Source organism: Phasianus colchicus, chromosome 2 (genome assembly GCF_987193195.1).
Source record: "Phasianus colchicus chromosome 2, bPhaCol1.hap1.1, whole genome shotgun sequence".
Taxonomy (NCBI): domain Eukaryota; kingdom Metazoa; phylum Chordata; class Aves; order Galliformes; family Phasianidae; genus Phasianus; species Phasianus colchicus.
Genome location: NC_143437.1, coordinates 450,954 through 1,027,669, shown reverse-complemented (window position 1 = coordinate 1,027,669; position 576,716 = coordinate 450,954). Strand labels below are relative to the sequence as shown.

Sequence of the window (576,716 nt, the reverse complement as noted above, 5' to 3'; positions counted from 1 at the left end):
GTCTGGTTTTAGTTTTCACTACTCCAGTTACTTTACTATTAGTTATTTTGTATTTTATTTATTTTCTCCTATTTTTGTAAGTAAGCATGTAACATGCCACTGACAACTTGTATCCTAAGCTTCGAGCCAAGGCAATTTAAGCATCGTGGTTTTAGAGTCGATGTACAGTGTGAATCCATACGGTCTTAATTATAGCAATATCAGCAGCCACGCTACGAGGGAAGTAGCAGAGCTTTTCATTACTAAAGAGGCACAGTAGTTAAGGTCTGTCAGTGTTCCTGTTACAATCCCCATCTTGAAGAGGTTATAACTTGGGCTGTGTAAATTTGATTGAGCTGAAACTTGGGACTCAAACTGCCAGTCCATATAGGGAATTACCTTATGAATAATTGGCTAACCCATTGCTTGATTCAGAGGCCTTTATAAAATGATTTTAATGGGTTCTAATGTTTTTTTCTTTTACTGACATCTAGGGTATGAATGTGGTACTTCTAGCTCTTTTGAAGCTCCATATTGAACAGCACATGTATAGGTACATGCATTAAAACTATACAGCAACACAAGACTTCATGGGGCACACGTGTCACTCTTACACATCATGTGTACACATATACAGAGAGAGACCGTGTAGAAGTAGTGTGGCAATCTATCTCAGAATATGTGAGATAAATGGAATATAAATGCCTCAGACAGAAGGGAGCTAAAGCACATCCATTGTGTCTGCTGTGTCCCTCAGTCCCATGGTGACCTGCTGTCAGACCTGCTCACACCATGGTGCTGGGGAAGGTTGGTGTTCCCTGATCCAGCCAGCCAAAGCAGTTCTGGTGCACTACAGAACAGTGAGCAGGTCACTTCCATTAGCTGTAGATGCAGTGAGGATAGCAAGGGACAGGAAAAAATATGTAATGGCATTGGTCACTTGGTTTTCCTTGTTAACAGTTTTTTGGGACTTAACATTTTTGGGGACATTTTCTTTCCCCAGAGCGTGTGAAGCGAGTCCCATGAGCACCTTAGCATCAGAACAGTCATCATGACTGCACTTTGAAAGACATCAGCCACTTGACTTCGAGCTCTGGGTTGAAGTATGGCTTTGTGTACAAAGAATTTTACTTAAAATTGCTCTCAGTGATACTTGTTGCTAGTTCCAAACTTCTGTGGCTCAGAGACACTTTTCATCACTTCAAATCACTCTATGCCAGAGCATGCACACCTGGGGAAGGGTGCAAACTTGGAATGTTCTTTGACCCCAGCAGAAAATACTGGCAAGCCCAAGGCCAGCAAGATGAGCCACAGACCATGAACAGGTTGCTCTAGTGGAGCGAGTCCCCAAAACATTTCTCTGCCAACATTGTAAATGATTGCAAAGCATGAAAACTATCCTTTGAGACACCAAGTCATCCGTTTACCTAAGCAGGTCACTCTTTGAGCTTATGTTATTGACCCAAGTGTCTTTCTAATTGGTTTTCTGACTTTAGCTGCTAGGTCTGGGGAGATCCCTAGCTAGCCCAAGGCCAGGAATTATGGCCAGCTCTAGCCACAGGCAGGCAGGCATAACCTGTTGGCACAGCAGACACATTGAGTTCAGGGAGCATGAGCATGCTGCATGGGTAAAAAAGGCTGAGCCAAGCTCCCAGCAAACTCCTGGTAAAGCTCAAGGCAGGAGGAAGCTGAGTCTGGCACTTTGCAGCTGTGCCGTGGGGCTTGACCTGCAACTTTAAGAATGAACAGCAGTCACCAGTGCCTGGCATCAAGGCATGCCAGCAATAAATTTGTTTCCTGGTTCCAGTTCACTGCAGCTGGAGTTGTTTCCCTGCTATATGACAGGCAGTGGTGCCAGCAACCACTGTACGTATGTATGTATGTATCACTCCCACAGGTTAGCAGGAGTGCACCCCAAGGTTTAAAAGCAATGGCACACAGTCACTTCAAAGTGTCTGCCAACTGGCAAGAAAGTGCAGGCAAGATGGGAAGGGTTGATCTGCTCCGGCCAAATGAAATACGTGGGGCAGTACCAATCTTTTCTAACAGCAGTTGTTTAACATCATCCTTCTCTCAGGATCATCACGATAAGCTTTTCATGCTTCCCTGAAAGAACAGACCCAATGGGTGATAAGAGCTTGGGCTAACAGGAAATTTAGAAAGCTCCACTCTAGATGCGTTGGGAAGGAGTGGAATTGCAGACGTTTTGTCTTGGAATGTAAATCCAACTACACTTCCATCAAATTAAATAAGAATTCCAGGATAACAAAACTAATCCATAAAACTGGGTCACCTAATACAAGTGTCAGTGATTAAAAAAAAAAAAAAAAAAAAAATTCCATTAAGGAATTTTTGCTACACAAGATGTGGAAAGATTCAGTCCATTTGCACACTCCCCAGCACATCTGGCTTGAGTGACAGGAGGGATGGAGAGTACAGTGGAAAGCATTTTTTTTCTCTAATGCTGCTCAGTGCATCCCATGCCTGAGGAATCTGCTTGGACTTGGGTACCGAAAAACCCATAAACGTATCTGACACATCAGCTGTACTCCAAGTCTGCAGTAAATATGTGGCCAGGTATTCTGTTAGACAGGTGTCCAATCGTCTTTTGGAAATAAACTCTGTTAGGTAGGTTTTTTGAACTTCAGCTTTTAGTTACTAACAACGCGTTTAACTGAAATTTCACATCATTGTTCTCGATACTGATTTTGTATTACTGTTTTAGATTACATTTAGTTTTACCCTTTAGGTACAGCAAAGAAGAAATACACGTGCTATCTAGAACATGGGACCATCTGTGTGAGGCTCCATCTAGATGGAAAACAAAGAATTGTTGAGATAGCAGAGATCTTCTGCATTTAAAAACAAAAGCAGCTTTGCTGTGGGGTTTTTTCTTTGCCATATTTATCCTGTGCAGCTCTGTGCACAAAATTTCATCTTAATTGAAATATTTTAATGCAACTCTCTGTAGTCAAAGTAATATAGTATTATATAGCCCAAAGCTGCAGAAAGGTGCTGTGCTGAGGCATACCGAGAGTGATGGTGAATAAAGCATGATACAAGCACACTTCTTTGAGCAGTTTGGATAGTTTTGCCACCATTTGTTATTGTCAGCACATATAATTTTTACAGTACGGTATGAATTTTGACTGCAGTGAAAAGAATGCCTTCCACTGCCAGTATGAATAAGATTTCACTCAATTAGAATAACATGCAAGTGTATCATATAGTATTAACACAGAAAGCTGAGGTACATTAAGTCTGAATGCTGGGAGTTATTGTGCTAATGCTATTGTTTGGTGAGCAACTATTTCCCGGCAGTGGGAAAAAAAAAAAAAAAAGGGAAATTAAATACATAAATCAAAAATATGCTCAATGTTTGATATTGCCATACTGAAATTAATGTATTCATAATTTAAACTTTACCTTGCTCTATTGTATTAAGTTTCTGCATACCCATAGAGAAACAAATGTAAACACGGAGAGAGAGACCCATAGACTGTGTGCTGAAAAAGTCTCATTGCAGTGCTTGTTGCTGTGGGTAAATGCAAGGGAAATACAGGCTGTGTCGCGTTGCCAGGCATACAGGCTGTTTCCTACCTGTGTCAGTGAGAAGTTTGGTCTGAACGTTGCAGTAGTGATGCAGTCTGCTGCGATCACGCACCCCTCGACACCCCAACAGTGTCGTGCACTGCAATCACATTCACATTTACACCCCGGGCAACGTGGGGCACCGTGATCCCACACGGCGATGTGTTCGGGGGATGAGGAGCTGCGCAGCTCCTGGCACTGCACTTCTGCTGCACAGAGCTGAAGGTGTGCGATGCATAGGATGGGCACACAGCTGCGACCGTTCCTGCGAGAAAGGTCAAAAGTGTCTGGGAGCCGAGGTGTGCCTCCAACAGCCGTTGTACTTAGAGCCAATAAACACGAAACTCTTCTCTATTGAGACCCAATTAGCTTTTCTATTCAAAGCCGTACTGCACTTTTGCACGTTGCTTACGAGTGGGACTAAAAAACACATGTACCATGACACTATACTTTTAAAGTGTTTATTGAATGCCTTTCCCGTTCTCCCAGGATTGTCTCCTCCTTAGATGTGAGTTTTCGGTGAATATGACCAGACTAATTGTTTTCCCCTGCCATGATCACTGCGTTTCTCAAGCAGTTCGCACCTACTCACGGACCTCACATCTTCAGCCTTGGATCTTAAAGAAACTGATAACTCCGCTTCCAGAAAACTGTGCGGTAAACAGATTTCCTGCCCCGGGCTTTATAAGGATCGCTCTTGTCTCAGAGCCACCGTGTACGTACCATTCTTTTTTCCCGGATTTTTTTTTTTTTTTTTTTTTTTTTTTTTGGTGGGGTTTATATATATTTTTTTTTCTGTTACCTTTTCTGCCAGTGAAGTAATCAGGGAGAACGGCGGGAAGCTCCATAAATATGCAAATTGTAGCCAGATAACTGGTTTCGCTGGTTCCGCCTTGGGACTCCCGCCGGGCGGCTCTGCGGGGAGATCCGTCGCCCCCGGCCCCGCGCCCCGCCCCCCGCGCTCCGAGCGCTCCTTCCCCTCTCCTTCTCCTCTCCTTCCCCCCTCCTTCCCTTCTCCTCTTCTTCCCCTCTCCTTCCCCTCTACCTTCCTTTCTCCTTCCCTTCCCGTCTCCTTCCCCTCTCCCCGCCGCTGCCGCCGCTCTCCGGTGCGTGCCTGCGTCTTTCAGCTCCTTGGCAGCGTCCCGAAAGAGCTCCGCGTCTCGTCGCTGCTGGGTGTCACGGGGCAAAGCACGGGAGGCTGAGCCGCGCTCGGGCCCTTTCCTTACTAACTCGGCATCGGAAGGATTAAAAGCGGCAACTGGCTTCCAAATTAAAAAATATGTTGAAGTGGAAGTTTAATTCGTCGTTAAACACTCACTCCTTAGTGGATTCTGATTTGACTCTGCTGTTAAACCAACATCGGTGTTGCACTGACGCTTTAATTAATAAAAATGGTTAGAGTCCTCTCTGTCTTCTCATTGCTTACCAGCCTCCACACAAACTGTTTTAAGTCCTTGTCTAAATAGGAGAGTGAGAAGGAAAGCATCAGCCGCCAAAGTTACTTTGAAGCCAGAGAAGCGAGGCGGCTGATACTGCGGGCATTGGATGGGCTCCATCCCTCCGCGATCGTCGCAGCTCCCAGCCGCGGAACCTGCCCGGCAGCCCGTGCTGGGACGGCGCTGCTCACGGAGCGCAGAGGGCTGGAGGGGTGAGGAGCTGCCACTGCCCCGAGATTTCCTCCTGCCTGTGGAGCCGGGCCTCGCTGGGAAGGAGATGGAGGCGGCTGGATGGACAAAGGCTGTGGGCAGATCCACCTCCGTGTGAGATGGAGCAGGCAGCAATGGCCTCGTCTGTGGAGGAGGAATCTGGACTGCAGACTGAGACAGAAATGGGGGTTACAGTTAAAGTTCAGAGTTTGCCATTACTAAAAATTTCAAGTAACTTCCCTGAACTAGATTTAAGACTTTTTTTTTTTTTTTTTTTTTTTTTCCCCATGTTATCTCCAGATTTGATTGCAGGAAAAGGCTGGCTGCTTGAATAGCAAAACCAGTGCAGCATCCAGCAGTTGGAATCAAGGCCCTTCTTTACCAGAGCCCCTGCCACTTACGTACTGTCACCCACCTTCCAGACACTCGGCACAACCATTCAATCTATTGAATTGAGAGACTGTTTGATCTTATCTGCATCTGTGAGCTGACTGTCAACCTGCTTACACTGCATATTAAATCATCCATAGTAGCTGTATCAAGCTGGGATGATCTGTTAATTCTAAATTTACTAACCCTTCGAGTGCAGTCATTGTGTTTAATCTAGTGTAGCCAGCATTTATTTTACAAGCCTAAATCCTTCTTATATGTCTGTGCTGTAGGTTTAAAAATCCTTAATGTGTAGGAGATGGTAATTGGGAAGAGTTCACTTTGATCTTTGGAAGCCAGTTGACAGCATCACTGCTCCAAACACATATGTGTGTGCTCTCACCACGCTCACGTGCCCGGCGTGCTGGGTATGTGCACACATATGCATGTAATGACATTTCCTTGCAGAAAGAGTTTTGCATGAGACAAGGAAAGAGAGAGGCCTCAGACAATGCCTTCATTCCATGTCTCAGTGCAGACTTACAATCGAGAGGCAAATTCCTGGTGCTGCAGTGCAGTGAGAGCATGTGGCTGCAGGCAGAGCCCCGCCAGGAGGGCCAACAAACGTCTCCTCGAGGCAGCGCCCAGCCTGATGCATGCCTGCAGCCACTGCCAGCACCAGACTTCCCCACGCACTGAGGACCACAGCCCCTGCCAGGCTTGAGAAAAGTCAAGCGCTGCTGTCAGCACCCCTACGAGTGTGCCCCCTCCTAGACGCAGATACATAAGCAAAAAATTGTGTGCGTACATCTAAATATGTTAATCTGTTCACTGTACACACCCATCTCTCCCTGTCCCACACTCCTGTTATCTATTGTACTTGCACGCTGCTGATGGCATCAACGTATTCACAGCTTTTATTTCAGTCACAAACTGGTAGGCATGCTTCCTTTTTTGGTAATCACATGCCTGGTATCTCTCTAATGTAGCCTAATAACAATTTTAGCATTCAGATAAAACGATTTCATTCTGTGATTGCCTTTTCTATTAGATTTGATTCTGAGAAGCCCCAGTGGGTGCCTCCGAGGCAGAGATCTATCTGTGAGGCTGCAACCGATTCAATAGCAGCCTGAGCTAACCTTGACCTTTCCCTAGACCCTGCTCCATCTGGTGCCAGCCTGGTCCCCCCCTTCTCCTCCTCCTTGCTTCACAGGCAGCATTGATCAAGACTAAATCGAGCGGCTCTCTCCCTCGGAGGGCTGGGCAGTCACAGGAAGGACAGCACATTTCAATATATGAAGACGACCGAGCCTCTTATGCAATCATAAATCTACATAGAGGCTTCTGATTTGATATTTCCTTCACCTCCAAAGATTCTCCCCTCCCTCCCCTGGCAGGGATTTATAAACTATAAGACAACGGCTTTCCACAACACCTGGAAATTATAAAGCTGGCTGTTGGGAACGCATCCTGGCGATTTGATCTGATTTACTTGGCTTCTTATTTATTTCCTTGCAGCTCGTTCCATCTTTTTCCTGCGTCCTCGGTTCTGTATTTCTGTCTCTTCTTTCTGTTATTTTCCCCCGTTCGGAGGCGGCCTTTATTCACCTCCTCGGGGATGCCGGGGTGCCGCTGTGGGAGGCTGGAGGGGCTGTGGGTAGCCTGGATCGGGAGGACCGTCTCCCTCCGAACCCCGGCACCGACTGCCGGCTCTCTCCGGCTCGTTTCGCTATCTGCAAATGAGAAGAGGCTCCTGCGATCAATCGGCACGCAGCACTTCGTGCTTCGTTTTCTTCCCCTCTTGGCCGCTCTGCCGCTGCACCTGTATCCCATCGCCGTCTCGCCCCCAGAGCCCGAGCGGAATTGCGCCGTGCCCCACGGCCCCGCACCGCCCCGCGGCCCCGCACCGCCCCGCACCGCCCGCCGAGGCGTTCCGACGCGCTCCCTCCCCCGTTCCCTCCCCGGCAGCAGCCGCGCTTGTGTTCGCCCCGCGGACAACCGCCGCGTCCCGTGCTCTCATCTCTTCTCATCTCCGTGTGGGTTCCTTAATTGCCAGGACGTTCGTTTACAACCCGCGATTTGCTTTTGCTTCCCAAGAATTGTAGCATGACCGCGTTTTCTCGTCTCACAACAGTCTTGAGATTATATAACAGATGATGCAAAATTATAATGACGATCTAATCTATGCGTGCTGTAATTATTGTATAGAGTTTCTTGCACACACACAGCTCCTGCAGTATCTGCAGAACCAAGAACCAGCTGTAGACACAGAGTAGAAAAGGTAGAGATTGATATTTGCAGTATGAATGTATAAGAGAGGGACATTACTTAGTGGGAAAATGTATCTGGAAATGCATTTCTCTTTCTTCTGAGTAATTTGTTTTGCTTTATCTTCACGGGTTGTAAAAAATAATAGGAAGAAACTGTGAATTACGCTGAAAAAGTACATATACTCAATTTGTCAGTTTACTATTACATTTCCTATCTGCAGTGTTACAAAGATTTAGAACATTTCCAAAACTATCGGATCTAATCTGCATTTTATGCAGCCTACGGTTTGTTTGCAAGACGTGCCACCACATGCCAGCTAAAAATGAGTGTCAATTAATAATAAAAAAACTCCCTTCCTTCCTTATTTCTGCACTCTCGTACTTTAACGGATAAAACTACTGATGGTGAGAATTTTCCATTACTAACAGTTTTTGTTCTAAAGCACCAAAGCTTCCCCAAATAGAGGTGCTGAATATTTCCTTGCTTTTCCCAGTGGCAATTTATGCACACCACTGCTCATTAAAAATATAAAGAATATTCAGCACTTTAAGGAGTGTTTTTTCTTCTACCCGGATCAGCCAGTAGAACCAATCACAAATCCAGTGACTGCACTGTGTTGTTTGTGGTGTTCCAAATTTGAAATCATTTGAAACCAGAAGCAGGGTTTTTTGTTTTGTTTTGTATTTTTGTTTTGTTTTGGTTTGTTTTACTGTTTTCTACATGAGAAATAACTGAAAAACATTCACCCTTGTGACACAACAGATTTTCTAAGCTCTTTTCTTTCCAAGCTACCTGAGCAGCCGTGTCATCTCTGCAGAAATGCCCGGGTGTGGGTTGCTGTTTAAAAGCATATTGTACTTATCAATAAAATGTGAAATGGCTTAAAAAACAATTTGAGCTATGAATTGCCATCTGCTCTTGGGGAGGGAGAGGAGAGGGGGGGGAGGAAGTGGGGGGTGTGAAACAGAAAGTAACTGCATTTATTTTCTCACTTTTTTTTTTTTTTAATAGTAACATAAACAATACTCCAGAATGCTAAAAAGCTCTGGCTGTATGAAAGGCATCAGCACAGCTCATCATGCCTTAGGTCAGGACTTTGTCCACATTGTTAATCACCACTTCTTTTAACTATCTGCAGAAGTGCCACTGTACTTTTTTCCCCATTAAGCAGGGTGTCCTTTCCAATTTCAGACATTAAAAACCTGGTCCATCTTCCCACGTGACACTGAAATGTGGACAGCAAAGCGGCCTGCAGCCCCTCTTCTTTCTGCATGGGAGGAGAGTGGGACCACTTCCTCCGGTACTGGGGTTTGCCAGCACCAAAGCCTCAGTGCTGGTGATGCAGTGCCCCTGTGAGAGCTGTGCACATCACTGTGAGGCCAGCTCCAGGTGTTGGGAGGCCTCTGCCCAGCCCAGGGGAAGGCATGGTCCTGGCAGCCCTTCCTGCCCACACCTCTGAGCACATGGCAGGGCTCACCGCAACGAGAGAAGAAAATAACAGCTTGCTTCTTCCTACTTAGCTAGAGTCATTTCTTTGCTGTCATTCAGCTGGGAGCCCTGACTTTTGTAACCTGTTTATTCCAGTTCTCGCTCAGCTAACCAACCCAGGCACTGCTCCTACCTGCCAGGGAGAGGAGGGGAGCCCTCTGGGAGCACACAGAGCACTTCAAACCAGGCAGTCAGGGTGGAGCAAGTGGAGGACATGAACAGAAGGTCTCGGCTGTAACTGGGTTTCACAGGAGCACGAGGGAGGGAGCTGGGAGCTGTTACAGGCCCGCCCCACTCGAGGAGCACGGGTTTCACACGGCCATTGTGCAAAGCATAAATTGCCCTCCTCTGCCCAGCGTCTGACACTTCCTACTCTCTGCAAGACTGATCTGTTAAAAGCACTATTTCAAAAAGGAGAACAAGGAGCAGATTTTGTGCTCCTTTGGAACATGGCTGGAGTGTAAATAAGATGTAAGGGAAGAAGGAAAGGCAAACGTGGTGGCATTAGATAGGCCTGCACCCCTCTCGTTTTGATTTCCATGTGCTCCCGTTAGGGCCGGGACAAGCAAGCTGCTTGGAGAGTTATATGCAGAGCACACAAGCTCCTTGTGATAGCTGCAGCACAGCATGTGCTGGGCACTTTGCACCTCACATCCACGGCCACTGTAGCATTAGGATTCAAATCCCCCATCCTCCATCACTAACACAAATGAAATGCTGGAGCGGAAGATCGAAGACAGTGGCCTGACAGAGTGTGTCATGTCTCACATAAGAAGAAATGCAACGAGTGCATGATCAAAAATAGCTGCCTAGTTTTGTGGCAGAAGTTTCAAAGGTGAAATGCGTGTTCTGGGAAGGGCCTGAGCCCTTAAACCAGCTCCACATGAAGCCAAGCCGTACATCAGGACAAATTGCTGTGCTGAGAAAAATATACAGGTCTGTGAGACTGCCAGGTTTTCTTTCTTTCTTTCTTTCTTTCTTTCTTTCTTTCTTTCTTTCTTTCTTTCTTTCTTTCTTCCTTCCTTCCTTCCTTCCTTCCTTCCTTCCTTCCTTCCTTCCTTCCTTCCTTCCTTCCTTCCTTCCTTCCTTTCTTCCTTTTTTTTCCTTTCCTGTTACATTGTGCAGAAGTAAGCAAAGCACCCAAGCCAAAAAGCTGCTGCAGCAGGGCATTGCCATGCAGGGCACTGCCATGCTGCTGTCCTTTGCAGGGTTCGTCCATTCTAAAACTTAGAGAGGCTTATTCTTGGGTATTAAAACACCTCCAGGCATACTTAGACTGTGGAAAGTAGCTTAATTTGCTAGTACAAATGGGAAATCACGTATTTTTAATCCAGTTATCTATTTTTAAACAGGTAAAGATGGGAACAAAGTGAGCTTTATTGGTTTTAGAGGCTCGCACGTGTGTTCTTGTGTCACAGGAATGACAGAACCTCTTCCAGGCCACGGATCTGCAGCATGAGAACAGAGACTTCGGAGATTTTGCAAAGAAATAATTTAGATACCTCACTGCTTTCCTAAAGCCCAGTGGTTTTGTCTCAAATACACAACAGCTTTGTCTGACAGCACGTATCAGAGCCAGGTGCAGTCCGACATGCATGGTCCTGCAGCCCAAGATGCCTGCCAGATACAGGCAGGGCTTCTTTCCTCCAGCAGCAGAGCGTTTCAGCACTGCTGGCTACTGGCAGAGGCCAAGGACCAGGCCCTGCTTTGCCCACCTGACAGGTAGCATGTTCACACAGTGGGTGGGCACAGCTCTTGTTGGTTGCTGTGACCGATGGCTTTTTCAGTCCGTCCTGACCTCACTTCTTCAGGAAAGGGAAGAGCCAGTGAGGATGGAAAGCTTGGATGAAAGTGCCTCTGTTTTACAAAGCAGTCTGCAATACAGATGTGTCTGATAAGCATGGTATGGCACTCAAAGAGAGACGCAAACAAAGTGGAGGGACTGTCATTAGGGAATCACACGCAACAGGCATTTTCTTCTGCGTGAATGGCCACACTATTTACACAAGGACGGATATTGCCAGCTCCTCGCTGCTTCCCCATCTCCTCATGCACATATCACTGAAGAGAGAGTTAGAACTGATTCTAAAAGGTTTATTACAGCCACAGATGCTGGAGTGAGAAACGTATGTAATGCTTGCTTTGTGCAGCAACTGCTCAAAAACATTGCCACCACCTGTGGGAAATCAGAAGCTTGAGGAGGCTGCCAAGAGACTGATCCTAAGCAGCCCCTGGAAAAGGTCCGAGGAGGCGTCAGCTACCACATCTCCAAAGCCAGTACTCCAATAGGTGGCCCCAATGATGTTCTCTTTGAGGAGGCACAGGTTCTGGGGTATCCTCTGCCTCCTGAGATCAGGTAGAGGGAGACAGAGGAGGAAAATGTACCGTGCCACTGCAAGCACCATGGCTGTTCTGCAGATAGCACAAGGACTTTGCTCCACAGGACTGTCCATCTGGCACCATTCCTGAGCAATAAAAGCTCACCCACAAAGCATTTTACAGTAAACAGCCTGTGTAATGAATACCTTAATACTCCTGTAGCTAGACAACAATATTACAAATGGTAATTACTCTAAACGTACTCACTCCATGAAAAGAACCCAAGTTCACATACCTTCTCCTTCAGCCAGAAAGATCCAGGGCCCCACAAAGGAAGGGTGACTCCTCATGTTACTTGTAGAGATTCCCTGGACTACTCCAAGCACACTGCCCAGGTTTTCCAAAAGCCAAGGTATCCAAATGTCCTGTGGTGAGCACAAAGGCAGCAAGCTGGCTGCCAGCAGGCTCTTTCTTTTCAGAAAGAAAAGGGATGCTCATGCATGGGTGTGTGCATGCATGGGTGTGTGGGGTCATGCATCAAATGTTCTATACCTAGGGTTCTGCACCTGCCACTTTCCTAAACCTTTCTCTAATCTTTGCATAGATTCTTTCCTTGTCTTCACCTAGTTTAAAACAAAGCAAAACAGGGTTACTGAAACAGCCTTGAGAATCAGATGCTATCTGTGATTCCTCAGCACACATCACACACAAGAGCAATAGCTGAGTTTGTAGGATACTTGGAAAAAGAAGCCTGTATTCTGTGAGATTAGAATTTAGTGACCAGAGTGATGCTTAAACTAAGGGACACAGACAGAAATGTGAAAACATGATTTAAAACTGCCTCCCAACCTGCACTCTTCTCCCCATAGTGTCCTCTGCTCGGGCAAACATACAGCAGGCAGGCTGGAGACAACAGAGGGCGAGGCGTTCTGTGGTTTTATTCTAACCTTGGAATTCTGGATTCGGTTTTTTTTGTTTGTTTGTTTTGTTTTTTGCTGAAAATCAGATTCCTCTTTTTGAAAGAGACATTTTCAAAAATGACCGTTTATCACATGATTGTAAAATAATTATTGAAACCTGGTGTATGTGAGCATTGTACCTAAAGAAGGCTTACGTTACCTCGGAGAGAAAGAGCACTGTGAGGGGCTTCTCCTGCTTGGTTTCTAGCTCAGCACATTCAATCATTCCACAACATTTTATATAATTTATCAATTAATAATAATACCTGTCACCTAAAATGAAAGCAGTATCAATTCATAACCTCGTTCTAGTCCCAATCACCAGTACTCTTTTTCAAATGCAATGTATCTTCCACTAAATTTACAAGCCTTTTTCATGAAAGCAAGTGCTGTTTACTTTATGTGGCTGTATCAGTGAGCTAAATATTTATTGCGAGCTCAAAGCATTCACTGGCCTCATTTCCACCAGTTGTTGCATTCAGATTAATAAACCAGTTTCCTAGTTAAAGTGAAAAGAGAATTCAGAAACGTTAACATGAAGTGAAAAAAGAAGCAAGAAAATGACTAACAGACACCAGAATGCTTCATATTTATTTTATCCTGTCAATTATTTTTAAAGAATACCCTGTTTATGGGGAAAAAAATGTTAAAAGACTCGGGCCATTAAATAAAGATGTCCACAAACACCAGTTCCTTCATTTTTCCTCATTTTGGAGAAAGTGGATACTGCACAGGTGTTTTTTTCCCCCTTTTACTTAACTCTATTATACTTTTACCAGTGCTGGAAAAAAGCCGTGTTTCAAGGGCCATAGAATAAACCTGCATCATGAGTTTATGGCTCCACACGGTGTGTTTATGAAGCCAAGCACTCATCAGCACTTGCAGCATTAGGAAATCACGAATATCCAGCTATCTTAGCAGCCATGTGTAAGGTTGTATAGGTAAGAGTTACTCCCAGGCAGGGATGGCTCCAAGTAAACACTTTAGGAGGCTCAGACCTGGAGATAATTTCAATTTGTTTGTAACCAGTCATGAACACACAATCACCTACTGAAAGTGCCTGGCTTAGAGTGCAGACAGATGGAGAGCACAGAGGTTAGTACAGCCAAGCCTCAGACTGACCTTTGTAAAGAGAATTAAATCACTCTGACCTTGTTGCGAAGCCTAAATTATATCCATAGACCTCAAATAATACATCGCTGCCCTCTTTTTATCTGCCTTCTTACCTCGAGGGTATCTTGTTTGCTAACTACTAATGTTAAATTGCAGCATTTATGCTCGCATTTGTGACCTTAGTGGACATCTTGTCACATTTTTCATGAACGCTTAGAAAAACAGAGAGAATGTATAAAACCAAAGTCTCCTTTCACTTAGGCGTAAAATAAATGTGAATAGGAAAAGAAATCTGTTTCAATCAGAGGGCACTGAACACAGCAGTCAGTGTATAATTCTAAGCTTCAGTATCATCTATAACCTATCATCTGGACAGACCAGAAAACAGAGCAGTGCATCTAACAGGATTTCCAGTATCTGAGAGGCACATTTTCTTCTCAGGTAGTTTTAATATTTCAGGATTTATTTTACTTGGAGTAATACTAAGAGTAGCATAACCCACGTGGCACCTGCCAGTGTTGGGAAGGCAGGCATGAACAGCACCAGCAGCAACATGCAGGAGGCCAGGCTCTCATGCCTGTAGCAGCAGAGGAGCCCGGTGGAGGTGCAGCAGAACTGCAGCCCTTCCCACGGCTGCAGGCCTGGCTCTGCCTTCTGTGGTTTACTGCTTCACCACAGCCTGACCAGGAGGTGCTTGGAAAAAAAAAAAAAAGTCTAATTTCAGGATGCATCTTATTAGGTATCTTCTTTCTAAGGTGTGCTGGAGTTCCTTCCTTTTTTTTAAAAAAAAAAAAAAAAGAAATTTTTTTTCCTTTGCAATTATTTTGATATTTTGGCTCTGCCACTGTCTTTCTTTGTAATCATGAGCAAGTCTTACCAAGGCCCTCAATGGGGCTGTGAGCCTGCTGGACAGCAGGCCTGCAGGGCTGGCAGTGTGCAGCAGAGGGGAATGCTGCCTCAGGCAGGTTGAGCTGCCCAGCAGCTCTTCCATCCCATGGGATCACACCTGCCCCTATAAGATGCTCCATGCCATGTTTGGCACAGTCCCCTTGCTGACCTTTCTTGACTCGTTAAGCCAACAGAAAGACAGCCATTTCTTGCTGAGACAGTGTTCAGAGTGTTCAGCGAGCTGGAGTGAGTAATTGAATGGAGGGGTGAGCACCAGAAGTGGCAAGCAACAAGAGCCCACAGCTGCAGGGTGAAGAAGAGAGCAAACCAGTGCAGCACTGATGTGGATCAGCTACAGAACCACAGTATTAGATTAAACTGCTGATGGGGGTTAACTTTGGCATGGGAGCAGCTGAAATGCTTGAACATAATGCTTTCTCCCAGCTTTGCTCTGCAGTACGAGAAAAAAAACTCACCAGAACTCTGCTACGAATGTCACTTAGGGCCTGTCCTCCAATGTGGACTGCAATGGTAAAAATCCTTCACATACTTTGTTCCTACAGTAGCATTTGCATGATAAACTAAAGAATAAGAACAAAGAAACAAACAAACAAACAAAAAATAACTACACTTAAAATATTGCCTCTTCCCTGATAGATAAAACTGTTAATTTTCAAGGTAGATTCAGCACAGTGAACACCATCCCAAAGTGCCCACTATTAACTCTCCAGTAGGTTCATCCTTTAGCCCTGAAATGAGTTCAGCATCCCACATATCACTGCTGATACTGGCAGTAATCCTACTAGTGTCACTTGCACCAAGGACACCTGTCCTCAGAAACCAACAGCTGCGTGGTCAGAAGCACCAGCCTCGGACACAGGAAGTTGCAACTGTGTGATGGAAACTGTATGGTGTTATTCTACAGAGGCTTCATTAGATCACAAGCCTGCAGATTCTATTGAGAACTACATAGAGTTAACCGACTTGAAAAGGCAGAAGTGTGAACAGCCCATGGGGGTGTGCTTTTCACATTTTTTGCCTGCGAATGTACTAGAAATTCCCCTAAAGGGAAGTTCCACTCTTCCAAATGCACACTGCAGATTGAGAACACCAAGGAATATATTTCCAGTGGATTCCTCTCAATATTTTAAAGAACTTCCAAATAAATAGATTCCTGTATTTCTAGGGACTACAAAAGCAGCCAGTCAGGGTCTGTCAAATCCCCCATGCTCCAGCTTGCTGCTGCTGTTGCTGCCACAGAGCATGTGCTTGGGGGTGGCTGCTGCATCCTGGATTGGAAAAGCAGTCCCCTTCTGACAGCAGCAGTCTTTCTCCACTTTCCAACCAGACAGTAGCAGGGTCACCAAGCCTGGTCCCAAGATCTCAGGGCTGAGGCAGCAAAATTCAGCCTTGCCAAGTGCCTCTGAAAAGTCTTGCACCAGCTCTGACCCCACTACTCTTAGTTGTTCCTCTTCTGTTGTGTAGTTCTCATGTGGTTCTCTGTAAGGTGTGTGGAGTGAGGAACAGAGCCCCAAGGAGTGAGATATCTGTACATATCTGTGCAAGTCCAGCCGTGGAAGAGATGGTCACAGGAAGGAAAAGATATAGAAGTAAAACAGGCTAGGAGAAAAGGTCCGTGTCTTGAAAATCATGTAATATTCCAGGGCTGTGAGCTCCAAAAAATCAAGTCTGATCTAAACAGTCATGCAGGAAATAATGAGTACGAACCACTGGTTACTTCCTTTGGCTATACAAAGCAAAAAACCAAAGCAGCAACGACACTGTTTTATTCTGTGATCTGATGCCTGCGTTACCTTATTTCCCAGAGACTGTTCCTCTGCATACCACAACATGCCTGTCAAGATGTGGATTTACAGGTTACGCTGTAGCTGAACCTGCTAGTTTTCAGCTCCTTTTACTTGTTGGTACATGCCTAACAGTGTTGCAGTCCAGATTAGGAAACATTTGTTTATGCCCCAAAATCCCCAGCATATTTTTCCAGCTCTGCTCCCAGTGCTGGGTTTCATCCCACCCCAGCTCTCTGTTACTCAGCTCCCACACTGTTTCCTGGTGTAAAATTGATTAGAAGCAGCATGAAATGTCATTGGTCTGACCCTCGGGAGGCTGGGCCCAAAAATAACAGGCAGGAAAAGTGGCCTTTTGATTAAACTTTCAATTGCCAAAAAACTGTACATCTCCTCTCACCGTGCATGTGCACACACATTGAAAGCCAAGAGAATTCTACAAGAGATGCAGACACCACACTGACTTTAGCACAGACCTGTTCTTAACAGCATTAGCGCTGCTGAAGACAGCAAAACTCTTGCCATCAGCTTCAGGCACAGCAGAAGGGTCCTTTGTTCCCCTTCCGATTTCACATCTCTTTCTTCCTGGCATCTCTCAGCCGTTAGCAGAGAGAGAATGCAAAAGTCCAGTGCAGCAGGCCCAGGCCGGCTGCTTGGGACTGAAGAGCTCATGGTGGGGGCAGCATCTTGGGAAAGCAGCACAGATTTTCAGGTGTTCTGTAGAGCCCATACTAACATGTTTTCTGGGTAGTGTTAGGTACGTGTTGTTTGTACTTTTCCAAGAGGGGAACATCAATATCAACAATAACCAAGAAGCTCTTCTCGTAGGGTCCTGAGAAATCCAGGTGCTGCTTCAAGGAAACAAATAAAGCACGTGGAGTTTTGGTGGGAAAAAAAAGGTGACAAAGGAAGAAGCATGCCCTCATGCACGCCTATGCTGATACGAACATCTGATACTATGCGCATATTTTACATATTCATATATTTATATGTCAGACTGCTCCCATTTCAGAGCCTCATTACCTAAGTTGCTGCAGAATAGCCAGATGAAAAGGAATAAGGGAAGAAGAGAATAACAGATCTTGGAACCCCAACATTTCCAGGTCTCAGCAGATTTGTTTGTATATATTTTTACTCTCATTTAGAACTACCAGGTTACAGTGAGCCCCTGGTATACATCTCATCTCTGCTTGAGGTCAGTAGCAAAGCAGCTTGGCTAGTTGTCAAAGCACATGTGTTTGTAATACTTTCAGGTTCAACATTTAGAGCTCATCTCCAATCCAGGTGAGATCAGTGGAACATAGAGGCAGGCCATGAGCATACAACAAACCTGCTTCCTGGGGGTGTCTGAGGCCAAAACCTGCCTCTGCAGGGCTGCACCTGGGCCACAACAGCATCCTGTGGTCGCTTTGTCACATGAGTAAAGCCAGTCTTCTTAGGTCTAGAGATGAGCTATAAGAGACTGTTAAAAAAAATAATGACTGCTATTATTCTGAAAATAGGGCTTGAAATGAGCCAGAGTGAGCTGCGTGATATGTGGTGATACAAATTCATCTTGCCTTCTCTTACTCACACTTCTCTTTCTCTCCTTTTCAGAGGATATAGGAACTTTCTTGTCTCAACCTCAATAAGAGGTCCTTAAAAAGGACAGCTCTACTGCTACATTATCACTTTTTTTTTTTTTTTTTTTTAACATTTCTCACCTCCCCTCCACTATATTCAGCCTCTGAGTTTGCAGTGTGCATAATAAATTGAAAAAAAAGTTTCTGAAATATTTCTCAAACAATTCTCGAGGATTATCAAATCCATTATCGAAATGATCTTTGAGAAGTGACAGAAAGAAAGAAGAGAATTCACAAGGGCCTGGTAAGGCATATCTATCTCGAGCAGGGAGCCAGTGTTTGGTCAATGGTGTACCTGCCATGGAACCTGGACACTCACAGCAACTTGAGGTAATATTTTGGTCAGCAAGCGGAGACCCCAAACACACAGCGGTTTAAGATGGGGATTGTGAGAAACAAACATGCACAGAAACCCGAATCACGTGCTAAGGCTGTTGTTTAACATTCTAGGTATGTAAGATAGAGGATAGAAAGAATAAGAATTATCATAAAATCCCTGCTAAATCATGCCCTGCTTTCTCAAGGCAACCTCGAGCTTTAGTAGTTCAGGCAGATTCTCTAGCTGACAATTAATATTAATGGGTAGATTTCACAATGTGGCATTATCACACTGTGAGATGGGTGGGCATACCATCTGGGTTTTGGCAGGTATTAGATGTAATCAAAGGGATTACTTGGCTCAGGGAGAAATGGAAAACCTTGTGCTTGTTTAGTCTTTCTTCTTTTGTTTGGATGCAGCTCTAGGTGTACTTAACTATTTTCCCCTTGTCCTTTGTTTCTCGTGATGAGCGTTTCTGAGTTTACATGGGAAACGAGAGGCGGATACCAAAGCAATTGTATTAGTTGGAGACTGAACCGATTTGCCTTATAGCCTTTCTTTTTCTCATGCAGTGTTGTTTTGGGATCGATTGTCAGCTCGTTTAGGGGCCTCGCTTTCGCATCTTAGAAGGTTAAGCGGCGTATTTAAACGATGAGGGATTTAAAGAGAAAACACATTTAGATAATCAACCAATCAGACCTTTTTCAAGACAAGCTGAAGAAATTAGGTGTGTGAACAGATATGCGGGCTGAAAAACAGACTTTGTACTTTTCTTTCCGCAAAGCAAATACGAAGTGCCAACTTTCCGGGGCGGGTGGGAAATTCCTCTCCCTCCCTCTCCCTTCTCCCAGCCCAGCCCAGCCAGCCCCAAGCGCCAGCGCTACTGACGAGGGGAGGTTTCGTTTTAAACTTTAGGAAAGCTATCGATTTGGCAGCCTTTCTTCCCGCCTGTCTGTTCCCCAGCTGACTGTAGCTAAGTAATCCTCATCAATCTGTGGTAATGCAGGACCGTGTTTATTGCTGTAGTAGTTAAGTTGTTGTTAATTTTACACTAAATGGTTGTTATGATGATGAATGAGTAGCTCAGGCTGCCACCCAGGGGACTTCAGCCCATGCAGCCAACAAGAGCGAGATCGCAAGGGGAAGAAGGGAAGAGGAGCAGGGAAGAGCCAGGGAAACTTTTTTTTAGGACCTCTAAAAAAGGCGGGGGGTGTTGGGAAGAAAAGGAGAAAAAAAAAAAAAGAAAAAAGAAAAATAAAGGGAAGGAGATGATCAACTGCTTTGTGCCTGAAGCAGAACGCAGTGGGGTTGCAGGAGCGGTCCGAGCGTTACCGCGGCTGTTTTACACATCAGCTGGAATGAAAGGGGGGATGAAAGCAACCCACGTCGCATCGCGGCCCGGTGAGCAGCGGCCTGGATCCCGCCCGAGGGCAGCACGCTGCCGTGCCTCCCGCAGAACCCCGTCCCACCAGGGCTGTCCTGCGGACGGACGCGGCCGCGCTCCCATCCCGCGGCCCGGCCCCGCCGCTGCCTGCCTTTGTCCCGCCGCGCCGTCCGCTGGCGGGCGGCGCCCCCGTGCGGCCGCGGCGAGGCATTGCGGGCCGGGAGGCGACGGCAGGGGAGCGGAGCGGCTGTCGCTGTCGCGGAACTCCCTCGGAGGTGGGGCGCAGTGAGAGCAGCGCGGAGCGGTGGGGCGAGCGCTCCTAAGCCGGCCTGGCTGCAGGCCCTGAAGATTTATTTCTTTGCGTCCCGTAGGTCTGATTACAGACCAAAACGTAGTTTGCCAGCCCTTATCCTTCAGATGGGTCAAGTGGCTTGCATTTCCATTATGTTCACTGCGCAGAATGATCAAGAAGGAAGTGTGCAAATTTATTCTGGGAGACCCTGAAGGGAAAATAATAAGAGAACTCAGGAGCTGCAAACATGCCCTGGGAGCATTCAAGGGCTGGGTCCCAGAGAAAGTACAGGCCAAAGTCAGTACCGAGTGTCACAAGTTGGGCGTGCTTCTTCCAACTCCAAGTGATCACTCGCATCAGGTCACCATGCAGGTACAGAAATGTACAGCCACATTTCTGTGGATTGGATGCAGCACCCACAGAAGCCCCTCACTTATGAGGGCTGTCCCACAGTGTTTTGCAGCCGCTGGGGTTCCTGTGGGTAGTTTCTCAACTCCAGTGCTGGGACACCCAGAAAGCCATCAGCCCTGTGCCCAGACAATCTCTGTAGCCGGGATTCTTTCATGCAAGGCAATACAAAGCAGTCATGCGTGGCTCTGAAAGCTGGTCAGCCCACCTCTAGTCCTTTGCACAATCCAGATAGTATTTGTGCTGAGGAGGTGAAATCCACCTGCCACAGATTTGAGACATCTGTTACAGGTGAAAAGCACCACCACAAGAGCCAGTAAAGCACTCCATTACTTTGCTTCCCACCTTCAACACCTGGTCTTGGCCCTGCTCTTATGTGTTGCACAACTACAACATTTGGAGTTTGGCAAAGCTTGTCTGTAGTCACAAACTTTGAAACTCCACAGGCATGGTCCGTGAAGACAGCCTGTTTCTAGCACAGTTTATCAATTCCAAGTACTCCCTCTCTAATACTTGCTGCTTAAAAATTTGAAATTTGAAGGGTATATTGAAGAAGACCAATTTTATATTAAACAAACAAACAACAACGCAATTCCATAACTCTGCCTTACAGACAGATTATCTTGCATTCTCTTAAAACTTTGATAAAGCAATCCAAGATACCATTCCCTATAAGAGCAGCAACAAACAAACAAACGAACAAGCAAATAAAAAGTAATTGTGCTTATGTGGCTTTAGATGTTTAATTCTTCTTGGACCCCTCCTGTTGCATTCAGGCAATACTTGGCAGCTGGCAATAGCTCTCCACAAGGCCCTGCCATGAAGTCACCTGCTTGGCTCCACCTGCCAGCTCTGTCTTGGAACAGCAGAGGATGGTGCAGGCACCCTTTGATCTCTTGCTGCCAGATGGGAATAGGGCCTCCCCACATGTGTGCTGAGCAAAAAGGCAATTTCTGCCACAAATTGCTTGTGATCCACTGTGTTCCTAAGGCAGCGGACAATATTTACTTTCTGTTACCATTAGCTGGAATATAGGCAAGTACACCAACTTTCCTTAAAATTAATAGATGAATTCCAGTTCTTCTGTATTTACATTGCTGTACCTGTTCTGAGCATGCTGTTATTAACTTTCAGTCTAAGAGGACCATAGCTCCTATACCACAGACGGCCACATGGTGCCCTAAACTGTGAGAGGACGTGTACACACAGTCCTGCAATGATCATCTCTGCATATATTTAATTGTACAGCACTAGTGTTATTGCAAGAAACAGTATGATATGATTTTCTCAAATCTGCCACAGCCGTTCTGGACGGCTTTGAGCAATTCACTCAGCCTATTGCATTTTGATCATTATTATTTTAAGATTGCTATGAACTATTCATGAAGTCAAAGGATGCAATTCACAGTTGCCCTTGCACAAGACAAAGCTCCCTTTTGGATTATCCTCTCTGCGTACGTATCTGTGCTCCTGTGCAAGAGACTCTGGCAAAAGGCACAGACACGTCAGTGAAGTGCTGGGAGAAGCAGATGCTGGGTGGTCCTATGCTTAAATTATTTGCTGGCTGCTTCTCTAGGGACCATGGCAACTGTGGCACAGATAAGAGAATCCCCAAGGACTACACTCAGCTGGGTCACAGCCAGGAGAAGAAAAAGGAAGAAGTCCTGGTATTGGCATAGGGATGAGATGCCCTGCCTCTTCTCTTGGGGCCAGGACCATCTCTGGCCCCAGCAACTTGTGCTCTAAATTAAGGGCTGCTATCCATCTGAAGAAAGGAAGAAAAGGAACCAGCAGCAATACAAAGAGACTAAGCATTTATTTTTGGCTCACTTGTTCTTAATGGAGATAACAATACCTCAATCTTTGACAGCAAAGCAGGGAGACTCAGTTCATGGAAGTTTGCCAAGTAAATTGAGATCTTTGTACAAAAGGCACTTTCGACATGCACAACTTCTGGCTTATTAAAGCAAAACAAAAACCATTCACCTTAAGGAGCATTCAGGAATTAGGAGGCACAGCTCCCCACGGCTCAGTGCCTTATATGATTATTTAAGCTTGTACACATCCAAGCAGCAATGTTCAACTAGTTTAAATACCTAATGCATGAGGCGTGGAACAGTGAGGACACAGGACTGCTGTCTCTTTCACATAATTTGCCAGTCATTCACCAGGGCTCTGCCCTGTTCTTTTTTGAGCAGCATCTAAGCCACCAAACATGGCGTTGTATTATAACCTTATCATTCTTACAGCTGTTATAAATACATGCATAAGAGAGGGAGGCTTGTGGCTAAGTAGCCTATTTAGAAAAGCCCCAGAACACTTTTTCTGTAATTTTCTTCTCACTTACCCTTTCTTCTTCTGAAATGGCAAGTAACCAGAGCAAGAGCAGTGTATGAATTGATTTGGAGATGATCAACATATTGGTGTTCAGCTCTGACCAGCTGCCATGTCATTGACTGCCTCAGGATTGATTTGCACACCATTTCTTCTCAGCACATCTGCCAAGTCAAATGGAGAGAGAGCAATGAAGTGAAAAGAAAATTATGTATTTGTTGTAGACACTTTCACCTCTCTTCACATCCTCCCTTGGGAGAAGTTGAGGGACCTGGACTGACTTCAGTGCTACTTTTAGAAAGTGCTAGGAGAGGAGTTAGTAGAAAAGGAACAGCAGGGATCCACCTCCCTTCTCCTCCCTCAAATCCTCAGACAACAACCACCTACAAAAGTTAAAGAAATTAAGTTTCTGTCTATAGCAGAGACAGATGTTCAGCAGGCCAGAGTTTTGGCTAATATATAATGATCATTTTTGCTGCTGTTTAGTAGCCACACATTTCAGTTTGCTTACAGCTTATCTAAAGAACTACTAGAGTACTCCATCAAGTAAGCATTTTACAGGCATCTGCTACCAGTGACAGTAACAATAACAGAAATAACAGAAGAAAGCATGCTCACGACAAGTTGCTGGGGAGACCATGTTATATTCATTGAGGGGCTTCCAGGCAGGGCAGATAAGTCAGAGACTAATCAATAGTCAGGACACTGGCCATGCCAGAAGCTAGAGATAACTCAGCTCATCTGGAATGCATGCACTGCTAACATATTTCTATTACCTGTATATTTTCCCTTTGGAATCAGGAGGTGCTGATAAGCGACAGTTGTGTCACTTATTTGTAACTGTGAACTCCATGTCACTGGTGCTCTCCTGGAGACAGAAGGACTCTTTCGGGTGAAAGATTTGTTGCAGATTGAAAACTTTGCAAGATTGTTCTTATCAACGTCTCTATCAAGAAAAGTGAGAACTTCCCTCTATTGTCTCTCTACTGTCACATGTCAAATTCTCCATTTAGAGCTACCTAGGGTTGTAACACTTCTCTAATTTTTGCTGCTTTTGCAAGCACAACGGTTTTCTGATTGATTCCTCTCATTCATTTCTAACACTCCACACTGAATCTGGCAACATTTTTCAAAGATCAATTCAGACCTCAGCTCCCATTGTCAACAACAGCCAGTGACTCTCAACAAGACCTGGCTTCTTATAACGCGTCTGAAAATGTGCGTTAGGGTCCTGAGTCAACTGAAGAGCTCTGTGTGTAGCACGTAACTGAATAACAAGACTTGGATGCTAGAATACAAAGCAATCTTCAAAATCAAATAAACACTTTCATAAAGAACCATTTTGGCTTATTAACCAAGGTGTTTTGAACAACCTCATACTCAGAAAATTCATAGTCTGCAGTCTGCTAGAAGTAATCTAGACAGTATCATTCCATCTGCTATATTTTAATCTCTTCTATCTTTGGCATCTTCTATTGGTCACTCAGAGACAAAACATTTGGATGAGAATTTGGGTTGATATTGTAGAGACATATCTATGTTCTTGTCATTTGGGAAATTTAGTTTTCACTGCATCCACGGTACAGATGTCATTTTTCCTTCCTAAAGAGTTTGGAAGAAACCTTCAGAGTAACTAAATGTTAATTTTGCAGATATCATCATGACTATAGTTACTACATAATACAGTCATACTGTTACACACCACAGTTCTGTTTTCTTCTGATTTCACTTTTATAAATTAGAGACACTTGCTTTCTAATTTTCAGGCACACCCAAGGCTTTCCAGAGAAGTTTGGGTCTGAAAGGGCACCTGTATATAAGTGCTAAGAAACCTTCATTCTGTTATCCTGTTTTCAGAAAAACTCAGCTTCCATCTAAGTAGTATTATACAAAAGAGCAGTCTGATAAAACAAACTGAATCACAGAATCATAGAATCACTAAGGTTGAAAAAGACCTCCAAGATAATCCAGTCCAACCTTTCACCTATCCTCCAGTATTTCCCTCTAGATCATGCCTCTCAGTACAACATCTAATTGTTTCCTGAACACCTCCAGGGTCAGCGATTCCACCACCTCCCTTGGCAGCCTGTTCCAGCACTTGACTTCTCTCTCAGAGACCTTTCCTGGTGCAACTTGAGGCCATTCCCTCTATTCCTATCACTAGTTACATAGGAGAAGAGGCCAACCCCTGCCTCACCTGACCTCCCTTGAGGCACTTGTAGGGAGGGATATGATCACCTCTGAGCTTCCTCTTCTCCAGACTGAAAAATGCCAGCTCCCTCAGCCACTCCTCATAAGGCCTGTGCTCCAGACCCCTTACCAGCTTCATTGCCCTTCTCGGAACACGCTTCAGGGCCTCGATATCTTTTTACAGTGAGGGGCCCAATACTGAACACAGTACTCAAGGTGTGGCCTCACCAGGGCTGAGTACAGAGGGATGATCACTTTCCTGCTCCTGCTGGCAGCGCTATTTCTGGTACAAGCCTTCTTGGCCACCTGGGCACACTGCTGGCTCATGTTCATTCAAGCATCGACCAGTACACCCAGGTCCATTGACTGGCATCTCAGGGGATCTTTTGAGTGTAATGTGACCTGGTGATGAACAGAAATTTTTAAAGTTGCATTGATAACAATCAGAGTTTTGAAGAAACCTAGCCCATTTATGACAGCAGCTGGCAGACCCAGAAGACATTACTTTGTTCACTTGCAGGATGATTTATGCAACTCTGAGTTCAACAGACAAGACAGGTACTCACTGCCCTGGTGAGTAACAGTCAGTGCTCAAAGATGCTAGAATACATCAGTTGTCATGGGACTCATATTGCTTTCTTTTCACAGGCAAGATAGAGGACTTGGTCTCTTCATCTGACCTCACTTCAGATGTATGTATATACAAACATTTACTTATATACAAATATATAGAATACATATCCTAGAAGCTATGTTAAGGCACATCCAAGACAAAGAGGTGATTAGAGACAGCCAGCATGGCTTCACCAAGGGCAGACTGTGCCTGACCAATGTGGTGGCCTTCTATGATGGAGTGATGGTTTTGGTGGATGGCGGAACGGCGACAGATGTCATTTACCTGGACTTCTGCAAGGCCTTTGACATGGCCCCTCACCACATCTTTCTCTCCAAATTGGAGAGGTGTGGATTTGAAGGATGAACTGTTCGATGGATTAGGAATTGGCTGGCTGGTCGCAGCCAAAGGGCTGTGATCAATGGCTCTGTGTCAGGGTGGAGGCTGGTCACAAATGGTGTCCCACAGGGGTCGGTCTTGGGACCGGTGCTCTTCAACATCTTCATCAATGACAGATGACCCTCAGCAAATTTGCAGATGACACCAAGTTAAGTGGTGCAGTCGATACATTGGAAGGAAGGAAAGCCATCCAGAAGGACCTGGACAGGCTGGAGAAAGGAGCCCATGAAAACAATGAGGTCCAATAAAGCCAAGTGCAGGGTGCTGCACTTGGGTCGGGGCAATCCCAGGTATTTATACAGAGTGGGGGAAGATCTCCTTGAGAGCAGCCCTGCGGAGAAGGACCTGGAGATCCTGGTGGACGAGAAGCTGGACATGAGCCAGCAGTGTGCGCTTGCAGCCCGGAAGGCCAACTGTGTTCTGGGCTGCATTAAAAAAGGGGTGGCCAGCAGGGAGAGGGAGGTGATTGTCCCCCTCTGCTCGGCTCTTGTGAGGCCCCATCTGCAGCACTGCATCCAGGCCTGGGGCCCCCAGCACAGGAAGGAGCTCTTGGAACGAGTCCAGAGGAGGACCACTAAGATGACCAGAGGGTTGGAGCATCTCTCCTGTGGAGAAAGGTTGAGGGAACTGTTTAGCTTGGAGAAGAGAAGGCTTTGGGGAGACCCCATTGTGGCCTTCCAGTACTTGAAGGGAGCGTATAAACAGGAGGTGGAATGTCTGTTTATGAGGGTGGACAGTGATAGGACAAAGGGGAATGGTTTTAAACTAAGAGAGGGGAAGTTTAGGTTGGATATGAGGAGGAAGTTTTTCACTCAGAGGGTGGTGAGGCACTGGAACAGGTTGTCCAAGGAAGCTGTGGATGCCCCATCCCTGCAGGCATTCAAGGCCAGGCTGGATGTGGCTCTGGGCAGCCTGGTCTGCTGTTTGGCGACTTGCACATAGCAGGGGGTTGGAACTAGATGATCACTATGATCTTTTTCAATCCAGGCCATTCTATGATTCTCTCTCTATATATAGTAGCTCTGAGCTACTGTCTGGATTCCTTTTAGAAACAATGGAGAAAAAAACACCTTTTGGAATGCAACTCAACCAACATATTTCAGGTGCCTGATGGAAAAGAACATGAATCAGGCCACAGAAGTCATTTTTATTTCTACTGACTACATAGACAGTTTAAATATTAAGTTGAAGTAGTGGTATCTATAAGACAGGTGCCCACAGTCAGCTGAATGACTCCCACTCTTTGATTCCCTTCTAAGGTAAATAGTTTTCAGAGAACAGAACACTCATCACCTACCATGTAGCATGTCACTATAACCCTTCTTCTGGCCCACTCTTTCCCTTTTGCCTCTTCTTGATCCTTTCCACCCCACACAGATAACAAAGGTAATGTTTCCTGCCTTTTGCTCCAAGCCTCTGCGCTTCAGATTCCTCTAATATTCTCCAGTTTCATCATAATGACAAGTGCTTTGTTCTTAGTTTCTAGCTTCTCCTAACCACTTATTCATTCTCATCTCTTGTCACATAGCCTCAGCACTCTCTGTTCTCCTACACGAGCCATCACCATCTCCACACATGTCCAGAAGGGTCCTCTCTCGCCTCCAACCCCTCCACAAACCAACACATAAGATGCTGTTCTTTTATAGCACAGAACCTGTTGCTTTTGTGGCACACACAAGAGACTGATCAGCTAATAATGAAGATATTAATGACTAGTTTGGTACAATCAGACCATGTTACATAAAATTTGGAAAATGCAAGTTAAAAAAAAAATTCATTAGTGATAAGAGAATCAATTTTTCTGAGGTAAGAAACGGATCTGTGCTGACCATCTCCCTTCTAAAAAAATTAAGCTTTAAGAAAAATACATCTGGACACACATACACATACATGAGAAAAAAAAAAGAAAAAAAAAAAAACGAAAACTGATATGACCCCCCAGTGCTATAAGTACTTTCAAAAAACTCAGCTAAAGAATCTATTTTTAAAAGAGTAAGGTGTAACAAAAATGTACATCTTCAGAGCATTTTTCTCCACTGCTTGTATGGCATTTATGCTTACTGGATTCAGTTTCAGATACAAGTAGTAGAAGTGAATAAATCCTTAAAATGGAGTTTCTCAAAACTAGATTGCAAAGTCATGATTGCAGCTTTCCTCAACTCCAGATTGCCCAGAATTCCAAGGATGGTCTACTACCCCCAGGTTTTTTTGAAATGCACATGAAAAGTTCACAGAGATTAGTTAATCTGCAGACCAAGGAGATTTCAGAAGAGGCTGAAAACCAAGAAGCATTTTTGAAGATGGGTTATGACAGAGAACACATGAAGGCAGCTAGCCCAGAAGGCTGAGAAAAGCATAGTCACTTCTCTCTGCCCCAGGATGCTGCTGCATACATCAACTGGAATATAGCTCCTTTTATGCTGGTGGTTGCTATACACTGGTATTTAGAGTTCACAGCACAGCATTTTGTTCCATCTTTCGCCATAACTTCAGCAGAGTCACATATCTAGAAAATTAAAATTCCTTTTTGAACCCAGGTACAGAAATACAACCTGAGTCCTTCTGTAAAGACAGCAAATGTAAGGATGCACAATCATGACACGCTTAAAAACATGCTTTTTCTCTACTAATATATTGTGGAATGGAGAACACTGAGCATTGACGTAAATGTGCTCTGCAAAAACTTCCTCTATGGCCCAAATTAGACTTAGAAATTCAGTGTGTTTTATGTGCTCTACAGAAGAGTTATTTATAGAGTTGAGGTTCCAAGAAATATATTCTGTACCATAAGCTTTTATTTCCTCCCAAGAAAAGAGGTAGTCTTTCCAAAGTGCAAGAGAAGTAACTTTCTGACATTTCTTTCTGACATACTGAGCTTTAGTTGTGGAATAGAAAATCATTAATATTACAAACAAGCAATTGCATCAAATATAGTTGCTTTGGACTCAGTTCAAAATGGAGTTCAGAGTGAAATACAACAATTTTTTGAATGCAAGACTGTCTGGTTTGTGATAGGTTGTGAAACTTTTTTGAGTTAAGTATACATCCACCAGTTTCATCAGATTGGTTAAGCAAATTTACCCTTGGTGAAGCCATACTGTCTGTCTCAGACTATCTCTGCATCTCGCATGTGCCTTAACACATCATCCAGGGGGATCTGCCCAAGGCAGAGAGGTGAGGCTTACCAGCTTGCATCTCCTCAGGTCCTCCTTTCTCCCTTTCTTCTAAATGGAAGTGATGTTTCTCTTTTTCCAATCACTGAGGACTGTATCTGACAATCACAACTTTTCAGATCTGATGGAGAACAACTGGGCAACCACATCAGCCAGTTCCTTTAAGATCCTGGAATGCATACTACTGGGCCCTGTGGACATTACACATTCAGTCTCATAAGGCAGTCTCAGACTTGCTCCTTTCTTGCACTGAGAGAGGTTTTACTACCCCAGCTCTCGTGTAAATGTTTAGAGATTCAAGGTTCAGAAATATGAGAGGCACGAGAGGCCGGGCCACCAGTGAAGATTGAGACAAGGAACTTGTTTCATGCTTTATCCTTCTCCATGTTGTAGCTATTTTTCTCTTCTCATTTACCCAAGGGGGTATGCTCTCTTTGTCCTATCTCTTCAGGTGCTCATTCTCTAATTCATGTCAGAAAAATCAGCTAAGCAAGTTCAAGCCAACTGTTTGTACTGATAGAGATAAGCTGGCTGTGCAAAGGGTGAGAGCTGAAGCCCCCCAGTTCTTCCCTCTGTCACTGCAGGATCAGCAGCTGTGGCAAATGCTTCCTTGGCCAACAGGGGGGGAGCCAGACACAGACACCTCTGTCACTGTGATACAAGAAGGCATGACTCTCTTTTAGCTCCTAAGAAAGAACAGAAAGAGCAACATGGAAGCAGGACACTTTTGCGACAATTTTTATACTTCCATGAAGGTTTGTACCTGTTTAATTATTCGGAGAAAACAAAAATACACTACTAAGTTCTAGTTTAAATGGTCCTTCACATACTTAGAACAACACCAGCTTAAATAAACATTTTAGAGATGAGTTAGCTAACAAAACAAAAACTTACTTGGCAAGCCTGCCTATTTTATGCTGTAGTCAATTAGGAGTCACAATTTCCTTAAATCTTCAATTTCACTCAAACTTCTGTGGGATATGTAAGTGGGATTCTATGTATTCAGTATTACCTGCATAGAGACCAGAAGGGTATCAGTGTACTGTTCTACTTAAAGTTCTGCATTATTCTAATAATGAATTATTCTGTTTATGAAATCTGTCATGAGTTACATGCTGCTGCTTCTACTTCTTAAATTGACTACTGTAATTCTGATAAGGATTCAATTGAAATCAGGCCATTGCTTAAGGTTGTCCAGATGTTTCACATACCATGTTAAGTCATAGCTTATGTGAGCTCAAGTTATCATATGATACATACCGATCCTATTAATACACATCCCTGCATCACAGTATCTAGTACCTACAGTCCAATCTTCACATCTGCAAATGCAAGCAACAATAGCCAGAGACAAACATTACTCAAGCAGGTCATCCTTATCTATTTTTATAAATACCCTTTATGAAAAATCAGGTTTTGGAAAGTTGGGCTACAGAAATCAATATTCAGATTTATCAGAATGTTACTGACATAAAAAATGCCTTTCTCCAACATTTCTCCAGTATAAGCAAAAGCTTTAAGCCAAAGATTCAGGAAGATATTTCAGAAGCCTGATATAGGGAAGCAGCTGTATAGCAACTGACAAAAATATTCAATTAATCAAAGATCTCATACTTCTTTTTTTTTCCCATCACCTTCCACTGTCTAAGTGGCTGAAAAGGCTTGAGCATTTTGGAATAGGCAAGGATGCATATTCCAGAATGTTCTGGGTAATCACTGACTGAAAGGGAGCAAATGCTTAGATCACAAGGAATCAACCACAGATTTATCTGTTGCTGAATGCAGTAGGTCTGAAATCAAATTGAAGGCAGCAGTCAGTAGACCCAGCTATATGGAGGTAGGAGAAGAAACTTGGGATAATAAAAAAAAATGACAAACCTAATCTCTAATCTAATCTGGAAGAGACACCAGCAGAAGTCAAAGTCACATCTGACTAAATCTGAAGCTCTTCCATCAATAACATCAAAAGAGTAGTAACATGACCGTTACTGAAAAGTGCAGGAGAATAATAAGACTGAGACATTGTAAATTGAAGTCCACACACCACTGGTGTGCTAAATTCAAAGCTAGTATCTCCATTCTTCCTATTTGGTGTATTTTTTGAGCCTGAACAGTACATCCAAATCCTGCAGTGTCTGAACTTCTTTTTGTGTTTGACTGTAAGAGAAATCTTCAGTTCATGCCCAGAGTTTTAACCAAGGCAGTGAAACATACCCAAGTTAGAATCTCAAATAATGGTCAAGAAATGAAAACACTCTCACCTACCGTTGGATGTCAGTACCAAAGCAGAACAATGGCAGATAAAAAGTCAGCATCAGCTGTTCTGCTGAAAGCATTACCACAGATAAAATGGGAAAATGGTGAATAGCAAAGAGTAGGATTTGGAGTTGCTGAAAAAAAATATATATATTTTCTTTAAAAATGAAGAAAAAGAAACAGAAGAAAGAGAGGGAAACATATATATATTAGCCCTAAAACAGGGCACAAGTCCCTACAGAACAACAATGTAAATGAGACTGTGAATGTACAGTCTCAATGGGGTTATCACTAAACAGTGAGATCATTAAGACAATTAGAGTCTCCATGAACACCTTTCACTGACATCCACTGCAGTGCCACTACGGACTGAAGGAAGGGCAGTTTTACACTTGCACATTAGCCTACAGGTCAAAACAAAAGGTACAGCTATGCATTCTGCACTGACTTAATTTTAATGTGCCAATTTAGACAGATCTCTGTGTTACCAAATCCATGAAAATTTGAGGAACAAAGTAAAACAGGTGCCATTTTAGGCAAAAAAAAAAAAAAAAAAAAAAAAATCACAAAAACCCAAACCAAAACAAACAAAAAAACCCAACAAATATCTGTGTTTTGATGTTTCAACTATCTGAGATTTGTCACCTGGTGAAATTTAATCCTTTTCTATTAATGAAACTTTTAACAGCAATGAGTTACTGTCCGTCACACAAATTCCATCATGCTCCACCTCTGAGAGGTCTGTACATGTTCAGACTGAAGAAGAAATGTTTCATATCTGCATAGCTTAATAGAAAAACTCAGGAAACTCTGGAACAACTTGAATCACTTAAGGAAATAGGCTGATACTGACATTTGAAAGTTGCCTTTCTTTGAAAGTTTAATTGTATTTCTTGGAAAACACATCAAGACTGATAGAACTCACTTTAATGTAGCTTCTTTCTATTTTTGTTGTTGAAGTTAAAACCTAAGAAGTGTTGGCAAAAATAGAAGGCTAATCTCAGCAGTCAGAAAACTCAGAGAGGTGGGAGAAAAACACAGGAAGGGTTGAAACTCAGGGGTGGAAGGCAGTATTTGAAAAGCACACAGGAAAAGCAGAAGTTTAAAACTGTTTACAGCTTAACAGGAGAGAGACATCAAACAAGTAGTTCAAAAGGTAGAGAGTGACTGAAAATTTCTCTAGTGCCCCAGTAGCAGCTGAAACTGCAGGTAACAATTCAACAACTAAATCACGATTTACAGCTGCAGGTCTTCAAATACGTACCAAGGCATTGTTTCTCTGGGGAGTGTTCTACCTTAGGTTGGCACTGATGGATACTCCAGTGCTCACCATGCCTTCTCTTCACACAAACCTTGCTCAGCCCTAGAGAAGCTGCCATGTAAGGCCTCTGGCTGCCAGTTGATCAGCAACCTCAACGGTTGGACTGGATGATCTTGGATATGTTTTCCAACCTTGGCAATATTATGGTTCTGTGATTCCCTTGTGCTTATGGTCAGGAATTTGGAGGAAAACAGTGAAATGCAAGCTTTTTGGACATTATTCTCCATGGACAGGTATCCATCAACAAGTCCACCTGCCTTCATGCACAAGTGCATGAAGTGTGTGCAGTAATTACCATTTTCATCCACATCGTTCTTGTATATTCTTACCAAGGCAACTCAGCACATTGCTCTAACGTGTCCACATGCCTCCATCCTTCTGTTAACTGTTTCTTTTTCCTTGCTATGCATCGTCTTTTCTGTTCACCTTCTGCCTATCTCTTCTGTTATGGACAATTTCCACTCAAGTGCACACGGTGGCACCAGCAGAGATAAACTGTATCTGGATGGATACCTATTGTATCATAGTTTTATGGCTGGAGAGTTCTATAAACAGAATATGTCATAACTATTGCAGAGCTGGACTCTATACGAGGTGAAGTTGAAACTACTGCCAGATTACATCCCTCATCAAGGGTAACTTCTCTCTAACAGTCCAGTATCTTTTTACAGATGAATTTGATCTCTGAAAGGTGGTAACCAGCAACAGAGCATGAATCTAAACATTGTTTGGATTTTACGCCTTCCTTTATAAGCAGAGAGCACAACTGCTGCACTTTGGAAAAACTTGCCTAATTTTACTTCCCATTTCCAAACAGGCATGGTATACCTGTCACTTAAAGAATGTTAATTAAGATGGATTAATTGTGATTTCAGAGTACTTCTTGTCTAAGCTTGATAAATTTATCACATACAGCCGTAATAACACATAGCGAGTTGTATCTGCACTTTCTGCAAATCTCCACAGTTAGTTTTCTATTTGTGAAAGGAAATGAAAAAAGAAATATTGTGCCCCTTCTAATACAGAGGCAGATGTAATGAATGGCTTTGGCAAACACTTGTCAAAACATGTTAACTCACATCTACATATCTTTTCCTTCCCTAAAAATTGTTCTGGGGCTCATGGTAATTCACTTCCCTTTTGTGTCATACTGATACAGCATAGTGAATCCAGTGTATCTACATAAAAGAAACAATTTAATTCCAGTTGCAATTCAGTTATCTTCATTTTTTACACTGCTGGCTTGGGAGATCCCCATTGCAGATTAAAATCCGCAAAGCGTTCTTCTTTGTGTTCTCACTGGAGAATGATATTCATACTCACACCAGAAATATGGTGGTCAGGCACTTGAACAGAAGTCTTCCCAGTTCTAGAACAGGCTGGCAGTGAGTACTGTTCACCCTTCTTACAAGGGAGCAATCATTGTATCCTGCAGATCTTCTTGTCATCCTTCCTTTGGGTGGACACTGAAGCACCTACACACTTCATATGCAAACCTTGGAATGGACTTCAGTATCTTTAAGCTTCACGTGTACTGTCAGGAAATATCCATAAAACTCTTGCAAAACTGAGCAAATCTGCTTACTTCCATGCTGTACAGAGAGTGACAATGTGCAGCAGCTTTCAATTGCTCTATTAATGTGAATATCTCCAGGGCAAACCCAAAGAGACAGCCTTCTATTATCTTCAAAACATGGGAAGTTATTTACCAAATTCTATATGAGTTTAATCTTTTAACTGGTCAACTTCAAGTTTTAAAAGGTTAAGAAATAGCAAGATGAAGATTGCCAGCGATTGCTCGAGTTTGACCCTTGGGGCATATGAAACAAATCTCTAATTACATAACCATATTCTACTATCATCCCACCTTCAGATTCCTTTTTTCTCCATGCACTGTGGAAATGAAGTATGACTTCACACTGAGAAATCTTTTAAGCTTTAGCTTCTTGTCCTTTCACATAATTAAGGCCCTGAAAACAGGATAATATCTTGAATTTGCCAAAGAATGATTGTAAAGTTAAACAGCTGGCAATAGCAGGACAATAAAATTGAAGTATGTTTATAGATTTTTATTATTATTATTGATATTATTTTTTCAAAATGGTCATTGCATGTGTTTTACATGTGTGCATGAAGGAATCAAGTGGGAACAATGATAAGGAGAATTAACAGATAATCATTTGATTAAAGCTTGTGACTGACAAGAAACCTGAATTAAAGTTCTCCAGGCAGTCTGGACTTTGACTTTTTCTACCTTCTGAAGCCTTAAAACTTCTTTTTTTATTATTAAGAATAAAAAATAAAAGAAATATAATTGCTTCCAACTTTTGGGCACATGTGATATTAATGTTATACAGTGCAGCAAGGTTAATTGATTTGTGAAATATACAATGGAATAAGAGTCAAAGACTGAGCAAAAGTACACAACAAGAAAAGATGGCACATTGCTGGTAGGTCACGAGTGAAACTATAAATCATTCCTCAACATTAGGCAAAAGAATATAGCAATATTGCATCCACAAAAGCAAAATTGAAGCAACAAAGTACCCTACAAATTAAACTGCAAGGAGGAAGAACACATGGTTAAAATAAACAGCAGCACAGAAGCCACTGTTCTGCCTCAGGAAAACTGAGAACACTTGGAAGAAAAAAAAATGTCCTCAGAGTGATCCTCTAAAGCCCTGTGACTCTGCAGTGTTCAGCACTGAGATACCCAAGGGCAATTGCCTGTTGCAGGGCTCCACTCCAGGGTATGAGCTGTTCCATGAGGTCCGAGAGGCATGGAGCTAAACAGAGAAGGCTCTAGAACCAGGCTCTTAAGGCATGAAACATGTAGGGATTGGCAGCATGTCAGTGTCTTATCTGCCTCTGACCTCAAGGATGGTCCCCTGCACTCAATAGCATCAAGCAAGAGTTTCATTCCACCACCAGGAACTTCCAAACACTTTCTTGGAAACCAAGAAAGGGAAAGTTCCTGCAGTAATCCTCTACCCACCTGTTAAAGTCCTCACTTCAGAAATTCATGTTCTTGTTCTGCCTAGTTTGAGTGAGTACACATGAACTTCAGTCCTTTGCATCTCAGATTAACACCTCAGTCACCAGAGGATTTAGTGTTTTGGGCATGTCTCTCTGCTTCCCCTCTTAAGCCCTATTTTCACATTACATAAATGATCTAAATTCCGAATTAGAGGAGAGCATGGTGATGCCAGTGAAGTGGCCTGTGCTGATTAAAATTTAAGTCCCTGAAGGCTGTAGAGAGCAGGTCAGCCATTTTTTTTTTAAGCATATCTGGAGACATCACTATCATGTCCATATACTGGGGAAAAAAAAAAGAAAAAAGAAAAAAAAAAAAAGAAAAACAAACAAAAACAAACAAACAAAAAACAACAACAAAAAAGAACTGTGACACATCTCTGATATTGCCAAGATCTTTTCATAACACCTGGATGTCTTCCAGGTGTGCTACACCTGAAAACAAATGAAACAATCTAGGCAATACAGTACCTCTCTTACCAAATACCCTTCACATAGAGAGAAAAATGAGAGCAAAAATCAGTGCCTACAGGCTGGATAAGCAGCACACAGGCTACTGAAAAACTAAGTACACTACATCTTTGCACACACAGATTTTACAAAGCTACTGAAAAGCTTTTATAAGAAATACTACCCGACTTGGCAGAAGAAAACTGAGAAAGATCAATACAGGTCATTGCAGAACAGGTTTCCTCACCACATGATGAACATCAGCAGATGGATGCAGGTGGCTAGCAATGATGTGCAGGATCTGATCTACCACAGAGGAACATTAATGTCATCAGCAAAAACAACCAACAGGACTTCCAGACTTTAGGATCACATTTGATGATACTCTGGAATGTAGGCACAGGAAATACATAGCTATAGCAGAAGCAGTGGCAGAGCACTGCTGTAGCTTCAGTTGATGGCAAGAAAGCACCGAAATGAAGTTAAGGTGAAGCTGGAAACAGATGCAGAACTACACACAGGACAGCCTCATTCTCACTACAGGAGGTACAAGCTGAGTCTGAGGAGCAACTCAGAAGAGCTGCTAAAAATCCAGCTAGGCTCAGATGTTATTAGTGTTTAACATTTCTGCTGAGCTCCAAGATGCAAACAAACTACTGATAAGAACAGTTGACAGAGTTGTGATACAGACATGGTAAATTCAGCACAGCCTTCCTAAGAAGCTGGGAACACAGCCACTGAACAGGTAACTCTTGCAGCACAGCGTGAGTGACTACTTATAGTACAGGAGTGGAAGAAAGATCCAGAAATCATCAAACTGCACTGTTAGAACTCTGCCTCCTGTGCTCAGCCAGGGCTTGCATGCACAGTCATGGCTGGTCAGTTACAATTCTACTCCAGTTCAATGTGCAAGTGCTCATTTTCCATCACCATTAAATAAATGAGTAAGTAGAAATAGGTGATCTTCGCACTAGGAGATTCAGTCCGGAATATTTCATTACACAGTACAAAAATTGCTACGTTATAGCTTTAAAATACAGGTGATTAAAAAAAAAAAAGAATAGCAGGATCATGCTGATCATGACAGCAGCAGCACTGTGGCATGAAGATGCAGTGCCTAAGCAAGATGTAGAAAATAATTGAAAAGTAGAAAATGAAAGTGAGATGGTATTAGGCTCAGGTAATGTATGCTGCTCTCAGGGCTGGGATGGAAAGAATATGAGAACATACCCTACAGGTCGGAATGTTTTTCCAAGTGTTTGTAACCATCTTCTGTCAGGATGGCTACTCAAAGAGACAGTAACTCAGTAGGTGCTTTGCAGGGACAGAGGGCAAATACTGGGCAAACTGAGCAGGCACAAAGTTATATATAAGAGCATTCGAGTTATGAAGTAGAGGTCATTTAAACAAGGAATGCTTCTTGCTACTGTTAATTCTAGAGGCCTAAGTCTGGAAAATCACATGCCATACACTGGACAATTATGTTAAATAATATCAACCTCATGACGAGTAAAGATGAGACACATATGGAAGTACAAGCAAAGTAACAAAAAAAATCTGTGAAAATAGAACTCTTAAGAGACCATGAACTAAAAGAAAAGTAGAACTATTTCCCTATCTTATTTAAATTATGTAACTGTTGCAGACAACTACTCTGACTTCTGCTAACTGGTTATGATGACTTGTACTACTACAATAATCATCATAATCAAAGTGGTGAAATGTCCCAAACTGTGTTGATTCAGAAAGTAAATTTGCAGTTATTGATAAAAGAAGATTCAGCTATACCAGAGCGTCACCATACCCCTTGCTCATCAGAAGGTAAAAGTGAATTGGTAAGCTCAGCAGTTATAAATAGCAATGATAGACAAGTCATTCCAGGCTACATTCATGCTACGTATTGGGCTACAGCTTGATACATCCTCACTAGGTAAAGCTGGGGGGAAACATCCCTTGGGAAGGAAGCGAGAGCAACCTGGAGTCCCAGTGCTCTCAAAATGCCAAAGAGCAAAAGATGAGAGGGAGGAACACAAAAACTTGGAATAGCCAAAACCCACCTATGCTGAAAAGATATGACCAGAACTAGAACCAGACATGACTTTGTAGTAAATGATTTCCTTGGGCAAATCATGCACTCTTAACAGTACCTTGAACATGAATTCTCATTCACATTACATAGCCATGCTGGATCTCTCTCACTAACATGTAAAATATATTTACACGCTCCAACTTAATTAGCGGAACAGTAAAAATGCAGCCCAGGAGCAGATAGGCTCATGAATGTCTGGACACTTTCAAACACCCCAGAGAAAAAAAGTCAAGACAGTAGCAAAACAGGGAAATACCTAATTTACCAATCAAATAAGCAGATGCTTTAGAGTTGAGCTCACTTTATATGTTTGTGCATATATGTTCAGATATTCACTAATACAGACACTTCTATATGATACTACAACCCTTATAAAAATATTTTAAGAAAGTTCTGTAAGTATGTTTTCTTTTTTTTTCTTTTTTTTTTTCTTTTTTTTTAAATCACAAATACAATAGAAAAGAAGTTAATTATACCTTGCCCAGTAGGCAGGCATTCTACTGAAACTATATGTATCTATGGTCAGGTCTAGGAGCCTTGGCATATACAAGTGGCTCTTATTAAAGTGTAATGTTCTATCCAGTCCTGCTGGTGGAGGCTGGGACTCAAGTAGAAAGAGAGGAACGGATCAGTTGAATGAATAGCTGCAGGAATGATGTGATGCTCAGGGTTTTGGATTCTGTGAATTCAGACACAACTTTGAGACACCAGGTAAGCTGACATCAGGTGGGACACAACTGACTGGGAGGGGCAAAAATGTTCTGGGCAGAAAGCTGGCTGACCTGATTAACAGAACTTTAAACTAGATTTGATGGGAGAAAGGGATGTACTTTTGAGTGAGAGGAGTCAAAGAAAAATTTGTCTCATATTCATGGGCATGAAGGTAACACAGCTGATAGCCCAGTAACACAGCTGAACTGCCTCTGCACCAGTGCACACAGGATGGGAAGTAAGCAGGAGGACTGAAACCGTGGTGCAACTGGAAAACTGCTATTGTATGGTATCATGGAAACGTAGTGTGATGACTCACGAAACTGGAGTACCATGATTGAGGTCTATAAGCTTTTTAGAAGGGATAAAGGTAGGAGGGGTGTGGGTGTTGCCCTGTGGAAGGACTGCAGAGAGCTGTCTCTGAGAAACAGTCACAGACAGGTTGAGAGATTGTAGGTTAAAATTAGGGACTCTCATCCTGATGGGGGTTTAAACCGCTCAGATGTCTGCTGTGAAAGCAACACAACAGGCCATAAGGAATCCCAAAGACTCCTGCAGTGCATTGAGGATAACTTCCTGGTCAAGGTGTGGACAAACAAAACAGAGAAGTGTTCTGGACCTGGTGCTCACCAACAAAGAGGAACACATTAAAGAGGTTAAGACTAGAGGAACTGTGAGTGGTAATGACCACAGTTGAGTTTGTGATTGTGAGGAGGATGGGCCCTGGCAAAAAGCAAAGTTAGCACCCTGAACTCTAGGAGAGTAAACTTTCAGATATTTGAGGAATTACTGTATGAGATCCCTTGGGAAATTGTTCTTGGAAATGAAAGGAACTGAAAATTGCTAGCAGCTCTTCAAGGACACCTGTCTGAGAGCACAAGAGTTCTCAGTCCCTCAGCATAAGAAATCAGAGGAGGCAGATTACTAACAGTGCAGAACAAGAGCCTACTGGTTAAACTGAAGCATAAAAAGAACATGTACAGGCAGTGGAAGCAGGGATGAGTGGCCTGAGGAGAATACATGGATACCATTCAGATGTGCAGAGATGGGATCAGGAAAGCCAAGACACAGATGAAACTGTGTTTGCAAGGGATCTGAAAAATAACAAGAAGGGATTCTACAGGTATGTTGGTTAGAAAAGACAGGCCAAAGAGAGTGTACTCTGAAAAATGAGAAGGGATAAATAACAACGAAGGAATAGAGAAGGCTGAGGTACTCAACAAGATTTCTGCCACAGTCATCAGAAAGTGGCAGAAAGGCTTCCCACATCTTTCATGTATCTAAACCTCTAAATAGGTTATGGGGAGCAAAATCCCTCCCACTTTTAGAAAAGAGCATGTTTAAAACCACCTAATGAGGCTGACTGTGTCCAAGTCTATGGGGTCAGATGACATGCAGCCAAGTTCCTGAAGGAACTGGCTCATGTGGTTGCCAAAGCACTTTCTATCACACTTGAATTGTCTTGGCTGTCAGGTGAAGTTCCTGGTGACTGTAAAAGGTCAGCATCACTCCTATTTTTAAGAAAGCGAGAAAGGAAGATATAGGGAACTACAGGCTGTTGAGCCTCATGTATGTGCCTGGGAAGATCTTCGAGCACATCATCCTGGGGGAGATATTAAGGCTCAGTGACATGCAAAGGTGATCCAAGACAGCCAGCAGGGCTTCAGCAAGGGCAGATCATGCCTCACCAATCTGGTGTTCTTCCTTCTGTGATGGAGCAATGGCATTGGTGGACCAAGGAAAGGCAACCAGTGTAATCTACCTTAACTTCTGCAAAGTCCTGGATATGGTCCCACATCATATTTTTATTTCTAAATTGAAATCTATGGATTTGAAAGCTGGACTGTTCCACGGATAAGGAATTGGTTGCAGCCAGAGGATTGTAGCTAAAGGCTCTATACTCAGGTGGAGGCTGGTGATAAGTGGTGTTCCCAAGGAGTCCATCCTGTGGTCTTCAACATCTTTATCATTGGCATAGACAGTTGTCTTGAGTGCACCTCAAGCTTAACATCATCAGCAAATTTGCTAAGCGGTGTAGTTGATAGAACAGAATGAAGGGATGCCATCAACAGGGACATGAACAAGCTCAAAAAGCGGACCCACCAGAACATAATGACCTTCAACAAGGTCAAGTGCAAGGTGTTGCACCTGGGCTAGGGAAATCCCAGATATATGTACAGATCAGGAGAAGAAGTCCTTGAGAGCAGCCCTTTTGAGAAGGACATGGGGCTTGTGGTTGAATGAAATGCTTCACTTGAGCCAGTAGAGTGTGCTTGAAACCCAGAAGGCCAACTTCATCCTGTCTGTAACAAAAGGATAGCCCACAGGGTGAGGGAGGTGGTTGTCTCCTACTCTGTCCTCATGAGGCCTCATCTGTAGTACTGCATCCAGGTTGGGGATCCCCAGCACAAGAAAAACATGGAATTGCTCAATAGGAGGGCCATGAAAATGATCAGAGAGCTGGAGCAGTTCTCCTAAGAATACATGCTGAGGGAGCTGGGCTTGTTCAGTTTGGAGAAAAGAAGGTTCTGGGGTGACCTTAACACATCCTTTCTGTACCTAAAGAGAACTTATAAACAGGAGGGAAAACAACTTCTTACACAGTCTAATAGCTATAGGGCAAGGGGGAACTATTTTAAACTAAATGAGAGGAGGATTAGTTTTAATATTAGGAGGTAAATTTTTACTCAGAGGTTGGTGAGGCACAAGCACAGGCTGCCCTAAGAAGGTGTGGATGCCCCATCCCTGAAAGTGCTCAAGGCCAGGTTGGATGGGGCCCCAGGCAGCCTGACCCAGTGGAAGGCAACCATATGATGGCAAGGGCTTGGAACTAGGTGGTCTTTCATGTCCCTTCCAATCCAAGCCATTCTGTGATTCTCTGAAAGATAGACTGAAGAAAGCTTTGAATACTGAATTCAAGCACAGGTAGCAGACTAACTGGGAGCATGGAGCTCAGCAGTGGCTAATTTGTCCTGCTGGAAAGTAATCATCATGTAATTAATGGATATAATACTCCTTCGTCTACTCCAACCTTTCAAAATCAATCTGCCATACAAGTTGTCAAGTAAAAAATGCATGTTTCAAATATTTATCTTCCTGCAAAATAACAAAGAAGTGTTTTAATCTAATTGCAGGTTTTGGAGGGGGAGGGGGGAAATTTGTGTAGCAGATCATTCTTATGCAATAAGTCACAAGAAACTTGTTTCATATGCTGAGATGAGAGGGAACTCTACCCTGCACTATACCCTATTCAGTCTCAGGACTTGACTTCATGGCAAACATTCTCAGAGACTCTCCTGAGATTACTACTTCCTCTTCTCTGGTAAAACAAAGATGCTTCTCTCTTTTGTTGTATCCTTCCTTTGGAACTTATTAAGTAAAAACCACCACAATATTTTTTCTTCTGCACATGGTAAAATTAAGCCTTCAAATACATTGTAGCAGCAGTGTCTCAAAAGGAAACAAAGAGCACTGTTTCTACCAACATTGCTTTTGTAGTGGATTAGATGTGTGGAAATGGCATATCTGTCATGGAGGTTCATTAGCTCTAACGAGGTTCTCTTCTACTAGCTTCTCTTCTAAGTCACAGCTTACATTGGAGTGATTTAGCTCAATTATGTCTTAATGAAACAACTCGATTAACCAGGCTCACCATCTTAAAATTAGTGACATTTGTCTCAAATGGGAACCAGATAACTTGAGTCTGCTGCACAGCAAGATGCCAAAATCTGAAGTGAAAGTACAGCTATGTTGTCACAGCTTACTCCCTGCCTATCAACTGAGGAACTAACACTGATTATCACAGAATCACAGAATGGCCAGGGTTGGAAGGGACCTCAAGGATCATGAATCTCCAATCCCCCTGCCACATGCAGGACCACCAACCTCCACATTTAATACTAGACCAGTTAATACCAGACCAGGCTGCCCAGGGCCCCATCCAATCTGGCCTTGAACACCTCCAGGGACCAGGCATCCACAGCCTCTCTGGGCAGCTGTTCCAGCACCTCACCACTCTCTTTATAAAGAATCCCTCTGACATCCAACCTAAATTTCCCCTCCCTCAACTTAAAACCATTTCCCCTTGTCCTGCTGTTATCTACCCTTCCAAAGAGTTGATTCCCCTCCTGTTTGTAGGCTCCCTTTAGGTACTGAAAGGCTGCAATGAGGTCACCCCGCAGCCTTCTCTTCTCCAGGGTGAACAAGCCCAGCTCCCTCAGCCTGTCTTCATAGAGGAGGTGCTCCAGTTCCCTGATCATCTTTGTGGCCCTCCTCTGGACCCTCTCCAACAGCTCTCTGTCTTTTTTGTACTGGGGGTTCCAGACTTGGACGCAGTACTGCAGATGGGGCCTCACAAGAGCAGAGTAGAAGGGAACAATCACCTCCCTGTCCCTGCCGGCCCCCCCTCTTTTGATGGAGCCCAGGGTACCATTTGCCTTCCGAGCTGCAAGGGCACACTGCTGGCTCATGTTAAGTTTTTCATCTACCAAGACCCCCAGGTCCTTCTCCACAGGGCTGCTCTCAAGGACTGCTCCTTACAGTCTGTATGGATGCCTGGGATTCCTCTGGCCCAAGTGCAAAACTCTGCACTGTGCTGAATCTCATCAGGTTCACCCAGGCCCACCTTTACAGCCTCTTGAGGTCCCTCTGAATGGCATCCCTTCAACCATGTCAACCGCACCACTCAGCTTGGTGTCATCAGCAAACTTGCTGAGGGTGCACTCAACTCCATCATCGATGTCATTGATAAAGATGTTAAAGAGCACCGGTCCCAAGACAGACCCCTGGGGGACGCCGCTCATTACCGGCCTCCACCTGGACATAGAGCCATTGATGACCACCCTCTGTCTGCGGCCTTTCAACCAGTTTCTTATCCATCGAGTGGTCCACCCATCAAATCCACATCCCTCTGATTTGGAGATAAGGATGTGGTGGGGGACCATGTCAAAGGCCTTGCTCAAGTCCAGGTAAATGACATCGGTCGCCTTTCCCTTGTCCACCGATGCCGTCACTCCATCATAAAAGGCCACCAGATTGGTCAAGCATGACCTTCCTCTGGTGAAGCCGTGCTGGCTGTCACGGATCACACACCCTTTCCTCATGTGATCAAGCATGTCATCCAGGATGATCTGTTCCATGATTTTCCCAGGCACAGAGGTGAGACTCACCGGCCTGTAGTTCCCGGGGTCCTCCTTGCTCCCTTTCTTGTAAATGGGAGTGACGTGACCCTTCCTCCAGTCATCCAGGACCACACCAGACAGCCACGACTTTTCAAATATGATGGAGAGCAGCTCGGCAACCACCTCAGCCAGCTCCTTCAGAACCCTGGGGATGCACGCCATCCGGCCCCATAGACTTGTACACTCATTTCTGATGGTTACATTCATTATTCAAAGTTAGGTCCATTCTCTCTCCAAGACACTGGACCATAAAACACGGTCCCAGCAAGGGTGCTCACCTGCATTCTGGACCCTTTTTGAACAGACTTGCTCTCAACAGAAATGCATTCCTGCCTGTTTTGGTGTGCACAGTTAAGCAGTTGGATGTTGCTGGTGCTGCAAATAGATTTTCATGGTAACCCCTAGCTGAGTTGAATGAGGCAAACCTCTGTTAGCTCGACAAAGCCTTTCTCAGCGCATCCCTACTGAACATGCACCACCGGTTCCCATTTTTGAAGATGACTTCACTACCACATAAAGAAATGTAAGAACAACTTTAAAACATTCTGAAGAAAATCAGTTATCAGCATCCAAAAATCAACTACGTGCTAGAAAACAGGACAACAGGTATTAAAACAGCACTTAATGGTCTGCCAGTTCAACAAGACACCAATCATTTTATTGTTCTCTATTCATTAATTGCTTAACATGGTGGAGTAATGGCTAGCCACGTTTTGGTACCAAAGGGTAAATATTTTGTTTGCTGGTAGAACTAACAATAGATGAACCTATTCTTTAGCCTTCTTCTGGTTATCTATGGATGAGGGCTCACCTCCTTTCTCTTCCCCCATTCACTTAGCCCCATAAATGCACTCCCATCATTTTGTTGCATATCTCACCTAGCAATCCAACAAATTGCTGTTTCAGTGAATAGTAACTGGGGGAAACAGGGTGAAAAAAATTTAAAAAATATAAAAACATACCAGCAAATTAATAATGACTGTTTTAGTATTTACACAAACCATATGTGTATGGAGAATTTGGGTGGGGAAATAAAAGACATGCACCTCACTGCAAGTGTCAACATGAGAGAAAGGCAAAAGGATGCTGCAACGAGAGACTATAAAGCACACTAATGCTTCATTTTCCTGGAGAGTGGAAGGCAAAGAAGAAAAGAACATTTAAAATTCATTCAAAATTCTTCCAAGCCAACATACATACCACGCTGCACCATTCCCAAGGTGGATTTTTCTTCATTTGTTGTTTGGTACATACATATTTCAGACTGAATTTCAACAAATTGGAGATTGCAAAGAGAACACTCGAACTTTCACTACAACAATGAAAAACTTCTTACTGGATTTGTCTGGTCAGATGGATGCCACAGAGAGCAGAGGAAAATCCTTCATTGGCAGTTATTATCATAATTCTGGGGCTATTCATTGTTGAAAAGTATAAGTTACACAAATGCACACAGGTTTCTGCATAAAATTACTCATTTTGGAACTCACATACCTCAATATTACAAGCACAATTATAAATATTCTTGCCAGTGTATCAACAGGTGATACAAGATCTTTGTGCACAAATGGAGAAGAGCAATAGTCAAAGTGTTTACATAAATTGAATGATACTGCTGTTTTTCCCACTCTTCACTCCAAATAAATCTAGGGCTCTCTCATTACATCATGAAACTTACAGGCATTAATCATGAAAATAAATGTTCCTTGCCCTTAGGTGCAACACAGTTCATACACAAGAGAAATGACCAATACAACTCTCTCTGATCAAATTACTGAGGATGAAATGAATTTTAAAGCAATGTCCCAGGTGGACTGTGCATTTAGCTGCTTAAGAAGAGACTTCATAAGTACTCCCATTTATTACTTTCTTTTCAAAGCTAGTTATTGCAAATAATTAAGGTGCATCTCTCTTCACTTATTTTAAGGCCTTTGGAGCTGAACAGTCTATGGATAACAGCCAGCTGCCCTATTGTACCTCTCCCTTTAGTTAAGGAAAAAAAAATTTTTGAAATCAAGTAGTAAATCCAGATAAATTAGATGCTATCTGCCATCAATACTTTAATGATTTTTACAGGAAACCACAGAACACAAAAGACTATTTCGACTGTTGACTTCCCCTTCCCAGATTGGTAGAACCAGTCCTACAGATGTGTACTTTCTAATGGTCTATATATAATCTCATTAAAATTAAAACAACAATACAACTCTGAAAGGCAGGTGTTTAATTATCTGTAGACTCACAGTTTAATAGGATTTCATTCAGCTTGGGCTTCTCGCAGGTATGAAATTAAGTATGATGAAGCATTTTCCAAATGAGGAAAGGTTGAGAGACCAGAGACTGTTCAGGCTGAAGAAGAGAGGCTGGTAGGAGTTCTCATAACTGTTTATAAATATAAATAACTGTGGGAGGCAAGTCAATGGGGACAGACTTTTTGGTGGCTTGCAGCAATAGAGCAGTGGCAACAAGCAGAAACTGGAACACAGGGTGCTCCATACTAAAACAAGAAATAATTTATTTACTGTGCAAGTGATGGAGCACTATAACATGCATAGAGAGGTTGTGGAGGCTCCTTCTTTGAACATACTCCAGACTTGTCTAGACACTTTTCTGTGCAACCTACTGAGGGAACCTTCTTTAGCAGGAGGGTTGGACTTGGTGATCTCCAGTGGTCCCTTCCAACCCCTACAGTTTTGTGATTCTCTGATGTACATTCGCAGAATTAAGGCTGACTGACAGATGGACACTAAGACTCCACTGGGGTTGCATGCAGCCAGAGCTGCTCACATGCATGATGCACTCTATGGAAGCAGCACCTACGGTGATACAAATCTTTTGTGCCATCCAGCTAGCTCCATGCTTGCTTCCTTAAGTCTAATTTTGCCAACTCAAGGCATTCCAAAAGTAAATAAAGCACACTTTCCATTCTGGAGAAGTCATGTGATTAATTTAAAAAGCATGCCATGTCAGTCAAGAAAAGGGTGTGTTTTTTTCTAATTGAACCTTACCTTTTGAACTTCACCGAGAAATCTGTCAATGGAGTCAGTTTGTATGTTCAAGCTTTCCTTCTCTCTACCAGCAGGGACAAAAGGTTAGAAACAAAAACTTCAGATTTTCTAAACTCCTGATTACAAGTATTTTCTCCAAGCATAGGGCAAAAAATAGAACATAAAAGGTCAAAATTAAGATCATGACCAAAACAACTACTGTTCTTCAATTCAGACACCAGCTCAGTGTCCTTTTCAGCCCTTCTCAACTAGAACCATTCTGGTCTAGTTTTCTCTCACTGCATTGTAAACTGCTGTCCATTTTCTTGCATCCAGAATCAGCATTCATTAAATTGCACAGTGAGAGCTCAGCTGCTAGTACAACTTTATACAGATTTAGTTTCTTGAACAGACATACGTATGAGAAACTCACCTGCCAGTGCAAGGGAGACAGGGTAGAACTCCAACACCACCACCTGAAAATGGCTTGAATGCAGTTACATTTAACTATAGCCCAATGAAACCAAAGACACCGAAGTATTCAAATATTCAGGAGAGTAATTATTTGCCTTGTAGAATGTTCCCACTTTCTAAAATACATAGATGTAAGCTCTTCTTTCAGATGTGCCAGTGTAAATCAACAGCAGAGCAATTTGCTCAAATTTACCTTGGTTTGACTGAGAATAGCTTTTGGCACATCCGACAAAATCAAGTAGAACAGTATTTTACAAACACAACAGAAGTTCCTAGTGCAAGGATTGCTATGTGAACATCTCAGTAATTACAAGAAAACCATTAAGAAGTGGAAATTGTGTGGTAACATGACTAATACTCAGTATTTTTTTACTGATTTGTGTCCACCTAGCATCACATCCCATAAGCTAAGAAGCATCAGGTAAGCTCAAAATTTTGACAGAAGATTTTTAGAAGACTGTGAGCCCGATCCACAGCCCCAGATAACCCTTCAGGGTTTTGGCTGTTTGACTATAGGCAGCCATAACTGTACGTTTGGTAGATGGTTTTTGTTTTGTTTTGTTTTGTTTTGTTTTTGCAAAGAAGTGACACAACATGATATGAAGAATTCCTCAAAATAACAGAAGGATCACTCAGGATATTTATCCAAGGTTCCAAATGCTATCAGACATTCTAACTAATAACAACCCTACCAAGAAGTGTTAGATTTACAAGACTCTTTACAAGAGTCAGGATAATTCAGGCAAATTCCAGTTTGAGTAATTAGACTGTACTGCTTTCAAACTATCACTGTCATCATAACTGTGTTTATTCCTTGTCTGAAGTGTAGCAGAGCCTCACTGCACTATTAATCAGCTACATGCCTGGGTGCTGGGTGACATGATCCATCTACCTCATTCTTAAAGTGTTTCAGAACGTTACAGAAATGAAGAACTTATTACTAAAAAAAGAATAGCACAGAGAAGGATGTTCATCTGTTTGGTCTTCTCACTAATGTTTCCTGCCAAATAAAATCTTAAAATATTTAATAGTAAAACAAACGAGCAAACAACAACAAAAAAAGTAATAGGGGAAGGGCACAGAAGTGACAACACTAAAATGTTCTAAATAACAAAAAAGAGGAAGTAGAAAAATTGTGCCAAAAGGAGTGCATGAAATGAAACTGTGAATTTTCTTAGACAAACTATAAGAGCAAGCAGTATGAAGAACTATAAAATAATTAATTCTAAAGCTAATTCATATGCCTCTACAGTAGTAAAATATAATGTGTCTGTTCCTGAGGGTTTTCCATTTTTGCTAGCATTTTAACTAAGGACAAAATATTTAAAGGCAAATTAAAAATATTATCTATATTATCTATTGCTAAATTACATAGTATATAAATGTAAATGTGATCACACCACACATAAATTCTTATAACAATAAACTATTCTGTTTTCTTCCCCCTGACATTTACAAAATTCATTTGGAGGAGTAGGATATACCTTACAGAGATTAGTGATAAATCATGTATTTTTAATGAATATCAATAGGAGAAACCCCAGGACATAGCCCAACATCTAATTTGATTAAACTGTGCTTAAGGCAACACCACCTCTCTGTCTGGGGAATAGCACTATAATGACTTTGTGAGTATTATTGCAGGCTATTTTAATGATTTAATGAACTGCCTCTATATTTAGTTCAATAGCCTTAAAATGATTAGTGTTTAAGAAAAATTAGCTCACTTTGATCTGATTCTATTTGATAGTAAGTTTAAATAACCGAACCCTTCAAAACACAGTGGAAAAAAATTCCTAGAATCACAGCCAGCTAACTGCTAGAAAACATTACGACAGTCATTAATAACAGTTCATTTATGTTTAGCTACAGCATATGGAATGACATATCCATCCCCCTAAGATAGAATGGAGCACATACATTCAATTGTATCGAATCATTTTCCTGTGCATTTTTAGTGTGAATTACGTACCAAGAAAAAAACCTCACGTGTGCCAACACAATGCAAAAATTTAAATTTAAAAAAAAAAATTAAAAATCCATCAACTTAAGAATTTTAAATGTTCGCTCCAAAGTATGGACCTGCTTCTCAGTGAGATGCATGAAGAACTTAGAATTACCAAGGGAAAACAGGAAACATGGGCTGGCGCTCTGTCAGTCTCCTGGACTGAGCAGCAAAGGTGAGGTTTCTAACTTGGAACTAATCGGGAAAGAGAGGGAGCATAACCTGAGATTTAGATTTGCAAATGGAAATACCTAGGCTTGCAACTTGTCACTGCTGACGTAACTATGTGCATGACTGATGCATCCTAGTTATCAAGGGTGAGGACTAAGACTGGATTTTGTTGACATTTTTAGCACACTTCAGAAGAGGACACATCACTTGAATGTACCAGTCTGCAAAAAAAAAAAACAAAAACACCCAACAACTTGTGAAAATGGCAAGCAAGCAAGTGAAATATATTTGATTTCAATTATATTACTTCTATTCTATGGCCACTACACATAGTGTGACCTAGAGTTGGGAGATGGTCTTGCAAGTCCTTGCATCTGAGTCACACCAAACCCCCACTATCAGTACAAGCGGGGGGACAAAAGGATGGAGCACAGTTTTATCAAAAGGGATGAGGGAGTACTGGTGGACGGCAAACAGGGCATGAGCCAGCAATGTGCACTTGCGGCCCAGAAAGCAACCCATATCCTGGTCTGCAGGTCAAGGGAAGTGATCCCACCTCTTTGCTCTAGCTAATGAGACCACACCAGGAGTACTGTGTTCAGATATGAAGTCCTCAGCAAAGGAGAGATGTGGACCCATTGGAGTGTGTTCAGAAGAGGGCCACAAAAATGATCCAAGTAATGGAACACCTCCCTTACAAGGACAGGCTGAGAGCTGGGGCTGTTCAGCCTGGAGAAGAGAAGGCTTCAGTGAGACCAAAGAGTGACCTTTCAGTATCTAAAGAGAGGCTTTAAGAAGGAAGGGGGAGACTCTTTAGCAGAGTCTGTTGTGATAGGACAAGGGGAAATGGTTTCAATCTAAAAGAGAGGAGATTTAGATTGGATATAAAGAATAAGCTTTTTACAATAAGGGTAGTGAGGAACTGGAACAGGCAGTCCAGAGATGTAGTGGATACCCTGTCCTTGAAGACAATCAAGGTCAGGCACTGAGCAACCTGATCTAGAAGTATATGTCCCTGTTCATTGCAGAAGATGATCTTTAAGGGTCTCTTACAGCTCAAACAATTATATGATTCTATGAACTTGATATTCTGGAGCCTTCAAACCCGTGCTTGATGACATTTATTAGTATTGGCATGCTACTTGAAAATACTCAAGCTGTGAATGCAATGCAATCATGGTGCAAAGAGGAAAATCCCCAAATAAACCACAATGCTAAAATATCTCTTCTGCGAGGTTGCTTATAAAGAGTTCAACTCTAGATTTCCAATTGCAATGCAGCTGATTTTTTGGGAGAAGATGAAGAACTACCCACTATGCAGGGTTTTCTTTGCATGTAAACTCTAAGTACACACATTATCATCCACATCCAAGGAAGCTTGGGTGTATTGCATCAGCACTCTCTCTTACTATGACCAGCTCAAAGCAAGACCACAAAACAAGTGTACAAAACTATACTGTGCTATGAAAGTTCAAAAGTAGCCAGCCACTCCCTAACCCATCGAGGAACCACAAACAAAGATGTGGAATTCTTGTGGTGAAACAGCACTAGCAGGCAGATTCTTAGCTCTTTGCAATAACCTCTCAGAGGAAATCACAAGTACGATCTGAAATAAGAAATTAACAGATGATACTCTCTCATGTTCCACTTTTACACTTTCCTTCTCAGTGTTTCCAGCATTATTAACTATGGACTATTTGCTCAGTTCTTTGTCCTAAGCAATTCGTCTACAGTTTAAACTGAAAACAAAACTGAGAGGCTGCAAGTATCCTTTTCTCTCCAGAGAGACCAACCACACGTAATTGATGGCAGTCAACCCATCCGTGTAGCTGGCAAATTGCAACAGTAAATCTGTGAGTAGATACCTCAAGAAACGTTTCTCCAAGCTTCCTTGGGAAGGGCACAATAGGCAAGTTGTAAGTACAGGAATTAAACTTCCAAAACAAGTTTATAACTTAGTTCAGGAGTTTTGTAGCACCACAGAAGTTATGTGACGTGGAACAGAAGACCTCACACAGCTGGTATTCTGAAGAAGGCAGTGCAGACTCAAAACACCAGTATGCAAATACTCAGGCATGCAGCAATACAAGGAGAGGCTTTGGCTCCACTTCTGATAATTATCTAGGTGCAGAAGATTGCAACCCTGTTTTTGGAAGTCAGTGTGTTTGCATCATCTGAGGCAACCACCAAATTCATCCAAAATCTGGAGACAAGGCAAGTTTTGCCAGTAAGGTTCAGTTATTGCTTCTGTTGAAACTAGTCATGGTAATATCAAACCAGTACCTAGGAACTAACCAATGTATTTTTCTGTATGGAGACACAGCTGTCCTGTAATGCCAAAGGTGCTTTTCTCTTTTCCTTCAGCTGCCACCACTCTGCTCCTCTGCAATCCCTCAAGCTCATTTGAATTTTGTTCCAACTTGAAATATAAAAAAATAACTTTCTACAAAAGTGACACGATGGGGAAAATGTTTTTGGCAATCAGAGAGTTCAATTTCAATACTGTTCATTTCTTTAATACATAAAATATTTATTATTCCATACTTAAACTCTTACCTTGGTAGATTAGAATGATCACTTTCATTCTGCTTGGAATTTCAATGTGAAACATGCCAAACAGTTTAATAAAGAATATATAGTCCAAATGGCACTCATATTACTAAAACACTGAAAAAATGGGTTCATTTTCTCATCCCCTTATCAAAAGCTGTAGTCAGATAGCCACAGTCCCATGAAACATTCTGATTTCCACAAAACACATTTTCTAACAGAAAACTGTTTCATAAAAAAAAATTAAAAAAAAATCAGCCAGCTCTAATGTGCCTGAAGTCTATGCAATTAAAAAAGTTTCTAAATATAGCTTTAATCATGGCCGACCCCAATCTTCTCAGAAGTCCTTGCTCTCTAGGCCATCCCAAAGGGATGAGAACATCCAGTAATAAGCCAAAAGTCTCATGACAGTGTGTTGACCCCATTTGATATTTATCTCTAGCCATTTCTGAGTGCTTCCCATGAGCTTAATTAAGCTCATTCATTTCCACAAATTGTGGCATCCTAGAAAATATCAGACTTCCCTTTGATAGATGAGATTCAAATGTATGAAATCTTATGGGAGGCTAGGTGTCTCTCAGGCTATTTGACAGAGTAGTTCATGAAACAACTTATCCAGTCCCTCCTTTCAATAGCATGGAAATGAAATACACATAGGATTTTAAGGTGTCCAATACAGACTACAGCAAAAAGCCATCTGCTATGAAATTTGAGGGGAAAAAATGCTGAGGAAGCTGTGTCCTTTATCAATGGGAGCAGTGATGCAAAACTGAAAAATTATTCATGCCCTACAAGGGAATATTTCAAAAGAAAAACTCTTGCTTCAGGAAGGGAAGATAGGAGAGGTAAACACACAGAAAAAGTGTGTTTCTACACTAGCATTTGGGAAAGACAAATATCATCTTTGACTTTCCTACATTTTATTTTGTATTGGTGCTGTACCCAGTTGCCTCTAACAAAGATGAATCATGAGACAAAGCCCATCTGAGGGAACACTGTAATAGTCTTCTGCTATGTGAAGGGCTGCTGTAAAGGCTAGTCAACCTAGAGAAGACAAAAAATAACAGCCTTAGACTCCTACATATCAGGAAGAATCCAAGTATGTGAATAGTTGAACATAGGAAGACATTTTAATTACTTCAAACTGTTTATTTTTGTGTATTTGCATATATTTAAGCACTTCATTTATTTCGGAATCGTGATTCATAATTTCTCCAACATTAAATTGCTTCATTTTTCCCTTAGCATATTTTCACTATATCTGTACCAAGGAGTTCAGGCATTTCATACGAAGGAAAAGCATTTGGCTTGCAGACTAGTTCTATCATTGCTAATTTTTCTAGAGCTTATTTAAATCTTTTTCTACTGTTTTTATTGTTTCATTCACTCAACTCTTCAAATCAAAGCTTTTTTCCCCTCTGTATTTTATCATGAAATATCTTACTGCTATAGCACCAATACTGATCTCTGCTTTCTCTGTATGCGGAAGCAGACGATCCTCAGTGCCTATGCTGGCTGGTCACAGTGAAGTCTATTTAACCAAATTGTTTACCTGAAATAGGCAGGTACCACACAGGTATCAAAGCTGACAGACTGTCCTGCATCATCCTTGCTGATACATTTTGACTACTGCAAGGTTTTGCTTTGTGCTCAGCAAGAAACAAAGCCATCTAGAATGTAATAAAAAAAAACATTCTTTAGTAAAACCAAACAAATAAAAGCATACAAGGTGTCTCACAGAAATCCATCAGTAGAAAGCAAACTGCAGGGAAAAACTGAGAAATCTAATCATTTTTACAAAAGTCAGAACAATTAGTTTTCCTTTGGCTACCAGCATGACATCACAGACTGTTTCCTAAAGGTGGCTTCTCTATCTTGTAAAAAGTGAGAAAGGGATAAAGAATGCCCTTGAAAGAGAGTCAGTATTTCTGTCCAGCTCCATTTGAGAATATGGAAGGAAGAACACCAAAGCAGGCTTCCTGAAGAGCATACCTCTCAGATCTATGAAAATATCCTATAGCACAGAGAAGCTGCAGTTCACTAAGTGAAAAGTCTCACCTAGCACTGCTTGCCTGCAATTCTGAGACAAGCCCTAAATTCTAAGAGTATAATTCAAAAAAAAGCATCTTGCACACCATGCTAGTTAGTACAGTGCCACATACAAAGCTTTTTATCTCTTGTGTTTGCTGCCAGTGAATACTCTTTTATCCTACAGGGGTTTTAGTCTTCCGTAGTTAAAGCAGCTTCTTTTCTTTATAGTTTCCCTTTCTTAGAGGTAGCTTGCCTGGAAAAGAATGAATGTAAATCTTCCTGTCTTGGAGCCTGTACATTTCTACACCTTTATTATTATTAGATTCATACACATTCAAAGTGGCAAGATAAGGCACTTCACGAGGATGAAGTTTTTTGAGGACAAAACTGTCTAAAACACCAAGATAGAGTCAGTAGGTATTGAGCAGCTTCAGAGAAAAGCAGCTGTAGAGATTTACATGCATAGACACTGCTGTCCTAAAACCTAGGAGTATTGTTTTAAAGAATAATTCTGTTTGGGTTAGGTGTTTTTTTGAGGGTTGGTTTGTTGTTCATTTGCTTGTTTCCTCTCCAGTTTGTCGTGTATTTCAGGACATGGCTTGGACGTAACAGATGAAGCTAATGCTGAAGTGAGGCAGTGAGAACTGGAAAAAGAGGCAAATCTCCATGTCTTGGCCCCATACCTACAAAAATAAAAGACTTGCTGACACCTTAGGTCAGCAGAGCTTCCATTAATAAATCTTTCCAACTAGTAGGGATTTCTTAATTCCCCATTTACTATCAAATTACTTAAATTAATGCAGATCAGGGATTTGAGACACAGATTTTTTCAGAACCACAAAAATATGATACTATAAGACTAAAGAACCTAACCTGGGCTGTGTAAGTGAAGCTATATATTTCTTATAGGCTGCTTTTAGATATAAGGCATGTACACACAGAAGTGGTCTGCATGGGAACTTTTGAGTCATGGCCTGACCTGATTGATCACCTGTGGAAAGGACAGGGTCAGCCCTGGGAGCACAGGTGAAGACAATTCAGATGTGTGACCAGAAGGGGTGGAGCCTGGCTGTACCTCTCTTAGACCCCCATTTAAGGGCTGACTGCCACATGGGGAATAATCTCTGGTTGGAGATCTCTTCCTTGTGGAGTCTTCCCTGTGAGTCTAGATCTTCAGAGATAGGTGAGCACTTCTACTTTTCTTTTGAAATGCCATCCTATCCTCACTAGTCCCTTTGGTGGTGACCTGGTGTAGTGAACCTGCTTTGGCAGGGGGGTTGGACTTGATGATCTCTGGAGGTCCCTTCCAACCCCTGTGATTCTACTGTTATACTCCTGTATCACCCTTTCTCTACATTAAACTTTCTGATTGTAACAGTGGTCAAAACTGAAGGAAGATTAGAGCCAGCCTTATTCTGTCAGTGTTGACTTATTCTGTTTGAGTCTGACAGTTCAGAAAGCTAAAACTTAGTGAAACATGGATTGTAAAACCATAAAACTCCTCAACTACTTCTTGTTGGTTGGCTAGGCAAGCCTGTTAATTAACAATGTATAATGATCTGGAATTGTAAACTTTATCACTCAGAGGTCATGAGAAAATGGGCACAGGTACAGTTTGTTAACCTTCACTAGATTGTTCTTCACAGTTATCATCCAGAAAGTGTAAAAGAAATGTTATCTTTGAGCTTGGTTTGTCATAACGTAGGTGAGATTCCATATGAAGCCAACTTAGTATGTGACTGTTGCATGTTCTTCAAAACAAAGTCAAATCAGTAAAACATCTTTTTTGATAGTTGAAATGTTGAGAATAACATGATACCCCTCCTTTCAGAGACTAACACATTATCATTCTGCTCTAGTTTACTTTTACTTGACACCCACTACTCTACAACTCTAAAAACACCTCCTAGCATCATTTATTATGTAATACAATACTTGCATTAATGCCTGAATCCAGAGTCAAGCACTCCAAACTGACTTGTGTTTTTTCCAAGTGCCAACAATTGTTTAGAGTTTTCCTCTCACTGGTAAGGTATGTTGATGTTTGACTAGTAAATTTTGGCTTATGTTAACTATCCACGCAGTATCAGATGAGTAGTTCTTGTCAGAGACTTTGAAGAACAGATCAGCCTCAATTTTCCTACACAACATTCATTTCATTTCAATTTCATTGATTTCTAGTGACACATAAAATACAGTTAAACCAGAGTGTAAAGAATGTGAAGAATCTTTGGGAAAGGCATACTAAAGCTTGTGAATCTGCAGTGATGTATGATGCGATAAATGAAGCATTCTTGGTTAACTTCAGGAACAAGCTCAATACTTCAGCAAGGTTCACCTCTAGGTACTGTGTTCCTCGGTAACAAAATAATTTGGAGCCTCTCATCCGAGGTTCAAATTACATGCTTTGTGTATCAAGTACGTACTATCATAGAATGGCTTGGGCTGGAAGGAACCTCAAATATCATCAAGTTTCAACACTCTTGTAGTGGAAATGCAAGTCATGACTTGAAACAGTGATTGAGCACCTGGTGAGAAGGGGAGCTCAGGTGAATGAGTTCAGACCTCATTTAAGAATTGGCTGTGGAGGAGAGGACACTTAAGATGTGTTATCTTAAAATGGTAGTACTTTGGCTGATCATCAAGACCCCTCATATCTCAAAGGAAACACTCCAGGGGAAACCCTGGAATTCCTGTGTTCCCCATGGCTGAGTGCTGCATGGATTGTTGAAGAATGGGGACCTATAAGGGACAACGGTCCCATTATTAAATCATCTTCCAAGATGGCTGAGTTCTTGAGTAAATTACAAGAAGCTTTCCTAACAACTGAGGAAAAAGTAATAGTAGCATCTGCAGTAGCATGTAGAGTGACTAGTAACTATTAACATGTGTCATTCCTTCCATGAAGAACCGAAAGACAAAAATGAGCTTTTAAAAATCCATATCAGACAACTAGAAAATAAAATTTCACTTCTGATGGGGTAAAATACCTCATCTTTGAATGGCGAATGGCATTTCCCCTCAAAATTTAAGAACTATATCATTGGAAGAGGAAAACGACTTAAATCAACAGGATCTGAGGATCCCAGTAGATTCTAAAAATAAAAGGAAAATCAAGAAGACTAAAATCCAACTAGAGGATCTGGGAACCTCAGATTCTCTAGAAACAAGACCAATAATTACTCAAAACAAGCAAAGTCCAAGACAGACCAGTGGGGTTGTCACTCAAGGAATGGCCCCCCTGACCACACTACACTACATGTGATGGTGCGCTTATACATGGCTGACAAACTCATGGATTTATTACAATTTAAACAAAAACCATGAGAGAGCATTACTAGTTTGGCTCTTAAAATAACATGGGGGGAGGAGATGATAAGAGGACATGGAGGCCAAAAGTGCAATGGACTGGAGGTTTCTAAACTTGCATCCATCACAATACATCCAACCCTCAGACAAGGACTACGTGCAACTGTAATGCATAATGACAAAAATCATGCTCTAATTCAGTGGATAATGGCTACACATACAATCATGTTGCCAAATAAAAGCCATGTCCCAATAAACACTGGTCTATGGACTTTGATGGACAAACTTCAAAATTTTATCAGAACTGGAAATGAGGAGATGATCTATGATGATACTTTTGAGAGTACAGACCTGGTTAAGTTCTTGGCAGGGATGAGGGACGTCATCTTCAGACTTCAACCAATCATCAATTGTCTCATATTTTGTCAACCTACATCACAACAGGCAAATTGTACAAGCATTGTGGTATACTGGATCACTGTAATGAAAAGGACTTACCTTTGGCCTGCTCAGTCATTGGTTCATACCATGAAGGGGTGGAGTGTGGTGGAAATGCGAGGTCATGGCTTTCAACAGTTGTTGAGCACCTGGTAGGAAGGCAAGACCAACCCAGAGAAGCTGGACCAGAAAGGGTGGAGCCAGAATCCACCCTCTCCCAGACCTTATTTAAGAATTGGCTGTGGAGGTGAGGACAACTCTCTGGAGATCCTTGCACACCTGAGACCTCCTGAAGGCAAGAAGTTTCTTTCTCTGCTAGTCACCTTACCTCTGTAAATTCTTTTTTAACCTATTTTATTTTTTAGCTTTTTACTATTGTTTTGACTGGAGGCTTAATTGCAATTCTTTTATCTGTTCGTGTTTCATTTTTACTTATTTGAAAAAATAGTCAGGGTTCCACTTTTCTTCCTGACATTTTCAGCTTTTCCTTATGCTTCTCTTTCTCATTTTGACTTGATCTTTTTTTTTTTTTAATTTTCCAGATCCACTTCTCTACAAGGGCATATCTATACTAGCAACACAAACATAATGAGCATGAGTATTTAATGTCAATATCTAACTCCAAATTAACCTCTCACACTGGCTAAGCAGACATGAGGAGCTCAGAAGCAAGTGCTGCAGGCCAAAGCTTTTCTTCTATGACACTGAATTTTCTCATGGTAATCGCTTTCCATTCCTTTGCAGCTTAATGATTACCTAATTGATTTGCTGACTAAGTATCACCTGGTAGCATCTTAAGTATAAGTGACAGAGGAGAAAGGTCATTGAGGTTTTTATGTCTGCTTTTTTTAAAATCTAAATATGTTAGCTGTTCAAGGGACACATACTTGTAGAAATCTGAACGTTAATTCAATTTGTTATGTTAGTTGTATTCAGAGTCTACCTTATAGCTTATGGAATATCTTTGCTCCAAACCAAAATGGAACTACATTTAAATGAGAAACTGTTGAATAAAACAATGTATTTCTAGAACATGTTAACTAAAACACTCTCTAATCTTAGGGCAGATAACTTTCACGCGAGATAAACTGAAATAGAGAGAGAATGAAATGAGTCTTTAGATGACAATATAATTTCAGATTTTATTTTTTTAAATTTAGTTCATGTTTGCTTTTTTTCCCCATGGCTGATCTATAATATTAGTGGTAAAATATGAGGCTTCTTAAAAATATTGCAACTAGTCTTATGGATCCTAACAAAAATTTTCTTCACTGGAGCATAATTATTACAAACATCAGTGAGCAACAGAATAAAAATTAGGTTATAAACAGGATTTATTAGCATCTATTTGAACCTACTTCTTAACAAGTTTAATCCATAAGTGCTCTGGCAAATTTGGTACCAAGCATCTTTGTTCACATCTCTTAATATTGGGGCTTAAACAAACATCATCTTCTATTTCGATTTGTATTAGCAGTGCAAAAAGTTTGCCCGGAACATCAGTTATTTCTTGGTTCTTTATAGGCACATATAGATTGGTGATACCTAATGATTTGTCCTTCCAAGAGTTGGTCGTCTTCTAATAACCATGCTTTGTTTATGACTATAACTGGGCAACTCCATATACACCTGATCAAGCTACAAAATAGTTTTTAGTAAATCCTTATACCAGGCTGGCAGAACTCTGATATTTTCAAGGATATACTGACAATTATTCTGACAATAATCAGAATTAACTGGCAACAGAGTGCTTTTACATTATTTTAATATATTTATACGGAGTGTACAACTGTGCAGAGGACATTTTCATTAAATAATAGAGGCTTTGGGCAAACCTTTGATCAGGTAGATAAAAACTCTGTCCACAAAAGGAAAGATTAAATTAACCTGCAAATCACTTCTGATATGTAATATTTCATCTCTTATGTTTGCTTTGGCTAGAGACTTTGTCAACTTAAGCTATTTCTGTTCTACCTAATTGACAGGTTTAACTATAATACTTTATGACTTATTTTTCATGTTCCTGAAAAAACAAGAATGACCCCTTTAGACTATTCCATATATTTCCCCTATGAGGCCAGGAGAGGGAGTAGTAGGTTATATTTTCCCCAAGAAAAATCGCTCTGGATGGCAAGAAATGTATAATCAGTTCCCCAAGGGGTAAAGATTTCATTCTGTTTATTACTTTTTTTTTAAAGACGAGCTGTAGACATTTTTCCTCCCCCATCAAGAAGAGCTGCACACTCTGAGAGAAAAGCATCTGCTGTAGGAGAAATTCAGACTAGGTTTGTAAAAAATCAATCTCACACACTGATGGAAAGATATGCATGTGTTTACACAAGTTAATCAGTGCAATCTCTGTCATTATTTACACAGCTGAAGGAACAACAAATCCAGATCACCTGCAATCATGTAACTGTACAGATGCTGGCCAAAACACATGTAGCAGGAATGCTAAGTCCAGCTTGAGGCAGTGATTGAGCACCTGGTGGGAAGCCAGGACCAATCCAGAGGAGCTCAGGTGCATGCAATGTACCAGAGTGACTGGAAGTGGTGGAGCCCGGATGGAGGCCTTCCCAGACCTCATGTAAGGGCTGGCAGTGGAGGCAAGGGTACCTCATCTGGAGATCCCTGCACACCTGAGGCCTTCTGAAGGTAAGCAGATGCGTTGCCTTGTCTCTGTGCCCACAACTGTTGCATTTGAGCAAGTCCTCACTTGCTGCAGCCTAGGACCTTACTGCTCTGTTGTCATTGCTGTGCTTTCTATTGTGTTACACTGTTACAATTTGATATTACGGTCAAATAGACTTTTCCACTCCTTTTACTCTAGTTATAGAAGTTTTAATAAAAATAGCCAAAAACAAACAAGTGTTTTTCTAAATTCTGTTGCTGCTGATGGAGAACAGAATATATGCATGCACTTTTGCTTCAAGTTTCCCTGCAGCAAAATCTGAAAAAGGAATTAAGTTTTCAAGAATTCTGGAAAAATTCAACACGTCATAGAATGGCTTGAGTTGGAAGGGAGCTTAAAGATAATTGAGCTCCAATCCCCTGCCATGTGCAGGGTGGCCACCCACCAAATCAGGCTGCCCAGAGCCCCATGCAACCTTGTCATGGTTTTGGTTTTTGCTTATTTGATTTTCAATATTCCACATCAAAACATCATGTACTGGAATTGAAGTGTTAATGCTCTAACTCTACGTACCTATCCCTATACATTACGGAAGTCACGGGATCTGACCCTTCCGGGGGGACGGTCTCTTACTGCCTGGCAGTGGGTGCTGGAGGTGCTTTCCTAGCCGTTCCAAGCTTTTCAGGTTTGACTCGGTCTCGGGAACTCTCTCTCATATCTTATTTGATTTATTAGTCTCAATTTCAATTAGATTGTATTATATTGTATTATTTTGTATTCCGATATCATAGTTAGTAAAATAAGTTTACCTCCATAGATTGTTGCCGCTGTTTTTTTTCCTTTTCCCCCTTCCTTCCCATTTTGTGGGCCCAGGTGGGGGGTGGGGAGGGCAGGGGCCTACTGCCCCCTGTCACGGGCATAAACTGATCTAGTTAATTCCGTGACAAACCTGGCCTTGAGCACCTCCAGTGATGGGACACCTACAGCTCCTCTGGGCAGCATATTCCAGCACCTTACCACCCCCTGAGAAAAGAATTTCTTTCTAACACCTAATATAAATCTCCTCTCTTCTAGTTTAATGCCATTCCCCCTTGTTCTATCACTATCAGACTGTATTAATAGTTTCTCTTCTGCCTGTAAGCTCCCTTCAAGTACTGGAAAGCCATGATGAGGTGTCTCTCTCCAGAACTTTCTCTTCTCCAAGCCAAACAAGTCCAACTCTCTCAACCTTTCATCATAGAAGAGGTGCTCTAGCCCTCTGATCATCTTCATGACCCTACTTGTCTTTAAAATTCTTTGTTGCAAAGCTGGTCTTTGTGAACTCTCTACTGTCAAGATGCCACTAAGTGACATCATCTTGCAGAAGGTGACTCAGAAGAGGAAGAAAAAACCCCAGACTAAAAACTTCTGTATTTTCCAGCTCTTCCAGATGGTGATTGTCTCAACCCAGAAAACAAAAAGGAAAAGAATTGAAATCACAGAACATAGTGAAGTATTTATCAAAGAGATGAAAAGAGGTATAAACAACACAGTAGGAGGCACTGGTCAGGTACGAGCTACAGTTAACCCTGCCCACATCTCTGCTGCAAAGGCTTGTACCAGAGGGATTAATTTCTCTCCTGACCACAGAGACTGTCTGAGCAACTAACAAGTTCAGAGAGGTCTGCTAGGTGCGAGAGCAGTGCTGGAGAGAGCAATGCCGGGCTCAATCTCTTACATTCCAGCTGAGAATTAATGTGATTGAATGTCAACTTTTAAATCTTAGCCTGCACTAAGTCTGGGTTCTGCTTCACTAGCTCAACCAAGAGGCAAGACCCTGCACATGTGTCATTGTGGAAACTGGAGATGAGTATGCTTGACACCCATGAAGAAGTTACCTTACACAATAACATCTAAGTGTAATTATGTGAAAAGGTATCCTCCTTCTCTGAGAGTCAATGGTGCTAACGGTACTTAATTGCATTGGTATTAATTAACAACATACAGCTACAACAACTCTAAAACATTCTACATGGCCAAAAAGCACAAAAGTTAAGGAAGCAGTATGAAACAAATGAAATCACAAGCTGAAAAGAAAAAAAGAAGTCTAATATGGGAGATTTTTTTTATTGTTTTACTTTTAAACCTTGCCACCTAAGAAAGTTTAAAAAACATGCACACCACCCTACACTGCATTGCAAGTGCCTATAGCCAGTGGAGGAAAAGAGCTGGCAGGAGTGAGAAATCAGACAGGATCATGGTAGGATTACCTGGTGCAATCAAGCCTTGTCACCTTGTCACCACATATATGCTGTATTCAGGATTAGGAAGAGGATCAAGTCATATAATTTGTTGTCTGGGCTGTTTGCCAGTCCAAATTTATGTGACTTTACAGTTAATTTACAATTGCTGGAAATAGAGCATCATAAAATCTTATTCTATACTCCTGAAAAAAGTCTGCACTCATAGTGTGAGGATGAGGGTAAAAAATTCTTTCCGTATGAGTGAAAAAACCCAAAACATATAAGTTTTATATTTATATATATATATATATATATATAAAACTTGATGGATTTCCAGTTTCAGATTTGAATTGGAGAAGTTTCCTCTAACAACAGTTGCTGGGCTAATGTGCTTATCAGCAACACTACAACCTGTGGGAATCCAGCCACTGTATTTTCAAAGATCTGCGTAAGTATTTAGCCACTCACCACCATAAAAACTAAACTGTGCTAGATAAAGAAGTCATTGTGTACCTAACTTCTTGTGTGCCTAACTGTGCAGCTTGTTGAGAAATTTTAGGAGACTACATTTACATTATATTCTCCCCTCTTCCATGAAGGGGGAAAAATCATTCTGAGTAATATTTTCGTGCACTGCATTAAGGGGTCCTTACTAGTGGCAGAGGCCTTGCCAATTTAAAAGTTATGCACTTCAGCGTTGAGGTGCTTGAGATGGCTCCAATTAAACTAAGTAACTTTGATTACATTGCAGATCTTCACCAGATGAGAATCTAGATCATCCTTTATAAATGAAAGTATCTAAAAAATTAGCAACAGGAAAAACTGGAAATCGCATTTTTTAGTAGAATGGCACTGAATATCTGTTTGTGAATATCTTCTTGTTGGGCTTTATTATTCATGATTTATGTTAGTGCAATATGACTTAGCTCACTGATATTTTTTTCTCAACCATGTTTATAAAGAAATGTAGGAAGCAAAATCCAAATACTCATTCATAGAATTGTAGAATTGCTCAGGTTGGAAAAGACCTTAAAGATCATCAAGTCTAACTACGATCTAATTATAGTACCCTAACTCTAACAACCCTCCACTAAATCATTACAACCTGTCATCTACAAGAGGGCTGTTCCAAGCAAGGAAAGATCCTTTTACTTTAAAAAAACAAAGCACCTGGCAGCACATCTTTTATCATTTCATTTTCTCCTTTTTCCTTCTGTTTGACAAAAGATATAGAAGGAGTGATCTGCTAGCAGAATTTGAAGAACCAGTTCAGGCTCAAATTATGCCTGTCCAGTCTGAACTTAGCTCCATATCAAGCCCCATTCAAAATTAAGTAGAGCGCTCACTTTCTCATTGACTTTCACACATTTCACATTTTTTACATTAAAGATAATTTTAAGTAACCTTTAATATTCCTTATATTATCCAGATTTTTAGTTGCCTACATAACAGGAAGTTCATACTGTTCCCACTCCCTTTTAGTGTGAACAAAGTATTATTTCCTTATTTTGCAAGTGCTGTTATTCTTATTTCCTAAAGGAGGGCTATGATCAGGGACATTCACTTGATGAACAATTCATAAAATTAATTTACCCCACATCAGCTTTCTCCCCTCTGCTACCTCTAAGGACTTTCACTCCTACACTCCTCTGACCACCAGCTTCATTATTAATCTTCACTGAGCTGTTATTACGCTGATTTAGAGAATGTTTTATGGGAAGCAAGTTCCAAAGGGCCTCTTTCTTTTATACATGCAATGTGTTTAGCATTCACTATCAGCTCTGGGATTTACCAAAAACTCAAAAAATCTGTTCTCATTCTCCATGAAAGATTATAAAATATAGGTATTTCTACAGTTACAATGGACAAGTTTCTAGAAATACCATTATCAAGAATGAGCTCTGTCTCACTGAAATTAGATTCTCCTTATCATTAGTTTTTAAACTGTTAAGATCATCTAGCCAGCATTAAGGGGATTCCACTAGTGACTACAGAACCAATATTTTCTACAGTCTAAACTCTCTCAGGAAAGTGAAAGCCTATCTTTTGCAAGCCAAGAAATATTCACTAGACTGAAAATCTACTGTACGTTATTTGGAAAACTGCAGTGCTGGTAGAAAAGATTGGAAAAGAAATCTCTATGCTATTCAATCGTTTTCAGGCTCCATACTTCACAATGGCAAGCACTCTTGAAGGCTTCTAATTACAGTACAATATGAAACTAGCGGTATGAAAGCCTATTTATTCTTATTTAAGTAGTTGAACATAATTTGTACTTTTATCTTCCTACATTGTTCACTGATAGATTACAAGTAAAGGAGAAATTGAAGAAGTCCACATGTAGTTAATACCAGTCTGTAGAGTTGCAGTCTAAGGGCAGAGGTATTAATCTACTTGTTAGTCTTGTTTGTGAAAAACAGAGATTTATACAAGTAAAAATAACATCTAGTTGCTGAGCTGTAAGTGTCTATTTTTTCATTTTTGACCCAGCCATGAGAAGAAATCTTCAGTTAGAATTTACATTCCACCTCATCTGTTGCATAACAACAAAATTTTCACAGCATAGCTATGAATCAGATATTTGGCAAGTAGGTTCTTTCCGCAGCCATGACTAAAGTAGGGGTGGAGAACACATACTACACAAATCTAAACTCAGAAAAATAAGAAAAATACTTCCTGTTATTTTCTTGAAGGAACTGTGGACAGCAAAACGAAACCTAAAGCAAAACTCAGCAGTTCATAAATTCTGTTACACTCATGTAGGTATCATATTGAGGCCAGTCCTCACAGTAGCAAGACCACTGTAGCTTTGTTGCTAGAGGCTCTCAGCCTTGAGATTTGGAGCTGAGTTCTGCTCTTGCTATGCTCCTCAGACAGGTGACCTGGAAATCACATGGCATAGCCAGTAGAACCACATGAAAGCGGTCAGATTAGAGAACATGCAGTCACAGCAGAGTTCACTTTGCACAGCATATGTGAAAAGCTCTTATGCCTACTAAACAAAAAAAACAAGCATAAAACAAGTAGTAAGACAAATCCTTTGTTTCAGTAGTACCACACTGAAGTAACAAGGAGAGAATTTAGTCACTTGTACAACCTAGCTCAATTGTTAGAAAGAAGATTAGCAAACTAAAAGTTCATCTTAACAATATCCATTGCTTTCTAGGATCATCACAAGTTTCATTTATACAGACTGTAGAGCTTATTCACTGCTATTATTTATGTTTATCAATCAAGATACTCTATTAACAAACATACTGGTTACCCACCATGCAAAAGGAACCAGTGGTTTAAAAAAAGGGATAAATACATATGTGAAGCACCTGGCAGATCTACAAGCACATAAAGACATTTTCTCTCTTCTCTGCCTGTAAGCGCAGTTTGTTTTTGGAGATGATACAGAAAAGCATATCAAAGCCAAGTGTTCAAGTACAACCTTGAGCGCTTACTTGCTTACAGCCTCACGTTGCAGTGTAACTATGCCAAAGGTGAGCAGATGAGAGAGCAATTAAAAACAGTCTCGCACAAGTTGGTATTATTTCCTATAAATCTGAAATAAATATTCCTGTATAAAATAGCAAAGAACAGGTAGAGACTTATTGAAGAGTAAACTGAGCCGTCTCAAAATGGGTCACCATCTCCAGTTATCAATTAAACAAGAGCTCCTCAGGGAAAACAGAGTGCTTCAAATATGGAAAAGTTATCTAGCAAACTTCTACTAAATCAATTTTGAATAATCTCAAAAATCTTCATAGGAATATTCCCTGTGAACACCTCTTTTTTATAATATTACTGCAAACAGCAATTAAGTGAAATCTTTCAGACTGAAATGGAATTATTAAGAGAAAGACCAAAGAAGCATTATTTAGGCAGAATCAACAAAGGAAAGTACAATAAAGACAAAAGTAACTACTAGACACATTAAGAATTTGTGAATTCCAAAAGTTGTGGGAATATTTGCACTATTGCTATTTTCTTTCATTACAGCATTAAAAAAAAAAAAAAAAAAAGTAACTTGCAGACAGGAACAAAGCATGTTTATACCACCTTTATATTTTAGGGGACACAATGTACAAGCAAATGAAGCCTTCCTTCAGGAGCTCAAAGCATTTCAGCGCTTCTCACACATTTGTAACACCCACCCTAGCACTGTTCCTGAAGCCTTCACAGAATCACAGAATGGCCTTGGTTGGAAGGGATCTCAAGGATCATGAATCTCCAACCCCTCCCCTTCCCCCCCTCTCACACACACAGGCAGGGCCACCAAGCTCCATACCTAATACTAGAACAGGCTGCCCAGGGCCCCATCCAACCTGGCCTTGAACACCTCCAGGGACCAGGCATCCACAGCCTCTCTGGGCAGCTGTTCCAGCACCTCACCACTCTCACAGTAAAGAACTTCCCCCTGACATCCAACCTAAATCTTCCCTCCCTCAACTTAAAACCATTTCCCCTTGTCCTGCTGTTATCTACCCTTTCAAAGAGTTGATTCCCCTCCTCCTTGTAGGCTCCCTTTAGGTACTGAAGGCTGCAATGAGGTCACCCTGCAGCCTTCTTTTCTCCAGGCTGTACAAGCCCATCTCCCTCAGCCTGTCTTCATAGAGGAGGTGCTACAGTCCTCTGATAATCTTCATGGATCTCCTCTGGACCCTCTCCAACAGCTCCCTGTCTTTCTTGTCGGCCCCAGACCTGGACACAGTACTCCAGATGGGGCCTCACAAGAGCAGAGTCAAGAGGGACAATCACCTCCCTGTCCCTGCTGGCCCCCCCTCTTTTGATGGAGCCCAGGATACCATTTGCTTTCCAAGCTGCGAGAGCACACTGCTGGCTCATAAGCCTTCAAAGCTGCCTTATTCTCCAGCAGTTGTCATTAACATTATTACGTCTTTTTTTTTTTTTTTTTGCTGTTCATCTCCAGTTTTGTTTCTATTCTGACTCATTTTACCCATAACTGAGAGAATACATAATAGAGGTGTTTGAAAATTTTAAACCAAATCCAAAGCATTTTCATACTTACATGATGTTGACTGTCCCATATATTTGTCTGCCAGTCATCAAGGCAAAAAGTGACTGGATGCTCACATCCAGATGTACAAACATAAGAAAGTAGTCCTTAAGGATGTTCAAATAAGCTACAATTGTAATAATTTTGTTTCCTAATCTTCCTCTTGCCCTTTCCCAGATTCTTACTCCATTACTGCTCACTCGTTTGCTTCTTCTTCCTTTCTGGTTAGAATTCAGGTGAGAATTCAGTCAAAACCACAAAAGTCTCAAGAAGACTGTTCTAGACTATGTCTATATTTCTCTCTTATTCAAATCAATTTGCCAGCTACCCCCTGTTATGAATATCGGTGACAAGTGTCATTTCTCAGGGATCAGTGCTGGGACTAGTATTGTTTAACATCTTTGTAGGCAATATAGACAGTGAGATAGTGTACCCTCAGCAAGTTTGCAGACAATATCAAGCTGAGCGATGCAGTCAACACACTGAGGGATGATACCCAGAGGGATCTGGACAGGACCCATGGCAAACTCAGGAAGTTCAACAAGGCCAAGTGCAATGTCCCACATCTATACTGAGGCAATCTCAAGCACAGATACATGTTAGGCAGAGAATGTCTTGAGAGCAGCTCTGAGAAGGACTTAGTGGTGCTAATTGATGAGAGATGCAACATGAGCCAACAATGTGTGCTTGCAGCCCAGAAGGCCAACTGCATCCTGGTCTGCGTCAAGAGAAGTGTGATCAGCAAGCAGATCAAGGGAGGTGATCCTGCTCCTCTACTCTGCTCTTGTGAGGCCCCATCTGGAGTATGCCCAGCTATGGAGTCCCCAACACAAGGACATGGAGTTGTTGGAGTGGGTCCAGAGAAGGGCCACAAAGATAATCAGAGGGCTGAAGCACCTCCTCTGTGAAGACAGACTGAGAGAGCTGGGGCTCTTCAGCCTGGAGAAGAGGAGGCTCTGACCAGACCTTATAGCAGCCTTCCAGTACTTGAAGGGGGCCTAAAGGAAAGCTGGGAAGAGACTTTTTATTAGGGCAGGTAGCAACAGGACAAGGGGAAATGGTTTTAAACTTGAAGAGGGTAGATAGAGTAGATTTAGACTACATATTAGGAAGAAATTATTTACCGTGAGGGTATTGAGATACTGGTGCATGTTGCCCAGCGAGGTTGTGAATGTCCCCTCCCTGGAAGCATTCAAGACTAGGCTGGATGGTGCTTTGAGCAACCTAATCTAGAAGGATGTGTCCCTGTGTATAGCAGGGGTGTTGGAACTAGATGATCTTAAAGGTCCCTTCTAACCCAAACCTGTGATTCTGTTATATTTTTTACTTCAGAAGAATATGGCAGTAGATGTTAGTGAAGTTTGGTTACTTTTTGCTCTTGTTTGGAGAGATAAGCACCATGGAAAAACCAGAAAAGCGCTTAAGTTATACCGACTTTTTCAGAGAGAGGCTGAAGGAGCAGGGCTTGTTCAGCCTGGAGAAAAGAAGGCTGTGGGGTGACCTCATTGCAGCCTTCAGTACCTAAAGGGAGCCTACAAGGAGGAGGGGAATCAACTCTTTGAAAGGGTGAGTGACAGCAGGACAAGGGGAAATGGTTTTAAGTTGAGGGAGGGGAGATTCAGGTTGGATGTCAGGGGGAAGTTCTTTACTGTGAGAGTGGTGAGGTGCTGGAACAGCTGCCCAGAGAGGCTGTGGATGCCTGGTCCCTGGAGGTGTTCAAGGCCAGGTTGGATGGGGCCCTGGGCAGCCTGGTCTAGCATTAGGTGGGAAGGTTGGTGGCCCTGCATGTGGCAGGGGGACTGGAGATTGATGATCCTTGAGGACCCTTCCAACCCTGGCAATTCTGTGATTCTGTGAATCCCTGTGGCATACAGTGGTGATCCACTGTGAGTTGCCCCTTCCTAATTGCTCAGGAAACACCACAACAGAAATATAAGATGGTGTCATGGTTTTATGATGTTTGGTTATCGGAATTCTACATCATAACATCATGTAGTGGACTGGGAGTTAAAGAGTTAATGCTCCAGGTCCAGGTACCTGTCCTGGAAGAAAAGAATTACTACACCCCCCAGAGGACTGTTCGTTGTTCTGTTATTATTTCCGCTCAGAGGGAAAAGATAAAAGGACCTTCGTAGGTCACCTGATGGCCCCTGTTTGAGCATCTGGCTCATCTCTTTTGCAGATGCCATCTCATCAGAGCATTAGAGTAAGGCCTTCAGCTTTCAGACACTCTTATTTAATTTGATTTATTAATTTCAATTCTAATTATGTTGTATTATAGTGTGTTATCTTGAATTCTAATATCTTATTTAGTAAATCAGTTTGTTTCTCTTCAGATTGCTGCTACTGTTTTATTTTTAGGATGATCTCTCTACCCCCTTTTTTTTTCCCCCTTCTCCCTTTCAGGGCATGGGTCTGTAGGTTCCCCAGAATGAAAGAAAGTATATAGAGAACTTTGGTTTTCTTGACCTTTCATTTTTCTTCTCCTTGCTTCAGAAGAAGGAATGTGGGAACAAGCACACTGTGGGAAAATAAGATGCTATGAACAAACAGTATTTTCCTTGGTAATGTCTTCCATGAGACAACAGGTCTCCACAGGAGCACAATTCCACCCAGAAGTTATACACATTTTTAAGTACTGTCTATCCAATTGACTGTCGAGGAAGTAATTAAGAGGATCAATACTATTTACTTGTGTTTCATATTAAAGCAGAAATGACATTATTGAATAGTTTATTTCCCTTTAAACAGTAGACTAGATGAAAAATGCTTAAAACAGGTACAGCTATACAACCTCCCTGGAGCTTTATCAGTTTTGTCAAACTAAGGAAGGGAATCTTGTCTCGAGTATAGGAAGTCAAATAGATGAAGCTTGGCCAGCTCAGAGTCCTCTTTAATGGGCTCAATTTCACAATCAAGTTGACTTCTTTTTGGAAACAAGACAGATGCTTAGCTTCAGCACAAGGCTGGTAATAATGCCATTGGGTAAAAAGGTGTAAGGAAACCAGCTTCAGCGATGACTTACTCTAGTGTTAATGGATATAAAAATTTCTCCCAATTCTCACACAGAATTGAGCTGTTACAGTAAATATCGATATCTATTCCTTTCTTTAAGTTTTTTTCTGCAAGCAGTAATCAGAATTATACACTATCTCTGCATGAAACTAATGGATTCATGACTAAGAAGACTCATCAACATGGTAAGAGAGAGTACATCAGGGATATTTCCATCAGGCTTTAATGTCCAAAAACAGTCTCTCAGCCACGTTTCAGCTATAAATGAACTAGAGCAAATACCAGAGCTATACAACATCACCTGTCCAAAGACTTTATTTCCCACTCCCATTCCAAAATAAAAGAAAGTAAAGAACAATGCAAAGATTAAGCAGGTTTGTTCTCTTCCTGTACCAAAGGAAAGAATATATTTCTTCTCTCTTTGTGAAGCTATTCATAAGCAAAAACACAGCACTCTCATTTATAGAGGCTTCCATTCAAGTTAGAGCAACCATTTTTTAAATATTAAAGATTTACACCTCCTCCTGTAAGAGAAGCATTACCATACTACCTTACTTCCTTACTTTTACAGGTAAAGATGAAAAAAATAACAGTGGAGTAGTCTGCATATTACAGCAGTATCTTCCTGTCAACTAAAGAATGTCAAAATTAACGGTATCTATTACAGAATTTTTCCTTCTTTAGGCGTTACCTAGCAAGTTCACTGTTGTTGTAATTTTCTTTTTTCCCTCCTGCAAAATACAAAATAAGTCCATTTCTCACTTACCTTCCCCCCCCCGCCCAAGGACACATGTTAAAAAATAAACTGCAATGGCAAAGAATTGTGTATATATCGCATTTGAAGGGCTCTAGAGTTCAAATCAATTATTCACAAAACAGAACCTAAGTTCTCTATGGGAAATGCAAACACTTCAGAATCACCAACTTGTAACCATAGTTTTCCTTTCACAACCAAACCCAAAGAAATTGAAGATGCTTACATGATTTCATATGTCAGCTGCTTAGGGAAGTGCTAGCATACACAGACTTTGTTATGCATACCCTTCACTTGCGATTACATGTCAAGTACCAAGAGTGCTGCCTGCACTTCCATGGAAAGAAATATCCCCAACGTGCTGTCACTACACCTGAAGCATATTGTGGAGTCAAAGGAAGCTTCTCTTGTACGAGAAGAGCAGATCATAGTACAAATAAAAATGCATGAAGTGGAAAGGCAGAACTGTGAACTTTGGATGTGGGAATGACTACAGAAAACAGACCTCAGAAGAAATAGTTGGAAAAGAAAAACAGTACCCTTAACTCTCTCTGCCATTTTCTTGCTGGTTCCTAGGCTTTTTAAGCCATATCCCACAATCACACAGCAGAGAAGCAGTCCTTTACATAATTGGATCAGGTAATCAAAGTAGGAAATAGCTAGGAATACTGCCAACTGATTAGAAGAGAACGAGTTGTAAATTTAAACACCATTTTGATTCATTAATCTCCAACAGCTAAAGACAAACCAAAAGCAAAATTAACATGATCATAAACTAAGCACTCATATCCTGCAGAGAAGAGAGAGCTGAGAGAGAACAAGCTGATCAAAGACACATACTTCATTGTGAGCTGCAAGATTAGTGCTGCTTTGGTGAGCTCACACTTTAGATCCCATTAACTAATTTGTTTTAGAAGCAGGTAGCACCATAATTAATCTTAGCTTCAATTTGAAGTGAAACAAGGGAATGGCCTATCCATCTCCAAATGACATTGAACCTTATAATCTGCTGCAAGTTTGTGTATAATCTTTTGTTGTTGTTGACCAGGTAAAGAACAGTAACTAATATCACAAACAGATGAGTCACAAGCTTTCAAGATTTCACTGGGAACACAAGAAAGAAGTTTTGTTTTGCTAGCTTGACTTAATGTACAGTGGCAAGCTGAAGTGATTCCAAATAACCTGGAAAAATCTACTGTGGTTTTTGCTACCAGAAACTAAAAGCTAGAAGCCATTTGCAGCAAACCAGGCTAGAAAGGCATATAGTATCCCAATAACACAGTCCCCTTAAATCACACTCTCCAAGAAGAGTGCTTCAGCAGGAACAGGATTGACTTAAAATATGAGTGTTTATTACATTCCTATTTCTGTATAGACTGTTAGGCTAACAAATGTCAGAGTTTTGTACAGTTACATCCCCTAATTTGTTGAAATTCATGAAAGAAAAATAAAAAACACTTCAACCACCAATTGTTTAAATCCATCCATCTGAAATGCCTTCAGCAACTCTACCTTTTGCTGTTCACTGCTATCTCTTACTATAACCATATTTATCATCCCACATAGCAAAATAGATAAACCCTGAGAGAATTTGTTACAAGACATAGCTTTCCAAAATTGAATTAATGTTATTTTCTGCTGATATTTGTCAAGAAGTAAATGCATATTTACATATTACTGCTGACAAAGATCTTTCCCTGGTGAAACATGGTACATTACAAAGAAATTTTCCATGTAAGAAAAAAAAAAATCCAAAGTCTGAATAAAATATTTGTTTGATGAATTATGTGATACTAAAACACTATCCACTGAATTGAAATTATTTCTACCATAGCATTCAGTTTTCATATGTTGAAGCAGAAAGGTTAAGGTGCACTTGCTGGTGCACAGGTATCCATGCAAAAGCTCCTCCAAATAATTTTAAATGTTTAATGTTTAAATTGTTTAAATGTTTAAATTCTCACAGAAAGGCTAGGATGGGATCATAGCAATCATCACAACCCAACCCCATCTGCCACAAGCAGGGATACCAACTACTAGATCAAGTTGCCAGGGCCCTGTCCAACCCAGACGTGAGCACCACGAGGGACAGGGCATTCACAACTTCTGAGCAGCCTGTTCCAGCACCTCATCACAGTGAAAAATTTCCTTGACATTTAAACTGATTCCTCTCTTTTAGTTTACAACCATTCCCTCTGGAAACAGAAAAAAACACTGAGCAGGAGACAGAAACATGCCAGCAATGGGTTTAGTAAAAAGTGCAATAGGGCATCCCCTGTTCCAAGACACACTCCTCCCCATCCCACTGCAGCCTCCCCCCTGCTTTTATTCTCTCCTAGGGTCTGCAGGTTTTTTTTCCCCCCACTTACACACTGCACTTGGCCAGCATATGACACAGAGCTCAAGTGTAACACCTGCTTGCAAGCAAGCTCAATCACTTACAAAACAAGATAAACTGCCAAGGTCAGTCCTCTGCAAAACAAGATAAATGGCTGTAGCCACAAATACAGCTTCCCTTAAAACTGTCACACAGCCCATGGTTCTAATCACATAGCCATCCAGTTGTGTTCTTTCCCAGAATCCTTTGTTTCAACTCAGGATCACTCTTCAGTCAGAACCTTTAGGTCCCTGACACACCTCAGCAAAGTTACTCTCAGGTAGTTCTTTTCCCAGTCTGTACATAGATCTAGGATTACCCTGATCCAAGTGCAAAACAATGCACTTTGCTTTGTCAAACGTTGTTAGGTTCTTGTGGGTTTACCTTTCAAGTTCTATCTGAATGACATCCCTTCTTTCTGCCACATCAACTGTACCACTCACCTTTGCATCATCAGCAAAGTTGCCGAGGGTGCACTCAATTGCATCATCTACATCACCAGTAAGGACATTGAGTATCTGTCCCAAGATAGACCCTTAGGACACTGCTTGCCACCAGCCTCCACCTGCACATAGAGCCATTGACCATAACCCTCTGGCTTCCAACCAGTTCCTTATCCACCAAGTAGTCCAACCTTGAAATTTATATCTGTCCATTTTAGAGATAAGAATGTGGTGTGGGACCATATCAAAGGCCTTGTAGGAGTCCAGGTGCACAATATCAGTTGCCTTCCCTTTGCCCATCACTTCATCATTGAAGTTCACCAGATTGGTCAGGCATGACCTTCCCCAGTGAAATAACGCTGGCTGTCACAGATTATCTGCTCATTCCTCATGCACCTTAACATGTCTTCTGGGAGGACTTGTTCCATGACCTTCCCTGGCACAGAGGTGGCCTGTAGTTCCCTGGGTCTTACTTTCTCCCTTATAAAGGAAGAGATGTTTCCCTTTTTCCAGTCACCATTTTTCAACTCATTTTTCTTCAGTGATCAACACACTAGAAAAAAACATCAAGCAGTTCACCAAATAAATTTTAAGGGCACATAGATGAAAATCTCTCTGAAGAAAGATATCTTTTGATGGGTTGCAGCACATAAACTACTTACGGGAAACTGATAAAAAGCTGCAAGACTAAGGAAATAGAGTAAATCATAACTTTTCATTCACAGATAAATACTGCTTGATACCATCATCACACGACTCTAGCTTTGCTCTCCCTCACAGATATCAACTCTTCAGAGACATCTTATTTCGTAAAAGAATCATCTCCAAACAAATACGTACAATCATCAATACATCAGCTGATAGATAGTATGTGTTGAAAGATGGATCTGAGCATATAAACATGTATCCAGAAATGAGGGTTCATCCTCTAAAACTAGCATCGCAATATTTGACTGCAGTAATACTTACATGTAATCCTGTTGTACTGTCTTCCAAATGATAAACTGCCAAGCCATCTCCTTAATATGGGAACACCGACTACTTGACAAGAAGTTGTCTTCAACTACACATTTACAAGTATACAACAGATATGCACACCTGGATGCATACATTTTACTAGATACAAAATAGAAGAAGGAAAATTAAAGCAGAGTAATTTGTAGGGAGAGCTAATAGTTTTTCAACTTATGTACTGGAAAAGGATGCAAGCTTCTGTGTATGCTGTCTCCCAGGGATGCACTAACCTAACTAATAGAATCCTTAGAGCTGGAAGGGACTTCTGAAGGCCATCTAGTTCAGTTCCCCTGCAATGCATGGGGACACCACAGCTCCATCAGGTTGCTCAGGGCCTGATCCAGCCTTGCTTGAAAGTCTCCAGGGACAGGCATCAACCACATCACTAGAATAGAATGCCTCACCACCCTCACTGTAAAAGATTTTTTTCTTTATATCTGCCCTAAATCTATCCTCTTTAAGCTTGAAACCATTTCCCCTTGTTCTATCACCACAGATCCTGCTAAAGAGTTTGTCCCCTTCTTTCCTGTTGCTCCCTGTTAGACGCTGACAGGCCGCTCTCAGGTCACCTCACAGCTTCTCTTCTCCATGCTGAACAGCCCCAGCTCTCAGCCGGTCCTCATAGGAGAGGTGTTCCATTCTGTGGATCATTTTTGTAGCCATTCCCTGGACACTCTCCAACAGGCCCACATCTCTCCTGTACTGAGCACTCCACACCTGGACACAGTGCTCCAGGTGAGGTCTCACAGCACAGAGCAGAGGGGCAGATCCCCTCCCTGACCTGCTGGCCGAGCTGCTTTTGATGCAGCCCAGGATACAGTTAGCTCTCTGGGCTGTGAGGGCACAGTGCTGGCTCATGTCCAGCTTCCCATCCACCAGTACCACCAGGTCCTTTTCAGCAGGGCTGTGCTTAATCTTTTTATCTCCCAGTTTGTACTGGTAATGGGATTTACCTCAACCTATGTGCAAGATCTTGCATTTGACTTAAGTGAACCTCATGAGGTTCACCTGGGCCCACTATTCAAGCCTGTCTAGGTCCCTCTGGATAGCATCCTGTCCCACTGGTGCGTCGACTGCATCCCTACAACTCGGACTTAATCCTGCAGTCCATTCTTTGTATCAAACAGTCCACCCATCAAATTCCTATCTTTCCAATTTGGAGAGAAGGATATTGCAGGGTACTGTATCAAAGACTTTACTGAATTTGAGATAAGAGGCATTGATGTCATTGCCCTTGTCCACCAACGCAGTAACAGTAATCCAGAGTCAGTAATCCAAGTTTTACTGTTGCAAGTCAAGTAGAAATTAATCTTTGTTCAAATCTTGCATGGTTACCTTCAATTATAGCAACATGTACTTTTGTCTAGGAGAACAACCACAGCAACCTAGATCAGACTAAATTATTATGGAGCTGCTATATGAGTTTAAGTGGGAAGAGTCTTATCTGCGTAAGATACAGAATTTCACTGGGGGCTACTGAAAGTATCACCTCATCCTCTTCTCCCCTCACAGTCTGTTGTCACTCCTGTAGTTCTGACTACATGACCAGAGAGTTGACCTGATTTATCTAATCAAAAAGAAGAACTTTAAAGATTATCCTAATTTGCATGAATTGTATGCCATGTGAAAAGCTGGTTAAGTATACTTCAAATGAACAAAGATTCTTTGTGAGGGAAAAATGAAAAGATTATGACCGTCTACTGAAAAAGCACACTTCTAAACAAGCATCCCCAGTGGAACATGGAGGCCATGGAAAAAAAGGAATATGAAATAACATCAGCAAAACCTATACTCAGCACATAGCTTCTTTTCATCAGCCATTTACACTACTAAACTCTAAGAGTAACTAGCATGTAGCTTCCCATAAGTAGATTCTAAAACATAGAATGCTATCATTGATTTAACACAAATGATACAAGAGTTACAGACCAGAATGCATGAAAACACAAAGTTTATGTATTACAATTTATTATGATTCACTTCACTTGGTAACAATCTCTAACAAAACAGGAACACCAGAACACATCTTTATTTACCTAATAGAGAGCACTTTCTCTTTTAGAGCAGAGCAAGAATTAAAAGTAAAGAAACTAACATAAAACCAACAAACAACAACAACAAAAAAAGCCACCTACAATACAACGGAAACTGCAACAAGACAGCAGAACAACAAAATCTCAGATTACAGCAAGCAAGGATCTACTTAAGCATAACAGGGAAAAAAAAAAAGAGAGAAAGAAAACCACTTACCTTCAAAAGACTTAGAACGTCCTCGGGTATACATAGATCTCTAGACAAGATACCCCCACCTAAATTGCCAACTGTTAATTGAGGTCTGGGAAGGGATGCATCCTGGCTCTGCCCCTTCTGCCACTCAGTCACATTGCATGCACCTGAGCTCCCTTGGGTTGGCCCTGCCTTCCCAATCACTCAGTCACAGGTTCAGGTCATGGCTTAGCATTTCTACTATGCCATCCTATATCACTATAAGAAAACAGATTCTGTTTTTCTAACACCCCATCTGGATAACTTGTACACTCTTACATGAAAGAAGAGTGGATAAAGAGAAGAATTTACTCCAGACTAAAATTACTTAACTGCTTATTGAGTGTTCTGTGGGCTGGAATACACCTATTAAAAATATGTAGTAAAATAATTTATTTGCTATTACACACATAGTGGAGGAAAACATTGGAAAGAGTTCAATGTAAATAGCTAGTAAAGAACAGGCACATCTTGTTTTCCACAAAAGAATATCACTTCTGAGACAGCCACTGCACTCAACTTCCTCAGTTCTGCCCCTCAAGAAAGACTCTCAAGTATCTTTAAAAGATAATGAGAAATTGGAATTCCTATTCAAATCACAGGATCGTTATGAACCTGTTGTTCTTCTACAGCCCACAGCCCTTCTGCGTAGCCACACCAAAGCACGACACAGCCTGTTTCTCAGGCACCAACCGCTTTTTCTTCTCGACCAGTATACGTGCTTTCAGCAATCAAATTAAGCTTGATTAACCACCGTCTGCATTTAAGACGAGAATTTTTCGTCTCTGTTACACCTGAAGAAAAACCCGTGTGCTCGACGCCCCGTTACGCGCTACAGGTGAGTCAGCGAAAGGCACCGCCCCCCGCTCAGCAGCCGTCCCGCGGCCACTAAGCGGAGCTCCAAAGCAGAAGCGGCGCAGGCTCAGCTCGCAGACGAGGCGCGGCCCGGCCGTGGGGGCGTGCCCCGCTCCAAGCCCCGCCCCACGGGTGAGCGGGAAGGAGGCGCGGGCGGCGCGCGGCATAGGAGGGAGCGGGGCGTGGGCTGCGGCGGGTTCGGCGGTGCGGTGTGGTGTGCGCCATGAGGGAGACGGGCGGGTGAGGCGGCGGCGGCGGCGGTGGGGGCGGTGGGATTCTTGGGCCGTTCCTCCTCTCTCCCCCGCCTTTCTCTGAGGCTTGTTTCTCGCTGCAGACCTTCATGCCTCGTGTGAGGGGCTGGTGGGTGGGAAGGCTGCCTGGTTCGGGGAGACCCTCTAAAAGCGTGGGAGAATCCCCCCGTGAGGGGAGTGAAGGGCGGTAGAATGGGTTAAGAGCTCTGTAGGGTTAAAAAAAAGAAAAAAAGTGAGTTGGCGGTGTTATCCCGGGTCTGTGTGGCTCTGTGAGTGGATTGCTTTAAGTTATATTCCTGGATAAAACTAGAGCCTACCAGAAGAGCTGATTAGAGCAAGTGTGTCTGGTGTATGTGAGCGATGTCACTCTATTCTCCGAAGGAAGAATGAGGGCAGGCTGTGCCCTCCTGTTCGCTGGTTAGCTGCTGGATGTGGTTTTGCTTAGGTGTAATGCACAGCAAATAGAAGGAACGCGGGCTTTTTTTTCTGTCTCCTGTGAGAATGGTATCATAAGGAGAACAATGTTCGTTATGGATGCCCTCACTTATAAACTGGAAGTTGGCAAAGTCTTTTAAAGGTTTTTAAAAATATAGTAGCAGACACTTCATTTGAGAAACAAGGCCATGTGGAAGAGTGAGGGAAGGAGTTTAAAAAAATAAAAAAAAGCCACCAGAAAGCGTCTACAACTAAAAGCTACAGCTACAATTAGATAAAGCTAGACTGAGATAAATCCTTCTCCCCTCAGCAGAGGAGTGAAGACAACGATTGAAAGTTTAAAAACAAGCAGTTTCTATGGCTGCTTTAGGTCAGCCATTGAAGTTGTCTTGAGTGTCTTCCCACTTCAGCTAAAATGTATTGGGTACCTTAATGTTTTCACGACTAGTTAAGTAACCCAGCTGATATTTTGTATATATATATATTTATAATATAAGTGTGTGTGTATGTACAGCTAAGACCTCTGAACTATGGAAGTTGAGCACTGTTAAGAGTACAAGGCTTTCCTAATGGCATTAGCTATAGATTGGTTGATAGTTTTCATTCATGTTCTTCCCTGAACAAAACTAGGGTAACACTGAATCTTCAGCATCAACTCAATTGAGTAGAGTGTAATACCCTTTTAAAGTCAGTAGAAGCATGGCAAATCTGTTTTTTTTTTTTTCTACCTTGCAGTTTGCTATTGTGGTATCATACTTCAATCTAACTAGAAGGAGCTTGTCATAAATTGTTTTGATTAATGTTAGCAGGAAACTAATGGGAGTAGCTTAAGTTAAACAGTGTGAAACAGAAGTGTATCTAGAACTTCTGCTGTAGACAGGGTTGCCCTTAGTGGATATCAAATCTTATTTCCTAGTGATTGGTTCTGTCTATGACAATCCAAATAAAATGCATTAAGGTCGTAGCAACTTAGGGTGTATTTCATATTCGTAATTGTGGTTTCTTTAATAGTTTTGACTCTCAGTATTGATAACTTGACCTAACTTAACACTTTTGCAATAAGAGTATCTTAAACTCATCTAAACGATTTTCTTATCAATATTAATGATGAACAGAAATTGATTTGGAAACATGTAAGGTAGAAGATATTACCCAGTCAGGTTTTGGTTTTTTTCTTTTTGTATGTTTTGCTTCTATGTTGTCTTCAGTGTTTTTTTTCTCCCATAGTACTTCTATGCTGCAGAACCAGCCACACAGGCACTATGGAATTACCTCTCCAATTAGCTTGGCTCCTCCAAAGGATATAGATTATATTCATACTCAGAAGCTAGTTGAAGCAATGGAGTCATTTGGAGTATTTGAAGATGAGGAGGAGTTGAATCACAGGTATAAAAACACATATTAGTTAATCTCTCTTTTCTTTTTTATGAGAACAGGTTTAATGTGAGTTTTATTTGCAGGCTGGTTGTTCTTTGTAAACTGAATAATTTGGTCAAAGAATGGATTTTTGAACTTGGTGAGAGCAAGGTAGGAATTCTTATTATGTTCTTATTGAAAGAACTGAAGCCTCATTGTTTCTATTAATGTCACACCACTGATTTATGCTAAAGTTCAACTTTCATCTTTATTCTTAAGTCAAGCAGAGCTATGGTAACTGGTACTGAAGTATGGTAGAGAAGATTATTCATATCAAGATCTCGAAGTCTTTGAGACAGTGAATAAACTTGTAAAGCAGCTGTATCAATTGGTTGTAGCAGCTAGCAATGATGAACATTTTTGGGGGGTCAAATGGAAGTTAAATAGGCACCAATTCTTGCCCCAAACAGCTTGAAGAACTCAATCTAATATGAAATTATGCTAGACTTGCCTATTCTATAAGATAATGTTAATTAAAGTGCTGCTTCTGCTGGAAAGGCTAATAATAGGTCTTACCTCATATAAAAATAATTAAAGGACTGCTGAATTGCCCATGCTTTTTTGAGTTGCAAGTGCTTACTTTAGGAAAAAATTATTAGTCCATTAGAGATTTGACTAACAATGCAGTACAGGAGTGGGAAGACACATTTAAGTATGTAATCAAAGTAACTCATTCTGATTAAACTTGCACGTAGTTCAGAAAGCATTATATTCTAAAGAAAACTTTCTTCTACCTGCAGAACCTTCCCCCTTCAGTGGTAGAAAATGTTGGTGGCAGAATATTTACATTTGGTTCTTACAGGCTTGGAGTACACACCAAAGGTAAAGTTCAATTATCTGATCATCGTTCTAATGATTGATAGTGGCTACCAACAATAATAGGAGAAATTGAATCTCTCTGCAGGTGCTGACATAGATGCTCTTTGTGTTGCTCCTAGACATGTGGAAAGATCAGATTTCTTTCACTCATTTTTTGAAAAACTAAAGCATCAGGAAGAGATAAAAAATCTAAGAGTAAGTAAGCTCTTCCTCCTAGACTGTTACTTCTACAGCTAGGAACAGTCGTGTTTGATATTTGCATTAGTAGTGAATGTATTACAAGTTCTTGACCATTTTAAACAATGTTTTTTTGTGGTATGAAAATGCTGAAGACAAGTTTTTGGTTCCTTTCCCCAGTGGCTATACATAATAGGAATCTTTGTGGTACACTTGTCTATATACCCAGCTTTAGCAAACACTGAATTTGCCTCTAAGAATTTTGCATTTACAACATTTTAGATGTTGTAAGGGGCTTGGAAATGAGATTATTACTTTGCTTGTAGAAAGCAGAAGGGTCAGCTTAAATTTAAGGTAGATGAATGTGATGTAGAAAGGCTTCTGTCAGTACTTCTGGATACTACAGAACTGGATTTGCTTCACTATTTTCATATCATTTGTCTCCTTTTCTTTTCTGGGTACTTAGCTTGAGATTTTGCAGTAGTGATGGATATGGACAGCTCTATATAAAGCTAATAGAAGCATATGTAAGTGTATGTAAACATACAACATTACTGCTTTGTAAAATCACTTCCAGAATATTGCATGTCTTTGCATATAATCCTGACCTGCCGACTTCTGAGCAGGGGTAGTACCATCTTCCTTGGGGGAGGGAAGTGAAGATATTATAAATGTTATTCTAAACAAGGCCTTAAGCTATATATTACTCAAGTATCTAGTGAAGGTGTTATGCCATGGTGTGCATCTTCTATAGGAGGTGGAAGATGTTCAGACTTCTGTATGGCTAATCAACACAAAATATGATCTTTAATCACAATATCATTTACAGCTATGCTGTAAAACCTTATTTTTAAAAAACAGCTGTTTGCTTTGGCAGATCTAGTGGATAATACTATAGGTGCTTCTAGAACAGCCATTTAGCATTGATTGTCGCCAGAGTTAAATCTTTGACATCATTTTGACATCAACTAGTGCTTCACTTGTTGAGTAAGTGATTCCTGGCACTAAATTTCCAAAAAGTTTGAGTGCTGTAATAAGATTTGAAAGATATTTTGGATCATTAGTTTGAGAAGAGAAATGAAGATGTGAACTCTCTTGAAAAGGTGGGGATTTTTCCCTTATGAGTTCTATTCCAGTGCTAGCCTTTGGTCTCCAGTGTAGGCCAGCAGTCATGTGGCCTTTTGCTGAACAGGGGCTAGTTTGCTTTGCCTTGGTCACTTTCCCTCCAGGCTGCTGGATGTTTTCTTACCTATTTTTTTTATATGTTAGAATTTAATCAAATATTTCATGCATCCTTTTATTTTCATGTCACTTGTTTTGTTTGCAGGATGCCTGAATTGCTTATTCCTAGATATAGCAGTCTTACATGAATGCTGCTTGCAGAGTCTGACTCTAGCTAAACATAAAAGGAAAGAGAGGCTTTGTTCCTGTGGGGGACAGGCACTTAGCACCTGAAATGGCTGTCCTTCAGTGGTTTCTCCTAGAAATGAGCTAATAAGCATAGCTCTTGTGCTTACATTAAGATTGGAAGCTATGTTTGTTCATTCTTGTCTTCTCTGTTTTTAAAAACAAACAAATTCAAGTTGTAAGCTTTCTAATCTTTATTATAAGTTGACATTTTTCTTGGAAAAAGTCAGTTGAGTCAGTTTGAGATGGTTCAGGCCGATCTTCTTATTTTGCAAAAGTGCTAGCATATGTGGCCTCCTGCTTTAAGTTTATGGAGACAATCTATACGGTAGTTTTTCTGCTGTCCAAACCTTAGGAATGGAGAAGTGCTTCCCTAGCTTAGTTTTCCTCTGGCAGTCACATTGGAAAAACTTCATATGTATAAGTAATGAGCTTAATTAACTTTAACTGTAGTATCAGTACAATACTGCCTGCAGCTTATCCAATTCTGTTGATTCAGAGGCAACTCAGTACTTAAATGAGCAGTGTAAATTCTTTATTTCATTGTAGTCTAAGGAAAATGACAAAGTAGCAAAAGGTGTTTTTAATTATCCTCTCCTTCCTAGGCAGTAGAAGATGCATATGTACCTGTTGTCAAGTTTGAGTTTGATGGCATTGAGGTAAGAATTTTCTTTTTTATTTTTTGCAGTAGGATAACTTAGAATCATCACAGGTCTCTGAAAATTTTCCCAGGGTTTTGGTACCTTAGTGTTTTTAGAAAACTGTAGGTGAACAGCTTTACCACAATCCAGGAGAAGACATTACAGCAGAACTAGAGTTTGGAGAAAAGTAAGTCCTTATGAAGCCTGGCACACATGAGAAAATCAAGGATGTTCTGTTCTAGATTTGTGCTGTAGGCCAGGTTAGTCTACTTGAATTATTTCCATTTCACAAGGACTGTGCAGACTGGAAATAAAGGCTAAGGCTTTGTTAATTCTTCTTGGCTGTGACAAGCTAGCTTTCTTCATAAGGCTGCGTGTTGTGTATTTCACTGTATGAGTTGTAGGCAGAGTAATAAACATGTTGCTGCAAATGGGGGAAAAAGAAGTAATTGTGAAATAAATGTGATAGGACAAAATGAAGTATTTGCTTGATTTCTGCCTACGTTTGTCAGTTGTAGGAATCCTTGTATCTTGAATAAATATTTTCCATTAAATAAAGGCATGTGTGTTGAAGTACCCAAGCATGTTAATGATAATGATATCAAGCAGTAAATAATAGTTTTTTATCATCTTCTTGTGACTTTTGTCATGTAAAGACACTTTCTTAACTCGGGTTGTACTAAATAACATAAGTCAGGCTCAGAAGGGGTTATCACATAATGCTACAGCTGTAGTTGAGGTCATGGAGTTAAGATGCAACTTTGCTTTTTAAAGGGAAATCTAAGTTCAGATTCTTAAAACACACACACAAAATCTACCCCAAAGTCTTTTATCTAGGCTAGAAAGAAGTGATGCATTGTAGAATTTGTAAATAAAATATGGAACTTCAAGTAATTTTTTTTGTTTGGTACTTCTTTAAGATTGATCTTGTGTTTGCAAGACTGCCTGTGCAAACTGTTTCTGATAATCTTGATCTCAGAGATGACTCGCGTCTTAGAAGCCTGGATATAAGATGTATACGGAGCTTAAATGGTAAGCATGTTCATGCATCTTCAAAAAGAAAATGTTACTAAAACTAGTATGGAATGCATGTTACTTGCTCCAGTTTTCTGTGTGAGACGCAGAAACTGATCTCAGTATACTTAAAATCTGAGGAGGTGACACTGGGCTTTAAATTTACATGCTTTCATTAGTAGTGAGTAGATAAGCCTGTATCTTCTGTTCCACTGATTGTGATGTGCATTCTTGCAGCATACCACAGGACTTTCTCCAAGTGAATAAGTAAAGCATTCTCTTGATAGAGAAAGAAGCATTGTGATTAATAAAAATAAAGATATTGAAGATACCTGAATCATCACCAATAGCAACAGATATAACTGTAGAAAGAAAGCTAGCTTTCAGAATAAATGTAGAAAGGCCATGTTAAAATTTACTGGATGGAGTCTTAAAAAAAAAAAAAAAAAAAGTTCAGTTGCATCAGTTACCCAAAGTGATCCTGAATGTTAGGTGTAATCCAGGTAATGTGAAACAAGTGATCCAAAGTTGTTTTTAGACTTGAGTATTAAGTTGTAAGCAATTGATCCAAAATAACATAGAATCATATGATACATATAAATTGTATCAAACATGAAATGGACTTGTTACTGCAAACTTTGATACTTAAACTTTTTTTTACAGGATGCAGAGTTACTGATGAAATACTGCATCTAGTTCCAAATAAAGAGAATTTCCAGCTCACACTACGTGCAATTAAACTGTGGGCAAAACGTGAGCAATGTGATTTTATGATCTTTGAAATTTTTGGGGAAGCCTCATACTAGAAAGGAAGTTAAAAGTCATTAGAAGTACTTTGGACAATTCTTTAAATGTTAGGTTTTTTCTGGGCAATAAAAATAACAAGATAAGACTCTTATTGGGAACCTGACTACAAATGATTAAAAAAAAAAAAGCCAAGTTTATCCAGAAACCTTGATAAATAATGAATTGGGAAATATCTTATGGAATTGTAGTTATAGCAAGTGCTAGAACAATGGCAGAAGTTTTTTTTTTGTACCTCTTCCCCCTCCTGGAAAAGAAACTGGGGCAAAACAATACCTGTAACAGTACAAGCAGATTTCAGAGCAGTAGTATTTTGGGAAATGGTGTAGTAATGATTATATTATTTATCAATGTAACAACCAACATTTCCTAGCTGCTTTTGTTTTTTTTTTTGTTATGACATAGTCTATAGCTTGTGAAATCTGTGCTGTAAATTTGAAGGAATGTAAGAATAGGCTAACTACAAAGTATCCTTTCTAGGACGTGGTATTTATTCCAACATGCTGGGATTTCTTGGTGGGGTTTCTTGGGCAATGCTAGTAGCAAGAACATGTCAACTCCATCCAAATGCATTGGCTTCTACTCTTGTGAACAAGTTCTTCTTGATTTTTTCAAAATGGTAAGAGCTATTGCTTATGCTAGTTATAGTCTGTAAAATAGTAACCTTTTTAAAACTAGTTCCTTAAAAATTGTAATAACAACATTCAGTCCTAGCCTGAATCACATGTCTGAGTTTTAAAATGGACGGTTGTTTATCAGTTAATGGCTTATCTTTTATAGGGAATGGCCAAATCCTGTACTGCTGAAACAACCTGAAGAGAATAATCTTAATTTACCAGTATGGGATCCTAGGGTATGCAGAAATTAAATACAAAAGCCTTAAAACTTTCTTGTGGATTAAACTGATGCTAAACAGAACTGTTTTAACATCTTAGGTCAACCCATCAGACAGGTACCATGTAATGCCAATCATCACCCCAGCCTATCCACAGCAGAACTCTACATACAATGTATCTACATCAACACGAGCTGTAGTGGTAGAGGAGCTCAAACATGGTAAAAAATTGAAGTTCTTTCTGTGTTTATTAACTTTTTAAGTATTTAAAAGTATAATGTTTACTGTGTGAAAGCATTATTTGAGTTGGTTATGTTTCATGAGATGTCCTGCTCTTTCAGGTAGAATGTACCACAGAGAAATGATCTTGAATTACTGACCAACCTAATTTTACAACAAAATATTGTAGTACACTTGCTCTGTGTCAAGGGAATTCTTGCTTTTCATCTGTTAATGTTCAAAACTTTTATCTTGCAGAGTTTATATCATGTTTTTATCATATTTTTGCACCATCAATTGTAGGTCTCGCAGTTACAAATGAGATTCTCCAAGGAAAGTCAGACTGGCCAAAGCTCTTTGAACAACCGAATTTCTTTCAGAAATACAAGTATGTATGAAATCTGTTTTCTGAACTTGAAATGATTTGTGTAGTGGTAAAAGACTGAAACGTTATCTAAATAGATGACATCAATGTCTATTTTTTAGGTACTGGAAGTGGCGTTAGATTTTTAGTATAGAATGCAGGGGAGATGCAGAGACTGTCATGTTACCAGCTGTTTTTCTAATTAAAAGATCAATTGCAGTGTTTTGAATGTAGCAGAATGTGACTCTAAAGGATGTGATAACTTTTTCATCAGTAAATACTGTGCTGAATACAGGGTACAACCTTACACGCTTACATTACTGTCTTATCTAGATGTCATGTTATCTATATTTAAGGCAGTTCTGACTTTGTTTAAAGGAAGTTCTGACTTTGTTTAAAGGAATAAAGTCCTCAGCCAGTATATTTCTGTTCTTATTGTAGACATTATATTGTACTGACTGCTAGCACCTATACTGAAGAGCATCACTTAGAATGGTAAGGCTTGAAAATTTGAGTTTGGTACATAATTGAAATACAAGTAATTGTTGTACTTTACTGTTAACTGTATTAACAAATTAAATATTAAACTGAAATGTGGCATCATCTACTAAATGAAAAACTATCTTGTAAAAGAAAACTAGTGTAAATCTTACTGTTTTGAGGAGTTATCGTAAAGATCTGAGTCACAATGAGGGATCACAGCACTAGTGTGCACTTTGCCTTAAGGTCAGGTGTTCTGTGTCATGTGGAACAGCAGACATCTCCTTACAAACCTCTCAACGCATCTTCAGTTAGGAGGTTCCTTGTTGCAAAGGCTCTATCAAACATGGATTGCTTAATGTGACCAGCTCTGTAACAACCACTGGAGAGCTAGGTATTTTACAGACTTTGAGAGCAGTGGTCAGTGCACCCCCAATATACGTATTATTTTCAAGTTACACTTCACTGAAATTCTAATTTTCTTCCTATGTATTAATGGATTGTCTTGTGCACAATCCCAGCTTTCAATACAACCGCTCTGTAACCTTAAAATAATTAATTTATAACTTGTTTATTAGGTGTAATATTTGATTTGTAATGAATTCTTGAATGCTAATTTGCTCCAGCTTGGTAGTCACCTAACTTCAGAGCCTACTTTTTCCTCCAGTGAAGTGAAACAATACTGTTTCATCTGAGTGAGGCATCTGCCTGACAATGCAGAGCATCTGTTGTGGAGCATATTTACTGAGACTTTAAGCTATTAATGCATTAAGACCTATTACATTTAGTGCTAAAAATCAGCACTTCAATATGACTGGTAGTGTATAGGTAAACTGCAGAAGTGCTGATCTGCTTTGCAAAACTATGTGAGAACAACCTCAGTTATAGATGGAGGAAGCCACTGCTTATGATGTGATGTTTGGCACTGCCTTAAGGGAGATAAAGCAGAAATTCTGGCCATCGTGTGCTGAAAAATTTTATAAAACTTCATGTATGTTGAAGCAAGGAGTAGTAGGTGATTTAAGGTACTATGACTTTATTCTTAGCTTTGCAATGTATTATATGTTAAGTATATTATATTGCCTGTTAACTATTTTGAAATATTCTCTGAACTTTGGAATCTGTCCACTTCAGTTGTATCAGCTGCAGCTTTATGTCAGTCACAATTAAGTGTGCAGCAAGGATTTATGGGCAGAGGGCTTAAAGCTAAAGAGCTCTGATCTATTTTTTTTTGATACAACAAAGTTTGTGTCCAAATATCTTGCTTGCAAGATGAAGAAAATTCTGACTTCAGTAAGAGCTGAAGTTTTTTAGTGGTAGAAATTGAGTCAAATGAGGCTTGACTGTGTATCTCTGGAAACAGAAAAGCAAGTTTGTGTCTTGAAGTTTAAGTGACTTGCATCTTTATTATAGGAACTCTTTTTTCTATTTGGTTTGAGGAGGGTAAACTTCAGTGTTAATCTGTAAGAAGAATTCCATCTTCACCCAAATGTGATTGTCCTTGATTTTCTTTCTGAACTGCTCATCCTGATAATCTTTAGGGTTTTGCCTGCTTTGAAATGCAGGTAGAGATGCTGGGATGTGCTGACTGTACTCCCACAGTTCTGATGAAATGTAGTCTGTGATAAAAATAAGTTAGATAAACTTTGGTCTTTGGAAACTCTAAAGCTTGGCTATCACTGGATCAATCTCAAACTGAAGTCTAAAATCTTCCATCTTTTCAGCTGAAAGAAGCTTATTCCTTTTTAGTTGATTAGCATTACATTATAAAAAGACATGTAATTACTCTTTTGGGCATGGTAAAACTGAGCAAATGTTTCTTGTTCTTAGGGTTGGCCTTGTTGAATCTAAAATCCGTGTGCTTGTTGGAAACTTGGAAAGGAATGAATTTATAAATATTGCACATGTAAATCCGCAGTCTTTCCCTGGCAACCAAGAATACTGTAAACAGTGAGTTTCATTACTCTTCGTAAATACAGTTTAGCCATTGTATTAACTTGTTTACATTCATTTATCTCTACTTGTCTAGCATGTTCTGCTATGTACCTGCTGTTCTGTAGGTGCAAGATTCTGAACATCTTTGATTTTTCAAGAAGGGCAAACTTCCAAGAAAAGTACTTAGAGCTTAAGTAAGGGTTGACTTCAGTATTTAATTGCTGTGTACAACTAAGCTGTCATCTCAATTCTTTGTTGAGGCTATTCATCAGCGTACTTGGCATCTCTGCATAAATGATAGATTTCTGAATCTGTCTCTTTAGGAGTCGCTATGTGTCAATGTGGTTTCTGGGAATCATATTTAGGAAATTGGAAAGTGCAGAAAGTACTAAGATTGATTTAACATATGATATACAGTCATTCACGGATGCAGGTAAGCCTATATCTTATTTTGCTCTAGTCTTGCTTCTTTTTTGGTTCTACTGGAAGTTCCATCCTGGAGTGAAATGTACTTCCCCCTGTTAATTATTATCTAGGGACCAACATAAAAAGTATCTTCGAAATCTTCCAGTTCTGACACTTTAATGAAGTCCATCTTAAAATGGGTGTATATTAGTTATGCACGAAGTGGTGAGATGCTTCAATATATACCAGAAGCAAGGGACAGCAAACATAGTACAGATAGGTCTGGACTATAGTATTCAACAAGAAAATGGTATTGCTACTGTAAACCTAAAAATTCCACTGTTCTAGTTGGATGAGTGAAGAACGTGCTGAATTCATTGCTGGAAGAACTGCATTTCATGAAGCAGGTGGTCGGATGTTTATCTTGTAGATGTTGACTGGGTATATCTACAGTTGTTAAAAAGGAGTCAGTTGTGAGTTGTTAAGTTTTGAAACAGGAAGTTAATTGTATCAGATTCTAAAAATTTACGATATCTTTCTGTAATGTTTGTATATGATAACCTTAAAAATTCATAAGCCAGTGATCTGTCACATTGTAATTACGTGCAGTCTTGCATATAAGACTTCAGATTCATCTCCCATCATTACTTTTGATAGATGTAGAAAAACAGTAATATTTTATGTATTGTCAGGTAAGGGTAAAATAAAGAGAAAGCAGTGAAAGGAGTCATTTGAAGTTAGTTTTTTCTTTAGCTTACTAACTCCTGACCTGACTGCTCATGAGTTTCTCAGAAATATGTATGCTGTCAGACTCGTGACCTTATAATTTGCTAAAGAAATCATGTTGGTCTTCTGAAGTGGTAAGTGTTAGGACAAATAATTTTGAACTTCCTCAGTTTATTATGCTGATGGAGAGTTTATCAACATAAGCTTAGATTTCCACTTAAAAATGTGGTAAAAGCTTATCACCTTACCTCATGCTTTGGGATGTAAGACATAGATGAGTTAAGATGCATTCTTCTGAATTTTTAAGCTGAATAAGACTTACTTCCTCAGGCTTGTGCTAATACGTCTAATTGTGTCTAATACGTATTAATTCTGCTGTGCTAGTGTAACAGTTAACTTGCATTTAAAGAAAAAAATGCAGGCGGTTAAGGAAAACTGTCTTAAATTGCAATTCTGGTAAGTCAGATGTACCTAGGATCTAGTTTTGGCCTTCTCTGGAAGACTGAATTCTTAAATCTGAACTACTGGAAAGTTGGATGATGATATAGAACTGTTGTGGAGGTGTGGAGCGGAACGCAACACAGTTGCACCTTTTAAATATGAAACTAGTCTGAATCTTGAATAAGGCATCTGATTTCTCTTCAGCTGTGTGCAAATGAGGGTTGTTCCAGAAAATCAACTAGGTACCTTCTCTGTTCTGAATCAGAAAACTAATGGCAATGGAGTACTATTTCCTTTAACTTAAAATCAGCTCGGATATAACCTGCACAGTTAGCTGTGACTGAGTACATAAACACATTTGAACTTAAATATCTACTACGTGTCTGGTCTGTACTGGATGTGAAATAGTCTCGAGAAGACAAGTGTGAGCTAATGTACTGTGTAGAGTACTTGAGTTGCATCTGGTGGCTAGTTGGGCGAGAAACTTCTTGTTCTTCATTTGGACAGAACAGACTCAAAGGCTTGTTATTTCCAAATAAATCGTGTACCTTTGATAAATATGTAATGCAAATATTATCATTAAGCTACAATACCAAATTCCGTGTTAGTTTACAGGCAAGCAAACAACATTAACATGCTAAAGGAAGGTATGAAGATTGAGACAGCTTATGTGAAGAGAAAGCATCTCCATTATTTTTTGCCTGCAGGAACCTTACAAAAAAGAAAGAAGGTATGATTACAAATAATGTGACTCTTCTGGAAATTTTATCTTGCTTACTAATTATTGGAAGATTTCATTTTCAGCAAAGCATGCTAAATATTAGTCAAAATGCTACTGGGCTTCGGTGCAAAAGGGCCTCTTCAAATGAAAGCTTGAACAGTTCCAGAGATGACAACTCTAGAACATCATATAATTCCTCTTCATTAAGTATGATATCTAAATTGGACACTTCTACAGCAGAGATGGAAAGGTTAGTATGATAACCTTAGAACTAAGGAAGCTGCTGTTAATTGACTCATGAACAATATTTGTTTGAATCTATGAAGATCATGAGAATGTGGGATACCCTAATGGCTTTGGGAACAAAGGTGGCACCTCCTTTGGGAGTGAATCGAATGGAATTGTTACAGTAACTTCCTACACATCAATATGTAGGAATAAAGGAGAACTTGGTAGTAGAGCAATTATTTGGTTTTGAATATGAGTAATTTTAAGTTAGTATACAACTTTTTGAAGTTGGAGTATTTTATATGTAGGTAACTGGTCTTTCGAACAAAGCATGGTTAATGCCAAGCAGAATTGAGTTCTATTACTAGCACTGATCTTGATCATAAAAACTCCAGAGCTGCTACTGAATTAGTGGGGTTGTGTAAGAACTTGGACATAAGGTACTACAGTGTATTGCCAGCTTTATTTAGGCCCAGTTTGGTATTGTAGAAGTAGCATTAAAAAAAAAAAGAGGGGGTGGCATCTGTTAGAACAGACATCTTCTTCAATGAAGAAAGTAGCATGGAGCACTGTGTATACAAAGCTGGAAAAGTATTAGTATATGGAGGCTCACCTGAAGAAAATATTAATCTTTAATCTGAAATTCAGTGGAACAAATTATCAGGCAGATTGTCAGTGAATGTGCCTGAGCTGCTTAACAGGGCTAAGGAGGTAGATTGTTTTTGTCTTGCATGAACATTCTGCAACTGATGTACAATATGTTGAACTAGTATTTTATTACACCAGCACTGTGAAAATGTTTTTCACAGAAATGCCACAATTTGGAGAACGAATGGTGCTAACAGTAGAGAGAAGATGACTCATGTAGCTGTGTCACCAGTGTCCAAGGGAATCTCCATTCCAGTTATTGGTTCAAGTACGTATTAAGGTAGTAGGTGGAAAGCAGTCTTTAACTTCATGACTGAGGTCTAAAAGTTTGATGTTTCCCGCAGAAATGGAGGCTGCAGTTGCCATAAGAACATCAGGACCTCCATCTGACTGCACCATTCCTACAGTAATAGGACATAATGCAGTTTCTCAACTTAGAACACGTTTTGTCCAAGGACATAATGAACTAAGTGGGACTCAGATTACAACCTCAAAGAGTGCTGCACCTAAACGGCCTCATTCACCTGCCTCAAAAGAATGCTCCAAGAGATCAAAAGACAGAGAAAAGGTAGAGAAGAAGGGTTAGCCTGAGGAGGATTTGAAGTAGTAGTTATTGATACAGAATGAATCAGATAACTGATAAGAAATATGTATGTACATCCCCAAGAGATTCAGGAGTCTAAACTTAAGTATAAGGATGGCTTTACTAATGCAAGTATGAAAAATTGTCTTGGATATAGTACGTGTCTGGTGAGCAGTTCCTTTCATGATCTAACACTGACTGTTTCTAGTCTGATGACATCATATCTAAATGCTACTATTTTTGTTCATGCTCTAGCCAATTACCAAAGGAAATAGCTCATTTGGAAGCAGTTCTTAAAACAATTTAGAAAACATCATAACTATCTCTAACCGAAGGAGATATGCATCTTACAAACGCAGATCATCTGCCATGGAAGAGAGCATGAAGTTGCTTGTTAAATCTTGTTTTCATGGAAGCTTTAGATTTATGCATGATTAGTTCTATTTTAGACAAAAATCTCCTTTAAGGGCTGCTTTTTGTGATTTAACCTTTACTTTGAGGCAGAAATCAAGAACAATTCAACTTAATTTTGCATCTTGAAGAGAACCACCAACCTTTGGAATTACTAACTAGTACTGAATATTTCAAGTATAAATGTAAAGGATGAATAGTAAGACTTCTTAAGTGATCTGAGATTCTCGTTACTGTTCTCAGTGTCTAAATGTTATTATAAGAAAGGCTAATATGACTGAATGCTGTTATCTGGGTATGAAAGTAACTTTAGTCTAGGAATTGAGTCCTGTGTATTTGTTTTTAGTTAATTGGCCAGGATTCGGCCTTCAAAGAAGATGGTCATCCAGAAGATGTAAAGAGAAGATCTACAGAAAATGTAATTTCAGGTGGTTTTATTCAAAGTAGGGTAAATGGAGTGTTCTAATGCTGAGAATTCATGACATACTCTACACTTATCGATGTAAACAAAAGTATGCTTTTTAATCTATGCTTGTCATGCATTAAATAGATTTTTCTGTATCAGCAAATCAAGTTGTTGAAGACTAAAACTACAATGAAGACTGAAGCATTTAACCCTTCAAAGGAGGATACAGAGCCCTGTGTGTGTTCTTGCTTTCTATGGACTCTTGAGGGAACATCCTCAAATCAGGATACGGTCTTGTTGGTAGAGTGGAAGTTGAAATACCTGAAACATCACATGTATGCTCATAGGAACTTAATGAAAATGTAGTATTTATCTAAAAGGTGGAGGATGCCAGTGCATGTATATATTTAGTTTTGCTCTCTGTTAAGTAACAAATTTGAGAATAGTATCTAATAGATCCTTTTTTGCCTTTTAGGTTGACCTTGGAGGAAAAAACAAGCTGCTTGCAAGTATTGAAACATCAAGGTCACAGGTATTGGAAAGCAAAATTAGATTTTTCCTTGCGTATGCAAAGGCTTATGTACTAACCTCTAAAACTGATTCTTCTAGTTAGTGGTAAGCCTTTACCTTTCACGCTTCTGACTTGAATTGCAAACAGAAATCCACGTTTGCAAAGTGAAATCAAAGATTTCAAGAACTTATACTTCGAGATCCCTGTCTCCATTTGACATCTTCCATCCCCAAAATGACAGATTCTTTCCAGTTTGCTTTTTTATTTTTTTTATTAAAGTGATGTGTATGTTCCTTGCAGACCTTTTATAAGGTGCTCTGAGCTCTAACTACTTTTAAATGTTTGTATACTGACTTCAGTAACAGGGCTGGAAGCTTTGAAGTGTACATATAAATCAAGTTATTGAGTCAAGAAGAACTGGGGGGTTATAAGATTGGAATGCATCTTGACAGTAGAGATTATTCCTGATCCATGGATCCAAGAAGAACAGTAGCTGCTTCTATTGCACCTTTGAGCAACTTCTTTTCTGGCATGAGATGTTTTTTTCTCTCAGGCGTTAAGTGTGCAGAGAGGAAAATGCTCCTCTTCTGTAAACTGTAATGGTAACTAAATAAGTGTGAAAAGTGAAAAATATCCTTTTCTGTGAATATTTATTTTGAGCTATACTGGTTTGATATATAAGAGATGATCTATTCAGCTAGAAAACTTTTATCTGCTACTTCTTAATGTACTTATTTTTTTTCCCGTGTCATCTTTTTGTGTGTTATAGAGGCTCTGCAGTGAAGAACTACCAGATTCTTCGTCTCCTGTTCCAACAAATGGTATTCGTATTATTAAAAGATCCATCAGACTTACTCTTAACCAGTAACCAGCATCTTCAGGTAAAGATGATATTCGTTTGTTTCTTGGTTCATATTATTTTGTGGCACCCAACAATAAATGGAGGGTTACTGTTGTTGTACTGCAATGTTACCTAGTTAACGCTTGTTTTTTTTTTACCTGCAGGTATTGTAAGAAACTCCTCTGTGTAGCTTTTACAAGATCATTTGCTGCTGTCACTGGCTATGGAAATCATACTGCTATTTTTAAGTAGTACTAGTTTAGACACCTGCTTCCTTTGGAACTGCTTCATGTGTACCCTTGTAGTAGCTGTACTTGAGTCTTTTTAAAAGTCTTAATCACTAGCTGAAACAGCTTTTTGAAAAAAACACAAACAGCTTGTCTTGTGACTTGGATTCAGAATGTATGTGAACAGGGTTGACTAGTCACTGCAACCACATTGTGGCTTCAAGTATATAGGTATGTGCTTATATTCATGTGTGCTTTCCTAGTTGATGTGGATGTATTGTTCTTAAAGTATTTTCCAGTTTGGCACATACACCCCTGTGCATCCGTCACAATAATGCTCAATTTTTGTACAGGCAGTAGTTTTCAACTGTCTAGCACAGCTGTGTACTACGCACCTATTGTCTCTCATAGAGGCCCATAAATAATCTTCACTATTGAAGAAAATGCAATAGGACTCTAAATGGTTATATGAAAACTTGTAGCAGACTTAAATCTGGCTCTATAAACATTTATAACACTTCTTACCCAGTTAAGTGCATTAGAGTGTTTTTTGGGGGGTGGAAAGAAATTATAACTATTGATTAAAAAAGAACAACAATCTTATGCTATGTTTCTACTGTAATTTCTTTATAATCTGGTATTTTTTGTAAATGAAGTTGAATGTCTTTTCCAGAGTATTTTTGTATGTATTGTAAATACTATCTTCCAAAGAAATCTAAAATTTCAGTCTCGTGTTTCCATTTTTATGAAAATGAAAAGTTCTTCTTAAAAATTTCAAGCCGAAGGTGTGGGCAGGGGAGACAGGGACAAACACAATGTTCTGCAAAATGACAGTCGTGCTAGAGTCAACTTGAGTCAATAGTACTGCTCCACTGCTGTTGATGTTTCCCTGTCTTGAATTAACATACTCTGAATGAATAATGCAGTTTGTAAAGTGAGTTGACAGCTGATGTTCCAGTTTGTTGTTTGGACAGTAGATACTCTTCTTAAAAGGAGTGCTTGTCTTACAGCAATTCTGAGCTTTGATCATCTTTAGCATCCATATGAAATCTCAGTAACAAAACTTAAGGATCCTACAAATCTTGTGAAATCTTCCTTCTCTAATATTATCCCTACAGCTAGTTTTCCAACTTGTGGAGAGAGCACAACCATACTTAAAGTATATATTCTCCCATATTACATTTGGCTTCACTATTTTTTCAAGCACGTTTTTCAAGCCCTTAGTGGGCTTGAGAGTTCCTGTTCTTCCTTTTTTATACACCATCTGCTCTCAAAAACAAGAGTCCACCCAGCCTTCACTGCAAGGCTTGCATTTAATCACAAGTTAAAAGGAACTGAGCACAAAGTGGGTTTGTAAAAATGATACTTTGTGACCATTGTTTTCACATAGGCAATATTTAAATATCATGTTATTAGCTACTGTACTTACATACTTCAACACTTGTATAGATAGAAGCTTGCCATAAGTTTGAAGGAATTAAAGCTAAAGTAGATAGGTTTGCCATTTTTTTTTCTAATAGAAAAACTTCTATAATAGTCTACAGCTCTGTAATATAGTGCTTTTTCAACAATTTCTCTTTCAGTATTACAGGAGTATTAGGGGCTGTCTTGCCCTTAAGCCCCTTCATCAGCACAGATTTATGCAAACAATCTTTAACTTTGCTAATGGTTATTGATGAATGCCTTAGGGTTTTTTTCACACTCTTCTGTACAATTAGCTTCTAATCACTATTACACCATTTTTCTTTACTTCTAGAGTGAAGAAGAATGTTTAGGAAGGATTTAGGTTACTAGTTTCTGGGACTTGATCCAAAATAGATGAGATCACAGATTGTCTCTTTGTATACCCTGGTTTAACACTTAGTGCAGTGTATAGTATCCCCATTGTTAGTATCCCCATTGTTCTGTGGTTTCACTGGCTACTACAGATGGGCAATACAGCAGAGTTATCTGGTGTTCTCAGTTGCTCTTTTGTTTTTGGTGAGTTGATGGTTGGAATTCAGCTATTTTGACTAAAGTTCAAATCACAGAAATGTAAATGTTTTCTTTTGTTTATTGAGCAAGTCCTTTGTTAGAGTGACTGAAAGTTAACTCATGCATAAAGACTTGCTGAGCCTCTCTTCCTGCAGGTATTGTTTTTTTTTATCTGCTATCTTAGCTGACTGTTGATTGTGTGGCTTGGAGATTGAGGTGGAAGGGGATGAAGGATGCAGTTTTTTAAGGAGATGAATTATGCTTGTTTTGGAAACTGTTCCAGGTTACTAACAGTGTGTAAGGAATTAATATATGTACTGTAGTTTTGTTTGCTTAGTATTAGCAAGGAGACAGTCTGTAAGTTACCTACACTTCCTTTGTAATGCAGGACCCTGCAGTAGCTAAGAACAACTAGTAGAATATTTCTTGCACTGGTGCACAGGTGTCCAACCTTTTGGCTTACCTGGCCCCCACTGAGTGAAGAGGAATCGTGCTGCGTATACATGCATTACTTTTGGTGCAACATCTCCTAGTTATTTCCCTGGAAACTACAATAGATACGAAGAGCACAGTAACACTATTTAATAGAGCAAATAGTGTTTCAACATGTTCATCATCATTAGCTATGCATTTTTACCAACTGTACCAGCCTAACTCTATACCAGTAGAGGTGACCTATCACTGCTGCTATGCACCACCCAGCACCTTGCTGTGTTCATATCCACTGTTTGTTCTCCATAAATGTACATTAAGCATTGATGAATGTCAGTGGGTGCCATTTTTTCTCCATGGTGGAGCTCAATGACACTTTTGCTTCATACATACTTTCCTGTCAGATGCCATTTTGTCAGTATGTCCCTCTTCTATCATTTTCACACAGTAACAAAACAATATTAGTGGAAAGATTCAACCTCTGCTGCTCTACCATCGCTATTTGCCTCTGCTAAAACAGGAGGCGTTACTTTTGGAATAGCCCCCAAGATATATAATCATAGAATCACTAAGGTTGAAAAAGACCTCTGGGATAATCCAGTCCAACCATCTACCTGTCTCCAGTATTTCCCACTAGATCATGAACCTCAGTACAACAACCCCTGGGAAACACCACTCATGGCCAGATGGATATAACCACCACTCAGGGCCTGGCTATTCAGCCAGTTCTTTTCCCAGCAAAGAGTGTACCTGTCCAAGTCATGGGCTGCCACTTTCTCCAGGAGAATACTGTGGCCCAGTGTCAAAGGCTTTGTTAAAGTGTTAAAGTCTAGGTAGATTATGCCAACAGCCTTCCCTCAATCACCAGGAGGGTCACCCCATCATAGGAGATCAGGTTGGTCAAGCAGGACCTGCCTTTCATGAACACTTGCAGGCTAGGCCTGATCCCCCAGTTGTCCTGCATGTGCTGTGTGATCTCCCTCAAGGTGATCTGCTCCATAACCTTTCCTGGCACCAAGGTCAATTAACAGGCCTGTAGTTCCTCAGATCCTCTTTATGATGCTTCTATTAGATAGGAGTCACATTGGCAAGCCTTCAATCCTCTGGGACCTCTCCAGTTGACCAGGAATGGATCCTCAGGTGGATCCCATCTGTCCCCATGGACTTGTGGCAGTCAGGTGGAGCAATAGATCTCTGACAGTTTCCACCTGAATCATGGGTAGTTTATTCTGCTCCCCCTCTAAGACATCCAGATCAGGGGGTAGGGTACCATGAGGATAAGTGGTTTGGCTTTTAAAGACAGGCATAAAGAAGGCATTGAGAACCTCAGCCTTTTCCTTATCCTCATCAGTCACATTCCCTACTACATCCAGTAACGGATGGTGATTTTTATTAATCCTGCTCTTACTGTTACTATAATTGTAAAAAAGTTTTTTCTTCTTTTTTACCCCGATAGCCAAGTTGAGCTCAAGCTGGCTTTCGCCTTTCTAATTTTCTCCCTGCACATCCTAACACCTTCTGTGTACTCTCCTTGAATTACCCATCCCTTCTTCCAGAGGAGGAAGATTCTCTTTTTCTCCTGGAGCCTCAGCAAAAACTCCCTCTTCTTTCCTGCTGGCATACCTTGCAGCACAAGAAGATAGCCTGCTCCTGCAACTTCAAAGACTTCCTTCTTGAGGAGTGACCAGTGTTCCTGGACCCCTTAACCCCTCAGGACAAAATCCCAAGGGACTTTCCCTACCAGCATCCTGACCAATTTGAAGTCTGCCCTCCAGAAGTCCAAGGTAGCAGTTTTGCTGTCCCTCCTCCTGACTTCACCAAGAATCGAGAACTCTATCATTTCGCGGTCACTCTGTCCAAGACAGCTCCCAACCTTCACATCTCCCACCTGTCCTTCTCTGTGAACAGCAAGTCTAGCGGGGCAGCTCCCCTGGCAGGCTCTCTTACCAGCTGCATCAGGAAGTTGTCTTCCACACACTCTACAAACCTAGACTGCTGCTTCTGTGCTGTATTGTATTGCCAGCATATATCAGAGTAGTTCGAGTCCCCCATGGGAACAAGGGCTGGTGATCACACAGCTTCCACAAGCTGTTTATAGAACGCCTTATCCATTTATTCGTTGTGGTTAGGCAGCCTTTACCCTTTGTACCTTGTTTAAAGCCCACTCAATGAGCCCTGCCAGCTCCTGGGTTAGGATCTGTTTCACCCTTTGAGACAGGTGAGACCCATCCACAGCCATCAGGCCAGCTGCTGAGTAAATTGCTACGTGAAAAAAAAAAACACCAAAACACTTGCATTATAGTTAATTCACGTAAGTAACAAAACTTATTTAACTCTTTCTTTTTTAATTAAAACAAACAACAATAAAAAAAAGAGGGCAACAAAATAATAAAACTACTGGGATATCTGACCTTGCAGATATTGTGAAATTGATGCATCAGTGTGGTTCATGGAAGTGATTGCCACTTTTAGTGAGCTTCCAAGGTGCTCATCAAATTTTGAATGAAGTTTTACTCTTCCTGTGCTTCATCCTTGAAAACAGTTGTTCACAAATGTATGTACTACCAAAAAGTGGTGGCGTGAATGAGGCATGATTGTGAAGTGAGGAATAATTTGTCTGGTAAGAGAGGGCTGAGAGACATGATCGGATTTTTGAGCTGAATATCTGATTGCAGCTCTGTACAATAAATTCGATCATTTTCAGGTCAACTGAAAATAGAATCACGAATATACCAAAAATTGCTGATTTTTTTGTTTTAGAATTTGAGAGTATGTATCAAGATCACTTCATCAAAATGGAAAACTTGGCTGTTTGCAGGACTGTGATTGGTCAAAACATCAAAATATATGGAATTATTTCCCATGACATGAGATAACGTTGCTGTGCTATCCCTGTGCCCTGGTTTTAGCTGAAGCAAAGTTAACACCACACCAGTGTTTGGTTATTGTAAGCAGTGGATGCGTGCCTGGGGCAGGGCCACTCAGTGGGGAAGAGCTGCTGCCCTGATGGTGTGGGGCAGGGGGTGGGTGTAGGACACAGCTGTGTCAGACTGCATGCGGGCTGTGGGTTGGACGTGGCTGCCTTAGCAAATACAGAAATCAAAGGAAATAATCTATCTTGAAACTGGTACATTTGATTGAGGCAAGGAGGCTCACTTGCTTTTGTGATACTCAGTGGAACAGGCTGCTTAGCTTTAGCACAAGCAAAAACCCCTAGTTGTGTTTTTGCTATTACCTCATCGCGCTTTATGAAAAGAGCCTGATCCTATGGATTTTTCCAGTAAACAAAAGGCCATGGTTGTCACATGTTATGCATCTGCCTGCAGTCGAGGGTGTTACCCAATGGAAAGTGCAACAATGACAGCAAAGCATCAGGCTGCAGCAAGTGAGGATTCACTCAAACACAACAGCAGGGGGCACAGAAATAAAGGAAAGAAACTGGTAACCTTTGGAAAGCCTCAAGTATGCAGGAAACTCCAAAGGGATGCCCTCACCTCCACAGCCAGTTCTTAAATGACGTCTGGACTCATGCACCTGAGCTCCTCTGGTTTAGCCCTGCCTTCCCACCAGGTGCTCACCCACTGTTTCAAGCCATGACTTAGCCATTTCCCTACAAGGGACTAATACCCATCTTAGGTGACAGCTACAAGGGCCCTGGAGCCCAAGGAAATCAAACTGCTGCAGGGGGCACGCTGGCAGTGTTCCTTTGAAAACAGGCCCCTTCCCCTCCCTCAGGAGGGCTCTAGGTTGCTGTCTCAGGAACAAAAAGAAACTTTATGGTCTTTGGAAGAGTGGGCAAGCAACTTGTGACAATTACAATTATGTAGTGAAGCTGTGCAGGGAGAAAGTCAGAGAAGCCGAAGCCCAGCTAGAACTGAACTTGGCAACTAAGTTGAAGGACAACAATAAATATTTCATAAATACATCAACAGTAAGAGGAGGGCTAGGGATAATCTCTGTCTCTTTTTGGACACCGAGGACAACATGGTTACCAATGATCAGGATAAGGCTGAGGTACTATATGCCTTCTTTGCCTCAGTCTTTAGTGGTAAGACTAGTTACTCCCTGGGCACAAAGGCTCCTGCACTGGTAGATAGGGATGGGGAACAGAATAGGCCCTGCATAATCCATGATGAGATGGTTTTGGACCTGCTCAGAAAGCACAGATCCATGGGACCAAATGGATTGCACCCTAGAGCGCTGAGGGAGTTAGCGGATGTAGTTGCCAAGCCACTCTCCATCATCCTTTGTCAGTCCTGGCTATGGGGATGTCTCAGTGGACTGGAGACTGGCAAACGTGACGCCCATCTTCAAAAGGGCTGGAAAGATGATCCTGATAGCTACAGACCTATCAGTCTCATCTTGGTGCCCGGGAAGGTTAGGGAACGGATAATCTCAGGAACCATCATGGACCAATTGAAGGTCAACCAGGGGATCAGACCCAGGCAGCATGGGTTCATGAATGGTGCATCCTACCTGACAAGCCTGATGTCATTCTATGACAAGGTGACCCACTTAGTGGATGAAGGTAAGGCTGTCGATGTGGTCTACCTGGACTTCAGGAAAGCCCTTTGATGCTGTCCCCCACAACATTCTTGGGGAGAAGCTGGCTGCCCATGGTTTGGATGGGTGTACGCTCTGCTGGGTGGATGGCCAGGCCCAAAGAGTTGTGGTCAGTGGAGTTAAATCCAGTTGGCAACCAGTCACGAGCGGTGTCCCCTAGGGGCTGGGGCTGCTTCTGTTTAACATCCTTATTAATGATCTTGATGAGGGGATTGAGTGCACCCTCAGTAAGTTTGCAGACGACACCACGCTGGGAGGGAGTGCTGATCTGCCTGAGGGAAGAAAGGCACTGCAGAGGAACCTGGATAGATTGGATCAATGGGCCGAGGTTAACTGTGTGAGTTTCAATAGGGCCAAGGGTTGGGTTCTGCATGTCAATCGCAACCCCAGGCAACCCTACTGGCTTGGGAAGGAGTGGCTGGAAAGCTGCCTGATGGAAAGGGACCTAGGTGTACTGATGGACAGGTGGCTGAATGTGAGCCAGCAGTGTGCCCAGGTGGCCAAGAAGGCCAATGGCATCCTGGCTTGTGTCAGGAATGGTGTGGTGAGCAGGACCAGGGAAGTCTTCCTGCCCCTGTACTCGGCACTGGTGAGGCCTCACCTCAAATACTGTGTTCAGTTTTGGGCACCTCAGTACAGAAAGGACATGGAGGTGCTGGAGCAGGTCCAAAGAAGGGCAACAAGGCTTGTGAAGGGCTTGGAGAATATGGCCTATGAGGAGAGACTGAAGGAACTGGGGCTGTTCAGTCTGGGGAAAAGGAGGCTGAGGGGAGACCTTATTGCTCTCTTCAAATACCTGAAAAGTGACTGCAGCAGAGTGGGGCTGGTCTCTTCTCACAGATGACAGGACAAGAGGAAAAGGCCTCAAGTTGCACCAGGGGAGGTTTAGGTTGAATATCAGGAAAAACAACTTTACAGAAAGGGTTGGTAAACACTGGAATAGGCTCCCCAGGAAGGTGGTTGGGTCACCATCCCTGGATGTGTTTAAAAACCATCTGGATGTGGTGCTCAGGGACATGATTTAGCTGAGGGTTTTTAGGGTAGTATGGTTAGACTGCAGTTGGACTTGATGATCTTTAAGGTCTTTTCCAACCTGAGCAATTCAATTATTCTATGATCTCTGCCTGCCCACTGCAAGGTTGCTGTAGATGTGTGCACTTCCTGTGATTGGAAGAGTTAGCAAGGAGGGTCCAACTTCCTATGCTGTAGGTTTCCTGCTATAAGACCTGTGTGGGGGGTGGGTACAAGAGCTGCTGGGACAGGGCTGGCACATCATTGCAGTGCAGCATACGGAGGATGTGTGGCTGGGGAGCATTGCTGCCTAATTCCCCGACTACCAGCCTGCAGAGATTGTGGGGACTGCTGACTGGCCAGCTCTTTTGTTACTCTGCCTTGCTTTGTGCTTTGGGCTCAGCAGAGTGTAGTAGGGATGTTTTCCAGCTTCTGGAGCTGATAAGAAAGGGGAATCATGGGCCCTTCCCAACCAATCACTGGTTGGTATGGCTCCATCTGTGGCTGTTTCTTCAGCTGTTGTCTACACCTTTGACTGGCCTGGCACTGTAGGTGCAGGTCAAGGGCTGGAGCTGCTGGACGTGGTGTATTTTTTGTAGAGGATGAGAAATACTAACAAGACAGTAGCTAGGGGAGAGTTTCTTCTATTATTACAGAAGATACAACTTGTTGAGCTCTCAGCAATCTGACATTCAACAAACTGATAGAAATCAAACTGAGTCAGCTTGTCTTTTGTGCAGTTCCTCTTTGCAGGGAAGATTCTGTCTGACTCATCCTGCTGCATTCACCCATCCTTGTTTCTTATCCATACCTTTTCACTTTGTCTCATCTGAGACTTTTGTCTACTTTGCTGTCTTATTTTTCCACCCAAATAAATCTTGCTTTTATTACATATGAAATTGGCAGTACTTCTTTCTGTGCTGATGGGCAGAAAATCCTGATAGCCTTGAAATCAGAGGAGAAATAACCTACCTTCTTTCAGTTTCAATTTGGGGCAGCTGGGCAGCCTACTGCAGGAAACATCCAGCAGGTCTGCAGAGTGTGCAACAGATAGAAATCTGAATACTTTCTGGTCCTAAGCAAATCTGGCAAGCGTGTGTACGTTTGGACTTCTCAAAGGCTCAGCATGTGCTCAGATTTGTGTGGTTTTACAAAGGAACAGTAAAAAGTTCAATAGTGACACCAGCACAACTTCCATACTGAATTTCATGTCCTTCTTTCTGAAATGTGAAGAAGAGTTTCTTGAAAATTTTTAGAATTCTTTGAATATAATTAAAGCACCATATTTTCCCCATGTTCTTCTTGGAAACAACTGAGTCATCTTTTTCCAAAAAATCAGGTGGGAACAGTGTGTGCAGTCATTCTCCAAAGAATTTTTTTTTTTTTTTGCAAACTTGAAAGTAACTGAAAATGTGGTCTTAAAATAGGAAGTGTTAACTTGCAATAACTAACAAAGAGCATTGATGGCAATATGAGTGGGAAAAAAGCGCTATAGCCAGTAGGTACAAGAGCCAGAAATTGCTAGAATTAATTTTGTTCTTCAACTTTTAGTATTTTCCTGTGTGCTCGGTGGACATGAACAGAAAGTGGTCATATAAATACTGTAACCAAGTGCATAAGCACATCACTCTGTGTACAAGCACTTGGCTTTGTGTCTCTAGCACTACTCTTGCCTTTCTGAAATTTTTTTTCAGATTTCTTTTTCTCTTATGTATTAGATGTTGAATTTACATTCTTTTGAATTCTTTTGAATTTACAGTCTTTTCCACTACTTAAGCAGAAGGGGATAAAGTTGTCATTGTGAGCAATACCACAGATTCCTAATAACTAAGCTAAAAAAAACCTATTATTTTAAGTTTTGCTTTTTTTTTCCCCTCCTCTAAGCAAGGCAAGCGTTAGATCTTCAGGAAACTGAATGTTTATCCTGCCTCTGATTCATATATGTGAAACCAGAAGTTTTGTAAGTACTTATTGTGAGACTTGTACTTGGTCATTACGCTCACTTCTGTTTTTGTCTGGATGGCATAGCATGCATTAGTTTTTCTAACTTACTGTAGGTGTTTTTACAGGTCTTTACTAACACTGTACCTCTTACTGTATAGAATAACAGCTGTGTTACAGTTTGGAAACAAACCAGCATAGGCTTTATATTTACAAAAAGAAATCCAATCTGTCAAATCATGAGCAATAGGAATATGATAGATACTGTGGACAGCCACTTTATAGAAAATGCTACAATTTAGTTAAGAAAATCAGTTGAGACAACAATATATCTCTGGGAGTTGCATTTTGAGGAAAACGAGTCTGTTGCAATCAGTTAAGTGTTAGCAATGAAAAAGCAAGGGAATCCCCTGTTCTCCTGCTCTCCCAATAAATAAATCGTGTTACATTAAATGATAAACTGCGTAAGTACAGAGATATTTACTTTTCTGTAATCCAAGGTAAATATTTGGCTCAAGCCTGTAAAACTGTAAATCTATTTACTAAATTATTCCTCTAACAGAAATAAGTAATGAAGTTGATTTTATCTCCCATGTTATAACTTCATTGGGGGAAAATTCAGTAAGGGTAGTATCTCAGTGCTTTCCAGGCTCTACTTATTTAAATATGTTTTCACTTCACTTTTTAGTAACATTGGCTAGAAGGCTGGCTGTGGAGCTCAGATAGGGCTGTTCAGACTTAATCTTGCATTTTTCTCAGCCTTAAAGGTCATCCCTTATTTCAGTGGTTGTGATGTCAGTGGGGAAACCCGGCTGCACTTTTCTGTTCTTGTGCAAAGGTCTCAAACGTCAAATAAAAGCAAAACACTTAGAAAACGTAGAAAAGTTTAAGGCTTCAACTTAGAAATTACCCACAGGTTCTTAGTGACTCCTAACCAAGTTATTTCATCAGCTCTTGCTTGTATGTGAACTTGTTTTTTTTTTTTTTTTTTCTCAGTTGCTGTTTGTTTCTTTTTCAGCTGCTTATTAAGAGAAGCTGTTATTGTTCTTCTGTTTGATAAGGAATGGATGCCACTAACTAGTATGAGAGAGAGCGAACCAGAGTGTCCACCAAATTTTCCATAACATTTTGTATTAAGGTTTAGTACCATTGTGTGCTTTCTTCAAGGCTGATCCTGATAGTATGTCAAATTATTTTTCAGCACTTGATTCTTTACAATATTTATGAGAATTTCTCTTAAATCTATGCTTTAGAATATGAGGAATCTGCTACGGAAATTAATAATTTGAGATGTCAAAAGTTTGTGGCAATACTAGAAACTGAAGACAAATTTTCTGAATGTGTGAAATCGTGGTGTTTGATCCTTACCCTTTAAAGACATGTTGTCTATGCCTGCAATGGGGGTTCCCAGTCCACATCATTACTGTATCCCACTAAGAAAGACTGTTGTGACTACCTCTAGGGATTATAACTAATTGTTGATTTTCAAGCTGCTAGTTATATGGTTGATGAGATTGTTTAGGAGGAATCCCAGTAGTTCCTGATAGCAGAGTTGTGAAAAAATTCCAGAGTACTGATTGTCCAAATTGTAGATGGTTTTTTACCTGGTCTTTGAGATTCTGATCTAGATACTGCTAGAGATGTCTTTCACTGATGCTGTTTGTTGTACCATATAACCCTGGTTTCTGTATGAAGAATGAATGTAGCCTTTCAATGAGTAAATCATTACAGTACTATCTTCTTTTATGGAAAACTGTCTAGCACAGAGTATCACTTAGTATGAGAGACTACTTGCTTAAGGTCATGCATTGAAGTCACAAAGACATTAAGCATCACAAAATAATGTCGTGGAACTGAATGAATTGGAGAGATTGCTGCTTGGTGATATTAATTCCTAAGCTGCATGTTAAGTACTGCAGTACTAAGTAGCATAGCAGCTAGGTTTTGCCATGGGTTTGCCTCCAACACATAGCCCTGATATGAGACTTGATTTTGTTGTCATGCATTTTAGACCCAGAGCTATCTCTCTTGAGATTCAATATTTAAGATGACTGTTGGTTTCAGCAAAAGCTACATATCTTTATTGGGGAAAAGGTAGTAACTACTGATTCGGGTAGGCATAGTTATGAATGTTATATATACGAATTGGTATGTTACATCTTTCTGAATGAATGAGAGTTTACAGCAAGTTGTTGGGTAAATCTCTCTTACGATACTTAAATGAATAGTAAGTTTGTATGGCTGCATGTTTTTTATTACTTAGACAAAGTTCCAGACAACTCAAGTGGAAGTTTTGCCTGTAAAAATAAATAAATAAATAGATAAAAGTGTGTTTGGGTTCATGACACTTCAACTGTATTGCTAATGTATTGTTTCATGTCCCAAAAACTTACTAAACTTACTGTTGTAATCAAAGCTTGTTCTGTGAACAAGCCTAAGAATGCGTCATTGATTAAAACTGTTCAAATCCAGTCAAGGGAAGCTGACATACCCCTTCTCTATGTCTTTAGGAGTGTGATTCTTCCTAGTTTTCCCTGGATAAAATTATTCATTGGTCTCTGTTGCTTTAGTATTTTATATGCAAAGAAGGAGATCAGAATTCTGGCTCCCCTCCACCTTACTCGGCCAGAACAGGAATTTATAAAGGTACCAAACTTCTGTTCATAAAACATTGCTACACACTGCATTAGATAGCTCTGGGCTAGAAGACAGCCAGCATCTTTTGCAAAGCTGAAAAGTTTGTGAGTGAGAGGCTTATGAGGGGCAGAGGATATTCAAAAGAGAACTTAGCTGGAGCACCTCTCCTGTGAAAACAGGCTGAGAGAGCTGGGCTTGTTCAGTCTGGAGAAGGCTCTGGGAAGACCTCATTGCAGCTTTTCAGTACTTGAAAGGAGCTTATAAACAGTAGGGAAACCATCTTCTTACACAGTTTAATAGTGATAAAACAAGGGGGAATTGTTTTAACCAAAAAGAAGGGAGACTTGGATTAGATATTAGGGGAGACATTTTTCAGTCAGCAGGTGGTGAGGCAATGGCACAGACTGCCCAAAGAAGCTGTGGATGTCCCATCTCTGGAGGGGGCCCAAGGCCAGGCTGAATGGGGCCCTGGGCAGCTTGATCTAGTGGGGGACAAGCAGCCCATATTACCATTAAGTACTGGGGCAGCTTTAAGGTTCCTTCCAACACAAGCAATTCTGTGATGACTATAGTTACCATTTAATGGGGTTGTCATGCAGATGAAGAGCTCCTGTCTTAGATCACTCTGTGCCATAAAGTCAAGGTAATAAATCATCTCCAAAAGCTTGAGAGCCCTAGAAAACTAAAAACAGAATATAAGAACATGTGAAGGTAGTGAAACAAAGCAGCACTAACAATATACAAGTTAGTAACAGTTGCTAATTGCTGTTTTGTTTGATCAAGTAGACATTTTGAATAATTTTGTGTTTATTCCAGCTATTTGTCAAATCAGATAGCAGGCCTACAACAAATAAAAATGTCTCCTGAATTCTGTCCAATCTTGAGGCTATGGCTAAGTCTGAGCTCCCCAAATGGAACTTTTTCTGCCTTATTCTTCTAATTGTTTTGAAAAAGAGTGCCAAATAGAAAAGCTTACGTAAGTTTAAATCTTATTTTGTATAGACACAGCTGACCATGTGAAACAAGAGTCTCTAGTCTCTCAAAAACTTTGAAATTGTATTGATTCTGAATTGGTTCTCATTCATTTCTTCTCTTAGAGGTTAAGAAAAGGTAACAAAACCAGCTGGTTTTTAATCATCTTTAAAATTACACCTTTCAAAGCAGATTTAGAATTGGCTTTGTTGTCTGATTTTGCTTTTTAAACAAAAGATTATGTAGATTCACAGAAATACTTTATAAACTCAAGTGGTAACTTTGGTCTTGCTTTATTTTGTTAGGCAGGTCATTGTTTATGCAGGCTTCTCTGATGGTAGCTCTTGGAAAAGGCACTGTTAGCCATCTTTCACTGCTTTCTCTAACTATGAGAACTGGAGATACTGCAAAGATTGAAGTTCTCTGCTTTATTCACTAAAACATTTTTACTATCTTGTGCTGGAAGGAGCATGAAACCCACAAGAACAACAAACTATTCAAAGCAGATTTAGTGAAATTTAGGGAGAAAGTGATCGTTTGCACATCCTTCTAGGAAATCTTCCCAATGAACAGTAGGGGGCATTCATTTTACCAACATAGGACAAACGCAACGCAGTTCCCAGTGGGAGAGTGGTGTCGAGGTCCTTACAGAACAACATATTGTGATGACGAGCATAATGCAGCAGAAATCGTCGGCACTTTATTCAAATCTACTCCCCTCCTTCCCCTTTCCTCCCTCTCCCCCAGTTCTTACTTATATCAACTTGTAATGCTGAAGCTAATACAAAGGAAAATCGTCAAAGCATTAAGGTTGGAAAAGACCACAGCACAACTGTCTTCAATTTTTATTCAAAACAAAACAAAACAAAAAAAAACAGTATCACCAAGTAATAGCAAACTTATCCCAAAGCCTGTATGCTTTAAAGAAACATAACAATTTTGTAAAAACTGAAAAACTGACTGGAGTTAAAAACTTTAAAAAATCTGAAATCCGTCCAACTTGAGTTCAGATTTCTTATATAAAGGATATATATTTTCATGTTTAATAGTGTCCTTTCTTTACAAAACAACTGAATTTGAATACATACACATAAAGAAGTAACTGTATATATTGCTGCATGTTAAATGGCCTGTTGGGTCAACAAAGGTTGATGCAGGGAGAGTCCTTGTATACTTGCAGTTCATAAAGTGAGCAGCCCAGCAAAGCCTGGAGTTCACTTGTAAGCTCTACCAAATCCAAGAGCTCTTTGCTTTCTGGGTTAAATGCTTCAAGATCTGTAGCACAAGAGAACAATTGGCTGAGAGAAGTGTGTTTAAAAACTCCGCCTCAGTGATACTATGATTTCCAGATTGGGGAAGCTGCAGTGGAAGATGTGAGATGACATTTTTAGCCTCTTCATCACATCTGAGAGCAAGAGTCAATTTTGCAGTGTCTGAGAGGGACACACTTGAATGTTGTAACTCGGCAAGAAAGGCCCATCTGAAAATTCAAAGACATTGGTAAAGCCATTTCCATCTTTCTCACCTGGGCCGGGGAGATTTGCCCAGACATCAAATCCTGATTTGTCTTTCAGATCACACACAGAGCTGTCTTAGAAATTCCACTACAAACCAGGATCCTCAATGTTTCGACCAGGCAGGCCTGTTAAATACTATGTAAGGAAGATCTCTGTCACCTTGCTATGGGTCATCTTCACAGTGGTCTTCCCCAAGTAGGTTGTGAGCAGTGAGTCACTGTAAGATAATAACATGTGAATAATTTCTAAGTGATCATTTTCTACCACAGCATGGATTGGTCTGGTTCTGTCCTGCGTGCTGTGGTTCATGTCAGCCCCATACTAGAGATGTTGCACTATGCTCAGCCAGCTTCTGGCACATCGTGAGGGGAAAATAACCTGCATTCTCACAGTAGCTTACATCTCAGACTTTGTTCTCCAGACAATACAGAACTGCTTTCTATTAGCCCAGGCATGCTGCCCTCTGTAGCAGGATCTCCCCAGTGTTCTTGTCAGTGTTGAGTTACTGGACTGTGATGGGGGGTGGTCAGCTGCAGTGCAATGGAATAGGGGGGCAGCAGTGAGGCTGCAGCCCCTGATGCAACTTCTGCTTGTAGGGTGTGGCAGATGAAGAGTCACAGTCTAAAGCAGACTTCACTTGCTTCCTCATTTCCCTTGGTACCATGACTTTATCTTTGATATTTTTGATATCTGTGGTTTCATCCCCTGTCAGGGATGACCTCCTTCTCCTCTCCCTCAGTCCCTCAGTGTTTTTTTTAACACCAGTGCTTCCCTGATGGCTTCTCACACTTGGCATACTTCCGCAGCAGAGATTCAGGTTGGAAATCCTGCTCTTCGTCTGTGTGCAGGCCATCTGTCTTCCAGCTTTCTTTACTTTTCTGCTGTTTGATAGCCAGCCTTGAGGTTGAAGTATAGTTTGGCTGAGCCTACCTTTTGCTGTTTACATTGGTGCATGAAAGGCTCTTCATGTGCAGAGACACTGGGAATATGGTCAAGCATTTGTAGGATTTTCTTTTTTTGCCTTTCACATAAATTCATCCTGCAGTTTGTCCACAAAATTCTCACTTTGGTTGCCATTGTTTTGCACTCTCACCAGACTGTTTATACTTCTTGTAAAGATATGGACAATGGATGGATGAATGGATATTGGCCAATATCTTGTGTTGGCTGTCCTTCTACTTTTTCATATGTAGAATGTCTTTCTAAATAAAATTTCTCATTAGGGAGATATTTTTCTCCAGAGTTCCAATAAAGCAACCTTGGTTGTTTTCTGTACTAACAAAACTACATCTGTAATTGTCATTCTGGTCAGCAGTGGCATCTTCCAGAGTGACAGGCTTTGGCTTTTTTCACTGCTTCCTTTCAAGTTTTCACTGTGCGTCTGGCTGAATCTGCAGACCTCTGAGTCTTTGGCAGCAGTTTGGCCTTCCTCCCTTTTTCATCTCTAACTTTGAGAAGCACAACATTGCTTCCTGTGGCAGTTGCTGGCCAACTGGAATCCTGCAGCTTGATTCACACTTGAATCAGTCACCTACATAGCCAGTAGTTTGCAATTCTTTTCACCATTTCAGATGCCCTGGGTTTCAGTAATTTGTAGACTCTGCGTTGTTGGGTCCGTCTTTTATGTCTGACTGGTTTCAAGGTTTGGCTGCATTGTGCCAAAGCAGAACTGCTTCATGTTGTCCTGTACTTTGCTGGAAGTCATAGCAGAGCTGTCAGTCTCATGAGCAGTCTCCAGAAAGGCTGGTGCATTCTGGAAGGCTGCTCTTTATCTGGCCGATAAGTCATCTTTCCTCAAGCTGAGCATTGCCAAACTCAGACCTTGCTGAAAAATTATAGTTTTCATGCAGATTGCCATTTCTTCCAAACTCAGTAAAATCTTTGTGTTGAGATGCCTGTTCTACCTTGTGCTTTGTAGGGTCGGTTAGCCTAGCTGCTGCTCTGAGCAGCAAAGCCAACTTTCACTAAACTCGCTTTGCCTTTTTTAGAGTCTTGCTAGTCCCACAGGAACTCTGGGAAGAAGTGCTTGTTGCTTTTGGCAGAGTTGTTGCTGTGGGCAGAACCTGGAGCAACTTCAGAATATTATTGCTGGCTGCAATCTCATAGTGCATCTTTCTGCCCATCTCCAGGAGCTCTGGGAGCCTGCTGTGCAGCACCAGGTCCTCATAGCATGCACTTGTGGGATGATGACTCTATTCAGCTATCCTTCTCTTTACTGTGTTGCTGAGGTGCTCTTGCTTTACTAGTCAGTGTACTCTGGGCTCTCCTGAGACCCAGTTCTAATGCCCCAGACAGATTCCTTATTTGTTTCTTTTTTTTCTGTCTTGTGCTGTCACCTGCTCTTTATTTTTTTTTTTAAGGAAGCTGTCAGGTAAGGAGAAATGAAAAATAACTGATCCCTGACTTCATTCCTTTTTGCAGATTGTCTCTTGATCATGTGAATGGTGCTTTGCAAACAGCAGTTTCTCTCTAGATACTTCAAACTTCAAACGGTAACAATAGGTTGTTACTTCTCTCAGAGTAAATTATGAGATTATTCCCCTCTGTTTTGGATATGTTTATCTTTGATTTTTGTAGTTTACACATGGTCCAGTGTGATAACTCGTAGTCTACCTCTGCCAAACAGGATAAAATCCCTTCACTTTTAATTTTAGTTATTTTCTTGTCATCTAAACTTTAACTGCAACATTGTGTCAGTTCTAGTCCATCCTTTTATTACAACTGTCATTCTATGCTTTCATGTCATGTTTTCCAAAAGGAGCTTGTGGAAGATAAATACTAATGCTGCTGTGGTCTACTGCCAACGGTAGGCACTGGCTAGCAGTTACACATTTCAGCCTTTGTGAAACAGATCATTTAGGGGGGGTTGTTGACCTTCAGCACTGCTGGCTTCGCTTGTATTCCAGAGTCTTACTGGAGTTGATCAGAGCTGGAACCAGGACATCAGTGGCACCAGTATCATAGCTCATTTTTTTCTACACCTGTGTGTTAAGCAGTTATCTCTTTTTTTAATCCAACTTTCTGTATAACACTGCCACTTATTTCATCTCTTTCTTGGGGTATGCAGTCTCCTTTCTTTAGTTCCTGTGTTTAGATGACAGAAGAGACTTGTCCTAATTTTCTCTTCGTATGTCTGGTTTATTTCCATTTGGCAGACTGTCTGGATGTGCTTTTTATACTGCACAAAGAATCTGTTCAGTTCCTTTTTATCAAGATGCATTGTGGAACAGATATCTTGAGGAATTACTGTTTGCCCTATCTTACTGTTTCTTTTAATTAAAAATAAGTTACAAGATTGATATGTATATTCTTTATTCATGTAGAGGAAAGTAGTTTTTCCAGACATCTGAAATACCTGAAAATGCTTTGAGTCTTACATTGTCCTGTACACACACTACACCTAAGGCACAATAATATTTTGAGCTGAGGATTTCATTTGGATATTTTCTATTTTTAGCAACATTAACATTCATGAGTAGAACTGCAATGCAGGTAAACTGTCATTTATCAAATATGTTGTTGTGGGAGAGAGGCCAGCCACTACTTTGGTTACACGAGGCATAGAACTTCTCCCCAAGCGTCCTAAAAACAAAATTAACAAGTTCATGTAGCAACTGTCAAATGAAAGACACGGTGAAACAGCAGAACTGATCACTGTTCTATGTGTGATGAAAACAAAGGGCTTCAGCCTCGTAAGAAAGAAAGTGCAGATAAGAATTGTAGTTTAACTAAAATGTTGGCTTTTTAGAAAATTTATATGGTTTTACTGCAGCATATCAGTAAATTGGATGTATATGCACATAAAGTCAAAACACACTGAGACTAGCAATTCAAATAGCGAGAAGCAGCGGTGCTGGCTGTGGCTTACTCACAGCTCTTTAGGGTAAGACTCTGTGTGGTGAGATGACACGATGACACAGCTCTAGGCAATTTGTAGAAGGGGCTAGAGCAAGCCCAGATAAGATGACAGCTGGCCAGTTTACAAATTTTTAGATTTTTTAGATTTGCTTTGTGTACATAGGAAGACTTTATGCATAGATTTGCTCCCAAAATATGTTTATGTTCAGCCTGAAGAATAGTGTTCTTTTTGTGATTCCTAGGTGTAATCCTTAAATTATACAGTGCGTAAGTCACTGGACCAGAGATATAAACATAAGTTGTAAAAGGCTTCAAATTGAAAGATGTATCTACCTGTTCTATATATTGAAACAATTCATTTTTCTTTTATAATTCTGGTTGTATATTTTGTATATATTTTGTATATTTTGTATATTCCAAAACTGATGTTAAGGCTTACACTTCTTGCAAGCCCTGAAGAGAAAAAAAAGGCTTGTAGTAAAGTTTTGAATGAGTCATTGTTATCCTCTGCAGGTGAACCCAATACTTTTCTGACTCCCCCACAATCTAGAAGTGTTCGTGGAAGTGTAGTGTGATTGTGCTCAGTGCGCACATATAAAAAAGATTAGAGTTTTGATGGGTGGACTGTTCAATGGATGAAGAACTGGCTGCAGGACTAAGCCCAGAGAGTGGTGGTCAGTGACTCAATGTCTGGGCCCCTCCCAAGGGGTCAGTGCTGGACCTGATACTCTTAATATCTTCATCAGTGAGATTGACAGTGCGGTTGAGTGCAACCCTCAGCAAGTGTGCTGATGACACACCAAAGGGATAGGATGCCATTCACAGAGACTAGACAGGCTGAGCAGTGGGCCCAGGTGAACCTCATGAGATTCAACAAATCCAAATGAAAGATCACGCACTTGGGTCGAGGCAACCCTCACTACCAGTACAAATTGGGGGGTGAAAAGATGAAGCACAGCCCTGCTGAAAAGAACCTGGTGGTACTGGTGGATGGGAAGCTGGACATGAGCCAGCACTGTGCCCTCACAGCCCAGAGAGCTAACTGTATCCTGGGCTGCATCAAAAGCAGCTCGGCCAGCAGGTCAGGGAGGGGATCTGCCCCTCTGCTCTGTGCTGTGAGACCTCACCTGGAGCACTGTGTCCAGGTGTGGAGTGCTCAGTACAGGAGAGATGTGGGCCTGTTGGAGAGTGTCCAGGGAATGGCTACAAAAATGATCCACAGAATGGAACACCTCTCCTATGAGGACCGGCTGAGAGCTGGGGCTGTTCAGCATGGAGAAGAGAAGCTGTGAGGTGACCTGAGAGCGGCCTGTCAGCGTCTAACAGGGAGCAACAGGAAAGAAGGGGACAGACTCTTTAGCAGGATCTGTGGTGATAGAACAAGGGGAAATGGTTTCAAGCTTAAAGAGGATAGATTTAGGGCAGATATAAAGAAAAAAATCTTTTACAGTGAGGGTGGTGAGGCATTCTATTCTAGTGATGTGGTTGATGCCTGTCCCTGGAGACTTTCAAGCAAGGCTGGATCAGGCCCTGAGCAACCTGATGGAGCTGTGGTGTCCCCATGCATTGCAGGGGAACTGAACTAGATGGCCTTCAGAAGTCCCTTCCAGCTCTAAGGATTCTATGATTCCATAATAAACAGTTCACTCCTTGTGGGATTGCATCATAAATGAATAAGATGGTGTGAGAGCAAGGAAGTATTTTCTGTTTTCTGCTGGGGAAGCTGAGGCTCAGAATTAAACAACTTGCCTAAGAGCAGAAGGGCTGACTTGCCAAGAGCCAGATTCCAGTCTCCTGAGTCAGGGCCTTGTGCCTTATCCACAAGACCAACTTTTCCCTTGTAGCATTTCCTTTCTCTCCACCCTGTTTTGAGGGGAGGAACAGTAGCATTGTTCTATGTCAAACAAATTTAAAGCATAATACAGGAGTTCTGACAGCAGAATGGCTGGAACAACTTTTGAGTTTATCATTAATTTGGAAGCCATGACTTTTCTTGGAATGGCTTCTGCATTGGAGCCCTCCTTAGCATGAGCAATAACTACAAAAGCTTTAACCACCAAATGACCTGTCTTTAAATAAGAAGCTTTTGAGATTAGAAAAAAAAAAAAGAAAAAAAAATAAAAACAAGTAAAAAAACAACAAAACCACACAGCATGTACTTAAAACAATAAAAACTTTTCAAAAGGCATGGGAGATTGGAAATTACTATTCAGGGGAGTGCGTGAGACATGAAATGCAGTGGTCAAGAAAGCAGGACTCCTAACTTTGTTCCATAAGTGGTCAAGATATATACTATTTTTAATTTGTGATTTTTACTCATAGTATGTACTACTACTAGGAGAGCCTAGTTCTATAAATACCTTAATGCCTGCTTTGCCTACTTAACCAGGCTGGTGACAAGGGGCTTATCTTTGACATGTCAGATAGCTGGGAAGAGAAAATAAAGACTGAAGTTTGCCTTTGCTGCTCCATAGCAGAGCAGGTTTCAGCAGACTTGATTGGGCAATGCCTGTGCTAAGCACCACTAAAGGGCTATCATCTTAGGGTTGACAAGTATCCTGTCAATCACTCTGTTTTCTTTTGCTGTAGGAATTGAGGAATTTGTTTTGGGGATGGGTTTTGTTTTGTTTTGTTTTGTTTTCCCCACTCTGTCCTTTTCTGTTGCTGCCCCATGACATTCTGGGGTTGTTCAGCCTGGAAGGAAAAGGCTGCAGGGAGACTTCATTGCAGCCTTCCAATATTTAAAGGGAGTTTATAGGCATGGGGGTAATCAACTACTTACACAGGTAGACAGTGATAAAACAAGGGGAAATGGTTTTGAACTAAAGGAAGGGAGATCTAGATGATTAGATGTCAGGGGGGAGTTTTTAACTGAGTGCTGAGGCACTTCAACAGCCTGCCCAGAGAGGATGTGAATGCCCTGTCCCTGTTCAAGGCCAGGCTGGATGGGGCCCTGGGCAATCTGATCTAGTACTTGATGTAGTGGCTGGCAACCTTGCCTGTGGCAAGGGGGTTGGAATCTGATGCACCTTGAGACTTCTATGATTCTCTGCCAGATTAGGAAGCTGAATTCCTTACATAATTTCTTACAGCAGTCTAGGTGTTAACACAGCCAGCGTGGCAGCTGATGTCAAGCAAAAAAGGAGGAGCAAGGACTTGTCTTTGAATAAGTGGAGAAAAATGGGATCTTAAACCACTTTAACTGGAAGACAGGAAGTGAAGCACTGGATCAAACTGGTTTAAGAATTCTGGTATCTTGCCTCTGGCTACACAATAGCCAGCTGACAAAAATAAGTGATGCACCTGGCTTCTGTTATGCAATGTTACAGGAGGGGAATTCCGCCCTATTTGCAAAGATCTGCACATGCCCAAAGTTATGACATGTTCTTAAACTCTGTGTCAGTTGCTGACTGCGTTTCTGTGACTACTAGTACTATTCTGCACTTCTCAAGTTTGCATCACTCACATGGGGATGCTCCCATGCCATAAATTCAGCTTGAGGCAGAGTAAAGCTTTGTACAGAGCAGTCACTGGAATAGAGCACCATATACTTTCATGATTTTGAATAGGGTTTTTCATTTATTCGGTTTGGTATCGGTCTTTTGCCTTAGAAGGCTTCTCTCTTGCTGTACAACTTTCCCCTTAGCTTAGGAAAATGAGTATATGACAAAAGATCTACATTGGGTTTGTTTTGTCCCAGAAATATGCTCTTTGTTGTGCAACTGCTTGTGTCTACTACTGCACAGAGGGAAATGGGCAAGAAATTTCTACTCACACTGTTCTTTCTCCAGTCACTTTGTTCAGGGATTTCCTGAGCCAAATCTATCCTGTATTCCACTGGTAGGTGCAAATAAATCTGACACAGTGATGCAATTCTATCATTGGCTTTACTGTTGCTTTATTAAAGCTTCTTTTCACTTTAGAGGAGGAGTATAGGTAGAATTGAAGTCTTCTGAATGCTACAAGAAGTACACCTCCCTTAACTTTTTCTTAAAAAAAAAACCAACACAACAAACCATAAAGCAAGAGCTTGCATCACAGACATCGATGCGTGTTGCTAATTCCCCAGTTTCTGAAATAGTCCTAAGGAATAGCTCTGGGTAGCCCATTTCTGCAGCCTGAAGACTTACACATCGAAAGAACTGGGCACTGATGTTTTAGTCATAACAGATGGTGGTTCTATTGCTTGGAATACTGCCTTCCGCATCAGCATGCACCGCACATCCTTATAACAACGTTTTCCTTATGAAGAGGGCTTCTGTTGTGAGGCACGGAGCTCTCAGGTGCCTCTGCCTGGCCCTATCCAGCAGCGCCGTGGCAGAGCCGTAAGCTGCGTTTAGGGAAGCACCCAGGTTTGGCCTTCCGGAAAGCCTGCAGCTCACAGTCTGAAATCGAGCAAACCAGGCCGGACGGAAGGAAGGAAAAGAAAGGAAAGGAAAAGCGCGGCCGTGCGGAACCGCCGCTCCGCCGTCCCGGCCCTCGGTTCGCAGCGCTCCTCCACCGCGCCCGGGCCGAGCCGCCGTCCCGCGCAGGCCCAGGCGCTGCGGGGGCGGGCGGGGGGCGGGCCGCGCGAGGCCGGGAAATTCCCCCCGAGTAGTGCGGCCAGCGGGCGGAGAGGCCGGGCTGCGCTCGTTCGTGTGAGGTGCGGGCCCGGAGGGCAGTCCGCGGCGGCAGGGCCCGAGCGGCGGCGCGGAGCTGTCAGCATGGCGGGTGAGCGGCGGGGCGGCGATAAGCGGGGCGGGCGGCGGGGGAAGCGCGGGGCGGCGGCGGGGAGCGGGGAGCGGCCGCACCTCTCGCCGTGCCGCGCGGCGCCGGCGCCCTTCCTTCCTCCCGCCCGGCGTCCTCGTTCGAGGCGCGGGGAAGCGCTGAGGCCGCCTGCCGCCCCGTTTGCCGGGAGAGCGGTCGGCCGCGATTCTTCCGCCGCGTCCGGGCGCATCCCGCCGGCAGCACGGGCGGGTGGCGGGCGGCCCGAGCGGCGGCTCCGTACTTTCACCGCGCCGCCCTGCCTTGCTGGGAGCTCCGTGCGGTGCGCTTGTTTAGGAGGCTTCCGGCCGAGGCTAGCGAAGAAACAGCGTAAGCGTGTTCGGGTCGGTGGCGGCGATGCCTCCCGAGGCCGCTGTGTGTCAGGTTAAATCTGCGCTGCTAGGTGTTTGATAAGTGCTTGGGTTTCTGTCCGGGGCAGAGCCGTCAGTGGGCAGACGGTGCCGGTCCCATGGGCGCTGGCTGCCGAGAGGATGTAGGTGTGTAAGGAGCAGATGTCATAAATGCAAAGTAACGCAGATAAGGGATCTTATATTGGGTAATTACATTTAAAACCATAATTAGTTGTTTTGTTTTAGACTAAGTTAAAACTCATTTGTCACCCTTTCGGAAGGTGCTCCCCGGCTGTCTCTTTTGGGGATTTAAAAGAAGCCGGTTTTAGCATTAGTTGGTGTTTGGGGGAAGGAGGCTCTTTGCCCTCAGCACCAGGGCTGTGTGCTCTGCTGCCTTCAACGAAGTACAAACTTTCACTCCTGTCAAGTGTGTGCTTGCTCTACGTTTTCTATTTGAGAAGGCTTAACTGAAGCAAGAATAGTGCTTTTTTCTCACCTTGAATGTATTTTCAGTGTAATTAGGAACCAGATAAGGATTTTTTTCAGCAGGGGAAGTTCACAACTTCCTGGTACTTGCTAGCTTTTGTCTTTTTTTTTTTTTTTCTTTTGGCTGTTCTGTAAGGTCATACGATTGTAAAGAGGAAGTTTGTGAGCAGTTTTGTTGCCCTGTTAAAATCTGTGTGCTTCATGGGTTCCAAAGTAGATTACTGCTCTAAAATAAAATCATGAGTGCGCTTTGGGTCATATTAGTTTTGAAGGAAAGTGTAACAAATCTTTTGCCACTGTCTCTTTTTCCTGAGCTCCTCCAAGAGTGCAAGTAGGGTGGGAGCATGTAAACAGTCTGCTGTTGCTGCTCAGAAATGGCTGTTGCTGTGGAGGACAGAAGGTCACCAGTAATATGTAAGGAGGTGTGACATCAAAGCTGAAGGGCATCACTTCTTGCTTCTGTGTTTCACTGCTGTCACCTGAGATCATCAGAGTTTCGGGTGATACTTTCACATCTTCCACATCGTCCACAAAGACCCACAGCTGCTTTGCTTTCAAGCTTGGTGATTGCTGGAGAGCATGTTCACAGGGTACTACTATTCCTGGTTGTGCAGGAGAATTGCAAATCATGTAGCCTTCCAGAAGCATTATTTTTTATTTATCTTTGAACCAAGGAGTAACACAGGGCGTACTGGATCTGTTGTCCTTCTGGTGGCAGTGTGTTACAGCCGTGTTTCTCCCTGGCGGCATGGTCATGCTTAGCCTCAGGTATCTCATATGGAGATATCTGAGGTTTCGAGTCTTTTCGTATTACTCTAACAGATTTAACAACTTTCTATGCTTAAATGCAAGTGTGAGCTGGCTGTATTCTTGGTGCTGTTAGTGGCCTTACTTAGTCTCTTTATGTAGTTGAGAGAGTTGGTCTCTTGTATTTCCTTTAAAATTGTTTATCATAGTATTCAGTGTGGGGGGAACAAGCAAGTAGGTAATAGAGATAGCTGTGCATTTCTTTGAAAACTAGTGAAGGACACTTAGACATGCCTCACAGTGGTTTGACAAATGTCTGGAAAGGAGCTACTTCCCTGTAAGAACTGACAGCTCTCTGTGTGTGCATGTAGATTGTGAAATAGTTAAACCACACCACTTCACAAGCACATTGCTCATTTACAGAAATAGGGAACGCTGAAGAGACCTCCACTTCACTTCAGAGTGCTGATAATACCTTTGGCTCACACTGATACTCTCATGCATTTCCTCTATGCACAAAATATAATGACAGTGACATTGTGGCAGAGGTGATAATGTGATACTTAGAGAGAGTGAGAACCATGATTGAAATGAATTTTAATGTTTAATCTCTGGAGGCTACCATGTCATTGAGATTTGCTTTCCCACAAACACACCTGCTGTTATGCAGTGGGTTTGCTTTCAATGGCACTTGTTTCAACCACAGTCCATCACAATTGTTGAGCATGGAGTTTTAAAATAAATGCTCTTAATAGCAAAGAAAAAAGTCCTCATAAGCAAGCGTTAGTAGAGCACGATGGGAAATTGATGGTTAAAACAGAGAGGATTAAAGACTTGAAGTGATTCTGTTCTGTAGTAATTTCTAACAGAAAGGCTCTAGCTAGTTTTGGCAAACACATAATACACGTGGGTGTATGGTGCGTCTGGTTAGCAGCTATGTAAGCATGTGTACTTCCAAAGTAAGATGATTAGTAGGTACTTTGCTACAATTTTGTCATTATAATGTCTAAAATAGATTTTTAATTTAGTAGATGGATATGTGTCTATGCTTGTGGTACAGTGTTATGTAGGAATGGAGAAGTGAGGTTCTTTTCCCTCCTCAATTATGTGATGGAAATGGGAGGCTGACTGGTACACCATCATCACTCCTCACTACTGGCAGAAGTTGTCTTTGCCTTGTGCACTGGATTGTCCTGAAAAGTATGACATAAGTAAATGTGAGTGTGGAAGTTAAAAAGCTGTATGCTGGGGTGTGAGTTTGGCTCTTTCTGAAACCAGCTTTACATCAGGTCTTGGCTTTTTTGTTACTGTTGTCCAGCATCCCAGCTTTTACTGGCATTGCTTATTTTCCAGAAAGAGAAAAGGAACAAAGCTTACGTAAAGGGAAGACTAGAAAAGATCTGGAAAATGCCTAGGGAAGTGACCGTACCTGTAAGGAACTGGACCTTGAGCAGTGTCTGTGCATGCTTGATGTGACAGCTCCTTGTTTGTTTTAAGAAGCTGATTTAAAATCAGTTGTAGATGATCAGCTGAGATGCTGCATTTTGATAAATTGTTAGGAAAGAACATACAGAGTCTTAAACTGTTGTTCTTTTAATGTTTGGCATGAAATGCAGCCTGGAGTTAAAATGTTTTATGCCCTTTTTAAAAAGTGTGCCTTTTGAAGAGGCACATGCTGCTGGAGACTGGAGACAGTTCTAACATCAGAGCAGCATTCATGCTCTGCTGTTGCACAGCTGTCTGTGTGTTACAGCTGAAACGTGTTCAAATAAGACCAAGCTACCATCTCAGAAATATAGTTCTCCTTCTATTCTCTACTTTTCTTAATTACTTTGTAATATTTCTCTAATTTGGGTATGAACTGCTGAAGCACCATAGGTCTTCTACAAATCAGCAAATTCCAGTTGTAAAGTTCAAGTTTTGTGTTGGCAGATATACTTAAGTTATTGTAGGTGCAACAAACGAGGTTTTTATTATGGAGCTAAGACTGTAATGCTCTTCTTTGGCAAATCCATGTACTAAGTACTTTAGGCTGACTAGACCTTGGGCGAAAGGAGGTACGGAATCTTTTACCCTTTTAATGCTTTCAATATATTTAATAACTATTTTGCTTTTTATGTTGAAGTCTGATTGCTGTTTTCACATTGCCTGTTGTGTTTCTGATGTTCACAAGCCTTGCCTGAGTAGGATGCTATTATACAAAGATGACAGAGAGCTCAGTAGATGTTTCCATAAGCTGTGTTCTTCTGATCGTGCCAGAACTGTGATGATTCAACCCCTACAATATTTACTTATCCTCTGCTGTTTGTTTTTCACATGCCATCTCACTGTTGTCACTATTTGATTGACTATCCTGTTTGATGTTCTCACTGAGATACATTAAATAGTTACTGTCTGGAAGTCCCACTGCTGTAAAAGTAGTGATACTCTTGCTAAGGTAATGTCTTTCTAAATCTTTCACTGAAGAGATTTGTTGCCCGTCATTCTCATCTGTAACTCAAGTTTCCCTGAAAACATCATGAGACCCAATAATTTTCAGTAGGTGATCTGGAGAGATACTGCAATTAATAGCAGGCCCTGTGGGATATGGGCAGTTCAAGCTGTTGAATTCAATACTAGCCATCAGGTATTTTCTCAGCCCGCAGTGATGGTATTCAAACCAATAGAACTGTTTTTTCTTTTCTGATTTGTGTAGTTTCTGCTTCAATATAATAGGAACTAAATCAGTCAATTCTGAGAAAAGGTCTTCACTTTCAGAGGGTGTTCAAGCAAACGTAATGGTACCTGAACTTTGAGGAGACAACTGTATTATAATTAAGAATATTAACCATTCCCTTGAAACAGTGTTTTCTGTTGTGTAAGATATTATTTCATCATACTCTAAAACTAAAAGAATCTAAAATTCTAATTGAGATAGAGGGGAGGGAGTCCTCTGCTAATTGCTAATATGGCATTGATGCATGGAGATTTCATTTTGTCTAGTAATAACACTTACCCCCATCATGTTTTAAAGAAAGTTTATCATCTGAGAAGGCAAATCAAGTGAAAGAGAAATAATACCAATCAAAGAGTCTAGACCTTACAGTTTTCGTGTAGCACCTAACAATATAGCCTGCCTTCTGCTTCTTTTTAAGCTCTAAATTAAAGAGATTTTGTTTTGTTTTAAGGTATCTCAGAGCCCTACATTGAAATATTTGAACAACCCAGACAAAGGGGCATGCGTTTCAGATACAAATGTGAAGGAAGATCAGCAGGTAGCATTCCAGGAGAACACAGTACTGACAACAACAAGACATTCCCATCTATACAGGTAATACTACTTTTATCCATAAGTTACCAGTGCCTATATTTACATTGTGCTGTAGCTGTGTGTTGTCCTTGGTGTAGTAAATAAAATGGTTTTCATTGCATATTCTGTTATTCTTTCCTTGGCTCGCCAGTGTAGTTGCAACACAGTGCAAAAGAGTTCTTTGCTCCTAGTCATTAAAGATTTTGTTCCCATTTACCAGTGAAGAAGGAGGCATAGTGATATGTAGCAGAGTGCCAATAAAAGAGGAACTTAGTGAATTTGTCTAGGAATCATTTAGTTATTAACTCTTTCTGCATTTACATTTGTTCTGGTTTCTTAGTTATGTGATTTGGCCTTGTTTTTACTATCTTGATTGCAATGTGAATTTTGGGAGAGTTTTGAAGGAAGTTGTCTGCTTACAAAATCTGAGAAGGCTGGTTTAGTTGTGGGATATAACATGGGAAGAGGCACTTCATACAAATGAACAAAGTAAGAAAGTGACTTGCTGCGGATGATTTGGTGATTAGGCTCTGCAAAAGAAACTACTGTAAAGTATATGAATTCAGAAGGGGATATGGAACTTTAAAAGGATCTGAGAAAGGGGAAATGAGCGGCCAGAGCACCTGCAATGAAGACTAGTTGGATGACTTCATTATGGTTAGGTTGGGAAATCCAGAATTAAGGGATTCATACTAATCTTTGATCAAAGCAGGGACAAAGACATGGACTGTACAGATTTTGTCTGTTGTTTTCTTTCATATGCAGAACTGAGGAATGTAAGAGATGCTAGACAGGTTGGGTGAAGTAGAAGAGTTTCTGGTTTCCTATTTGATGTTTAGGTTGGTAATATTTCCTTGATCTCCTTCAGTCTGGAGAAGTCTGGATATCTTCATAGATGAGATTATAATAGAAACTCACATGTGAATGAAAGGTAATGAGTACTTGCCATCTTGATATATGCTATTACAGTTCAATATTTAAAAGATAAAATGGAGCCAAAGATGGAGTATCTGGAATCACAGAGATAAAAGAATAGGTACAGAAAATGTGAAATCTGAAAAATGAGAAGTTTTAGATTGAGACATAAAAATTCCTTGAGAAGAGGGAGAGTTGAGAAAGGTAGTATTGGCAGTTCTATGTTGAGCAGCATCACAGAATCACAGAATTGCCAGGGTTGGAAGGGACCTCAAGGATCATGAATGTCCAACCCCCTGCCACACGCAGGGCCACCAACCATTCCACCTAATGCTAGACCAGACTGCCCAGGGCCCCATGCAAGAGAGCCTCTACTAGATAAAGCAATTGTACTGCTGAGAAATTCTGTCTTCAGGGGAAGAGCAGCTTCCTAAGGGGGAAGCAAACAAGAAGGACCCCTTCTCAGGGTTATAGCACCAGAGTTGAATCAGGAATACAGGAAGTATTTCTTGTTCAATTGGTAAAGTGCTGAAAAAACAATCTGGCAAGGTCTGTATGTATGCTGACAGCAATACTTTGACAGAAGTTGACTGAGTGGTGTGAGCCCTTGATTCCTTGACATGCTGCATATGGGAAGGTCATCCAGAACCTAAAGGGAAGGTTGAACTCAGTAGGTGACTATGCAATCCTGGCATAGTTTCTTCTTTTCTAAAGATGACTATTGATAACAGAGCTGATGGATACTGATAGTAGGTGATTTCACGGTGAATTCCTGCCTCCCTGAAGCCTGTATGAGGCTTTGGTGTTGATTTAGCTGCTAGGGGAGTCCCCTCCAGAGATGGCAATATAGTTAAGATGAGAAAAGAGAGGCGAGGATGATACTAAATTTCATGTTTTGGGTGAGATGGAAAACATTAAGGAGGAACTAAAGAACTGAAGTGGCTAAATCAGTCTTCACATTCAAGGGACTAGGTATGCAATGAGGGAGGAATTATGTAATATTTGAAGAAGATGAAAGAGCGATGGAAGTTTTATTTAAGGGTAAATAGTGTATATGAGTACTGATGGAAGTTAGAAGAGCATAGGTTGAGGTGCTGAGTGCAAAACATGTGGTGGATCCATGAAGTATCTTGGAAGAGGTAAGAAAGGGCTTAAGGAAGAAAAACAGTTACAGGATGGAGGAAGTGGAGGTGGAGACCACGCCTCTGCACAACCTGTGCTAGTGCAAGTCTTGCATGTGCTTTCAAGTTGCTATACTTCAAACAATTTAAGCCAAACTGTTTTTTAAGCCTCTCCCACACAAACCTTGCTGACTTCACTGGTAGCTGTCAGTATGAAGGAAGACTTGCTCACCTGAGATGTGAGCTGAGTCTGACTTCTTTGAAGGCAATAGTAGGGCTTGAGAATGCAGTGCCCCTCTTCTTAAATGTAAGACTGAATACTTATCTGCAAACTAAGGAGAAAGACTTTGCAGGGGTTTATGCCATGCTGTGTTTTATGAGATCCTCACTGACTGCTTCGTGTTCCATTCACAGGAAATATCCCTGAGGCTCTAGGAGCTTTTTCCTAAAAATCTTTTGAGTTAGAACTGCCCTTAAGTAAACACTCGTGTACAGTTGCCTAGGTAGAATTTTGCATCTTACATTGTAACACCAGGTGTGAAATATGTCCTCTTTTGGTCTTATACCATTACAAGCTGTTTTGCTTTCCAGTAAAGAACTGAAATAGAATGAATGGTCTGAATGGTCTTGGTTTTTATTTTATAGCTTTTTCTATTAGTTGTGGTGTTTCTTCCATACAATATTTTAGGATTAGATATATTTTCTGCTACGTGCTCGGACTTCGCTAGTCCTGATATCTGAAGTCTAGAAAATTTCTCTTATTCTTGTAGATTCTAAACTATTTTGGAAAAGTCAAAATAAGAACTACATTGGTAACAAAGAATGAACCCTACAAGCCACACCCTCATGATCTAGTTGGAAAAGACTGCAGAGATGGCTACTATGAAGCAGAGTTTGGGCCCGAACGGCGAGTCTTGTCGTGAGTAGTGGTTTGTTTGGGAATTTGATTAATTATGCAAGTGATATGCTAATCTTATGTCTTAAAACATTTAATTATGATTAAGAGGGCAGTTAGTAAGCTTCAGCAAAGACAGCATGCTAATCCATCTCAGAGAAGTCCAAAGGTCTCCTTATGCTATTTCCTTTTTCAGTGTTTCACACACTTCTTTTTTTTGTTCTGTTCTTCTCCTATCTCCCTCTTTCTCTTTGTTCATTCCCTGTGTGCCTGTCTCCACTTCCTTTCTCCCACTTGTTTGCTTCTTTAGTCCTGGTCAGTCCAACTTCTTGAGTCTAACAATCTCTCCTTTATTCAGCATACGAAAATAATGACTAATAGAATTGTTAATGACAACACTTGAATTAATGCCAATAAATTACCTAGATTTAGGTAATTCATGTCTTCCACAGGAATTGTATTTGGATTTTCTGGAAACTGGAGGAGAAAGCTTGGAAAGCTTGCACTGAGTATCATGTTGTTTGGATGATGATGATTGTCACCTGTTTAGAAATGTGTTAGCAAATAGAAACAGCAGCAACAATTGCTAAGTGGGTTTTTTTTTTTGGTGGTGTCTTTCTTTTCAGTGAAAATACAGATTCTACTCAGCCTTGCTGGGAAATGATGTATTTATGGAAGTAGTAAAGAAGAATTAAAGCTTTGTATAAAATATGTTTCTCAGTGCTGTTCAGAGGGATATTAGGAATATATAGACTGCAGTTGTATGTAGTATGTTTCCCTCAAGTCTACCAAGTCAAGTAATAAAGTGAAAGCAGAGTAAATTGGAACAAATATAGACTGATTATAGCTGTAGAGAGAAGTTTAAAATTGACAAGCTGTTTGTAGTTCATGGTTTGTGTTGTAGAAGATTTGGAAGTAGGCTAATTCTTTCCAGAAAACATAACTGAGCTGGGAAGAAAAGAAGGTAAATATTTTAGTGTGTAAGTAGCTTTTACTTAGGACTTTAAGTCTGTTGTGATTCTGTTAATATCAGCAAAATTTGAATTTATGTGGGTTTAGTCAATAGAATACTATTGAAGGAGGGAACTGAAGACACAGTCTGTCTAATGATAATAATTGCCTGATGGTGCAGTAAACAGTTTTAATAGTGGAGATACTTCTACAACATACAGCCCAGGCTCAAGTGATCATGAATGTATAGTAAACATTCAGCTGATATCTGACACTTGCTGTTACAGATAAAAAAAAGATTGTACTGTTCTGTTTTTTTTTTTTCTTAGCATTGTTCTCAACTTTGTCCTAATTGATAAATGGGAGAAAATAGTTAATGTTATTGTTCTATTTATTTTTTTCTACCATAACGGAAAGATAGAGCTGTTTCTTCAGACACTTATCTTCCACTTTGATTATTGTAACATTATCTTCATTGGCCTTCCTGCAAAGAGTTCATCTTGTCTATATGGCCATCATCGATATCTTAAGTTGCTAAGAGACCTTTCACTTTCTTGGACCATCCGTTCACTACCATCTCTTGTGTCTTCTCAGGTCATGTTTTCTTACCCAAGTTCAGACAGTGCTTGCTGTTCTAGCCCATCCTACTTCCTGTTCTCATCTCCAGGGCTTCTGATCTGAAGCAATAAAGCCTAATTGCTTAACACCTTTTCTGGTTATGTATTACATCTACTGGGCACAGGAAGACCCTAATGATTGTTTTTTCTCTTGACACTTTGTTGCACAAGTTTAAGCCCATAGAGATCCTGCACACAGATGTGCTTTGCAAATTTGCATTTATTTCATGTCTGTAATATGCATGTATCAAATCATTTTATTTGATGTAATGCTGTGTTTCTATTTCATGTAAGGCATTCATGATTGTTTGAAATAATGGAATCCATTATTTTTATCAATTTTTTTAGATTATTAACTTTTAACAAACCAGTATCCAGGCTACTTCCCCAATACGTAACTAATACGTAACTAATACGTAACTAATACGTAACTAATACGTAACTAATACGTAACTAATACGTAACTAATACGTAACTAATACGTAACTAATACGTAACTAATACGTAACTAATACGTAACTAATACGTAACTAATTTTCCCTTTACTATGTACTAATATTTTCCCTCCGTACTAAAATGAAATAGTGAGCTTCAATTCAGCTTGAAATTCAAGATCCTGATGGGAAGAGGCTCTTTTTGAATTGTTTCCAGCATTTGATACATTTTTTTTATTAAAACAAATCATTGGTTGCTTTAAGATGACGGAACAATTCAAGTCATTTTCATTTTTGTGGCTGATGACTCAGTCCTCACATTCTCTTTGCGTCCGTGTTAGAGAAAAGCCTCACACAATATAAGTGAGCAGGAGATGTCCTCTCTTGGTGGTGGTTCTAGCTCTTTACTCTTGCTGGGCATCTCAGATAAAGAATCCCAATTATTTGGTGTAACTGGAATTATGATACCCAGATTTTGGGCTGTATTCTACTTACTTAAGTTCCCTGTGTAGTTATAATTGAACAAAACCTTCTGTATTGCTTGTTAACTGATCTTTGTGCTGCTGCCTGAACTTGATCAGGTCCCTCTGTCCCATATATCAAAGTAAAAGTATCAGTGTTGGAGCTCAAATGATTGCCTGCATACTAAGATTTTTTACTTCCTAGCTCACATCGCTCTACATGGATGATATCATAGATTTAAATGTTTGGTCCTTTTTTTTTTAAATGTTTTTTGTTCTGTTTTTTTCTCTCTTCCTATTTCTCCCTCTCTTGTTATCTTACTTGCATCTTGTCAGCAAGTGTTTATGTGAAACCCTGTAGGCTTCCTGAGGTTCTTGATAGTTTTTTCTGACCCTGTCCTCTGTTTGACAGTAGTTAAATAGACACTTGCACTGTTGTGGTTCATGTTTTAGAAAACATTTATGATCTGAAAATTATGGGGCACTTAAAAGTCTAGTTTCTTTGCCCAAGAGGTTTCCTCCACAGTGGTTGAAAGAGGCAGTATAAAGGTTCTTAGTCCTTGCAAAGCAGCATGCAGCTTTTGTGAGGCCAGCTCTATATGCGTGCTCAGCTGATGTTTGTGACTTAAGGTGAATTGCTGGAGAGTCTGGGCCTTTTATGTGGCAGTTTGGGGCTGTAAGATGGAACCAGGCCTGTTTGTGGACTTGAAGTATGCTTCAAACTGAATTAGCAGAATAAAGTACATATTCAGGAAAGAAGAACTAAGTTGTGTGTTGTCATCAAGCCCTAAAAGAGTAGTATCTACAAAAAGGATTGTGAAGTACAAATCTCCAGTGTCAGTAGTTATATATGAAAGCCGAGCGATTTACTAAGCTATGACATGCTGATGTGTTTTGTTTTCATTTTTGGGTCACCGTGTCAAGTTCAGAGGGAAGCTTAAGCATTCTTCCAGCCAGTGAAAGCTCTGGAAGTGGAACCTGGTTGCAGTGAATTTGGGAATCAATGAACAAAATGTATAGGGCACAACCAAAGTGCTTTAGGGGAATTAAACTTGGATAGTCTTTACAGAGCAGGGAAATGTAGTACTATTCTTGAGAGATGTGGCTGGTTCTGGAGAGGGATTGTTAGAGCCTGTTGCCATGGTTTATCTTCTGAGCTTATTGTAACATTGTGAAACATGAATTTTTTAAAATATTTTTATTTTCTAGCTTCCTGTTTTACATCCACTCAGCTTTGATGATGTCATGGTTTTTCCATGTGGGAAACAGTCAGCTTGCCTGGGACTCCCCCCACCTTCTGCATTGGGGTGACCTATACTTTTATGCAAATAAAGAAGAGCTGCAGCTCTTTAGAACTTTTCCGTAGCTACATGAGATTTCAGAAAGTACTTCTATTTGAATCAAAAATCTTAAAAACAGTGTGAAGATTTACATTCCCTGGTAAAAGCAAGAGCACAAGTTCTTAACTAATGCAATCAATAAGATTTGCTTTAAATACTTCTCACTTTCAATTACCTGAGACTGACTATATTTTAATTTTTAATCACTGTGGGTTTACTGCAGATAGAACTATTTTAATGCAGATATATATATTCCTCTTTAGAACTGTATTTTAGTAGTTTTTCAATTGTTTTTGCTCTTTTTTTTAGAAAAACTATATCCTTTCAGACCTGTTAACACCTTTGTCAAAGGAAGCATTTTTTCATTTCTTAAACCATATGTTATTGCTCAGCAAATGATTTTTCTAGTATTCTACATGATTCTATTACTTGCTGAAGTAATCATGTGTACTTCAGTTTTCAGAATTTGGGAATTCAATGTGTGAAGAAGAAAGACCTGAAAGAATCGATTTCTTTGCGAATCTCAAAGAAAATCAATCCCTTTAATGGTAAGTAGAACTTATCTGACTGTCTGAAACAAAAGTTCCCTTTGCAAGATTGTTGCTGGTTGGCTGGTTTTTTGTCTTGCCTTTACTTCTGTGGTAACTTTTCAGTTTTTAATTTCAGTTTTTCAGAGAAACACTCTTCCCCCTCTGTGCCTCTAGTAGTCTTTCCTCACTGGCATCACATAATGAATCTATTTGGAAAGTTGCTGTTTTTCTCCTCCCCCCACAGTAGCAATGTAAGCTGGCTGCCAGATAGCTTGGGCAGTGCCATCATGCAAATTTAAGAGGCTATGGGATAGCAACAGAAGCTTTTCCTGGAAATGTCTACAAGTATCTCAGAAATCAGATTTCCCTAATTTTGGCAACTATGGAGAAAGACTGAATTAGTGCAATTCCACAACAGACACAAATCTGACTTGCTAAAGCCCCATTCCTTCTCTTTTCAAAAGACCAATGCTCACGTGACCTCTCAGCCAGCTATTTCAAGGAGCTGAGTCCGTAGGAAACTCCTTGAAGCTGCTCCTTACTTAATTTTGAAGCATGGGACTGATAGAGGCAATCAGGATGTCCACAGCAGTGGTAATCTCAGTCAAGGCAGAGGCAACTTGTGTTGCTCCACCTACCCATGGGCTGTAGTTTTACATGATAGCTGATCTGACTTAGCTGTGGGCTGCTCTCAAGAAGAGTCATCCTGCCCTTCCCTCCATCCCTGGTCACACACTCTTACCACTTCCTTTGCATCAGATAGGGAGGCCTTGTGTTGCCATAGTGAACAAACTCAGCAAGTTGCTCCAGTGGAAAACCAGCCTGCAGGGAAAAAAAAAAAAACATGTTTTCCTCAGATCAACTTGCTGAACATGGCCTCACAGCTGTGTAAATGCTATGTTCAGTGCACAGATTTGTTGCTGAACACTCAGCAAGTTGTAGAGTCAACCAAAGTGTGACCAAATTTTCAGCATAGAGACACTGCTTAGATGAGAAACATAAATACCCATGAACTACTAGCTCTTAACTGTTTAACCGTCTTACTGGTAAGTTTGTTGTTCTAATTTGATATGGTAAGGTGGAGTCACCATCCTCAAAAAGCAGTACTGTGTGGTAAACACCATGTCAATATTCCAGTTTTTTTTTCTTCCAGTAGCTGTCTGGGAAGAATTATGTTTAAGCATTTCCTACTTGTTGCTCTTTTTTGCTATGGGTCGTTCTGTAGAGAAAGGGTTCTTTGACATCTGAATCCACTGCACAGAAGGATTGTGCTATGAAAGATAGGCTACAGCATGAAATAATTTAATTTATACCTTTCAGTTTCTCCATGTTCTTGTCAAAGTTCTTCAACTGGTTGTATATGTATTTTGTACTTCTTGTAGCTACAAGAAAAATTGTGTTTTATGTCAGTAATTGTATCAAGGAGTTTCAAAACTGAAACGTGTTATGAAAAAACACACCCCAGACTTTTTGACTTCCTCGTATTGAAGCCAATGCACACAGCAGTGCAATTACTAAGTAAATAACCTATTGCAAACATAGCACCATTATCACTTACTGATATATTGAACTTCTACAGATCAAGAAAGGTGGTTTTTAACACCTAAAAGCCCACAGTTTTTGACTATGTATTTAAAATAAGATAGCTATTCAGACTAACTCTAAATTCATACAATTACTTCAAAGTTGTATTGCTTCAGCAATACAAATAATCTACTGTAACTACAGAACTAAAAAAAAAAGAATGTGTGGACTCTTCTGTGCTTCTCTGATTTCAAGCACAAACAGTAATTCTGAAAATAAGGAATTGTTAATGTTTATGTGTGGCAAAAGCCTGGAGACTTTTCAGATGCTTTTTAATGCTCACGGAAGTCATGCTAAATTCATGCAAGACCCTCATTAGAGAGCTGAGAGCTGGATTTCTAGCAAGCTTCAAAATACATGCCATGCTTTAATACTGAATTTAAGAAAAAAAGCATGTTGAACTTATTATAGAACCAGAAATGTTTTAAATTATTGTCTTTATTTCAGGACAGCTGTTTGTAGTCAGTCTAGTTCATCAAAACAATTGCCTTAGTTCTAGTAATTTACGCACACAGCAGCATGTTTTTAGATTACTGCAGTCATTCAACACACAGTGTAAGCTAAAGATAAGTGTTTTACTTTGGGTCAGCCTACTCTATCTTGATTTCAGACAAGACAATAAAGAACTCCTTGTTCAGCCTTCTTAGCTTGCTTTTCTTTTATTCAATAAATAAAAAATGTATTTATGTTTTTATCTTGATGTTGTGAATTAAAAAAACATAACAGAAATCCTCTTACGTAGGTCTATTTCACCAAAGAAACTTTAGTGATCACACAGAGCTCTATTCCTAGCAGCACTGAGTGCAACTAAAATCATTAGAGAATAGATTGTTGCTGTTTTTGCCACATAGCTCCAAATCCACTATGCATTTTTGAGGCGATTACAGCCTGGCAGCACTGGGTCATATCCTGAGCTCCTTTCTGTCAGTAGCCTGGCAGCAGAAGAGACTGCAGCCCTGTCTCAGTAGTGGGAGCTCCTGGCGTGGGTGATGCTCAGGGCTGCCCCCTGCTCTTGTAGGCTGTGTGCTGGTAAGGGGATGCTGGCATTCTCCATGTCATGTAGTTGCCTTACTGCACTTGGTAATGTCAGCATGGGCAGAGCTGCCATGGTGTTTGTCTCTAGCGGCTGCGGGGCAGTCCCATGCTGAGCTGAGCCCTTCAGAGGCATAGGACCAAGGTAAAGCAGGATTAGTGACAAGTATTTTTGTGTGTGCTTAGTTGATCAAAACAGGTTTTTGTTAGCAGCATTCACTATGTTTGCAGCTTGGTTAGATTGAAACTTATATATATGGGCTTTTCTTTCTTTTTTTTTAAGGTCAGATGAGTATCACTATATTCACTATATCCTAAATAATATGGGTGGTAGTGTATCCATCCTATTTTGTGCATTTATTTGCCTCCAGAGTGGTATCCAACTTTTCTATTTAGGGAAGAGTCACAGAGTTAGGTGCATCATGGAAGCAGGTTGCAAGTTAGCACTACTCATTTCTTCTATGAACATCAAGTTCTGCAGGATTACTAGTATTTTTCAGCTCTGTGGAAAATGTGTTAGGCAGGTGAATTTTCATGGAGCTGAAAACTTCAGGGTGTCTGTGGGCCAGTTGTTTTTGTTTTCTTTCCCATCTTCTGAAACAGTGAAACAATCCCAGACTTCAGTACCCATCTGGGATGAAGGTTGACTCTCCTAACAGACAAAATGTGTCTGCAGCTTACCAGCATATGCATTACTTACTGTATGGGCTGAAAACTTTACTTGCTATAAAGGCAGAAGTAATAACAATGGCTTAGCTTGTGAGGTTGCTTTCCAAACTTCCTTGTGTGAAGAGACGTTTGTCTTCCAGGGAAGCCAAATTGCCACAGGTGCCTGGGGTGGCAAAGGGAGAGTGAATCAAATGCAAATTCTCTAGTGGTGTCATTCCTATTTTGCATCATACAGTGCATGGCTGTAACAGGCAGCAGGAGGAACTTTCTCAATAAAGATGCATGTTTAAGATAACTTTCTCTGGCATGCTCATCTGGACTGTTAGGGCAACTGATGTCAACCTCCAAACTCCTGGATGGGATGGTAGGAGATCGATGTTTGCAGATGGTGCCTTGTACCTAGCTGGATCTGATGACATTGGAGTCATTCTGAAATGTATCTGGAAGGCTGTTTGAATCTGAAATCTTTGCTATTAGCTGGCAGCATTTGTCCATTGTTAATGCTTTCAGCATCTTCTGTGCAAATTGCGTGCCTTCACTATGATGCCAGTCAGATGATGTCCCCTCAGATTTCTGCTCTTGACTTGGCCTTGTTTGAGAGAGGATTGTTTCTATACCATCACTGGATCTGTTTTCAATCTGTCTTGGTCACAAAGCAATATCACATATATTTTTGCCCTCTAAAAAGCTAAACTACTACAGGAATCTCTCATCTCTTATCCCTGAACACACCAGGAAAGTTGTATGCAGTGCAGCCTAATGGGAGCTTCTTGGCATGATGATGCTGCAAATGGCACAACTTCGAAAGAGCAGAGTTACTCCTCCAGTGGAGCTGGTCCACGTCTCCTTTCTAGGGTGTGTGTTTTCTTTTAGTAGTGGTTGAGTTGTGCTATATCCTTGTCTTCCGATGTACTGTCTGATGTTCAGCCAACACAAATTAAAAGAAGAGCCACTCTTGAGTTGAGAGCTTTTGTGGGTGGGTGTGACATGAAGTAGAGACAACAATTGACTTAATTATTGCCTTATTTAGGTATTTTCCTCACTGATAATTAACTATGTTTTTTTAAATTTAAGGGAAAACTGTACTGTTGAGCTATTGCAGAGCAGTAGCCTTTTTCTAGCATGAAAATCCTAGACTCGGCTCAGCTTGAGAAACACAGAGAGTTGCCAAGTTCCAGGCAGTTGATTAAGAGAACTTGATGTTTCTGCAAGATTTCTGCTTCTTTGCAATTGCTCTTGCTAATAACCACTTAGTTAACTTTTAGGCCCTGCCATGTACCCCAAAACTATTTCAGCTCCGCTTGCCTCCGCAATCTTTCCTTTTGCTGTTTCCCCTTTCCGCCTGTGAGCAGCTGACCCTGCATTCACTTCATACTCGTCACAGTCTCCATGACACCCCTGCACGCCTCTGCCTCTGTGCCGTGCTGGGCTTGTCCCCACGCTGTCGCACTCACTTCCTGCCCACGCACAGCTCTCCGCAGCTTCCTTGCTGGCCCTTGCAAGAGGTGTTTGTAAGACTCCCTGCTCTGACACCACCTGCCTGTGTCAACCAAGTTCCCCAGGGTCCGCTGTGTGCTGTGGCTTGTTGCACCACCCATCCCATCTGCAAAAGGCAACTGCTAGCAAGGGTTTGTGAGTTTGGAGTGGTTTGAAAAAGTGAAAAGCATTGGACTCTTTTGTAAGGAATGTCTGAGGTGTAAAAATGTAAATGTGTTGTCCTTAGAGTTACGTACTTGTTTTAATTTGTCCCCAACCCCAACCAGATTCTCAAGATGAAAGTGCTGGTGAATGAGAGTAGCCAGCTTTTTAAGAGGTGTGCATAGCAGATCCACTGAGGCTAAACGTCCTGATCATCACATCACTGTAGCTTTCCCTTTGGAAAGTTCTTCTGTCCCTTACACATGTAAATTTTACTGTTTATGCTGAAGTTTGTACATTAGCTTGAAGGACTGCCTCTCTTCAGATTGTCTAAAAATGATAAGGAAAATTACTAAATAGAGGCACAAAAAATGCTGACTTTTTTCTATACTGTAAACAAAAGTTGCTAAATGTATGTCCTATATCCAGCAGTCCCTGTATGTTTCTATCTAAATCTGTTCAAATTTTATTCCCTGTTAGGGTGGGCTTTAAAAAAACAAAACAAACCCAGCAGATTCGGGGAAGTAGTTCTTGGATGAAACTTTTGAAACTCAGACGTTTTCATTTCTGTTTTTCTCCTTGGCTTTTTTTATCAAGCCAGGATGTTTGTTTTCTCTGTGCTTCTTTCCTCTATGAAACAAAGAATGCCTCTTCCTTACACTAAATCAGCCTGAAAGATGCATGCAGAAAATGTAACCACAGTAGTATGGGAATTTGACTGTTGGTTATCATCTGAATTTTAGTCATTTTTGTCCTCTCTGTTTATTTTTTTAAATTATTGATTGCTGCAGGTGTGTATTCTCTTTATAATTATTTACTTTTCCTGCGGAGCTGGTTGAAACTTACCTCCTTGTTCATCACGGAGGTACAGACCAGGCATGCATTGACCAGAAGGAACAGTTCTATCACAGCCCTTTTCTCCCATTGTTCCCAGCTTCTCCCGCTTAGCAAGTTGCAGATGTTGCTGTGCCCCTAAACATATACTAAACAGCTTGGCCTGTCACCTAATGTCACTATCCAGTTGGTGAAGTCCAGGTGCAGAGAAGAGAGTGTAATATTCAGCTTTTGCTGGCAAGTGTTAAATAGTACATCAAGACTCTCTATTCTTCCTTTATACCAGTTTGGCTGTGGTTCATTTGGAAATAGCAAATGTAGCATAAAACGAGCTGGCAAGGTTCTCTTTAGTTTATAATTCAGCTTTGGGAGATATGTGTCAAATGCCGAGGCAGTTCCACATGTGCCATTCCCTGCCTGCTGTGGCCCTTCTGAAGGTGGCTGCCACACGGCCAGGTGAGCCTCAGCCGGAGCTGGAGCTGCTGTGTGAGCATAGGCTGGGGAGAGCAATTACAATCTGAAGCATGCCTCCCAGTACTGCTCACATCCAGTTCCTCTGGCCATCTGAGTCTGGCACAAATCTGCTCTAGCAGTGAAAGAGACAGTCCTTCCTCTTGCTGTGTCTGCTTCTACCTTCTGCCAGCTCTAGCATTCACGGGAACTGGCTGACTGAATGCAAACGTTTTTCTTCTTCTGGCAGTCTAGTTTTGAGCCACGCCAGTTCTTTGATCTGATTCACCACCTAAAAGCTAGTCCCAGCGTAAGGTTAGTGCTGGAAATGGAGGTCAGGCAGAGCCACCCTGCTGCAGCAAAACCTTTGATGTTGGCTGGTTTAAGCTGACGGTCACGTATCGGGGCAGTGGAGTCTCTGTGCCCCCAGATTGTTTGAGGAACAGAACACACGAGTAGGCCACCTGTGTGTCATCACTGAAATGAAACTGAACTCCCTGCATATCTCTAAATTAAAAAGCGCTGCGTGTGTAAGAAAAGAGGTAGAATACAGCTCATCATGATTATGAATGATGTTAGTTCCTGAGTAGTCTCTGTGGTGAGGTACTTTCGTTTGCAGGAGGTCATTCACCTTGGCTGAGCTCCAGCGGTGCTTGTACTCCCCCGCAACCCCCGTTTGAGAAGTGAAGGTCACAAGATGTCCCTTGCAGTTTGAACTGGTGTTCTCAGCACAGCCCTTTCTAAATGTGTCACATCATGTCATTTGCCCTGGAAGTTTCCGTGTAAGTTACACTTAGATGCTGCAGTGCTTCCATCTCCACCCACTGCAGAAGCTTCTGGCATCATTAGTCTAGAAGCTGGATGAAGGGCTGTACAAGAAGAATCTCATGTCCAAGCAGTTATCGCATTTTAGGTCAAAACCAAACACAACGTCATTTCTCAAAATAAACTTTCACTTTCTCTGTATCATCACCTCGTGAGTAAACATCAGAACCTTAAATTCTCTAGTAATTTCACCACATAAATGGTAGTTTACTGATCTTTCTGGATGTTGAAGACACAATAATGAGAAACGCTGGGGATCCATAAATAGGAGGCCTCATGCTGTTGTCATCTTTAATTTTGTGCCAGAACTTGGAATTGCCTATTGGTGAATTGGACTCTGAATTCTTCAGCATTGTGCTATAGAAGCAAACACAAGTTCTTCTCTTACTCAGCAGAAACCCAATGAGGTGCCTTGATTTCAACAACAAAGATCTCTGAGTCCGGGACAGCCCTAGCTCTGGTGTAGCATGGGTTAGCCAGCTGGGTTGGAAGGAGTTCACGATTTGTGCCCACAGTGGGGCTGTACTAGTTTCTCTTTGTGCTATTAGATAAGAGAGTAAAGAATCATTTTAAAGGCAATGATTTTTTAGGTTGGGGAATCATGATCTCTCCTAGAGGAGCTGTACACAGATTTGTAAAGAAAGGATCTGGTAGTTATTGCACCCCATTGCTGGTAGGACAGCCAGTTCTGCCCAGGTTTGCCTGTGCCTCTAGGTACTGTTTTATAAAATCCTGTTGCCAGAATCTTGGTGAGTGATGTTAGTTTTCTTTTATCATTCTGTGGATTTCGTGGTATTAAGCCCCCTAATTACCTTAGACAGTTTCATTTCTTTTTAAATCTTCTTAATATTATTATTTTCATTTCAACGTGTTTGAGTTGTGAAGCAATAATTTTGAAAGTTTTCATTCCCCCTGTAAAATAGCTGTATTTACAAACAACATTTCATTCAATTCTGTTTGCATGGATAACTACAGAAAATGAATTCTAGCCAGATTAAGGATATTTTTCTTGTTAGGTAGGGCCACCACTGGAACAAGCCTAGATTGTAGGTTGGACCACAGCTATTTTGTGGATTCATACCAAGATAATAAGGTGTGGTACCACACAGCTAGAAGTCTGAAGAGGAACTGCTGAACTCCTGCTAAAAGCAGCGTACTTCCTTTTATCCATGTACTGTGTTTGAGCCTTTTCTGCTGTATCTGTTCTAAATGTGCTGTGTTTTGCAGTCATTTTACTTGACATGTGTAGTGCCACTGATTTCAGTAAAGCTACATATGTGAAGCTTGCACGGTTGGTTTCCTCCACAAACCTTTAGCAGCATTTCTTAACTTTAATAAATTTAGGTTTGTCTGGTTTGATGCTGTCCATTCTCCTTTGGTGTGGAAGTTATTGAAATAACACTGAATGGCACGACCGTCCTCTGTATAGCCATACTCCAGGCATTAGTCATTGTATTCGTCTCCCTCATTTTTGTTTGTTTTTAATATTCTCGAGATGTAAGCCAGCATATGGTCAAGTCTGTGGTTACTCTCAAATAGACTTCAGAGGGAGCAGAATTAGACATTCATTAAAAATAACAACATTTTATTTTCTTTGGATGATTATCTTTTAGGTGTGAACAAAATATGTTTTGAAATTGATGAAAGCTGTGTGCATCTTTATAGAAGCACGGAATTTAGCCTCTGTATTTTTAAGTGTGTCATCACAAGATGGAGTCACAACTGTCTTGTTCTCCTTTTTTTTTCTCTGTTATGTTCTTCTCATCTGAGCAAAAATAGCCCAAGAGGAATCAGTCTTGACTGAGCACTTCCTCTCTCAAATTGCAGGTTTTTATAATTTATGAAGTCATTTGTAAGGACATGCAAATTAAGAGCCATGTGTTTTGCTGCAATACAAGGAACTGTTTACAGTAAATCTGTTTACAGTCCTTTTTAATGTCTTTATTGACGAGAGAATTGATTGCACCCTCAGTAAGTTTTCAGTTTACATGCCTGGTTGTCCTCTCAACCAGGAAGGCCCTGTAAAGGGATGTGGACAGGCTGAATCAATGGACTGAGGCCAGTTGTATGAGCTTCAACAAGATTAAGTGCCAGGTCTTGCACTTTGGTCACAACAGCTCTGTGTACCTGGCTTGTGTCAACAGTAATGCAGTCAGCAAGACCAGCACCTCTGTACTGGCACTGGGGAGGCCACACCTCAAGTGCTGTGTTAGTGTTCGGCCCCTCATGACAAGAAAGACATTGAGGCCATGGAACACATCTGGAGAAAGGGCAGCAAAGCTGGTTAGGGTTCTGGAGCTCAAGTGTGATGGGGAGTGACTGAGGGAACTGGGGTTGTTTGATGTGGAGAAGGAGGGGCTTAGGGAAGACCTCATTGCTCTCTACAACCTGACAGGAGATTGTAGCAAGATAGGAGTCAGCCTTTTCTCCCAGGTAACTAGTGAGAAGATGAGAGGGAACAGCCTCAAGAGATTCAGGTTGGATATTAGGAAACATTTCTTCTCGGAAACGAGTGATGAGGCATTGGAACAGGCTGCCCAGGGAGGTGGTGGAGTCACCATCTCTGATGGCATTAAGAAACTTATAGATGACATGTAGGGACATGGCTTAGTGGTGATGGGTTGATGGTTAGACTTGATGGTTGTAGAGGTCTTTCCCAATCTTAATGATTCTATGGTTCTATATCTTGAAATTTTTGGGACGTTGTACCTTTCCTGAATCAGGCAGTCAAACAGATTTGTTGGGAACTTAATTTCATTTTTAAGAGGTTTGAAATTTGACTACAGCTTAGGCTTTGTGGCTCAATAATGGCTGGTAAAATTTACTAACACAAGCCGTTAAGCCTGTGTGTCCCTGCAAGCTAATTGCTTACTGGCACAGTGTTTAAGCGTGGATCAGAGTTATCTGAGTTGCTGAGAACAAATTAACATTAAACATCTGATAATCCCCTGTGCAAGCTGTAATCTAGAGAACACGCTTTTTTTCCCCCCCTAAATCAGACTTTGTCAAGAGGCAGTTGGGGTACAACATGCTGAACTGTTTCAGCAGCGTTGACGTTCAGAGACCTCCTAACTACCTAATAATTCATCCAAATGTGAAGATATTATCAAGTGTAATTTTAACATAAGTTTGCTGGTAGTCACCATCAGGTGTGTTTTGGCTACCTTCTCCAACAGCCAGCTGGTGAGCACCTGAAGGGAGAAATCACCAGAACCTACACCGGGAACTCGCCTGTCTGTAGCATCCTTGAGAGCAAATGCTGTGGAGTAAAATTATTAGAGCTTAAATATTAGTTTGAAGGGGGAAGATTAACAGAATGACAGGGAGTGAACGTCACAGCTGCTGTGTCATTACTGACTCACAGGCTTTCTGGAGTAAGCTGCTTATGTTCAGTGTTCTGCCCCCAGTGAGGCAGCACTGGTTCCCGTGTTTCCAGTGAAACTTCTGTGGTGGGATCCATGGCGTAGTGCAGGGCTGGGGGTGAGATGTGCTTCTGTCACAGTTTGTCACCATTTATGTCCAAAAGCACATAACTTAAAAAACTGTAGCAGTGGAGAAAACTTGCTTTCTACAGATCCTGTTTTATTAAGTTAGTAGCTCAGCTAATGAAGTACTTCACTCTGCACATCTGGTAACAGAGTCAAACAGAAACCCGCAGAGTTCATGCTTCCCTGGGTCCCAGCATTTTTGGGACTACATACATAGTTGCTGCTTAATTTTGAACTGACTGGTATATTTGTTTTAAGACTGCTGATTGCAGACTTGTAAAACAGAAAGGTGATTTGATTTCTTTTTACTGAGAAATGGAGATATTCAGAACACAAGAAAGACTAAAAATGCCAGTGGAAAGTATTCTGAGCTCAGAGCATTGGTTGTTTCACGCTATCAAAAGGTGAAAGGAAGAAATCACTTGAGTGGGCACTGTGGAATCCCACTCATGGCAGGGTGGAGACCAACCCAGTGATAAATGCTAAAGGTCAGAACATTGCAGTCTAATCACTATAATGTGATCCACAGGCTTCTTATCACAAACACATTTAATTTTTTATTCTTGCAAGAGGCCTTTGAAAGGGCTGGAGAGGGAGTGAAGTTCAGAGGCTGTGATCTGCTGACTCGATGCACATTCACTTTAGGCAATTATAAAGAGTATGACTATGTTGAACTGCTGCATTGAGCAATTTTGGAAAAGAAAACTGCTTCAAGTGATTTTAATTACTAGTGCTTCTACTTAAATGAAATTAAATCAGATTCTCATTTTGCTACCATGGAACGTTAACATAATAGTTTAATGTCAGACCTTAAAGAAAAGCATTGATTTCAGATAGTGTTAATTCTGCCAGAGTTACCCATAAAACTGGGAGTACATTGAGTGTTTGATGATTATATCCTAGGTCCTATGTTTTGAAATAAAAATAAATAAACCCTTGAACAAAACTGATATGCTGAGCTGGGGTTATTTATTATTGTGTTTTACACTGAAAGGAATTTGTGAGGAAACAGGTTATTTCCAGCAAGGGTTTGCTTGTTGGGTTAGAGAAGTATATCATAAAGACACCACTAATCACTGTACCCAGGTTCAAGTGATACTGGTTTTGCTGGGAAAGTGTAGTGTAGATAGTCTGTGTTGTTTAAGCTTCATTCTTGTCCCAAGAACTGGATTGTTTTCCATCTCAGTTTCTAGAGGAAAATAACTGTTATTATACAGCAGAAATCTCTCACTTGCTGAAAATTTTTAGCTAGATCCTAGGACTTCTTTATATTGAAGTACTTCTCTTTCCAGGAGCATTCTTTTTTAAAATATCATTATGCACAAGTAAGAGGTGTATCCAGAGAATGACTTTAAAACTATAAATACATGAAACTGGTCTGGAAGGCAAGGTAAGGAAACTAGTAAGCGAGGAGGACACAAGGAACAAGTTTACTACTAGGAAAAGAGGATGAAAGTGAAGGTATCTTGGTTGGTGTCTGCTGCTCAGGGGCAACTGTGCTGAGGCTCAGTTTGTCTCATCCGAACTCACCCATGGGATAATCTGGTCAAAGAACAACCCTTTGTACAAACATCATGACTAACTTCTTAGAAGGGAAGTTTTTATTTTTTGCTTTAGATTTAGCCTTGATTGATCAAGAAAAAGTATTAAGACTTTTTTCTGTAGTGTTTTTTGTATGCAAGGAATTTATTCGTGCATAGTACTACAGAATGCTATGGACACACTTCCTTTGCTTTGGCAACAAAAAGAAATTGGTTAATTTTCTTTTACTGGTGCAGACATAACTAAGTTCTTAAAGAATTACTGTTGCTTTTGAAGGCTATTTCTCAGTCTTGTGTTTCCTTTTGCTATTCAGTGCCTGAGGAACAGCTGCACAACATCGATGAGTACGATCTCAACGTTGTCCGCCTCTGTTTCCAAGCTTTCCTCCCTGATGAACATGGCAACTACACATTAGCTCTTCGTCCTTTGATTTCCAACCCAATCTATGACAACAGTGAGTAACAACTCAGTCAAATGTGTTCCCTTCTCATGTTTCCCTTCCCCTCACTTTGAGATGAAAAACACAGAATGTCATGTTTTGAGCTTTTCTCTAGCCCTCTGAAGCACTTTGCTGGTTTGGGGCTGTTCGATACATGCTTAACAGACGTGGCGAGATAGTTGGCATGCCCCTAAGATGATCCCAGAGTGAAGTGTTGGTAGGCTGGAGTAGAATTGTTTGTTCCTGCCACAGGCCAACTCACTGATGCTTTCTTCACCTTTGTTCACATACACAGTAATGACTGCAAGGACAAGCCTGCTTCTGGTGTGCCAAGTAGTTAAAATGGTCATGAGATAGGTGGTTGTGATAAGATGTATGTGTTGTCCAAGGACATCACCTAGTCTGTTTCTACTGTGAGAAGTCTTGTCTTCAACTTGTGAGAGCTCTCTGAATGGAGTTCTCAAGAGATACTTGAGTGGGCCACTGTCTTAATACTTTAACATAGCCCTTTTGTATCCTGTTCAATTGCTATTTTCAGTGTAGATGAAGTAAGTAGAGAAGTAGAGATTCATTATTTAGTGGAAGATACAGCTTAATCTGAGATCTGCATTGTATACTATTGACATGCAGAATTTCAATGATGTGCATATAACCATCATCATAGAATCATAGAATGGCTTGGGTTGGAAGGAACCCCAAAGATCATCAAGCTCCAGCCCTTCTACCATAGGCAGGACCACCAACCTCCACACCTTATACTAGACCAGGCTGCCCCATCCAACCTGGCCTTGAACACCTCCAGGATGGGGCCTCTACAGCCTCCCTTGGCAAGTCTGTTCCAGCACCTTACCACTCTAATAATAAAGAACTTTCCCTTGATATCCAACCTAAATCTTCCCTCCTTCAGCTTAAAACCATTTCCCCTCCTGTTTATAGGCTCCCTTCAGGCACTGGAAGGCTGTAGTGAGGTCACCCCATAGCCTTCTCTTCTCCAGGCTGAACAAGCCCAGCTCCCTCAGCCTGTCTTCACAGGGGAGGTGCTCCACCCTTCTAAACATCTGTGGCCCTTCTTCGGACCTTCTCCAACAGCTCTCTGTCTTTCTTGTATTGTGGGCCCCAGACCTGAACACAGGGGCCTCAAAAGAGCAGAGTGGAGAGGGACAATCACCTCCCTGTCTCTGCTGGCCACCCCTCTTCTGATGCAGCTCAGGATACCATTTGCATTCCAAGATGCAGGAGCACACTGCTGGCTCATGTTCAGTTTTTCATCTATCAAGACCCCCTGGTCCTTCTCCACAGGGCTGCTCTCAAGGACCGCTCCTCCCAGTCTGTATGGATGCCTGGAATTCCTCCAGTCAAGTGCAAAACTGCCTTTTGCTATGTTGAACTTAATCAGGTTCACCCAGACCCACCTTTCAAGCCTATTGAGGTCCCTCTGAAAGGCATCCTTTCCTTCCACTGTGTCAACTGCACCACTCAGCTTAGTGTCATCAGCAAACTTGCTGAGGGTGCACTTGATTCTGTCATCAATGTCATTGATAAAGATGTTACAGAGCACCAGCCCCAAGACAAACCCCTGGGGGACACTGCTCATTACCAGCCTCCACCTGGACATAGAGCCATTAATCACCACTCTTTTTCTTTTATTTTATGAAAATGTTTAATATGAACTTAGGCATTTTTTGTATATCTTCTATTACCCAGAAGTTGAAATTGGCTGAGAACACTTGTAGTAATAATTTGGGTTGAGAAAGAGTCAATACACAAGATTCACAGCTACATCTCAGATGCCATTTAAAAAAATGCCAAATCACAATTACTCGTCTATGATGATTGACGTCATTCTTTGCTAAGCAAATGGCAGCTGCATGGAGGGGAAGCTTGGGCTTTAATGTGGGTATATGTGGGCAGATTCTGATTCACTGTAAGTATCTAAAATCCTCCATGTAACATAGCAGCAGTGTAAATAAAACAGTGCATAACTGCAACCATGAAATCACAAAAGTTATGCTGCTTTTGTCTGAAATGAGCAGAATTTCTTAAAAAAACATAAATAAAAAAAGAAAGGCTTTGTAAATCAGTTCTGTCATAGAATACTGAGTAAGCTCAAGTTACCACTTTAGATAAGTGATAAAAATGTACAGTACATTGGGCTTGGGAATCCTGTGTTATTATTTCAAGCTTTTTCACCCTATTTAGATCAGAAGCAAAAACACACTTAGAGCTTCTCTCAAAATCACGTTCAGATTTTAAATCCAGTCTTTTCTTTGTTTTCTATCACCAGTCTCCATATGCTTTGGGTAGCAGACATAAATAAGAATAATCTGAATATAACGTGGAAGCAATGATGTTAGCAGAGACTGAAAGTTTACAGAATCTAGTATGACAGGCAGTTTCTGTTTTCAGTTATTTTATAGTATTAACTGCTTTTGAACAAAAATTTCCCAAGTTGTCTGGTTGTCTGTCTTACCACCCTCAAAACTCTTGAGAAGAGTCATAGAAAGCAGCTTACTGTTTCTGAGAAGTTGGGAAGAGCATGTTCTCTTGCTATTGTTGGAAGTGGCATGGTTTGTCTGTGACAAGTACCATGTACTCGTTGCTGAGGACATGCTGTTCGGGGTTAAGGAACAGGAACTGAGCAGAGCTGAAGAGATGGGGAGGCATGCATGGGAGCAGTATGGCACAAGTGGCCCCACAGGCAGCTTCCTTCTGGGGCTCCCACCTACCTCACTGCTCCTTCCCAGCACTCAGGCTGACAGCAGCAGAGCATCTGCTTGTGTTGGGGTTCCTTTCCTTTTGCCTTCTAAATTCCACTACAGTAGTTAACAGAAACAAACAAACACACACCAGTGAACCACGGTTAGAACACCTTCCCTAAAACCTGTTAAAAAAAGCATAGAGTGCTGTTCAAGCATACCAAAGTGAAACCAAGGTAAAATTAAGCTTCTCCTTGCAATTCTTAATTTACTCTTCCTTTGAAAAACGAAGAACTACACTGCCAATCATATGATCCTGTACTGCTTCTGGTATGGTTTTCTTTCCCCTCCCTTTGAAGTTTCTGATTCATACAGCAAATGAAGTGCGTGTAGTCAGTGAGGCTGTAGCACCCACTTCTGTTGATGACGATGATGATAATAGTCAGTAGGCAGTAACTATGTCCCTGAGGTCTGGCCCAAGGTTATCAGGAGCTCTGTTCTGAACATAGCCTGTGTGGTGCTGCAGGTTACCTATACAGGGCCATGTAAGCTCAGGCAAGGATTGATTTAAACTGATCTTCCAAAGTAGATTTTCCATTTTTTGAGTGTGACACCTTGAATTCTGGGTTTCATCTCTGTGCATGGAGCAGGGAGCCCCAACAGGGCCTACCTTACAGCATCGGATGAAGGGCATTAAGTACATCTGGAGTTGGGAGTCTTGATGTAATGAAACTGGAGAACACTGCAGGACAGTGTAGTTTCATTCTGTTGGGATTAGAGAGTGGGAAATGATGCAGGAAATAAGAAATATGGTCATTTGTGGTAGCAGGGAAATGGACATCAGTTACTTTATATGGGAGGTTTACTTGAAGGTCTAGGGACATCTGACTTTTTTGATTTTTTTTAACACTTATAAATCATTACATTGTGACATTAGTGCCCTTTTAAATAAATTGTGACACTACCCACAAAATGGTGAGGGACCTGTTCTTCCTTACAGTTTTCTGTCCACATTTACCCTGCAGACTGCTGTTGTTGACTTGAGCCAGACACAGAGTTGTACTGGTCAGGGCTTTGGTGTAGCCACCAGACTGTTCAAGACACGGTGTGCAAACTTCAGTTGTGTTTCATTTACTGCAATCTACAGTGCTATCAGAGGCCGTGCAGAGGGCAGTGCTCTGGCCAGAACTATGCTGTGAGTACTGCCCACAGGCAGCTACAGTCTGGAGTTGAACTTTCAGCATTTTTGAATGAAGTCTGCTGCCCTAAGAGTGAAGGCCTGAACATTAGGCTCTGTATAATCAATAAATATTAAGATAGTGTATTGTATAATTAAAGAATATTAAGATGCTATAATAATGAAATAATGAGAGAGTTAAGCAAAGCAAGACAAAGAGAATAAATAGGATACTTACCTGCACACTAGGCTCACTCAGGAAACTCCAGCAGAGTGGATCTCCAGAAGAGATCCTTACCTACTGGTAGTCAGCTCTTAAATGGGTCTAGGAGAGGTGCAGCCAGCTCCACCCCTTCCTGCAGCACAGGTGAATTGCCTTCACCTGTCCTCCCAGGGCTGACTCATTGCTCGCCTCAGATGATCAATCAGAGGTTCAGGCCAAGACTCAGCAGTTTCCATACAGCTCCTAGACCTGTTTTCAACTGCCTAGATGGGGTAAGAGAGGAGAGGTTTGATAGCCAGATAAACCTGGCTATCTACTACAACTGGATGCTTGAGGGGATTTTCTTGACTTGCTAGCACAGCATTTTCCAGAGAAGCGTGACTGTAACTTGTAACCAGTCGCTCAGAAAACGGCTCTGATTCTACAGCTTGAAGAAAGGCAGAAGTACTGAGCATAACTTTGTCATGTGGGAAAATACTTTGAGACTATTCTAGAAGAGTTAGGGAGTGTCACATCCCCCCTTAAGGGGAAGGAAGGTGGTCCTGTACAGAGAATGAGTGGCACAGCTGTGCTGGAATCTCTTTTTGAGATAAATGATCAAGAGCAGTAGGAGTCATGCTTCTTTCTTTGCTGTCACTGTATTTGTGTGGAACATCAAGTCCGTCTGGACTGACCCCTGTGGATTTCGGGGTGTTCCACACTCCTCCAGCTTCTGTGTTCCCTTTATGTACGCTTAATTCCCAGCATCTCCCCTTCAATAGTGACAAAGTTATAGTGATTATTTATGATCAAACTTGCCTCTTTGTTTCCAGGAGCTCCCAACACAGCAGAACTGAGAATTTGTCGTGTGAATAAGAACTGTGGAAGTGTAAAGGGAGGAGATGAAATCTTTCTTCTGTGTGACAAAGTTCAAAAAGGTAACCTTGGCTAACACTTCCCTTACTCCAAATGGCTAACACTCCACTTTCTAGCAGAGGAACTGAAACTCTTCACTGTACTCCTATATAAGTGGTGTGCTTTTAGCTGAGCAGAATCAATTTCAGGTTCAGGAGCTCTAAGTACCTCTGAAAAATATTCTGTGCCTTAAAGTCAAGCCATTCAATTTGCCTCTGAGTTCTGAGTCTGACTCCTTTCTTTGTTACCCTTTTCACCTCTTCTGCTGCAAGTTTTCAGTTTTCTTCAGCTTAACAAACATCTTCTGTTTCTAATGAACTAGATGACATAGAAGTCAGATTTGTCTTGGACAACTGGGAAGCAAAAGGCTCCTTCTCCCAAGCTGATGTTCATCGCCAGGTCGCAATTGTGTTCAGAACACCGCCGTTCCTCAGAGACATCACGGAACCCATCACGGTGAAGATGCAGTTACGAAGACCTTCAGACCAGGAAGTCAGTGAACCAATGGATTTCAGATACCTACCAGATGAAAAGGGTATGGTTCCCATTAGCTGGATTTCTTAAAGGTTATTTTCAGTGCAGAATTCTTGTTGACAGTGAACAGTAACTTACTGAGTTAAAAAAAGAACAAACAAAACTATACTATTATTACAATGTAGATTTTGGAGTTTTTTCTAAAACTAACAATAGCCAGTTTGCTCTCTTTTTCAGTGAAAGTATCAAGAGTTATGGTTAATAACACTTCTTTGGTTTTCTAGAGTATAGCTGTATCTCAAATATTTCTCTTTAAATACGTTTTACTACAATAGGGAGCCACTAGTCAAGTTTTAGAAACTTATTTTTACAAAGTATTTCCAAAGGTATTTTAATTAACACAGTTTTTCATCCCACTCCTTTCATTGTAGATCCGTATGGTAACAAAGCAAAAAGGCAAAGATCAACGCTGGCTTGGCAAAAGCTCATACAGGACTGTGGTAAGGAAAATACTCTTTTTTTTTTTTTTTTTTTTTTTTTTTTTGTCTGAGTAAACTTAACAGTTACGAAGAATCATTTTGTTTAAAAGTAAACCTTCAAAGTAGATTCATGCTTTCTTCTGTCACAGGATCAGCTGTGACAGAGAGGCCAAAAGTGGCTCCTATCCCCACTGTCAACCCTGAAGGAAAGCTGATTAAGAAAGGTAAATTTCTGCTCGCGTGTCCCAGTCCAGCAGCAGACGGGAGCAAACAATGTCTGCTGAAGGGAGAGGCTGGCACTTTCAGGAGAGAGCACTGAAGTTCCCGAGGCAGCAGCAGTACCAGTCTCTCACTACTCCTGAGCTGGAACTTTCTCTTTCCCCAGGAGAGCAGTATAGTCCTTTCAACATAAAGATTAAATTTAAATGAAATCAAAATTATATTAAAAGCCTCCTTAAGAAGTACTTGCTTTAGTTGCTACTTAAATTTAAGTTAAGTGCTTAAGTTAAGTGCTTTAGTTATGTGCTGATTTTCGCTAGGTTCAGACACTTTCTTTCAGACATAAGGCTCAGTTATTGGCCTCCCCATCTCTTTGCTTGGAACCTGTAGTATTTTCTCAAAATTTTCTTCCTGTAAAGTAAGCCTACCATTCTTTAGTTAAATGTAAGCTGTTCTCTTAGAAGGGGAACAAGGCACATAGCTGTCCCGAAGTACAGTGTACCTGGACAGCATTTAAGCAAGTGCTGATCCGCAGGTAATCACATTAAGCTAGCACTGGCTTTTTTTTTTTTTTTTTTAACCATTTGTAACTTAACATAAAAAATGGCGTAAGAATTCAGTAATATCTTTCCTTTTCACAGAACCAAATATGTTTTCCCCTCCGCTGATGCTGCCTGGGCTAGGAACGCTGGCGAGCTCCAGTCAGATGTACTCCACATGCAGCCAGATGCCCACCCAGCCTGCGCAGCTTGGCCCTGGGAAGCAGGACACACTCCCCTCCTGCTGGCAGCAGCTGTACAGCCCTTCCCCTTCAGCCAGCAGCCTGCTCAGCATGAACCCACACAACAGCTTCACAGCAGAAGTGCCTCAGCCCGGTGCTCAGGGCAGTAGCTCTCTCCCGGCTTTCCACGATAACCCACTGAACTGGCCTGATGAGAAGGATTCCAGTTTTTACAGGAATTTTGGCAGCACAAATGGGATGGGAGCAGCGATGGTGTCAGCTGCAGACATGCAGAGTGCTTCCAGTAGCAACGTCGTCCACGCCACTCATCAGGCCAGTGCTACTGCTGCGAGCATCATGAACATGGAGACCAGTGACATGAACTGCACCAGTCTCAACTTTGAAAAGTATACTCAGGTGTTAAATGTAAGCAACCACAGGCAGCAGCTCCATCAGCTGCCTGCGACATGTCCACCTCTGGCAGCCCCTGGCAGCACTCCCTTCAGTTCACAACCAAATTTAGCTGATACAGTTTACAGCAGCTTTCTAGACCAAGAAGTTTTAAGTGATTCAAGACTATCAACCAACCCTCTCCAGAACCATCAGAACAGCCTTACCCTTACAGATAACCAGTTCTATGACACCGACGGTGTCCACACCGATGAGCTCTATCAGTCTTTCCAGTTAGATACAAACATATTACAAAGCTATAACCATTGATCCAGCAGTAGGCTGAGGCAGGCACATAGAGCTTTTCCAAGGAGTAACTCACCCTTCTGCTTTCTCTTTCAGAATGCTACTGTGCAAATCTCATGATATAACTTAAAGTTATATATATCAATCAGCCCAAAGACTGGTGCCCATGAAGAAGCATTTGGGGTGCTGTACCTTCAAAGCTCTTTTTAAACATTTTTATGGTGTTGGAAAAAGGAATTACTAATACTTAAAGCATTGGGAAGAAAAGCTGGTATCTTCAGAAGGGTCAAATTTCCAATAATTCACAGGGTTAATACTGTCTAAAAATAAAACATTTTGCTACGGAAATTGAATTAACATTTCAGAAGGACAAACTAGGAAAAAACTGCACGTTGGCACTCTAGTTCAGACTCACCTAACATTAATGTACTATTCAACTTGCTTGAAAGATTTAGGTTTCTTACCCTCTTTCACATAAAATATTTTTCTCCTAAAACAAAACCACGCATTGATTTTTTTTTTTTTTTTTTTTCATGTTTCACCACATTCCATTTGCTTTCAAGGCAAATTTACTCTAAAGAAATTTAATGACTATGTCATTGTTAGATATGTTTTAAAGACCGGAAGGTTTGAGTTTTTAAATAGTCCAGCTCTGTTGTAAATGCATCACTGCACAGAAGAATGAGCAGAAAGTAACGACTTCTCTGCACTTCATCCCGAGTGCACTATTTTAAATGATAAAACCCTGTTGCTTTAGGAATGGAGCATGCTGTTATTTCTCTGGAATTTGTTTATTGTGTGTGTGTGCGTGTGTAGCCATGATGCGCATTTTATTTTGAACTACAGAAATGTATTGAGTCAGAGCACCTACCTGTTCCTTCCTCAGATGGCCCAGCAGTTTCCTGCTATGCAAGTGACTGCTGACAGGCTCAGGTCTGGCTCCCTACCACTCCTCACGGGAAGAGGTGAAATGCAGCCCACCCCCAATGCGCTGTATGAACAATGTGAGGCCGTTCAGTCAGTGTCAATTGAAAACAGCCTTCAGTCCGCAGTATCGAGAACCAGAGCTTCCTCTCTTCTGCTGGCTTCCCAGTCTCCTCTCTGAGGCCTGAGGCACGAGATGTCCAGTGACACCTCGCATAGGTATTTGGCTAGGTAAGGCACTCAAGTCTGTGTTAGGGCTTTGCTATTTTATTACTAATGTACAAAGCAACACAGCAAGAAATATATCAGTGTATTTATTTATACGGCTGGTTATTGTGGCAGATAAGGCTTAAGAACTTAATTTTTACTGCACCATGGGAAAAAAGCAATAAATAGCACGCCTGGATATGTAGGGAACAGAAACCACAAGCACGGGACAAGAAGCCACTTGAGATGTACAGTCATACACCAGATAGAAAGGAACTCCGAAAGCCTCCATGGTTTAAGGGAAAGCAGTAATTACTCAAGGCAGTAATTCACTGTGCAGAGCAGTGAGGTGCCACAGCTGTAATGCATTACATCAATTTCACAGGTCTGACAGAATGCGCTCTTCCACAGTGTACAAATGAAGTCTGGAAAACTGCTCCCCATGACCCCATGTACCCAACTCCATACTTACAGCAGTTTTTCTCACTTCTGCAACACACCTTTCCAGGAGCATGAAAGAGATACAAAGAACGCTTGCAGTGTGTCATTTATTCAGTTCTTCCTTTTTAAGTTCTCAATGTTTAAGTTTATTGAATGTAAACATTTTCTTTATAGAATGCTCTTTATAGCACAATTTGTTTTTACAGTATAATTAAATATTTTCAAAATTCTGTTTTCCTTTGTAAACAAGTTGGTTTGGTAATTAAAGAACTGGTTATACTGAGTCCTGACCTTCTTCAGCCTTCTCAGCCTTGCATCACTATAAGACATGTTAGAGAAGCCAGGCAGAGGTGCTGCTGGGATTTGCTTATCCTGGGTCTTCCTAGAATATTTTACGTTATGTTCACAACTGCTGCTGGCCACACTGTAGTAAGGAGTCCTCAGCACTTGGCAGTTCTTTGTGGCACATGTAGCATGACTGATGGACAGAGAGGACAGAGGCACTCATGTTCAGCCAAGGCAGTGCTACAGGTACAGCTTCATGCAGCAGGGGGTTTGCTTTGGGTGAGCAGCTACTTGGAGAAATACAACAGCTTCATCCAAGTCCTTCTGGTATGAAGAAATATGATAAGGAACACTGTTTGGCTCTTAGATTTTAGCATTTACACATAATCTGCTAGAAAACATCTACCTGTTTCACATTTATCACAAGAATAAAATTAAATCTTGCTCTTACTACTCTTAGGAAATGTCCTATTGGAGTATTCACAAATACGTATTTAAAAACAAGATGAAGTGTCTCTGAACTGTAACAGGAGCAGGAGTCCCAGTTAGCACCATTTCCCCTTTGGGACACCTCTTCTAATGTCTGTTTTGTCCAGCCTACATGTGTTTCCAGTGTATAGAACTTATATATCCTTTGTGTCAAGAAATAACACAGTAGCCTGAAGTTCTCTTTTCCTTCTTTTCTGAATAGTTTCTGAAGCTTTTCATCATTCACAACAGTTCCCTTCTGGGCACAGATTTATGTATGAGACAACTACTCCCAGAATCAGTTCTCATAACAGCCCTATGACTGAAAGTGAGAGAATCTTGCTGTCTGAATCATGGTTCTTATGATTTTTGCATTTAAAACATGGGAGCTTCTGAACAACTACTGTGCTTTCTTATGTCACTGTGGACTATAAAAACAAATGAGGAAAGTTTTGACAGCCCATGACAAAGTATATAAAATTCAGGCTAATTTTTCAAGATGAGTTTTTAAATGGGCCTTCTGAGCCTTCAACTGAAGTTACCACCTAGCTGTTCTACCACGAGGTCCTGGCAGCACTGACTTCACGGTAACATCTCCATAATCTTTCACTGCCCCCACTGTTTTCCCTGAAAAATAATTACCCTTTATTTCTGAAATGTTCATTAATGAAGAGCCCTTAAACTCCAAACCGTAATTTCCTGAGATTCTTAGTATCCCTATTTTTCTCCAGCATTCCACCATGCACTGTTGCCAGGAATCCTCAGCCTTACGGTGACTCAGGGAAATCCTCTGCATGAAGAGGCCTGCAATTCAGCCAAAGAGCTCCTGAGGAGGCAAACACCTCAAACAGAGTTTCTACAAAACATCACTGGTGTTTTTAATTGAGAGAAACTTGGTTTTAAGTGCAAAGTTCTCATCTGGAAACTCTTCTTGCTTTGAAAAGTACTGTGGGAAGCACATCTGCCCATCTCTGAAACCAATGCTGATCAAAAAGCAGCTGGCACAGAGCAGAACACCACCTCCTTCCAGGCACTGTCCTATGGGCTTGGTTAACAGTCCTGCATGAATAGTGCTCAGAAAGTGTTAGAGCTGCACTTCAGGTGATTCAGTGCTGTCCGCACCCAGACAAGAAAGCTGCACCATTAAATATAAAAGCAATAATAATAATAAAAAAATCTAGCTTTATCGTTTAATTTTTAATTAAACATTTCAAACGGTACTGCATTAAGCATATTTTTTGTACCTACTTAGCACACCATTTGTTTTTCTTCACAGATTTTTAAAAGAAGATTTGTTATCAATACATTAGCTTGCCAAAATGGTTGTATGCACAGAAGAAAATTTTTTAAAAGCCAGATATTAAATGAACACAACCTGAGTGAATTGATTCAAAGGAACAGAATCCTTTGGCAGATCAACATGATCCAAATATTCAACAAAAATACTTTGCAACCAGTTGTAATACTGTACAGGCTTCAGTAAACTGCTGCTGACGAGGAGCTGTTGTGTGACATCCCAACTTGTGAAGCTAATTCTCCAGGGCTGGAGGCCAGTCAATGTCAACAGACTGGAAGAGCAGGAAAAGAAGGTAAAAATCAGCAGATTTGGCAAGTCTCTTTCTATTCATAGAATACCATCTCTGTGCTTGTCAGCTACAGGTTAATATACTGGAAAGCAACAGTAAATAGACATGATGTGACAAGAAGGAGAAAGTGGCAGAAAACAGCCACTTTCTTCTAGTGGCCTCAGAAGTGTCTGGAGAGCATTTTTTGGGAGCAAGGTTTTCTTTACAAAGCAGAATTGCAACTACTTGTACTACAACTGCCCAGCATCTGTTGCTGTCGGGCACCATTTGCCAAGTGTGCAAAGCTGCTATTTCAAAGTGTGAGCCATGTGAGAGCAGTGCTTATCAGCCCTAGCCAAGTTAGACACTCCTGTTTTCAGAGCTAACTGAAGTGTCCTCCGCAAGCTCTCTTTCTGTATTATCCTACCAAAGATACACAAAAATCTGCAAGTCTGTTCTGCAAGAAGTAACATTTAGACAGTTTTCTAGAAATATATTAAAACAAGCATGTTGATAACTGGCTACCCAAAGTGAAAACTTATGTTTTAAATAGACCTTGCCAAGCCACTAGGTTCAATGTTAAATTCAAATCACAACATACATTCTTTTAATCAAAATAAATGTTGTAGTTACGGGTTATTATCTACCCAATCTGACTCTAGTAAGTGAACACTTATACTTAGTTTGAACGAGTGGTAAAAAGAGGAAGTCAAGTCTTTCCTATTTTTCATCCAACTTCTTTTTCAAAAGAAATGATGTAAACATAATACGAAAAGAAAAGGTTCTGTTCCAATGGATAGTAATAATAAGTGTCATGAATTCAAGGTACATCCTCTCATCCTTCCCCTGAACTATCTCAGCAGAGGAAATCCCACATGACAAAAGCACGTGGCAGCATGGTACAAACCATCATCTTTGCACAAATGTCAAATTTTCTATTAACTGTGGTAAGAAATGTTGATTTAGTTAGATTAAATTCACTTTTTAGTGATTTTTTAGTGAAAGAGCCTCACAAATGTAATTACATTACTAATTTCCAGGAAAGTGGAAAATAATGAACAACTCACTTCTACATCCAACTCCAGAATGTCCGTGGTTCTGTTCAGCAGGGAACCAATATTTGGCTTTGTTCTTCCAAAGTCTCCATGCACAAATTCTTTAACATAGCTAAAAACAGCAGTTAAGGAAAGGTCTATTTCACCACAAAGAACTAAAAAAAGAAAAAAAAAAAAAAAAAAAAGGGAAAAAAAAAAAGGAGAGGGGAGAAGAGGGGAGGGGAGAATGGTGGAAAAGTCAAAGCAAAAATAGTGTCTTTTTCTACTCCTAAGCCAATTTACAGCGGACATCCTGCTAAGCCCATACCCATCTTAAAAGACTACTAATTCTTGGCTTTTGACTCCACTGCCAAAAGTTGTATTATCAGTCCCTATTTTACATCTTATTCCAAAGTGAGTGGCAACTATGGCTAAGGTTCTGAGTATAAACAATCCACAATATGCATTACAGGGCATTAAATACTGTGGAAAAGTTATTTTCTAAGGTAAAAAATTTTCAGTTGAATTAAAGGGGCTTAAGTGTACCTTCAACCAATACATTTATATAGATATCATATACTTTAGAACTATCAGAGTGGTCATAAAACAAAACAAAACAAAAAAACCACACAAGTGGATGTGAAATTCTGACATAAAAACAAATATCAGCAACACGAGACTGCTGAAGAGCAGATTTAGAAACACTGCAAAGATAAAAGCAGGAAACTTCCCCCTGTTTAAAGTATCCTAATCAACCATCAATAAATGTGTTGAGTAACAGCACTGAAGATACGTTCCTGCTTGTGTTTTCAGATGCAGGCGAAAGTGATGCTCATCTATGTACTCAGACTTCATGGTGTGAATGATTCGACATCTTAAAGCCAGAGGCCTTCTGTGAAGAACCCGGAGAGGTGTCTTCTGGTCAAGTTTTAATTCCTATTGCAAGAGGTAAGAAAATAACTGAGGAAGGAAGCATGCAACATCCTGCACACATGGAGCATTAGCCAATCACATCTCTTCTTATTCTGTGTTAAGGGAGTTGAGAAATCTCCTCATGGAACGACTGATTTTTTTTATTATTATTATTTTTTGTTTACCAAAGGAAAAAGAACAGCCATCTCAAAAGCTTTATGAGAAGGTCTCATATGAAGACAATGTAATGGAATCACAAATACAGAATAACCTTGAAATCTCAATGGTCATTTGCTGGAATAACTCCAGGATTGAAAATCACACTGAGAGCCTCAGGCTATCTAAATTAAAATAAAAATCCCCCACACAAAATGCATTGTCTAAAGCACAGCTTTAGAAACAACAGTGAGGGCAAAAAGAAAAACTGTAATAAGATCTCATAATAGACTTTTTAAAAGCTCATTCCCTATTCTCATCCCCTTCCCCAAATAAGATGCAGCAGTTTGAAAAGTAACCTTTCAGGAAGGGGATAGGCAGGCTTAAAAAAAACAATGAACCACCACCACCACCAGAAACAGCTCACAATAGCTGCTATCCTGAACTGCAGTGTTTTTAGTTGACAGTTGAGAATCATTTCACGGCCAAAGCCTATAGGCAACAGTGCAATGCTACAAAGACTGACAACATTCCTTCAACAGCACTGCCTCTCTGACCTACATTTGGAGGAATTTCTTATTGGCAAAGCACACCTGTTATACTGAGCACTTGCTTAAGCCTTTTTGCACTACTTTCCATACACCTTACAAACTCCTGACTGCTGCAGCTGCAAAAGAAGAGCTCTAGAACATGCAGAAAAAGACCATCACCATTCCTTTTACTTCATACATAATTTGACAGAAAGAAAGGAGTGCTAGAATTCCCCTCTTCCATTATTTTTTACTAACTGGTCTTCTGAAAGGCCAACATGATACGGTAATTTGTCTTGGTTAACAAACAACTATAGTGCTGACATGGCAATGACGAAATGAGTGAGAAGGGGGAAGTGAAAAGAGGTACAAAAGTCTCTAGAATCTTGATCAAAAACAAGCAGCAGAGAAAGAAATACATCCATGAGTGCATTTATATAAACTCTCCTCTAAAATACCAGGAAAGGCACTATATAAATTATCAAGAAGAGCTACACAAACCTTGATATTATCTAGAAATGCAATATGTTCTTTCTGTATTGTTTTGTCTGTCCATATTAAGGCACTATAGGTCTTTGTTTTTTCCTCTTCACCTTCCTTCATACGACCAATTGCCTCTCTAAACAAAAGAAATGAATTACATAGCACACAAATAACCTTATAATGATATGAGCAAGAATGCTTTGCAGAACTCCCGAAGCATCACACTAAAATCCCTTGCCAGTGATGATAAATACTGACCTGGTGACAAGTTGTAAATCTCGGACCCGTATTTTGTCTGAAGAGTAATTAATTGTCTGTGACATTAAAAAAAAAAAAAAGAAAAAGAAAAAAAAAAAAAAGAATCAGTTAGGAAAACTGCTCAGTTAGAGAAGAAATACATACTTTATGAATTCCACAAGGTGCAAATTATTTACCTGCTGAAGTCTCTTCATTTCCTCAGCAGTAAAATGTATTCTATGAGGGTTCACAAGCTCAATTGCAAAAGGCCTTCCTGGAAACATGCACAATGATAAAATATAAAAACATACTGTTCTAAATTAATGTTTGAATTTATGCATAAGGTCAGAAGGTGTGAAAATTGTCTGCTGTTATGCAAAGAGAGATAAGAACTTGTGGGTTTAGGGATGTAGCATCAGATGGAAGGAAAGAAACTAGGGGACTTTTTTGGCTATTAAACCACAGTATCAGCAATAAGTGCAAATTACAACTTCCCAGAAGGCATCTTGTAGAAGTCTGTGCTAATTAAAAAATAAAATAAGAAAAAAAGTTAATTAGCTTATTTTCTGTCACCTATAGCAATGCCCAGGTGCAAGATGATGTTAAATCCCACTCCCTCAGCTAAACATCTGTTGCAAGAGCTGTACTTTCTATGCTCAGGGCCAGGGATGATCCCCAGGATAAGCAGTGCCAAGAACTGCACTACAAATCAGTCAGCAACTGGAACACATCATTGTTAGTTTTCACTTTTTCTTCTCTCCTCCTCTGGATTGTAGATTCAGCATATTTTCCAATACCTTTAGAAAAGCAGCCAAGTTCAAAAAAAACGAGTCTTCCCCAGTCCCCAGTGACAGTGAAGCAAAGTACAGGGACTCAACAGAAAACAAGACAGGAATCTGTCTGACACAAAAGATATAAAGATAGGAAGCAAATAAAATACTTCTAACCAGTTGTGCTTTTCCATGCACCTGTGTAGCCAAGGACACTGAAAAAGGTCTACTTTTTCAGTTCTTTTTGTGAAACGGTTCAGTCTTTAGGAATAAATACATAAATATCACTAAAATGTTTCCAAGATAAAATTTCAAAGTATGTCTAGTCACACACTTAAGCATTTAGCCTTCAGCAAGGTCTATTAAGAAAGCTTCAGTTAACCTTTTTGTTTGTTTATGTGCTTTATCGAGGATGTTTCAAGCCTTACCATTGCCTAGTGTTCTTACATCCACATCTTCTCTTCCAGAGGAAGAAAAATTAAAGCCTATAACAGAATTGAACAAGGAAGTTTATTTTACATTTTAATACCCTCCACAGCTTTGAAAAGGTGAGATATTCTAAGCTACTTTAAAATACACTAGAAATAGTTACATTAATAAAACGAAGCCTGCACAGTATTTGAACAAATCAGGGTATAGTTACTGTTTATTTCTTCAGGTTCACAAATTTCTTGAAGAACACTAATTCTTTGGCCTGAATGTGACAAATCTGAATATGCCCAACAAAGTAGTACCATCCTAAAGGAATTCCACTTACTAATTAATTTTGTTCATAACCCAGATACTTCAACTCTATGAATAAAATCAAACTAAGCTGTCTTCATCAAAAACACAACTTTTAATCCTAAATACACCCACAGATGTCAGAGAAATTTCTGCTAGTCATATGCACCTGGACAGAAGAAAATTCAAGTCCAATATGAAAGATAACCGCTGTGTATTTCTTTCCTGTTATTCAATCTATGAATTGCTGCATATTTAGTTTCCTTTGTCATATCCCTTCCACCTTTAAGCTTTGCCTGAAGGAGTGCAGGGGAACACTAAACACTGAACTAGAAAGTAACTTTGCAGCTCTGCTCCAAAGGATCTTTGAAAAACTTTCACTTTTTCCCCCCCATACTGAACATACAAGAGCACAAAAAGATTTCCTATTTTTTGTTATCCCTCACTTCTCCAGTCATGCTATGGCAACAAAACAACAGTGAGAAAATTTTCCTATGTTCCCGGTTTTACGCTCCCAACACTACCAGAATTTTCTGAGTTGGGACTTTCCTTGTACAAAACATGTTCCAGACCCTTAATTATCCTCACAGTCCTTTGATGGTCTCACTTCATTATGTCCAGGTCTTTCTTGTTCTGGGGAGCTCTGAACCAGGCACATTTCAACACTGCTAAGAAAAAGAGGAAGATCACCTCCCTTGACCTGCTGGCAGTTTTCCTCCTATATCATGGGTGTCCAATCTTTTGGCTTGCTTGGGTTGCATTTAGTGAACTGAAATTGTCTTGGGCCATATATATGCAGGTTGCTCCAAAAGTAATGCCTCTTATTTAGTTCCATGGAAACAACAACAGATAAAAGAGCACAATAACACTATTCAGTATAGAAAATTCTCAACTGCCCAACACTGCTTTTCAACAGTCACCACCATTAGCTATACATTTTTGCCAGTAATGAACAAAAGCCTGCATGCTGCTCTTATCGAAAACTGCAGGAGCAGAGGAACTACTGCTGAAACACAGCACCCACTGCCTCACTATGCTAACATCCACAGTTTGGTCTCCATAAACATTAAGCAAGAATTTCTGGACATCAATGGGTGCCATTTTTTCTGCATGGAGGAATTCAAAGACACACCTTTGCTTCATACACACTTCCATTTTGTCATTATGTTCCTCTGCTGCCATCTGTCACATCGTGACATAGTGTTATTAGAGGAAAGATTCAACCTCTATTGCCATATCATCATTTGCCTCTGATGTTATAAGCCAACATAATAAAAAAGGAGGCATTACTTTTGGAGCAGCCACTGCAAAATACTCAATATCATTAATATATGGGTAATAGAACATCTTAATTTTAAAAATTTGTCTTAAAGCATTAAAAAAAAAAGAAGAAAAAAACATAAAACTAGTGGGATAAGTGACCTCATTTTTGTCAAACTAACATGCCAGTCTGGTTCGATGGCAGTGGTTGACATTCTTAGTTAGGCCTCAAGTTGTTCATCAGAGATTTTTGATCAAAATTTACTCTTCCTGTACTTCATCCTTGACAACAATTGTTCAAAATGTGTGCACTGCCAAAAAGCGATGACATGAATAAGGTGTGATTGTGAAGCAAAAGACATTTTTCTCTGCTAAGCCCAGTAAAGAGACATGATCAGATTTTTGAGTTGAATATCTGACTGCAACTTTCCATTTGAAAATTTGCAGGTCATGTAATGGATCAACTGAATATGGTCTCACAAACGTAAATTTTTTTGTGGCAGTCTTGAAACCTCAACCTATGGAATGCAGTCAACAGCGGCAAGGGATGGGATGCCATCCAGAGAGACTTAGACAGGCTTGAGCAGTGGGCCCTAGTGAACCTCAACAAAACGAAGGGCAAGGTCTGTAGCACCTGGGTCAAGGCAAACCTCACTGTTAATAGAAGCTGGGAGATGAAAGGATTAAGCACAGCCCTGTCAAAAAGGACTTGGGAGTACTTGTGGATGAGAAGCTGGACATGAGCCAGCAGTGTGCTCTCGAAGCCAACCGTACCCTGGGCTGCATCCAAAGCAGCACGGCCAGCAGGGCAAGAGAGCAGATCCTGCCCTTCAGCTCTGTGTTGTGAAAACTCGCCTGGAGTACTGGACCAGATGTGGAGTCCTCAGTATAGGAGAGATGTGGACCTATTGGAGCGCATCCAGAGGAGGGCCATCCAAATGATGGAGCACCTCCACTATAAGGACAGGCTAAGAGAGCTGGGGCTTTCAGCCTGGAGAAGAGAAGGCTGTGAGGTGACATCAGAGCAGCCTTTCATTATCTAAATGGAGACTATAAGAAGGAAGGGCACAGATTCTTTATTGGGGTCTGTTGTGATGGGATAAGGGGAAATGCTTTCAAATTTAAAGATGAGAGATTTCAGTTAGATAGAAGGAATAAGTCTTTTACAGTGAAGGTGGTGAGACACTGACTCAGGTTGCCCAGAGATGCGGTGGAAGCCCCCTCCCTGGAGACATTCAGGTCAGGCTGGATGGAACTCTGACCAACCTGATCTAGCTGTGGATGTCCTTGTTCACTGCAAGGGAATTGGACAAGATGACCTTTAAAGGTCCCTTCCAACTCTAAGGATTCTATTATTTTATTTTCAAACTTCTTCATCAAAACAGAAAGCATGACTGTGTTTTCTTCACTGTTCAGAGCCCTGTGTTTAGCCAACGCATCACAACGCATACAGCTATTTGCCATCACTTGAGTTAGCACTGCATAGCAGTGCCCTCCTGGTGCCTTGCTTTCAGTCAACACACGGTTAATACTGCACTGACGGTTTGGCTGTTGCTGAGCAATGGGTGGGCTGGTCTGGGGGGAAGAGCCATTGCCTTTACAGTGTGGTGTGGTGGGCTGCACTGTGAGCCATGTTGGGCTGCATGTGGCCTGCAGTCTGCGGGTTGGACATGCCTGTCCTGTATGGTTACAATGCTTCTCAACATTATTTACATATATTTCTCGTATTCACCTGTCATAATCAGTCCTTATATAGTACTTGGCCTGAAGAAAAAGTCTGAGGATTTTTCTAATATTCAAGCTAACATACCAACTGAAGCAAGGAAGAAAAGGAAGGGAAAGTAGTTCTAAACCAATATGTACTGTAGCTTTTCCTTCAGATTTCTATGTCTATAATTTCAAGAGTAGTATACAACAAATGATTATTTCATCTGGATAATCAGATAAGCATTTAGAACTCTACAACCTGCAGAAAATAAAATTAATCAAGGTAAGAAACATGAAATGGCTGAAAACTAAGCAAGTATTATGGAATGCCAATGGCAAAAACCATCAGCATTAGGAAGCATTAAATGAATTACCAACTCTTGTGGAGCATGGCTATGCAAAAATACTACTGCATAAAACCATAATGTTTGCATCATCAGCTCAGCTGAGGAGATATTTTACAATGATAAAAAGTACTGTATAAACCAAAGTCATATGACTTCTCACAGAGCACAATTGCGTAGAGGCTTTGACTTACATGGGTAAAAGAGGAAAAAAGAAACAAAGCGTTTTCTATTACACTGCTGTATTAACTGAATAGCTATTAAAAATATTTTAATAATAATGAAAAATACGTACAGCAAAAGATCTCCTGGATACTTACTGTCTGCCTTGAATTCTGCCATTAGATGCTCTGAAATCAGTTCTTCCACTGAAGATTCCAGCTTCCGCTCTCCATCAATAATCCAGGGAGTTTGAGGTAAATTCCTTGAATATTTATTGTACCTTCCTGTAAAAAGCAAGTACGTTACCTATAATTGTTCTGAAGCAAAGGAGGAAAGCTTCAGTCTTCCATATCATAACTCATTTAACTTTCATAGGAGCCTCGTGAAAATAAACATATTATTATTATATATGTGTTATATATATATATATATACCAAATTCTTGCTCCTGGACTTACAAGAGTTTCAGTATCGAAGATAGCCAGCTTAAAGGTAGACTTGGAGAGTCTACTGCTGCAGTCAAACCTTCAGGTAAAACCACAGAAACAAAACCGTATGAAGCCTGACACAACTTGGAATGAAAAAGAAGAGGTCCATGTACTCAGTCTGAGTAAACTAAATTCAGAAATTATTTGTGGAATCAGAGCATGGCATCAAGCCAGTCTCCCCTACACCAAGTTACTGCTATATTTATGCCTGTCCAGTAACGTACATCTCCTAAGTAAAGAAGTTCTCACAAATCCTTGTATCAAGTAGTTCAGGTTTCAATCCCAAGTTCTGCCACTGCACGAATGTTTAACAAAAGAAACCCAAAGCAAAATGCTTTGGCTTATCACAAGAAAAAACATGCTAGCACAATCTCTCAAGAATAAACTATTACATATTTTAGAAACTCTGAAAAGTTGCTTTGTAACAAGATTGCCATCCTCTGATCCATTTGTCAAAGTCTCATATTGTGTCATGCTATCATGCAATCTCCCATGACCCAAGGACTACCTCAATCAAGAACCAGTCTGACACAGGTGACCAAGAGCTTTCTTACTGATAGGTTTTATAACAAGTGAAAATGTTCACAAAATAGGGAACTTACTCATAAAGAACAATGAGTAAGTTACACTACCTAGTAACCTTGCATTTATTAAATTTAAAAAGGCTTTCAAAGTAGCTGTGCATATTGTACCTGTATCTCTGTCACCTTTTTTTTTTTTTTTTTTTACTTTCAGTACCATATTTTCCTATATCTAACCACATTTTCTTCCTGCATTTTGATCTGCAAAAAAAAAAAAAAAACATAAAAAGATGGGGAAATTGACTAATATTGTTTCACTGGGGCAGATAATGAAAGTACTATGAATAACCATTGAGAAGTCAGCTTCATACTGCTTAATTCTCTTTCCATAAAATAGAAATAAGAAAATAATACCTTTTTTTTTTCTTTCAACTCCCCGTTCTGTAATTTTAGCTTTTGATTTGAACAAGAGGGAGCTAAAAGCAAAACTAGTGTTTCTCAGTTTGACAACTTCTCTTGAATACCTAAATACAGATATATATATATATCTTTTTATTATTAAACAACAAAAAATGAGTTCCATGGAGAAAAGATCAGTAAGCACCAGCGATAAGGTCAAGTGGGCAGTAAAAACTAAAACTGTGATAAAAAATTAAGATCCTGATCTGAATTAAATTTCTGTAATGGCAGATGAACTGCACTGTATTGAAGAAATTCTTCTGGATTTAATTCCTCATAAACTAAAGACAACATACAGTTGTACGAGAATATTCATCTCAATCTATAAACTGTGAACCACGGAAACAAAATTAAATCACCATGCAACAAAGTAACCTGAAATAAAGTGGCGTGTTTGGAAAATGCTAAAAAGCACTGCATATCTCCAGTTTGTGAAAATGTAGGTTTATGGTTAAGAGAATACAGCAGCAGAAATAAACAGATCACTTTACCAGCCACAAAAACTGCACCATTATTGCACTGAATTTCCAGAGCAACACAGAGGTTCTTTGGTGAACTTGGGGGACATGGAAAATGCCTGTACAAGAAAAGATGAGAAAAAACTAGGAATATCAAGACGTAACAAATTATCACCATAGCAACAATGACATGAAAGACAATGGCTTCAGTTAGAAAAAAACACTCACAATATAAATATAAAATATTTACGTTAATAGCTAGAACACAAAGAAATGAATAAACACTAAGAAAATCAATAAAAGCGTATTGCAAAATATACTTCTGTCTGTCATCCATCATTATCAGTGTGTGACACTTCAAAGTGTGCTAATAAGAGATACCATGTTATAGATATAGAAATAATGAAACTAAACACTGCGTGAAAACCTGCTTCACTATCCATTACTAAATATTTGCTGGGAATCCAGAATAAGAGCTGCAAAAGATTTAGTGCAATTAAACATAGTGCACTAGGGAGAAGAAATCTATCTATATCTTCCCCCTGACAGTGATCTTTTTTTCTACCACTTTAGAGTGCTTGGTGTTTTCTTAAAACTCAACTCCTAATATTTGGAAATACGGGAAAAAAGAAATCATTCAAGTAAAGAGGAGTTTGCCTTACAAATTCTAAGGTTCAAAATTCGTATGAAAGGTCCATGATTGCTAAATCTCTCCTGTGGTTTTGAGGATGTACATGAAGATTTTTTAATGTATGTGACTGGCAATGCTACAATAAATTGTTTACACTTCTAACCATTCTAAACCCTGTGCGAGCCCAGAGACCTGCAGTGACATACTGCTGGAACTGTAGAGCAGAACTGCAGTTCTCTTACCTGCAGTTTCTCCTCTGCAGTGCTCCTGGCAAAATAAACCAATGAAGCACTTTTCCTAATAGGAAAAAGATCATCATTTGCATCATGTCCAATTTTCCATTCTAACATTACTCTTTAAATAAAAAAAACAGAATTATATCTTAGTATCAGAAGCCTAAAATGCAACACATTTTAACTAATAAACTAGCAGAATTAAAACTCTTTTTTTTTTTTAGATACCTTTCTACTACTGACCTGCCCATCCTAATTCTTTACAAAAAACCAATATTAATAACTAGTTTCAGTGTATACTTACTTGAGAAAATCTTCTTCTTTTATCTTCTCTAGGGCTTTTATAACTGCCATTCTAGTGAAAACAGACTGAACAGTGAAATAAAAAAAGAAGTCAAGAAGAGAAGATAGGACTCGCCTAAAAAAGAAAGAAAATCTTAAAACATATACCCAACACACTTCTCACAATATAGTGTTTTCTCTTATGTTCTGTGTTTTCTTATACCTACTATCAGTTCAGCAGGATATGATTTTAACTCCTCCTTTGGCTTGTTCTTATATCTTCTCTGAATCTTATCATTTCAACTTTTGCCCATTGTCTCTCATCTTTCTAAATGCAGTGCAGTGAAAAGCATAGTTTCCTCAACATCTCTGTAGGTACTAGGGGTGCTTCTGTCAAGCCCTCTCAAATGCCTTCTTCAGGCTGAACAAGACCAAGTTCCTCAGCCTCTCCTCACAGGGCATGCATTGCAACTCTGACTACCTTTCTAGGTCCTCTACTGGATTCCCAATTTAATGATATCTTTTTTCCACTGAGGGCCTAAGTCTGGATGTGATCTCCATACACATATAATACTGTCCCTCAGTCTACATGCTACATTTCCATTAGTAAAGTCCAGGATGCTGCTGGCTCCACTGCTGCTAGAGATCAGTGCTCTTTCTCAGCTTGCTGTCTGCTGCCACATCTCCCAGGGCATCTTTAAAAAAACTGCTTCCCAACCTGCCAGTCCTCAGACCATGTTACTGCTGGACATTATTCCTTCCCAGGTGTCTGACCACTATCCACTTGTTGCAGCCAAATTTCATACGGTTCCAATCCACCCATTCCTTCAGCCTTCCTAGATCACTCTGAATGGCAGCTCTGCCTTCAAGTGTACCTACTGGCCCTTACAATTTGATGTCATCAGCATGCTTGATGAGAATGGTCTCCACACACTCCTCCAGGCTTTTGACAAAGATGCAAAATAGCAGGGATCCCAGGACAGACTGGGATCACAACACTCATCATAAGCATCCAGGTAGAGTATGACATCCATTAACCACTACCCTTCAAGCCTAATTATCCATTCAGATCATAAGTCTGATGATGAGCACTAGTACATGGAAAGCAACAGAAAAGTCACACAGCTCAGGGATTTGGAAAAACAATGAAAAATACTGGATTACTTTCTAGGAGTATTTAAGTCTTTGCTCTAACAGAGACATCCAGAATGCCTTCAGGAAAGCTGTTCCATTTCTATCTAAGCATAAGCTAAAGATAAATGCACCTTCCTCAGAGGAATATGAGATGGATAACCCTTAAACTAGCAACAGGCTTCAGACATTTTTACTCAGAATCCAGCTTTTACTCCACTTCTGATTAACACAGCCCTTGATAGTAACTTCAAGCATAGCTTCTCTTTAAGGATGAGCCTCTGATTTGGAGACTGTATTTCTTCCTTTACATTTTGTTACATCTTGTTGCCTGTGTGCTTTCAACAGGCCCTGCTGGTTTAGCTTTTTATGGGGGATTTCCCCACTTTTAAAGGAAAGCAGTACAGCAGGCAGTGAGTTATCACAGTATGAAGCTTCTAAAAAAAACAAAAAAAAAAACCAAAAAAACCAAAACAGATTTGTATTTATTTGTGCAGTGGAGTACAGTAGACAAAATTCAAGGGTCATACCAAATGTCGGCAGACTGTTCATGAGAAAGAACAAAAGGTCTCCTACAGACTTCTGACAGAAGTTACTTTTCTCCCTCTAAGCACACCTATTGTCCTAGTCACATCAGTTTATCTCCAACTGTTTTTTATTCTTAAACACCCTCTTTTCTCATATTACGTGTGTGTTCAGGGTCTGCAGCAAGTGGCAAGGTCACTTTTCTTTCTTCCCGACTCCAGAAGTGGACAGGATAAAATCATTCTGGAGGTATTGTGTCTTTCATTCAGATCACAGGACATGAAAACTGTAATGTGATCATTCTCCTTCAGCTGCAGAGTCTCCTTTTCAGAGTGTGACTTATCTGAATTGTTTCACTCACAGAGAAATTGAGGATCATGTTTTATATGCTACTTTTAATGCATGATACTCAAATTCTTCCTCTTAAAGGCTGTATTTATAGAGAACATTCCTTAAAGTATTCATTTGGACAATCTGGAAAACAAATGAGCTAAAGAAAAGCACCAAGTTCGTCATTTTCCTAAGCAGAGAAATGTTTAGTGAGTAAAATGAGATGACTATTTTCAGATAAGTAAAAATTCTGAGAGATTTCTGATGCAGGAAAAACAGACATTAAACAGTGATGAAAAATAGCCATGTAAGTTTCTTGTTGTAGCTTTTGCTCTGAAATTCTGAACGTCAAAAAGGAAATACAGCAGTGATGAGATCCTACCTGTTTGTTCTTTGCTGGCTTGAAACAATCTGGACAGACTGTGGCTCTACATACAGAAACGAAAATTAGCTAATAATCTTACAGAAAAAGCAAAAAACAAACAAAACAAAAAACAGAGACAGTCAGAAGCATAACATTTAATGGCCTTTTTACCAATATATCCCACACTTCACTTCCACAGCTTACCAAAAAGCAGATTTTTAAATCAATTTTATACTAAACCACAAATGGGGAAAGCTGTGCATTGCTTGATCTATAGATAAATCACAAAGCATTGTAAGCCTTTTCTGCTCTGACTAAACCAAATGCATTTCACTTTTGAGACAGAATGGAAAAGTTTATCTCTCAGTCCTTTGCAGTCCTTCTCAGTAAAGGTTAATGTTCCGCACAAGGTATGCGGACATCTTGAAATCTATGCTTGCACGCACACTGCAAATTAGGCATTTCAAAATTAGAGACTCAAATTGCTGCTTCTGGATAGGAAAATTCAACTTACTATGGAAAAAAAAAAAATCCCTCACTGTTTGGTACTATTTGTGCTTTGCTGCTTCAAAAGGAATTTCTTGGCTGTTTCACAAAAGTGAAAGCCAACTCAGTTAAACATTTTTTCTGAGTACCGTAGAGGAAGTTGCTGTTCCTATTAATTGTATACATAGAAATCCAATAGAGATGATTCCTAGCCTGCAACACAGTTTATCAATTCTATAGACCATAGTAGACTGCAAAGAAGTAGGTCTGTCCTCCTGCAGTTTCTATACAAACAACTTCCTGGACAGTTTGGGACACAAATCCCTTCTTCCAGAATTTAAATACAAATTTCCAATATAAACATATATAACAAAACATAAACAAATATAAATAATATAACAAAAGCCAATCAATCTTCCATATCATACCAAGGGTCATTTTAGCACACCCACCTACACACAACTATACAAGAAGGGCTTGAGAGAGGAGAAACTGCAGATGCCATACCTGGAAATCCCATCCAAAACCACACCTGGAGTAGGGGGGACTTTTCCAAGTTCAGACAATGTCTTACTTTGCTTTCACATGACTGTCATTACATCCTGATAACTGCCAAATTTCCTTATTTACATTAAATAACCTTAAATAAAACCTCAGAAATACTTCCACATATGGAGAACGCCTGAGAAATTATCAGGTAATTAAGCTAGGCAATATGCTGTTACTTCAGAAAAATGTCCAATCATTAACTAATTATCCCACAAAGAGAAAGCAAATACGGGGATACTGTCAAGTCACACAGAACAGATCTGAGTACTTCTTTACAGTTTTCTATTCTACAGATATTTGGTGCACCAACATAGGCACTATAACAGGCTTGGCATCAACATTTTTGAACTGTCACAAAATGGTAGTGAAAGGATCAGTTGAAAATAAGAGTTGCCAGGTTTCAGAGGAAGGAAGACCACTACAGGAAACCAGAATTAATCAAATTCTAGCTTATTAACACTGCATATTTCTCATCTGTAGCAAATCCAAACCGATGAAGTTGTACAATATTTAGATAAAAGATCTTTTGTTATTTACATCAAAACTTACAGGAAACGGCACTCCTCATCTGTTTCTGGGTGAGCAAAGACTACGCTAACTTCAAACAAACTCTAGATTAAAAAAAAAAAGAAGGATGGGGTATAATACTTTGTTAAACAAGCCAGAAGGATATTCTCATATACTGTAATGATAGGAAAACAGAGGCAGACAGAAGAGCAAGTAATACACTTATTCTACAATATAACATATTCTAGATATATATTCTACAATATAATATAAAGAAATACATTAAAACTTGAGCCATAACACTATTTGCATTTCTGAAGTACTCAAAGATGATCTCAGAACACTTCAAAAGCACAAGTGACCTACACATCATAGATATTGGCCCCATTCTGTACAGGGAGAACTGAGTCAGAGACAGTATATACTCAAAGCCTATTATGGTCACTAAACTTAACACACCTTCTGGGAAAGCAGTGCTTAGTGTAGAATAAAGATAAAAACCCTGCAGCACTCATCACTGTAGAATTTTGTCAGGGGCTTCGTTTGCAATGACTGGATGGCCCTGGGGCAAAGAAAGGCAACATGTCCTAGTGGACTAACAGCTAGACTAGAAACTACTGTAATCTCAGTTCTATCCCCAATTCCCTCTTTGGCCTTGGGCAAACAACACTCATTACTTCTGTTCTTCAGGTACCAGTATATCTCAAGAGGGCTATTGGAAAGACTGGCTAATATTCAAGTGGCTTGTAGATAAAGAGCACTACAAAAGTAACTTTAATGGTACAACGGAGTCTGATATGCTCAGTGTCTAAGCCTTGTAGGGCGTTTGCTAACTTGGTATGTAAGAAGTTTGTTTCTTTTTGGATCACCTTCAGGGTGACTCAATGATTCTTGCTTCACTAAGACAAAACGGATGCTTTCAATTAGTACGACTGGGAAAAGACAGTCTGTAACTACTCTGGAAGTTGACAAATAAACTTAAAGACTGAATGAGTATAGTTGTGGCATCAGTCCTACAGCTGATGAAAATAACTACAGACTGCTTTGCCCTCAGCAGGACTTTTAGCCACGCTTGTAGAGATTGATTACAGTCAGGATGATAGCATTAGGATTTGTCTGACAACTTCTCAAAGTTTCATCCAGTCAATGCATTTCAGAAACATTTCAGGAATGTTTGACAGAATTCAAAAGTTAAATATGGTTTGAAAAAAAAATATATCCTACTGCTTGTTCACTAGCACAAGTTCCAATATGCCTATCTCTAGCAGCCATTAATATGAACAAACACTAGTCTTTCCTCCTTTAGAATGTTTCAGAAATATATTCTATCCATACAATTTAACATGTTAATAACCTTTACAATTTATCTCACAGAGCAGTAAACAATGCTGGCAGTAAGGGGAGAACAAAGAAGGAAAACATAAAGAAAAGAAAGAATTAGCCTTCGGAAAACAAAGATCCTGAAAAATTAAAAAATTGGAAAAGTCTCTTTGGTAAAAGCAGAGTGGCAGCCCAAGAGCAAGAGACTTAGCAAAATGCTACAATGATTCCATTGTATGCAATGATCTCTGTGTATGGAAATGAAGATTGGTCCCCCTGTCATTGAGAGTAGGAGATCTCAGGTTAAAAGAACTCCTTCCCTGCTTCCCCCTGCAGTGCATGTAAGTACAACTTATCTGCTAATGAGGAAAAAAAAGAAAGCATATATATTTTTCTATCTATATACACATATGTGAAAAAAAAAAACAAAAACAAACACACAGGAAAGAAGTATTTTCTTATTTATACAACACAATACCTTTCCATCAGTGGGAACACCCAACTCCTCTGACAACTGGGGATGAATAATCCACTTATAAGCTTCTTTCAGCTGAACAATGTCATCCTTTGCCAAAGAAAGGCCCAGTTTTCTGAATAACATACGTAAAGAAATAATAACTTGCACAGGAGTCAAAGACAGATACCATATGATATTTCAAGACAAACTTAAGTAACTAGTTGCAGGCGAACAAGCATTGCACAAATAAAAAGGACAAACATGTTAAGCATACAGAGCACAGCATGAAAGAAAGGCTGTTGCAAGGTTTCTTATAATTGCAATGAATATTTGTTTTGAATCAACAAAAAAGGTGTCGAGGAAGCATTAAGGCCAGACCAGGATTTCAGGTAAGATGCTTTCCAGTAAACAAATAATCATGTGCATGCTGACACCACTCAGCATGATAAATCATACCAGTACACTGATCCTATTTAAAGTAAATCTAAATCCATTAAAAGGAACAGTTCTTATTTTTTCCTCCAGACAGATCAGTGAGATGATCAGCTCTATAGCTTATGTTAATACAAGAAAGACAGAAGATACATGCCGATAGAGCTGGGATCTTTATTATAATATCAACATCCTTCTTAAATCAATAGTTCAACTTCATTAAAAACTTTCTATCTAGATCTTGTACTCAGAACCCTGGCCACTTGCACAGTATCCTCTCATAGAGGTTCCAGATAAGATAATACCACGTTTTGTCCTGTTTCTATTTGCTAATGTTTCTTTAATTAACAGCTTAAGAATAGCTTCTTTTCTTTCCTGTGTGAGAGAACACACAGTAGTTTCATGGTAGATCAAAAGTTACCAAAACCTTTTCAGAGCCTACATGGAGAAGAGGTTAGAAAGAGACTGTCAGAAAAAAATCCTTTGTTTTAAAGCAAAACAAACAAACCCACAACACTAATGTAAGACATTTTTCTGTTGCTAAAGGAATGATTCACTCCTTCATTAAAGGAAGGACATGAACTTCAACAGACACAAATTCCAGAGGGGAAAAAGTTCAGATAGCAATCTCAGCTGACCTTGCTGAGAGCTCAACTGACTCTGTAGGTACAAGACCAAGCTCTGATTCCCATGTCTTGCCTATGCAGAGAAAAGTTAGAAGGAGCAGTTGCCGGTAAGGATGCCAGCATACGATTTCAAACCCCTTGTTAGGGAACTTGCAGAGCAAACATACATCCTTCTGCATGAACAGAACTAATGACAATATCTGCTCTATACAGGTCAAACTTCTCTGAAGCAAACTAATGAAACAATGGCTTTAAAATTAGTCTCAAAATAAGAAGTGATTTATCTTTTGCTTTGACTCTTTCATAGGAAAGCAATTCTACATACTCCACAACTGTTAGTTGAAGCTCCTCTAAATGAAAGTAACTGTTTTGATCTTGAAAATATGGTATTAATTCCTTTCTCAAAAACTTTTTTTTGAATAAATATCTCAGCAGGTACACTGCATTAAGTGGTGTCTCATTTCAGCTGAAAAAAGAAGTTGTAGTAAGAGTATCTCTCTTTTCTCTAATTCTTTGGGACACTAGTAGACATGACATGAGAACTGCCAAAAGAAATTACTCACCCCATTTCCTGTTTTACCAACAGCCAAACAGCATGCTATATGTCATCAGCCAAGCCCAGGAAGAAGAGAGAAAAATAATGCAAGTGAAATTAAAGCTCAAAACTTCAACTGTTTGAGAAAGTGCTAGAAAAATAATAACAACAACAATAATAATAATAATTTAAAGTTAAAAAAAAAAAACTCAGGTCGGTAAGGAAGCATTAGGATTTTAAGTTCGCTTTTGCTTTAGGAGTAAAAAGGCAGAATTAGTGTTTGTTCTTTTCCTCAGAGACTCACTCTGCATGCGTGAGCTCTTCCTTACTTTACTGCTCATTCTCCCATCACCACACTCACAGAAACATAGGTAAGCTTTTGGGAAGCAGAAAAATTAATCAATTTTCCATCACGTCAATTGGAAGCTTAACACGTTTGCAGAACAAATAATTGATTACATGGCAGAGAGAGCGTGGTATCCCCACATGAGACACCCTAAGTAATTTAAATCAGTTCCTAGGACAATCTGACATATGTGGAACTGTGGGCAACAAAAAGCAAAGGAAAAGACTTGAAGATAAATAATTTTTTTTCCCCATTATGCTAAGCTAAGTTTTCTTATTTCACAAATATTTGAATATTTTGCTGTTTTTCTCTTCCACTTGCTGATTTTTAAAGTGTCAGTCAATACTAGTCCTTTCAAAGCTATTCTGTCATAATATTCTCCCTGTTCTCTAACTCTCTGAAAAAGCTCTCACTTTTATGTGCTCCTTCCTATACAGCTCCATTTATCACTCCTGAAATTTTATCCTACATTTTGAAGGAACAAGTGTATATGTCTTACAATGTAAAATACAAAAGAACCCCCCACTTTTATGTATTTATTTATTGCAGAACAGCTCTTCCATTTCAGAAATAATTGAAGATAAGCAGGCAAAGCTGAAGTTGTTATGATTGCAGTATCTATATACACTAAAAGTTTAAATCCTGAGTACAGGAAAAGCTAAGGACCATTTTTGTTCCATACTGACAAAAAATCAGGTTTCCCCTGCTGATAACATTAGTTCAGTTTTACTTTCCTAGTGATACCGAATATACTCACACATCTGGCTAAATGAAAACCAAATCAGTATTACTGAGTACTAATGAGCATTCAGTCTGCTACCGGAGAGACCATGGAAATGACACAAAAGGCAATGGGAAGTCCCAGATCTCTGAAATAAACTGCATAAATTTCTAAGATATCAGTTTACAAATGGACAACCAAGTCACCTCTCATCTCATCTATCTTTAAAACAGATCAGGCTGCAGTAAAAGCACTTCCATACTTGCTATTAACACTATAACTAGGAGAACTGATAACCTAATTCAAGTGCAGCCAGCACATACAGAGAAATGAAAACGCATGTCTAAATAGATGGTATTTGAAAATTGATCTGGCATACTTTAAAAAAATAAACACACATACAACAACAACAAAACAAATAGAGTTAGCATCCATAATAAATAAAAACACTAACAAAAGACATACTTAGTCTTAAGGTAATCATGAACCACTCATTTACAGCACACCACTTAGTTAAGGAGACACACTGAATATGGAAAAGCTAAAGAACAGAACGATACACTATCAGAAAGCTGAAAGAGCTGTTGGTACAAACACTGGAATTCACTAACAATTTCTTATTTGAGCAGACTTCACTTCATATTCTCCTCTTCATTTCCCAGCTGACCCTCCGTTGTTTTTTACAAATCCTTTGTGAATACCAGCTTCTGCGGCTCCAGATATACTACTTTGAATTGAGGTTCCATGAAACAATATTTGATTTACATGACAGACCATAAGCAAGTTCAGGGATGTCACAAGGTCTTTGTCCAACTTTGTGCTTAAAGCACGAACAGTTATGAAATCAGACCAGGTTGCTCAGGGCCTTATCCAATTAGGTCTTGAAAGCTTCCAGTAAGAAGACTTTTCCACTTCTCTGAGCAACCTCCTCTAATGCTTGATTGTCTTCAATCCATCCTTTATAAATACTTCATCATACATTGCTGCCCACCTGCAGCAGCTTTACATACCTAAAGAAATATAATATAGCAGGCTTCTTTAACATGATAGTGCCCAAGATAGAAGATCCTGAAGTTAGGTGTCACAATCAACAAGTGGAACTCAGCAGTACAACATTTAATATTAGTTGTAACAAAAGTCAAAAGCAGAATTAAAATTACCACTGCTAAGAAATGATAACAGAAAAACACAAAAGTAAGCACAAAGAAGCCACAGCCTTCAAATCAGTGCAATGCTATCAGATTTGAACAAAATTTAAAGGGACCAAGAAATCAAAGACTTCTAATGAACACTGTTTATGTCAAAAGCTTCCAAAAGCGTTCCGACACTTTGATCTGGAAAGCTTGACATTTTAAAGATGCATCCCTTTGCAGTCTCAATCACTTCTCTTTGTATTGACATATTAATCCCATATGATGATCTCCTGCTTTTTTCTAGTAATTTTACAGTGATTTAAGCTTTATGTTTTTTACTCTGCAATGCATTAAGAGTTACTGCCATTCACAGAATCACAGAGTGGCTTGGATTGGAAGGGACCTCAAAGACCATCCAACCCCTCTGCCGCAGCCAGGGCTGCCAAACCACTAGATCAAACACTATATCATGTTGCCCAGGGCCCCACCCAATCTGGCCCTGAACATCTCCAAGGACAGAATATCCACCACCTCTCTGGGCAGCTTGTTCCAGCATCTCACCACCCTATCAGTGAAAAACTTTCCCAACATCTAAACTAAACCCCTCTTTTAGTTTAAAACCATTCCCCTTGTCCTATTACTATCTAGTCATTTTAGAAGTTGATTTCCTTTCTATTTATAATCATCCTTTAAATACTGTAAGGCTGTAATGAGGTCTCCCATGGAGCCTTCTCTCCTCCACACTGAACAAGCCCAGCTCCCTCAGCCTTTCTTCATAGAAGAGGTACTCCAGTCCTGTGATGATCTTCATGGTTCTCCTCTGGACTCTCTCCAAAAGCTCTATAATTTTCCTCTGTTAAGGGACCCTGACCTAGATGCCAGTACTCAGTGGGACCTAACAAGGGACAATCACCTTCCTCACCCTGCTGCCCCCCCTCGCCTCTTCTGATGGAACCCAGCACACCATTGGTCTTCAAGGCTGCAAGTGCACGCTGCTGGCTCACATTAAGTTTTTTCATCTATCAGGACCCCCTCGTCCGTCTTGGCAGAGCTACTCTCGAGGAGTTCTCTGCATCACACTGAAAGCACACTTTACTAAACTGAAATTAACCAAAATTCTAACTTTGACCTCAAATGATCTTCCTCTAGTCTAAATTATGTCATAATAATATATTTTGTCAAGGAAATAATGAAGAGGTTGGAAAACATGTATCAAACTTTTCAGAGCACAGACATGGTTGCGTCATCTTTTGGTTAAAATCAGAACGAAACATACATACATCACTTTTATATGCTGACAGAGGAACTCAGTCAAAAATTCGTCTTCCTTTGCACATCTAAAAGAATGAGGCAATCTTAAAAACAGTGCTAGAAGTAGTAAGGGGAAAGAGATACGGTGGAGAAACCACACGGACTTTGCTAGATACATAATACACAAATCAGCTCATTACTGAGCAAAATAATTATAGTTGTATTGATGGAATACTGCTTACTCAAATTCAGTGTGATTCACTACATTGCGTATGTAGACAGTATGAGTAAGACTCCTTCACAAAATACTTGGTATATTATAATCTTGTTTGCATAATAACCCAAATAAAACCATAAATAAAATGAGCTTCAAATTGAATTTCCTTGAACACACATCTAAACTAGAGAATATGACCATGCCTAGGAAGAAGTCTGCATCCAAAAATACCAATTTAAACAATCATATATGTCTTGATTTAAAGTACACTGTACGTTTGGTAATCAGTTGGGTGGCCAATCCCCCTTTCCCTGTTTTATGGGAGTAGAATTCAGAAACTCGAGAAAACTTACGTGTGTTACGAACTGTGCTAAAATAAGACCACAGGACAAATTTCACCTTCTCTCTACTGACTCCAAAGTTAAAGATAATTAAAGGGGATTTTAAATTACTTTTCCCCTACAGTTAAGAGGAAACAATAGATTAGGGCGTAGTGAATGCATAAGTCAAAAGACCCCAAATTATAAATCAGATTCAAACAATCCCTCTACTCGTGCCTTAATTCCCCAGCTTTGCCCTTTCCCAGTTGTATGCAAAGCAGGGGATCAGATCCTTCTATTTCATAATTACGTTATGTTTGAGAAGTGGTTTGAAAATGAAAGATGCTCATTACAGAGCTCAAGCCTGCAGGGCAATACTTAAAACCTAACATATTTCTGAAATACACTAGCACAGGCACTGTATTGATTACAAGCTGCAGGATATTATTCTAATGCTATCTGAGGAATCACAGTGGCAACTGTTGAAATACCACGTGCAATTCCAGCCATAGCACTTTTTCTCTGTATTAGAGAAGAGCTCAGAGATGGGGAATTCCATGATGAGGTATACACAGCCCTACAGGGAGTGATGACTATACATGCTATTTGCATCAACGTCCTTGTAGCAAGTATCAGGATGATGGATCACAACAGAGACTACAGACACAGCTAATAGTCACGCTTTTGAAGGGCATGACTCGCTTCACATTATAATATAGTTGTCTAACAAAAACTTGGGACTCCTGTATTTATGATTTATTTCAATCAAATATCCTACTTCTAGAAAGAGGTGACAGCTTCTGTGCAACACAAATATAAATACTATGCAAACATTAATTTTACGTCTTCTTCAGTTCATTCCTACATTTTAGGATTAGCAGGATAACAACTGTTACAATTAAACTAGTTGAAGGTAATATTAAAAGACAGTTTCTGATTTTTTTTTTTTTTTAAAGTAAGTGAGAAAATCTGCATGTCATACAAAAGGACACTGGGACAAGGAAGGCTGTCTTCGGGGTGTTCTTTTATTATACAGTTATGTATGTTTTTGCGGAGTGCAACTTAAAAAATTAAAAGCAAGATTTAACAAAAGATCATAATCTCAACACTAAACATCTCAAAATACACCCACTTCTATCACTTGCTGCTTTTCTGTAACTATAAAGCGGGAACTGTTTTCAACAATTTTTTGAAGTGGTAAATGAATAGGTGGTAAACAAAATCCCATGGTTTTAAGCAAGTTCTTTCTCACCACCACCATCAACCATTTTCATCTCCTCAGTTAGAGCACAGTTATACAAACAGCTGAGTTAGCATTTGGCAAGACTGAAGGTGTGGAATAGAAATGACAGCAGAAACCTTCTAATGCAGGTCCCAGATGAATCAAAACTGTTTCCAAAGAGAACATACATATTTTTGGAGCTTCCCATTCATTCATGTCATTCCTCTTGCTCACCTCTGAACTCAAATCATATCTTTTATTGCCTCAGTTGTACCAAGCACGTATTGTTTGTTTGCTTGAACCTAAGAGCCAGAAACCTCATATGGAGCAGATGGACAGGTTAAGAATTACATCATGTCACTCTTTTTATCAAGTTAATAATTTACTGCACTTAGAAGACAGTTATTATAAAGTAATAAATCTACTAACCACATTTGCCAAGATAGTTTTCCCATTTCATAATCTCAGGGCATCAAGATTTCAATCAGCAAGAGGAATTCTTTGAAGCAAATTATTCTTTTTGGCTTCCACTTGCAGCCAAAACTGCCTCAAAGCAGACAGAATCGCCCTACTTGTTCAGACCAGCAGGAGAACACCAGTGAACTAGAACTGCAATGCAAGAACACCCCCTACCGAGGTATTATGGTAAAGACCCATAAACAGGTTGCTTCACAGCAGCGTCAAATTTTTCTTGCCTCACCTCTTAGTTATACACATAAGCTATGAGGAAAAACATATATCTTAAAGCTAGATAAACTATAACTGTCAAGCCAAATATGCATAATGAAAATGAATTAAAAACTTGATAACATGAGAAGTGCAGTTGAGACCCAAGGCAAAAGACTGAGTTCATTATTTTCTTTTTTACTCACAGATACTACAAGAAATAGAAATTCCCTTCTGGAACTGGAAATTGAAAAGACTATCACTAGAACCCTGGAAATAAAAGGGCTCCTCTTTTATTTTAAAGTTTGGTTAACTCTAAGCACAAACTTGGGGTAATTTTGACCAACATCTGGAATTCTATGTCCATGTACTTAACTAGCCTAAAAGTGTTGGGGTTTTTTGTTGTTTTTTGGGGGGTTTTGTTTTTGTTTTGTTTTTAATAAATCTCATTTTTTGGATGATGATAAAACAAAAAGAGAGTTTATCCAGACACAAAGCAAAAAGCAATTTGCTCTGGCATTATTTTAACCAGACACAGTGGCAGCTGAAGTGACCAGCACCAGTATGCTTAGATTTGGATAGGAAGCAGGTAGTCTGATGTGGAATCAGACTTAGAACATACATCAGCACAAGTTCCTACACTGGCTTTTGCTCAAGAAGTAAGAACTAACAATACTACTGAACACTAAAAACTGTGCAGAATGAGAGCAAACCTCATCACACATTAATATGCAAATCCAAGAGGATCAATACTACTTTCTGCCACATTCACTCAGGTTTATACTACTAGGTCTAGAGGCGCCTATCTTAAAGAGTTACAAGTTGCTTTTTACAACAGAATTTTTGAATCACTTCATCACTTCATTAGAAAACAAGGTAACATTGTAAAACATCACATAATAGTCAAATAGTCATTTACTGATAAAGTTATAATATGCCTAATATTTTCCCTCAATCTTCAAAAGAATTATCAGGGATACATATGTGTCCATGCTATCATTATCTTATGTAATTAAATGACTAAAATGTAAACAATTTAAGTTTTAAATTTAAGTCAACAATTCTTAACAATTTAAGACAAGAACTGCTATCAAAATAGTAGTTTTGCAACTGCAACTGTGAAAATCCAGACTTCCAACAATGCTCAAGACAGGTGACTACCAAAATATGTATTTTTACAGCATTTAAAATGCTGTGAAGTTAAAGAGCTCATCTTTGAACTTCTTCACTTCTACTCTGAACTATCAATTATCATTTTTTCCAGGAAAGGCACAAGCTGTGCTAGCTGTGCTGTTCCTTCTCTGAGAAGATCCTTTTACTTTTTCAGATGTAAAGCAACTCCCAGGCTAAATGAAAACTGAAGTGACTCAGACACCTTACTAATTATGACAGTACTTAGCAAAAAGGAAAGGGAAAGCAGACTACACTTGCAGCAAGGTTTGGGGTTGTTTTTTTTTTTGAACGATAGCAATTAAAAATCAAACTACCTCCAGTCTGTACCTTCCACAGTCACCTTCTTTAATACGTGTTTAATTTATGAAGGAGTATCTGCAAAACTCACCTCCCTGACAGACAGCTGTGGTGGTAGTGACACAGAAAATACAAAACTGTTGAACTGGTAGTCAGAAGAATTAACCTTTTCACACATCTGGAAAAGAAGAACATTAATATTGAACTACAGCAATGGAACTAAGTTGATAATTTTTTAGGCTATTCTTTATTCTAGCATAATCACTGTAAATCCGTATTAGTACTCATTCAGATAGATGCCAAACATAAAACTAGATTAACCCTATCAACTTATTGAAATACAAGCCTGAAAAAAAATCTTATTAATGACCTCTTTCCTTATTGGTGTGTGACATTATGAAATAAGAAAACTTGTTCTTTTAAGGCTAAAACCGTATACACAAATGTTGATGCAGGAAATTATACCACAGAGACAACATGCTAGAAGAGTTGACTCAGAATATTTTTCTTCATGGCACAGATACAATTCTATGACAATAAAAACTTTTAAGTTTCTGTCATAAGATAGAAACAAAAAGGTATTCACAGTAATAATTCAGTCAATCTTCAAAATAACAGAAGACAATGGAACATTTCATCTTTCAGTTTATGACAATTTTCTCAGGATTAGTATACAGCTATTACAAATAAGCAGGAACATCATCTAGACTTCTATTGTTCTTTGATATAAAAACCATGTTAGTCATTGGAATTATAACAAAAACCCAAACATGCATCAGATGTTTTAAAGTAAGTGATTGAAAGCTGATGGCTAGATGTTTCTATCAGAAGGGACAAAGACTAATTATGAGCTTTCAGGATGAAATCAGCAGCTCTGATAAGGAAATTTCCTTGTGAGAGAATCAGATTTTGTGGTGCCTTAATAAATGTGCCTGTGCGCAAGAGCATGTTATGAGATTTTCTATTGTGACAAAATAGCATAACTCTGAAACAAATCTTAAAAGTAGGTTCAATTAATATATATATACTCTTTCCATGGAGACAAAAAAAAAAGAAGCATCCAACAATTCAACGGAATTTATGTAGTATGCTCCCTTAGATATATTAATGTCATTAAACCAAATTTGTTTCTATTAAAACTCAGTCAAACATCTCAAATGCAAGTGGCATTTCTAGTTAATATTTTGGTTTGTCACATAAGCAATTGTATTGCTCAGAGATGATATCTGCAACACGCATTACGTCCATACTCTCTCTTAACTCCCTTTTTCTTTATTATCTGCAATCTGTTGTACACCAAACACATTTTTTTCCTTTGTGGCTTTCTAAATAGTCCCATATGGTAAAGAAACACTCCTATATTAGAAACACACAGTTAAACTGAATAGCACAGCATTCAATGCCTCCTCATTTTGCCCTTACATAGCAAAAAGGGGAGAGAGATTGACTTACAGTGAGGTTTCACTTGTACTCTAAGCTCCTAACCTGATTACAAAAATATGTTCCTGTCTGTCATTCCATTGCACTTATACTTCTCTTTTTGAAGTTATATTCTAACAAACCTTGGATAAAACATGGTCACACAAATTTTATTTTCCAGCTGCAAAATAGGTATGCAAACACTATGTCAGTGAGCAGTATGTACCTGAATGGCGCCATCTACAACTCAAATATTCAACACAAGTGAATATGTCAGTTTGGTTTGCTCCCTCTCTCAGTTGTTTAACTGTAAAGTGTTTCTAATCACTAGATCTATACTGCAGACCCTAACATACAAAAGCTCCTAAAAAGTACTTGTATAGATTAAGAACTGATCATTTACCTTTTTAACAAAGTCAATCTCGCAGAACTCTTGAAGAATTCCCAAACACACATTGCAAACCTGCACAGCTGAGTTCTCCACAGCAGCATTATCGTCATTAACCAAAGGAATCTGACTGAGCACTCCATTCTGGTTCAGATCATCAGGCCCTTCTTCTGCGTGTCCACGTCTGAATCGCTTACAAGGTGGATCAGCTACATCAAAGCAAGCTTTATCTTCTTTTTCTTGATTACCTTTCAGGAATTGTTTCAAATCCTTCATCAACTCCTAACACAAACAGAGGAATTTTACTGTTGTTGGCTTTTCCTCTTTAATTCAGTGCTGTTAAAAGCACTAACAAACATGGGTTTAAAGAAGCAGAAGAAACCACCTGTAGCTTTAATCTTTGCATATGTAACTAACAACTTGCAAAATATATCAAAAGACACTTCCACAGTAAAAAATAAACTTCTGTCAAAATGTTACCAAAAAAAAAAAAAAAAAAGCATTTTTGCTGAACAGACTTCTTTACTGTCTACACTGGAAACATTTTACAAACTGGCTTGCAGAAATGCATTTATCTTCAGCCTCATCGCTGTTCAAGGAAAATCGGTGTTTATTGCCTTTTTGCCATTCAGCTTACCTAAGAATTTAACTCCTCCAACACAATTAGCCCACACAACGAAGACAGTTGGCTACCAGAGTATGAGAAAAAAATTAGAGCAGATAAATGTGATGGTGAAATTAAACACACGTGACAAAGTACACGTCTCATTCATTCATGTAATGAGAAGGCTAGGAACATTCCTGAGTGTGCTGGTGAGGAGAGAGAATTAACCATATATCTGAAATTTAGGAAGGATGAAAGGTAGAGGTAATATACAGGTCAGAAAAAAAAAAAGATTAAAACATCTTCAATAACAGCAGTTACTGTGTTGTTGCAACTCAGATGAAAATTGGGTAGAGCTGCAAAAGAATGGGAAACAGCACACACAACAACACTTCTCAACAGAGAGAGCTGATTAAAAATGAAAAAAGGATAAGGGAAAAAGACGTGGAAGAAGAATTCTGGAAAGTCTAAACTTGAGCTGATTAAAAATGAAAAAAGGATAAGGGAAAAAGACGTGGAAGAAGAATTCTGGAAAGTCTAAACTTGAGTGAAAGTGAAATAATCAAGGTAACACACAAACATAAAGACAACACATTAGGGCAGATACACGGAAATAATGGGCCTACACAATGAGAACTCTTAGAATCAACATGGTGGAGGAGCAAATAGCCAAAAACAATTTGAGAGGTGCATAATACAAGAAAACAGGAAGACTGATTGTGCACAACTGAGAGAAAATTTAAGAACACTGAATTTCAGCGGGAAGGTCAGCTAAACAGGGTGCCTAATAGCACTGTTTGAATGAAAGTGGAGGATCTATCCTTCATCTGTGCCATTCTTAGCTACATCCCTCAACCAGTTCTGCTGGAAGATGGAAGAAATATGAGGCAAAAAGGGAAGGCCCTGAATCAGCTGCAGTGACCCACAGCCTATTTGCTACTTACTGCACTAAAGGAAAAACAAAGGAGGGAACTGTCATAGCTACACCGTGTGAGTGTTAGAGCCATGCTGTGCAGAAGTTGTCCTGTCCTATTTACAGGGGTTTTTGGGGAACACACAGCAACTTAATAAACCTAACACCAAACTCACGGGAATTCTTATACCACAGCACTACTGTAATTTCTCAAATTTGCGCAGTTCAGCAGTCACTTCTCTTAACTCATTTTGCCAAGAATACAAACAACATCCTTCTCCTCCAAGGAGTGTGCAAATAATACTGCATTCATACGGCTGTACGTTCTAATTAGAAATACAAAGACCAAACCTTGTATGGGTGTCTATAAAGCGTCTGTGATCCCGCACGGCAGAACCTGAAAACGCACCGTGGGCACGTGCCAGTGCCCAGTAACAGCTGAACAATCGGTCTGTCCTCTTCTGTCAGAGAAGACATGCTAGACAACACTAATGGATATTAAAAAAAAAAAAAAAAAAAAAAAAAAAAAAAAAAAAAGGAAGAGGCTAAAGATAAACGCAACTCAGCAAATCGACAATAAAAGGATTCATTCCACTCCCAAGGAGGGAGCTGTGGTGCCAGAAGAGCCACGGAACCCCGCACCCAGCACAGCAAGCCGACGCGCGGCCCTCAACGCACACAGCGCTGCGCGCAGGGCCGCGCCAAGCAGGGGGCAGGAGCGGCCCAGCCGGCCCGGCGCGGGGTGGGGCGCGTCGATAGGGGCGGAACGCGGAACGCCGTCGGTTCGATCGCTCGGCGCTGCGGCGGCCCGCCTGCCGGGGGCGGGCGGAGGAGCGCGGCGGGTCGGGGCGAGAACGGGGCTGCAGCGAGGCGGACATGGCTTCGCAGCCGCCGCCTCCCAAGCCCTGGGAGAACCGGCGATTAGCGGGCGGCGTGGCGCCCGCCTTCCAGTGAGTGTGAGCCCCGAGCCCGGGTCTCTCCGGACGCGGCGGGGTCGGCCCTCGCGGGCGGCCGAGCTCAAAGGTCGGGCCTAGCCCGTCTGCGCGGCGCCGGCCCAGCGAGGCCCGGAGGCACGGAGGTCTGGCCGGGGAACTGTCGGGCGGGCCGTGCGCAGGGCGGCCATTCAGCCCGCTTCTTGGGGAGGTGTAGAGGTGTGGGGGAACGCTTCCACAGCAGAAGGGTGCTGTGGGCTCCGAGCCAGGCTGTGGGAAGCCGACGATTTAACGAGGCGGAGGCGGACGCGTTAGCAAATCTGTGTGTGTTGCCACGAGTGGAAAAAGCGCTGCCGTTCGTAGCTGAGGGTTGCGGTGCCGCGGAGCGTGTGCTCGCCGTGGGAGCGGGGCTGGCAGTGGAAAAGATGAATGTGTTTGTTGCCGCTGTGCTGACCGGGGGCTGGGCTCCTCAGTGTACGCGCTGGGAAGGTTGCCGTGCAGAAAGACTTGGCAAGCTCATTTAAATCAGAAATCAGGGAAAGCTTGATGGCTGAAGATCAGCCTTGTTTTCCACTTGGTGCTGTTGACTGCAGTTACGGTGAGCTGAAACTGGGTAAAAGGTTACCTCCAAACTGAACTTTCAGGAAAAACCATGCTTTCAGTGCAGGCTGAAGCTTGCTGAGTAGGACGTTTGATGTTAAGTTTTTTTTTTTTTTGTGAGGTTATCTAGCTCATTTTAATTTACTCCAAGTATCTTAAAAGTGAGCTGTCCTAAGCTGGTTTTTGGGAAGGTGCCCCCATCTTCTGTGGTAGTAACTTATTTTTACTTCTGCTTTTAACTGTTGAAGTCTAGATCAGAAGAAACAAACAGTATAACGTCACAAATATTATATTTCACTTTAAGTAAACCTGCAAGTTTTGCTGTGGGAAAAGTTGTTCCCTATCGTATATGTAAGTACTATAGCAGATATTGCTTCAATATGGAAAACAGCACATGTTGGACAGCTACTTGATAGAATTCAGGTGCCAACCTAGAACTTGCAGAGACCTATTAGAAAAGGCATAGGTAAACTGGCTGAAACTTACAGGCATGCAAAGGGCTAGAAGTTCATTAAATTAAACAAAAATAATAAAGGAAATGAGCTCATAATACCTCTTTCTGCCAACTGTTAGGAGTTCTAGATTCAATCCCAATTCGCTAAGGGAAAGCAGGGAGTCTTAGTCTCTTGTGTGTGCTGTATAGTCATTTGAATTTTCAGTTAGGTTCCACCAGCAGTCCAAGGGTGACTTCAGAGGAGCTGTCTAGCTTCCTTCTTGCTGTACCATTATCCAGAAGAAACGAGAACAAATTCTGGAATTAATGCTTTCAAATTGCAAAATATTCTTGGTAGTGTGTATGAGATGCTCTTTTGCAGAGGCAAATGACTTAGGAGTTCAATCAGCATCAAGTTGGGTGGGTCTAGCCATAGCATTTTGTGCTTTCAGTTGGTACAATAAAAACAGATTATATATGTTTCAGATATGCTGCAATTCTACACTTACAGTGAATTTTTTTTTTTTTTTAATGAAAGACTTGTATTTCTTGACAGAAATTTTTACTTCCCACTAACACTGTGCAACAGTACAAGTGTTTGGCAACCAGGTTCCTCAACCTGGCACTACCAAAATGCAAGGTCATATCGACAGCTATTCAAGAATGCTGGAGAAAATGAAAATATAATCTGATTTTGAGTACTGATCTTGGTTATCTGAATTTGTTTAGGTCTCCTGACTTGGGTGCCAACTTGTTGACCAGACAACCCACAGTTGCACGAATACCTCCACCTATTTTGCCAAGACCATCACACCAAACAGGAAACAGTAGTCTCAGTACTTTAAGGCCAGCATATAGCAGTTCTTTTACTACAGGCTATGGTTCATATGGAACTTCTTTTTATGGAAGCTACAGTCCTTACAGTTATGGATATGGTGGCTTGGGCTATAACCGCTTTCGTACAGATGATATTCCTCCCAGCAGGTTTGTTCAACAGGCTGAAGAGAGCAGCAGAGGTGCATTTCAGTCCATTGAAAGTATTGTGCATGCATTTGCCTCAGTCAGCATGATGATGGATGCTACCTTTTCAGCTGTGTACAACAGTTTCAGAGCTGTGTTGGATGTAGCCAATCACTTCTCCCGCCTCAAAGTACACTTCACAAAAGTGTTTTCAGCTTTTGCTTTAGTGAGAACTATAAGATATCTCTACCAACGTCTACAGCGATTACTGGGTCTGCGGAAGAGCTCCGAGAATGAGGATTTGTGGGCTGAAAGTCAGGGGACAGTAGCTCGTGTTGGTCTTGAAGACAAGGCAGCTAACTCGGCAAAATCCTGGCCTATTTTCTTGTTCTTTGCTGTTATTATGGGAGGTCCCTATCTGATTTGGAAACTGCTTTCTACATACAGTGATGAAGAATCAGGTAAAAATGATCTGCAGCATGGGAGAATCATGAGAAGTACAGAGTATATTGTTCATTTAGCTATCATGTGTATAGAGATTAACCTTACACTTCAGTAATGGAAGTTTATAGATTCTGGGGTACAACACTGAATTTTTTAAGCATGTGGTATGGTACAAGTAATAGCCTGTATAGCCTACTGTTGAACTGAGATTCAATTTCATGGTACGCTTTATGTGATTCCAAAATCATGATTCCTTTCTAGTGATTGTGGGAGGTGGAGAAGAAGGAAAAGCTGTTGGTTAGGTTTACTCACCAAATGTTGTCTTTGTTAGTTCTGTCAGTTCTCTGCTAGAGAAGCAAGGAAGTTAAGGTGTCTTCTCCATTTTTCTTTTATTAAAAAACCAAAAACAAACAAAAAAACTTTCTCATTCATAAAATTCAAAGCAAATAACTTCTTAATTTCTTTTGGAAACAGTATCTAGTAACTGGGCAAGTGGAGAAGATGATCATGTAGTTGGAAGAGCAGAATATGACTTCAGTGCTCTCTCAGAAGAGGAAATTTCCTTCCGTGCTGGTGACATTCTAAAATTAGCACCCAAAGGTAAGCTTTTAATTTTCAACTTGTTTTCTAATCATATGTGAAATAAGTTGTGTAGTTCGAAATATTGGGGGGGAGGGGAGGGAGGGAAGAAGGGGGCAAGGAGCAGGGGGAGAAAGTGAGAATGCAAAAACAAAACACCTTTTTTTTGATGCAATTCCTCATACCTACTGATTTTTTTATTTTTTATTATATGCACTGTAATAAAACTTAAATAGTTTTGTTCAATTTCCCTAATCTGTGACACAGCCTAAAAGTATTACTCAGAGTATACTTTGTGGTTACCTTTGTGGCTATCCTTTTTTCATATTTGTTGTACAACTGTGAAAATCCTTTGGCATTTGCAATATGGTGGTGTCAACAAATTCAGCTTCACAGTACACTTCAGAACGCCTCATCAATGCAGATCCTTCTCATTTCTCTTGCATAGTAATTTGTATTTCCCTTTTATTACAGAGTTAGTTTCCCTGTGTGATTAGGTGTGCTCTGCCTTCTTGTGTATTTGTGCCTCAACTGCAATATATTTTGAATTGCTTTGTAATGCTTTTGCGTTTTCTTTTTCAGACCAACAACCTAAAATCCGTGGCTGGCTTTTGGCAAGTTATGATGGTCAAACAACAGGACTTGTACCAGCTAATTATATCAGAATACTGGGTAAAAGAAAAGGCAGGAAAACAGTGGACCTGGAAAGGATTACAGAGCAACGTCCATCCTTCACTGGGATGTCTGTTAGAGGATCCACTGCTGCTTCGACTTTAGAGGAACACGAAGCTGCTTTTGATTCTGTTTTTATAGGAAGTAATAAAGTTCCTGTTGCATCTGACTCCACTGCAGTTAGTGGAGAGAAACAGGAACTCTAAAGCACTTTCCTCAACAAAGTAACTGAATGTTGTTTTATTGATAAAACTTAGGGTATGTTTAAAATCTATGTTGTAGTAGAACACTGATGGGCCTGTACCAGACTGGTGAAAGGATGGAGAAATTCTTGCTCAAATTTGTATTATCTCTTTTGATTCACCTAAGGCTGCATATTAGTGACAACCTAACCAACTTGCAGCACCTATAAGATCTGGAGCCAAGAAGAATCGAGGTGTTTATAACAAAGCAAACAAACAAGGAAATAAGGGCTGGCCTGTACTCATTAAGTAGACAAACTGTTGATAAAGTCTAGAATTAATGTCCAGTCTTCATTGGAATGTCAGCTTGACAAGATGCCACTTAAGCTGATGTGCAAAGGGAAAGTAAATTTCTGTGAAAAGTTGTTCAGAACTGGAGGCTGTGGACAATACTTTAGTAATAGTACTTTGTTTCCCTCTAAGAATTGGAAGAGATTTAGGTGACACAGTCAAACCACTACAAGTTCTCAATTGCTTGCCTTTGGTAAGAAGTACGGCTTCTGTCATAAAGACTTAGCTTGCTCTTTCTCTTTTTTTAATAAAAATAGTGACTTATGAGAAAGAGAAGGGGGCACATAAGAGAAGGAGATTAGAAATTAAAAAAAAAAAAAAAAAAAAAGCAATGAGGCTTTGCTTGTTAAAATAACATTAGAGTAAAAGGTATCATCTAGTCAAGCACTTTCCAGGTTGCTCATTTTTACTCCCTTCTATGGTATGCTAATTTAGCATCACCTCTAGCATTTTGTGTTGTAGTCTATTAACTGCCTGTCAGTCGCCTATCAACTGCCGCATCTCATTTCCATTTTTTTTGTTTATATTTGTTTTTAAAGAATGTCAAAATATCCTGCATTTTAGTGCAATAGTAATGCTGTAGAGAGGCAGGAGTTCACAGAATTCCACTGAATGGCAAAGAAAATGTAAAGTTTCGTACTTAGTTGTCCCAGTTAGCTAAGTTCTTGGAGGTACATCTTTGCACTGCCATTCAGGTGGTAAATGTTGTATCAGCCCATAAAATTCGAGAGCTCTGATCTATCAAGAGCCATAAATGCATTAAAACTGTTCAGAGCGTGTAGTATTTTCTTCATACTGATGTTTGAGAATTCTGTATTGAAATACAATTTTTCTTAATGAAGGAGAGAGAAAACCTTTTTTCTTGTAGAATATATATGTGTATATATATACAACCATTTTAAAAGTTAGAGGAGTAGATAAACTTACTAAAACTTGTTTTTATGGTTAAAATACAGTTTTTATTTTGAAGATAGAAAAGTTAGGATACATGCTTTTGCTTAACTGATCCAGTAGTTTCAATTTTCTGCAAAGATCAACACCCATTACGTTTTTAAGCAAAGCTTTCAGTATTTACACTTTAATTGCATTTGCTGGCCTTCTTCTTAGAATTCTCAACAAAATGGACAAGAAAAACTGAGGAGAGCATAGTTTTATGAGAGAGTGACTGAGAAGATGCATCTTATGCTGGATCCTCAGATTTTTAAGTAACCTCTGAGTGCCTGTTTGATATAGCAAGAATAAGTGGCTGTGGTCAGGTATTGGGAGATACCATTTTTATTAGATTGTTAGATCTTCAAGTGGAGAGGAAGAAGTAGTTTAAAAAACAAATATGAAATGTGAAATTGGATTTAAAACAGAACATGTTTAAAAAACAGTAAACAATCATGACATATGAAATATATAGACAAGAAAAGTTGCAGGGGAAGGGTTAGCATGCACGGTTGTGCTTACAGTGTGTATTCATGGGAGGAGTTATTTACTGTTATGAGATTTACTTAATGGGCTATCAGTCTTCCATAGCAGTGTAAGATTTCAGTCAGAGGAAGGGTTTACATAAATAAACAATCCAAACTTTTTGTAGTGTACATTCCAGTAGACTTCTACTTACTTGCTCACAAGAAGTTTGGTAGATAGTGCTTTGGTGTTTGTTAGAATCTTTCTACTACTGATTTTAAGATGAATTCAATTTTTCACATTTTAAGACATACTATTTTGAAAACAGTTAGTAGGAAAATAGGTTATTAATAATGTCTTTACAACAGTTCAACTTTTGTCTACCAATCACTGACTCTCATAACTATCTGCTAAATGCTGGCAGAGGTTTTGATTCTTTCAGTCTTATGATTAACGAGAAAAGGAAGACAAAGCAATGAACTAAGTTATTTAGGTGCAGAAGAGCATTAAAATTAAGTAAAGTGCATGTGTGTTTTAAGATTTAAATTTTTTTACGTGTACAAACTAATGTCAGAAAAAGGCCTGAATTGTACAATCCCATTGTATGCACTTCTGGCTGTATGTCAGCCTACGGGGGAAAAAATCATCTAAATGAATCTGATTGAAAAAGGGCAGCCTGTCAGCTATGCTCTCAAGACTTGCCCAACTTAAGAAAAGTGAGAAGACTGAAAGGAGCAGGTGTGGCTGCAACAGGAGTAGGTGGAAGAGAAGATTAGGAAAGCAGTTGACTCTTAGATCCTAAGACCTCTACATTCTATGTTATTCTTATATTATTCTTTGAAATTGTTTATATGCCTGTAGCATATAGGCATAGAAGGCTGTAACAGACCTATGACATTTGCATATATAAAATCTGAGTTTATTCTTACTTTAGTGTCATTGATACCCAGTTTAGTATACCAGCCATTTTATGCTTGAATACTGTATGAGCTAATGACAGCTGCCAGTTTCAGCTGGTTCTCTGGGTGCTAGCAGGATGCGAATATGCACATGTTCAATGCTTTGCTCAGGTTTCTGAAGAATAAATTAAAAATATTCCTCGTGTAGTGGAAGTTTCTAAAATCTTCTGCTCCTTTTGCACAGGTTCAAATACTGTTTCTTCTGTAGAACATCTTAGCTGGTAAGATTGTTTTGGCATATTAGGTCATTTTGCTGAAACGTGCTAGTTGGGTAAATACGAAGCAAATTGTTTCTTATGAATCTGTTCAGTGAAAATTTTCCAAAGGAGGTATCAACACAGAAACACATCAATTTCTGTAATGCGCTATCAACACTGTAAAGAAACGCACAACATTCCTTAGAAGTTCTTGTTGGTGATAGCAGAGGAACGCTTTATTTTCCACAACGCAGGTGACTTTAACCTATTTTCGTACACATATGCGCAGGTGTGGCCGCGCGCTGGGCTTTGCCAACACTTGTGGCCTGCAGTGGGGATGTCGTTGTGTCCACAAGCGATAACGTGCGCTCCTTCCGCTTGCCTCCTGACGCTGCTGCTGTTGTGCGCGCTGCGTCCTCGCTATAAAGCTTCCTCCCCAGGAAGCTCTCGCCTTTCGCCTCGTTGCTTCGTTCCGCCCCGGCTGAGCCCGTGGCGGCGCTGCAGGGCGGAAGCGGAACAGCGTTGATGACGAAAAGGCGGCGTCGCCCCAGGCCTGGGGGGCGCGTAGCCAGGCGACCGGACGCGGGCTTGAAGAGGGCGCTGCCGCTGCACTGCGACAAGGTGGGGCCGCCGGGAAGGGCGGGTCCTCCTCCGCGACACATCGCGGGAAGAGCTCCGCCCCCGCTCCTCCCGGGCGCGCTATTGGCCGCCGCCGGCGAAGGGGAGCGGAGTCTCGTCGCCCGCCAGGCGCCGGTTGGCTGTGAGCTGCCCCCTCACGACGCTCCCCGCCTCCTCGCTCCCGCTTTCTGAGAAGGTGGCGCTGGGCGGTGCCGGCGTCTGAAGCGGCCGTCGTACGGCTGGGCTCGGCTCGGCTCGGCTCGGCTCGGCTCGGCTCGGCTCGGCTCGGCTCTGCGGCTGAACGCGCCGCGCGCTGCTGCTGCTGGCGCCCCTCCCGGCTCCTCAGGAAGCGGCTCCGTCCGCCCGCTCTCCGCCTGCTCGCTCTCCGCCTTTGCGCCCGCTGCCCCGCCGCTTTGCGCTGTCCTGGGAGCCCGCCAGGTAGCCCTGCACTTTGCGGCCGGACAGGGCCGGGTCCCTCAGCGGGAGGGCAGCCCCCGACGGGATCCCGTATTGTTATCCATAGGAACGTGCCTTGGTGTTATCGCAGAGCTCCTCGCTGCTGCTATTATTCTGCATGGAATGAGTGGGTAAAACGTTATTTGCGGTGCGATTGGGTTTGAGAGTTTCGTAATGTTTTTGAGTAATCGTTATCACTGCATAGTGATGTATGCGTCATTTTGTTACAGCAAAGTGCTTAAAACTTACTGCGTTTGTTCCTTTAAGTCATAAACTCTCACTATGGCAGAATGACTGCTTTTCTTTTTTTTGTTATCCCTTATGATCCTGTTGTAGGAAGAGCTGATACATGCAATGTTGGCATTATTAGTACCTTTACTCAAGTTTATTTTATATCTTGAGACCAGGGGATTCTTGGCGCTCCATCACTGACTCATTTCCATGGATTTGTAAAGCAGGAGCAACGTGCACAGAAATCAGTGAAAGAAGTGGGCTTTGTGTCCTGTAACCACATAAGTTTACCTCTGGTGCAGACCTGTCCACACCTTGAATTTGGTACACCAGATATTGCAGATATTCAATGGCTTAAGTCTGGTTGATTGTTGTGTGTCTGTGAGCTGCTGGAGAGAGGTTACCAAATTACCACAGTGGCATCATCTAATACTGCCATCATGGTAAGGGCTTAAGGACTCAAATGTGGGGACTGATCTACCTGTACTTCATAGCAGTATCTACATTAGTTGGAATTTGGAGCTTGTATGCATTTATTCTTCAGCTGTTTGAAATGCTTTGCAGTAGATTTCATTTAAATGAATTGGCAAACTGCTGTGACTTTTATCTATTTGACTTATCTTTCTAAAAAGAAGGCCTTCAACCCACTGCTGTAGTTTGTGGTGTTTTTGCTTTGTTTAAATCTCATGAACGTAGGGAACCTAAGCATTACCTTAGCATGCTCTCGTTTCTTTAAATTTCTAATGGTTTCCTTTCGCTGCACTTTTGAGAGAATGAAGGCTTATAATTATCTGCAAATTTTGTTTCTAGTAAAAGCAACAACAAAAAACACCTTCTGGAATGGATTCTATTGTCAGAAACAAAATCAGTGCTTTTTTAATGTATTTGTCTCCTCTTCTAGCTATATGGATAGAAAGCTATGCAAAAGAAACACCTACCTGTATTATTCCTTTTGTAACAGGGAGTTAGTTAAATCTGCTATGGTCCAGATGTATTTTCCCCAAAATTCTCTACGATCCTTGCTTTATACATTAAAATTCAACTGACTTTCAGATTCTGCTATTTATGCGATCTGCAGAAGGTACTTCAGAAAAAGTCTTAAGTAATCTCCAAATACGAGTCCTTATTAAGCTCTCTGACTGGGTACTAGTTAGTTATGGAAGTCTTGGTTAATGCCAAAAGTTTTCTCAGAATATACCCTTTTCTCAAATGTAAAATGCATTTAAATAAATATGCGGGCTTTTGTTTTCCAATTATTTGGACTGCATTTTATGTGTTCAGTGCTTATGCTTTGTTCTGATGTTTGATCTGTTGCTTAACTTGAAACTGGAGGAACAAGGTTCCTTGACACTAATAATCCCAATAACTGGATGTTGTGAGTGCTTTAGGACGACTCAAAACTCAGGTGTTCAGGATGAAGGTGTTTTGTTCTTAAGTTTAAGCGACTGTCCCTTAGCTGGATGCCATGAGTTGACCCCTATAAGATGGGAGTCAGATTTATAAAACAAAAAGTAGAGCAAGAAAAGGCCAACATAGGAAGTTTGGAGAAAAGCAGAAAAAGATTATGTAAGTGCAAGTAAACTTAAATGTAAGAGCCCTTCTGTAGTTTAGGCTTTCTTCTGAGACTTCAGGAGGCCCTGTTTTGCACTGAAGAGCTCAGTGTCATGAATCCTTCTGAAAATAGACACTGGATAGTTCCCTTTCAAGCTGCTGAAAGGGGAGGGAGGTAGTTTGGGGGTATATCCTGAACAATTAAATACCAATTTCTTGCACAACCTTCAGAGTACTTTTCTGTAGTACTCTGAAAATTATTCTCACCCTTGGATTCAAGAACCTATCTGGGCTCTGGATCCTTTATTTTCAGTTCCTTCTTCAGGGGAGAGAATTAAAAATTCGTATTTTAGAGTTTTGATAGAGTTCTTTTGTTCCAATTATTTAGCAACTGAGGGAAGCAAAGCATTTCACATGCGTTTCACTTTATTCTGGCTTATATAACACCTACGGTATAGCTCCAAGGTTTTCATGGAGTTAGAGATGCAATCTTAAGAGCAGATAGAACACAATACAAGTTTGTATAATTCATACCAATTTTTAACTAGAGCGGATGTTGTTTTTTAACAACATAATAATGGTTTCATGCTAATATATAGGACTGTGATGTCTAGTGGTTGGTGGATGGGCGTATCTCCTGTGTAGTTGATTGTAGGGGTAGAAGCATCTAGCCAATGTGTATGACTGACACTTAGGATAAAATAGTGTGATTGCTAGAGCAGGATGGCAGAGCAACAGCAGCAAGTCAGTAGGACTGATGTTTTAGTTAGCATGCATACAAGGAAGGGAAGAGACCAGAGAAGAAACCTAGTAATATTTTTGATTGACTAGGTTGTTATTGTGTGGTCTCTTACACAGTGGTTTTGGGTTGTGTTTTTTTTTTCTTTTTTTCTTTTTTTTTTTCAGTTATAGATATTTTTGTGGAATCTTAAGTTTTATCTTGGCTCAGCAAAGAGGTGATCAGGTTCTTCTATGTGTTAGTAACTTGGACCTGGAAACAGCAGCTCTTCCCGCTGTACTGTATTTTCCTTATTGTCTTGTTCAGACTTGTACTTCGATTCATAAGTTAGGGAAAGAGAGACTTTATAGCATCACATTGCTTTCTCATTCAAGAGTAGACTTTCTTCTAGACTGCATTTAGAGTGTGCTTCTAAAAACTGTTGCTTCTAGAAACAACAGTCTCTTGGAGCAGCTGTTTGTGGCTTCTTTTTCTACCCCCACTTTTTTTTTTTAATAAAACTTTTTAAGTTTACATACAAGTGGATTTTTCTGTGTTTTCGTGTTGAAGCAACTCAAAAGAGTGACATGCTGTAATTGAGTCTGATTTGATGTGTTGTATGTTTTCTCTCTGTCCCCTTATAGAATTTGAGTATGCGGATATGAAAATGTCATGGTTTTATGATTTCTGTTGGCAGTATTCCACATCATCACATCATGTAGTGCACTGGGAATCTCAGATGTACTACAGTTCCCAGAATTTTATGTCACCAGACTAGCTCTCTTTGCTCCCTGGCAGATCAGACTAAGAACCTTGGTTTTCAGAAACTCTCTCATTTATTTGATTTATTAGCTTAATTCCTGATTAACTTTTTTTTTTTTTTCTGTTATTATTAGTAAGCTATGTTTGTTTTCCTCCTCAGATCATTACCACTTTTTTTTTTTTTTTCCTATTCATTCCTTTCCCCCCTTCTTTGTGTCTGTTGGTCTGCTGCCTCCTGGTCAGAGATACAGATCTAGAGATAAGACCATTACTGGTGAGCATTGGCTTAGATATTCAATCTGAACTTCTTAATGTTAGCAAAACGGAGGTCTATTAAAATGCCATAAAGAGAGTTGCAGAGTAGTGTACCTAGCTTTGATCTTCATAGATTAGATAATAGGCCAGGTGGTTTGCCAGGCTCTGGACACTGCACAAAGGTTTTTTTTTTCTTTTGGCACCGTGTCAACTATGAAGCTGTTCTCTATTTTGAAAGTGCCATATAAAGGATTAAAAGCCATTATGTTCAGGATTTTAATTGTTAGAATGTACTGGTTTCTTATTAAGTTAATCATTCTCTATTTTGGAGTTGTCCAATTAAGGACACTGATGGAGACACCTACCTGCTGTGCAATGTTGTATGATTTGAGTATTGGCAGTTACATCCCAGAGGGTGTAGCTAATTTTACAGACAGCATGATGTTTAAACGTGTTCCCAGGTTCTACTCTTAGTTCTTTAGTCTCCGTGTCGAACTAGAGAGAAAGAGCACTGAAACTGCGCAACCTGTTCAATCACAGGAGGCACCAGTATTGATGTCACTTGCCCCCGTGCAAGGACAGAAATGGAAACAGGTGTCATTGCATATAGAATAGAAAGAAGAAGCGCAGAAAGTAGAGGAAGACCCAGGTGAGGGCCCCTCTACAAAATCACCGTCACTAAGAAAGACAACAGGAAAACTAAAAGACAAGAAGAGAGTGAGGAGGAAGTCACCGTTGCCATTTCTCATCGACCCCTGAAAATGACTGAAATCCAAGTTTCAAGAAGGGTGTTTGCATGGTGCCCAAATGCAACTATTGTTACCTGGTTGCTTTGGTTTTGGGACACTGTGGTCAGTAGCGTGACCGCATTGTTGCTAGATGATAATGAAGTTCACCAATTGGGAAGCATTACTAAAGACTCAGCTATTGACGGAAGAATTGTGAATGTCTGTACAGAGCTGCCACCCTCTGGGAATAAGTGTTACTGGCCGTAAAGGAAAGATATCCCTCCAAAGACAATCTGGAGCCTGAGATGAAGAAATGGACTACTATTGAAAAAGGTATCTAGTATTTGAGGGAAACAGCTCTAGTGGAAATGTTGTATGACCCCAAGTTTGTTCCTAATAATCCATGCCAAGACCGTGATCCTGGGAGAGTTAGGAGTACATCAAGTATGTGGTGGAAACTCACAGGAACAGCACCAGAAAAGTATGCTAGTACACTAGCAGCAACATTTGGAAGGCATGAGGAACAACAGAGAAGATCCCTAGTGTTTGAACTGATTATTATGCTTCAAAACTTGGAGTAACAGTTACCTCTGTTTCACGTTTATATTTAAGCCATCTTGAAAGTAACAGAAAAACTAGATAAAATGGAGAAGCATCAGACAGTATACTGGAAGAACTGTCTATTTGTGATGAACCTGTGGTGGTATCAGTAGCACCTGATGAAGATCAGGATGATCAGAACAGCTACTGAAGGAGCTGATCAAACTGATTACAAGTGATGAACCCTGCTCCTCGCCTGTATCATCAAAAATCTCAGCTATTAGAAGCAGACATCTTCCTGCTCAAGCAAATGACAGTGGTAAATCTGTGTTGCGTGCTGCCTTGTGGAATTACTTATGTGAGCATGGGGAAGATATGAAGAGGTGGCGTAAAAGACCCACTCCTGTACTACGAGCATGGGTGAGAGAATTACAAAGCAGATCAACCGCCATTGTGATCATTCCAGTTACTGCAGATGCTGATCATGACTCACAAGAGAAGAATGCAGGTAACAAATGGAGAAGCTCTGCCCTCAGCTGGAGGGGAAGAAACAGGTGATAGTGTATTGGACTGTGTGGATTTGGTGGCCTGGCACATCAGACCCACACACAGAAATATGAGGCACTGGTAGACACTGGTGCACAGTGCTCTCTAGTGCCCTTGAGTCATGAGGGCATCAAACTGGGTGTTTAAAGGGAGGGTTCCCTCCACCTATCATGCCACTGTTGCTACTTGGAGTAAGTGAATTGCACTGATTACAGTGAGCTCAAATGGGGAACTTCTGTCATCCAGGAGTCCTAGAGGTGATCAGGGACTGGCCTGAGGGTAAAAAGTTTGAAACGTCACCAAGAGAAAAGATACTGTGTGCTAAAGAGGTTCCACCATACCAGAAAAATGAATTACCGGGAAATGAAACTAAATGTGCCCTGTTCACTGATGGATCATGTTGTGTTGTGGGGAAGCATTGCAAGTAGAAATCTGATGTGTGGAGCCCCACACAACAAGTTGTGGAGGCCAGTGAAAGACAAGGAGCATTAAGCCAATTTGCAGAGGTAAAGGCTGTCCAACTGGCCTTACATGTTGCCGAATGGGAGAGATGGCCAATGCTTTATACTGGCTCATGGATGGTGGCAAACGCCTTTTGGGGGTGATTACAGCAGTGGGAATGAAACAACTGGCATTGAAGGGGTAAACCTATTTGGGCTGCTGAACTGTGGAAAGGTATTGCTGCCAAATAAAGAATATGATTGTAAAGGTGCACCATGTAGATGCTCATGTGCCCAAAAGTTGGGTTACTGAAGAACAACAAAATAACCATCAGGTAGATCGAGCTGCAAGAATTGAAGTGGCTCAGATGGACTGGCAAAGCAAGGGTGCATTGTTTCTAGATTGGTGAGCCCATGAGACCACAGGCCACCAAGGAAGAGATGCAACATGTAAGTGGGCTAGAGACTGAGGGGTAAACTTAACCCGTGCAATATTGTCTATAGTTATTCATGACTGTGAAACATGCACCGCAATTAAACAAGCCAAGAAGATGAAACCTCTCTGGGGGGAAGGGTGATGGCAAAAGTATGAATATGGGGAGGCGTGGCAGGTCGATTATATCACCTTGCCACGATCTCGCAATGGTAAATGTTACATGCTTACCATAGTGGAAGCAACCTCTGGGTGGCTTGAAACACATGCAGTACCCCATGCCACTGCCCAAAACACCATATTGGATCTGGTGAGACAAATCTTGTGGTGACATGGCACTACAGAAAGAATTGAGTCAGATAATGGGACGCATTCAAAAATTCTCGTTAGTGCTTGGGCCAAAGATCATGGCATTGGGTAGATTTATCATATCCTCTGTCATGCACCAGCTTCTGGTAAAATCAAACAATACAATGGGCTGTTAAAAGCTGTCGAAAGCAGTGGGTGGCAGAACATTTAAGCTTTGGGAGAAGCATTTGGCAGAAGCTATCTGGTTGGTCAATACTTGAGGATCTATCAATTGAGATGGTCCTACCCAATTCAGCTCCCTACATACTGTAGAGGTAGATAAGGTCCCTGTAGTACATGTAAAGAGCATGTTTGGAAAAGCAGGCTGGGACTTTCCAGCTTCAGGAAAGGGCAAACCTCTCTATGGAACTGTTTTTGCTCAGGGACCTGGATCCACTTGGTGGGTGATGCAGAAAAATGGGGATGTTAAATGTATACCACAAGTGGATTTGATGTTGAGGGAGTGCAGTCAGTAATTCCAGTATGTATGTATGTGTATATGTGTTTGTGTGTATGTATGTATAAAAGCGTGTGTGTTTAATGCATGTTAATTATTGTTTGCTTGTATATGTATTAAGCATGATGTAGTGATGTGGAATAAGGTGTGGAATGTTGTGGTTTATGATTTTTGTTATCAGTATTTCACATCATGTAGTGAACTGGGAATCTCAGAGAAGAAATGTACTACAGCTCCCAGAAAACTTTGCTGTTCTGCTTCCATTTTCCAGTTGATGGAAAAGATAAAACACAAGATTAGCTCTCTTTGCTCCCTGGCAGATCAGACTAAGAACCTCAGTTTTCAGAAACTCTCTTATTTATTTGATTTATTAGCTTAATTCCTGATTAACTTGGGTTTTTTTGTTTGTTTGCTTGTTTTTTGCTATTATAATTAGTAAGCTAAGTCCTCCTCCGACCATTACTGCTGTTTCCCTTTCATTCCCTTTTCCTCCCTTTTTTCAACTTTTTTTCAATGCCTGTGGGCCTGCTGTCTCCCTGTCATGGATACAGATCTAGAGTTAAGACCATGACAGAAATACAGGCGAGTGTTATTGCTATGAGGACTGTAATACTGTGATGTTTCCCACAGTAACATACATTACCTTCTGCACTCCACAAGTTAATCTTTAGCAATTGTTGCAATGAGATTTGATAATAAAGTTTTCTCTTCTAGGTGTGAGCAGCAAAAGATGAGTCGTGGTTTTTCAGAAAACAATAACTTTCCGTATGACAACAATCAAATGGTTTTGGATATGATCCTGTGTTCCCTAATTGGTGTTTCTCAGCCTATCAACTGGGACAGCGTGGCAAGGCTAGTTCCTGGATATACATCCAAAGAGGTGAATTTACTAATAAAGGAGTCTGTATACTTTAAGCAGTATATGATGAAGAAGATAGCTTCTTGGGAGGGAGGAAAATTGAATTTAAGGGAGTTTTGGTTTTGTTTTGTTTTTAATAAGTAATTTATAATTGGGAGAACTGAAAACTTTGCACAGTAGATTGAAGAAAAAATCTGTTTCTACAGAACACTGAGATTAAGAAATACATTCTGCATTTTTTTCATTAAGGCTGGTACAAAATAAGAATAAAAATGTTTGGAAAGTAGAAATGGAAATTCTAACAGCAAGTGAAAACTTACGATGTATTTAAATTTACCTGGCTAAGATTATTTTCATGGAAAGGGTGGCAGTACCTAGTAACTTGTAGCTTGTAGGTTACGAGTTTGTGATTGACATTGTAATTCTAAGTAAGAGTTCTGAAGGAGTGCAGTTGTCTTTTTTGCTTGGTCTTAGAAGATATGGACTGTTCTTTCTTTGGTTGGATGGAAATCATAAAGCAAAATAATAGGAATTATGAAGAAATTATGGCTACTTTAATAATACTTCACAACGCTTTAGATTTAAAAAACAAAAAACAAACAAACAAAAAAAAAACAACCTAGCATCAAAAAGAGAATTTAAGCACTCCCTTAATCTCCCTTTTGAAGATCAGGCTTAAAATTGTATGCCTTATGAAAATAAAGATTGAAACAGTTTCCATCATATTTCTTTTTTCCAGTTAGAGTATGATCAAACTGTTCATGTGCACAAGGTAATGCAAAATACAGTATCTGCCTCAATTTAGAATTGTTAAAAATGTACTGAAAGCTACTGCTTCATTGTCCTATGATTTAATTTTGTGACAGTGTGCAAAAAGGTTTGATGAACTAAAAAGCACTGGAAGTTCACCTGTTGACAACCAGTATAATCCCTTGATGGCTGCTGATGAGAATCCTGTGGAAACTTTAGCTGTGTACATCAAATCCTCCTTGCTTGACACACGGACAGAATTTCAGGACCCTGCTATTGGGCAGGATTCCATTACTATAACTGGTATGTTTTTAGTTGTTCTGAAATATATTGGCTTGGGTTATAGTCAGTGTGTGCATGCTTTTCTGTCTGGAGTGCTAAGTCCACCCAGAAGTAGTCTTTGTCTTTGAAGGAGAAAAGTTAAGCATACTTAATAATGTGTACACAAAGTCTCTTTCAGTTAGTTTACATTGAGGCAGTAGATATTTTCAATAGCTTGCCTTTCTGAAAGGTATTTTTTGTGGGAGCACATAAATGATGGAATCATGGAATGCTTAGAGTTGGAAGGGACCTTTAAAGGTTATCTTGCCCAACTCCCCTGCAGTGAACAGAGACATGCACAGCTAGATCAGGTTACCCAGTCCCTGATCCATCCTTGCCTTGAAAGGGACAGGACATCAACCCCATCTCTCTCTCTATATTATATATATATATATGTGTGTGTGTGTGTATAATACAATATATTAATATATATGAATATGTCAATATATACATATTATATATATTATATTATTATTATATTATCTCACAGTATTTTTAATAATGTATTAATCTCTCCACCTGTTCCAATGCCTTACCACCTTCACTGTAAAATACTTTTTTTTCCCTTATATCCAACCTAAATCTTCCCTCTTTAAGCCTGAAGCCATTTCTGTCACCACAGACCCTACTAAAGAGTTTGTCCCCATCTTTCATGTAGGCTCCCTTTTAGATATTGAAAGATCACCTCGCAGCCTTTCTTCTCCAGGCTGAACAGCCCCAGCTCTTTCAGCCTGTCCTTGTAGGAGAGTTGTTCTGTCCCTTGGATCGTTTTTGTGGCCCTCCTGGACATGGTCCAACAGGTCTATGTCTCTCCTGTACTGAGGACTCTGCATCTAGACTCAGTACTCCAGGTGATGCCTCACCAGCACAAAGTAGAGGGGCAGAATCACCTCCCTCACTCTGCTGGCCATGATGCTTTTGATGCAGCCCAGGATGTTTGGCCTCCGCCAATTGACCCCATTGCATTTGACCCCATTATCAATGTCGCTAATGAAAATATTAAAGAGTATCGATCATTGCTGACCCCTGTGGGACACTGCTCATCACTGATCTCCACCCAGACATTGAGCCATTGACCACCACTCTCTGGACTCAATCTTGCCACCAGTTCTTCATCTACTGAATAGTCCATCTATCAAATCCTGCAGCTAAACCTTTCTGTTCAGGATTTTTGATAGAAGGAGGATTTATTTTGTTTTGAATCCCCAGTGGTGCATTGTTAACTGCAAACATTTGCGATCGCAGTAAGCTGTGTTATTAAAATAACTTGAAAGCTTTGTGTAGAAAAGCTGCAGAGAGGTCAAACTCTCCTTTCCCAGCAAAAGGCCCTGTGCTTGCCATGGTACTTAATGGCAAGAAGGACATGTAGGAGTTAAGAACATAGTCTGATTACTTTTTGATGCTGGATAGCTTGCAGTGCCACACAACGTGTCTTAGTCAATTATGTATCTCAATAACATTTTGACAGAAGATCATTCATAATAGTTGTGCACTTATTGAAATATTAAGTGTTTCTACTGTAATTAACTATATGATAGTTATTCTTTAGATTTCAGTGTGTTCTGAGATGTTTTAGATGTTTTCAGCATGTTGTAGAACTAGGCAAATGTGTTGCATGAGAAACTTGCTTTGCTGGAGTAATGAGTGGACTATTTCTCTGTTGCAAGGTGAAAAGCTAGTGAAGTATCAAATAAAACGCTCTCTCATAATGTCTTTCAGCATTGGTTTCTGGTTACTTTTTTTGCAGAATAAATGCAGCTGTTTGACCTTCGCTGGAGAACAAATGTTTTTATTATAGCTAAGAGAGATAACATATGAAAACTGTAAATAAAATACGTAGACCAGGATTGCTTTTATCAGCTTTCAACTTTTTACTTGCTGAACACAATACCTGGAACAAATTCTTCTTGCACCTACAGGTGGCTGCTTAGAAGATTATTAGCTTCCCAATAGGTAGTTACTCTGCTCATAGAGCTCTTTAGACATCTAGAGCATATTTTCTTTTTAATTGTTTAATACATGTAAGAAGTATTAATGTAGTTAAGTACCCTAATGTTTCCTAATCAAAAGATAATAGTGGCCTGAGAGATTCTGTGTTGCTTTTTTCTACCACGTTTTTTGTGACTTGAAAAAATTATTTTTTGTTTATATATAACTTCTTAATATGAAATTAAGGTATTTTTTTTCTCACAGGTTTGTAGTGAATTCACTTTCTTAATATTTGTGGGGTACTCATATATTTCAGAATTAAGGATTTGAGAAAAGTCCATTTGTAAATTGTTTTTTCATTTAATTACTTCCTTGTGTATTCACATATACATATTTATATGGGCAAAAATCTAGAACCTTGCTTTTAGATGTGGGTAATAGCAAGTAAAAGTAATCAAACCAAATTCATTTTGAATTGGGTTTTGTTTCTTGTTTGAGTGATTAAAAACATAATTTACTACACACTAATTACAAGGCAAATTGCTGCCAAGTCCTACTGAATGGCAGTAAACAAGTATATAGGACAGACTTACCTAAGTCAGTAGCTTTCAAACTTTGAGCCATCTATAAGCTCTGAGAGAAGATGGGGAAGAAAAAACAAAGTAGAAACATATGCTGAAGTTCAGTTAATCTGACTGCTGCATATTCTTGACAGCATTATTTCCTTTTCTTCATTAGATAACTTCACTGTGTCCAAAATAATTTCTTAATATTTACGAACAAAACTCTTCCATGTAGTTTTTCCCACAGACCTTTCCTTTTAAAATATTCATTTTACCTAGTGTTCAAAATACAGACTTCTACCTTGGCAGTATTTCTGCTAGCATGGGTCACATGCCTGCAGTTGAATGGCTACACTGAAGGCTGTGGCTGACCCTTCCAAGGTTCTCCTAGGGTCCAATAAATTTCCCATTTTGTTGACTACCTTTCTTTTATTATGGCCTTACTGAGGCTTGGCTGTGCAAAACAGTAAGCTATATCTTTGGAGAAAGCTTTGTTCTGCATTTGGCGTGATAACTAATTTTCCAGAAGGTGTAACTGTTGCATTGTGAACTGCATAGAGCTTCAAAATGATTTGTTATCATTCTGCTGTTGTAATGTAGTCATAAGATAAGAAGAGCTATCTTAGTCTTCTTCAGAGTAGTTCAGCCTCCTCTATTACATGAGAGGGAGAAGGTGCTTCTGGAACCATATGATCTTTAAGGTCTTGTCCAAACTAAGCTATCACAGTAGGAAAAGTTATTCAAAGTGTGAAGCTAGAGTATCTTAGCTCTTGATGCAGAACCCAATGGGTTTATTGACTAGACCTGCTAGCCTTCAGTTTTTCTGTATCTGTTACGTTGCCTGAATGTGTTTTTGAGGAAAATATTAGAAATAGAACTCAGCTTCCCTTTATGCTTGAAATAAGCTGCATAATGTAGTTCCAGGAAGAGAGAAATTTAATGGTCAGCTTTTTATGAGCATTGTTTTATCCCATTGGTTGCTTTAATCCATGTAATTATGAAACTTACCAAAAAACACATTTACAGAGACTTCTATGCTTTTGTTTGGAAGCAGCTTTTTTTCAGAGCTTAAAAAAAAAAAAAAAAAGCAAGGATAAGAAGTATTGATACAGGATTGATCTGAGTTTGCAGCCAAGTGTCTGGGCATCCCAGCAATGCTGCTCATCTTACACTTGTGTTTTACAGTATTCAGAGGGATTTGGATTATCTAGTAACCCTTGTGGTAGCACAAATCTATCACAGAATCACAGAATTGCCAGGGTTGGAAGGGACCTCAAGGATCATGAATCTCCAACCCCCCTGCCACATGCAGGGCCACCACCATTCCTCCTAATGCTAGACCAGACTGCCCAGGGCCCCATCCAATCTGGCTTTGAACACCTCCAGGGACGGGGCATCCACAACCTCCCTGGGCAGCCTGTTCCAGTACCTCACCACTCTCTCCGTAAAGAATTTTCCCCTGACATCCAACCTATATCTCCCTTCCCTCAGCTTAAAACCATTTCCCCTTGTCCTGCTGTCACTCACCCTTTCAAAGAGTTGATTCCCCTCCTCTTTGTAGGCTCCCTTTAGGTACTGAAAGGCTGCAATGAGGTCACCCCGCAGCCTTCTTTTCTCCAGGCTGAACAAGCCCAGCTCCCTCAGCCTGTCCTCATAGGGGAGGTGCTCCAGTCCCCTGATCATCTTCGTGGCCCTCCTCTGGACCCTCTCCAACAGCTCCCTGTCTTTCTTGTACTGGGGGCTCCAGACCTGGACGCAGTATTCCAGATGGGGCCTCACAAGAGCAGAGTAGAAGGGAACAATCACCTCTCTGTCCCTGCTGGCCACCCCTCTTCTGATGGAGCCCAGGATCCCATTTGCCTTCCGAGCTGCAAGGGCACACTGCTGGCTCATGTTAAGTTTTTCGTCTACCAAGACCCCCAGGTCCTTCTCCACAGGGCTGCTCTCAAGGACCTCTCCTTCCAGTCTGTAGGGATGCTTGGGATTCCTCCGGCCCAAGTGCAAAACTCTGCACTTTGCCGTGTTGAACCTCATCAGGTTCACCCGGGCCCACCTTTCTAGCCTCTCGAGGTCCCTCTGAATGGCATCCTGTCCTTCAACTGTGTCAACCACACCACTCAGCTTGGTGTCGTCAGCAAACTTGCTGAGGGTGCACTCAATTCCATCATCAATGTCATTGATAAAGATGTTAAAGAGCACCGGTCCCAAGACAGATCCCTGGGGGACGCCGCTCGTTACCAGCCTCCACCTGGACATAGAGCCATTGATGGCCACCCTCTGTCTGCGGCCTTTCAACCAGTTTCTTATCCATCGAGTGGTCCACCCATCAAATCCACATCCCTCCAGTTTGGAGAGAAGGATGAGGTGGGGGACCATGTCAAAGGCCTTGCTCGAGTCCAGGTAAATGACATCGGTCGCCTTTCCCTTGTCCACCGATGCCGTCACTCCATCATAAAAGGCCACCAGATTGGTCAAGCATGACCTTCCTCTGGTGAAGCCGTGCTGGCTGTCACGGATCACACGCCCTTTCCTCATGTGATCAAGCATGTCATCCAGGATGATCTGTTCCATGATCTTCCCAGGCACAGAGGTGAGACTCACCGGCCTGTAGTTCCCAGGGTCCTCCTTGCTCCTTGCAAATCTATTGCTCATTACTTAACATTGCTCTGCAATGGAAGCAGTACTTCCATTGCGTTTCCAAAATATTGAAAAGCAGAAGATCAGGCATTTTTTATCTAATGCAGCCTTTTTCTCCTTACTCTTAAGGAAGGCCCAGCACAACCACAAGGAATTGTTCTTCAGAATCTGACAAAGGTCCTGTGCATAAAGGTGAAGAAAGCACTGCTGAGAGCCAGGGGTAAGAAGGTCCTTGCGTATTTGTTATTTGGAGGATTATAATGCTGACAGAAAGTTGTCTGAAGTTCCTTTCTACATCACAGCGAAAATGTCTAGGAGCATCCAGGAAAAATCTATAAGAAATTTTGAAGCTTTCTCTTGCAACAGAAATGTTAGGGATTGTTTTGAGAATTTATGTGCCGGGGGTGACTTATTTATGAATTTGTCCCTAGTGTTTGCCTGAAAATGATTGATCATTGCAGTGGTAAGAATAGGAAACAACCTGATTTCTAAAAAAGAATAAATGAAGATTGACGCTGAATGACATTTAACTTAAAAAATAGTTACATTCTGTGAACATGGGTACATCCTCTTCATGGGACAGATGGAAAAGAAAACTGTAACTGAAAAATACAAATGAACAATTTTACTACCCATTCAAATAGCCATGCACATCACATTTTCTTTACTGTATGAGCACGTTCAGAGTAACATGTTTGACTCATGCGTAAGCATAGCCATCTTTCTCTGGAGTCAGCATAGACTGATTCTAGCTTTTACCATAATAGTCACTTTAATATAAAATAAAGCAGCTTTAATTTCCACTGGTGAAAGTTGTTACCATATGTTATTGTCTTTTGTGCCTCAGTAAGTTACACAATTTTATCTGCATATTTTTTCACTAAAATAAAAAAGTGAGAACAAATAAGCTCTGTATATAATTCAAGTAGCATCCTATAACAAACTAGAGACAAAATAGGGGAACTGAGCTCAAACTTTTTTCTGCTGATCCTGAACTTTTAAATGTCTCTGTTAAATGGATCACGTGTCAGAGACACATTTGTTTTTCACCTAGTGTCTGATAATACTTTCTATTAATAATTAATAACTGCAATTTTTATTCCATCTGTTAATAAAAGCACTGACATCAGTATTGCAATGTGTGATCCAGATTTGGAGGTGAGGTCTTTTGAGTTTTAGCTTTCTAATTGGTCCTTATGGTCCTAATTTGTTTTATGGCTTACTTTCCTTTTGAGGCCAAATATGGTGATACATGTGTGTGATGAAGCAAAAAACCTTAAAGAAGATTTTGTTTGTCCTCGAGATCTTTTGATTTCCGAAATGAAATACTTCGCTGAATATCTATCAGTGGATGCCCAGCGCTGGGAAGAAGTGGACATTTCGGTGCACTGTGACGTTCACATCTTTGACTGGTTGATCAGATACGTTAAAAGGAACACCAAAGATGGTGAAGCTTATGAAATCCCTGCTTTAGGTAAAATAAAATATGTTGAGCATTTAGAATCATTAATCATTAATTGGTACAGACCATAATGTTTTTGCTACAATTCAGCCACAGTCTCTTGTTTCTATCTAACAAGTAAAACTTTTCAGTTGTTAGAAGAATGTTGCAAAAGCAGCCCTTAATGCTGGCACTTTTGAGGAAACATCCTGGTGGCTGAAGTGGTGAAAAAGATCTGAAGTGGTGTGGGATCTGATGGTTTTAATGGAGGCTTTTCAGACCTATTCTGAGCAAAAACTGAGTGGAAGTTTTACAACAGTAATGATTGTTTTCTTAGGTTTTGTTTTGTTTCCCTTCTGCTTCCCAGTTGTTCAGTTACAGTATTTTCTAAAATTTCAATGCAATCTGGTGAAACAGTGGAAGAACTTTTCCTGTATTAATTTTGGGCATGTTTTTAATGTAAAAACCTTTCATTAACATTTCTTAAGAACTATGAACAAAACTTGAATATTGTCACAATAAATGCAGTTAGAGAGAGCAAAATCTCACCTGGATATGGTGGCTAGTAATGGAAGTTAATCTTTCTGTCTAATTGCTTAGTCACTGTATCCTTGTGAATGCACTTCCTAGTAAATTGCACGTATAGTTGTGTTCTGGCCACTTGGATGTTAAACAAAAATTTATTTCATAAGATGGGAAACATTCTACGAATTGGAAGATGTAATAATGAGTTGATTAGTAGAAAATTCTTGTCAGATAAATTCTAACTATGCCAAGGGAGGGATGTGATATTACCACGTAAGAGTTCATGTAAAAAAAGCAAACTTTTTTGTTTGTTGCCTTTTAGAACCAGCAAATGTCATATCAATTCTTATTTCTTCTGAGTTTTTGAAGATGGATTCATTAGTAAGTATTAAGAAAGAAGGATTCTGTGCCTTAAGGATGCAAGTAAAATTCAAGTACCTATGCTCTTGCTATTGTGTAAACAGATTACGAGACATGCAGTAAGAGATTTTGAGATTTCTGTCACCTTTCTCATTTAAGACACCTAATATTTGCAGAATCTCAGTGAGGACATAGAAATAACTTTTGCAAACTTTCTAAATGTGGTAGTGGAATCCTGGATTTGCCTTTTGATGACTGATTGAAACAACATCAGAATCTGATTTACAATAAGATACTTCTGCAACTTACGACCTGCTTCAGCTCTGTATAATTTGTCTATTGACTTGTTTGTTAATACTTTTGTCAAGATCTGTCGTTAGGGTGAGCTACAATTAAATACATAGCAAGTTTAGCTATTTAAATTGAGATCCAGGCAATGCTATATATAATGCATACTATGTTTCTCCTTTGCAAGCAAGTGAAAATTGTTACTGAAAATGAAACATCTGTGCAGTTTTCCAGATTTCTGTAAAAATATTTAGGAGGAGAATGCAAAAACTGACTCACTCAAGTTAATTCATAGTCTCTTTTAGGTGAACCTGAGACTTGCTTTCTGTTTTTTAGGTGTAACTGAAATAGTTGTTTAAAATACTAGACGCTATTAAAAAAAAAAAAAAAAAAAAAAAAAGCTTGAAGTAATTAGTGCACTTCTTTTGAGATATCTTTGTTTAGAATTCCTTACTGTTATTTTTAACATTTCTGTTTTTCCTAGGTAGAAAAATGTATTCATTATTGTCACAAAAATATGAATGCTATTGTAGCCACACCTTGTAACATGAATTGTATCAATGCTAATCTTGTTGCACATATTGCTGATCTCTTTACTCACAATGAACTGGAAGAGCTGAAGGACAAGAGAGACAAATTTAAAAGGTAACCTTTTGCTCTGAAATACACTACTGAAGTGCCATAGTACTTTTGAATCATTTTTCCAGAATATCTCTGACAGTGTAAATTTGGAGTGATATATAGAAGTATACACTCTGTGTGTGTGTGTGTATCTTTAACGCAGAATATGAAGAAGTGACTTCAGAGTTTAATATTAAAATTCTGAGCAAAAGAAAAGAGTTTTTATAGGAGACAAGGAAAAGAAAAGGCTGCACTAGGAGTATGAAATGGACAAATTATTCATGAATTCTCACATGGAAGCCAGGATTAGGGTAAGGAACCCCTTATTGTATGACATGCTCCTAACATCTGTAATTTGGTTTCAGCATCCTGCAATCTTTTTTGTGGAAGATATAACTTAGGATGGCTGGAATCTGGAAGAGCTGTGATGGAATATCTTTTCAGAAAGCGTATGTTAAGGACTCTGGCTTAGTCAGTGTCAAGAAAAGGGCCAATTATTGGAGGGCAGAGTGACAGACAAGCAAAATGAAAGTAAAAACCTACTTTAATTAGTAACAACTTTCAACTTTACAGCTATCAGAACTGAAGTTAACTGTAGTTTTACAGTTTATCTTCTGTTCAGGGTAGATGCTGGTAGCTTACATTGGTCAAAAAAAAAAAAAAAAAAAGCCAAGAAAACTTAAAGGAAAAAAAATAAGGGATCTCTTTCCTCATATCTTCATAAAAGTAAGAGATGACCAGAGCAGTTATTTAAACACATTGAAAGAAAGAAAACCACATTAAAAGCTGAATTCTGAAAGAAACATGGTGACTTCTGCAAATCTTTGGAATATAAATCTCTCTGTATAAAAGAATTTTCAGGTTTTTTTTTTTTTTCTAATGAGTAATCTGTATTGCTGTCACTAATAGTAAACTTTTCTGCAAGAAGATTGAGAGACTGTTTGATCCAGAGTACATCAATCCAGACTCTCGAGGAAATGCAGCTACCTTATACAGGTGTGGTCTTATTTTTGCTATTATTTCAGTTGCAAGAACAGTCCCTGCAATTTGAGTCCCTGCTCTTACGCCAATATTTTATCTTATTTTTAAATATAGATGTTGTTTATGTAAAAAGCTGTTAACTAAAGAAACTGAAAGAAGAATTCCGTGTGTACCAGGAAAAATCAACATAGATCAACATGGGAATATTGTCTATGTTCATATAAGGTAATGGAAAAAAATGAATATAAATATACTTATGTGTTATTTTGAGTGATTATACAAAATACTGTATGTTTAGGATTAGATATTTGTGTTACAAAAGAAAGTCAAAGATGCATGTAGAACAGTATGAATCATCTTAGCTTTCTGTATTACCTAAAGGAAAAAAAAAAAAAAAAAAAAAAAAAGGTGGGAATGGGGAAGATAATGATGAAACTCAGTAATCAGTGCCGCAGCTGCAATATGGAAAAACTACAGCCAGGATTAGTGGGAGGGCTTTTTGGTTGTACTTCTTTGCATAAAAAATACACAGCTAATTGTTTCATCAAACTGTTCCTAAGATATATATGTTGCCAGTAGACAAATGCAAATTAAATGCTGCATTTCTATGAGATTAATTATGGAATGCTGGATAGAATCATTAAGGTTGGAAAAGACCTCTAAGATTATCTAGTCCAGCCTGTGAAAGCAAAGAAACGCTGAAAATTATATTCTAGACTGGTTTTCTACTGTCCATTCAAATATTCAGCCTGCAAAAAGACTACCATAAATAAATGTTGCCAGTCATTTTCCTGTTGAAACAGTATTTATCAAAGGAGCTTCCAGGTCCTGTTCTGTAAGTGTGCCTTGATCATTTGGCACAAATATTTAACTTAACTCCATCTGTTTGAGCCTTCAGCTAGAGTCTCTTAATGAAGATCAATGCATAATGAGCTAGAGTTTTCCTTCCCTCCATTTCCACATATGCTGTTTAAGTAAAGGAGTAGGAAATTAGTAACAGGAGATCTTTCCCAAACTATCTATTTCTTTCTGAACAACCAAAATGTTTCAGTGTCAGCCCTCTAGATAACATATTCATTTAGTTTTATCTACCATAAGTAATTTCAAGGTGTGGATCAAGTTCTACCTGACAGTCTAAATAGTACCAAATTTGTGACCTTTATGCCCTGACACATATTAGGATCTTTGGTAATTAGACTGTTAAAATTGTGTTACTTTGCTTATGTTGATACTGTGTAGTTGCTGTGCAATTCCTAGCATACAAGTACAGTACAGATTTTAAAAGCTATTCAGAGGATTTTTTAGATTCTAATTATTTGCCTTGTGGTACTTGCAACTTATTTTCTACTAGAAATTCATCTACTGATCCTAAGATGAAGTTAAGCTCACTACTGATGAATTCAAGCTTAAGATATAATACAATCCCATCTTTAAGGTTTTAAAAATGGGTCCTCTAGTGATACCCAGAGATAACATCCATTTGGAAGTACTGCTTGCTTAGTCGTGGTTAGATGAGTGTATATATAACAAAAAATGGTTCTGGCCAGGATTTAAAACTGTGGGAAAACAGTATCTGATCTTTCTGAAATAACGTGCCAGTGTTGATTGTTTTTTCTTTTTAAATTATAAATTATACTTGTCATTGTATTACTGGGAAGGACCCAGTAGTCTATAATACACGCTGTTTTTTGAGTCTAGAAGTCTCAGATGCATTTTTTTTTTTTTTTAAGTCTCCTATTTTCAAACTTTAATTCTTAACTGATTCCCCTCACATTGTGTACGCAAGTGTATACTACGTCTTAAAATAGAATGGTAGTGCTACACTTCTGGTGCACAACATTATTTAAAGGCAGAGAACTGCAATATCCTTGGGCTTGTTTGCATGAGCATGTTTTGACTTATTCTCCTCTCTATATTGAGTTTCTTCTGTTTTATGGTTTTCTTGATTTCTAAAAGGCTCAATATTTCTCTTAACATACAGATTTGCTGTATGTAGCGCTTGAGATGAAACAAGCTTAATTCCTTGTTATTAGTAAGCTTAGGAGGTTGTGAAAGAACATAGGCATTTTTGCCATGATCTGAATGTAACGATTGACCCCCAAGGTATCCTTCCAGTTCCAAACTCTTATGTAGGATTTTCATTAGTGGATGTTTTGTTCCGCCTCTTTTCTACTTCACTTTCCTGGTGGCTGAATCAAAACAGTTTTATTAACTGCATGCAACCTGACATTGTACTTTTTCAGAGATAAAACCTGGGAAGTCCATGAATACTTAATTGGCCTTCATGAAGAACTGAAATCTTGGCAGGATGTTTATTGGCGTCTCTGGGGGACTGTCAATTGGTTGACCTGCTCAAGATGTAACCAAGTGAGTACCTTTCCATTTTCACTTGTTTGTTGGTAACTTGTTTGTTGTGGGTGAGCTTTGAGGCTGCATCAGAGATTAAAACAGTTATTGCTTCCTTCTCTTTGACTAATTTTGTCAGATAGCGTTCAGGGATTTTTATTTTATTGGTAGGAGATGTGATTACTTACATTATGAGAATTATAGATCCTGATTCATTACTTTTGAATACTACTTTTTTCCCATCGTTTGCTCTTTCCTTTTTGTTCTAGCCACTAAAAGCAAAATGACACTAAATTAGAATGTATATTCTCTGATTTCTCAGGTTTTAGTGAGTGACGCATTCTATGGTTGTAGAGTTTTTGCATTACTGGGTGCGTGACAATAAAGTTTGCACTACAAAGAATGTATGTCCAAACTGACTTCTGAGGTAATCTCACCTCTCATTATGTCTCTTCTTACTCTTGTGCAGTCTTTCCTGTGTACTGAATTCTCCCATTGCCAGTACCATCCACAGCCAGTTCTTTATCCAGGTGTAGCAAGTGCTCTGGGGTCAACTGGGACAGGAGTATATGCATGTTGCAACCAAAAAGTACTTCGATTTGATCCTACTACCCTCCCAAAGGTACTTCGGTACTGGCTCACTTTTTAAAGAACATAAGAGAGTAATGTCTGAAAGACTTTTTTTTTTTTTCCAGTGCAATAACAGCATGTGTAGTGCAAGTCATCAGTGCAAGCAACGGGTACCATCTATTCTGTCTTCATACAGTTTGACCATGTGTAATGCTAAAATCAGTAGTGAAACTGTTCTCTAAATATTGTTAACCCTATCTAAACAGTACTATGCTTCTCCAGAATCTCTTCTATAATTTTCTCTTATCTTCAGCAAGAACAGAATTGGATCACCTGTAGAATCAAAAGGTCATCTGTATAGTTTAAACCATAAGAAAACTTCTGAGTTTTCAGTTAGGATATTTCTAGAAAGCAATTTTTGTTATTGTAATTCCCAAATAAGTTCTTCCCATTTACTCATTTTTATGTTGTATATGTATTGCAGGGCTGTAAGGTGAGAGATCACGTGACTTGTTTACCTTCCGGAAATGAAGATGGGGATTCTTTGCCATCTCAGACCACTAAAATACTGAATGATCTGCTCCATCACAGAGATGTTATTGTTGTTCCTTTTACTAAGGATGAGAATAGGTAAGAGTGTTGTATTGTTACTGAAATAACTTAGTCTTTAAAGCTTAACATGTTCATGTTACACTTAAGTAAGTTTCTGTATTTTTAAATGAGTGACATGGTGCTTGGTAAAGGTGACTTTATTTGGAAAAGAAAGAACAAATACTGCTGCTTTTTGCATTCAGCCTCCTTAACCATTCATTCCACTACTTATTTGTATTTTAATGGGTTCTTATCAAAATGTTATGTGGCTTACTTGGAGGCTTTTTTCTTTTGATACATAATGAGTAAAAACAGATTGATTCCAAATTGTGAAATGGAAAAAAAAAACATTATTTTTGTCCCACATCTTTCCCTAAGTGACTCTGGTATTGGGCTCTGTGATGAAAAAGGCATTGAATGTGATGTGCTCGTAGAACCAAACACACCGTGGGGCCCCAAAACTGCAGAAATCAATGCTGTGAGTGACTACTGATATTATTTCCCCTTCTTACTGATAATGAAGAATCCTACAAGAGTACTTTGAAGGATTCAGTAGACAACTTTAATAAATGAAATATGTTGCAAGAGGAAGAGATGCAGTACTGAGCCTTGCAGAGTGGCATTGGCTAGTGGAGGTATAAAATGCCTATTTGGCAAAAAGGCAAAACTCTGCTCTACAGAAATATTTCCTATGTATGTGCTTTACAGTCCATTTATAATCTGATGGTATTTAAGGAACCAGTCATATTCCTCAATACATCACATGCTAGACATTATTTAAATATTTGCCACCTTCGTTTATCTACAGATGTATCTGAATATGTCCACGTGGCTTTTATAAACTCATAAACTAACAGTAATCTATTGAGATTTTTTGTTTTTTTGTTTCAAAAATGTGAATGATCTTTCAGAAATATAATTCCTTTTGTTGTCATGCTGATGTCAGATCAATAGAGATGTTTTCTAAGCCAGGTTTAAGTAGATTGTATATCTCTTGAGTTGAAGAGGCCTTTCATGCTAAGATAAGTTTTTGAAGATCTGCACTCATTATGGAACTTCTGGTAACTCAGCAGTCCTTACTGTAGCATGATGCTGAGTGTGAAAACTTTAGATGGCATCAGTAACTTTCCAGCAACAAATGCAGGAGGCTATTAAATCTTAACTCCATACCATTCTGATACATGACTGTCCTTTCAGCTCTAGACTATTTTTTTTTTGTTTCAATGACCTGTAAATATTTTTAATGCAAAGTTTAACAAATGGAAGTGTGACTCTAAATTGACTGCATTTAAATGATTAGTTGTTCACAATCTGTTTGCCCAATTTATCATTCCATGAAAATCAAAAGTAAAAATAAGTAAAGTAAAAAATGTGAGTAGGTCTTCTAGGAGTTACTAGTGTAGATTGCTGTATGTTAGCATACCACTCCTTTTTTAGGATTCCACTCTTTTTTTTTTTTTCTAATAATTGCTGTTAATTTTTACGTGTTTTTCTCTTATTCACTAGTTTCTTTCTCTGAAGAACTGGACTTTACAGCTGGTTAGTAAAACGTTTTGTTCACATTTGCTCTAGTTAACTTTGATTTTTTTTGTGTGTGTGTGTCTTGTTTTCTAAGTAATTTAGACAGAAGTTCATTTTCATTTTTTTTACAAGGAACTATGAAGTCTGTGTGAAGTGCTAATTTGGCCTGAATAGAAATAAAAATTTCCTTTAAAATGCTCTGTCAAATGACAGCAAACAACAGACCAGCAATGCACATGTGTTCCTCGTAGTTCATTAGGCTGACAGAAATGTAGATCTTAAAAAAGAATTTTTGAGTGCCTGTCTCTCTCATGGCTTGTTAGAGATGCTTCATGTCTTCTTTATGATGCTGCTTTATTACAAAAAATCTTCTATCAGAGTTGAATGACTAGCCAAATACAGGAGGTGTGTAGTTGCTCTTCTAGCCATATAGCACTTGTCATAATCGTGTCTGTTTTAATATGTAAATGCTTGAGAATAGTAGTTTACTTCTGTCACTCTTGATGATTTGTTCTGCAGTCTCATGTTCCCAGTGTTCTGCAATAATCTTTTTGAATTTGCAGGTCATGTCAACCCTTGTTGTTTCTCATGCATTACTAGGCAATCATGATCACTTAGAAATGTGTGTTTATTTCCAAACAATGTAAACATCACATTCCTTAACATATTTCTTATATTGTACTGAAACTACTACCACTTGCCATTGTGGTCCCATCTCTTGCAATATTGGAGTCAGTGGTTTATTATGATGTGTAGAGATATTTTAAAAAATAGTAAATAAATAGATATGTGCTCTGTGTTACTTGACTATGCTGAGACAGCAGTATCACACAGTTGCAAGATAGAGCAAATCTTGGGAGATCCCCCCCTCAGTAAACCCTCTAGTTTCTTCTATGATTACATGGCTAGCTCAAATTTTTGCTATTGAAACTTGAACTTTCTTATTTTTCTTAATATGTTAATTAATATTTCCAGCAATATATTGAATGCTAAATGTGGATTCATACAATAATAAAGGCTGGAAGAGATCTCTGGTAGTCATCTCAGATATTTCCTCCCACTCTTAAAGTTAAATTTAACTTGAAAACTTAACACTTTACTCATATCCAGACAAATCTTTGGTTTCTCTGAAGATGGAAAGACCACAGCCTCTCTTGGCAACCTGCTATGTTTTATTGTCTGTATTTGCCAGAACACAAAGATTTGAAATTACTTTCTTAACGTTTGAGAACAGTTAAGAAAGTTAGGTTTTCAGACCTAACTTCTCAAACACATTAGTGAGTTACCTAACTAAGATGTGAAGCAAGATTCAAAGGCAACTCATTTGGGACAGATTTAGTGCGTTACTAAGTAGGAATCAAGCCTCATATGACCTGTGGCATTCTGCTTCTGTCAATTAGAAACAGCAGTCATTGTTATCTGAAGAAGAGGAGTATACCACTGGTTCTGAAGTCACTGAGGATGAAGTGGGGGATGAAGAAGAAGTGTGCAGGAAACCAGGTACAGCAATACAAAGATATCGTAGTTGTCCTCCATGGAATTTAAAGATAAAGACTCAAGGTAGTAGATTTCTTCTGTAAGAAAGCTTTAAATGTTAGGAAATACTTCTTTAATTTCAATTTTATTTTCACTATTTTCTTTGTGTAGCTACAAATTATTACCCTTAGTGTCATGAAAAAAAAATTGGCAAACAAGGGAAGTGGCAACTGTTCCCATCCAGGATGTCCTCCAAGTTGATTCAGGGCTTATTTTGTAGGACAGGTTATCAAATGACTTGAAATTTTTTCCTAGGTAAATTTTGGAAGAAAAAAAATGTAGTGGCTACACAATTGATAGACATGGCTAGAATTTTGTCTGCATTGAAAATAAGCTGCATATTCTAAAATTATTTTTAGAATAAAAATAACCATCTCTTTATATTTTTAGAATAAAAAAAACCATCTCTATTCTCCATATTGGTAACATTTGAACTTGAGCACTTCGTTTTTTTATATTTTGGAGGGATTGTTTTTGTCTTAATTCAAATTTAATTTTTTTTAAGTGCTAACTTTTTTGCAACTTGACTTTAAACTTACTTGATCTGATATCCTTCAGATTGTTGATGCAAGCAATATGGTCAGAGATGCAGGTTGTATGTGCACTTGATTTTAAATTTACTTACAATCTAAAATTGAAACTGTGGTTGTGTAATTTTAAATATGTATTAGTTACTGTATGCTTCTAATGGAAAAGAGTAACTCGTGTATTAACCTTCCTGCAATACTAACAAATTAAAAACAAGTTCTTCGTTTGTTTTCACTGTAAAGGAATAGGGGAGGAAAATCCTTTTGTAGCTATATAGTTATAAAATTCAGAGTATCTGTGATTGTGTCAGTCAGTAGATATTTCTTCAATTTGCAGGGAGAAAGGAGAAACTAAAGAAGTTCTATAAACACCCAAAGAAAGGGGCTTCTTCACCTAGTATTCAGAAAAAGGAGAAGCCATCTGACAAGGTGAAATCAGAGCTGTGAACACAGCCTGTGCTAATGATGAGAATTTTTTTTATGTTTTAAGATCATGTGTTAATATATTTTTTTTATCTTATAGCCAGGTTCCCGAGATGCATCTCCATTCACGTAAGTAATTTTCAAAGTTCTTGATAACATATTGTAGTATATCCTTTCTTGGAAATGGTTACTGATAACATTGCATGTATCTTTCTTTTTTAATCAGTGTAAGCATGCAGCAGAACAAATGGGATGCCTCCAGGTCACTAAGATTCAACCAAGACGCTCAAAGAGAAGACGGTCTGTTCTTTCATACAGCTATGTATTGTATAGCTGTTATGTTAATGCTATACAAAGAAAATCATTATTTCACATTTAAAATGGCTACTTTTTCAAAATACTACAATTCAGCTTAAGATTGAGTTTTATCTCAGATAAAATGAAGTTTTTTCTTAGTGCTCATCTGTAGGAAAACAGATTTCAGCTACTTGTTAGTAATCAGCTTTATCCAAGCCATGCAGCAATCTCAGATTCTTAAATAAATAAATAAATAAATAAAATATTTATATAGATATCTATGTAGCTGGGAACTCCTGAAAATATTAGTTCAGAATTTGATTGGCATTTATTAGCAATCTCATCTATTCTACAGGAATAAAAAAATCTGTGTCAGGAAAATGGAAAGAAAACCTACCATAATATGCATAGTCTTGCATACAGGGTGAAATATAAATGGGTATCTTTGGACCCTCAGACTAGGAAAATATTTGGAAGGAATTCCAAGTTTACAGAAAAAAAGATTCCATTCAAATTGTGTTAGCATCATTTACATTCTGTATTTGGAAAGTCTGCACATAACCTACAGAGATTCTAATTGTGTCCTCTGATGACTGTACAAGTAAGCAAAGATTTTTTTCCTGCATCCTTGTGTTATTTATTGCCTGGATATATAAGAAGTAATACATGTATTTACTTCTATCTTCTTCCCTGTCTTCAGAATTCTAATGTTTAGAATTATATTAATTTATACAGCTTTTTATATCTTTGAGATTTCTGTGTATTTTTGCTGTTTTGAAAGTCTTTTCCTCAAAACTGTTCCCATATATATATATATATATTTTATCTCACTGCAATTCGTCAGACTGATTCTGCTCTCTGCCTAGAATGCTGCTGAAGCTAGATTATTCATCAGAATATAGAGTATTGTTGTTCAAGACTTCTATATGAACTGAGAAACAAAAAATTACTTCTTGCAAATAGGATCTAACTAAAGTGTGTTTTGTGTATCATTCTCTTTGTGCTTGGTAGTATGGAAAACCTCTGTTCTAAAATAGTATTTTTTTTTGGCAGACCAGAGGAGAATGTCTGAGATTACAGGACACTTGATAAAAATCAGACTGGGAGACTTTGGTCGAATCAAGTCAAGAGACAGCAAAGAAGTAAGACTTGTCGTAACGTAGTGATTATTGAATTGAAGCAGGCCTTTGTAACAAATGTGTAACACAAATCAAAACACCATTCTTTCAATTACTTAAAAAGAATTGAGTTTAATCTTCATTTTCTTCCGAGCGTGATTTTTTTTTTTTTTTTGGTAAAGGAGTTAAATAACAATTATTAAAGTTCACTGCCTTTAAAAATTAAACATGGAAAATAGGATGGTTTAAAAATGTTTCAATACTGAGTTGTGATAATGAAAGAAAGTATGCTATAGATTCTCCTGAATATTAATTATTTTTATGAAAAGACACCAATTAGATTGGAATAATGTCACAACTTCTGTTTGTTTTGGTGTGGGTTTCTTTTGCATTTCAGTATGCAGGAGGTATTTATTCGAGACTGGAAGCTCAGATAAAGGCTTCAGCACAGGTCAATGCACGACAAATCAACACTGAGAAGAATGCCAGGTAAGACAAAATGAAAAAGCAGGATATGAATTTCTGGGAGGGCTGGGGGTGGAAACTGTTTTAATTTAAGTGTGCTTCATTTCATACACTTTCTTGCATCAATATCCCTTCTAGCAGACTAAATATATATGATGTGAAACCTTCCTTTGTAAAATTATGTGGCCAGCAGGTGAGTCTCTAGATGCTGACAAACTTTTAAGAATAGACTGGATGCTTCAAATAATTTGCGAATGTTCAAAAAATGCATGTGACTACTACTGCAGAATTAGTGATTTCATAAGAAGTTATTTGACATAACAATTTTTTGAATTGTTGTATTCATTGCATACCTTTGTATGAATATACAGTTTATGGCTGCAGGTACACTGACAGAAATGCAGCTTTCTCAATATAGTTGTGAGATTTTTTTTTTTTTCTCAGATTACACTTTAGCATGAAAGTAGTTTCTAACAAGTAGTAAACCAGAGAGCTGACTTTGTAATAAGTAAAACATTCTAGATATGATAACCTGCATATGTTTTTTCTGTGCTCTTAATCCAGGTCAAAATCCCGTTTTGGTCAAGGTCGTCCAACATAAAGACTCATGAAAAAATTGTAGCCAAGAATACATTACTACTTCCTGAAATTGTACGGCACTCTTGATATATGGAGAATATGCATCTCCAGAAGCCTTGACTTGATTCTTTAAGCCTTGTATATTATTGTGTATGATAAATGAACGTAAATCCAATAAGATCTGTACTTATTTTAATTGTAAATATACTATTTCTTAAATTTAAATTTAGTTGCTTTTCAGGCTGTTGTTTTGAAATGCATAGAAAATATTTTATAAACCTGCAAAGTTAACTTATTCAACTAACTTTTTTGTGGGGGAAGACATAAATATGCCTTCCAATATGAGAGAAATACTGGAAATGAAAAAGCAAGACTACTGACTTCTGAATACATTCAGCAATGTTAACATAAGTCACGTGGAATATATGTATATGTTACGTTGTATTTGGTAGGACATTTTAGGTCTTTCCTCTAGGGATTTGCATTTGAAGTCAGTGATAGTGCAATATCTGTGAGTTAGACTAGTTAACACAGAGTTTTACTGCAGTTCTGAGGCTTCCTTTCATACATCTACACAACTCTCATTCATGTGAAGGTGGCTAACAGATGGAAACTAGACCTTCAAAGATTATTTAAATGCCTCATTGATTCAGATCTTGCATGTGAAACACTTGATTTACTTTTATGTGAAGTTCACGCTTACTCGCATACCATATCTGTTTCCTCTTGCACAATACCATGTTTGGTTCCCTTCTAATGCCCAGACACAGCTGTTCCATCTTTCAATGCTGTACCACTAAATTGCTCAGAGGATATGCTATTAACTAGGCATCTTTCAGTTGAAAGGAATCATTCTGAAGAGTTGTCCATATAGATGTTTTGGGTCTAATTTTATTTTTCTGAAACCTGCCTCAATAGTACTGTTTAGAAGTCACTTTCAAGTTCTGTAATTGCAACAATAGAGTACAAGTTTGTGTGTATGTAAAATACAGGGCTACCAAAACGAACTAATTTGCCTCAAAAATAGTTCACATATTAGCAAAGAGAATAGCAATAACAGTGGCTGAATTTGAGTAAACATATTCTGATCTTTTTGAGACAAGTAGTAAGAGCACTCAGGGAAAGTTTGTTCTGGACCACAGCTGTAAAATGTGAGTTTGGAGTTAAGTCTGCAAGGTAGTGGGATGTGGGGGCACGGAGTTCAGGCTGGGACAAGGAGAGGGAGAACGTGATTGTAATGCATTCTTCTCTCCATTCAGGCTTTTTTGTGTGTTTTGTGGCTTTTCAGTGGGCACTAGAAGACTGGGATACCAATGCTTGACAATACTGCTTACAAGGTGGAAGATTTTTATTAAAAATTAAAATGAATAAATGCTGTTTATTTCTGTATTTTGTCCAATGCAAATTCAGAGCACAATAAAACCAACAGGCAAAGCTGTGGATTTCAATGGCTTTGATTTTTGGGCAGGTGTGCTCCAATTATATTAAATAAATAAGGCTTTGTTAATGTGCTGTGTCTGTTTGTAAGTAGTAAAGCTGCTTTAAACACTTACAGTAAACACTGGAAGACTGACTATTGTTTTCTTACGGAAAAATCTGCAGAGAAAAAAAAAAAAAGTAATAGCATAAGTGTTTTCTACAATACTGTGACTTCTGAGAATTGTTCAAATGGTAAACTTTGCTGTGAAAGTTGCCAGCTTGTGTATGTGTGTATGTATGCTTATTTTTCTTAGAACAGTTAGCCAAAAATGGAGGGAAGATGCTGCTGGTTTTGTTGCAAACTCTGGTTTTATGTGCCAATGTTGTTATATTTTTTTCAAAAGTATTTTGAGCATATGACAATAACATGCATTGTGTGCAGCCCTTTTTCCCCTCTTGCCAACCACTTTTTTTTTTTAAATTTTGTATTAATTTTGAAATTGTCTTGGTTTAATGGAAATAAAAGTAATTCATTCAAGAGATTTGTGGGTATTCTATGGATGCTTATAAGAAATGCATAAATATTATGACTTCAGTCATGCTTGTGTGTTTGTGATTTAGATGCAGCATCATGATGTGGATGTTTTGTCTGTCAAGAAAAGGATATAGTTGAAGGCTGAGCTATCCCAGATATACAGGAACCTGAAAATACTTACCTGCATTTAGTTTTGAAGTTGGTTCCTGAGCAACCTACCCTGCAGATTGCTTAAGTGAGCAAAATGTCAGACTAAGCTATGCTTAAAAACATCCTTAATTTTGCTTCCCACTGCTGCAGTACTGATCATACTATTTAAATAGTCTGATAGATCTGTAAATAGGATTATTTTCCATTATTTGTTTGTTGAAATTGCAATATGTAGGTCCATTTTATGTGCAGTTGGTATATAGGTAAGACTACAGCATGTCACATACACGTGTGTTTAAACTTGCTTGCTGTTCTGTGGAGCTGTGCCTGTTTGCTTAATGTTTCAAAATATTGGAGAAAGGGACAGAATATTAATTTTCACCACAGTAATGGCTTCAAAACAAAAAAAAAGTAGAATAAGAGAAACATGAATATACAGTTACCCCAGTAAGCAGTCATAAACCTGAATAGCATGAGCATGTTTCACATGATAAAGTTACAAACATGAATATTTGATTGCTTGAATCTTTATTAGTATTACCCATGAGTATAAAATTACAAGAGGTTCTTACACAGACACATCCTTTTCCAAAGTAGATAAGCACAGTTTCAGGGGTCTCCTCAGGATACACTTTAAAATGGCAGGTATTATACTCAGTGTCATAGAATCATAATATGGCCTGGGTTGAAAAGGACCACAGTGATCATCTAGTTTCAGCCCCCTGGTATGTGCAATCCACAGCCTCCTTGGGCAACCTGTTCCAGCCTCACCACCCACTGTGTGAAAAGCTTCCTCTTACTATCTAACCTAAACATCCCCTGTCTTAGTTTAAAACCATTCCCTCTTGTCCTATCACTATCCATAAGCTTTGTCAAGACAAATGTCTTGAGCTTTGATAGTATAACTCTCAAAAATAAATCCTTGTTTTTCCCGTACAGCACATGCACTAACATCAACAGTTTGCCATTCATTTCTGTTTTGTTGAGCCCATACTCTATGTTCTAATGGACAGATTGTAGCCCCACTGTGAATAAATCCCAACACAGTGATTGGGTATATGGTATGTACTGAAGCATTGCATGTTATTAGGACAAAGGCTGCAGCATGATTTTTCACAGGATTGTAAGTAAAATACCATAGATGCCAGCAGGATTGAAATTCTCTTTCAAATTTATTTGCATTATCCTAAATCACCTTTTGAATTTCAGTGGTGAAGTACCTCCTTCACCTTCTCTTACAATTGCTGCTACTTTAGATTGTATCCATATTTGAGCTTGCATACAGCTAAGAGCTAGGAAAACATTTTCTTGGATTATGGCAAGTGAATCTACAATTAATTGTTGGTCTTTCATATGAGTCCTCTCCCTTTGAGGTAATACATTAGATAAGAGACTCTGGTTGGTTCCCAGTGCTGGTAGGGAAGACTGCAAGGGGTGCTGTAATGCATACAGGTCACATGTTGCTGTGCTTAATTTATTTATGAGCATTTCAGCACCTGTACTACTTACTGCTCCCAGTCCTGCTCTTGTTATGCCAGTCACATGCTCCATTTAGTCAGGGAAAGTGCCCACCTGTGTAGCCACATTAGCCATGCTGCAGAGGATGTGTTTAGAAATGGTGAGCAGGTTGGTTTGATTGCTGCAATACTAGTTTTCATCAACAACTTTACCCTTTTAAGAGACCATGATGGATTAAACAACATCCATTGTTGACCTGTATTTCTGCTTGCATATGGTTCAATCTCATAACGCTGCGAGGACAAAGCCTTTTCCCCATCCTCTACTACTCAGTAGTGGGGTGACTGGGAGGAGTCAGTGTAGGCAGGGTGGTTGTTCTGTGTTTGATAACGATTTTAAATTTGAATGATCATCCAATCCCAGAGCACTGCTAACGAGAGACAAGCTACATTAACAGGTTGCATTAAAGTAAAGTTCTACTAATAGTCCCACCTTTCATTGGCACACACTTTTCTACCTCTTGCTCCTGTTTTGACATCAATCACAGAGATTTGAGATACTTTCTCATGGTTGGACCCACTGTTCACCCAACACCCTATCTTTAGTTCTTGCCCTGCATTTCCAGGAGCTGGGGAGTCAGGTATTCAGAGCATGTGCCAGCTACATTCATTTTTTAAGTACATTTCATTTCAAGCCTCTATTATAATTAGAATTTGGTTTCATACTTCTGGAACACCCAACACAGGAATGGGACAACAGCTACCCAGTGAGCACAATAGGATCAGCATAAATGATTGCAAATATCAATCCAAAGAAGATTAGGGCGCTGAAGATGCCACAGGCATCCTAGAAAAAGGAACAAGGTGGGAAGGGAACTTGTGGGGTACTGTGGTAGAATCAGCATTTGTTAGCATGTGAAAAACAAAAGTGAGAGAACTTCCTGGTCCCAGAGGAACCAAGGTTAGAGTATAGGTGAAATCTAGCAGTGGTTAATTTTGTATGTTTTCCTCAATGATCTCAAGCCTTCCAGTTTATTTGTTTAGAGGTTCAGGGAGGGTCAAAGGGACAGGCCTGATGTTGGACAGATTAATCAATACTGGTTGGACCGAGGAGTGGCTGTGTCCTGTTACATGAACTCTCAAATGTAGTTGCAGGCAGAAGTGAAGGGATGTTGGGATAGAAGGCATTAAAACTGGGACATCCATGTATTCCTCAGTGGTCACTGACTATTGCAGCAGCTTCAGACAGTCAGGAAGCCCAACTGTGCTTCCTCAATTTTAGGAACTTCTTGGGGAGGCCATTGAATTGTTCCACAATACCATTAGCCTGTGAGTAGTAAAGGATGTGAAAAACCTGTTAAATACCTTCCTCCTGTGCCCATTCCTATACTATCCCTGAGGTGAAATGAGAACCATTGTCTGATTGTATTGAATTGGGTTTTGGAAGGATGCTAAACCATTTCTTTAGGGCCTTAACAGTTCTTTCCCATGTTGCTCAAGCAAAAGGTTTGGCCTGTAGTAGGCCAGAGACTATTTCTGCTTTGACTAGTTAATGTTGTTTGCCTTCAGATTTATGAAAAACATAATCAGCCCATACATGCTTCCTTCCCTTAAGTGGAGAGGGTCTTCCTGTAAGGGATGTTTGTCTGAGCAGGTGCAGCATAGTTAACAAGCAGAAATGCAAGTATGACATTTCTCCACACTAACGGATCAGCCTTGAGCTTGGCCCCCCCAGTGCAGATTGTGAGCACTGATTGCCTTTTTATATGTAACCTTTCTACAAGTCTCTCCTAGTTGTCACCGTCTGGTTCTCTCTGTCTCAAGGGGGAAATCCTGGCTAGTTTGTCTGCCATATTGTTTCAGTGACTTGCTGGAGTCCTGTTATCTGGGTGGGATGTGACTCACACACAGAAAATAGACCATGTTTGGCAATAGCAAGAATCTCTTGCCATTTATCCTTCTGCCATATTATTTCCAATCGTTTTGCTCCCAGAAAGGGAACTACTTTGTGCAAACTTGAGGACAGCATACCAACCAGTATAAATTTGCACATGTTCAGTGGACTCTGATTCATGCTGGAATACACTCCCTGACCTGAGCACTTCCTTATCCCTTAGTGACGTTAATGAAATCAATCCTTATCTATAGGACCACAGCATGATATTTTCATACTTTTCCTTTGTGCTGGGCAGATGTCTGTGAACCAGACATTAGTAATAATCATCTTTGTCATCTCCATGCATATACTCAGTTTTTATCAGATGGCGGGGAGGGGTCACTGAGTTTTCTAACTTGTCTATTTGGGCTCTCACATTATCCAGGCTTTCGTTTGGAAATGCCATTTCATTTATCAACTCTTAGGGCTCATGGAAAGAGGACTGCTGAATGTTTTTCTTCCTCTAACGGCCCCCTAAGATCTTCTACCTACAAACATCTGTTGATTTTGAAGGTTTGTAACCAACTTTTCCAGCTACTGTATAATTTGAGTTTGTTGGTCACAGAATTGTACAGCAGCAGTAAGGGCAGCTCGTGGAATGATTGATTTTTCCATTTCCCTCCATCATATGGCCATCTTTGTGGAGGGAATGTATATGATCTGAGACTCCCTCTAAGTTGGACTAAATATTCTGTGCCCACTCCATCCCCATAGAGGAGAGTCTGACGCCGTGTTTTTCTGAGAGGCCAAGGAGAATATTCTCGTTCTCATTCTTCTTTTCATCAGGGATTGTCATGATGCCTCTCTTTGACTGACCTTAGAGCCCTGATCTCAGAAAAGAGTAACTGAGCTGGAAGAAAGCACCTTACATGTCAGCTTTGGACTAGGACCATCTCAGCTAAGAAGCTGTTGAAAAGGTTGGACAGCAGCGCCTGAGCTGTAGTTAGATTTCTATGCCTGTGTGTAGATGACCTTCAATTATCTTTTTTCTTTTTTCTTTTTCTTTTTTTTTTTTTTTTGCACTGGGTTTATGTACAGTAATGGCCTGCCTCCTTTAGCTTTTAGGCTGTCTCTGAAGATACTGAGGGAGATCTTTCTGGAATTTAACAATTTATGGTCTAGTATGATTTATCATTGACCTTTCTACCAGAGGTACTAGAAAATACTGAAGCTGCTCTGCCTTTGCTGTGACTTGGAATATTTAGCAGTAGATCTTCATTAATGGGTTAAGATTCCAGCACTGAAATATTTCTGGTCAGGAGGATTTGTTGCTAGAACAATTTTTTTGACATAAACATGAGGTTATATAGCCTCTGATGTGGTACTGTGTCATAGAGATATATGTTATGCTATTCACTGAAAGCTAGAGGAAATTTATCTCACTGAAAAGTCTCTAGCCTTCTTTCTCCACCTGTCTTTTTGCCTCTCTACCCTTTCAAGGAAGTATTCTGTGCACAGATCTGCCTTGTGAAGTTCACCAGTCTTGCTAAGACCTGGTCATCATAATTGCTATCATGCAAGAAAAAAGAAAGACGGCTGATTTGCTCTACTAATGACATCACTGAATGAATGGACAATCATGGTTGGACGTGGCATTTCTTCAAAAGAGTAACAGAGATTAAACTTCTTTTCATACTTTTAAACCTTCCTGATTGAGCTGTTCCCACATTTCCATTTCAATTACTTAAGTCTAAGGAAGTGTAATAATGATTTGCTATTCAGTTATGTGCAGTTTTATTGTTTTGTGTTTTCACTGAAGCTACAGGGATTACTTTTGTTTCCATGGTGACAAAAAAGTGTTGATGCAAACAGAGATGCACCTTTCTTTGGCAGTTGTTTCCTTTCTCAGTAATTGATTGTTGCTTTTAATTGAAAGAACAACCTCTAGATTTCAGTTACCTCCAGGTGTTTGAAACGAACTTCATGATCAGACAAATCATTTGTCATTCTTGAAAATCTTCTGCAAACTTTCTGTCCTTTTTTTGGAGGTACCTTCATTGAAGTAAAATGTTTTAACTGCCTGCTAAACTTATTCTGGACATACATCATCTGTAAAACACTAGGTACGTTTCAGGGTGTCTGTTCTCATCACATAAAATAGGAACTATTGTTCTTGCAACATTAGTATTTCTTTCTTGTGGAACAGAGTTGTAAGAAGATACTCTTCCAGTGTTATAGAATCAAAAGGGATAATGTGGTTCCTTTGTTCTTTCACACTCCATTTAGTTTTCTTTTCCATAGAATACGTAGATCTCTTTGCTGTTGGTCAGAACATCTTACAAGTTCTAAGTTACTAATTTATTTTTTTTCATCTGTATGTGAAATAATAAATTTAAAAATAGCATCTGTTTTTTGTGCTGTAACACAAACAATAGTATTTCCTTGTTGGTTTATTTTTACTGCCCAAAATGGACTTTGATCACATGAGGTGAAAATGATAATCACATTATATAGTCCATGGACTTTTCTCAAAGGCTTGCCTTGTTTCTTTTCCTCATCACTGGAGTATTCATCAAGATAGCTGCAAACTATAAAATAGATCTTTGAAAATACTGCATATGAGAAACAACTATCTTTTTTGCCTCTGGTAGTATATTTTTTCTGCAGTGCTCATGGCGTATTCAGGATCTGTGGGTTTTGCATTGATTAGTTGGCTTATGTTTATCTGTCTTGATGCACAAAGTAAGTAATATTATTTTTATAAATCTCTTTGGTTCTAGTCTTGCTTTTAATGAAATAGAACAGTTTATTACATTCATACCAATTACAATCCTTGAGGTTTAAAACTCACTGATTTTTTTGACTGATAAAATAATATCAGAACAAGCAATTTGGTACCAATGAAGGTGATCTGTAGACACAAAGAGGCTCTGTGATCATGTGTTGAAAACCACTGCTCTTGAATTTTCACAAGTTCTCATTGAACTCTTAAGTTTTAGTTTGTATCTGCAGCAGACACTGAGTAACATCTCTAGACTGAAGCTAGATATGACAACATTTAGGTCTGAAGTTGGGATTCTTGTATTCCTTTATGCTATCCTGTTAATTTAGGTTGAAGTAGTTACCATTTTCATGTCTGATCTTCTTTGTACTGGTAATGACTTCTTTAGAAATTCTCTTCCAGAAACTGAGAACTTTCATTCACTAGATAAGTCTGGGCACAGAAGGAGCATTTGGGTGCCTAAACATAACTTTAGTCCTTCAGACTTTCTCTAGAAATTTCACAGCAGTAAAAATGCTGAAACGTCCTCCCCTTTGCAGGGGAAATTCAGGCTGTGTGTTTGGAAAAGCTCCTTCACCAACAAGGTGGTTTGGCACTGCAACAAGCACTCCAGGGCAGTAGCCATGGCACCAAGCTTTACAGAGTTCAAGAAGCGTTTGGACAGTGTTCTCAGACAAAGCGTTTGGATTTGGGGTTGTTCTGTGTTGTTTATGAGCTGGACTTGATGATTTTTATGGGTCCTTTTCCATTCAGGATATTCTATGATTTTTTGTTTCTTCTGGCTCCAGAGAATTGCCAGGAAAATCTGAGCAAATTTTTTTCTTCTTGGAAAAGAAAAACAAGAGGTTTTGTTTAATTATTGAATTTCCTCTATTGAACTCTATTGTAATGTTTAAGCCAATTTCAAGCTTCCACCTTTCTAATCTTCTTCAATAATACAGAACCTTCTTTTCCCAAGTAGACTTTTGAATACTTGGAAGTGGAGGCAGAACCAGCAGCAGTTCACTGCAGTATTTTTTAGGAATTAAAGTTACTTGTGTAGAAATTTATCCACTGCTTATTTATAAATGAGATTCTGTAGGATGGCATAAATACAAAGACATCAGCCTAACAGGTAAAATTAGCTTACTATTACTTTTGCCAATTTGAGTATGCAGTGAGAATGACAAGGAAAAGAGTGGGACATGCTTAGCATTGATGCAAACCCATGTGAGATCAACAATGTCCATAAGAATATGGACTGTGTTTTGGCAACTTTGCTGAGTAATTCTATTCAGGGAAGGAAGAGAAAAATCTGTGTGACTTCTCTGTGCATATTTGTAGATATAGGGGAAAAACAAAAAAAAAAGACAACCACAAAAAACCATCCCTTTTTATCATACAGAGAAAATGTAGAGGGATGTCACTGAGTTGTAGTGCAGAACATGAAGCCTACTACTCTGTATGAAATCACACTTTAAAATGCCAACTTAAGTGAATATATTCAGGCAAATCAATGTGCCTGAATTGCTTAACAATTTGGTGATGAATAGATTTGTGTTCATCACTTGTTTGAGAGTAGAAAACATTTTGCAAGGCCAAGGACCTTTTGTCATGATCTTTGCAAATGCTCAGCAGGAAATGAAAGTACAGTGATTCATGGCTATTAAGCAATAAAGCCAAAGTTTCATTCTGATCAGGGTAGGGAAGAAGGACAATTCTGCAACTAGTCATTTTCTCAAACTTTTATCAATAGCTGCTTATAAGTTCTTCACTGAAATAAAAGGGGGAGGAAGGACAGATTGGAACTAAGCCAACAATCTTATCTATTTCAGGTGATGTATTGTTCTAAATCCTGAAAATTGTTTTGAGGTATCACCATAATAAATCTAATTAATTTGAATTGATGTGCAAAAGTTTTATATAGTATAAGATTTTTAACTTTGTGCTTTTTCTGGAAATTGTCCCTCTGTTTTTTGTACATGATTTTTCATTTTCTTTTTAGAAATCACAAGCATAGACTGTGACACAACACCTACCACACTCCAGCTGTCAACCTTTTTAGATGAATATACAGGTAAATCATAATTTGATCCTAGAATTATCTGACTTACTCTTCAGTGCACACAGTGCTTCAATTCTTTGCATAATGTATCTGTAATTTATAATGGATCTGTATTATAAGTTTTTTTGTGTTTTTTTTTTTTTTTTTTTCCAATAGTTTTCATGACTGGGTAAAGCAGCAACCTAAATGACATACTGCTCCCTCTGGTGAATTTGTGCTTTCTAGTGTGTGAAATTTGAATCAAAATTTGGTCTCTAATTTGCTTAGTAGGGTAAATAAATATGAGAAAAATAAATTCACTGATCCAAAGATCTCATTAGCTGAATAGACACAGCCATCAATGGGGCTGAGTGCACCCTCAGCAAGTTTTCTGATGACCAGAGGGACGGGATGCCATCCAGAGAGACCTAGACAGGCTGAGCAGTGGGCCCAGGTGAACCTCATAAGGTTCAACAGATCCAAGGGCAAGGTCTTGCACTTGAGTCAAGGCAACCCTCACTGCCAGTACAAACTGGGGGGTGAAAAGATGAAGCACAGCCCTGCTGAAAAGGACCTGGTGGTACTGGTGGATGGGAAGCTGGACATGAGCCAGCACTGTGCCCTCACAGCCCAGAGAGCTAACTGTATCCTGGGCTGCATCAAAAGCAGCTCAGCCAGCAGGTCAGGGAGGGGATCTGCCCCTCTGCTCTGTGCTGTGAGACCTCACCTGGAGCACTGTGTCCAGGTGTGGAGTGCTCAGTACAGGAGAGATGTGGGCCTGTTGGAGAGTGTCCAGGGAATGGCTACAAAAATGATCCACAGAATGGAACACCTCTCCTATGAGGACCGGCTGAGAGCTGGGGCTGTTCAGCATGGAGAAGAGAAGCTGTGAGGTGACCTGAGAGCGGCCTGTCAGCGTCTAACAGGGAGCAACAGGAAAGAAGGGGACAGACTCTTTAGCAGGATCTGTGGTGATAGAACAAGGGGAAATGGTTTCAAGCTTAAAGAGGATAGATTTAGGGCAGATATAAAGAAAAAAATCTTTTACAGTGAGGGTGGTGAGGCATTCTATTCTAGTGATGTGGTTGATGCCTGTCCCTGGAGACTTTCAAGCAAGGCTGGATCAGGCCCTGAGCAACCTGATGGAGCTGTGGTGTCCCCATGCATTGCAAGGGAGTTGAGCATGATGGCCTTCAGAAGTCCCTTCTGACTCTTAAGGATTCTATGATACTATGAAAAGGAAGCAAGTGCAGAAAACATACATATGGTTACAGTTCACCTTGTTCAATTAGCCCACAAGATCTAATCTCATCCTTCCCTTCTACATCAGTGAGAACTGCCATCACAACCCTACTGTGAGTCTGGAGCATACTCTGCTTTAGACTGGAGCTTTTCTGAAAGCCAATTTCTTGTGTTGTTATGGGCAGTAGAAAGAAGAAATGGGATGCAGAACAAGCAGGCTTACACTGCGGGGAATTACAGGCTTGATGCTGGCCACTCCATATATTTGCATTTTCTATTCTGGTTTCCACACTATTATTCCCATGATTAGTTAATTTGTGCTGCCTGACAGAGCTAACATTGATCTATCACCCACATGTGTACTTCCTTACACTGACTGCAAGGTGCCTTGGAGAGAAAATCACACCTGAGTGTGGACAGTGGCAGCAAGAGTGCACAGTGCAGAAGTAGACAGTACATTGGTGGTTGTTTGTGTGTTGGGGTGTGTATTTACATTGCAAATGTAGGACAGAATAACTCTATCCTTCCTTCCCCCACTAACTAAAGAGGTTGCTGCTGTTAGTTCAAAGGTAGTGCTGTTGTCTGTATGTTAGAGGCAGTCAGGATAGGCCTGACAGGAATGGAGTAATTTGCAAGGCAAGAGCTAAGTTGTGGCTAGAGCATTCCCTTCGGAACAGAGGGTAACCCATAGGATCTCTTGGGAGCATGCACCAGGCACATGCTGAATGTCTACAAGCAGGCTTAATTGCTTCTGGCTTTCAGCGAGATACAGAAAACACCATAAAGAGTGCTACTTTTTTTTTTTTTTCCAGCCCCTGTAGAAACATTTCTGTCAGGGCATGGCAGCTGTGTATGACTAGCATTGGGACAGAAAAATAAATGCTTTTCATCTTGAATCCTCTTCATTTAATTTGTAAGCAACTAGCAAGACATCTGGCACTTTGTGCATGTCACATGTATAAGTGCATGTACACATCTGTAGTGAAGGAAGAAAAGTAAAAAACAAGGTTTTCTAAGCATTTCCTTGGTTTTCATGTTAGACTCTGACAGTCTCTCCTCTGGACTGAACACTGTGAGGCAGCTACATGTTGCTGCTTGTCCAAATGTGTCCATCTCTGGAAGGAAGGTTAGATGGTATATCAGCAACATAAGTAAGATTTTGATTTCAAAGTGCAGTTTCTTCCAGCAGCTTCAGCAAGACTGTACATGATAATGTGATACATCTTACCACTTTATTCCTGAGATACAGCACAATTATTATGTGCTCATTGCCATGTGACTGAACCTTATCCCTGCACGCAATCATAGTTCTGTTATCACTGGACTCATACCTGAGAGTATTCCAGACACTCCCTGCAGCTGGAGGAAAAGAAGGTGTTCCCTTCATTAGGAGCTTAGAAACCAAGGCAGTGAGCCTGCATGTTGAGATTAGAGATGGGGCTGTGACATTAAGGTTTACTACCCTAAATTGGTAATAATGAAGTACAAAAACAATGGAGTAAGAAAGAAACTAAGCTAGTATGCTTCCTGAAGATCACAGAAAACATTCAAGATCTCAGGGAAGATTTGGGAGGGCAGAGATTTTTTTGCAACCCTGATGATGTCTTCCATGAAAAGATGTTTACTATTTCATGAATACAGATATCTTGATAAATGTAAGATAACTATATTTAATAATTATGCCAGCAACACTACACTGGATTGTTTACAAGAATACATTTCAAACATGCTTTCAAGCATGGATTTGATGTTTAACAAAGCAAGCAACATACTTGCTACTGGAAAAACAGCACATTTAATCTGTCGTGGTAATAACAAAATGCAAAACTAATATAAAATCTAACTAACTCATAACCAATGATAATTTATCAGTACCTTTGAGATGAACCTATGAGTGTCTTTTCTGTCAAGCAATCTAATTTACTACACTTTCTTTCACAGGTGATATAGAACGGATTATAAATATCCCACCCAATGTAAATTTGAAATTAAAAGAATATTTGTTCCCTGAACACTTAGAGTATGTGGAGCTGGAGTATGATTCTAGTACTAATAATGCAACAGTGAAGACACATAAGCCACTGGATGTTGACTCTATTGAGGTAGTACTTTCACTGCATATAAAATCTAGACATAAAGGTTTTCTTGGCTGGTGAAAAAAAGCACACTGATATACACTAAATATGTATTCTTTCATGATACAGAATAGTACCCAAAAAAGCGGCACATCAGAAACATCAGTGTAGACTTCAGTATTCACATCTCTGTAATATCTGTGCCAAATATCTCCAATTTACTGTAACTGAAAATTTAGCTGGGACCTTGACAGTCAAGATGGTTCCTTAATCGTGTATTATTACTCAGTAATAAAAGTTGTAAATACTCTATTAATATAGGTTCCTAAAATTTATCTGTTAGTAACATGAATTGCTTCATCAACGTGAAATTGACTGGTTATAATTTGTTAGAAGGCAATCTTTAATCCTATGAATTTTTATGTTAGTGCTTAACTGCAGACATGAATAGATCCATTAGCCTCTGTTGGCTAAAAGAATCAGGAGCCTTACTTGTAGGCTGTTGTTGCTCTGTAGGGATTTCTACTAGGTTGCTCTATAGGACTACCAGGGTTCTCTAAAGCAATATTGTTTTTCTCACTGAAGTTGCCTTGAAATAGAAAAATGGTATAACTCTGCATAGTAACTGGAGGCCATTTTTTGTACTTTTTCAGTGTAGCATTGTACTTGGCAGAATTGAAGCACACTGATTTTGAAAACTATTCTTACAGTCAAGATTTTTGAGTGATGAAAATGCACTTCAATGTTAGCGTTTCATTTCCTCATTTGAATCTTCTTTAAAATGAGTTAAAACATTTTCCTGAATATGTTATGATACTTCTTAGGCTTGCTATACTTATTGTCTAATTCCCTGTCTATTGCAAAGAATAGCCAATATGTGGTTGGTAAAATCTGACAGGTAGCAGCAGCAGAAGAGAGGCAGCCAGTTAAACATTACAGTTAATAATCTGCAATAAACTTGCTATATATAGTGAACAATGTTTTTGGTATGACGTTTTGAAATGACAAAGCTGAACTATGCTCCTGTAACCATGAATGTTTAACTGCCAATTCAGCATGGCACAACTGAAGTTTTGAGTACTAGAAGTTTTGTATAATTTTGCTATGTATACATTGAGATAGTGATTATTTGACAAACATATGAAGATTGTATTGATAATATTATTTATTTGCTATTCATTTTTAGAGTGACCATCTTTTTTACTCTATTGTTTGCCAAAGGTCTGGAATGGTAAGTAGAAGATGTGTTATCAACTATATTTTTTTATCTAAGTTTAATTCAAATGATTATTTTCTGAAATACTAAAGATGTGATGCAGGGAGTTATGAACATCTTATGAAAGATGTACTTGTTTAAAGAAGCCAACTGGAATGAGTGTTTTTGTTCTCAGTAAATGTAAGGTAAATAATAAAAAAGTTTTTAAAATATTTTCACAAACTCCGTTGTTACAACTGGTAGTCTGACATTAAAAATCTTTAAGAACTGAAGGGTATCTCTTTGAAGATCTCTTTTTATATGATGAAATTAAATGTTAGCATTGTGCTGCTACCTTGCTGATGTTATTTCTAATGTTTTTTTGCTCCCATTATGAAGACTGAAATAGAGAATGCACGGGATTTACAATTAGAAGATGTAAATGACAATTCTCCAGAATTTCTACAGGCTCTCTATAACACTTCAGTATCCGAGGTGGGTTATGGTCAATGTTAATAATTTTTCATGTAATATTTGAAATTACTTTCTAGGGCCCAGTCACACCAGATAATCACATGCACTCTTACATGACTCTTCTATGCCTTCGTGTAAGCATGGAAGAGAGAGACTGGGCTGCATGCATCCCAGCTGGAGGCACAAGGTGCTTCTTCAAAGGGACTGGCTACATTTTCCTGCTTAGGAAGAAAGAAGCAAAATGTCAGAAGCAAGAACAAAATGGGATTGTGGCTGAGCATTCGATGTTCTTTATTTCTAGGTATCTGCAATAAATTCCATAGTTATAAAAGTGGAAGCTCAAGATAAAGACCTGTCACCCCTATTCAGCCACATTAGTTACAGCCTTTCGGTGAGTATCCTTTGTTTGCCCAAAAATGAACACCAGTGTATATTTCATACATAGCACAGCCTGTGACTTGATCCAAACATATACTCTTGTACTGCAATGCTGTTATTACAAACCAGCAAAAAATGGCATCAGAAGGACCATTTAACATTAGAACAGTGATGACCATAAAAATTGTTACCACAAGACCAGTCAAGTATGCAGCTAGGCCTGAATCTATTCATTTAAGTTTGTGACATATTTTGCAGCATTATTAATGTGCAGCTAAGGAACCCTTTGTCCTTATTAGAAACAAGAGTGAAGAAGTTTCCCCCCTTTCTAAAGATAGTACTACAAAGATTTGTTGTTGATCTTTATTTCTGTTGAAGAATATGCATAAGCCACATAAGTAAGATTATTTCAACTAACTTTAGATATCAGCAATGGAGATCTCCGTCTTTGAGCTTGATATCTCTGTTTCTTTTATAGTTGGTGAAGGGAAAATGCCATTTGTGAGATCTTTCATTTCTGACCATACGATGGGATAAATCAAATGAAAACTCTAACGGCACTGAGAGGAGTGTCAATCAAATGAGTAGAAAAGGACTTGTGTTTTCCAGAGTTGTCATTAGGGAGATTCTTAGTCATTTTTGAATAGTCCAATAATAAAAGCGGCAAGAGAAATGAAAATGTATTTCATTATTAACTGTGTAAAACATGTGATTGATTCATTTTTCAGGGCCCAAACTCTGATTACTTTTATATAAGGGAAGGAGATGGAAACATCATGGTCAATAAAACTTTGGATTACAACAAGATCAACCATTTCAATTTAACAGTCCAAGCAAAGGTATGCTATAAAGTTTTAAAAAAGAGTAGGAATCAAGGCAGTTCTACAGTGATATCTCCTTTGTAATATCTTGCTTCCTGTAAGTCTATAATCTAGGGATTCAAGACTCTAAGTTATAGAGGCTACAGATCAAAAGTTCCATCTGCATCTTGTCTCATATTGCAGGCAAAGTAGTTCATTCTTAATGAACTACTTCATACTTGAGTCACTGCATTAATCTCACAAAAATCAGCCCAAGTTCCTTACTATGTGCTTTTAAGTATTTACACAGTATATTTATTCTCTGATCACTCTGGCAGATCTAATGTCCTATTATTACTGCAGCTTACTACCTACAGTCTTTTTTTTTTTTTTAAGATTAAGTTATGTGTTTGCCTTCTTAGGTCTAAAAAAAAAGTAATTTAGCAACATATATTTTTAGTATTGAATAAATACTATCGCTACTTCAAATGCACCATTACTACATCCTGCACACTTCTCTCTAAATACGTGCCTGGTACAAAATGAGTAACTAACAATGATTACCTTTCGATAGTATTATTAATAGAATTGGATTTCTCAGTGGAAGAATTGGATAAGGTAAGAGTTCTCACAGTAAGAATGTAGACATTACAAAACACTAATAATAATAATATTCTGCTGTATTCTGTTTGTACTCTCTCTGTATTCTGTTTTTTTCTGTATTCTAATACTCTATTGAAAAATGGCCTTTTCATCACAGCGTTTCTTATTTTCTTCTTGGAATGCAGGAAAGATTTGGAAACAACAACAATACTGTATCATTATTAATTGAGGTAGAAGACTATGACACGTTGAACCCCTATTTCAATCTATCAGTGTACAATGGAACAATCAGTGAAAACAAGGTAAAAGCTTTTGACTGGATGCTGTAGCTGTAAGTGAATTATTCCTGTCCACAGTGCTTTTCTCTCAAGGAATGTTTCTCATTCAGCTGCTTACAATTGAGAGTTAAGGAGGGCTGCCTTGATTTGCGCCAACTGGTGGATTATATGGTTGTTGACTGTAGACCTCCAAGTACCAGGTAGGCAGGACAACTATATGAATATGAAACTTTCTGTCACAGAAACAGAGGGAAAAACAAACAAGCACACACACTAAAGAACAACAAACACCAAAACAAAAACAGGCTTAACAGGAGTTGCAATAGGGTTTATATTGTAAACTTGGAAATGTGGCTGACTACACATCTGTCCTTGGATTAGCTGCCAGCTGTCAACTTTAAATACTGTTATTCCTCTTTAGGTAAGCAAAATAAGAACCTAATTGTAAACTATGGTGTATGTTATTTATAAGTTTTCTTTCTATGTAGGTGATGATGTAATTTCTGGTTTGAATATATTCGTTTAATTCAGACCTCTGCATGTACTGCCAAAGAAAATCGCAGTATAGCAACAATAATAGTCCACTCAAGTTAAATTGGATAGTTCTCTTCATTAATCATCTTCATGTTAACATGTTAAATCACCATACTTCTAGTGTTACGCCTTTGGTATCCCTTTTGTTAGAAGTTCACCTTTAATTGTCTGAAAGGAATAATTAGATCTTCTGAAATTGTTTTATCTTTAAAATAAGTTGTTTTTATTAGGGATACAGTCTAGACTCACATATTTTTAATCAGAAAAGAATGGGAAGAAATGAGACGTTCAGTGCTGTTAATATTAATTCCATCGGTGACTACTGCTTCAGAGTCTGGTGTTTCTTAAAGCAAACAGGGTATATGCATAAAGTATTTTGCTCATCATTTCACTCTGTAAAGCCAGTATAGCAGACAAACATATTTTTTCTGGATCCCAATGATTAGATTACAGAATTATAGGATGACTTGGTTTGGAAGGTGCCCTCAAAGTTCAAGTCTAATCTTCCTATTGTGGGCAGGGTCAACTTTCACAAGATGAGGTTGCTCAAACTCCCTTCCAACCTGACTTTTTAAAATCAGACTGGTGACTCTTACTTAATGACGACATTTAAGTTTGTGTATTTTCTTTTTTTTTTTTCTAGTTGGGTCCTTTGTCTATTCTTCCAGAGAAGATACTTGCTAAAGATGGAGACATGGGTATAAATGAAAAAGTATATTACAGCATCAAGCTAGGTAAGAGCTTTTATTTTCTTCTAGACGTTCAAGCAGTAACTTATGATGTCTGCCTTCATAAGGAGAATGATGAAGTACAGTATACAGGCAGAAAATGTCTTACCTGTGTACATCTTCACTGCAGTGCTGCTCTGCAAGCTGAGTTTCAGTCATTATGGCAACTATTTTAAAAACATCTACATGTTCATAACCTCTTCTCAGTAAACAATTTCTGATTTAAAATGTAAGACAACTTAGAATCTTCTATTCAAGATTTTCATTCACCAGCTAGAAGTATCAGTTCCATAGGGAGATTTTCTTTCTGACAGAATTGCTAAAAGCTCTTGAGATGCTAAATTTGAGACCATTGAAGTGTGACAGAATTTTCTAAAAATTGTTTCTAGAATGTGGTGTTTGAGGGACAGAAAAAAAAAAAAAAAAAGCCATATATTTGGAATGTCTATGTAGTGGAAATGCTAAGTCACAACCTGAAACAGTGATTGAAAACCTGGTGGGAAGGCAGGGCCAACCCAGAGGAACTCAGGAGCCAGGATCTACCCCTTCCCAGACCTCATTTAAGGGTTGGCAGTGGAGATGAGGGTATCTCTTGCCAGAGATCCCTTCCACCTGAGGCCTTCCGTGGGTAAGCAGCCCTTTTCCTTCATTTCTGCACCTGTGGCTGCTGGATATGGACTCATTCTCATTTGCTGTAGCCTAAGGCTTTGCCTCCCTGCTATTACCATCCCATTATAGCATTACAGTCTGTTAATTTTGCTGTGACTGAATCATAAAAAGGGCAGATTGGACTTAATGTTATGCTTTGTTTTCATTAACCGGCAGTATTTTGTTATTTTTTAGTGAAACCTCCAGCCTATAGCAACACCTTTTCAATCAATGCTGATAGTGGAATATTGGAAGTAAAGACTGCAGTTGACAGAGAAGAATGTCCTTATCTTATTGTGGGCATTGAGGTAGTCATTGTTATCCTGTTCAATGTGTTCATATAAAGTCTCAATTTCATAAACTAGTATAAGAGCCGTTAGTAGTGCTTCTCATGGCAATGTTGAGGCACAGCTGGGATCCATTGTTTACATAATCTACAACACAGAATAAAGGGATCTTCATCTGTTGAATAGATGTATTGATGTCATTACATTAAGGTGGAATGGCTTGGTGTTATTAGGGTATGGAATTTACAGCTACAAACTGTTTTCTAGGCAGCTCAGCAAGACAACATTCTGAAAACAGCTGATGCTATAGTACTGGTTACTGTTGAAGATGTAAACGACAATCTTCCAGTTTTTTCACAGTCAAGCTACAATGTCTCGATTCTAGAAAATTTCCCAAATGGAAATGAAGTTCTTCGAGTAGAAGCTGTTGACAAAGATGAGGTAAAATGAATTCAGTTTTGGTTGTTACAAATACTGTACTTCTGAAATATACCTTAAAGTGCATTTGCACTAAATGGGTATGGTGAATGTTGGTATAGATACGTATTTTTTCTGAGTACCTCCATATATTTAATGATAATAAGCATAATTTCACTTCTTTGAGGAGGAATGTATTGCAGCCCAAGAGTAAATTTTTTTTTCTGCCTCTGAAACTCTTCCTGGTTTGCTGAACGTTACTGACGTGAAAGTATAGAAGTATAAAGTAGTCATAAAGCTGCAAGTAGCTGTCACCCGCGGTGATGTATTTCTTTCAAGTTTCTCAGTCTAGTTTTCGTGTAACAAAAGCATCAGTTATACCTGAAAGTTAAATGCTCTCTACCTGGAATAAGATATGAAGAATAAAATATCCTAACGGACTAGCTTGGTGAATGTCCTGTTTAATAGCAAATATAATTTATGTCGTTACTGCTTGCAGGGAGGCTTCCAGGGAACATTCAGTCTTACTCCAGCTGATAGTCCCTTCCAGATAAGTCAAGATGGGATTCTAACTGTGAGGAACTCCACACTGTTGGATAGGGAGCAAATACCATCTATTCATCTACAGGTAATAAGACCACTTCTTTCCAAAGCAAGCTGAGACAAACAGATATCTAAGCGTGGAAAGAGGTAGACTCTCTCTGAAGTCAGTTAACAGCTTACTTGAAGAATCAAATCCAGACTTTAATCTAGAACTGTCCAGAGGGAAATAACAATGCAGTGATAGAGTTTGTTCTGCTTGCAATTGCTGCTCATTCTTCCTCCTATTTATAGAACATGCATTCTAAATAAAACAGTATCTTTACTGCATCATTTTCAAGGTCACTGCCAGAGATCATTTATCACCTTATGATGAGGCACAATCTGCAATCAACATATTGTTGCTAGATGAAAATGACAACAGCCCAACCTTTACAGACACACAATATGAACAAGTTATTTTCATCAATATGACTGCAGGAATGCCCATTCTTCAGGTACTAGAAATATTAAGTACAAATAATACTTTCATGTGAGTGAGTTCTTGCTTTGATTTGTATAGTGATCTTTCTGAATATGGGGATCTTTTCTGAACTTCTTTGAGATCAAAAACTGCCCACATTTTCTTTAAAACCTTGTATCTCTAGATATTCTATAAACACAGCATCACAGATGTTCCTATCGTATCCCAGGTCATGAATGACAAAGGATTTTTTTTTTTTTTTTTTTTTTTTGATCTTACATCCTGAATTCTACAAACATGAGAGAGAAAATAGGTTTCTTGGACTTAGCTGTTTGTGAGATACTTATTGAGAACAGAATGCTGCTAGAGTCCAGAAAATGATGTCATTGTAGAATTTGTTGAAAGGTTGTTTATGTTGAAGCATTGTATTTAATTTGTATGTACAGATTTTTGTAAGAGAGATGAGAGAATAATATTAATTCATAGGTAACTGCTCCATTAATGATTTTCTCTGCAGACTATACAGGATTAAGTAATTCTGTGTTTCTTTATAATACCACAAAAATCTAGAATAAAATTATTTATTCTGTAGGTTGCTGCTGATGATCCAGATGATGGCATAAATGGAGCAATAAGCTTTGTCTTAGCTGGTGGCAATGAAGATGGATACTTTGAATTGGATGAAGTCACAGGACAAATCAGTTTAAAAGCAGTAATCCCATTAAGAGTCAACGAGAGTAAGAACTTTGTCCTATGGGTAACAGCTACTGATGGTAAGACAAGACTTCAGTACAGCTCAACACAACAATCTCAAATAAAGGTTTTCAGGTTTTTTTGTTTTGTTTTTTATTTTTTCATTTTGTTCATGTTTTTTCTTTCCCTTTCTCTTAAGGAATGTTTTCAATATAGATGATATTTTTAAAATAAAGTCTAGGAGCCTATTTTCACCTGTTCTTGTTTGTTAAAGATGAGAAAACTTGTCTTACTCATTCAAAATATTACCTCTGTAACTCTACTTTCTGATCATGCTCTTAAATCTCAGTTTGCTTTATATTATTTTATATTTCCATAGGTTTCCATAGACATAAGTCTCATACCTACCTTTAACTTAATTATTGACTGCTTTTGCACAGGACAGTAGGATGAGATGTTATAAATTAGAGGAATTTTAATTCCTGTAAATTCTAGAAATTTATAGTTCAGTCAATTTACAGGTAGTAAAATAAAAAATCAATGCAATGAGTAACTTGGTCTGTGTTTTCACATCCATGTGGGCATGGAGAAACTAAAGTGGAGATGCCAAAACCATCTTTGGGATGACCAGAACAAATGTAGTTTCCTTAGATATATTTATTGAGAGTTTCTTTGGTTTAAAAGAGTAACGGAGAACTTGATGAATAGTCATAATCTGAATAATGACAGAGGTAAATGTAATCTAGGAAGGATATCCCACTCCTGCATGAGCACCTGAAGTATTTTCATCTTTCCAGTGTTCCTCTCTGATTTTCTCAGTATGTGCTTTGTTTCTTCAAATCATGATTCTGTGGATAAAATGAATACTAGCAGAAGAATAGTTGCACAAGAGGTGCATTGGTCTATGTTTGTCTGTGCTAAATATTAAGTGTTGTAGTGTGTATTCAATTTCATGTACTGGAAGTGTAACATTCAACGATGATTGATCTTCGTTAGGACAACTCAGCAGTGCCCTAATACTAACAGTAAGGATGGGGGAGGGGAGAGGAAGCAAAACAAATCAGTACCAGTGCAAATATAAATATATATATACTTTTAGGCAGAAGATGTTTTGTGTGTGTTTTTTCTTTTTTTGTTAGGCAGTTTTCTTTTAATTGCAGGTGGGACAAATCCAAGGAGTTCATCAGTGCCAGTGCACATCTTTGCGGTTGGAGATTCCAGACCTCAGTTTATTCAGAAAACGTATAATGTGTCTGTGAAGGAAGAGCTAGTTAGTCCTGTTGAAGTGGCAAGAGTAAGAACAACTTTATTTTATCACTTGTGTAGGATGTGGTAGTTATAAGGAAATTCTCTTTCTTACATGCTGAAAATGTTTATATCCCCTTGAATTATGTTTGCTTAAGCTTCATTTCTACTACACACTGATCTTGTCTATCATTTGAAGCCTATAACCCAGCAAAAATTAAAACAGTATCTGCTACTGTCCAGCATTGGAAACAATCCCCACCATCACCAGCACAACCTGTTCTTACCAGCAAGAAAACAAAACAAAAGAAAGGTTGTACAGTTAATTTTCTACCAAAAATAAAACAATTCAACAAATAAACCACCGAAACCCAGAACTAGAACTACTTGACACATTAAACTCTCACTCTTAGCTCTTCGTTGCCTTTAGACATTCTACAAGGAGTCCAGTGCCCCAGAGGTAAGCTATAAGCAATATACACTCATCCACTTGTGATATATATAAGACCCAGAGACGTGAGATGGACTCCATTTTGTAGCTATTAGAAAGCTGTCAGAAGGACATTTTCCAAGAATGCTCTAAAGAACTTGTCCCCCATTTTGATCCAAAAATGCTTAGACAAGCAGGCAACTGCAATGCACCATGATAACTCCTTGTTAGATGCAATTATGATGACAGGTGGGAGGTTTAATACCAAATCAGAGAGAATACCATGTGTTTCAGTGTTGTATTTTATTGGCTGCCTGAGTTAGTTCATTTTTTCACTTTTCTTTTTGTAAAGGAAGGCAGAGTTGGAAGTTAAACTGAACTCTATTGTTTTTGTTATGCGTTTTGTTTCCATTCTAGTCATGTTCCAATAAGAGACAATCCTCTCCAGCTGTATCTTTCTTTTTATAGTGTGGCTTGATTCTTACTTTCAGTGAGTAAAATTAACAAAATGAATTTGAACATAGTTAAAACTACAGTTCTTTTTTAAGTGATGGCTTATTGGTTTGAATTCATTTATGGATAACATTTTATCTTACACAGGTAGAATATGAGTCTCTAAACCCCCATATACCAGTTATATTGAGAGTACTGACAGAATCAGCAACATTTGATGTTGACGTCAATGGAACCATCTGGACAAAAATCAAACTGGACTATGAATCCCAGAATAATTACACACTAAATATTTCCTTGTCAGATGGAATTACTACTGACTATGCTACTGTGTTTATCCAAGTTACAGATGTCAATGATAACAGTCCTGTATTTGGTGTAACCAACACTACCATTAAGATTCTGGAGAACACAGCAGCTGGAACTTCTATTACCAGTGTGCCAGCTACAGATGTGGATACTGGTTTTAATGGATTAGTGGTTTATACTCTGAAAGGTGCAGAGGGAAAAATGGATATTGATGCCTCAGGATTAATTTTGCTGAAAAAGGAATTGGACAGAGAAACGCAAAGCATCTACAACTTAGAAGTGATTGCTAGTGACCAAGGCCAACCCAGACTCTCTACAGTTCTCAATTTAACAGTTGTCATTGATGATGTGAATGACAACCCTCCAGTCTTCTCATCAAGTATATATGAAGTGAGTGTCCCTGAAGACCAAGCATGTGGAAGTGAACTACTGACAGTATCTGCTATGGACTTGGATGCAGGGGACAATGCCCTTGTGAAGTACAGGATTATTAGCCAACAGCCTCTAACTTCCTCACCAGTGTTTCATGTCAACTTGACATCTGGACAGTTCTTCCTGAGCCAGCAGTTGGATTATGAAACCACAAAGCAATTTGAAGTAGAACTGGAGGCATCAGATGGAGGGCAGCCAATTCTTAACACTAGCGCGCACATTGTTATCCATGTGCTAGATGTCAATGACAATCCACCAAAATTTAATCAAGCAACTTATGATATAGTTGTGGTTGAAAACATACAAAAGGGTAGCCCTATCTGTACATTCAGTGTTACTGATGATGATGAGGTAGGTAACAAAGTAATCTCATCTTGATGAATCAGGATGGCATTTTTCTTCTTTAAGAGTATTAGATGGGCTAAAGGAGATTTTCTTAAATGGTTGACGATAAATACATTTTGTGGCATGAAAACATCATTCTGCTTTCTATGGAGCCAGCAATAAAACAGCCCTTATCAATGGAGTTAAGACCTACGAAATAGTTTCCTGGCTATCTCAGAGAATCTAGGAAAGGATGTAGACAAGGACAGAAGAAGTTGTTTTTCTGTGCATGTGCATAAGTGATGAATGCATGTATGTCATACCATATCAAGAAACCTTAAATGTTATGGGAAATAATCAACTCTTTTTAAATATTGCTTGGGTAACTTGTTTCTGTCTTAGAATATGTTAGCAATTTTCTGTAACGAAGTCAACTTTCTCCCTGATGAAACTCTTACTAAGAGGAAGGCAATTCTAAAGCTGATACAGTTTCTTTTTCTTTAATAGAAAATGACATTATTTCATCCTGCTTTTTAAAAAGTTGTTTCTTTCTCTCCTTTATTTATAAAGGAATTTCACATGTAGTCATGGCACTGGTAACTTCACTTGGAGGCAGAGATTTCTGATTTGCTATAACGTTTTTGCTCATGTCGTTTTTAAAGAAGTGTAAATATTTCTCCCAGTTCAGACTCCACTAACTGTGTTGTTGAGGACCTACTGTGGGGATTGGTCCTAGAAAGTCTTAGGAAAGGAATGGGTAGGTCCTAAATAGAGAATCCTACAAAAGCTTCTTACTTTCCCCCATTTTTCTTTGCCTGAGAAGTCCGTTATTCCTATAGCTCAGGTTAGAAGGTTTCATTCGTTATCCTTGAAAAGCACTTGAGCTTTTTTTAATAGGAAGCCCTATAGACAAGTCAGGTATTAATATCAATAATATATATTAAAAAATGAATATTAATTATTGTGATCTTACATAAACTATATTTTCTTTTTAGGCTGGCTTTTCTCAGGGACACTTCATTCACAACAGTACTTCTTTTACTGTGAATATTCCTGGAGTACTTTCATTAAGGAATGACACAGAACTGGACAGGGAGACTACACCTGGATTCACTTTACAAGTAAATTTGAGGGCAGATTTTGAGTTTTGGCTCATTTCTACTGTGTTCCTTTCTTCCCTCTCCCTCACCCTCCCCCCCTTTTTTTTTTTAATATCTTCATTAACTCATTAAAATGCCAGTGCAGACAATTCTATTTTTGTTTCCCTTGGCAGGTATGGGCAGTCGATGCTGAAAAGGATGGTCTTAATTCAAGTTCCTTGTTTCACATCACAGTTTTAGATATCAATGATAATAACCCTGAATTTCAGATGCAGTCATACAGTTTTGCAGTCCTAGAAGGAGATTACAGGTTGGGTGCTTCCCCTGTAGTTGGTCATGTTACTGCTACTGATTTGGATGAGGGAGAGAATGCACGAATTACTTATCATTTATCATCTGAGGATGGGGATAACCCATATGTCATCCAGCAGGTAAGGGTTTGGATATTCTGAAAGGGAAACTGCTTTTCAGCTGGTTACTTGACAGTTATCCTCATCAGGTAAAAAGAACAGACAGTAACTGTTCTAGTATACGTGAAACCAAAACCAAGTCACAAACAAGTTTGGAATTATAAGCCCAGGTCCAGAAGCTAAGACTTACTGGTCATACATTGCTTTTGTCCAAAGGAGAACAGAGGATTTAAATCCTTCATCTCCTTTGAGAGTGTGGTTTGCAAGAGTTATCAAAATGCTCAGTGTATTGAACTGTATTACTTTCTTTAGGATGGAACCATTTTGGTTAATGGCTATGTAGATCGTGAAACCAAAGAGAAATATGAACTGCTGTTGGTGGCATCTGATAATGGAATGCCTCAAAGGCAGGTAATGTAGAGTATCACATTATGCTTTGTTGCAACACCCTTTTATTAACAAAAATTCAGTGTTTTGCATTTTCTGAGTCACGATTTTCTCCTGTAATCATACCAGAATTTCACATACATCAGCATCCAAGTATTAGATGTGAATGATAATGTTCCTCTGTTTACAAAAGTGCACTATGTGGCCAGCATACATGTAGCAACAGCAAAAGAAGGAGCATTTGTACTATCAGTGTCTGCTACTGACCTTGACATCGGGAACAATTCTGTTATTTCATACAGGTAAATTTCTATGAGATTCATAAGTATCTTTCATTAAAGAAACAAAAGGGTGTTTTTATTTCTCACGAAGTACTTTTACTGGTGACCTACAGATAAGGCCTTTTACAAGTGCTGTAATCTATAATGATTTTTAAACTTAGAGAAGAAAAGATCCATTAATTTGTGCTTTATTAACTTTTCAAATCATGAGTACACCATTTAAAAAAAAAAAAAAAAAGCATTTAGAGGATAACATCAAGAACTGAAAGTCAAGGATATTTCTACTTCTAAAATTTTATATAAACATATTGGAATTTGAGTAGAAAGCAAATGAATGTCCAAGAATGACTATATTTTCATACATATTCTGTTTCCTGAGAGGAGGAGATCAGGAAATATCAATATTCATAATGGGCTATGCATAAAAATTACATAATTGAGGAAGATTCCTGGAGGAACCCTGTACTATCAAAAATACCTGGATACACTGACAGGAAAATATAGAATAGGAAGCCCTTAAGATGAATGAGACAGAAAACTATGGGTGTTTAAAAATAGTATCTTGAAAGAGAGGAGTTTTATCTGTCAGATGGCATTCTACCTTAAACGTATACTTGTTCTTGTGAACAATCCAGTTACTCATGAGAGTGCAGAAACTAGGATCTGCAGTCTTCAAGTGAAAGTCACCTCTTCTTCTTACATTGCAGAATATGCAACTGAGTGTACAATGTCTGCTTCTTATTTGTGGGAAGATCAAAGGCTTGATCTAATGGCAAATGAAGGCATAAATTCTCACTTTCTTCAGTGTGGAAGATGTACTAGGGAATAAAAAGGCAGATAGACCTAGGTTAATGTTGCTAAAGTATGTTTCTTAGCCGTTCTTTTTAATATTTATAAATAAATGCTATTTATTGGTTCTGTTTATATTTATAAATAAATACTATTTGTTTGTTGCTTGTTACAAAAGTAAAATTTCCTGTGTCATTAACATGAATATTATACTAATTTTTCTTTAAAATAGCCTAGAGAACCACTCTGATATTTTCCATATAAATAACCATACTGGAGAGATCATCCTCATCAGTAGCTTGGCCCACGTCACAGCTGACACGGTTGTTACACTGACGGTTATTGCTGCTGACCATGGAGTTCCTCATCTTGCATCAAATGGTAAATTATGTTTTCACCTTCTGCTTTTTTTTTTTTCCCACATAAATGCAATCTTTACAAACAATGAAATCAAAGCTAATTAGGGTTAGAATCCATGTTATTTTTCAGCAATGATGAAAATTTGCTTTTTACTCTTTGATTTCCTCCCAGGTGATCTTATAAACAGAGAGCTTAGTTTAATAATCCTGATCAGGATAGCACAATAGTGCTTCTAGTATTTAAAAAAAAAAAAAAAAAAAAAGACTGTGTCAAATGTGTTTCCTCTATTTTCTTAGAGGTAGAAACATTTTAAATTAGCAAATATATTTTTGAAAGAGCAAAAATATTTAATAATGTTTTTCACGTATTTTTAGGAAATATTTTTGATTTTTTGTGACCAAAAGGAACCACTGATTTTCTTAAATTAAGATGAGAAATCCAAATAGAATTTGAACTCTTTGGGTTTTATGGATGTTACTTTTCTTTTGTTACAATGTAATTTAGAGGAAAAAAAAAATCAAATCCTGTGAACTCCTTGCTTTCCTACTTATTGAGGCAGCACTAGTGTAATCAGTGAAGTGTGGTTGCTCTGGAACTCCACTCAAGCATGAAAGGTTAGGTATGGAAGTCATTATATCTTGTGCATCATAGCATCATATATTATTCCTTTTTGCTACTGACTTTTATTTTCTTTTTGCTACTGTTTCCTACTTGCCAGTTTCTGTCAATTTCTGTAACTACCCCCAAAAAATTAGGGAAATAGGGCACAGGACGTGATTATTTCACCAGCAGCTTTGTTATTTTAGTACTTCTAACATTTGAATAATTTTCCCTCATTAGTCTCTGTTACTGTCTACCTGCTGGTAAATGACACTGGCTTCGGACTGGCTTTTGAAAGCTCCAGCTACGAGTTCAGCATTGCAGAAGAGGAACCTGTAAGGACTGTTGTTGGCTCTGTGACGGCACTGACTGGAAGCATAGCCATACAAGTAGCATACTTTCTGAGATCGCATACTGACAAGTTTGCTATTAATGACCAAGGAGACATTGTGACTCTTGCCACACTAGATCGAGAAGAAGATGACCTATACAGCATCGTGGTAGAAGCTGTTGATTCGGTGGTGCCACCCAATACAGCTATTGCTTTGGTACAGTGTGTTGCATTTTCAATCATTAGTTTTTAAAACCACTAGAACATTAAATGAAAAAAAAAGTCTAGATAAGTGTCACTGATTATGTAAGAATGAGTATTTCAAGAGACTTGTTGAATTTAATTTCTGTTTCTCCTGAGGAAGTACTACAGTCTTGATGGCTTCGCAAACTGCATCACTTCCAGAGTGTTCCTCTATGAAGAACTCATAACTGAAGAAACTGATGAATACTGAAACTGATTCTGTGCATAGTTTTGCTAAAAAGCCCCAAATTATTAATTCTGCTCATCTCTTCTGGTTGAAGTAGTTTATCTTGTAACAACTGAGGATTAAAAAAATAGAATTGCTGAGATGCTGAGGTTGTGAAAATGTTCAGATGCTGAAATTAGGAACCCTCTTCATTAATGTTTTTGTTTTGTTTATTTTTTTCTATAAACGTTTGTAGACTGAAATGAAAATGTTCTCCTTTGGATACTGTTTCTACAATCATGTTTGTTTGTTTTTAAATGCAGGTAACCGTGAGAGTAAATGACATCAACGACAATCCTCCAGTTTTCTCAAAATCGATTCAGACAAGACTATCTCTTCCTGAGAATGCGGCTCCTCTAGATTTGGGAACATTTTCTGCTACTGATCTGGATGTAGGAGATAATGCATATATAAGCTATTATTTGCAAGATGATTTTGCTGGAACATTCCATATTAACACTTCCACAGGCAAGCTAATGACAGGAATATCCTTAGACAGAGAAATGATGGACAATTATGAGCTGAAAATAATAGTAAGTTGAAAAATTTGTTGCAAGTTTGCAAAATTCTCAAGATAAAACTGAAAAATACTGAATAGTCACAAAAAAAAGTCTTCGTCTTCATGAATTCCATTAGAATTCATTCATTATTTTTTGGTTGTTATATTTTTCACTGAGAACTTTGCTTTCTGCTGTTAAATTATTGAATAAATGGCCCATGAACTTCAGATCCTAAAGATTACAGACACATGGTAGCTTACTGTCAAATCTGTAAAGCATTCCTGATCTTGTTTTAGACTGTACAGCTGCCACAACCATATTTCTTGTACTGTTTTGCCAGTTCAGTTTTGTCCGTTCCTCTCACTTTTTTCCACTCTTCAAAATGTATATATTTAGACACAGTATTTGAGATTTATATTAAAAAATGCATTTGGGTTAAACTTTACATTTTTACACTTACTTTGTAAGCATCTACTCAGTTGATCTGCTATTAATCAAATTAAGGTCTGCACATACAAGTAGTTTTCCAGCACCTGTCATTGCGTCTGAGTGTGTTTTAAGGAATCCTTTACAGCTGGTTAAACTATTGAGCAAAGCAAGGAGCTCTTAGAAGGTATTCAGATCAGCAAGCACAGAGTTAGACCAATATAACTGAGTGATAACTGATCCACAAGAAGTCTTCAGAGACAAAGATTCCTTTCTGAATCTTTATTTTGAAATAAGTTTATATCTGTGTAGTACTGTATTTAATGACAACTTGTTTCTTCACAGGCCACTGACTCTGGCAAACCACCACTATCTGCAAGCTTAGCTCTAAGCATTGCTGTAGAAGATGTAAATGACAACCCACCTGTGCTCTCCCAGCAGTTGTACTCAGTGACTGTAAAAGAGAATGATCCTCCACATGTGGTGCGTGGCATTAAGAGTGTTCTTCTGCAGTAGTGTTCTTTATGTAAACGTGGAATTGGTGCAATGATGGTTGTGCACTGGTGAATGCTTGTTGAGTCAGTGGAGTCTGTCAGATCAGTGTCTATTCATTTTATATGACAGTGGACTGCCTATTCCACCTGATCTCCCTTAAGTTCTCTTTGTGCCCCTCTCGCTGCCCCTTCTACCCCAGTGGTGGTGCTGCACTGTATAGGTCTGGTTTTCAAAGAGCCTACAGGCATCCTGTTGTAAGCCTGCTAGGTCATATACCTAGTATCCCCTTGTTCTTAAGGTGTTCTGTCTTCCCTTAATATATCGATTTCTGGCTCCATATTTGCCTTGTGGATGTGAAGTAATGATTGGCTGGAATCAAGGAAAGGGGTAATACCCTAGATTATGACATCTGTTACTTGTCCTGCTATATGCTGTGTCAGTATTCTAGCAGTGCAATTAATGGTTTTATGAGTAATTCAGACAGTAAACGCGATACAGTTAAATACTTGTGCATATGCTTTGCAATTCTCTTCATTCTGATATAAATGATGTAAATGTTTGCTTTTTTTTTTTTTTTTAATTTAGATTTTGAGCATAACGGCCACAGACGAAGACATAGGGTACAATGCCATTATTTATTACGCTATTATTGAAGAGACTTCATTTCATGTAGGAGAATTTTCTGGAGCTATTTCAACAGTGCAACCTCTGGACTATGAAAGCTGTGTCTATTATACATTTACACTGAAAGCTTTCAATCCTGGCGAGCCCCATCTCCAAGACATAGCAAACATTACAGGTAGCTCTAATTTATTACAGAAAACTTTCCTTCATTTCTCTTTCAGCATATGTAATTATAATGCACAAAGGTAGTCCTCAGAATTAATACATTCAGCTAAAGTAAATTATTAGAAATGATTGTGATCTTTTAATTATGGCCAGATGAAATTTTTCTCAAAAAATGTTTAACTGCTTTGTCAGGAAGTTTTTTTTCATACACATTGACATTCCTTATTTCAATTTGATATGAGAGAGACACAGGATGGAGCACAAGGAAACAATGAGGTGGTTATTATTCATGACAGATAGTAGTGACGATGTGCTAGCCAGAAGTGAAGTCATTATGAGGAAAGTATTTTCTGAACAGTAAAGAATTTAATCCACAAAGGGCAGCTGTTTTGAAGCTCAGAAAACAAAGTTGCTGTTTTCTTTATATTGAAAGAATTTAAACTCAGTACAGAAGAACTGTGGAGACTTATATGAGCTGAAGCAATAGCCTGTAACTTCTTAAGTGAAATTCACACTTACACTCAGATGTGGACCTTCTTTTCTTAGTTATCGTGGAAGATGTTAATGAAGAAGGACCCACGTTTGATAAGCCCTCGTATTTCCAGATCCTTCCAGACAATTCTACAGCTGGCACACTGGTGGTAGATATTGATGCAAGAGATGAAAGTAAAGGTTATGATGAAGGCATTTTCTACAATATTACAGGTATATTAGGAAAAGCCTCGTGGGTGTTTATTACTAGAATACATGTGTACTACCAAACTATTAATGTTTTTGTGGAATTAAGACCGTGAAAAGTACAACAAAATTGCATCTTGAACAATTACATTCAAAATTGATAGAAATGTGTGTGAGAGAAATGTGTGTTTTAAACTATTTATTCAGGAAGCTGGCTTTTTTAGAGAGATTGTATTGTAGTATTATCTAAAAATTAATCAAAATAATGGCTTCCAGTGAATGTTTACTACAGAAACAAAAAAGGATATTCTTGTCCTGGATAAGTAATTGGGAATTTTGGGCTTCACTTACAACATTGCCTTAAATATGTATCCTAATGAAAAGTTGGATACAGCAGGCACATTTGTGTAGTACTGACACATGGTAATATATCTGAGTTCCAGCAGTTATACCACATAATTGCATCTACCATACCTATATAGTCTCTATAGTTGTCATGCATCAAGTATGCATTGTAATCTTTAACCAAATACCTGGAAGACTCAATGCCTAACGTGCTCAGCTTATGGCACCACGACATTGATAAGGTATTCCTGGCCTTTGTGACTGGAGACAAGGTTCTATCTCTCTTCCTATACCTGAGAAGAGATTACTGAGAAAATGGAGCTAAACTGCTCACTGAGGTGAAGAGTTTGTGACAGAAGAATTAGATATCATTGCTACAAGTTGAAGCAAAAGTTTTGGACTGCCATCATAACATAAGGCAAAAAAAATTCATCTGTGAATGTAAGAAAGAAAAAAGTTCTCTATGAAGATAACTGAGCACTGGAACAAACTGTCCCAAGAGGCCACCCTTGTAGGTTTCCATCACTAGGCTGGATTTCATCCAAGATCTTGCTTTGAGTGAGAGACTGGACTAGAGGCTGCACAAGGGCCCTTCTAACTGAAACGACTCTGACACAAATGCAGTATTAGGGGAGACTTCATATTGCATCTGTATGTGTTTCAAGTAACATATAGAGCAGGTTTTCAACTCAAGTCTTCCTAATCTTGGGCATATAATTCAGTTACTGGTCTCTGCTGGCTCTGAACATTTCCAACATTTGTTTTTTCCCTCTTCAGATGGAAACTCAGAAGGCCTCTTTAATCTTTCCAGTACCTCAGGAGTACTCACATTAACAAGAGACTTAAACAAACAGGCTTTTCCCCTGTATTATTCCTTGGCAGTTACTGCTACGGATTCAGGTCTGCCACCACTTTCAACTTCTGTAAAGGTACTAAAATTCTTACTTTATTGTCTACTTACAACATTTATTCACCAAACTGCTTTGTTCTAAACAGAGTTTAACTACAGGTAACAGGTATTAGTGAGACAAAAGTGTGCAAGGAGGAGTTGGAATGTCAGCATTGCATGTCTGTTTCGGGAACAGAATACGCTATGATAGCATTTAAAAAGTTATGCTGCTATAGCAGTTGCTTGGTACATTATCTGTTTTGTATTGTTTTGATTATTCCACTTCAGAAAAGATGCAAAAAAGGCAGAGGCTTTGGACTGTGGGGGAAGAAGTTTAGAGGAATGGAAACCTCTGTGCAAGGTCAAGAGTGGAACAGTTAGAATGTACATAGTGGAAGTGTATGACACAATAAACAGGAGACAGCAAATAAGGCGTCCTTGTTTATTTTGTCATGGTATGAGGAAATAAATGCTTTTTAAAAGGAAGAGTGAGAAATTGAAATACGACAAGGGAAATATTTTTTACACAGTGATATTTTTTTACTGTCTGTAATCTTTTGCCACTACATATCCCAGATCAGCAAAATTCAAGAAAAAGTAGAAATGCATAAGGATAAAGACAGAAAATTATGTTCAACAGAACCTAAAACAGTTAGAAGCCAATGTTCTTCAGAGCACCCTACAGCAGCTGGCTGACATTTAGAGTGAAACTGTCCATATTTTTGTGAACTACAGGCATTATTTACAGCCTTGCACAATTTTTCATAAAATCAATTATAACTATTACTGTTCTGATTGTGCATACAACAGTGGCATAATTTGTTACAAATACAAATCCTCTTTCTGAAAGCTGTTAAGCCAAAAAAAGTCACTTGCAACTGTGAGCAACTGTATGTGAGGAATCCCACTCTGTATTTAGGAAAAAAATCAGCTGAAACTAAAATGGTGAGGTTGCTGGCTATTCTTTTTTTTTTTTTTTTTTTTTTTTTTAATCAGTTTCACTGATGTACGGGTAGTAATGTGTCAAACTCGGCATGCAGTAATCCTAGGATTTTTCTTACTGAAAAAGTTGCAGACTTCTGTTGTGTAATGTCTGTGGTCATGTCTTCTTTCCTGCAGGTGTCAGTAACTATAGCTCCCACCAACATTTCATTCCCAGTGTTCTCTGAAGCAGTCTACCAGCCTGCACCTCTGAGTGAGAAAACACTGCCAGATACATTTGTTGTACAGATCACTGTGTTGTATAAGGTCCCTGTGATATACAGCATTGTGTCTGGAGATGAAAAGGGTAAGCTTTTCACACAAAATAACAAGGAAAAAGATGTGTTCCTGAACCCTGCATCCCTAAACCTCTATGTGGGGATCAGGGCAGTAAATCCCACCCCCCACTCCCCATCCCCCCACTGTAAGGGCAGAGCAAGTCTGAGACGGCCTCATAAGACAGCCCCATAAGACTGGTGTACAAGTCTATGGGGCTGGATGGCGTGCATCCCAGGGTTCTGAAGGAGCTGGCTGAGGTGGTTGCCGAGCTGCTCTCCATCATATTTGAGAAGTCGTGGCTGTCAGATGTGGTCCCGGATGACTGGAGGAAGGGTCACATCACTCCCATTTACAAGAAAGGGAGCAAGGAGGACCCTGGGAACTACAGGCCGGTGAGTCTCACCTCTGTGCCTGGGAAGATCATGGAACAGATCATCCTGGATGACATGCTTGATCACATGAGGAAAGGGCGTGTGATCCGTGACAGCCAGCACGGCTTCACCAGAGGAAGGTCATGCTTGACCAATCTGGTAGCTCCTCCCCATTGGTTTGCATACTGACTGACTTAGTTATTAGTTTTTGTTAACTGTAGGCCTGGAGTTAGCTGATGTTCTTATAAATCCATGCTTAATTTTTTTTTTTGTTTTGTTTTTCTTGGAAGAATACCGTAACCTATGATAAGATATATAAATTACATATAGCTTACATTGAAGGCTTTCTATCTTCAGTTTTAACTAATAAAATCAGAGCAATTTCTTTTTGTTTGCTTGTTTTTAATAGGGTATTTCATTATCAATCCATCCACTGGTATCGTAAGAACAGGAAAGAAATTGACAGTGGAAGATTTTCCATTCTTTTTCAATGTGAGAGCAACAGATTCATCTACTGCTAGCATATTTAATGAAGTTTCTGTGTATGTGGAAGTCATTGATGAAAATGATTTCCCTCCAGTTTTCACATCCTCTCTACTAGAACAACAGCTGGAAGAGGTAAGAAAACATTATTCAAACTGAAAAAATATGAAAAAATGAATCCTCAAAGTAGTAACGAAAACAAATAATAAACTCTTATGTTGAGTATGTAAGTAAACATCATGGAACTGAACAGGCTTTGTGTTCTACCACACAACGTTTTAAGGTTTATTTCAACCTGAAAATCCTAATATGTAGAGAATCGTCTAGAAGTGAGGACAAACTGAAGAAAAAGTGACTCTTTTACTAACAAAGGACTCCATGGCAGAAAAAAAAAAAAATGCCAGCCATTCCTATCTTGCGTTTCTATTCATGTGCATTTACAATCCAATTCTTTTCACTTAGCTTTTTGTTAGGGAACCTTGAGAAACGAAGACTGAGTGGGGACCTTATTAATGTTTATAAATATCTTAAGTGTAAGAGACAAGGGGGTATGTCCAACCTCTTTTCAGTGGTCTGTGGGGACAGGACAGGGGGAAATGGCTGTAAACTGGAGCATAGGAAGTTCTGCATCAATATGCAAAAGAACCTCTTCATGGTGAGGGTGATGGAGCACTGCATCAGGCTGCCAGGGAGGTTGTGGAGTCTCCTTCTCTGGAGATATTCAAGATCCATCTGGTTGCTTACCTGTGCACCCTGCTTTAGGGAGCTGCTTTGTAGGGGGATTGGACTTGATGATCTCTGGAGGTCCCTTCCAATCCCTACAGTTTTGTGATTTTGTGTGATTCTGTGGAGCTTCTTGCATGGAAGTAACAGAAACAAACCTTCTCTAGGTTTGCACACATCTCTCATGCAAGCAGATCTGCTATGATCCGCTACTACGTGGTGGCAGAAAGCAAGTCAGTCTGTGGCTATTATGCTACAGTGGTCTACAATGGAAGTCACAGCATTTAGCTATGCATAAGGATCTAAGTCACTCTTCAACACTTTCTGCACTTTAATCTGCTTGCTACTTAAAAAAACAACAACAAGAAATAAACAAAAAATCCAGCACACTGATGAGGTTTACGTTTCAGGTAGCACATACGTTGCCTTTGAGATTACCAGCTGATTCAGAATGTTGTCCTTAACAACCACAACTCATTTGAAATCTAGTCAATTTCTAATGTTTAATTAAATCTACATTTAATTATTATGCCTACTTTTAATATTCCCAGTTACTTCAATGTAGAGAGTTGGAATCAAATTGCCAAACCTTAAAAATTGATTTCCATATGAAATATTTACAGAGAAAGAATGGTTGGATGCAGAGTCAGATCAAATTACTTTAGATCAGGTTTCAAATGGCCCTAAAACTAAAATGCTGATATTTACTGCCAATCTTAATGCAAATAACATTTTTTTAAAGGGAAAAATTAGATCATTTATTCAAAAAAAGTTAGAATTATTAGCCAATTAATGTTCAGGCAGAAAAATTACTTCAAAGTTGATAACATCTCTGTAGTTTGAAAGGAGTAGAGATTATTAATTATTAATAATTCCTTAACAGCAAGTCAGATGCTTGTGATCAACGTCTGATGGATTTTAAAAGATGGTGATATTTTTTTCTGAAGAAAAGACGTGGACTGACAAAATAGCTCTATTCTTCAGTACATGCAGTGTCTGTTTCCCCCTTTCACGTACTTCAAGAAATTGCAGCTAACCAATGTCTATGAGAGTCTCAATTTGTTTTTCATTGACAGAATTTGCCTGCTACCCAGATTGTCCACTTGATAGCTCAGGATAATGATACAGGTAGAAATGGTGTCCTAACATTCGGCATTCTAAGTGGAGATGGAACAAAATTCTGGATAGATGCAGCAACTGGAATTCTTTATTCCACTGTCTCCTTTGATTATGAAGAGGAACCTACGGAGTACCAGGTTTGCTTTTGTTTTCTTAAAGCTTGTATTGAGAACATTTTCATTTTTTCCTTGGATATTTGATGACTTTTTTTTATTTAGCTTGATACTGACAAAGGTGCTGGAGACAAGACGATGGTTAATCTTCTTCTCTATTGTTGCTGCTACTGCTAGATATTTTTTATCATTTTATTTTGTCTTAAGCAAAAAATTTTGTGAATTTTTTGGTTGTATAAAAAAAGGTTTTCTTATGTCAATCAGCTACTCCTAAAGTTTTCAGTAAACATTCTGAAGTGATTTCAGAATTCAAGTTTACATTTCTAAGAATACTCTGAAGTTTAAAATGCATCCAGATTTTTTAATCGTAATACAACTATCCATTTATATGGTTTCATTTCCAATAATCATGTTACTTATAGGTTGTAATATATGCTGAAGATGATGGAATCCCTGAGAAGAAAAGGGGTTACTGCACAGTTGTCGTAAAGATCACTGATGTTAATGATTGGCCACCTGTGTTTAATCCCGTGACTCCATTCAGTGTAAACGAAAACGTGGATGTGGAATTCATAGTTGGAAAAGTCACAGCAACGGACAGAGACACAGGAGACAATGCTTTTGTTCTTTATAGCCTTACAGGTAACTAGGGGTTCTCTTGCTGCACTGGAAGAACTGTCACGTTGTTGTGTACATTGCTAAAAGCATAAATAGCCTTATATGTGTTAGCTCCTAACTCTTCTGTACATAAGCCAAGAAGGTTCACTTTCACTAACTTTACTATTTTAATAATTTATGCCCACATAGCTTTCAAGATTATTGAATATCAGCTTTCTTTGCAGAAACTACAATTGTACTACATGCTATTAAATTAAGCCTCTCTTTAGCTTGTTGACTGTGATCATTTTGCAGCTACTAGAAGCATCATAAGTGTGTCAGGAACTGATATGCTACCATGGACTGTTGAAGAGCTGTCTTCTTCACCCTTGTGCTGGACTCCTTTACCTTTACAGTAGAAATAGCACAGCAGGAAGCACCTCCTCTGATACCTCAGATTTCTGCACAAGCTATTAATGTATACTGCCTCTAATTTCATTTTAAATTAGTGTGCCAGATTCTGAGCAGCAGCAGAGAGCTCTGGTTTGTGCTTCCTATTACATTTAACCATGGTAGCTGCTGGGATCACAGTTGAGAAGAGCACCTCTTTTGCCACTACATTTAATGTGACAAAGATGGTGATATAGTGCCTGCGGGCACTATAAGTTTCTGTTGTTGTTGTTTGTACCATCAAGAGCAACGTGGATATAGTTGTTAGGATCTTTTATTTCTAATATGCATACAAACTTTGAGGTAGTTTTGGACAAGAGTAACCAGTAAAAATCACTGCCACATCTTTTGGCAGTGACAATTTGATTTCTCTTTACATCTGTGTGCTACTTAGTCCACCTTCCTTAGAGCCTGAATAAATTCGGTGACATCTCTTCTTATAGAACTCAGCAGGTAAATGCACTGTCTTGTTACAGTATTGATGGCTGTTGCAACAGGCAAATGAGACTGAACACACAGGTCAGAGGACTGCAAAAGAGCCTGGGAACACCTCTGACCTCCACTAGTCTTAAAGAGATGTGCAGGCTTGGAGGAGTGTCTTTCTAGAGATGTACTCCATGACTCCACGATGCTGTCCATCATCATTTGCATGCCTCAAAAACTATTACTTTATGGTTGAGATGGATGTATCTGCAGAACTCATTAACCCATTCTGTTGGCTCACATTTCAAATTCCAATCAATCTTTTGTGTTTTTCTTGTACATCATCTACAGAATGGTTTTCATGAGCTCAAGACACAAGTACAATTAACTACCATTTTAGATACTACATTTCTAAGATGTATTCATAAATAATATTGCTTTGGTTGTATCTCAGGTGGTGGAGGAGAAATATTTGAAATAGATGCAGTACTTGGGAACATTAAGATAAAGAACTCTCCAGACTATGAAAACATGAATAAGTATATCCTTACAGTGAATGCAGTCAACAATAAATCTGCCCCTTTCTATCAGGTAAAACTGTATTGCTGTAACAAACTGTGACACTTCCAGTCAGAGTAGATTTGAAATAGTGGGAGGAACATTTATCAGATACACATATTGTTCAATATATATTAGTCATCCAGTCATGTTTAGGGTCAGATTTTTGCCACCAATATCCATTCTGAAGAACACTGTCTACCATAATTCATTGAAATAATTTATAGTCATGCAGGGTAGAATTTGACCCCAAATTTTTGCTGAGTATAACCTGTGCTGGGAAGAGGAGTTCTTGCCTGTTGCTTTTAGTTAGAACTAGAAGTACTCTGTTAACTTTTCATGGCAGGAAAAGCAATTTTCAGTAGATTGTTTCAATTCTGCTCTCTTTCTCTTATTTGAAAAGTTATTACACAATCAACAGAACTACAAAATCTGTATTTCCATTATCAGCTGCAACAGTAGGACACAGAACCTCCTATACATATCCTATTCTTACTCATTCTGAAAGCTTCCAAAAAGTAGAACCCTAATGCAAGTATGAATTTCTACATCTTTTGTATTAAAATCTTATGATCTCTGATTTCGAGCTGACAAAATTAAACATTACCTGTTCTACTACAGCATTCTTAAAATCTTATTTATAATTTTTGTTACATAAGCAAATAATAACAAAATATTGCTAAATAAGACATTCTAAATATTCTAAGATTCTCTAAACTATTTTGTTTTCTAGGCAACTACTAATGTCACTGTTCTGGTAATTGATGTGAATGATAATGCTCCAGTATTTGCTCAGAGTTCCTATTCCACTTCTATAAACATGATTAATCCAGTAGGTGCTCATGTCATAACTGTGCATGCTACTGACAAAGATCAGGTAACTATTCATGTTTGATTTGGCACTGCTTTAAGTTGCAGCTCAAATATAATTTTCTTTGTTCTTTAGGCATGAAATACCAACTGCAGCAGAAAGTGAATCGTAATTTACTAGCAGTGTTGGGAATTGGAAGTTAGGATTTTGCTATTTCTGCTCTGACAACAATGTGCTCCCTATGTTTGGGCATATTTCTTCAGCAGTAATTGCCCCAGCTTTCCCCCTTATTATGTGGAGTTGTACTAGTCTTTCAAAAGTACACAAGAGCATATGCAATTTAATGAGTGTGAAATTTCTGAACTTCTGTAATGGAGGATTCTCTGAAAACTAAACAACATGTACCTGACTTGAAGATGTAAATGCTCGTCAAATGCCTCTGAAAAGTGGTACCCTAGCTTATTCCCTTTGTCTCCGCTGTTTAAAGTAATTTTGTTTGACAGACTGACTTTGCTAGTACTGCATCTACTGCTTCCACTGGGGTTGTATCCAGGTAACAGGAGATAGATCAGTCAGTTAGATCATCATGACAACATGAATATTAATTATGTCACTTAAAAGACAAAACATCTGGAAGTGACAGCAGAACACAAATATCAGCTACGTTCCTAATATTTCATGCATCCTTTTGGTTAAAAACATCTATATTTGTGATATATTTGCTGCAAATAATCAAAAGGCCCTTTTTGCTATTTGCTATTATTTTATATAAAAAATGAAAATGCTTATGGAGGTTGCCATACCGAGAACCCTGCACTGAGACCTAATGAAATTCTCATCTTCAGATGTGTCTGGTGATCAGCTCTGCATCCTCTCAAATTCTGGGGCATGGCCCAGCAATGAAGTCGTCGGCTCTAGTACTTCTACAGATTGTATAGTGACAGTAGATGCATGTGCCAGGGTTTGATCCTGGTTCTGGGGAGCTATGGAAGAAATACAGATAAAGCTTAAGGTTTGACTGAGGAAAACAAAGTACACAGAGCTACGTTAAGTCCAGCTCTCATGTGGATGTAGGCAGGCAGGAATAGGGCTTACACGCAGAGCAGCAAGGAGGCTGCAACTCTCCTAAAGGTGTCACATCAGCTTGTTCTTGTTGACACTGCTCCTTTAGGGGACTCTTGGGTGTCCCCTCACTACAAATTTAATAATCTTTTTTACTTTTAGAGACCTTTTCCCACACTTCTGTTGTATAACTGGCAATCTGCTTCTGAATCTTCTTCCATTCTGTGTTTCCATTAACACCCATTCTAACATCGCTAACTGCAAGTTTCCAAATAAACTGACTAGAGGCATTAAGACCTTGTAACATCTCTTGTTTCAGTGTGTGTCCTACCCTTTAAAATGTACTCACAATGCATGTAGTTTTCTTTAGTATTGATACAGAAATTCTTCTCCTGCAAATTCATTATTATTACTATTTTTTTAGTAATATATAAATACAGTTCCCAATACATCTGATAGTGCGAACAAAGCTTTATGGCAACAATGGAAAATGAATACACTTTGACAGACAGGGAATCTGAAGGGCATTGTCCCAAGTCACACAGGGAATCTAGAAGAAAAAAAATCTTGACTCGTCAATATCCTCCTTTACTTAAAATCTAACTTAGATGTTCTAAGTTATGAATTTTGATTACAAAACTATTGAGGTAACATTTTTATTTATATATATCTCTTGAAGCGTCAAAGTTAATGGAGGGGAGGCAACGACATGATGCTGATGACTCTGTCCATTGGCTGCAACTGCTCTTGTGTTACAACTTAGGCGTGAATTATATATGAGTCCTGATTATTCCTATATAGTTAAAATGCCTCTGACATTCTATCAGCTCAGGCAAGGAAATACTGAGATTTCAGTGAGTCTGTGCTAAGGGACTAGGAGCTCTGAAATAACATGGTCCTGTAAGCATTAACGATGTAAAATTGTGTTCCTTTCGTGGCAGGGGCAAAATGGCCTTATTGAATACTACATTATCCCAGATCTAAACTTCAGTGTATTCTTCTTGATAGAAGATGAGAGTGAGGGGAAAATAATAACAACTGGAAACCTGTCTAGATTTGAAGAGATTCATTTAACAGTGATGGCAAAGGACAAAGGTTCTCCATCTTTAAATGGTACTGCTGTGATTACTCTTAATGTGACTGATAACCGTCCCTTTGTTCCTCAGTTTATTGAGAACAAAATCAGGTGAGTTTTATAACTGGTACATATTCACCAGGTAATTGAACACACAATTAAAAAAAGTTGAAGGTTGAAGACAACTGTACTAGCGTTTTCCTCTCACATACTAGACAGGCCTTTATTTCTCCTTCTTCTTCCTTTTCTTTTTCTTTTTTTTTTTTTTTTAAGTAAAATTAAAAGTCCAGAAAGTCTTGCTATGTATGTTGGTAGTTCTGGGAGCATGATGCAAGGCATCACCTTTCATTGCTTTACCATGCAGCTTATACAAGCCAAAGTCCTTTTCCTCTTGCATGCTAGTAAAATCATTTTCCTTAGGCTTTACTCAAGGGTAAACAAATTTCTGGCTACAAAAGTAGGGCTTACACTGCTCTCTGAAGGCCACTGAGCTCTAGCAAACAGCTAGAAGGGCTCAAGGTAGGATTATCCATGGAGACCTTGCTATTATGGATTTAAGTTTCAAAGCCTGTCAGTGCAACTGCTGCTGGAAAGTTTAACATTCATTTATCATTAATTTATTTTTTATGCTAGAATTTCAGTTGTGGAAAACACTGGAGTGGATCATTTAATTTACACTTTTGCTGTGGCTGAAACTTCAGGAAAATCAATTGTTTATACAATTGTATCTGGAAATGAAAAAGGTTAGTGCTATTTCATTTCTGACTTAAAAGAGCTAAGTTAACAGACTAACCTGTCTTTTGTATGGCAGATGCTGCTGTACTTAATTGAGAAGGTGAAATCAGAGATAAAAAAATTGTCATTTCTTTTAATATATAAATAAATATGCACTGAACTTCTTTCAGATCTCTTCAGTCTAACAGTTTGGTAACCTTTGGCTAAAAAGGTGTTTACTACTACCAAAAAATGGATCCCTGTGGTAGTAAGATACAAAAAACTGCAGGCTAAGGAAACAAAACTGAAGTCCTCATTAGCAGGTAGCTCCCTCCCTGCCAATGACTTTCAGTCTATCATTTCCTTGCACTTGCACCTTTGTTACAGCAATTGTCCTTCAGATTTAGCAGCTGTGAGGTAACTCCATTTGTGCACACAAACAATAGGAATAAATAAAAGCTAATAAGGAACTTGGAAATCATATGCACCAAGAGACTGCAATTTTGTTTTCCAAAATTAGTTAGTTGCTCCTTTACAAGTTTCTGAAGGTACGTGTCTGGATAAGACCTCAGCTATAGTGCCTCTGCTGTTCAGACAGTGTAGAAATGAATTTCACATTTTTAAGAGCAGAGGGCCCATAGCAGCATCCTAAGAGAAACTGAGATACAAAAGGTAGGAGGGCTGTAGGTGATATAACAACAAAAGTGCGTGCTTTTACTTTCAGGTCATTTTAGATTGGATCCAAAGAGTGGTCAGCTGAAAACAGCAATTAATTTGAACTATGAGGAAGTTTCTCAGTATGTGATTTTAGTAGAAGCAAATGAAAATGTCTCATCTGCTGCACAAGTCCAGTCTTCAGGTAACTTTCCTTCAAAGGATTTTTCAACTTGAATAAGAGCAATGAACACAGGCCTTTTTTTTTTTTTTTTTTTTTTTTTTTTTTTTTTTGTCTTCTGTATTTGTAACCAATGATGGGAATTGAGATTCTTCTTAATCTGAAAAGTCTGGCAAGGAAGACAAAAAGTGGAATGTCAAGGCTGTGCGGACCTTCTGCACAGTAGCAGCAGCAGCCTCAGAAAAGAACTTAATACCTGAGCATTGGAATGTTGATCAGGTACAGCCAAGTGGAGAAGGCTGATCGAGAAACAGGCTTCTCAGTGCCTGTTCTTACCACAGCCCCAGGAGAAGCAAAATAGCTCCTCTTCACATTTCCCTGCCACATTCCCTTACTTTTCCCTCTTCCCCTGTGCAGCATAGATACCACTGCAAAGCTACAGCCTTGCCCAGCCTCTTTAAAAGTTGTGCTTTGTTGATGTTGCTGTTGTTGCAGACTCAAGTCTGAGCAGTACCAGTAGCTGCCAGCCCCCCGGCACTGGCACAGTGCTTTTATTGGCTTCAAAAAAGCCCTAAAAAGGTCGGCCTTTTTTCTTTAGGTCCCTTACCCAGTGAAGTCTTTCAGTGAGAACTTATTGGTAATAGGTGGATGGTTGGACTGGATGATCTTGTAGGTGTTTTCCAACCTTCATGTTTCTGTGATTCTGTGATACCAGAGATAACCTGTGTTTGCTTAACAGGACTGTTTGCTCAAAATGTGGTGATGCTGACAATCGCAGTGCAGGATGTAAATGAAAAGCCAGCATTTTTGAATAGTATGTACTCTGCTCTGATACCAAGCTCTGTGCTATACAAGTACCCGGTTATTACAGTTCAGGTACAGTATCTTTCTGTGCTCTTCAGAAGGACACAAATCTTTTTGATTTTTTTTTTCAACTTGTTCAAACTGATTTAAAGGAGCTGTTAAATCTGCTTTCAAAAGTCAAATTTTGCTCATCATCCATTTTGACCATAATGCAGGTGAAGGATGGGGTGTTTAGGGGACTAGTCCATACCTGTCCTGCTAGTGGTTCTTTCAGAAGAGAGATGCAGTCTGTTCTGACTCATGCTGCTGCCTAGAGCTATGGGGCTTAAAGGATTACACGCTGCACAGGCTATCATTCTCTCACTGATGCTGTTAACTGCTTTGTTATCTATCAAACTCAAATGGGAAATGAGCTACAAAATGGAGAAATTATTTTCTCTTTCTGTCTAAGTTCCATGTTTCTCAGTTCCTGTAGGCTGCTTCCTTTATTCTTGTAGTTGTAGCATCCTCTTAGGCTCTCCAGGAAATGTACTTCCTCTTTCATACACTTGGTTTGATTCTGATAACTTGTGCCCCACTTTGTTAGTGCAAAGGGAAAAAATGTGACTATCCTTGAACTATCCAGTCTTCCAAAGAGAAACTGCAGTTTTATGATTGAAGGGTAAGCACAGCCCCAAAGTCACAAACTGTGCTTCAAAACTGCCTTTGCTTTTTTTTTAATTTTATAAAACCAGGCCACAGATCCAGATGCAGGAGACAATGGACTTTTGACGTACAGCTTATTGAATTATAAAGAAGAATTTGATGTCAATGAAAATACAGGGCAGATTTATACAGTTTCTGTATCAGGAATAGCTGGATCACTTTTTCTGGAACTCCAAGCAGCAGACCAAGGTGGACTCACAGCCCGCACAACAGTCAATGTAAGGAAGAATGCTATCTACAGTCCTAACTACCTTCTGTGTCAAAACTCTATAAAATAAAGGCTAGGTTTGGTAATGACAAAAAAACAAACAACAACAACAAAAAATCACCTCAAAAAATTGTAATTAATTTAATTTAGTTAATTTAATTTAGTTAATACTAGACAATAAGACTATTGGGTATATACCAATACTCATTACACATATTCAGACTAGAATTATGAGGTTGTTCTTTCTTTTAATTTATAGAAATATCTTGACATGAAAATTGACTTTTAGAGGATATTTTTCTGCTTATGGACCAAATTAATCTCTCTTAACTAGCTCAGGCTATGGCTAAATCAAGATTTACCTCAACTTTGGAGCTGCTACCAGGCATTGCAATTTGGTACCACTTCCCTTCCTTCCTCCTTGGTGCAGCTTTTCCTAGACTATCCACTTTATTAGTGCAAGAACTCCATGTGCCTACACAGCAGCTACACTGCATCTTACATACATGTCCAAAACACAGACACTCCAGCAAAGACTTGAAATGTAAAACTAGTTAGATAATTGTCCTTTAAATAGTTCTTTTATAATAAATGCAGATCACTGACAGGTATAACTGGAGATAGTGCAGAGCAATCTAGATGTTTCCACAGTTTATCCATACTTAGTTTTGGAAATCTGTTTTTTTTTTTAATCACATATATGGAAATAGAATGTAAGAGATGAAAGTCTGGCAAGCTGTTTTCCCCAACACCTTGCTGACAAGCTTAGTAGATCTCTGTACTGGTTCAATTACAATTTAATATATTCTTCAACTTTTGAATTGCTTAGAATGCTGTCTTTAAGACTTATTTCTCTTGAAATTAATGACGTAAGAAATTGATTTCTCATTCTTAGCATCGCCATCAGAGGTTTTTTTTTTTTGTTTTCTTTTTTTTTTTTTAAGTCAGTCTTGATACAAATACTTTAGAAAGCCTTACATGCAATTCCTTTATTTCTTAGGCAACTATTTGTGTCACCTCCAGTAGCAACATTGTGGTGTTTGTTCTTAATCAGAAGATTAACGCTGTTGAAAGAAACATTGATGAAGTAAAAAGGTATATTTTTAAACTGTGAAACCTGTTGTAAAGCAGAATAATTTGAGGGAGTTCTCAGGAATCTATCAGAAGGATACACCATTTTTACCTGTAAGAATTTGGCCCAAGTTGACAAATGTCAGAGTGTCGTTGAATTAGATGATTTCAAGAGATCCCTTTCTACCATAATGTTTCTGTAATTTTCAGCTGCCTAGGGAAACATTTTTCCTGGATAGTTGGCCCAATGTGCACATGTGGAGACAAATAGGATAGAAGGTATACAGATCTTTCATTCTTTGACAAGAGTCACAAGTCCACAAACCCTTTGCTACAAATGAGAAATCCCCCGTCTGGGACAACAGCAATACTTTTCAAGGTTCAACATCTACAGCACTAGAAGATCAGTAGTATGTGGGTGGCCACATTACAGTAAAAAACTTATTTTGGCCTTTTCCCATTATTAATGAAGACACAGAATGCTTTGGTTTTACAGAATTTTAGGGGCTTTGAAGAGTGGAGAAAATAAGCTGATTTATTGTTGCTAAGAATTAAATAAGAGATGCTGGAGCTGCTCTTGCTCCATTCCTGGAAGCAGCTGGTACTGATGCATATCAAGATGGTGGATTAACCAGGCCAATGGTCTGATCCAGTGTCTGTATCCAGTGTGGTCCTCTCTTTAATAAAGAATTGGGAGAAAATAAGGTTTAGGAGATGAAATTTCCCTTCTCCTTCCATTACTGTTCATAGTACTGCCTGAATTTATAAGAAAAACAACAACAACAACAACAACAAGAATGAAACAAACCATATGTTGATTTGAAAAGCAAGACTAGATAAATATATGATGTGTTATGCAATATTGATTATGAAATCTAGGTATAAAGGTTTGCTAACTCTTCTCTAATTGATCAATTATGTTTTTATGGCATCTATCTAAGAATTTTTGGGCTACGTACAAAAGTTTTAGAGCTCTTACTAATGAAATGCATCATGTCAGGGAAAAGGACTGGATATTATTTCTCTGCTCCTCAATGATATTGGGCAAATAGCTTAATTCCTTTGCTGATGATAATCCTGCATTTTGATGCACTTAGGTTAAAATGCTAACTAGCTGCTACATATTGTACTAGTTTTCTGTCATCCAATTTGGAGCATAAAAGAATTTCTCATCCCCCAGTTAAAATTTTTTTTTTCTTAACATGATGGCAGGGTCCTGGAGGAGAAACTTGAATGGAATGTATACATTGTTGAAGTTTATTCCAATGAGTTTGAAAGGAGAGCAAGAAACACCATTAATGAAACCTTCATAAAAATTATTGCAATTGGTAACGCAAATGGTGAAATACCTGCAGAAGATGTTAAAAGGTCTGTACAGTAAATCTTCTGGGTGTCAGAGCTATGCAGCTAGGCTTTTTCTTTCCCTAAAAATTATTTCTGTCATGATGGGACAGTGTTAGATCAAATAACAGTTTATCTGCCACTTACATGCAAGCTCAAACTGAAATTTTAGAATGCGGGAAGCTTTCATTATTTATCCAAAATTAATTTCCAGAGTTTGTTGAAAACATGAATAATTCCTTTTAATTGTTCAAAATATTTTAGAAGTCATCTTAGAAGAAAATGGAAGAAGAAAGAATATCACTAAAATAGATGTTGTCTTCAATTCAGAATTACAGAATTTTGATTAAAAACTTGAATTTCAGGTATATTTTATTTATTTCATAACATGGCAGAGGTATAAATACATACTCATATAAACATATTATTAAGGGGGGATGCTATTTAAAAGCAAGTAATTTCTAGACTCAGTACCTCTCATGAGAACTGGTTTGTGGCAAATAGGAACAATGGGGCCCATGGTGATAGGAAGCACTCTGCATGGATGATCTCTTTTCTGTAAGGAAAGCACTGTTGGTACAAACAGCTACAAACTGTTTATATAGAGGATACTGCCCTTCCAAGTTCAAATCTCCGAACTCTGCAGCATTTCAGTTCATAAGCACCAGGGGTGGTTTCTAGAAAAAGGCATTTTTTCCCAAATGAAAGACGTGACAAGTCTGAATCTTTGGAAAAGGTAGAGCATTGTTATTGCTATTGGCATTGTTATTTTCTTCACCAGTCTGCAAGCCAAAACAAAGGCCTGATAAATCATAATCACTTTGGTTTTTTGTCTTCAGAAAACTCAGAGAGCAGCAGGAGAACATTGAGATAGAACTGGAGAAAATATTTTCAGCACCTGTCACTACTGCTGTGGAAGAGGGTCCTGCATCCTCAGTAACTCCTGAACTAATTGCAACCATTGTTCTCAGTGTTCTGCTAGCCTGCACCCTTGTAGCCTTCCTGATAAACATCATTTTTTCTGTTAAAAGGAAAAGGTACAAATGTTTTTACTTCAACAATGTAATTTAGACAGACAACTGGTAAGTTTACTTCAGAGGCTGACTTCAAAAATGCTAATCTGATAAATTACTTGTATTTGGATCAAGTGTTACCTAAGTTTTGCAGTAGATCAAAGCAGTTAGGCTTTTTACTGTAGGCAGTACCACCTCTTTCACCACTTAACTTAAATTTGGTTTCTTTTGTGTTTGTTACGGAGAAACATCTGAAACAAATGATTTAAAAACAGACAGATGTGGATAGCTGTGAAGGGGGTGAAAAGTAGCTGTAGTGCACATGTATGTTGAGTTGAGTTGAGTTTCCTCAAACTGCATTAACTTGTATTCTAAAATCCAGGAAAAGTTTGCTGCAGGGCCATATAGGTGAGGAGAAGGAATCAATTTTCAAGAAGATGGCAAATGTTTACATTACTGCAATTAATTTAGACTCAAACAGCTGTACAGAACACTAGGCAATTCTCAACATTAGTCCCCAGAATGATATGGAAATTAGATGTTGTATTAAAATTATGACACCAATAGTTCACATTCTGTTTTTAAAACAATTGTAAAGCCCCTCTTCAAAAAGAATTATATTTTAATGTAGTTATTATTTTCAGAAGGTATGGAAGGAAGCAAATGGAGATGGAAGGTGTTGATAATCCATCTGTGGCTGACAGAAATGGAAGTTTGAAAAACTTAGTGAAACCGGAGGGCATGAACGATGTGTAAGTAGAATGCTGATGTCACAAATTCATAAATATTAGCCAATCAAAAAATGTCCATTTTGATTATTCCAGTAACTCAGCATTTTCCTTGTGTCTTTTGATAGTGTATATATTGATTTCTAGGAACCATTCCATTAACAGGTTATGAAATCTACCCTTTGAGGAAACTAAAATCCTTTAATCTTGTATCAAAAGTCATTACTTTTTAGCAAATCACTAAGCATTATGCTCCTCTTTCAGGAGGCAAGGAGCTCCATGTTGTTCTCCAGGTAAAATCCCAATAACTTTGAAATCAGCACCTATTGCTCCCTGGGCTAAGCTAAGATTTTGTTACGTAGCTCTTTGAAAGATCAAGTTGTTATGAGTTCTCTTTGCTCCCTTTCAGAAGAATGGAAACAATAGCAGTTAACAACATGGAAGGCACCAGGGAAGGTGGTGCTGATGAAGATGTACCTGAAGCCAAACGAAAACAGAGTTTCCTTGAGATGCTACAGTTAGATTTTGACAGTGATGATGAAAATGCAGAGCTTGAAGGGGCCAATGAACCTAGAAGTGTAGGTGCTGAGACCACTGCTAACATCACAACAAAACAGGTAACTGGCTTTACGATCAAAAAGAATAGAGTGAAAGGTATTTTGTATTACTCATCTTCCTGAAATAGTTATCCGAAGAAACCTGCGAATCTGTGGCTGAACTCAACAGTGGGGAAAAAAGAAACTTTGTGAAGTAATGAACATCTTTGGGCTGTTTGTCAATTCCTGGGAGTGACTTTGTCATCCAGAAAAGAAGGGCGATTTTCTTCCATCTTTGTATACAGCAAAGGCTTCTCATGTATTGTTGCTCCTGAAACTTGCAGCCTTGGAGATGATACTTTCTCTGCAAGCTTCAGAGGCAGAATATATAAGGTTATACAACTTAATGCTTAGCATTTGTCATGGACGTTAATTCCTTTCTTACAGGACCACTCAAATCTTGGGTCAGCTCTCTCATTAGCATCCAATCCAATAAAGCATGCCGCTGAGAAAGAACTAAAAGGAGTAACATTTTCAGAAGTGGCAATTATTTTGGATGCCAAGCTTGAAAAAGATGAGGATGATGAGGATGATGATGTTTTTCCCCAATAACTATGCTTGATGAAGAGAACTATTGAAAACCACGATGACACTGTGACAAAACGGAATTAAACGTGCACTGTGATTACAGAGGGGCTGCTGCCTGGACTATAATATCTGCTTTTGTGCTGCGGGAGGTGGGCGGGGAGGGAGCAGCGGGGCCGGGTGAACCGCGCGAGCATCGCTATGCAGGGCGGCGTATTTAATCCCGCACAGCACGGATAAAACCGCGCTAACGCGACTCCTCCTCTTCCTCGCTTCAGCTGGGGACACCTCGACCCTCCTCGCGGCGCCGGGAAGGCGGGCCTCCAGCCGGGCTGCGGGCGGGGCGCTGCGCTGCGGGGCGGGCGGCTGCTCGGCCCTCCCGCGGAAGGGCGCGGGAGAACGGCGGGCGGGGCGGCGCGGCTTTCTGGCACCTTCCGCCGGGGCCGCCATGGCAAAGTGGGGGCAGGGGGACCCGCGCTGGATCGTGGAGGAGCGCGCGGACGGCACCAACGTCAACAACTGGCACTGGTGAGGGGGGCGGGGGGCGGGGGGCGGCGGCGGCCGTGCGGGGGCTGGGCTGGGCTGGGAGGCGGCCGCGCTCAGCGGTCCCGCCGGCCCGCGCAGGACGGAGCGGGACGCGACCAGCTGGTCCCGGAGCAAGCTGCAGGAGGTGCTGGTGGGGCTGGTGGTGGAGGGCGAGGCCGGGCGATGCGAGATCTGCGAGCTGAAGCAGGTGGAGGGCGAGGCGTCCTGCAGCAGCCGGAAGGGGCGGCTCATCTTCTTCTACGAGTGGAACCTGCGGCTCTCCTGGAAAGGTACGGCCGGCTCGGGCTGCGTGCGGGGTCCCGCGGCGCCCTGTCATGACGTCCCCTGTCCGCTGCGCCGGATCTCGGCGTGCCGCTGCGCGGTCTTTGCGGCCTCAGCTTTAAAGGAGCGAAGTTCTCAGAGCTGCGGCCGATTTTCTATTTTTTTTTTTTTATAATAGCCGTCGTGCTGCCCCTTTAGGTGGAGCTGCTGGTTAGCGGCGAGAGATTCAACTGCTAGAACGGTAGTTCTTGTCATCAGTTCCTTTCTCGAGTCTTGTAGGATAACCGGGAATTCGAGCTGTAATTTAAACGTGGGTATCCCGGAACGAAATAATATAAATCCCGAAGTTTGCGGTCAGTTTGTGAAGGCCAGTTTGGGAAGAGTGTTTCTGTCAGCGGTTCAGATCACTGAGCGGGGAAAATAGCCCTGCCTGACGCGCTGGGCTGGGGCGGCATGGCTGTGTTCCCTTCCTTCGTTTGCATAAGGATTTTAATGGATTATCCTCCATGGTGCTTTATGAAGAGTGCACGCCCTTCTAAAACATACTTATTTAAGCAGTATTCTTAAAGTAGTCTGGCTGAGAAACACGCCTTCGTAGTCTGTTTTCTAAAATAGGGGGTTGACAGGAAACGAAATCGTTGACTCCTGTCTCTGCTATCGGAGTGTTACTCTTTTGTTTTGATAAGGGTAATCGTTTTGCTAACGTCACAGGGTAATAAAAACGCAGAGCTGTGTCATGGCTCTGCCTGTGCCCTGCTGATTAGCCCAGCTTGTTGGCTGCTGGGGCTTCCCTGTGCAGCACAGGAACCAGCTGTCGGACAGGCGGCTTTTTGAAGGTGGGGGGAAAAACAAGTGTTTGCTTTCATAAATCTGGACTTGTTCTGCTCTGTGTTAGTTGAGAATCCATATTTTAAGATTTCTTGAAGTTGGCGATGAAATCATCTGAGTGGATAGAAGTCAGGTTTACGTTGTGCACATAAAAAATTCTTCCTACCTGCTTGCCCTTATCTGAAAATAAGACAGTACCTGGAAATAAAATTTGCTTTACCACATTCTGCCTGTGTTAATCGTGGAAAAAGCAGAGAGAGAGAACACTGAGATGGCTGCATATGTCTGCGTTGTGTTCAGAAGCATAGCAGTGACATTGTTAATCTAATGAGAGTATTACTTGAGCTGCATTCTCCTGGGAGACATTGAGAAGTCCAGGTGAGGACTCCCTGCTTACGTTGTGCTGTGTAGATTTAGTTGTCTTGGCAGAAGAGGGTTTGTATACTGTGCTGTGCTTCACTGAATTAAATCCTGATGGAGGTCAAGCCTTTGCACTGTGCCCTGCTGTGCATTGCCAACCATTGTTAGCTCTTTTTCCTACTATGAAATGTTTGAGTATCCTGCTTTGGCCTGTAGCACATCAGGTTGTACCTGTGCTGGTGGCTCCCATAGGCTGGCACATGCTGCAGGGTGCAGTGGAGGGAGCGTTGATGTTCAGCTGGATTTAGCTAGCTCCTGCATAGGTGAGAGAGTCCAAATGAATAGGATATTGGCCTTTATGATAATTCTCCTCGTGCAGTCATGCTTGATGCAGGATTGTTCACGTAGGCTGAACAATGTGAAGGTAACAGGATTTGGAGCATAACTGCATGTTTTCACTCCTGCTTTCCACTGAGATTTTAACATGACCTTAATGGTGAATAAATGTAAATATTTAATGATTTTGCAAGGCACAGGGAAAGAGTCTTCACTGGAATGAAAACAAAATGTTGAGTCCTTCCACAGTTAGTTCTGAGGCCAAGCAGCATGGCGCAGGACTCGTGCCACAGAACACGGTCATGGAGCCGTGCAGGTAAGTGATGTGCCTGGGCTCAGAGAGATGCAGATGCAGAGCTCGTTCTGTTCTGACAAGGTTTTCTGTAACAGATTTGATAGTTCCCAGTAAGTCGGCTGAGAGCAAGAATGTTCTCAAATATCTGCAAGTGTTCTTTGTTTCACTGGTGTAACTTTCCATGATGTACATATATGTGCCTGTTTGGTAGGAGCTTCCTAGGCATTCCAGAAGGGACAGCTAGAATTCTGTGGAGCTTCCAAATAAAGGGCAGAGACATTGAAGGGAGGAAAAGGGTTATTTTCCTGCTGCCCCCTTTTTAGCTTCACATTCTGTGATGGCAGACACATCTTTGCAGAGAGAGGAGCGTTAGAACAGCAGATGATGGAAAATGGGAATGGTGGCAGAACAGTAGTGTAAAATGAACATTGTTTGATGGTTTATCTGTGTGCATGTACCTCATGCATCTGTACAGGAAAATAAGGTTCTGAGAATAGTTTACTGCAAAAGGATTGTGACACGTTTGAGGCTTTTTGTTGCTCTTTAGTTCTTTTGAATTAGATTCTAGGCATCTTGTTTCAAGAAACAGGTTTGTACCTGTTCCAAGTATAAAACTCTTCTGAAGGGGGAAATAGTTTTTAATAATGTATTTAAGAATTTGTTGTGTTAATACAGGTACTGTGAAAGAGTCTGGTGAGAAACATAAGGGATCTATTGAAATTCCTAACCTGTCAGAAGAAAATGAGGTAGATGATACAGAGGTAGGTGTGAAATACTGATATGCCTATGCAGGCTCAGAATTCTTAAAGAAAACGTTAACACATAGGCATCACGTTTTGATTTATGCTGTGATTTAGTGCAGTAATTACACTTTGATGGCTTACTTTGCTCTTTGTGTTTTTATTTTTTGTACTCGGAATAATACCTTATCTTTGTTCTCAGATTTTGTCTACTAGGAATGTGCACTGTTTTCTTTGCTAGCTTGCTAGCTTTTGACAGTTCACTAGCCACACATCTGAGATAAACTCTGGTTATTGTAGTCTTTAAAAAAACAAAACAAAACAAAAAAAAAACACAAAGCAACCTAAGAACTCAAGAAACATCCTTGCTGGTTGTACAGTAGTTGACACTGTGGCTTCTGCAGATTCCTGCTGCTGTGCAGCAGATGCCTCTGGTTATACTTTCTCTAAGCTACTCTGAGAGGAGGGAGAGACGCATATATTTAAGTGAAAACCCCAAAACAGTTGCTTTTAGCAAAGATAGGATAAACTGAGAATATAATGAACTTGAAACTGCAGCTGTCCTCTCAATAGAATAAACAAAGCCAGTGTTTGTTGCCAGAACCTATAAAGCTAATATTTAGGTGCCTCTTTGGTCTTGTCAATTTTCTACTTCTAGATTAATGTTAGCAAAAAGAAAGGGGAAGGTGATATTCTGAAGGAGCTTATGAGAACTGAAGGAACCACAAAAGTCAGAGAGGCCCTCAGAGATTACCTTAAAGCTCTTAAAACAGGTAATTTGAAGCAGTATGTCAGGTATGTTTTTTTTTTTATACCTTCTTTCTTGAATAGATTGGTAACGTACTGAGAATCCTTGGGTTTATTTGTTTTGTTACCAGCTGGTATAAAAATATTAGTCCTAGTAGTCAAAGTCTTTAACTGCTGTCAAACATGGCAGTATCCAGAAGCTTTGGTGGTGATCCAGGCTTTTGTTATGCATGCTGGTCATAGAGATCAGTGCATTTCCTGCAGTGCAGAGCAAAGCTCTGTTGTCAGCTTTTCATTTCTCCAATAAGCTGTTGAGAAGTTCATGGAGATGGTATATACCTGAATAGGCAAAGCTGGATAATCTTGGGTCAGGTGACTATGAAAACTCTGTATTTTCAGTTGAAATTCCAGTTTGGCTGTGTGGGTGATAAAAACATACTAATTAGGTAAGGAAACTGGATTAGAGTTGTATGTCCTATTCATATGATTTCTACAAAGTTTTGGCAGCAAATCTTTATCACGTACTGAAAAGTCAGGGTGGTTGTTGTTGTGCAGCTCCATTTTTGTACTGAACATTGCTTTTGTTTACTACAGAGTTCACCTTGGGAATGATTCTGCCTACAAAAGCTGCTGGTCAGGAACTGGCTGCTGAGAGAGAACTGAGTGGGAACACTGTGCAGGTACGCTGTCTGTAAGTGTTGTACAAATTTAGTTCCCCCATAAATGTAGTTCCTGCCAATTTTGCTGTGCTAGCAGATCTATATTCCTGTGGATATCTGCAAAAATAGCAGTGGCACTTGCCTGCCCACTTCTGTGATCAAGACTTACTGTACAGAAATGGTCCATCACAGAACCTGGGCGTGGACCTGCCAGGTGTGGAAGAGGACACCAGCATGTATCTCATGATGTTTTGTTCTGCAATGTGTGGTTTCTGCATGGTGAAGGTGGCTGCTTCCCACAGTCTGATGTTACAAATGTCTTTGGTATGAATTACTTGAACTTGTTTCACTTACTTAAGTGACTATGGAAGTAGATTGTATAAATATTGTATATTCATTGTATATTCACAACATAGTATACCTGATGTTGCATAGTAACAGCAAACCCTGCTATTTCACAGTTCATGAGTGTTTGAATTTGCTTCATTCATGTGAATTTGCTTGCTTTACAGGAGTCTGCCTCACCACATTTGCTGGATTTAGTAGGTGTAAAAATTCCAACAGTGAGGATACTTATGAGAGAAATATTCAACTCGCCAGCAGATGAGCTTTACAGCATCTTCACAACTAAGGAAGTAAGTAGGCAATACTTCTAGAGGTAATATAAGTGGATAATGTAAATACTTCTAGTATTATAATTCTGGGGGTAGAGTGGCTGGCAAACTGTGGAGGAAAAGGCTCTCTTGGGCTGTTGGTCAGTGTTTGGCTGAGCATGAGCCAGCACAGACCAGGTGGCCAAGAAGGCCAATGGCATTCTGGCTTGTATCAGTAGTAGTGCAGGCAGCAGGAGCAGGAGGTGACTGTCCCTCTGTTCTGGCACTGGTGAAGCCATACCTCAAATACTGTGTTCAGTTTTTGGCCCCCTGACTACAAGAAACTTCAGAGGCTTTAGAATGTGTCCAGAGAAGGGGAGCAGAGCCGTGAGGGGGTCTGGTGAAGAATTCTGGGGAGGAGTGGCTGAGGGGAAGGGTTGCTCAGTCTGGAGGAGGGTTTGGTAACAACCTACCAGTCTCTACAGTGACCTGAGAGGAGTCTGTAGTGACTTGGGGGTTGGCCTCTTTTCTCAGCTAGTAGCAATGTGATAAGAGGTGAGATAAGTGCCATAATGGAGGTTCAAGTTGGATAATAGGGAAAATCTCTTCTCTGGAAGAGTGGTAACTTATTGGTACAGACTGCCCAGGGAAGCAGTGGTGTCATGGACCCTGGAGGTTTTCAAGAAGAGAGAACAAAATGTTTTATCTGAACAGCTGTACAAGTAATCAGATGAGTAATATTCATAATACCAGGTACAGATAATTTTCTTTAAATACGTTAAATGGAATGAGGAGATGTGATTACCCAGAAAGCAATGAACTACCCTTTTCTTGTAACTTCCAAAAGTATGTGTAATTCTGGTGGTCGTAATTCCTTCTTAAAGTTTTGCTGAGAAGCCTCACCTTTTAAGCCTCTGAGGAATTTCAGTGGAGAAACTGTAAAAGGAGTTGATAATTACTGATGCTGCATGCTGGTGTGATGGCATCCTATCAGTGAACAAAGGTATAGGACTTGGTTGTCAAGTACTTGAGATAGGGAACAGAAAGCATGTTGGGGGGCAGTAGAACCATCCTGCTTTAACAGTTTGATGCAAATGTATTAAATATAAAAATTAATTAAACAATAGCTTAGATCTTTTTGTCATTACCTTTTAAGAGGAAGCAAAACCAAACACACAAGAGAAATTTTATCTTTCTGTAGGTTTGTAGCAATGCTCCCTTGTTTCATAGTATGGTGTGTTATTTATTCCTATAGTAGGTAACTAACTTGTGCTGCATTCTTTTCTTGCTAGTTGATACAGAAGTTTTCTAAATGTCCTGCTGTGATTGAGGCTGAGAAGGGAGGGAAACTCCTAATGTTTGATGGTTGCGTCAGTGGTGAATATACAGAATTGGTAAGAAAGCTTCTATTTTTCATTTGAAAAATGGGTTGCTGGTGTCGGACTTAAAAGTAGCAGACATTTGTGCTTCTCTAAGGCATATTCAGTTCCTGTACAACAAAGCAAAAATGATTGCTATTATGTGATGTTCTTCTTTGGTGATTGGGACTAGATTATCTTAGTGACCTTCTCCAACCTTAATGATTCTACAATTCCCCATCAAAAGAGCAGGCATCAATTACTAATGGCCTTCACTGGCCAAGAAAACTTTGAGCACCATCATTTTTATTGAGGAGCTGTAAAGTAGTTTAAACTCCTATTCCAGATAAATATGACTGTTCCCAGCTGAGTGCTCTTGTACTCAAGAAAAAAATGTTCAGAGCTCAGCTTTTTTTCTTGAAACTTCTGGAACCCATTTACACAGTTGCTGAGGCTAGACTTGGACTCCCTGCAATCTGGATGGATTAAGCTACCATACAGTACAGGTGTGAAAACATTACTTACTCTCATTTTAACGTCTGCAATAGGACCAGTATTTCATATTAATAACTAATCAACATAAACTATTTCTTCCATGGGAATAACAAAACAGTAGAATGTAGCAAGCTAAAAGTTTAATGAAAGCAGTTTATTTAAAAATATTCAGCCTAAAAGCAATCTTCCTATTGTTTGTGTTGCTCTATCTACTTCTATGTAAGATGATCCTCCTCTCCTTACTTTTCAGGGGAGAATTAGCATTCAGTAGTTGGAATGTGGATTATCCAGAAAGCAAAGGAATGCTAATGGGAGGAATCTTCTTATCTTCATACAGGTCCCAGGTCAAAGGCTTGTCTTGAAGTGGAGGTGTAGAAACTGGCCTGATGGTGAGTCTTTTTGAGGGCCTCTGAAAGAGGCTACACTTTGCCTGGAGGAAGAAAAACAGTGTGACTGTTAGCAGTATTGCTAAATGGAAGCTATTTTGAATAATAGCAGGATGTTCTTTGAAATTGACATCCATGAAAACGGGCAGCACCCACAAGCAAGAGTAGATATAAAGTTAGCTGCTGCATATTTAACCTTTTGAAAAACACCTTATTGAAATGTTGCCTTTTCTTCCTTCAGAGCATTATGCAACAGTTGTCCTGAATTTCAAGGATATGGCTGCTGAAACAGAACTGCAGGTAGAGTGCAAAGGAGTTCCTGTCTCTACTGAAGATAGTACAAGACAGTGGTGGAAGAAGCAGTATTTTGAAGAGATACATAATTTACTACAGCAATCCAAAGACAACATGGACTGATAACAGCACTGTAGTTTAGTTAGGGCATTACTTTTTATACATTGTTAACATTAAAAAAATAAGTTATTTGTGGCAAGAATAAAGACCCACTTCTATGATACTGTATATTTTAAGCTTTATTTATGGTTTTTTAATGAGTGAGGTGGCCTGTAAGTTGGACTATGTACAGAAACAGCTGTACTTGGGAAAATTACTTGTTCACTTACTACAACTTCATTTGAGAGAGAAACTATGATTTAGACACAGTAAAGTAGTGCCACCAGAGGTAGGAAAGCTACATTAATGAGTAGAAAGCATTTGCCATTCTTTAACATTCAGCGTATCAAGTGACACAATTGTCATGTTAGAAAAGGGGATGTTCATCAGAGTTCAACTGAAAGATATTATAAAACAGATGATAAAGAAATGTTGGGAACGTTACAGCCTCCTTATATATGTTTTTGAGACTTGTTTAACTGCGGGCCAATTGTTTCTAATGCTGTAGAAAGTTTTAGGAAAAGATAATTTAAAAATGTTACATTATTCTGGATGGTACAATGCTTACCACTTGTTAAGTCTTCTGCATGCACCGTACTGCCTTACTTAACCTTATTGTGAAATTCATTACTGTTCATTTCTTCCAAAATAATGCTTTCTTGCAATTCTGTGAATCTTTCTCTGGATTTCTGGCCCTTCACAATTCTGTAGCTCAAAATAAAGCAAAAAACTGTTAGAAAAATTTGATAAGATAGTAAATAATTATTTCCTTTCAATATCCTACTTATAACCACGTTGAGATCTGCAAAAGTCATTTGAGAATTAAGTATGCAGTTTGAAACACATTTACCAAGAACAGGTAAGTTGCCTGTGGAGAACACAGCTGATTAATAAAATACACTACTTTTACATTAAATTTGTTTTCTCTATAAACTTCTATACAAACGGATTAGTTTGTCAGATAAGTCCTATATACTTTATCTTATAGTACAACACCATGCAGCAATTTCATCAAACAAACTTAAATAATGCAGAAGATAATGCAAAAGGTGTGTTGCCTTTTTCCTCCAGGAGCAGCTTTCCCTTACAAGTTTGCAGTTGGTTACCCCCTTTGCGCTTGTGTGAGGTTTGTTTTAACAAGACAAGAATAGACGCCTAACAGCTGGATAGAAGTACAAATTCTGTTAACAAAGCTATCATGTTCCTTCTGCCCATAGAGAGAGAACAATCTCTTAAGAAATGCTGTTTTAGCAGATTGGGTTTATCTTTTTCTAAATGCTTAAAGTTTAGGTTCCCTTTTATTCCTAGATATTCAGCCTACAAAAGAATTTACATTTTGAATACAGAAATGGTTGTCAGACAAAGTATTGGTTGATGAAGAGGCAGTAAATATAGAAAATCTAGGTTTAAATTTGCAAGTACTAAACTGAGATTAGGCTAACCAGTTTTGGGTGTAGACCAGCAAAGAGATTTTGTGATAGTTTGGATGTTGCTCTTAAATACTGAAGTCTTAGTTATTAGAAGGAAAAAAAGAATAATTATAGGTCTTTTCAAACAGCCTATCGTACAGATCTAGTGCTTTTCTGGGAAGTATGACTTTTCCCTACTGACTAAACAAAAATTACAATCCCAAGTGCCCACCACTACTTGCATGTTTTGCTAGCCTGAATTTTCTTGACTATTACTGCTGGAACAAGCTATCATCTGGACAAATACCAGTGTTTAAAGAAAAAATAAAGACTGACTTGTGTTCGCAGTGTTGCACCACTCATTTCTGCCACTGCAAGAATGTGGAAGGAGGAACAGCTCCAGCCAACCCTCGTTTCCTCTAGTAAAAGGTGCAATGAACTCAACATTTTTCAGAATCCTTGTTCTCTCAGGCTGGCGTAGCTGTCAGTTTGATAATATGTATAAGCTTCCTTTAGAAATGGGCAATGATTGCCTCTCCTTCCACCTCCACAGAGTACCTGTTTGACTGTCCTTACAGTAAAAAAAATACAAGGTTTTCGTGGAATCACAGAATCATTTGAATTGGAAGGTCATCCAGTCCATCTCCCCTGCAATGAACAGGGACATCTACAGCTCCCAGCGGGTGCTCAGAGCCCCATTCCAGCCTGATCTTGAATATCTGCATGGAGAGAGCATCCACCACATCCAGGCAATCTGTGCCAGTGCCTCACTGCCCTTATTGTAAAAAAACCTCCTTCCTCCTGTCCAATCTAGATCTTCCCTCTTAGTTTGAAGCCATTTCCCCTTGTCCTGTCACAACAGACCCTGCTAAAGAGTCTGCCCCTACTTACTTTCAGCCCCATTCAGATACTGAAAGGCCACAATCAGGTCTGGGCAAAGCATTCTCTTCTCCAAGTTCTTTTTGGCAGGGCTGTGTTATTATCTTTTTGTCCCCCCAAAACGGGAAGTGAGGTGTTGCCGTTACCCAGCTGCAAGACCTTGTGCTCGGTTTTGCTGAACCTCATAAGGTTCAACAATCGTCACAGGACACAACTGTTAGTCTTCAGTAACAGTTACAGTATGATTTAATCTTGTACAAGAACCAGAAGCTTAAGTCTGACAAAATTTAGATGTGTATTTCTAGTAAGAGTAATTAATATGACTACTTACTCGGGGCTAATGCCTTCCTTATCTACTGCAGATTTTAAACTGAGAGGTATCTTCCCACACATCTTAACCCAACTGCAAATTTCTATGTGTGGTAGAAAACTTGATAAATCAGTTCTGATATTCATTAATGTACAAGTTTTGAGTAGAAGCTGTTGATTTCTCTGAATTTATACAATCTACAAGCTGATCAGAAGGGGTAATAAAGTTTTTTTCCAAAGAGAACAAAAAATGTAATTACATAATTAATGCTTGAAAAATGACATGACAAACTTAAGCCCTCAGCAGGGCTTAATGCAGGAATAAAGTGCTAATGAAAGGGATTATGAAGCATAAACCTTGAGAGACAGAAATGCTTAACCAAAGAACATTTTTTTAAAAAGTGACGAAGAGACTAAGAGACTAACAAAAGCACCACACAATGGAGTTGTAGACATGAAAAAGACACTGAACTACATTAAATGGTAGACAGAATTAAGGAGTACAGAAGAAAAAGACATAGCTGTCTTATGAAGACAAAAACCCAAATGAGCTAAGCTACTGGAAAATCAATGTGAAAACAGATTTTAATCAGATGTTAAAATCAGAATTGCTGACAATCCAGAAGGTAACTAGGAAATGCATATTGCTTAGAAATAACATGAGGAAATGGAACAAAATAGATGGTAAAGTCAATCCTGCATTTAAGGAGGCAGAGAAGGTGCTGAGAAAGTGAGAGAGCATGGCTCAAGGCAGCATGCACAGAAGAAAGTCAAAGAAAGACAGCAAATGGCATAGGAGAAAAGGAAGGAATAGCCTCAGACAGGTTAAGTTGGAAATGGAAAAAATGAAAAAAGTTCAACTAGTTTCTTCCACCACATCATGTTCTTAGCTGCTGAAAAAAAGTAAACAACAAATCCTTCTCAACTGTGTGATTCATGCATAGTAAACAAAGGAACCCTAAAATTTACAGAAATTGCTTACCAGACTCGGCACTTGTTTTAGTTTTTATGTTATCTTTGATGAGAAATCCAAAGAGTGAAGCAAGAACATATATAAACAAATGAAAAGTCATCACAATCAGTTTAATGAAGTGCACAGAATAGCAATTGATCATGTCAATAAAAATAAAACAATTATTTTTACATCAAGTGTGCTTTATTTCCTCCACAGGTATTCTGTTAAATAAAGCACCATATATATACTGCCAGGCCACAGCTAAAGAGGATTCTTTACAGAATCAAATTTCTTGTGGTTGTTTAGTATACAAGTAAACTTAATTTTGATAATAAGAACCACAGCGATCTGAGGCAATCTGCCTCTATTATAAGGTACAAAACTGGCACAGAGGACACCATATTATACACAGTAAAAATGCCATAAGTTTAAATTACATCATACAGGGCAAGGAGGCCCTGTTCACCCAAACAGCCATATTAAATGAAAGCCACTACAGTGAATTTTTAATTACATAAAACATATCCATTATCTGATTGCCCTTTAAGAAAGTGTATGGTAGATGCAAAAAAGAAAACCCCAAAACAAACAAAAAATAAAACTGGAGTTCTGCCTGACCAAGAATTAAGCATATAAGTCTATCTTGCCATTCAAGCAGAGAGCACTGGACAAACTGAAGCACAAAACAGAAATAAGCAAAACTTAGGCAACAGCATTTTTGGGGGAAGGAAGGAAAAAAAAAAGACTCAGAAGCAGACATGCTTCATCTAATGTCAAGAAGCAGCTTGATTTCCTTTTCCAGATATCCTTGTAACCACATGAATTGTAGACTCAATGGTCCTACACAGGATGTCTAAAATGTCATGCTGCTGCATAAGACTAAAAAGTCCTCTGGAATGGCCACAAGTGATTGATAAACTAGTTTCAGGGTCCTGGGATGATAAGGCTTGACTATCACAGCCTCTCAAATCTGCGAGGTCAGATAAAACTGCTGAAATTGATGTGGAAGGAAACTCTGGGTCCTCCTCTGCTACAACAGAATCCTTGGAAGTCTGCAGGTCTTTAAATTCTTTGCATTCTTGAAATTTACCGTTTCCTGACTGCTCTTCTGTATGTTGTGACCTCATTGTCAGCATTATGTCTTCTGAAAATGAAGATGGAACTTCCATTCTGTACTCTTTGACAGAATTATTTTCAGGGGAAGGAAGATCTTGTTCAGTGCCTGGATCAATAATTGAAGAGTCCCGTGTCTCATTATCTGAAGTGCTTGTTGGGGTCAATGCTTCCTGGGGTTCAGTTTTTATATCACTGATACAACTGTCTACGGTGTGCTCCTCATCACTGCTGACCCGTCTTCTTTTTACAGGAGTAGCTTCTTCATCATCTGTAAAGAAAAAAAGAAAAGTCTATAGAGGAAACATTGTTTTCATGCCATACACCCAAGCAGCAGGACATTCCTGTCACTTTTTTGTCTTTTTTAAAATTTTTCTGTATTAAACACAGTATATTTCAACAAATACCTATTTCCTTAACAACAATTCATATAACTGTCTTAGCCCCTTAGTAATACAGTATTTCTTGTGTAGTATTAAGGACAGGAACCAAGAAATGGCTTTATTTCTGTGGTAAGAAAGCCATGTGTTATGTTAATTTTGTAAAACTTTGTAAAATCAGAGCATTGTTTGACTGAAACCAGAAGGCAAACCTTTAATTTTTCTTTCTTTGGCTTCTTGTTCTTGTAGTGAATTCCTCTGTTGTTGACACGCTCTACACTTGTTTAAAAGTTCTTGTAAAGTCGGAATCAGGGCTGAATTGAGCTGTTTAGGAGTATGCACTGAAAGCAGCAAGGCAAGTGCTCGGAGGTCCTAAAAAAAATAAACAACCTTAATCAGCCTTATTTCAAACTCTTTTGATTAAAGCTACACAGACTGCACAATAAGTAGAGGCATCAAAATGTTCTGAACATCCAAAAGATCAAATTGTAAATATACTCAGGCTACTAAAATTTCTCAGTCAGTACTAATACGCTGCCCTTAACCTATATCTGTCCTGCACTGCCCATGGTAAGCAATCCTGAGTTAAAACATACCAGTGATTCCTGCACTTTGTGTTGCTCTTTTTCCTGCTATTAGCCCACTTTTCAAGTCTTATGATCCCCACCATCTGCTTGGAGACTCGAGCATGCACTCTGTGCACACTGAGACAATGCATGCAAGCATATCTCCATATCCCATTAATAGAAATTAACTCTTCCAGCCAGAGAACTGAACTAACCATGCCTACCTCTTTAGAAGCTGACAAGTGGTGCTGAAGAGCTTCCATAGAAAGTAAGCTGCCTCCTAAATGATGCTGATAATAGAATGGCTTAGGAAAGACTTACCCCATTTAAAGCAGAGCTTGCTTTGGAGATTTCAACTCTCTGGCTGCTGAAATCAGATTCTAGGCTTTGATACTGATTTATTAGATTTGTAATTAGAGTATTGATTAAATTGGCACAGTTTGCTTCAGAAAACACCTGCCCTTGTACCTGTAAAAAAACAGATTCTTTTAAACCACAAAAAATGGAATTGTGAAAACAGTATCTTAAGCTGAAAGAACATACACCAGACTACAATTCTTGGAACTTCCACTAAAAAGATCACTCACCTTCAGAAGAAAATGTGTCAAAAAGGTGTATACAATGTTGTTGTTAAGAAAGGTCCTTTCATCCATTAAAATACATTTTATATATTCTGCAAAAACTGGATCTTCACAGAGGAGCTTTACACTGTTCTTTGACATTGCAGACTGGTAAAGAAAGAAAGCACACTTCAGAGTCATTACTGAAAGTAAATCAACTGCAGCAGCACAATCTTCAGTAGTTTAGGTGGAGAAATATAACCAGGACCACAGTTTTTAATTCATACTGGAGGGATCTTACTGATAGAAGTATTTCAATCAGCTATGAGTAAATTGTACAAATTAAGTGCTGTCAATTATTTCACATTTTCCTTTTATGAAGTTTATTCTGAAGGAATGCAGGTTTTATCACGATCAGGATGTAACTGAAGGGCCAGTGTCTCCTAAAGTGAGTCAACTACAGCATCCTCTTGCAAAGGTGCAAAAGTGGGCGTGTTATCACAGAATCACACATTATGTTCTATTCCATCAGACTTAGAGATCTCTCCATTTTCATTCAATCATACTTGTGTTTATAAGATATAAAAAGTTGGAAATTCACAGAAGCAGGCTAAAGTAATGTCTCTACACTGTAGAGACTACTACCATTATGTAATGTTACTACATTACTGTACTATCATATACATTGCTTAAGTTTTTTCCTGTTCCTAGGGCATACTACAATTTGCTACATTTTTATATTTCCTTCATTTAGTTTTATCAGATGTCAGATAACACAAGTAGGAGCATTTTTTATTCAAAACAGAATTAATATTTTTGTAATTAAAAATAATATAAATAATATAATAAAAAATTAAAAATTAAAAACAAAATTAATAAGTTTTGAACGACTAAGCAATACCCACTGGTTTGTTTCACAGTTGTTGAATTTTGCTTTTATTTTCATCCTATTAGTTCTCCAATACACTGACTCTTACCTGAGTTTGACAAAGCTCAGTCCAAAGTTTGGGGAATAATGCAAGATGAAGTGGTAAACCTTCATATGCAACAAGAACACCTGAAATTTTGAGAAAATAAAAGTTACTTTGTGAATAATGGCAAGTTCATCTTCCTTGGAGATACTCACTTATACGAACAGTAACAAAGTGCCTTAACATTTGCTATTATTACGTTCTAAGTTTTTTGTTTAATATATAATTAGAAAGACCACTGGTCTGTGAAGTTTTTACAGTATCTTTAATAAATATATGCATCCCTTTAGTACTTCTGGGAAACGTAAAAATAAAGTAACAGAGCTGGCTTTAGTTTTACATTTGTAACCAGATTTTTTCATTATTTTTAAGTTACTCATTATATTAATTATTTTCAAGTCTTTTTATGTTTTCAGCTGGTCAGCTACAACATTCAAAAAATCTTCAATTTTCTCAAAAATAGCAGTTAAGTTTTTAAGTGTCATTCTCACCAACAGCAAAGATACGTATTTCCAGTGAATTGTTTTAACTAACACAACCCATAGTAAACAATAATCCAAGAGTTACAATCAGAATAGTATGACAAAAAATGTGCAGTTGGGTGATTAGGTGATCAAAAGAACACTCTATTACCATTCTTGTTTGAAAGTAAGTTAATTTTGTATCCTTTTATCTAAAAGTTTGGCATTTAATCTTAGCTAGCTACTTGGCTTCAAAAGAAAAAAACAAGCAAGTATCTTTGGAAGGTCGTTCATGCTGCTTAAGGTGTCTACAAATCAGTAGAACACTTTTTCTTGGATGGAATCTACTTCTCTTGAGCGACTACAGAAGGGAATCTGGCTAGATGCCTAATTTTAATAATTGAATTGAAAAGACAGCTCCTAAAATGTTTATCTATGCAATAACTGTATTTGTGAGACTGCAATGTTTCTGCATCTTCATCTACCATGCTGGAAAGCAGAGCCTATCTTCAGGTCAACTGGTGGGAAAAAGATAATACAAAACCCACCACGATGTGCCTTTAAAGTAACACATGCATTTAATGAGCAGTCCATGGCAGGATGCTCTTCTGCAATGACACAGGCAGAATGCTTGGAGCAATTCAGACAGATAAAGCCAGCAACATCTTTGCTAACACAAGACTAGGATTACACTGTGATAGGAAATAATCCCACATACTAGTAATACTTAGTTGTGGAGCTTAAACAATATCTATGTTTTCAAGTACAAATGACATGACTGGATGGTCATATATTTGGGTTAACTGTTGTGATGGGCTCCCAAAAGGAGAAGATAAACAAACCCATGTTTAATACAGGACCAATGCTATCAGTGAAAGTATAAATGGTCTCACACACTCCTGAGCAGACAAACAATAATTGCCAGAAATTCTGGCAGAGGTGATGAGGATTTGGGAGTTGACACAAAGCCATTTAAACTGGCACAAGAACTAGCTTCAGTGAGTCTGTGTGAAACCAAATTTACAAGTAGAATGAATTCTCACTGACTACCACATGTCCCTTCTGCAGAGGCCTGAAGCATGACAGACATGTGGGTAAGAATTACTGCATTATACTGTTCGGTAGATTATGGGAAACTGATTTCCACAGTAATTAATACAGCTGGTTCCACAAGCGCAGCTACTTCTTAAGAATACTGAATACAAAACTTGCTTGGAGAAGTGCTCACAATTATCACAATAAAAAAAAAACAACACCCTTAAGCTGTTTAACTTTCATACTTACTCATTTTAACTAATGTTTCAGTAAACTTTTCACAGCTGATTGCAACTCGGCATAGCAGATGGATGAACTGATGATAAGAAAAGAAGTAGTCTAGCAGCATACGATCATAAACATCATCTTTTCCCTGGAGATTTAAGAGAACTTCATTTAAACTATGTAAGCAGCTCAACCACTACCATATTTTCCAAGCACCTACCCTATTTTCCCTGCACTTCTTGCCCTAAAACATGTCATCAACTACTACACGAATACAATATGGGGATTTCCAAGTCTAACTCAGTCCAGATGTGTCTCACCACTGTGTCCTTGTTAAGCACAATGATGAGGATGGCACAGGGATGGTACATAATGTTCCCCGGCAGTAAAAACGTAGGATTCTGAATAAACTGACTGAGAAGCTGTATTGAATACCTTACCTTGAAGAGAATGAGAATACAGTAATTTCATATCATATCCAGATACCTAAATATATACACTACTACTTTGTAAATCATAATTTGTCAGTAACTATGTGCAGAAGTCAGAATTTTCTCAAGACAAAGCTTCACAAGCTCTCAAAGCAGTATTTTCAGGAATATCCCAAACCAAACAGTAAACATGCCAAGGGCTTTGTATGCCAGTATTAAATATATTTTGGATGTATGTACTCAAAATGGCCTTCTGTAGTCCAGATAGCCAAAAGGAAATCTCAAACATTCAAGCAAACAAAATGTAATCTTTTACGAAATGAACAAATTAAAAATAGCATGCAACAAAAAAACAACAGGTAAACATATTTGTGATGGGGTTCCAGAGGCTCACAAACCTTCCAGTTCTTATGGTATACGGATTAAGTATAACTTGTGAAATACTGTCATACAACTTTTCAGTTCAAACATTTACATTATTTTCTGTTGTATCCACTGCTGCTGGATATGAGATGAAAAAACATGAGTAATTTCCTGTTCTATGCATTTTTTTTAAACATACAGTAAATTTGATGGTGCACAAATACACAAAGCATCATTTTGAAAGCTTTAAAAAAGAAGGGTTACTTACCCTACAGTAACCGTGCTTCTTCGAAATGTGTTGCCCACACAGATTCCCATCTACGTGCACACACACCCCATGTGCAGGAGACTGGATTCTTTCTGAATAGCAGTGTCCACTGGGGCAGTGCCTGCACTCAGTGTGTCCTTGCGACCACTGTACCTGAGGGCATAAGGGGTATGGCGGCTTCAACCACCACTCAATCCTTCACCGGTAAGAATTCCCCTAGGGCTCTGCATTAGCACAGGAGGAAGATCACAATCTGTGTGGACAAAGCATCTTGAAGAACTACGGTTACCTTACAGCGAGTAACCAGCTTTCCTTCTTCAAATGGTTGTCCATACATATTCATTTAAGGGTGGGATTCATCTTACCTGACTTTAGCTATCTAAAATCTATTCATTTGAATATTCTCCGCTGCCCAGGCTCAGGTGCCTAATACACAAAGGATCAGCCTCCTGATGGTACCAGTTCTTCTCCATTAGCCGCAGGAAGGGCAGAACAACAATCTTTAGATAGTCAAAGTTTGGCAAGCTGAATCCCACCACTGTTCAACTGTAATATCGGGACGTGGCAAGTGACTATGATGTCACCCCACCAGAGCTGACATCCCATAAGGGAAGCCCAAGCCCACAGAAGGGAAAGTAGAAAGGAAAAGATTCAAAGCACTATAAAACTGCCCTATGTATGTCATGTACTGATATTTACCCAAATAATTAGCATACCCAAATAATTGTGCTTCAGTCCTCTTGGAATGGACCCTTAATGAAATGTGGAGGATCTATTAACTGTTAATAAACCTTAACATAGTTTCAAACCCATTTGGACCAATGCCTGGGCTGTTCCTGAATTTTCTTTATAAATGCTACAAACAGACTGGAAAACTATCAAATGTGTTTTTTTGTTTGCTTGTTTTTGTAGTTTTTTGTAGTTTTTGGTTTGGTAGTTTTTACCTTGAATACAAGGTTTCAACTCTTATCATATCTGCAATAATGAAGCTGTGTATTACCAAAGGCAGGAAAATAGTGTTTCTGGAGTGCACATCTAGAATGGAGTATATGAGGACAACACATCTTGAAGAAGAATTATGCTTTGTTTACAAAGAAAATGAAAATAATATACTAATGGATTCTTACGATACTTTCTATAAAAAGGAAAAATAACTGAAACATAGCTATTGTGAAGACTATGCTTACATACCTTGCTGGCTTCTACCATAGTAGGCAAGAGGCACATATTGAGCTCAGGACGTGGAGGACGAATATTGCTTTTTCCCCCTATTAATTTCAAGTTTTCACGACATGGAAAATAAGGTCCAAGAGACACTGAAGTACAAGGTAGGATAAAATAGATATGAAAAGGTCAATATCTAACATCAATAAGGAACACAACAGAGTAATAACAGATTAACAGAACTTCAAAATACAATCACTGAAATACGTACTTGGGATATTACTGTGGTGGTATGTACAATGATTGTGCTGTAGAAATGGAACCAGAGTATGTAGGAAATCATGAGGACTTAAAAGTACAAGCTCCTTGAGGACATCTACAAACAAAAAGTTTTTTTCTATTATATATTGTTATTTCTTAACAGAAAACAGTTTAACTTATGGCTCATGCATTTTCACTCTTTCATCTCTCTTTTGCTAGTGTGCACTGTGGAGGTAGCTTTACTGTGAACAACACGTGAAGTGAATAGACCTGAATTAGTCAGGACTCCCTTCACCTCTGCCAACTGTAGAAAAACCTGTTCAACAGTGAATGTACAACCAATGAGAGGGGTGCCAACTTGCAGAAAGTAGAAGCTCAATAAAATTACCCTCTTTCCTTCTTCTTTAACATATCAGGTTTGATACCTGGAAAATGTAACCAGCAGCAGTCAGAAGGACAATTAGAAAGGCATTCAAAATAATGGGAAAATGCATGCAGATCACACAAATAAAGTTTAATGTGGACAAGGTTTTGGGCCATCATTAGCATGCCAAAAAATGCAGACTGCATCCATTAAAATTTATTTTGAAAATCTGTTTCCAAAAAAGCTTCAGGAATAGGCTTTCTAGCACAAACCAGACACATTGCATACAACGTCTATGTATACAATTTTAGAAAGCTAATCCATTCACTGCTATTCTTAAACTTTATTTAAATTATACTTTACAGAAAATGGATCATAAAAGTAGATGCTAAAGTTGTAATGCAGATGAACTTGGTCAGCACGTGCCCTTCTGAGATCTTAAGTTAGTACTAGAATTTTAATGAAAGATCTGGGATTTGATTCTAAACCAACTTAATACTTGAGTTAATGAGTTATTCCTAATCGCGCATCTGACTTTTAATAAGTCAGGCTGCAAATTTGCATCTCAAGATGAACGATGACTTTTTGTGCACAGTCTGCACACCTGGCAATGTATGAATATTAACTGCAGCCTAATGAAAACAGAATTATTTATTATTGGAATGATGGCAACAATGATACATTGTCAATGATAATATCAAGAATTAAAATCTACAGAGTAACTAATAAGCATTTGCACTTGCAAAAATAGAATTTAAATTTCAAATCAGATAACTACATAAAACAGGTCCTTCCTAACTGCATGCATAATATTATGACTTACCAATACAAGCATTTCTAAGTTCTGGAGGACTGTAGGAATTTAGCAAAGTTAAAAGTTTATGGGCAAATTCAATTCGCTCCTGCCACTGAATGAGAGCTTGCTTCACATCTGTGAACGCAAAAAACACAGAAATCTGCTTATTTAATTTCATGAGAGATCTATAAATGAAGAATTTGGTTTTTTTCTTCTAATATTACTTTTTCTCATTCTAGAAATCTAATAAATCTCAAGCTAAATCTAGTTTCAGATTATGTAAAAAGTAATTTAATAAGAAACAATTTAGTAATCACATGTATGGAAAGTTTAAATTTAAACACAAACACTGAGCAAGACAGAATATGAGGTTTTGGGTCACAAAAACTAATTAATAGACATAAACCTTTGAAGAGTTGTAACCAAACCTTTTCTTTGAAGATATGGACGTGTTGATTTAAGAACTGAAAGGAATATAGACAGAAGTTCTACCAGGTCTCCAGTCACGTGGCAAGCCGTAGCCTCATGGTACATCATGTGTAATGTGTTAAATGACTGAAAGAAAAAATGCACAACTTCATGTTTCCAAACAACACATTATTATCATTTCTGTTTTTATTGCTGCAAACACCACTTTTACATTTATTTCATGTACAAGAAATCAAAGTAAGTATTAAAGTCAGATGTAATCAAAAGTTACTAGAAACATAACATTTAAAACAAGACCAACACTGTTTACACAACTAGCCATGTACTATGAAAAAAAATCCGAATAATCCTTTTATATTAGAAATTAGAGGAAGAAGGAGGGAGAGAATGTGATAGAAAGAAGGAGGGAGGGATGGAGGGAAATGACAGGGTATCTTTTATCACAACTAAATATGATTCTTAGGACATACAGTATTTGTAAGAATGAACTGTAAGTAATCTATGGAGGTCAAACTGAAACTTGTTCTCGGTCATAAGACTGAACTGTGTTTTTCTCACCTTACCCAAAAAACAGAGTCATATACAGTGTTTCACATAGGCATGCCAGAGGGACACTGACCTTGTAAAATTTACCGTAACAACAACCTCCATACCCTTCATCTCTGCTCAAGAGGAGAGCAGTTTTGTGACACCCAAACCAACTCCTACAGATACCCATTTATAAACATTCCAAACCTGACTTCAACCATAAAAGCTTTATATTAGTGAGAGTTTTGCAGATTACAATCATCTCTGACACAAAATAATGACAAATTTTTCAAAAACAAAATCTATCTAGAACACAATAAACAAAACATAACTTGAGGTACAATATTTATGTATGTATCTATAAGCTTTATCGTTTTGCCAAATACCAAGTGATATTAGAAATGCATAAAGAAAGGAATGGGTATACAAATTCTTCACAAAAAACAAAAAACAACCTACAAGACAGATGCTAGTCATTTTTCCAAGTGCTACTTAAGGACTTAATGCTTATATGACTGTACATATGTTAGATGAATTGCTTAGCTTTTTTCTAACAAAAATATCTTCTGGGCATTTTATAGAAATATTGGAAAGGAAAACTAATTTCCCAGCAGCACAACAATTCTAGCACAAAACGTAAGAAACGTTATTTAATTTCTTGGGGTATTTTGAAGAAAGAAACATTTTGTGTTGCCAGTGTATTTCATAAACACTTTCTAGTCCATGAGCAAATTCAATAATGGAAGCATTGAATAGAATCCAAGCTCTTTCACTCAGCTCAAGAGGGAAAAAAAACACACCAAAACCACCTGAGTAATCAACTTTTTTTTCTTCTCATCTTTATCATATCTCACTCACTTCGAAAAGTAGCCACTAACAGTTCAGAAATGTCTTTTAAGCTTCTCCTACATTAGTGCAGGACAGCAAAAATAGCTTTGTAGAATGAAACTTTTGGTTTTGGTTTTGGTTTGACATCCAACTGTACCCATTTCAGGATATTATCAATCCGCTATTTTGAACCAACTCTGATCTGACCACGGACCAAATATCCATTTACATTGTGATATACTGTGTGCTCCAGAAACAGATGTTTTAAGTTTAGTTTCATCTTAAAGAAAACTAGATTATGCATTCTTTAACCACTCCTTCCTGCAAACAGAAGGAGAATAGGTACAGGGAACCTGAAGAGAATTGCTTCAAAAGTGCCTCAAGGCTTGTTCAAAATTATTAATCGCCATTGCCATCTGAGAATGGTATAAACTTTTACTTCTGTATTCTAACATCTCTTTTTACTCCCAATTTACAAAAGACCTCATTCACTTCCTTTACTGGTTTGTGATCTATAGTAGACTAAACTACCATAGCTCCTAATTTACTCTCCACTGTGAACTTCAGAGCAAGTGCTCTACACATCTGAGATATCAGCCTTACTATTTCTTGCTCATCTTTCCTATTTAAGCTATATTTTTTATAATTATCTTACCAAATCACTAATCTAGTAAGCTCTTATTTTTATCTAATATGAAGATCTTTATTGCCTCAAATTTACTCATTTAAATTTGTACATTATAGGTGAGGCGTGTCTGGTAAATCTTTTGTCCTTCCTATGATCCTAAAAATCTTAAAGTTTTACATATACGTCAGTAATTCATCCACATATATCATCTGTATTTTAAATGATACCACACTAGAACAATTTAAAGTGAATGGTGAGATAGGAATGATGTATTGGATTGGTAAAAAAGTGAGCTGCTTATTAAAATTAATAACAAAAATACCTCAGTCATCAGAATCAATCCTCTGTTAAACACAACAAGAAGCCTGTCTTCATCAGACTCCAATAATATTCTGAAGGCACTAGGAGAAAAAAGCAAACATTGAGATATTCTTGTAATATTCTTGTAAATTCTTAAACATGCTTAGAATTATTGCACTCATCTCTGACAGGATTATGCACAAAGAGTCATTCATCTCAGCACTGCATTTGGGAAAATCAGATTGTGTCCTGTGACAGATGACCTATGTAAACCTTTCAAGTAACAGAGGCCATCTTCCTTTTTACATAGCTGTTTCAATATATCAGCTGTTATATTTAAAACCCCAGTACCTGACCTACATACCCAGACAATTTGCAGTTACACTGAAGAAAAACAACCCCAAGCAGCTGTTTCAGATGTGCCAGATATACTAGATAATAAGAAGATATACTAGAAAAAAAAAAAAACAACTATTGGAGACTTGAACAGTAAAATTCTGTCCCACAAATACAATTTCTAAATAACTTTTCTGTCCCAAAATAACAAATGTTACCAATGGCAAATGACATTACTGTTTTGTTAATCTAGACAATTAATGGTAGGCTGAGAATGGAATTATTAAGTCAGCTTATATGCTGACTTAGAGCATTTAAATGATTTTTCCCCCTAAGGGCTCTAGTAGTTTTGTCACGGTGATTCTTTTTGAACCATAGCAATATATATGTTGTTTACTGTACATATCTTTTATATGTCTTGTTTATACCTGCTTACTGTACAGTGTTTGTTTAGTTTCTGAATTTTTAGAGGCTGAAACCTTCTAAAATACACCCACAACTTTGGATTTTGGAAAAAAAAGTGTAATTCAATCTGGTTGTTTACTTCTGAATAAAAATAACCTTAAAATAATAATTAAAAAAGTATAAAATGACCTACACGAAGTTTTATTGTACTTCACATACTACAAAATACCATTCTTATTCAAACTGTGCCACAACTTCAATACTAGCGTACCTTATTAAAGTAGTCCAACAAGACCGTCCATCCAAGCAGCGCAGATAACAGCTTATGGTGGTTTTCTTAAACTGCTTTATGTCTTCTATCTCTTCCTCTCTCATGTCTGGTCTCTGAGCTACAAAAAGTTGCATGAGGTTAAACAGTTCTTCTACTGCCTGAAACACAAAAATGTTAAGTTAGTGACATCTCTCTCAGTATATTATGGTTTATATCTAATTTTTAAATTCCTCTGTATTACTCCTATTTATTAATATATAAAATCTAAAATAACATTTAAATAATGTATTTAAAACAACTGTAGATGGGATAAAATTTTAACCTGCTAGAAAATCAGCAGACATTTTAAACTTAAATAATTAAAGCTAAATAGTACCTGAAAACTAAAATTCTGACATAGAAGCTGTAGATCTCTTATCTATGTTCAATGAGGTTTGTGGTTTTAGTCTTTACTATTTACTATGTGCATTATGACATAGATATTTGAATCTTTCTGAACCTTGAATGCATGCTTTGATGCTTTCTAACAGCTCACTGCTACATATGCATAGACAAAAGTGAGAAACCTAGATCCAAGTGCTCAATCTTCCTGTCTTGGGCAGTTTAAAGTCATTCTTTTGCAGCACATTTACGCATAAGCTGCAGCACAATTACACATAAACTCTGATGATTTTTACATTCCAAATAACAGGATTCAGGAAACTGCTAAATTTGCTGAATTTTTATGTGCATGGAAAACACTAAACATGCCAAAGTAACTGAAGTCCCTTCCGACAGAGATGCAAACAGCAAAAACAGTAAGACTATTTACACGACTGCTACAGTACACCTGTAGTCAGAGACTGAAGTTCAGTGCAGAAGATTCCATATATCCTCCTCCCCTATGCAGGGAAGAAAATCTCCAGATTTTTTTTTTCTAACCTTGCATACCAGTAAATGATCATAAAGCAATACTAAATAAACAGTCATAGAAAACTACATGCTTTCCCTCTTAAAAAATTTCTAAGCTTGGCTTCCCACAATGACACATGGACCAAATGGTATCTACTTTCACTGTGATATAACATTGCAGAGGCAGCAGAACTCACAGAATACCAACACTTTACAAAAGGCACCACGAGGCCATCAAATCTTGGCCATGGACCAGAAACTAAAAGCAATCAAAAAGCTTACTGGGAATTCCTCCAACTCAGCGTGTTACAAAGTAAGACCACTTGAAAGGTCTTTCCCTGTTTCCTACAACTAGACAGAGTTTTCTAGAAAATTCCAGAAAAAACATCTGATCTCCAAATGCTATACGGCAAGGAAAAATCCAAAACAATCCCTCCCTGACAGTACAGTAATCAGATCTAAACACACACCAATAGATAAAAATAAAATAATTTTTCCATTGAATATATTCATTCATTTTTTTAACTCCTTCAATAAAGGAGACATTCTGCAAAGGAGGAAACATCGACAATACAATTACACTTGTTGGCACTGATCTACTTACTCCTGGGTACTGACTGGCATGTGGCGTGAGATTCTTGAAGGCCCACTGGATGTTCTGGTGAGAAGCCAACTGCCTTGTGAAAGCAGGGGACTGCTCACAGCAGAGACGCAGGATGCCATAGTAGGCAGGCAGCATCCCACGGTTGAAGAGCACTACATCCTGATCATCGTGGTCAGCAAGGATGTAATTGAAGGCAATGTTCTTTGTCACCACAGGGTTCTGTACAATAAGGCGTACATTCTCTGAACAGTCAACACAGACGTTATACCAGAAAGACAACAAAGCCTGTTTATTGTGGTTGGTGGCTATAGCTGGCTCAGAAAGTTTAGGCTGGAAAAGGTTCCATAAGTCCATGAAGTAAGTAGAAAACATGAGTTTCTCAGTTTTTGAGATCAAACAGTATGTCATAAAACTGAAGTAGGGCACGAGTTTTGTTGTGCCATGAACAGCAGCATCAACATATAACTTAGCTCTTGAAAGAAGACCAAGAAGCACATTGTAGACTTGATGAAGAACTACTGTGGTATCTGGACTAAGAGGCAGATCACGTGTAGGGATGTGCAAAGAGCGGGTTGATCGGAACATCTGACGGAAGGAATTGCTTGGAATAAGCGACACCAAGAGATAGGCTGCAGCTTCAAATAAAAACAGATGTGTTACACTTTCAAAAATGATGCAAATGCTTAAAAGACACTTAAACAGAAGTTAAATTACAATGTATGCCCCATTCACAGATTTTAGAGTATTTTACAGAATCTGGTGTGACAGTATTTCCACTAGAGATGAACAAAACAGTAGATAAGGCTAACACACAGCAAGTTAAAAGAGATGTTGAGTTAGCTTTCAGTCCTACTCAGCCTATAGTTCTGTCTGCTGCTTGATTCTAACTATTGTAACACAATGCATTCCATCACAGAAATGCACAGATACGCTTTCTATGACTATTTCCTACTGCTTGACTGAAGTTGCAAAGATGTACCTCCAAGATTTCACATCTCCTTCAACCACAGAAACAGTACTGAAGTTTAGTGTGGCTTGTTACTATCAAATCTTCTTTGCAACAAAAGTTAGACACGGGAAAGGCTCAACATTTGAATGTGACAAATGCTGGCAGCGTGATTCCTAGCAGAACAACTTACAGAGGCAGTACATGTTAGAGCTGGGCAGAAGCAAAAACTTATTCTTGATCCAAAGGTTCAAAGGACTGAATTCAACTGAAGATTACTTTGTGATAGCTGAAAGAAGAGCAAGTACTATTCCTGCGTACAATGCAACTATGTGATGGAAACTACAGAGAACAACTTTGCTTAGTTGTTTGTCTTCACTGGGTTTTCCTGGACACATGGATTAACCACGTAAGATAAAGAACCTACTAATGTACTCCTTCACTAATGAAATAAAAATGCAGCTTAATCTATAATAGCTGCCTTCTGACAAGGCACAGTTACAGCAATTACTTTAAAAAATAGAGCAACTGTAAAACAATTGGAAAGATGAAGAAAATACAAGCACAAGATCATATATTTCATTTGTCACAGGAATACCATATGCATAATAACCTGCAGCACAATTATTTTCTTTAAATTAACTTACAAGTTCTCACTCTAGGATAGTTATGCGCCAAAAGGAAACGTTCAACCCAGTTTTCCATGTTTTGTAGCACCCAGCTGTGTGCTAGTTTATTTCGAGGTGTTTGCACAGCCAGCCAATCCAGGCACTGAGATGGGTTGTATTCAATGACCTGAAAGAACAACAGAAAAACCAAGAGGAACACATTAACCTTAGTATTATTTACTAATTCTATTAAGGAAATCCTAAAATATGCTATCATGACTCTCAAAGTATTTTTAAAGCTAAGTAGAGCTATTGAAGTACATACCATATGCTAGGACTATGGCAGACAAAGAAAACCCTTGTTAAATTTCAGTGTGCTCTGCACTTCTGAATCATGTTCAGAGCTTTTGAAAATCAAGTCCAGGTAGTTCCTACATTCTGTACACTTTAAGACCTTTAAATGTTGAAATGTTAAGCACTTTTAAGACTGAAAAATCTTGTTTTTACAAACAGATAAGAAAGATTTAAAGTAACACTAAGATAACACAAAGCTTTAATGCTGAATCAGTATTTTTACTGAAGTTGTATGGGAAGAATATAAAAGGTATGCAAATTAGTTGATTTGGCTTTATGCTGTAACTCATTATCCGACTACACAACTTGAAGGAATACATTCACCCGTTGTTTTTCACAGGTGATGAAAAGCCTGTGAAGTGCTGTTGTTCAATTACAAGAGCCTTACAAATATAACATAATTTCCTGTGCCATTCTAGTTCTACAAGGTTGGAAATTTACCAATGTATTACCAAGCTAATAAATCAAGTTCTTTTATTTTAAAAGTGTTTTTAAAACTGTTTTCTGTTAACTTTAAGTTATAGCTACCCAGATAGGAAAAAAGGATTTCCTAGGAAAACACAGGCAGTAACTGCATTGCCAAAGGCGCTCCCAAACTACTACAATCCACCTGAAGAATATAAGCAGCTAACAAGATCGACGCTCTGCTTGTAAAATTTTAATCAACATTAAAAAATAAATTTATCAGGAGCAATCTCCTCTTTTTTTTTTTATTTTAAGTGTTAAAAGAGAAAGAATGCTCAATAGCTTTCCCTTGTAGTCTTCGGACTACAAAAAAATGTCAACCCGAAATTCACTTAACCAGCACATACTGGGCAAAAAAGAAAACAACTAAGAATAGTGCTCAAACCAGCTTACAGTCTTTCTAAAGCGATGATTCAGAAAAATTAGTGGAATTTGCTCAGAAGCAATCCAGACCCTTATTATGCATTCATTTCTCATTGAACTGAAAGTTAACCTGAAATACCAGCTAACCAGAATGCTATTAAAACAACAGTAAAAGTTAGAGTAGAACTGAACATTTATAAATTGCTGCTGTTTCTCTGAAAGAAAAAGGCTCTTGAAAAGTTCATGAATTGATGTAAAGAAGGATGACAGTGAGATGTAAAACCCTTTCACGTACATTAAAAAAAAAAAGTAAGCAAGACAATTCAGCTCCTGATTTTTTTTTATTTTTTATTTTTTAAAACAGGTTGTACCTCCCAAATCCTCTGCAGAATGTAAGAAGCAAAGGGTGGCATTCCTGGGGGTCCACCAGCAAATTCCATTAGCATAGTCAACAATTTGAAAAAAGGATTGGCTGCCTGTAATGCATAAACATAAAAATTGCCATTTTTATCTATTTCATTCAATCCATTAATATTTTTAGAGACTTTAAACCATTCCAAATAATTCTTAAGAAAAATTTCTGCTAACTTCGGAAGTTAACATTTTAATTACTTTTAATCCCTTATTATTTAATCTCTAAATCAACTGGTTATCTGTATTTATATCTTAATTCTGCTATATCCACATACAGATTTAAACCATTGGTTACAGCGAAGATAGCATTATCGAACTAGACAGGATCAATCTACTAGAAATATATAGTTACAAGGAAATAACATTACATACTTAAAATCAGACTTTACTCTGAACAAAGGGAATAAAATCAAGCTGTACAGCATTTAAGAATTCAAAAGTTTCCCATTAGTATAGATATCACTATCTCAGAAATGTCACTTTAAAGTGTATTTGCGTAACAGGTAACATGTAGCCCAAAGAGTCTATCCAAAACATCACTTTATTTTTTAGGTTTTACACTGATTGTTATTTCCGGCCCGTGGTTTCCCTCTGAAATCACCAACATTTACTCTCCTGAAATGCATCATTATTTTAAGTTCGCCAGGACTCATCTAGCTTTTAGCAGCGCTTCAGTAAAGTGTTTACTATTATATTTCGCACCTCAGCAAAAGCATCTCTTGTGCATGTGCATATGTGCAAAGCGAAAAAAAGAAAAGCAATAAAATGCAGTAATAGCATGATGGGAGGGAAGGAGACTGTCATCTGATAGTGCCCATTCTATCACGCAAAGCAAAGCTGTCATGAGAATGGTTTCGTATGTATTTCTTTCCAACTATGATCATGTCTCCTCTCTTTGACATACCTTAAATTTTTCCTGATTGTTTTTAGTTTTCTGACAGCAATATACAAGAATGTCCTTGCATGAGCTCCACTCTATATTTTATCATGTGGAATCCATTTAGAACTCTCAGTATTTTTGTTACCAGGGCAGGAATTTATTCCATCTGAGAAAAGTGTTTGCATGCACAGAACTGAAAAATAGTCTGCCAAAACTCGAACAACAAAAAGGTAATTCCTTATCTCCACTCATTCTAGTGTTCATGTTTTATTTTTTTATCAATCTTATAAAATTGACATAGGTGGTGAGTCTAGAAACAAGTTATTTGGTTTTGAATAAAACTTTCATCTGAAATTGCATACCAGATTTCTGCTTCAGAAAACTTAATATACAATGAAGTTAGGCTTTATTTTATGTCATAAAAACTTTCATGGACCATCTTCCATGCAATATTTTTAACGAGCAAAGTATTATTTAAGTAATTTAAAACAGAAAAACGTTCAAACAAATTATTTAATATACAGGTAGTAGGTTTACATACCTCAGGAGTCAACTTTGCTATTGATGTGAAAAGCATGGACACAATCTTAAAAAAAACAAACAAAACTCACTTAGACTTTTGCTTATTCAGTTAAAATAACAAATCATCCCATTACACTTATTAGATAACATTTTCATCAAACAGCTGCAGTTGCTGATACTTACATGTTCTGCAAGTCTATTATTGTACCGACACAAACTGAAGATGAGATTGCAAGTTTGCCTGATGTTGATACCATCACGGATATGTTGAAACAAAAAAGGAAAACCCTAAAACGAATAATTAGATATTAGTACATTGTTTACAATTATCCATGCTGATATCTTTTTTTTTTAAAGGTTTATACATTTGTATTTAAATCAGTTACCTTTCCTCCTGTTAATGCTGCCATGTCATTCTGTGATAAAGTCAAATGCCTAAAATACAAGAAAACTTTTATCATTTTACTTCTGTGATTTTTAAGTTAGGTTAAAGAGAAATTTATGACTGTGAGTGCTAGTTTATAATCTTCACTATCATAGCATACATGAAAATAAGGGTACTGACATAAAATAAATATTTTTTATTAGACAGACTGAAAGAAAAAAAATGCAAATCAGAGCAATTCAATGGATTTGAGACTTTAGTCTGAATCTTTTATTTGGTCACAGAATCACAGAATTGCCAGGGTTGGAAGGGACCTCAAGGATCATGAATCTCCAACCCCCCTGCCACACGCAGGGCCACCAACCATCCCACCTAATGCTAATAAATGACCTAATGGTCATTTATTTTAAAATGTTTAAAAATATCATGGACCCAATAATGCAAGCTCATTTATGCTTTTAAGAGACCAGCTTAAATAAAAACAAAACAAAAACCTCTAACCCCATTTCCAACTAGCATATTAAAATTTGATTTTGGTTTTCAGAAGCTCTTGCCTTTCTGAGCGAGACTGTTCAACTAGGAGAGCAATCAGAGCAATCATCTTCTCAAGAGCAGCAGGCCTATATTTTTCTTCTGCTAAAGAAAGTATATCTTCCTCTTCCTCTTCCTCCTCCCCTTCTTCCTCAGAAAGTACTTCAACATGTGGCTGAAGGAAAAAAAGGAATTTCAACGTGGACATTTAGTGCTTTAATTACAGAAAACCTGTATGTGTTTTTACATATACTGTCATCTTTCATTCATAGAATGGCTTAGGTTCGAAGGGATCTCAAAGAGCATTTAGTTCCAACCCCATTGCTGCAGGCAGGGTTGCCAACCACTAAATATCAGGCACTAGATCAAGATGCGTAGGGCCCTGTCCAACCTGGCCTTGAACACCTCCAAAGACAGAGCATCCACAGCTTCTATGGCAGCCCTGTGCCAGCATCCCACCAACTTCTGAGGGGAAAAATTTTCCCTTGGCATCTAATCCAAATCTCTCCTCTTTTCCTCCCTTGCCCTGTGCATCACTCTCTACTCATGGAAAAAATTGATTTCCCTTCTGTTTCGAAGCTCCATTTAAGTACTGGAAGGCCACCATGAGGTCTCCCCTTCTAAAACACTTTAATAAATCCGCGTGAGTCATATCAGGTAAATATCTAATGTTTCACATTTAAATATTCACAAACTGAATCATATTTACATATGCAAAAGCCAGGCTGAATCACTACACAGAGTGGTATCGTGCTGTATTTAAGAAAAAATGCAGGTTTATAAGTCAAAGTTGTACCAAAAATACGCAATCATCTGTTATTAATAGAGTGATGTGGGCAATTTTAATAGATAATTTTTATTTCTATAATAAATAGACAAGCATGGTTTATAGTATAGTTAATTCAGTATACATTTTAAACATAAAACTGAACATTGAAAAGAGACTGTAATATGGAAGCAATTTTAACATCTGAAAGATGGTTCAAGAGACATAGCACCCATGATCTCACAAACAAAACAGGGAAGACTAGTTCTTGTTATCAAAGACACTCTAACTTACATTTTCAGGTCCTTTAGTTCCCATGTAGAAATGAACCATTGTTGATATGGCTTGCAGTGAAAGCAAGAACTGGCTCTGAAATACACAGATATTGAATTACTTGAAAATACACACACAGATATACATACACAATTTCTAAAGCTAGAAGGCTATACTCACTTCCTCTTCACCCATTTTGGCGAATTCATAAAGAAAGGCAAAATATTCTGTGAGATGTTTACTGTGTGGTTTAACACCATGCTCCATAATAGACAAGAGAGTCTTCACAAAACGTGTTACACAAGAGCGACTGCCGATGTCTTCCACGGGACCATCCATGTCATCCGAACTAAAAACAGAAACCAATTCAGACATTTCATGCAATGCATGGAGCATACATTCATCTCAGTCTAGTCGTTTTCAGAAAATCCTACAGTATTTCACTCTTTCCTACTATGATACTCAGATCTCCAGAAAAAAACTGAGTTCTGTATTTTGACATAAAAACTCTATTTCCATATCCTGAATTTTATAACAGCAATATAGTTATTACTTGGGAAAAAGTTAACAGGATCACAGGCTTGAACCAAAACATCGAAGAAAAAGCACTCTCTTCTCACTATGCATCAAAAAGAATAAATGTTTCATAACTGCAGACAGAACAGTGATTTTGCCGGTAATTAGCAGAAAAAAATAGAACCTGTTTTATTTTTTTTTTTTCCTACTTTGTGATGACAGCTGATTTAGCTATACGACACAGAACTGGACTTTAATTTCCTGTTCTGGTTTACAGATTAAAACCGACTCCTATATGCATCTGGATACAACATAGTATCAGATTCTCATGTGTAAGGAGTAAGATGTACAGTTGCAGGTTATTATTGATAATGAAAGCAAGATCACACTCAAAAAATCTATTCTAACAGAACAAGTACTTAAAAAAATTATATCTACAGTATTGGCTTCTACAACCACAATAGAGTTTTAAGTGAATCAGAGCATTTAGGGTAGAATAATAAACAACTGAAATCATACAATTTTATGCTTACAAGACCATTTAGAATAATTCATTAAACAAAAAATGGTTGCCGTAATGTAAGTAATGAATAGAAGTTTTCAGGTGTTAGCATTTTACCAGTCTTCCATCCCTGGCTGAAGATAAAGATGTGCATGCACTGGTCTCAGTCTTTGTATCACATGAATGCACAAACGCTGGAACATCTGCAAATGATAAAATATACGAGCTCTGCATATTCATTCTTTTCCATACATCAATACATATTTGCAACAAAGAATATTCAGTCTGCTAATACTTCTTTTAGCTCTAATTCATTCTAAGGTTATAGATGAGATTGATGCACCCACATTTCATTTATTAATGTATTAATACCTGATATTTTAAGAGATTAGTCAAACCTGATTTCTATAAACAAATCTCATTAAGAAACCCTAAAAACAGTTTTTAATATTAGTGTGCTACTTAAACAGGACTTAGGACCTCTGCTTATAAACATTTTCTCTTCAATCTCTATTTTCTGAAACATTTATGGATATTTTTAGCTATTTTCTTTTTCATACTGCCTCTACAGTGAGAAATTTTGTGAATGTTTTAAGGAAATTCCTTCTAGTTTAATTTATAAAAATTCGCCAAGATTCCGCACAGAGATTATCCATGAAATACAACGCTTTAATGATGGGTTGCATAAAGAAACTCTGTATGGTTCTATATGGAAACATTAGTAATTCGAAGTTAAAACAATTCAGGTAAGAAAGTAATTGCTAAAGTCTCTACCTGAACAACTGGCAATGTAAATATAAGTGTAAGTTAAACTATTAACATTAACTGTGAATATCTAAATTCTGCTAACAGAGGTTTTTTGTTTTTGCATTTTTCAATTTTAAATGTTCCAGAAAAGGTAAATAATAAAAATCTGTGACATAACGTATGCAGTTTTTCGAATGTATATCTTTAAACTTTGGTTTTGAATCAATTCAGAAAAAAAACATTTTAAATGTAAAACATCTTAAATGTTCAGTTTTGTAGAGATCATGTGGGAGCTGTAGAAATCTTAGTAAGTATCTGCTGTGACATTTTGTGATACTAACTACAACCATGGCACTGTATTAAAATATATTTTGCTTCAAACAATAATACTGCCAATAGCTAAGTATATCCTGTAAACCACAAACAGGAAAGAAAAAGACGAGATATATCAATGTAGCCTTTCCAAATTGCTGTATGTGTCATAAAATTTGTCCATTTCTGCTTACTGATCAAGTAATCACCTGATTAATACAGGAGCATTTTTTCTGTCTCACCTGTCTCACAATCTGATTGGGACACTTTATTAGAATCTGCATTGGCCACCAATCATCATCTGCCATTCGATCCAAAAACCACTGCAGAAAACACGTATTTTGTTAGTTTTGTTTCAAACTGGTCCTAGTCCAATCTTCTTTTTGCATAATACTAAGTTTGAAGAGAAATTAGTGTTATGATTATTAAGGAATAAGGAATTATTAATACAAGGAAAATGTAAATGTCTTCTGTGCACGAGAAACAAGGAATAAGGATCAACAAAATAAACAAATTTAAATCCAATATCTTCTTATCCCTATGTTTGTCATCCCATTATTCAATTATCTGGAAGGAAATGCTTCTCCTAAAAACTCTGTTGAAGAATCTTGCTGAATAGGGACAGGCTTAAAAGAACATAGTTTCTGGGTTAGATCCCTTTTGCATTTTAAAATGTGGAAAAGTCTTACTATTTCTAGAGGTAACAACAGAGTACGATACATTCAAAGTTAGATTTTGCAAATAGTACTTTGATTTCCAAAAATTTATTCACAGGAAAATAACCTCGAAATAAAGAATTCAAGTTGCTGATATTTTATTTCAAATTCACTGAAGTATTCTTTATTAAATGAACCTATTTTAATCATCACAAGCCTACATCATACTACGATTTTACTTTGCCCATACTGAATAAAGTCTACTGCAGGATACAGTATGCAACTAGTGTCTTTCTATATTCAAATGATCACAATAAATCTATCACAAACTTTCCTCCAGTATCTCAAAAACAGTTTTCCCTACGTCAGTGAATTAGTGAATTGTTTGTCTGTGGTTTCTCATTTTTCCTCTGCACTTCTGCCCAGACTCTCTTCAGTCAGCTTCTGCATTTTTTTTTCTTAAAGATTTATATATATATATATATCTTGATATATATAAACATATATATTAATATATAATTATATATATACACATATATATCAATATATCAACATCTATATATATATACATACATATTTTTAACACATTGAGTTAAAGAGTCTCAGCTTTATAAGAAAGGCACTGCATGAATTTCCAGCCACATCTGACAAATACCTGCTTTTAACTCTCTTTTAAGCCTCTATATGACGCCACAGCCTTTCATCACACTCCCCTGGATGTTCCAGTTCCTTCCATTCTACTCATTAAGATTTACTCTGTCTTTCCAAATTCATTTCAATGCCTCTTCATTACATAACATATATTATACAATAATCAAATACAAAAGCTGCAATACCACATGGTCTTTCTTCAGAGTGACAAAAGGATTTTGACCTGTTGCCTCATCACAGGTTTACAAAAATAAAAGTAATTCCCCAGAATCTGCATTACTCAAAGAGGTGGATTTCATCTCATAGTGCACAAATATGCCAAATGTGGTAGTTCATAGTCCAAAACATTCCAGGGATATAAGTCTCCAGGAAAGTTAATATATATAAAGGTGGTTTGTACTTTCCTGAGTTCCTAAGTTACTTACTTCACAAGCTGCCTGACTGTTATTAAACTGCTTTGTTAAAAGTTCAATCCACTGAAGCATTGTAGGCTGTAAAAAGAGATACAGAAAAAATCTTTAACTTAAAAATCTCTAAATGCTCAGTTAGAACATTGAATCTTAAGCACATAGCATACATGCATGCAGCTACAAACCACTATATATGTTGAAACCAATGTAAATCACACAATGCTTAACTATCCATGTACTTCCATTTTGCCATCATATTGCAATCATATTCTTACAACGTACGGCACTCTAGAATTAGTAGTATTTCATAAAACACAGATGAGAAAACTAAAAGCCTACTGAGAATAAAAGTAGTTCAGATAGAATAAATCTTCCTTGTTGCTAATACTAGTGTTTGCAACTGCTGTTCACTGGCAAACAATGTCCTCTACATCGACTTTAACAAGTACTTGCTAAATCATGAATCATCTATGAATTTACAAATGAAAAGAACACAAGGTCTGTTGTTCCCAATGCTTTGCTGAGGCAAAGTAACCTAAATCCAGATCCCACATTCTTCCACCATGCAGTGTTAATTATATTACACATTGTTTATAATAAAATGTGTTGAATGACGGTCTTTAAACATTTTTTTGTCCACTGTACTCAGTACATCTCAATATCACACTTTTACAATGAAAAAGTACAGACTTTTCACTATGTTCATGCATCTACTTAAAAAGAATTTACAAGTAAACAGAATACCTTTTCCTTTGAATGAATAAATGTCTCTAGTACAAAAGAAGTGCTTAACTGTGGGGGGAAGAAAGAACCATTAATCACAGAATACCCAAATTAAAATATAAACAGTATTCATTTAAAATAATGAAAATAAACTTTTGAAGTATTTACCTTTGCTGTCATCAGGGAAACTGCTTTTGGATCAGGTAGCGTGCTTGGGATGCTACTACACAAATGCCACATAAACCTAGAGTCAGTAATTTTATTTGTTAATTTTAAAAAATAATGAAAATCTGCAAGAAGAAAAGAAGCATTAATATTACATTTTTAAAGAAAACTTACCCAAAATATGTATGTTCAAAAATGTTCTTGTCTTGAAGAAACTGCATGTTATCATGCCATATCCACTGAAGAAAAAATGCTAACATCAGATACAAGAAAGCAGTTTATTTCACTACATTAAGACTGATTCTAAGAATACTTAAATGTTTCCTGTGGCTAAGAAATCAGTATTTTTTTAATGAAAAATTATTTTTAAAATAATTTATTCTATTTTAAAGGACTTGTTCAAAGCTGTTCCGTTTATACTATACTAAATACTAGTTCTGCCTGCTCTCTGACTGCAGAACAGAGCTCAGGATCTTTCCCTTGCTGTGATCTCATTTTCCCAACTAAATTACATTTTTAGGCCGAATTTTTCAGAAGTGATCCAGCATCTTAATGAAGAACCACATTTCAAAACCATATCTTGATATCTATGTTCATGTAACAACTTTACAATAAAATCCCCTTAAACATGTAGTTTCACTAATTGAAATCAACTAGACATTCCAGCAGCTTAGTCAGAACTCTGAGTAAATATTTGACTCATCATTAAACAGCAGAGAATTTTACAGTAAGAAGCTTTTACAGTTTCTCTCTCTGAAATGATGTTTTCGACGAAATCTGTTCCTAGCATTTTTCAGGTTAAAATTGTTAAAATCTGTTACTGTTTTGAAGACTGAGAAACACATGATGATTTATTGGCTAACAATGAAGAATCTTTTTAAGTTAAGAATAAAACAGAACAAATGATATATCAATACTCCTGACAAGAGCGTGCAGGGAATCCGACTTGCCTTTCACATGATAAAAAAGTAGACGAATCCCTTTCAATTCCATACTGATGATAAACCTAGTACAGTGAGATACCCAGTATAGTACCCTGCTCTTCTGCGCTGTCTTTTCCAGTTCCCCAGGCTATACATGAATAAATACTGTCCTCGTATTTATAACTAGGTATCTTAAGTTTGAGCAGTACTCAACACTAAGGAGAACAGGTAGATGTACCTCAGAGAGACGTTTCTCCTACTCATTTTATTCATACCTGGGCTACCTTCTCCATGACTATGTGTAAGAACGGAACCTTTTCTAACTGATGCTCCTTTACCCTAAACACAGTCTACCAATATTTTACAACCCACTATTGAAAGTGTGAGGAAACAGCTAGCACTACTCTTGGAACTAACTACTGTTATGTCCTTCCTGAAAGTAGTTATTTGCTGAGAAACTGTAAGATAAAAAGGACGGTGGTTAATGAGAATACTTTCTGTACTGCTGTAACCATTAAGAGAATGCTCACAAAAACAAAACAATAAGTGTTCTCCCCCTTTTTTTTCCCTAGAAATATGAAGCAATACAATATAGATGCTTGAATTAAAAATTACATGACAGAATGAGAAAGCACCTGAAATTTATGTATAGCGTGAATTTTCATTTACTTCCAATTCAACAGCATTTTCCTGAGGACTACATCTAAATAAAAGGATAATCACTTTACTGATTCCAATTATACTCGTTTTCATGTTTTTACTCAGATTCCTGATTTGTTTGTTCAGGATTTCCAGTAGTATTTTAAAATTGGTGTCAAAAAAAATTCAACTTGTACCTCCAGCAACTCTGAAGAAACATCAAATTTGTAGTCTTTGCCATTTTCCTCTTCCAGCTCCATCCGTTTGTAAAACAGCATGTAAGCACTGTGTGTCTTTAAGAAAAAAAACATCTGTATAATTCTTGTTTTGAGAGAAATTTCAGAAGTATAAATGTGATCATATAATGCGTTTGGAAGAGAAATACCTTTTCAAAGGAGAAGTCCATAAATTTATCAGTAACAGAATCATATGTTTTTGTCTGCAAAGAAGAAAGTAACATTATTAAATGCAAGCTTCTTTAATGATCTCGTCACTGACAGTCCATGTAAATATGCACGTGAACTACTTCAATACAGCTGTAGAGGGGATGCTGACAATTTATTTCCTGCTCCAAGTAGTCATTTCTCTTTTTTCATCCATTGTGATATACTATGATTTTTCAGAATTGCTATGCAATATTTTGGCTTTTTTAATGCAACTGTCTTATCCGTCTCACTGACACCTCTTTCTTCTTGGTACCTAAAGGGTATTTAATCCCATTTTTAATCAAAACAATTTTTTTCTTAAATTTATTTATTTTAGCACACTGTTTTTATAAGGAAAGAGGATTCTGAATTGTTCTAATAAGACACTGCATTATTAATGCTTTTATATAATTATATACAGAAATATAATTTAAAAAGTTATCAATTCAAGCTGACTCTGAGAATTAGTGTTGTTTTACAGTTCTCTGCATTACTGTGTAAAAATACTGAGACTGATGTCAAAAGGTGGTGAACTGATGCAAAATACAAAGCTGTTACTGTATTAAGAAACCTTGAACTACTGAAAGCAAATACCAACTTAAGACATTTTAACTTCTTACAATAAAAGGAACAAATAAAATCACTTAAACTTGTGGAACCACCAGTTTGAAAATCACTTAATATCAGAGCTCAAGCTTTCCAGTCAACAGTGTGGCTATACTGAATTCCAAAAGATTTTTCAGCTCTGTTATGAATTAAAAAGGATCTGATTGCAAGAGGTTTATAGATAAGAATTTGGAAATTACTGAAACAAGGCATACACAAAGACAAAAAGCCTTGCTTTTCCAGTAACTATTCCTTCAGTTAATAGCCTGAGTGACAAAACCACCCTGGAGAAGAATTCCTGAATTAGCTGCATACTCACCTTTTTTAACAAGCAAATAAATAATATGACAAAACTGGATACAGCAGAAGAAATAGCTAAGTTCTCTTCTTTGGAGAGAGATTTCACTAATTCATTTTGATTAATTAGTAATACTTACACTTTACTTCTGACAACTGTCTTTCAAAACAAAATAAAAATATTGGATTCATGTTCACAAATTCAATAAGATATTTATGGGAGGAATTAAGACCCTTCTCCTTTATTGGTTTAACTTCAGTCATACAGAAAGGGAAGAAAAAGGAGAGAGCTTGCATGACCAGCCTGCAAGTACTCTGCAAATTTTTTCTTTTCTGAAAGGAGAAGACCCTTTGAAGAGATCAGCAGTGAAAGAACAACTGATATAAGCAAGCATAATTTAGTATCACTTGCACAACAAAGATGTCAAAAGTTCAACACAACTCAGCTTAAACCTCTAAATTTTTCTCATACATTCAGAACAGATGGAAGACCACAGATGAACACTACAGATTACTTCATGAAAGTCCTCAGAGCAGATATTCTAATGGCTGAACATGACAAAAAAAGAAGTCATAACTTACAGTCATTTCTCCACCAAAACATTCTGAGGCAAGCTGCGTTGAATCAAATGGTTTTACTTCAGCATCGTTGAAAAGATACCTGTAAGAGGAGCAAGCTTTTGAGACAACTGTTGTTTGTTTCTCAGGGCAAATGAGAGTATAACAAAGAAAGTGATTCTTCAGAATAAGCATTTTTCTTAATTTCTACTACTTTGCTTGAATCACAGCAAACTAATAAGTGATCCCCAAAGTGACCTTCTTTCAAAAAGGGCAGTAAGTCAGTATTTCAACTGATGTATTTATTTATTTTTAACTCCAGAAACACAAACTTTTTCCAAACATGACTGGTAGAGATGAAGTTCTCACGCAGTGAAAATTTGCCCTTACTTTTTCAGTTTGAGCAAACTGGAAATAAAAAGAAGAGAAATCATACAGTTTATGAGTTAGTATAACTCTAACTAGAAGGTGGCAAAGAAAGACTGTACACAATTATGGATAGCCTTTGGAGCAGACATTAGCTACCGTCTGGAAATTTTTCAAAAATGTTCAGCCAGCTATTAAAGAGAACAAAAAAAAGAAGTCTCGTCTTCTGCTGCAGGGCCTCAGCTGAGTCTGAGATATGAACATAAGCATCTTCCATACAAGATGCAGTGTGTTTAAAGGGAAGAAAAATCCAAATTGTTGTTTTAAACTACACAAAATTAAAAGGAACAAGGTCTGCAATCATTAATACTGCTGTACACTCAGAGGTAACTCCCTTTTATGATGAAGGGTGACCTATTAAATCTTACTGTTCATACGCACTGAAATAGATAAAACAGTCATCAATAATCATGTCAGGAACTAAGCACTGACTCTACTGTAAGCCCTAGCCTGGCATTCTCTTGCTGCCAGTGGCCAAGGCTCTTCACAATTGCTTCTACTACAGCACACAAACATCTATATGTAAAGCAATATACATATACCTAGCAAATTCTAAAAACTTGTTCTCTTGAAAAGAACCCACAGCACATAGAACACTGTTGACAAAGTCAATAATTTTTAGTTGCTTCAACATACAAAAGAATGAAATTTTGCTTTGCATAACTCACCATTTGTTGTTTTTGTAAGCATGCGGATTTACTATATCTCTGATGAAACTGTAATAATGTCCACCATCTGCTGTTCCTGTATGAACTGTTACACCTATGAGATCATACTCATAACTCTCAGTTTCTTTCAAATATTCACCGTCTTCCTTAAAACCTTAAATAATACAATAGTGAGTATTATTTCCTAAGCATATGAGTTTCCATGTTAGTATCTTACATAAACATGTAAGTTACACTTAAAACATATCCTAACTTTTCAGCAGGGTACAATAACAGCCAGAAAGTCCATATCCAGAACAAAGAGTATAGATCTCAGCTCTTTTAAAACACGTTTTTTTTTTGCAAAGCATCACTATACTAAAGAGATCAGAACTAACAAGTTCGCACATCATAATTACAATGGTATCAGTCAGCCCTTTCCTGAAGTTCAACCATTACTCCGAAAAATCAAAATAGGCCAGTAATAAACTGTGTACATCTATCTCTAACCACCCCATATTTTAAAACTGAACTTAATAGTTCAAACTGAACTGCACACAAAAGCAAAAATAATTAACCAGTCTTTTTGTACTAAAGAAAATGTATGCCTTTCAGAATATAGGTCAATTAAAAAAAACTTCTGATTTTCTTTTAAAACATCTTAATTGTCCACAAACATTACAATTCTAGGAGGTATACCTTCTTTCCTGTCATTTTTTCCCATGAGGAAATCTTCAGTATAAGGTGTCATATCCAAACGCAGAGGGAATGAAAAATGAGTGTTCACTTTCTCCTTCATCATAGTTACCATATTAAATGTATATCTCATAGTGTTGAAGCTTAAGATATGAGGTAGTTTCTTAAAACATGCCCTAAATGATTTAAAGCAGTTGTGATTTAGTTGGTTGAACTGTATTTCCACAAAGATTTTCAACACATTTATTTCAAACATGAAATTGGAAATCTGTTAAGAAAATCACATACATATAAAATTCAGCAATTACAATACCTTAGAGTAGGGTAATGTAACTGGCAGCAGAAAAGTCAAATTGAGCTTACTGAACAATTTTATTTAGCAATGTGCCTTGAAAAAGGGATTGAATTTGCTCATTGTGTGAGTTTTCTAAAACAGTATACTAAAAGGAGCCATGAAGGAATTTAACAGCACAAATCTCCTCACCAGATGGAATTACTATCCAGTCACTGACAAGTTTCAACGAAGAACACACTTCTATTATACCTCATAAACTTTTCATTAATGATTCCTAAGCAGGTTACTTTCATTTATAAGAACTACAAAATCAATTATGAGTTTTTTCATCTCTAAGAATTAAATTTTGTTAGTTGCAATAAAAGAACAAGGCAACATTTTTATTTCTCTGTTCATTAGTAGACTTTAAAAAAATTTTAATACATTTTAGAATACCTGTTTTAGACTAAGAAATACAGGGCTACTATGAAACCTGCACAGTTATCCTGCACAATGAATAACACAAACACTGAAGAAATGCTGAAATAATTTATCTTCTAAAAACGGAAAAAGTAAAAGATTTCAAGTTACTGATTTGACATATTTAGAATCATAGAACTGTTAGAGTTGGAAGAGACCCTTTAAAGATCATCTAGTCCAACTCCCTTGCAATGAACAGAGACACCTACAGCTCCATCAGAGCTCCGTTCAGCCTGAGCCTGAGTATCTCCAAGAATGGGCATCCACCACCCCTCTGGTCAACCTGTTCCAGAGCCCTTACTGTACAAAACTTCTTTCTTATCTCATGTCTAAATCTCCCCTAGAGAGTTCTTCTTTTGATAAGCCTGTACCCTTGGATTTTGTAACATTCTAACAGTTCCGTATTACTGCTTTTAAAAAACAATTCTTTGGATATGCTTTATATTTTCTGATGTATTTTAAAGCATAACCTGCAAACATTGTGCTCCTTTTCTTCCCGTTCAGCCAATCAGACACAATGCTGGGAGTTCTGGTCCAGAGGTTTTGCAATCACAAAGCAGTCATTTAATATTCCCTGAGCACACACTTCCAGTAATTTCATTTTATTCCACAAAGGTCTTGAACATTTTGCTGTCTAGCAGATCATCTTATAAGATGTCTCCGTTTCTTTGGTATGTTCTCATTTTGCATAAGGACCACATCCTCACAGGACTTCACATTAGTAAAACGAGTGAAACCACACTCCTGTTTCATCTAAACAATTAATCTAATAGGAATGGTAATCTCTGCAATTTACTAAAAAGAAACATTAGGACTATTTTTCTTAACCTTACCTTTTTTCAGCCCGCACTTTTTTCCCACAATGAGAACATGTATACATGTTATCACCTTCCAAGGTATCTTTAATAGTTACTTCATCAAGAGATTCCTACATATAAATAACAAATTCAGAAGGAGTTTATGTTTACCTTAGATATTATCTCTTGTGCTTACATGGTCTGCTTTTCAAAACCTCTCTCCTAGTCTTACAGCAAGTTTAATCAACATATCCACAAGTCATGAAATAAACTCATCATATGCGACAAAAAAGTATGAAGAAAAAGTATGCGACTGAACTTTTTTGAAGAGTATGACATTATTACAGGAAGATCACTTCCTCAAAACCCAAATACAAATTTCAGAAGAAAATTCAGATAAATGGTACTCAATATTCTGAGCTTTCCCAGAGAACTCAGGTGCTCTAAATCCAAATTCCAAGCAAAAGGATTAAAATAGTTATTTAGAAAACCTAATAACCTAAAATTATATTGGTATAAATTTTCAATTAACTTAATAAACAGCAGTACACACTAATAAAATCTTTTGACATTTATAGTTCTCATACATTTTTCAAACACAGAAGAAAGTATTGCCAGTAACACAGTCTTTATTTATTCCATTCCAAGAGCACACTGCAATGAAAACATAAAACAATTTGACTGAATTACCTCATCATCTCAACCAAGAAATACCTAAACTACAGCACAGAAAAAGAAATCATCCACATGTTCAATATAAAGTTTCCTATTACACTTTTAGACTTGCCATCTATTTTAATCTGTCTGAACCTGACATTACTTACGTAAATATTCTTCATATCTGCTACCTGGCATCTTACTGTATAGAACTCTTCAGCAGTCTGACTTACATGTTCACAATCCTAAATCACAGCAATGAAAGAGAAATGCAATGAAATAACTGTTTTGAGAGGTTAAAAATATCTTGAGAATATAAGAATAGGGAAAGATTACTTACCAAGGAAACAACATTGTTCGTAATAACACCTCCAAACAAACTTTTCACTGTGTTTTTCTGTGAATGAATTAATAAAATCTGTCAAGGATATTTGAACAAATCCGTAACTTTTCAAGTGCTATTTTGATTCCTCTCAATAACTCACCAGTTCTGGAGACATCTCTTCTATTTTTGTGATCAGGTCAGTGAAGAACTCAGTCATATCTTTCTGCTCTCCAGTGTTCAGAGGCTGCTTATCCATGGTATAAGTTTTACAAAAGGGCCGTGGATTATATGCTTTACATTCACTTTCCTTTAGGTAAAAAAAATATTAAAACAAATCAACCACAAATCCTTGTACTTTCACGTTACACAGATATACCAAACACATGCATACAAATGTCAGTGTACGTCTCACAGACAACAAATGTTCAAATGCGTCTGCCAAATGGTAAAACAATTTTAAACTATCATCATTATGATATTCATTATTAATAAAATTATATCAGTAAAATATTATGTAAAATACTTAATAAAGGAAGTCATCATTAAAAAATCCTGACTGAAAACATGACATGTTCAGGTCCTTTTCTATCTGTTCAGATACAATATGTGGTACTATAAGCACCAGCCAGTACCTATGGATTTCAAAACACTCTGGACTTGATCTTGACAGATGCTTAATTCTCATTCAGCTGTCTCCATAATACAAAACTACATCTAGTTAGTAGATCAGTTAGAGAAAAAAACTTGAATTCTAAAAAGTTGTTCTATAATGCATTACCCATTCCAATGACTTGCATGCTGTAGATACGGAACCGAATTACAGCAGAACATTATCCTTGTAAACCTGACATACCTATTATTTTTTTTAAATCACGTGTGGCCATAAGATGTTTCCTGTTAATATTACCAAGATCGAACTAAGTCCTTTGTAAAGATATAAATAATAAATCCTCAGCAATCTGGTAGCCATCTATGATGGAGCAATGGCATCTGCAGACAAAGCAGAACAAGGAAGAGCAATGTCCTGGACTTGCGCAAGGCCTCTGACATGCACCACATCCTTATCCCTAAATTGGAGGACTTGGCAGGACTGTTTGGTGGATAAAGAGTTGGCTGGATGGGGGCAGCCAAAGGACTGCGGACAATGGATTTATAACCAGGTGGAAGCTAGTCACAAGCGGTCTCTGCCAGGGGTCAGTCTCAGGACCAGCACTCTTTAATATCTTTGTCAGTGACTTAACACAGCCAGAAGAAGTGCACCCTTGTAAAGTTTGTTGATGGCACTAAGCTGAGTTGATGCAACAGAAGGTACAAATGCTATCCAAAGGGACCTGAATAGGCTTGAGGAGTAGACCCACGAGAACCTAATGACATTCAACAAGTCCAAGTGAAAGGTGCTGCACCCGGGCTAGGACAATCCCAGATACATGTACAGACTGTGTGACGAACTTCTAAAGAGCAGCCCTGCAGAAAAGGAATTAAGAGTCCTGGTGGATGAGAACTTGTGAGCCAACAGCGTGCACTTACAGCCCCCCTTTTGTGCAGCATCAAAACACAGCTTGCCAGGAAAGCAAAGGAAGTGACCGTCCTCTCCTACTCAGAGTACTGCGTCCAGGCTGGAGCTCCCAGCACAAGAAAGACGTGGAAGTGTTGGAGCAGGTCCCGAGGAAAGCCACGAAGATGATCAGAGAACTGGAAAACCTTGCCTATGAAGAAAGGTTGAGGGAACTGTGCCTGTTTAGCTTGGAGAAAAGAAGGCTCCTGCAGGTCCTGGGCAGCCTGATCTAGTGAGTGGCAACCAGTCCACAGTGGAAGACCTAGATGATTTTTAAGGTCCCTCACAATCCAAGCTATTCCATGAAATGCTCTCCTTTGGATTTACATCAGATGAAGTAAGCAGAGCCTTCCCTGATACACGTGCTTGTAAGGATAGGCAGCAGCAGATGTAACTGCTTTAAACCAGTTTTGGATCATCCAAGAAAGGCAAAGGTCACTACCTGGTAAATAAAGAAGGAATTGCTTACTCCTTTCCAAGGATCAGGAGGCAATCTCCAAGTCAAGATACTTCCCTTGCAGCTGCCAGCCCTCAAATGAGGTTAGGGAGGAGTGGAGCCTGGCTCCAGCCATGCAGTCCCACAGGTGAACTGCCTGCACCAGTGCTCCCAGGGCTGGCTACACCCCTTCACCAGGTGCTCAATCACTGGTTCAGGCCATGAATCTGGCCCACAGCAGCCCTTTCAACCTAAGTCATTCTATAATTCCATGGCTCATATGATTTTTATGTTATTTTGTGATTTTATGCTTCTGTAAATACTACATTTTTTTTTTTTAATGATTAATGTTCTTCAGCACATGCTTTAATTCCTTCTCTCTACTGTCTTCAAAATGATTGTGAACTGATTTCAGAATTTCTTTCTTAACCAAGAGCAAGAACACTCAGCTCTTCTTGGTTATCTTTTTTATTTCCTATATCCTATTAAAAATTATAGAATATCAGCTCTTCTTGGTTATCTTTTTTATTTCCTATATCCTATTAAAAATTATAGAATATCAGCTCTTCTTGGTTATCTTTTTTATTTCCTATATCCTATTAAAAATTATAGAATATCAGCTCTTCTTGGTTATCTTTTTTATTTCCTATATCCTATTAAAAATTATAGAATATCAGCTCTTCTTGGTTATCTTTTTTATTTCCTATATCCTATTAAAAATTATAGAATATCTCGAGCAGGAATGGTCCCCCAAAGATCCCCAGGGATCACCATTCACCTCTTCAGAAATCTTTTACTATAATAACAACACTGATCACCCTGTCAATTGCTTCAGTTTCGCTACTCAGACTGCTGCAATTTCAGAATTGCTAGTTGCTTTTAATGCTTTCTTTCTACAGATTATTCTTTGAAGCTCTAGAGTGTTGGAAAAGCAGTGAACCAAAATGATGTATTTTATTTTACAACAAAAAAATTCCGGCAAACAAGAGACAGGGTAACTTCCTAATGTCATTCCATGAGGAAATTAACAACCAAACTCAGAACCCTTTACACTGAGGCCTAAGTGAAATAACAAATTACAGCGTGGTGTACTCAATGCAATGTGTTTGTTAAAAAGAAAAAAATATATTTGGATCTTGGCATAGGATAAGGCTCACATACAGAATCAAGTCCTTAACAGTGTATACTGGTTTTGGGAATCTTTATTACTACGATCCTTGAAGTGATGCCTTCAGTTAGGCCTGGTGAAGACTTGTCAAATCATCACTTTGCACAGTTCCTATAACTCAGCTGACAATTGACTTATCTGGCCACACTATCAACTGTGTAACTCATTACCACTGATAAGCTGAACTCCATGCAAAACATCTAAATATCTTAACTTCATATAAAAGACTCTGACACCAGCTATACCATGACTGTAACTAAAGAGCAGACTTGAATTTCAGACTTGTAACTCACTCATAACTCAATTCCAATAGCTCTGATGAACACTATTTGTCCAATGGAGCATTAATGTGCTAGGGAGAAAAGTTTAAAGGTTTAAATAAATGAAGGATTCTCAGACTATGGCACCTGAGCGTGACATTCCCATCTGTTCACTTTTCAACCATTTTTTAAAGAAAACAGAAGACAGTCTAGCATTCAAGAGCTTGCACTCGTTCATTATAGATGGGGTTTACAATTGGACACTAACTATTAGTACTAGTACTACATTAGTATTTGCACTGCCTCTTCACAGAAATTATTATGCCAATGTCTGCTTAATTAATTTGCTGAATTACAGCTTTTAAGTGGGTAAAAACTATTTCAGTTAAGACAATCAACTTAGGATTTAATGCTACCAAGAATTCACACACAGTGGTAACTACTTTTTTTTTTTTTTTTAAAGGAAATTGGATACTTTATAAAATATCCTCTTTCACACCTACCATTAAGTATGTAAACATTTTCTGGAGTTCTAGTAGAGTGGTCTTGTGTTTCATATCTTCTGAATACTAAAAGAAAGTGACAAAAGGAGGCTTTATCTTTTTGCTTACAACTTCCCCAAATAGCCCTTAAGATGATGAATAAATAATATTTTAAGTTAATAAAAAGCAAACAAACAAGAAAACAAACTAGCCCACCTCTACTGTGATCAAGAAAAATAATAGTGTGTATGAACACAATGCATTATTTTATGCCCATATATAGCAGTTCCTGCATATTTTTTGACATGACAATATTAGAAGCGTGTCAAAAGGTAACTCAATTTTCTAAAAATTTACTTCAATTACGAGCCTTTTGTATTTATCAGAAAAGACTACAGTAATTATTTATTTTTTTTTTTTCTAATTCATTGATGCAGATGGGAGTTCTGATCAATTCTCTATGGAGTACCTTTCACTTGCAGACCAGCAGCTTCTTTTTTTAGTTTACTTCATCTTTTTATACATAAATAGCTAGTAATAGATGAAGCTCAGTTACAACTAACAATAAGTTAATGATAATTAAAAAATGATGAGTTCACCACCAATTCAGGTCTTTCACAAATTATATATGCCCTGTTTATGTCAGGGACCAAATGAAACTTTCTTTGTCACAAAAAATAACTAGAACTAATAATACCACATTTCCAGAAGCGTGTAATAATTTATGAAACTTACAATACTTCTGGTAGCACAGCAAGCATGCTAAGGGGTTTTATAAATATTGAAAAAATGACATTTATTTTGAGAAATTAAAAGGTAAGAAGCAACACGCAACTCACATAAAAACAAACGTACTTGTTGGCAGCAACAGAAACATGAGTTTGAGAGCATGCTTTCTTATCAAAAAAAATGCCACCTTAAGAATACAATGCATTACAAATACATATTTTTTAGAATCTCTTCACCTTAGGCATCAGCAAGAGAATCCAACCAAAATGTAAACAAAAGCATTGAAGAGTATTCATTTGCAAGCAATAAGTCACAAATCTATACTTTATCAGCCTTTGCATTGATATTACATTTAAACTTCTAACACAATCCAAATATGGAATGTAAGATCCAAACCATACCTTTGCAGTAAAGATTGCTTGTCTGGCTTCTGGTATCATATATAGTTGCTGAATAGTCGATGCCAAGTAACAGGTTGCTCCTAGATTAGTCAGACCCACAAATCGACATTCAGCTCGAACATCATCATGTGGCCAATAATCCCACTTGTAAGGTGCATGGGAAGCTGAAAAGTATGAATTACAGATGCACAAAAAACATATTCAAAGTAAACTTCCAAAGATAGAAATTAAAAACTTTATGCTTACATTAATAAAATACATTCAGTTTCTACATTCTGCATTATCAAATATGAGCCAGCACGAAGCATCTAGAAAGGTGAGTGACCCCAAGAAAGTTAGATGTAAGACTCTGAAATGCAGCTCTATACATTTAATCTCTAACCGCTGGGTAACAAGAAGTGTAGCAGCACACAGACTATATTTTACTTGCAAGTGATTTGGTACTTTTACATGAGTCTGCTGTTTTCTCCAAAGAGAGAATGTAGCAAGCCTGAGCTCTTACAGTTGTTCTAGGGCTAGTATTACATGAAGTAATGGTCTTCTAGTCTCCGACTTTAAAGTAACAGTCATTAAAAATCAGGACGCTTTCATCATCAAGAGCATCCATACATTCTAAATAGTAGTTACTATTCATTTTTATAAGAAAGCTGTTTTTGTACTTGATTCTGGACTTTTTTTTTAAAGTTATCATTACTTATACTTCTTGCTGTGTAACAACTTCAAGGCAATGCTGTCATCCACACAATAATCTAGAATTCTTTCTCCTGATCACTGACAACAAACAGGTGATAAGAAAAATGATGCCCAGGCGTTAAGAAAGTAGGCTTTCTGTTGAACCGAGTGCTTAGCCTTGCTCAGTCTCTATACCTCGGCACTCACTGTTGCTTTGCTTCACTGGAAAGAATACTTTTCCTTTGTACTCTACCTCTGCAATGGTGTTCTGCCTAATTCTCTGCTTATTAGCACTTTCTACTTACTGCTGTCTCTCATCTTTTATTCAATAAGTCTCCTTAGTTTTTCATTAAATGCACTGCATTGATAGGAAGTGCTGCTGTTAGAGAATCATGCAAAAACTTAAACTAAAAAGGAAGCAAACCAGCTCCTCAGCCAACAATAGCACATGCTGTTTTAAGGAACGGTTGGATTTTGTGTTGAGGGATATGATTTAGTGAATACTATTGGTGATAGGTGGATGATTGGACTGGATGATCTTGAAGGTCTTTTCCAATCTTGGTGATTCTGTGATATGCTCGTTTTCTCACAACACATATGCTGCTTAAACCAGCAACACTGACAACACACTGGGAATTGGTAATGTACAACACAGACACCCAAAGCCATTCATTAGTCATTTCCCTAGAGCACAAATGTATTTCTACTACCCATTTACATGTACTGTCTTGTCACACTGAAAGAAAACAAAACATTGTTTCTGCACCAAAACATAGCCAGCAAAATACATATCTACATTTTACTAACCCCACATGAAGAAAGATCTTTATTTTCAGAAGAGAAGCAGGTTTCAGAACAGCATTATCATAGAATCATAGACTGGTTTAGGCTGGAAGGGACCTTTAAGATCATCTAGTTCCAACCCCCCTGCTATACACAGGGACACCTCCCTCTAGACCAGGTTGCTCACAGCCCCATCTACCCTGCTCTTGAATGCTTCCAGGGAGGGGGCATTCAAAACCTCACTGGACAACCTCACCCTCACAAGAGGGTAAAGAATTTCTTCCTATTATCTAGTCTAAATCTACCCTCTTCAAATTTAAAACCATTTCCCTGTGTCCTGTCATTACATGTCCTTATAAAAGTCCCACCCCAGCTTTCCTGTAGGGCCCCTTCAGGTACTGGAAGGTCACTATCAAGTCCAGAGCCTTCTCTTCTCCAGACTGAAGAGCCCCAGCTCTCTCAGCCTGTCCTCATATGAGAGGTGCTCCAGCCCTCTGATTATCTTTGTGGCCCTTCTCTGGACCCACACTAACAACTCCATGTCCTTCTTGTGTTGGGAGCTCCATAACTGGGCACAGTACTCCAGATAGGGTCTCATGAGAGCAGAGTAGAGGAGCAGAATCAGCTCCCTTGACCTGCTGGTCTCATTTCTCTTGATGCAGCCCAGGATGCAGTTGGCCTTCTGGGCTGCAAGCACACGTTGCTGGATCATGCTGAATCTCTCATCAACTGACACTTCCAAATCCTCTTCAGGGCTGCTCTCAAGCCATTCTCTGTCTAACCTGTATCTGTGCTTGGGATTGCCCTGACCCAGGGGCAGGATGTTGCACTTGGCCTTGTTGAAATTCATGAGGTTGGCATGAGCCCACCTCTCAAGCCTGATTCATCAAATCGCAATTATAAGAGAAACCAGATGACTTCTTTATACTTCATGAGAACAGCTGGAGTATCGCACATGTATGTGACGAAGGGCTTTCAGGAATTTTAGAAGAAGTTTCTCACAAGAAATTATTTTGTCCCAGGGAACATAAACTGGATAACGTTTAACAAGGTGCATTTTCAAAACTGCACTATATTGCAGCATTAAATTTAAAGCAATCTCTAAGAGCATCCTAGCTTCAGTTGATTAGGAGTATGAGCAAAAAAGCTGCAGAATAGAAGGGACAACAACTGGTCAGACTACATGATGACAAGCTGTAGGACTGAAAATTTCTCCACTGAACAGCAAAATGAAAATGTTATAACCAACAACAGGATGGAAATTAGGAGAAGAATTAAGGAAGATCTTACTAAGTAGTGAAGTGAAAATAACTAGGTGAAAATAACAATTGTGATAATGGTTACAGAAAACTTTAGTTGCTAGAAATTACTGGAATTGGGGTGTAAAAAATATATCTGCAAAAAAATGAATGACTGCAAGAAATTGACAAGTTCAGCAGCAGCGGATATACTTCCAGCAACCAGAAATAATGGGTAATTTGATAAATCATATTCTTCATAGTTTTTTCCCTAAATATAGACATATTGGAGGCTTCTGAGAAGGCTTCAGGCATACAAGTACTGGACACAGCACATTCTCAACATCAGATTTCCCTTTAGCTTTCTGAGCTGTAAGGCATTAAATCAATTCCATAGATAATAATACACAAAAGTTCTTCAGTTTACTGAAATTTAAGCTGGGCATATGAAAGGAACTCTATCGAGCTAAAAATGCATAATAAAAATTTGCAAGTCAAAACCAAAATATTAACTAACTTCAGATTTTTGTAATTTGCTTATTATGCACAGAAACAGAGTTTTTAAAACATAGGAAGCAAGAAAGCTAAGAGGCGTAACAAAGCTGTATTAATACTGTATGCAGACATCTGAGTATAGGCGAAATTCAACTATAAAGATACGAGGGACTCCAAAAATATAACAGTGCTGTTAATAGTCAATCCATCTGCTGTATCTTGGTCAGTGTGTTTATATATTTTGGTTTAGGTATAAAGATTTTATTTCTTCATGATAAAAAGGCAAGAGAAATGAATGTCCGGCAGAAGACAGTGAAGCATGTGAAACCCACTCCAGCAATGCTACCTATCTATTTGTACCATTTAGGATGACTGCATCCTTTAATTAACCAGAATTTAAGAACAGATGATAAAAAATTATACATGTGATTAAATCCACTCTTTTGTTAAGTGAACAAAAGATGCCTACATCCGTTCAGTGACACTACTGCAAGTAATGATGGATAACTAATAGCACTACAAAGGAAAATTTTAAAAGAAGTGTTAGTGGCAGCAATGTTTTACTTCATTACTACTTTTGGAAAATACAAATAGCCAGATTAAGCTAAAAAAACACAAAAAACAAACAACCACACAGTGTTGCTTTTAAATTTCTTTGTTTCCACCTAAGCATTCTCAACAGGCCATTATTCTTAGTCATTATACAAAGACGCTTAGGAGAAAACAAACTCCACGATTGCAGTACTTTTCACAGCGTTGGCTCACCATCACGAACATGCAGAGTCTCCAGAATAGGAGTTCAGGTAACAAGTACAGTCCCATCTTCTTTACAGTACTTGATAAACTCAGAAATTGAAAACCAAACCAAACAGAAAATACAAAAGAAAAGTCTTTCCACAAAATACTCAAAAACTATGTATGAATGAAGGTTCTTACACTGCATATGTTGTGCCATAACCCAGTTGTGGAGTAGCCTGTAGTTTTCAACAGATCCCTTTACCATTTCCACCAACAAGTCATATGCAGCAGCCCTTGAAGAATGTGACTTGCATTTTGGCTGTTGTCTATCTTTCAAACTTGGCAGCAAGAACAAAAGATTGAAGATGTCTCTCAGAAACTCCTGTAAAACAATTCAATCAGCAGGCTTAGCAGTATGGATACAATCTTAAAAGAAGATAGCCATTACCAATATTCTAGAAATTTCTGTAGACTTTCTGAATTCCATCATACAGAAATTCTGACAAGTTTTGAACTGCAAATTAGAACAATTTTCTTTGCATCACATAAATTTATTTATATTACATAACATACTTACAATATAGCCTAAAAAGAAACATTTCCACTGGAAAAGAATGATAGAATATATTTCACGACTAATAAGTCAGTTTGACAAACTACATACATGCATTTTCTGTAACTTTTAAGATTAGTTTCTTGTAGACAGCACATAAACTTATTCGCTTTGCTAGTTTGAGTTTTATGAATCACTAATTAACCACAAAACAAGCACTGAATTCTACATAATATGTACTGCAAGTATATTTTTGCATTCTTACTTACCTGGAATTTTAACTGAAGTATAAAAGGCACAAAGTGTAATTGTGCACAAAATCATGCTGCCACTGGACAACATACATCTTTACTGATGTTTAGCTTACAAGATTAATACACTAACAAACTGAGTTGGATATGTTTAAAATTCAGTATTTTTGTTAAGTCAACATATTTCAATAAAATTATAACAAAAGCAATATATTAATAAGATGATGAAAAGATGACAATCTCTGTAAGAAAGGGTAGTCATAGGCTTCCAGAACTGCAGCACTTTCACGTAAGTACAGAAAGGCAAAGAGCCTCCCTCCACCTTTCAACTATAAAGTGAATATTAGTAATTAGTCATGTAAGTGATATAATGAGAGAAAATGAAAGACAAAATTAGACAGAATTTAGAAAGCAGTATTTCAGCAAAATCCCTTAAACAACCAGCAATTCAATTGCATTATTTATGCCCAGGGCTGATTAGATGAACCAGAGCCTATACTTCAATGTTTCAATAAAATGGCTGCAATCTTAGCAAACTGTATCTAATTAAGTCATGTTTAAAGTCTATCACGCGAGTTGTCTACACAATCAGACAATAAATCTTCTCTTTTTAATCTTTGGCTATATATAATATTTATTTATTTATTTTTACCCTACATGCATCTTCTTCAACTTCATAGGGATGGAATTCTCCCCCATTTGTAGCCTACAGGATTTGCCAATACAGCTATTATACCTCATTCTGCAATCTGTAGACTGTACATCATCTTAGATTTCCCTACTCATGTATATTCAGTTAAGAAGCTTTCTGAGGTTAAAAGACCAGGCTGTTTATGTAAAAGCTAAACAAAATCTAATTTTTTCCAAAAGATGGCCTCCTAGAGGGTACACAGGAAAAATCAGCGTAAAAAAAATAGCTTTGTTCCACTGTACAAAGAAATTCCTATAGCACTAACAAAATCTTAGAATAACTGTCATCTGTCTATGTCGGAAAAGTATTGACAGGTTGTCTCCCAGCCAAGATAATTCCAGATTTCTCCACAATATGCACTTTAATCCCATTCTACATAAAGTTAAGAATAAATGAATACTTGGTTTCTTGGCAGTAACACAGCCCCCACCTCCAGCACAACGTAAGGACATCAAACTATATTAGAGAGCATCCAAAGCACGGCTACAAAGCTGGGAAAGGAAAAGGATCTGAGGGCACCCACCACATGTGAGGCTGCTGAGGTCCCTGGGTTTCTTTAGCCCAGAGTAGAGGGGGCTGAGGGCCACCACATGGAGGCCTGCAACTCCTCACACAGAGCAGAGGGGTAGAACAGAGCTCTGCTCTTGGGGGACAGCAGCATGGCCTGAGGGAATGGCATGGAGCTGCACCAGGGTCAGGCTGGGTATTAAGAAAAGGTTCCTCACCAGAGAATGGTGGGCATAGAACGAGCTCCCTAGGGCAGTGGTCATGATCCTGAACTGCTAGAGCTCAGGGAACATTTGGACACTGCTCTCAGACGAGCACTCAAAATTCAAACTTTGTGTATGTGGAGACAGGGGTTGGTCTTTATGATGTGTCCTTTCCAACTCAGGATATGCTGTGGTCTTAAGTGCTCATGAGGCAGCAGTCTGATTTCCTTTCTATTCCTAATGATATTTGCCAGGTGTAGACAGCTATAGCTCACCAGTAGACCAGCTGCATTGAGAACACAGAGTTTTGGACTGTGCTGTCAGCTACATTATCCTAATGCTGGGCTGCAGCCTTTTCAAACAGGTATCCTAACACACCAGTCACCTTAAAATGTAGTTTCACATACTACAAAAGAAGTCACTTCAGAGATCTGCATGTATCTTTTTCTAATTTTCCCTTTTATTATTTGCTATCGGAATAAACTCTGACATGCTGGAGCAGGGAAGAGGATAAATGTAAAAACTCAGACTAGAAAGGTATCTCTTTACCATCAGAATAGCCTTAATATATACTTTTCCAGTGAAGATGCACTGGATAGCTTGTGTTAAAAGTGTTTTCTTTAGTCCACATAGTGTAGAATATGGTAGATCATGATTATCTACAAAACCAACAAAAAGGTGGAACAAGTATCTATTGCTGTCAAAAAACGTGACCTTGATTGGCAGTATTTGTCAATCACTTAAAAAAAAAAAAAGTAAAAAACACCTTCAACAAAATCTTCCCAAGTAATCTGAAGGGGAAAAAAAAACGGCACATACAGAGCATCAGGATCCTCTGGGTAAGTATAAACTTCAGTATTTTGGCAGCATAGAGTATTTTCCTGGATATTTTTACAACCGGCTGTTGTTCAGGAGGAAGAACAGGGTTTCACAGTCCTGTTCCATTACAAGGACCACAAGACAAAACTCTTCACTAGCTCTATATTAGCTCTGTCAAATAATTATCAGACAGTGAGCTTTATAGCATGCAGTTAAAGTAAGTGTTCTTATATAGCATTAGTAAATAAATAAATAAATAAATAAATTTGATCATGACTTAGTCTTAGACAATCTATTTGGTTCCTGTGTCTTGGCAAAGCCAAACTGTTTTAGATAAGCTTGTTGTGTGTGTTATGCTGTTGACAGTCATCCATTCTTAAATTTTTGGCCTTCCTATGATATATTACACACATGCAATGCTTTTTAAGATTCTGTACAGCATACTCCTCCCTACTTAGGCTTCCATTCTGTATTCTTCTCATACTCTTCACATGTCCAATCTACATAAATCTGATCTTTGCCCACCTCTTCTATTTAGTTTCTACATAATCCTCCCTCCAAATTGCACTCTGTGAACTGAATTACTGCTCTAATTTAATTTGTAACCTCTCTATATTTGGCACACATTAATTCTAAGAGCAGTATATAGAAGTCTTTAAAACCTTCCAGACAGTGAAAGCACTTTCGGAATCATTTTATAAGAGAAAGAGTAAATAGACAAGACGCTCACCATGTAATGTAGTGTAACAGGAGACTATTTTCCTGATGAAAGCTCACTACAGGTCTTATCACAAATTCAGTATAGTCTACAGAAAAACATGTCAGTTGAAGTCAGCTTTTACAGCTGGCCATATGTGCAAGTATCTGCTTATCCAAGGGACTTGGCAAAGTCACTTCAATATTCAGACAACAATTTCTCCTCAACAATAGTGTTGCCCAACAATACAAAGCAGGAACTGTTTAACAGCTTCCACTGCCTGACCACTCTCCCACCTTACAGTGACAGGTGGAATGCAGCATTCCTGTAACAAATGTTTGCCACTAAATACAGAGCTTCAAAACTACTTTAGATCAGAACTATCCCAGGATACAGTTAAAAAGCAGCTGTTAAAGATTTTTAAGCTAGTTAATATAGAAAATCACTAAGATAAGAACTCTATCCTGAAATGAAATATATTTAGAAAGGGAAGAGAGTAAACGTACTACATATACATAAAGGAATAAGAGATACGTATGTTCTAATCAATCATCCCCAAGGCTGGAAACATGACACCTTCAAATAAAGAGCCCTGCTACCAAGATAGAGGGAAAAAAGGTGACATTAAAAAAGTACAGTAAGATAACACTATCTTGAAGCCTTCACAGTTTGTCACCATTCTTTTCTTACCTGCCCTTCACGAGAAAACTTAAAGGGTGGCTTGTGCTTAATAACACTTGTAGCGAGACGAAGCAGTCCTGTAAGTCCATCATCTTCTATGTTGCCATCTTGATGGTCAAGGATTTCTCTGCTATACATATACAAATAAAAAAGAAATGTTAAAACTCTGTTTGTTTCACTAAGAATACGTATAATACAATTTATAAAAGAAATTACTGCCACCAAACCATACCTCCGAATGCAGTCAGCAAGATGTCTTGCTAGCGCATCTAGATCAAGCAGCGTGGTCTGATTAAAAATAAATAAAATGTAATTTAAATGGAAGAGAATCATGTACTTTAAGAATTATAACTTGTAAGCCCAATCTGAAACTATGATTATATTTTTGGATAAAAATGTGTTACTGCACACAGAATATCAGGAACAATGAAAACTCATCTTTTAAATGTTTTTTGAGACAACATTTTAATACGTTTTTAGAAACATTATACAATTGCTTTTTTAAATCAGCGATGTGGAGTTGAAATTACTCTGTCAATTCCAGATCTTGAAAATACACTCTCTGTCACACTGGAAAAAAAAAACAACCACTGAATAGTACTAATTTGAAGAAAAATGTTTGTTATTTCTGACAGGGATATACATTTTGTCATTTGAAGTTTCAAAAGACCAATTCTCATTTCCTGCTTGAGCAAAAAGCAGGAGAGGTATGCAGAACCGTAGCTTAGCTAAGAGATTAAATTACTGAAATGGAAGGAAACTGAGTGGATGAAAGCCAGAGGAGACAAAATTTTTGCCTCTGGTTGGACGAAGCGTTAAAGGAAGGCAAGATTTTTTCAACCCTACAGAAAATGGGATTAAGGCTTTATCTTCCCTTCCTTCCCAGAATACAGTCAGAGCACTGAGAATAAATTAGAAATTTATGCAGTAACCGCAGCTAGCAAAAACAGTTACAGAAGGTGCCTAAAAAGTTAACTTCAACCCTTGTTGAAGTTTCAAAAGATGTGAATAGTTTTACTGACCTTAACAACTAATTGGCTGTTAAATAAAATTTTTTCTCTTGTATTTCTGCCTCTCTAGACTGCACTGAAATTATCAACAACCAATCTCTCCTAAGTAACTACCACATTCGCTATTTCTCAGATTCACACAGTTCACACTCCTTGTGTATTATACCCAATCCCCTCTTCTCAATTCTGCAATGCATGTACTTGTAGCTTCTGATGGTCAAGAGCTGCTAAATATACATCAGAAAGTAGAGAAGGGAATGACTCAAGAGCTGTTCCTCACAGTTCAACATATCTTCAGTAAAAACCTCTAACACTCACATAAAAGTAATCTGAATACCCAAATTTAAAAAAGCAAACATTTTTATGACTGCAAAGCAAAACCTACCTGACTTGCATCTTTGACATGTATGTTATCAATCAGTTTGCACAGCAGCCAAAAGTATTCCTTACAACCTGGTCGTAGCACTGGTTCTTCTTCATAGTCCTCAATCTGTGGGAAAAAAAAAAAAAAAAAGCTTTTTAAGAATGTATTAAATAACTGTTAGTATTAACTTTGTCCTCATATTTCACTACCATACAAGGCCAAGGAGAGAATACCCCTCTGATGAAATAGTAAAGAGGCCATGATGGACTTCTCATTGTGGATACTGAACAAGATCTTTGCCTCAGTCTTCACTGGCATTCAGGCTTCCCCTGTATCTCAAGTCCTTAAACCTCTACGTCGGAGCCAGGAAACCAAAAGATCTCCCACTTAAAGAAGAAAAAATGATCAAGACTGAATGTAACCGCGCCTATGAGGCCCAATGACATGCATCACAGACTCCTGAAAGAACTGACTGATATAGTTACCAAGTCTCATAATTCCTTAAAATTCTTACCTGGATAGGTTTCAGAGATTGAGCATCAGGAAGAAATTTTAATAATGTTGATGCAGCCAGCAGCAGAAAGGACCGATTAATTGAGTCTCCTCCGTCGAGACCAGAAAGAGATAACTTGTATAAACCATTGCATGACTCATGACGAACAGCAGTCTTTGTCAAAAATAAATAAATGAACTGATTACATACATTTAGAACATTGTTTCTTTTTTAGATTTCCATAAATTTATAATTAAGTTTCTCTCATGATACCCATCAAGTTATCAAGACAATATGTCTTTCTAAAAACAACTGAACAAAAGACATTCTTGCAATAAAAAAGCTAATCTATCTGTGCCCTCTGTCTCCTGATGATTTTCTTTTTTGTTGTTTTAATAGTGAGGATTATAGCTAGCTCCTGAAATAGGTAATGTCACACCTGGACAAAGTATGAACACTTGTGTGATACTGTAACCTATACTTACTCATACCAAATTATGATGTTAATTTGTTAAATGTCACTAAAAAGTTTTTTTTATTTATTTCTTTTATATTTACTTATGAAAAATAAAAAAATTCATAGACCTATCTTTAATCCAGCTTTGGAAGCTTGCACTCACTTTTTACCAAGGTTTTTAAATGGTGAGAGTATAGAGGATTTTTTCAGTGGTTGAGTAATAAAGGAAAAGATAATAATAAATCACCTCATCATGTCTACATTGAAACTTTAAGCAATCATGAGTAAATACAAGACTATTCCATTATGCATCTTAGTATTCGATTTTCAAGATAGTCTTACATCAGAGAAAATTACTTAAGGTTAGACAAAGATTTGTTGATGACAAACATTTTTATATTTACTCTCATTCACTTTATTTTGTGATAAAGAGTATAGCTGAAAAAAAAACCATAATGGCAGAACTTTATTTAGATTAATCTATGTTACAAAAGAACTAACTTCAGAAGCCAAGAACAAAGATAGGAGTTTAAAAACCAGTTTGAATGTGCCATCTTACATCGCATTTTAATTACAAATTATTACCTCTTCAGCAGGACTAAAAGTAACTGAGTCAGCTTCTGCTCTCCCAACTTTCAGTGTGAAACAACATTTTGAATTTAATGGAAGCTTGACCCATATCATGCATTAATTAGTAATATAATAATCTCTTCTTTAACATACCTCTGGAATAAGAAGGGTAAGTTTCTTTAGCCAGTCTTGCAAATAATCACTGTCTGCCAGACTTGATTTCACTGAGGAACAGCAGTGAGCCCAACTCACCAAGAGCCACATTGAATAATGTGTGACTAGGAGAAAATCAGATGAAAGTAAATCATACAGAATAAACTTTTTATGTTGAAGAGTTGCATAGAACCAGCACATATGACATTCACCTCAATCATATTAACATATGAGGCTAAATCCTTATTGGCATATAAGATATTATCTCAGATCAGAATTTTACCAATATGTCCACTGAAGACTGATCATACTTATCACAGTCAAATTTGATTAGGTATTACCAGTCTGGGACACAACCCCTTCCTGCATCTCTACTTTCTTAAGTAGTGATAAGCTGGTACTTCACTGAGGGTCTGCATCAGGTCTTAACACGAACATTGCCCTGAACTAAAAGATTTCAGTACATCACATAGCATTTACTGAGAATTCAGGTTCATGACATAAACATCTATCTGTAGGACAGAACAAAATGGAAACATCAAAGGCAATGTATAAGCCTAAAGGATCTACCTATATTTATGCACAGTGACTTGGTATTTGGTATAATTACTCTAATACAGACTTAATCTAGCACAGTCCATTTAGACCTTTTCTGGGAATCCACAAGAAGGCTATATATAGGGCAGCTTTAAGGACTTCTGGGCTCAAATGATTTCTGTAAGCAGGAAGATGACTTTTGGTGACTATGTTATGTCACTACATATATTCTGCTCTATGGAAGAGAAGAATATAGATGATTTTCCCATCAAAACCCACTTTTCTTGAGATGAAGTTATAGCTACCATACAAAATTTCAACTGTATAAACAACTTCAAGAGAAGGAAAGACATGCAAGTTTTCTTGAACCTCTGTTTTCTCACTCAGATTGTAACTGCCCTCATGCTTTCAAGGAACACTAATGTTGGAACAAATAAAACAATCTGTTGATCTTGACTATATTTTCATTATTAGATCATAGCATACATCTAATTTGCAACACTGACCTTCATGTCTTGATCTGTGATCAGACTGAGCTTTCAACACCCTGGACAGGAAGAAGAAAGCCATTTGAACTTCATCACATAACACACTTCATTATAACATACTTAGAAATGTAAGCACGTAGGAAATACACTGTTATCACTTGTAAGTACCCGTGAAGAAAACCAATACTTTAATCCCAAAAAGATTAATTTCTTGCAGTATTTAATATTAGCAGTAATAATAAAGTTATCAGGATCTACAAATACAAATCTCCCCCTTAAAGCTTTACTGACTACAAGAAAAAAAATCCCCCAAAACTACAACCCCTTTATCCGAGAAAGAGAGGATGTAAAAGAGAACCAAGAACAGACCCACACAGAAGAAAGCTAGTGTTTATCATGGGGAATCACATATTGAACAAATCTTTTTGAACTCCAGACAAATTTAAATACTTATGTTTACTTATATTTTTAAAAATTGCAGCAAAAGGTGCAGAAACATAATATATGTACAGAAAACATAATATATGTACTTAAAACTATTCTTTCAGCTCATCTAGAGGTTAAACTTAGGCTTGCTTGTACATCTGGCTGAAAATGCTCTAAATATCCTTACTAATCTTTTAAAATAATGGTAAAACACATTACATGTTATTTGGAGTCATGTAAGTAATTTTATACTGCATTTGTCAAAAAACTGATATCCTCAGTGCAATTCTGTCAATGCACAGTCTTACAGAGACTTGCTTTGCCTATTTTGAAGGTAAAATTTTGCATTCCATGCATATACACTCATTAAAATAACAACAGGAATTTTAACACTAATGTCATCAGAATGGGAAAAATACATAAAAGCCAGCAAATGAACAAGCAGCTTAAAAGTGAATTCATTCCTTTATAATCTTTTGGAATTGAGAATGCTAATTGTCACAGAGAGAACAAAGACACATTTTTGGCTTTAGAATTTATGACAGTGTCCTGTACATATTCTGTAGCTCCATGTCATACACCCTGGAGAAGAACTGGTTAAACAAGGAATTCTGTAGTTACTTAGTTCCTTCACCAGTGGGTGTTGTTTTTTTTTCCTCCATTATTTTTGGAAACTTGCTTAGTTCAGTGATTGTTTTATTGCTAATGGCCACTGAGAGTTCTCTCTACTGTTCTTGAGATTAACTATATAAAGAAGTGACTAAGAAAAGCAAATTAATAACTACAGATTTAAATTTCTGATACACGTTTTAACTGGAACTACAATTAGAAATGCTAATTGTTCCATTTAACACAATCAAGGAAAATGTGCACACTTCGTTAACTTCATAGCAAAAATAAAGAGATATTGTACCTGGGTGCCAAGTTGTCATACGTATAAGCAACTGACATAAGTCGCTGAATCAGACTGGTTCCCTGGACAAGTACAAGAAACACCTTTAAAAATTGAAGTCAAAAGAAAAAAAAAAAAAACAGTTAATATAACAACAAGCTTTTTGATCTGTTTTTAAATTATACAGTGTGAATCTAAAAAAAACCAACATAAACACCTGCAGAAAAGGAGGAACAGCAAGAGAAATTATAACACTTTCACAGTTAATAGTCATATTCTATTCTTTATTAAAGCAGATCTAAAATCTTGCATTTTACTGAGTACGTCTAGATGCTAACTTCCATTCTTCTCATAACTCAGAGGGGCAACATGACTGAGTAGAAAAATTGTTCATTCAATCCTTTTGGTAAAAAAAAACAGTGTAGTTCTTTAAATCACAGTAACTTCCTTTTAAAAATCTTAGGCTTAAGGAAACAGTGTCAGGAGTAAAGTTGGATATGTAAATTTCTCTTGTATCAACATACTGACCACATGTCCTTTTAAATTATTAATCTTTAAAGTGCTTCTAACAGGCTGCAGAGAATTTTAAAATCAAAGTCTGAAAAGAAGTCTTTTAATGTATTTAGATATCACAACTTCTGCAATCAAAAATATCCACCAATGACAATTACAAATTTAAACCTAGTTTTAGATACTGGTAACAGCATTAATACACATGTCCAATTCTAAAAAAGTTAATACATTCAATAATTCCCATATGCAATAGCAGCTTTGGCAATTTAGGTATCTATTTTATCAAAATTATTTCAGCTCTATAGAATAATTAGGGTCTTTCAACGTTTAACAAGGATAAATGGGAAGTTAGGCTACAGGACAAAGTTCAATCTACTCATCTTGCAACCATAGTTGATCAAGAGCAATCAATTAACAGCAGCTGCATCTCTAGCCATCTGACACCAAAATACTGTTGATTAAGTATCAGGCTTGGCCTAAATTTGGAAATTAGGCAGCAAAAATCTAACAGGAAGATTTACAGAATTAGGTAAGTTTATCATACACTCGCTCAGATATCTTAGTAGAAGTTACTCTACACTTAGCTTGCACTAAAAGAAGCTGAAATGCATTTGCTGAGAATAAGGACGGCATGTTTGAAAGGTTACCATGAAAACAGGAGCAATTAATTTTGAGAATAAAATCTAAGAAATAAGGGTATAGTACTGAAATTCTGAAATTCCCATTTCACATACTCACCAATAATCAAAAAGTCTTTTGATTCCAGCTTTTAAAGTTGGCAGGTTTAAAACAAATAAAATTAAATGACTACACTGTAGAGGGGAACAGTATGTAGGATAATACATAACTAATAGTTAAGCTTTAGTAACTTTTTCAAATTATTTTATTATCAAAAAAAAACCAAGACTTCTCACAACAAGGAAGTCATTTGAAGTTCACAAAACAGCCACAATATTTATCCTTTACCTCTGTTAAGCGAGGTATGTGAAGGCCCTTCACATGGTCACTTGCAGTCTTCCTTGATTTGCCAGGCCATGTTCTTTTTCTGTGACTCTCTGCTACACCAGACCAGGCAAAGACATCATGGTAAGCTAAATCCAGATCTGAAGGATCAACTGCAAACTGGCATATCAGCTTCAGCAAGCAAGCAAGGCAGTCCAGTTGCCACTGTGAATAAGAAAATGAGTTTTTCTTTTTTCAGTATTTTACCAATAATTTTATTCCTACTACAGAATTAGAAATGAAAAACTTAAGCAAGCTATAAAAGATAAAGAGCTAGAACTTTAACTGGCAAAACCTCACAAGAACAGACAATAAAGAAGAAGGGTATTAAAAAAGAAGTAAAATTAAATTAAAAACTTCTTACAATGAGAACTTTTTCTGCATTGAAGACATTCTATTATTTTATCCATGAAATAACATGGAGGAAATAATACACTGCATTCAATTACAACACAGGGTGTAGCATACAGAAGTAGTTTCCAACAGAATACATTTCATCATAAATAGACAGTTCATAGTATTTCAAAATGCCATCTTGTATTCTAACATCACTTGATAGAGATGAAAACCACCAATCTATTTAGTAACTTGAGATCAGTTTACATGGCTTTCTGCCATGCAGCTGTGGCCAAACAGCAGTCAGGTCCTCCAGGAAAAAGTGCAGGAAAAAAAGAGCACAGTTTCACAGTAATACACTGAGTACGCCTCAGCTGTCTAGCATGTATACATATAAGTGAACAAGATCTGTGTAAGTTCAAGAATCTGTTGTTTTCACAGAAAGGTGCATGTTTTCTGGACAGACCAACAAAAGCCATCATACAATCTTTTGCTTTTAAAGAAGAGATAATGACAACTTGTTTTTGTTTCTAATACTGAAACAATTCTAGAACACCACATTAGAGTCTTTTAATTGGTAACTGCTGTGAATTTTATATACATATGTCTATTGCACTACTGTCTGTGCTCATTTCCTATTTTATGGGCAATTTCATACAAGTAATGGAAGTCTTATAAATGACAGATATCGTATTCTGGAGAAAAAAGGTGAATAATCACCTACCACAGTCCATGACTCCCGTTCTTTAGGCTCTAAGATTCCAGAATTAAAAATTTCTAGTAATTGTTGGAGCCCTCCAGCAGCAACAAACTGTAAGAATATTATGGTACCAATGTGAGAAAAATCAAATACAGAAATACCACCAACTCCAGTTAGATACCAATCTAGGCTTTATAAATAAAGGAAAAAATCTGATCAAATACTCAGAGAAACAAAAGAAATCCTTACGTTCAATTATGACAAATTTACAGGCCTGATAATACAGAAAAACTTTAAAATGTTATACATAAATTTCAAGTAAGGAACTCTAAAATAATGTTTCAAGTGAGTTTTCATTTTACATTTTTTCAAAAAACAACATTATTTATCACAGAATATTGTAGAAAAATCAAACCTTGCAGCTCCATGTGTTTTTACTATTTTCTATTTGATCTTCACTTGAATCATCTGAGTCTGGATAAAGATCACTATAACTTCCCTAAAGACAAATAAGTAACAAGTCACTACAAAAATAGTTAAAGATCCAAAAAATTATAAAATGACTCATCAATATACACTCGGATTCAGAGAGAAATATGTATTTTGTGCAAGAAAATGTATTACCGTAGATTCACGTCTTATTCTCCTGTTGGGCTTTCCCAGAGCTTCAATAATTTCCAAGGCATACAAAAGTTTATGGGCACTTTTTATTCGCAAAAGATCCTTCCAGCTGAAGCCATCATTACCCTTCAAAAATAAAGATAAGAAATAACACAGTTACACTTAATACTGACATAAGAAACGCAAGGAAAGGATTTTTCAAGTGTACTTTAATGTACTATTTGAAATTATACAATTTAAAGCATATTTCTATGCATGATTAAGAATTTGAGTAACAAGAATATAGAAGTGAAATTTAAATAAACATGTAAGATTATTAAAAGTGTGAACAATTTTGAAGTACAAGAACCAAATGTTACTTGGCTGAATTACAATTTCTGCCAAGTTTTCCACGTCTATAAATAACTGTAATACCTAAGAACAGCAATATATGACTTTAAGATCTTTAATACAGGAAAACTCTTCATCTAGTGGACCAGAAAGATACTTTGTAAGTAGCCACGTTTTAAACTTGTAGAACAGGCCACGGGAAAAGGATTACTAACACAACAGTCATGTTGTTAAACAGTCACGATGTTAAAATTAAGAGTAGATTTGAAACTCTTTAAACACACTAGGCAGCAGATGAAAAACTACTATTTCAGTTCAAACAAAAAGACTGTGACAACTCATATTCACTACTCACTTTTTTTTTAAGAAATCATAAAAACAAGCTTTATGTACTAAAACAACATGTCTATTTTAATTTCAGAATAACAATTAGGTTTGTACGTTAGGTGTACTTGTGTCTGAATGCATCTTGCATACATACTTTGGAAAAAACTCAACTAAAACACTAAACATTAAAACATCCCTGTACAATAAAAACAAACATAAAGAACAAGCATTGCTGTTTACCTGTTCATCTGAAATATTCTGGAATGCCTGCAACATATTAGGGCATGTTGGTAGAAGCATTAACAGTTCCCAAACACGTCTGGATAAGTTTTCTGCATGGAGATGGAGCTCTTCACATTTTGCGCTCTGAAAAAAACATAGAACATCAACTCTTACTGTGAAATTATTGTGAAAATAGCCTTAACTAAAATTTCAAAGTCCAAAAAGTATTTTTTACTTAATTAAGAAATTATCTCTTTTCTATGCAATGTAAATTCACTAACAGATCAGAGTGGTTGAAATCTCACTAGAACAAGTAAAAATTTAAGTTGTATTATCTTGATAGCATGCCACATATTGTGAAATACTTGAGTACAAATAAAATTTAAAAATAGACTACCAATTTAAATATACTAATGGTTATTTCATTTCACACAAGCTATTGATGGCATGTAAAACTTAAAACTTTAGGTTCTGTAATAGAACTTTACTAACCTTCCTTCAAGTTAATTTCTATTTTTAGACACAGAAACTACTTAATCAATATTTGTTCTTATTATTTTTAATTGTGCTTAATTTTGCTTACTGTTATTATTTTTAGAGTGTCTCCAGTACGTAGGACACTTTAAACAATATTAGGAAAAATATGAAAAACCATAATAATGAGCTTAACATGTGAAATTGCATAAACATCAAAACACTGTAACTATATCTGACAACTGCATACAGGAGACAAGAAATATGCTTGATAGGAAAAATGAATCCATTAAATAAGACTTATATGCAAATATTATAATAAAATTGCTCTAAATTACCTCAGTATCTTCCATAGATGCTTCTCCAGAGGGAGGTTTAAAGGAGGCTAGCATCTCCAACAGATCAAAAAGAGTAGTAAGATGAGGTTCTTGCAAGAGTAAAAGCATTGGAATGTTGTCCTTTTGAGGAGGAGGTAGGCAAGATGCTGGAAGCTGAACACCATCCCCTTTACGTTCTCTCCTTGGTGCTCCCAGGGATACAAATACCATCTAGAAACAGAGAGAAACAACTTCAAAATGCATATACAGCATCAGAATTAGAAACATTAAGATACTTTAATATCCTTAGCATCAAAGATTTATGGATCAGCACCTGCCATAAGGACTCTTTAACATCTTTATCAATGATGGAATTGAGTGCAACCTCAGCAACCATCAGCTGATGACACCAAGCTGAGTGGTGCGGTTGACACAGTGGAAGGAAGGGATGCCATTCAGAGAGACCTCAAGAGGCTAGAAAGGTGGGCCTGGGTTAACCTAATGAGATTCAACACAGCAAAGTTCAAGGTTTGGCAGTTGGGCTGGAGGAATCCCAGGCATCCATACAGACTGGAAAGGGCAGTCCTTGAGAGCAGCCCTTCAGAGAAGGACCTGGGGGTCCTGACGAATGAAAAATTGAACATGAGCCAGCAGTGTGCTCTTGCAACTCGGAAAGCAAATGGTACCCTGGGCTCCATCAAAAGAGGGGGGGCCAGCAGGGAACAGGGAGGTGATTTTCCCCTCTACTCTGCTCTTGTGAGGCCCCATCTGGAGTACTGTGTCCAGTACAAGAAAGAAAGAGAGCTGTTGGAGAGTACAAAGGAGAGCCACAAAGATGATCAGGGGACTGGAGCACCTCCCCTATGAAGACAGGCTGAGGGACCTGGGCTTGTTCAGCCTGGAGAAAAAAAGGCTGCAGGGTGACCTCATTGCAGCCTTCCAGTACCTAAAGGGAGCCTATAAACAGGAGGGGAGTCAACTCTTTAAAGGGTAGACAACAGCAGAACAAGGGGAAGTGGTTTTGAGTTGAGGGAGGAAAGATTGAGGTTGGATGTCGGGGGAAGTTCTTTACTATGAGAGTGGTGAGGTGCTGGAACAGCTGCCCAGAGAGGCTGTGGATGCCCCATCCCTGGAGGTGTTTAAGGCCAGATTGGATGGGGCCTTGGGCAGACTGGTCTGGTATTAAATGGGGAGGTTGGTGGTCCTGCCTGTGGCAGGGGGCTTGGAGATTCACGATCCTTGAAGTCCCTTCCAACCCAGGCCATTCTGTGATTCTGTGATAAGTAAAGTTCGGTTTTGCTTTCACTTCAGGCACTTATGGTACAGTAGTGTGCACTGCTTCCTGCTGCAAGAACAGGTGGTTCTTATCCCTTACTTTTGTAGTCAGGATGGCAAGACTGGTACCAATCTGACTTGACAAGTATGCTAATAAAAACTAATCCAGAAGAAAAAGAAAATAAGTTGTCTCAAAGGACCAGACAAATGTTAGCCAGAGTTTAGCTGTACAAACAGAATAGATGCCATATTGTTGAAGATAGGACAGTGAAACAGATGCCTCAGCTCAACACAACACAGTACGAGCTGGTTTGGGCTACCCCCGCTTAAAATGTTGGAAGTTCAGAGTGAGGTAGACCACTTGCCTTCATTCAGTGACTACGAGAGACCCCCACTGCATTTTTAGGACACATGCACAAGAGGGTGGAACAATATGTTAATGATTTCTTGGAATTCTGGCCCATTTTCTTGGAATGTAATGAATATGTATACATTATGTCTTTAAATATGTAACCATTGCTTTTCTCAGTGTGCAAGTTAGGAGATATTCCCCTCACACGTGGTAACATAATAAACATACCTGCTTTATAACCTTACGTGGGTTACAGTTTGATTCTGCATGTCAGAGCACTGTACAAACACTCCTTGAACTCCATCAGCTTGTTACCATGCCCACCGCTCTCTGGTGAAGAACCTTTCCCTAATACCCAGCCTGATTCTCCCCAACGCAGCTCCATGCCATTCTCTTAGGCCCTGTTACTGCCCCCAGAGAGCAGAGATCTGCCCCTGTCCTTCACTGTCCTTATACTCTCTGTAAAGCCTCTCTGCCCTTGAGAGACTCAACAACTTCTTTCAATTTAGTGTCATCCAGAAGTCCTCTATCCACAGCACTGATGAGAAGTTAAAGGGAATTGGCCGAAAAAGGAGCCTCAGAGAAACCTAATAGTGCTGGCTGCCAGTCTGATTTAGCCCTATTTATATAACCCTCTGGGCCAAATTCATCAGCCAATTGCTCTCCCACCATGTTCTATTTTTGTCTAGTTTTGTTCACAAGGAGCCATGAGAAACAGCATTAAAAGGGTTGCGAAATTCAGAAATTACATTAACTGGCTTCCCTTGGGAATCTTGTCGTAAAAAGAGCTGAACTTGGCAAGGGATGTTAAAAACAATATGAAGGCATTCCACAGGTATACAGGCCAAAAGAGATAGGCCAAGGTAAGTATATCTCCTTTGGCAAACATAAAAGGAGCTGGCTTCAACAGATGAATCATAGAACCACAAGGCTGGAAACAACCTATAAGATCATCTAGTCCAACCGTCTTCACACTATCACTGCTACCACAAGCTACTAAACCATATCTTGCAGCTCCTCATCCAGACACCTCTTGAACACTGCCAGGGATGACAACTCCACCACTTCCCTCAGCAGGCCATTCCAGTGCCTGACCACTCTCTGAGGGAAAAAGTTCTTCTTTACCAGTGGTCATCAGCGTTAGATGAGAAGACTGAGGTACTGAATGAGTTCTTTGCCTCCGTCTTCACTAATATTTCTCACATCCCTGAACCCTGCATCCCTAAACCTCTAGGTGGGGATCAGGGCAGTAAATTCCCTCCCAGCCCCACTGTAAGGGCAGAGCGAATCCAAGGCTGCCTCCATGAGACTGAATGAGTACAAGTCTATGGGGCTGGATGGCATGCATCCCAGGGTCCAGAAGGAGCTGGCTGAGGTGGCTGCTGAGCCGCTCTCCACTGTATTTGGGTCTAAATTACCCAAAAAGGATGATGATCCAATTCAGTTAAAGAAAGAAAGATTTGCTTACCCATCCCAAGGATCAGGGCTCACCAAATACTCCAAAGGAAGCAATCTCCACGTAGAGATGCTTCCCTTGTGGCAGTCAGCCTTTAAATGAGGGTTAGGAACCTGGTTCTGGTCACACAGGTGAATTGCTTTCACTTGTGCTCCCAGAGCTGGCTGTGTCCCTTCACCAGGTGCTCAATCATTGGTTCAGACTGTGACTTAGCAATTCCTATACAATGCTCCCAAAGAAAAAAATACCTTCCATCATCACCATATTACATATCATCTGTGTAACAAAAAGGGAACAATGTATCAAGCAACCTCTTTAAGTGATTGATATCTATATGTTTGTAATACCTGCATATCCTTAAAACCCAATTCATGAAGAGTTTTTTCATCATAATCAGTTGTCAGTTCATGCCCAGATGAGATCATTCGCACAGGTCCCATGAGGCCACCTAGGATATTAAAAAAAAGTAAAAGCAAACAAAGAAAACAAAGAAACACACAAAAAAAACACAGCAAGTTTTTGGAGTCAGTTTTGTTCTCTAATGATAATGCTAAGACTCGTTTTTAATAGTACATCCTTCAGCAGCAATTAACATCAGAAAAAAGTCATGGCAATTTCCTTATGAAAACAGATTCTTACATTAAAGTATGTTTTTCTACTTGTATTTGGCCATTTCAGTAAGAGCTCAACCCAATCTTGCAGTAAAGTGTCCACACTACAGATGAAAAACATGACTCCCATAATTTGCAGTAAGTTATGCTATTTCCCTGAAAAGAATTCTGGGAAATAACTGCAATCATCTACAAAATCTTTGTATTACATGTCTGATAAAGTCAGCAAAAGCAAATAAGCAATAGCTAATCTTACTTAAGTTGTAATTGAAGATATTCTGTACTTAAGAAAGGAAAAAAATGCGAGCATCATCCTAAGAATTGTAAGCACTGAATAAATGTGAACAATTAAAAGATTAAGATTTCAACTTGGGTGCAAGCAATCTATGACTGCTATAAACAATAAATCAAGAAACCTTATTATCATATATACAAATTCATTTTGCATTTTAAAATGAATTTATCATCTCTGATTACTTATGTAGTTCTAACCACCAACTCCACTACACAAAGATATTTGTCATGGATTAAAATCTGGTTTTCCAGTATTAGGCTCTGGTCCCTCAGAGAAGTGAAGTGCAGCCCTACACTTTACTTCTTCAGGAGTTTGGTTAATAAGAGAGGTTGCTAATCCCAGGATTCTATCCATTTATAAGTCAATGCAGATAATGAATCACAAGACTATTTAGAAACATTACTACAGATTTTAAAACTAGCAAAGGATACTGGCTCTATGTTTCTCCAATTTTCCATAGTTATGGTAGGCTAATTAGTAGCAAATGAAACAAATTCAATAAAATGTTAAGTGTACATAATTACGGATATCATCACATTATTAAATTAAAAAGTACATATATTAAAATGACTAAACTGCATCTGGTGCAGGACTACAATTCTGAATCTTCTGTTTCTGAACTCCTATATAGAACAAAAATAAAATAAAAAAAAAAACTGCTACCTGGCAATACTTGGTGGAAAACAATACAGTCTCTTTGCTAGAACAGCTTCTAAGTAACTGAAAAGACAGACTTCACGAAGAAGTTAAATTAAAATATCTAATGTTCAAAGTCTGGTACACTGATACTGCATCTCATTAAAATATACATTTATAAATATATATACTTTTTTTTAAAGACATAAAATAACACAGTCAGACTAATGTTCATACATTTACCAGTGGTCATCAGTGTTAGAAAAGGATGACTGTGGACAGAACTTGTTCAGATAACACGCCCTACACTGTAACTTACTCTTAGTGAATACACAACAAAATAAGAAAACATTTAGGAGAAAATACAAGGGCAGCTCTGAAAGTAAAGCCTCCTATTTTGTGATGTTGCTGCATGAAATCAGAGGTGGATGTTCGTGGTATGGCGGTAGAGGCTGAAACTTCTCTGCAATATTTCATTTTATTGCCATGTGACAAATGGCAGCAGAAAGGTAGTTTGACAAAATGGCACGGGACGAAGAAGTGTGTATGAAGCAAAGATGTGTCACTGAATTCCTCCAAGCAGAAGAAATGGCACCTGCTGACATTCTTAATTGCTTGCTGAAGGTTGAATGGAGACCTAACAATGTATGTGAGCACCATGAAGCACAGGGTGGTACGTTTCAGCAGTGGCAACCTGGTGCATGTTTTTATGATTATGGTATGCAAATTCTTGTTCATCAATGGCAAAAATTCATAGTTAATGGTGACAACTATACAGAAAAAGTGTTTTGTAGCTGAGAATTTGTTCTATCAAGTAGTGTTATTGTACTCTTAATATCTGTTGTAGTTTCCATGGAATTAAACACGAAGCATTACTTTCAGAGCTACGTAATTCAAAGAACAAGAATATTCCAAACAGCAATAGCAGCTAAGAATGCTATAATATGTAGCAACAAGAGGATTCAGAAAATGTCCTTCTCCATCTAAAGGATGCAGAAAAAAATTTCATTCACTCAGAAATACATAAAGAAAGGTAACAACAAGCGGAAATTTCTTCATCGGGCTTGCAAGCAGGCAATGACCACCTCAGAAACAAGATAACATTCTAAATTTGCTACAGAATGATCACAAATTAAAAATCAGTTACAGAAGTAAGAAAAATACAACAACTGACTGGAATACATATAGGAAGAGACTAATAAGATTATGAGTCTGATTTAATTCAAATTATGATTGAAACGCAGAGTCATAAAGGTATACATATCACAAAATAAAGAATAAAGTTCTATGTAAGAAATCTGTAAATTACATAATGACATAATTAATTATAATTACATTGAAAATGACAAAACTCAGGGAAACACTATTAATTTATTAGATCTATTAGATTTTGCCAGTTCAGCAATTTATTTGCAATTTCAAGTAACTGATAGCACTTACATGTGCCATTAATGAATGCTATTAATGAAAAGTGAGAGTGATGCTAACTGTAACTACAGACAGATTAAAGTGTATCATAATCTTTCCTTACTTGAGATGCCTGGGAAAGCAAAAAAAAAAAAAAAAAAAAAAAAGTAATCTTTGGATGAACTTTGGATGAACTTTCAAAATGGCAAAAAATACAGGTATGAGTACTAAAGCTTACCAGGAAAATCCCCTTTTCGGCTGCTTTGGCCAAACTCCTGAAGCTGTGCTTGTTGATTTATCTGCTCTTTCTGCAAATTTTCATACCAGTGGGTGACTTCAGCTCGTAGATCTGCCACTTGATCACTAGGATACATTTCTATAGTCATCTGAAATTAAATACATTTTTTTTTCTTTTTGAAGTGAACAATGGAGTTACTAAAATTTAACAAAGTATGATGTACTTGGGAAAGGGCTTTTTAACTACCTTGTCAGGAAGTCCAGCTGGCTGACATACAATTCTTAATGGTAGTGATTGTTTGTCACTCAGTGCTTTCAAATGACTGCTGATACCAGTACCTTCAATCTGCCACTGTCTCAGATGATATGCAAACCTTAAGAAGCAAGTAAAAACTTGACAAAGTGTTTTTATCAAAACCTGTTTAATGCAGACATTCAATAAACAAGCAACACTTGACCCTTTATTCTGTTTGTTCAAAGTAAGAGGAAATGATCAATATATTCTCAGTATTATTCAATTTTGGGTGAGGAATGGGTAAATGTAAACTACATCCACACTTCTTTACAAAGACAAGGGTCTACTTTTTAAACTGTTCAAATCTTCTACCTTTAAACATTATCCACTATTTACACAAAGAAAAAGAAAGAAACTCATACTTATATTAATAAATTCATCACTCATAACTCATTCATCATTACTGCAAGAGAAATGGAAACAAATTCTGCATCCGAATATACTGTGGTGCTATTTACCTTCTCCTAAAAGCTTCCAGATGTGTCTTTAGCATTAAGAGTCCTCTTTCAATAATTGTCAGACTTGAATGAGAGTCTTGTTCAAGATTACTAGAAGCTATCATCAGACTTTCCATACACTTACTAATAAACTCCTGTTCTTTTTCAAGTCCAGTTTTACCTGTAATATCAATATCCAATAAATTATTTAAGCACATATTTAAGACCATGCATTTTAATATTAAAAATAAAGAGGATAACATTAATATTCTTTAGAACATATTAAACAGAAAACAAACTTTGAAATGAAAATTCATACCGTTGATATAATAGGAGTTGATATACTGGATAGCTGCTCGACTGACATCACCAGACTGTGCTCTTAGAGCAATACCCCAGAACTGGTCCATGCCACACAACTTTTAGGACAAAAGGAAAAGAAAGGAAGAAACAAAACATTGCTTCATTATTTTACTGGGAGTTTAACCTTTCTGATATGAGAAGTTTTATTTGCTTCTTGATGCAAATACTAAAAATACCTCCTCTGCTCAGCCTCTCATCATTTTAAATACCAACTGTTGTAAAATCCTAAAACTGACAGGAATATTTTCGTACTTTGAAGGATAATTGGTTAAAATTCAAAAAAGGGTTTTTTATTTTTGACAAGCAGAAGTAAATTTAAACGAAGACTTAAAACCACAACCATTATTGGCATTCATTGTAAGAATACATATTTTAATCACCCATTGCATCACATCAATGCACAGAAAAATACCCTACATATCATCTTACTTCTAAGATAGTGAAAAAAAAGCACACAAGAAAAACTTCTAAAGTAAATCACAAGTAAACTGAGACAAATTTTAACAAATATTAGTAGACAGAATGAAATATGCTTAATTCACGTAGAAGTCTTCATATAGTTTAAATGCTATTACTTATAAGTGAAATTTTCAAAGCTATTCTTTAAACACAACAGCTAACAGTTCAAGTATGCAAAGAGTATGATAAACTGCACAAAGCTGCACAGGCAACAGGTATCACTTTCATTATAGCTTCGTACATTTCTCTTTAGACATAGGATGCCTAAAGTCACGAGGACAGGTAAGGACTGCAGGCCTCTCAATTCCACGCCCACATTTTACACACTCAAATATGAAACTTTTGAGAAAGATGGTTCCAGGACTCTCTATGGATTTCAATGCAGAAATCCATACTGCCTTGATGACAACAGACTGTAACACAATGCTTCAAACCATTAAACAACTTTCAAACCAGTATGTTCTCAAGATAAGTACAGCTGCAGATAAGCAATGTAAGTTTCCCCTTTCCTCAGAAAGAAGAAAAAAACTTGTGCACAGGATCTAGGCTTACCTCTGAGTTTGAACCACCATCATATGTACTAGTAGCTAATCGAGCCAAATTGCACAAATGCTGGAAGAGATTTAGTCCAGTCATACTAATAGTTTCAGGTTTTAGTTGTGGCATCTAAATAAAATAAATACGCTTTAGTATGGAAAATAATAAAATGTATTATCATAAAAGATGACACTGAATTTTATATATAGTATAAATAATTGACTATAATCAGCTTTAAAAATCCAGTTTCCTCTATCACTGAATCAGACTGTAACAGTGCTGAAGGAACAAAAATTACTATTGCAACAATAGTTGCTTAATGTATCAACAGCAGATCAACTTGATAGCACACATGAAACTTCAGTGAAAAAAATCTTACACGTACAAAAAGTAGACTTAAACTGTAATACTGAAAAAGAACTAGAATACATTATTTACTGTACAATCTGCTTCAACAGACTACAGATCTGTTAAAATGAATGGGATCCATTGGAATTAGCTCCACTACAGCATGTTTGTATTTTCAGTGAGTATGTGGATGAGATTTAAATGCCCCTCCTAAAGAGGAGAAAAGCTTGACTGTTTGTTTTTGGTCAGATGCCCATATATCACATGGGAAATTATAGTTTTTGGTGGCTTTAAAAAAAAAACTCAAAATGCTACCTAGCTTCAGATAAAACACACAAGTTATTTGCAAAGAAGCACAACAGTAAATATTAGTACAAAAACAATTCACGCCAATCCCCTCCCACCTTCTGTCCATTTAGGAAAAAAAAATCATTTGCATAGCAAGTAGGATCCTCTGACAGTACTGAAGATATATACTTCATAGAAACCATTAACAATATTTTAAACAGTGCTGATATGGAAAGAAACATTAGAAGTACCAAGGTTGCAATTAACTCTCTGCGTACCTTTTCCAAGAAAAGATGTTTGTAAGTTTCCATACCCATAGCATGCTGATCTTTACTTCGTACTTGATTTAAGAACCAGTGTAGTGCATCATCATAACATTCAGAATCTTCTACTAAGCAGTGCCACAATATGTCCACTTGTTCTAAACTCAGCCCTAAAATCAGGGAAGCATTATTAACTATTCCAGTATAAAATCAAATACCTAAATATTCTACAAAACCCAAAAAAGCCAGAAAAATCAGAACAAGACAAGCTGTTTTCAGAAACTGCAGAAGAAAAATGCACCACATACCAATGAGAAACCATACTTCTTCCCTTTTCAGAGCTGGCAATCAGTCAAACCTTTTAGTCATTAATTCCATCAGTTTCTACCAATCCATTTAGTAGTATGAGCTGACCTGGGATCTTGTACCAATTAGCAGGTTGCTTCTCAGTTCATAAATGATTACTGAACACAAGCTTTGAGTTGGGTATTGAGACAGTGACTGGAAATAGTATCTCTGTAACTATTTCATATAAAGTTCTTTCAAGAAAACAATAGGTTTATTTTCCTACATCATATATAGACATTTGTGATACAAAAAGTCAAAATATTTTCAATATACAATAACAAATATATTGCTACAAGGTTGATATTTTATTTTATTTTCTCTTGGCTACAGATACTCTCATTCCCTCCTGCACTCTGTCTTCTAATGACCAGAGGGACAAGCCAAGCAATGGATGCTTACTTTGCTACCTATTATGAGACTACTTAAATGATCTTCATTTATTTAAATAAATCAATTAAATATACAATCAACTCAACCTATACAGAATTGATGCTGAGACAATACTAAATGCTACAAGTTCACAAGAACTTAAGATGAGCCTAACAAGTTTAAGAGTAAGGATAAGGCTCCAAGGCTTAACAGAACAAAAAATTATGTTCAGATTCCAATTCCATCAGGCACACACACACAAAAATGTATCAGTCACAACAAATAAAAAAAAATTAGTTTTATCCTTATTGAATGAAAAGATTTCAGCGTATGTACAGATCACTATCATACAGACCACCATTTCTGCAAAAGATCCTACAAGGAGTATAAACTGTTTTGGTCAGTATTAAAATATTAATTAAAAAATCCCTTTTTGGTATTAAAACTTACATTCAGTGTTCTTCAGTAGAAGCCCTCTGAAAACATTATGGACATGAATGTAAACTGACAAATACAGCATACGTTCTCTTCATTTCAGTAACTACTATAATCTTTTTATTCAGAAAACTAAAACGTAAGAGAATGAAACATCTTGCTCTTGTGGACTGGCAACAGAATCTAAACTCTAGTGTTGGTTCTGTCTATCAGCAAAAGAAATAAAATCTTCTTTTGAAGCAATATTTTACCTTTTACAATGTCATTTTTATGTAAAATATCAATGATTATTAAGAAGTATGCAAGCCTTATTGTAAGGTGTCTCTCTGACAAGGTAAGCTAAAATACTTACTGAAATGATCTGGTGATCCCAACGTTGAAAACACACAAGTCAAGAACTGAAGACGAACTTGAACTTCTGCACTGTGGCTATATCTAAAATTTATATTGGTATAAGAAAGATAGGTTATTTAACATATAATTGCTTGTCATAACTTTTTCCCCACTAATGCATATTCCTCTTAAAAGTATAGTTTTTTCTTATAAACTTTTTCTGAACTTCCAGTAGTATGTAGTCTGGACTTCTGGTAAAGACATTACCAAACAAGAAACGCTAGGGGTTTTAAGACTTTTATTATATATTTATATTATTATCTTTTTTTGTTGTTTGATTTACTATTGTTTTTGCTTACAGTCCAACTAAAATGCATCATTTTATCATTACTACCTTGCAGGAGCTTACCTTAATTTTTTTTACAACTTTAAAAAGCTGATATTTACACAATGAAGCCCTGATTACTTCTGGTACATACGCTTTATAAAAATATTTTTATAACCTATATAACCTATATATTTTATAACCTATATAAAAATAAAAATTTTTAGGTTATTCCAATTTACAAGTTATAACTTAATAGTTAAAGGAGTAGAACAATGTACTATCTAGCCTGAATTTAAAGCAGTTCACCTCACCTTTCAAACAGCTTTGGAATTAATTTCTCATTAGTGAAATATCCAATATAATGGTACATAAAGGGCTAAAAACTTGTCAAAACTTGAATAGTCTAGTTCTCTGAGGTTGGGAACCTAGAAATTTTTATCACTCATGTATATACACCTCATTTTAAGCATATATACTAGATAGTGTGGATGAGTGTGTTAAAACTAGAACAACTACTATAAAGGTTAACAATAACATTAAAATAGAAATATTTGAATAGTTTTATAATACAACACCCATTTAAATTCCTTTGCATTTCTGAAATCCTCATTTCATTTGTAAATAAACAATCAAAATAAAAATCATCTCATGCTTAAAGAAAAAAGAAATATTTTAAATCTAATTATTTTTTATAGATCTTTCCCTGTCTAAGCATTTTAAAGTCACTGTAGAATCGTAGAAGTTTGGGCTTCATATAGTTTTAGTCAGTTCTATGTGTCCTGCAAATTTCACATGCCAGGTTATGTACATAATAATATTGCATCATATACAAATGATGCAATATGGAATCACAAAATCATAGAATGGTTTTGGCTGGAAGGCACCTAGTCATCATCAAATTCCAACCCCCCTGCTATATGCAGAGACACCTCCCTCTAGACCAGTGGCTCAAAGCTCCATCCAGCCTGGCCCTGAATGCTTCCACAGAGGAGGTATTCAAAACCTGGCTGGATAATCTGTGCCAGTGTCTCAACATCCTCACTGTAAAGAATTTATTTCTAATATCTAGTATATAGATATTAGATACTTATTCTTATTTACTTAAGAAAAAAAAAAAATCATAAAAACATCAGAAGAAAAGCAGTAAAAAATGTTTGAAATCATAAAATACCAAACACAGTCATTTGTGTACTTACAATGCATATTTTTGTCGTCCCTCCCTGACTGCCTGGATGTAGTGTACCAAATTATCAAAGAAAAGTTTCATCATGTTAAGTTCCTTTTCTGCCCACCTGTGTAAATTTAGAAGGCAGAAAGTGTTATGGCCTGCTTAAAATTACCAGAATAGCTATAGAAAATACACAGCTTTTCAGAAACAAGCACATACACAAGAAAAAAATTAATTTTGCATTTTCCGTCTACCATAAATTAAAAAGTTTTTTTCACTACAGCACTCCATTTTTCCTTTTCATCCATAAGGCTCCATAACAGAGTTACTGAGGTCAGGCACAGGCTTGACAGAGAACAATCCCTTTTCACTGTTGTTCTTTAACTGCTCCTGAAGGCCTGTATTCAGCAAAAGTCTAAGCCGAAAACCAGTACTGCACAGATATTTCAATGCCGTGTCAAAAATACCAAGAAATAATGCTGATAGAAGTAGTAGTAGTAGTATTACCCAGCAGTTCTCGATAGTTGGACTAGCTGTTTATCCTAATAAGGAATGCTACGCGACATACTTTCACGCTTCAAAGACCTTCTTATAAACCACTTTAATACTTAGAAGCATTTGATACACAATCACAACAGAACCATTCATAGAATATCCTTAATTTGGAAAGGACCTAGAAGGATGGATCACTGAGTTCAACTCCTGGCTCCACATAGCACCACTTAAAACCCAAACTCTACATATTGCTCCTTAAGCTCCAGCAGTTTAGGGCTGTGCCCATTGCCCTGGGGCCTGTTTCATGCTCCTGCCCCCTGTGGCAGAGCCTTTCCTTCACTTTCCCTTGGCCTTAACCTGACACAGCACACAGCTCCCTCAGGCCCTGTCACTGTCCCCAGAGAGCAGAGCTCCGCACCGCCCCTCTGCTCCATGAAGCTTCCATGAGGCCTCCCCTCAGCCTGCTCTGCTCTGGACAAAACAAATCGAGCCACTTCTCACACCCCTTTCCCTCCAGACCCTTTCCTATCTAAGCAGATTTTCCTAAAAAAGCTCTTTCTAACAGTTTTACGTCCCTCTTGTACTGTGGTGCCCAAACCCAGCACAGCAGAGGTGACAACTCCTCCACTCATCTGGCTGGCAGTGCTGGGCCTCATGCCCCCCAGGGTATGGGAAGTCATTTTGACTCAAGGACACAATGCCAACTCACATTCAACTTGCCATCAACTGTAAACACCAGATCCCTTTCTGCAGGACTGCTCTCCAGCCTCTCATCCCCCAATCTGCATGTACATTCAGAACGATCCTGTTCCAAATGTTGAATAAGACTTCATGTGGTTGGTGACTGCCCAGTCCTTTATTCTGTCAACACCTCTCTGCCCTTGAGGCATTCAAGGGCTCATCATGCTCATCAAGTTAATACAACGTTTTACATACACTGTTACTGCATGTCCAGAACTGTCTGACAAGATTTTGACTGAGCTTGGGAGAAAATAGTAAAAAAAAAAAACAAACAAAAACCAGTCTTCATCTTAGTTAAAACAGTGGTACTTATGAGGAATAAAACTAGACCTGATTAGAGAAATTCATACAGCTATGGCAGATATCTGAAACATTTTCATCTTAGGTCATTACTAATTTGGACAACACTAGAAGAGCAAGCCTCAAAGCAGTTGCCTAAATGTTCTTACTTCTGTTATTTTAGTGTGTTTCTAGGGAATCTACTTACATTGTTATCCAATGTGTATCATAACTGCTCCCAAATTGCTGAAACGTACCGAATAACTTTGGAAGAAGACGAAGTGAAACTACTACTGATCTAAAGGAGAGAGAAAGAATGACTCTAATATGACTGTTATGGAATTAAAGTAGCATTAGAATTACTTTGTGAAACTCCTGTTCAATGAGCAGCAATGCTAACTGAAAGTATTTGAAAATACCAGCATTAAGTTTTACCAGTTTTCTGTATCTGAACTTCCAGCTGTTTACGTATCATATCTTACACAAAGAGTTGTTAGGGAAGTATTGACATAACATTTCACTTATTCAAAAGTATTTGAATTTCAGAAGGTAAATTCTTATTTTTGAGGTTCATATTACATATCTTTGGAAATTTCAGCAAAATGAATACATTTTTTCTACAAACAGATGAGGGAGTAGAAATTAGCCTCCCTTAAAAAGTCGAAGCAGATTAACAATGTGTGTACTACAGTACTACTGTCTGCAACTCAAGAAGTGCATAAACAGTATGTAAATGTCCACTTTCATGCCTATAATTCATATCTTCACATGGCTATTACTACCTCTGTATACTTGTAGATTATCTCACAAACAGTTCTTAGAGAAAAGGTAACAAGAAACACTGCAGGTGCTTATCCAGCAGCTGACTAACTGAATCAACAGAATTACCCTTTTGCCAGTCTTTATCCATACAATCTTACAATTCTGGCTGGTATTAAAGTAATTAAGGCCAAGGTACACCTTCATCCTCTAGCTGCTTCTTCACAGAAATTAAATCCCGTAACAGACTTGGTGTATAAAATCTTGTCTGTTCATCAGTCACTTAAATGCAAGATTTAAATATTCAGTTCCAAATGCTTACACTAAGGCAGCTGACTTTGTACTCAACTGCTTAAGATGTGGACTTGATTTTACCAATTGGTAGAAATGCAGTGATCTCTGCTAAAAGGGAGAATAGACAAATGCAAGAACATGAGAAATTCAGGATGCTGACAGAATAGAAAAATGGGACATTAGACATATTTGTAGCACTTAAAAAAAAATACATTTATATTTCCACTTCTATTTCAACTTGCCTTCTGCAAAATTAAGTAACTGATATATTCAACTTGGATTTCTCATGTATGTTGAAAAAAAATATATAAATGTAAAAAAAATAATTTCAGTTACCTGTTGTTTGCTAAATTTTCTAAGCAGCCTTCAATAAATCTCATTCGAATCTGTCTGTCAGTGAACCAGCATACTAAAGAACAGAGCAGCTTCTCTGCTTCATTTATTAACCCTTCAGAAAGATGAATCTACAGCAAGTAGAAAGAAAGGTCACTGAATAACATATATCTATTTTCTTTAAAAAAGTACTCTTTTCTGGTATTCAACTTACTGCATCTTCATCCTGGACCAGATCCCACAAAAGGGTATTTCCTTTCTTACAAACATTATCCAAATTAATGTCCGTCACTGCACTGCTATTATATTGATGTTTATGAACTGCTGGTCCTGAACAAAATATAAAAACCATTACTGAACAACTAGAAGGAACTATCTAAACATTATTCCCTCAGTGCATGAACAACATGCTTTATTTGTACATTTGACTATTTTCAAGTCCATATAGCAACATAACAATCACAGCCTTTTTTGTCATATGATTTCTTATAAGACAAAACGTCATGACAGTGCAAGAAGTCAGCAGGGCAGTTAAGATAATATTTACATGCAACAAAATAGTGCATGTACAACAAAAACACTACTTAGCAGATACAGGTGCAATTCCTTTTTCATTTAATTAGATTTAATTAATTTAATTAGATTTAGTTCTTATCAACATTTCTTAAGCTTTTCTGTAGCACTGTGCACTAATGGAAGGTATCTTTTTAACTACTGTTGTTGGAAAGCAAAAAAAAAAAGCACATTTCAACACTTATATATCCTATATCTAACTAAAAACATAAAAACAAACAAATTTTATACGATTGATTATTATAGCTTATTATTTTAGAAACTGGTCATACTTTCATAAACAGTGATAGATGTTTCTCTCTTGCATGTGGTCACAGCTGGCATCATTCATTTATCTGCTACTAGCTGGCATCACCCATTTATCTACTACTTGACATTATTTCCGTTCGACAACAAAGTCAAGTTGGAATTTTATATTGTGTGCAGAATGTTAATTATACGTGAAAAACCATCAAAAATAACCTGCACTGAAGACTTCATGCTCAAATAATAATTTGAATCTTCAGTAAAACGCACAATATATATGGAAAAAAATGCCAATTCAGAACATGTTTTAACTAGGAAGTTTTGCAGTATATCCCACTATGTCACTCCAAAATAGGTATCTTACTTAATTTTCAGGGCCTAAAATTATAGTTCAGTTTCAGACACCAAGAAATACTATGCCTAAAGAAGAAACACTCACCAATGTTTCAGGAAAAGATACAAACAGTACAGCTTTTCCTGACTGCTGGAAGAAAGCAGACTTGGTTCTACCAGACCAGTGAAAAACAGCAAAAGATTTCAAACCCTTCACTAATGATATCCCTATCCATTACATTTAAAAGGTGGATAAAACAATAAACAGAGCTGCCACAAAAGCATATGTAAAGATAACACAGTTCTTGCAAAGCTGCATAAATGGCATCTGAAACTGCACCATGAAGTACAGTAAAAGATTTGCCAATGAAAGTTAAAATAGTATAAAATGCCCTTTCATGAAAGCTCCTCTAGATATCAAGTTGTATTTTAACTCATTTTGCAGAAGTTGTCCTTTGCAGAGTCCATCATGGTTAATTAATTTAAGATGATAAATGTATAAAATCACAGAAACATTCTCCCACCAGAAAAAGTCAGGTTTCAGGGGGGAAAAAACGTCATTTCAGTAGCACTTTCCTGTAATAAAACTTGTCAAGCCTCTTAGTGCCCTTGTTTAAACTTGCATGAAAAGCTCCAGTAGATATTTAAAAAAGGAAAGAAAAAAAGAAAAACTAAACACAGTTGTATCTAACATGATACAAAAACGAATTTGAGAAGAAACTGTGTTTTCTTTGGAAAACTACTTTTTTATACACAATAACACACATGTATGGTTAAAATAATTTGAATATTAAATTTATTGGAGACTACTTTAAAATTATACAAAACTGAGCTGGAAGTGTTGACAATGTTTGGGGTTTTTTTTATTACTCTTACCTTGACTAAGATGTTCATGATAGATAGAAGCCAGGTTGGGAAGATGCTGCTGAAGATGAGACGTTAGCTCTGCATGCGAATTAATCTGTACAAGCTCTTCTTCACAGCCAGACTCTTCCCCATCAAAGTCAGCCATATTTTTCTCTGATTTCGCACTGACTTGAGAACTACTGCAACTGACGTCATCTGCACTGAGCATATCATCAACCATATGCCTGTAAAAGAGGAACATCAGAACTGACAATATCGAGTAAGTTCTTTACAGCAGAGTAATCAAATGTGAGTTAAAGCATCTTCTAGAAGAAAACTGAAGCACTGCTATGCAGTCAACTTATTCAACGCATAGCTTACACATGTATTTCAATACATAACTAAAGCAATTTAAGTGAACTATTATCTGTCTACAGCTAAAATCAGGCTGAATCATCTGAATAACAGATTTTCATCTGAATTTGAGAAACAATTATAAACAAATTAAAGGTCTCTCCATCATCATGACTGTGTTGACTTCTTTAACATTAATTGAATAACAGCATTCTACAGAAAACTTTAACATTATATTCAATATTATTCTACTTATTTAATACAAAGACTTGATTAAAAACTAGTCACATTAACAAAACAGATTACTATATAACTATCTGTGATAACAATCATCCCTGGCAAATAAAATTATCCTGGAGTATAGCAAAACAACCACTCAAATTTCTGATTTGAATATTTTGCCAACATCTTTATTTCTTTCATAGGAGAAATCAGGAGAAATGTCAAGCTACCTACCCATCATGATGATGATGGTGATGGTGATGATGGTGGTGATGCTGGGGACCAATGAACTGTCGACAGTTAAATAATTCATTTCCAATAGTTTCTCCAAGGAAGTCTCCTGTATGTGTTATACAAGAATCTTGAGACCCTTGCGAAATACGAGCAGTGCTCATTTCCCCTGTCATGTCATGGTCTGCATCCTCAGCATGGGAACAGGCATCCAGTATTCTAATTCGATTATCCACAGGAGTTACAGAGTCAGCATTAAAAACATGGTCCTTTCCTGTCCCATTATTTGTACTGCTCCTCTCCGATGCCCCCTGTGAATCTCCCAGACAAATGTCTGTTTGTGATTCCAGTTTCCTGCTTCGTATATCTGTGCTCCTACTGTTTTTCTGGGGATTATGATTCCTATCTTCTTCTTCTTCATCCTCCTCCTCTTTGAGAGCTTCAATATCTGCAATGTCTTCAGACTGAACTTCGCTGCCAGGACTTTCAGCAGACTGGCTTGCATGACTGGAGTTGGCCTCATTACTGGATCCATCACTGTGGCCACTGCTACTACCAGGACCACTACTGCCATCCTCACCGCTGTTTGCTGTCTCATCAGAGCTTCCTTGCATGGATTCCTGATTTTATTTTATTTTTCCAGATTGGTGGGAAAACAAAACACCATTGAAAATACAAAATTGACAATCATCATCTAAATATTATTCTTCCTTTACATGTGTCAGACCTAAAGTTTTCTTTCATTTTTTTCAGTTTTTTTTTTTTTTTTTTCCATTGCCAATGACAAAATGCTCTGCGAAAAATTCAGATTTAAGAACTTAATTTTTGTATGATGGAATTCATAATAGGTTGTGGTCATTGCACAGAATCACAGAATCACCAAGTTTGGAAAAGACCTTCAAGATCATCCAGTCCAACTGTCCACCTACCACCTATATTTCCCCCTAAACAATGTCCCTCAATATAACATCTAAATGTTTCTGGAACACCTCCAGGGACAGTGACCCCACCACCTGCCTGGTCAGCACATTCCAGCATCTGACCAAGAAGATCTGGATTACAACTAAAGGTTCCTGACTTATGCACACAACATTTTTTCACTCAAGGAACTCAAAAACTGTTCAACTTCTGAAAAAAAGTACAGGAAAAAAAAGATATTTCCATAGCTTGTAATAGGCAATTCAGCAACAAAATTCACAGACTAAACTTTAACGTGCTTACCTCTGTATCTGAAAGTCGCTGTTGTACATGTTTTGTTCTGTTAATAAGCTGCTCCTCCATTTCAATATCACTGCCTCCACTCTGATGGGTGTCACTGTTGTCACTACTCTGAGGACTAGCTGCTGGTGACCCTAGTTCAAAATCATGTTTCCTAGTTAATTTGCACTATGTGTTAATTGGAATGTATATATTCATGAATCTGCTTCATATATTGAAATAAAAAAAATTCTAGCCACAAACATTTGAACAAGGAAGACAACTCAAACATTGTTAATGTCTCAGCACTAAAAATTCTTTTTAGAACACTATGCATTTTATAACAAAATTTGTATTCAGATATCTCCTTGTACCAGTATATAAAACAGATACTTCACTTGGCTAGATTCTACACTAAATATAATTTTCATTTAATTTTCATAAAAATACATTTTCAAACTTGTACTAGCTTTTCTTCTACCCAAATTCTACAGCTCTATAAAAAACACAGCATCAAATGTATAAAATCACGGTGTTCTGCTACATCTATACTTACAAGGTGAAGGGGCTGCTCTTCTGAGATCCTCCTCTGATGAAAAAAGCAGAATAGAAAATTAGTAACTAAAATTCTTTTTGCCAGTCTATAGCTGTCCATCATTCATAAAAATCAGAAGTAAGAAAAGTTAGTTGAACTACAACATAATGCTTTGGAAGCACCTTTAGTAATGACACACTGAAACAGAGAAAAAAAACACAGAAATAGCAAGTAATATCAGCAACAAGGTAAAAAATCAGATAAACTTCTGTAATATTTGATGTAGCTATAAAATTACAGCTTGATGTAGCTATAAAATTACAGCTGTTCACGAGAACAGAAGTAGTTAACTGTAAGTTGGACTATTCTTTGAATTAAAATACAAACAAAAGAAAAATACATACTAAGTTAGATACATAGAGCAGATTTTGTTCATAGTGTCTGGTATGATGATGTTTTGGTTTGGGAGATAAATACTGTTGATAACACACAAATGTTTTAGTTGGCACTGAGCAGTACTGTACTTAGAGAGCCAAGGACATTTCAACTTCTTGAATTATCTTGCCAGAGAGGGTGCTAGGGAGGACCAAGCTGCTGGGAGAGGACCAAACCAGGTCAGCTGATCTAAAGGGTCAAAGGGTTACTGCACACACAAAAAAAATAAACTGAGGGGAATTGCCTGGGGAAGGCAGCCTGTGCTCAGAAACTGGCTGGGCATCAGCCAGTAGTGAGCAGTTATGGATTGCTTGCTTTGTAAATATAAATAAATAAATACATACATACATACATATAAACATACTATTATTTCTCTCTTTCACAGAATCAGAATCACTAAGGTTGGAAAAGACCTATAAGATCATCCAGTCCAACCATCCACCTATCACCAATGGTTCTCGCTAAACCATATCCCTCAACACAACATCCAAACGTTCCTTGAACACCTCCAGGGAAGGGGACTCCACCACCTCCCTGGGCAGCCCATTCCAGTGCCTGACCACCCTTTCAGAGAAGTAGTATTTCCTAATATCCAGCCTGAATCTTCCCTGGCACAGCTTGAAACCATTCCCTCTAGTCCTATCACCAGTTATACGGGAGAAGAGGCCAACCCCCAGCTCGCTACAACTTTCCTTCAGGTAGTTATAGAGAGCAGTAAGGTCTCCCCTGAGCTTCCTCTTCTCCAGACTGAACAATCCCAGCTCCCTCAGCCGCTCCTCATAAGGCCTGTGCTCCAGACCCCTCACCAGCTTTGTTGCCCTTCTTTGAACACGCTCCAGGGCCTCAACGTCTTTCTTGCAGTGAGGGAAAAGTTTTTGCATTAGGAAATGTTTTTATCTCAACTAATGAATTCTGCTAATTCTACTTCTTCCTCTCTCTTCCCCTGTCCCAGGCTGGAGGAGTGAGTAACAGTTCCACGGTACTTAGCTGCCTGCTGGGTTAAACCACAACTTGATGATGAATGCCTTCATCATTATTCTGCTTTATTTTATTTTCTGCTTGAAAAATATGCCAGCAGGACCTTTAATTTATTTACTTATTTTAATACTTCAGGTAAAAAAGGAGGATACATAAATTAAAACTTTAACTACCAGATTGAATGAGATAAATACATACCTTTTTTGTTTCCTATTGGTAGATTAGTACTGAGTAAAGATGCAAAAGAGCTTTGTTTTGACAGCTGAGCTTTAGCTGCTAGTGCATTGTTCCACAGTGCTTTTATAAGCATTGATGCCAAATACAATGTCTACAAAGAAAATCAGGTAACAGTGCCATGAAGAAGCAGCAGGTTTTGTATGCAATGATATATCGTTAATTTTTCAGTATGCCAATGCTACAAAATAAATGCATCAAAATAAACAAATGGAGAAAAAAAAAAGAAATATAGTATGGAACATGTTTTAACTTCACATATAGACTATTATATCTATTTAATATAATTAATATTTTTATAATATATAATACTATTTATGATTATGCAGACTTTAAAAGCCTCTGAAAAAACTGCAATTGTGAAGTGAGAAAAGCATACTTGAAGAAACATGATAGTTTTACTCACGTACATTCCTCTTTTCTGCATTAGTGAATATTACTTTCATGCTTTCTTTCTGAATAATAAAGACATAACTCCTAATTAAAATACTACTATAATTTCTTGTTGCAGTAATTTTGTTCATCTTTACCTGTTCAGTGTGAGCACTTGGATGAAGAGTCGAGACTAGGTTAAGAAGATGCCTAAGTGGGACCGGGTCCAAGTTTTTGATCAAAGAAGGGAACAAATCGTGTATGTAACGACTGCAATGCTTTAGCTACAACGTACAAACAGAGAATATAACAAGTTTTACTGAAAAAAATACGGATAAAATTGAAATGATTAAACACCTTCTTTGCACAAATTCTTAATAAACATTAGTCCAACAGCTCTGAACATGAGACTTGCAATTTTGCCTGAATTTTTACATTCCATGGCAGGCAAAGTTAAGTGATATCACCACATATCTTCTTCAGTTCTAGTTCCAGTAGGAGCTTTGGGCAAAAGAACAAGTCATGTTTGCAGTTTAATTTAAAGAAAACATCTGAAATAATAGTGAATATGTTAAATCTTGAGGAGAATAGTATTTACAAAGATTAACTGACAAGTAAGTGTAAAGTACAAACAAACAGATTAATAAAAGTCAGAGAGAACTGTCGTGTTTAGGACTTCGTGGTAATGCCAAAAAACACAACAACTAACTAATATTTAAGGATAAATGGTGACAATACGCATAAATATTTCTTAGGTTAAATGCTGCTCCAACTCAAAAGAGTTTCATTATGTTCATAATGATGTTGGTAACTCTAAAATAATGTCTGAAGATATCCTTAGAAAAAAAAACCAAACATTGCTAATATTGGTTATCACAAACACTACAAAAGGGTGTTTTTCTCCTCATTTATTCATTTTGCTTTTCCTTCTTGTAATATAAAATATCTATGTAAGGAGTTCATGGGGTACAGGCCCTATTATTGAAACTAGAATGAAATCATGTGGGACCTACACAAGGTTGCATTTAAAGATAATGAATATCAGGGAAGTTCTTAGATAATCTGCTTTAATTCAGAGAATTTTTATGCCAAAAAATTAGTTGAAAGAATGAAAACAAATAGTTAAAGGCTTTGAACTATATGACCCTTAAAAGTTCCTTCCAACTCTAAGAACTATAAGATTCTTTCAGTCCATAGTTGTCACCCTTTCAGACGTTAGAGGTTTAAACCTTTTACATAAAGCAATCCAGGCATAACTTAATTCTGATATGAAACACATTTTGAAAATATCAACATTAAAATGGGCATGTGATCTTTAAAATAAATATCATAATACGGGTAATTATATTTTTAAAATAGTGTAAGAGAAAAATGTAGAGTGCCAACACTAGTGTGAACTAGCGTATGTGTGAGAATAGCAAAGTTGATTAAGTACACATAAGTGCTCTGAAAGTAATGCCTCCTATTCATTTCCACAGAAACAACAGATACGAAGAGAACAATAGTACTGTTTGATAGAGCAAATTCTCAGCTACAAAACACTATTCTTCAACATAATCACCATTAGTGGTGCACTTTCACCACAAATGAATAAAAGCCTGCATGTCACACTTGTAATAATCTGCACAGCTATTTAGAACATGGATTGTCACCGCTGCAGAAACTCACCACCCCATGCCTCATGGTGTCTACATGCACTGTTTGGTCTCTATTAAACCTTCAGCAAGTGTCAATGAATGTCAACGGGGGTCATTTTTTATGCATGGAGGAATTCAGTGATACACCTTTGCATCATACACACTTCCATGTCAGATGTGATTTTGTCAGATTACCCCTCTGCTGCCATCTGCCACATGACAATAAAATGTAACAGAATACTGTCAAGAAGTTAAGCCTATACTGCCATATCATCAATATCCTCCCCTGACATCGTGAGCCAACAACATAAAACTGAAATAATTACTAACCTAATACAGAAAAATGTTAAAGCCTGTTAGAGTGAATATTATAGCAAGCACAATAACATTTCGGCTGAATTTTATAATGACAACGGACTACAAAGTTTACAGAATGTTTACAGCAGTATTTGAAACTAAATAGACACTAATACTGCTGAACACAGGAAAAAGAAAAAAACTGTAACTTGTGTAAAAGTAAGTTCCATATATCTGTTCTGTCCTTCATTTTGTATTTTTTTTTTCTGGAAAATCAACATTGAAAACTTAGTCTTTCCTTTGTGTGGACTTTTTTTTTTTTTTTTTACCTGTAATGCATTATAAAGGTAGAATGAAACCACGGAAAAAGTTAGTACAGCAGGTTATCAGAATGTCTGATAACTGTATTCAAATGTCCTAAGGAAAAAAAAACCCTCCATAATTTAAAAGAAACAGCATGATAATAAATCCAAATTAGTAAAATAATATATTTTTTTAAAGGAAAAAAAAGTTTTTCAGAGTTTCCAGGCCTACCAAGCAAAAAGTAAAATCTTACTGCATTCTGTAGACTTTAGCACCAGCACTGAAGTACAGCTGTGAACTTCACTGCTGCAATTTTTATCACCTGATTCTCACCAAGTAGTGAAGTAGAAGTTATACGAAGAAGGAGCAAGGCAACTTAACACAACAGTAGAAGTAGTACCTTACAATCTTTGTCCCTACTCTTGGTGAAAACACTATGAATTCAATAAACATTGAAACAGCTTAGTAAAATCTTAGCAACTAATGAAAAAAATTAATTGTGGAAGTTTCCTAACTCAAAATGTGGTAAGCCAAACATTCCAATTAACAAATAAAAATACAAGGAACTCAACTTTATGCATGTAAAATAAAATTAATTTGTCATTTTCCAATTTTTGTATTGCTTCTACAATTATTAAATAAAATCACATATACCTGTGCTGCAGCCCAAATACAGTCTATATGTTGAGTACTAAGTCTCCCTTCGGCTGCAAGGAAATTCAGAATCACTTGGCACTGTTTGATGATCTGCAAAGTGAAAACATATTGAGGAAAGATATACTAGAACAAGTTACTCCTCAATATTCACACCAAAAATAACAGACATAATTTTATACAGACCTCAATGTGTATGTTTGGTCCAAAAATGTGTTCAACTACATTGTTGTTGATAAGCCAGTCTGCAAGCTCTTTTGCAATTGACCTAGAGATGGGGGGGGGAGAGGAAAAAAAAAAAAAAAGGAGGGGAGGAAATATATGTAAAACTAACTTTCTATAATATATATCCAGTACTCTTCCCTAGCACACCATTTCATTTAAATTAACATCTGTAACTGTAGTAAGCATAAAAAAATGTTTCTGAATACAATACATTCATTCACTGTTCTCTGTATCTCTGTATTTTTACTTCAGCAGGAAGACTAATACCAAACATGGACATTTCCCATTTATCCCTCTAGATTGACAGCAAACATGTAAAAAACAATTACACCAATTTTTTTACGGCTTAGAGTTCAAAGACCACAGGAAGACTACTTTCAGACACCTCACAGGAAGTTTTTGATTAAAAAATCTGCTTTTCATCTGAGTTTAAAATAAAATTCCAAAATAACTACTGAGTTTGCAAATGTAACCACGGGTAGGAGTGATGTAAATGATTTCTATAAGAAAAGTACTTAAACATTTTTTAGATTTTCCAGAGTAAACAGCAATTCATAAAGTTTCAAAAACCTACGTATTACATGGTCAAACTCACAGATAGAGACAGCACACAGATACTTTAAAATTTTTATCTTGTTTCATCCACAGCAATTGACAATCATTGACAATCCATAATGAAATATTCAAACAGAACAAGACAAAGAATCTGAATTTTCCAAAATAAAAGTTACAAATAAAAATTCCGAAACTAACTGCCCAGCCTGGAAACTAGTGTATAAGCTACACATTGAAGCATTTGTTGTTCTAGATTTTGGCAATTAGAACACAATTCAGCATTTGAAGCTCAGTCTCTAGTTTAAATGATGCTGAAATAAAAGTGCTCTGTCACGCAAACAAGAGAGAGGGGAGACAAGAGATGTCTAAGAGGACTAAAGGAATAATTATTTTTTACCACTACTACCAGTGCCGCAAATACAGCCACAATTATTGTGGATTACAAAGATTGTCAGTCTTAGAACTATAAGAAAATGGGTTTTGTTAAGTAAAAAAGGGTTGCCTTGCAGGCAATTCATAACATATTCCACCGTTTTGCAGCATACTGCCAATTCCATAGTTGTTCTGAACTGCCTGATTGCTACAGATGAATTCCTATACTACCTCATTCTATTCTAATGTTCATTGAAATACGGTTTGAAAAAAGTAATTGCCCCCAAACAGTTGTGAACTAACTAGTTTGCAAGATCTGACAATTTAACAATGCTAACATTTGTGACTTGTTAATAAAGCAAGGTAAAGTCAGTATGAGTATCTGCTCAGAAAAGATCACAAAAAAGGTACATCAGGTCTGTTTTGCTTTTAACTTCCAACAGCTTAAATAAATAAATAAATAAATAAAATTAACCACTACTCATAAAACTTCAGACACCAATCCCAAACCAAACTTCTGAGTATGCATTTTACAAATTCATTTAGAAATTCGTTTCTAATAAAATATGAAGAAACGTTTTCATGTGGGTCTTGCAGATTTTCACGTGGGATCTTATGGATTTTACAGCTGAAGCTGTTATTCAATTGAATACATCCACCAGTATCCCCTGAAGATCGAAATGGTTCTGAACAATGCTCTTATCCATCTGCCTCCATGTTGACAAGCAGAAGTAACTACAGTGGTATTGTCCATATAGCTCAAGAGCTTGTAGCCCTGTGACTTTTCATGTTGTTAGATCACCAGTCTTGGCATCAGCCGCAAGACTAGAATAATAGAAAACAGAGTGCTCACAGATTTACTTGTGAGATGTGAGCAATCAGTTCAATTTCTTATGTGAGAAAAATAATCTTTACTCATGTAAATGATATGAAAATACATGAATTTGTTACTGATAAAGAGCCAAGCAACATAAGGACTACAGTGCCTTCTGGGAAGTAATAAACCTACAGTGTATACAAAGCCATAAGGAGCTGTGATGGAATTCAAAATCAAGAATTACCATTTGTCTTACGTTACAGTTTCCCAGCCCACACTCTTGAACACTGAATGTTACTCCCTCCTTTACAGCCAGTTTGCTTCCAGCTTAACTCTTACTGCTTTGTACTGCTTTTGCCCTACTGTAGTTGAAAGGACCCTCCCCCATGACCACCATACAGCCAAAAAGCATCAGTTTTCATTCTGCTCATATAAAAGGTAGACAGACCTGGTCACATAACTGAACATACACCTACTGGATGTAGGAGATCTGAATGGAAACATTTCTGACTATGAAATTTGAAGAAGCATAACATATCTGAAAAACACTTCAGAGTTAACACCAGAGTCAACTGAAGTAATTTTCTTCCAGCACCACTTAGTTTTTTTTTTGGATCTGGACTGTTAGATCTGTATCTTTGACAACAAACCCCAGATAAACACTGCCAGATTCATCCTTATTGGTAATTCAGAAGGACATAAGACACAGTGCTCAGTATGACACAATATCCATTAGATGCTGTATTCAGAGTTATACATTGTATTCTGGCTACCCCAAAGAAAAGAAAGAGAACTCTTTCTTGAGTTGGCTCCTACACCATCTTATTAAAGAAGTATGATAACTCTTCATCTCTAATCTGCAAGTTTTCTTCTGAGAAATAATGGATTACTCTTCTGAAGGAATGCCCTTTTTAATACACGAATTCTCAAAGATAAGATATTTTTGCCTAGCGGTTTTTCCTTGAATATGTTTCGTCACACTTGAAAACAGACTGAACACCTTAACTCACAAGCAATTTCAGAAACTCACACAAACAAAAAAGCAGAGCAACCTAGAACAACTTTTTACAACAAGTAAAAAAACCCAAAGTAATAAGTATAATATTCAGTATTTTTCAAGGTGGTTTCATTCTGATTTACAGCTATATTAACATTCCTGTAATACAGCTGTATTCTTCAAAAGAAATAAGTACTATTTCACAGAGTGATTTGCAAATTGCAAATGACTACTACTATATGATATCACTACGTATGTAAAAAATGTAAAAAAAAAAAAAAAAAAACATGTAAAAAAGCCCTTGACACTTACGCAGCAAGAACATTCACCTTTGAAATATATCAGCTCTCTGTGGTAGATTTAGTAAAGGCAAAAGGAGAAAATGAAGTGAAGGGAGCAGACATGCTAGTTTAATTGTCTCCAAATCTTTCTCCAGCTGGAAATCTACACAAAATATTGGGCTATACAACCTCTAGGCTTCATTAGTTTCTCCCTAAACTTTTAATAGAAATCACAATCAATTAATGTCTTTTCAAAACAGATGTTTTAGTTCCAAGAAATTAAACTCAAGAACTTTTAACTTGTCTAAATATTCCACAAGACTGGAAAAAAGAGCAGAAGTGTCTGTTTCTGATAAAACCTGCTGTTTCTGAACTGCATTTACAGCAGGTGAGTATTTCATTCATTGTTGTAAATAAATCTAAAAGGTAACTACAGTGTATACATCTCCTGGTAGCTGTTAAAGAATGCCTCCCTAAAGAAAGACTGTGTTAAATTCCTAGAAAGATTTTAAGCTAAGGCTTAGGTGCAATACTTGATAACCACAGGAACATTCAAATTCTCATAGCAAATCCCAATCCAATCCCATAGCAAAGTAACCCCCCAGAACAAAATCTTATTTACCCAACCAGTCTATTCCCATCACAATCACCATGCAGCTACAAAAACACACTAGCTCAGTACTGGATAAAATCCATCAGTGTTTCTGGAAAAAATGTAATACAAAAATTCAAAAAAACATAGCAACAGCAAGTAGCTTGTAAAGGATGAACACTAACATTTCTTGACTAAATCACTCAAATACAGCCTATGAAAATAATCACAAACGGGAAGCATTGATCTTGATTATTTAGGATCAGAAATGTGAAAAGCATATAGTAGGCACTTTCCCAACAAACATGTTTTTGTTTTGTTTTTTTTTTTATCAGCATACACCTTCCTATTAGACAGTTCGCAAGCACTGAAAGTATAACACAGTTGAACTACAACGTATGCCACTAGAAAGAAATACTGGAGAGCTGAGTAACTATAGTATTGTTTCTGGAGAAAACCTGAGAAGATCCATATAAACGTGGAAATAGAGGGGGAAGTGGCTTTTAAATCAAGTTGCTATAAACTCAGTTGGTGAGCCAAGGCAAAATACAAGAAAGTACTCAACAAACTAACAAAATAGTAGTAAAGGGAAAAACCAACACAAAACTTGCAGTTTAGTATCTGCTTAAGAGGGAAAGAAGAAACAATCTAGACCCTTATGTTGACAGGTGATGTGAATTTTTAGTGAGGGCAGTCAGGTTCTAAAATGAGGAGGGAAGTCATCTCAGCATCAACCTGAATACCAAAACTCAAATTCTTGGCCTGCCAAGTGAAAATCAGAACAAAATATCTATACTGCCATTTTCACAAACCAACGGTTCCTCATTAAGGAAAAGAAAAATACTTTCTCCTCTTATAGTCCATACAGAAAAAAAACCACATTCCCTCCATTAAGAAAATGACCAGTTTTCAGAAAGTGACATCAGCCAAATAGTTTTAGAAATCACTATTCAAAGCCACGAAGACTCTCCTATTCAACCTCATTATTTTACCTCTGCTAAATTTCATATTCCTCAGTACCTTAGATAGTTCCCTGATACCAAAAATTAGATTCTAACTTAAAAGCCAGGAACAGCAAAATTAAAGCAAAATTGATCATTCTGATGGATGGTATCAATCAGCACAGACCCTCAACCCTGCAGAAGACAAGTCAAGTAAACTAAATGTAAAAAGACATACAAATATCTACAGCTAGAGAAAAGATTTCCCTTAGTTTTCTGCTGCTTTCCAGTAAAAGTTGTGAAATCCAATGTTCTCCATAGGCAAAAAACACTTCAACTTGTCTTACAGAAAAATCTGCAATCCATGCAGATAAAGGTGGGAAGCTACTGTTGTAAAACATTTGCAAAAAGAAATTCTGATACTTCCATACAGGAGGAAGAGCTATAAGTACCTTGTAGCTCTTGAAAGAAAAGAAAAAAAAGATACCTCCCATAAACCCACCTTATCAAGATATAGAAGCAGAAATCGCAAAGGTTGACAGTTCCAAATGCATCTGGAAAAGTCAAAACACGTAAGTGGGATGACCACATATAACGGAAAACATCTTTCTTTGATAAATATGCAGAGGCTACAAAGGTAGAAAATAAATAAGACTTCTCCTCTGACCAAGGAAAAAAAATAGGACTGAAGAGCTTTACTTTTGCTGCTCAATCACTGCCAAATTCCATAAACGCTTTCTGATCCAAAAATTTCTCATGAATTAAGTCTAGCAAGAGAGAAGCTTTGTACTGAAAGAACTGCAAAAGAAAGACATTTTCCCCATCCTTCTGTGTCAAACTTCTGTGATTATTTGGCCTGCAAAATAATAGGGTGATTCCAAAAGACATATGAATACAAGTAGCAACACTTGGTATTGATTTGTACCCAATTTTTCAGGTAAAATATCAGAATGACTGGAATTCAGATTAGAAAAAAAATCACATACTACAAACATGGAAAAAAAGGTATGCTGTTAACAATTCATTCCTTTCAAATGACAGGCTTACAGATGCCCTTGAAAAGAAAGTAATATCCCAAGTGAGAACTTTACAATTTCCTTCAGCTTTAAGATAACTGATCTTTTTCCATAGTATATATGCTCTTCTTCAGGGAAATTTAACACCCTCTTTTTTCCGTTTCAGTGCTCCTCAATTTGTTACTACTTGTTAAACAATTAAATCACAGTGTATTTCACACGATAAACCGAGAAACACCTCCGTTTCAGATTTACAGCATGAAGCAAGGAGGAGAAAGAATGGATAAAACATGTTTGCCTGTCCCAGAGAAACAATACACCATAAATTGGCAGTACACATCCCAGTCAACCAAGCCACCTCATTTGAATCTTAAAATCTTTCTACTGTACAACCTAAAAGCTAGTTATACTCCTGCACTATTTACTTCTACTGATATTGAATGAAAGGCTTTGGAAAAAAAACACACCTCCTAGGGCACAAATAATTTATTAGAATACTGCAAATATTGAGAAATGTACATTTGCTTAGTGAAATTGCATTCAGGTTTCACCAGATTATAGTGAGATATTTACATCACACTTGAAGTTAATTCTTCTGTTTATCTTTTTTTTCCTGATACTATGTGTCAAAATTCACTTTTAAATAAATGGCTATCATGTTCCAATAAATGGACTCATGTTCACCTATTCATTTAACAATGAATGACTTAAACAAAAAGACTGCAAGCAGCTATTTGGTTTGTATTCTCAAGGTATTTTCACATTTTCCTAGAAGCAAAAATATTGTAGATTCTCATTATCTTTTTAGAGTATCAACTTATTAACACAAATTCCACTTAAAATATTCAAGTTGCCATTCACACGATTGCCATTGCAATCTTGACTGCTGCTAGAGCTAAATAAGCAAGTGTTAAAGAAAACCAACTAACTACATAAAAAGCAAGACAACTGCTGCTGTCATACACACTGCTAATACGGAAAAGATACTGGAGGTTGTGTGTATCTAGTGAAACAAGATAAACACATGGATACAACCCCGAAGATATGAGGAAAGTGCATGTTTCAAGTAAAATCCTAAGTTTTAGAGAATTTGTCTAGGAATTCAAAAGAATGCTTATTTCAGCCACCTAAATACATAATTTTGTCTAAATCATATACAGTTCTATGTCAAGTTTAAAGCTGTCCAAACGTAACACATTTCCTTAATTATATGTTCTTAATTAATCCCATACATTAAAATTCACAAAGATTTATAGGATTCATGTTTAAAATTGTTACGCTCACCTGAAAGGGATTTTGAAGAAAAAAAAAACAACAAAAACCTGTTCTAAAAGCACACAAACTGTGGAAAACTAGTAACAAGAATGGGTTCCAGTGACAGCAAAACAAGTTTTAGTTAACTAAGTATTAGAAGCAATGAGATGACAGCAAAAATATTACTTGGATGTGAGTTAGCTAGTTCATATTTATACTTCATAGCTATTACGGGAATTTATTATTTCATAATCTACATTTTCCTAAAGGTTACCTTATCTCCTTCAAAAAAACAGTAAAAAAAAATCCACAAACATTTAGTAATACTTTAGAAATAACCATTTAAAAACATTTATTACCCCCCTGATTAGAATATTTCTCATAAACAGCTCAGATGATCAGATTCCCAATTTTTTAAATTTACAACAATATAGAACTGCAATCATACAGAGCACTTACAGTATGTAATGTTCCTACTTACGTTTCTGTGTCTGAAACTAATGACTCATTATTACAGACATCATTGAAGGTATGAAGTTGATTCTATAGTTAAAAAGGGAAGAAAAAAATAAAATGTTATCTAAATATATTGTAAAGTAGTTCTGTTATATTTATAAATAATATTTGCAACAGAAAACATATTTTTATAGTCCTTTCAGTGATTTTAAATAAATTCCTTTGACAAAAATTTAAGCAACACATATTTTAGCATGCAAGTGGGATTGGTTTTATTTATTTATTTATTCTTTTAAATCAACAATTCTTTTACTAAACCAGTTAAATGGTGTTAGAAAATTGTCTCAACAGAAATCAAATCAAGGCATCTAGTAGTATCTTTGCACATAGCTCTTCATGAGTAATGAAACACACACTCTTAACACAGGCTTTAGGATGAGTTTTTGTATCATTACAGAACTTACTACAACAGTAAAGACTTCAATATTGGTAATATGGCAAAAAAAAAAAGAGTCTACAAAGCCAAAGAGTTAAAATTTCAATATTCATAAAAATAATGGAGGGTTTTTTTTTTCTTTTTTAACAAGATGTCTTGAAGAAATCAACCTGTTAAAAGATCATGTCTCTCATGTTTTGTCTCACAATTATAAAACACCTCAGTAAATATGCCCATGAACCAAAACCTTTTCTGACTGTATACTAATCTTAATTTTGTTCAGGTTGCCAAAATTCATTGTTAATACCCTTGAAAGCCAAGAATTCTGAAAAGCTATATTTGATAGTGGGTTTAATTAGTTAGTTTGTTGTTAAATTGTAATGCCTTACTCTATTTACAGGAAAGCAGTTTTATTTGTTACAAAAGTGTATTAACTCCATGTGTTGAAACTACAAATAACTTAAAACTTATTGTTAGAACTGCCTCATCTTACCATGAAGTTATTTCAACCTTCTCCTATTGTTAATTTAAGGAGATTGGAATAATTTGGTGCAGAATAGCATTGGGGGATTGCATTATTATCATCTATAAAAAGACAAAGCTGTCTCTAGAAGCATGAGCCTGCTACCATCATCTAAAACTTAGTTCAATGTTGCATGAGAAAAGTGAATCATTTAAATACCTGAATGTTATGATAGAGGAGGATGACAGAGTACACTACCTGAATTGGAATTTTAAAATAAAAACTACACACAGATTTCACAAGCGTGATTTTCAGAAACTAGAGACTGTAAATCCCAGGGCTGTCAATTATATAGACTAAACAATTTTTTAATGCACCTTTAAACATCAGAAATTTCTCTAGTATTTAAAAAGGCTTTCCATAAGAAATTCCTCTGGAGAAGTGCTCTCAAAGAAAATAATGAGATAGCTGTAATTAACTATTGTACAACTTGACATTATTGGGTGAAACCATACTGGTTTTCTTCTATGTTTGTAAGCTAAGGACTTTTAATAAAAAATACTAATTTCAAATGAAAAGAAAAAAATTTCCCCCAGCTTCAACCTTCCAGAAACACAGGTGGCTCCATGTCCAATCATTTACACAAACATGATATTTTCAACATTTAAAATTATGTAATAAAGCTTATTTGTTGACTTGTAATTAAAAAAAAAAAAAAAAGGCACTGCAATGGAATTTTTGAAATTCCAATCAAACTTGTCGCTTAACTTCATCAAAAGGCTTATTCTTTTCTTCCTTGAAACAACTCAAGTTCATGTGCTCCATAATTCTGTTGGCAGTTAATCTCCTTCAAACTGTACACAAATATTTATACCTAATCCCAAAAATTTTAAGAGGGAAAAAAAGTGTTTTTTATGAAACAAAATTGAATACAAGTAAAAATCAGTGAGACATGAAAGCTAGATTATGCAACAATTAACAGATAAGTTATTAATAGTAATTTTCAACAAAACACAGGATATGTGCTTTTTTTTCAGTGAAACATGGAAAATACAGGAAAAGAACTTAAGAAACAAGTTGCTATGACTGATTAGAACTGGGTCAAATAAAGTGAAAAGTCAGAGTATCAAAGTATGACTATTACCAATTTTAAATCTATGGTCACATGTTGACTCAAATTTCCCATACAGAATCCTTATCCAAAAGAATTTTGTTGAAAGGTGACATTTTTTATATTTGCAGGTTCATATGATTTCAACAATAAAAACTTAGATTTTTGACATAATAGTGCAATACAAAGTACATATGGGAAAGTGATGCACCACCTTATTCTCACTCACCTGGTAAAATTTTTTTCACTTCATGTTATGTTATCATTAAATGTCAAAGACAAGAACATTTTTCAATTTTTTATGATACATAAAAGACTCCAAGAAACTGAAGACATCTCTGCCCAGACACTCAATCCATCTAATAAAGATATTCTATTCTGGTTACTGAATACAACAGAAGGAAAACAAAGAAAGCTAAGAACAGAAAGTAATCTCCCTAGCTACTTATGTGTCATGATCCAGTCATCAAGGGAAATTAAACTTTCTACACAGGAAACCAATGCAGGAAGAAATAAATGTGCACTGTCTAAGTTCTGTACTGACTTCTTTTTTCCCTGGGAAAATCCTATAATGCTACATTTCTATCTTCACTAAAAACCTGAAAAAAAAAAAAAGAACGCCCAGATAAGTTATGAATATTTATTTCCACATATTTAAGTTAATTTCTAACTAACTAGAAGAATCTGGGAAAAAAAAAAAAAGAAAGAAAGAAAAGACAAAGAATCCTATCTGTGATGCAATAGCAGACAGAGAAGAGGGAACTTAGGAACTGAATTACAGGAAGACGAAACTGAAGCGGGACAAGGTAAAAACTTCTGGTAAATCTTGGTTTTCTGTAGCTATTTCCAACTTGATATTCAACCATTCAAGCTTCCTCTTTGGTAAAATTAACCTGCATGTGTCTTAAACCTTGTTTTGTAAATAAGAACTTAAGTCAGATGACACGACACATTATGTATACACTACTCCTCAAGAGAGGTAAGTCTGTATTTGGTGGTAAGCAAATATAATCCCTGTATGCCATACAGCATGTATTCTGTGAGTCTCAAGAGTTTCCATGGAACTGAAAGGTTTAATTTTAGGACTGGTCATGTTAGACCAAATAGACCAAGATCAAATCCTCAGTTTTAGACAAATAAAAGTTGAAGAATGGAAAGTATTTTTCTTTATTCTAAAGTCTTGAATACAAAATGGAAGGCTGAAATTGTATTGGCTGGGCAGAATAATTCAATGAAATTATTTCAACAAATTCTAGCCACCAAAGTCATGAGTAGAAATAAAAGAAACTTCATAAAAGTAGTCAAGAAAGCATATCAGTAAAAGACAAGATTGTGTGAAAACACTAAGTGGTTTCGTGATATTTTTGCAAACAGATCCTTGTTTGCAGTCAAACTTCCTGTAAATTTTGGCTCAAATTTCACAGATCTGGCAATTAAAACTGCTCCTGGCAAAGCATACTAAACTAAATGAAACAAAGCTCAGAAGTCAAGAAAAGCATTAGATACTTCCAAAGATTCTTCCATGAGATCTTTAAAAATAGAACCAAAGAAGAAAATTCCCCGTGACTTGAATGAAAAAGAAAAATGACTTGTCTCGGAGTTCTAAGTAATTTTATAGAATATTTATATAAAAACGACTCAAGAATTTATTAACAAGTAACATTACAGGGTTGTTTTTTTTCACATGCTGAAACCTATTTGCTTTAGTCAAAAAATACTGCAGAATGTTGCTTTTGGTAATATCTGTTACTAAAAATCTCAGTTTTATAGTAACAACCATTGATTTTAACATGTCAAAGCATAACTGTTTGAAGAGACACAATTTAACATTACCCTAAAAGAACAAAATGCATGAAGAATAAACTCATGCATTCATTTTGCATATGGATATGCATAAAGTAGCTGATGAAATCATCTGCTCAAAACTGAAGTGCTTACAGTAATAAAGACACAATGTTACTCAAACACTGGAAATTTACTTTTAAACCACTGATACTAGAAATTACATTTTCCAAATCACTACAGAATAAAATAAATTTTTTAAAAGTTTGGCAGAGGGAAATTCCTTCTACATCCAAGCAATGGCCATACTTTTAAATATATGTACGAGGTATGTTAAGAAATCTGTTACTCCACAAACATTAATGTACATGGCAATGAAAAATCCAAACAAAAATAGATGCTGTATTGCCAGCCTAAGACTTCACCAACCCTCCAAAGTTTTCGCACTACACAGAACGAACCTGAAAATTCACTTTACACTAATAAGGACAGAAAATCAGAATTCAAGCATCGAGCATACTATAAATAGTATTTATGCAAAGTCATAAATTACCTATGCATATAAACAGTAACAAATACACACTGTCACTATTTCTTCCAAAAGTTAAATTTCTCTGTAGTTTGCTTTAGCATCTCTATTGAGTTAACTGTCTTATGTTTTCCATTATATAAATGCAAAACTAAATGACAATGGATTTGGGTACAAAAAGTGCAGATTCTCTTAAAATAGCATTTAATACTGAATGGATATAATTTACATATTTTTTAAATGTAGGAGGTCATGTGTCAATGCAAATTAATGATTGGTGTTTTTAAACAAAAATACATATATTCTAATGGGAAGTACAGGTCATTTTAAATCGCCAGTCAAAAATGCAACTGTAAATAATTCTATGTATAAATGCAGCAAAAAGTAAAATGAAATCTACATAAACCTGTCTTGTATTTACTGACACTCAGTGACGAACAGAATCATTGAATGATACTGTGTAATCTACTAGAGGAGAGGTTAAATGTGTTCAGGAAAGACTGCAAAACCTAAAAGAGTGTTCAATCATTCTAAAATCGTTTGTCTCTATTCATCATTTTTTGTATTAAGGCAAACATGACAATAAGCCCTATAAATCTTATATTTAAGACTGTCAAACAAACCTGAAAACTGAAAAGACTCAGATTAGTAACATTCACTTTTGTACAGCTGTTCCAGTATGACTTGAATGCATATGTTGGAAACAATGACAAAGGATGCACAATGTACATTGACTGGTGACGTCCATGGGAAAGACAAAAGTGAGGATTTTTGTTTTAAATGTACTAATATTATTTGCTGATCTTCTCAATTCAATTTCCTGTTAATTGATGTGGAAATGCACTCTCTTGAGAAAGACGCTATACAAAACAAACAGGAAAAAGGTACACACGACACAGAGAAGCAGCTAATTACAGTAATCTGTAAACACTGTGAAGGTGAAAATCAAAACACTGTTTTGTGGTAAGCAACAAATAAAGCCATGTCAAGGGATTTAATTTCACACAGCTGACACAAAACATATTTAAAATACAGTTGTGTTTAGCACGGTAAATTGTTCAGGAAATACGTTACAGTCATATCTCTCAGTGAACCATTTACAACCACGACTATAATTTCCTAATATTGCATAGACTAGGATTCTGCTGTTTCCACACGTTAAAAAAAAAAAAACCTAAAAAACAAGTCAGAAATTTGTAAAGCACAAAAAGATATTTTCTTCTAAAAATTATTTATATTTTTTAAAAAGTTCTTACTGTGATTTGACTCAGCCCAGCCAATCTCATTGTTAGAGTTGGAGACATAAAGTATTTAAACGCAAGATCAAGACTTTCTTTATCAAAGCACAAAGCAGTATCCAGTGGCTCTTTAACTGTGCTCCACATTAAATCTGCCATGTTCCGGGCTGCACTCTGTCGTAACTCCTGGTCTGATAGTTTACATAAATACCTAGAATAAATTACAAAAAGAAGAAGAGAAAAAAGAGCATGATTCAAACTAGAACACTCCTGGAACACCATCTGGATTATAGCAAGTATGTATTTCCAACAGCCCTAAGAGTACTAATCCTTAAAATACTATTATCAATAGTCTATCAAAAGTTAACAACAATGAAAAAAACACTACGAAATTCAATAAAATATTATATAAAGTAAATTCATTTCTTATTTTAAACCTCTTCAAATTTATTTTCTGAAGAAACAGATTTATGTAGAATGGCACAAATCCCATGCAGTTCTTTGGAAATGCAGATTTGAAGCCTTCAGTATTTCAACTCCATCCAAACTAGATTTAAATGCACAAAAATATAGTATAAATATGTTTGACAGTCTTAAATCTGAACCCATCCTGGGGAGACTTGACAAATGTAAGAGAATATTATAAAATGCAAAAGAAGTATTAAACCTCCCTTAATTAGATTTGCACACTATTCTTTCGCATTGTTGTTGTGTAAACATTAGTAAATTTAAAAAACAACAAAAAAACCCACAGGCCTTCTTTCTTAGTAAGACTGAGGCCCTTTTTCATAGCTCTTGCATAGAGGCCTTAAAATAAACACACTCCAGTGATACTTAACATTGTTAAACGCAGAGAAGATGCTCTAGTGCAAATGATCAGAGGCTACATTCATAACAGAAATCACGGCTAACTTTAAGAAAGACAAGAAAAGGACCACTGAGAGTCCTTATTATGATATTTCACTTCTTACATGAAACAGTGGAAGTCAGATAATCGCATGCTTCTGAGCTATGATTTCCAAACGAAACTGGCAATGAAAAGGCAGAACTCACTTAAAAGAATTCAGCAGCAAACCAGAGCCAGTAAACTACATCAAATCTACAGACACGTGACAGGAGCTGCACTCTGATGAAATAATTAACTGGTCCATGCTACAAAATGTGATCATTTCAACACTCAGCAACCTTGGACCATTTTTTACCTCCACGTTTTTATATGCAAACTATAATCAGCCCTTGTTCCCAAAGTTCTTCAATCACAATACGCATTGTCATACTCAACTCTTTAGTCAAGAAATTCAAAAGACCAAAGATCTTAAAAGAAATTATACGTAGAATGAAAAAAATTGTATAAGTTTCCTGGTTACAGCTAGGACAGAGTTGTTTTTTTCTTCATATTGTCTGGTTTGATACTATATCTCGGCTTTGGGAGAAAAACACTATTGATAATACATTGATGCTTTAGTTGTTGCTGAGCAGTGCTGTACAGAAAGCAAAGTACATTGCCTTGTACTGTCCTGTCAGTGAAGGGCCTGCGGATGTCCAAGGAGCTGGGAGATCTGGACTGCTGGCCTCAACAGGGCAAAGGGATATTTCATGTCATATGACATCATGAGAAAAAATGATAAAACCGACAGGAGTTGGCTGGGGCAGCAGCTGCTGCTCAGGGACTGGCTGGGCACTGGTCAGCAAGCGGTAATTGTGTTGTGCTTCACATGTTTTGTAAATATACATAATTATCATCACTGTTATTTCTCACTTCCTTTCCCATCTTCTTAAATAGTTCACAAAACGACAATATTTTTAGGGCTCTTTTAGCTCATTTACTGTGTCTAGCCTTAACTTGCATCAAGGGCAGATTGTGCCTGACCAATCTGGTGGCCTTCTGTGATGGAGTGATGGCTTTGGTGGATGGGCGAAGGGTGATGGATGCCATCTTCCTGGACTTTTGCAAAGCCTTTGACATGGCCCCTCACCACATCCTTCTCTCTAAATTGAGGAGGTGTGGATTTGAAGGATGAACTGTTCAATGGATTAGGAATTGGCTGGCTGGTCGCAGCCAAAGGGTTGTGATCAAGGGTTCAGTGTCAGGGTGGAGGCCGGTCACAAATGGTGTCCCACAGGGGTCGGTCTTGGGACCGGTGCTCTTCAACATCTTCATCAGTGACAGACAGTGGCATCGAGTGCACCCTCAGCAAGTTTGCAGATGACACCAAGTTGAGCGGTGCAGTCAATCCACTGGAGGGAAGGAAAGCCATCCAGAGGGACCTGGACAGGCTGGACAAGTGGGCCCATGAAAACCTAATGAGGTTCAACTAGGCCAAGTGCTGTGGCAATCCCAGGTGTTTATACAGAGTGGGGGAAGATCTCCTTGAGAGCAGCCCTGCGGAGAAGGACCTGGGGATCCTGGTGGACGAGAAGCTGGACATGAGCCAGCAGTGTGCACTTGCAGCCCAGAAGGCCAACTGTGTTCTGGGCTGCATGAAAAAAGGGGTGGCCAGCAGGGAGAGAGAGGTGATTGTCCCCCTCTGCTCGGCTCTTGTGAGGCCCCATCTGCAGCACTGCATCCAGGCCTGGGACCCCCAGACAGGATCCCCTGTCCCAGGCAGGACATGGATCTCTTGGAATGAGTCCAGAGGAGGGCCGCTAAGATGATCAGAGGGCTGGAGCACCTCTCTTAGGGAGAAAGGTTGGGGGAACTGGGCTTGTTTAGCTTGGAGAAGAGAAGGCTCCAGGGAGACCTCATTGTGGCCTTCCAGTACTTGAAGGGAGTGTATAAAGAGGAGGGGGGATAAGTGTTTCCATGAGTTGATAGTGATAGGACAAGGGGGAAGGGTCTTAAACCGAGGTTTAGGTTGAATACTGGGAGGAAGCGTGGTGACACGCTGGAACAGGTTGCCCAAGGAGGTTGTGGATGGCCCATCCCTGGAGGCATTCAAGGCCAGGCTGGATGCGGCTCTGGGCAGCCTGGTCTGGTAGTTGGCGACCCTGCACGTAGTAGGGGGTTGAAACTAGATGATCTTTGAGCTCCTTTTCAACCCAGGCCATTCTATGATTCCATGATTCATTTTCAGAGCTACAGAAATATTTAACGGTAAAAGCTATTTTGCTAAGGCCAGAGAGAAAGCTACAAAGTACTTTTAGTACCCAAATTCAGATTTTTCAATCTAACAGGGTTATTGTATTACCTAAGCACAGTATAAACATAAAAATCACAGAATCACAGACCGGTAGAGGTTGGACCATCCGGTCCAACACCTGTTCAAGAAGGGCCATCCAGTGCATGCTGCCAGGACCACATCCAGGTTACTTCTGAACGTATCACATAACGTCTTTATGAGTAAAACTGCATCTACATTAGAAAACTTACAGCCCTACAATGCTCATCATAAATCAAACATGATTGTATTTCTACCACCAAGACTAAAGCTACTCAAATTTAGAATCACAGAATTGCTTGGTCTGGAAGGGACCTTAAAAATTACCTAGTTACAACCCCTATCCACGGGCAGGATTGCCAACCACTTGATCATAAACTTGGAGAATAGGTTAAATCTCTTTCTGAATGTGGAAAGATAGAGTGGCCTAAGCCATTTAATGCTTTTTGCCATTTTAACAAATAATGAAATATTTAGTTAGCACTGGTAATTAACACAAATCTTTCTTTATTCCTTACACTGACTAACTGTAAATTTGCTGCATTGCCTTGCATAATAAGAGTGTCATTGGAGCAAGGTCTAGTCAGCCCAAAATAGACTTTCTAAAAGCAGATGAAAGATTTATCCCATACATAAATAAAAGATGAACCTATGTGCTACTGTGAAATCATTTCTTTCCTTTTTGTATTCTTGGCTTTCTCATTAACATGTGGCAGTTAGTTTCACAACTGTGACTGCAGGAAAACCAGTCCCCTTTCATTTAAGCCTACAACCCAATGACTCTATTAGATTTTCTGTTGTTTTGAAAAACTGAATAATCATTCCCTATTTATTGCCTTTGTGTCATTCGTAACAGCCATTTTTGTGGAAAAAAACAAAAACAAAAAACAACAAACCAACATCCCTAGAATGTGCCTTTTAATGTCCTTTTTTTTTTTTTTTTAAATCTCCTACCTTCTTTATCACCCTTACTATCATCTTGGTAGTACTTGTTACCATGTTCGGGGTTTATGATTTTTATTATCAGTATTCCACATCTGAACATCATGTGGCGCACTGGGAGTTAAAGACTTACTGCTTCAGTTTCATGGATTGTTGATATTCCCAGCTACCTGGTTCTCAGGAGAAAAGAACTACATATCCCAGAAGACTTTCACTGCTCCATTTCTGTTTTCTGTTTAGAGGGAAAGATAAAACTGCTCACAAGTCACTAGACTGGCTCTTCTTTTACCACTTGACTCTTCAACGTGTGCTCCATAGCCACCCTGCCTTCAGCATTCGAGGAGGGCCTTAGATTTCAGATAGTCACTCTCTCTTTCACAAACATTTATTTATTAGCTTCAATTCCATTTATATTATATTGTATTATCTCATATTTCACTATCATATTTAGTAAATTAGTTTTCTTCCTTAGCTTGTTGCTGTTGTTTTTGTTTTTAGGCCCATCTCGGTGGTCTTGGACACTCTAATAAAACTCAAATTCTTAAGAAAAATACTTTTGAGCAGAAGAGTAATTTAAATTTTTTCAGCTCTATTCTTTCTTGTTGTATTGCATAGGAAGCACTGTGGATCAACAATTCTGATCATCAGAGCTTCCACTTCCTCTGAACATACCAGGACTGCGCTTGTGACTTGTACCAAGACTAACAGGCTAGTACTCTTCTGTCTGCTGGTATCATTTTGTAGAAAACATGTTAAAATAGGGTAGCTCTGTAGCCAAACAAATAATTTTCATGCTGCTAAAATAAATTACAATTAAAGCCAGAACATTTTAAAATATGAAACATACTTCTCAGCCTCATTGTTAGGTGTAATTTTTTGTTGCCCATCTTTTTAAATTGTGTTTTTATACCGTTATTGTTAAGACAATCTGCAAGAGCACATTTATTGATATTGAGAAAACCAGCTTTGACCAGAATAAGCACATTTCTGAAAGTACAATTACAGGAAACTCAAAGTCTGGAGAAGTTTCAGGTGAATGCAAGAAAAGTTACTTTTTAGGTTCTCTGTGCCTTAAAAAATTAAGGTCAGAACACTGAAGAATTAGCAGTGACCAGTATATAACAGTATATGAAATTTTAGCAACTACATATTACTCCTCTACTTCCATCACCTCATTGCAAGTTTTTTCTAAAGTTCTAAGAAAATACCACAATAAAAAAAATTGTTTTATGGTTCATCCTGATGTACCAGCATAGGGCTGAATGTCATATAAAAAAATATTATTCTCAAGACTGATCTGATCCACATTGAAATCAGGTAGCTGGAAGGAACTGCCTCAACTTCCTCTTAACATTATTGTCACTCACCTTATTAAAGTAATGCAGAAAAAGCAACAACTTGAATGATTAGAAAGTACATATAAGTAGGCATTCCAACTGCCCCCAAGAACAAATTCTTAAATTAAACATTTACCTGATAACGTAAGTCCTAAAGGGTATAATGTGCTGCATGACAGCAGGGATGTGTAGCCATATTCTGATCTATAATGTAAAAATATAGATAGATAAAAATTTCATTAATGACATTTAATAAGAATGTTAAGAATGAAATATTGCTGGTACATTTGTGCATGCAACCCCCACTCTGAAAACAGCTTTGTTGTTTTTTCCATATGAATCATTTCAACTTGCTAATCTTCTGATTTTCAATGTTAGGTGAATAACATTCCTGTGACTTTAAAAACATTTTTCTCATCTAGTCAAGTAGGAAATAAAAACTTTGTATTAACAGCATAAGATCTCTGGGCAGTACGATTTGTGAATTTTCTGTAGCTTCTCCAGTAGGAATAACTACTGCTCAGCCATGTGTTGGTCTTGTTTTGTATTTTTTTGTTTGTTTTTTTAGAAGTCCACATGAGAAATTCTGTTCCTTAAAAAAGACTCCAAAATCATGTAAAATGTCTCTACTTGTGTTGACTGTTTGCTTCTTAGAGTTTATACACCCTATGAAATAAAACTATGTTTTATAAGCAAGCAGCAAGAAAGAACAGATCTTTTTAATACTGTCTTTGCATTCCTATGTTCACCACAGCCTTTACCACTTTTACACAACTGTATGCAGTAAGAAAATATATGCAGAAAAGAAACCTGAAATAGATTTTAGCACTGCTGTGAGGAAAAGAGGACCAACCAAACTACTTACACAGGCACAGTTAGAAGTTCCATCTGCATTTCAAAAAGGAATGCTGAGCCTGTTAAACCTGTTACAGAAAGACAACTATGTGCCAGGTAAGGGATCTAGCACAGATGCAGTGTTAGCAGCTGTTACTACTATTGACATAATTTAAATAATGCGTGCACACAGCTCTTCCCAATAGGTAATGGTGACAGTCACTCAAAGCTGACATGTCAATTTACATCTCCATGCTTGTTCTCAAAAGAAAATTTAATTGTTGCAAATGATGAAATAAATTCTGGCTAAGAACGAAATTTTCACAAGCATTTTGGTAAATTATATATGCAGAAATTGCTACATTCCTCTTCTGACTATGAGAAAAAAATATTAGGCAAAAGAAAAACTGCATGACCAATTATTTTAAAAGATTGTGGAATCAGCCAAATCACATGTGAGTCAGCTCTGAAAAATAATATTTTCAGACTTACTTTTTACAATGTAACTAATACAAATAGCAATACCAACCTATTTCACAAGTCAAACATGCCAAATCCTTACACTGCAAATAAGATCGCATTTGGAATAAAACTCTGAATCTATTTATGTTGGGTGCAAATGTGCAAATACCGCAAAATATGAAATAAGGAAAGGAGGGTGGAAAAAAAATATTTGACTAAAAAAGCCACAAAATATTTTAAGACAGAACAGTGCTGCTGCAATGTATGGTGCTATGAAAACATTTTGCAGAGCTGCAAGTTGGAGAAAAATAAGACTGCCAACTAGTCAGTTCCCTTGTGGATGCCTCCGTCCCTAGAGGTGTTCCAGGCCAGGTTGGATGGGGCCCTGGGCAGCTTGGTCTAGTATTTAATGGGGAGGTTGGTGGCCCTGCCTGTGGCAGGGGGGTTGGAGATTCATGATCCTTGAGGTCCCTTCCAACCCTGGCAATTCTGTGACTCTGTAATATTGCATTATATTATATTTGTTGGCTTCATTACAGACGTAAGGTAGTCTGATTAAGACTTTTAGTGAAAGCAAATTTACTGTATAGAACATTGCAAGAAAACATCTTTTCAGTATTTTTTTTCTGTCCTTTTGTATAGGAAACACAAGTAACCATCACCAAGCAGTTGTTCAGTTGTCCTGAACAACTTACTAACTTGTCCTGGTGGTCTTCTCTTGTATGCATCTTTACGGCACACCTGAAGAAGAAACAGTGCAAATCCTTTCCACAATATGATGCAGCTTTATCTACTAGAAGCTTACTGGTATAGGTTATTAGTAGATTCATTTGTTTTCAGTTTACTATTTCCAACTTAATTTGTTATACTTCCTGAAGCTTACTAGAACTATCTTTTTAATGAAAAACAATTGGTCCATCTACACTAAAATCCTACTTAAAAATATTTTTTGAAACATTTAAGGTAGTAAACAACTCATTCTTCTCACAGACTTTAACTCCAGCATTACTATTTCTAGGAATCTTCTAAATGATGGCTACTGAAACACAATTCTTGAGAGTTTATATTACTGTGAAAATGTATTTAACAATAACTATACACTATGGTTCCCGCTTTATATATTGGTACCATGTAACACTTAGTCTGCTCTCAAGTTTGTACCAGAACCTATTTCACTAAAAACATGAAAATCAGGTACAACAGTTCAACTTGCTATTTTTTCTCTCTGCTCATTTTAACATAATGGGGTTAAGAGCAACTCAGCTGCTACACTGGAGCAAGACACATCAGCAGGTTGCTCTGACAACTGCTAGAGATGAAGAGCTTATCAGACTCTACAGAGAGAGTCAGAAGAGAACGCAGCAGTGTAACAGACAGAGGTCCTGCAGCACTCCTCCTGCGTACCATTACATGAACTGATTGCATCATGCTTTACCGATCTGTTTTCTGACCTACAAGTCAAGAATCATAACACTAAAAGGATATGGAGTAGGAGATACAGATCACAAACACTGGCTTTATTTCAGTAACTGGTACTCTCAATGCAAACGTATTTCAGTACTTATTTGGAACATAGTCCTGGATATTCGGTAACAGCAAGGAAAAGATGTGTGGAAACAAGGATCTGATTTTCAACATTTAACATTGTTGCAATCAACATACAAATTATGCTAACCTCACTTCTCAGAAGGCACAGCAAACTATTGGTTTCCCTTATATCCTTATGCAGCATCCACAAGACAGGTCACAACTTAAAATTCATGTTACACTAACTTCACTAATCCTTTTTCAGAAAGAAGTTTTCTTTTCTATTACCAATCTCCTTCAGATTTCCACTAACGTTAATTCATAATTCTTGGAGTAAAACACTGCTATTATTCCAGAATGAACAAACAATGAAGGGTGCTTACTCTCAAACTAAGTAATAATAAAACATGGCTCCCTCTACACTTCAAATGTTCATGAAAGATAAAACCACAGAAAATTGAGAGGAAAATAAATCCACAGGCTTCCCTTTTGTGCCAAACAGGAAATATATAAAAAGTTAATATAGCCTAAAAGCAGCTTACAGTATTTTCATGACACAACTTCAGGGACAAAAACAACATCCAAAAATGTTCATACAGGTAACTTCTGAGGCTCTTACAAGACTGATGTCTAGGACTGATGAAATGATCTAAATCTGCCACATTAGTTATGTGCCTCCAGGGGATATATAAAGGATTCCATTTTCAATAGTGAAAAGCTGCCTCAGTGAACCAGGAATGTATTCCCAACAAGGAAAATTTTAGTGTTTTTCTTCCTTCCCTGCTTCTATGGAATTTTTCCAGACTTCAGAACTGTTTACTTTGTATTCTACCTAAAATTAACAAGACAAATACTTACATTAGACACCACTGTGATAAATGCATGTGCTATAAGAAATGGCAGTGTCTCAGGAGTTCCATATTCAAAACAATCCTTCATGAGGGAAAGGCCATTTTTTCCACAAAACAGACAAACATAACGAAGCAAGTGCAGTGGTACTTCTACATCCTAAAGAAATTAAAATATTTATTTAAAAAAGCAGAAGAATTTGAACAATCAATACTAAAGTCACTCAGTTACACAGGAAAATTGAAATAAAATACATTATCATAACAGCAATCTACACAGAGGAGAGAACATAGCTATTGCAAGGTTCTGGAAAATGTGCACCTATTCAAAAAACGGACAACTTACATTCATGTCACAGAACGCTCCTAGTATATTGCTTTCTTGAGCAGAAATATCCTGTTTAAAAAGAGAAAAAATACATCTCATCAACATAAGCAATAATAACATACATTTAGAATAAAACACAAGTGACCATTAACAGATGTTACCGTCAATCAGAAAAACAAAAAACCTAATTAGGGGAAGCCAGAAGCTTAGTCTTTCCTCTTTCACACTGGAAAACATTCATGAATTTACTTTTGTTAAAATGGAAGTACACAAACATAAACATTATGGGTAACAGATCAGCAGTGGCTCTCTCAATGGCTGGGATCAAAAGATAATTCTTCAACCCTCCCCTCCCTTTTCACTGCCTCAAGATCACCAATTTTTCAACGGAAATGCTACAGAGGAGAGTCTAGCACTCTGGTTGCACACTTGTATGAGAATTACAGGACAGAATTAATCTCAGAGCTTCTGAATGCATTTTTACATAAAAATGAGATATACAACCAAACACATTAAGTTAGATAAAATACAGAATAGTCTACAATCCTACATTTAATAACCTAAGGGGTAAACTACCAAATTATTTGCTCCCATCAGAATGCTATAAATCCTCAACTTCAATTTTACTTTTAACAAAATCTCTCTTACAAAATAAGGACCTAAACACTCTCTACAGGTTAAAGAGGTGGGAAGAAACCTATAGCCTTATCAATCTGTAAGCTACCTGTTGTAAGGACAAAAATATTTCCCAGAAGTACTAAACTGAAAAGAATTCAGAAAGATGGCTTTTCTTTACTTGTTCGTAACACCCACTTGCTGGACAGTATAAAGCTAGAATTTCCCTTATTAGGATTGCTACATATGTTGCCTATATCTTGCACATGGCTAAGGGCAAAAGGGCAGCCAAACTACAGTAAAATTTGACTGTAATACCACGATATTGCCATGGAGTTACACTACACATTCTTCCCCTTCCTATCCTTCTGTACCAAACATCCAGTTCTGATATTTGCAACCAAAATGCAAGTTTAAGATAAAGCTGTTTTTAAATTAAGTTTGCTGAGTATATTTCAAATACCTCTGCAGAAGTAAGCTTCTTTAACTAAGCCACAGGATGCTGGAGGCAAGTGATTTCAGGTGGATGAAGTGTGATACAAACATTTTGAATTAGAAGCATATTGAACATATTAAAGCATTGATTTTCCTTCTGATTATGATACTCTTCTAACTATTTTTAGAACAGCTCTGAAGGCAGTAAGTAGTATACAAGAAAAAGCATTCAGTACACAGATTGTGACAAACTCAGAAATAATGAGAAATTTCATTAGTTTTCTTGAACAAAATAAAGAACTGTCAAGTGACCTACATTACTTAGAATCTAGAAGTCAGAAATTTATGTTTGTTGCCCGACTCCTGCAAAGATTATTGAAAGTGTCATTGTTGGGAAACTGAGTCTGGAAACATGATTTCTGTATTTGCAGACATGAAACAGAACAGATAAATCCTTTAGATCAACTTTATAAGGAAACAGTAGAAAAATTCTCATGGGAATCTAACATGGCATTAACAAACATCACAACTTCAGAAGAAATACATTAGCTGAAGTCTGTCCACCTTGGGTGGAGAATACTTGATTAGGGTTAGCTTTCAAGAAAAGATTTACCTGAAAAGACAAAGCAGAGATAGCCATATTCCAAAGCATTAGGCAACTATGGACACCCAAATAACTGTTCTTTTTTAACTTTTTCATCTTCTGTCAGGAACTGCTTAGCATTTGTCTCACTCCCTTAAGATTCATTATTCATTCACGTCTGGAGGAATTTTTAGACAGTGAAAGTTCAGGAGTGCACTTCATGCTCTGTGCTTCTTTTATCTACAGGATTTTAAGTGTCTCCATTTTTAAAACTTTTTTCCCCCTCTGAATTGTTCATATATAAATCTGCTGCATCAAGTATAAATTGAGGAAGAGAGTATATTATTTCCAACTAACCTGTATGCATGATCTCTATAAGGGTATTGAATTGCTCAAACCCCCAAAAAGTGTATTTATAAAAGTAGAGAGAAGTTAATGATTAAAAATACACATAAAGATCTTTCTGCACACCAAAAATACTGGTAGATTTCAACAGAACTAAACAGTCTGCTTCCAGATTTTATCTTCACAGAAGTTCTGTTCTTCAGTCTACATGACCTGAGATTAACTGTCCTTTAACATACCACAATCAGTCGCACTCTTCTAGAAAATCAAACTTATCAGAAATGTAATGAGAAGTGTCTTTCTACTAAGTGTAAGAAAAGTTGAAGCATACATTCTGTCTGCACTGACCCACGTTCTTTTTTTATGGGTCAAGAGTATGTATTTATCAATTCTTACGTAACATAAGTCTGATTTACTTCCACATAATGTAGTGTCACTGTCTCCATGTCCAGCACACTTCCAAGTTTCTTCCCCCTGCACAGCCATGTTAACTTTGCTGTCAGAAATGAACTGCTCATGGAGTTTCTGCTGTTAATATGCAGCCATTTTGGCTACCAACTTTATCTTCATTTTATGATACTTTTGAAGTGAGAAATGAGTAAAAGACAAAAATTAATCATTTACCCATATTATTTAAGGACAGAGTCTATAGGATCAACTCTATGGACTGATGCCCTTTTCCAAATTTTATTCTTCTTTTTTATCCAACTCAGACTATTTAAAACAGGGAAAACCTGCTACTTTCATATCAAAGTTTTTCTCCTCTGTTAGATGGTCAAGTTTAAAAACTGCTTTGGAATCTAAACTAATCTTCTTACATAGTAAGATTAGACTTCGAGAACTCTTCTGTCATTAAACAAAAAAGATTCTGGATGTGTACACAGAGTGAAGACTAATAGTAAATATTTTTGTCCAATCATTAACAGAAGATGATAACATGTAAAAGCATTACATTGGAAATTTTTAAATGACAGCCTTGCTAGTCATTTCCAGGCAAAGTGAAACCTTACTGGACTTGATGACTCAAACTGCGCAAGTTAAACCCAAATATCTGAAACAAGAAATTTCTAAAGTGGAGACTGGAGTCTGTTTTCCATCAGAAATTTTCCCTCTTGCAAGAACAAAGGAAATGCTTAGAAGCTACACTGACTCTTCCCACCAATACCTGGCAGAACTAGTCTGTCCAGGAATGTATTTAGCTTACAAGAATAAACAGTGCACTCAAAACATATACGTTTTTTTTGTTATGAGTTCTTGAAGACAGAGTCCAAGCCTGTTTTAAAACAAAAAATACTTTCATTATCCAGAATTAATAATTTGTTTCTCAATTCAATTAAGAAGTGTTCTATACTGAAATCTGAAGTTAAACTCTAAACTTCAAGAAGTACCAGAAAGTTTTGATATTAAAATAGCTATCACTACTACTGTACAAAATAGTACCCTTGAGTTTAACTATAGAAATACCTGTTTGTGAGAAAAACAATTAATGCTGAAACCTTTAAAAGAAAACATTCCAATAAAGAGGAAAGAACGTATTTAAGTATGGCAGGCTAACAAACCTTCATTTGTGCATTTGTGGGTACACAAAAGTTCAGCAGAAAAGGAAGAAGCACTTTTTCCTCACTCGCCTGCATCTCCATTAATGTGTTTCTTAGTCTCTGCTTCCTTTCAAACTATATGCTTTTAGCAAAGCTAATGAATAAAAACATTCAATAATTCAAATGATCTACACAACACATATACTGGTTATATTTTGTGATCATACTAACTTACATAAACAAAAACGATGGATGATGTCTTCTCAGTTTGAACTCAAGTTTAAAATGCAAGCTTAACTACTCAGAGCTCTAGAGCTCCAAAAGTATGAATAAAAAAATTAAAAGACTAGCTTAACTGTAGTTTAATTCCCCACTTTGACTCTTTCAGAAGTTTATTGAATAGAAGCTTTGTTTATATAACTAAATATATATTAACTAAACCTTTCCACGTTCCAAGGAAATGCTAACAGGTTAATACCTGCTCTGGAACATTTCCAAGAGTTTGAAAGTGTTTTATGTTTGTTGTTGCTGTTTGCATTCAGAGTAAAATACAGAAAAAGTTAGCAGTAGAGGCTTATTAAATACCTCAAAGAAAAATCACACCTACAGAACAAAACTACTAGTACAAAGCTTTGCTATTCCAGTCAACTAAACAATTATTCTAATAAGAAAGTCTGGGCTTGCACAAAGTTAATTTACGACAGTCTGCTTTTAGAACCGTAGATTATAATGAAAACTATTAGTAAGTTACCTGCTGGAAAAAAGACTTCACAACAGTTCCCTTTTTGCCTTTCTGTTATTTAAACAGCACAATAATTCAGTGTACAGTTCCATATAACATATATTATTATATTCCATATAACTTACCAATATATTACCTATAAAAATCAAGCACATTTTAAAGAAAGTGCAAAAGTATGTCATTTAAAATTTTTTTCTTGTAAGTCTTACTGAAGTAAACACGAGAGGTGAATTTGCTCATCCTGTGCAAAAGTAGCTATTGACACACAGACTGGTAAGAACACACAATCTATCACAAGATAATTAAATACACATATCAAGATAAAATATACCTCTATTGTAGGATGTGTATTATGCTTATAAGCAGTGTACAAAGGAAACTGAATCTGAAAGATTTTTGCCACACAGAGCAACAACTTCTCCTTCTCATCAGTGCTCCAGCTAAAAGCATCAATGCTCTCTGTAGATGACTCCTCAGTCAGGATACAAGTTCTTGCAGAATCAATTTTTTTCTCTATAGATCTTTGCCGTTCTCTATCTTCTTCCTCATGAGAGTCTCTTTCTACATTCAGGGGTTCATCAGCACAATTACTATGATCTTGCCATGTTGAATCTATATTAATAGTGCAATGTTTACAGAGCTGGTCCCGCAGAGCTTGAACTTCAGCAATCACTAAGTTAATAAGCGCACATACTACTTGGTTAAAGATCTCCAAATGTTTATATTCCTTGAAACAGCACAGACATTGCCTGTAAGAAGAGAGAAAAAAAATAAAATCTCCCGAAGTAGCTGAAATCTCATTAAGACTGGACTCTATCAAAATTGAGTTAAAAATGGCAAAAAAGAAAAAGGACAAATTGGAATACTCAGATGACTGACAAATAGGAGTCTTTACATTAAGGCTATTTTAACAAGAAAATATTTGACCGACCCATAAAGGCAATATTATAGTCAGAAAGATTAGTGTGGTGTAAAAGCAATACAGGAATGGAACTCAACTCTTTGAAAGGGGAAATAACAGCAGGACAAGGGAAATGGTTTTAAGTTGAGGGAGGAAAGATTTAGGTTGGATGTCAGGGGGAAGTTACTTTACTATGACAGTGGTGAGGTGCTGGAGCAGGCTGCCCAGAGAGGCTGTGGATGGCCCGATCCCTGGAGGTGTTCAAGGCCAGATTGGATGGGGCCCTGGGCAGCCTGGTCTGGTATTAAATAGGGAGGTTGGTGGCCCTGCATGTAGCAGGGAGTTGGAGATTCGTGATCCTTGAGGTCCCTTCCAACACTGGCCATTCTGTGATTCTGTGAACAGCAAAAGGGACAAACAGGAAAGGAATGCTCACCCATCCCTGAGGACTGAGGCTCGCAGGGAAAAAATTCCACAAGGGAGGGAACTCCAACCAGAGATCCTTCCCCATTGGCTATCAGCCCTTAAATGGGGCCTTCTGGTCACACAGCTGAATTGCCTTCACCTGTGTCCCAGGGCTGACCCAAGTCCTTTCCCCATATTATTAATCAGTGGTTCAGACTGTGACTCAACAGTTCCCATACAGGCAATAAAATCCAAATGAAGCCAGTGCTACCCAGCAGCAAGTTGGAATCACAAAGCTTTCCTTAAATCCTGTAAACACACCACTATTTTCAAATGAAACATATACACACGCATATATATACACACACACATATATATATACACACATATTTATAAGGTATCTTACAGGTAAGCTCACTGAACTACTAAAGAAGCAATGTTCTTGAGAATGTTCCCAAATCCATTCCTCACCTAGTTTTCCCTATCAGTACTGCTGCACTAAACCACAAGACATGCATGTTAGCTGAGCAAAAACTGTTTTTTAATCAGTAGGATCACAAAACGATTTTTAATTGAGTATTTAAGTTCACTTCCTTTATCTGCATTTGGGTAGATAAAAACCCCATGCACATTAGTACCCTTTAACCATATGGGAAAAAGCAGTATCTTCATTTCTTCCCTTACTTAGTAGACTCAGAGAGTACTTCTCTGAATACCTACTGACATACCGTAAGCTGAAAAGAACAATGGGAAAACTACACATCGTTGTTCTAACAATATAACAGGAAAAACAATCCACTTATCAATCTGTATTACAATTGTAGGTTTGGGCTAAGATAGCTAGATATACCAAAGACATTCAAAGTGCATAAACATCCAAGATATATAAACTCAGAACTTAGTCTGGGAACATTTGTTTCTTTCATAGAAAAGAAAAGAGGATTGTAATCCTGGAGAAAGTAGAAAAAAATGTAATCAATAAGTAAAGGAGCTTCAGTGAAGATAAAAATTCAAAGTTATTTGCTTGTAACAGTCTTTGAGATGGATTCATTTCTCTCTCTCTCACTCAAACTCTAAGAAATGATGCAACTCTTATAAAACGCAGTCATCTTCCAGTAGAGACCTCTCTCCTGCTGTATAAAGCACAACAGACTTCAGGTCATAACCAGAGCTCTCAGCTATCTAAAATAATACAAAAAATTACATATTCCATTTCTGAAAAACAAGCAGGTAGAAGACAGGGGAAGAAAACATCAAGAAGAGATTACTCAACTATGATGGGTAGAGAGTGGTGCCTCTCTTTGAGGAAATACAAAGATGGCCTTGAGCTACAGCACCTGAAAATACTTCTGAACGCAGTTGCATGGTTTTTGTTTCAGTGAATTAAATATAGTTATTCAGTACAGAATACTCAGTATTCCCTACTGCCAGCACAGGTAAGTGATGGATGCACCTAAAATTTCTGATGCAAAGAAAAAGCTTTTTAGTATCATGTAAGTGGAGCATCTTCACCTATTTAAAAACATATTCTCATAATTCACAATTAAATGAGCACTTTAATTCACTGCATAGTATGTACTTTATGAGATGCATTATCATCAACACAATCTCATTAAAAAGAAAAAAATACCTTTGTGTCCAGGAATTGATATAAGCAAATATCTTGAGCACATGTTCCTTTCTGAGCTGCAATCCATCAGCACCTTCAACATCAGATACTGAAGGAAAACAAGAACATATTAGTGGCAAAAAACCTCATGTAATTGCTATACTTTAATTACAGATTATCTTTACTATTTGAGTAGAATCCAAAGCACAGCTTGAAAAATTCTAAAAAATACTTTGTAATAATAAACATCAATCAAGTTACAGTAACTTTATATCAAAGGTCTTTCAAGATGAAAATGCGTAACATCCAAATAAATTAACTTTTCATATTAGAAAATAATCAAACCAAATCCATCTACTTTTTTCTTTCAGTAAACAGACATAAGGTTTAAATGCTTTAAAACAGAAATTGCATAGTAATAGTGGAAACTGCTGTTAAAGTTAGTCACTCAGAACAGCCTTTTCTTCTGCTCCAATATCCCACATGCAAATTGATTAATGGCAATCTCTCCAAACGCAGAAAATGAATCTTAAAAATCACAAAAGATGTCCCTACTTATTAGTATTCCTAATTCCACACAGTTGTACTGTAGAAACAAAGATTTCCTGCTCCCTAAACACACGCTTTTGATTAAAAATCCCACTGCTTAGCTGCAAGGGGCAGGCAAGTGTTTCAGAACAGGATGCTTGTAAAAATATTTTAGAAGAATCAAAAATAGCTAAAATTAAAAGACAGCTCAACATGAAGTACACATCATAAACTCCACTGGGAACTACTGACGGATCCAAATACACATCTTCAACAACTTCACTCATTAGCCAGTTTTCTGTTTTTGTTTTTTCTTTTTTTCCCCACCAGATTTTAAAAACATGCATTTTGAGATGAGTTTGAGACCTTAACTTCCTTCTCCTAGTCAGACAAAGGTTGGAAAAAACAGATTATTGAGCTAAGAATATATGTGCAAACTACATGAAAGTTACTTCAGACTAGTTGATGATTATTGCTAGGAAATATTTGCATTTATTAGAGCCAGACACCAGAATAGTTATGAATCAAATTCAAAAGCAAAAAACTACCAATGAGTTATTATCAGGTGCCCAACTCTCACCTAATAAAATACTGAGGCACTCGAACAAGCCAAACATCAGCAGTAGTTGAAATCGCATCGATTTCATCAATGGATTCTGTTTACTGTTTGTATACCCTTCTCCAAATATCAGTGCATAACTGTCATTGCCTCCTTGCCCTAAACTTCCATGCAGTTCTACAATTCTCTGCTTATCGTCTTACACATGCATTCTTACATTAATACAGTTTGCCTCTTTGCCAGCTATCTCCACTTAAAAACACATTCTACAAAATAGGTCAGTAACATCTAACTTCCAGAGCAGCCATTTGACTTTGAAACACACTCAGATTGCCATTCTTTTAAGAATAAGGTACTGAAATTCAAGTAAATGGGTCCCTCCTTTGAGCCAAAGCTACAATTGCCAAATGAAGAGTACAGAGTCTAGAACTGATAGAATACTGAAGCTTGTGCTACAGGGTCAAAAACACCCAAACAGGTATATGCATTATATGCACCAGTTGGAGTATCATAGAATGGCCTGGGTTGAAAAGGAGCTCAAAGATCATCTAGTTTCAACCCCCTACTACGTGCAGGGTCGCCAACTACCAGACCAGGCTGCCCAGAGCCACATCCAGCCTGGCCTTGAATGCCTCCAGGGATGGGCCATCCACAGCCTCCTTGGGCAACCTGTTCCAGCGTGTCACCACCCTCTGAGTGAAAAACTTCCTCCCAGTATTCAACCTAAACCTCGGTTTAAGACCCTTCCCCCTTGTCCTATCACTATCAACCCATGGAAACACTTATCTCCCCTCCTCTTTATACACTCCCTTCAAGTACTGGAAGGCCACAATGAGGTCTCCCTGGAGCCTTCTCTTCTCCAAGCTAAACAAGCCCAGTTCCCCCAACCTTTCTCCCTAAGAGAGGTGCTCCAGCCCTCTGATCATCTTAGCGGCCCTCCTCTGGACTCATTCCAAGAGATCCATGTCCTGCCTGGGACAGGGGATCCTGTCTGGGGGTCCCAGGCCTGGATGCAGTGCTGCAGATGGGGCCTCACAAGAGCCGAGCAGAGGGGGACAATCACCTCTCTCTCCCTGCTGGCCACCCCTTTTTTCATGCAGCCCAGAACACAGTTGGCCTTCTGGGCTGCAAGTGCACACTGCTGGCTCATGTCCAGCTTCTCGTCCACCAGGATCCCCAGGTCCTTCTCCGCAGGGCTGCTCTCAAGGAGATCTTCCCCCACTCTGTATAAACACCTGGGATTGCCACAGCACTTGGCCTAGTTGAACCTCATTAGGTTTTCATGGGCCCACTTGTCCAGCCTGTCCAGGTCCCTCTGGATGGCTTTCCTTCCCTCCAGTGGATTGACTGCACCGCTCAACTTGGTGTCATCTGCAAACTTGCTGAGGGTGCACTCGATGCCACTGTCTGTCACTGATGAAGATGTTGAAGAGCACCGGTCCCAAGACCGACCCCTGTGGGACACCATTTGTGACCGGCCTCCACCCTGACACTGAACCCTTGATCACAACCCTTTGGCTGCGACCAGCCAGCCAATTCCTAATCCATTGAACAGTTCATCCTTCAAATCCACACCTCCTCAATTTAGAGAGAAGGATGTGGTGAGGGGCCATGTCAAAGGCTTTGCAAAAGTCCAGGAAGATGGCATCCATCACCCTTCGCCCATCCACCAAAGCCATCACTCCATCACAGAAGGCCACCAGATTGGTCAGGCACAATCTGCCCTTGGTGAAGCCACACTGGCTGTCTTGGATTACCCCTTTGTCTTGTATGTGCCTTGACATGGTAACCAGGAGGTTCTGCTCCATGATCTTCCCAGGCACAGAGGTGAGGCTCACAGGCCTGTAGTTACCCGGGTCTTCCTTTCTCCCTTTCTTAAAAATGGAAGTAATGTTTCCCTTTTTCCAGTCACTGGGCACTTCACTGGACAGCCATGATTTTTCAAATATGATGGAGAGCGGCTCAGCAACCACAATAGCCATCTCTTTTAGAACCCTAGGATGGATATATGGCTCCACGGACTTACGTATGTTCAGTTTCATGAGGGGGTCTTGGACTTGTTCTGCTGTTACAGTGGGATGGAATCTGCTCCTCCCATCCTCACCTGGAGGCTCATGGTCCTGACAGACATGGAGAGTATGACCACTGAACACTGAGGCAAAGCACTCACTGAGTACCTCAGCTTTTTCCATGTCTGAAGAAGCCAGTTCTCCATTCTCATTTACCAGAGGACGAACACTCTCCTTGGCCTGTCTCCTCCTGCCTGTGTACTTGTAGAACCCCTACTTGTTATTTTTCACATCTCTTGCCAAGTTCAGCTCCATCTGCGTCTTGGCTTTCCTGACTGCATCTCTACACATGCAGACAGCATCCCTGTATTCTTCCCAGGCTACACAACCCTGCTTCCACTTCCCGTACATTTATCTCTTTTCCCTCAGTTTAAGCTGCAGGTCCTTGCTCAGCCATCCATGAGCAGCTGCCCATCTCCTCTGCTCAATTTCTTCTGCTGGGGTATGGAGAGCCCTTGAACAGAAGGGTGTCCTTAAAAAACTGCCAGCTCTGTTCTGTTCCTATGCCCTTAAAGATGGTTTCCCAGGGGATGATCCCATCCAGCATTTAAACTTGCTACTTCCCTGTTCATATACTCTACATCCCACATGTAGACCAAAACCAATTTGTCTAATTTACTAATCACTGTGAAATAATATGGTGGCAACATTTTTTTTTTTTTAATCTAAAAGAAAAAAAGAACCCTAGAAACAACATTACTCTTGTTCTTGAAAGTACTCAAGCTTAAAACAGAAGCAACCATACAGAGGCTTCAGTTTCCCAGTGGATTAAAGGCGATTTATTCAGTAAAAAGTAAGGCCCCCTATTTGTTTCCATGGAAACTACAACAGCTACAGAAACTACAATAACACTATTTGGTAAAGTAAATTCACAGCTGCAAAACACTACACCATAATCACCACTACTATCGATGCATCTTCTGTCATCAATGAACAAATGCCCACATGCTGTGCTCAAAAGAATCTGCAGGAGTGAAGGTGACCCACTGTGACCACTGCTGGAACACCCATCACCTCATCAATTCTCCATCAACATTCAGCAAGTGTTGATGAGTGTCACTGTACGATTTTTCCCACACAGAGCAATTCAAAGACAAAGCTTTGCATCATACACACTGCCATGTCAGATGCTGTTTTGTCAGACTCTGAACAAATGAAACTTAGATCACAAGTGCATTTTTAGCAAGAACTCCAGAGCTGGATGTAACTTCAATTGGACCTCAAGAACAACTATCATACTAAGATTTGTGAGGAAGATTCATAGTTGCCTTAGATTTATTCACTGGAGTTCTTCCAAATCCTTACAGTATCAATGAGGACAGCATCAACTTAATGTTCAATGTCAATAGTTTAAACTGTTAAAGCTTCCCTATTAATTTTCAGTGAGGGAAAAATTCTTTACTTCCCAGTCTCCATTAAACAAAAACGCACCAGAACTGACTAGATATACACAACCAGAAAGTGCTGTAGAACACACTTTCATTTTATAAAGGCTCTTTAGTTCTTTCCTACTACAAATATTGTTCAAGAGCCAGTTTAATGTACGAAAAAAATCAGGTCCATCACTCAAAACACTGCAGTAATGGAATTATATGATCATACACTTAAGGTGCTTCCGAGTGCCTTTAAGATGATACTCACTTGTCAATGGCCACTCTCATCACAGCATAACAATATCAATGTAACTTCCATTCCATCTTTTAAGACTAAATCTGGAGTTAGATTTCTTACGTTTACAAATGCTCCAACTTGGTAAACCTATTTATTTCCTAAAAACTTGTAATCACAAAGTATACAGTGGTTGCAAAGCAAATATTACAGACACAACACAACAGCTTAAAGATCAGAATTATCAAATTTTTAAGTCTCATTTCCTTAGTAAAACAAATCACAATCAAGTTACTGATCTCTGTCAGAAACAAACTTCTGGATATAGAAGCAATTTCAACAAATCTGACAAATTCTAAACAATACTGTGTTGATAATTTTTTTTTTTTTTTAATGGAAACAGAGAAGCTAAACAAAAGCATAAGTCCCCCAGTGAGCCCCCAAAGCAGCCATCTGCTGGTCACTTAGCACTTGCACAGCTCCTCATAGCCAGCACGAGATCAAAAGGGCCCAAGGACTTCTATTTTGATTCAGGGTTTCAACAAACAGCATAGGGACACATACTAGCCATGGCAGGCTCAGGTAGTGCTTGTAACGTACAGCTCTACCAGAACTGGGCAGAACAGCTGATCTTAGGTAATTTTCATCTTTGTGGTGTTTTCAGGGAAATGGAGATGCACAAAATGTTTTCTTTTTGAATCTCACTCTCTTTACTGGGCATGCATTTTTCTTTCAATTCTATCACCCTCATCTTCTCTATGAAACACCTATTATCCTCTTCTACCATAAAACGCTACAGCAGTCTGGAGCAAAACAGCAGGAGCTGACACTGAAAAGATGTATGAAATTTAAGAACTCTCATCTTTCAAAAGCACTGCCAACCTGAAGTTTTCACTCTGTCAGTTACTCTGGGTTAAAAAGCGCCTCTGAAATAGCCATAGATGTTACTTAAACAACCGTGATTGTTAACAGTATGATCGCATGACCCTTACCATCCTGAAGAGAGCATGCCACAGCAACTGCTACCAACGAGGATACTTCCACATGACATTGTGTTAAACGCAGCCATATATTGATTAACAATGGATAATTTATACAGAACACTGAAGCTGGTCCTACCCAGAACTGCTCAGATGAATTATCACCTAGATAAAGTCTTAGATATCCACCTGAAATACAAAACACAACTACACTGCTTAAATCAGATCAGGTCCAGAGCAGCACTGCAACTTTCAGACAAAGCAAGTTTTAAGACACTGTGCTGCAATGAACCCAAACAGTTCATAGAGCAGGCCACAGTTCAGAGTTCAGATACTGAATCCACACAATATCACCTTACAACAGACATATGGCCTGGATTAGGTAGAAGCAGGAAACCCACAATTCATGTTTGGTTGTGCCAATGGTGGGAGAACCCCAGCACCACAAAAGGCCTGCTCAAATTCAGTGCGATGCCTGAGCTGTTCCATTTCCATGGAAGCCTAAGAAGGGGAGCAGAATCCTGATGGTACATCAAGGGTAGGCCTGGCTGCAGAGGGGTTTGTCAGCTCAGGTTTAACAAGAGTTGTCTCAGATGCAAGGTGGCTACAAAGAGACATATATATATTTTTGCACTGCACTTCTTAATGCTTCTACTAGGGATTTCCGTTCGTTAAGATACTGCATATCTAGAGAAAAGTCAACATTGCTAAGGTAAAAATCTATTATTGCTGAATTGATTTACAAAGTTCTATTTCAGATTCCTGTTTTAACTTGGTTTCATAAATTGAGTTTGATTCCAAGATCAGATGTTATGATTCTGGGAAGCGTGTATCTTCATATTAAATTTCTTTTAATAGAAAAAAAAATCCAACGCAGTTTAAGCAATGTTCCCACACAATCAATTCTGCTTGACATCACTTCAGTCTACACTAGATACTCATCCTAAGCATTTCACAATGGCCACTGCCAAGATTCTTAGGAAATTAATTTGGGATTGGACAATTATTATATAAAAATAAGTCTTTCCTACCATATCCCTAGTTACGCAACAAACTTCAAAGCTAGGGTTGACACTGTCAGTGCTGGAATGACTGCTCTGTTAAAGATTGCTTACCTTCAGTTTCAAATAAAGTACTTATTTTCACTTACTTTTAACAGCATAAACCTAGAAAATAATCTATCACGACCCAAATGACTCAGGTTTTGAATGACTTCTCCATGTATCCCAGCTCTGACACTTCTTAAAATACTGATTTAAGGTGAAGACATAGAATTCTAATTTTAATCAAGCTGTTTTATAAGTAGAATTTGTAGTAGAATTTAATGAACAATGTTTCAAAAGCTAAAGAGGCTTTCTATTAGTCTTAATTAAAAGTATCAAGGAATGCAAAAATTAAAGTAAAAACTCAGGGAAACATTCTGTTTTGAAGAGGGAATCTTGCAAAGTAGTTTAGCTGTACTACTTGGCTGAATCAGTAACAGGAAACAATAGCTTCTTCCCCACAAGAACACAGTAAGGTCAGAGCCTGTGACTGTACTCACCTAAGGCACTAAAAAGCAACAGATTACCAGCAAATTTAATAACAAAATAATCTAATGACTGTTCTTAAGCTTTCAGGGACAAAATCTGAGAGAAACAAGTATTAATTTCTTACAAAGTATATTTGAGCCTGCTTAAACAAGGAGAGAAAAAAGACAAATTGGCAACACGTCAATAAATGGAGCATCAGGTAGTTCTCCTGAAAGTCCAAGAAGAGCTTGCTGAATATCTGAACCTCAAGGCATTACTTGTTTCTTCAAAACAGACATGAGCAACCCTCCAAATGGAAAAATAAAATACTGAGAAAGGGCATAAAGGAAAGTTGTTCTCTCAACTTCCGAACATATGAACTCAAGTTTTGCATTCGTTTCACTAAATAATCAATATTTAATAATTCACTGAAACACATGGTGTATTCAGTAATTTATTCACTGTTACATAAAAATACTTCCCCTACCTCCTCCCCCCCCCCACTTGAAGTAGACTAATAGAAATAAGAGACTGCTAAAGGCAATGTCTGCTGCTGATACAAGCATCTCCAATACTGCACTAAGTTCCATTACAAACACAGTCAACTAACTCCCTTCCTGGCAATCACACTTACCAGATACACACTTGCTATCCATAAATATTTTGCAAGTCAAGTACCAGAACTGCACACACATCAAAATCCATACCTATGGCTAAGCACAACTTCAAAGCCAGCTCACTTCAAAAAGCAACAAACTGATATTGTTCTTAAGTGAGCTTTCAGTTAACAATAAAATCTGATTTCAAAAATTGATCCAACTAGATCAGACTATACCTGTTTTAAATACTACATCAACAGAACGATGAGACTTACAATGTGTGGTGTAAACTTAATTTCATTTGTTGTTATTCAAGTAAAAAAGGCAGCTCAAAGAAAAACAACAACATTGTTTTATACGCTAAGAAATACTGTATTCCTACCCATGACAGATTGGTCAATGCAGAAAAAAAATGCAGGCCATCCTTAAACAGTAAGAAAATAAACTTACTGTATTGAGTTTCTGAGCTTACATTCCCCAGTACTATTCTACAACAGTTTCAAGAAAAAAAACAAAACAAAACAAAAATAAACCACAAAAAACCCAAAATCCTTGTTCAGATTTATGTCAGCTGATGACAGATAGTCTAGAGTACAATTCCATCATAAACCTCCTGACTGAAACACCACGTGACTAAAAAGATTGACTAAATATATTAGGTAACCCTTTTGGGGACAAATGATTTCACAAAATCCCCTGCAGATTTTGATATTCTGGTCCTTATATTGCTTTTCTGGACTTGTTCTTCTCTGCAGACATGCCACTGTTCATTTCTAGCAGTGTTTACAGCTTCTCTGAGCAGAAAAGAGGGTGGGCGTGAAAGAACTGTCAGTTTTGTTGATAACCAGAAAATTTAGAATTAAAACTGATTACTAGATTTGAAAAAAGCAGGGACCATCAACAGAGATCTCCGGAAAAGTTTCAGCCCAGTTCCCCAGACTCTCAACTTAAAAAAAAAATATATTATTATTATAGTAGTGGTAAAAATTCAGAATGAGTTACATGTCATAGATTAACATACAGGCAACTGACTGTTTCCTGAAATTGAAATTAAGCTCTCATGAAAAATTATCAAATTCCCTCAAATGGGTCAGGGAGCACAGATACCAAAATACCAGAGATACCAAGACAGTAAATGCTGCAAAACACAGCATAAAGCGCACAGATCATTATGTGACTTTTTGAGCCCATTATTTCTGTACAGGGGTACACTCACATGGTTAACAGACTGCCTTATCAAGAAAATCCTCTTGCAGCTTAAGAAGTGGAACTAAGCATAAAGAAATGTTTTGAGAACTGGTTTTAAAAAATGAGAAAGTGATATGCTTCCATCGTTGGGCAAAAACACTTTCCCAAGGCTTGCAGAAACCTCCAGTGCTTCAGTTATACTTCACAGATCTGCCAAAAAGCTTCTACAAGTGTGAATGCAGATCTAGAAATTGTACCTCAATGCTCTTGTCGTTCCAGTCATTTACACACCTACTGCAAATTAGCTAAAATAAGGTGAACATTCAAAGACACTTCTTCCACAAGGACTTCTGGCAAGTTTCATCTTCAAACAGTTGCTCCAGCACCAAATCTCCCAGAGGAATTCTATAGGGATGCACACAAGTCCACACAGATAAACAGCCTACATCTTTCCTCTTATATTATGCAAAAATAATAGTAATGCGTTTACTTTCTTCTTCAAGAAGTTGACCTTTCATCAAATATTCCAGATCTGGAAAATTCCAGAAGTATATCCTTCTAAAACTACAAATAAGGTGGATATTTCAATAAACCATTAAGAAAACCAGAGATCCTGACAGTTGTACATTCACGTTGAGCATTCAGATTACAAATCAATTTCCATGCAAGAAACAAAGTGAAAAAAAACAGCCACTTATGTCACTAGTACAGGCAACATTCAATACTCAGTGGAACCACTTGCTTCTGAAGACTGCAACGTTCTTTTTCAGGTTGTTCCAGCATCCTCATGACTATAACTGCATGTCTTAGCCTGCAAAAATCCTTATTTACTTTCTACTTGTGCTGGTAAAACTAAAATTAGGTAACAAAGAAAATGAGCTTTTTTGCTTTAATGGTCTTTTGTTGCTTTGCTTTTTAAACACAAGCACATCACTCAGAGAATCTCTGTCTCCCTCACTAACAAGCTCCCCTCTGTACAGTGGGAGACTTAATGGGACTTGCTGAAAGCAGCAAGACACAAACACATCACTACCATCAACCACAGGCAAGTTCTGGACTGATCTCTAATCTTTTCTGAATCAGTATCCAAGAGAACACAGGAAAGAAAAAGAATATATAGTTCTTATGGAACCCTGTTAAAGGACATATGTATGTGTAATAATATGAAGGCACAAAACTATGGATACAGCAATACTGAATAATAAAGTAAAGTGAAGGACAGAAAAGAGCAGAAGGTGCATACAAACAAGTAGAATGGAAACTAAGAAATGGAAGAAATTATGAGCACAGAAATTTAACTTTGAAAGAACAGCTAATAGAAGAGTTGAAAGAAAGAAGAGGTACAGGATAGAGTATGAATGTTATCAAGTCTTTAGATGAAGCTAACCAGCCAAAGTAGAAAATACATGAACTAACAGGAGCTGAGTAAACACAGCTCTTCCCTTCCAATTTCTAAAATGCCAAATTGTAGACTGTTCATCACTTCTCTACAGAACCTGATCCTAGGAAGCAAGGGTGGCTTTTCTCACTCTGTGCTACTAGAATGCTGGAAGACAGAAGTAAACTGCAGTTGACATGAAAAATCAAAGTCGCAAGAAATCAAAGTCCCAAAGTTAAAAAGTTGTATTAACAGTGAAGAAATGTATCTTACAGCTCGACACAGGAGAAAAATAAGCAAAAAGTAATTCTACAAAGTTAAAGAAAGAGTGAGTCTCCTAATTCCCCAAGGAATTCTGTGAGGAATTCACAAGTTCCTCTGTGAACGAGGAAACCCCTGGTCTCCCAGAAGCCAGGGCATCTAACTCAGCATCAGGCAAAGAGAAGCAGGACCAGTATCTGCTCTCCAAGGTCCTGTCCTTCACCCACAGCACAGTGCTTGCCCCATGTTTCCTCACCACCAGGATCCTGTGGCTCCTTCCAGCAAGGGTGGTCATATCAGACAATGGTCTCTGAGGCACAGACACTGACCACATCCAAAACTGCTAAAACACAACTTGGGCATGTCTCAGGAATAATTTGGGATTTCTGCATCTTGAAAACTATCCTTGCAGAGGAAAAGCTGTACAACATCAAAAGATACGAAGAAAAATAAAACCATGAAAAGGAAGTTTTCCTACACAGGGAATAAAAAGACTTCAAGGTCTACAATATTTGAATACTAAAGAAAGGTCAGATGCAGCCAAATGTGTTTTTCTTCCTTGAATTTCATTGAAGTTACTTACATCAATAAGCAGGAATAACTATAAAATCTCTGTGTGCCCCTTACTAAGAAAGTATTTTGCTGTGAATGCTCTCTAATTGAGAACCTTAACTGTAATCAAAATTTCCTTAATATCCTATGCGGTAGAAAAAGTAAGGAAGTTAGTTTCTACAGCTTACCTAAGCTTAAAGCATACTGTAAATAAATGTGCTACCAACATGAGATTTCACTATTTGCAAAGAGAAAATACTCAACAAACACATTTCAATGGTCCATAACTCACAACAAAACTCAGCAGAATGGAATTTATGTAACTAATCTTCAGCATCAGTGATCAAGTTGCTCAAGCAGTGAAGAGAACCAATCTTCTAGAGCCATAACAGGAAAAGTTTCTGGACAAAATCATTTTTAATCACATCAGATAACACAAACCAAAGTCACTACAGAGAGCAAAAACTGAAATATCTTTCCAAAAATAGAAGCCTTTTCGCTATGAAAATCAGACTATCTTTCAACTGCCTTGCAATTACAAACAAGTTAAAAGTACTCTATCTTAGCATCACCTTCCCTTTTACTTTAGAAAGTTCACAGTTTTAAGGGATGCAAGCTCCTCCTTCCGTTTTCTTTTTCTCTGGTTATTCTGATTCATCTGGAGTAACACTTTAACACAGCCCACAATAACTACAATTTGGAAAATACCACTACAAAGCAAGAGTTATTTCAATTTTCCTTTAAATCTGTTCATCCCCTTAAAATGTGTCTAAAATAAAAGCAAACATGAAAGTCACTGAATTTGAATTTTACTTAAAAAAAAAAAAACAAAGCCGCTTATTTTATTGAATAGGACAAAGCAAAGGTCTAGGTTAGTATAACAAAGTTACAGTCTCCTCATCCACAGAGTCTTTATCTATATCTCTTTATCTGGGGACCTACAGGCATGCCAGCCTGACCTCAGTACCAGGGAAAGTTATGGCGCAAATCATCTTGGGTGAGATCACAGGCACGTGCTTGGTGTCCAGGGGATCAGGCCTAGACAGCATGGGTTCATGAAAGGCAGGTCGTGCTTGACCATCCTCATCTCCTTCTACGACTGGGTGACCAGACTGGTAGATGAGGCTGTTGATGTAGTCTGCCCAGAGTTCAGCAAAGCCTTTGACATGATCTCTCTCACAGTATTTTTCTGGGGAAACTGGCTGCCCATAGCCTGGACAGGTATAACCTTCTTTGGGTAAGAAACTGGTTAGAGGGCCGTGCCCAGCGGGTAGCGGTCAAAGGAGTTAAGTCCAGCTGGAGACCCGTTACAAGTGGTGTCTCCCCAGGATCAGTACTGGGGCCCATCTTCTGTTTATGTTTGACCTAGACGAGGGGATTGAGCGTACCCTCAGTAAGTTTGCAGATGACACCAAGTTGGGAGGTGGTGTTGACCTGCCTGAGGCTAGAGAGGCCCTTCAGAGGGATCCAGATAAGGTAGATCACTGGGCTGAGATGAATGGGATGAAATTTAACAAGGTCCTGCACTTTGGCCACAACAACCCCATGCGTTATAGGCTTGGGGATGAGTGGCTGGATGACTGTGAAGAGGAAAGGGACCTGGAGGTGTTGGTTGATGCTTGGCTCAACATGAGCTGAAAGTGTGCCCAGGTGGCCAAGAGGGCAAACAGCATCCTGGCCTGCATTAGAAACAGTGTGGCCAGCAGGAGCAGGGAGGAGATCATCCCCCTGTACTCAGCACTGGTGAGGCTGCACCTCGAGTACTGTGTTCAGTTTTGGGCCCCTCACTGCAAGAAAGACATTGAGGCCCTGGAACATGTCAAGCGAAGGGCAACAAAACTGGCAAGGGGTCTGGAGCACAAGTCCTATGAGGAGAGGCTGAGGGAGCTGGGATTGTTTAGTCTGGAGAAGAGAAGGCTCAGGGGAGACCTCGTTACACTCTACAACTTCCTGAAGGGAGGTTGTGATGAGGAGGGGTTTGGCCTCTTCTCCCAGGCAACAAACGGGACCCGAGGAAATGGCCACAAGTTGTACCAGAGGAGGTTTAGGTTAGACATGAGGAAGAACTTTTTCTCTCAGAGAGCGGTCAGGCACTGGAATGGCTGCGCAGGGAGGTGGTGGAGTCACCGTCCCTGGCAGTGTTCAAGAGGCATCTATGAATCACAGAATCACTAAGGTTGGAAAAGACCTATAAGATCATCCAGTCCAACCATCCACCTATCACCAATGGTTCTCGCTAAACCATATCCCTCAACACAACATCCAAACGTTCCTTGAACACCTCCAGGGAAGGGGACTCCACCACCTCCCTGGGCAGCCCATTCCAGTGCCTGACCACCCTTTCAGAGAAGTAGTATTTCCTAATATCCAGCCTGAATCTTCCCTGGCACAGCTTGAAACCATTCCCTCTAGTCCTATCACCAGTTACACGAGAGAAGAGGCCGACCCCCAGCTCGCTATAACCTCCCTTCAGGTAGTTATAGAGAGCAGTAAGGTCTCCCCTGAGCCTCCTCTTCTCCAGACTGAACAATGCCAGCTCCTTCAGCCGCTCCTCATAAGGCCTGTGCTCCAGACCCCTCACCAGCTTTGTTGCCCTTCTTTGAACACGCTCCAGGGCCTCAATGTCTTTCTTGCAGTGAGGGGCCCAGAACTGGACACAGAACTCAAGGTGCGGCCTCACCAGAGCTGAGTACAGGGGAACAATTACTTCCCTACTCCTGCTGGTCACACTACTTCTGATACAAGCCAGGATGCCATTGGCCTTCTTGGCCACCCAGGCACACTGCTGGCTCATGTTTAGCCGAGAGTCAACCAACACCCCCATGTCCAGTTCCTCTACACAGTCTTCTAGCCACTCCACCCCAAGCCTGTAGCGTTGCTTGGGGTTGCTGTGGCCAAAGTGAAGGACCCGGCATTTGGTCTTATTAAACCTCATCCCATTGGCCTCAGCCCAGCTATCCAGCCTGTCCAGATCCCTCTGTAGGGCCTCGCTACCCCCAGGCAGATCAACACTTCCAGCCAACTTGGTGTCATCTGCAATCTTACTGAGGGTGCACTCAATGCCCTCATCCAGGTCATCAATAAAGATATTGAAAAGGACAGGCCCCAAGAGATATGATTTAGTAGCTTGTGGCAGCAATGGTAGTGGGAGAACAGCTGACATAGATCTTGTAGGTTCTTTCCAACCTTGTGATTCTATGATTCTCAGTGCAAAAGATGTGAACAGGAAAATACCATGAATATCATGGAAGTGGAAATTAAAAAAAAAAAACTAACAAAAAAAGCACCATACAGCAGAGACAACTATAAAGTCTCACACAAGAGGAACAGTCAAATGAAATTCTAGATCTACACAAAAACCTATAGGTGGTCAAACAATCAATACTACTGTTTAAAGGCAACCACCATAATAGCAGCTCCTACAGACAGAGTGAAGCTAATTATACAATATTTGTAGTATTCTTATTATATACTCAATATACTCAATATCCCAAATAATATCTGAATATTTACCATACTAAATATTCATCCTCCCCAGACAGAGAAGATCAAACTGAACAACGCACTGCTATGAATACTTTTATTTCTTTTCTACCTTAAGGTAAACAACTTTGCTCAACCTTTGTACTTTCTACATGCCAGAATTATATGACAAGTCAAGCATCTTGAGCACTCAAATTAAGGGCTCTCCTACATCTACAAAAATAGCAACAAAACACTACGTATCTCAAATGTTTTATGGACCTGATCATACTAGAGTAAGTTCTGCAAGACAGCAGACAGTGAAAACAGACAAAACTATTAGTCTACATCCATTTCTTCTGCCTGAATAAACCTTGTTGTTGATAATGATTTTCAAAGTATTAAAAAAGAGAGAAACATAGCCTGAAAGCTTGCCTAAAAGAATAATATCTAGATATCTCAATTAATTACTGTGAACTGATTTTATAAGTCTTTAGATCTGCTAGACAAAAAAAAAAAAAAAACTGTGCTGAAGAGCCAAACAATGAAAAAAGCAAAGCGGAACATTGGGAAGAAAACAAACCCAGTTTCCAGAAACGTGAACAATGCAGACCTACCATCACTACCTAAAATCATGATTGCTGCTGTATATTGAAACCTACTTTTCTAAATTTGATTGCTGGCTTCATTTTTTCTTTAACTTTTATAAAAATTATGGCAAAGAAAAAAAAAACAAAACAAGTGTAAACAAAAACACTTGTTTTGTATCAACATACATGAACACCATCTGCAGAGTTTTGTATCAACATACATGAACACCAACTGTGAAGGAAGCCTTTTATGCATCCAAGCCGGCCAGGCTCTCTGAGACAGAACACAGCCAGGATTGCAAGTGCAGTTGACTCAGGACCAGTAGGAGAACTGATTTCCACTTTGGGCTACAAGAAGCCCAGGCACACAACAGCAACCTTTGTCACTCATGAAGCATCAGGCACTCTGCATTCTTAAGACAGGACACAGCATCAGCAGCCAGTGATCATGTGGTTCTGCAGACAACTGGAAACCATTACAGCAGTCGCAAGTGTGATACAGACACCTGCAAAACTGAGGCGTAAGAGACTGGAAACAGGAAAATACTTGATTACAATACTTAAAAAAATTTTTTTTTTTAAGTTAAATTAGGGGTAAGACTATCTGAATATCTGCTCAATAACAAGCAGAACAGTACTATCCTGATTAGGGCCTCTGGACAGCACAGCAATATAAGTATTACTGATGAATGAAACTCAATATAATCCCTCATAGATTGACAAGAACTGGCATCCAAAGAAACCAAGGACTGTTGATATCAGGGTTCACATTAGGATATAGAATGTATTAACATGAAAGCATATAATGTCCTCTTAGTTTTTTCCGCAGAAAGCAAGTGTATTTAAATAAGTCCCTACAATTACACCACAAGAATCTGCTCTTACATCTTTTGAAAGTACACGTATCTTAAAGTAAAGGCTGGATTTTTCTGTTTAAATGTAAGGTTACATAAAATGTTTATGCTGAGATTAATTCAGAACTTGGACTAACATTTAAAGAGACTTCTATTAAAACTTCGCCTGGGAAAAGGCAAGTGATGCTAATATACCTAGAACACTCAGCAAGAAATTAAACTGTTTACTCAAAATGAGCAACAGACTGTTCTGCTACACAAGAACTACTTCAAAGCCCGGGCACTTCCATGGAGGATTTTGTCTTATTGAGTTCCTGGATCAGATAACAACTGAAACTTTTACTAGTTCTTATGAAACTTCCTCAAGATCAGTGAGCTTACAGTGTTCCAAATTTCAATCAAATGCTGACAATAAAGAACTGTTACTCACTGTGCATAAACTTAGCAATGAAACTATCTTAAGTATATATGTACCCAGACACTCAGTCCAAAAAAAAGTTTTTTTTTTTTTTAAATTAATCTTCCAATTCCACAAGAATTTATCTCACACTTAAAAACGCCACAGAAGCAACAGGCCTAAGGCCCTAGATTCTTGTAGTGAGTTTCTACGAGATACAAGCCTAGGCCTATACCAAGGCCACTGCTAGACAAAAACTCCAGCTCTGCGCACCGTTTGGGGCTTTAGAATTACTATTTTTACAGTTTAGAGAGACCAATATCCTTATAATAAAAATATGCCCAGTTGTTTGCAGAAACACAAAGTTCCATCCTTCTGTCCCCTTTAAATTGGTAACTCTTCTTCAGAAAACTGGAGCTTTCCACGTGCTTTTTCTACAGAATACACTGAGATGATAGTCAATTCAACTTCTAAGTGACTGGTCATGTAACAGACATCAAATAATTATTTGGTAAACACTGGGATAAACAAAGATAAGGGCAGTACGTGCTCTTGATAAAAATGTTTAGTTTACAAAAAAATTTCTAAAACAAACGAGATGTTTCCTGGACCTCCTTCAAAACACTGTTTCAGTGAAAAGGCAATCCCAAATGCTTAGCAGGCAAGAAAAGGAAACTGCTTGCAGTCTCTGGCTCACACATTTTGGGCATGACCTCATTCTTTACTACCACTTTTCATTTCTGCTGCAGCATTTTATAAACTAAGGCTTGACGTTATTCTTGTACGTTATGATTAAATATTACATACCAAATGCAGATGAATGCAGCTTAAAGTTATAAAAGAAATGAAAAAGCATCAAAGCATATCCCTTATAACTCCTCACACAGTAAAGACTTATTTAGCATGCACAAGGCACCATCATATATCTTAGCCTCCAAACACATAAAAAAATACGTATGTCAAGTTTTATTTGACCAGAAGTTCTTCAAGTTTGCTATTCAACAACAGCGACATACAACTGTCTCTCCACATTTAACTAGAAAAGCCTAGTTTCCTTTTCAAAAATTGCAGGTTTGGATCGTAAGTTATAGGGAGCTATTAAGTTATCCATACTCAACTTATCAAAGCCCCACTATTAAAGCAATCTAATATCCCCCTTGTCTTATAAGGAAGCATCTACATGCTTATATCCCAAATATCTAGAAATGGTTCTAAAAATAGGCTCATACTAGAAATCCAGCGATTTCTTGAAATATCCAGTTTAATGTTGCCTTTTTTCTCTTTCCTATTTGATCACATCAATCAAGTTTGAACAATGATTATGTATCAGTCCATCAAAAACTAAACAGTTACCACTTCCAATACAATTGTCATCAGTGCACCATTGGTAACACAGTTCTGTTTAGTACCAGGTACTTAAATAAGCACTCAGTCTGCAGTTCCAACCTGTTTCCAACCTCTGCAGTTAAGAAAACTAAAGTACACAGGCTAAATTAAGCCAACATCCCAATAATTGCTCAAAACAAGATACCAGAATGATAGGCTTGGCAAATAACTATAAAAATTCTCTGACATTAACCTTTTAACCTGATATATTCCCACCACCAGGCTTTCCTGAAAGTTAGTTTTACACACCCGTTTTTGGTTGTTGTTTTTTTGTTTTTTCTTTTCTTTTTTTTTTTTTTTTGCTGACCACCAAGGAATATTTCAAGAAAGTGGCAAACATTCACCCACCGTAACAGCAACTGCTTTATCAGCAGAGAACAAATACCACAGGTAATTAGGCCTCGTCAGAGTTAGAAAAAAAATAAAAAGGAAAAAAAAAAGGAAGAATAAAAGGAAGCTCTACCCAAGCACCGTTCTAGGAAGCATTCAGCGTTTCGGTTTATCGGAGGCCGATCCGCTCCTAAATTGACCGCGGCATACGAGGAGGAAAACGTTTAGGCGGAAGATTTCAGCTCCCCCAGGCTCGGCCTCCAGCGGCTCGGCAGCTCGAGCACGGCGCGGAGCAGCTAGGCCCCGCCGCGCCGGGCAGGATGGGCGGCCGGCAGCGGCAGCTCGTCACGTCCCGCCCGGCCGCGCGCGCCCGGCGGCTTCTCGGAAGGCCCCGAGGGGCCGAGCCCTCCCCAGGCCGCGGGCGGAGAGGAGGGAAAGGAGCCGCGGAGCGGGGCGGGCTCCGCCGTTATGGCCGCCCCGGCGGGAGGTAACCCCGCGCCCGGGAGGCCCGAGCCGGGCGGAGGCAGAAGGCGGCGCGGGATTACGGCCCGGTCCGCGGGGAGGGGGTGCGGGAGCGCGGGGCGAGGACTGCCGGAGAAGGGCAGCGGAGAGGGCGGCCGCACTTACTCTCGTTTAACACCTCCAGCAGCTCGGCGCAGCTCTCACACATTGTTCATTAACAGCAGCAGCCGCCGCCACCGCCTCCTCCCAACCATTGATTGATCCGCGCGGGGCCGCCGATCGGTGATTGATGGGGGCCGGGGCGGGGGTCAGCGGGGGGGGGGAGGGGAGAGAAGGAGGGGCGGGAGGGCGGGGGCCGGTCCGGGGCGGGTGGGATGGGGCGGCCGAGCGATGCCAATAAGCCCGCGGCGGCGGCGGGAGGGGAAGCCGAGTCACTCACTGGCTGCCGGCGGCTCCGCGCGCCGCCATTTTGGTGAGGGGGAAGGAGGAGGAGGGAACGGCAGCGAGGGAGACGGAGCGCTCGGGCTCCGCTCGGCGGTTTCCGACGAGACGAGAGACGAAAGCGGCCGAGTCCCTCCTCCCTTTCGCCCCGCCTTTCCCAGCCCGGGCCGGGCGGCAGGCCGGCGAGCGGGGAGGGAGGAGGGGGCGGGCCGGCAGCGGGGCCTAGAGGGCAAGATGGCGGCTGAGGCGGCGCGCGCTGACGGGTGAGGCGCGAGGCGGCCGTCGCGGCCCTGGTCCCGCCCCCCGCCGGGAAGGACCTCCCCCGTGCCGCGCGGAGCGGGACGGCCGCTCCCGCTTAAAGCGAGCGCGGCGCAGGGCCGTGCCGCTTTGTGCTCCCCGGCGCTCCTCTGAGAGTTCGAAACGAGTTCGGCAGGCTGGTGGTTCACTCCTCGCCGTCCCCGGGACGCGTTCCAGCCTGCCGGCAGCCGGCGGCTACTTGCGCAGCGGCGCTGCGGAGGCGGCTGGCCGCAGTGAGCGCCCGTCAGGCCACGCGCGCAGCCGGCCCGCTTCCCGGGCTCTCGTCTCGCGTTCGATTGGCGCTCTCCTGCGTAACTGCGGGATTGGTTTGCTCGTTTTCTTCTTAGCGCTGTCAGTGTTGAAGTTCTTGAAATTAAAAGCCAAAAAGAAGCGTGGTAGGCATCTTCGGCGTGGTTGTCATACTTAGCTAACACAAACACCGTTGCCGCAATAAGTTGTGTTCATTTCCTTCCGCGACCTCTAACGTCATTTTGCACAGGTTGCCTTCTAGTGTGGAACGGATCGGTGGCCACGCGACCAGAGTGCGTCAGCTGCATTTGTTGTTAACAGAAAATACAGTTCCACACTGTGCATAATCAGAGTTGAATTTGTGTTTGTTTCTCTTTGCCCTCTTCCTTACTTTGACCTGGCAGTCCATTTGATCATAAATCCAAAATTAACTGCCAGGGCATCATAAGTTTACTTTTCTGACAAATCAGCTCTTTGACCTGATCGTACAGCCATATAAACACCGCAGTCAGCACAAGAAAGGGGTCTTCTGAATCACAACAACACGTGCTAAGAGCAACATATTCAAGAGGAATACGAGTGACCTTGTTTTGCGCAGACTAGGATATTTTGAAGTAAATTTTACAGCACGCAATCTTATTTTTGTTAAAGAAAAATGAAATTACATTTTTAAAATTAAATGCAAACTTCCAAACAGAAGGCAGCAGGACCTGTAAGTGGGCTACAGTTTTCATGATAGTGATCATCAGCTACTCTTTCTTCTATCCATTGCTTTTTTTCTCTTGGCCTTTATTCTCTCCTCATGTGGCATCACTGCAATGCGGTTTGATCCCTAGGAGGCCCTCTTTCCTTCTCCTGACTGTGATGCTGCTTTTAAACAGGAGATACTTCCTTTGGTAAGCTGACAGTACAGTTGTGAAGTAGTAATTGAAGAGAAATGCAAGACTTGAGCGTCAGTAGAACTCTACATCCATTATTATTGTACAAGGTGAATAGTCTGAGATCCTTACATACGCTTACAGTGCCAGCATCCCAAGACCAAACTAGTAACTCAGTCCTAGAAATTTTATTTTTTTAGGTTAAAGATGAAATTAACCATTCACCAAAAGAAAAAAACCCTGATGTGGATTAGGGCTCAGGTCATTTTTCTAAACTTTTATTTACATAGCCTGAGGATTGTACCCAGCCTAATTCTGGGAACATCTCTCCTACAGTTTCAATTTTCATTTTCATTATTTCAGACTATAATGAACTTGTCACATAACTGATATCCTATTGATTCAAAAGCAAGCAGAACCCTTGGACTCTTCACGGGTAAAGCATTTACGACTATCTTTGTAGAAGTTTGCTCTAATGATTGCACAGTTGGACGCAGTTAATCCAAGAAGCAAAATGCTCACAGGTAGAGCTCTAGGGAGAAAAGTTAATAAAATAAAGCTGATGCAAAAAACAAACAAAAAACCCCCCAAACACCTCACACTAGATCTAACACTACAGATTCCAAAGAGGAAAACTGATCATTACTATCTCGTTATCAACAGTCATGTCAAAATAACAGCTGTGGTAGTAAGCAGGCTGCAGATAGTTCTTTCCATCACACAGAATTATGTTATCACACTGAGATAAAACAATTTTAACTCCTCTCCCTCATCTTCAGTTGTTCCCAATAGTCTTTACATGAAGGAACCCACAAAGACTGCAGATTTGCAAGAACTAAGAAAAACTGAGACGGTTCACAATAGAAATATAAGCCCTTTTACGTATTTTGATTGGAAAAGTGTTTTTCAGCCCAATAGAAGTATAAATATGAGTGCTTCACTTGGATCTTTTTAACTTACAGTATATTCTGATCCATTCTGATTTAATTCATCCATATTCTGATCTTTGAAAACATCCCTTCTTAACCCTACCTTTGTTTTTTAAACTGTTTTCTTGTTCCCATTGAACAGCATGAATGAACAGAGTAGACACGTATGAAAATGAAAAGCAAGCAAACACAGGGCAAGTACATACCTGCAGTAGCATTTGATTCATTTCAGAGTTCTAATTTAGACTAGATAGGTGTCTTGAGGAGACTGCTGGCAGACTGAGTACCTACTTTCAGCTTTAAAAACAACCGAACAAAAACAGGAAAACAAAACCATAGTTCTGCAAAGCTGTTGTAGATGATAAATGCAGCCAATCTACTGCAGTATGCTAACATGCTCCATCAGGTAGTCCAAATGTATAAATACTCCAAGTAGAGAACACAGAGTCCCAATGCCAAGCTGAGTTCCCAACCGTTCACCATTGTTCTAGCAGGAGTAGTAATAGAAAAGATCTTCTCCCATTCAGCCCTTGGTGTCAAAATTAAGTTGAAGCAGTATAAGTTACATTATTTTATTATTACATTATTTTCCCTAGGAACATGTCATGCTTGTTTTCGAATTTACCTGTGAATGTGCAAGTTATCCCAGAAAATGTGCAATAAAGTGTATTTGTAGAGACTTGAAAAGTTATCTGGAATTCCAGTTTCCTTACATAGTATTTGTATTACTAGAACACAAGCACTCACTGTATTTTCACTTCTTTAGTACTGATTTTCCCCCCCACACTCAAGAAATGATTTTTTTATTTCAGGTGCATTTAGTAATTAAGGTGCATTTTATGTAAAATTTGAAAAATGATTGGCTAAGGCTTTTCCCAAGAGAATGTTGCTGATCAGTCAACTTCAGCAATGACATCCTGAATGTGAAAGCCTAAATAGAAATACAGTTCCATTAAATCACGTACAGAGGTGTATTCATGAAGGGCAGAAAGAAGAGGTATGTTCTCATACTCAATTTTGTAACCAAAATGATTTTTTAACAGCAATCTCTTAACATTGTGGGTTCTGCTCTATTACATTTGGAGACCTACCTAGCAACATGGGAGGAAGGGAACAAAAAGAAATCTAGGCACCCATACGAGCAAGAAAATAGTGCCCCGCAAGTTTTGGGTAAGTAATAATTTATCTGGAGGGACAATCTCAGAGGCACAGTTCAACACTAAAGCAAGTTCCTTGCTTTAGTCAACCTCTGTACATTTTAATGCTGTGATACTTGCAGCGTCTTTTCCTAATGCCGCTCCCCTTCATCTAAAGAAATCCACAGCCAAAGTTTTATTGCTTTCCAGTGCTGAAGTCTACTGGAAATAACTTCAACCTTCCTTGAGAGATGAACATTATTCTAAAGCTTTTTGCATAAATATTAACTTTATTGGAAAATAGTTCACTTAACCAATCAGATTAACACACAGCAAATTATTCAAGTTAGAAAAAGAAAACTAACCTAAAATGCTTTGGAAAATAATTGCTCCAGTTACAGTAGCAAACACATGGTAGCCTGAAACAAGCACTTGGGGGTGTCTTCATCAGCTAACAGGCAATCAATTCATGTAAACACAGAAAACACCCTGTAATATTTTTGTTAAATGAATGTACCCAGAGTACATAGAATTTTTGCTTTTAAAATCTGTATAGAAATATGCACAAAGTAAACATTGGTTTACATATAATTACAAGTTGTAGTTATTTTTATGATGGGTTCATGCTTTTTTTCCATTTATTTTCATTTCCAGAGTGTGCATTCAACATAGTATCTACAACCTTCTCAGGTGTACATTGTAATAATTTTTTGACATACAGGATAACTGCACTAGGAACAGACACACCCTTCCCCCGAAATTTTATCAAGAACTCTGCATAAGCTGAATTTTCATAGCATCTGCAGAGATCAGCAAAAGGCACCAATTTTGAAAACAACACAGCTTTTTGTCAGATTTAAAAGGGAAGTGAGAACTAACATCACCATTTTTGTTACTAGATAATCTAAAAGGTTTCAAAATTATGAAAAACTCTTATCTGAATTGCATTATTAAACACACTTCAGGTGTTCTTTCAAAGTCAGATGTAATTCTTTAGTACGCATCAGACCACAAGCCTTGCAAATTTACTTCAACCTTGAAAATGAAAGGTGCACATAAAAGCACATGTGAACTTTTCATTTGAACTATTTTCGCTGCATGTCTGAACTGATCTAGTTCTGCGACTTGTGGAATATGGTCATTCTGATGTCACACTATTGGGAGTATTTCCATTTTAATAGTTTTCTTCCTGGTCTCCACAGCTTTTGATAATCTGCAGCTCTATAATGCTGTGACTAAGCCTGGTCACAAGCCAGTATCCTTCAACAGTACTTCAAACACTTTAAACTGCTTTTTAGGGTACATATTGCTTTCAAGAACAAAAATCTATAGCTCAACAACTGGACAGAAAGACATGAAAAAGCTTAAAGCATGAGTTTGAGAAACAAATGAGATCTTTCATCTAGCAAACTAAGTAACAATTTTGGTAGACTACATTGTAAATTCCAGTCATAAAGGGTTTGAGGAACGTTGTCTCCACAGCTTAGCGCTTTCATATTGCAGTATTTATGATAAAAGATGTTCCAGAAGTAGTGGCATTGGTTTTTTAAGGCCAGCTAAGTCAAGCTAGAGAGATTTTCAGACACAGAATGGGACCAGTACTTAAGACTGGAAACATTCTGGTTACGGTAAAATTATACATTGAACACTGCTATCTCATGCACCTCTACTTCAAAATTAATGTACAGCACAAAATTACCTACAGTATCCAAGCTTACATAAAGCACCTCCACAACTGTCTAACTTTGTTTTACAGCTCTGAATTAATTGTTATGCTTTGCATCACATTAACAATCCTAAGACCAGAGACCAAATAAAATGGAAAGAAAAGAAAATAAAAATCTGTGGGAGATTTTAATGTCAACTGTTAGAAAACAGAAGAGAGACGCTACAAACATGGGGAAGCCAAGACTGTACACCATCTTAGTGTTCACACTAAAGTTTTCTTATCTGTACTTCATACGTCTGTGAAAATTATTTAACTACAAAACTTTAGGTAGAAAAATAACTGCACATCTGGTCTATACGTGTTATTAATATGTACTAGTATCAATTTTTAGTCAAGATACAGTTCAATAACTCTTTGGAATAAAATACAAAGAGTACATATATTGAGAGCAAGAATACCTTATTACTGGCATTCAACAGCAATGTAGCATGGAGTATTTTTAGTCATGGTGTTAAGTCAAAACAGCTACTATACTTTCAAATAGATAGAACCCAACTTATTTCTTTTTAACTTTCAAGCATAGCTGAAGTCCTTGAGATCAGGGGAAATCAGAAGCAATGGTAATCTAGACCTCAAGGACCATTTCCTATGCCTTCAGAGTATAGGAACAAACCTTTAATACGATCACAGCATTTTCATCCAATAAAAGAATAAGCCGAAGAAAGAAAAATAAATGTAAACCAAGTTTATTTTGCTTTTAAGTAGTGTTCTTTAAGCACTACAGCATGGTAAACAATGTAAATTAGTATAAGTCATCTCAAAAGCCAGAGGGTTTATTATTACTATTATTATTTTATGAGTTGTTAAAAAGATGCAGCCTATTCTAACAGGATAAATATTTTAACCATTTCACTTCGAGTTAATGAAGGCTCACAAATGAGCAACACTCCTCATTGAGGAAAACAAAAAGCTGTTGTCGACAAAGCGACAGCACACACACAAAAACAAAAGAACTGTGTAAAAATAACTAACTGTACTGTGTTCCCATACGCTTTAGAAGTTGCTTTACAATGGGATGATATGCACATGATCTTGCTGCAAACTTGCCATACAACTTGCAAATACATGTAAGCCTAGCCTTTACCCACTCAAATCCAAAAAGCTGCTAATTGATCAAAAAAATTGCAGCACTATAATCCTCTGCTTAACAATTAATTAAAACTGTTTTACTCATTACTTTTTCTACTAGACTGCAGGACAGGCTAGAAAGAAAAAGATCCCAAATTAAAAATTGATACTCTTACAGGAAGTTGTATAGTTTTGCAATATAGTCCTTTACAATTTATGTTTTGCCTATTTTCCCCTTAGCCACAAAAATGGGCATGGAATAATTACTTTGAAAATGCATTAATTTTCAATTCATGCAAATCTAAATAAAGATGACCAAACAAAAGCTTAAACAATGGAAGGATATTTCACAGAAAATTTCTTATACAAAAAACACATAAGAAAAGAGGGCCACTAGGTGACATTTTAATTTACAAATTGGCATCATTTTGGTCAACAAATATCCAAGTGCTGTTTTCTTCTGTCACAACAAAGTGGCTGCACAGAAAGAAAACTGCAGAACTTGTTTTTTAATCACACATCTCCTCAGGAATTTCATGTGGATTAAGAATGCCAGGTACAGACATCTGAAGTTTATGTTTCTCCTCTTGAGCTTGTCGAAGGGCTGTTTCTCTTTCCTCCAAGAATAAATCTGATGTGTCTTCACCTGCAAATTCCTATGTAATTCACACAAAAACAATACTTCACTTTAACTGTTTCAGGAAGAGTAATAAGCTTCTGAAAATCAAGAACAATGTTGGAAACATCTTCCCTTCACATCCTCATCATGCTATTTCTTGTTTTGCTTTCCGTAAGTAAGATCAGAATTAATATAAAAAACAAAAATTTCTAAGATTTTCACCATGCATTATATTGTACGACGGTGCAGTAACAGAGCTTTTTGAGCTCACTGTTAAAGCAGTATCTTTACAATTTTTGAAATATCTACCTAATGTAGCCTGAAAACAACTTTAACATATACTTTCATACAATCATCTTGAATTTTAGCATCTCTGGAAAAATAAAAGCAGTCTGTCAACTTTCAAAACATGCCTCAGTCCCAACCAGAACTTAAACAAAATTTGTTTTATTGCCATATTGTACATATGTATGTAAAAAGCATGCTTTAAACCCGATCTATACAATTAAATTATGCTGAAATGGATTACATGATCCAGTATCTATAGTAGTAAAATATACAACCTATTATAAATGAACACTGTCTAATGACTTTTAAAAACATCATTCTGCTAAATATTTTTTTTTACAATTCTTGTAAGAAACCATGCCAAACATACCTTTATTTGGACCAGGAAATCCCTTAGGTGCTCCTTGAAGGCAGGAATATCCTGGTTTAAACTGAAGAGTCCTGTTACAAACAGCTTAACCTGGGCACTAACAGTAAATACATCTGTTAGTATTTCAAGATATAAGTATCCACTCAGAAGTATAAAACAACTACAGCACACTTACTCTTGTAGATGAGGAAATGCAGATTTGAGAAGATTAGCAACATACTCCTGAATAAACATTTGGTTGTTCACTGGATTTCCAGGGTTTAATGGAGTACTTATTTTTCCCTCTTCTACCAAGTTGAACATGTATGCAAGGATCGATGCATGCATGGTCAAACCTGAACAGATCAAAATTATACATATGTTGTTATTACTTGGAACAGTAGTATGATGTTTCAAAGGCTTGTTTTCATCTGGCTCACAATCTTACCAGCAGTGTGTGAAGTATCTGTTACAACAGAGAAGATGTGCTGAAGGATATCACAGAAGTATGTCTGATAAAAACTCTGAGCAGCAGCCTCTTCTTGTGCAACGTTTTGTAGCAGAGTGTAAAGTATTTGAAGTCCTGCGAAATTTGCATAAAAGACAAGATGAACAACAAAACTATACAAAAGCTCCATGCATCTTTCTACCTTTTTGAAGCGAGACAAACATCCCAAGAAATTCTGAGAAGCACTGGAAAGTATTACACTAATAATTTTCACAGGCATTTTCTCAAGCAGCCAGTAGAGGGTGGCAGCCACATTTATACAAAGCACTTGGTTTTCATTATTAGACGTTGGAACCATGAAGAGCCAACCACACAATCTCACTGGTACAAACAAAAGTGAGAAACTCTATGAAAAGATATACTAGTTAATTTAGGAAGAGTAAAAATTACACAAGCACAGTTGCCTTACTACTTGAAATGCAACACAGTTATCTTTTATCCCTTCCAAACATCAACAATTGGCTAATTCTGAGGTAGCTTCAAAACAATCATTTTTATCCTGCAATTGAGATGCTTTTAGAATTTAAGACATTCACATAGCTTTTCCTAGCCTTCCTTGGCAACTCCCATCCCAGAGGACATTCAATTACTCAAGTGTGCTAGAAACAGCTTCTCAGTGAAACCTGAGATGAAGTTTAACTTGCTGTTGTTCAAAAGAAGCATTTACCTTTAGTCTAAGGTTTTACCCTCCACTGATGTCATAGCTGGCTCCGAGACTGAATTCACTCACCATTCATTTTTCTGCTATCTTTTTCAGTATTAACTCAGAGACTGATTAGTGAGGCAAGAAGTTAAACACTCCAGACAGCACAATGAAAGCCAAAGCAGAACACCAGCAATAAGCTGTTGCATCAATTCAGCCATTCCTGAAAAACCCTCACATTTTAAAGAGAAAGTATGCAGAAACTAACAATGCCCTCTTCTGTGAGTAAAAAAGCATCCAACTATTTCAGTACATTAATGGGTATCTGGTTGCTAATGTGAAATCGAGTCAGGAAAATACTGTTCTTCTACAGCAAATACAGTATTCAACAGTGTGACTGGAATGCTACGTTTGACTAAAAGTGCAAGAAAGCAACAATCTACATACTTAACACTTAAAACTTCAGTTTACCTGTATCTGCAACATTTCTCATTGTATGTTTGAAAGCCCAAATAATAGAATCCAAAACAAGTTTGAACTGTGCAGGTGGAATGGCCAGGAATGCTGGAAAGCAATGAGAATTTACAGCCTGAAGTAGCAAGAAAAAGTTTGTTCTATGTTCAGGATATTCTTCGAAGTCCTTGGAGTGGGGAGGCAGGGAAAAAGAGGAGGAAAAAAAAAAAAAACAGTCAGCCAAGCTTACTGAACAGCTCAAAGATCCAGCATAATATCTTCTGCTAAGAAGAGTGAGTCAATATCCAATATGGAATAGTATTCAGATCTCAGCTTTGAAGAAATATGCATACAAAACAGAATTTACATTTCCCAGATTCCTAGTAAAATTTTTCCCCATACTTTCAACCACCAAAGCTTAGTAAGACTTCTGGAGTTACACGGTATCAACAAGCTGAACCACATTTTGTCAGTATGCAACTTTAATTACTACTTGTTCTACAGACACAAGATACAGGCCTCAGCAATTAAGCACCTAACTACTACAGGGATGCACTATTGCAAAAAGGCACTAATCTAGCCAGTATTATGCAAGTACCTACTGCAAACTGTAGCACAGAAACACTATCACTATGGAATTCAGCAAAGCAAAGAAATATTCACAGAACAAAATTTATGACTATAAGTACTGATAAGTATATATGAATTCTAGTCATTCACCCTACTCTGAATTCTACCTAAAGTATACTTCAGCTTCCAGAACCATGACATTCCAAGGTCTTGGAACAGAAACTCAATTAATCATTTAATTTCAGAACTGTATTAAGAAATCAAATCAGATTAAGACATTCACCTAGACAGCCAGAATTCATGAACCTCAGTTTAATTTCCATAAAACAGAAGCCATGTAGTAACACTATGTAAACTACATACTGCCCCCTTTATTGCAATACCCAGAGACTAGTACTCTTAATATAAACTCCCTTTTTTCCCCGCTTTCTCCAAAATTTACATATAATACCTTATTGATCATATTTAATGTGCACTCAAAAACAGCATCAAATATCTGAGGTATTTCAGCAGTAATGTGTCCACCCAGCTTGTTTACAATGATAGCCATAGTACTAAGCACTTCAGGTTCTCTAGCAGCTGGAACATTTCTCTGGTAGTCAATGAGAACTGCATCCAACAAAGGAGGAACAAAGTTTTCAGCAACCTAAATAAAACAGCAAGACACTGTTATAGTAGCGCAGTTACTGAACAAAGTCTCAAGCAATTACAAGGTAGTTCTGAAAGAAGCTAAAAATATGTAGTGGAAACAGACCTGGGTGTACTGGCTGTATCTGGGCTGAATGCGAGCCAGCAGTGTGTCCGGGTGGCCAAGAAGGCCAATGGCATCCCAGTTTGTATCAGAAAGTGTTGCCAGCAGGAGCAGGGAGGAGATCATTCCTCTATCCTCTGCCCTGGTGAGGCTACGCCTCAACTACTTTGTTCAAGTTTTGGGCCCCTCACTGCAAGAAAGACATCGAGGCCCTGGAGCATCCAGAAAAGGGTAGTGGAGCTGGTAAGAGGCCTGGAACACAGGCCTTATGAGGCGTGGCTGAGGGAGTTGGGATTGTTCAGACTGCAAGACACTCAAGGGAGACCTTACTGCTCTCTATAACTACCCTGAAGGGAGGTTGTAGTGAGCTGGAGTCAGCCTCCTGTGTAATTAGCAATAGAACTAGAGGGAATGGCCTCAAGTTGTGCCAGAGGAGATTCAGGCTGGATGTTAGGAAATACTACTTTTCCAAAGAAGTGATCAGGAACTGGAATGGGGTGCCTAGGGAGGTGGTGCAACCACCAACCCTGGAAACATTCAAGGAACATTTAGCTGTTGTGTTGAGTGATGTGGTTTAGTGAGAGCTACTGGTGATAGGTGGATTGTTGAACTGGATGACCATGTAGCTCTTTTCCAACCTTGGTGATTCTGTGATGATATATTACACATCCATATACTTCCCACCCACTGTACCCATCCAGCAGTGGTTGCCTGAGGACTCTCGTACAACTTCTTACTTCCCCTTAGGATTCCTCTCAGCTGAAACTAACTGAAGCAATCAAAATATAGCTCAGGCCTACCCTCTGTATGATCACACCTTATCGTTCCTTCAGATACTGCAGTTCTGAAAACAGTTCCTGTGAACAGAACAGTATTCACTGCTCTTCAGCAAAAGAGCAGAGTAGTTCCTGATTTTGTTGTATGAACTACTTCTGTAAAATACATTTACTTACCATCTGAGGATCATTGGACCTGCTCACCCAGCCAGAAATCAGTTTTAAAGTTTCCCTTTTCACAGTCCTCATACTTCTAATCAAGGGCTGCTTTGTTACCATTTCACCTGAAAAGTTGTAAAGCTTTACTTAATCTAGGTAAGACGTGCCAACAAGCAGACTCAAACTGGTTCCACAAAGTTCAGAATGTTTCATTTTTATATCCAAGAGACAAAGAAAGAAGACTTTTCATTCATATTACGCAGATAAAAACTAGCTCCCCATTATTTCAGCTCCATAGGTCCAAGTTGCAATTTGGTATTATAATACTACTACCAGTGACAGTACACTGCCTGCACAGCTCAAAAATAAAGCTGCAACTTACTTTTCAAGTAAGGGAATCATGCATATTCATTTAACTATCTGGATCAAGCTTACCTCTGGCTCTCACTAAGTGATGAGAGGACATCAACATACGCAGCATTTTAAAGCAAGCTCCTGATTTTGTCACAGACAAACCTAATCAAACTTTTCTTTACTGCAAGGAGCCTAATTTTTACTTCATTTTCTCACATCCAAATCAATGTAAGCCACATCAGTAAAACCTGCTCTAATTGAGTGCACAGCCACACAATTCTAACAGTATATCCATGGAAAATCCTGGAAGACTGCAGCCAGGGAAACAAGGGTAGAATTGCTTCTGCAGGCATTAGAGATAACCAGTTGTGAGAACATACTCTGAGGCAAGTGCAATCACAACAGCCCTTGCTCTAGTAAAATGTCAGGACTAGAAGTCCTAGCAACTGCTTCCTATTTTGGTTGTTGTTTTTTTTGTTTTGAATAAGAGTGAGTTCTGGCAATTAGAGCTGCAGAATTAAGAAATGTATTGACTTTTCAGCCAGTTTTATTCTGAACTCTGAGGAGTTACTTCAAGGCCAACCAGTTGTTCAGTGGTTAAGTCTTAACATTCACATGTATGATTATTTTCATAGGTAAGAAAATCTGTCGTAAGACAGATCCAATAATCAATTCATTTCATCTTGTCAAGAACTACTACAGCAGCACTTTCTTAGGTATCATAGACTCTAATTTATCCTGTAAAAACTGATTAGGTAACTTAGGTAACTTTTAATTCCTTCTCAGTGATTATCAGTCTAGTTTATGACAAATTTGAGGTACCTTCACTGAAGTTACACTTCTGTAATAAAGCTCTTTCAGTAATACAATACCACCAAACCAAAACTCTGCCAAAATACTAGGGTCTTTTTTTATTCAAAAAGAGAGTAAGTCAAAAGAATGCACACTACAACTTCACCTCTGCAAGACTGCTATTGGTCAACAGTCTCTCGCATCCTTCCTAAACTCATGCCTATAGCTTCCCTCCTTCCAGAATCAAGAGTTTCTTTAAATAAAACACCTGGTTAACGTAATAATCTAAGCAAGCACATTTTCAGTCATTCTCTTGCCCAAACACACAAAGAAACAACAAACAAAAAACACCACCAATGTACACACAATAAGATAAGCCCAGTTATAACAAATTAGAAACCTGCACTGCCAATCCCATTAAGAAAAACATGGAATTTCTTACCATTAGCCTGAATAGCTGCAGAAATATTTTCACTTAGGCACTTGTACACATTCAGCATATCTAAATAAATTCTTCCAAGCTGAATCACGAAGGGGTGGCCAACTGCTTTACATGCTCTGACGTTGGTTTTCAGAATGCTACCAAGCTGCTTAACTGTTTCGGGATCCTTCAGAATATCAACATTCTGTTGAAAAAATTGAGTTAATTCCTTTCAGTTAATAAAAACGCCACTCATCTTCTAGTACAAAAATGGTCAGTTTAAAGAATTTATCTTACACACTGTTAAGGAATGTTCTGTAAAATTCTTTAAACCAGATTTAAACCACTCTTTAATCATTTCAGTCTTCTCTCTCCAAACAACGCTTTTACTGTCACATCAACCATTGCTCTGTTTAAGTTCACCCCAGACCGTTTACCTAATTTCAGGGGTAAAAGCAAGCAAACAAGAACAACAACATTCAGCAGTTTTATTTTAATTGAACACACTTCTAATTTATGGTCTTACTTTTGTTGCCTGTTGAATTATGCTATCCCATACTTGATTGGGGAGCAACATATATTTTTCTATCAGATGCTCCTGTACAGTCTGGTCTGTTTGTGCCCCAATCATGTATCCTACTGCTTCGTAGAACGTATGCACCTGATTGGAAAAGCAAGAAGTCAAACAGAAAGGTTAAGGAAGAGTAACCAAAAGTTCACAATGTTCAAAACTAGCAGGTAGTAAAAGCTGAAAATGGGTTTTCAGTGACTAAATACATACTTTCCATTTGAGTTTACAAGATCTTTCTCCACTCTTTCATTACTAAAAACACATTTAAAGCAAGCCTCCATTCCCTTCCAATACTACTCTGTACATCTCAGAGACTTCCTTCATTTTATCACCATATCCTGAAGCAAGCAATTTCAGGCATAAGCTTTCTCTTACAATACAGCTCCATTTATTTCTTTTACAGAACTTTGGGCTAAATCAAGTGCAAGAAAATCAAAAGTTGGACCTTAATACCTCCTCTGCCCAAGGTTTCCATATGTCACCACAATGCATCAGCCTAGGCTGTGCAAGCACTCACTATCAGAGTACATCCTCCCTGCAAGTATTCTCTTGCCCCTGCACATGCAAGACCCATAAGTATGCTACCACAGTAGAATACCCTTCTTTGCTAATCAAAACCTCAAAATCAGATTTACTCTCATTTACTTGTAAAAGCATTCTAGAAAAAAAGAATTTCAACTCAGCACACTTTAATTCTCCTTCCAAGAATTCTAATTAAGACCTTAATAACATACACTCTGAGCATACCATTTGTAACATGACACTGTCACTGTCACTGACACACACACACACACACACACACACACACACACACACAATGACTAAGAAATACAATTCAAAACTTAAAGACTACTACCAATTTTAGTTATGTCACAACTTTTTACTGGTCTTCACAAATTTACTCATACTCCTGAATTAAATGTACCTGTTGTGGCTGAAGGTCACAGATGATTGTATTTATATTGTTCAAGATTTCATCAATGAAAGGCATTACTTCTCCCACTTGAACCTGAACAAAATGTCGGCGGCACTTTTGTGCTATTTTTATGAAGGTATCACAAGCCATATCCTGAACACCATCATGGGTTTCTAAATCAAATCAGATTAGTTACTGTTTTGTATTTTCCCCCAGACATGCACATGTACTGAGCATCAATTATTTTCTTTAAGATTAAAATTAGAACAGTAAGTGAAAGAGATAATTACCATGCATAAACTCAAATAGCTTGTTGACTACTGTCTTCAAAAACTTCCAGTGAGCTCTCAAAAAACGTGGGTATTGGCCTACTATGTACATTATATTTGATGCAATAATGGCTTTGTTGTCTTTTCCTCTCTTTTGTTCACAGAGCCCTAGGAGATCCTACAATATAACACATTATTAGTTTCCTCCCCAAGTTGTAGACTAGAAGAGCAGTATAAAGGCTAAAATAAGCTATAATAACGATACAGTAAAGTAGTTGCTATTATTAAACTCAAAGCCAAAATAATTTAAAAAACTACAAATCAACAACCCTAGTTAAGGATCAGGACAATTACTTAAGTTTCAGTCAAATCTAGAACACCACATTTTCAGTCGTGCGTTTTAAATGTAATTAATAATTTATACAGGGCAGACTACAGCAACCCTCAGTGTTGAGTACCGACCAACCAGATGATACTGATAAACATAGGTATTACACAGAAAATAGGGAAGCTAAATCCTCTCTGCAGGATTTTTATGACATAATATTGATGCATAATTACTCCCGTAGATAACATTTTCTTCCTGTACTCTTTCCACACACACATTTACTTAAAATGAAGTTGCAGAAGAGAAGAATGCTAGTTGGTTAAAAACAATGCACATTACTCTGCTTCATTAGTGCTCTTGCTTCATTACTGCTTCCTTTCCATATCTTCTGCATTCCTAAAGCAAAATATTTCATCATAAGCCAAATTCTCTCTCCAAAATTTTTAAAATGAAAAGGCTATTTGGATTCATGTATTTTTCACGACTGAGGAACTCATCAGCCTAACATTCAGGGTATGACATTTCCCATCAAATTATTCTTACCAACTTGTTTGCCATACAAGGTAGCTTACTGAAGAATGGAGAGAAGTGTCTTTTTAAGCTCAATTTCTTGAGCATAAACTATGAAGTGTGACAAAGCTGTTAGTTTCATACCACAATACCTTAATTACTGTAACAAGGAATCTTTTTTCATCTTCTTCATGCATTGCTCCACTGATTGAGCCAATAGCCCAACAGAGAGTATTCAAATTTTTCCATGACCATTCTGTCCCATTCACTTGATTATGAAGTTTTTCAGTCATTATTCGTTCTGTGTCTGCATAATCCAGATGTGTAAGATACACTGAAAGACAATTAACAGTAACAGGCATATTTTTAAGCAACAAATTGGATCGCATCTCTTTGAAGTTAATTTGTTCTAAGAAAAAGACATAATCAAAATGCTAAGTGCAATAGTTCTTTTGTGAACTTGTGACAGACCAAGCTAAAGATTTAAATCCAGAACTGCTAGAGTTGTATTTAAAGACATGGGAGAGAAATATTTTGTCTATCAGTCAAATCAGTAAAGCTACTAAGTTAAATTATTAATAAGATGCATACATACTCATGAGCCATAGGAAATGAGATAGGCTAGCTCTGAGGGACATTATACTGCATTTAACAAGTCAGTCAATGATTTTCCTCTGTTCATTATTTCAGTGTCATTACATCTGTTGATTTTAATAACCTACCATTAAAATGGAGATGGTACTCCTGAACTAGTCTAGGTGAAAAGATTCAGCTTTTTTCAACTCAGACCATTCTATCAGCCCCTAAAATGATTAGGCTCTCTAATATAAGTAAAATTCAAAATCCTGCCAAGTTAAAGAAAAAAAAAAAGCATAAAGGTCAGATTTAGCAATGGATTTTTACGGTGCCACTTTCACTGCACTCTTGCGTTTTTAAAAGGTGAATCTTCTATTACGATAACACACTAAGCAATAACGAACAGCAGAATTCAAACCAAGACTGTCTGTACACCTGTATCTGGAAACATTACTGAGGATGAGAATATACTGTAGTAATTTCAATACAATAAAGAGAAGTGTTGATATTAAAAAAAAAAACAAATTAGTACAATAAATCTACTGTTAAGTATACTTACTTCACAAGAATAGCAGTGAGAATAAAAAAACACCTGTGTTTGACATTCATAGAGTTGCTAATAAACACTTGGTGCTCCCCTCCAGTGTTTGCATTTAACAGAAAAGTGTTATTATTGAAGTCTAATGACCTGACCTTAAACGTGACAACTCTGTTTCAAATTTATCTTCTCCCCTGATCCCATATAATTGTGCTACATACATGCTATTGGTGCAGTTGCACAGATCTACAGGACAACTACAGGACAACAGCCACTGCACTTACCCAATGTTTCTCTCATATTTTTATATAAGTTTATGGAATCTGTATCCTTCATGAATTCACGTACTACTTCCCCTTGATCATTTTCCACCACTAACACTTCTTCAGGTTTAGCCATACGGCTAACCATTAGCAATCGAACCTGTATGTTACAAAGAAAAGAGGATGCTCAGCATTTCCTCCGGTCAGCTCACACACAAGCAAATGCAAAGGAACGTTCTGAAGGGACATGCTAACTAAAAACCCATTTTAAGAGTAGCACTGATTTCCATCTCTGTAAGAGTAAGAATTGCTTAAAAAAGTACTATAGCTTCTAGAGTTTCAAGAGATGTATGTATTAAAGATCTTTTAAATACATTTTTTAAACACACCTTTTTTTTTCCTCCAGCACGTGCAGCTTTTACTTTCACCACAGCCCTTACACAAGCAATTAATTAACAATACACTGTTTTTAAAACTATGATAAATTGCCTTGGTTTTGAGATCTCATTCCTGAGTAGAAAACACAACTCACCACACTAAGTGAATAAAAACATCAAGTTGTCCTTCTCTAAGCAGAAGTTAGCTAGGTTTTCATGAACCCCACACTAAGATCCGTGCTGGAAACCACTAATTACAGAAACTGTTAGCACCATTTAGCAAATCCTACATAGCAATTCTATTACAAAGTTAAAACGAAGCTCCTGAGGTAATAACATGGAAGAATATAGGCTTAAGTATGTTTAAATAAACTGTACAGATATATATATTCTCTCATTTTATGTTTATACACAGCGTCAAAAGAGCACACTATTAATAGCTCTATCATCTACTGGTGCCATATTCTAAGTTTAGCAATTTCAGCACATTAAATAACTACAGCTGAATCAACTATCACCCAAAGCATGGAAAGTTTTCTGAAGTCATCCCTTACATACAGTGAAATTAGGAAGTGTCTAAACTTACAGAGTATTTTCACTTAAGCATTGATTACCTTGGATAATACAGGCAAATAAAGCTGTCTCCTTGGAGGAACATCAAAGTGTTGACTTCCAGAAAGCAATGGAGAAGCAGATGTTGAGAATGGACTTTCCCTGTAGAGCTCAGCAGCTAAATGATTCCAATATTCAAGACAAATCTTGAAAATTTCAGTTTCTTCTACTTCTGATACCAACAACATATAATGAAGAGCCTGGAAAAGTGTTTTTTAAGCATCTATTTACTAATTATTTTTGAATACAGAAGTAGATTAAAACCGTATTACTTCAAATTTTGTTATCCTGATACTATAAAAATACTGAATTAGTGTAAAATTTACTAACAAGGTGCAGTAATACTGTAGTGACATTTACTAGTCAAAGTTATGACCAGTGGAGCACCTGAAAAGAACACAGCACCATGTCAGTTGATGTTATTTTGAAAGCATGCATCAATTCTTAAACACAGAATAGCCTAAAGATATCTTAAAAAAAAAAAATGCAATAGCCAAATTAGTCCCTTACTGTATTATCAAAATCACACCCTCTAAGCTTCTGTAAGACCTTTTATTTCAGACCCTCAAAAAACCCCTTAGCTGCTCGTTTTAAGGTCTGCTATTCTCAATACTTACTGCTACTCTCTTCTGCAAATTCTCTGGGAATGTGGAAGAAAACCTTAAAAGCCACACTGCTTATCTGCACACTCAATGCAAGACATCTACTAAGACACCTTCACCTTTACTAACTGAACAGCCATCATGCAGACAGAAGAGTGCAGCTCTGAGACTGATCTAAAAATTTTGTGAAACATTTCAACATCCTATAGAAGACCCAAAGCCATTCAGAATTGAGTTTTACAGAAGTCCATTTAAATGTCAATTTTAACTAATCAACAATTTAATATAGTTGTGCTGGACAAGACAGGAGGCAAGATTTGAAGACTGCACTCCAATTTACACAACACTTAACTTCATATTCTTAATCACAGAATTGAAGGGGTTGGAAGGGACCTCCAGAGATCAAGTCCAACCCCCAGTAATGTCTCAACATGGGTTCAAACTTGATCTCTTCCTTGATTGATAGTTATTCTGCACAAGTTCACTAATTTTGAGGTAAGGAATTACGTGTGGATTGCTGAAAGATTTGTTTGCTTTTTGCTTGGCTGTTTTTAAATAGAGCACGAAACAATCATTTAATCTATTTTCTAAGTGAGCTACAGTTTGCTATTTGTAAACACTTTATATATACTTTTTTTTTTTTTTTTGGCAGAGGGCTACCTGGAGAAGAAATGTATTGTGAATATCAGATAGAATAGACTAAAATTCAGATATCTTACAAGCATTGCACTGACAAGATGGACCCACAAAATGAAAACTGGTCTCGAGGTTTATACCGTGGTTTTGAGTTTTTTGAGTCTGTCTCAGGATAGTTTCTCAACCTAAAGATTCCGTACCTGCAGAAGGCTCAACTCTGGGATATCACAAAGGCTGCTACAAGGGCCTATGGAAACAGCTCATCCCATAGGAGCTCAGAGGTGGGAGAGAGTTAATATAAATGTCATCAAAGAACAGCTTACTCTCAGCAAGTCAATATAGGTCTCCCAACAAGACCCTTAATACTATATAAAGCATGCCTATTAAATAGCACTCTGTAGAGCTCCAGCATTAAAGGCTATGCTTAGGACACAGAAACTAAACACAGACCACAAGGACAATATTCTAAACATCTGGGAAATGACAATTTAGGCAAGAAGTTACACCAGGACAGAAAAGCTGGAGAATGGCATTTGCTGTATCCTAGACTGAATGTTGAATAAAAACAAAGTGCACCATTTGTTGTATTAGGCACCCACAAACTGACAGAACTCAAAGCAGCAACCACCTGTATGAGTGAGTTAAAAATATTGAGTTTTGATACCCATACAAAAAGGTTTCGATATTTCTTTGAAAGCATTTTAAAGCAGTATTTACACGTCAGACAAGAGACAAGTAAGAAGAGGGAGAGAAAAGCACACATTTTGCACCTTTTTTTTGTTTTCTTTTTTTTTTTTAAAGGAAAACACCACTGAAAATAAATTGCTATCGAAGCACACTTGGAAAGTCTGAAAGGTTTCTTGTGTTCTTGTGTACATCATTTACTGATTATGGGGAAAAAAATTCTTCTAACCAATATAAGCACAACAATCTAGAGGTCATATTAGTATCATGTTATTTGAGTACAAGAAACCTCTATGTTTTGGATAAACGATGCAACTTACCTCCATTAACGTTTCTCTCAAATTTAATCTTTTCTCTATAAGTTGACCATGTTCCTTGAGAAACGTACAGAGAAACAAACTGAGATTCTGAATGAAGTTCTGTTCATCATCTTTTCCGTTAGAATAGGCAAGTCGGATATTGGTATTTAAAGGAAGCATCTAACAAAAGGAAGACAAACATAACCAATGTCCTGTTTTACATGCAAGCAGAACTACCGCACACTAGCATATTATCAATCATATTGCTTTTTTGTTGTTGTTGTTGTCTCCAAGCTGGACAACATGATGAAAGAGTACACACACTGAGGTTCTGATTAACTAAACCTTTCCCTAGCACTTTTAACAGAAAAGACAAGGGAAGCACCTACCCTATTTCAAGACATTTTCAACTGGTATCAAGCGAAACTGTTCCAAAGAAGTGTCTTTATTACCTGTACCTTGTAACACGGCAGTCATAGTATTAAAACAGTATGAAAGATCTCCCTCACAATGTTTATAAATTATTAAAGAAAACCTAATATTTTTCAGTTATCTACCAACGATCTCTGTGGTACCTCCTTAAGAAGTACACCAACTTTCAAATTCTATTGCTATAAAACAGAAAAGTTTTCAGTGCTGTCCAGCTTCTTTAACGCCAATACTGTTACACCCAATTCAGCATTCAACTGTTATTTTATGTAAAAGTTTTTTCTGAACGTATTTGCATTCAGAATCAAGAGCATCATCCGTAGAATCATGGAACTGTAGGGATTGGAAGGGACTTCCAGAGATCAAGTCCAATCCCCCCTACAAAGCAGCTCCCTAAAGCAGGGTGCACAGGTAAGCAACCAGATGGATCTTGAATATCTCCAGAGAAGGAGACTCAGCAACCTCCCTGGCAGCCTGATGCAGTGCTCCATCACCCTCACCATGAAGAGGTTCTTTTGCATATTGATGCAGAACTTCCTATGCTCCAGTTTACAGCCATTTCCCCCTGTCCTGTCCCCACAGACCACTGAAAAGGACATATGTCTTGAAATAGGGTTGGACATATCCCCTTGTCTCTCACACTTAAGAGATTTATAAACATTCTCAGTCGTCTTTTCTCAGGCTGAACAGGTCACTCAGCCTTTCCTCATAGGGGAGGTGCTTCAGGCCCTTTATCATCTTTGTGGCCGTAAGCTGGATTCTTTCCAGGACATCCCGTCTTTTTTGTACCAGGGAGCCCAGAACTGGATACACTGCATCAGGTGAGGCCTGACCAGTGCAAAGTAGAGGGGGAGCTGGCCATGGTCCTTTAAATGCACCCTAGGATCCCACAGGCCTTCTTTGGACACCAGGGCACAATGCTAGCTCATAGCCAACCATGAGCCATCCACCAAAAAAAATGAAAACAAAGAAATGAAAAAGAAAATGAGGAAACGTTCGAGAGTCTTAACAGAATGATTTAGCTGCAAGAAAATGTCAACTTCTAAATCAAATTCTAACTAAGAAGTTCTACAGTTCCTCGTGAAGCCCAGTGAGGGAGAGGAATGATGGCAGAGGTGCTTCTTTTAGATGCACGCCTTTCTGAAAAGGCCTCAAAGACGATAACATGATGAAAGCTGTGTTATACACAGCAGGGAAAAAAAAATGGATACAAAAAACAGAATCTAATTGTCCAGAAGTGTTATAAAAAAATAAAATCCACAGCTTTGGCCTAAGAGTATCCTCATTAAAATGGACAAATGTGAAGCTCCATCTACATTTATCCTTTCTTCCCTCTAAACAAAAAGTATGCAAACTTCATCACAAACTTCTGGCATTTCACTATGCTTAAATGTGTGTTGAGGACACAGCAGCACCTCACCTACCTGCCTTTCTCAGACAACCCTGAGAGCACAAAACACACTGAATTAACCAAAATACATCAATCCTGCAGAAATACAGCTGTTCTCCATAGTCATAAAGTTTATGTCTTTTGATCAAGCTATAAGTACACAATCAAACGGCACAATGAAATGCAACATTCCCCAAGAGCTCTATAGAGTATCAATTTGTGAACTGAACTAGATTGTTAAAAGTAAAAAAACAAACATTTACTAAAACATTACCTGTTTTAACTGCATCATGGTCAAGGTAAAAAGTGTTACAAATTGTTCTTCATACTGGCTTACACTGACACCTGCAATCTCTGTGAGGCACTTTAAAGAGACATTCCGAAACATGGGAACATTTAAGAACTATTGAGAAAACAAAAGAAAGAGTTTGACAACGGTGTTATATGGCACACATTTTGCAACTTTTAAACTAAAAAGCTATCAATAATTACATACATACCTTATATATTAGTGTGCTGATTAACTTAGTCTCAAATATATATCCCAGAGGAATCCAGTTCAGAAATCGTAGCAAAGTTTCCAAAGTTGCATGAACTAAAGGAGCATTTTGGGAGTTTTCCTGTAGGAATATATCAGTGCATATTACTAAGGCATGACTGGGCGGAGGTAGTGTTTCCACTTAAAAAATGTTAAGGTTTAAAAAGGTTAAAAAAAACTAATACTTACCATCACAAACTGACACAGTTGAAATATCTGAGAGAACTCATTGCACATACTATAAAAAAAAATAAACAAATTGAAGTACTCCCAAGTTCCCAAAACAATCCAAACTGTATTAATCAAAGTGCCTGTGACCACAAAACAAGTTCTGAATACCTACAAATCCCTGGAAGCATTCACAAGCTACCTTGCTTCTTTACAAAAGACAATGCCAACAGCGTATTTCTTTTTGAAGAAGTCCAGTGGGATCAAGTGCATCCTCAGCAAGTTTGCAGATAACTCCAAGCTGAGTGGTGCGGTTGACAAGCTAGAAGGAAGGGATGACATCCAGAGGGACCTGGACAGGCTTGAGAGGTGGGCTTCTGCCAACCTCATGAACTTCAACAAGGCCAAGTGCAACGTCCTGCCCCTGGGTCAGGGCAATCCCAAGCACAGATACAGGTTAGACAGAGAATGGCTTGAGAGCAGCCCTGAAGAGGATTTGGAAGTGTCAGTTGATGAGAGATTCAGCATGATCCAGCAACGTGTGCTTGCAGCCCAGAAGGCCAACTGCATCCTGGGCTGCATCAAGAGAAATGAGACCAGCAGGTCAAGGGAGCTGATTCTGCTCCTCTACTCTGCTCTCATGAGACTCCACTTGGAGTACTGTGCCCAGTTATGGAGCTCCCAACACAAGAAGGACATGGAGTTGTTAGTGTGGGTCCAGAGAAGGGCCACAAAGATAATCAGAGGGCTGGAGCACCTCCCAGCTGGGGCGCTTCAGCCTGGAGAAAAGAATGCTTTAAGGGGACCTTAGAGCATACCTGAAGGGGCCTACAATGAAAAATCGGCAAGATCTTCTGTTAAGAGCAAGTAGCAACAGCATGAGAAGCTAATGGATTTCAACTGGAAAAGGGTGAATTTAGACTAGATACTAGGAAGAAATTCTTTACTGGGAGAGTGGTGAGACACTGAAACAGGACGCCCGGTCTGGGTGTGGATGCCCCTTCCCTGGAGGCATTCAAGGCCAGGCTGGATGGGGCTGCGAGCTACCTGGTCTAGAGGGAGCTATCCATGCCAACAGCAGGAGGGTTGGAACTAGATGACCTTAAGGGTCATTTCCAACACAAACCATTCTACGATTCCATGACCATTATGGAATGAGACAGTTGCAATAATGCAGAAATATATGTTGTATGGGAACTGCTGAGTCACAGCCTGAACCACTGACTGATCACATGGGGAAAGGACAGGATCAGCCCTGGGAGCACAGGTGAAGGCAATTCAGCTGTGTGACCAGAAGGGGGTAGAGCCGGGCTCCACCTCTCTTAGACCCCACTTAAGGGCTGACTGTCACTGTGGAATAATCCTTGGTTCAAGACCCTTTCTTGTGAGTCTGGATCTTCAGAGATGGGCGAGCACATTTACTTTCCTGTAGAATCCTATCTGTGCTGGTCCCTTTGTTGTTACATTTTTTATCACCCTTCCACCGTCCTAATCTTTCCAATTGTAACATATGTATAAACTAAGTTTCGTCCCACCCAACTGTACTGCTTTAAAGGAGGCAAAAAAAATCACATTAATAAAAAAAATCAGTAAACTACTTAAATCTCAGCTATAAAATTAGATCTATCCTTTTACTGAAAACCTCCTAGCAAGAGAAACCTATTTGCCAGCAAGCCCAGTATGCACTATTTATTAGGGATATATTAAATATTATACTTGCCTGTCTTTCAAATGCTTCGCTTTCACTTGAGTTATCTGGCCACTGGAGAAATCAAACACTTCTTCACTCAATAGTTTAAGGATCACCATGTTGTTCTGACAAAGGCTTTCACTAGTCCTGCTTGCTCCTACAATATCACTTATAAAAGTTGGCCAGTGCTTTGGCCATTCCTGTTTTAGAATCTAAAAAGTGAAACACCCATATGTTAGGTACTTAAGCAAAACCAAATATTTCATGACAAGATTTAAAGCTTCCTGAACTCCAACTTACCTGAACAAGAATCATGTTCAGTTTCCCAATATACACCTTCTCTTTCTGTAAAATGGAAAAGACAAGTCAGATTATGCATAGTATTTACCTCCCTTTTTCTCCCCCGAGATAATTCACTTACTTCTACACATGTTGGATCAGATGACGTCTTGATAATTAGGCCAACAACATACTTTTTTATACCTGCAGAAGAATTGAGAAAATTTTTAACTAAACCAGATGTCATAAATAATGTTTCTGACTTGAGATTCTTGCCATATCGTTAAAACAAGGTATAAGACTGCAAGGCAATGCTGAGTTGACACAAAACTCATGTTACCTGACACATGTGCTCGTGCCAACTGTTAAGTAAAATGCTATTATTGCTGATAATCCTTCAGCCTATTTACATGTGTGTGTGTGTCTGCGAAGGCACATGTTTTTGTTATAATGTAGGCAGGTAAGTTTTCTTATTAAATTATTTAACAAAATAAGAAAAGTTCAAGATGTATAGTTAAATAAGTTACTATATTCACTGCAGAAGAAATATCCCTCCTGCTTGTGTGGTGCTGACAAACTTTCTACGTTCAGAAAGCTCACAAATTAAGGAAATAGAAGTAGTTTTGTTAATTGTATGCATTAACTATATACTTTCTATGTGGCTCAAGACAATTCTTCACTGAACACAGTGCAGGCAAGCAAAAGGATTGAAGACTTATGTTTTAGAGTACATATGTATCTTGCTATTATTGAAGCCAAAATCTAGTTGATGTATCATTTCTTCACTGAGATAATCAACAATACAGACAAAACAAGATTACTATTATTTTTTTTGAAGTTATCAGCTAACTAAATGAGTGCCTTATTTTAAGAAATTTCAGTTTTCCCCTTGCCACTACTCTACATTATAAAACATTCCTAGTACTAACGCAAAATTAGCCATTTTTTGCATTCTGGGCCTGAACACATCTGTACAGAACTTCCTACACCCAAGTTTTAGTCCCTTTGCTGTGCACCACCAAGTAGAGCTTGGCCTCCCTCATTCATTTACCTCCTTCCTCCCTTTAGATATTATAAACTTTAATAAGATTTGCCCCCCTCCCTCCAGGGGCCTGAACAAAATGAATAGTTCATTCAGGGGGGTTGGACACGATGATCTTCTGATATCCCTTCCAACCCCTGCTGTTCTGTGATTCTGCGCGAAGCACCCAAACAGTTCATAAAAAGTGGTCAGGGCCAGAGGCTAAACTATTTGTCTGTCAAACTACTGAGAGAATTCAACTTGTTGCAAGTCTTTTCATTCCAAAAAGAATTTGAAAGTGAATGTTGTTCATAAGAACACTGTTCTGACATCAAAGCTGCCTATTTTTTATTTTAAATCTTGCTGCCCTAATAGAATTCAACTGTTCATTTACAATCTCAATGCCACGCTACCATCAATCCGGCCTTGAAAACATCTGCAACTATTTCCATTTAAAAGTTGCTCAGCTCCAAAGCTTATCCAAAAAAAAAAAAAAAGGCAACCACAGCTGAACAGACAATCTAAAAGACTCGACAGTTCCTGAATGTCATGCTGCAGGTTTTTGAGCCCTTCCATTCATTCAGGTAATGGTCACATTTTTAATCCCTCAAACGTAGCAGCTACTGAAATCTAATGCTTTTTTCCCCCCTTTTTGGCTTAAGTTGCATTTTTCATATAATTACTTATTTTTTCTTTTAAGTTAAAAAAGAATATAGTTTCTGCTTTGTATTTAACAGCCCTGTTTTTATAATCATTCCACAGATAAGATGAAAACACCATTGCTCAGATGGAATCCACAGTCCTAGCTCCTGTTCATGTTGTTGTTCATAGGCTCAACTAGAAGAAAACTGGTTAACAAAAAGTCCAGTTCATTTTAGAATTGTTTGAAACCTACCTTCTACCAACCTCACTCCAGTACTGCCTCAGAGGCAGTGTTCCTCCTCCTTGTGTACCACAGCAGTTAACCAGTATGTTAGCCAACCTCCATCAGTAAGAAAGGTTCTAATTACTGCTAAGATTGGACACCAGGCCACTGTCAAAAAGCCTGGAATAATGCTGCTGTTTGAATTTTCTGGTAAGCAAAAGAGGAGAGAACAAGGACACAGCAACTACAGCTCTCCTTCAAGGCCCTTCCAAAGTTCCTGGACGAGTACTGCATACTGCAGTCCTCACATGAAAACAGTTCCTATGCAGAGGGAGACCTACAGGTAACAACTAAACCACTTTCTGAAGGGAAAGCACTTTCACAGGTGAACCAAGCTAAATGTTAGAGCAAGGAGAGAGAGGAACATCACAATCACCACATTACTAAATTCTGTAGTCTGTCTAAACTGACAAATATGAAATATCCTAGTTTTAGCATAAGGCATGCTTGCAGAAGCAATTGTATCTCATCTGGGCCACAATCTCAGAGCAGTTCGTATCGTAACAGTTCTAGCATGTTATCAGTATGTACGCAGCTGTAGGTAATCCACGTCTTAACTGGTTACCTTAAGACAAACAAGTACATCCTTTTATGCAATCGTGGGGCACAAATTACATTCAGAAAGTGTTTGCAAGCTGATGCTGCAGACACACATTCATAGTAATTTACTAAAACTAGCAAATTTTCTGCTTAAAGATTAGGATGCCTAAGTAGAACAAGTGGACAGTCCAGTGAAGGAACCTAACAATATTTGGCAGCCAAAAATGGAATTTTAAAATGTAAAGCAGAATTGGTCCTTCCACGGAGATTTATATGCATACCAGCACACATTTATTTAATCATGTTTTGGAACTATTTAAGTACACAGTTCAAGTACCACTTATTTTCAGTCTTGACAAACTATGCTTTCCATTCATGTCTCAAAGATCAACTCTCCCTAGTAGCTGTGAACCTGATCAATTTGTATGTTTGCTTTTCAACAGAAAAATAGAAGTTGATTAAAACTCTTAAAGAGGGCCTAAAGGATACGCTTTCCACCAACTCCCTCGCCGCTGCCCTGCAGTAATGTCATTTATATAATTCCCTCTTCATTGCAGAGAATCAAAAGCCATCTCTTAATGCCAGAAATATCCATTAAGAAAAATCTTTTCTGCAGCAGCTTAAATTACCGTTAAAGTTTTATACTAAACTCCAGGACCTTTCTATGAGCCACTAAACATCGTCTCTCCAAACACTTCAGGTATCTCTTCCATTTGAAAATGAGCAAAGTTGTACAGTCAACTCAAGTTTCATAATGAGGAAGTGCTTATCCATTCCGACTCAAAATACTCCAGACAAGCTCTCTCTGGTCACAGGAACAGAATTTTATTTCACACTGCAGGATTGATGAAACGTATCACTGAATTGTAAGGCCAAGAAGCTTTTTATTTCTGGGCAGGTTTTCACACAATAAGAGAAAATCCTATTGAGACCACAGCATATAAATCAAATTACATCCTTCGTACATACTATTAAAACACCAACTCTACATTAGAGGAGTACAGGTCTGGCAACAGGGCCAGAAGAGCTTAAAATTAAAAACCATTTAAAAATAAAAGTAAATTTAATAATGGAAATTCACGTCTAAAGAACATCTTCTGAAGAAAGCTCATTTCACTGCTTATATTTGAGATCCTAGGCTGGAGTTAAAACCTTCCAATGCTGAACCAGAAGTGAACAAAATTCTAGCTAACTTCAAGGCCCAAAAAGATATTCCAACGTATAACTCCAGGTACAGTTAAGATAAGATCTCAAAGGAAAGATTATAGGGTTCAGGTTCTGTAATTACTGACATTTGTTTATTTTTCCAGGATTTTCAGACAGGTTATCATTTTACATCACTGATCCTCAATTCAGATCAATACATTAACCTGTTAGCACTACTATTGCTACAAGAAAAGAATACTACTTTGTTACTTTGTTACACTGCATCTCCTATTTTACTAGTTAAACTTCAAACCAGAAAACACTGCCAACCAAAGGAGCCAGAAACCTTTATTCAACCAGTCTTCTCATCTCCCGGGTAATTAAACTATCCAAATAAATGAAGAGCAGTTATCTTGTACTAGCTGGCATAATGAAAACAAAATCCCAACAACTATGACCAAAGACTAGATCAAACCAGATGAGAACATCAAGGCCAACATGGATCAAATGTCATGGTACACTGAGCATTTAGCTGCTCTTCTACTCATGTACTGGAAAAACCAGAATTAAACACCACCCAACTCATTTCTCCTGAAACAAGAGAATTTTACTATTCCACTTTGGCTTGTGAAAATATTCTGGAAGATTTTACTAGAAGATAGGTATCTGTTGGGATGAAGGGTATTTTTTTCTTCTGCAATCTTCAGAAGCACAAAAGGCAGGGAAAATAAAAATAGAAAAGTTTAAGTTATCATCAGGTGATTACACAACTTCAGACAGTAATTTTATCTTGTAATGTATTCAGCCACTTACTGTATCTGCTCAGATGATCATAACTCGTCAAACAATATTACCATGCCTACTGAAAGTGAAATAAAAATATAAAACACCATTTCAAATTCTGGAAGCAATGTCCAAGTCACATATGCATAATTTGACATGTGAAATCCAGATGCGATAACATGATCCAATGGACAGCCAAGCATCACCTCAGCATAACCACTCATCCGTTCTACACGTTAAGAATTTTTAAAACTTGAAATCACTTGTGTACTCTATTTTTGGCACTTGTTCAGTCCCAAACTATCAAATAAGTCTCTCTCTTCAACTTGTCCTATCTGACTATAGCTTCCTTCAACGGGCATCAATAAGCTGACCATAACTAATTCAACCTACTGACTCCTCCCTGCTTTGCTCCAACAGCCAAGACCTTTGAGAGAACTATTTCCAAATGCTGAACATAAGTGTTCATACTCAGGAAAATGGAAACACGTAAAATTTTTAAGTGCAAACAAAAGATAACTTTGGGGTTCTCCCTCAGTTTCTCAAAAAGACACAATTGTGCTTGAGCCTTAAGTTTTTTCCTAGGAGTCTGTAAGGCTGCTTCTAACAGCATGTAAGTGAAACCTTTTCCAAGAGCTAGGCTATATTTGCCACTCATGGAGGTAAGGAAAACAATCACAAAGATTGAAATCTCCCTCTCCAAAAATGTATTTTCACTGACATTTACTATTACATTCCCATCAATAAACTGGCAGTGAAACTTCTGATCACATCTTCATAATGTTAAAAAGAGCACACGGCAGAACATGGAAATTCAATTATTGAGTTCTGAAAACAGTATTTTATAAAGACCAAGTATAGAATGGTGACAAGTTTCAAAAGTAGTTCTACTTAGCGTTCTGAAATCCATTTTGTGACTTGACAGGAAGCTTTATGAACATGCATTAATCCTACACCAGAGGATTACTCCAACAAACCTCTTGCTAACTCAACACATACTGCAACGCATGAAGTAGGAAAGAAAAACAATCATAGAGTATCCTGAAGTGGAAGGGACCAACAAGAATTTGAGTCCAGCTCCACAGAAGACCACCCAAAAGATTAAATAATCTGCCTGAGAAACAATGCCCAAACTCTTACTATTCTAAAATAATTATCATTGGTTAGAAGTTTAAATAAATCTAATCAGCATATGCTATCATAGTCTATAAAAAAAATTAAGAGTACATTGGTGGAGCTGTGCACATAGCCCGGACAGGCTGAAGACTGCCAAGTATAGAGAATCCAAACTTCTGCTTCAAAGCCAGAAGCCAGCCCCAGAAGCTTCCAAAAGCTAGACCTCTTCAGATTAAGTCTCACCTACAGATCAACGCATCACCTCAGCAATGGTGTTTCAAAAAACATCAGCTGATGTTTTAGCTTGTCGTAACACTTGCAGAATCCTAATTGCCCACCATCCCAGTGAGACCACTACTGCGAAAGGGAAAGACACAATGTGATACAGAGATGCACAGATAGCCTTACTTCGTGACAAAAAGCCTAATGGTGCTTGAAAACTTGAAAGTTATTTACATGCTCTAAATCTCAACAAAAAACATAAGAAGAAAAGACAAAACACAGATGTAAGAGGTAAACACAAATATCTCTTCCTACCTTCACACTGGTTCCTCGGAAGAATCTTCCATCTTGTTTTTATCACATTTTCCAATATTTGCAGTCCATAATACTGAAATTGGAGAAGAGTAAAATGTGAGTGTGTTACTGTAGGACTAACTCAATGTCAGGATTTTCATTCAATCACACATTCACATGTAACATCTAAGACTTCCAGAATATTAAACTAAAAAACTTATTAAACATGTCTATTCGCCCGTTTATACAAATTTCATGCATTTTTTTTTCCATTTTATTTTTGCTATACTAAATCCTGCTGTTTGATCATGCTCACACCAGGAGGAAAAAAAAAGAAAAAAGCTCTCTGGTAGACAATTTTGGCCATCTGGAAAGGAGGAAGTAGCAGCCAGATAAGAATTTGCATCATAAATGACTGTCCATATGTTCAAGTACTATCACAACCAGGCTCCTAAAATATTTAGCAGCTTGGACGGTTTCAAGTGTCCTATCATTCCTCTAAGAGCTGAAAAAAATAAAAAAAATCATGTCTTATCATCACATGTTCTGATGCTGGCACTTTCTAAGGAAAGTATTTCCCAAATTTCACTGGTGTGTTACTCTAGGAACAGCAAGACAACCCACAGGTTTATTCAATTTCAATACCCACCCCAATATGGCAGCTATTTCTACTATTTAAAGATGAACTTTTGTGCTCAGTCAAAACATGCATAAGTTCTTGGATTTTTTTTATTTCTTATTTACTTATTTATTTTACCTTTCAGGAATTCCTTCCTAGGTTCTTTGCCGAAAATATTATATTTGCAAAGGGATTGGTAAGGCCGCTCCCTCTTCCCATTTGTCCCTACTGTCAACTCACAGTAACAGAGAGAGAAGTTTTGATGTGATCAAGGAATGTAAAACCCCATTAGCATGAACAGACAGCAGAGAAAAGGAGATGAGGAATTTTGCAATGATTTTTATCAGCATAAGATTAGGAAGAATACAATAAATCACATTAATACCTGAAAGGTAAACTCATGTTTATGAAGTTAAAAGTTTGGCTGAGACTAAGAGTTCTTCTTTAAAATGGTTAGTTGTTATATAAAGTAGGATCATTAACATTTCAACCAAAGGGATCACATAAACTTCAGCTTAATAAAAGAAAAAAACCCAAAAGAAACAACAAACGACAATGTAGGTTGTCCCAAACTACATTGTTTTATTAAAATCTTTGCTGTTTTCATCTTAACATAACCTACATTCCCCACATGCTTCCCTCTGTGACCCAAAAACTCCCATTAGAATCACATGCAGACCCTGGATTTGCAAACCAGTATAATCTTTCAAGATGTTGGGGTACAGAGAAAAAACTGAAATTATGGAAAATTGTCAAGGTTTTTTTTTTTTTTTTTAAATCTTCAGTATAAGCAATAGAAGTTTATAAACTGGATTTTAATCTGTAAGTTTACAAGTAATTAAACATAAAAGCTAAATTAAATCAAGGGAATGTTCATACAGAAAAATGTATGAAAACTGTTCAAGTAAAATGTTTCACAGGCAGTGACTTCAGTCACTGTCATAGTCAATGTCATTTATAAAAGCCATTTTGTACCTCATCTACACAAAAAATACAAAACATTTACAAAAGCTTCTATTAATCTTGGGAGTATGACTACTTATAAGACAGGGTTTATCTTCCTGAAGCAGAAGCTAGTTGTTTTATTTCTAGCTTGTACGGGCACACCTATTAACAGGCTTTCCATGTAACAGTTAAGCAAAAACGGTACTTCCAAACATTATTTTCCACAAGTCAACTTAATTGGCTTTAAAATCAGAATGGCAAGTTAAGTTTCATTTTACAAGAGTTAAGAAATTTTTTAGAAATTAAGACTGAAGATGAGTTCTGCCCTTTCTTCTTCCTTAGAATTTCATTCAAGTACTAGAAATATCTTTTTTTTTTTTTAATGAAAGTTGCCACACCTTTTCCCCATGATGCACTGAAGTACCCAATTTAGAATCACATACTTAAAAGCCATAAAAGTTCCTTATCTACATTTCTACAGATTTCTGCACATGTGATTTGAGTTCTGCCTTCTGCTAGTCTTTTGTTCATCTCCTCTCACCTTTGGTACTAGTATTATTCATTTCTAATATCTGTGAAAGAAATGAAATGGGATCAGTAATAAAATCACCACAAACGACCTTTACTCCTTCTTGCCATACTGAGTTAGAAGCATGGTGTGTGATATTTTTTGTTGTTGTTGTCGTTGTTTTAAGTTACTTTTGATATAGTGTTTGCAAAAATTTCTGTTATCTTCATACCAAGGAAGTACCAAAACATCCAAAAAAGTCAACGTCAACTTTAAGTTCTGCCATCTGAAGTATCGGAGGTATTTTTATTAAGCCAAACAATACATGTAAACACATTTAAACTCAGCATAAAACAGAAGCCTTTTCAATATGCATTTTCTCTTAGTTTATTCCTAATTGTTTAGTAGCGATTCACTGCCAAGTTATGAAGATGAGGGACAGGTAACAGCAAAGATTGAAAGAAAGCCTAAAAAATGATCCCCCTGGTAGAAATTTCTAGGATACCCTTATTACTTACTCTATGCACCAAATCCCTTCCCACCCACCTCCCAAGAAACAAAAACAATTGATGAACAGAATTCAGTTAAAGGGAATCAAAAGGGTAGACCTTGTGGAGGCCTGCCGTCAAAGCCTAGCTGTGTCAGTTGCACAGGAAGACACCCCTTTTCTTCCTATTACAAGCAATCAACATAATGGAACATTATGATTAATATCAGGTAGTGTTAACAGCTTTAATTAAAGAAAAAATATGATTGCATAAAAGCCAAATGTCATAGTGCATAAATTTAGCACCAAATAATTTGCAATTTATGTAAATGGAAGAATTCTTTACCTGTTGCTTTCTTTCTGTTCCTCAAATCATCTCATTTTTCACAAGACAAATTTGAGTTTTTAAAAATACTGTTGGTAAATCAACTTAAAAATTAGTAATGTCTGTCAGTATAATAAGCAAAGTTTACCAGGCAAGCAAACAGGCAAACACTGTTACTTAAAGGTCAGCACTTTGAGGAAGTTCTTTAAATTCTTTTTTCCTAAACTTTAAAGCAATGAAAAGAATTGAACTGTTTCATGAGTACCTCCTGAATTCAGAGACCATCCAACCACTGTTATTTTCTGTTCAAACACTGTTTATCAAGCAGAAAACCATGTCTATCAATTACTTAAAATAATAATCATCAAGCTTAATACTGTGGAAGCATTTCAATTAACTTTTCTATTCAAACTGCAGAAGTCTTATTTTAAGGTAAAACCTGTAAAGGTATAGTCAAAAACTGAACGCTAGCCCTTTTTGACACTATCACGATGGATGGATTTACAATAGCACTACAAAGCAAGTTTGTTTACTATATTAGTAAAGACTAATCTCATACTACAAAGAGTTTGAGGTACTTAACTTTCATCAACTGCTCAAAATAGTGGTCTAATACAGTTTCTATTTTATCTTCAATATACTTAGGGACAAATTATCTCCTGACTTACACGCACATGGCTCTCATTCACAAAGACAGCCAAGCACTTAACCAAAAACAGAATGTGGCTCTAAGAGACTTTTCATTACACGTATACACCAGTCTTTGAACTGGCATTATACTTACATATGTGCCTTGGAAAAAAAAAAAACCAACAACAACAAAAAACAACCTATTTCCAATTCAATTCTTCCTTATTTTCTTTCCCCTCTTCTTTTTTTTTTTAAAGGAGAAATACTCTTGTGAACATAAAAGGAGATTTAAATATTTTATCCATTTATAGTTTCTGTTTAAAGCCACCTCAGGGAATAAAACAATGAAAACATGATTTGAATAAAGAGTCTATAGCTAAAAATGAGATACCTTCCTCAAAGTTCATGAGTGGAAGAAAGATGAAAACCAAATAAATAAAAGTTTATTTGCTTACTTTGGTATTCATATTCTGAGAGAACTCCAAAATAGTATCAACTCTTGTCCACGCATCAGGATGTTCTTTTAAGTGAGTCAAGACTTCTTGAGCCATTCTTTGCTAAAAGCAAGTTTGGGGAAAAAAAAAGTATTAGCATAGGATTATTTTAGGAAACATATAGTATAATTAAATATATTAACATTGCGTCACCTTTAAATGGAACAAAATGAGAAGCAATAAGTTCACAGATTTCCTTCTGCCAATTACAATTGTTAATAAATCAAATTCAAGAAATGCACTAAGGCAAGATGGTCACTGACTTTCTTCCACTCTTCCATACTGATGGTTTATTCTAGACCAGTACCAAACATGTGAGAAAAGCACACACAATGAAAGTGTAATAGGGATGGAAGCTGTCTTCCATTCAAGAAATCTTCTAGATAAAATTTTACTCAAGGACACCCCAGCTTTCTTTTCCATTTTATTTTGAAAAAACACAGAGCAGAACCAAAAGTCTCCATTTCCTCTACTTGAGAGGAATCCCCTGATATATTCACTAGCTTACAAAAGTAGAAACTATTTACTGGGGGACAACAGGCCAGCTGGTCACACTAATCCTTTGTTTTTTCCTTGAGACTGACATTGCCAATTATTAAACTAGTTTTCACAGCTCCAATAACTTGCAAAACCTTCTCATCTGAGCCAATTATGCATACAAACAGCTAAACCCATTTGAGATATCCTTTTCAGGTCTGCATTTTCATAAACATCTTTTTAGGAAGCCTAATGGTAGCCATTTTCAAAGATGCAGCGTACTGAAACTCTGCTGGAAACCGCATCACCTACAAGCATCAGACACTGCCTTCCAACAATAGGAACATCTTCCAAATTAAAAGAAACATATGACATGACAATTAACAACACTTAACTCATTTTTTCACAGCAGCACAGTTCCATTTCAATAGAATTGAAGCAGTTAACACTTTAACTTCTCCAGTTACAACTTTACTACAGATACACAGATTTTCAGTTAGCTACAAGAATATACTTGAGCTGGTGGGGGAAAAAAGGAAATGCCTACATTTCTTTCCTAACACAGAAACCCCATAAAGATTCAGAATCAATGAGATCATATAAAAATTCAGAGCTGAAACACTATACAGCAAGGATGTATGAAATACCTTTACAGTATCAGCATCTCTACTTAAGACAACTCACTGTAGTAGAGCATTCCCCAGTCCAGCACTGACTTGGAATTGCATGCCCTTGTAGGTGCCATATGCAATAATACCACACATTCATTCTTTTTTATTTAAAATGGCAGTATAACTATATTCATACAGTTCCACAGAGGTAAAATGTTCAGTGGTTTTGATGTAGTTCAGTTGTACTAAGAGTGAAAGAATCACTTCCAGGCTCAACCTGAGTGCACTTTTATATTGAACCTTCTTAGTGCTTCTAATATTGGTAACATACCACAGAATCAAGCGTCAATACCAACAAGAAACATGATCAGTATCCTTCTCCCAGGTCCTATGAAGTACACTCCCCTACCCACTAATATCTAACATGACTGGACAGCAGCTCCTGTAGTTTCATACAAGCAGTAATGCTTAACCAGGATTGAAGCCTCACTGTTTTGTTGCCACAGAAGGAAAAAATCAGCAAGCAAATAACCCTCTGGAGCACGTGACAGTCTGACAAACCAATGGAATTTAAGCATCTGTAATGAGTATTACAGTTTTGAGATGTCTCAAAACTTCTTACCCGCGTGTTGGGGCATTTTCTCCTCACAAAATACACACACACAAAAAGCTAAGAAAAGAAAAAAAGTCTCCAAGTCAAGGACAGAATAGAGCTTTTATTTGCCTACGACAGATCTGCAGATAATTTTGCAAGCAGTAATAAGAATTAAGCAGAAGAGAGAGATATTCAAAGAATTAAGGGGAAGAAGACAAATACATTTGAAATCAAATTCAGCATGGGCTATCCAGAACCATATAATAAAACTTTTTTCACATGCCAGAAATACCATTTATAATACCTTAACATTTAGTATCCCTCAAATTTTATTATTCTTGTCTCCTTTCATGCCATGTTCAGAGCTGTCAGACTCTACAATGAACTGCTTTTCCCTGCAGGAACTTTCAAACTTCTCTTGGAAAAAAAGTAAAAACTCACATTCACTTAAAAGTGTCTAGGCCTTTGGTAAAGTACTTGAAATAGCAAGCCAAGTAAAGAAAGAGTGAACTCTAACTGAATGCTTATTCAGTAAAACTTATAGAGAACTTGCTTAGTATCGTTACCCAAGTTTACTGAAGTTCACAGCTTGCAATCTAAGGCTTTCAGCAAGTTAGACAAAGGAAGGCACCCAATTCTAGTCAGAGAATAAGAAAGTTTTATTCCTCAGCAAAAGGAGATACGAGCAAGTCAACAAGAAGTGCATCCCTGCCAGCATATAGAGGAAGGTTCCAATGAGGAAGAAGGCCCCAGTTCCAAACGTTACTGTTGGTCTGAACCTACTCGTAAGGGGGTATGTTTGATCCTATGATATATCACCAGCACTAGAACCATTAAGCAGGTCTCGTATAAAAACTTAAAAGAATTTGACCCAAACTCTGATGCAGGAATGCTACAGTTGAAATGAGTGGAAAGAACTGTGTGCTGCAATCCAGAAAGGGCATCATCTCTCTGGAGTTGCCATCCATGATGGGACTGCTAACTGTGAGTGGATAGTCTCTGGCAGTATGAGTGGGACCCCTATGAAAGATGAAGCAAGGGGCTGATTTAAGTGACACAACTTCTCCCAGTTTAAGAACAATGGCAATTTGACCATCATATTTAGGGTTAATCCTTTAGTCTTAGAATACTACAAGCACCACCTGTATTTTAAGTCAGCATAGCAAACAAACATGCCAGTTACAGAACAAGTACTCAAAAGTCTCTACTACTGAAGGGAAAAGCTAGAAGTAGCTTTCTGCGACATGGTAATTAAAAAAGCTACAGGTATTAGCTACTTGGGATTTAGGAACCTGAAATCACAAGCGTCTCAAAAAAAATAACCATGGGATTTTAGAGCCCATTGGAATTCATTAACAAGCCATACACAAGCTTTTAATTACAAATACACAAATTAAGTACAAGCAAGTATATTTTTGTTTATTCTGATAGTTGGAAGGAGAGAAGGAAAAACATCAGCTACTCATCTCAATTTATTTTTATTGTTGCACAATAATACATTAGCAATAGTTGCTTGACACTGAAACTCTCAATTTCTTAAGCGCGGACAATTAAAACTTGCCATAAAAGAAACTTTGCTAACACCCTTGTAGCAATACTTGCTTTCAACGTTGAGCCTTTTTTCCCCACAGTTCAAGAAATCAATAAAAGCAACAAAATATGAGATTCAGATTCAACATAGTATGTTTGCATACACTTTCCTTCTCAGACTTCACACTTCCTACTAAGGCCAGAGAATAGTGTGAGAAGAATCTGTGCAGGAAAAAAAAAAAGTAATGGGGAAAAAATAGATATAAGGGCAAAATCTTCTCTTAATACCTCTAATATGGTTTTAGTAAGTATAAATATCCTAACACTAAAAATATTTTTTTCTTCAATATAATCCTTCAGTGAGGCCAATACTGAGCTTCTGACTTTACAATCCTGTCCAGAATAATAAAAGATAATTCAGACTTTCCTGAAACATTAAGGTACAGATGGTGAGCTGCAAGCAAAGATGCTCATGCTAAGTTGCACTTGCTCATCTCTTATAACAGCAAAAGGCATGCTAGGAACAGAAACACAATGAACTAACATTTCAACATTAATTGCACCAGGACTACTTTAAACACAGGCATATGATATTCTTGCCACCAGCACAGAAAACCCATAAATAGTAATATTTTTATTCAAGTAAATTAATTTTGCTCAACCGATTTGCTGCTAGTGTTGAACATAGTCCATAAATGTGGGTTTCAAGTTCACGTTACCTGTGCACCTTCTCCATGGTACAAGCAGTTCACCACATTGTCCAAAAGATTGATATCCAGTTTCTGATTAAAATCCAGCAGCTGACGAGCTGCATGGTCCGCTAACATTGTCATAATTGCTGGCATAGATTACTGGGGAAAAAAAAGAAAGATTTTTTTGATCAATTAAATTATTATCAGAAGTAATCATATAAAGTTCTGCCACCAAAGCATCATTTAATTGAGACAAGCTATCTTAGCAGTACTGAATGGCACAACATTCCTACCATTGCTAAGCAAGCACCAGGACAAACCTGTACTTAAAATTCATATAGTACTACCTTAACCTAATTGTCAGAGTGTTCAGCAGGTACAATACATAATGGCAGTTTAACTAACCAGTGAGCTATATAACCAAGCAAGCTAAGCAACTTTTTATTAAGTAGGCAGCAGCCCCTACTATTCTCTGAATATTTGTAAACAAGTAAGTTTGATAGTAGATATTTCTAGCGTCATTACAATCAAAACGCACACCTAGTGATCTCAGGAGAATTTTAAGTTCTCAGGGAAAATGTGCACATTTGCAAATCCAGTTCCGAAAGCTTTTTAATGAACAGTTATAGAAGTGGAGCACTATCTACATACTTGCTAAAAGTTAGAGAGATCGTTTTTCATATACTGGGGAAAACAGCTCACAAACTATCTAAATAGAAGCAAGAAATTATGACTGAAATTAAGAAAGCTGCCTGCTTGAAGGCATTCAAGATAAAGTGACAGCAAATTAAGCATACCACTTTAGAGCACCTACTGGAATTCTACTGAAAATCCTGCTGCAGTTTTCAGGCCCTTAACACTCCCAACACAAGTACCAACTCCTCATCCCAGGCCTACCAGCCCTGCATTATGAAAAGATAGTCAGGTGGGCTGTACACAATCCTGCATGCACACCAGCTTACCAGCTGGTGACTGGTAGAAGATGAAGGTGCTCACAAACAGTAAGCAAGCAAGCCAAATCCACAAAGCTGTGCATTAGAAGTTATACTCCACTCTGGCCTTTTCATATCACCACCCCTACTGTAGCAGCTGACCAACTGCACTGCTCTTCTCCCACAGTCACCAGCAAATATAGCACTTTTTCCTACCCCCTTCCCTATATCAACTCTCTCCCATTCACCCTCATTTTCAGTCTTTCATAGAACAACAAATTTCATACTGAACTTGAGAAATATCCCCAAGTCTGGAGAACTGCAAGGTCACTCCAGAAGTTACATGTGATCCTGTAGTACATTCAAAAAGATACCATCTAAACTCTTCTAGAAACAACCCCCATGTGCACGAAAATCAACAGAAATCAAAAGACTCAGAACAACCGATGCTTGAGAGCAAACTGGAAGTCAGTTCTGCTCTTACTAAACAGCTTTATGTGAATAAGAATGAATGTTATCCCTTGCTTAAATCTTATGCATAAAAATAAAGAGCAAGAAAAACCTGTGACTCAACTCAAGTAACCACTAAGTGAAATTCTTACAGTAACATGCACATTATGAAAATCTTTTGTTTACTATATGCATTTGCAGGTATTATCAAATGGTTTTGTTCTAATACAGACATACAACAAAGTAAAAAAGAAAAATTTTGTTGTATTTTGCATTAAAAGAACTCATGTAAATAGTACTACTGCACTACCATAGTAATTTTTAAGGGCTAGCATCAGCATCCCATCACAGCTACCCAAAAAAATATACGTAAGTAAACATCAAGCAGGAACCAAAATTAATTGAGTACTACATCTCCACCCAGCTCCAAAAGTTTCCAGAACTGTTAAGTATGGAGGGAAGCAGAGCAGCAGCAAAAGCTGATTTCCTTTTTCTAACTTATGCGGGTACTTAAAAACTTCACTCGGCAGAGAGGCAACAAGCAGTAGCACTGGGAAGAAATCTAGCCATTAACAGGCAATGCAGCTCAGGACATTAATACTGCTGCCAGACACACATGCTTGCTCATCCTCCACAACTGCCCTCATGGCTGTGGCACGAGCCAGCGAAGCAGCTTTTGAACTACAAGAACATTTTACATTGATGGTTCCTTGGACAGAGCCACACATTACAGGCCAGGGCCTTTTTCAGCAGTTTTTACACAATTCTAATGCTGTGAAGCACTGTGACAGTTTTTAGGTAACAGGAGATAGATTTGCAAGGGTTCCTGCCTACACAGCAAGACCATTCCACAAGGCCAATACTAAGATAAGAACCAGTTACAACTAGTCCTTGGTACAGCAACCAGCAGAGTACCCCACAAAGGAACTTTCCTTCCCAAATAAGGTTAAAAAAAGGACCAGAGAGTTCAACTAAAGGACATATCGACATTACCACCAGGGTTCCAGAAAGACCCATCAGGATCTCTAGCACCACAAAAGACTGGTGTATGGGCAAAGAGGTGGAACTCTAGGTTGATGATTTTGGAAGAAGTATTGCATACGGATGAGTTTTCTGGGAAAACCATTACACAAGTAATGTATATAAGCTGAAGATCTTCTGAATCAGGTATGGGTACAGGTGGAACAATCACCTGTGCACCTGCAGCACAGTGAAGAATATCTGCTTCTGAATAGCATGTTGCTCTTAAAAAGTTTCATTCAGACAGGAGTTAGGCTGGTAACACTTGGAACCGAAAGGAACAGCCACGTGACGAGCAGAAGCTATTAACCACATGAAGACAAAAAAGAAATGTTTTGAAAAGGGTCCTTTGCCACCCCTAGCATTATTTTCACAGTGACCTGCCTACCAGCAAACTGACTCAGAAATGGCGGCTTTGTGGTCAGTATCAACGGTGATTGGCTCCAATTCCTGCTACCAACACTGGGCACACACCACGCACATCACACCTTCCATTCACTGCTCTTCTGCACATTCATACTACCATACCTGAACATGGTCAGCTTTAAATCTCTATTCTCACATCAACACTATTCAGTTCTTTAACATTAACAATAAATGAGGTAACAGAAACTAGAGAAAAAAAATCTAAACTACAACATAGCAAGAACATGACATCTACCGAAGGTCAAATGAACTGCATTTGTCAAAAACTTTACACAGCTATCCCCATTCTCAGCAACGCAGGACCTTCAGCTCTACACTACTGTAGTCAATTCATTTAAGTATGTCTCGCGGAGGAACAAAACAATCATTTTAGAACAGTAAGAGATGCCGAGCTTTAAAGCACGGCTTCTACGTGACTACGGGAGGCTCACCGGGGCGGCCATAGGAAACTCGAGGCGGGCACTCTACCCCACCTCCCCTTCTAGAGAGCGAGCAGCCTCACCGCAAACCACAGCGGCGGGAGCTCACCGCCTCACACACGCGTGAGGACACGGAGCAGCCGCGCAGCACGGCGCCTGCCGGCAGCCCAGCGCCTTCCCGGGACGCGGCGCCCAGGCAGGGGCAGAGGCCCGGCCTTGCGGAGCGGCGCGGCCCCTCCCTCCCTGCCCGCGTTCTATACGGGGCCCCCACGTGACGCGGGCGGACGTTTCAATACTGCTGTGCAGACACACCAAAATATTTCTGGAAACTTCCACTCCTAATAATTCACAGACTAAGGGCCCCGCCGCTCCCCGCGCCCGCTTCCCGCCTGCTGGGCCCCTCGGGAGGCCCCCCGGCCCCGCCGCCTTTCCCGCGCCGCCCGCTCACCTTAGTGCTTCTGCGGCCTTTCGCTTCGGAAACTAAGGGCTGGGCGAATCAAGTTCCTAACCTCAGGGCAAAAATACAACAACACAGAAAAAATGAAAAGCCGCCCTCCCCTAAAAAAATAAATTTAAACCGAGGTAAGCGGAGGCTCCGCGCACCCGGCCCCCGCCAGCCGCCCCTCGCCAGTGCCGCTCTGCCCCCGCTCGTCCCGGCCTGGCCGCGGCAGCGCTCGGCTCGGCCCCGGCACGGCGGCACCCAGCCGGCCGTAACGCGCCCCTAGGGCCCGGTGCGCGGTCGCGGGGCGCTCCGCCGCCTCGGGGGAGGTGAGAGACCCGGAGCTCGACGCGGCGCCGCGGCCTCCTGGCACCCCTTGGGGAACCTCTACCTTCTTTGCGGCCGCAGCTGCGTGACGACTCGGCTGCGTCCCGCTTCGCTGGCTCCAGGCCCGAGCCCTCGCGGCCGCTCCTCCCGTGCCTGCCGCCCTTCCTTCGGCCTGGCGGGCCCTCAGTTCGGCCCCGTGCCCATCCCCCCCCCCCCCCCGCTCAGCGCTAAACTTCGGCCCCTCAGCTGTGCCGGCGGCTTCCCCCGCGAGCTCCCCCGTCAGCAAGATCCGCGGCGGCGGCAGCGAGAGCGACGGCGACTGAGCACGGCGCCTCTCCCCCTCCTAATGCCACAAGCTCGGAACCGGCTCAAACCGGTTCAGACTGGGAGATTCCATCTCGGTTTAGTTTTCAGCCCATGGCGCCGCGGAGCGTTTGGAAACCTCAGGCCTCCGCCCAGCGAGCACTCTCATTGGTCGCGAGCGATGGCGCCTCGCGAGCGGCCTGCGCGACCATTGGGCGGGCAGCACGTCAGTCCGCCGAGCGCCGCGGAGGGTAGCGGGGAGCAATCGGCGGAGGAGGGAGCATTGGAGAGAGGGGATCCGCCCCCTCCCCGGCAGCGCGCGAGGGGCGCGAGGGGAAGGCCGCTGCCCGCTGAGTGGCCGAGTCGAGCTATCACTCAGAGGCTGGCCCGCCTTCGCGTTCTCAAATGGCGGGCGGAGGTCCTGCCGTGCTTCTATTGGCTGGTGGCTCCGCTCCGTGCGCGCGGCTCGCGGGCTCGTCTGTCGTGGCGCGCGGTGGCGGCCCGCGAGAAGCGGTGCTCGGGGGCGTTGCGCTGCCGATGGCCGTTAAGAACACGGCGCTGACAGAACGGGGCGGCGGTGGCGACCTTGGGCTGTGATGCGATGCGATGGTGGGCTTTACCTCACGGCCGCCCTCGCCTCAGGGAGGTGGGTGGCGAAGGGACTCGAGCTCGCGGGTGAGGCCGTGTCTGTGGCCGACGGGAAGGGGAGGCTGTGGAGCCTGAGCTGCGTGGTGGAGGGCTGAGCGCTGCTCCGTTTCCAGCAGGCCCGTGTCTGGCGCCTTGAGCGGGGCTCAGCGGTGTGCCCGGGGACGTCCGCTTCGTTCCCACCCCTGTAATGCCGACCTGTAACAGAGACTGTTGTTTTTGGGAAGTTGTGGTTTTGGGGAAGTTTTATATTGTCCTTAACAGTCCTGAATGGTTACTCCGGAGCATAGAGGAGATACGGGTGGTAAATTTTGGTATGGATATAAGTTGCTAAACCGTGTTCTCACAGTGAAGTACTACAACCTTTAAAATGAAGTGGTACTTAGAACAGAATAGATTAGCTTAATGAAAATAAGCCCTACAATTCCTTTGTTGCAAGTTACAAAGCTGAAATGGAAATTGAAAGACGTAGTGAGATCTGAATGCCTTTATTTACATGAAACCGTAATCAATACAGAAACTATGCAGGTCTTTTGCCCTGTGAGTCCCTGACACGTTGGTTGTATAAGCCTCTAGATTACTGTTTTGTTTTCTTGTCTGGGGGCTCCGAGAAGTTTGTGGGTTTAACCTGCTGGGGGAAGTTCCCTAGGCTTTACTTAATTAAATAAGAAATCTGTAGTACTGAATTGAGTATGGAAAGCAATGCACAGCCGTAGCATGCTGGGATTAATAACAGACGAGGTGACTACTTGTGAGACCCCATTGGTGGTGGAATGGCTTCAGTGTAATTCACACTATCATAAAATGAAGCATTCAGTAGCATTAGAATGATAAGTTGTTCAAGTTCCCCGAATCTTTTTTTTTTTTTGCTACTTAATTATCCTTTCACTGTTCCTGTTGGCAAAAGTATTTCAATATGTGTTGAAGCTAATGGATAATTCTAGCTTAATAAAATTTGCTGATATATTTTTTTTTGTAGTCAAATGTTGAAGTTTTGTCAGAGAACATCAGTGACTTTATAACAGTTTATTCTCTTCTGCATTGTAGGTCACAAATATGCATATAGTGTTACGAGTTCTTGCTGCCAATATCTTAAATCCTACCTTTAAATAAAGCTTCACACATCTTTAAAAATCAATTAACTTCTGTAAAAGTGTTTAAGGAGTTAGTGGGCTTAAGTGGAATCTATTTCTTTCAATAGAGGGTCCTTTAATAGGCTTATATGTATTCATGCTGGAAGCTTATTCTGTTACATTAAAGGAATTAAGCTACTATCTAAAATAATATGTGAGATTATAAAATTGTGAAGTGTATGCAATAGATCAGAATTGAATTTAAGAATTAAATATTTTCAGGAGGTTGTCTCATGGTGCATTTGTTTCTTGAGCTAAGGCTGCTTTTGATACCACACTACAAAAGAGGAGGACACTTACTGTGATTAATACTTGATATTCAGCAATGATGTATTGTGTTTCTAGTCTGAACAAGCATTTCCTCACCAGTGTCAAATTGCTGAAGAGAAGGCTTACTTCTCAAAACTAAGTCAATACATCAAAGTTTAGTTTACCTACACCATACTCATCTTACTGTTAGTATGAAGCAGCATTTTAGAAAAAAGAACTCAACAGATGTGAACTGTGCTGATGATAATAAGTCACAAAAAGAAAACTCATGCTGTTTTTTTCCTGAAGCTTTCCACCATTACGGGTAGTATGCATTCAGCCATGAGGCTATTGATTTGTGTTCAAGAACTGTGTTTTTCCTGTGACTTTAATTCATTCCTTCTCTGAAATTTAACACTTAAAGATTGTTTATGTAGTAAATCCTGAAGGAGAAAATCAGTTGCATCTATTTATACTCTGCTCATAACTACGATTCTCAACTCCCTTACAAGTTGTAAAAGTGTCTTAAAGTAGTCCCATCAGAAAGCTTCCTTCCAGTCCTCCCTCCCCTACCCCAGTCTGAAATCATTTCTTTTTTTTTTTTTTGGAAGGGAGTGGTTTGAAGTATTTAAGGATTTCAAAAAGTACACTATGAGCACTCACTTTTTTAATCGTGCATAAAAGTTACTGCGTTCAGTAACATCTCTATCATAATGGTAACAAAGTACATTATTTATCTTGCCTTGCTTACTTTCCTCTGGTGGGATGACTTGTGTAGTAATTACCAAATCTGTAGTTCTTCCAGTGTGACGTATGACTGGAAATGGCATTGTTATTGATGGTATTGAATTGGAAAAAAATCATATATAGATAAAATGGATAGATCTGGAAAGTCCCTCATGGGTTAAAAACAGGGTTGTAATTCTGGCGCTCAGAATTCTAGCTAGCCCTGGTTTTCAAAACAAACTGATGTAGGACATCAAAAAGTTTGATATGTTATTAACTCCTTTGGATTGTGTTCACTTTTCTGTTTTCTTTTTGTTCGGATTTTTGTGCAGGAGAAGAGTTCAAAACCTTGAATTTTTTGTTAAATTGAATTTTCACTATTTCATTTAAATTAGTTGATGGAAGCTTAGATGAAGCTTTTCACAGTTCCATCAGCTATCTGTAGGGCCCCCGAAAAAAAACAGTAAAAGTATGCTTTAAAAAAAAAACGCTTATGAAAAATCTTAACAGTAAAAACACAGTGGGCCCCAGTTTAATATGCTTGATTATGAGGCTAGTTCCTGCCTCTCCTCTAGTAGGAAGTTATCTCTAACTTTGCTTATGTCAAATAACACTTCAAATGTTTTGGTAGAACTGGTCCTTATGTCTTTATGCCAGCTGTGGCTTAACATGCTGTAGACAGAATACTTCTCATTTCTCTTCTGCACAAAGCTTGCTGAAGGCTCGTTCATAAATGGAGTGCAGTCTTAAAAAGCAGCTGTTCTAGCAGGGCAAGTATACCTGGATCTCAACTTCTTTCTAATAAACATAGTAGTTAATGTAAGGTTACACCTTCTGTTTTTGTTGCCACTGATGTCTCCTTTATTACATGTTCAATCTAGAATTTAGGCCTTACTGAAGCCAATAGGAAAATTTACTTTGGTTTCAGGTCAGCCGTGTGCCCTGGTAGTGACAAAAGCTAGCTATGTGCTGGGCTGCATCAAGAAGAGTGCAACCAATACATGAATTGATTATTCCTTTCTGTTTGCTACTCATCGGGCTGCATCTAGAATACAGTGCCTGTTTTTTTGGTCCTTCAGTACAAGAAGGATGTTGAAAATTCCACACAAGTCCAGGGGAGGCCAGCCACTCTTCATAGTAAAGAGAGGCTGAGAGGAGCAGGGCTTTTTCTGTTTGGAAAAGAATGGAGGGGCCGCCTACTAGCAGCTCCCCAGTACCCAGGATGATTTTTACAAGAAAAGGTGAGACAAGTTCTTTATTTAGATGTAAAGTAGGAGAACAAGAGGTGAGAAGTTTAATTTTATTGGGAGGTTCCTGCTGGAAGTAAAGGGGCTACTTCTCATTATAAAAATAAATATAACAAAACAGCCATGAGCTGCTTGGTCTAAATTCAGTATTGATCCCAGCTTGAGCAGGGAACTTGACCACAGATGTTCTATGATATCCTCCAGCCTAAGTGATTTGAGAAAACTTTGTTCTGTGTTAGTGTTTATAAATTTCTTTAATATTTTTGTATGGAAAACATGTTGCTTAATTCTAGTCTGACAATAGTTTAACTATGTGTGGTCAACTGATTGCCTTTGCTTCTTGGAAGGAGTAATGCAATTCACTCGTAAGAAAAGCAGCAATATGTTTATTAATATGAGTGATTTAGCAAATTTTTGAAACTAAGGTATAGTTGATTATGTGACAATAGACTTGATTATAAAATATATAAAAGACTTTATAGACTTCACAAAAACGGAGTCAGTGAAGTTATTAGGGAGGCCTTCTGGTTGAGTGATGAGGTTCAGAATGGAGTCCCCACTCTACTCATGGGGTAAGATGATTGACTTGTAGACATATTACATAATTTCAGTTCTGAGCTAGATGTTAATTCCACAGAATCTGGCTTGACCAGACAGTGAATAGCACTGGATTTAGGTTGCAGTTAGATTGGTACTTGCTCTGAGGTGTTGAGCAAGATGCCAGTTTCTCCAGCATCAAGCCTTGGCTGGAAAGCAACCACTATTATGGTTACCACCCACTCAGGCAAGTCTGATGGTAAAATGGTTGGGCTGCAGAGAGGAGGGCAAGGGAGAAGCACACTATCACAACTTGGCATCGCTAATTTTTATTTTAATGCATGCTGTCTGGAATGTTTCATGGCCTTTGAAAGTAATTTATGCTGTGATGATTAGCTGTCTTATACCCTGCTAGCACACATTGTATGATGTAAACACTCCTCCAGAATTATTATATTGATCTTTCATAAAGAATCAAATTGTTATTTTACAACCTTACAATTGAGTGCTGAGTTGATTATTCATGGGTTTGTGAATGTATGCCAGTTATCACTGATCAAATTGCTGAGTAGAGGAAGAAGTGCACAAAACAGTAAGAAAGGGGTTGTAAATCAAGAAGAGTAGTTTGTTTTCCTTCACCAAAGGAAAATTGAAGTGTGTTTTTAGCAGGGAGGTTGGATATGGTGATCTCTTCCCAGAGGTCCTTTCCAACCCCTGCAATTCTGTGATTCTGTGATCTTTAGGGCCTTCACAGAGCTACTTTCCTACCTTTTATGAGGAAGTTTTAACCTTCCATGAAAACCAGCAGCCCACACAGTGGGATGGGGGGGAATGGGAAATGTACAGACAGAATTAAGTTAGTGGTTTAGTCTATTTGTTCTTCACAAAGGCCCCATAGTCTGTGGCAGCTTGTATATTTTGAATGTTTTACTAATCCCTATATGTGCTGTTCGTGAGTAAAGGGATGATAATATCACAAAACAAAAATGATGTTTTGGTAGTGGTTACTAGCTTACACCTTGAAGCTGGAGTACTATGTAGCACTCCTTGCTTTTATTTCTTTATAGAAGTCTTTTTTTTTTGCTGTTGACAGTTTATTTGGGTTTTTGAGCATTCTTCATAAAAACATTCTCATCAGTTCAGTACTTTAGCAGTTAAGCAGCACTTACTTTAGCCTTCAGAGGTCATCAGAAGCACATCTTATGTAATGCACTCGCATTAGGTGATGTGTGCCTAAGAAAGGTGAGTTCTGAAAGGTTTAATGTTATGTGAGTAGGAGAAAAACATCAAGTTAGTGTCATAATTCCTTTTCTTGGTGAAGTATGATTACTATAAAGAGAAGGAAGAAAAAGGCAGTCAGGCAAAGTGAAAGCAGGTGCTGACTGAGGATGAAGTAAAGGGAATGAAGTGTTCAGAGGAAATTGGCAGTTACAGATTTTCAGGAATGTCTGGACAGTGCACAACAAACAGTCCATTAATGTCTTATCAGTGTCACAGTAAACAGCTTCAGCCTCTACCTCACTCTTCAGTAGAGGTCCTTTCCCTTTTGCAGAGTTACTATTACTATGCATTACTATGCAGTATCACTTGTGAAGACTTCCAGCAGAAAGCAGGGAAGGATGTTGTAGTTTCTACTTTCCCATGCAGTTATCAACTTAGTTCTATAATTTTCTGATGTAATAGAAGCAGAAAATATGATTGGCTAATTACTGAATGTAATTTTGTGCTGTCCTTACATGCTTACTTTGTCAGAAATGGCAGAACTAATCCTGCCTAAAGTATCCCTCTTCTTGCTGAGCATCTGCTATTGTTTTTAATTGTTTTGGTCATCTTCTTTTCAAGTAGATTCCATATACATATTTCAGTTACTTTTGGCATTTCACTGTCTAAATTAGGTCAGACTGAAGAATGAGAGAAGGGCCCCATAGCAAAAGATGAGAAAAGGGCTTCACAGGAACTGGATATAATTAAAGGTAGTTTACAGAAGTAAACATGTAGAGGTTGCTAGAAGAATGGGGATTGCAGACACTGAGACTGAGACAATGTGGGGGTTAGAGAACAGCCAGCAGGGAGGTGATAAGATGTCCTCAGGGCAGGCTAGGACTGGATCGGGGGCTGCCCCTCCTACATGGTCAGAAGTTTACAGCAAGGAAGACTAGGAGCCTTCACGAGGAAGACTGTTTCTTCATCCCATGACCACTGGGAGGAGACCCCCATAACTCACTATGCACGCGCGAGGGGGAGGGTCTGCATGCTGATGGGTTCTCAGAAATCTAATGAATATGTATCCAAATTCCTGGAAACAATTGATTATGTTTTAGTTTGGCCTATATCTGTAGCACAATTTTTCCTCACGGTGTGCAAGTTAGGCAGATCTATCCCCTTTGCACCCAGTGTATGCACACCGCTGAAATAAACATACCTGCTCTAATTCCTTAATCTGGCTACAGGATTTGATTTTCACATGTCAATTTGGTGACCCAGATGGGGCAACCTCTGGCTGCGGGTCCAGTTGAGAGGGGAGACCCCTTTGGCGTGCCCTGAGATTTCCCGGAAGGATGCTCCTTTCTCATCCGATCACTGCGGGATCAGACAAGGACCATCCATCAGCAGACCAGGTATGTGTATGGGAAGGGGGAACCTGTAAGTCATGAGGAGACGTCCTGCGTGGGGTATGAAGGAGTGTGCATTGTGCATGCTCCCTCCCCTGAGAAATATGAACTCATGGGTTAGGTTGCCAGCTGGGATAGGAAGACTCCTTGGGGAAGTTCCTACGAAGGGGACCTGTAAGTAGTATGCAAGGAAAGATCAATAGCTCTCCCTTAGGTGATCGGTAACAGCGGGTATCTTGTCAAATGATAACGTGGAAGTTATAGATTGTATTCTCGTTATCACCATCTATTGTAAGTGTTTGGTACCGTGTTTTTGAGTAATTGCTTTCAAAACACTTGAAAGGAGTTCAGAGCTCTGATTTGGTAAAGTGTAAAGTTGGCATTATGTGTGATTGCAAGTGAGTGTGTTGAATACATGAGACATTGCGGCATAGCTGCAGGGTGACTGCAGAGTATAACAATGATTGTTGTCTGAGTGTCTGTCTGTACATTTTTGTACTAATTTATGAATGGGGATGACGAACCCGTAGAGAGATTTCTGCTTCATTCAGGGAGTGAATGTCAACTCATTCATGTAATACTGTGTTCTGCTTGCAAGGAGGTGTGTGAGGAAGGTGGGTCAATCAGTGCTAGTTCTGTGACAAGATGTTTATAACCAAACAATATAAATTGTTAGGGGAAAATTATATGGTATTAAGGGTGTTTATGGAAACTGAAGGACTGTATGGTTTGATTTGTGGGTTTTGAAGGGAGTGGGACAAACTTTTTTGATGGTATAAGAAAGTGTAATTGTTGATGATATGTGGAAGCAGAATTGAGGGTGTATGTGGAAGTGTAACTTAGGGTACGAATAGTATACAAAGGAAAAAGGGTTAAAGAGAAAGTGAAGTTTATCTATGCTGGCATGAGAGCAACCCCCTCATACCGTTCCCCCACAGACAGATCTCTTAGAGTGAGAGACTGAGCTGGGGCCAGAGACTGCTGCTGTAAACAGCATTACTTGCAAAAAGGGGAGGTGGAGAGAATGGAGCACAGGAAGTGAGAATAGCCTTCATCTGCAGAGATCTAGGAAACCTGAAATCCCAGTGTTAGCACTGGAAGCCTTTGGAGAGGAGAAGGTAAAAATTGAAATATGATGTTAGTAGTTTATGTAATGATGAGAGTTTGGGAAGGACACAGGCTGAGGAAAGTAAAGATGAGCAGGGTATGACAGGGATGTCAGGACTGAAGAGAGGTGAGCGATATGAAGGAAAAGGAAAAAAAAAAAAAACAACAAATGGATTGAGAAACAGAGATAGTAAGGAAATTGGGAATAACAGCAGCTGTTACTTTTGCAGTGCTAGAGCAGGGCTGTAGGACCCAGAGATCCCCTCAGAGAGAGGTGGGAGGGCTGGAAGAGCCCAGAGAGGGCTCCACCCCACTGTAGCAAACTGCAGTGAAATGGGACACTGGTGGAGAAATCCTACCAAGATGACTGAGAGGGAACTGTTCTGGTTGCAAAGCTGAAGGATGGGAACCTGGGAAGTTTACCGTAGCAGATCCACTGATTAACTTGCAGCTAGGGGAGCAGGATAAAGAGGTTTATTTTCTGGTGGATACTGGTGCCTCTTACCCACCCATAGATGATTTTGTAACAGTAGTAGGACTTACTGCCCAATAAGAAAAGGCTTACTTTTTGGGATCAATTAAATATAAGCTGAGAAAACAGGTAGGAATACTACCTAAATTCTGGTGCGTGCCAGTTTAGGTTACTCTGGCAAGAAATTTAATAAAACTGGAGCTAAGGGTCAAACATTAGCTGATTGAGAATTGTAATTCTGCCTTTAACACAAACTGGTAAAAAAATAAGGTTGTACCCCAGAAGTTACAGAAATCTTAAATAAGGTATATATACACACTTAGGAGTGTGTATATCAGGGATACCTGGCAGGGCCAAAAATGCAGCCCTAAAAAGAAGTTAAAAGTAAGAGCCCAGGCAGGGTAAAGCAGTGCCCTTTGAGGATATGTGATTGTAAAACAATAAAAGAAATAATAGATAATTTTTGGAGTTTGGATTACTAATTGAATATGAATCCAAATACAATACTCCAAACTTGCTGATGAAAAATTGAAAAGTGCTATAGTTTGATACAAGATTTGAGGGCAAGTAATAGAATAGTTGAATGCATGCACTCAGTGGTAGAAAATTCATACACTTTATTAACCAAGTTAAGGAATGAGTAGGTGGAGTTTACCTTCTGGATTTGAAGGATGCCTTTTCTGCCTGGTTTGGCCAAAGGAAGCCTAAGGTTATTTACCTTTGAATAGGAAAACCCTAATATGGGGATAAAAAGACTCAGTTAACCTAGACAGTGTTACCCAGTGTTATGAGAACAGCTCAGTGATTTTTGAGAGCTGGTCAATTCGTGAACCTGAGACTTGGGTTCCTCCATCCCAGGGTGGAGCTTTACTGCAGGATGTGGATGCCACGGAAACAAAAGAGGACTGTGTGCAATGGACTGTGAGTTTACTGAATTTCTTGGTTTAAATGATTATCAAGCTTCTCAACAGAAAGCGCAAGTAACTCAGCAGCAAGTGACGTGTTTGGGTTATGAGATTACAGCTGGACTTCTGACCTTAAGGACTGTCAGGAAAGAAACCATCTGCCAGTCCCCTCAGCCACAAACTGCCAAGGAACTCTGTACGTTCACAGGAAAGACAGGATGGTGCTGACTGTGGATACACAGCTATGGACTGCTGGTAAAGCCAAAATATTCTATGAAATGGGGAAGCAAGGAGGGCATTCCCTCAGCTGAAACAGGAACTCATGAAGGCCCTCTGCTTTGGGGCCATCAGACATGACTAAACCCTTCTGGCTGTTCTCACATGAAAAACGAATAGCCCTGGGAGTCCTTGCCCAGAGCCTTGGATACTATCAAAGGGGCAGTGGCACACTTCTCCAAACAGCTTGATAAAGTGAATAAGGGATGGCCAGGGTGCTTGAGGGCAGAGGCTGCACTATTGCTCAATATTCAAGAAGCCAGTAAAGTTATGCTAGGCCAAAGAATAACAGTTTTAATATCTCATACCGTGTCTACTGTATTGGAGGTAAAAGGGGGGCATTGGCTCTCACCCCAAAGGTTCCTGCCATCCTGGTAGAGCAGGATGATGTAGAAATAATTGTAATTAGTACTGTCAACCCAGTATCTTTCCTTAGCGGAACTCCTGGAGAACCAGTATTTCATGACTGCTTTGAAACAACTGAAGCTGCATATTCCAGCTGGTCGGATCCGAAGGATGAGCCCTTAGAAGATGCAGAAGACACCTGGTTTACCAACAGTAGCAGTTCTGTGAAACAAAGAAACTGTAAGGCAGGATATGCAGTAACTGCTACAGACAAGGTAAACGAAGTACAACCATTACCTGTGGGGACTTTCCCTCAGAAGGGAAAAGGGAACCTTCTGGGGCAACAATGGCAAATTGATTTCTTGGAACTCCCAAGAAAAGGGGTATGTTGGAACTAACTGATACCTTTTTAGAGTGGCCAGAGGCATTCCCTTGTAGAACTCCCACCAGGCATAGTGAGAACTATGTGGAGCTACTATCAAAATCCAAGGAGGGCTAAAAGGGTAAATAATCCACTGGTAAGGTACAATACAGGATACCATAGCTTTGTGAGAGCCCTAATCCCAATCTTAGGAGTAGCTCAGATAGAAAAGGCTATAATGAATATCTCTGCAACTCTAGACATAGTAGAAAATGCCACAACAGATGCATTACGAGCAATCCAAGAGGAAATATCCTCTTTATCCAAAGTGGTATTTCAAACTAGGATGGCACTAGACCTATGAACAGCTAAAGAAGTGCACTCCACCCCTTCTGGTTGCACAGCTGAATTGCCTTCACCTGTGCTCCCAGGGCTGATCCTGTCCTTTCCCCATGTGATCAGTCAGTGGTTCAGGCTGTGACTCAGCAGTTCCCATACAACATATATTTCTGCATTATTGCAACTGTCTCATTCCATAATGGTCATGGAATCGTAGAATGGTTTGTGTTGGAAATGACCCTTAAGGTCATCTAGTTCCAACCCTCCTGCTGTTGGCATGGATAGCTCCCTCTAGACCAGGTAGCTCGCAGCCCCATCCAGCCTGGCCTTGAATGCCTCCAGGGAAGGGGCATCCACACCCAGACCGGGCGTCCTGTTTCAGTGTCTCACCACTCTCCCAGTAAAGAATTTCTTCCTAGTATCTAGTCTAAATTCACCCTTTTCCAGTTGAAATCCATTAGCTTCTCATGCTGTTGCTACTTGCTCTTAACAGAAGATCTTGCCGATTTTTCATTGTAGGCCCCTTCAGGTATGCTCTAAGGTCCCCTTAAAGCATTCTTTTCTCCAGGCTGAAGCGCCCCAGCTGGGAGGTGCTCCAGCCCTCTGATTATCTTTGTGGCCCTTCTCTGGACCCACACTAACAACTCCATGTCCTTCTTGTGTTGGGAGCTCCATAACTGGGCACAGTACTCCAAGTGGAGTCTCATGAGAGCAGAGTAGAGGAGCAGAATCAGCTCCCTTGACCTGCTGGTCTCATTTCTCTTGATGCAGCCCAGGATGCAGTTGGCCTTCTGGGCTGCAAGCACACGTTGCTGGATCATGCTGAATCTCTCATCAACTGACACTTCCAAATCCTCTTCAGGGCTGCTCTCAAGCCATTCTCTGTCTAACCTGTATCTGTGCTTGGGATTGCCCTGACCCAGGTGCAGGACGTTGCACTTGGCCTTGTTGAAGTTCATGAGGTTGGCAGAAGCCCACCTCTCAAGCCTGTCCAGGTCCCTCTGGATGTCATCCCTTCCTTCTAGCTTGTCAACCGCTTGGAGTTATCTGCAAACTTGCTGAGGATGCACTTGATCCCACTGGACTTCTTCAAAAAAAAAATACGCTGTTGGCATTGTCTTTTGTAAAGAAGCAAGGTAGCTTGTGAATGCTTCCAGGGATTTGTAGGTATTCAGAACTTGTTTTGTGGTCACAGGCACTTTGATTAATACAGTTTGGATTGTTTTGGGAACTTGGGAGTACTTCAATTTGTTTATTTTTTTTATAGTATGTGCAATGAGTTCTCTTAGATATTTCAACTGTGTCAGTTTGTGATGGTAAGTATTAGTTTTTTTTAACCTTTTTAAACCTTAACATTTTTTAAGTGGAAACACTACCTCCACCCAGTCATGCCTTAGTAATATGCACTGATATATTCCTACAGGAAAACTCCCAAAATGCTCCTTTAGTTCATGCAACTTTGGAAACTTCGCTACGATTTCTGAACTGGATTCCTCTGGGATATATATTTGAGACTAAGTTAATCAGCACACTAATATACAAGGTATGTATGTAATTATTGATAGCTTTTTAGTTTAAAAGTTGCAAAATGTGTGCCATATAACACCGTTGTCAAACTCTTTCTTTTGTTTTCTCAATAGTTCTTAAATGTTCCCATGTCCCATCAGCTCCTCATCGGTCCCCAAGTGGAGCTCCATAGATTCCAGGTGGTCAATGATGTAAAGGGCAGCCCCTTCTTCCCCTTTTCCCCTCCCAGTTTTTCCTGACGAGTTTATACCCATCTATTCCTATATTCCAGTCATTAGAGTCATCCCACCACATCTCGGTGATGCTGATGACATCATAGCCCTTTGGGCACCTACACGCCTGCTTGTTCCCTGTGTTCCATGCATTGGTGTACAGGCACTTGAGTTGGGCTCCCATTGAGTTGGATTTTCCAATTAGAGTTACTTTACCCTGTAAGTTAGGTCCTGTTTTACTGGCCTGTGATGCTACTCCAAGCCCAGGGCATCCATTACCATTGTCAGCCTCAACGTGCAATGACTTAGAATCTCTACTCTCAGCAACTCTAGTTTAAAGCCCTTCTGATTAAACTGGAATCTTTGCTGCCAAAAATGGTCTTCCCTTGTCTGACAGATGAACCCTATCCTACTCCAGAAGACCAGATTTCCTCATAGTTCCTTGACATGAGTAGCCAAAGCTCTGTTCTCAACACCACTCCCTTATCTGTTTATTGATTTTTTTTTTAATTTATTTTTTGTTTGGTAATTGTCTGTGCTTTCCTTTCCCATTTCCCTTACCTGGTAGACTGATGAGAATACTATCTGTGCTCCCAAATTCTTCACTGTTGCTTGCAGCTGCTTGTAGTCCTCCTTGATATTCTTCAGGTTGCTTGATAGCTGTGTTGCTGATACCTCCATGAAACAGTAGCAGGGGATAGTGGTCTGTGGGACATACAAGCTCTGGCAGCAGACCTCTCTAGATTGCAGGTTAGGGTGACAAAGTGGTGCTTCTGTACCCCTCAGAAGAAAATTGCCCACTACTTTCACCCATTGTTTTTTCTTAGTTGCAGTAGTTATTACGCGACAGGGAGCAGGTCTGGCTGCCTTACATAGTTCAGATGACTTACCTGTTATTGTTTCCTTTTCCTTCTCAGGCTGGAGAACTGCAGAGGCACCTCTTAGAGTGCCTAAATCCTGCAGAGGCTTAGAGGCAGGCTTTTTCCCCGTGTTGTTTTTTCTCATGGCAGCTTGCCATTTCTCATCACTGTTTCCCCTCCAACTGGATATGCCAGTTGGGGGAGTTTAGGGTTATTTGGGCCTATACTGTGTATTCAATGCAGATTGCACGTAAATCTGGCTAACTGTCTCAATCCCTGCCTCCCATATAGCACACAGCCTTTTCACTGTCTCCTGCAGGGTCAGTCAACTGTTGCAGGAGGTCTTCCACCTGGGCACACCTTACGCAGGCAAGTTTGCCACTCACCTCTGCTCCAGCTGAAAGGTGCAGGCACTTCCCACATACCATGGTCTGCAAAGATACATCTTTATTTAGAAGCTCAGTCTGAGTGGAGGCACTGATGATGACTGGGGTAGGTGGTACACACTCCCCTGCCAGAGCTGCAGCCTTAGCTTGGCATTGTACATGCACCATTCTGCTTTGAAGGTCACTTGGAATGAGTGCCTCCTTGCTTCTGAAGCCAGTAAAACTGTAGTGCCCTGCCATGCATGCTACAGCTCCACCTGTTACAGCACACAACCAGTGTACAAGTGACACCTGTGCTCTGTTCGCCCACCCTGTACTTGGTGGGCAACAACTTGTCAGTGCTTTCCCTGAGGAAAAGAACATGGTATGGCCTCTGTTGCCTTGGCAACACCCACCTCTGTCATAAGAGCACATTGCTGGAGGGTTGTTCCGCTGTCTCGGTGTTTCCCTGGCAAAGGAAACCCCCAGGCCCCCTCCTACCTTGAGATCCGTTGCTCTGGTTCTGGTTGGGCCGGCTCTGAAGCAGCTGCCCTTGATGACTTAGTTCTGGGTTTCAGCCATTTAAATCTCCTGCTATGTCAGCCACTCTTGCGAGAGCTGCCCATTGCTGGAGGGTCCCTCCACTGTCTCGGCATTGCTGCAGTTTCATGTTCATGTTAAGCTGTCACTGAAACCTAACTTGACAAAATGATTTCTTCTAACCTGGGTAGTGATTGCTGTGGCTATAATATTTTCTGGTAAGAATGGCTATGTACCTAGAATAGGTGGGGAACGGGAATGCAGTACTATCTTTCAGCAGCAGTACATGTTTATATTGATTTAACTAGTATATAAAACTGTTACTTGGTAATACTTAAAGGGGGAAATAAGACAATGAAATTCATCCTTTGTTCAGATGCTTTTTATCTCACTCCATCTCTTCCTTTATCAGGTTCTTAAGTTCTTCTGCTGTACCTGCCTTTCTGGATTAGAAACTGACAACCATCTGAGGAGGTATCTTCATACTGAGCTGTTTTTCTGAAATGTATACTTCTGAAGGAAATTATTTTGTATTATAACTAAAAGGCCAAGTAACACAAAGCAATTTCAGACGTGAAGGAAGAGCTTCAATTGAAGATAAAATTCAGAACTCAAAATTCAAATAATTTTAACGTTGAGGGGAGGTTGTATTTTTTTCTACAGTGTGATATACTTCTTAATATTCTTTGTTAAAATAATGAATAGCCTGGATTGATGGCATAAAGATTAGGCTACTGATGTGTAACTAGTTGGGTATTAATTATATATCAAATGGTGTCGACAAAATTAAATGCTGTCAGCTGCAGGAATTCCACTGTTGACAACAGAAACTCAGCTGGATGGAACCATATCTGTGGTCACTGATTCAGCACTCCATGCCAAAGGTGAAAAACAGGAGCCTTTGTGGGGAAGACTCAAAAAGATTCCTGCTCACAACCAGTACAGGGCAGGACACGTGTGAAGAGGTGGGAATATATTGTAATGAGTTTTTGGAACTGCTTATGCTAATCCAGCCCCTTTCTCAGAAATCTCATGCATATGTATAATACTATGCAATAAATATGCAATTGATGAGTGTCTGGGTGTGCAAGTTAGGTGAACTGATTCCCTTTACACCTAGTGCCATAATAAACATACCTGCTTTATAATTTTGTGAGTTGTAGAGTTTGATTCTGCACATTACTACATAGGTGAATATTGCTATTCTATGTTTGTTATGTAAGTGATGCAAATAATATCACTAAAACTGTGATAGCACTGAGGACAACCAGTAGGAAATAGTTTCCGTGGATGGAATGTAAAATATACCTGAATGGAAGTGTGGGCAACTTCATTATAGGGAAATGTAAATCCTAAGTAAATACACTAGAACAGGAGGATTTAATCATTTACACCTATTTTTATGTTGATTATAGTGAAACTGATTTTTCTTTTAGTTCCACTAATTGCATAGGGAGAGCACAAGTTGAATTTTCAAATATTTTGTGAAAGAGAGAAAATGTAGAGCAATAGAGAAGATTTTCATCGTTACAGTGCCTAAGGTAAAGTTTGCAGAAAACTGGCTTTCCAGTAGTAGCTAAATGGGGGATGGGATTAGTGACAGTAACAGATTGAGTATAGCCCAGTGATCATCAGAAATATGATGACTGCACCAGAAATGAGACAAATGTGAGGTGTTAAGGTAGGCTGGAGATCGGTTTGAAAAGATCACTGAGCCCAGACCTACCTACAAAGCTTGGAAAAAGACTGCAGGCTCCAACCAGAAATTAAATAGACCATAGGATGACAGTGTGTGGATGGAGGTCTCACATTAAGCTGCTTGGAGTAATAGAGTATGTATGAATAGATCTTAGTCTTTTTTGATAGTTTTTTCATAGAGGGAAAATACTTTTCTCTTGGATTAAGCTTTAGCTACTTTCATTTTCACCCAGTAGAGCTCTGTGTTACAAAACAATAAAAAAAGCATCAAATGCTGTTCTCATTAACAACACCCAAACAGAATATCTTTTGTATAAAGTTTATCCCAGCCTTATTAATTGAGGATAATTGTAACTTTGCCCCCCCACAAGAGGGGGGGGGGAAAAGCTTCCATCTCTGAGCTATACTTCATATTTTATAATTCTTGTTATGATTGAAGGCACTACAGAACCCGGAACCTCAAGGCACGATGCATCCCCACACAGCCCAAGTCAAGTGCTATCCCTAAAAAGCTTACGAAGTAGGTGAAAAAATGTTTGAAAGAAGTCTCACAAAATTTATACAGAGTGAGAGTCTGAGGACTTTGAGGAGTGCGTGGACTTTGGCTTCCTCTTGTTTGCAGAAGAAATATTTTTCACCTGAAGCTGAAGTCAAACAGTCACTGCAAAACACTGTCATAGCATGATGTAAAATGCTTTCTATGGCAGCCAAATTAGCATGTATTAGAGAAGACTATAAGGTTCTAAAGAATCAGGTTTTATGGATTTAATGTTTTTTTTTGGGGGGGGGGGAAGGAGGGACAGGAAAAGAGGCAGGTTTGAGGTACAGATGGGGACACAGCTGGTGATTGTAGCCAGTATTTGTTAACTGAGTTACTAAATTTTGTTTGTCTTTGTTGGCAAGAGTTACTAAAATACTTGATTATGGCATTTGATTCCCTTCTTTGTCAAGAGGAAAACTCTAGTTAAATCACTCTTTGAAGAGTAGTCACTGAACCAGGGAAGCTAACTTCAACAGCAGTTAATGTTGTGTATTTTGTCCCCTCAAGGTAAAATTAGGGACCTTGGTAAGTCCTGGGAACTTCCTGCTGATCAATTTGCAAAGCCAATATGCCTCCTATTTCTGTCACAATCCTGCGACAAGGAACCTCTAAAGTCTTCTCAAAGACTCATGCCTGTAGCCAAATAGAATAACTATTTCTTTAAGTAGTGATTCAGTTCTGTCAACAGTTTACAGACTGGTGCTGTCCAGCTCCATGAGTAGTGGGGCAGGAGGACCCACAGAGTTATGGCTGGGGAAAAGGTAGGGTGATGGGCCTAAAAACAAAACTAATTTACTAAGTAAGATATTGGAATGCAAGATAACACACTATAGTACAATATAATTAGAATTGAAGCTAATAAATAAAATGAGAGTATCAAAAAACCAAAGACCTTACTCTAATGCTGAGGCAAGACGTCTAGCCAGGCCAAGCAGGAGGGGAAAGGGGAATGTCTCATGATATGAGAATAGTTTTGTCTTTCTCTCTGAACAGAAAACAGAAACAACAATGCAAAGTCCTCTGGGGTGTGTAATATGTAGTTCTTCTCTTCTGAGAACCAGGTACTAGGAACTATCCACAATCCACAGAACTGGAGTATTAACTCTTTAACTCCTGGTGTACAACATGATGCTATGATGTGGAATACCAATAACAAAAACCATAAAGCTATGACCAGTTCATATTTCCTTTGTTAATATACTTTAACATGGAGAGTGATAGTTATATTCCACTAAGAGAAAACTTTTCACCAAATGTTATGTATAGCATTTTTGCAGTTTGGAGGGGCCTGTTCAGTAAGGTTTATAAGGAAATAGCTAATAATAAAGTTATTTGTTCATTCTGTTGCAGTATCTTATATGTAGAAAGTATGACTCTAATTGTCATTATTCTTTTTGTCAGTCAATACTTTGTAATTTCCATCTCAGCAATACTCATTTTCAAAGAGAATTTCACTCTAGCTACCTCCTGCTGAGGTAGTCATTTTTGTTTCTGATCCAGCATTTTTCTTCTTTTCTAGATATGCTAGATACCACAGGATTAGAACTTTATACAGATATTTCTTTTCCGCCTCCATCCTTGTGCCATTAAAAATAAAAAAGACAAAAAACACTTCTGATAGGTGATGGAGAATTATTTAGAAGTCTACCTGCAGACTCCTACAAACGCAGAATTTGAAGTTTTTCTGTCTTAAATTCAAAGTTAGTGCTTTTATACAAATATTAAATGCACCATTTTATAGGTCTGGACTTTGTCTACAGTAGTAGAGTCATAGAATCCTTAGAGTCGGAAGGGACTTCTAAAGGTCATCTAGTCCAACTCCCCTGCAATAAACAGGGACATCTACAGGTAGATCAGGTTGCTCAGAGCCCTGTCCAGCCTGACCTCTCCAGGGAGGGGCTTCCACCACATCTCTGTGCAACCTGTGCCAATGCCTGACCAAGTTCACTGTAAAATACTTTTTCCTTATATCCAACTTAAATCTACCCTCTTTAATTTTGAGACCTTTTCCCTTTGTCCTATCACCACAGACCCTGCTAAACAGTCTGTCCCCTTCCTTCTTGTACCTCCCTTTTTGCTCCCCGTGGAGCCTTCCCTTCTCCAGGCTGAACAGCCCTAGCTCTTTCAGCACATCCACACAGGAGAGGTGTTCCATCCCTTAGATCATTTTTGTGGCCCTCCTTTGGAGGCTCTCCAACAGGTCCACATCTCTTCTGTACTGAGCACTCCCCATCTGGATGCAGATCTCCAGGTGAGGCTTCACCAGTGCAGAGTACAGGGGCAGGATCTCCTCCCTTGACCTGCTGGCCACACTGCTTTTGATGCAGCCCAGGATATAGTTGGCTTTCTGGGCTGCAAGGGCACATTGCTGGTTCATGTCCAGCTTGCCATCAACCAGTACCTCCAAAGTCCTTTATAGCAGGGCCGTGCTCTATCCTTGTCTCCTCCCGCTTGCATTGATTGTGGGTTGGGGGGAGGATGAAGGGTAGAGAGGGGAAGGCGGGGGGGGGCCTCGTATGTGCAAGACCTTGCTCTTGGTTTTGTTGAACCTCATGAGGTTTGCCACTGCTCAAGCCTGTCAGTGTCCCTCTGGATGGCATCCTGTCTCTCTGGTGAGTCAACTGCACCTCACAGCTTGGTGTCATCCACAAACTTGCTAAAGGAGCTCTTGACACAGCTGTTGATGTCATTGCCAAAAACATTAAAGACAACTGATCCCAGTTCTGACCTTCAGGAACGCCACTAGTCATGATTTCCATCCAGACGTGGAGCCATTGCCCACCACTCTCTGGACTCGGTCCTGTTGCCAGTTCTTCATCTGTTGAACAATCCATCCCTCAAATCCGTATATTTCTAATTTGAAGAGAAGAATGTTGTGGGTTACTGTGCCACAGGCCTTACCTGAAGCCCAGACAGATGACTTCAGTGGCTCTTCCCTTGTCCATTGATGCAGTTCATAGTTGGTGAAGCCACGTTGATTATGCTTTATCACCTCTCTGTCTTCCATATGCCTTAGCATAGCTTCCAGTAAGATCTGCTTCATGGTCTTTCTTGGCATACAGGTAAGACTGAGCAATTGGTAGTTCCCAGGGTCATCCTTTTTACCCCTCTTAAAAACAAGTGTGATGTTGCCTTTTTTTTTTTTTTTTTCCTTCTCCAGTTACCAGGGACTTCACCTGACTGTCATGACTTTTCAATGAAAATACTGTACCATGAAACTCAGTATGTGTCTGCTGATAAACGATGGAAAGTTTGGCAAGCACTTCTGTTAGCTCCTTTGGTGCCCTTGGGTGGATCCCATCTGACCCCATGGACTTGGGCTCACCACCACTGACTTTGTTTTGATAGCAGCAAATGGATACACACAAAAGGATAAACAGGGAAGAAGGAAGATGTAGTGTATTTTCAGAATTCAACAGAGCCAGAGCAAATGTAGTAGGCTCTCAAATTATTCTTGTAGGTAAGCCTCTGGTACATACCTATTTAGGACTATTATTGTCATACCTGTATACGACTTTCAGGTGACACAACTGAGTAATGTGTGCTCATTGCAGCATGATTAGAGAGGGAGTTTTGAAAGAACCGTGGTTTCATAACAATAAATCTGGTTTTAGTTCACTTAGGATTGAGCCGAAGCATAGCAGTCAGAAGATGCCAAGCAGTACTTTTCTCAAGTTCACTCTGCTAAATCAAATGTATTAACATTTTGTGATGTCAAGCTAGGCATAGTATCTTTCTGCAGCTGGCATAAACACCATATCACGTGTTCAGGCTAATTCAGCAGAACTAGTCATGTCATAAGGGTCAAATACGTAATACCAGGTAAGCCAAGTTCTCTGAATGTAGAATTATGGCTCAATTGTTGCAAATAACAAATAATTTCTCTTGTGATTGGCAACTTGTTTACTGATCTCTGTTATATCCTGGAAATGTAATGCAAGTGTCTAGCTGTTCAGGAATTAAGGCAAACAGCTCCAATGTTGATACCTGTAATAAAACTAGAGTATTTTCCCTGCTAAATGATGTCATTGTAACATTGCTTTGGAAACATGGCTCTGACTTCTGTTAAGTTTAGTTATAAAAATGTGTTCTTCAGCAGGGAGGAAATGTTGTCTACAAAATTTCAGGTGTTTCTATCATTCTTGTCACATGTCCCAGATTAAAGGTGTACCACTTTAATTACTTTAAGTACACGGTCTTATTGATTACTTTAATATAATCTACCATCTAGGCTTTGGTGTGGCTTAAAAGGCAGTTCTTCACCCTCACTTCTTTCACGGCTGGCTGTATATTCCCTGTCTTCCTGTCGCACTGGATTTAGCAAGCATATAGTGAAAATTGGTTTGATTCAGTAGAAAGTTTTCCTTCAGTTCTACATGTTGAACTGACTCATTGCAAGATCTAATCAGAGGTGAGTGGGATGAGCACTACCTAGGGCCTTGTTAGCTTGCAGTTGTATTAGATTTCAGGAAAAATTAAGGCACTGATACTTATTAGCATCTTAGTTAGAAATTCTTGGCTCAGTGTATAAAAACATTCTTACTTGTATATTCCAGCCCATCATTTGACTGCTTCTTTGTTTTCCATTTTATAAATTACTTGTTATTAAAATAACAAACCAGGAAATTCACATTATTTATGTATGTTTTCCTATTCTTAAGCTGTAATTTGCCCAACAGAGTTGAGGATAATTTACTCTGCAACTCAGCAGCATTTAAAATGTGATTCTGCTGTAAGTAACTGCTATAAAGCTAAGTGATGTACCCTGTAAAGTGACATGATATTGTAGTATTTCTTTAAAAATATGAAATTAAGTGTCATTACATCCTATAATTATGTAGCTTATCTTTGCAGCTTATGAAATGAACTCTGATAGCCTGTGTAATATGATAGTAAGTGCAACAGACAGCAGAGCAGCAAGACCCCACGCAAGTGAGGAATTGCAATGGACAGAGAAATAAGGGAAAGAAGAGGGCTTCAGAAGGCCTCAGATGTGCACATACCTCCAGAAAGAAGTCCTCATCTTCACTGCCAACCCTTACATGAGGTCTGGGAAGAGATGCATCCTGGCTCCACCCTTTCTTGTCACTCAGGTATACTGCATACTCCTGAGCTCCCCTGGCTTGGCCTTGCCTTCCCACCAGGTGCTCAATCACTGTTTCAAGCTGTGTGTCATGGTTTTGTGATTTCTGGTTTTCGGTATTCCACATCATAACATCATGTGGGGCACTGGGAGTTTAACTGTTAATGCTCTAGCTCTGGGTACCTGCCTGGAAGAGAAGAACTACGTTCCCCAGGGGACTCTGCCGTCACAGAGTCTCGAGATACAACTCCTGGCAAGGTCACCTGATGCGCTTTTCTTCGCCTGCTCTTGGTCGTCGGCTCTCCTCCCATCTCCCTGCTGCTCAGACAGACTGCGCATCTCACCTCAGCATTGTGGTGAGGCCTATCCACCTTTCGGACATTCTCTCTCTCATTATATTTGATTTATTAGCTTCAAATTTAATTATATTGTATTATAGTGTATCTTGCATTCCAATACTATATTTAGTAAATTAGTTTGTTTCTCCTCAGATCGTTGCCGCTGTTTTTAATTATTTTGGGGTCCCCTGTTCCTTTTTTCCAGAGGCACGGATTTTGCGAAATCCCTCTGCCCCGCTGGTCATGGAACCGGGCCGAACCAGCCCGTAAACCGTTGACACTGAGACTTAGCATTTCCACTACAGCCTGGTTCCTCTTTCTCTACTATTTCAATAATTCTGTCAATATTGTAGGATAACAAACTTTGTGTTCTTCACAACATCGATGAGATTTCTTTTTTCAATCTTGAATTTCAGTATGAATCACTTCCATTGTTCTTTTCTTTCTGAGAACTAAGATTTTCCAAGATTTATTTATAAAAGCAAAGCAAGCAACTGGTTTATTTCAGGATTATTTCAGGAGAAGCAGAAGTTTAGATGATGATAAAGTTATGTTCTTACCACATTAGAAGGTTCCAATTTCTTCCTTCTAGCAAGGTCAGTGATATTATTGCCATTGTAGTTGATGCTCTCCATACAGCCTTTGAAATTTTTTTCTGCTGTTAGAACTTGGCTTCCCAGAAAAAGGCATGCCTCCAAAGGTTATCTTTGAATGTATCAGAAAATGAAAGACAGTTACTGGAGGACAAGGGCTTAGAATTTTTGCTTACTAGAAAAAGAAAGTATCAAACAAGTACTGGAAAAGTAGGAAAAAGTCTATGATGAAGTCATGACTGCAAATATTTTTGGTGGTAAATTGTATCTGTTATTAGGTTTTCCCAAATACAGAGAAAATATGTATCACAGTTACATATAGACTGTAACGAAGAGAAGGTCTCTAAAAGGAATGCAGTCTTAAATGCTTGGCAGAGCAAAATGTCAGTATTGTTAAGAAACAAGAATTTGTTGGCCAAAGAATGTGCTGTCTGTCTGATCTTGGAGAAGAAAAGTCTGCCTTTCTTTACAAACCTGAATGCAGAAAGTTTGAGAAGTAAAGGTGCCCAGTAAAACCTATTTCAATATGTAGACTGAAACAAACATTAAAATAAAAAAAAATCTACTAAATCAAAAGGGAAGAAGGAAAGTGTTGCTTTATGTAGAACATCCATCAGTTTGGTAGAGTGTCAGAAGTGAGAAGTGGTTGGTGGCAAGTAAGGAAAATAATTCTTCTCTATTATGATGCTAAAACTAACTAAAAATTGATGATAAGAAAAGAGAAGCAACTGGCACCTATGGAGAGCTTCCCTGTTATAATATTAGCCTAGAACATGGCTTTGAGAGCACAGGGTTGTCAGCAAAAATGAGTCTGAGGGCAGGAGGGAAAACGTGAAAGAGCAAAAATGTTACAGCATTTACAAAAATACATTGTTGGGGAAAAATAATTCCCTCCTCCCCCTTCACCCCCCTTCCATATTATAGTATGTATATAGTTATCTTAATCAAAAAAGTAACCAAGGAACAAAGGCTATAAAATACAGGTGTTGTGCTGTTTCCTGTTCAATCATCCCTTCCCTAGGGAACAATCTAAATACTAAATACTATTACTAAAATTCTGAAAAATGAAAGTAGTATTTCTGACCCTTATTACTACTTGGGAGAAAAAGGAGATATCATATGAAGGACTTGGAATGGGAAACTCGAAGTTACTGTAGACAAATTGTTGGATAGCGAAAAATACAGTGAGTTGTGGCCAGTTTACCAGGCAAAACGTTTACTCTTTACATATTAAATTGCATGGACAAGACAGTGTTATACTACTTTGCATGCCCAGAATGGGAAAAAGCAGATTTCAATTCAAAACTTAAATATCAATAATAAATGGAGACAATTGTGAATTAATTTCTTTTTTATTTAGTTTAAAAACAAAAACAACAGCACAAAAATGTTTCTAAAAATCTGTTTTTACTCATGACTGGAAAATCCAAATGTGATTTCCATGCATCTCGTGGGCCTGAGATAAAGACAATTTAAAAGGAAAGAAAGAAAAAAAAAAGGGGGGGGGGGGGGGATGCTATGATGGTAATGTTTAATATTCGTGTGGGGGGTGAAAGGTGTACTTGAGTTGCCTAAGCACAAGCTTCTACTGCTATTGGTGATACCTGGGGTAGTGTGCCTTAGTAACCTCTGCTTTCTGCTTGAGGAGGTATGCATCTCTATAAATTCTCTGCCATTTCTGCCAACACCATGGGAGTGCTGCAGATATCTAGGGGATATATGTATATAAGCTGCTCATTCAGTTTACGTGTTTGTCTTTTTCTTGGATGAGAAATAGTTGCTGTTTATTATTTCCTTAAATGCAACACAAGCATTTACTCATAATATCCAATCTGAGAACACCGTTCTTGTAACTGCTTATGAAAATCATAGATACAGAAATCAAAAGAAACTGTTTCAATCTGCTTGCATTTAAGGAAATAGGAAGTCTCTTTCCACCCTTGCGCATATTTAAGACTGTTTTCTGACAAACTGCTAGCTAAAGGCTTCAGTCTTTCTTTTTGTGCTTACTCCCTCAATGGAATAGCTGAGCTTTTGTAACTGTCCCTACTTTGAAGTTTTCTAGTGGATCCAGGTTGGTTTAAGTATCCTCTATTCCTCACTTCTTTCTTTTCTACCATTTTCTTCAAAAAGGAGCATGTTAAGAACATAAATTTCTATTCTGTTAAGAGTCTTCTCCTGCACTTAGCTGGTTAGTAAATAATACTTTGCTTTCAGAAGATAGGAAATGGATTTGTGGTCATTCTAGATGTTTCTTATCAGGTAAACTCTCATATGTATGTGTTGGAGAAATTCTAATCAGTTCTTCAGTAAAGGTATTATGAAAGCTCAGACAGACTGTTCTGTCATTATTTACCAAGAGATCTGTCTCTTCCTAAAAATAAACAAGACTTTTTGAATTAGGATGTAATTTCCTTTTAAACTGAAAAATTGGAGAAAGACATTTTCTCAAGGGGGAACTGCAGTGGTTGGAAAGAATCTCTGCAAGTCATTGAGTCTAACAAAGCTGGTTCCCTACAGTAAGTTACAGGAAAACGTCCAGATGAGTTTTGAATATCTCCAGAGGAGACTCCACCACCTCTCTGGGCAGTCTGTTCCTGGGCACTGTCACCCTCACAGTAAAGAAGTTCTTCCTTGTGTTCAAATGGAACGTCATTTATTCCAGTTTGTGTCCCCTGCTCCTTGTTCTGTCATTGGGCTCCACAGGCAAGAGCCTGGCCCCATCTGCTTGACTCCCACCCTTTTGGTATTTATAAGCATTGATAATACCCTCTCTCAGCCTTCTCTTCTTCAGGCTGAACAGCCCCAGGTCTCAGCCTTTCCTCATACAGGAGATGCTCCAGGCCCCTCATCATCTCTGTGGCCCTCCACTGGGCTCTCTCCAGAAGTTCTGTATTTCTTGAAGTGAGGAGCCCAGAACTGGACACAGCACTCCAGATGTGGCCTCACCAAGGTAGAGAAGAGAGGGGAGATCACCTCACTCAACCTGCTGGCCACATTCTTTTTAATGCATCCCAGGATACCATTGGCCTTCTTGACCACAAGGCCACATTGCTGGTTTGTGGTCACCCTGCTGTCTACAGGGACACCCAGGCCTTTCTCTGCAGTGCTTCTTTCCAGCAAGTCAGACCCTAACCTGTACTGATACATGCAGTTACTCTTCCCCAGATGTAGGACTCTGCACTTGCCCTTGTTGAACCTCATAAGGTTTTTTCTCTCCCTTTCCACCCTGTCCAGGTCTTGTTGAATGGCAGAAAGATAAAAACTGATCAATGCTTCTTGAGGGAAATTCCCAATGTATTTTAGGTGTATACAAGATTATGTAATACTGTGTGAATGTTGTTATGACTGGGTGACAGTTCACCGATCAGTTCACAGATGTTTTTGCTTCTCAACTGTTTTTACAAAATGTAAATAGTATTCATGAGAAGAGAATGTGATTGACTTCACTTCTTCTAGCAAAATTTTGGCCTTGGAGCTTTGTATCTGTGCAGACTGGAACCATAAGTCAATCACAGAACTTGCCACATCACCCTTTGCTTTGGTAAACCATCACCACCCCCTTATTCAATATTCTTGAAGGTTCCCTTTTAAGTGAATTCAGATCTGGTCCAGTTGTGGAACTTGCAGCTTTCAGCGTAAGAATATTGTGAAAAGAAGAAGTATCACTAGTCTGTACAGGACTAACACATTTCATTTTACATATGACATTCTTAACAATAGGCTTTTATTATTCATTCTTTGTCATACATTAAAATAAAGGATGTTTTATTTTCTTTCATGTACCAAACAGTTCCATTTGTCTTAAATACTCTATACAACTGCAGATAATTACAGCAACATAAAAACCAGCATTATGACATACCTAGAGGGATTAGTTTGACTTGTGTTTGGTTCCCAGGTCCCAAGATGCCAGTATCTGGGAAAGTGGCAAATGGAAACTGTGCAGAGGAACAGGAAAAAACCCTATATCTGTATATCAGCAATACAGAAATAATTGATAAAATGCTCAGGAAACAAGCTGTGTTTAACCAGCACTGTCCAATCCAGCCTGTTGCAGGGTCCACGACAGCAGTGAGAGGAAAGAGCAGCAGACAAGACTCCTCTGGCTTGTACCATGGTATTAGTTCTAGCACGCTTAAGTTCTGCATTTGAAGTTACATTAGCAAGCCTGATGTGCTTGGCAACAGCACAACATCTCACTCCATATCTGTGGCAAAGAACTTCTTTGTTCATAACTCACGGACTTTGCATGTTCATAAAAGCTGTTACATACTTTGGAAAGTTCAGGCATACCTTCAATCCTCCTCTGTATTCGATTCCTACTGACTTCATAGTAACTGCTGTTCCCAGCAGAGCTCAGTGACAGCCGGCGCAGGATCGGGGCTGAATTTGAGGTAGCAGTCACTGGCTGAAAGGAATTCCTGTAATATGCTGCACTCCCCGAAGTACGATATTCAGTGGAATTTTGACGGGCTGGGCTTGACAGATTTACTGAATTAAGTGCAGAATCCATAGAGTCCTCAGAAAAGCGATGCTCTTTGGAAGTGCTGTTTTCTTCTATACGTAACGTTTCTGCTACAGAAAACAAAAGCATCAATCTGTTCAAAACGATGTTCAAAACGATGGGCTTTGTAGCTTTGTTATTTAATTCCTTGCTATGTTCTCTTGAAGATAATAACAAGCTCCAAGCCTGTTAACAAGTCTCCTGTGAGACAAGACTTACTGAAGAATAGTCATTCTCAAGTAATCACTGGTCCTTTACTACATTAAAAAATTTCCAGTAAAATGTCTAATAGACAAGTTTGAGACAGTCTTCCATAAATCATCTCAGCTGTATATGTTAAATATTATGAGCAGGATGTGGCCATAAGGTTTGATTTTTTTTTCATTGTCTGATATTAGCATTAACACATATGCAATCTCAGTCAAGCATTTTCATTATCTTTCTTAATGGTTATCTTCTGAGAATTTGTTTAGGAGTGCATTATGTTTCTATTTTTTATAAATATAAAAAGAATTTTTTAACATAAAAAAACCTCTCATGTTAACTAGCAAATATTTAATTTGTTCTACACAGTAGAGGGAGTCTCTAACTTCATATGCAAGAGGACAATTATCATCTGTAGATCTCCATATGTTCGGAGACAATAGCCATCACAAAAAACTGAAGAGACTACATGCAGAGCTGCAGAAGGCTGTAAATCCTAGACTCACATGCACACTAACACAATACAGTCTGATCACAATGCTGCAACTACGAGTCGTTAAACATCAGTGGGAACACCACTCCATTCTCTCATCATTGTATGTTCTCAGCTCCACTTGCACTAGGCCAACATCTAGCCTGAGGAAGAAGTTGGAAGCCTGATGCAAAAATCTGCATGAAACAAATGCTGCTTTGGCAAGAGACTTAAGAGCTGGAAAATATAGCTAACAGGTTCACAGAAGTGTAAACTCCACATTACCATCTTGAAAATTACTCTATGAAAGTTATAAAACATATGCTAGTGGAGCAGCATATTCTTGGGGGTAACTGGTACAATCTGTGAAACAAGTTCCTAGAATATGGTCTTTATTACTCTTCTTATATGACAACTTCCAATAATTTCTTGGGAAAATTCCAGAATTAAATAAAGGAAGAGTATTTTCCACAAACAAACAAACAACAGCAACAGAAAACACACAGAGAGCTTTTTAAGCACGTTTAACTTGTTCTATTAGCAATTACGTTCTCTCTCCTGAAGTCTGTATAAAACTGGAGTTTAGTGAAGAACTTGAGGTGTATTTCACAGTTATGATCTTCAGGCAACATTATCCCAAAGTGGAACAAAGACACCCAGAGAACCGGTTCCCTACTTAGTGAATTCAGTAAAGCAAGACATGCAATCCACCATAACATCTTCTATTAAACACAACACTTGTGGCAAAAAGAAGCTTTTAAGTCCACAAGCCCTTCTCTTTCAAGTACACAATCCTCAAGACAATAATGATAAACTTTCTAGTTTGATCTGTATCAAAAAAGCAAAGCAGTGGCTACTGAGGTTTTCGGAGAAAGCAAACTTTTATTTGTCGGCTTGAAGTAGCTGCAGCAACTTGCTAAAAGGAAAGCAATAGCCATCTTTCTATAGAATTTCAGAGGTACTAACAGACACAATCAATGATAAGCACTATAATATTAAAGGAAACAAATGAGAAAATTAGATCAGTAGAGAATGAGACCACCAAATGAAGTCTCAGTGCAAGACTGAAAGGCAGAAGTAATACTTCAAATGGCTACAGAAAAGCACTATGAAGGAGTCCAAAACTTGTAGATTGAAACTTCGTAAGTTTTTAAAGGTATGATGAAATACTGGAAGCAATATTCCACACCAGAAAGTTTCAACAGGAGTATTTCAGCAAATATCAGCCAACTCCATACAATGTCTTATGAAGGAATCTTTTTATAGTAATCAAGCAGAGATCCCAAATACATCCGTTAAATAATCATTTTATGTCACTCTTTCCATGATCGCTCAAGACATAAAGGGTTTTAAATTGACTATTTTACAGAAGAATTTAATTGCATTTACTCCAATTATATCCCAGGTTTCTTTCTGATACTACAGATCCTAGTTAAGCAACTGTAAATAGGGATGGCAAAGAGAAACTCTGCTTTGGTTCCCAAGACACTAGCATTTGAGCTTAGAATCAGAAAATCATAGAATGGCTTGGGTTGGAAGGGACCCTCAAAGATCATGAAGCTCCAACCCCTCCACCATATGCAGGGCCACCAACCTCCCTATTAAATATTAGACCAGGCTGCCCAGGACCTCATCCAACTGGCCTTGAACACCTCCAGGAAGAGGGGTGTCCACAGCCTCTCTGGGCAGCCTGTTCCAGCACCTCACCATTCACTCTGTAAAGAACTTCCCCTGATACTCAACCTAAATCCTCCCTCCCTCAACTTAAAGCCATTTCCCCTTGTCCTGCCATTATCTTAAGCTTATCTTAACATAGCTCCTCAGGTCACATACACAAGGTGGGAAAACTGGCATACTTCATAGGATGATCATCTTTTAAAATAGGTGTTTCTGTCCAGCAGCTATACTATCCCAATCCACTCCCTTTCAATTCATCTAGCCTCCCTACAAACCAACCCCAACTGCAGTCTTGTTATTGAAAGCACGGTAACAGGTATGAGAGCTGATTCAGAATTGGTGTCTGACAAATACAGTTTTGCAATTAACGGAGCAACAAATGACTCTTTTCCTACTTCGACATGTGGAGCAGATGCGAGTAGTAGAGGGATGGAATGAGAACAAGTTTTTTTCTGTTACAAACAGAATTCACATTCTTACTCTCAACTATTCCAAAATTCAACAGATTTCAATGCTCTCTGATTTAGGTTTTGTAACAGAAAACTGAACATCCCTCATCTGCTTAAGCCTTCAAAGAATGCTTCTGCCACTTCAGTTTTGTTAGATTTGTAATATGGCCCTGCTAGGCAGGGGGGTTGGAACTACATGATCCTTGAGGTCCCCTCCAACCCAGGTCATTCTGTGATTCTGTGATTCTGTGAATCAGCACTCTCTTGACCTTTGCCCTGTGAAATAAATTGTTATGCTGCTCCTTTAATGTATTTCCATCCATTACTGCATGGATGGCATCACATCTGCAATAGAACCCAACATTCACCACCAAGTAACCAATCGATGCCTTGTAAAAAAGGGCTGATCTGAAATAATAAACACATTTTCCTTACTCTGTCTTGTATCTGAACAGGTATTAACCAGACCCAGTTGTACCACAGCACTGGTAAAATACTGAAAGCAGAAGGCACTGCCATGTGATCTTATGCTGTAAGGCAGGCCCTGTAAGTAATAACTGAAGTTTTATTCTCAAGTCAGCACCAGACACCAAGGCTTCATACATGTATGAGTCCCAATTAGGAAGTTCAGCTTTTCAAAAACCAGAGTTAAATATGTTAAAGGCTGCTATTTAATGATTTCACAATGCAGCAAGCTGTTAATGACAGGTAAATTCAGCAGAAGTAGAACTTCCATATGCAGAAGATCATTAACAACATCAAATTTACTACATCTAAGAGCCACTAACAGAGCCCAGTAAGCCATATCAATTTTATCTACAAATATCAGTCTTCCAGAGGTGAGTTTTTGCACACTTGAAATGTACAAAAGATCAATGAATAATTGTCTCACCTGAAGCTGGAAAGCATCAGTTTTTCAAGTTAATTTGGTATAGACTTTCTGCACCGAACGTTTACTGTTTCAAGACCTCAAGAGGAGATGAGCAATTGCTTGCGCATCCGTTGTTATAAATCTAGATTACAAGTATCTGTGTGTATATGTAGATATACATGCCATAATTATTATGCTTTTCTTTTTCTCTATCTCATTTTTTCCCTCATTTCTCCTCTCCATCTCACTGAGATGGGGGCAGTGAATGAACAGCCACGTGACGCTCAGTGATCTGCTGGGTTAAACCACAATGCATCACCATATCTTAAAGAACTTGCACGCTGTAAAAGATTTCTTCTTTTAAGAACGTTGCAACAAAACGTTGCTGGCATGCATCACCACTGAAATTTTGACTACAGAAACTCATCTTGTCATTTGATATTTTACCATTAGAGAAATCCATCCTGCTGTCAACGCTACAGTGATGAAACTCCAACTTAATTCTAAAAAATCTAGGTGGCAGAGATACCACAAGAATGGACTTGAATGAGTGATTACAAAGAGACTGAACATGGGCCAACATCTTTAACTTATTAACTTCCTTCCTTGCTCCCTAAATATTTAGAATGATAGTCGTACTATAGCAGTAGTAGTTAATGATAATTTTCCCTTTTTGTGATACTTGGTGAGATTCCGAAAAAACTTACTGTTGCAAATGCCACCACTACATAGGTAAATAATTACAATTATGTTATCTGAATCCTTTGGTTATTTCTAATTAGAAAGACACTACAACAGGAACAAACTTGTAAATTATGCTTAGGGTTGGAAAGAATCAGTGTGAACACCAGGTTTATGCATCAATTTGTCTTCTCAGGCAGCTTTCTGTTTTTGAGTTTCCAAATGGTAAGCAGAGCTTTAAAGGATCACATTTGGTTAGTGGCAGATGCATTTTCAAAAAAAAAAAAAAAAAAAAAAACCACAAAAATTACAAGAAAGCCTTTATTCACAAGTCTGAAATAAGAAGCATACCCATATTGCGTTACAGAAGAAGACAGATATTACATGCAAAAACAAAGAAAACGCCCCAGCTCTAGCATATTTTATGCTTCCTTAGGAAATCAGAAGCGTGACTGACTTATACTGTTAAGTGAGCCTATGATTAGGGTTAATGCAAGTACACGAGCTAGCATCAACAATAACACACTACCTCTCGTTTGCTTTCATTGTGTGGTGATCAGTGCAGGTGCCTAGAGTTTAAGAGTCAGTACCACAGGGATAAATCCTGGACCCACGGGTTTCCATGGCCCATTCACATTTTTTCCAGACTCCAATGTTTGATTGAAAACCTAATGATTCACATGTGGCTCAGACACAAGGCTCTCTACCTCCTGTTTGGGGAAAAGGTCTCGGGAGGCATATTTCTGCTAGGAGCTCAACCAGTTCTGGAGAGCAAATGGGCTGTGAGACCCAGCACAGCCTGATCTCCTGGTATTTACTTCAAGGTAGCACTATCAGCTGCAGCAAACATTCAAATAACTTCATAATAGCCTCACAGGTAGTCTTACATGGCCCTAGGGAAATTACTTGTTCTCCACATCTTAATTTCTCATTTTGAAAAGAAGCACTGAAAAGAATAATATTATCGTAGAGTTGTCAGGAGGATAAAGCAAGAAACATCTGAGGCCATCTGAATGCCCCAAGTCACACCATGAGAAAAATCCACAAAAAAAAGAAAACAGGATTCAGTGCAAACACAGCTCCCTTGTACTCCAAACATCTGAGGGCAACCATAGGAACTCCAAGCAAAGGAGTGGGATCCAGATCTACAGGCTCAACTCTCTGCTCTGCCTGGGAACAACATAAGCTTCTTACTTCCAAGATAAATGCTAGGGCTGAAAATAAAAAGGAGCACTTCTGAGGTGCAACAACCTCAACCTCAAATGACAAATAAACAGGGAATGGAGCTTGTTTGTGCAACCCCAGCCCTTGGGATGAAGAGTCATTCTCATTTCTTTACTTTTCATTGTGTAGGTATGTTTCAAACAGCAAGCTCAAGCCAGGAGAAAGGCTGAGCACTAAACTATCAGACAAATGTGTCTGTCTGATAGTGAAGAAAATCACCCAAGAGACTGATTTAATTCTCTGCTTGAGAAGGTTTATCTGAACCTCAGTCTGTTTCATCCCACTAAATGACACAGACTCAGAGCTAGAAGCAGAAAAAAGGGGCTGACACCACCACCATGAGTGGGCTTGCTAATCAAGCCTTTAATTTCCCTTTGGTTACATTTGCTTGAACTGAAACCTTATGCATCAAGCAAAATTAAAATGGTTTGTGCTTTTGTTTTGAGTAAGAAAAAATCCTTAATTCAACTCCATTCAAAACAATTATTTTCTCTGGCAGCTGAACCAAAAGAACCCACTAATTATTCACACATATTTTAGCAAGATTATTTCATCCAAGTCCCAGCATGCAGTTTTCTACTATAGCAAATACAATACTTGCCATGAAAGTTCATCACAAAAGATTTAGATTTCTTTCCTTAATCTCTGATGCAGACAATTGTTTTTCTTGCCAGTCTTAAAGAAAAACCAACTATACAAAAAAAAAAAAAAACAACTTTCAAACAAAAACTCTACAAGAAAATATTCTCACAATTTCATTCTGCAATTTCTCATTTAATTCTACTGTCTACACCCTACCTTCCTATTCAACTGCACAGTTGGTTTTCACAGAATCACAGAATGGCCAGGGTTGGAAGGGACCTCAAGGATCATGAATCTCCAACCCCCTGCCAATGCAGGGCCACCAACCTCCACATTCAGTGCTAGACCAGGCTGCCCAGGGCCCCATCCAATCTGGCCTTGAACACCTCTAGCGACGGAGCATCCACAGCCTCTCTGAGCAGCCTGTTCCAGCACCTCACCACTCTCTCTGTAAAGAACTTCCCCCTAACATCCAACTTAAATCTTCCCTCCTTCAGCTTAAAACCATTTCCCCTTGTCCTGCTGTTATCTACCCTTTCAAAGAGTTTTAATGCGTTACATTAACCTTAGCCACATTTTGTTCTTCTCAAAATATATCCCTCAAAAATTTTTTATAAAATGACTTACGATTTGACTTATCACTCAGTGAGCCTCTCAGCAACCTATCCAACAAGATGATGAGAAGACAAGAGCTAAAAAACACAGGAAACCCACAAGGGCCTTGTGGCTCTGTAACACCTGAGAGAGCTCCAGCACTCTGCTTCAGGAGCAGCCCACAGGCTTCTTGAGCTTAGGACTACTGAGCTGACTTCTTTGAATCTAGCAGTAATTACAATAGTAATTCCTGTTCCTATAGGATTTTTGAATGAAAACATATCAGAACTAGATAGATTTCTTTTTTTTTTTTTTTTACATCTGCTTTGTAAAATAATTACTTTCAACTATTCCATCATAGCCCACATTCACCACTGGCCTACAATTTAGTCCTTCTTCTAGAACAATAACAATCAGAATACTGGCAAAGCACATCTCAGTGTATTTTGTTCCAAAAAAAAAATGACTTGTTGGAATGAGGCACAACAAGGCACAACTATGTTATTATATTAATAATATAATAAAATTTCATATGTTTTGCAAAAAATAAAGTAATACAAGTTTCAAACCCATACTTACACAGTTCCAGTAAACTTCTATTACAAAGTAGAAAAGAAGCATCTATCTTTTGAACAAACTTGTGCAGACACATAAGCAAGGACTACTGAAATTCTGCTATATGCAGGTCAGGGTGCTATGTTACAGACACTGTTAGATAGCAACATCTTTTACAAGGATTTAATTAAACCTGTATTCCACTAATCATCTTTCACACCTGGTGTTAATGTAAGGAGATTAAAGTAACACCAAGTCTTTTTACTGCCAGTGATAGAATTATGAATTGATGTGCTAACTGCCATACAGAGACTTCCTAGCCTAGAAGGAAAAAAAAAATGTCAAGCAGCAGCTATTCAGTTTGAGATGTAAGGATAATTTATCTGTAGGCATGGCATTAATATGTAGCAGAACTAAACCTATTCCTTAATAGAGGACATAAGAGAACAAACACTGACCTAAGAGACCAGGGAATGGGAGAAAGGAGGAAGCAGCAAATTTAACATGTGGAATCACTTGCCTGGAAGCTAAACAGATCAGCTGGAAACTTTTCACTCACTTGGTTAAGGTATTAAGAACACAAACATTATGTATGGATAAGGTTATGAGAATGACTTGAATTAATAAAGCTGATACTCCACTCATACTGAGCTTACTTGACAAATGTATAGCTTGTATAGCTGCAGCTGTTGAGATGCACAAGCTCTGCTTATTACCAACAACCTAACTGTACAGTGTACATGTAATTCAACTTTGCTATTGCTAGACTCTGATTTAAGAACTGTTCAGAAAATCCTGGACTCCCAGTGATATAAAGTCCACCAGGACTATCTTAATAAAGTAGTTCACAAACATACATTCTTGACTATGCTTAAGGAGTTACAAAAGTGATAGAATCTCACTGCAGGTTACTTCAGTTCTTTCTCCCTACCCTAGGTTCACAAACAAGTGAAGAAACAAAAAAATTAGAAACATCTTCACATACCAGTTATCATTTCCCCTCCATGATGGCCAGATTTCAGAAATCCAAAGACTGTTTTGGATTGATAGGCACAATCCACACAAGCTTGTACAGCTTGTTGAAGTACCACGTTGACAGGACCTGGTCCAAAGTGATCTGGAAGCTCCTGAACCTTTTTCTTATCCAGGTGAGGCCCAGAATTTCCATGCTTGTTGACATAAACACACACTGAAAAAGAACAAGCCATATTTATACAGAATATTTCTGCTTTCTTCACACCTAGTGCACACAGAATAGAGACATGTTTCACGTGCTAGAACTGCATTGTTTCTTAAGTCCCAAATTCACTCCCATCTGACCTCTAAAGCCTTTCCGTACCCTGCTAACGTACAAAGCTATCACAACCTGCATCTCTACTCACGCAATAGTCCCAGCAAAGCAAGAACTACCAGTACATGCTCTAAACTACCAAAAATCTATTCTTAAAAGTTGTCCTTGCTGCCCTATTTTTTCTCAGATTTGAGACGATACAACAAACCAAACCCTATAGCATACGCCTGCTATTGGTGCCCATTCTGAAGCACCCACACAGCGTTAATAATGTCTGTGCACAATGGTCAGTATCTGCTATCTTCAGCAACCATGCATGTATGATTTCCACACTACAGTTTGACTTTCAGTGCTAAACAAAAGAACAGTACTTACCTGGAAACTGTGCAAAGTGGTTTAAGGCTTATCATGAAAGTACAAAAGCAAAAACATACATCAAGTCATTCACCAGGTAACAAATCCATTTCACATAGAATCGGTCATTCAATACAAACTTCAAAAGCTGAAGTAACAGCTTAGTTTATACTATCATCATCCAAATTTCCAAATTTAGGCTACTTTCCTGAAAAGTATTAAAGCAAATGACTTTTATTTGATGAAATGAAACAAATACAATTTCTCTACTGGAAAAAAACAAAACAAAACAAATAAAAACCGAAATACCAAAACCACCACAATACTTTATTTTCTAAAGCAGCACCTCTAAGACTGAAACTGCATTGATGTCAAAGTTTTCTCAGCTATGGCTCCTGATAACCCTTGGACCGGGACTCGTAATACCAGCACTGCAAGCCATTTGATGGGAGACCCTGAGCATGTTATTTCCCTCTCACTCTATATACCCCCAGAGTACAAAAACTCACATAAAATGTCACAAGCAGCCAGCTGCAAAACCCACCTTCTCTACAAGACTGTATGCTGCAGAATTTAAAATTTTGGAGCCGCCACTGAGCAAGGTGAACAAAGAAGGAAGAAAAGAGTATTTAATGTTGTAGCATAGGCTGAACTGAATCATCTCTCAGAGCAAGACCCTTCTTATAAGGTAGTAAGCATCTTTCTCCAAGGTTATTTTATGATTCAAACATAAATTGAACAGGCAAAATGTGAAGTTTTGAGTCTGTTCTTTTAGTAACCCAGTGGTACAATTCCTACTTGACCACAAGAAAGAGTTAGCAGAACAAAATGATTTCTGCACATGTGGTATGAGCTATCCCAACCTGCCACAGCACTTGTGCTCTGGAACGAATCCTCTAAGAACTGAAGAGTATTCATTTCAATCAATTAAAGTTATAGCAAAGCAGATTAAAATGTTAAATTTCATAAAGTAACCACACTTATTAAAAATATCAGTACTTGTAAACAACAGCTGTTTGATAGTACCTGGTTTGTTCCTATCGTACTCTGTGGGACTATGTGCACACCCCATGTAGGGGCTGAAAGGCTGGCTACTGAAAAGATTATCGCATTGAAGACTGTGGCAGAGTTTCTCCAAGAAACGTAGGACAAACGATGCACTGTTTACAGAAGGAAGATTGATGGCATGCTTCTCCCCATCAAAGGAAGCTGCGAATAAGAAGAAGATGTCAAACAGCCCCTGAGCATCACGAAGTATAGCAAAACACTAACAAGTAAAGGAGAAGACATTCAGCTTTGATTTAAAACATGCAAGACATGAGAGGAATAAACAATCTTTCTGGTGTTTAACACGTTTATATCCAAAGAACTGGTTGTACCTTCCATTGGATCCATGCCACTTTAAATTAGCAAGCCCACTCATGGTGGTGGTGTCAGCCCCTTTTTTCTGCTTCTAGCTCTGAGTCTGTGTCATTTAGTGGGATGAAACAGACTGAGGTTCAGATAAACCTTCTCAAGCAGAGAATTAAATCAGTCTCTTGGGTGATTTTCTTCACTATCAGACAGACACATTTGTCTGATAGTTTAGTGCTCAGCCTTTCTCCTGGCTTGAGCTTGCTGTTTGAAACATACCTACACAATGAAAAGTAAAGAAATGAGAATGACTCTTCATCCCAAGGGCTGGGGTTGCACAAACAAGCTCCATTCCCTGTTTATTTGTCATTTGAGGTTGAGGTTGTTGCACCTCAGAAGTGCTCCTTTTTATTTTCAGCCCTAGCATTTATCTTGGAAGTAAGAAGCTTATGTTGTTCCCAGGCAGAGCAGAGAGTTGAGCCTGTAGATCTGGATCCCACTCCTTTGCTTGGAGTTCCTATGGTTGCCCTCAGATGTTTGGAGTACAAGGGAGCTGTGTTTGCACTGAATCCTGTTTTCTTTTTTTTGTGGATTTTTCTCATGGTGTGACTTGGGGCATTCAGATGGCCTCAGATGTTTCTTGCTTTATCCTCCTGACAACTCTACGATAATATTATTCTTTTCAGTGCTTCTTTTCAAAATGAGAAATTAAGATGTGGAGAACAAGTAATTTCCCTAGGGCCATGTAAGACTACCTGTGAGGCTATTATGAAGTTATTTGAATGTTTGCTGCAGCTGATAGTGCTACCTTGAAGTAAATACCAGGAGATCAGGCTGTGCTGGGTCTCACAGCCCATTTGCTCTCCAGAACTGGTTGAGCTCCTAGCAGAAATATGCCTCCCGAGACCTTTTCCCCAAACAGGAGGTAGAGAGCCTTGTGTCTGAGCCACATGTGAATCATTAGGTTTTCAATCAAACATTGGAGTCTGGAAAAAATGTGAATGGGCCATGGAAACCCGTGGGTCCAGGATTTATCCCTGTGGTACTGACTCTTAAACTCTAGGCACCTGCACTGATCACCACACAATGAAAGCAAACGAGAGGTAGTGTGTTATTGTTGATGCTAGCTCGTGTACTTGCATTAACCCTAATCATAGGCTCACTTAACAGTATAAGTCAGTCACGCTTCTGATTTCCTAAGGAAGCATAAAATATGCTAGAGCTGGGGCGTTTTCTTTGTTTTTGCATGTAATATCTGTCTTCTTCTGTAACGCAATATGGGTATGCTTCTTATTTCAGACTTGTGAATAAAGGCTTTCTTGTAATTTTTGTGGTTTTTTTTTTTTTTTTTTTTTTTGAAAATGCATCTGCCACTAACCAAATGTGATCCTTTAAAGCTCTGCTTACCATTTGGAAACTCAAAAACAGAAAGCTGCCTGAGAAGACAAATTGATGCATAAACCTGGTGTTCACACTGATTCTTTCCAACCCTAAGCATAATTTACAAGTTTGTTCCTGTTGTAGTGTCTTTCTAATTAGAAATAACCAAAGGATTCAGATAACATAATTGTAATTATTTACCTATGTAGTGGTGGCATTTGCAACAGTAAGTTTTTTCGGAATCTCACCAAGTATCACAAAAAGGGAAAATTATCATTAACTACTACTGCTATAGTACGACTATCATTCTAAATATTTAGGGAGCAAGGAAGGAAGTTAATAAGTTAAAGATGTTGGCCCATGTTCAGTCTCTTTGTAATCACTCATTCAAGTCCATTCTTGTGGTATCTCTGCCACCTAGATTTTTTAGAATTAAGTTGGAGTTTCATCACTGTAGCGCTGACAGCAGGATGGATTTCTCTAATGGTAAAATATCAAATGACAAGATGAGTTTCTATAGTCAAAATTTCAGTGGTGATGCATGCCAGCAACGTTTTGTTGCAACGTTCTTAAAAGAAGAAATCTTTTACAGCGTGCAAGTTCTTTAAGATATGGTGATGCATTGTGGTTTAACCCAGCAGATCACTGAGCGTCACGTGGCTGTTCATTCACTGCCCCCATCTCAGTGAGATGGAGAGGAGAAATGAGGGAAAAAATGAGATAGAGAAAAAGAAAAGCATAATAATTATGGCATGTATATCTACATATACACACAGATACTTGTAATCTAGATTTATAACAACGGATGCGCAAGCAATTGCTCATCTCCTCTTGAGGTCTTGAAACAGTAAACGTTCGGTGCAGAAAGTCTATACCAAATTAACTTGAAAAACTGATGCTTTCCAGCTTCAGGTGAGACAATTATTCATTGATCTTTTGTACATTTCAAGTGTGCAAAAACTCACCTCTGGAAGACTGATATTTGTAGATAAAATTGATATGGCTTACTGGGCTCTGTTAGTGGCTCTTAGATGTAGTAAATTTGATGTTGTTAATGATCTTCTGCATATGGAAGTTCTACTTCTGCTGAATTTACCTGTCATTAACAGCTTGCTGCATTGTGAAATCATTAAATAGCAGCCTTTAACATATTTAACTCTGGTTTTTGAAAAGCTGAACTTCCTAATTGGGACTCATACATGTATGAAGCCTTGGTGTCTGGTGCTGACTTGAGAATAAAACTTCAGTTATTACTTACAGGGCCTGCCTTACAGCATAAGATCACATGGCAGTGCCTTCTGCTTTCAGTATTTTACCAGTGCTGTGGTACAACTGGGTCTGGTTAATACCTGTTCAGATACAAGACAGAGTAAGGAAAATGTGTTTATTATTTCAGATCAGCCCTTTTTTACAAGGCATCGATTGGTTACTTGGTGGTGAATGTTGGGTTCTATTGCAGATGTGATGCCATCCATGCAGTAATGGATGGAAATACATTAAAGGAGCAGCATAACAATTTATTTCACAGGGCAAAGGTCAAGAGAGTGCTGATTCCATATTACAAATCTAACAAAACTGAAGTGGCAGAAGCATTCTTTGAAGGCTTAAGCAGATGAGGGATGTTCAGTTTTCTGTTACAAAACCTAAATCAGAGAGCATTGAAATCTGTTGAATTTTGGAATAGTTGAGAGTAAGAATGTGAATTCTGTTTGTAACAGAAAAAAACTTGTTCTCATTCCATCCCTCTACTACTCGCATCTGCTCCACATGTCGAAGTAGGAAAAGAGTCATTTGTTGCTCCGTTAATTGCAAAACTGTATTTGTCAGACACCAATTCTGAATCAGCTCTCATACCTGTTACCGTGCTTTCAATAACAAGACTGCAGTTGGGGTTGGTTTGTAGGGAGGCTAGATGAATTGAAAGGGAGTGGATTGGGATAGTATAGCTGCTGGACAGAAACACCTATTTTAAAAGATGATCATCCTATGAAGTATGCCAGTTTTCCCACCTTGTGTATGTGACCTGAGGAGCTATGTTAAGATAAGCTTAAGATAATGGCAGGACAAGGGGAAATGGCTTTAAGTTGAGGGAGGGAGGATTTAGGTTGAGTATCAGGGGAAGTTCTTTACAGAGTGAATGGTGAGGTGCTGGAACAGGCTGCCCAGAGAGGCTGTGGACACCCCTCTTCCTGGAGGTGTTCAAGGCCAGTTGGATGAGGTCCTGGGCAGCCTGGTCTAATATTTAATAGGGAGGTTGGTGGCCCTGCATATGGTGGAGGGGTTGGAGCTTCATGATCTTTGAGGGTCCCTTCCAACCCAAGCCATTCTATGATTTTCTGATTCTAAGCTCAAATGCTAGTGTCTTGGGAATCAAAGCAGAGTTTCTCTTTGCCATCCCTATTTACAGTTGCTTAACTAGGATCTGTAGTATCAGAAAGAAACCTGGGATATAATTGGAGTAAATGCAATTAAATTCTTCTGTAAAATAGTCAATTTAAAACCCTTTATGTCTTGAGCGATCATGGAAAGAGTGACATAAAATGATTATTTAACGGATGTATTTGGGATCTCTGCTTGATTACTATAAAAAGATTCCTTCATAAGACATTGTATGGAGTTGGCTGATATTTGCTGAAATACTCCTGTTGAAACTTTCTGGTGTGGAATATTGCTTCCAGTATTTCATCATACCTTTAAAAACTTACGAAGTTTCAATCTACAAGTTTTGGACTCCTTCATAGTGCTTTTCTGTAGCCATTTGAAGTATTACTTCTGCCTTTCAGTCTTGCACTGAGACTTCATTTGGTGGTCTCATTCTCTACTGATCTAATTTTCTCATTTGTTTCCTTTAATATTATAGTGCTTATCATTGATTGTGTCTGTTAGTACCTCTGAAATTCTATAGAAAGATGGCTATTGCTTTCCTTTTAGCAAGTTGCTGCAGCTACTTCAAGCCGACAAATAAAAGTTTGCTTTCTCCGAAAACCTCAGTAGCCACTGCTTTGCTTTTTTGATACAGATCAAACTAGAAAGTTTATCATTATTGTCTTGAGGATTGTGTACTTGAAAGAGAAGGGCTTGTGGACTTAAAAGCTTCTTTTTGCCACAAGTGTTGTGTTTAATAGAAGATGTTATGGTGGATTGCATGTCTTGCTTTACTGAATTCACTAAGTAGGGAACCGGTTCTCTGGGTGTCTTTGTTCCACTTTGGGATAATGTTGCCTGAAGATCATAACTGTGAAATACACCTCAAGTTCTTCACTAAACTCCAGTTTTATACAGACTTCAGGAGAGAGAACGTAATTGCTAATAGAACAAGTTAAACGTGCTTAAAAAGCTCTCTGTGTGTTTTTTGTTGCTGTTGTTTGTTTGTTTGTGGAAAATACTCTTCCTTTATTTAATTCTGGAATTTTCCCAAGAAATTATTGGAAGTTGTCATATAAGAAGAGTAATAAAGAGCATATTCTAGGAACTTGTTTCACAGATTGTACCAGTTACCCCCAAGAATATGCTGCTCCACTAGCATATGTTTTATAACTTTCATAGAGTAATTTTCAAGATGGTAATGTGGAGTTTACACTTCTGTGAACCTGTTAGCTATATTTTCCAGCTCTTAAGTCTCTTGCCAAAGCAGCATTTGTTTCATGCAGATTTTTGCATCAGGCTTCCAACTTCTTCCTCAGGCTAGATGTTGGCCTAGTGCAAGTGGAGCTGAGAACATACAATGATGAGAGAATGGAGTGGTGTTCCCACTGATGTTTAACGACTCGTAGTTGCAGCATTGTGATCAGACTGTATTGTGTTAGTGTGCATGTGAGTCTAGGATTTACAGCCTTCTGCAGCTCTGCATGTAGTCTCTTCAGTTTTTTGTGATGGCTATTGTCTCCGAACATATGGAGATCTACAGATGATAATTGTCCTCTTGCATATGAAGTTAGAGACTCCCTCTACTGTGTAGAACAAATTAAACATTTGCTAGTTAACATGAGAGGTTTTTTTATGTTAAAAAATTCTTTTTATATTTATAAAAAATAGAAACATAATGCACTCCTAAACAAATTCTCAGAAGATAACCATTAAGAAAGATAATGAAAATGCTTGACTGAGATTGCATATGTGTTAATGCTAATATCAGACAATGAAAAAAAAATCAAACCTTATGGCCACATCCTGCTCATAATATTTAACATATACAGCTGAGATGATTTATGGAAGACTGTCTCAAACTTGTCTATTAGACATTTTACTGGAAATTTTTTAATGTAGTAAAGGACCAGTGATTACTTGAGAATGACTATTCTTCAGTAAGTCTTGTCTCACAGGAGACTTGTTAACAGGCTTGGAGCTTGTTATTATCTTCAAGAGAACATAGCAAGGAATTAAATAACAAAGCTACAAAGCCCATCGTTTTGAACATCGTTTTGAACAGATTGATGCTTTTGTTTTCTGTAGCAGAAACGTTACGTATAGAAGAAAACAGCACTTCCAAAGAGCATCGCTTTTCTGAGGACTCTATGGATTCTGCACTTAATTCAGTAAATCTGTCAAGCCCAGCCCGTCAAAATTCCACTGAATATCGTACTTCGGGGAGTGCAGCATATTACAGGAATTCCTTTCAGCCAGTGACTGCTACCTCAAATTCAGCCCCGATCCTGCGCCGGCTGTCACTGAGCTCTGCTGGGAACAGCAGTTACTATGAAGTCAGTAGGAATCGAATACAGAGGAGGATTGAAGGTATGCCTGAACTTTCCAAAGTATGTAACAGCTTTTATGAACATGCAAAGTCCGTGAGTTATGAACAAAGAAGTTCTTTGCCACAGATATGGAGTGAGATGTTGTGCTGTTGCCAAGCACATCAGGCTTGCTAATGTAACTTCAAATGCAGAACTTAAGCGTGCTAGAACTAATACCATGGTACAAGCCAGAGGAGTCTTGTCTGCTGCTCTTTCCTCTCACTGCTGTCGTGGACCCTGCAACAGGCTGGATTGGACAGTGCTGGTTAAACACAGCTTGTTTCCTGAGCATTTTATCAATTATTTCTGTATTGCTGATATACAGATATAGGGTTTTTTCCTGTTCCTCTGCACAGTTTCCATTTGCCACTTTCCCAGATACTGGCATCTTGGGACCTGGGAACCAAACACAAGTCAAACTAATCCCTCTAGGTATGTCATAATGCTGGTTTTTATGTTGCTGTAATTATCTGCAGTTGTATAGAGTATTTAAGACAAATGGAACTGTTTGGTACATGAAAGAAAATAAAACATCCTTTATTTTAATGTATGACAAAGAATGAATAATAAAAGCCTATTGTTAAGAATGTCATATGTAAAATGAAATGTGTTAGTCCTGTACAGACTAGTGATACTTCTTCTTTTCACAATATTCTTACGCTGAAAGCTGCAAGTTCCACAACTGGACCAGATCTGAATTCACTTAAAAGGGAACCTTCAAGAATATTGAATAAGGGGGTGGTGATGGTTTACCAAAGCAAAGGGTGATGTGGCAAGTTCTGTGATTGACTTATGGTTCCAGTCTGCACAGATACAAAGCTCCAAGGCCAAAATTTTGCTAGAAGAAGTGAAGTCAATCACATTCTCTTCTCATGAATACTATTTACATTTTGTAAAAACAGTTGAGAAGCAAAAACATCTGTGAACTGATCGGTGAACTGTCACCCAGTCATAACAACATTCACACAGTATTACATAATCTTGTATACACCTAAAATACATTGGGAATTTCCCTCAAGAAGCATTGATCAGTTTTTATCTTTCTGCCATTCAACAAGACCTGGACAGGGTGGAAAGGGAGAGAAAAAACCTTATGAGGTTCAACAAGGGCAAGTGCAGAGTCCTACATCTGGGGAAGAGTAACTGCATGTATCAGTACAGGTTAGGGTCTGACTTGCTGGAAAGAAGCACTGCAGAGAAAGGCCTGGGTGTCCCTGTAGACAGCAGGGTGACCACAAACCAGCAATGTGGCCTTGTGGTCAAGAAGGCCAATGGTATCCTGGGATGCATTAAAAAGAATGTGGCCAGCAGGTTGAGTGAGGTGATCTCCCCTCTCTTCTCTACCTTGGTGAGGCCACATCTGGAGTGCTGTGTCCAGTTCTGGGCTCCTCACTTCAAGAAATACAGAACTTCTGGAGAGAGCCCAGTGGAGGGCCACAGAGATGATGAGGGGCCTGGAGCATCTCCTGTATGAGGAAAGGCTGAGACCTGGGGCTGTTCAGCCTGAAGAAGAGAAGGCTGAGAGAGGGTATTATCAATGCTTATAAATACCAAAAGGGTGGGAGTCAAGCAGATGGGGCCAGGCTCTTGCCTGTGGAGCCCAATGACAGAACAAGGAGCAGGGGACACAAACTGGAATAAATGACGTTCCATTTGAACACAAGGAAGAACTTCTTTACTGTGAGGGTGACAGTGCCCAGGAACAGACTGCCCAGAGAGGTGGTGGAGTCTCCTCTGGAGATATTCAAAACTCATCTGGACGTTTTCCTGTAACTTACTGTAGGGAACCAGCTTTGTTAGACTCAATGACTTGCAGAGATTCTTTCCAACCACTGCAGTTCCCCCTTGAGAAAATGTCTTTCTCCAATTTTTCAGTTTAAAAGGAAATTACATCCTAATTCAAAAAGTCTTGTTTATTTTTAGGAAGAGACAGATCTCTTGGTAAATAATGACAGAACAGTCTGTCTGAGCTTTCATAATACCTTTACTGAAGAACTGATTAGAATTTCTCCAACACATACATATGAGAGTTTACCTGATAAGAAACATCTAGAATGACCACAAATCCATTTCCTATCTTCTGAAAGCAAAGTATTATTTACTAACCAGCTAAGTGCAGGAGAAGACTCTTAACAGAATAGAAATTTATGTTCTTAACATGCTCCTTTTTGAAGAAAATGGTAGAAAAGAAAGAAGTGAGGAATAGAGGATACTTAAACCAACCTGGATCCACTAGAAAACTTCAAAGTAGGGACAGTTACAAAAGCTCAGCTATTCCATTGAGGGAGTAAGCACAAAAAGAAAGACTGAAGCCTTTAGCTAGCAGTTTGTCAGAAAACAGTCTTAAATATGCGCAAGGGTGGAAAGAGACTTCCTATTTCCTTAAATGCAAGCAGATTGAAACAGTTTCTTTTGATTTCTGTATCTATGATTTTCATAAGCAGTTACAAGAACGGTGTTCTCAGATTGGATATTATGAGTAAATGCTTGTGTTGCATTTAAGGAAATAATAAACAGCAACTATTTCTCATCCAAGAAAAAGACAAACACGTAAACTGAATGAGCAGCTTATATACATATATCCCCTAGATATCTGCAGCACTCCCATGGTGTTGGCAGAAATGGCAGAGAATTTATAGAGATGCATACCTCCTCAAGCAGAAAGCAGAGGTTACTAAGGCACACTACCCCAGGTATCACCAATAGCAGTAGAAGCTTGTGCTTAGGCAACTCAAGTACACCTTTCACCCCCCACACGAATATTAAACATTACCATCATAGCATCCCCCCCCCCCCCCTTTTTTTTTTCTTTCTTTCCTTTTAAATTGTCTTTATCTCAGGCCCACGAGATGCATGGAAATCACATTTGGATTTTCCAGTCATGAGTAAAAACAGATTTTTAGAAACATTTTTGTGCTGTTGTTTTTGTTTTTAAACTAAATAAAAAAGAAATTAATTCACAATTGTCTCCATTTATTATTGATATTTAAGTTTTGAATTGAAATCTGCTTTTTCCCATTCTGGGCATGCAAAGTAGTATAACACTGTCTTGTCCATGCAATTTAATATGTAAAGAGTAAACGTTTTGCCTGGTAAACTGGCCACAACTCACTGTATTTTTCGCTATCCAACAATTTGTCTACAGTAACTTCGAGTTTCCCATTCCAAGTCCTTCATATGATATCTCCTTTTTCTCCCAAGTAGTAATAAGGGTCAGAAATACTACTTTCATTTTTCAGAATTTTAGTAATAGTATTTAGTATTTAGATTGTTCCCTAGGGAAGGGATGATTGAACAGGAAACAGCACAACACCTGTATTTTATAGCCTTTGTTCCTTGGTTACTTTTTTGATTAAGATAACTATATACATACTATAATATGGAAGGGGGGTGAAGGGGGAGGAGGGAATTATTTTTCCCCAACAATGTATTTTTGTAAATGCTGTAACATTTTTGCTCTTTCACGTTTTCCCTCCTGCCCTCAGACTCATTTTTGCTGACAACCCTGTGCTCTCAAAGCCATGTTCTAGGCTAATATTATAACAGGGAAGCTCTCCATAGGTGCCAGTTGCTTCTCTTTTCTTATCATCAATTTTTAGTTAGTTTTAGCATCATAATAGAGAAGAATTATTTTCCTTACTTGCCACCAACCACTTCTCACTTCTGACACTCTACCAAACTGATGGATGTTCTACATAAAGCAACACTTTCCTTCTTCCCTTTTGATTTAGTAGATTTTTTTTTATTTTAATGTTTGTTTCAGTCTACATATTGAAATAGGTTTTACTGGGCACCTTTACTTCTCAAACTTTCTGCATTCAGGTTTGTAAAGAAAGGCAGACTTTTCTTCTCCAAGATCAGACAGACAGCACATTCTTTGGCCAACAAATTCTTGTTTCTTAACAATACTGACATTTTGCTCTGCCAAGCATTTAAGACTGCATTCCTTTTAGAGACCTTCTCTTCGTTACAGTCTATATGTAACTGTGATACATATTTTCTCTGTATTTGGGAAAACCTAATAACAGATACAATTTACCACCAAAAATATTTGCAGTCATGACTTCATCATAGACTTTTTCCTACTTTTCCAGTACTTGTTTGATACTTTCTTTTTCTAGTAAGCAAAAATTCTAAGCCCTTGTCCTCCAGTAACTGTCTTTCATTTTCTGATACATTCAAAGATAACCTTTGGAGGCATGCCTTTTTCTGGGAAGCCAAGTTCTAACAGCAGAAAAAAATTTCAAAGGCTGTATGGAGAGCATCAACTACAATGGCAATAATATCACTGACCTTGCTAGAAGGAAGAAATTGGAACCGTCTAATGTGGTAAGAACATAACTTTATCATCATCTAAACTTCTGCTTCTCCTTCTAAGGAAAGTTTGTGAGTGTGTGTGACAGATGTTCTGAAATCATATAATATATAAAACAAAGTTTGTCACATGCCTAAAGATTTCATTACACATACTTTTATGATTTTTGTTTGTTTGTTTGTTTGTTTGTTTTTAATATCTGGGAACCTGTTTCTGCTGGGATTTAAGTTTCAGCTTTACAGAATTAGCCTTCAGCATCAGATGAATGTTTTTTAAAAGAAAACCAGTAGATCAGTATATACATTTTTGCTTTCATCTTATAGTAACCCAAAACTAGGATTTACAATATTTATTGTTAAATCAATTGCAGTGTGTCAAGGATCTAAATCCTGTTATCTTCCATCCCCACAGAGCAAGTTGCGTGGGTGTGCAAAATCATTAGAAAGGGAAGGCTCAGAGCCATTTTATGGGAGCTCCGTAAAGCATCAAGATACTAAACTTTGAAACTGTTATTTAGCTTGTTAACATTACAGGGATTATTAACATTACATTCTATTTTTTTCTCTCCAAAGCATTCATAGTTGCTTTCATGTTTAAACTTGTGTCTTTCTGTAAGGGTTGATCAGGAAATCACTTTAATTTCTGTATTTTTAAGAATCTAGGCGTTCCTAAAATAGTTGGTGGATTACATGAGCAATGTGGGTAGGAAATAAATGTATTATTACCCTGAATTTGAGATAGATCTGTTCAAGGCTTTCTTCTGTACAGTACTGCAGCCTTCACAAAGCCCTGCTCACAGTATGTATAGTTTGATTACTGCTTTTTTTCTTTATGTATTTTGCATAGTACATAACAGTAATGAAGAATAAGATATAAGATAAACATGTACAGTAGAAATAAAGTGCAATGATTCTTCTTGGACAGATGTGCAACTTCTGAGATGTCTGTAGGACAAATTCCAGCTTTTGAAAAGCACAGCACAGCTAACAGTTCTGTAGAGTGTCTATAAACTCCTCTTTCTGGTTTATTTGGATGTGAATTTTCTGTTTGCTTGTTTTGTTTGTTAGTTGATTACATTCTGTTGCCTGTGACATTAAAGCAAAATCTACATATGTAGATTTGGTAGTGTTAGAGGTTTACCACTAAACTGTGGCATGCTAGTTTAATCTGATGATTCACTTCTGAGAATATAAAAACAGAAGTGAACTTTGCTTTCAGATGAATTATTTAAATTTCTTCCGCTCTTCAAAAACAGAATCAGTTTCACTTATGAAATCAACATGGATGTTTATGTTTCTTACAAAAAAACTTTTATTCTTCTAGTTTTGAACCTGATTTAGCATGAAAAATACTAAGCTGAAACTACTATTTTTGTTAACCACGTTTATGTTAATGGCACTTAAGCAATCCAACCAGGATCAAAGCTCCATTGTAGGAACTGTGCAGATGCATAGCAGTAGACATATCCTGCCCTAAAGAAAAAGCAAAAATAAATAACGTAATGAAATGGAACACAAAGTAATTGGTAAAGTTATAAGAAGCATCATAGGGGGAAAAAAAAATAGATGGACAAAGAATAAAAAAGAGGTTTGAGACAAAAATAAAAATGTTCTTACTGTCAGATTTCAGAAGTTGTACAAGGAAAAGGAGTAAAAAATTAAATTTATACAACGAGGATGTCCAGAAAATCTAAGAAGTTAATCTTGATTTTACATTGAACAAAAATAGAATGAATAAAAATCCTTAGGTCTCACAAATACGTATGTTATGATCATAAATGCACCATTAAGAGTCTTTCAACATCTTCTTAAGCAATTTATTCATTTTATCTTTAGAGGGTAACAATGTGGAGCAAAAAAGTTTTGCAGTCCTCTGTGATAGAACAAGTGGCAGCAAACCTTTGAGGAGAAAGAGTAAGATGGATGGCCTTAAACAGTTTTTGCTTTTATTAATGGAGCCTGATTTGTTTTCACAGAAATGAGGCAAATAATAAACATACACAGAAAGGAGAGTAGGAGATAGAAGGACAACAAGAAAAAAAAAATGGAGTGTCAAATTTTCTCCCAAATGGACTTGCAAGAGTTGACAGTGACTTACTAGAGCATTAATTTCTTCTTTACAGCTTTATTCAGGTCTAAGACAGAAAAAAAGAACATGCACACGAGTCTTCCAATCCATATTTTCTATGTTATTTAAAGTAATAAGGTTATGTATGGTATTTTATGTTGGTTTCATTTACATTTGCAGGTACTAAAATCTAACAAGTTTCTCAAAACCTGTAACAGAAAAATGCTGAGAAGAATCAAATTTATTGCTCTCTCTCTTCACATACATTGGGCTTATGATCCTCCCACTTCAGTGGCTGCTCTTCCATGTATTACTGAGTGCAATCATGTACAAATATAAGATAAACATTTTCTTTAAAGTATTTATAGTATGTTGCGCTCAAATAAATATTTGAGAAAATAAAGAAATAACCTGACAGCTATTAATCAGAGTTTTATTGCCTTTAATATATGATCCATCCTGATATAGCAATTATTGTTGTTTTAGTAAATGCATTACCTCACTTTTACAGGTTTATTTTCAGCCAGTATATCTATCCTTTTGCTCAACACAGCAGAGGACTTTCCAATAGCCAAAAAACATTCTGCCTTTAAATTAAATTAATCTTCTTGGAAATATTACTCTTCCAACTCTCCTGTTCTGTATGTCAGCTACTGCTCAAAGCTGTCTACTGTTCCTCCTGTTAACCATACAGTTATTAAAACTTGGTATATGAATACCTTTTCATCATATTTATCCACAATAAATGAATGAGACTTCTCCCCATAGAATCTTTCTATGAAACTTTCCATCCCTCTGTCTTTCTGCTAAATCTCAAATAATCTGAACTGCAGTTCATTTAGATATTAGACCTCAGGTTCAGATAACATCCTTGAGGTAATAAAATGTTATTGTCTGACAGATCTAAAGTGATATTTTTCCTGTAGAAAATTCCATGGGGCACTTACACTGAAACTGAGAAGTGTTTTTCCTTCTCTTGCTGAGTGAGGGTTTAAATAGGAAATGCATATACACAGAGCAAAATTTGGAAGGTAACATTTCCCATCAGGTCTTTTCAGTATTACAGATACTAAACTGTACAATCAACGTAAGTGAAAGCAGATACCCGTGAGATGCTTATCAGCATGATCAAGATGAGACATGAATGCTGTCTTCAAAGGGCAGCATGGTGACATAGAATATTTTGAATATTAAAATATATTTTCTTCTTATAAAGTCAATTTTGTCTCTGTTTCTCCTTACGTATTTAGTTTTGGCTAATGACTTAAAGCAATGAATGCAGCTACATGAATAGGTATTTAGATTTTTGAGTACCAGAGAACTTAGAAATAGACATGCTTGTATTCTGTTTTATGTGTTTTACTTGTAATCTGTTTTTGCTTCTCAGTACAATAGGCTCTCAAACCAGTCAGAGCAAGAAAAAGATTTTTAAGACTTGCATGTGCTGATTAAGGTGATTGAATTTTTTCTACTATTATTTTCCTTTTAGTTTAGCAATAAAGAAATACATTAAAAAAATGCAGTAGGGGAAAGATCTGCCCATGGATTTGTTGTATTTGTGCATATCTAAATAGCAGTACAGGCATCTTGTCATCCCAAGGACACCATGGAGTATTCATATAATATAAAGAGAGATGATGGGGATTTTCTAATAACTAAATTGGAAATCAGAAATGTTACTTTTTTTTTTTTTTTTTTTTCCTTCCCAATTTACCAGTTTGCAAGCAATGCCTCCTTTTCCATAAAGACAGCTCTTCAAGAAAGCCCATTTCTAACACTCACAGACCTGTGCAGAACACCGTTTTTCATAGATGACAGACAGTAACTTTACAATAACATCAGCCATTTCTTTCAACACTGTCACAAATACCATTCAACAACAAATAGCATTCAACTAGGCCTCAACTGCCTAATTTCATTGAAGCCTGTATACCTTTCATTCAGTGTTAACATTACTTGAAAAAAAGTGTTTGGACGTTACATTATATTATCCTCAGTTCATCGTGTTGTAGCAGATCTAATCTTTAATGAAAACGAGACATGTAGGAATCCTATTTGAACTTTTCTTTTATCTTCACTCTTATTTCAAAAAGAAAGTTGTTGATTAAACACACCTAGTGACAAACCAACATGTGATTATCATCTATAATAAATGATACTCCTGCTTGCTAGTATAATTGTATTTGCTTTTCTTGTTGCCTTTGCTTGCTTCATCCACACCAGTAGATGTGTTGAGAAAACTGACTGGGAGAAAAGAGGTCATTCCCTGGTCCTGGTTACAAAGACAGCACAGACACAGCCCATGGTGACTGAAAAACAAGGAATAAAGAGGTTCAAGACTGTACTGCAAAAGTGTATTGCAACTGCAGGTTGCTTAAAGAAGTAGAAGCAAAGGGAATGTCCACAGGTTTGAAAAAGTGGCCTGCAACTACACAATATTCATTGTTTCAGAAAGGAGATTTAACGATGCAAAATCTTTGGCAAGAGAACAGTTGTTTTTAGGGATCAAATAGAGAGAGAAATAGTGCTGGGGACCTAGACTCCATTTAGGACATAATACTTGTCTTGTCTCTACACATGAAAATATTTTAAATTACTAGCTGAGAGATCAGGGGTCCTGAACCATGGTATGTTCGTTATTGTTGATTGCATGTACTGTGTCATATCACTTAAAAAATTAAAAACATTAATGGCACTGAAATTTCAAACTGGGTGCACGTACCACTGTGCATAACAACTGACAAGCTATTATCTACGTTGATTAAAACTCTTAGTGCTAGTGTTTTAGCTTCTCCAAAAGCAAGGAATAAACAATTTGAATGTAGGCTTTATCAGTATTTGTACTTGTAATAAAACCAGGAATATTCATAGAATCATAGAATCATAGAATTTTTTTTTGAGTTGGAAGGGACTCTTACAGACCATTGAGTCCAGTTCCCCAGTAATGAACAGGGACACCCACAGAGGTCAGAGACCTCAGAGGCCTGTCCAGCCTGACCATGAATATCTCCCCACTGCCATAATGTTGTCTTGCCCCAGACCTATACAAGACTACAAAGTGAGTCACCAGCTCTGGATTCCTACTTAGGAGGGGTTTGCCATCAAGATAGACAGCAAGTCTCCATGTAACCCTCTCCTCTAGGCATCAGCCCTGGGAAACATGCTGCCAAATATTCTTCAGAAAAGCATCGTAGAGAGGTTTCTGTGAGCAGATGGGGGACATTTGATGAAGCAAACGGATGCTGGGTAAGCAGTAATTCTCACTCAACCACCAGCCTGGGGGCTCCGTTCTTTCTTCATTTCCATTCTTTCTGATGGAAATGTCCTTGAAACTTAATTGAGTTTGCATGGAATTTTACACTTTTTGGATTTCTAATCTTTCTCATCATTAATCCTTAAATATGTGTTCCACAATACCACTAACCAATTATAGAAAAATAATTTAAAATAATCATGTATCAAACTTTTTTAAAATTCTATTTGGAGGGTAGGAGACCTAATTACAGGCATGGGACTTTAATGTATGTGCTGAAAACTGAAACTCAATATCTACTTTTTCATTGCTCTTCAGCAACCTGAGCAAATAGATTACCTCCTGTGATAGGTTTCTGACAGTCCCTCTTAGTTTGACAGTTATTTTAGAGAGAGTCACTTTTGTATATAATGAAAGGAAATGTTGCCAAGCATACGCACATATTTTATGTTTCTTAAAACTTAAAAGCTAGAGGAAAGACTCCATTTTTAGTCATGCCATTTTAAATTCAGAGTATTTGTACCGTCCGCCAGGTTTACATCAATGACACAGAATGGCATCTAGCCCAAGGGCTGAGTTACATTTCTTGCACAGGAAGGGCAGCTTTTGTAATTGAGTGTATCAGTTACTGCTTTGAACTTTTTTTGTGTTACTACATTCATGTGAAAATATGATGTGCATTTTCGCATCTTCTATGTATGCCAAAAGAATTAAAAGCAATTTCTATCGAAGTGTTTCCTTGAAATTGCAACATAAAAAATATATAAATATTAAAAACAATAAAACAAAACAAGACATTTTCTCCCAGAAATACCAGGACTCTTAGAAATACCTCACGTTTCATCTCAAGAATACTGCTTTCCACTCCTGAAGATCACACTGACTCCCATCACAATGGCCTTTTCTCCCACATACACCAGCTTTCTCCCAAATACACGACATTTTCTCCCACATACACCCGTTTTCTCCCAAAGATGGGACATATTCTCCCAGAAATGCCAGCTTATTCTTTAAAAAACGGCCTTTTTTCCCCAAAATACCAGCCTTTTCCCTCTCTAGCATCTGTTTCCTCACCAATACCTGGCATTTTCTCCCAGAAACACCAGCTTTCTCACAGATACATCACCTTCCCCCCCACATCAGACCTCTTCTCCCAGAAATACCAGGACTCTGCTGAATATTTCCCATTTCCTCCGGAACATACAGCATTACACTCCGCAAGAGGACAGTTTCTTTCAGAAATGTGGCATTTTATCACAGATACACCATTTTTATGCCCAGTAGAGCTCCTTTTCTCCCAGAAATAGCACTGCTCTTAGGAAGAGCTCCCATTTTCTAACCAAAATGCTGCTTTACACTCCTCAAGATCACACTTACCCCCATCAAGATGGCAGTGTCACAGAAATACCAGCTTCTGCCCCCAAAATGGGACTTTGGCTCTCCAAAACAAGACATTTTCTCCCAGAAATACCAGGACTCTTAGAAATACCTCACGTTTCATCTCAAGAATACTGCTTTCCACTCCTCAAGATCACACTGACTCCCATCACAATGGCCTTTTCTCCCACATACACCAGCTTTCTCCCAAATACACGACATTTTCTCCCACATACACCCGTTTTCTCCCAAAGATGGGACATATTCTCCCAGAAATGCCAGCTTATTCTTTAAAAAACGGCCTTTTTTTCCCAAAATACCAGCTTTCTCACAAACACCTGTCATTTTCCAACCAAGTCTGCTACTATCTCCCAGAAACAGCCGGTTTCCGAGAAATACCTGACGTTTGCTCTCCCAAATACTACTTGACACTCCTCCAGAGGACATTGTCTCCCCTATTCACCACGTTGTCTCCCCAAGAGACCACTTGGCACACCAAAAAGACCACCGTTGCTCTCCAGTACAAGATCTTCTTTCCCACCGGTTCCCACTTTTCTCCCCCAGCTATGTCATTTCCTCCCAGAAATGCCACTTTTCCCTTGGAAATTTCACCTTCTCTTCCAAAAAGAGGAGATTTGCTCCCAGAAATACCCCTTCTCTTACAACTGCCACACGCTTTCTCCCCAAAAAGCCTCCGTGACAATGCCAAATGGGACACTTGCAGCCAAGAAGAGGACACCTTCTCTCAGAAAGACCACTTTTCTCCCCAAGAGAGGAGATTTTCTCCCAATTGGATGACATTTGCTGTAAGAAAGACCTGTTTTCTTCCCTCAAGAGGACATTGTCTTTCCCACTGAGGACATTTTCTCCCAGAAGTGCCGCTACTCTGTGAAACACCTCCATTTCCTCCCAAATCTACTCCATGACACGCCTCAGGATGACACTTACTCCCCGATTTGGGGCATTTTCTCCCAGAAATACCACTTCTCTCCCAAAGGGATGGCCTTTTCCCTCTCTAGCATCTGTTTCCTCACCAATACCTGGCATTTTCTCCCAGAAACACCAGCTTTCTCACAGATACATCACCTTCCCCCCCCCACATCAGACCTCTTCTCCCAGAAATACCAGGACTCTGCTGAATATTTCCCATTTCCTCCGGAACATACAGCATTACACTCCGCAAGAGGACAGTTTCTTTCAGAAATGTGGCATTTTATCACAGATACACCATTTTTATGCCCAGTAGAGCTCCTTTTCTCCCAGAAATAGCACTGCTCTTAGGAAGAGCTCCCATTTTCTAACCAAAATGCTGCTTTACACTCCTCAAGATCACACTTACCCCCATCAAGATGGCAGTGTCACAGAAATACCAGCTTCTGCCCCCAAAATGGGACTTTGGCTCTCCAAAACAAGACATTTTCTCCCAGAAATACCAGGACTCTTAGAAATACCTCACGTTTCATCTCAAGAATACTGCTTTCCACTCCTCAAGATCACACTGACTCCCATCACAATGGCCTTTTCTCCCACATACACCAGCTTTCTCCCAAATACACGACATTTTCTCCCACATACACCCGTTTTCTCCCAAAGATGGGACATATTCTCCCAGAAATGCCAGCTTATTCTTTAAAAAACGGCCTTTTTTCCCCAAAATACCAGCTTTCTCACAAACACCTGTCATTTTCCAACCAAGTCTGCTACTATCTCCCAGAAACAGCCGGTTTCCGAGAAATACCTGACGTTTGCTCTCCCAAATACTACTTGACACTCCTCCAGAGGACATTGTCTCCCCTATTCACCACGTTGTCTCCCCAAGAGACCACTTGGCACACCAAAAAGACCACCGTTGCTCTCCAGTACAAGATCTTCTTTCCCACCGGTTCCCACTTTTCTCCCCCAGCTATGTCATTTCCTCCCAGAAATGCCACTTTTCCCTTGGAAATTTCACCTTCTCTTCCAAAAAGAGGAGATTTGCTCCCAGAAATACCCCTTCTCTTACAACTGCCACACGCTTTCTCCCCAAAAAGCCTCCGTGACAATGCCAAATGGGACACTTGCAGCCAAGAAGAGGACACCTTCTCTCAGAAAGACCACTTTTCTCCCCAAGAGAGGAGATTTTCTCCCAATTGGATGACATTTGCTGTAAGAAAGACCTGTTTTCTTCCCTCAAGAGGACATTGTCTTTCCCACTGAGGACATTTTCTCCCAGAAGTGCCGCTACTCTGTGAAACACCTCCATTTCCTCCCAAATCTACTCCATGACACGCCTCAGGATGACACTTACTCCCCGATTTGGGGCATTTTCTCCCAGAAATACCACTTCTCTCCCAAAGGGATGGCCTTTTCCCTCTCTAGCATCTGTTTCCTCACCAATACCTGGCATTTTCTCCCAGAAACACCAGCTTTCTCACACATACATCTCCTTCCCCCCCCCACATCAGACCTCTTCTCCCAGAAATACCAGGACTCTGCTGAATATTTCCCATTTCCTCCGGAACATACAGCATTACACTCCGCAAGAGGACAGTTTCTTTCAGAAATGTGGCATTTTATCACAGATACACCATTTTTATGCCCAGTAGAGCTCCTTTTCTCCCAGAAATAGCACTGCTCTTAGGAAGAGCTCCCATTTTCTAACCAAAATGCTGCTTTACACTCCTCAAGATCACACTTACCCCCATCAAGATGGCAGTGTCACAGAAATACCAGCTTCTGCCCCCAAAATGGGACTTTGGCTCTCCAAAACAAGACATTTTCTCCCAGAAATACCAGGACTCTTAGAAATACCTCACTTTTCATCTCAAGAATACTGCTTTCCACTCCTCAAGATCACACTGACTCCCATCACAATGGCCTTTTCTCCCACATACACCAGCTTTCTCCCAAATACACGACATTTTCTCCCACATACACCCGTTTTCTCCCAAAGATGGGACATATTCTCCCAGAAATGCCAGCTTATTCTTTAAAAAACGGCCTTTTTTCCCCAAAATACCAGCCTTTTCCCTCTCTAGCATCTGTTTCCTCACCAATACCTGGCATTTTCTCCCAGAAACACCAGCTTTCTCACAGATACATCACCTTCCCCCCCCCACATCAGACCTCTTCTCCCAGAAATACCAGGACTCTGCTGAATATTTCCCATTTCCTCCGGAACATACAGCATTACACTCCGCAAGAGGACAGTTTCTTTCAGAAATGTGGCATTTTATCACAGATACACCATTTTTATGCCCAGTAGAGCTCCTTTTCTCCCAGAAATAGCACTGCTCTTAGGAAGAGCTCCCATTTTCTAACCAAAATGCTGCTTTACACTCCTCAAGATCACACTTACCCCCATCAAGATGGCAGTGTCACAGAAATACCAGCTTCTGCCCCCAAAATGGGACTTTGGCTCTCCAAAACAAGACATTTTCTCCCAGAAATACCAGGACTCTTAGAAATACCTCACGTTTCATCTCAAGAATACTGCTTTCCACTCCTCAAGATCACACTGACTCCCATCACAATGGCCTTTTCTCCCACATACACCAGCTTTCTCCCAAATACACGACATTTTCTCCCACATACACCCGTTTTCTCCCAAAGATGGGACATATTCTCCCAGAAATGCCAGCTTATTCTTTAAAAAACGGCCTTTTTTCCCCAAAATACCAGCTTTCTCACAAACACCTGTCATTTTCCAACCAAGTCTGCTACTATCTCCCAGAAACAGCCGGTTTCCGAGAAATACCTGACGTTTGCTCTCCCAAATACTACTTGACACTCCTCCAGAGGACATTGTCTCCCCTATTCACCACGTTGTCTCCCCAAGAGACCACTTGGCACACCAAAAAGACCACCGTTGCTCTCCAGTACAAGATCTTCTTTCCCACCGGTTCCCACTTTTCTCCCCCAGCTATGTCATTTCCTCCCAGAAATGCCACTTTTCCCTTGGAAATTTCACCTTCTCTTCCAAAAAGAGGAGATTTGCTCCCAGAAATACCCCTTCTCTTACAACTGCCACACGCTTTCTCCCCAAAAAGCCTCCGTGACAATGCCAAATGGGACACTTGCAGCCAAGAAGAGGACACCTTCTCTCAGAAAGACCACTTTTCTCCCCAAGAGAGGAGATTTTCTCCCAATTGGATGACATTTGCTGTAAGAAAGACCTGTTTTCTTCCCTCAAGAGGACATTGTCTTTCCCACTGAGGACATTTTCTCCCAGAAGTGCCGCTACTCTGTGAAACACCTCCATTTCCTCCCAAATCTACTCCATGACACGCCTCAGGATGACACTTACTCCCCGATTTGGGGCATTTTCTCCCAGAAATACCACTTCTCTCCCAAAGGGATGGCCTTTTCCCTCTCTAGCATCTGTTTCCTCACCAATACCTGGCATTTTCTCCCAGAAACACCAGCTTTCTCACAGATACATCACCTTCCCCCCCCCACATCAGACCTCTTCTCCCAGAAATACCAGGACTCTGCTGAATATTTCCCATTTCCTCCGGAACATACAGCATTACACTCCGCAAGAGGACAGTTTCTTTCAGAAATGTGGCATTTTATCACAGATACACCATTTTTATGCCCAGTAGAGCTCCTTTTCTCCCAGAAATAGCACTGCTCTTAGGAAGAGCTCCCATTTTCTAACCAAAATGCTGCTTTACACTCCTCAAGATCACACTTACCCCCATCAAGATGGCAGTGTCACAGAAATACCAGCTTCTGCCCCCAAAATGGGACTTTGGCTCTCCAAAACAAGACATTTTCTCCCAGAAATACCAGGACTCTTAGAAATACCTCACGTTTCATCTCAAGAATACTGCTTTCCACTCCTCAAGATCACACTGACTCCCATCACAATGGCCTTTTCTCCCACATACACCAGCTTTCTCCCAAATACACGACATTTTCTCCCACATACACCCGTTTTCTCCCAAAGATGGGACATATTCTCCCAGAAATGCCAGCTTATTCTTTAAAAAACGGCCTTTTTTCCCCAAAATACCAGCTTTCTCACAAACACCTGTCATTTTCCAACCAAGTCTGCTACTATCTCCCAGAAACAGCCGGTTTCCGAGAAATACCTGACGTTTGCTCTCCCAAATACTACTTGACACTCCTCCAGAGGACATTGTCTCCCCTATTCACCACGTTGTCTCCCCAAGAGACCACTTGGCACACCAAAAAGACCACCGTTGCTCTCCAGTACAAGATCTTCTTTCCCACCGGTTCCCACTTTTCTCCCCCAGCTATGTCATTTCCTCCCAGAAATGCCACTTTTCCCTTGGAAATTTCACCTTCTCTTCCAAAAAGAGGAGATTTGCTCCCAGAAATACCCCTTCTCTTACAACTGCCACACGCTTTCTCCCCAAAAAGCCTCCGTGACAATGCCAAATGGGACACTTGCAGCCAAGAAGAGGACACCTTCTCTCAGAAAGACCACTTTTCTCCCCAAGAGAGGAGATTTTCTCCCAATTGGATGACATTTGCTGTAAGAAAGACCTGTTTTCTTCCCTCAAGAGGACATTGTCTTTCCCACTGAGGACATTTTCTCCCAGAAGTGCCGCTACTCTGTGAAACACCTCCATTTCCTCCCAAATCTACTCCATGACACGCCTCAGGATGACACTTACTCCCCGATTTGGGGCATTTTCTCCCAGAAATACCACTTCTCTCCCAAAGGGATGGCCTTTTCCCTCTCTAGCATCTGTTTCCTCACCAATACCTGGCATTTTCTCCCAGAAACACCAGCTTTCTCACAGATACATCACCTTCCCCCCCCCACATCAGACCTCTTCTCCCAGAAATACCAGGACTCTGCTGAATATTTCCCATTTCCTCCGGAACATACAGCATTACACTCCGCAAGAGGACAGTTTCTTTCAGAAATGTGGCATTTTATCACAGATACACCATTTTTATGCCCAGTAGAGCTCCTTTTCTCCCAGAAATAGCACTGCTCTTAGGAAGAGCTCCCATTTTCTAACCAAAATGCTGCTTTACACTCCTCAAGATCACACTTACCCCCATCAAGATGGCAGTGTCACAGAAATACCAGCTTCTGCCCCCAAAATGGGACTTTGGCTCTCCAAAACAAGACATTTTCTCCCAGAAATACCAGGACTCTTAGAAATACCTCACTTTTCATCTCAAGAATACTGCTTTCCACTCCTCAAGATCACACTGACTCCCATCACAATGGCCTTTTCTCCCACATACACCAGCTTTCTCCCAAATACACGACATTTTCTCCCACATACACCCGTTTTCTCCCAAAGATGGGACATATTCTCCCAGAAATGCCAGCTTATTCTTTAAAAAACGGCCTTTTTTTCCCAAAATACCAGCTTTCTCACAAACACCTGTCATTTTCCAACCAAGTCTGCTACTATCTCCCAGAAACAGCCGGTTTCCGAGAAATACCTGACGTTTGCTCTCCCAAATACTACTTGACACTCCTCCAGAGGACATTGTCTCCCCTATTCACCACGTTGTCTCCCCAAGAGACCACTTGGCACACCAAAAAGACCACCGTTGCTCTCCAGTACAAGATCTTCTTTCCCACCGGTTCCCACTTTTCTCCCCCAGCTATGTCATTTCCTCCCAGAAATGCCACTTTTCCCTTGGAAATTTCACCTTCTCTTCCAAAAAGAGGAGATTTGCTCCCAGAAATACCCCTTCTCTTACAACTGCCACACGCTTTCTCCCCAAAAAGCCTCCGTGACAATGCCAAATGGGACACTTGCAGCCAAGAAGAGGACACCTTCTCTCAGAAAGACCACTTTTCTCCCCAAGAGAGGAGATTTTCTCCCAATTGGATGACATTTGCTGTAAGAAAGACCTGTTTTCTTCCCTCAAGAGGACATTGTCTTTCCCACTGAGGACATTTTCTCCCAGAAGTGCCGCTACTCTGTGAAACACCTCCATTTCCTCCCAAATCTACTCCATGACACGCCTCAGGATGACACTTACTCCCCGATTTGGGGCATTTTCTCCCAGAAATACCACTTCTCTCCCAAAGGGATGGCCTTTTCCCTCTCTAGCATCTGTTTCCTCACCAATACCTGGCATTTTCTCCCAGAAACACCAGCTTTCTCACACATACATCTCCTTCCCCCCCCCCACATCAGACCTCTTCTCCCAGAAATACCAGGACTCTGCTGAATATTTCCCATTTCCTCCGGAACATACAGCATTACACTCCGCAAGAGGACAGTTTCTTTCAGAAATGTGGCATTTTATCACAGATACACCATTTTTATGCCCAGTAGAGCTCCTTTTCTCCCAGAAATAGCACTGCTCTTAGGAAGAGCTCCCATTTTCTAACCAAAATGCTGCTTTACACTCCTCAAGATCACACTTACCCCCATCAAGATGGCAGTGTCACAGAAATACCAGCTTCTGCCCCCAAAATGGGACTTTGGCTCTCCAAAACAAGACATTTTCTCCCAGAAATACCAGGACTCTTAGAAATACCTCACGTTTCATCTCAAGAATACTGCTTTCCACTCCTCAAGATCACACTGACTCCCATCACAATGGCCTTTTCTCCCACATACACCAGCTTTCTCCCAAATACACGACATTTTCTCCCACATACACCCGTTTTCTCCCAAAGATGGGACATATTCTCCCAGAAATGCCAGCTTATTCTTTAAAAAACGGCCTTTTTTTCCCAAAATACCAGCTTTCTCACAAACACCTGTCATTTTCCAACCAAGTCTGCTACTATCTCCCAGAAACAGCCGGTTTCCGAGAAATACCTGACGTTTGCTCTCCCAAATACTACTTGACACTCCTCCAGAGGACATTGTCTCCCCTATTCACCACGTTGTCTCCCCAAGAGACCACTTGGCACACCAAAAAGACCACCGTTGCTCTCCAGTACAAGATCTTCTTTCCCACCGGTTCCCACTTTTCTCCCCCAGCTATGTCATTTCCTCCCAGAAATGCCACTTTTCCCTTGGAAATTTCACCTTCTCTTCCAAAAAGAGGAGATTTGCTCCCAGAAATACCCCTTCTCTTACAACTGCCACACGCTTTCTCCCCAAAAAGCCTCCGTGACAATGCCAAATGGGACACTTGCAGCCAAGAAGAGGACACCTTCTCTCAGAAAGACCACTTTTCTCCCCAAGAGAGGAGATTTTCTCCCAATTGGATGACATTTGCTGTAAGAAAGACCTGTTTTCTTCCCTCAAGAGGACATTGTCTTTCCCACTGAGGACATTTTCTCCCAGAAGTGCCGCTACTCTGTGAAACACCTCCATTTCCTCCCAAATCTACTCCATGACACGCCTCAGGATGACACTTACTCCCCGATTTGGGGCATTTTCTCCCAGAAATACCACTTCTCTCCCAAAGGGATGGCCTTTTCCCTCTCTAGCATCTGTTTCCTCACCAATACCTGGCATTTTCTCCCAGAAACACCAGCTTTCTCACAGATACATCTCCTTCCCCCCCCCCACATCAGACCTCTTCTCCCAGAAATACCAGGACTCTGCTGAATATTTCCCATTTCCTCCGGAACATACAGCATTACACTCCGCAAGAGGACAGTTTCTTTCAGAAATGTGGCATTTTATCACAGATACACCATTTTTATGCCCAGTAGAGCTCCTTTTCTCCCAGAAATAGCACTGCTCTTAGGAAGAGCTCCCATTTTCTAACCAAAATGCTGCTTTACACTCCTCAAGATCACACTTACCCCCATCAAGATGGCAGTGTCACAGAAATACCAGCTTCTGCCCCCAAAATGGGACTTTGGCTCTCCAAAACAAGACATTTTCTCCCAGAAATACCAGGACTCTTAGAAATACCTCACGTTTCATCTCAAGAATACTGCTTTCCACTCCTCAAGATCACACTGACTCCCATCACAATGGCCTTTTCTCCCACATACACCAGCTTTCTCCCAAATACACGACATTTTCTCCCACATACACCCGTTTTCTCCCAAAGATGGGACATATTCTCCCAGAAATGCCAGCTTATTCTTTAAAAAACGGCCTTTTTTCCCCAAAATACCAGCTTTCTCACAAACACCTGTCATTTTCCAACCAAGTCTGCTACTATCTCCCAGAAACAGCCGGTTTCCGAGAAATACCTGACGTTTGCTCTCCCAAATACTACTTGACACTCCTCCAGAGGACATTGTCTCCCCTATTCACCACGTTGTCTCCCCAAGAGACCACTTGGCACACCAAAAAGACCACCGTTGCTCTCCAGTACAAGATCTTCTTTCCCACCGGTTCCCACTTTTCTCCCCCAGCTATGTCATTTCCTCCCAGAAATGCCACTTTTCCCTTGGAAATTTCACCTTCTCTTCCAAAAAGAGGAGATTTGCTCCCAGAAATACCCCTTCTCTTACAACTGCCACACGCTTTCTCCCCAAAAAGCCTCCGTGACAATGCCAAATGGGACACTTGCAGCCAAGAAGAGGACACCTTCTCTCAGAAAGACCACTTTTCTCCCCAAGAGAGGAGATTTTCTCCCAATTGGATGACATTTGCTGTAAGAAAGACCTGTTTTCTTCCCTCAAGAGGACATTGTCTTTCCCACTGAGGACATTTTCTCCCAGAAGTGCCGCTACTCTGTGAAACACCTCCATTTCCTCCCAAATCTACTCCATGACACGCCTCAGGATGACACTTACTCCCCGATTTGGGGCATTTTCTCCCAGAAATACCACTTCTCTCCCAAAGGGATGGCCTTTTCCCTCTCTAGCATCTGTTTCCTCACCAATACCTGGCATTTTCTCCCAGAAACACCAGCTTTCTCACAGATACATCACCTTCCCCCCCCCACATCAGACCTCTTCTCCCAGAAATACCAGGACTCTGCTGAATATTTCCCATTTCCTCCGGAACATACAGCATTACACTCCGCAAGAGGACAGTTTCTTTCAGAAATGTGGCATTTTATCACAGATACACCATTTTTATGCCCAGTAGAGCTCCTTTTCTCCCAGAAATAGCACTGCTCTTAGGAAGAGCTCCCATTTTCTAACCAAAATGCTGCTTTACACTCCTCAAGATCACACTTACCCCCATCAAGATGGCAGTGTCACAGAAATACCAGCTTCTGCCCCCAAAATGGGACTTTGGCTCTCCAAAACAAGACATTTTCTCCCAGAAATACCAGGACTCTTAGAAATACCTCACGTTTCATCTCAAGAATACTGCTTTCCACTCCTCAAGATCACACTGACTCCCATCACAATGGCCTTTTCTCCCACATACACCAGCTTTCTCCCAAATACACGACATTTTCTCCCACATACACCCGTTTTCTCCCAAAGATGGGACATATTCTCCCAGAAATGCCAGCTTATTCTTTAAAAAACGGCCTTTTTTCCCCAAAATACCAGCTTTCTCACAAACACCTGTCATTTTCCAACCAAGTCTGCTACTATCTCCCAGAAACAGCCGGTTTCCGAGAAATACCTGACGTTTGCTCTCCCAAATACTACTTGACACTCCTCCAGAGGACATTGTCTCCCCTATTCACCACGTTGTCTCCCCAAGAGACCACTTGGCACACCAAAAAGACCACCGTTGCTCTCCAGTACAAGATCTTCTTTCCCACCGGTTCCCACTTTTCTCCCCCAGCTATGTCATTTCCTCCCAGAAATGCCACTTTTCCCTTGGAAATTTCACCTTCTCTTCCAAAAAGAGGAGATTTGCTCCCAGAAATACCCCTTCTCTTACAACTGCCACACGCTTTCTCCCCAAAAAGCCTCCGTGACAATGCCAAATGGGACACTTGCAGCCAAGAAGAGGACACCTTCTCTCAGAAAGACCACTTTTCTCCCCAAGAGAGGAGATTTTCTCCCAATTGGATGACATTTGCTGTAAGAAAGACCTGTTTTCTTCCCTCAAGAGGACATTGTCTTTCCCACTGAGGACATTTTCTCCCAGAAGTGCCGCTACTCTGTGAAACACCTCCATTTCCTCCCAAATCTACTCCATGACACGCCTCAGGATGACACTTACTCCCCGATTTGGGGCATTTTCTCCCAGAAATACCACTTCTCTCCCAAAGGGATGGCCTTTTCCCTCTCTAGCATCTGTTTCCTCACCAATACCTGGCATTTTCTCCCAGAAACACCAGCTTTCTCACAGATACATCACCTTCCCCCCCCCACATCAGACCTCTTCTCCCAGAAATACCAGGACTCTGCTGAATATTTCCCATTTCCTCCGGAACATACAGCATTACACTCCGCAAGAGGACAGCTTCTTTCAGAAATGTGGCATTTTATCACAGATACACCATTTTTATGCCCAGTAGAGCTCCTTTTCTCCCAGAAATAGCACTGCTCTTAGGAAGAGCTCCCATTTTCTAACCAAAATGCTGCTTTACACTCCTCAAGATCACACTTACCCCCATCAAGATGGCAGTGTCACAGAAATACCAGCTTCTGCCCCCAAAATGGGACTTTGGCTCTCCAAAACAAGACATTTTCTCCCAGAAATACCAGGACTCTTAGAAATACCTCACGTTTCATCTCAAGAATACTGCTTTCCACTCCTCAAGATCACACTGACTCCCATCACAATGGCCTTTTCTCCCACATACACCAGCTTTCTCCCAAATACACGACATTTTCTCCCACATACACCCGTTTTCTCCCAAAGATGGGACATATTCTCCCAGAAATGCCAGCTTATTCTTTAAAAAACGGCCTTTTTTTCCCAAAATACCAGCTTTCTCACAAACACCTGTCATTTTCCAACCAAGTCTGCTACTATCTCCCAGAAACAGCCGGTTTCCGAGAAATACCTGACGTTTGCTCTCCCAAATACTACTTGACACTCCTCCAGAGGACATTGTCTCCCCTATTCACCACGTTGTCTCCCCAAGAGACCACTTGGCACACCAAAAAGACCACCGTTGCTCTCCAGTACAAGATCTTCTTTCCCACCGGTTCCCACTTTTCTCCCCCAGCTATGTCATTTCCTCCCAGAAATGCCACTTTTCCCTTGGAAATTTCACCTTCTCTTCCAAAAAGAGGAGATTTGCTCCCAGAAATACCCCTTCTCTTACAACTGCCACACGCTTTCTCCCCAAAAAGCCTCCGTGACAATGCCAAATGGGACACTTGCAGCCAAGAAGAGGACACCTTCTCTCAGAAAGACCACTTTTCTCCCCAAGAGAGGAGATTTTCTCCCAATTGGATGACATTTGCTGTAAGAAAGACCTGTTTTCTTCCCTCAAGAGGACATTGTCTTTCCCACTGAGGACATTTTCTCCCAGAAGTGCCGCTACTCTGTGAAACACCTCCATTTCCTCCCAAATCTACTCCATGACACGCCTCAGGATGACACTTACTCCCCGATTTGGGGCATTTTCTCCCAGAAATACCACTTCTCTCCCAAAGGGATGGCCTTTTCCCTCTCTAGCATCTGTTTCCTCACCAATACCTGGCATTTTCTCCCAGAAACACCAGCTTTCTCACACATACATCTCCTTCTCCCCCCCACATCAGATGTTCCCTCCCAGAAATATGGCATTTGATCACAGATATACTCTTTCAAGGGAATACCAGGTTTCATAAAAATACCTCATAATTTCTCCATGAAGTTCGTTAGCAAGATGACACTTTCACCCTAAATAGGAGATTTTCTCTCAGAAATGCATGCTTCCCCCTCACAGAACGGCATCTTCTCCCCAAATTAGGACATTATCTCCCCGAAATACCACATTTCTCCAATCCAATGACATTATCTCTACGGAGAGTTTGCAGTTGCTGCCCGTTAAATCGCTTTTCTCCCCGAATACCACTTTCAGACTTCAACAGCGGTCTTGTCGGATGCCGAGAAAGGGCGACTTCAGCCGAATGCTTTTCTCGGACGAGCGGCTTCTTCTGCGCACATCGCAAAGGAGCGGTTCTTGTCTTCTCCTTGTGTCCATGCATTCTGCACTACGCTTCTCTCTCATTCTTATGCCTTTCCGTTTATTCCTAGGGACATTTTGTTTTTCTCTGTTTTTCCGATGCTACACTTCAGCATTCTGTGACGAACAGAGTGGAAGGGAAAAGCCCCTCTAAGAAGGCAGCTAGAAGTTCCAGGAGCGACACACGTTGTGCTTTCAGAGAGGACGTTACAGAAAGTCGAGAGATGTGGACTCTTTCCTGCGGAGAAAAAAAACCCTGTTTTCAGGCAACGTGTGAATCGGAAAAACAAACTCTGCAAACTCTCCGAAGCGGTTAACAGAGAGTGGCGCTGTCCACCCACGAGAGCGAAATAGCGAAATTGCTATGCCGAGAACGTGCGATTTCAGAATACTGCATTTCCTGAAAACAGGGGGTTTTTTCTCCGCAGGAAAGAATCCACATCTCTCGACTTTCTGTAACGTCCTCTCTGAAAGCACAACGTGTGTCGCTCCTGGAACTTCTAGCTGCCTTCTTAGAGGGGCTTTTCCCTTCCACTCTGTTCGTCACAGAATGCTGAAGTGTAGCATCGGAAAAACAGAGAAAAACGAAATGTCCCTAGGAATAAACGGAAAGGCATAAGAATGAGAGAGAAGCGTAGTGCAGAATGCATGGACACAAGGAGAAGACAAGAACCGCTCCTTTGCGATGTGCGCAGAAGAAGCCGCTCGTCCGAGAAAAGCATCCGGCTGAAGTCGCTCTTTCTCGGCATGCGAGAGAGACGAGCCCGCTGCTGAAGGCACACAGCGGCATTCGGGGAGAACCGCGATTTAACGGCCAGCAACTGCAAACTCTCCGAAGCGGTTAACAGAGAGTGGCGCCGTCCACCCACGAGAGCGAAATAGCGAAATTGCTATGCCGAGAACGTGCGATTTCAGAATACTGCATTTCCTGAAAACAGGTGGTTTTTTCTCCGCAGGAAAGAATCCACATCTCTCGACTTTCTGTAACGTCCTCTCTGAAAGCACAACGTGTGTCGCTCCTGGAACTTCTAGCTGCCTTCTTAGAGGGGCTTTTCCCTTCCACTCTGTTCGTCACAGAATGCTGAAGTGTAGCATCGGAAAAACAGAGAAAAACGAAATGTCCCTAGGAATAAACGGAAAGGCATAAGAATGAGAGAGAAGCGTAGTGCAGAATGCATGGACACAAGGAGAAGACAAGAACCGCTCCTTTGCGATGTGCGCAGAAGAAGCCGCTCGTCCGAGAAAAGCATCCGGCTGAAGTCGCTCTTTCTCGGCATGCGAGAGAGACGAGCCCGCTGCTGAAGGCACACAGCGGCATTCGGGGAGAACCGCGATTTAACGGCCAGCAACTGCAAACTCTCCGAAGCGGTTCAACGCGAGAGCCGATTTAGACGTGCGTGAGCGAAATAACGGAACTGTGATGCCAAGAACGTGTGAATTCTGCATACTGCATTGCCTGAAAACAGGGGGTTTTTTCTCCGCAGGAAAGAATCCACATCTCTCGACTTTCTGTAACGTCCTCTCTGAAAGCACAACGTGTGTCTCTCCTGGAACTCCTAGCTGCCTTCTTAGAGGGGCTTTTCCCTTCCACTCTGTTCGTCACAGAATGCTGAAGTGTAGCATCGGAAAAACAGAGAAAAACGAAATGTCCCTAGGAATAAACGGAAAGGCATAAGAATGAGAGAGAAGCGTAGTGCAGAATGCATGGACACAAGGAGAAGACAAGAACCGCTCCTTTGAGATGTGCGCAGAAGAAGCCGCTCGTCCGAGAAAAGCATCCGGGTGAAGTCGCTCTTTCTCGGCATGCGAGAGAGACGAGCCCGCTGCTGAAGGCACAAAGCGGCATTCGGGGAGAACCGCGATTTAACGGCCAGCAACTGCAAACTCTCCGAAGCGGTTAACAGAGAGTGGCGCCGTCCACCCACGAGAGCGAAATAGCGAAATTGCTATGCCGAGAACGTGCGATTTCAGAATACTGCATTTCCTGAAAACAGGGGGTTTTTTCTCCGCAGGAAAGAATCCACATCTCTCGACTTTCTGTAACGTCCTCTCTGAAAGCACAACGTGTGTCGCTCCTGGAACTACTAGCTGCCTTCTTAGAGGGGCTTTTCCCTTCCACTCTGTTCGTCACAGAATGCTGAAGTGTAGCATCGGAAAAACAGAGAAAAACGAAATGTCCCTAGGAATCAAGGGTTAAGAATGAGAGAGAAGCGTAGTGCAGAATGCATGGACACAAGGAGAAGACAAGAACCGCTCCTTTGCGATGTGCGCAGAAGAAGCCGCTCGTCCGAGAAAAGCATCCGGCTGAAGTCGCTCTTTCTCGGCATGCGAGAGAGACGAGCCCGCTGCTGAAGGCACAAAGCGGCATTCGGGGAGAAAAGCGATTTAACGGCCAGCAACTGCAAACTCTCCGAAGCGGTTAACAGAGAGTGGCGCTGTCCACCCACGAGAGCGAAATAGCGAAATTGCTATGCCGAGAACGTGCGATTTCAGAATACTGCATTTCCTGAAAACGGGGGGTTTTTTCTCCGCAGGAAAGAATCCACATCTCTCGACTTTCTGTAACGTCCTCTCTGAAAGCACAACGTGTGTCTCTCCTGGAACTTCTAGCTGCCTTCTTAGAGGGGCTTTTCCCTTCCACTCTGTTCGTCACAGAATGCTGAAGTGTAGCATCGGAAAAACAGAGAAAAACGAAATGTCCCTAGGAATAAACGGAAAGGCATAAGAATGAGAGAGAAGCGTAGTGCAGAATGCATGGACACAAGGAGAAGACAAGAACCGCTCCTTTGCGATGTGCGCAGAAGAAGCCGCTCGTCCGAGAAAAGCATCCGGCTGAAGTCGCTCTTTCTCGGCATGCGAGAGAGACGAGCCCGCTGCTGAAGGCACAAAGCGGCATTCGGGGAGAAAAGCGATTTAACGGCCAGCAACTGCAAACTCTCCGAAGCGGTTAACAGAGAGTGGCGCCGTCCACCCACGAGAGCGAAATAGCGAAATTGCTATGCCGAGAACGTGCGATTTCAGAATACTGCATTTCCTGAAAACAGGTGGTTTTTTCTCCGCAGGAAAGAATCCACATCTCTCGACTTTCTGTAACGTCCTCTCTGAAAGCACAACGTGTGTCGCTCCTGGAACTTCTAGCTGCCTTCTTAGAGGGGCTTTTCCCTTCCACTCTGTTCGTCACAGAATGCTGAAGTGTAGCATCGGAAAAACAGAGAAAAACGAAATGTCCCTAGGAATAAACGGAAAGGCATAAGAATGAGAGAGAAGCGTAGTGCAGAATGCATGGACACAAGGAGAAGACAAGAACCGCTCCTTTGCGATGTGCGCAGAAGAAGCCGCTCGTCCGAGAAAAGCATCCGGCTGAAGTCGCTCTTTCTCGGCATGCGAGAGAGACGAGCCCGCTGCTGAAGGCACACAGCGGCATTCGGGGAGAACCGCGATTTAACGGCCAGCAACTGCAAACTCTCCGAAGCGGTTCAACACGAGAGCCGATTTAGACGTGCGTGAGCGAAATAACGGAACTGTGATGCCAAGAACGTGTGAATTCTGCATACTGCATTGCCTGAAAACAGGGGGTCTTTTCTCCGCAGGAAAGAATCCACATCTCTCGACTTTCTGTAACGTCCTCTCTGAAAGCACAACGTGTGTCGCTCCTGGAACTTCTAGCTGCCTTCTTAGAGGGGCTTTTCCCTTCCACTCTGTTCGTCACAGAATGCTGAAGTGTAGCATCGGAAAAACAGAGAAAAACGAAATGTCCCTAGGAATAAACGGAAAGGCATAAGAATGAGAGAGAAGCGTAGTGCAGAATGCATGGACACAAGGAGAAGACAAGAACCGCTCCTTTGCGATGTGCGCAGAAGAAGCCGCTCGTCCGAGAAAAGCATCCGGCTGAAGTCGCTCTTTCTCGGCATGCGAGAGAGACGAGCCCGCTGCTGAAGGCACACAGCGGCATTCGGGGAGAACCGCGATTTAACGGCCAGCAACTGCAAACTCTCCGAAGCGGTTAACAGAGAGTGGCGCCGTCCACCCACGAGAGCGAAATAGCGAAATTGCTATGCCGAGAACGTGCGATTTCAGAATACTGCATTTCCTGAAAACAGGTGGTTTTTTCTCCGCAGGAAAGAATCCACATCTCTCGACTTTCTGTAACGTCCTCTCTGAAAGCACAACGTGTGTCGCTCCTGGAACTTCTAGCTGCCTTCTTAGAGGGGCTTTTCCCTTCCACTCTGTTCGTCACAGAATGCTGAAGTGTAGCATCGGAAAAACAGAGAAAAACGAAATGTCCCTAGGAATAAACGGAAAGGCATAAGAATGAGAGAGAAGCGTAGTGCAGAATGCATGGACACAAGGAGAAGACAAGAACCGCTCCTTTGGGATGTGCGCAGAAGAAGCCGCTCGTCCGAGAAAAGCATCCGGCTGAAGTCGCTCTTTCTCGGCATGCGAGAGAGACGAGCCCGCTGCTGAAGGCACACAGCGGCATTCGGGGAGAACCGCGATTTAACGGCCAGCAACTGCAAACTCTCCGAAGTGGTTCAACGCGAGAGCCGATTTAGACGTGCGTGAGCGAAATAACGGAACTGTGATGCCAAGAACGTGTGAATTCTGCATACTGCATTGCCTGAAAACAGGGGGTTTTTTCTCCGCAGGAAAGAATCCACATCTCTCGACTTTCTGTAACGTCCTCTCTGAAAGCACAACGTGTGTCTCTCCTGGAACTCCTAGCTGCCTTCTTAGAGGGGCTTTTCCCTTCCACTCTGTTCGTCACAGAATGCTGAAGTGTAGCATCGGAAAAACAGAGAAAAACGAAATGTCCCTAGGAATAAACGGAAAGGCATAAGAATGAGAGAGAAGCGTAGTGCAGAATGCATGGACACAAGGAGAAGACAAGAACCGCTCCTTTGCGATGTGCGCAGAAGAAGCCGCTCGTCCGAGAAAAGCATCCGGGTGAAGTCGCTCTTTCTCGGCATGCGAGAGAGACGAGCCCGCTGCTGAAGGCAAAAAGCGGCATTCGGGGAGAACCGCGATTTAACGGCCAGCAACTGCAAACTCTCCGAAGCGGTTAACAGAGAGTGGCGCCGTCCACCCACGAGAGCGAAATAGCGAAATTGCTATGCCGAGAACGTGCGATTTCAGAATACTGCATTTCCTGAAAACAGGTGGTTTTTTCTCCGCAGGAAAGAATCCACATCTCTCGACTTTCTGTAACGTCCTCTCTGAAAGCACAACGTGTGTCGCTCCTGGAACTTCTAGCTGCCTTCTTAGAGGGGCTTTTCCCTTCCACTCTGTTCGTCACAGAATGCTGAAGTGTAGCATCGGAAAAACAGAGAAAAACGAAATGTCCCTAGGAATAAACGGAAAGGCATAAGAATGAGAGAGAAGCGTAGTGCAGAATGCATGGACACAAGGAGAAGACAAGAACCGCTCCTTTGCGATGTGCGCAGAAGAAGCCGCTCGTCCGAGAAAAGCATCCGGGTGAAGTCGCTCTTTCTCGGCATGCGAGAGAGACGAGCCCGCTGCTGAAGGCACACAGCGGCATTCGGGGAGAACCGCGATTTAACGGCCAGCAACTGCAAACTCTCCGAAGCGGTTCAACGCGAGAGCCGATTTAGACGTGCGTGAGCGAAATAACGGAACTGTGATGCCAAGAACGTGTGAATTCTGCATACTGCATTGCCTGAAAACAGGGGGTTTTTTCTCCGCAGGAAAGAATCCACATCTCTCGACTTTCTGTAACGTCCTCTCTGAAAGCACAACGTGTGTCGCTCCTGGAACTTCTAGCTGCCTTCTTAGAGGGGCTTTTCCCTTCCACTCTGTTCGTCACAGAATGCTGAAGTGTAGCATCGGAAAAACAGAGAAAAACGAAATGTCCCTAGGAATAAACGGAAAGGCATAAGAATGAGAGAGAAGCGTAGTGCAGAATGCATGGACACAAGGAGAAGACAAGAACCGCTCCTTTGCGATGTGCGCAGAAGAAGCCGCTCGTCCGAGAAAAGCATCCGGCTGAAGTCGCTCTTTCTCGGCATGCGAGAGAGACGAGCCCGCTGCTGAAGGCACACAGCGGCATTCGGGGAGAACCGCGATTTAACGGCCAGCAACTGCAAACTCTCCGAAGCGGTTAACAGAGAGTGGCGCCGTCCACCCACGAGAGCGAAATAGCGAAATTGCTATGCCGAGAACGTGCGATTTCAGAATACTGCATTTCCTGAAAACAGGTGGTTTTTTCTCCGCAGGAAAGAATCCACATCTCTCGACTTTCTGTAACGTCCTCTCTGAAAGCACAACGTGTGTCGCTCCTGGAACTTCTAGCTGCCTTCTTAGAGGGGCTTTTCCCTTCCACTCTGTTCGTCACAGAATGCTGAAGTGTAGCATCGGAAAAACAGAGAAAAACGAAATGTCCCTAGGAATAAACGGAAAGGCATAAGAATGAGAGAGAAGCGTAGTGCAGAATGCATGGACACAAGGAGAAGACAAGAACCGCTCCTTTGCGATGTGCGCAGAAGAAGCCGCTCGTCCGAGAAAAGCATCCGGCTGAAGTCGCTCTTTCTCGGCATGCGAGAGAGACGAGCCCGCTGCTGAAGGCACACAGCGGCATTCGGGGAGAACCGCGATTTAACGGCCAGCAACTGCAAACTCTCCGAAGTGGTTCAACGCGAGAGCCGATTTAGACGTGCGTGAGCGAAATAACGGAACTGTGATGCCAAGAACGTGTGAATTCTGCATACTGCATTGCCTGAAAACAGGGGGTTTTTTCTCCGCAGGAAAGAATCCACATCTCTCGACTTTCTGTAACGTCCTCTCTGAAAGCACAACGTGTGTCTCTCCTGGAACTCCTAGCTGCCTTCTTAGAGGGGCTTTTCCCTTCCACTCTGTTCGTCACAGAATGCTGAAGTGTAGCATCGGAAAAACAGAGAAAAACAAAATGTCCCTAGGAATAAACGGAAAGGCATAAGAATGAGAGAGAAGCGTAGTGCAGAATGCATGGACACAAGGAGAAGACAAGAACCGCTCCTTTGCGATGTGCGCAGAAGAAGCCGCTCGTCCGAGAAAAGCATCCGGGTGAAGTCGCTCTTTCTCGGCATGCGAGAGAGACGAGCCCGCTGCTGAAGGCAAAAAGCGGCATTTGGGGAGAACCGCGATTTAACGGCCAGCAACTGCAAACTCTCCGAAGCGGTTAACAGAGAGTGGCGCCGTCCACCCACGAGAGCGAAATAGCGAAATTGCTATGCCGAGAACGTGCGATTTCAGAATACTGCATTTCCTGAAAACAGGTGGTTTTTTCTCCGCAGGAAAGAATCCACATCTCTCGACTTTCTGTAACGTCCTCTCTGAAAGCACAACGTGTGTCGCTCCTGGAACTTCTAGCTGCCTTCTTAGAGGGGCTTTTCCCTTCCACTCTGTTCGTCACAGAATGCTGAAGTGTAGCATCGGAAAAACAGAGAAAAACAAAATGTCCCTAGGAATAAACGGAAAGGCATAAGAATGAGAGAGAAGCGTAGTGCAGAATGCATGGACACAAGGAGAAGACAAGAACCGCTCCTTTGCGATGTGCGCAGAAGAAGCCGCTCGTCCGAGAAAAGCATCCGGCTGAAGTCGCTCTTTCTCGGCATGCGAGAGAGACGAGCCCGCTGCTGAAGGCACACAGCGGCATTCGGGGAGAACCGCGATTTAACGGCCAGCAACTGCAAACTCTCCGAAGCGGTTCAACGCGAGAGCCGATTTAGACGTGCGTGAGCGAAATAACGGAACTGTGATGCCAAGAACGTGTGTATTCTGCATACTGCATTTCCTGAAAACAGGGGGTTTATTCTCCGCAGGAAAGAATCCACATCTCTCGACTTTCTGTAACGTCCTCTCTGAAAGCACAACGTGTGTCGCTCCTGGAACTTCTAGCTGCCTTCTTAGAGGGGCTTTTCCCTTCCACTCTGTTCGTCACAGAATGCTGAAGTGTAGCATCGGAAAAACAGAGAAAAACAAAATGTCCCTAGGAATAAACGGAAAGGCATAAGAATGAGAGAGAAGCGTAGTGCAGAATGCATGGACACAAGGAGAAGACAAGAACCGCTCCTTTGCGATGTGCGCAGAAGAAGCCGCTCGTCCGAGAAAAGCATCCGGCTGAAGTCGCTCTTTCTCGGCATGCGAGAGAGACGAGCCCGCTGCTGAAGGCACACAGCGGCATTCGGGGAGAACCGCGATTTAACGGCCAGCAACTGCAAACTCTCCGAAGCGGTTCAACGCGAGAGCCGATTTAGACGTGCGTGAGCGAAATAACGGAACTGTGATGCCAAGAACGTGTGTATTCTGCATACTGCATTTCCTGAAAACAGGGGGTTTATTCTCCGCAGGAAAGAATCCACATCTCTCGACTTTCTGTAACGTCCTCTCTGAAAGCACAACGTGTGTCGCTCCTGGAACTTCTAGCTGCCTTCTTAGAGGGGCTTTTCCCTTCCACTCTGTTCGTCACAGAATGCTGAAGTGTAGCATCGGAAAAACAGAGAAAAACGAAATGTCCCTAGGAATAAACGGAAAGGCATAAGAATGAGAGAGAAGCGTAGTGCAGAATGCATGGACACAAGGAGAAGACAAGAACCGCTCCTTTGCAATGTGCGCAGAAGAAGCCGCTCGTCCGAGAAAAGCATCCGGCTGAAGTCGCTCTTTCTCGGCATGCGAGAGAGACGAGCCCGCTGCTGAAGGCACACAGCGGCATTCGGGGAGAACCGCGATTTAACGGCCAGCAACTGCAAACTCTCCGAAGCGGTTAACAGAGAGTGGCGCCGTCCACCCACGAGAGCGAAATAGCGAAATTGCTATGCCGAGAACGTGCGATTTCAGAATACTGCATTTCCTGAAAACAGGTGGTTTTTTCTCCGCAGGAAAGAATCCACATCTCTCGACTTTCTGTAACGTCCTCTCTGAAAGCACAACGTGTGTCGCTCCTGGAACTTCTAGCTGCCTTCTTAGAGGGGCTTTTCCCTTCCACTCTGTTCGTCACAGAATGCTGAAGTGTAGCATCGGAAAAACAGAGAAAAACGAAATGTCCCTAGGAATCAAGGGTTAAGAATGAGAGAGAAGCGTAGTGCAGAATGCATGGACACAAGGAGAAGACAAGAACCGCTCCTTTGCGATGTGCGCAGAAGAAGCCGCTCGTCCGAGAAAAGCATCCGGCTGAAGTCGCTCTTTCTCGGCATGCGAGAGAGACGAGCCCGCTGCTGAAGGCACACAGCGGCATTCGGGGAGAACCGCGATTTAACGGCCAGCAACTGCAAACTCTCCGAAGCGGTTCAACGCGAGAGCCGATTTAGACGTGCGTGAGCGAAATAACGGAACTGTGATGCCAAGAACGTGTGAATTCTGCATACTGCATTGCCTGAAAACAGGGGGTTTTTTCTCCGCAGGAAAGAATCCACATCTCTCGACTTTCTGTAACGTCCTCTCTGAAAGCACAACGTGTGTCGCTCCTGAAACTTCTAGCTGCCTTCTTAGAGGGGCTTTTCCCTTCCACTCTGTTCGTCACAGAATGCTGAAGTGTAGCATCGGAAAAACAGAGAAAAACGAAATGTCCCTAGGAATAAACGGAAAGGCATAAGAATGAGAGAGAAGCGTAGTGCAGAATGCATGGACACAAGGAGAAGACAAGAACCGCTCCTTTGCGATGTGCGCAGAAGAAGCCGCTCGTCCGAGAAAAGCATCCGGCTGAAGTCGCTCTTTCTCGGCATGCGAGAGAGACGAGCCCGCTGCTAAAGGCACAAAGCGGCATTCGGGGAGAACCGCGATTTAACGGCCAGCAACTGCAAACTCTCCGAAGCGGTTAACAGAGAGTGGCGCCGTCCACCCACGAGAGCGAAATAGCGAAATTGCTATGCCGAGAACGTGCGATTTCAGAATACTGCATTTCCTGAAAACAGTTGGTTTTTTCTCCGCAGGAAAGAATCCACATCTCTCGACTTTCTGTAACGTCCTCTCTGAAAGCACAACGTGTGTCGCTCCTGGAACTTCTAGCTGCCTTCTTAGAGGGGCTTTTCCCTTCCACTCTGTTCGTCACAGAATGCTGAAGTGTAGCATCGGAAAAACAGAGAAAAACGAAATGTCCCTAGGAATAAACGGAAAGGCATAAGAATGAGAGAGAAGCGTAGTGCAGAATGCATGGACACAAGGAGAAGACAAGAACCGCTCCTTTGCGATGTGCGCAGAAGAAGCTGCTCGTCCGAGAAAAGCATCCGGGTGAAGTCGCTCTTTCTCGGCATGCGAGAGAGACGAGCCCGCTGCTGAAGGCAAAAAGCGGCATTCGGGGAGAACCGCGATTTAACGGCCAGCAACTGCAAACTCTCCGAAGCGGTTAACAGAGAGTGGCGCCGTCCACCCACGAGAGCGAAATAGCGAAATTGCTATGCCGAGAACGTGCGATTTCAGAATACTGCATTTCCTGAAAACAGGGGGTTTTTTCTCCGCAGGAAAGAATCCACATCTCTCGACTTTCTGTAACGTCCTCTCTGAAAGCACAACGTGTGTCGCTCCTGGAACTTCTAGCTGCCTTCTTAGAGGGGCTTTTCCCTTCCACTCTGTTCGTCACAGAATGCTGAAGTGTAGCATCGGAAAAACAGAGAAAAACGAAATGTCCCTAGGAATCAAGGGTTAAGAATGAGAGAGAAGCGTAGTGCAGAATGCATGGACACAAGGAGAAGACAAGAACCGCTCCTTTGCGATGTGCGCAGAAGAAGCCGCTCGTCCGAGAAAAGCATCCGGCTGAAGTCGCTCTTTCTCGGCATGCGAGAGAGACGAGCCCGCTGCTGAAGGCACAAAGCGGCATTCGGGGAGAAAAGCGATTTAACGGCCAGCAACTGCAAACTCTCCGAAGCGGTTAACAGAGAGTGGCGCCGTCCACCCACGAGAGCGAAATAGCGAAATTGCTATGCCGAGAACGTGCGATTTCAGAATACTGCATTTCCTGAAAACAGGTGGTTTTTTCTCCGCAGGAAAGAATCCACATCTCTCGACTTTCTGTAACGTCCTCTCTGAAAGCACAACGTGTGTCGCTCCTGGAACTTCTAGCTGCCTTCTTAGAGGGGCTTTTCCCTTCCACTCTGTTCGTCACAGAATGCTGAAGTGTAGCATCGGAAAAACAGAGAAAAACGAAATGTCCCTAGGAATCAAGGGTTAAGAATGAGAGAGAAGCGTAGTGCAGAATGCATGGACACAAGGAGAAGACAAGAACCGCTCCTTTGCGATGTGCGCAGAAGAAGCCGCTCGTCCGAGAAAAGCATCCGGCTGAAGTCGCTCTTTCTCGGCATGCGAGAGAGACGAGCCCGCTGCTGAAGGCACACAGCGGCATTCGGGGAGAACCGCGATTTAACGGCCAGCAACTGCAAACTCTCCGAAGCGGTTCAACGCGAGAGCCGATTTAGACGTGCGTGAGCGAAATAACGGAACTGTGATGCCAAGAACGTGTGAATTCTGCATACTGCATTTCCTGAAAACAGGTGGTTTTTTCTCCGCAGGAAAGAATCCACATCTCTCGACTTTCTGTAACGTCCTCTCTGAAAGCACAACGTGTGTCGCTCCTGGAACTTCTAGCTGCCTTCTTAGAGGGGCTTTTCCCTTCCACTCTGTTCGTCACAGAATGCTGAAGTGTAGCATCGGAAAAACAGAGAAAAACGAAATGTCCCTAGGAATAAACGGAAAGGCATAAGAATGAGAGAGAAGCGTAGTGCAGAATGCATGGACACAAGGAGAAGACAAGAACCGCTCCTTTGCGATGTGCGCAGAAGAAGCCGCTCGTCCGAGAAAAGCATCCGGCTGAAGTCGCTCTTTCTCGGCATGCGAGAGAGACGAGCCCGCTGCTGAAGGCAAAAAGCGGCATTCGGGGAGAACCGCGATTTAACGGCCAGCAACTGCAAACTCTCCGAAGCGGTTAACAGAGAGTGGCGCCGTCCACCCACGAGAGCGAAATAGCGAAATTGCTATGCCGAGAACGTGCGATTTCAGAATACTGCATTTCCTGAAAACAGGTGGTTTTTTCTCCGCAGGAAAGAATCCACATCTCTCGACTTTCTGTAACGTCCTCTCTGAAAGCACAACGTGTGTCGCTCCTGGAACTTCTAGCTGCCTTCTTAGAGGGGCTTTTCCCTTCCACTCTGTTCGTCACAGAATGCTGAAGTGTAGCATCGGAAAAACAGAGAAAAACGAAATGTCCCTAGGAATAAACGGAAAGGCATAAGAATGAGAGAGAAGCGTAGTGCAGAATGCATGGACACAAGGAGAAGACAAGAACCGCTCCTTTGCGATGTGCGCAGAAGAAGCCGCTCGTCCGAGAAAAGCATCCGGCTGAAGTCGCTCTTTCTCGGCATGCGAGAGAGACGAGCCCGCTGCTGAAGGCACACAGCGGCATTCGGGGAGAAAAGCGATTTAACGGCCAGCAACTGCAAACTCTCCGAAGCGGTTAACAGAGAGTGGCGCTGTCCACCACGAGAGCGAAATAGCGAAATTGCTATGCCGAGAACGTGCGATTTCAGAATACTGCATTTCCTGAAAACAGGTGGTTTTTTCTCCGCAGGAAAGAATCCACATCTCTCGACTTTCTGTAACGTCCTCTCTGAAAGCACAACGTGTGTCGCTCCTGGAACTTCTAGCTGCCTTCTTAGAGGGGCTTTTCCCTTCCACTCTGTTCGTCACAGAATGCTGAAGTGTAGCATCGGAAAAACAGAGAAAAACGAAATGTCCCTAGGAATCAAGGGTTAAGAATGAGAGAGAAGCGTAGTGCAGAATGCATGGACACAAGGAGAAGACAAGAACCGCTCCTTTGCGATGTGCGCAGAAGAAGCCGCTCGTCCGAGAAAAGCATCCGGCTGAAGTCGCTCTTTCTCGGCATGCGAGAGAGACGAGCCCGCTGCTGAAGGCACACAGCGGCATTCGGGGAGAAAAGCGATTTAACGGCCAGCAACTGCAAACTCTCCGAAGCGGTTAACAGAGAGTGGCGCCGTCCACCCACGAGAGCGAAATAGCGAAATTGCTATGCCGAGAACGTGCGATTTCAGAATACTGCATTTCCTGAAAACGGGGGGTTTTTTCTCCGCAGGAAAGAATCCACATCTCTCGACTTTCTGTAACGTCCTCTCTGAAAGCACAACGTGTGTCTCTCCTGGAACTTCTAGCTGCCTTCTTCGAGGGGCTTTTCCCTTCCACTCTGTTCGTCACAGAATGCTGAAGTGTAGCATCGGAAAAACAGAGAAAAACGAAATGTCCCTAGGAATAAACGGAAAGGCATAAGAATGAGAGAGAAGCGTAGTGCAGAATGCATGGACACAAGGAGAAGACAAGAACCGCTCCTTTGCGATGTGCGCAGAAGAAGCCGCTCGTCCGAGAAAAGCATCCGGCTGAAGTCGCTCTTTCTCGGCATGCGAGAGAGACGAGCCCGCTGCTGAAGGCACACAGCGGCATTCGGGGAGAACCGCGATTTAACGGCCAGCAACTGCAAACTCTCCGAAGCGGTTCAACGCGAGAGCCGATTTAGACGTGCGTGAGCGAAATAACGGAACTGTGATGCCAAGAACGTGTGAATTCTGCATACTGCATTGCCTGAAAACAGGGGGTTTTTTCTCCGCAGGAAAGAATCCACATCTCTCGACTTTCTGTAACGTCCTCTCTGAAAGCACAACGTGTGTCGCTCCTGGAACTTCTAGCTGCCTTCTTAGAGGGGCTTTTCCCTTCCACTCTGTTCGTCACAGAATGCTGAAGTGTAGCATCGGAAAAACAGAGAAAAACGAAATGTCCCTAGGAATAAACGGAAAGGCATAAGAATGAGAGAGAAGCGTAGTGCAGAATGCATGGACACAAGGAGAAGACAAGAACCGCTCCTTTGCGATGTGCGCAGAAGAAGCCGCTCGTCCGAGAAAAGCATCCGGCTGAAATCGCTCTTTCTCGGCATGCGAGAGAGACGAGCCCGCTGCTGAAGGTACAAAGCGGCATTCGGGGAGAAAAGCGATTTAACGGCCAGCAACTGCAAACTCTCCGAAGCGGTTAACAGAGAGTGGCGCCGTCCACCCACGAGAGCGAAATAGCGAAATTGCTATGCCGAGAACGTGTGATTTCAGAATACTGCATTTCCTGAAAACAGGGGGTTTTTTCTCCGCAGGAAAGAATCCACATCTCTCGACTTTCTGTAACGTCCTCTCTGAAAGCACAACGTGTGTCTCTCCTGGAACTTCTAGCTGCCTTCTTAGAGGGGCTTTTCCCTTCCACTCTGTTCGTCACAGAATGCTGAAGTGTAGCATCGGAAAAACAGAGAAAAACGAAATGTCCCTAGGAATAAACGGAAAGGCATAAGAATGAGAGAGAAGCGTAGTGCAGAATGCATGGACACAAGGAGAAGACAAGAACCGCTCCTTTGCGATGTGCGCAGAAGAAGCCGCTCGTCCGAGAAAAGCATCCGGCTGAAGTCGCTCTTTCTCGGCATGCGAGAGAGACGAGCCCGCTGCTGAAGGCACAAAGCGGCATTCGGGGAGAAAAGGGATTTAACGGCCAGCAACTGCAAACTCTCCGAAGCGGTTAACAGAGAGTGGCGCCGTCCACCCACGAGAGCGAAATAGCGAAATTGCTATGCCGAGAACGTGCGATTTCAGAATACTGCATTTCCTGAAAACAGGTGGTTTTTTCACCGCAGGAAAGAATCCACATCTCTCGACTTTCTGTAACGTCCTCTCTGAAAGCACAACGTGTGTCGCTCCTGGAACTTCTAGCTGCCTTCTTAGAGGGGCTTTTCCCTTCCACTCTGTTCGTCACAGAATGCTGAAGTGTAGCATCGGAAAAACAGAGAAAAACGAAATGTCCCTAGGAATCAAGGGTTAAGAATGAGAGAGAAGCGTAGTGCAGAATGCATGGACACAAGGAGAAGACAAGAACCGCTCCTTTGCGATGTGCGCAGAAGAAGCCGCTCGTCCGAGAAAAGCATCCGGCTGAAGTCGCTCTTTCTCGGCATGCGAGAGAGACGAGCCCGCTGCTGAAGGCACACAGCGGCATTCGGGGAGAACCGCGATTTAACGGCCAGCAACTGCAAACTCTCCGAAGCGGTTCAACGCGAGAGCCGATTTAGACGTGCGTGAGCGAAATAACGGAACTGTGATGCCAAGAACGTGTGAATTCTGCATACTGCATTGCCTGAAAACAGGGGGTTTTTTCTCCGCAGGAAAGAATCCACATCTCTCGACTTTCTGTAACGTCCTCTCTGAAAGCACAACGTGTGTCTCTCCTGGAACTTCTAGCTGCCTTCTTAGAGGGGCTTTTCCCTTCCACTCTGTTCGTCACAGAATGCTGAAGTGTAGCATCGGAAAAACAGAGAAAAACGAAATGTCCCTAGGAATAAACGGAAAGGCATAAGAATGAGAGAGAAGCGTAGTGCAGAATGCATGGACACAAGGAGAAGACAAGAACCGCTCCTTTGCGATGTGCGCAGAAGAAGCCGCTCGTCCGAGAAAAGCATCCGGCTGAAGTCGCTCTTTCTCGGCATGCGAGAGAGACGAGCCCGCTGCTGAAGGCAAAAAGCGGCATTCGGGGAGAACCGCGATTTAACGGCCAGCAACTGCAAACTCTCCGAAGCGGTTAACAGAGAGTGGCGCCGTCCACCCACGAGAGCGAAATAGCGAAATTGCTATGCCGAGAACGTGCGATTTCAGAATACTGCATTTCCTGAAAACAGGTGGTTTTTTCTCCGCAGGAAAGAATCCACATCTCTCGACTTTCTGTAACGTCCTCTCTGAAAGCACAACGTGTGTCGCTCCTGGAACTTCTAGCTGCCTTCTTAGAGGGGCTTTTCCCTTCCACTCTGTTCGTCACAGAATGCTGAAGTGTAGCATCGGAAAAACAGAGAAAAACGAAATGTCCCTAGGAATAAACGGAAAGGCATAAGAATGAGAGAGAAGCGTAGTGCAGAATGCATGGACACAAGGAGAAGACAAGAACCGCTCCTTTGCGATGTGCGCAGAAGAAGCCGCTCGTCCGAGAAAAGCATCCGGCTGAAGTCGCTCTTTCTCGGCATGCGAGAGAGACGAGCCCGCTGCTGAAGGCACACAGCGGCATTCGGGGAGAAAAGCGATTTAACGGCCAGCAACTGCAAACTCTCCGAAGCGGTTAACAGAGAGTGGCGCTGTCCACCACGAGAGTGAAATAGCGAAATTGCTATGCCGAGAACGTGCGATTTCAGAATACTGCATTTCCTGAAAACAGGTGGTTTTTTCTCCGCAGGAAGGAATCCACATCTCTCGACTTTCTGTAACGTCCTCTCTGAAAGCACAACGTGTGTCGCTCCTGGAACTTCTAGCTGCCTTCTTAGAGGGGCTTTTCCCTTCCACTCTGTTCGTCACAGAATGCTGAAGTGTAGCATCGGAAAAACAGAGAAAAACGAAATGTCCCTAGGAATCAAGGGTTAAGAATGAGAGAGAAGCGTAGTGCAGAATGCATGGACACAAGGAGAAGACAAGAACCGCTCCTTTGCGATGTGCGCAGAAGAAGCCGCTCGTCCGAGAAAAGCATCCGGCTGAAGTCGCTCTTTCTCGGCATGCGAGAGAGACGAGCCCGCTGCTGAAGGCACACAGTGGCATTCGGGGAGAAAAGCGATTTAACGGCCAGCAACTGCAAACTCTCCGAAGCGGTTAACAGAGAGTGGCGCCGTCCACCCACGAGAGCGAAATAGCGAAATTGCTATGCCGAGAACGTGCGATTTCAGAATACTGCATTTCCTGAAAACGGGGGGTTTTTTCTCCGCAGGAAAGAATCCACATCTCTCGACTTTCTGTAACGTCCTCTCTGAAAGCACAACGTGTGTCTCTCCTGGAACTTCTAGCTGCCTTCTTCGAGGGGCTTTTCCCTTCCACTCTGTTCGTCACAGAATGCTGAAGTGTAGCATCGGAAAAACAGAGAAAAACGAAATGTCCCTAGGAATAAACGGAAAGGCATAAGAATGAGAGAGAAGCGTAGTGCAGAATGCATGGACACAAGGAGAAGACAAGAACCGCTCCTTTGCGATGTGCGCAGAAGAAGCCGCTCGTCCGAGAAAAGCATCCGGCTGAAGTCGCTCTTTCTCGGCATGCGAGAGAGACGAGCCCGCTGCTGAAGGCACACAGCGGCATTCGGGGAGAACCGCGATTTAACGGCCAGCAACTGCAAACTCTCCGAAGCGGTTCAACGCGAGAGCCGATTTAGACGTGCGTGAGCGAAATAACGGAACTGTGATGCCAAGAACGTGTGAATTCTGCATACTGCATTGCCTGAAAACAGGGGGTTTTTTCTCCGCAGGAAAGAATCCACATCTCTCGACTTTCTGTAACGTCCTCTCTGAAAGCACAACGTGTGTCACTCCTGGAACTTCTAGCTGCCTTCTTAGAGGGGCTTTTCCCTTCCACTCTGTTCGTCACAGAATGCTGAAGTGTAGCATCGGAAAAACAGAGAAAAACGAAATGTCCCTAGGAATAAACGGAAAGGCATAAGAATGAGAGAGAAGCGTAGTGCAGAATGCATGGACACAAGGAGAAGACAAGAACCGCTCCTTTGCGATGTGCGCAGAAGAAGCCGCTCGTCCGAGAAAAGCATCCGGCTGAAGTCGCTCTTTCTCGGCATGCGAGAGAGACGAGCCCGCTGCTGAAGGTACAAAGCGGCATTCGGGGAGAAAAGCGATTTAACGGCCAGCAACTGCAAACTCTCCGAAGCGGTTAACAGAGAGTGGCGCCGTCCACCCACGAGAGCGAAATAGCGAAATTGCTATGCCGAGAACGTGCGATTTCAGAATACTGCATTTCCTGAAAACAGGGGGTTTTTTCTCCGCAGGAAAGAATCCACATCTCTCGACTTTCTGTAACGTCCTCTCTGAAAGCACAACGTGTGTCTCTCCTGGAACTTCTAGCTGCCTTCTTAGAGGGGCTTTTCCCTTCCACTCTGTTCGTCACAGAATGCTGAAGTGTAGCATCGGAAAAACAGAGAAAAACGAAATGTCCCTAGGAATAAACGGAAAGGCATAAGAATGAGAGAGAAGCGTAGTGCAGAATGCATGGACACAAGGAGAAGACAGGAACCGCTCTTTTGCGATGTGCGCAGAAGAAGCCGCTCGTCCGAGAAAAGCATCCGGCTGAAGTCGCTCTTTCTCGGCATGCGAGAGAGACGAGCCCGCTGCTGAAGGCATACAGCGGCATTCGGGGAGAACCGCGATTTAACGGCCAGCAACTGCAAACTCTCCGAAGCGGTTCAACGCGAGAGCCGATTTAGACGTGCGTGAGCGAAATAACGGAACTGTGATGCCAAGAACGTGTGAATTCTGCATACTGCATTGCCTGAAAACAGGGGGTTTTTTCTCCGCAGGAAAGAATCCACATCTCTCGACTTTCTGTAACGTCCTCTCTGAAAGCACAACGTGTGTCTCTCCTGGAACTTCTAGCTGCCTTCTTAGAGGGGCTTTTCCCTTCCACTCTGTTCGTCACAGAATGCTGAAGTGTAGCATCGGAAAAACAGAGAAAAACGAAATGTCCCTAGGAATAAACGGAAAGGCATAAGAATGAGAGAGAAGCGTAGTGCAGAATGCATGGACACAAGGAGAAGACAAGAACCGCTCCTTTGCGATGTGCGCAGAAGAAGCCGCTCGTCCGAGAAAAGCATCCGGCTGAAGTCGCTCTTTCTCGGCATGCGAGAGAGACGAGCCCGCTGCTGAAGGCACAAAGCGGCATTCGGGGAGAAAAGCGATTTAACGGCCAGCAACTGCAAACTCTCCGAAGCGGTTAACAGAGAGTGGCGCCGTCCACCCACGAGAGCGAAATAGCGAAATTGCTATGCCGAGAACGTGCGATTTCAGAATACTGCATTTCCTGAAAACAGGTGGTTTTTTCACCGCAGGAAAGAATCCACATCTCTCGACTTTCTGTAACGTCCTCTCTGAAAGCACAACGTGTGTCGCTCCTGGAACTTCTAGCTGCCTTCTTAGAGGGGCTTTTCCCTTCCACTCTGTTCGTCACAGAATGCTGAAGTGTAGCATCGGAAAAACAGAGAAAAACGAAATGTCCCTAGGAATCAAGGGTTAAGAATGAGAGAGAAGCGTAGTGCAGAATGCATGGACACAAGGAGAAGACAAGAACCGCTCCTTTGCGATGTGCGCAGAAGAAGCCGCTCGTCCGAGAAAAGCATCCGGCTGAAGTCGCTCTTTCTCGGCATGCGAGAGAGACGAGCCCGCTGCTGAAGGCACACAGCGGCATTCGGGGAGAACCGCGATTTAACGGCCAGCAACTGCAAACTCTCCGAAGCGGTTCAACGCGAGAGCCGATTTAGACGTGCGTGAGCGAAATAACGGAACTGTGATGCCAAGAACGTGTGAATTCTGCATACTGCATTGCCTGAAAACAGGGGGTTTTTTCTCCGCAGGAAAGAATCCACATCTCTCGACTTTCTGTAACGTCCTCTCTGAAAGCACAACGTGTGTCGCTCCTGGAACTCCTAGCTGCCTTCTTAGAGGGGCTTTTCCCTTCCACTCTGTTCGTCACAGAATGCTGAAGTGTAGCATCGGAAAAACAGAGAAAAACGAAATGTCCCTAGGAATAAACGGAAAGGCATAAGAATGAGAGAGAAGCGTAGTGCAGAATGCATGGACACAAGGAGAAGACAAGAACCGCTCCTTTGCAATGTGCGCAGAAGAAGCCGCTCGTCCGAGAAAAGCATCCGGCTGAAGTCGCTCTTTCTCGGCATGCGAGAGAGACGAGCCCGCTGCTGAAGGCACACAGCGGCATTCGGGGAGAACCGCGATTTAACGGCCAGCAACTGCAAACTCTCCGAAGCGGTTCAACGCGAGAGCCGATTTAGACGTGCGTGAGCGAAATAACGGAACTGTGATGCCAAGAACGTGTGAATTCTGCATACTGCATTGCCTGAAAACAGGGGGTTTTTTCTCCGCAGGAAAGAATCCACATCTCTCGACTTTCTGTAACGTCCTCTCTGAAAGCACAACGTGTGTCGCTCCTGGAACTCCTAGCTGCCTTCTTAGAGGGGCTTTTCCCTTCCACTCTGTTCGTCACAGAATGCTGAAGTGTAGCATCGGAAAAACAGAGAAAAACGAAATGTCCCTAGGAATAAACGGAAAGGCATAAGAATGAGAGAGAAGCGTAGTGCAGAATGCATGGACACAAGGAGAAGACAAGAACCGCTCCTTTGCAATGTGCGCAGAAGAAGCCGCTCGTCCGAGAAAAGCATCCGGCTGAAGTCGCTCTTTCTCGGCATGCGAGAGAGACGAGCCCGCTGCTGAAGGCACACAGCGGCATTCGGGGAGAACCGCGATTTAACGGCCAGCAACTGCAAACTCTCCGAAGCGGTTAACAGAGAGTGGCGCCGTCCACCCACGAGAGCGAAATAGCGAAATTGCTATGCCGAGAACGTGCGATTTCAGAATACTGCATTTCCTGAAAACAGGTGGTTTTTTCTCCGCAGGAAAGAATCCACATCTCTCGACTTTCTGTAACGTCCTCTCTGAAAGCACAACGTGTGTCGCTCCTGGAACTACTAGCTGCCTTCTTAGAGGGGCTTTTCCCTTCCACTCTGTTCGTCACAGAATGCTGAAGTGTAGCATCGGAAAAACAGAGAAAAACGAAATGTCCCTAGGAATCAAGGGTTAAGAATGAGAGAGAAGCGTAGTGCAGAATGCATGGACACAAGGAGAAGACAAGAACCGCTCCTTTGCGATGTGCGCAGAAGAAGCCGCTCGTCCGAGAAAAGCATCCGGCTGAAGTCGCTCTTTCTCGGCATGCGAGAGAGACGAGCCCGCTGCTGAAGGCACAAAGCGGCATTCGGGGAGAAAAGCGATTTAACGGCCAGCAACTGCAAACTCTCCGAAGCGGTTAACAGAGAGTGGCGCTGTCCACCCACGAGAGCGAAATAGCGAAATTGCTATGCCGAGAACGTGCGATTTCAGAATACTGCATTTCCTGAAAACGGGGGGTTTTTTCTCCGCAGGAAAGAATCCACATCTCTCGACTTTCTGTAACGTCCTCTCTGAAAGCACAACGTGTGTCTCTCCTGGAACTTCTAGCTGCCTTCTTAGAGGGGCTTTTCCCTTCCACTCTGTTCGTCACAGAATGCTGAAGTGTAGCATCGGAAAAACAGAGAAAAACGAAATGTCCCTAGGAATAAACGGAAAGGCATAAGAATGAGAGAGAAGCGTAGTGCAGAATGCATGGACACAAGGAGAAGACAAGAACCGCTCCTTTGCGATGTGCGCAGAAGAAGCCGCTCGTCCGAGAAAAGCATCCGGGTGAAGTCGCTCTTTCTCGGCATGCGAGAGAGACGAGCCCGCTGCTGAAGGCACAAAGCGGCATTCGGGGAGAAAAGCGATTTAACGGCCAGCAACTGCAAACTCTCCGAAGCGGTTAACAGAGAGTGGCGCCGTCCACCCACGAGAGCGAAATAGCGAAATTGCTATGCCGAGAACGTGCGATTTCAGAATACTGCATTTCCTGAAAACAGGTGGTTTTTTCTCCGCAGGAAAGAATCCACATCTCTCGACTTTCTGTAACGTCCTCTCTGAAAGCACAACGTGTGTCGCTCCTGGAACTTCTAGCTGCCTTCTTAGAGGGGCTTTTCCCTTCCACTCTGTTCGTCACAGAATGCTGAAGTGTAGCATCGGAAAAACAGGGAAAAACGAAATGTCCCTAGGAATAAACGGAAAGGCATAAGAATGAGAGAGAAGCGTAGTGCAGAATGCATGGACACAAGGAGAAGACAAGAACCGCTCCTTTGCGATGTGCGCAGAAGAAGCCGCTCGTCCGAGAAAAGCATCCGGCTGAAGTCGCTCTTTCTCGGCATGCGAGAGAGACGAGCCCGCTGCTGAAGGCACACAGCGGCATTCGGGGAGAACCGCGATTTAACGGCCAGCAACTGCAAACTCTCCGAAGCGGTTCAACACGAGAGCCGATTTAGACGTGCGTGAGCGAAATAACGGAACTGTGATGCCAAGAACGTGTGAATTCTGCATACTGCATTGCCTGAAAACAGGGGGTCTTTTCTCCGCAGGAAAGAATCCACATCTCTCGACTTTCTGTAACGTCCTCTCTGAAAGCACAACGTGTGTCGCTCCTGGAACTTCTAGCTGCCTTATTAGAGGGGCTTTTCCCTTCCACTCTGTTCGTCACAGAATGCTGAAGTGTAGCATCGGAAAAACAGAGAAAAACGAAATGTCCCTAGGAATAAACGGAAAGGCATAAGAATGAGAGAGAAGCGTAGTGCAGAATGCATGGACACAAGGAGAAGACAAGAACCGCTCCTTTGCGATGTGCGCAGAAGAAGCCGCTCGTCCGAGAAAAGCATCCGGCTGAAGTCGCTCTTTCTCGGCATGCGAGAGAGACGAGCCCGCTGCTGAAGGCACACAGCGGCATTCGGGGAGAACCGCGATTTAACGGCCAGCAACTGCAAACTCTCCGAAGCGGTTAACAGAGAGTGGCGCCGTCCACCCACGAGAGCGAAATAGCGAAATTGCTATGCCGAGAACGTGCGATTTCAGAATACTGCATTTCCTGAAAACAGGTGGTTTTTTCTCCGCAGGAAAGAATCCACATCTCTCGACTTTCTGTAACGTCCTCTCTGAAAGCACAACGTGTGTCGCTCCTGGAACTTCTAGCTGCCTTCTTAGAGGGGCTTTTCCCTTCCACTCTGTTCGTCACAGAATGCTGAAGTGTAGCATCGGAAAAACAGAGAAAAACGAAATGTCCCTAGGAATAAACGGAAAGGCATAAGAATGAGAGAGAAGCGTAGTGCAGAATGCATGGACACAAGGAGAAGACAAGAACCGCTCCTTTGCGATGTGCGCAGAAGAAGCCGCTCGTCCGAGAAAAGCATCCGGCTGAAGTCGCTCTTTCTCGGCATGCGAGAGAGACGAGCCCGCTGCTGAAGGCACACAGCGGCATTCGGGGAGAACCGCGATTTAACGGCCAGCAACTGCAAACTCTCCGAAGTGGTTCAACGCGAGAGCCGATTTAGACGTGCGTGAGCGAAATAACGGAACTGTGATGCCAAGAACGTGTGAATTCTGCATACTGCATTGCCTGAAAACAGGGGGTTTTTTCTCCGCAGGAAAGAATCCACATCTCTCGACTTTCTGTAACGTCCTCTCTGAAAGCACAACGTGTGTCTCTCCTGGAACTCCTAGCTGCCTTCTTAGAGGGGCTTTTCCCTTCCACTCTGTTCGTCACAGAATGCTGAAGTGTAGCATCGGAAAAACAGAGAAAAACGAAATGTCCCTAGGAATAAACGGAAAGGCATAAGAATGAGAGAGAAGCGTAGTGCAGAATGCATGGACACAAGGAGAAGACAAGAACCGCTCCTTTGCGATGTGCGCAGAAGAAGCCGCTCGTCCGAGAAAAGCATCCGGGTGAAGTCGCTCTTTCTCGGCATGCGAGAGAGACGAGCCCGCTGCTGAAGGCAAAAAGCGGCATTCGGGGAGAACCGCGATTTAACGGCCAGCAACTGCAAACTCTCCGAAGCGGTTAACAGAGAGTGGCGCCGTCCACCCACGAGAGCGAAATAGCGAAATTGCTATGCCGAGAACGTGCGATTTCAGAATACTGCATTTCCTGAAAACAGGTGGTTTTTTCTCCGCAGGAAAGAATCCACATCTCTCGACTTTCTGTAACGTCCTCTCTGAAAGCACAACGTGTGTCGCTCCTGGAACTTCTAGCTGCCTTCTTAGAGGGGCTTTTCCCTTCCACTCTGTTCGTCACAGAATGCTGAAGTGTAGCATCGGAAAAACAGAGAAAAACGAAATGTCCCTAGGAATAAACGGAAAGGCATAAGAATGAGAGAGAAGCGTAGTGCAGAATGCATGGACACAAGGAGAAGACAAGAACCGCTCCTTTGCGATGTGCGCAGAAGAAGCCGCTCGTCCGAGAAAAGCATCCGGCTGAAGTCGCTCTTTCTCGGCATGCGAGAGAGACGAGCCCGCTGCTGAAGGCACACAGCGGCATTCGGGGAGAACCGCGATTTAACGGCCAGCAACTGCAAACTCTCCGAAGCGGTTCAACGCGAGAGCCGATTTAGACGTGCGTGAGCGAAATAACGGAACTGTGATGCCAAGAACGTGTGAATTCTGCATACTGCATTGCCTGAAAACAGGGGGTTTTTTCTCCGCAGGAAAGAATCCACATCTCTCGACTTTCTGTAACGTCCTCTCTGAAAGCACAACGTGTGTCGCTCCTGGAACTTCTAGCTGCCTTCTTAGAGGGGCTTTTCCCTTCCACTCTGTTCGTCACAGAATGCTGAAGTGTAGCATCGGAAAAACAGAGAAAAACGAAATGTCCCTAGGAATAAACGGAAAGGCATAAGAATGAGAGAGAAGCGTAGTGCAGAATGCATGGACACAAGGAGAAGACAAGAACCGCTCCTTTGCGATGTGCGCAGAAGAAGCCGCTCGTCCGAGAAAAGCATCCGGCTGAAGTCGCTCTTTCTCGGCATGCGAGAGAGACGAGCCCGCTGCTGAAGGCACACAGCGGCATTCGGGGAGAACCGCGATTTAACGGCCAGCAACTGCAAACTCTCCGAAGCGGTTAACAGAGAGTGGCGCCGTCCACCCACGAGAGCGAAATAGCGAAATTGCTATGCCGAGAACGTGCGATTTCAGAATACTGCATTTCCTGAAAACAGGGGGTTTTTTCTCCGCAGGAAAGAATCCACATCTCTCGACTTTCTGTAACGTCCTCTCTGAAAGCACAACGTGTGTCGCTCCTGGAACTTCTAGCTGCCTTCTTAGAGGGGCTTTTCCCTTCCACTCTGTTCGTCACAGAATGCTGAAGTGTAGCATCGGAAAAACAGAGAAAAACGAAATGTCCCTAGGAATAAACGGAAAGGCATAAGAATGAGAGAGAAGCGTAGTGCAGAATGCATGGACACAAGGAGAAGACAAGAACCGCTCCTTTGCGATGTGCGCAGAAGAAGCCGCTCGTCCGAGAAAAGCATCCGGCTGAAGTCGCTCTTTCTCGGCATGCGAGAGAGACGAGCCCGCTGCTGAAGGCACACAGCGGCATTCGGGGAGAACCGCGATTTAACGGCCAGCAACTGCAAACTCTCCGAAGTGGTTCAACGCGAGAGCCGATTTAGACGTGCGTGAGCGAAATAACGGAACTGTGATGCCAAGAACGTGTGAATTCTGCATACTGCATTGCCTGAAAACAGGGGGTTTTTTCTCCGCAGGAAAGAATCCACATCTCTCGACTTTCTGTAACGTCCTCTCTGAAAGCACAACGTGTGTCTCTCCTGGAACTCCTAGCTGCCTTCTTAGAGGGGCTTTTCCCTTCCACTCTGTTCGTCACAGAATGCTGAAGTGTAGCATCGGAAAAACAGAGAAAAACGAAATGTCCCTAGGAATAAACGGAAAGGCATAAGAATGAGAGAGAAGCGTAGTGCAGAATGCATGGACACAAGGAGAAGACAAGAACCGCTCCTTTGCGATGTGCGCAGAAGAAGCCGCTCGTCCGAGAAAAGCATCCGGGTGAAGTCGCTCTTTCTCGGCATGCGAGAGAGACGAGCCCGCTGCTGAAGGCAAAAAGCGGCATTTGGGGAGAACCGCGATTTAACGGCCAGCAACTGCAAACTCTCCGAAGCGGTTAACAGAGAGTGGCGCCGTCCACCCACGAGAGCGAAATAGCGAAATTGCTATGCCGAGAACGTGCGATTTCAGAATACTGCATTTCCTGAAAACAGGTGGTTTTTTCTCCGCAGGAAAGAATCCACATCTCTCGACTTTCTGTAACGTCCTCTCTGAAAGCACAACGTGTGTCGCTCCTGGAACTTCTAGCTGCCTTCTTAGAGGGGCTTTTCCCTTCCACTCTGTTCGTCACAGAATGCTGAAGTGTAGCATCGGAAAAACAGAGAAAAACGAAATGTCCCTAGGAATCAAGGGTTAAGAATGAGAGAGAAGCGTAGTGCAGAATGCATGGACACAAGGAGAAGACAAGAACCGCTCCTTTGCGATGTGCGCAGAAGAAGCCGCTCGTCCGAGAAAAGCATCCGGCTGAAGTCGCTCTTTCTCGGCATGCGAGAGAGACGAGCCCGCTGCTGAAGGCACACAGCGGCATTCGGGGAGAACCGCGATTTAACGGCCAGCAACTGCAAACTCTCCGAAGCGGTTCAACGCGAGAGCCGATTTAGACGTGCGTGAGCGAAATAACGGAACTGTGATGCCAAGAACGTGTGTATTCTGCATACTGCATTTCCTGAAAACAGGGGGTTTATTCTCCGCAGGAAAGAATCCACATCTCTCGACTTTCTGTAACGTCCTCTCTGAAAGCACAACGTGTGTCGCTCCTGGAACTTCTAGCTGCCTTCTTAGAGGGGCTTTTCCCTTCCACTCTGTTCGTCACAGAATGCTGAAGTGTAGCATCGGAAAAACAGAGAAAAACGAAATGTCCCTAGGAATAAACGGAAAGGCATAAGAATGAGAGAGAAGCGTAGTGCAGAATGCATGGACACAAGGAGAAGACAAGAACCGCTCCTTTGCAATGTGCGCAGAAGAAGCCGCTCGTCCGAGAAAAGCATCCGGCTGAAGTCGCTCTTTCTCGGCATGCGAGAGAGACGAGCCCGCTGCTGAAGGCACACAGCGGCATTCGGGGAGAACCGCGATTTAACGGCCAGCAACTGCAAACTCTCCGAAGCGGTTAACAGAGAGTGGCGCCGTCCACCCACGAGAGCGAAATAGCGAAATTGCTATGCCGAGAACGTGCGATTTCAGAATACTGCATTTCCTGAAAACAGGTGGTTTTTTCTCCGCAGGAAAGAATCCACATCTCTCGACTTTCTGTAACGTCCTCTCTGAAAGCACAACGTGTGTCGCTCCTGGAACTTCTAGCTGCCTTCTTAGAGGGGCTTTTCCCTTCCACTCTGTTCGTCACAGAATGCTGAAGTGTAGCATCGGAAAAACAGAGAAAAACGAAATGTCCCTAGGAATCAAGGGTTAAGAATGAGAGAGAAGCGTAGTGCAGAATGCATGGACACAAGGAGAAGACAAGAACCGCTCCTTTGCGATGTGCGCAGAAGAAGCCGCTCGTCCGAGAAAAGCATCCGGCTGAAGTCGCTCTTTCTCGGCATGCGAGAGAGACGAGCCCGCTGCTGAAGGCACACAGCGGCATTCGGGGAGAAAAGCGATTTAACGGCCAGCAACTGCAAACTCTCCGAAGCGGTTAACAGAGAGTGGCGCTGTCCACCCACGAGAGCGAAATAGCGAAATTGCTATGCCGAGAACGTGCGATTTCAGAATACTGCATTTCCTGAAAACAGGTGGTTTTTTCTCCGCAGGAAAGAATCCACATCTCTCGACTTTCTGTAACGTCCTCTCTGAAAGCACAACGTGTGTCTCTCCTGGAACTCCTAGCTGCCTTCTTAGAGGGGCTTTTCCCTTCCACTCTGTTCGTCACAGAATGCTGAAGTGTAGCATCGGAAAAACAGAGAAAAACGAAATGTCCCTAGGAATAAACGGAAAGGCATAAGAATGAGAGAGAAGCGTAGTGCAGAATGCATGGACACAAGGAGAAGACAAGAACCGCTCCTTTGCGATGTGCGCAGAAGAAGCCGCTCGTCCGAGAAAAGCATCCGGCTGAAGTCGCTCTTTCTCGGCATGCGAGAGAGACGAGCCCGCTGCTGAAGGCAAAAAGCGGCATTTGGGGAGAACCGCGATTTAACGGCCAGCAACTGCAAACTCTCCGAAGCGGTTAACAGAGAGTGGCGCCGTCCACCCACGAGAGCGAAATAGCGAAATTGCTATGCCGAGAACGTGCGATTTCAGAATACTGCATTTCCTGAAAACAGGTGGTTTTTTCTCCGCAGGAAAGAATCCACATCTCTCGACTTTCTGTAACGTCCTCTCTGAAAGCACAACGTGTGTCGCTCCTGGAACTTCTAGCTGCCTTCTTAGAGGGGCTTTTCCCTTCCACTCTGTTCGTCACAGAATGCTGAAGTGTAGCATCGGAAAAACAGAGAAAAACGAAATGTCCCTAGGAATAAACGGAAAGGCATAAGAATGAGAGAGAAGCGTAGTGCAGAATGCATGGACACAAGGAGAAGACAAGAACCGCTCCTTTGCGATGTGCGCAGAAGAAGCCGCTCGTCCGAGAAAAGCATCCGGCTGAAGTCGCTCTTTCTCGGCATGCGAGAGAGACGAGCCCGCTGCTGAAGGCAAAAAGCGGCATTCGGGGAGAACCGCGATTTAACGGCCAGCAACTGCAAACTCTCCGAAGCGGTTAACAGAGAGTGGCGCCGTCCACCCACGAGAGCGAAATAGCGAAATTGCTATGCCGAGAACGTGCGATTTCAGAATACTGCATTTCCTGAAAACAGGTGGTTTTTTCTCCGCAGGAAAGAATCCACATCTCTCGACTTTCTGTAACGTCCTCTCTGAAAGCACAACGTGTGTCGCTCCTGGAACTTCTAGCTGCCTTCTTAGAGGGGCTTTTCCCTTCCACTCTGTTCGTCACAGAATGCTGAAGTGTAGCATCGGAAAAACAGAGAAAAACGAAATGTCCCTAGGAATAAACGGAAAGGCATAAGAATGAGAGAGAAGCGTAGTGCAGAATGCATGGACACAAGGAGAAGACAAGAACCGCTCCTTTGCGATGTGCGCAGAAGAAGCCGCTCGTCCGAGAAAAGCATCCGGCTGAAGTCGCTCTTTCTCGGCATGCGAGAGAGACGAGCCCGCTGCTGAAGGCACACAGCGGCATTCGGGGAGAACCGCGATTTAACGGCCAGCAACTGCAAACTCTCCGAAGCGGTTAACAGAGAGTGGCGCTGTCCACCACGAGAGCGAAATAGCGAAATTGCTATGCCGAGAACGTGCGATTTCAGAATACTGCATTTCCTGAAAACAGGTGGTTTTTTCTCCGCAGGAAAGAATCCACATCTCTCGACTTTCTGTAACGTCCTCTCTGAAAGCACAACGTGTGTCGCTCCTGGAACTTCTAGCTGCCTTCTTAGAGGGGCTTTTCCCTTCCACTCTGTTCGTCACAGAATGCTGAAGTGTAGCATCGGAAAAACAGAGAAAAACGAAATGTCCCTAGGAATCAAGGGTTAAGAATGAGAGAGAAGCGTAGTGCAGAATGCATGGACACAAGGAGAAGACAAGAACCGCTCCTTTGCGATGTGCGCAGAAGAAGCCGCTCGTCCGAGAAAAGCATCCGGCTGAAGTCGCTCTTTCTCGGCATGCGAGAGAGACGAGCCCGCTGCTGAAGGCACACAGTGGCATTCGGGGAGAAAAGCGATTTAACGGCCAGCAACTGCAAACTCTCCGAAGCGGTTAACAGAGAGTGGCGCCGTCCACCCACGAGAGCGAAATAGCGAAATTGCTATGCCGAGAACGTGCGATTTCAGAATACTGCATTTCCTGAAAACGGGGGGTTTTTTCTCCGCAGGAAAGAATCCACATCTCTCGACTTTCTGTAACGTCCTCTCTGAAAGCACAACGTGTGTCTCTCCTGGAACTTCTAGCTGCCTTCTTCGAGGGGCTTTTCCCTTCCACTCTGTTCGTCACAGAATGCTGAAGTGTAGCATCGGAAAAACAGAGAAAAACGAAATGTCCCTAGGAATAAACGGAAAGGCATAAGAATGAGAGAGAAGCGTAGTGCAGAATGCATGGACACAAGGAGAAGACAAGAACCGCTCCTTTGCGATGTGCGCAGAAGAAGCCGCTCGTCCGAGAAAAGCATCCGGCTGAAGTCGCTCTTTCTCGGCATGCGAGAGAGACGAGCCCGCTGCTGAAGGCAAAAAGCGGCATTTGGGGAGAACCGCGATTTAACGGCCAGCAACTGCAAACTCTCCGAAGCGGTTAACAGAGAGTGGCGCCGTCCACCCACGAGAGCGAAATAGCGAAATTGCTATGCCGAGAACGTGCGATTTCAGAATACTGCATTTCCTGAAAACAGGTGGTTTTTTCTCCGCAGGAAAGAATCCACATCTCTCGACTTTCTGTAACGTCCTCTCTGAAAGCACAACGTGTGTCGCTCCTGGAACTTCTAGCTGCCTTCTTAGAGGGGCTTTTCCCTTCCACTCTGTTCGTCACAGAATGCTGAAGTGTAGCATCGGAAAAACAGAGAAAAACGAAATGTCCCTAGGAATCAAGGGTTAAGAATGAGAGAGAAGCGTAGTGCAGAATGCATGGACACAAGGAGAAGACAAGAACCGCTCCTTTGCGATGTGCGCAGAAGAAGCCGCTCGTCCGAGAAAAGCATCCGGCTGAAGTCGCTCTTTCTCGGCATGCGAGAGAGACGAGCCCGCTGCTGAAGGCACACAGCGGCATTCGGGGAGAACCGCGATTTAACGGCCAGCAACTGCAAACTCTCCGAAGCGGTTCAACGCGAGAGCCGATTTAGACGTGCGTGAGCGAAATAACGGAACTGTGATGCCAAGAACGTGTGTATTCTGCATACTGCATTTCCTGAAAACAGGGGGTTTATTCTCCGCAGGAAAGAATCCACATCTCTCGACTTTCTGTAACGTCCTCTCTGAAAGCACAACGTGTGTCGCTCCTGGAACTTCTAGCTGCCTTCTTAGAGGGGCTTTTCCCTTCCACTCTGTTCGTCACAGAATGCTGAAGTGTAGCATCGGAAAAACAGAGAAAAACGAAATGTCCCTAGGAATAAACGGAAAGGCATAAGAATGAGAGAGAAGCGTAGTGCAGAATGCATGGACACAAGGAGAAGACAAGAACCGCTCCTTTGCAATGTGCGCAGAAGAAGCCGCTCGTCCGAGAAAAGCATCCGGCTGAAGTCGCTCTTTCTCGGCATGCGAGAGAGACGAGCCCGCTGCTGAAGGCACACAGCGGCATTCGGGGAGAACCGCGATTTAACGGCCAGCAACTGCAAACTCTCCGAAGCGGTTAACAGAGAGTGGCGCCGTCCACCCACGAGAGCGAAATAGCGAAATTGCTATGCCGAGAACGTGCGATTTCAGAATACTGCATTTCCTGAAAACAGGTGGTTTTTTCTCCGCAGGAAAGAATCCACATCTCTCGACTTTCTGTAACGTCCTCTCTGAAAGCACAACGTGTGTCGCTCCTGGAACTTCTAGCTGCCTTCTTAGAGGGGCTTTTCCCTTCCACTCTGTTCGTCACAGAATGCTGAAGTGTAGCATCGGAAAAACAGAGAAAAACGAAATGTCCCTAGGAATCAAGGGTTAAGAATGAGAGAGAAGCGTAGTGCAGAATGCATGGACACAAGGAGAAGACAAGAACCGCTCCTTTGCGATGTGCGCAGAAGAAGCCGCTCGTCCGAGAAAAGCATCCGGCTGAAGTCGCTCTTTCTCGGCATGCGAGAGAGACGAGCCCGCTGCTGAAGGCACACAGCGGCATTCGGGGAGAAAAGCGATTTAACGGCCAGCAACTGCAAACTCTCCGAAGCGGTTAACAGAGAGTGGCGCTGTCCACCACGAGAGCGAAATAGCGAAATTGCTATGCCGAGAACGTGCGATTTCAGAATACTGCATTTCCTGAAAACAGGTGGTTTTTTCTCCGCAGGAAAGAATCCACATCTCTCGACTTTCTGTAACGTCCTCTCTGAAAGCACAACGTGTGTCTCTCCTGGAACTCCTAGCTGCCTTATTAGAGGGGCTTTTCCCTTCCACTCTGTTCGTCACAGAATGCTGAAGTGTAGCATCGGAAAAACAGAGAAAAACGAAATGTCCCTAGGAATAAACGGAAAGGCATAAGAATGAGAGAGAAGCGTAGTGCAGAATGCATGGACACAAGGAGAAGACAAGAACCGCTCCTTTGCGATGTGCGCAGAAGAAGCCGCTCGTCCGAGAAAAGCATCCGGCTGAAGTCGCTCTTTCTCGGCATGCGAGAGAGACGAGCCCGCTGCTGAAGGCAAAAAGCGGCATTTGGGGAGAACCGCGATTTAACGGCCAGCAACTGCAAACTCTCCGAAGCGGTTAACAGAGAGTGGCGCCGTCCACCCACGAGAGCGAAATAGCGAAATTGCTATGCCGAGAACGTGCGATTTCAGAATACTGCATTTCCTGAAAACAGGTGGTTTTTTCTCCGCAGGAAAGAATCCACATCTCTCGACTTTCTGTAACGTCCTCTCTGAAAGCACAACGTGTGTCGCTCCTGGAACTTCTAGCTGCCTTCTTAGAGGGGCTTTTCCCTTCCACTCTGTTCGTCACAGAATGCTGAAGTGTAGCATCGGAAAAACAGAGAAAAACGAAATGTCCCTAGGAATAAACGGAAAGGCATAAGAATGAGAGAGAAGCGTAGTGCAGAATGCATGGACACAAGGAGAAGACAAGAACCGCTCCTTTGCGATGTGCGCAGAAGAAGCCGCTCGTCCGAGAAAAGCATCCGGCTGAAGTCGCTCTTTCTCGGCATGCGAGAGAGACGAGCCCGCTGCTGAAGGCAAAAAGCGGCATTCGGGGAGAACCGCGATTTAACGGCCAGCAACTGCAAACTCTCCGAAGCGGTTAACAGAGAGTGGCGCCGTCCACCCACGAGAGCGAAATAGCGAAATTGCTATGCCGAGAACGTGCGATTTCAGAATACTGCATTTCCTGAAAACAGGTGGTTTTTTCTCCGCAGGAAAGAATCCACATCTCTCGACTTTCTGTAACGTCCTCTCTGAAAGCACAACGTGTGTCACTCCTGGAACTTCTAGCTGCCTTCTTAGAGGGGCTTTTCCCTTCCACTCTGTTCGTCACAGAATGCTGAAGTGTAGCATCGGAAAAACAGAGAAAAACGAAATGTCCCTAGGAATAAACGGAAAGGCATAAGAATGAGAGAGAAGCGTAGTGCAGAATGCATGGACACAAGGAGAAGACAAGAACCGCTCCTTTGCGATGTGCGCAGAAGAAGCCGCTCGTCCGAGAAAAGCATCCGGCTGAAGTCGCTCTTTCTCGGCATGCGAGAGAGACGAGCCCGCTGCTGAAGGTACAAAGCGGCATTCGGGGAGAAAAGCGATTTAACGGCCAGCAACTGCAAACTCTCCGAAGCGGTTAACAGAGAGTGGCGCCGTCCACCCACGAGAGCGAAATAGCGAAATTGCTATGCCGAGAACGTGCGATTTCAGAATACTGCATTTCCTGAAAACAGGGGGTTTTTTCTCCGCAGGAAAGAATCCACATCTCTCGACTTTCTGTAACGTCCTCTCTGAAAGCACAACGTGTGTCTCTCCTGGAACTTCTAGCTGCCTTCTTAGAGGGGCTTTTCCCTTCCACTCTGTTCGTCACAGAATGCTGAAGTGTAGCATCGGAAAAACAGAGAAAAACGAAATGTCCCTAGGAATAAACGGAAAGGCATAAGAATGAGAGAGAAGCGTAGTGCAGAATGCATGGACACAAGGAGAAGACAGGAACCGCTCTTTTGCGATGTGCGCAGAAGAAGCCGCTCGTCCGAGAAAAGCATCCGGCTGAAGTCGCTCTTTCTCGGCATGCGAGAGAGACGAGCCCGCTGCTGAAGGCACACAGCGGCATTCGGGGAGAACCGCGATTTAACGGCCAGCAACTGCAAACTCTCCGAAGCGGTTCAACGCGAGAGCCGATTTAGACGTGCGTGAGCGAAATAACGGAACTGTGATGCCAAGAACGTGTGAATTCTGCATACTGCATTGCCTGAAAACAGGGGGTTTTTTCTCCGCAGGAAAGAATCCACATCTCTCGACTTTCTGTAACGTCCTCTCTGAAAGCACAACGTGTGTCTCTCCTGGAACTTCTAGCTGCCTTCTTAGAGGGGCTTTTCCCTTCCACTCTGTTCGTCACAGAATGCTGAAGTGTAGCATCGGAAAAACAGAGAAAAACGAAATGTCCCTAGGAATAAACGGAAAGGCATAAGAATGAGAGAGAAGCGTAGTGCAGAATGCATGGACACAAGGAGAAGACAAGAACCGCTCCTTTTCGATGTGCGCAGAAGAAGCCGCTCGTCCGAGAAAAGCATCCGGCTGAAGTCGCTCTTTCTCGGCATGCGAGAGAGACGAGCCCGCTGCTGAAGGCACAAAGCGGCATTCGGGGAGAAAAGCGATTTAACGGCCAGCAACTGCAAACTCTCCGAAGCGGTTAACAGAGAGTGGCGCCGTCCACCCACGAGAGCGAAATAGCGAAATTGCTATGCCGAGAACGTGCGATTTCAGAATACTGCATTTCCTGAAAACAGGTGGTTTTTTCACCGCAGGAAAGAATCCACATCTCTCGACTTTCTGTAACGTCCTCTCTGAAAGCACAACGTGTGTCGCTCCTGGAACTTCTAGCTGCCTTCTTAGAGGGGCTTTTCCCTTCCACTCTGTTCGTCACAGAATGCTGAAGTGTAGCATCGGAAAAACAGAGAAAAACGAAATGTCCCTAGGAATAAACGGAAAGGCATAAGAATGAGAGAGAAGCGTAGTGCAGAATGCATGGACACAAGGAGAAGACAAGAACCGCTCCTTTGCAATGTGCGCAGAAGAAGCCGCTCGTCCGAGAAAAGCATCCGGCTGAAGTCGCTCTTTCTCGGCATGCGAGAGAGACGAGCCCGCTGCTGAAGGCACACAGCGGCATTCGGGGAGAACCGCGATTTAACGGCCAGCAACTGCAAACTCTCCGAAGCGGTTCAACGCGAGAGCCGATTTAGACGTGCGTGAGCGAAATAACGGAACTGTGATGCCAAGAACGTGTGAATTCTGCATACTGCATTGCCTGAAAACAGGGGGTTTTTTCTCCGCAGGAAAGAATCCACATCTCTCGACTTTCTGTAACGTCCTCTCTGAAAGCACAACGTGTGTCGCTCCTGGAACTCCTAGCTGCCTTCTTAGAGGGGCTTTTCCCTTCCACTCTGTTCGTCACAGAATGCTGAAGTGTAGCATCGGAAAAACAGAGAAAAACGAAATGTCCCTAGGAATAAACGGAAAGGCATAAGAATGAGAGAGAAGCGTAGTGCAGAATGCATGGACACAAGGAGAAGACAAGAACCGCTCCTTTGCAATGTGCGCAGAAGAAGCCGCTCGTCCGAGAAAAGCATCCGGCTGAAGTCGCTCTTTCTCGGCATGCGAGAGAGACGAGCCCGCTGCTGAAGGCACACAGCGGCATTCGGGGAGAACCGCGATTTAACGGCCAGCAACTGCAAACTCTCCGAAGCGGTTAACAGAGAGTGGCGCCGTCCACCCACGAGAGCGAAATAGCGAAATTGCTATGCCGAGAACGTGCGATTTCAGAATACTGCATTTCCTGAAAACAGGTGGTTTTTTCTCCGCAGGAAAGAATCCACATCTCTCGACTTTCTGTAACGTCCTCTCTGAAAGCACAACGTGTGTCGCTCCTGGAACTACTAGCTGCCTTCTTAGAGGGGCTTTTCCCTTCCACTCTGTTCGTCACAGAATGCTGAAGTGTAGCATCGGAAAAACAGAGAAAAACGAAATGTCCCTAGGAATCAAGGGTTAAGAATGAGAGAGAAGCGTAGTGCAGAATGCATGGACACAAGGAGAAGACAAGAACCGCTCCTTTGCGATGTGCGCAGAAGAAGCCGCTCGTCCGAGAAAAGCATCCGGCTGAAGTCGCTCTTTCTCGGCATGCGAGAGAGACGAGCCCGCTGCTGAAGGCACAAAGCGGCATTCGGGGAGAAAAGCGATTTAACGGCCAGCAACTGCAAACTCTCCGAAGCGGTTAACAGAGAGTGGCGCTGTCCACCCACGAGAGCGAAATAGCGAAATTGCTATGCCGAGAACGTGCGATTTCAGAATACTGCATTTCCTGAAAACGGGGGGTTTTTTCTCCGCAGGAAAGAATCCACATCTCTCGACTTTCTGTAACGTCCTCTCTGAAAGCACAACGTGTGTCTCTCCTGGAACTTCTAGCTGCCTTCTTAGAGGGGCTTTTCCCTTCCACTCTGTTCGTCACAGAATGCTGAAGTGTAGCATCGGAAAAACAGAGAAAAACGAAATGTCCCTAGGAATAAACGGAAAGGCATAAGAATGAGAGAGAAGCGTAGTGCAGAATGCATGGACACAAGGAGAAGACAAGAACCGCTCCTTTGCGATGTGCGCAGAAGAAGCCGCTCGTCCGAGAAAAGCATCCGGCTGAAGTCGCTCTTTCTCGGCATGCGAGAGAGACGAGCCCGCTGCTGAAGGCACACAGCGGCATTCGGGGAGAACCGCGATTTAACGGCCAGCAACTGCAAACTCTCCGAAGCGGTTCAACACGAGAGCCGATTTAGACGTGCGTGAGCGAAATAACGGAACTGTGATGCCAAGAACGTGTGAATTCTGCATACTGCATTGCCTGAAAACAGGGGGTCTTTTCTCCGCAGGAAAGAATCCACATCTCTCGACTTTCTGTAACGTCCTCTCTGAAAGCACAACGTGTGTCGCTCCTGGAACTTCTAGCTGCCTTATTAGAGGGGCTTTTCCCTTCCACTCTGTTCGTCACAGAATGCTGAAGTGTAGCATCGGAAAAACAGAGAAAAACGAAATGTCCCTAGGAATAAACGGAAAGGCATAAGAATGAGAGAGAAGCGTAGTGCAGAATGCATGGACACAAGGAGAAGACAAGAACCGCTCCTTTGCGATGTGCGCAGAAGAAGCCGCTCGTCCGAGAAAAGCATCCGGCTGAAGTCGCTCTTTCTCGGCATGCGAGAGAGACGAGCCCGCTGCTGAAGGCACACAGCGGCATTCGGGGAGAACCGCGATTTAACGGCCAGCAACTGCAAACTCTCCGAAGCGGTTAACAGAGAGTGGCGCCGTCCACCCACGAGAGCGAAATAGCGAAATTGCTATGCCGAGAACGTGCGATTTCAGAATACTGCATTTCCTGAAAACAGGTGGTTTTTTCTCCGCAGGAAAGAATCCACATCTCTCGACTTTCTGTAACGTCCTCTCTGAAAGCACAACGTGTGTCGCTCCTGGAACTTCTAGCTGCCTTCTTAGAGGGGCTTTTCCCTTCCACTCTGTTCGTCACAGAATGCTGAAGTGTAGCATCGGAAAAACAGAGAAAAACGAAATGTCCCTAGGAATAAACGGAAAGGCATAAGAATGAGAGAGAAGCGTAGTGCAGAATGCATGGACACAAGGAGAAGACAAGAACCGCTCCTTTGCGATGTGCGCAGAAGAAGCCGCTCGTCCGAGAAAAGCATCCGGCTGAAGTCGCTCTTTCTCGGCATGCGAGAGAGACGAGCCCGCTGCTGAAGGCACACAGCGGCATTCGGGGAGAACCGCGATTTAACGGCCAGCAACTGCAAACTCTCCGAAGTGGTTCAACGCGAGAGCCGATTTAGACGTGCGTGAGCGAAATAACGGAACTGTGATGCCAAGAACGTGTGAATTCTGCATACTGCATTGCCTGAAAACAGGGGGTTTTTTCTCCGCAGGAAAGAATCCACATCTCTCGACTTTCTGTAACGTCCTCTCTGAAAGCACAACGTGTGTCTCTCCTGGAACTTCTAGCTGCCTTCTTAGAGGGGCTTTTCCCTTCCACTCTGTTCGTCACAGAATGCTGAAGTGTAGCATCGGAAAAACAGAGAAAAACGAAATGTCCCTAGGAATAAACGGAAAGGCATAAGAATGAGAGAGAAGCGTAGTGCAGAATGCATGGACACAAGGAGAAGACAAGAACCGCTCCTTTGCGATGTGCGCAGAAGAAGCCGCTCGTCCGAGAAAAGCATCCGGGTGAAGTCGCTCTTTCTCGGCATGCGAGAGAGACGAGCCCGCTGCTGAAGGCAAAAAGCGGCATTCGGGGAGAACCGCGATTTAACGGCCAGCAACTGCAAACTCTCCGAAGCGGTTAACAGAGAGTGGCGCCGTCCACCCACGAGAGCGAAATAGCGAAATTGCTATGCCGAGAACGTGCGATTTCAGAATACTGCATTTCCTGAAAACAGGTGGTTTTTTCTCCGCAGGAAAGAATCCACATCTCTCGACTTTCTGTAACGTCCTCTCTGAAAGCACAACGTGTGTCGCTCCTGGAACTTCTAGCTGCCTTCTTAGAGGGGCTTTTCCCTTCCACTCTGTTCGTCACAGAATGCTGAAGTGTAGCATCGGAAAAACAGAGAAAAACGAAATGTCCCTAGGAATAAACGGAAAGGCATAAGAATGAGAGAGAAGCGTAGTGCAGAATGCATGGACACAAGGAGAAGACAAGAACCGCTCCTTTGCGATGTGCGCAGAAGAAGCCGCTCGTCCGAGAAAAGCATCCGGCTGAAGTCGCTCTTTCTCGGCATGCGAGAGAGACGAGCCCGCTGCTGAAGGCACACAGCGGCATTCGGGGAGAACCGCGATTTAACGGCCAGCAACTGCAAACTCTCCGAAGCGGTTCAACGCGAGAGCCGATTTAGACGTGCGTGAGCGAAATAACGGAACTGTGATGCCAAGAACGTGTGAATTCTGCATACTGCATTGCCTGAAAACAGGGGGTTTTTTCTCCGCAGGAAAGAATCCACATCTCTCGACTTTCTGTAACGTCCTCTCTGAAAGCACAACGTGTGTCGCTCCTGGAACTTCTAGCTGCCTTCTTAGAGGGGCTTTTCCCTTCCACTCTGTTCGTCACAGAATGCTGAAGTGTAGCATCGGAAAAACAGAGAAAAACGAAATGTCCCTAGGAATAAACGGAAAGGCATAAGAATGAGAGAGAAGCGTAGTGCAGAATGCATGGACACAAGGAGAAGACAAGAACCGCTCCTTTGCGATGTGCGCAGAAGAAGCCGCTCGTCCGAGAAAAGCATCCGGCTGAAGTCGCTCTTTCTCGGCATGCGAGAGAGACGAGCCCGCTGCTGAAGGCACACAGCGGCATTCGGGGAGAACCGCGATTTAACGGCCAGCAACTGCAAACTCTCCGAAGCGGTTAACAGAGAGTGGCGCCGTCCACCCACGAGAGCGAAATAGCGAAATTGCTATGCCGAGAACGTGCGATTTCAGAATACTGCATTTCCTGAAAACAGGTGGTTTTTTCTCCGCAGGAAAGAATCCACATCTCTCGACTTTCTGTAACGTCCTCTCTGAAAGCACAACGTGTGTCGCTCCTGGAACTTCTAGCTGCCTTCTTAGAGGGGCTTTTCCCTTCCACTCTGTTCGTCACAGAATGCTGAAGTGTAGCATCGGAAAAACAGAGAAAAACGAAATGTCCCTAGGAATAAACGGAAAGGCATAAGAATGAGAGAGAAGCGTAGTGCAGAATGCATGGACACAAGGAGAAGACAAGAACCGCTCCTTTGCGATGTGCGCAGAAGAAGCCGCTCGTCCGAGAAAAGCATCCGGCTGAAGTCGCTCTTTCTCGGCATGCGAGAGAGACGAGCCCGCTGCTGAAGGCACACAGCGGCATTCGGGGAGAACCGCGATTTAACGGCCAGCAACTGCAAACTCTCCGAAGTGGTTCAACGCGAGAGCCGATTTAGACGTGCGTGAGCGAAATAACGGAACTGTGATGCCAAGAACGTGTGAATTCTGCATACTGCATTGCCTGAAAACAGGGGGTTTTTTCTCCGCAGGAAAGAATCCACATCTCTCGACTTTCTGTAACGTCCTCTCTGAAAGCACAACGTGTGTCTCTCCTGGAACTCCTAGCTGCCTTCTTAGAGGGGCTTTTCCCTTCCACTCTGTTCGTCACAGAATGCTGAAGTGTAGCATCGGAAAAACAGAGAAAAACGAAATGTCCCTAGGAATAAACGGAAAGGCATAAGAATGAGAGAGAAGCGTAGTGCAGAATGCATGGACACAAGGAGAAGACAAGAACCGCTCCTTTGCGATGTGCGCAGAAGAAGCCGCTCGTCCGAGAAAAGCATCCGGCTGAAGTCGCTCTTTCTCGGCATGCGAGAGAGACGAGCCCGCTGCTGAAGGCACAAAGCGGCATTCGGGGAGAAAAGCGATTTAACGGCCAGCAACTGCAAACTCTCCGAAGCGGTTAACAGAGAGTGGCGCTGTCCACCCACGAGAGCGAAATAGCGAAATTGCTATGCCGAGAACGTGCGATTTCAGAATACTGCATTTCCTGAAAACGGGGGGTTTTTTCTCCGCAGGAAAGAATCCACATCTCTCGACTTTCTGTAACGTCCTCTCTGAAAGCACAACGTGTGTCTCTCCTGGAACTTCTAGCTGCCTTCTTAGAGGGGCTTTTCCCTTCCACTCTGTTCGTCACAGAATGCTGAAGTGTAGCATCGGAAAAACAGAGAAAAACGAAATGTCCCTAGGAATAAACGGAAAGGCATAAGAATGAGAGAGAAGCGTAGTGCAGAATGCATGGACACAAGGAGAAGACAAGAACCGCTCCTTTGCGATGTGCGCAGAAGAAGCCGCTCGTCCGAGAAAAGCATCCGGGTGAAGTCGCTCTTTCTCGGCATGCGAGAGAGACGAGCCCGCTGCTGAAGGCACAAAGCGGCATTCGGGGAGAAAAGCGATTTAACGGCCAGCAACTGCAAACTCTCCGAAGCGGTTAACAGAGAGTGGCGCCGTCCACCCACGAGAGCGAAATAGCGAAATTGCTATGCCGAGAACGTGCGATTTCAGAATACTGCATTTCCTGAAAACAGGTGGTTTTTTCTCCGCAGGAAAGAATCCACATCTCTCGACTTTCTGTAACGTCCTCTCTGAAAGCACAACGTGTGTCGCTCCTGGAACTTCTAGCTGCCTTCTTAGAGGGGCTTTTCCCTTCCACTCTGTTCGTCACAGAATGCTGAAGTGTAGCATCGGAAAAACAGGGAAAAACGAAATGTCCCTAGGAATAAACGGAAAGGCATAAGAATGAGAGAGAAGCGTAGTGCAGAATGCATGGACACAAGGAGAAGACAAGAACCGCTCCTTTGCGATGTGCGCAGAAGAAGCCGCTCGTCCGAGAAAAGCATCCGGCTGAAGTCGCTCTTTCTCGGCATGCGAGAGAGACGAGCCCGCTGCTGAAGGCACACAGCGGCATTCGGGGAGAACCGCGATTTAACGGCCAGCAACTGCAAACTCTCCGAAGCGGTTCAACACGAGAGCCGATTTAGACGTGCGTGAGCGAAATAACGGAACTGTGATGCCAAGAACGTGTGAATTCTGCATACTGCATTGCCTGAAAACAGGGGGTCTTTTCTCCGCAGGAAAGAATCCACATCTCTCGACTTTCTGTAACGTCCTCTCTGAAAGCACAACGTGTGTCGCTCCTGGAACTTCTAGCTGCCTTATTAGAGGGGCTTTTCCCTTCCACTCTGTTCGTCACAGAATGCTGAAGTGTAGCATCGGAAAAACAGAGAAAAACGAAATGTCCCTAGGAATAAACGGAAAGGCATAAGAATGAGAGAGAAGCGTAGTGCAGAATGCATGGACACAAGGAGAAGACAAGAACCGCTCCTTTGCGATGTGCGCAGAAGAAGCCGCTCGTCCGAGAAAAGCATCCGGCTGAAGTCGCTCTTTCTCGGCATGCGAGAGAGACGAGCCCGCTGCTGAAGGCACACAGCGGCATTCGGGGAGAACCGCGATTTAACGGCCAGCAACTGCAAACTCTCCGAAGCGGTTAACAGAGAGTGGCGCCGTCCACCCACGAGAGCGAAATAGCGAAATTGCTATGCCGAGAACGTGCGATTTCAGAATACTGCATTTCCTGAAAACAGGTGGTTTTTTCTCCGCAGGAAAGAATCCACATCTCTCGACTTTCTGTAACGTCCTCTCTGAAAGCACAACGTGTGTCGCTCCTGGAACTTCTAGCTGCCTTCTTAGAGGGGCTTTTCCCTTCCACTCTGTTCGTCACAGAATGCTGAAGTGTAGCATCGGAAAAACAGAGAAAAACGAAATGTCCCTAGGAATAAACGGAAAGGCATAAGAATGAGAGAGAAGCGTAGTGCAGAATGCATGGACACAAGGAGAAGACAAGAACCGCTCCTTTGCAATGTGCGCAGAAGAAGCCGCTCGTCCGAGAAAAGCATCCGGCTGAAGTCGCTCTTTCTCGGCATGCGAGAGAGACGAGCCCGCTGCTGAAGGCACACAGCGGCATTCGGGGAGAACCGCGATTTAACGGCCAGCAACTGCAAACTCTCCGAAGTGGTTCAACGCGAGAGCCGATTTAGACGTGCGTGAGCGAAATAACGGAACTGTGATGCCAAGAACGTGTGAATTCTGCATACTGCATTGCCTGAAAACAGGGGGTTTTTTCTCCGCAGGAAAGAATCCACATCTCTCGACTTTCTGTAACGTCCTCTCTGAAAGCACAACGTGTGTCTCTCCTGGAACTTCTAGCTGCCTTCTTAGAGGGGCTTTTCCCTTCCACTCTGTTCGTCACAGAATGCTGAAGTGTAGCATCGGAAAAACAGAGAAAAACGAAATGTCCCTAGGAATAAACGGAAAGGCATAAGAATGAGAGAGAAGCGTAGTGCAGAATGCATGGACACAAGGAGAAGACAAGAACCGCTCCTTTGCGATGTGCGCAGAAGAAGCCGCTCGTCCGAGAAAAGCATCCGGGTGAAGTCGCTCTTTCTCGGCATGCGAGAGAGACGAGCCCGCTGCTGAAGGCAAAAAGCGGCATTCGGGGAGAACCGCGATTTAACGGCCAGCAACTGCAAACTCTCCGAAGCGGTTAACAGAGAGTGGCGCCGTCCACCCACGAGAGCGAAATAGCGAAATTGCTATGCCGAGAACGTGCGATTTCAGAATACTGCATTTCCTGAAAACAGGTGGTTTTTTCTCCGCAGGAAAGAATCCACATCTCTCGACTTTCTGTAACGTCCTCTCTGAAAGCACAACGTGTGTCGCTCCTGGAACTTCTAGCTGCCTTCTTAGAGGGGCTTTTCCCTTCCACTCTGTTCGTCACAGAATGCTGAAGTGTAGCATCGGAAAAACAGAGAAAAACGAAATGTCCCTAGGAATAAACGGAAAGGCATAAGAATGAGAGAGAAGCGTAGTGCAGAATGCATGGACACAAGGAGAAGACAAGAACCGCTCCTTTGCGATGTGCGCAGAAGAAGCCGCTCGTCCGAGAAAAGCATCCGGCTGAAGTCGCTCTTTCTCGGCATGCGAGAGAGACGAGCCCGCTGCTGAAGGCACACAGCGGCATTCGGGGAGAACCGCGATTTAACGGCCAGCAACTGCAAACTCTCCGAAGCGGTTCAACGCGAGAGCCGATTTAGACGTGCGTGAGCGAAATAACGGAACTGTGATGCCAAGAACGTGTGAATTCTGCATACTGCATTGCCTGAAAACAGGGGGTTTTTTCTCCGCAGGAAAGAATCCACATCTCTCGACTTTCTGTAACGTCCTCTCTGAAAGCACAACGTGTGTCGCTCCTGGAACTTCTAGCTGCCTTCTTAGAGGGGCTTTTCCCTTCCACTCTGTTCGTCACAGAATGCTGAAGTGTAGCATCGGAAAAACAGAGAAAAACGAAATGTCCCTAGGAATAAACGGAAAGGCATAAGAATGAGAGAGAAGCGTAGTGCAGAATGCATGGACACAAGGAGAAGACAAGAACCGCTCCTTTGCGATGTGCGCAGAAGAAGCCGCTCGTCCGAGAAAAGCATCCGGCTGAAGTCGCTCTTTCTCGGCATGCGAGAGAGACGAGCCCGCTGCTGAAGGCACACAGCGGCATTCGGGGAGAACCGCGATTTAACGGCCAGCAACTGCAAACTCTCCGAAGCGGTTAACAGAGAGTGGCGCCGTCCACCCACGAGAGCGAAATAGCGAAATTGCTATGCCGAGAACGTGCGATTTCAGAATACTGCATTTCCTGAAAACAGGTGGTTTTTTCTCCGCAGGAAAGAATCCACATCTCTCGACTTTCTGTAACGTCCTCTCTGAAAGCACAACGTGTGTCGCTCCTGGAACTTCTAGCTGCCTTCTTAGAGGGGCTTTTCCCTTCCACTCTGTTCGTCACAGAATGCTGAAGTGTAGCATCGGAAAAACAGAGAAAAACGAAATGTCCCTAGGAATAAACGGAAAGGCATAAGAATGAGAGAGAAGCGTAGTGCAGAATGCATGGACACAAGGAGAAGACAAGAACCGCTCCTTTGCGATGTGCGCAGAAGAAGCCGCTCGTCCGAGAAAAGCATCCGGCTGAAGTCGCTCTTTCTCGGCATGCGAGAGAGACGAGCCCGCTGCTGAAGGCACACAGCGGCATTCGGGGAGAACCGCGATTTAACGGCCAGCAACTGCAAACTCTCCGAAGTGGTTCAACGCGAGAGCCGATTTAGACGTGCGTGAGCGAAATAACGGAACTGTGATGCCAAGAACGTGTGAATTCTGCATACTGCATTGCCTGAAAACAGGGGGTTTTTTCTCCGCAGGAAAGAATCCACATCTCTCGACTTTCTGTAACGTCCTCTCTGAAAGCACAACGTGTGTCTCTCCTGGAACTCCTAGCTGCCTTCTTAGAGGGGCTTTTCCCTTCCACTCTGTTCGTCACAGAATGCTGAAGTGTAGCATCGGAAAAACAGAGAAAAACGAAATGTCCCTAGGAATAAACGGAAAGGCATAAGAATGAGAGAGAAGCGTAGTGCAGAATGCATGGACACAAGAAGACAAGAACCGCTCCTTTGCGATGTGCGCAGAAGAAGCCGCTCGTCCGAGAAAAGCATCCGGGTGAAGTCGCTCTTTCTCGGCATGCGAGAGAGACGAGCCCGCTGCTGAAGGCAAAAAGCGGCATTTGGGGAGAACCGCGATTTAACGGCCAGCAACTGCAAACTCTCCGAAGCGGTTAACAGAGAGTGGCGCCGTCCACCCACGAGAGCGAAATAGCGAAATTGCTATGCCGAGAACGTGCGATTTCAGAATACTGCATTTCCTGAAAACAGGTGGTTTTTTCTCCGCAGGAAAGAATCCACATCTCTCGACTTTCTGTAACGTCCTCTCTGAAAGCACAACGTGTGTCGCTCCTGGAACTTCTAGCTGCCTTCTTAGAGGGGCTTTTCCCTTCCACTCTGTTCGTCACAGAATGCTGAAGTGTAGCATCGGAAAAACAGAGAAAAACGAAATGTCCCTAGGAATCAAGGGTTAAGAATGAGAGAGAAGCGTAGTGCAGAATGCATGGACACAAGGAGAAGACAAGAACCGCTCCTTTGCAATGTGCGCAGAAGAAGCCGCTCGTCCGAGAAAAGCATCCGGCTGAAGTCGCTCTTTCTCGGCATGCGAGAGAGACGAGCCCGCTGCTGAAGGCACACAGCGGCATTCGGGGAGAACCGCGATTTAACGGCCAGCAACTGCAAACTCTCCGAAGCGGTTAACAGAGAGTGGCGCCGTCCACCCACGAGAGCGAAATAGCGAAATTGCTATGCCGAGAACGTGCGATTTCAGAATACTGCATTTCCTGAAAACAGGTGGTTTTTTCTCCGCAGGAAAGAATCCACATCTCTCGACTTTCTGTAACGTCCTCTCTGAAAGCACAACGTGTGTCGCTCCTGGAACTTCTAGCTGCCTTCTTAGAGGGGCTTTTCCCTTCCACTCTGTTCGTCACAGAATGCTGAAGTGTAGCATCGGAAAAACAGAGAAAAACGAAATGTCCCTAGGAATCAAGGGTTAAGAATGAGAGAGAAGCGTAGTGCAGAATGCATGGACACAAGGAGAAGACAAGAACCGCTCCTTTGCGATGTGCGCAGAAGAAGCCGCTCGTCCGAGAAAAGCATCCGGCTGAAGTCGCTCTTTCTCGGCATGCGAGAGAGACGAGCCCGCTGCTGAAGGCACACAGCGGCATTCGGGGAGAAAAGCGATTTAACGGCCAGCAACTGCAAACTCTCCGAAGCGGTTAACAGAGAGTGGCGCTGTCCACCACGAGAGCGAAATAGCGAAATTGCTATGCCGAGAACGTGCGATTTCAGAATACTGCATTTCCTGAAAACAGGTGGTTTTTTCTCCGCAGGAAAGAATCCACATCTCTCGACTTTCTGTAACGTCCTCTCTGAAAGCACAACGTGTGTCTCTCCTGGAACTCCTAGCTGCCTTCTTAGAGGGGCTTTTCCCTTCCACTCTGTTCGTCACAGAATGCTGAAGTGTAGCATCGGAAAAACAGAGAAAAACGAAATGTCCCTAGGAATAAACGGAAAGGCATAAGAATGAGAGAGAAGCGTAGTGCAGAATGCATGGACACAAGGAGAAGACAAGAACCGCTCCTTTGCGATGTGCGCAGAAGAAGCCGCTCGTCCGAGAAAAGCATCCGGCTGAAGTCGCTCTTTCTCGGCATGCGAGAGAGACGAGCCCGCTGCTGAAGGCAAAAAGCGGCATTTGGGGAGAACCGCGATTTAACGGCCAGCAACTGCAAACTCTCCGAAGCGGTTAACAGAGAGTGGCGCCGTCCACCCACGAGAGCGAAATAGCGAAATTGCTATGCCGAGAACGTGCGATTTCAGAATACTGCATTTCCTGAAAACAGGTGGTTTTTTCTCCGCAGGAAAGAATCCACATCTCTCGACTTTCTGTAACGTCCTCTCTGAAAGCACAACGTGTGTCGCTCCTGGAACTTCTAGCTGCCTTCTTAGAGGGGCTTTTCCCTTCCACTCTGTTCGTCACAGAATGCTGAAGTGTAGCATCGGAAAAACAGAGAAAAACAAAATGTCCCTAGGAATAAACGGAAAGGCATAAGAATGAGAGAGAAGCGTAGTGCAGAATGCATGGACACAAGGAGAAGACAAGAACCGCTCCTTTGCGATGTGCGCAGAAGAAGCCGCTCGTCCGAGAAAAGCATCCGGCTGAAGTCGCTCTTTCTCGGCATGCGAGAGAGACGAGCCCGCTGCTGAAGGCACACAGCGGCATTCGGGGAGAACCGCGATTTAACGGCCAGCAACTGCAAACTCTCCGAAGCGGTTCAACGCGAGAGCCGATTTAGACGTGCGTGAGCGAAATAACGGAACTGTGATGCCAAGAACGTGTGTATTCTGCATACTGCATTTCCTGAAAACAGGGGGTTTATTCTCCGCAGGAAAGAATCCACATCTCTCGACTTTCTGTAACGTCCTCTCTGAAAGCACAACGTGTGTCGCTCCTGGAACTTCTAGCTGCCTTCTTAGAGGGGCTTTTCCCTTCCACTCTGTTCGTCACAGAATGCTGAAGTGTAGCATCGGAAAAACAGAGAAAAACGAAATGTCCCTAGGAATAAACGGAAAGGCATAAGAATGAGAGAGAAGCGTAGTGCAGAATGCATGGACACAAGGAGAAGACAAGAACCGCTCCTTTGCAATGTGCGCAGAAGAAGCCGCTCGTCCGAGAAAAGCATCCGGCTGAAGTCGCTCTTTCTCGGCATGCGAGAGAGACGAGCCCGCTGCTGAAGGCACACAGCGGCATTCGGGGAGAACCGCGATTTAACGGCCAGCAACTGCAAACTCTCCGAAGCGGTTAACAGAGAGTGGCGCCGTCCACCCACGAGAGCGAAATAGCGAAATTGCTATGCCGAGAACGTGCGATTTCAGAATACTGCATTTCCTGAAAACAGGTGGTTTTTTCTCCGCAGGAAAGAATCCACATCTCTCGACTTTCTGTAACGTCCTCTCTGAAAGCACAACGTGTGTCGCTCCTGGAACTTCTAGCTGCCTTCTTAGAGGGGCTTTTCCCTTCCACTCTGTTCGTCACAGAATGCTGAAGTGTAGCATCGGAAAAACAGAGAAAAACGAAATGTCCCTAGGAATCAAGGGTTAAGAATGAGAGAGAAGCGTAGTGCAGAATGCATGGACACAAGGAGAAGACAAGAACCGCTCCTTTGCGATGTGCGCAGAAGAAGCCGCTCGTCCGAGAAAAGCATCCGGCTGAAGTCGCTCTTTCTCGGCATGCGAGAGAGACGAGCCCGCTGCTGAAGGCACACAGCGGCATTCGGGGAGAACCGCGATTTAACGGCCAGCAACTGCAAACTCTCCGAAGCGGTTCAACGCGAGAGCCGATTTAGACGTGCGTGAGCGAAATAACGGAACTGTGATGCCAAGAACGTGTGAATTCTGCATACTGCATTGCCTGAAAACAGGGGGTTTTTTCTCCGCAGGAAAGAATCCACATCTCTCGACTTTCTGTAACGTCCTCTCTGAAAGCACAACGTGTGTCGCTCCTGAAACTTCTAGCTGCCTTCTTAGAGGGGCTTTTCCCTTCCACTCTGTTCGTCACAGAATGCTGAAGTGTAGCATCGGAAAAACAGAGAAAAACGAAATGTCCCTAGGAATAAACGGAAAGGCATAAGAATGAGAGAGAAGCGTAGTGCAGAATGCATGGACACAAGGAGAAGACAAGAACCGCTCCTTTGCGATGTGCGCAGAAGAAGCCGCTCGTCCGAGAAAAGCATCCGGCTGAAGTCGCTCTTTCTCGGCATGCGAGAGAGACGAGCCCGCTGCTAAAGGCACAAAGCGGCATTCGGGGAGAACCGCGATTTAACGGCCAGCAACTGCAAACTCTCCGAAGCGGTTAACAGAGAGTGGCGCCGTCCACCCACGAGAGCGAAATAGCGAAATTGCTATGCCGAGAACGTGCGATTTCAGAATACTGCATTTCCTGAAAACAGTTGGTTTTTTCTCCGCAGGAAAGAATCCACATCTCTCGACTTTCTGTAACGTCCTCTCTGAAAGCACAACGTGTGTCGCTCCTGGAACTTCTAGCTGCCTTCTTAGAGGGGCTTTTCCCTTCCACTCTGTTCGTCACAGAATGCTGAAGTGTAGCATCGGAAAAACAGAGAAAAACGAAATGTCCCTAGGAATAAACGGAAAGGCATAAGAATGAGAGAGAAGCGTAGTGCAGAATGCATGGACACAAGGAGAAGACAAGAACCGCTCCTTTGCGATGTGCGCAGAAGAAGCCGCTCGTCCGAGAAAAGCATCCGGCTGAAGTCGCTCTTTCTCGGCATGCGAGAGAGACGAGCCCGCTGCTGAAGGCAAAAAGCGGCATTCGGGGAGAACCGCGATTTAACGGCCAGCAACTGCAAACTCTCCGAAGCGGTTAACAGAGAGTGGCGCCGTCCACCCACGAGAGCGAAATAGCGAAATTGCTATGCCGAGAACGTGCGATTTCAGAATACTGCATTTCCTGAAAACAGGGGTTTTTTTCTCCGCAGGAAAGAATCCACATCTCTCGACTTTCTGTAACGTCCTCTCTGAAAGCACAACGTGTGTCGCTCCTGGAACTTCTAGCTGCCTTCTTAGAGGGGCTTTTCCCTTCCACTCTGTTCGTCACAGAATGCTGAAGTGTAGCATCGGAAAAACAGAGAAAAACGAAATGTCCCTAGGAATCAAGGGTTAAGAATGAGAGAGAAGCGTAGTGCAGAATGCATGGACACAAGGAGAAGACAAGAACCGCTCCTTTGCGATGTGCGCAGAAGAAGCCGCTCGTCCGAGAAAAGCATCCGGCTGAAGTCGCTCTTTCTCGGCATGCGAGAGAGACGAGCCCGCTGCTGAAGGCACAAAGCGGCATTCGGGGAGAAAAGCGATTTAACGGCCAGCAACTGCAAACTCTCCGAAGCGGTTAACAGAGAGTGGCGCCGTCCACCCACGAGAGCGAAATAGCGAAATTGCTATGCCGAGAACGTGCGATTTCAGAATACTGCATTTCCTGAAAACAGGTGGTTTTTTCTCCGCAGGAAAGAATCCACATCTCTCGACTTTCTGTAACGTCCTCTCTGAAAGCACAACGTGTGTCGCTCCTGGAACTTCTAGCTGCCTTCTTAGAGGGGCTTTTCCCTTCCACTCTGTTCGTCACAGAATGCTGAAGTGTAGCATCGGAAAAACAGAGAAAAACGAAATGTCCCTAGGAATCAAGGGTTAAGAATGAGAGAGAAGCGTAGTGCAGAATGCATGGACACAAGGAGAAGACAAGAACCGCTCCTTTGCGATGTGCGCAGAAGAAGCCGCTCGTCCGAGAAAAGCATCCGGCTGAAGTCGCTCTTTCTCGGCATGCGAGAGAGACGAGCCCGCTGCTGAAGGCACACAGCGGCATTCGGGGAGAACCGCGATTTAACGGCCAGCAACTGCAAACTCTCCGAAGCGGTTCAACGCGAGAGCCGATTTAGACGTGCGTGAGCGAAATAACGGAACTGTGATGCCAAGAACGTGTGAATTCTGCATACTGCATTTCCTGAAAACAGGTGGTTTTTTCTCCGCAGGAAAGAATCCACATCTCTCGACTTTCTGTAACGTCCTCTCTGAAAGCACAACGTGTGTCGCTCCTGGAACTTCTAGCTGCCTTCTTAGAGGGGCTTTTCCCTTCCACTCTGTTCGTCACAGAATGCTGAAGTGTAGCATCGGAAAAACAGAGAAAAACGAAATGTCCCTAGGAATAAACGGAAAGGCATAAGAATGAGAGAGAAGCGTAGTGCAGAATGCATGGACACAAGGAGAAGACAAGAACCGCTCCTTTGCGATGTGCGCAGAAGAAGCCGCTCGTCCGAGAAAAGCATCCGGCTGAAGTCGCTCTTTCTCGGCATGCGAGAGAGACGAGCCCGCTGCTGAAGGCACACAGCGGCATTCGGGGAGAACCGCGATTTAACGGCCAGCAACTGCAAACTCTCCGAAGCGGTTAACAGAGAGTGGCGCCGTCCACCCACGAGAGCGAAATAGCGAAATTGCTATGCCGAGAACGTGCGATTTCAGAATACTGCATTTCCTGAAAACAGGTGGTTTTTTCTCCGCAGGAAAGAATCCACATCTCTCGACTTTCTGTAACGTCCTCTCTGAAAGCACAACGTGTGTCGCTCCTGGAACTTCTAGCTGCCTTCTTAGAGGGGCTTTTCCCTTCCACTCTGTTCGTCACAGAATGCTGAAGTGTAGCATCGGAAAAACAGAGAAAAACGAAATGTCCCTAGGAATAAACGGAAAGGCATAAGAATGAGAGAGAAGCGTAGTGCAGAATGCATGGACACAAGGAGAAGACAAGAACCGCTCCTTTGCGATGTGCGCAGAAGAAGCCGCTCGTCCGAGAAAAGCATCCGGCTGAAGTCGCTCTTTCTCGGCATGCGAGAGAGACGAGCCCGCTGCTGAAGGCACACAGCGGCATTCGGGGAGAAAAGCGATTTAACGGCCAGCAACTGCAAACTCTCCGAAGCGGTTAACAGAGAGTGGCGCTGTCCACCACGAGAGCGAAATAGCGAAATTGCTATGCCGAGAACGTGCGATTTCAGAATACTGCATTTCCTGAAAACAGGTGGTTTTTTCTCCGCAGGAAAGAATCCACATCTCTCGACTTTCTGTAACGTCCTCTCTGAAAGCACAACGTGTGTCGCTCCTGGAACTTCTAGCTGCCTTCTTAGAGGGGCTTTTCCCTTCCACTCTGTTCGTCACAGAATGCTGAAGTGTAGCATCGGAAAAACAGAGAAAAACGAAATGTCCCTAGGAATCAAGGGTTAAGAATGAGAGAGAAGCGTAGTGCAGAATGCATGGACACAAGGAGAAGACAAGAACCGCTCCTTTGCGATGTGCGCAGAAGAAGCCGCTCGTCCGAGAAAAGCATCCGGCTGAAGTCGCTCTTTCTCGGCATGCGAGAGAGACGAGCCCGCTGCTGAAGGCACACAGCGGCATTCGGGGAGAAAAGCGATTTAACGGCCAGCAACTGCAAACTCTCCGAAGCGGTTAACAGAGAGTGGCGCCGTCCACCCACGAGAGCGAAATAGCGAAATTGCTATGCCGAGAACGTGCGATTTCAGAATACTGCATTTCCTGAAAACGGGGGGTTTTTTCTCCGCAGGAAAGAATCCACATCTCTCGACTTTCTGTAACGTCCTCTCTGAAAGCACA

The 576,716-nt window shown here is 39.9% G+C and overlaps 12 protein-coding genes, 1 long non-coding RNA gene and 2 pseudogenes across 55 annotated transcripts in view; 8 read left to right on the top strand and 7 right to left on the bottom strand.

Annotated features, from left to right (window-relative positions):
- The window catches only part of LOC149918811 (uncharacterized), an 8,546-nt gene extending 4,352 nt beyond the window's left edge, over positions 1 to 4,194 (top strand). The window contains exon 3 of the mRNA XM_090136743.1: positions 4,060 to 4,194. Coding sequence (XP_089992869.1) covers positions 4,060 to 4,076 — 17 coding nt within the window. The 3' untranslated portion in view covers positions 4,077 to 4,194. The remainder of the gene's footprint in view (positions 1 to 4,059) is intronic.
- A 74,444-nt stretch (positions 4,195 to 78,638) lies between these two features.
- PAPOLG (poly(A) polymerase gamma) lies at positions 78,639 to 96,810 on the top strand. 7 transcript variants are annotated; one of them, XM_031595177.2, is made up of 23 exons: positions 78,639 to 78,732; positions 80,663 to 80,821; positions 80,896 to 80,962; positions 81,592 to 81,673; positions 81,756 to 81,865; positions 83,860 to 83,913; positions 84,816 to 84,927; positions 85,573 to 85,662; positions 86,194 to 86,332; positions 86,494 to 86,566; positions 86,649 to 86,769; positions 87,071 to 87,155; positions 87,573 to 87,626; positions 89,442 to 89,561; positions 89,870 to 89,979; positions 91,727 to 91,848; positions 91,923 to 92,089; positions 92,877 to 92,983; positions 93,060 to 93,283; positions 94,056 to 94,127; positions 94,591 to 94,647; positions 95,396 to 95,507; positions 95,632 to 96,808. In XM_031595177.2, the coding sequence occupies exons 2-22, from the start codon at positions 80,670 to 80,672 to the stop codon at positions 95,492 to 95,494; spliced, it is 2,217 nt and encodes a 738-aa protein (XP_031451037.1). In that variant the 5' UTR covers positions 78,639 to 78,732; positions 80,663 to 80,669; the 3' UTR covers positions 95,495 to 95,507; positions 95,632 to 96,808. The 7 variants fall into 7 exon arrangements, with proteins under 7 accessions (XP_031451037.1, XP_031451035.1, XP_031451034.1 ...); XM_031595175.2 differs by lacking the exon at positions 78,639 to 78,732 and adding an exon at positions 78,744 to 78,881; XM_031595174.2 differs by lacking the exon at positions 78,639 to 78,732 and adding an exon at positions 78,871 to 78,989 and having other exon boundaries at positions 95,632 to 96,807.
- Positions 96,811 to 110,121: 13,311 nt separating this feature from the next.
- On the bottom strand, positions 110,122 to 118,708 carry LOC116230187 (BCL-6 corepressor-like; annotated as a pseudogene).
- Positions 118,709 to 119,182: 474 nt separating this feature from the next.
- On the top strand, positions 119,183 to 153,713 carry REL (REL proto-oncogene, NF-kB subunit). 2 transcript variants are annotated; one of them, XM_031595169.2, is made up of 10 exons: positions 119,183 to 119,309; positions 124,093 to 124,235; positions 127,021 to 127,169; positions 131,405 to 131,496; positions 143,854 to 143,994; positions 148,888 to 148,992; positions 149,292 to 149,504; positions 149,875 to 149,943; positions 150,072 to 150,146; positions 150,783 to 153,713. In XM_031595169.2, exons 1-10 carry the CDS (start codon positions 119,303 to 119,305, stop codon positions 151,580 to 151,582), a joined length of 1,794 nt encoding a protein of 597 aa, XP_031451029.1. In that variant the 5' UTR covers positions 119,183 to 119,302; the 3' UTR covers positions 151,583 to 153,713. The 2 variants fall into 2 exon arrangements, with proteins under 2 accessions (XP_031451029.1, XP_031451030.1); XM_031595170.2 differs by lacking the exon at positions 150,072 to 150,146.
- A 1,352-nt stretch (positions 153,714 to 155,065) lies between these two features.
- Positions 155,066 to 185,276, bottom strand: PUS10 (pseudouridine synthase 10). Its single transcript, XM_031595171.2, has 17 exons — positions 185,121 to 185,276; positions 183,268 to 183,534; positions 181,537 to 181,623; positions 174,128 to 174,162; positions 172,528 to 172,639; positions 170,772 to 170,833; positions 169,206 to 169,251; positions 166,860 to 166,924; positions 165,725 to 165,810; positions 163,925 to 164,050; positions 159,999 to 160,055; positions 158,998 to 159,074; positions 158,822 to 158,877; positions 158,582 to 158,699; positions 157,276 to 157,418; positions 156,516 to 156,615; positions 155,066 to 155,451 (listed from the first exon to the last, which is right to left on the bottom strand). The coding sequence occupies exons 1-17, from the start codon at positions 185,244 to 185,246 to the stop codon at positions 155,413 to 155,415; spliced, it is 1,602 nt and encodes a 533-aa protein (XP_031451031.1). The 5' UTR covers positions 185,247 to 185,276; the 3' UTR covers positions 155,066 to 155,412.
- A 311-nt stretch (positions 185,277 to 185,587) lies between these two features.
- Positions 185,588 to 190,696, top strand: PEX13 (peroxisomal biogenesis factor 13). The gene is made up of 4 exons (XM_031595172.2): positions 185,588 to 185,719; positions 187,464 to 188,155; positions 188,613 to 188,738; positions 189,300 to 190,696. The coding sequence occupies exons 1-4, from the start codon at positions 185,646 to 185,648 to the stop codon at positions 189,593 to 189,595; spliced, it is 1,188 nt and encodes a 395-aa protein (XP_031451032.1). The 5' UTR covers positions 185,588 to 185,645; the 3' UTR covers positions 189,596 to 190,696.
- A 1,815-nt stretch (positions 190,697 to 192,511) lies between these two features.
- SANBR (SANT and BTB domain regulator of CSR) lies at positions 192,512 to 223,756 on the top strand. 6 transcript variants are annotated; one of them, XM_090134497.1, is made up of 21 exons: positions 192,512 to 193,094; positions 201,271 to 201,436; positions 202,282 to 202,468; positions 207,745 to 207,835; positions 208,851 to 209,089; positions 209,904 to 209,962; positions 210,714 to 210,874; positions 211,760 to 211,846; positions 211,946 to 212,056; positions 214,075 to 214,198; positions 214,647 to 214,799; positions 215,232 to 215,377; positions 215,717 to 215,816; positions 216,845 to 216,877; positions 218,260 to 218,359; positions 219,260 to 219,351; positions 219,446 to 219,474; positions 219,572 to 219,645; positions 220,696 to 220,784; positions 221,158 to 221,249; positions 221,790 to 223,756. In XM_090134497.1, the coding sequence occupies exons 2-21, from the start codon at positions 201,287 to 201,289 to the stop codon at positions 221,824 to 221,826; spliced, it is 2,154 nt and encodes a 717-aa protein (XP_089990623.1). In that variant the 5' UTR covers positions 192,512 to 193,094; positions 201,271 to 201,286; the 3' UTR covers positions 221,827 to 223,756. The 6 variants fall into 6 exon arrangements, 5 of the variants coding, with proteins under 5 accessions (XP_089990623.1, XP_031451033.2, XP_089990622.1 ...); XM_031595173.2 differs by lacking the exon at positions 192,512 to 193,094 and adding an exon at positions 193,103 to 193,529; XM_090134496.1 differs by lacking the exon at positions 192,512 to 193,094 and adding an exon at positions 193,103 to 193,674.
- Positions 223,757 to 224,363: 607 nt separating this feature from the next.
- Positions 224,364 to 228,097, bottom strand: LOC149918810 (uncharacterized; annotated as a pseudogene).
- Positions 228,098 to 236,951: 8,854 nt separating this feature from the next.
- Positions 236,952 to 273,296, top strand: LOC116230186 (protocadherin Fat 4-like). The gene is made up of 40 exons (XM_031595154.2): positions 236,952 to 237,053; positions 237,334 to 237,423; positions 238,139 to 238,249; positions 238,999 to 239,115; positions 240,269 to 240,359; positions 241,197 to 241,309; positions 241,556 to 241,729; positions 242,205 to 242,333; positions 242,587 to 242,742; positions 243,301 to 243,481; positions 244,562 to 244,695; positions 245,677 to 246,621; positions 247,590 to 247,715; positions 247,868 to 248,125; positions 248,417 to 248,515; positions 248,621 to 248,793; positions 249,794 to 249,942; positions 250,762 to 251,069; positions 251,585 to 251,854; positions 252,593 to 252,730; positions 253,328 to 253,541; positions 254,078 to 254,236; positions 255,332 to 255,483; positions 256,563 to 256,731; positions 257,484 to 257,692; positions 259,357 to 259,536; positions 259,935 to 260,154; positions 261,437 to 261,573; positions 262,274 to 262,417; positions 264,355 to 264,599; positions 265,122 to 265,231; positions 265,927 to 266,061; positions 266,777 to 266,913; positions 267,576 to 267,764; positions 268,755 to 268,849; positions 270,038 to 270,193; positions 271,006 to 271,203; positions 271,824 to 271,931; positions 272,317 to 272,524; positions 272,891 to 273,296. Exons 1-40 carry the CDS (start codon positions 236,952 to 236,954, stop codon positions 273,053 to 273,055), a joined length of 7,194 nt encoding a protein of 2,397 aa, XP_031451014.2. The 3' UTR covers positions 273,056 to 273,296.
- A 97-nt stretch (positions 273,297 to 273,393) lies between these two features.
- Positions 273,394 to 281,775, top strand: LOC116230194 (activator of 90 kDa heat shock protein ATPase homolog 2-like). 2 transcript variants are annotated; one of them, XM_090134491.1, is made up of 9 exons: positions 273,394 to 273,556; positions 273,632 to 273,843; positions 276,330 to 276,415; positions 277,053 to 277,167; positions 277,736 to 277,821; positions 278,313 to 278,435; positions 279,686 to 279,787; positions 280,584 to 280,635; positions 280,874 to 281,775. In XM_090134491.1, the coding sequence occupies exons 1-9, from the start codon at positions 273,477 to 273,479 to the stop codon at positions 281,047 to 281,049; spliced, it is 1,032 nt and encodes a 343-aa protein (XP_089990617.1). In that variant the 5' UTR covers positions 273,394 to 273,476; the 3' UTR covers positions 281,050 to 281,775. The 2 variants fall into 2 exon arrangements, with proteins under 2 accessions (XP_089990617.1, XP_031451028.1); XM_031595168.2 differs by having other exon boundaries at positions 273,398 to 273,556; positions 273,653 to 273,843.
- Positions 281,645 to 414,592, bottom strand: USP34 (ubiquitin specific peptidase 34). Of its 5 annotated transcripts, XM_031595167.2 has the most exons (82): positions 414,427 to 414,592; positions 395,569 to 395,656; positions 392,964 to 393,381; positions 388,393 to 388,443; positions 388,057 to 388,206; positions 384,512 to 384,579; positions 378,957 to 379,149; positions 373,405 to 373,466; positions 366,060 to 366,141; positions 365,874 to 365,966; positions 363,141 to 363,266; positions 362,575 to 362,704; positions 360,985 to 361,017; positions 360,453 to 360,583; positions 359,235 to 359,851; positions 358,455 to 358,669; positions 356,641 to 356,756; positions 356,430 to 356,557; positions 355,249 to 355,338; positions 353,554 to 353,649; positions 352,049 to 352,131; positions 350,560 to 350,714; positions 349,661 to 349,774; positions 348,606 to 348,705; positions 348,308 to 348,467; positions 347,802 to 347,928; positions 347,556 to 347,703; positions 344,716 to 344,816; positions 341,307 to 341,516; positions 340,513 to 340,638; positions 339,619 to 339,741; positions 339,410 to 339,493; positions 339,019 to 339,105; positions 337,923 to 338,123; positions 336,465 to 336,547; positions 335,144 to 335,184; positions 334,101 to 334,225; positions 332,942 to 333,094; positions 332,449 to 332,553; positions 331,286 to 331,341; positions 331,063 to 331,183; positions 326,850 to 327,033; positions 322,726 to 322,889; positions 321,617 to 321,682; positions 317,855 to 318,001; positions 317,710 to 317,766; positions 317,537 to 317,614; positions 316,749 to 316,843; positions 315,165 to 315,337; positions 314,487 to 314,640; positions 313,417 to 313,495; positions 311,892 to 311,945; positions 311,704 to 311,799; positions 310,119 to 310,183; positions 309,948 to 310,023; positions 309,801 to 309,848; positions 309,072 to 309,137; positions 307,582 to 307,662; positions 306,398 to 306,483; positions 305,443 to 305,611; positions 305,284 to 305,358; positions 304,247 to 304,398; positions 303,694 to 303,742; positions 303,491 to 303,595; positions 303,327 to 303,371; positions 301,863 to 301,967; positions 300,349 to 300,496; positions 298,756 to 299,390; positions 297,261 to 297,418; positions 296,271 to 296,349; positions 293,964 to 294,090; positions 293,563 to 293,670; positions 292,386 to 292,490; positions 292,142 to 292,266; positions 290,951 to 291,103; positions 289,913 to 290,036; positions 288,174 to 288,253; positions 287,224 to 287,364; positions 286,958 to 287,104; positions 286,283 to 286,442; positions 285,668 to 285,961; positions 281,645 to 281,730 (listed from the first exon to the last, which is right to left on the bottom strand). In XM_031595167.2, the coding sequence occupies exons 1-82, from the start codon at positions 414,467 to 414,469 to the stop codon at positions 281,723 to 281,725; spliced, it is 10,494 nt and encodes a 3,497-aa protein (XP_031451027.1). In that variant the 5' UTR covers positions 414,470 to 414,592; the 3' UTR covers positions 281,645 to 281,722. The 5 variants fall into 5 exon arrangements, with proteins under 5 accessions (XP_031451027.1, XP_031451023.1, XP_031451025.1 ...); XM_031595163.2 differs by lacking the exon at positions 281,645 to 281,730 and having other exon boundaries at positions 284,686 to 285,961; XM_031595165.2 differs by lacking the exon at positions 281,645 to 281,730 and having other exon boundaries at positions 284,686 to 285,961; positions 336,465 to 336,526.
- A 5,998-nt stretch (positions 414,593 to 420,590) lies between these two features.
- LOC116230191 (exportin-1) lies at positions 420,591 to 457,760 on the bottom strand. Of its 8 annotated transcripts, none has more exons than XM_031595157.2 (27): positions 457,384 to 457,760; positions 457,002 to 457,111; positions 454,121 to 454,208; positions 453,334 to 453,465; positions 449,363 to 449,464; positions 445,415 to 445,487; positions 439,489 to 439,550; positions 439,368 to 439,412; positions 439,098 to 439,279; positions 437,399 to 437,447; positions 437,172 to 437,291; positions 436,946 to 437,074; positions 434,874 to 435,032; positions 432,634 to 432,831; positions 431,664 to 431,802; positions 430,418 to 430,599; positions 429,449 to 429,605; positions 429,168 to 429,331; positions 428,198 to 428,332; positions 427,693 to 427,876; positions 426,123 to 426,229; positions 424,870 to 425,064; positions 423,867 to 424,035; positions 422,693 to 422,827; positions 422,441 to 422,600; positions 422,266 to 422,362; positions 420,591 to 421,644 (listed from the first exon to the last, which is right to left on the bottom strand). In XM_031595157.2, the coding sequence occupies exons 4-27, from the start codon at positions 453,457 to 453,459 to the stop codon at positions 421,498 to 421,500; spliced, it is 3,216 nt and encodes a 1,071-aa protein (XP_031451017.1). In that variant the 5' UTR covers positions 453,460 to 453,465; positions 454,121 to 454,208; positions 457,002 to 457,111; positions 457,384 to 457,760; the 3' UTR covers positions 420,591 to 421,497. The 8 variants fall into 8 exon arrangements, with proteins under 8 accessions (XP_031451017.1, XP_031451021.1, XP_031451016.1 ...); XM_031595161.2 differs by having other exon boundaries at positions 457,002 to 457,062; XM_031595156.2 differs by lacking the exon at positions 454,121 to 454,208.
- Positions 457,666 to 481,643, top strand: LOC116230189 (uncharacterized). 19 transcript variants are annotated; one of them, XR_016463783.1, is made up of 8 exons: positions 457,666 to 458,268; positions 464,610 to 464,777; positions 467,209 to 468,876; positions 469,844 to 469,892; positions 470,000 to 470,119; positions 471,495 to 471,544; positions 472,493 to 472,554; positions 472,881 to 475,921. XR_016463783.1 is itself a non-coding variant. In XM_090134495.1 (6 exons), the coding sequence occupies exons 2-5, from the start codon at positions 464,718 to 464,720 to the stop codon at positions 472,530 to 472,532; spliced, it is 270 nt and encodes an 89-aa protein (XP_089990621.1). In that variant the 5' UTR covers positions 457,874 to 458,268; positions 464,610 to 464,717; the 3' UTR covers positions 472,533 to 472,554; positions 472,881 to 481,643. The 19 variants fall into 19 exon arrangements, 3 of the variants coding, with proteins under 3 accessions (XP_089990621.1, XP_089990618.1, XP_089990619.1); XR_016463785.1 differs by lacking the exon at positions 471,495 to 471,544 and having other exon boundaries at positions 472,881 to 480,148; XR_016463782.1 differs by having other exon boundaries at positions 470,713 to 471,544; positions 472,493 to 480,147.
- LOC116230190 (uncharacterized) lies at positions 468,013 to 471,651 on the bottom strand. Its single transcript, XR_004167188.2, has 3 exons — positions 471,562 to 471,651; positions 470,877 to 471,020; positions 468,013 to 468,098 (listed from the first exon to the last, which is right to left on the bottom strand). It is a non-coding gene; the product is annotated as an uncharacterized LOC116230190 (long non-coding RNA).
- Positions 481,644 to 490,985: 9,342 nt separating the features above from the next.
- On the bottom strand, positions 490,986 to 495,195 carry LOC149918809 (sex comb on midleg-like protein 2). Its single transcript, XM_090134487.1, has 3 exons — positions 494,821 to 495,195; positions 493,135 to 493,338; positions 490,986 to 491,109 (listed from the first exon to the last, which is right to left on the bottom strand). The coding sequence occupies exons 1-3, from the start codon at positions 494,864 to 494,866 to the stop codon at positions 491,057 to 491,059; spliced, it is 303 nt and encodes a 100-aa protein (XP_089990613.1). The 5' UTR covers positions 494,867 to 495,195; the 3' UTR covers positions 490,986 to 491,056.
- Positions 495,196 to 576,716: the final 81,521 nt, after the last annotated feature.

What these genes read in the sequence shown, in the direction of transcription:
- PEX13 (XM_031595172.2), top strand. Translation starts at nt 185,646, where the DNA reads ATGGCTTCGCAGCCGCCGCCTCCCAAGCCCTGGGAGAACCGGCGATTA. An exon ending in ATACAGTGATGAAGAATCAG is followed by an intron (nt 188,156 to 188,612) that starts GTAAAAATGATC and finishes TTTTGGAAACAG; the next exon opens with TATCTAGTAACTGGGCAAGT. An exon ending in TCTAAAATTAGCACCCAAAG is followed by an intron (nt 188,739 to 189,299) that starts GTAAGCTTTTAA and finishes TTTCTTTTTCAG; the next exon opens with ACCAACAACCTAAAATCCGT.
- REL (XM_031595169.2), top strand. An exon ending in GTGTGACAAAGTTCAAAAAG is followed by an intron (nt 148,993 to 149,291) that starts GTAACCTTGGCT and finishes CTAATGAACTAG; the next exon opens with ATGACATAGAAGTCAGATTT. An exon ending in ATACCTACCAGATGAAAAGG is followed by an intron (nt 149,505 to 149,874) that starts GTATGGTTCCCA and finishes CTTTCATTGTAG; the next exon opens with ATCCGTATGGTAACAAAGCA.
- LOC149918809 (XM_090134487.1), bottom strand. Translation starts at nt 494,866, where the DNA reads ATGGGGTGTGCACATAGTCCCACAGAGTACGATAGGAACAAACCAG. An exon ending in GTACGATAGGAACAAACCAG is followed by an intron (nt 493,339 to 494,820) that starts GTACTATCAAAC and finishes GTTCTTTTTCAG; the next exon opens with TGTGTGTTTATGTCAACAAG. An exon ending in TGGAGGGGAAATGATAACTG is followed by an intron (nt 491,110 to 493,134) that starts GTATGTGAAGAT and finishes TTTTTTGTATAG; the next exon opens with TTGGTTTTTCTTTAAGACTG.
- LOC116230186 (XM_031595154.2), top strand. Translation starts at nt 236,952, where the DNA reads ATGAAGACTGAAATAGAGAATGCACGGGATTTACAATTAGAAGATGTA. An exon ending in ATGCTACTGACAAAGATCAG is followed by an intron (nt 262,418 to 264,354) that starts GTAACTATTCAT and finishes CTTTCGTGGCAG; the next exon opens with GGGCAAAATGGCCTTATTGA. An exon ending in TTTATTGAGAACAAAATCAG is followed by an intron (nt 264,600 to 265,121) that starts GTGAGTTTTATA and finishes TTTTTATGCTAG; the next exon opens with AATTTCAGTTGTGGAAAACA.
- PUS10 (XM_031595171.2), bottom strand. Translation starts at nt 185,246, where the DNA reads ATGTCTTCTCTGACAGAAGAGGACAGACCGATTGTTCAGCTGTTACTG. An exon ending in TGGTGCAGTTTTTGTGGCTG is followed by an intron (nt 164,051 to 165,724) that starts GTAAAGTGATCT and finishes TGCTTTTTACAG; the next exon opens with GAAGGTACAATAAATATTCA. An exon ending in CATTTCTAGATAATATCAAG is followed by an intron (nt 157,419 to 158,581) that starts GTTTGTGTAGCT and finishes CTCTTGCAATAG; the next exon opens with GAATTAAAACTTGACCAGAA.
- LOC116230189 (XM_090134492.1), top strand. Translation starts at nt 464,718, where the DNA reads ATGCTCCTTTCTCATCCGATCACTGCGGGATCAGACAAGGACCATCCA. An exon ending in ACCATCCATCAGCAGACCAG is followed by an intron (nt 464,778 to 469,999) that starts GTATGTGTATGG and finishes ATATTCCTACAG; the next exon opens with GAAAACTCCCAAAATGCTCC. An exon ending in TCAGCACACTAATATACAAG is followed by an intron (nt 470,120 to 472,492) that starts GTATGTATGTAA and finishes TTCCTTTATCAG; the next exon opens with GTTCTTAAGTTCTTCTGCTG.
- USP34 (XM_031595163.2), bottom strand. Translation starts at nt 414,469, where the DNA reads ATGTGTGAGAGCTGCGCCGAGCTGCTGGAGGTGTTAAACGAGA. An exon ending in CCAATCAGATTGTGAGACAG is followed by an intron (nt 306,484 to 307,581) that starts GTGAGACAGAAA and finishes TATCATTTGCAG; the next exon opens with ATGTTCCAGCGTTTGTGCAT. An exon ending in ATGCCAGTCAGTACCCAGGA is followed by an intron (nt 297,419 to 298,755) that starts GTAAGTAGATCA and finishes TTTGTGTTTCAG; the next exon opens with GCAGTAGAAGAACTGTTTAA.
- SANBR (XM_090134497.1), top strand. Translation starts at nt 201,287, where the DNA reads ATGAGTCGTGGTTTTTCAGAAAACAATAACTTTCCGTATGACAACAAT. An exon ending in TTATGAAATCCCTGCTTTAG is followed by an intron (nt 209,090 to 209,903) that starts GTAAAATAAAAT and finishes GTTGCCTTTTAG; the next exon opens with AACCAGCAAATGTCATATCA. An exon ending in AGGAGAAGCCATCTGACAAG is followed by an intron (nt 219,352 to 219,445) that starts GTGAAATCAGAG and finishes TTTATCTTATAG; the next exon opens with CCAGGTTCCCGAGATGCATC.
- LOC116230194 (XM_090134491.1), top strand. Translation starts at nt 273,477, where the DNA reads ATGGCAAAGTGGGGGCAGGGGGACCCGCGCTGGATCGTGGAGGAGCGC. An exon ending in ATGAGGTAGATGATACAGAG is followed by an intron (nt 276,416 to 277,052) that starts GTAGGTGTGAAA and finishes TTCTACTTCTAG; the next exon opens with ATTAATGTTAGCAAAAAGAA. An exon ending in GTGTAGAAACTGGCCTGATG is followed by an intron (nt 280,636 to 280,873) that starts GTGAGTCTTTTT and finishes TTCTTCCTTCAG; the next exon opens with AGCATTATGCAACAGTTGTC.
- LOC116230191 (XM_031595157.2), bottom strand. Translation starts at nt 453,459, where the DNA reads ATGCCAGCAATTATGACAATGTTAGCGGACCATGCAGCTCGTCAGCTG. An exon ending in CTCAGAATATGAATACCAAA is followed by an intron (nt 445,488 to 449,362) that starts GTAAGCAAATAA and finishes CTCCAATTTCAG; the next exon opens with TATTATGGACTGCAAATATT. An exon ending in AAATATGAGAGAAACATTGG is followed by an intron (nt 430,600 to 431,663) that starts GTAAGTGCAGTG and finishes ATTGTCTTTCAG; the next exon opens with TGTATCTTACACATCTGGAT.
- PAPOLG (XM_090134501.1), top strand. Translation starts at nt 79,090, where the DNA reads ATGCCTCGTGTGAGGGGCTG. An exon ending in GGTAGAGGAGCTCAAACATG is followed by an intron (nt 86,770 to 87,070) that starts GTAAAAAATTGA and finishes CATCAATTGTAG; the next exon opens with GTCTCGCAGTTACAAATGAG. An exon ending in AACCAAGAATACTGTAAACA is followed by an intron (nt 89,562 to 89,869) that starts GTGAGTTTCATT and finishes CTGTCTCTTTAG; the next exon opens with GAGTCGCTATGTGTCAATGT.